The sequence below is a fragment of the Lissotriton helveticus genome, chromosome 3_2, assembly GCF_964261635.1.
Source record: "Lissotriton helveticus chromosome 3_2, aLisHel1.1, whole genome shotgun sequence".
Taxonomy (NCBI): domain Eukaryota; kingdom Metazoa; phylum Chordata; class Amphibia; order Caudata; family Salamandridae; genus Lissotriton; species Lissotriton helveticus.
In genome coordinates this window covers 463,012,570-463,589,285 of record NC_136062.1, presented here as the reverse complement: position 1 = coordinate 463,589,285, position 576,716 = coordinate 463,012,570, and the positions used below count along the sequence as shown (strand labels likewise).

Here is a 576,716-nt window from a genome sequence, read left to right as displayed (position 1 = left end):
TCGTGGTAACAACGTGCGTTGTAAAACCAGCGTTGTAATGGTAGTGCAGTGTAAACACCGCATCGTAATGGATGTTCCCCAGGATAACCAGTAAGTGACTCGATCAGGAAAGTTACACCCCCATGTTCAAAAGAGGTACAGATTGAAACATCCTCTAGAACGAGGCATGCAATTGTAGTAAGTTCAGAAGAATTAGACAGATGGACTCAAAATATAGAAAAGCCTAAATCACAGTCAAAGGTGTTGGACATATTCAAATTGAGGGTGGAATTAGAAGAAATGGTAGCAGGAAATGTGGGATTGGACAGTCTGAACCCATTTGATGAAGATGAATTATTGTTTATATGCAGAAGTAATACTCGCAATACAAAAATATATCATGAAAAATTGATGAATTTGGCTTTGGATATGGGAATTGATATTGGCAAATTAAAAGTATTGCAGAAACCATATGGAGCTATATTTTCTGACAAAGATGTGGAAAACATGAATGTGTCAGGTTGAAAATTGCAGACAAAGGAATTGTTGTCATTGTTGCAAAAATGGGAAGACCTAGACAAATGGGAAGTTAGATGGACAAAGAAACAGGAAGAGGCACAGGCAAATAAATCATCTTCTGAATGCTTACTAAAAGAAGGAGAAAAAGTCGAAAGGTTGTGTCCGATGAGAGAAGTGGCAGGAGGAGGTTATGTACATGTCCCATGGTCCCGACAGGATGTTTGATCATTTACTAATGATTTTCCAAAGCTCAGAGAAAAACCTGTAGAATAGTACCGGCAAGTTGAAAGGTGCGTGAATGTGTCGAAAGTACTATTAAAAGATTTAGATGGTTTATTTGACATTGTTGCTCCAGCTGATTTGTGGTCCGAGTGCAAGATCACTGTAGATTGGCCTAGTGATGAATACCATAGAGACCAAAAGACAGGAGCTCCTTCAGGGGAGATAATGAAGAAATACAACCAGGTGATAACTTACTTAAAAGGGAAAATTCCCCCCAAAGAAACTGATTGGACTGAAATAGACAGAACAAACCCAAAATAAAGATGAATCTGTACACGCATATAATGAACGCCTCTTGCATTTAAACAGTACAGTGGTTTAGAAAACATTGATAATAAAGACATGACACATTTTATTTATCGTTTTGTGTCTGGACTAAAACCTGAAAGCTCCCAAATGATTAGAGAGCATAACTTGTGTTGGCAAGCTAAGCCTGTCGATGAAATTCTCAAGTATGCAAAATACTGTGAGGATGAAATTGATAATAAACGGAAGAAATTAGAAGAAAAGGTAATGTGGGCTCAAGTAAAAATGGCGGAACAAAAGGAACTTCAGTTAAGTCAGCAAGCAAATAATCTGAAAAGAGTGGAAGGCCAAGGTGAAGGAAGTGGGGGTAAATCCAGAGGGAAAATGAGTAAAGAAGAGGCAAAGAAAAAGTTTCCTGGTCATGGGTGCGACAAATTAGGGCATTGGAGAAATGAGTGTAAATGAATACAGAATATTAATGTCCAAACTCAAAATTTAAATCCCCAGACGCAGAATGAGGTGTCAATGAGACAGCCGCAGCAGGTAATACAGAATCCATTGCCTCAAGCCCCTATGCCAGATTTTGTGAGTCAACCCAAATACAGTGTGGACACCAGATTTCGGGAGGGAAGTGCTAAGAAAAATACAGTAACACCACAGTTTATTTTACAGGACACATTTTTTGAGTCGGAAGACTACAGACGGTGCCTGAGAGGGGGGGAAGAGGATTGCGTACTTGGCGCATCCTTACCGGTAAATCAGTCAGGTCCTTACATTGAAGGGAAAGTGGAGGGAAATTATGTTACCTTTTTGTTGGACATTGGTGCTACCCGTTCTACTGTGAGAACAGCAGACATCCCAAACCTACCCCTCTCGGGAGAAGTTTCGAATAAACAAATTAGGACCCCTGTCACAGAACCAATAGAAGTTTGTATTGGCAACTTCTGAGAAATGCACAGATTTGTAGTGTGCGATTCTAGCCCTGTAAACTTGCTAGGAAGAGATTTACTGTGCAAAATGAACAGCACAATCTTTTGTACACCAATTGGTGTTGAAATTCAGACTCTAGATGAAGACGGAGAGTATAAAATTATGCTGGCCAGACAAGAAACAGAAGTAAAAAAGATTTCTCTAAAAGATTTACTGGGAGAACTAATGACTTTTGTAAATCCAGATGTGTGGTATTTTACTGGGAAAGAGGTAAGCCTAATGGCAGATGTCAATCCCATAAAAGTAACAGTGAAAGAAGGTGCAGTTTACCCAAACATTCGACAGTACAACATGAGTCCCGAAATAAAAGCAGGAGTTGCACAAGAAATAGGGCATTTGGTTGAACAAGGTATTTTGGAAGAAATAATGAGCAGTCCTTGTAATTCACCTATAATTGGCATAAAGAAACCAAACGGAAAGTACAGGGTGGTCCAAGACCTTCATAAAATTAATAAAATTGTTGTCCCATGTTGTCCAGTAGTACCAAATCCAGCTGTAATTCTGTATCAAATACCATGTGATTGATTTATGCCATGCTTTCTTTTTTCATCCCGCTGCATCCAGATTGCAAGTTTTTATTTTTGTTCAAATATGACAACCATATTTATGTTTGGATTCTTGTCCCTCAAGGGTACACAGAAAATCTATCCATCTTTAATCAGATTCTGAAAAAGTGCCTTGAATCACTGGTACTGCCTGGAAAATCTGTCCTGGTGCAGTATCTCGATGACCTATTATTGGCATCAAGAACAAGAAATGACTGTGAAATTGATTCTAATGCATTGCTGAACCATTTAGCAAAAGGTGGACATAAAGTGTCCCCATAGACATTTCAATACTGTACAACCTCAGTAAAGTATCTGGGACTCCAGATAGAAAGAGGGGTCAGGAGAGTGACATCTGAACGAATCAAAATAATTCAGAACATGAAATTACCTCAAACTCAGTAAGAAATCTGAATGTTTCTTGGAGTTGTAGGTTACTGCAGGCAATGGATTGTGGGATTTGCAGTGCTTGCAAAGCCATTGATTCAAATGACAAAGAAACAAGGAAAAGATCAAGTAGAGTGGGACGATGAAAGCATGACAGCTTTCCTCAAACTGCGTAACTGCCTGTGTGAAGCTCCAGCATTAGGGATGCCAGATTATTCCAAAGAGTTTGCACTATTTTGTGACACGAGAGACAATTGTGCACTTTCAGTTCTAACCCAGACCCATGGTTTAATGCGACGACCTGTGGCATACTTTTCTGCAACATTGGACCCAGTGGCATCTGTGCTGCCAGGTTGTCAGAAAGCAATATCCGCTACATGTATGAGTGTTGAGCAAAGTGAATCCATTGTCATGGGACGTCCTGTAACAGTTTATGTTCCACATTAAGTTGTGATCCTGTTAACCAGAACACATACTCAGCAACTAACACGTAGTCGGATGACTAAGTATGAAAGAATTATCCTTGGATCAGAGAATGTGGCAATAGTGAGATGCACTATTCTAAATCCAGCAACCTTGTTGTCCAATTCTCACTTTTCAGGAAGTCAGAGAGGAAGTCGAACATGATTGCATTGACTTAACTGAATTCAGTTCTAAACCTTGTGCAGACATACAGGAAGAACCTTTAAAAGACCCAGACCATGAGTTATTTGTAGATGGCTCGTTTATGCACAATGAGGAGGAAGGACTAAGCGCTGCTTTTGCTGTATGCACTCTATCAAATAAAGTTGAAGCATCCTATTTACCAGGAGTCAAGTCTGCACAAGTAGCCAAATTGATTGCTTTAATAAAAGCATGCAAAATTGGGAAAAATTGGAGAGTAACCATTTACACTGATAGCCAGTATAGTTACGGGGTTGTGCACGACTTTGGCCAGCTCTGGATGCAAAGGGAGTTCATGACTTCTTCAGGAACTCCTATCAAAAATGGACAATATGTAAAGGAATTACTTGAAGCAATTAAATAACCTAAAGAATTGGCCGTGGTCAAATGTGCTGCTAACCAATCTGGAACTGACAGAGTGACAGCCGGTAATCATTATGCAGACCAAGTGGCTCCACATTGTGCCAAATATAAAATGGCAATAAGCAAGAACATTGAAGCTTATGGAAACAGGTGCCAACTTATGGTTTTATGTAGTGTGAATAAATGGGAGGAAGTGAGAGACTTACAAGGTGAGGCAGAGCCCAAAGAAAAAGAAGACTGGCAGAAAATAGGGTATCAAGTAAGACTTTAAGATGGCATAATAGTCTACCTAGATGGGAGGCCAGTGTTACATGACTGTATGCTTGCACCAATGGCTAGAATGTACCATAGGGACACACATAGGGAGAGATGCAATTGTGAGGTTGTTTAGACAAGACTGGTTCAATGCGAAGTTCAGGAACATAGCAGAGTATCTTTGCCAGAGATGCTTTACATGTCAATGATTAAACCCTGGTAAGAAAACTGTGGTCTGCCCTGGGAAAACTGGGAAAGCAGAAGGCATTTTTTAGACTACAAATTGATTTCATTCAATTACCTGTTTGTTGATGATTAAAATATATGCTGGTTATTGTCTGCCTGTTTTCAAAATGGGTAGAAGAATAGCCTACTTGCAGGAACGATAGCATAACTGTAGCCAAACTTTTCTTAAGGGAACTCATCCCAAGGTTTGGTTTTCCAGTAACGATTGAATCAGACCGAGGAAGGCACTTTAATAATGAAATAATCAGTCTAATCTGTGAAGCATTCAAAATTGAGCATAAACTACACTGTGCATATCGCCCAGAGGCTTCTGGAGTGGTAGAACAATTGAATGGCACGAGTAAAGCAAGATTCAGAAAGATGAGTACATCTAACCATTAGGAATGGCCTGATGCTTTACCTCTTGTCCTGATGGGACTCAGAAGCATTCCAGACAAGAAAACAGGCTTGAGTCCCCATGAGATACTTATGGGAAGAGCAATGAGGCAAGCATGTGTGCCAGGACATCAGCTGTTAACTATATCTGATGATTTAGTGTTGGGATACTGCAAAGAGTTGGTTGACCAAGTACTTTCTATCTCTCACCAGGCTGGGGAAGATGCAGAAGCCAGACATTCAACTCCAGCACATGATTTGAACCCTGGAAATTGGGTTGTGATAAAGAATCACACTCGGGAATCTTGTCTAGCACCAAGGTGGGGAGAGCCACAGCAAGTGATGTTGGTTACCACAGCTGTACAGTGCAAGGGAATCCCAAACTGGATCCATCCCAGTCATACCAAACGGATACCAGAACTTGACAAAGTTGAGGCCGAAGGTTGTGCAGCTGAAAGGTCTCAAAAAGTTGATCCTGAAGTAGTTGATGAAGAGCCACCGAGCACCTGTCAGGATGAATAGATCCCAGTGGTTGGCATACCTGAAATCAGAGTGAGAACAAGAAGCCAAACATATTTAGATAGTCAGACTGATAGTGAGGATCAGATAGGTATAGAAGAACGTACTCAGATTACAGAAATCCAAGCCAATGGTAATCATGAGGAGGAACAGATAAGGAAAGAGCAATATACTCAGACCAACGACACACCTACCAGAACTCCACTGCCTGAGAAGGGACAGATAGGTACTAGTCAAAACGCAGAGGCGGAAGACAATCAAGAATCTGCAAGACCTGTGCAGGACCAGACAGGATTAGTAAAAAAGGATTCAGGACGAAGAAAAATTTCCAGGCCCAACACAGCCATATCCTGAATCAGGTCAGATTAGGATAGAAGGCTCAATACAGGAAGAAGAGTCAACTGTATTAAGCCCGGGGGTAGGTGAGTTAGAGAGGAAACCTGAAGTTGACGAAAATAAAGTTGTGCCACAACTTAAAGAAAATAAAAGAATACTTGAAGAATCAGAAAGCACAGTGCCAGCTAAAAGACTCAGAAAAGGTGATCAATGGCCTGGTTTTGTTAAAAGACTGAAATATCGCCTAGTGATGATAGATGAAGAACCTGAACAGGTGAATGAAGTAACTAGTCAAACTGAACCATCCACAAGCAATCAAAGAAGGAGAAGTCCATGCCTGAGCAGAACGATAAATTAAAAGGCCCTGAATGGACATATATCATCCTTGGAGATTTTGAAAATTTAGAAATCAGTGATGACAGTGATGAAGAACTGATTTCTGATCAAGATATTGAAGAAGTGAGGCCAACTTGAGATAAAACACAGGTGTACTCAATGTAAAAATCCCAAAGAGGGGTTAAGCCTCCTTAGTAAAATGACTGATTAAAACGTTACTGGAAACTCAAAAATAAGTTGTATAAAGACATGCTGTAGGATATGCATATGTAGTGTATTTATAGTACTTATAGTATGGCTAGTACTGACAATAGCAATACCGTATTTGATGGCTGCTGAGCAAAATTGCACTAGAATACATGGAAAGATAGCGCACCACAAACAAGATAGAGTAGACTTAGAAGCACCAGATGAGATAGAATTACATCACATTAGAAACAGAAACGAAACTGAAATGAATGTATTTGCTAGTTTATTAGTACATTATGTAGAGACTATGCATATTAGTGATTGTTATGTCTGTATGAAATTACATACTTCTGTAGCCGGAGGTGTTACCTACCATCATTTGCCCTTGACCTATGGAATTTCATGTAGCATATCAGTAAGCCTGTTTTATAAAACTGGAAGGTTGCAGTATTATTGTTCTAACAGAGATGTTATTTTTCCCGAAATTCCTGTCTGTAGAAGAATGAATCCTGTCCTTAGTGCTAAAGATGCCCAATTCTTTGGTGAATGCTTCCTAACAATGAAAGAAATAGATATAGCTAATGCACACAAAGACAATCTAACATGTAGTTTATACGAAGAAGAAAAGGTATTTTTAAACTCAGAAGAGAAAAGGAGACAGGATTACCATAGAAAAGCCACTGAAAAGAAATGGGCTGAAAGGAAAGAATTTATGGCAACTGGCAAACCTCATGCTGTTATGTCTTTGGACTTTGAAACGATGGGGAAAATCTGTCTCCATGGAAAGAAAACTGAGTATAACAATGTATTCATCGGTTCCAGTGAATGTGAACACAATTTCCTCATAATTGGGGGTTGGGGACTAAAAGGGGGAACTGATCCAATATTTCCTGGAGTCTATTACATATGTGGGAACAAAGCTTACTTTAAGCTACCTGATCATTAGTATGGGAGTTGCTATTTGAGAATAGTACTCCCAAAAGTATACCATGTAAAAAGAATCATTGGAAGCAATGAACACGAAAATGAACTAACACGTTATAAAAGAGCTAGTTTTGCAGAAATTGCAGGTGATATATTTAGTGCATTGATACCTTCAGTGGGATTTGTTCTGAATACTCAAAGAATCTGCAAATTATCTACAGTGGTGGATCGCCTATCAACTGACACTGCTGGAGGATTCTTATTGATCAATAGCGAATTGGTTGTGATCAGATCAATGGTCTTCCAAAATCGACTTGCTCTTGACATCTTATTAGCAAAAGAAGGTGGTATCTGTAGAATGTTGAAAGCGCAACATTGTTGCACTTACATACCTGATAAAAGTGTTGAAATTGGAAGTTATGCAAGGAACATTACTCATTTGGAAGGAGAACTGAAACCACTGGAAGTTGAATGTGCATGGAAGAGACTTACTCATGGTCTCTCCTCTATTGGTACTTGGATATGTAATGTAGGTAGAAGTATTATAGATAAAGTACTGATGCCAATAATGGGTAAATCACTAATAATATTAGTGATAATCATTTGGTGCAAATGCTGCAGAAATAGAAAAAGGTACACTATTAATGAGAAGATGAAGAAAAGAAAAATTGACGAGATTCAAAAGGAAGAGTTACAGGGAGACATATATAAGAGAATGCAAGTTTATCAGAATAATGGTAAAAAGAAAACTCCCCAAGTAATTGAAGAAATTGAATTGGGAGCGTGTTGAAGTTGGCATCTGGTTCCTTAAATTGTGATGATATAAAATATAATCAAAGAGGGGATTGATGGAGCAAGGTTTCACATATACCGAAACTTGCTTCTATTTAGCCCTCTCTAAATAACCTGTAATATATTAACCAATATGTTTTGTTTACAAAAATTTACATTTCACGACATTTCTAGTATCTAGGGGAAGCTCGCCTATGTGCTTTCACTAATATTAACTTGAGTGAACAAATATGACCGCCGCAAGTGGTATACAGTGCATTCATTTATTTTTGTATTCTAATATGTTTCTTTTTTGACTTTGAACTAGCTCATACTTTGGGCCTAAACACTTTCACATCCTCCATCTTGAATGATGCCGCGCACGCGCACACCGATTCTGAAATTGCTGAAGCATTGGCATTGAATGATTGCCAACACCCTTCTTACCCACGATGTTCCTTGGGAACCTGCTCTACTGACCTCAAAAGAGGAAGTAAGAAGACTCAAATAAATACAATGTATATCATTTATATGTCAATATTGTTGGGCGGAATAAAGTCATGGGAATGTAAATTGTGGGTGGGGATTCAATCAATATGAATCGAATTGAAATTACATCATCTTATTATGGTGTGATGACCTCTCCTCGTCTTTCCATCCAATCACTGAAGGGGAACACATAGATTTGTAACATTTAGGGGTGGTACATTGCCCTCAAAATGGTATACCTACGGTAGGTTTAGATAGAAAAATTGTCCGACTTGTCCGAATAGCTGACCTGTCACTAATGCAACGCACTCAATAGGCGATCGAGAGCAGAGTTGCTGGCGGAGCACTCTGTCAGAAGAATCGATTACCCAATCGGGGTACTAATTTGATTTCCTAGAGAGAGGGGTGTGATGCTGGCGTTGCACTTAGCTGAGGTCACCAGTCCTGATCTGCACCTGTCTTTTCCCGTGGGCACCTGATTAGTCGGGAGCTTGGTCCTGGTCCTTTTGCCCTAGCCCGTGGCCAGGATTGGTCATTGCATCATTCTAGGTAATATTATCTATGTGGTATGTCCATGTACTATTTCCCTTTATCACCTTTCCCAGGTACCAAGGTGTTGCTGTGATTTCTTACAACTTTATGTCCTATTGGTATATTCTTGCTTGTAAAATTTATGGTCACAAGATTGTGGCCCTTTTCAACTTGACTCAGAAAATCTCTCAAAGAGGAAGGTTTTAAAACTTTCCCTGAGTCTATGGTTATTATACGAAGGTAAATAATGTTTAAATACTGCCTGTTTATTCTAACTCTGATTCACAGGACTTATAGTAAGGTGACGAGGATAGGTAAGTCATGGTTTACAGATATAAGTCCTAAATCGGACCTCTGGGCTACTGATAGGGTGACTAAATTAGTAATTGGTTAGGCAGGACTACTAGTTCAAAGTGTGAATGTTATATGGGCCCAAGGTGAGTATGGTAAATTGAGCTCGTTGGTCTCTGCATGCTCTATCACACGGGCACACTCACACTTAGCACCGAGCACCCTGCCTTCAGGATTGAAAAGGCCTGCCTTAGGGGTGACTTATAGGATTTAAGTACAGTGACCTGAGATACAAGGAAACATATCTATTGTAAGTGGTGCTAGCACCATCTTACACAGTCTGCAATGGCATGCCTGTAGTCACAATTTCAGTGGGCTCTCGTAGGTGGCATAATACATGCTTCAGCCCATGGGAGACTCCTGGTGTACCTATGCCCTTGGTACCTTAGTACCATACACTAGGGACCTACAACGGTACACCAGTAGCCAATTTGGAGTGTACCTGAGTACTCACCGTGTCCAATTTAGGGCAGAAGCATAGAGAATGGGATCCTGATTAGCAGGATTGCAGTCAGACTAGTCAGTAAAATAAAATGACACCAGCAAAAAAGTGGGGGTGACCATGAAAGTAGAACATCCTTTCCTACACAACCCCCTCAAACATAAGGAGATGAGACTAACCTTGCCCAGTTGAGTCTTCATTTTTTAAGTGGAAACATCTGGAGCGTCCATCTGCAATGCATGGTTACTCCCAGGCCTATGTTCCACTAAAAAGCCAAGGCAGATAGACCACTTCAAAAGTTTGGGATTTTCAACCTTCATTTGTTTAAGCCGTAAGAGGGGCTTATGGTCTGTCTGAACAAGGAAGTGAGTACCGAACAGGTATGGCATCAACTTCAAGGCCTAGACCACAGTAAAGGCCTCCTTCTCTATAGTTGACCAACGATTGTACCTGGGGTTCAACCTTCTGCTCATGAAAGCTACTGTTTGGTCCTGGCCCTCTGCATTTAGTTGTGACAAATCAGCTCCCATCTCTAAGGCAGATGCATCTGTCTGGACAATGAAGGTTTTGGAATAGTCAGGACTTTGCAGAATGGGAACAGTGCACATGGCCTGCTTCACGTCATCAAATGCCTTTTGACATCTAACTGTCCACTGAACTTTCTTAGGCATTCTCTTGGAGGTCAGATCATTATGGGGACCCAATGGAACCATATCCCTTAACAAACCTCCTGTAGTACCCAGTCAGGCCCAAGAAAGCTCTGACCTGAGTCTGGGTAGTGGGAGCAACCCAGTCCATCATGGTCTGGATTTTGCTCTTCAGTGGTTAAAGCTTCCCTCTACCTATCAGGTGACCCAAGTATACAACCTTGCTCTGCCCTATCTGGCACTTGGTGGCATTGATAGTGAAACCTGCCTTTTGCCGGGCCTCCAGAACATTCCTGAGGTGGACCAGGTAATCCTCCCAGGTGGAGATAAAGACAACAATATCACCTAGATATGCTGCACTATAGGTTTCCAGACCTGTGAGAACTTTAATCACCAACCTCTGAAATGTGGCAGGTGCATTTATCAGACCAAAGGGCATCACAATAAATTGATAATGCCTACTGAGGGTTGAAAATGCTGTTTCTGGCTTGGCATCCTCAGCTAGTCTGATTTACCAGTATCAGATCAAATGTATTCAGATATTTGGCAGAGGCCAGAGTATCTATGAGCTCATCTGCCCTAGGAATAGGATGGACATTAGTCCTAGTGACTGCATCAAGGCGTCTGTAGTCTACACACAAGCTCATCTGTTTTTTTCCACCGGATGGTTTTGGCACAAGGACTGCTAGACTAGCCAAGGGGCTATCTGAAGGCTCATTGACCCCCAATTACAGCGTCTTTTGGACCTCTGTCCTGATGCAGTCTCTGACATGGTCAGGCTAACTGTACATTTTGTCCAATTCATGGGTACACCAGGTGGTTTGGCTGGGTGTCAGGGAGAACATATGTTTGTACTGATTGAGGACCTTCCTGCAATCAGCTTTCTGCTGGTCAGTGAGGCTGCCTGCCAAGGATACTCTATCAACTGACCCATCAACAAGGTTCTGAGAGAGGAGAGGGTCACTCTCTTCCTCCTGTCCCTCATCAGTGGCCATGAGCAAGCTCATGTTAGCCCTGTTCACATGAAGTACCCTCTGGGGACTTCTTGGAGTGCCTAGATCCACCAGGTAGGTGACCTCACCTTTCTTTTCAATGATCGTGTGGGGGCCACTCAATTTGTCTTAGAGAGCTGCAGGGGCCACGGGCTCCAACACCCACCCTTTATGGCCTGGCTGGTAAACAGTCAGGACAGCCTTTTGGTCATGCCAAGCTTTCTGAAGCTCTTGGATGGCCTCAAGGATTTTGCTTGCCTTCTCCATATACTCAGCTATACGTGAACGCAGGACAAGCACATAGTCCACAATGTCATCTTTAAGAGGCATGTGAAGTTGCTACCAGCCCTCCTTAACTAGACACAATGGACCCCTAACTGGATGTCCAAACAGAAGTGCAAATGGGCTGTAGCCAACCCCCTTCTGAGGAACCTCTCTGTAGGCAAAGAGAAGGCAGGGTCGCATGACATCCCATTTTCGCCTACGTTTTTGCTGGGAGTCCCATGGTCATACCCTTTAGGGTCTTGTTGAACCTTCCAACAAAGCCTATTGCACTGTGGATGGTAGGATGTGTTAAACCGATAGTTCACTCCACACTATTTTCACATTGCAGTGATGTAACTAGACATTAAGTTGGTACCTCTGTCTGTTAAGATCTGCTTAGGGAAGCCCACTCTGGAAAACATTCCCAAGAGGGCCCTAGCCAATACAGGAGCTGTAGTGGTTCCAAGAGGAATTGCCTCTGGTTACCTAGTGGCATGGTCTACCACCACTAGCATGTAACTGTATCCAGAAGCAGTTGGAGGGTTCAAGGGACCTACAATGTCAATCCCTACCTTCTCAAAGGGAACCCCAACCACTGGGAGTGGAATTAAGGGGGCTTTTGTAATGCCACCTGACTTACCACTGGTTTGGCAAGTGTCACAGGAGCGACAAAACTCCTTGGTGTCCTCAGACATATGAGGTCAGTGTAAATGAGGGACAATCCTGTCCCAAGTCCTACTTTGCCCAAGGTGTCCTTCAAGGGGAATTAAATATGCCAGTGAGAGAAGAAAACCTCTTAACTTCTGTGGTATTACCAAACTCCTAGTGACACCAGGCTTGGGGTCTCTACCTTCAGAATACAGAAGCCCATCTCCCCTATAGATCCTGTGGGATCCACTGACATTTCCGGCCTCCTCAGCAGCAGATTGCTGTCTGAGCAGTTCAAGAGAAGGGCAGGATTGCTTCTCCAAACTCAAGTCTGCCCAGAAAAGACTCCCATACCACCAAGAACTCTGCCTGGTCAGGCCCAAGTTACTCTGGGACAGTTCCTTCACAGCGAATGAGATCATCTCAAGTCGAATTTATTATTATATGGAACTCCAGCGGAGGCCCATTTAATTACACTCTACAGATAAAACAAGAAATTCATTTCATGCAATAAATAGTTCTTACTTTGTACAAGGCTGCCTCTTAAATATCCATTATCATACATACTATACGGAAAGCGGGGAGATATAAACAGTCATAGAAGTACAAAATACAAGTAGCGAAATAGAACAAAACAGTCCTAACAAGCAAGAGAAAAAATATTAGGACACATATACAACCAAATGAACAAAAATCAAAATATTACAACATAAGAAATAACATTACCTAATAAACAGCCCAAAAAGTTTTTAAAAATCGATAAATCCCATGACAAACCATTTCATTTGGTAGGGACAAGACAAATAAACTGGCCTCATGGGCGGAATGATTGTTGAATTTGATATATGAAAGTATTTTAAAAATTCGCCTAGCCTTTTGCAACTCCAGACACACAAATAACACATGATTAAAATCTTGAACTTCTAGACAACAAGGGCCCGATGTAGGTAATCTCGATTTACCTACTCTTAAATACCGAATCATACCGATTCGGTATTTAAGAGTAGGCAAATGGAATGTAGGTAATTTCTATTTTTAAATTACCGAATCGGTAAGATTCGGTAAGGCCCATAGGAATCAATGGCAATTACCGAATCGGTAAATACCGATTTGTTAAAAGTACAGAATTTACCAGGGGGACAGGGTGTCACTTTGACACCCTGTTGCACCCCTCAATTGTGCATGGGTGCACATGTTGCTGACATACATGCCCTTAGGGCATGTATGTCTGCAACATGGCACATTTTTAAAGCGATAAAAATGCTTTTTGAAGGGTTTTCATTATTTACCACCAACTTCTAGTTGGTGGTAAATAACGAATTCTTAAACCCTTGTAGCACTGATTACAGTGCTACCTACATGTGCAATTACAGATTCGTTAAAATTACCGATTCTGTAATTTGACATGCCCCTACATCTCAATATCCACATACCGGTCGGAAACGGCCGAAAATCGGTATTTTCGGCCGTTTCCGACCGGTATTTGCCTACCTACATCGGGCCCCAAATATCACAAATTATCTCCTCTTTCGGTATTTTATCCCAAATTAAACCTGAGCTTAGTTTGCGTAGTAGCGCTACGCGTAGCTATGCGAAGTGCACTTTGCACTACACAAGCTACGCTTAGCTATGCGATCTGCGTAGTGCGGTAGGGAAAATGCTTCTCGCACTGACTGCACAGTGCGGAATGCTTGTCCACACTGCAATCATTGCAAATGGCAACTTGCACATAGCAAGCGGTCGTTTCCTGCCACACCCCACTGCTTTACATAAGCCCTCTTAATTATCAAACTGACCTCACTCATATTTGTTGATGTCAAAAAGGAATGTCATTTTACTTTATTGAAAAAAGACATTCCCAGGCCGTAGTTCCTGAGATCCAATGCAGGTAAATCAAAAGCCACTGTCATACCCACTACACTATGGTCACTCAATGCCGACGGGAGAACAAATACATTTTTACAAGCTCTGAACATTGGATAAGAGACAACCACATCATCTAAAAGACTCTGAGTAAGGGGGGAATGAAATGTAAATGGAGCTGATTTTTCTGCAGGCACTCTCCCATTTAAATAATCAGATCTATACTTCTGAGGGTCTTGAGCAAGCAGAACCCTTGTTTATCCGTTTTTATATTTTTCAGTAATAAAATCCCAGGTATATGCCAGGTATCCTCTTTATTGGGTTTGGGGTAGATCTCAGAGTAAGAGTTAGAGACTTTGGCATTTAAATCGTCCACAATTATTACTAGGGGACATTCTTCCCCAATAGCTATATCATGATCGAATGATAAAAGTACACTCAGCAGGTGGTCATAGTGTCTCCCAGTAGGAATGTTATCAAATTTGCCAAGAGGAAGAAAGAGGAACTACCATTGTCTCCCAAGCATTCCAACATCAAGCAAATGCAAAGATTTGCGGGATGGCAAAATACCATCTGATTCCAACTAATTGAATTCTTAAGGAGAATAGGCCCCCACCCCCACTAGTGTGTCCCCTTTCAGAGCACTTAGCATAACTCGACAATATAAAATAACCATCACAGTCAAACTCTTTACAAGACCAAGGGCCATATTATCAAGAACGGCGATAACATTGTTGCCGTTTTAGCTGCACGAAATTGCAGCTAAAGCGGCGATTAGGGACTTGATAATAGGCCCTAGAGAAATAGAAGCCCAGGTTTGATGTCCTTAACACCAGAAGCTGGGCTTCTAATGGAATTCTCAAGGGCATATTATCAAGCCCCTTATCGCCGCTCTAGCTGCAGTTTCCTGTTGCTAAAACAGTGATAATTTTATCGCCGTTCTTGATAATATGGCCCCAAGTTTCCTGTAAACACATATCTGAAAGAGACTATTAGTTATGGATCCCTTACCTTTAGTATTTCCCCCAGGTGTCAGACTGGATCTGGAGAACTTTTTCTTCAGCAGTACCCCAGCACATCGGTAGGTGGTGTTGGTCGACTCGCTGTTGGCGTCATGATCGCCGGAATGACATTACGGGATCTACTTAGACGCTGCACCTGCGCGTTGACATCAGGTCTTTCATTTTCCGCACCAGCCAGCGCAGATCCGTTGTGGGCGGTACTTCTAGTCATTTTTCGACTGTCTTTTAAAAAAAATTTGTAGACTTCTTTTTCAAATGGTCTATGACTCCTGGTGCACAGGAATGTCACATTGACGTACCAGCTCCAAGCCTTGTGGCTCCTGCCACTACCTGATGTCAGTGACGGACCTGCATCTAGTGTGCCTCTGATGTCTGGAGCACATCCTCGACCACGACCTGAAGTCATGCTCTGACTGTCGGGCCATGGCCAAAAGTCTTTGCGGGAGTGGTCCTGAAAGCATCTGGAGGCCTGGCAGTCGGCTCCATGCCGCTCGTGGTCCCGTTCGAGAGGGAGGTCATGGGACTGGTCCCGGAATCATCACCACCAATCATCGTCGAAATCTTCGGGTAAGCCAAAGCACAAAAGAAGGTAAAGAAGCACCGTCACTCTACGTGTTCTCCGTGTCCGTTGGCCGACACAACGCAGGATGGGAAAGGAAGTTTCTCTTGCTCCGCTCACAGAGCCTGTTGGTCTGCCTCTGAGCGTCCCTCCCTTTCCAGAGCGACCCCTGCCCAACTTCTTAACTTTTACGAAGCCCTCCACTCCATCCTTGGGTAGCCTGACTCCGCTGGCGTGCCTTCAGACCCCGCTGACTTGGCTGGGGATTCTAGGCCTTCGATGCTGGCGGCTTAGGGCCCGGAGCGGCAGGGCACCCAGGGATCCAGGCCTGGATCCGGATCGTTGCTGGTTGACATTACCACACCTCCTCCAGCATCTAATCCATTGGCAACACTTCTGCCCCTTCCAACGCCGGTTGTGTCCTCGACCGACGTCGACTCTGGCCTCCCCCCTCGACATGAACACGGAGCGGGACAACGTTGACCAACACCGGTACTGGCGCCGGCCAGTACTTTTGTAACCTTGTTCTACCCTGGTGTTCCCTATCACCCTGAGAGGCAACCAGAGGAAGTTGAGGAGGTAGGGGAGGGGTCTGTAGAGCATCTGGCAGACCAGTTGAAAGAACCGGACTGGAGAGAGGAGTTGGTGAGGCCAGTGGTCTGAACACTTTTCCAGACCGTGTCATGCTTTCTCCCCCTACCTTGGCTACGGAGGAGGGAGCATCTTACACTGTGGCGTTGCGTAGGGCGGCTGAGGCCTTGAACCTTGAGCTTTCTACGGTGGCATCAGGGCTGACCTCCTGACTAACGTGCTTCAACCGGCAGCGGCCTCTTCGGAGCCCCTGCTGCCGTTCAATAAGGCCCTCAAGGACATCCTTCTGGGCACTTGGTCCAAGCCCATCATAGGGGCCCCTGTGGATAGAATGATTGCCCGAGCCACCGCCTAGCCCCAGGCAACCCCATTTTCCGCTTCCAACACCCTGTCCCCGAGAGCTTGGTGGTCCAAGCCTCTACTTTCAAGGGCATATTCCATACTGCTTCACCCGATAGGGAATCCAAGAAGCTGGATCACCTTGAGATGTAGATGTTTTCGTTCACCAACTTAGGTCTGCGGTCGGTGAACACCACATGTCTCTTGGGCTACTACACCAACTCTGTGTGGGACACACTCGTGCAGGTGCTGTCCCAGTGCCTGGAATAGGCCTGGGCCGTTCTCTCCCATGCAGTTGCTGAGGATAGAGATGCAATTATTTACAACAAGGGGTGGTGATGGACAGAGTCTCTGAATTAAGCAGAATACTCTCACCCAGTCAAGAGATCAGGGCTAGATCCAACACCGTTTTTTAGCTCATTGCACCATCCCAGTTTCAGAACCTGGCTGTATGCAAATTAGTCTGTCCCTGGCCCAGTGCATCATGGGAACAGGGCAGACCAGACTACAAAAGCCAATTCTTACACTGGGAAGGAAACAAGCTTCCGGGGACCGGTTTCTGGCATTTCAGCCGTCTTCGGCCCGGCTTGCTTGAATCCTGATGGTGCAATGAGCAAGGGACTCACATCTGAGTATACCCTTCCACGCTTAGGGTGGACAAAATTATTTACAAAAAGGGGTGGCGATGGACAGAGTCTCTGAATTAAGCAGAATACTCTCACCCAGTCAAGAGATCAGGGCTAGATCCAACACCGTTTTTTAGCTCATTGCACCATCCCAGTTTCAGAACCTGGCTGTATGCAAATTAGTCTGTCCCTGGCCCAGTGCATCATGGGAACAGGGCAGACCAGACTACAAAAGCCAATTCTTACACTGGGAAGGAAACAAGCTTCCGGGGACCGGTTTCTGGCATTTCAGCCGTATTCGGCCCGGCTTGCTTGAATCCTGATGGTGCAATGAGCAAGGGACTCACATCTGAGTATACCCTTCCACGCTTAGGGTGGACAAAATTATTTACAACAAGGGGTGGTGATGGACAGAGTCTCTGAATTAAGCAGAATACTCTCACCCAGTCAAGAGATCAGGGCTAGATCCAACACCGTTTTTTAGCTCATTGCACCATCCCAGTTTCAGAACCTGGCTGTATGCAAATTAGTCTGTCCCTGGCCCAGTGCATCATGGGAACAGGGCAGACCAGACTACAAAAGCCAATTCTTACACTGGGAAGGAAACAAGCTTCCGGGGACCGGTTTCTGGCATTTCAGCCGTCTTCGGCCCGGCTTGCTTGAATCCTGATGGTGCAATGAGCAAGGGACTCACATCTGAGTATACCCTTCCACGCTTAGGGTGGACAAAATTATTTACAACAAGGGATGGTGATGGACAGAGTCTCTGAATTAAGCAGAATACTCTCACCCAGTCAAGAGATCAGGGCTAGATCCAACACCGTTTTTTAGCTCATTGCACCATCCCAGTTTCAGAACCTGGCTGTATGCAAATTAGTCTGTCCCTGGCCCAGTGCATCATGGGAACAGGGCAGACCAGACTACAAAAGCCAATTCTTACACTGGGAAGGAAACAAGCTTCCGGGGACCGGTTTCTGGCATTACAGCCGTCTTCGGCCCGGCTTGCTTGAATCCTGATGGTGCAATGAGCAAGGGACTCACATCTGAGTATACCCTTCCACGCTTAGGATGGACACAATTATTTACAACAAGGGGTGGTGATGGACAGAGTCTCTGAATTAAGCAGAATACTCTCACCCAGTCAAGAGATCAGGGCTAGGTCCAACACCGTTTTTTAGCTCATTGCACCATCCCAGTTTCAGAACCTGGCTGTATGCAAATTAGTCTGTCCCTGGCCCAGTGCATCATGGGAACAGGGCAGACCAGACTACAAAAGCCAATTCTTACACTGGGAAGGAAACAAGCTTCCGGGGACTGGTTTCTGGCATTTCAGCCGTCTTCGGCCCGGCTTGCTTGAATCCTGATGGTGCAATGAGCAAGGGACTCACATCTGAGTATACCCTTCCACGCTTAGGGTGGACAAAATTGTTTACAACAAGGGGTGGTGATGGACAGAGTCTCTGAATTAAGCAGAATACTCTCACCCAGTCAAGAGATCAGGGCTAGGTCCAACACCGTTTTTTAGCTCATTGCACCATCCCAGTTTCAGAACCTGGCTGTATGCAAATTAGTCTGTCCCTGGCACAGTGCATCATGGGAACAGGGCAGACCAGACTACAAAAGCCAATTCTTACACTGGGAAGGAAACAAGCTTCCGGGGACCGGTTTCTGGCATTTCAGCCGTCTTCGGCCCGGCTTGCTTGAATCCTGATGGTGCAATGAGCAAGGGACTCACATCTGAGTATACCCTTCCACGCTTAGGGTGGACAAAATTATTTACAACAAGGGGTGGTGATGGACAGAGTCTCTGAATTAAGCAGAATACTCTCACCCAGTCAAGAGATCAGGGCTAGATCCAACACCGTTTTTTAGCTCATTGCACCATCCCAGTTTCAGAACCTGGCTGTATGCAAATTAGTCTGTCCCTGGCCCAGTGCATCATGGGAACAGGGCAGACCAGACTACAAAAGCCAATTCTTACACTGGGAAGGAAACAAGCTTCCGGGGACCGGTTTCTGGCATTTCAGCCGTCTTCGGCCCGGCTTGCTTGAATCCTGATGGTGCAATGAGCAAGGGACTCACATCTGAGTATACCCTTCCACGCTTAGGGTGGACAAAATTATTTACAACAAGGGGTGGTGATGGACAGAGTCTCTGAATTAAGCAGAATACTCTCACCCAGTCAAGAGATCAGGGCTAGATCCAACACCGTTTTTTAGCTCATTGCACCATCCCAGTTTCAGAACCTGGCTGTATGCAAATTAGTCTGTCCCTGGCCCAGTGCATCATGGGAACAGGGCAGACCAGACTACAAAAGCCAATTCTTACACTAGGAAGGAAACAAGCTTCCGGGGACCGGTTTCTGGCATTTCAGCCGTCTTCGGCCCGGCTTGCTTGAATCCTGATGGTGCAATGAGCAAGGGACTCACATCTGAGTATACCCTTCCACGCTTAGGGTGGACAAAATTATTTACAACAAGGGATGGTGATGGACAGAGTCTCTGAATTAAGCAGAATACTCTCACCCAGTCAAGAGATCAGGGCTAGATCCAACACCGTTTTTTAGCTCATTGCACCATCCCAGTTTCAGAACCTGGCTGTATGCAAATTAGTCTGTCCCTGGCCCAGTGCATCATGGGAACAGGGCAGACCAGACTACAAAAGCCAATTCTTACACTGGGAAGGAAACAAGCTTCCGGGGACCGGTTTCTGGCATTACAGCCGTCTTCGGCCCGGCTTGCTTGAATCCTGATGGTGCAATGAGCAAGGGACTCACATCTGAGTATACCCTTCCACGCTTAGGATGGACGCAATTATTTACAACAAGGTGTGGTGATGGACAGAGTCTCTGAATTAAGCAGAATACTCTCACCCAGTCAAGAGATCAGGGCTAGGTCCAACACCGTTTTTTAGCTCATTGCACCATCCCAGTTTCAGAACCTGGCTGTATGCAAATTAGTCTGTCCCTGGCCCAGTGCATCATGGGAACATGGCAGACCAGACTACAAAAGCCAATTCTTACACTGGGAAGGAAACAAGCTTCCGGGGACCGGTTTCTGGCATTTCAGCCGTCTTCGGCCCGGCTTGCTTGAATCCTGATGGTGCAATGAGCAAGGGACTCACATCTGAGTATACCCTTCCACGCTTAGGGTGGACAAAATTATTTACAACAAGGGGTGGTGATGGACAGAGTCTCTGAATTAAGCAGAATACTCTCACCCAGTCAAGAGATCAGGGCTAGGTCCAACACCGTTTTTTAGCTCATTGCACCATCCCAGTTTCAGAACCTGGCTGTATGCAAATTAGTCTGTCCCTGGCACAGTGCATCATGGGAACAGGGCAGACCAGACTACAAAAGCCAATTCTTACACTGGGAAGGAAACAAGCTTCCGGGGACCGGTTTCTGGCATTTCAGCCGTCTTCGGCCCGGCTTGCTTGAATCCTGATGGTGCAATGAGCAAGGGACTCACATCTGAGTATACCCTTCCACGCTTAGGGTGGACACAATTATTTACAACAAGGGGTGGTGATGGACAGAGTCTCTGAATTAAGCAGAATACTCTCACCCAGTCAAGAGATCAGGGCTAGATCCAACACCGTTTTTTAGCTCATTGCACCATCCCAGTTTCAGAACCTGGCTGTATGCAAATTAGTCTGTCCCTGGCCCAGTGCATCATGGGAACAGGGCAGACCAGACTACAAAAGCCAATTCTTACACTGGGAAGGAAACAAGCTTCCGGGGACCGGTTTCTGGCATTTCAGCCGTCTTCGGCCCGGTTTACTTGAATCCTGATGGTGCAATGAGCAAGGGACTCACATCTGAGTATACCCTTTCACGCTTAGGGTGGACAAAATTATTTACAACAAGGGATGGTGATGGACAGAGTCTCTGAATTAAGCAGAATACTCTCACCCAGTCATGAGATCAGGGCTAGATCCAACACCGTTTTTTAGCTCATTGCACCATCCCAGTTTCAGAACCTGGCTGTATGCAAATTAGTCTGTCCCTGGCCCAGTGCATCATGGGAACAGGGCAGACCAGACTACAAAAGCCAATTCTTACACTGGGAAGGAAACAAGCTTCCGGGGACCGGTTTCTGGCATTACAGCCGTCTTCGGCCCGGCTTGCTTGAATCCTGATGGTGCAATGAGCAAGGGACTCACATCTGAGTATACCCTTCCACGCTTAGGGTGGACACAATTATTTACAACAAGGGGTGGTGATGGACAGAGTCTCTGAATTAAGCAGAATACTCTCACCCAGTCAAGAGATCAGGGCTAGGTCCAACACCGTTTTTTAGCTCATTGCACCATCCCAGTTTCAGAACCTGGCTGTATGCAAATTAGTCTGTCCCTGGCCCAGTGCATCATGGGAACAGGGCAGACCAGACTACAAAAGCTAATTCTTACACTGGGAAGGAAACAAGCTTCCGGGGACCGGTTTCTGGCATTTCAGCCGTCTTCGGCCCGGCTTGCTTGAATCCTGATGGTGCAATGAGCAAGGGACTCACATCTGAGTATACCCTTCCACGCTTAGGGTGGACAAAATTATTTACAACAAGGGGTGGTGATGGACAGAGTCTCTGAATTAAGCAGAATACTCTCACCCAGTCAAGAGATCAGGGCTAGATCCAACACCGTTTTTTAGCTCATTGCACCATCCCAGTTTCAGAACCTGGCTGTATGCTAATTTGTCTGTCCCTGGCCCAGTGCATCATGGGAACAGGGCAGACCAGACTACAAAAGCCAATTCTTACACTGGGAAGGAAACAAGCTTCCGGGGACCGGTTTCTGGCATTTCAGCCGTCTTCGGCCCGGCTTGCTTGAATCCTGATGGTGCAATGAGCAAGGGACTCACATCTGAGTATACCCTTCCACGCTTAGGGTGGACAAAATTATTTACAACAAGGGGTGGTGATGGACAGAGTCTCTGAATTAAGCAGAATACTCTCACCCAGTCAAGATATCAGGGCTAGATCCAACACCGTTTTTTAGCTCATTGCACCATCCCAGTTTCAGAACCTGGCTGTATGCAAATTAGTCTGTCCCTTGCCCAGTGCATCATGGGAACAGGGCAGACCAGACTACAAAAGCCAATTCTTACACTGGGAAGGAAACAAGCTTCCGGGGACCGGTTTCTGGCATTTCAGCCGTCTTCGGCCCGGCTTGCTTGAATCCTGATGGTGCAATGAGCAAGGGACTCACATCTGAGTATACCCTTCCACGCTTAGGGTGGACAAAATTATTTACAACAAGGGGTGGTGATGGACAGAGTCTCTGAATTAAGCAGAATACTCTCACCCAGTCAAGAGATCAGGGCTAGATCCAACACCGTTTTTTAGCTCATTGCACCATCCCAGTTTCAGAACCTGGCTGTATGCAAATTAGTCTGTCCCTGGCCCAGTGCATCATGGGAACAGGGCAGACCAGACTACAAAAGCCAATTCTTACACTGGGAAGGAAACAAGCTTCCGGGGACCGGTTTCTGGCATTACAGCCGTCTTCGGCCCGGCTTGCTTGAATCCTGATGGTGCAATGAGCAAGGGACTCACATCTGAGTATACCCTTCCACGCTTAGGATGGACACAATTATTTACAACAAGGGGTGGTGATGGACAGAGTCTCTGAATTAAGCAGAATACTCTCACCCAGTCAAGAGATCAGGGCTAGGTCCAACACCGTTTTTTAGCTCATTGCACCATCCCAGTTTCAGAACCTGGCTGTATGCAAATTAGTCTGTCCCTGGCCCAGTGCATCATGGGAACAGGGCAGACCAGACTACAAAAGCCAATTCTTACACTGGGAAGGAAACAAGCTTCCGGGGACCGGTTTCTGGCATTTCAGCCGTCTTCGGCCCGGCTTGCTTGAATCCTGATGGTGCAATGAGCAAGGGACTCACATCTGAGTATACCCTTCCACGCTTAGGGTGGACAAAATTATTTACAACAAGGGGTGGTGATGGACAGAGTCTCTGAATTAAGCAGAATACTCTCACCCAGTCAAGAGATCAGGGCTAGGTCTAACACCGTTTTTTAGCTCATTGCACCATCCCAGTTTCAGAACCTGGCTGTATGCAAATTAGTCTGTCCCTGGCACAGTGCATCATGGGAACAGGGCAGACCAGACTACAAAAGCCAATTCTTACACTGGGAAGGAAACAAGCTTCCGGGGACCGGTTTCTGGCATTTCAGCCGTCTTCGGCCCGGCTTGCTTGAATCCTGATGGTGCAATGAGCAAGGGACTCACATCTGAGTATACCCTTCCACGCTTAGGGTGGACAAAATTATTTACAACAAGGGGTGGTGATGGACAGAGTCTCTGAATTAAGCAGAATACTCTCACCCAGTCAAGAGATCAGGGCTAGATCCAACACCGTTTTTTAGCTCATTGCACCATCCCAGTTTCAGAACCTGGCTGTATGCAAATTAGTCTGTCCCTGGCCCAGTGCATCATGGGAACAGGGCAGACCAGACTACAAAAGCCAATTCTTACACTGGGAAGGAAACAAGCTTCCGGGGACCGGTTTCTGGCATTTCAGCCGTCTTCGGCCCGGCTTGCTTGAATCCTGATGGTGCAATGAGCAAGGGACTCACATCTGAGTATACCCTTCCACGCTTAGGGTGGACAAAATTATTTACAACAAGGGGTGGTGATGGACAGAGTCTCTGAATTAAGCAGAATACTCTCACCCAGTCAAGAGATCAGGGCTAGATCCAACACCGTTTTTTAGCTCATTGCACCATCCCAGTTTCAGAACCTGGCTGTATGCAAATTAGTCTGTCCCTGGCCCAGTGCATCATGGGAACAGGGCAGACCAGACTACAAAAGCCAATTCTTACACTGGGAAGGAAACAAGCTTCCGGGGACCGGTTTCTGGCATTTCAGCCGTCTTCGGCCCGGCTTGCTTGAATCCTGATGGTGCAATGAGCAAGGGACTCACATCTGAGTATACCCTTCCACGCTTAGGGTGGACAAAATTATTTACAACAAGGGATGGTGATGGACAGAGTCTCTGAATTAAGCAGAATACTCTCACCCAGTCAAGAGATCAGGGCTAGATCCAACACCGTTTTTTAGCTCATTGCACCATCCCAGTTTCAGAACCTGGCTGTATGCAAATTAGTCTGTCCCTGGCCCAGTGCATCATGGGAACAGGGCAGACCAGACTACAAAAGCCAATTCTTACACTGGGAAGGAAACAAGCTTCCGGGGACCGGTTTCTGGCATTACAGCCGTCTTCGGCCCGGCTTGCTTGAATCCTGATGGTGCAATGAGCAAGGGACTCACATCTGAGTATACCCTTCCACGCTTAGGATGGACGCAATTATTTACAACAAGGTGTGGTGATGGACAGAGTCTCTGAATTAAGCAGAATACTCTCACCCAGTCAAGAGATCAGGGCTAGGTCCAACACCGTTTTTTAGCTCATTGCACCATCCCAGTTTCAGAACCTGGCTGTATGCAAATTAGTCTGTCCCTGGCCCAGTGCATCATGGGAACATGGCAGACCAGACTACAAAAGCCAATTCTTACACTGGGAAGGAAACAAGCTTCCGGGGACCGGTTTCTGGCATTTCAGCCGTCTTCGGCCCGGCTTGCTTGAATCCTGATGGTGCAATGAGCAAGGGACTCACATCTGAGTATACCCTTCCACGCTTAGGGTGGACAAAATTATTTACAACAAGGGGTGGTGATGGACAGAGTCTCTGAATTAAGCAGAATACTCTCACCCAGTCAAGAGATCAGGGCTAGGTCCAACACCGTTTTTTAGCTCATTGCACCATCCCAGTTTCAGAACCTGGCTGTATGCAAATTAGTCTGTCCCTGGCACAGTGCATCATGGGAACAGGGCAGACCAGACTACAAAAGCCAATTCTTACACTGGGAAGGAAACAAGCTTCCGGGGACCGGTTTCTGGCATTTCAGCCGTCTTCGGCCCGGCTTGCTTGAATCCTGATGGTGCAATGAGCAAGGGACTCACATCTGAGTATACCCTTCCACGCTTAGGGTGGACACAATTATTTACAACAAGGGGTGGTGATGGACAGAGTCTCTGAATTAAGCAGAATACTCTCACCCAGTCCAGAGATCAGGGCTAGATCCAACACCGTTTTTTAGCTCATTGCACCATCCCAGTTTCAGAACCTGGCTGTATGCAAATTAGTCTGTCCCTGGCCCAGTGTATCATGGGAACAGGGCAGACCAGACTACAAAAGCCAATTCTTACACTGGGAAGGAAACAAGCTTCCGGGGACCGGTTTCTGGCATTTCAGCCGTCTTCGGCCCGGTTTACTTGAATCCTGATGGTGCAATGAGCAAGGGACTCACATCTGAGTATACCCTTTCACGCTTAGGGTGGACAAAATTATTTACAACAAGGGATGATGATGGACAGAGTCTCTGAATTAAGCAGAATACTCTCACCCAGTCAAGAGATCAGGGCTAGATCCAACACCGTTTTTTAGCTCATTGCACCATCCCAGTTTCAGAACCTGGCTGTATGCAAATTAGTCTGTCCCTGGCCCAGTGCATCATGGGAACAGGGCAGACCAGACTACAAAAGCCAATTCTTACACTGGGAAGGAAACAAGCTTCCGGGGACCGGTTTCTGGCATTACAGCCGTCTTCGGCCCGGCTTGCTTGAATCCTGATGGTGCAATGAGCAAGGGACTCACATCTGAGTATACCCTTCCACGCTTAGGGTGGACACAATTATTTACAACAAGGGGTGGTGATGGACAGAGTCTCTGAATTAAGCAGAATACTCTCACCCAGTCAAGAGATCAGGGCTAGGTCCAACACCGTTTTTTAGCTCATTGCACCATCCCAGTTTCAGAACCTGGCTGTATGCAAATTAGTCTGTCCCTGGCCCAGTGCATCATGGGAACAGGGCAGACCAGACTACAAAAGCCAATTCTTACACTGGTAAGGAAACAAGCTTCCGGGGACCGGTTTCTGGCATTTCAGCCGTCTTCGGCCCGGCTTGCTTGAATCCTGATGGTGCAATGAGCAAGGGACTCACATCTGAGTATACCCTTCCACGCTTAGGGTGGACAAAATTATTTACAACAAGGGGTGGTGATGGACAGAGTCTCTGAATTAAGCAGAATACTCTCACCCAGTCAAGAGATCAGGGCTAGGTCCAACACCGTTTTTTAGCTCATTGCACCATCCCAGTTTCAGAACCTGGCTGTATGCAAATTAGTCTGTCCCTGGCCCAGTGCATCATGGGAACAGGGCAGACCAGACTACCAAAGCCAATTCTTACACTGGGAAGGAAACAAGCTTCCGGGGACCGGTTTCTGGCATTTCAGCCGTCTTCGGCCCGGCTTGCTTGAATCCTGATGGTGCAATGAGCAAGGGACTCACATCTGAGTATACCCTTCCACGCTTAGGGTGGACAAAATTATTTACAACAAGGGGTGGTGATGGACAGAGTCTCTGAATTAAGCAGAATACTCTCACCCAGTCAAGAGATCAGGGCTAGATCCAACACCGCTTTTTAGCTCATTGCACCATCCCAGTTTCAGAACCTGGCTGTATGCAAATTAGTCTGTCCCTGGCCCAGTACATCATGGGAACAGGGCAGACCATACTACAAAAGCCAATTCTTACACTGGGAAGGAAACAAGCTTCCGGGGACCGGTTTCTGGCATTTCAGCCGTCTTCGGCCCGGCTTGCTTGAATCCTGATGGTGCAATGAGCAAGGGACTCACATCTGAGTATACCCTTCCACGCTTAGGGTGGACAAAATTATTTACAACAAGGGGTGGTGATGGACAGAGTCTCTGAATTAAGCAGAATACTCTCACCCAGTCAAGAGATCAGGGCTAGATCCAACACCGTTTTTTAGCTCATTGCACCATCCCAGTTTCAGAACCTGGCTGTATGCAAATTAGTCTGTCCCTGGCCCAGTGCATCATGGGAACAGGGCAGACCAGACTACAAAAGCTAATTCTTACACTGGGAAGGAAACAAGCTTCCGGGGACCGGTTTCTGGCATTTCAGCCGTCTTCGGCCCGGCTTGCTTGAATCCTGATTTTGCAATGAGCAAGGGACTCACATCTGAGTATACCCTTCCACGCTTAGGGTGGACAAAATTATTTACAACAAGGGGTGGTGATGGACAGAGTCTCTGAATTAAGCAGAATACTCTCACCCAGTCAAGAGATCAGGGCTAGATCCAACACCGTTTTTTAGCTCATTGCACCATCCCAGTTTCAGAACCTGGCTGTATGCTAATTTGTCTGTCCCTGGCCCAGTGCATCATGGGAACAGGGCAGACCAGACTACAAAAGCCAATTCTTACACTGGGAAGGAAACAAGCTTCCGGGGACCGGTTTCTGGCATTTCAGCCGTCTTCGGCCCGGCTTGCTTGAATCCTGATGGTGCAATGAGCAAGGGACTCACATCTGAGTATACCCTTCCACGCTTAGGGTGGACAAAATTATTTACAACAAGGGGTGGTGATGGACAGAGTCTCTGAATTAAGCAGAATACTCTCACCCAGTCAAGATATCAGGGCTAGATCCAACACCGTTTTTTAGCTCATTGCACCATCCCAGTTTCAGAACCTGGTTGTATGCAAATTAGTCTGTCCCTTGCCCAGTGCATCATGGGAACAGGGCAGACCAGACTACAAAAGCCAATTCTTACACTGGGAAGGAAACAAGCTTCCGGGGACCGGTTTCTGGCATTTCAGCCGTCTTCGGCCCGGCTTGCTTGAATCCTGATGGTGCAATGAGCAAGGGACTCACATCTGAGTATACCCTTCCACGCTTAGGGTGGACAAAATTATTTACAACAAGGGGTGGTGATGGACAGAGTCTCTGAATTAAGCAGAATACTCTCACCCAGTCAAGAGATCAGGGCTAGATCCAACACCGTTTTTTAGCTCATTGCACCATCCCAGTTTCAGAACCTGGCTGTATGCAAATTAGTCTGTCCCTGGCCCAGTGCATCATGGGAACAGGGCAGACCAGACTACAAAAGCTAATTCTTACACTGGGAAGGAAACAAGCTTCCGGGGACCGGTTTCTGGCATTTCAGCCGTCTTCGGCCCGGCTTGCTTGAATCCTGATGGTGCAATGAGCAAGGGACTCACATCTGAGTATACCCTTCCACGCTTAGGGTGGACAAAATTATTTACAACAAGGGGTGGTGATGGACAGAGTCTCTGAATTAAGCAGAATACTCTCACCCAGTCAAGAGATCAGGGCTAGGTCCAACACCGTTTTTTAGCTCATTGCACCATCCCAGTTTCAGAACCTGGCTGTATGCAAATTAGTCTGTCCCTGGCACAGTGCATCATGGGAACAGGGCAGACCAGACTACAAAAGCCAATTCTTACAGTGGGAAGGAAACAAGCTTCCGGGGACCGGTTTCTGGCATTTCAGCCGTCTTCGGCCCGGCTTGCTTGAATCCTGATGGTGCAATGAGCAAGGGACTCACATCTGAGTATACCCTTCCACGCTTAGGGTGGACAAAATTATTTACAACAAGGGGTGGTGATGGACAGAGTCTCTGAATTAAGCAGAATACTCTCACCCAGTCAAGAGATCAGGGCTAGATCCAACACCGTTTTTTAGCTCATTGCACCATCCCAGTTTCAGAACCTGGCTGTATGCAAATTAGTCTGTCCCTGGCCCAGTGCATCATGGGAACAGGGCAGACCAGACTACAAAAGCCAATTCTTACACTGGGAAGGAAACAAGCTTCCGGGGACCGGTTTCTGGCATTTCAGCCGTCTTCGGCCCGGCTTGCTTGAATCCTGATGGTGCAATGAGCAAGGGACTCACATCTGAGTATACCCTTCCACGCTTAGGGTGGACAAAATTATTTACAACAAGGGATGGTGATGGACAGAGTCTCTGAATTAAGCAGAATACTCTCACCCAGTCAAGAGATCAGGGCTAGATCCAACACCGTTTTTTAGCTCATTGCACCATCCCAGTTTCAGAACCTGGCTGTATGCAAATTAGTCTGTCCCTGGCCCAGTGCATCATGGGAACAGGGCAGACCAGACTACAAAAGCCAATTCTTACACTGGGAAGGAAACAAGCTTCCGGGGACCGGTTTCTGGCATTACAGCCGTCTTCGGCCCGGCTTGCTTGAATCCTGATGGTGCAATGAGCAAGGGACTCACATCTGAGTATACCCTTCCACGCTTAGGATGGACGCAATTATTTACAACAAGGTGTGGTGATGGACAGAGTCTCTGAATTAAGCAGAATACTCTCACCCAGTCAAGAGATCAGGGCTAGGTTCAACACCGTTTTTTAGCTCATTGCACCATCCCAGTTTCAGAACCTGGCTGTATGCAAATTAGTCTGTCCCTGGCCCAGTGCATCATGGGAACATGGCAGACCAGACTACAAAAGCCAATTCTTACACTGGGAAGGAAACAAGCTTCCGGGGACCGGTTTCTGGCATTTCAGCCGTCTTCGGCCCGGCTTGCTTGAATCCTGATGGTGCAATGAGCAAGGGACTCACATCTGAGTATACCCTTCCACGCTTAGGGTGGACAAAATTATTTACAACAAGGGGTGGTGATGGACAGAGTCTCTGAATTAAGCAGAATACTCTCACCCAGTCAAGAGATCAGGGCTAGGTCCAACACCGTTTTTTAGCTCATTGCACCATCCCAGTTTCAGAACCTGGCTGTATGCAAATTAGTCTGTCCCTGGCACAGTGCATCATGGGAACAGGGCAGACCAGACTACAAAAGCCAATTCTTACACTGGGAAGGAAACAAGCTTCCGGGGACCGGTTTCTGGCATTTCAGCCGTCTTCGGCCCGGCTTGCTTGAATCCTGATGGTGCAATGAGCAAGGGACTCACATCTGAGTATACCCTTCCACGCTTAGGGTGGACACAATTATTTACAACAAGGGGTGGTGATGGACAGAGTCTCTGAATTAAGCAGAATACTCTCACCCAGTCAAGAGATCAGGGCTAGATCCAACACCGTTTTTTAGCTCATTGCACCATCCCAGTTTCAGAACCTGGCTGTATGCAAATTAGTCTGTCCCTGGCCCAGTGCATCATGGGAACAGGGCAGACCAGACTACAAAAGCCAATTCTTACACTGGGAAGGAAACAAGCTTCCGGGGACCGGTTTCTGGCATTTCAGCCGTCTTCGGCCCGGTTTACTTGAATCCTGATGGTGCAATGAGCAAGGGACTCACATCTGAGTATACCCTTTCACGCTTAGGGTGGACAAAATTATTTACAACAAGGGATGGTGATGGACAGAGTCTCTGAATTAAGCAGAATACTCTCACCCAGTCAAGAGATCAGGGCTAGATCCAACACCGTTTTTTAGCTCATTGCACCATCCCAGTTTCAGAACCTGGCTGTATGCAAATTAGTCTGTCCCTGGCCCAGTGCATCATGGGAACAGGGCAGACCAGACTACAAAAGCCAATTCTTACACTGGGAAGGAAACAAGCTTCCGGGGACCGGTTTCTGGCATTACAGCCGTCTTCGGCCCGGCTTGCTTGAATCCTGATGGTGCAATGAGCAAGGGACTCACATCTGAGTATACCCTTCCACGCTTAGGGTGGACACAATTATTTACAACAAGGGGTGGTGATGGACAGAGTCTCTGAATTAAGCAGAATACTCTCACCCAGTCAAGAGATCAGGGCTAGGTCCAACACCGTTTTTTAGCTCATTGCACCATCCCAGTTTCAGAACCTGGCTGTATGCAAATTAGTCTGTCCCTGGCCCAGTGCATCATGGGAACAGGGCAGACCAGACTACAAAAGCCAATTCTTACACTGGTAAGGAAACAAGCTTCCGGGGACCGGTTTCTGGCATTTCAGCCGTCTTCGGCCCGGCTTGCTTGAATCCTGATGGTGCAATGAGCAAGGGACTCACATCTGAGAATACCCTTCCACGCTTAGGGTGGACAAAATTATTTACAACAAGGGGTGGTGATGGACAGAGTCTCTGAATTAAGCAGAATACTCTCACCCAGTCAAGAGATCAGGGCTAGGTCCAACACCGTTTTTTAGCTCATTGCACCATCCCAGTTTCAGAACCTGGCTGTATGCAAATTAGTCTGTCCCTGGCCCAGTGCATCATGGGAACAGGGCAGACCAGACTACCAAAGCCAATTCTTACACTGGGAAGGAAACAAGCTTCCGGGGACCGGTTTCTGGCATTTCAGCCGTCTTCGGCCCGGCTTGCTTGAATCCTGATGGTGCAATGAGCAAGGGACTCACATCTGAGTATACCCTTCCACGCTTAGGGTGGACAAAATTATTTACAACAAGGGGTGGTGATGGACAGAGTCTCTGAATTAAGCAGAATACTCTCACCCAGTCAAGAGATCAGGGCTAGATCCAACACCGCTTTTTAGCTCATTGCACCATCCCAGTTTCAGAACCTGGCTGTATGCAAATTAGTCTGTCCCTGGCCCAGTACATCATGGGAACAGGGCAGACCAGACTACAAAAGCCAATTCTTACACTGGGAAGGAAACAAGCTTCCGGGGACCGGTTTCTGGCATTTCAGCCGTCTTCGGCCCGGCTTGCTTGAATCCTGATGGTGCAATGAGCAAGGGACTCACATCTGAGTATACCCTTCCACGCTTAGGGTGGACAAAATTATTTACAACAAGGGGTGGTGATGGACAGAGTCTCTGAATTAAGCAGAATACTCTCACCCAGTCAAGAGATCAGGGCTAGATCCAACACCGTTTTTTAGCTCATTGCACCATCCCAGTTTCAGAACCTGGCTGTATGCAAATTAGTCTGTCCCTGGCCCAGTGCATCATGGGAACAGGGCAGACCAGACTACAAAAGCTAATTCTTACACTGGGAAGGAAACAAGCTTCCGGGGACCGGTTTCTGGCATTTCAGCCGTCTTCGGCCCGGCTTGCTTGAATCCTGATGGTGCAATGAGCAAGGGACTCACATCTGAGTATACCCTTCCACGCTTAGGGTGGACAAAATTATTTACAACAAGGGGTGGTGATGGACAGAGTCTCTGAATTAAGCAGAATACTCTCACCCAGTCAAGAGATCAGGGCTAGATCCAACACCGTTTTTTAGCTCATTGCACCATCCCAGTTTCAGAACCTGGCTGTATGCTAATTTGTCTGTCCCTGGCCCAGTGCATCATGGGAACAGGGCAGACCAGACTACAAAAGCCAATTCTTACACTGGGAAGGAAACAAGCTTCCGGGGACCGGTTTCTGGCATTTCAGCCGTCTTCGGCCCGGCTTGCTTGAATCCTGATGGTGCAATGAGCAAGGGACTCACATCTGAGTATACCCTTCCACGCTTAGGGTGGACAAAATTATTTACAACAAGGGGTGGTGATGGACAGAGTCTCTGAATTAAGCAGAATACTCTCACCCAGTCAAGATATCAGGGCTAGATCCAACACCGTTTTTTAGCTCATTGCACCATCCCAGTTTCAGAACCTGGCTGTATGCAAATTAGTCTGTCCCTTGCCCAGTGCATCATGGGAACAGGGCAGACCAGACTACAAAAGCCAATTCTTACACTGGGAAGGAAACAAGCTTCCGGGGACCGGTTTCTGGCATTTCAGCCGTCTTCGGCCCGGCTTGCTTGAATCCTGATGGTGCAATGAGCAAGGGACTCACATCTGAGTATACCCTTCCACGCTTAGGGTGGACAAAATTATTTACAACAAGGGGTGGTGATGGACAGAGTCTCTGAATTAAGCAGAATACTCTCACCCAGTCAAGAGATCAGGGCTAGATCCAACACCGTTTTTTAGCTCATTGCACCATCCCAGTTTCAGAACCTGGCTGTATGCAAATTAGTCTGTCCCTGGCCCAGTGCATCATGGGAACAGGGCAGACCAGACTACAAAAGCTAATTCTTACACTGGGAAGGAAACAAGCTTCCGGGGACCGGTTTCTGGCATTTCAGCCGTCTTCGGCCCGGCTTGCTTGAATCCTGATGGTGCAATGAGCAAGGGACTCACATCTGAGTATACCCTTCCACGCTTAGGGTGGACAAAATTATTTACAACAAGGGGTGGTGATGGACAGAGTCTCTGAATTAAGCAGAATACTCTCACCCAGTCAAGAGATCAGGGCTAGATCCAACACCGCTTTTTAGCTCATTGCACCATCCCAGTTTCAGAACCTGGCTGTATGCAAATTAGTCTGTCCCTGGCCCAGTACATCATGGGAACAGGGCAGACCAGACTACAAAAGCCAATTCTTACACTGGGAAGGAAACAAGCTTCCGGGGACCGGTTTCTGGCATTTCAGCCGTCTTCGGCCCGGTTTACTTGAATCCTGATGGTGCAATGAGCAAGGGACTCACATCTGAGTATACCCTTTCACGCTTAGGGTGGACAAAATTATTTACAACAAGGGATGGTGATGGACAGAGTCTCTGAATTAAGCAGAATACTCTCACCCAGTCAAGAGATCAGGGCTAGATCCAACACCGTTTTTTAGCTCATTGCACCATCCCAGTTTCAGAACCTGGCTGTATGCAAATTAGTCTGTCCCTGGCCCAGTGCATCATGGGAACAGGGCAGACCAGACTACAAAAGCCAATTCTTACACTGGGAAGGAAACAAGCTTCCGGGGACCGGTTTCTGGCATTACAGCCGTCTTCGGCCCGGCTTGCTTGAATCCTGATGGTGCAATGAGCAAGGGACTCACATCTGAGTATACCCTTCCACGCTTAGGGTGGACACAATTATTTACAACAAGGGGTGGTGATGGACAGAGTCTCTGAATTAAGCAGAATACTCTCACCCAGTCAAGAGATCAGGGCTAGGTCCAACACCGTTTTTTAGCTCATTGCACCATCCCAGTTTCAGAACCTGGCTGTATGCAAATTAGTCTGTCCCTGGCCCAGTGCATCATGGGAACAGGGCAGACCAGACTACAAAAGCCAATTCTTACACTGGTAAGGAAACAAGCTTCCGGGGACCGGTTTCTGGCATTTCAGCCGTCTTCGGCCCGGCTTGCTTGAATCCTGATGGTGCAATGAGCAAGGGACTCACATCTGAGTATACCCTTCCACGCTTAGGGTGGACAAAATTATTTACAACAAGGGGTGGTGATGGACAGAGTCTCTGAATTAAGCAGAATACTCTCACCCAGTCAAGAGATCAGGGCTAGGTCCAACACCGTTTTTTAGCTCATTGCACCATCCCAGTTTCAGAACCTGGCTGTATGCAAATTAGTCTGTCCCTGGCCCAGTGCATCATGGGAACAGGGCAGACCAGACTACCAAAGCCAATTCTTACACTGGGAAGGAAACAAGCTTCCGGGGACCGGTTTCTGGCATTTCAGCCGTCTTCGGCCCGGCTTGCTTGAATCCTGATGGTGCAATGAGCAAGGGACTCACATCTGAGTATACCTTCCACGCTTAGGGTGGACAAAATTATTTACAACAAGGGGTGGTGATGGACAGAGTCTCTGAATTAAGCAGAATACTCTCACCCAGTCAAGAGATCAGGGCTAGATCCAACACCGCTTTTTAGCTCATTGCACCATCCCAGTTTCAGAACCTGGCTGTATGCAAATTAGTCTGTCCCTGGCCCAGTACATCATGGGAACAGGGCAGACCAGACTACAAAAGCCAATTCTTACACTGGGAAGGAAACAAGCTTCCGGGGACCGGTTTCTGGCATTTCAGCCGTCTTCGGCCCGGCTTGCTTGAATCCTGATGGTGCAATGAGCAAGGGACTCACATCTGAGTATACCCTTCCACGCTTAGGGTGGACAAAATTATTTACAACAAGGGGTGGTGATGGACAGAGTCTCTGAATTAAGCAGAATACTCTCACCCAGTCAAGAGATCAGGGCTAGATCCAACACCGTTTTTTAGCTCATTGCACCATCCCAGTTTCAGAACCTGGCTGTATGCAAATTAGTCTGTCCCTGGCCCAGTGCATCATGGGAACAGGGCAGACCAGACTACAAAAGCTAATTCTTACACTGGGAAGGAAACAAGCTTCCGGGGACCGGTTTCTGGCATTTCAGCCGTCTTCGGCCCGGTTTACTTGAATCCTGATGGTGCAATGAGCAAGGGACTCACATCTGAGTATACCCTTTCACGCTTAGGGTGGACAAAATTATTTACAACAAGGGATGGTGATGGACAGAGTCTCTGAATTAAGCAGAATACTCTCACCCAGTCAAGAGATCAGGGCTAGATCCAACACCGTTTTTTAGCTCATTGCACCATCCCAGTTTCAGAACCTGGCTGTATGCTAATTTGTCTGTCCCTGGCCCAGTGCATCATGGGAACAGGGCAGACCAGACTACAAAAGCCAATTCTTACACTGGGAAGGAAACAAGCTTCCGGGGACCGGTTTCTGGCATTTCAGCCGTCTTCGGCCCGGCTTGCTTGAATCCTGATGGTGCAATGAGCAAGGGACTCACATCTGAGTATACCCTTCCACGCTTAGGGTGGACAAAATTATTTACAACAAGGGGTGGTGATGGACAGAGTCTCTGAATTAAGCAGAATACTCTCACCCAGTCAAGATATCAGGGCTAGATCCAACACCGTTTTTTAGCTCATTGCACCATCCCAGTTTCAGAACCTGGTTGTATGCAAATTAGTCTGTCCCTTGCCCAGTGCATCATGGGAACAGGGCAGACCAGACTACAAAAGCCAATTCTTACACTGGGAAGGAAACAAGCTTCCGGGGACCGGTTTCTGGCATTTCAGCCGTCTTCGGCCCGGCTTGCTTGAATCCTGATGGTGCAATGAGCAAGGGACTCACATCTGAGTATACCCTTCCACGCTTAGGGTGGACAAAATTATTTACAACAAGGGGTGGTGATGGACAGAGTCTCTGAATTAAGCAGAATACTCTCACCCAGTCAAGAGATCAGGGCTAGATCCAACACCGTTTTTTAGCTCATTGCACCATCCCAGTTTCAGAACCTGGCTGTATGCAAATTAGTCTGTCCCTGGCCCAGTGCATCATGGGAACAGGGCAGACCAGACTACAAAAGCTAATTCTTACACTGGGAAGGAAACAAGCTTCCGGGGACCGGTTTCTGGCATTTCAGCCGTCTTCGGCCCGGCTTGCTTGAATCCTGATGGTGCAATGAGCAAGGGACTCACATCTGAGTATACCCTTCCACGCTTAGGGTGGACAAAATTATTTACAACAAGGGGTGGTGATGGACAGAGTCTCTGAATTAAGCAGAATACTCTCACCCAGTCAAGAGATCAGGGCTAGGTCCAACACCGTTTTTTAGCTCATTGCACCATCCCAGTTTCAGAACCTGGCTGTATGCAAATTAGTCTGTCCCTGGCACAGTGCATCATGGGAACAGGGCAGACCAGACTACAAAAGCCAATTCTTACAGTGGGAAGGAAACAAGCTTCCGGGGACCGGTTTCTGGCATTTCAGCCGTCTTCGGCCCGGCTTGCTTGAATCCTGATGGTGCAATGAGCAAGGGACTCACATCTGAGTATACCCTTCCACGCTTAGGGTGGACAAAATTATTTACAACAAGGGGTGGTGATGGACAGAGTCTCTGAATTAAGCAGAATACTCTCACCCAGTCAAGAGATCAGGGCTAGATCCAACACCGTTTTTTAGCTCATTGCACCATCCCAGTTTCAGAACCTGGCTGTATGCAAATTAGTCTGTCCCTGGCCCAGTGCATCATGGGAACAGGGCAGACCAGACTACAAAAGCCAATTCTTACACTGGGAAGGAAACAAGCTTCCGGGGACCGGTTTCTGGCATTTCAGCCGTCTTCGGCCCGGCTTGCTTGAATCCTGATGGTGCAATGAGCAAGGGACTCACATCTGAGTATACCCTTCCACGCTTAGGGTGGACAAAATTATTTACAACAAGGGATGGTGATGGACAGAGTCTCTGAATTAAGCAGAATACTCTCACCCAGTCAAGAGATCAGGGCTAGATCCAACACCGTTTTTTAGCTCATTGCACCATCCCAGTTTCAGAACCTGGCTGTATGCAAATTAGTCTGTCCCTGGCCCAGTGCATCATGGGAACAGGGCAGACCAGACTACAAAAGCCAATTCTTACACTGGGAAGGAAACAAGCTTCCGGGGACCGGTTTCTGGCATTACAGCCGTCTTCGGCCCGGCTTGCTTGAATCCTGATGGTGCAATGAGCAAGGGACTCACATCTGAGTATACCCTTCCACGCTTAGGATGGACGCAATTATTTACAACAAGGTGTGGTGATGGACAGAGTCTCTGAATTAAGCAGAATACTCTCACCCAGTCAAGAGATCAGGGCTAGGTTCAACACCGTTTTTTAGCTCATTGCACCATCCCAGTTTCAGAACCTGGCTGTATGCAAATTAGTCTGTCCCTGGCCCAGTGCATCATGGGAACATGGCAGACCAGACTACAAAAGCCAATTCTTACACTGGGAAGGAAACAAGCTTCCGGGGACCGGTTTCTGGCATTTCAGCCGTCTTCGGCCCGGCTTGCTTGAATCCTGATGGTGCAATGAGCAAGGGACTCACATCTGAGTATACCCTTCCACGCTTAGGGTGGACAAAATTATTTACAACAAGGGGTGGTGATGGACAGAGTCTCTGAATTAAGCAGAATACTCTCACCCAGTCAAGAGATCAGGGCTAGGTCCAACACCGTTTTTTAGCTCATTGCACCATCCCAGTTTCAGAACCTGGCTGTATGCAAATTAGTCTGTCCCTGGCACAGTGCATCATGGGAACAGGGCAGACCAGACTACAAAAGCCAATTCTTACACTGGGAAGGAAACAAGCTTCCGGGGACCGGTTTCTGGCATTTCAGCCGTCTTCGGCCCGGCTTGCTTGAATCCTGATGGTGCAATGAGCAAGGGACTCACATCTGAGTATACCCTTCCACGCTTAGGGTGGACACAATTATTTACAACAAGGGGTGGTGATGGACAGAGTCTCTGAATTAAGCAGAATACTCTCACCCAGTCAAGAGATCAGGGCTAGATCCAACACCGTTTTTTAGCTCATTGCACCATCCCAGTTTCAGAACCTGGCTGTATGCAAATTAGTCTGTCCCTGGCCCAGTGCATCATGGGAACAGGGCAGACCAGACTACAAAAGCCAATTCTTACACTGGGAAGGAAACAAGCTTCCGGGGACCGGTTTCTGGCATTTCAGCCGTCTTCGGCCCGGTTTACTTGAATCCTGATGGTGCAATGAGCAAGGGACTCACATCTGAGTATACCCTTTCACGCTTAGGGTGGACAAAATTATTTACAACAAGGGATGGTGATGGACAGAGTCTCTGAATTAAGCAGAATACTCTCACCCAGTCAAGAGATCAGGGCTAGATCCAACACCGTTTTTTAGCTCATTGCACCATCCCAGTTTCAGAACCTGGCTGTATGCAAATTAGTCTGTCCCTGGCCCAGTGCATCATGGGAACAGGGCAGACCAGACTACAAAAGCCAATTCTTACACTGGGAAGGAAACAAGCTTCCGGGGACCGGTTTCTGGCATTACAGCCGTCTTCGGCCCGGCTTGCTTGAATCCTGATGGTGCAATGAGCAAGGGACTCACATCTGAGTATACCCTTCCACGCTTAGGGTGGACACAATTATTTACAACAAGGGGTGGTGATGGACAGAGTCTCTGAATTAAGCAGAATACTCTCACCCAGTCAAGAGATCAGGGCTAGGTCCAACACCGTTTTTTAGCTCATTGCACCATCCCAGTTTCAGAACCTGGCTGTATGCAAATTAGTCTGTCCCTGGCCCAGTGCATCATGGGAACAGGGCAGACCAGACTACAAAAGCCAATTCTTACACTGGTAAGGAAACAAGCTTCCGGGGACCGGTTTCTGGCATTTCAGCCGTCTTCGGCCCGGCTTGCTTGAATCCTGATGGTGCAATGAGCAAGGGACTCACATCTGAGAATACCCTTCCACGCTTAGGGTGGACAAAATTATTTACAACAAGGGGTGGTGATGGACAGAGTCTCTGAATTAAGCAGAATACTCTCACCCAGTCAAGAGATCAGGGCTAGGTCCAACACCGTTTTTTAGCTCATTGCACCATCCCAGTTTCAGAACCTGGCTGTATGCAAATTAGTCTGTCCCTGGCCCAGTGCATCATGGGAACAGGGCAGACCAGACTACCAAAGCCAATTCTTACACTGGGAAGGAAACAAGCTTCCGGGGACCGGTTTCTGGCATTTCAGCCGTCTTCGGCCCGGCTTGCTTGAATCCTGATGGTGCAATGAGCAAGGGACTCACATCTGAGTATACCCTTCCACGCTTAGGGTGGACAAAATTATTTACAACAAGGGGTGGTGATGGACAGAGTCTCTGAATTAAGCAGAATACTCTCACCCAGTCAAGAGATCAGGGCTAGATCCAACACCGCTTTTTAGCTCATTGCACCATCCCAGTTTCAGAACCTGGCTGTATGCAAATTAGTCTGTCCCTGGCCCAGTACATCATGGGAACAGGGCAGACCAGACTACAAAAGCCAATTCTTACACTGGGAAGGAAACAAGCTTCCGGGGACCGGTTTCTGGCATTTCAGCCGTCTTCGGCCCGGCTTGCTTGAATCCTGATGGTGCAATGAGCAAGGGACTCACATCTGAGTATACCCTTCCACGCTTAGGGTGGACAAAATTATTTACAACAAGGGGTGGTGATGGACAGAGTCTCTGAATTAAGCAGAATACTCTCACCCAGTCAAGAGATCAGGGCTAGATCCAACACCGTTTTTTAGCTCATTGCACCATCCCAGTTTCAGAACCTGGCTGTATGCAAATTAGTCTGTCCCTGGCCCAGTGCATCATGGGAACAGGGCAGACCAGACTACAAAAGCTAATTCTTACACTGGGAAGGAAACAAGCTTCCGGGGACCGGTTTCTGGCATTTCAGCCGTCTTCGGCCCGGCTTGCTTGAATCCTGATGGTGCAATGAGCAAGGGACTCACATCTGAGTATACCCTTCCACGCTTAGGGTGGACAAAATTATTTACAACAAGGGGTGGTGATGGACAGAGTCTCTGAATTAAGCAGAATACTCTCACCCAGTCAAGAGATCAGGGCTAGATCCAACACCGTTTTTTAGCTCATTGCACCATCCCAGTTTCAGAACCTGGCTGTATGCTAATTTGTCTGTCCCTGGCCCAGTGCATCATGGGAACAGGGCAGACCAGACTACAAAAGCCAATTCTTACACTGGGAAGGAAACAAGCTTCCGGGGACCGGTTTCTGGCATTTCAGCCGTCTTCGGCCCGGCTTGCTTGAATCCTGATGGTGCAATGAGCAAGGGACTCACATCTGAGTATACCCTTCCACGCTTAGGGTGGACAAAATTATTTACAACAAGGGGTGGTGATGGACAGAGTCTCTGAATTAAGCAGAATACTCTCACCCAGTCAAGATATCAGGGCTAGATCCAACACCGTTTTTTAGCTCATTGCACCATCCCAGTTTCAGAACCTGGCTGTATGCAAATTAGTCTGTCCCTTGCCCAGTGCATCATGGGAACAGGGCAGACCAGACTACAAAAGCCAATTCTTACACTGGGAAGGAAACAAGCTTCCGGGGACCGGTTTCTGGCATTTCAGCCGTCTTCGGCCCGGCTTGCTTGAATCCTGATGGTGCAATGAGCAAGGGACTCACATCTGAGTATACCCTTCCACGCTTAGGGTGGACAAAATTATTTACAACAAGGGGTGGTGATGGACAGAGTCTCTGAATTAAGCAGAATACTCTCACCCAGTCAAGAGATCAGGGCTAGATCCAACACCGTTTTTTAGCTCATTGCACCATCCCAGTTTCAGAACCTGGCTGTATGCAAATTAGTCTGTCCCTGGCCCAGTGCATCATGGGAACAGGGCAGACCAGACTACAAAAGCTAATTCTTACACTGGGAAGGAAACAAGCTTCCGGGGACCGGTTTCTGGCATTTCAGCCGTCTTCGGCCCGGCTTGCTTGAATCCTGATGGTGCAATGAGCAAGGGACTCACATCTGAGTATACCCTTCCACGCTTAGGGTGGACAAAATTATTTACAACAAGGGGTGGTGATGGACAGAGTCTCTGAATTAAGCAGAATACTCTCACCCAGTCAAGAGATCAGGGCTAGGTCCAACACCGTTTTTTAGCTCATTGCACCATCCCAGTTTCAGAACCTGGCTGTATGCAAATTAGTCTGTCCCTGGCACAGTGCATCATGGGAACAGGGCAGACCAGACTACAAAAGCCAATTCTTACACTGGGAAGGAAACAAGCTTCCGGGGACCGGTTTCTGGCATTTCAGCCGTCTTCGGCCCGGCTTGCTTGAATCCTGATGGTGCAATGAGCAAGGGACTCACATCTGAGTATACCCTTCCACGCTTAGGGTGGACACAATTATTTACAACAAGGGGTGGTGATGGACAGAGTCTCTGAATTAAGCAGAATACTCTCACCCAGTCAAGAGATCAGGGCTAGATCCAACACCGTTTTTTAGCTCATTGCACCATCCCAGTTTCAGAACCTGGCTGTATGCAAATTAGTCTGTCCCTGGCCCAGTGCATCATGGGAACAGGGCAGACCAGACTACAAAAGCCAATTCTTACACTGGGAAGGAAACAAGCTTCCGGGGACCGGTTTCTGGCATTTCAGCCGTCTTCGGCCCGGTTTACTTGAATCCTGATGGTGCAATAAGCAAGGGACTCACATCTGAGTATACCCTTCCACGCTTAGGGTGGACAAAATTATTTACAACAAGGGATGGTGATGGACAGAGTCTCTGAATTAAGCAGAATACTCTCACCCAGTCAAGAGATCAGGGCTAGATCCAACACCGTTTTTTAGCTCATTGCACCATCCCAGTTTCAGAACCTGGCTGTATGCAAATTAGTCTGTCCCTGGCCCAGTGCATCATGGGAACAGGGCAGACCAGACTACAAAAGCCAATTCTTACACTGGGAAGGAAACAAGCTTCCGGGGACCGGTTTCTGGCATTACAGCCGTCTTCGGCCCGGCTTGCTTGAATCCTGATGGTGCAATGAGCAAGGGACTCACATCTGAGTATACCCTTCCACGCTTAGGGTGCACACAATTATTTACAACAAGGGGTGGTGATGGACAGAGTCTCTGAATTAAGCAGAATACTCTCACCCAGTCAAGAGATCAGGGCTAGGTCCAACACCGTTTTTTAGCTCATTGCACCATCCCAGTTTCAGAACCTGGCTGTATGCAAATTAGTCTGTCCCTGGCCCAGTGCATCATGGGAACAGGGCAGACCAGACTACAAAAGCCAATTCTTACACTGGGAAGGAAACAAGCTTCCGGGGACCGGTTTCTGGCATTTCAGCCGTCTTCGGCCCGGCTTGCTTGAATCCTGATGGTGCAATGAGCAAGGGACTCACATCTGAGTATACCCTTCCACGCTTAGGGTGGACAAAATTATTTACAACAAGGGGTGGTGATGGACAGAGTCTCTGAATTAAGCAGAATATTCTCACCCAGTCAAGAGATCAGGGCTAGGTCCAACACCGTTTTTTAGCTCATTGCACCATCCCAGTTTCAGAACCTGGCTGTATGCAAATTAGTCTGTCCCTGGCCCAGTGCATCATGGGAACAGGGCAGACCAGACTACCAAAGCCAATTCTTACACTGGGAAGGAAACAAGCTTCCGGGGACCGGTTTCTGGCATTTCAGCCGTCTTCGGCCCGGCTTGCTTGAATCCTGATGGTGCAATGAGCAAGGGACTCACATCTGAGTATACCCTTCCACGCTTAGGGTGGACAAAATTATTTACAACAAGGGGTGGTGATGGACAGAGTCTCTGAATTAAGCAGAATACTCTCACCCAGTCAAGAGATCAGGGCTAGATCCAACACCGTTTTTTAGCTCATTGCACCATCCCAGTTTCAGAACCTGGCTGTATGCAAATTAGTCTGTCCCTGGCCCAGTGCATCATGGGAACAGGGCAGACCAGACTACAAAAGCTAATTCTTACACTGGGAAGGAAACAAGCTTCCGGGGACCGGTTTCTGGCATTTCAGCCGTCTTCGGCCCGGCTTGCTTGAATCCTGATGGTGCAATGAGCAAGGGACTCACATCTGAGTATACCCTTCCACGCTTAGGGTGGACAAAATTATTTACAACAAGGGGTGGTGATGGACAGAGTCTCTGAATTAAGCAGAATACTCTCACCCAGTCAAGATATCAGGGCTAGATCCAACACCGTTTTTTAGCTCATTGCACCATCCCAGTTTCAGAACCTGGCTGTATGCAAATTAGTCTGTCCCTTGCCCAGTGCATCATGGGAACAGGGCAGACCAGACTACAAAAGCCAATTCTTACACTGGGAAGGAAACAAGCTTCCGGGGACCGGTTTCTGGCATTTCAGCCGTCTTCGGCCCGGCTTGCTTGAATCCTGATGGTGCAATGAGCAAGGGACTCACATCTGAGTATACCCTTCCACGCTTAGGGTGGACAAAATTATTTACAACAAGGGGTGGTGATGGACAGAGTCTCTGAATTAAGCAGAATACTCTCACCCAGTCAAGAGATCAGGGCTAGATCCAACACCGTTTTTTAGCTCATTGCACCATCCCAGTTTCAGAACCTGGCTGTATGCAAATTAGTCTGTCCCTGGCCCAGTGCATCATGGGAACAGGGCAGACCAGACTACAAAAGCCAATTCTTACACTGGGAAGGAAACAAGCTTCCGGGGACCGGTTTCTGGCATTTCAGCCGTCTTCGGCCCGGCTTGCTTGAATCCTGATGGTGCAATGAGCAAGGGACTCACATCTGAGTATACCCTTCCACGCTTAGGGTGGACAAAATTATTTACAACAAGGGGTGGTGATGGACAGAGTCTCTGAATTAAGCAGAATACTCTCACCCAGTCAAGAGATCAGGGCTGGATCTAGCCCTGATCTTTTGACTGGGTGAGAGTATTCTCACTACCACCCTCGCACCGCGCAGTCTGCTTTTTGTACCTTCCGTGACTATAGAAGAGGTGCCCCACCACCACCCGCCCAGGACCACTAGCCTGCACATGCTATCCATCCTCTGCGCAGCCTGGGACGTGGGACCCAGCGTCCTGGGTCTGGGAGCCAGTGGGTGGGCCAGGCCACCATCACCCACTATGCAGCAGCCTTTAAACCCTCCTAGCCAGACTTTACAGGGCCACCAGTTGCCAGTGGGCGGCAGGATCCACCATCACCTCCCCGCCTGGCAAAACATCACATTGGACAGGTGCGTTTTGCAGATAGTCCGAAGGGGCTACTCCCTCCCCTTCGCGACAACCCCTTCCTCCCTGCTACCTGCTTTCCATCAAATGCCAGATCACTTGGCCCTTCTCTGTCAGGAAGTTGCAGCTGTCTTGGCCAAGGGGGCGAGCCCTGTGCCAGAAGTAGGTCGTGGTTGTTACTCCCACTACTTTCAGATACCCAAGAAGGACAAAGGCCTGCGTCCTATCTTGGATCTCAGGGACGTCAACTGCTTCCTCTGGAAGGTGAGGTTCAAAATGTTGACAGTGGCTCAGGTCATGTCTGCCCTCGACCCTGTAGACTGGACGGTAGCGTTGGTGTTACAGGACGGATATTTTCACATCCCCGTTCTGCCTGCCCAGCGTTACCTTCGGTTCACAGTAGGCCACAAGCATTTTCAGTTAACCATGATCCTCTTTGGCCTTACCAGCGCCCCTCGAGTGTTCACAAAAGTGATGGTGGTGGTCACAGCTCACCTGCGCAGATCAAGTGTTCCAATCTTCCCCTATCTCGACGACTGGCAGTTGAAGGCGAGTTTGCCCCAGGCTGTCATCTCTCACCTCCAGACTATGGTTGACCTCCTGCATTCGCTGGAGTTCACTGTCAATGTGCCAAAGTCACACCTAATTCCCTTTTAGAAGCTCCTTTTCATCAGGCGGTTCTGGACACAGCGCAGTTTCAGGCTTATCCTCCCGAGTCTGGGATATTCGGGCTATGATTCCGATCTTTCAGCCTCTATCCCGGGATTCGGTCATTATGACCCTGAGGCTGCTGGATCTCATGGCCTCTTGTATCCTTCTGGTGGACTTTACCAGGTGGCATATGCAGGCTCTGCAGTGGGAACTAAAGTTCAAGTGGGCACAGCATCAGGGGAATCTTTCCGAATGTATCCAGATCTCGGAGGGCGCTGCACACCAATTGCAGTGGTGGCTAACGAAGCAGGATTCGGTCAACGGCAGATTCTTCTTCCTTCCTCAACCAGAGTTCACTGTGGTGACACTTCTGGGGTGGGGCAGCCACATGGGAGAGGCGGAGATCAGAGGCCTCTGGTCTCTGGCCAAGTCTGGGCTCCACATCAACCTTATGAAGCTCTGGGTGATCAGTATTGCACTGAAAGCATTCCTTTCAAAGGAAGAGCATTTCAGGTGTTCACGGACAAAACCACCGTCATGTGGTACTGCAACAAACAGGGTGGGGTGCGGTCATGGACCCTATGGCAAGAGGCTCTCCACCTTTGGACATGGCTGGAACATCAGGGCATATCTCTGGTGGTTCAACACCTGCAGGTTCACTGAACTCCAGTGCATACAAACTCAGCCGCAGCTGCTTGATAGATCACAAATGGTGTCTTCACTCGGTGATGGTGCGAGGTCTCTTTCAGCAGTGGGGAGAGCCTTGGTTAGAACTATTCACCACCGAAGAGAATGCACAATGTCAGCAGCAAGGCGGCACTTGCTAGGCAATGCTTTTCATTGTGAATGGAGTTGTGGTCTGCTATACACCTTTCCGCCTATATCACTTCTACCCAGAGGACTGAAGAAGATCAGGTGCGACCGGGCCCAAGTCATTCTTGTGGCTCCAGATTGGGCACGAAGACTCTGGTATCCAAGCTCTTGGACATGGCCATTGGTCCTCCAAGCAGACTGCCGGTTCGGGAGGATCTGCTGTCGCAGCAGCAGGGAACGATCCTCCACCCGAACCTGTCCAGCCTCCACCTCCTTGCGTGGAGACTGAGCGGTGACAATTGACAGCTTTTGACCTTCCTCCCGAAGTCTGTAATGTAATCTTGGCAGCCAGGCGTCCCTCCACTAAAACGGTAAACACCTGTAAATGGAACACATTTATGGCACTGTGCACAGCAAAGGCTTTGGATCCCCTTTCTGCCCCCGTTTCAGAAGTTCTCCTCTTCATTCTATCTTTGGCTTAGCAGGGTTCTGCTCTGGGCACTCTTAAAGGTTATCTTTCGGCCATATCTGCCTTTCTTTGGCTTCCTGACCAGCCTTCTCTTTTCAAGTCCCCTATTGTAAATCGTTTCCTTAAGGGCATTACTCATTTGTTTCCTCCTATTCCTTTCGTAATGCCCCAGTGGGACTTGAACCGTGTTCGGACTTACCTTATGTGCGGCCCATTCAAGCCGTTACATAATTGTCCTCTCAGACTCTTGACCTTAAAGACTGCTTTTCGGGTTGCCATCACCTCTGCTCGCAGGGTGAATGAGCTTCAGGCTCTCTTTTCTAAGCTTCCTTTCCTTGCTGTTCATCCGTACAAGGTTGCCCTCCGAACTTGACCCTTTTTTATTCCCAAAGTGATTACCTCTTTCCGCATAGGACAGACCAACACTTTGCCCACCTTCTTCCCGCCTCCGCATCCTTCTAAAGAGGAGGAGAGGCTTCACCGTATGGATCCAAAACGTGGGTTCTCATTTTACCTGGATCGCACAAAACAATCCCGGGTGGATGATCAGCTCTTTTTTGGCTTTGTGGGAGTCAAGAATCGTCGAGCCGTGTGAAAACGAACCATCTCTCGATGGGTCATTCTTTGTATCAAAATTTGTTATTCCAGTAGGGTTGTGTGCCCATTCCACCAGTGCGACGGCAGCCACTACTGCTATGGCACATGGAGTCCTCCTTCATGTCATGTACCAGGCAGCCACGTGGGCTGCCTGCACACATTCACTAAGCATTACTGCCTGGACAGCCAAGTCCGAGAGACAGCTTCTTTGGCTGTTCAGTTCTCTAGGACTTTCTGGTGTGAGCTTAGATCGTAGACTCACCTCCGGAGTTAGTATTGCTAGGGTATCTATTCTAAAGTAAGGAATCCATAACTAATAGTCTCTTTCAGATGAACAAGTTACTTACCTTCGGTATTGATATATCTGTAAGAGACACATATTAGTTATAGATTCCGTTGCCACCCCATCCTTCCTCCTCATTTCTGCGAACTGACTTCTAGGGTAAGGGACTTCCTTTCAGAGCCCTAGTAGTTTTATGCACCTGTGGTCAGTGTCTTGCATTGCTCTTCACTTCTGCCATGGAATGTCGTGTAAAGAACTGACTTCAGCATGCAGCGGCGGCATCTAAGTAGATACCGCAACGTCATTCCGACGATCACGATGCCTATGATGAACGTGGAGTCGACCAACGCCACCTCCCAACTCGATGGAGTACTGCTGAAGAAAAAGTTCCCCAGATCCAGTCTGACATCTGGGGGTAATTCTAAGGTAAGGAATCCATAACGAATATATGTCTTTTACAGATATATTGTTACCGAAGGTAAGTAACTTGTTCAATTAAAGGGTTCAGGGTTTTCCCAAAAATCTATTTTGTCTCATTGTGACCCAAACCAGACATGCTCCGTGTCAATAGTAAACCTGCCAAGCTAACTCACAGGATCATTCCTTTCTGTAGGAGGGGGGATGTTATTCAAGGCTCTCGCAACACAGCTCCATTGGGCCAAATCATCTTCCATGTCCGGTGCCTGAGGATTCATTGCCATGCCCATCACCAAATTTTTTGATCATCCCCTCTTGCCCAAAGAGACCACAATATGTTTGGCATCATCAGGTAAATACTCAGAGTCAGGACCCATCGCTTCTGACACCACCGATTTAACGGCCCTTAGAGCCATCGTACACTGAATTATGGGATGCATGGGGGAGATTCCTTATATAACAGATGTAATGTCAATCCATCGATTAAGAAAATGCTTGCAGTTCTGTACAATCAAATTAGCAAAAAGTGCAGAAAGTAACTCTAGAATAGGAAAAAGTATCAAACGAGTTGATCTTCACGCTTGGAATATCCCTACTAGATATCAACTTTAAGGTCTCTATCTCAGAGAAAAAGCTTGGAATGAATCTTCTATTTACCGGAAAGGATTTGTTGTCAAATAACCAAGTGAAGTCCAGAATAGAAGATGAAGCATTCTGCACCACAGTGGTTTTCTTTATGGTGTCCCCTAAAGGGACCCTATCCCTGTGGCTGGAAACTTGTGGCTAGAGTGCCCACCATGTTTATATTAGACAATTGAATGGTCCCTGTGAGAGTTCTATTGGGTCCCTTCTGATTGACACTCAGCACTTGACCCCACCTCTCTAGATTTCCAGCCACCCTAACCTCGGACCCTGTCTGGGGCATAGAAACTCCACGTCCCCTTCCGGGGTGGTCAACCAGCTCATTAATCAAGGGGAGTTGGGCCTCTTGGGGGGGACTGTGGCATTAAATCTGGTGGAGACACTGCCGCTCTAGAACCCTCCAACCTCCCAGCTGTCACGTCAGGAGACTGATCCTCACTTTGAGGTTGGGAGGAGGATAATGACTTACTCGTCCTTCTCTTAAGTGCAACCTGATTAATTCTTTCAGGATCCAGTGCTCCCTCAGTGCTGAGCTGTGTGGCCTGATCCCTGGTTACAGCAAGGACACTGGCACAGAGTCATGAACTCTACTTTCTAAATCATTGGGGACTTGGCTTGACCTGGCTGCAAGATGGCCGCACCTTGAGTGGGCTCTGCCGGCCGGGCGACTCAATCCGCCATAATCTGACACCCCGTAGACACATAAAACCATGAAATGGGCAGATCACGCTCCTATTTGTGAATCGAGCCAGCTCCGGTGTTTCGTGCTATGTGATATCGATTCTTGGATGCACGCCCAGGCTGACTTGGGCCAGGCCCACGTGGAGAGTGTGCTGCCAGGCAGAACGCATGGCACTGCTGGGGCCTTGCCGTCGGCAACCCCTGGAACCGGTCACTCCCGAGGATGAAATCACCTGCCGACGCGGATGCTGCGGGCCGTGGTAATCTGCCACCAACAATGATAGTCGGATCACTGGTTGCTGCCTTCTGCCCCCTCCTGCTTGATTGCTGGGCCCTGCAAGTACCTGGGCATGGCTGTGTGGCCCGGTTGCCAGGGGGCTGCGAGTCTCAAAGTTCCTGAGCACTGCCTCGTGACTGCACGGCTGCTGATGGGCGCCTGCCGCTTGAGAGAGCCATGGGGGGAGCCTGTGGCTGGGCCTGAACACCCCGGGATGCCAACTGCATGCTTGACAGGTGGGCTGCTGGGGTCTGGCAGACAGGCAGGCCGCATGACAGCCAGAGGCCAAGTGGGTCGACCTGAGGGCTGTGACAGCTCCTACCTTGGGCCTCTCATTGTTCGACAATGAGAGGCCCAACATAGGAGAGACAGCATGGGGGGGGCCGGGCTGGAACTCACATTCAGGGAGCACCCTGCAAGGCTTCAGTGCCCCCCTGGACTCTTTCACCTCTGCCCAGTCCGTAGAGCCCTCGTATCTTCGGTGATAGCGATGTAAGGAACAAAAACTACAGAACCACCAAGCACACGGCTGAACCTGTTATGTTCCATATAGGTATCTTAATATAGGTTCAGGTAGTCACCTAACCTTTCACCTATATTCTCCCTTGCATTACACTACATAACGATTCTTAGGACTGACCTTTTACCTAGTTAGGCGTAGAAAGCAGCAACACACTCATGCCAGGAATGCAAAGAGTCACATTGTTGATTAACCATGTGGGTTTATTTCAAGACTGAATGAAAGAGGACCCCAGCCGCGATCGCCAAACACTCCCGTCAGTGCTCCGCGCAGGGAGCTCGCCTTAGAACGTTGCCCGCTGTGACATTCTAACCATTGTCACAGCGGAGCTGCCCAAATGCGCATTGTGGGGAGGGGAAGGTGATACACACAAGGATCCCCCCGGGGCGGAGGATACCACACATCCCCTTCCTTACACATTCGAAACACACTGCAGAAACGATAAAAACACAACTACCGAATATTTATCAACATAGTGTTCCAAATACTTGGGGCGGCAAACCTTCCTGCAGCTCGGCATGGGAAAAGGGTTAACCAGTGTGGGACACCCCTGTTTGGGGCCTTCATTGTTGCCCAGGGTACTGTTCTTGCTCATAGGGGTGTTAAATGTGTCTACAGTGGGAGCAGTGTACTTAACCACCCTCCCCATGTTCCATATTTTCCCTTCTTGAGTCTTTACTGCATTCTTAAACAACTTAACAATCTTGGTGGGTTCAGTGAACTCAGACCAGTATGCCCTGCCCGTGTGAGCTTTGATTTTGACTAGGTCTCCCACCCTGAACTCCATCTGCTTGACTGCATGACGTCTGTCATAATACATCTTCCTCCCTATCACTACTTTGCGTTCTCTGTCCTGCCATTGTGAATCCTTATTCTGACTTGTCCACCCTTTATACCATTTCATCCACCCTGGAACTAACCTTGAGTTGGGTTTTCTCGCTTTCAGCAATCCGAAAGGTGTCACACTAATGGTTTGGTGTGGTGTAAGTCGGTATGCTTCCAGACGCTTCAAGACCTCAACTTTCCAACACAACCCACTGGCCTTCGCTTGTTGGATGCCCTCCTTAATCGTCTTGTTGAAACGCTCAACCATCCTGTTTGTCTCTGGGTGGTATAGTGCACACCGCTTATGTACGATCCCATTACAATCTAGAAATTCTTTCATTTCTTTCGAGCAGAGCTATACCCCATTGTCTGTCAATAGACTGCTTGGCAATCCTTCCCTGATTAACACTTCTACTAAGAAGTCCATGACTACTCTGGTTGTGATTTCTGACACAAACTTCACTTCAGGCCATCTGGAGTAGAGATCTATCAGCACCAAATTGTAGGGTGTGCGATGTTCTCCTGTCAGAGGACCTATGATGTCCAAGGCGACATCCACCCATGGACCCACTGGAAGGGGCCTAGAGTGCATGGGAGGTGTGTGTTGTTTTAGGACTTTGTCGCTGGTAGCGCATTGCACAAAATTTCTTACCCTCCTCTCGATTTCCAAATCCATCCCTGGCCACCAGTAGTCCAGCCGCAACCTTTGTTTAGTTTTGGTGACTCCCATATGTCCCTCATGGGCTAGGTTCACCAGGCTCTCTCTCAACGCTTCGGGAGGGACTAGTCTTGTGCCTCTGAACAGACACTTGTCGACGAAGGATAGTTCATCCTTGACAATCCAGTATGGCTTGAGAGTTTCTTCTTTCTTGTCTGGGTCTATCCAGCCGCTCTTGGTTTTTTCACACACCCTCTGCAGGAGTGCATCGGCGTTTAAAGCTTCCTTCCTCCGTTCCTCATCAATGGCACCCTGGGTAATGACGCACACATTCCCAGCACATCCTTTTCTGAGACTTCGTCACCCTCTTCTTCTTGGACTTCCTTGTGATCTTCATTCACGAGGCGAGAGAGGAAGTCAGCTGCGAAGTTCTTCACCCCTGGTACATATTCCACGTCGAACGTGCATTCCTGCAGACCTATTACCCATCGTCTGATCCTGCTAGATAAGGCGTCAAGGCCCTTTTTGCTGAAGACTTTGACTAAGGGCTTATGGTCTGTCCTCAGGTGGAATTTCGCTCCCCATACAAAATCTCTGAATTTTCCGATCGCCCATTGAGCCGCCAAGGCCTCTCTCTTGATCACGGAATAGTTCGACTCTGCCTTTCGTAGTGAGCGTGATGCGAACGCTATCGTCTCCTCCTCACCATCTGCTACTTGCGTCAGGGCTGCCCCTAGGCCTTTGGCACTGTCATCGGTGGTCAGCACGGTCTTTCTGCCCGGGACAAAGGATTTGAGGTTGGGTGCTTCAGATAACGCCCTCTTGGTGTCTTCGAACTCCTTTTGACACATTCCGAACTCCACTCGAACATCACTCCCTTTTTAGTAGGTTACGAATGGCATATGTGCGCCCAGCAAAGTTCTGCACAAACTTATTATAAAACTCCACCATTCCCAAAAAGGATTTTGTCTCGTTTTTACTTCTTGGTGCTGTGAGATTGGTGATGGTGTTTTGCAGATCTGTTTTGGGCCGGATGACGTTCGTCGTGACTTTGTCTCCCGGGAATTCTAACTCTGCACACCCAATCTTGCACTTTTCTCATTTCACGGTGAGCCCTTGCTCTTTGAACCTTTTTAGGACTTGTCTGAGTCTCAGTTCACGCTGTGTCGCATCTTCCCCAAACACCAGCACATCATCCTGATAACACATCACCCAAGGGTTGCCATTTAGGAGGTTGGAATGTTTACAACTTTAAACACTAGGTGGCAGCATAAACTAAAAGACCATTCTCTAGTGAAACTACAGTTCCTTTTTCACATCACTTGTCAAGTGTAACCTTTCCGTTTTTTTTCTCCCTTTCTGTTGTTGAGCAAAGTCTTGGGACGAATTCCACAGAGATATTAAGCGAAAATGAGTGACACCCGCTGTCGAACACTAAAACCTTGTTCCGATGCCTGTGACCAAATTCTGTGTTACCCAAAATGATGAGAGAAAACGCTGTGCCTATCAGCGTGACAGGCTACATATTCCAAATCCTGTGGTATAACGCTGCGCAACCGGCTTGCCTTTGCCTCCCAGCTGTGCCAGTCAGCGTGACTGGCAGTGCTGCTTTATTACGCTGGAACTCTGCCACAACCAAATCTACTAGGGACAAAGTTCTTCCCTTTGTCGTCAAACTCGCTCCTCAGATGCAATGGCGATTATTAACTTGGGGTATTGGTGTGATTCTACTCACTGTCAAACATAACTGTGCCAAACATCGCTGTGGTAGAATTTTCCCTCCGACACGACTTCCAAGACACTTCATAGGACACACGCTGCGTAGACTTCACCCCCACCCATTGTATTGTTACTTCTTTAAAAATGACGACGGAGGTGCTTCACAAGTGCGCTAGCTGCGCTGTATGTTCATGCAATATCGGAACCCACACTCTCAAGACTGGAGGGTGTTTGAGACAGGATACTCCCCATGGGGCAATAAACACACCCCTAGACTTTCAGCTGTTCTACTTTGGCACTCGGACGCAGAAGAGCCCCTTCCAGGCGGAGGGAATACAGTCCGAACCTTTACTGTAAGTCATACATCCCTCTATATTGTCTTATTTCCCAAGAGACAAACGTGGAATATGCTTCCCTTTACCCTGTAATCTTCTAAATACTTTAGATTGGGGTGATTCTAGATTACTCACAAACGCTTTCAAGCGCTCTACTTCATTTCTCATGAGCGTGTTGAGGTCCTTGTCATTATTCCTTTTTGATCCCGTCGATCATCGCCAGTGTAGAAAGCAGCAACACACTCATGCCAAGAATGCAAGGAGTCACGTTGTTGATGAACCATCTGGGTTTATTTCAAGACTGAAAGACAGAGGACCCCAGCCACAGCTGCGATCGCCCAACACTCCCGTCAGTGCTCCGCGCATGGAGCTTGCCTTAGAACGTTGCCCGCTGTGACATTCTAACCATTGTCACAGTGGAGCTGCCCAAGTGCGCATTGTTGGGAGGGGAAGGTGGTACACACAAGGATCCCCCCGGGGCGGAGGATACCACACATCCCCCTCCTTACACATTCGAAACACACTGCAGAAACGATAAAAACACAACTACCGATTATTTATCAACATAGTGTTCCAAATACTTGGGGCGGCAAACCTTCCTGCCGCTCGGCCTGGGAAAAGGGTTAACCAGTGTGGGACACCCCTGTTTGGGGCCTTCATTGTTGCCCAGGGTACTGTTCTTGCTCATAGGGGTGTTAAATGTGTCTACAGTGGGAGCAGTGTACTTAACCACCCTCCCCATGTTCCATATTTTCCCTTCTTGAGTCTTTACTGCATTCCTAAACAACTTAACAATCTTGGTGGGTTCAGTGAACTCAGACCAGTTTGCCCTGCCCGTGTGAGCTTTGATTTTGACTAGGTCTCCCACCCTGAACTCCATCTGCTTGACTGCATGACGTCTGTCATAATCCATCTTCCTCCCTATCACTACTTTGCATTCTCTGTCCTGCCATTGTGAATCCTTATTCTGACTTGTCCACCCTTTATACCATTTCATCCACCCTGGAACTAACCTTGAGTTGGTTTTTCTCGCTTTCAGCAACCCGAAAGGTGTCACACTAATGGTTTGGTGTGGTGTAAGTCGGTATGCTTCCAGACGCTTCAAGACCTCAACTTTCCAACACAACCCACTGGCCTTCGCTTGTTGGATGCCCTCCTTAATCGTCTTGTTGAAACGCTCAACCATCCCGTTTGTCTCTGGGTGGTATAGTGCACACCGCTTATGTACGATCCCATTACAATCTAGAAATTCTTTCATTTCTTTCGAGCAGAGCTGTACCCCATTGTCTGTCAATAGACTGCTTGGCAATCCTTCCCTGATTAACACTTCTACTAAGAAGTCCATGACTACTCTGGTTGTGATTTCTGACGCAAACTTCACTTCGGGCCATCTGGAGTAGAGATCTATCAGCACCAAAATGTAGGTGTGCGATGTTCTCCTGTCAGAGGACCTATGATGTCCAAGGCGACATCCACCCATGGACCCACTGGAAGGGGCCTACAGTGCATGGGAGGTGTGTGTTGTTTTAGGACTTTGTCGCTGGTAGCGCATGGCACAAAATCTCTTACCCTCCTCTCGATTTCCATATCCATCCCTGGCCACCAGTAGTCCAGCCGCAACCTTTGTTTTGGTGACTCCCATATGTCCCTCATGGGCTAGGTTCACCAGGCTCTCTCTCACCGCTTCGGGAGGGACTAGTCTTGTGCCTCTGAACAGACACTTGTCGACGAAGGATAGTTCATCCTTGACCATCCAGTATGGCTTGAGAGTTTCTTCTTTCTTGTCTAGGTCTATCCAGCCGCTCTTGGTTTTTTCACACACCCTCTGCAGGAGTGCATCGGCGTTTAAAGCTTCCTTCCTCCGTTCCTCATCAATGCCACCCTGGGTAATGACGCACACATTCTCCGCCAGCACATCCTTTTCTGAGACTTCGTCACCCTCTTCTTCTTGGACTTCCTTGTGATCTTCATTCACGAGGCGAGAGAGGCAGTCAGCTGCGAAGTTCTTCACCCCTGGTACATATTCCACGTCGAACGTGTATTCCTGCAGACCTATTACCCATTGTCTGATCCTGCTAGATATGGCGTCAAGGCCCTTTTTGCTGAAGACTTCGACTAAGGGCTTATGGTCTGTCCTCAGGTGGAATTTCGCTCCCCATACAAAGTCTCTGAATTTTCCGATCGCCCATTGAGCCGCCAAGGCCTCTCTCTTGATCACGGAATAGTTCCACTCTGCCTTTCGTAGTGAGCGTGATGCGAACGCTATATTCTCCTCCTCACCATCTGTTACTTGCGTCAGGACTGCCCCAAGGCCTTTGGCACTGTCATCGGTGGTCAGACGGTCTTTCTGCCCGGGACAAAGGATTTGAGGTTGGGTGCTTCAGATAACGCCCTCTTAGTGTCTTCGAACTCCTTTTGACACATTCCGAACATCACTCCCTTTTTTAGTAGGTTACGAATGGCATATGTGCGCCCAGCAAAGTTCTTCACAAACTTATTATAAAACTCCACCATTCCCAAAAAGGATTTTGTCTCGTTTTTACTTCTTGGTGCTATGAGATTGGTGATGGTGTTTTGCAGATCTGTTTTGAGCCGGATGCCATTCGTCGTGACTTTGTGTCCCAGGAATTCCAACTCTGCACACCCGATCTTGCACTTTTCTCGTTTCACGGTGAGCCCTTGCTCTTTGGACCTTTTTAGGACTTGTCTGAGTCTTAGTTCACGCTGTGTCGCATCTTCCCCAAACACCAGCACATCATCCTGATAACACATCACCCAAGGGTTGCCACTTAGGAGGTTGGAATGTTTACAACTTTAAACACTAGGTGGCAGCATAAACTAAAAGACCATTCTCTAGTGAAACTACAGTTCCTTTTTCACATCACTTGTCAAGTGTAACCTTTCCGTTTTTTTTTTCTCCCTTTCTGTTGTTGAGCAAAGTCTTGGGACGAATTCCACAGAGATATTAAGCGAAAATGAGTGGAACCCGCTGTCGCACACTTAAACCTTGTTCCGATGCCTGTGACCAAAATCTGTGTTACCCAAAATGATGAGAGAAAACGCTGTGCCTATCAGCGTGACAGGCTACATATTCCAAATCCTGTGGTATAACGCTGCGCAACCGGCTTGCCTTTGCCTCCCAGCTGTGCCAGTCAGCATGACTGGCAGTGCTGCTTTATTACGCTGGAACTCTGCCACAACAAAATCTACTAGGGGCAAAGTTCTTCCCTTTGTCGTCAAACTCGCTCCTCAGATGCAATGGCGATTATTAGCTTGGGTTATTGGTGTGATTCTACTCACTGTCAAACATAACTGTGCCAAACATCGCTGTGATAGAATTTTTCCTCTGACACGACTTCCAAGACCCTTCACAGGACACACGCTGCGTAGACTTCACCCCCACCCATTGTATTGTTACTTCTTTAAAAATGACGACGGAGGTGCTTCACAAGTGCGCTAGCTGCGCTGTATGTTCATGCAATATCGGAACCCACACTCTCAAGACTGGCGGGTGTTTGCGACAGGATACTCCCCATGGGGCAATAAACACACCCCTAGACTTTCAGCTGTTCTGCTTTGGCACTCGGACGCAGAAGAGCCCCTTCCAGGCGGAGGGAATACAGTCCGAACCTTTACTGTAAGTCATACATCCCTCTATATTGTCTTATTTCCCAAGAGACAAACGTGGAATATGCTTCCCTTTACCCTGTAATCTTCTAAATACTTTAGATTGTGGTGATTCTAGATTACTCACAAACGCTTTCAAGCGCTCTACTTCATTTCTCATGAGCGTGTTGAGGTCCTTGTCATTATTCCTTTTTGATCCCGTCGATCATCGCCAGTGTAGAAAGCAGCAACACACTCATGCCAAGAATGCAAGGAGTCACGTTGTTGATGAACCATGTGGGTTTATTTCAAGACTGAAAGACAGAGGACCCCAGCCACAGCTGCGATCGCCAAACACTCCCGTCAGTGCTCCGCGCATGGAGCTCGCCTTAGAACGTTGCCCGCTGTGACATTCTAACCATTGTCACAGTGGAGCTGCCCAAGTGCGCATTGTTGGGAGGGGAAGGTGGTACACACAAGGATCCCCCCGGGCGGAGGATACCACACATCCCCCTCCTTACACATTCAAAACACACTGCAGAAACGATAAAAACACAACTACCGATTATTTATCAACATAGTGTTCCAAATACTTGGGGCGGCAAACCTTCCTGCCGCTCGGCCTGGGAAAAGGGTTAACCAGTGTGGGACACCCCTGTTTGGGGCCTTCATTGTTGCCCAGGGTACTGTTCTTGCTCATAGGGGTGTTAAATGTGTCTACAGTGGGAGCAGTGTACTTAACCACCCTCCCCATGTTCCATATTTTCCCTTCTTGAGTCTTTACTGCATTCTTAAACAACTTAACAATCTTGGTGGGTTCAATGAACTCAGACCAGTTTGCCCTGCCCGTGTGAACTTTGATTTTGACTAGGTCTCCCACCCTGAACTCCATCTGCTTGACTGCATGACGTCTGTCATAATCCATCTTCCTCCCTATCACTACTTTGCGTTCTCTGTCCTGCCAGTGTGAATCCTTATTCTGACTTGTCCACCCTTTATACCATTTCATCGACCCTGGAACTAACCTTGAGTTGGTTTTTCTCGCTTTCAGCAACCCGAAAGGTGTCACACTAATGGTTTGGTGTGGTGTAAGTCGGTATGCTTCCAGACGCTTCAAGACCTCAACTTTCCAACACAACCCACTGGCCTTCGCTTGTTGGATGCCCTCCTTAATCGTCTTGTTGAAACGCTCGACCATCCCGTTTGTCTCTGGGTGGTATAGTGCACACCGCTTATGTACGATCCCATTACAATCTAGAAATTCTTTCATTTCTTTTGAGCAGAGCTGTACCCCATTGTCTGTCAATAGACTGCAGGGCAATCCTTCCCTGATTAACACTTCTACTAAGAAGTCCATGACTACTATGGTTGTGATTTCTGACACAAACTTCACTTCGGGCCATCTGGAGTAGAGATCTATCAGCACCAAAATGTAGGTGTGCGATGTTCTCCTGTCAGAGGACCTATGATGTCCAAGGCGACATCCACCCATGGACCCACTGGAAGGGACCTACAGTGCATGGGAGGTGTGTGTTGTTTTAGGACTTTGTCGCTGGTAGCGCATGGCACAAAATCTCTTACCCTCCTCTCGATTTCCAAATCCATCCCTGGCCACCAGTAGTCCAGCCGCAACCTTTGTTTAGTTTTGGTGACTCCCATATGCCCCTCATGGGCTAGGTTCACCAGGCTCTCTCTCACCGCTTCGGGAGGGACAAGTCTTGTGCCTCTGAACAGACACTTGTCGACGAAGGATAGTTCATCCTTGACCATCCAGTATGGCTTGAGAGTTTCTTCTTTCTTGTCTGGGTCTATCCAGCCGCTCTTGGTTTTTTCACACACCCTCTGCAGGAGTGCATCGGCGTTTAAAGCTTCCTTCCTCCGTTCCTCATCAATGGCACCCTGGGTAATGACGCACACATTCTCCGCCAGCACATCCTCTTCTGAGACTTCGTCACCCTCTTCTTCTTGGACTTCCTTGTGATCTTCATTCACGAGGCGAGAGAGGCAGTCAGCTGCGAAGTTCTTCACCCCTGGTACATATTCCACGTCAAACGTGTATTCCTGCAGACCTATTACCCATTGTCTGATCCTGCTAGATATGGCGTCAAGGCCCTTTTTGCTGAAGACTTCGACTAAGGGCTTATGGTCTGTCCTCAGGTGGAATTTCGCTCCCCATACAAAGTCTCTGAATTTTCCGATCGCCCATTGAGCCGCCAATTCCTCTCTCTTGATCACGGAATAGTTAGACTCTGCCTTTCGTAGTGAGCGTGATGCGAACGCTATATTCTCCTCCTCACCATCTGCTACTTGCGTCAGGACTGCCCCTAGGCCTTTGGCACTGTCATCGGTGGTCAGCACGGTCTTTCTGCCCGGGACAAAGGATTTGAGGTTGGGTGCTTCAGATAACGCCCTCTTAGTGTCTTCGAACTCCTTTTGACACATTCCGAACATCACTCCCTTTTTTAGTAGGTTACGAATGGCATATGTGCGCCCAGCAAAGTTCTGCACAAACTTATTATAAAACTCCACCATTCCCAAAAAGGATTTTGTCTTGTTTTTACTTCTTGGTGCTATGAGATTGGTGATGGTGTTTTGCAGATCTGTTTTGGGCCGGATGCCATTCGTCGTGACTTTGTGTCCCAGGAATTCCAACTCTGCACACCCGATCTTGCACTTTTCTCGTTTCACGGTGAGCCCTTGCTCTTTGGACCTTTTTAGGACTTGTCTGAGTCTTAGTTCACGCTGTGTCGCATCTTCCCCAAACACCAGCACATCATCCTGATAACACATCACCCAAGGGTTGCCACTTAGGAGGTTGAAATGTTTACAACTTTAAACACTAGGTGGCAGCATAAACTAAAAGACCATTCTCTAGTGAAACTACAGTTCGCTTTTCACATCACTTGTCAAGTGTAAGCTTTCCGTTTTTTTTTTCTCCCTTTCTGTTGTTGAGCAAAGTCTTGGGACGAATTCCACAGAGATATTAAGCGAAAATGAGTGGAACTCGCTGTCGCACACTTAAACCTTGTTCCGATGCCTGTGACCAAAATCTGTGTTACCCAAAATGATGAGAGAAAACGCTGTGCCTATCAGCGTGACAGGCTACATATTCCAAATCCTGTGGTATAACGCTGTGCAACCGGCTTGCCTTTGCCTCCCAGCTGTGCCAGTCAGCGTGACTGGCAGTGCTGCTTTATTACGCTGGAACTCTGCCACAACAAAATCTACTAGGGGCAAAGTTCTTCCCTTTGTCGTCAAACTCGCTCCTCAGATGCAATGGCGATTATTAGCTTGGGTTATTGGTGTGATTCTACTCACTGTCAAACATAACTGTGCCAAACATCGCAGTGATAGAATTTTTCCTCTGACACGACTTCCAAGACCCTTCACAGGACACACGCTGCGTAGACTTCACCCCCACCCATTGTATTGTTACTTCTTTAAAAATGACGACGGAGGTGCTTCACAAGTGCGCTAGCTGCGCTGTATGTTCATGCAATATCGGAACCCACACTCTCAAGACTAGCGGGTGTTTGCGACAGGATACTCACCATGGGGCAATAAACACACCCCTAGACTTTCAGCTGTTCTACTTTGGCACTCGGACGCAGAAGAGCCCCTTCCAGGCGGAGGGAATACAGTCCGAACCTTTACTGTAAGTCATACATCCCTCTATATTGTCTTATTTCCCAAGAGACAAACGTGGAATATGCTTCCCTTTACCCTGTAATCTTCTAAATACTTTAGATTGTGGTGATTCTAGATTACTCACAAACGCTTTCAAGCGCTCTACTTCATTTCTCATGAGCGTGTTGAGGTCCTTGTCATTATTCCTTTTTGATCCCGTCGATCATCGCCAGTGTAGAAAGCAGCAACACACTCATGCCAAGAATGCAAGGAGTCACGTTGTTGATGAACCATGTGGGTTTATTTCAAGACTGAAAGACAGAGGACCCCAGCCACAGCTGCGATCGCCAAACACTTCCGTCAGTGCTCCGCGCATGGAGCTCGCCTTAGAACGTTGCCCGCTGTGACATTCTAACCATTGTCACAGTGGAGCTGCCCAAGTGCGCATTGTTGGGAGGGGAAGGTGGTACACACAAGGATCCCCCCGGGCGGAGGATACCACACATCCCCCTCCTTACACATTCAAAACACACTGCAGAAACGATAAAAACACAACTACCGATTATTTATCAACATAGTGTTCCAAATACTTGGGGCGGCAAACCTTCCTGCCGCTCGGCCTGGGAAAAGGGTTAACCAGTGTGGGACACCCCTGTTTGGGGCCTTCATTGTTGCCCAGGGTACTGTTCTTGCTCATAGGGGTGTTAAATGTGTCTACAGTGGGAGCAGTGTACTTAACCACCCTCCCCATGTTCCATATTTTCCCTTCTTGAGTCTTTACTGCATTCTTAAACAACTTAACAATCTTGGTGGGTTCAGTGAACTCAGACCAGTTTGCCCTGCCCGTGTGAACTTTGATTTTGACTAGGTCTCCCACCCTGAACTCCATCTGCTTGACTGCATGACGTCTGTCATAATCCATCTTCCTCCCTATCACTACTTTGCGTTCTCTGTCCTGCCAGTGTGAATCCTTATTCTGACTTGTCCACCCTTTATACCATTTCATCCACCCTGGAACTAACCTTGAGTTGGTTTTTCTCGCTTTCAGCAACCCGAAAGGTGTCACACTAATGGTTTGGTGTGGTGTAAGTCGGTATGCTTCCAGACGCTTCAAGACCTCAACTTTCCAACACAACCCACTGGCCTTCGCTTGTTGGATGCCCTCCTTAATCGTCTTGTTGAAACGCTCGACCATCCCGTTTGTCTCTGGGTGGTATAGTGCACACCGCTTATGTACGATCCCATTACAATCTAGAAATTCTTTCATTTCTTTTGAGCAGAGCTGTACCCCATTGTCTGTCAATAGACTGCTTGGCAATCCTTCCCTGATTAACACTTCTACTAAGAAGTCCATGACTACTATGGTTGTGATTTCTGACACAAACTTCACTTCGGGCCATCTGGAGTAGAGATCTATCAGCACCAAAATGTAGGTGTGCGATGTTCTCCTGTCAGAGGACCTATGATGTCCAAGGCGACATCCACCCATGGACCCACTGGAAGGGACCTACAGTGCATGGGAGGTGTGTGTTGTTTTAGGACTTTGTCGCTGGTAGCGCATGGCACAAAATCTCTTACCCTCCTCTCGATTTCCAAATCCATCCCTGGCCACCAGTAGTCCAGCCGCAACCTTTGTTTAGTTTTGGTGACTCCCATATGTCCCTCATGGGCTAGGTTCACCAGGCTCTCTCTCACCGCTTCGGGAGGGACAAGTCTTGTGCCTCTGAACAGACACTTGTCGACGAAGGATAGTTCATCCTTGACCATCCAGTATGGCTTGAGAGTTTCTTCTTTCTTGTCTGGGTCTATCCAGCCGCTCTTGGTTTTTTCACACACCCTCTGCAGGAGTGCATCGGCGTTTAAAGCTTCCTTCCTCCGTTCCTCATCAATGGCACCCTGGGTAATGACGCACACATTCTCCGCCAGCACATCCTCTTCTGAGACTTCGTCACCCTCTTCTTCTTGGACTTCCTTGTGATCTTCATTCACGAGGCGAGAGAGGCAGTCAGCTGCGAAGTTCTTCACCCCTGGTACATATTCCACGTCGAACGTGTATTCCTGCAGACCTATTACCCATTGTCTGATCCTGCTAGATATGGCGTCAAGGCCCTTTTTGCTGAAGACTTCGACTAAGGGCTTATGGTCTGTCCTCAGGTGGAATTTCGCTCCCCATACAAAGTCTCTGAATTTTCCGATCGCCCATTGAGCCGCCAATTCCTCTCTCTTGATCACGGAATAGTTCGACTCTGCCTTTCGTAGTGAGCGTGATGCGAACGCTATATTCTCCTCCTCACCATCTGCTACTTGCGTCAGGACTGCCCCTAGGCCTTTGGCACTGTCATCGGTGGTCAGCACGGTCTTTCTGCCCGGGACAAAGGATTTGAGGTTGGGTGCTTCAGATAACGCCCTCTTAGTGTCTTCGAACTCCTTTTGACACATTCCGAACATCACTCCCTTTTTTAGTAGGTTACGAATGGCATATGTGCACCCAGCAAAGTTCTGCACAAACTTATTATAAAACTCCACCATTCCTAAAAAGGATTTTGTCTTGTTTTTACTTCTTGGTGCTGTGAGATTGGTGATGGTGTTTTGCAGATCTGTTTTGGGCCGGATGCCATTCGTCGTGACTTTGTGTCCCAGGAATTCCAACTCTGCACACCCGATCTTGCACTTTTCTCGTTTCACGGTGAGCCCTTGCTCTTTGAACCTTTTTAGGACTTGTCTGAGTCTTAATTCACGCTGTGTCGCATCTTCCCCAAACACCAGCACATCATCCTGATAACACATCACCCAAGGGTTGCCACTTAGGAGGTTGGAATGTTTACAACTTTAAACACTAGGTGGCAGCATAAACTAAAAGACCATTCTCTAGTGAAACTACAGTTCCTTTTTCACATCACTTGTCAAGTGTAACCTTTCCGTTTTCTTTTCTCCCTTTCTGTTGTTGAGCAAAGTCTTGGGACGAATTCCACAGAGATATTAAGCGAAAATGAGTGGAACCCGCTGTCGTACACTTAAACCTTGTTCCGATGCCTGTGACCAAAATCTGTGTTACCCAAAATGATGAGAGAAAACGCTGTGCCTATCAGCGTGACAGGCTACATATTCCAAATCCTGTGGTATAACGCTGCGCAACCGGCTTGCCTTTGCCTCCCAGCTGTGCCAATCAGCGTGACTGGCAGTGCTGCTTTATTACGCTGGAACTCTGCCACAACCAAATCTACTAGAGGCAAAGTTCTTCCCTTTGTCGTCAAACTCGCTCCTCAGATGCAATGGCGATTATTAACTTGGGTTATTGGTGTGATTCTACTCACTGTCAAACATAACTGTGCCAAACATCGCTGTGGTAGAATTTTCCCTCCGACACGACTTCCAAGACCCTTCACAGGACACACGCTGCGTAGACTTCACCTCCCCACCCATTATATTGTTACTTCTTTAAAAATGACGACGTAGGTGCTTCACAAGTGCGCTAGCTGCGCTGTATGTTCATGCAATATCAGAACCCACACTCTCAAGACTGGCTGGTGTTTGCGACAGGATACTCCCCATGGGGCAATAAACACACCCCTAGACTTTCAGCTGTTCTACTTTGGCACTCGGACGCAGAAGAGCCCCTTCCCGGCTGAGGGAATACAGTCCGAACCTTTACTGTAAGTCATACATCCCTCTATCTTGTCTTATTTCCCAAGAGACAAACGTGGAATATGCTTCCCTTTACCCTGTAATCTTCTATATACTTTAGATGGGGGTGATTCTAGATTACTCACAAACGCTTTCAAGCACTCTACTTCATTTCTCATGAGCGTGTTGAGGTCCTTGTCATTATTCCTTTTTAATCTCGTCGATCGTCGCCAGTGTAGAAAGCAGCAACACACTCATGCCAAGAATGCAAACAGTCACGTTGTTGATGAACCATGTGGGTTTATTTCAAGACTGAAAGACAGAGGACCCATGCCACAGCTGCGATCGCCAAACACTCCCGTCAGTGCTCCGCACATGGAGCTCGCCTTAGAACGTTGCCCGCTGTGACATTCTAACCATTGTCACAGCGGCGCTGCCCAAGTGCGCATTGTGGGGAGGGGAAGGTGGTACACACAAGGATCCCCAAGGGGCAGAGGATACCACATTAGGGTCCTGTCCAAAGATGACATGGGGATTCCCCTGAAAATCTTATGCCTCATTCATTATGCATGAGGATTCTGGGTATCACAGCAGGACAGCAAGCCTGCCATCTCCTGCATAATAACTATGTATGAGTGTCATTCCTTCCAACATTCCAGTCCGACATGACAAAGTGAGGTATATCCCCAGAGGGTACGCAGAATAGCCCCTTCCAGGCTGAGGGAATACAGTCCGAACCTTCACTGTAAGTCATACATCCCTCTATCTTGTCTTATTTCCCAAGAGACAAACGTGGAATATGCTTCCCTTTACCCTGTAATCTTCTATATACTTTAGATGGGGTGACTCTAGATTACTCGCAAACGCTTTCAAACGTTCTACTTCAATTCTCCTGAGCGTGTTGAGGTCCTTGTCATTATTCCTTTTTAATCCCTTCGATCGTCGCCAGTGTAGAAAGCAGCAACACACTCATGCCAAGAATGCAAAGAGTCACGTTGTTGATGAACCATGTGGGTTTATTTCAAGACTGAAAGACAGAGGACCCATGCCACAGCTGCGATCGCCAAACACTGCCGTCAGTGCTCCGCACATGGAGCTCGCCTTAGAACGTTGCCCGCTGTGACATTCTAACCATTGTCACAGCGGCGCTGCCCAAGTGCGCATTGTGGGGAGGAGAAGGTGGTACACACAAGGATCCCCCCGGGGCAGAGGATACCACATTAGGGTCCTGTCCAAAGATGACATGGGGATTCCCCTGAAAATCTTATGCCTCATTCATTATGCATGAGGATTCTGGGTATCACAGCAGGACAGCAAGCCTGCCATCTCCTGCATAATAACTATGTATGAGTGTCATTCCTTCCAACATTCCAGTCCGACATGACAAAGCGAGGTATATCCCCAGAGGGTACCACCGTGGGTATATATACATCATCTCTTGCTGAGGAGAAAGGGACTTCCATGCCGGCACACTGATGCGAGACGCTGAGGCTCCTGCACGCAGACACTCCAGCTCGCAATGGTCTGACAACCACTGTGGGCTGTCCATCTTGCGACCAAGACGGGGTCCCACAGTCTCTCACTTCAGGTAATGGGTTGACTTTATCCTAGAGGGCTCCTTGTCTTTACACCCACATACATGCTAGGTACATTCAGGTACATCTAGTTAGGGACGCATCGTAGGAGTACGTATTTTCTTACTGTCATGTATTTTATATGCTGGCCTGAATTCATTGTTTTTACACAATGGTAGAAATCTACCATCCTTTTACTCTGTTAGTGCTTATTACCATTTATATCTGTTACTGTCTAATGGTTGGTTCAGCACACCTATTTCACACTAGAATGACGCTGGTTCAATAAATGCTTGTGAGAAACGTCCCCACTGTTTATTCTGTGTATCTCTCTGAGACCAAGTGAGCACGAGTGACTGAGCAAAAAGTAGTAGACTGTTTCCATGATCCCTGATAGGACAGGGTTGTCATGTTCGATAGTTGCCAAGAACTATTCTCACCTCGGTAAGAGGAGTTTCTAGTGGCACTCTGAGCTAGCTGGTATACTGGCTAACATATTCAGTAGAGGTGTCTAGAATCAGTCTGACTCATATCCCACAGTATATGTTGTCTAAACACGACATGGAGCCGCCAATGTTGGTTTTGTACTTATTTAACAGTAAAATCTGAGTAGTTCAGTTTTGCTTTTCTCAGAGCCCCCTACTCACATTTCCCCAGAGACATCTGGAGTGGGAAGGGAACTATCCGCCACAGCTGAGTAGGCTAAATTTCTATTTATTGGCTGCAGGAGGAGCAGTTCCTATTGTGCATAAAACCGAAAATGACAGAATACGATGCTGTGCCAGCACAATGCGTTTTAGTACAGGGAGAAGAAGGGGGAATTAAACATTTCAGAAAATGTTAGAAATGCCCTTACTCGAAAGTTAACAGACTAAAGAGTCACAGCTAGGCGTGGGACAGTAACATTTGTGATTGAGGCTCACAAGTCATACAACAGAGCTATTCTATTCATTGGTTAATTGCCACCAGCAGATGCACAATCAAATACATTTCATTCCTACACTGAAAATGAAATACCAGAGGAATACAGTCCATATGAAGAAATTGAAATTCCGCTCACCTACCAGGAATACGTAAACTGATTTAAAGGCGACCACCCCCATACATGAAACTAAGTAAGACTAGGTCCGCTCGGAAGAGATGGGTTACTTGGCTTGTCTTTGTGGCTTACACACCGCATCCAGACATTGACACAAGGCCAGTTGCAGACTTACATACACTTCCCAAAGAAATATTAACACTTTACAGAAACATGACACAGTTCCTGATGAGAACACTCATACTTCAGCAAACAAGAGCTACGCAAACAAATCATGGTCAGAGTTCTGCAACCTAGATTACACAACAAACACTACACGCCGTTATGGGTAGAATACGCACTAAACGTGAACAAATACCATTCTGAATATCTCAGAAAATAACACCGCTAGAGGCAGAATTTCCACACAGAAGCTCTCAAGAAAAACACAGAATGCTAACAATCTGCATACCAATGGGGATAGCTCCACAGATACAGGGTTGTACCACTTGGGGTTCAGTTTCCGCTGCCATGTTTACCAGAAAACATGGTATCCCGTCATTAGCAGTAATATCAAACATTATTAAGACAGATACAAACTGAGTATGGGGCAGAACCTGCTCTGAAGTTAGGGATGATATTACTAGGTAATTCTGCCCAGGTATCAGCTATAATATTAGCAAATATAAAAGAGGAGAAGCAGCAGTGGCGATACGCCAATGCCTGAGGGACTTCACTCCTTTAAAACAGGAACGTGAATTACCTAAAATTATCACAAACACCTTTGCTGAATTAGGTAGAGATAGTTTGGGAACTAGAGCAACAAAACCTCAACTCATGGGTGGTCCTGAGAAGGATAACACAAAGCAAGCACCTGATTCTTTCAATAAGAAATGTGATAAAAACAATAAAAATCAAAACATTAGAGGAAATAGATCTCTATCTAGGAGTGGGTCTCTCAGCAGGAGAACTCCGACAGAAAATACAACCTTAGAAATAGGGATACAATTAAAAAACCTGACAGGTATCAGGATACTGATACTTGTTCCTCTCGTTCATTTCAGGGTTCATCAAGAAACTCTGAGAGAGAAGGACTGTTAGAACACAACCAAGATGAGCGTACAAAGTCCAGAGACACGCTACGCGCTTCAAGCTATTCTTCTAAAAAAGAAGACAAGCCACAATCTAAACCTCAATTTAAAAAGAAGAAGGTAGCAGGTCTCAAAGTTAGACATGCCCAGAATACTGAGGACTCAACTACTGAACGAGGAATGGGCTCTGACGAAGCTAGACAGCGCAGCAGAAGTAACTATAGCTCGCCAGAACTTGTTGGAATTTCTGGTGACAGCGGAGTTGAATGAGCACATCACAGTGGAAACACCTGATATGAGGGTAAGTGTCTCACATAGGTTACATGAGATAACACTCCAAATGGAGGGAGACAAACCCAGAAAAGTTAAATTTCTCTTTTTGGAGAACTTGACTTTAGGCTAAGACATCCTTTTAGCTGAAAAAGATTGATCACCTGAAATTGGTATGGATTGTCCAAAGTGAGAAACAGACATTTTACCAGCTTTTTCCGACCACGTTCCAATTTACTTAAGACATACATATGCACAGGAGTGGCCGGTAGCCCTTGCTCCTGCACCTTATTGCAACCATTTTGGGTGGGATGCTGAGTCACCTTACCATGTAATACCAGTAAAAACTAGTCCAACTCCACAGAGACAATACCCAATAAAACAAGAAGTGCAAAAACAGGTCAGGGAGATCTTAGGTCAACTTGAATATCAGGGTGAAATTGAAACAAGCACCTCTCCAATGAGCAATCCTTTGTTTCCCGTAATGATCTGATTTTAGATTACAGAAATCTGAAAACATGCACTAAAACATTTGCAGTACAAAATGCCCACAGTGCCGCATTAACGTATAACATTGTGAGAAAAAAATACAAAAGAACACTAGGGTGGTTCAGCGCTAGGGTAACAGAATTACTTCAGAATTTGGATGAAGAGGTATTGTCCTACGTAGCTGATATTTATCTGACGGATGTGGATTTACAGGATCACTTGACCAGGATGAGCACCATAATTATAGGGTTCGCCTCTGAGGGATACAAATTCAACTTTAAAAAATCAATAATAGCACACCTTAATGTCCTATTTTTGTGATATGAGTTATCAAGTGAAGGAAAAAGCCTGACACCTAACTTTCTAGAAAAGTGTGCGCTGCTCAAACCTCCCAACATGTTAAAAAATTTACAATCCACATTAGGATTTCACAATTTTGGCAGAACATACATTTTGGATTACGCAGAAAGAGTAAACCTTTCTATGACTTATTAAGACCTGATTTCTTAGTTAGGCATTGGACACAGGAACATACAAGCTGACATGATAGCTTCAAAACACTTGCAAACATGCGTAAACGTACGCAATCTGGTGATCTGCATTGTAGTGGGTCAATCCGGGTATACTTACCTAACCTTCAATGCAGGTGAAACTTTACTCATAGCTTACAAATCCATTTGTACACAAATGCTGAAACGCGCTTTGCTACTACAGAGAAAATACTGACAGCAGTTCAGACCACTGTAGTAAGAGAAAGAGCACTGGATTAGGAGAAACAAATTATTGCTCAGGCACGAACCCCCGACAATTCCTCATGTATTAATACCGTGGCCCAGATTAATGTCACTGCACAAAATGCAAAAAGCCCACAGATGGGTTCTGGCGTTCCCTCACATCCTAATTCCCCGATTGAAGTTTCATTGGGAAATAATGTTGAAGCATTAAGGACAAACACCCGATCTGTGACCCCTGAGTTTGTTTCCAGATGTCAGATCGAGGGGGCGATTCCCAAACGTAAGCCCACCAAGACGATTTCCCATAAAGTTAGGAAGGCAGAGACTAATCCCAACCAGACGGGAATTAGGGAAGAGTCCATGGCTACTAGCGGGGATTTGGCTATAGCAATAGAAGGTATAGGGGTCGACCAGCCGGTAGTTGTGGGTTTAGCATTGGCCCTTCCCGATGACACAATTCCAGATAGTAGTCTGGATGATATCCTGGAAGTGAGTGTGGTAGAAGATAAACTGGCCGAAACTCATCCTGAAGGAGGAGAGGCGAGCCAGACAAGCAGTAATATCCTAGAATTTTTTTTAATGCTTCTTGCACCCCTAGAGGCAAGGCTACACTCCCTAGAAATTGTGCTTAAAGACATACATAAGGACATACGTGCCCCTAGTGCCCCTAGATTTTCCCAGAACAGCAAGGCCTCACATGCTACGTCTAATGTACGTGAGCAACCACCGGCCAATAAAAACGCAGGCCTGGGTAAAAACATCCTGCCAAAAAATCCCCTGATAAACCCTCCAAATACTCCACATCTAGGAGGAGCTAATGTTAGTACACCCGAAGTCAACAAAATACCAATTACGGCCAAACCTAAAGACACCGCCCAAGTTAAATTTAAAGATTTAGTTCCCTTGACCCCAAATCCAGATTCAGCCCCACCAGAAAAGGCGGTGTCATGGCGAAATATCCATCTCCCGCCAGACGCCTGTCCATATGTAGTGGTCCTGACTGGGGTAACGGAACTAACATCACCCCATGTGGAATCTTTTCAAGCGCTAAAAAATAAGGTGTGCCACTGGCTATCTAATAATCACCCCCTACCTGCAAATATCTCCAGTAACATCTTAATGGTAGAAAGAACCCCTTGGGTGGGTGGAAATAGTAAAAGAATTCAAGGGGATTGCATAGTGGTAACCTTTGAAAATCCACAGTTCGTGGAACACATCTGTGGAGGGACCTCTCGCTACCACACTAGCACAGTTACCGCCAGGCCCCTGTCATATTTTTACTCACCTATGGAGCAAGTGGATAAAAGATGGAGCTGGCTAAGGGAGTCAAATGATTATAAGGGAAGGAGGAGGTATGACCCCCCATGGGACTTGCATTCCAATAGATGGGGAGGTGGCGGTGAGGAAGGCTGGAATCGGGTTCAAAGAAGAGGAGGCAGATCTACTTATGGCCAAACCCCCTGGGTTAATAGCTGGGTTGGCGTAGGGACCCCAAATGGCCACGTTAATAGCTACGCTCAGAGTGCCCCCTGTAACACAAATCATTTTAACATCTCAAAGGCTAATCGATATGATTGTTTGTCTGACCTAGGCTGGGTGGATTGACAAACAAAGGGCTCACTGTCTGGTTTGATGGCAAATACCCACTCCACCCCATTCCAACACGCAACACTTGCCCAGAATGTGCAGGTGACAAATATAGACATTGGATCGTCAGTCTCAGTCACTAATTGGTGTACAGATGGCGGGAACTTAACACCAGCAAAAAGGGTTAAAGGGAAAGGAGAGTTACTTGTGGCCACATGGAACATTGCAGGTCTCAGGAATAAAGTTGATGATCCCATATGGAGGGACTTTATAAGTACCATGGATATCATTGGGCTACAGGAAACTTGGGACACACAAAATATACTTACAATAGATGGTTTTACAACTTTTTTCCTCCCAGCCATTCCCTCTACCCGGGGACGAGCACGGGGGGGCTCGGTCATTCTGGTAGCTGCTAAAATTTCAGGTACATATAAAGAATTAGACACTGGTTGTCCCTATTGCCTGGCAGTCCAAATAACCCGTAAGGGTCATCACAATGTCCTGGTTGTGAATTTTTATAATTCTTTTGATAGGACCCATCCAACTAGTAATTTGATAATGTTAAACTCTTTCCTTACCAAATATAAAGAGTTGTCGGAGTCTCAATTCACCATTATGTTAATGGGGGACTTCAATATTCATGGTTGTCCAGACAAATGTCTACCAAATGTTTTATTTGCCCCCCCTGAGCAAGGGGATATTCACTTTGAGCATTCAGACCAGGGCATTTTTTTGGAAGCTATGTTGGCTGAAAACGGGTTAATGTTACCCACTGGGGGAGGCATGGACATCCCCACATTTAAGGGGCATGGTAGTGGTTCAACAATTGATTTTATCTTTTTAAGTAGTACTTGTGGCAGCCATATCATTAGTTATTCCGCAGTGTGGTCACATTTTAGTGATCACAATCCTGTTCTGTTAAATGTGAGAGATGTAATTGTCATAACCGAGAGTAGGCTGAATATGGCTGAGAAATGTGATATTCGGGCAACTGACCAAGCGCGTAGACTTAAATGGTGCAAGATAGTTCCAGATGAGTTTTTCTCAAATCTCTGCAGTAGTAGCCGGGAGGAATTGGACCTTTGTATGGATGTGGATGCAGGGGATAAAGAAGTTGTGGAGGCGTACCAAAAGATTTGCCTCCAAATTGCATCTAATCTGACACGTAACAGCAAAGGCAAAGACCCGGGGAATACAGGATGGTTTGATAAAAATTGCTCGGTGGCCAACCAAAAACTTAGGGCGGCCCTTAAAAGCAAACCAGTCGATAGATCGCTCGTGGCTACTCTTAGAAAAGATTACAAGGTAGCTGTTGAAAGGAGGAGACGGGAGATTAGAGAAGACGCATGTGCAGAATTAACGTCAATTGACGTGTTGAAAAATAGCGCCAAGTTTTGGGCTGTGGTTAATCAACCTTATTTTGCGGACTCTCGTAATAACGAATTGGACTGTGGGATACAAGAAGACAAGTGTTTTTTGTACTTTAAGTCAGTCTACGATAAGGGGGATTCGGGGGCTGAGGCTTCGACCACCTTTATCAGGCTTCCTTATGTTTTAGCAGTAAATGAAGGTGAGGTGGCCGAAGCAATTGGCAAAATGACCAGCAACAAGGCTCCCGGGCTGGATGGTGTTCCCTCTGACCTTTTTAAATCTAATATAGCATTCTGGTATAAAAATTTTGCAAATGTTTTTAATAGAATCTCTAAAACGGGTATTCCAGAGACTTGGTCCCAGTCGGTGATTGTGCCCATTTATAAAAAAGGTGAAAGGGGTGATCCGGGTAACTACCGCCCAATCTCACTCATAGATTCAGCTGTAAAGGTCCTAGGTAGAGTGGTCTTATCTAAACTAACTGATTGGCTGGAGGAAACCAATACCCTCTCCGCCTTACAATATGGCTTCAGAAAGGGGCGAAGCACAATAGACCAAAGCTTAAACCTGCAACTGCTTATCGGGAAGTACACAATAGCGAAGCCAGGAACATTGTATATTGCATTTATGGACCTGTCCTCGGCTTTTGATCGAGTGAACAGGTCCAAGCTATGGGACCTGCTTTTAAAGATAGGAATAGATGCCAACATTGTGTACTTCTTGGCAGACCTCCATAGGGACCTCACAGCCACGGTGAAATATGACCGAAAAGGGAATTGCACAGATAAGATTAGAATCACCAACGGTGTACGGCAAGGTTGTATCCTAGCCCCCCTGTTATTCACATTATACATTAACGATCTTGTGGTAAATAAATAATTAATTACCGGTTCTATTTTTGACTATAATTCAATAAAAGGTTAGCTCAATAAATAAGAGTCAAGATACGAGGTAGCTGAAGTTGACAGGCTTTAATAAGCATAAAGGACAGGAACAGGACAGCCTGTACGGGAATGGGATGGCAGCTGCCGGGGGCAGGATCTGGGAGCATAAGGGATAACTTTTAATAACAGTGCACAATATTTATAGTTAAACAAATACATTACATTCAATACAGGGGGCGTAGCAGTAGGCGTGGTTTGTAGCAGTCGCGGAAGATAAGGCATAAAGTGGGTGTAACAAGAGGTGTGTACAGGGCGTATACATAGACATGTGATGTAAACGTAACAGAATATGTCATAAAAAGGGGCGGAAACATGGAGGGGGCTACCTGAGCAGCTGGGACCTTTAACCTAGTGGTGCGCGCAAACTGGCAATGACGTGTTACCAGGAGAACTGGGGGCTATGGCTTCTGCCCTAGAAGAGGAGACGAAAGTCTGGAGGGTCAGAGCGACATGTACCTAGGCATATCTAGTATCTGGTGTTTATAGTACATGTTGATAGAATCCAAAAGTTATCAGGGTAAAGGCTAACAGACACTAAGACTGGTGCATGCATTATTCTAAATGTATTGCATGTGTGAGGAATATTAATACAGTATTTCTCTTACATTGAGACATAAAGGCTAGACCATGACGGAAACTATTGATGTGATTCAGTAGCTTAGGAATGCAGAGAAGGAGGGCTGGACTGATAACTAGAATCATAACATACTCTTGGCAGACTGGGAGGCAGAGCCAGGCCGGGCCGGGCACTGCGAGGCATGAAGTAAGTGAAGGGTCAGGGATACAGGTGGGGGCTGTATCGCTCCTCTGAGAGGGTTCAGGAGACAGGAGCTGAATCTGAGTCCGGGCCCTTTTGAGGCCTAGAAACGGGGACAATTCAATGAATTAACGTGCACACTGTAAAACGTGGCAACGTAGGTTTACATAGGCCTAATATTCGTTGTATTCACGAGGACTGGAAACTGGCATACTAGAGATGGACACAACTGTAATTGCGTCTTTAATTGATCAGAGGGGAATACATGCATATTGATCATGCACATATATCATAACATGGGGAACACGTAGGCACATACAACATGGCAAAATTTACTTTTCCACATTCCCTCCTTGTGCCCTACGTTTCCATCAGGAAACATCAATATTCATGATACCATCTATCATTTCATATAGCATCATTTGCTCATCTCGAATTGTCTTAGAACGGGATTTAGGACTAGGAATACAAGAGGTAGCACACATGCCACAAATCGCAGTGCCACATTGTATACAGAGGCAGCAACTGAATATGATCATTACTGCAATACCTAGAAATGACAATACTTTCCATCCCCAGGCAGATATAATACTCCAGAGCCAACTGGACCATGTCCAGGTGCCTGGATTCTGGTGTAACTGATGGGCAATTTTATGAAGTCTGGTTATGGCTGAATAAACAGACGGCGCGTTATTAGGAATGAAAATGCAGCAACTAGATCCGATGACTCTACATGCTCCTCCTCTATCGGCCAGTATGACGTCAAGAACGAGACGATTTTGGAGCACGACAAATCTCATAGCAGATTGCTCTTCGGTTAAGTTACCTAGAGCAGAAGTAGTCTCATTCACTACTGCTTCAAGGGTTCTGGTTAACCTACGTATTAACTTACTATTCTGGACAGGTCCTATAAAGAAGAAGAAACCTTTATTGAAATCTTGATATTGTTCTAGAGCAGTTTCAGTTTGATCGACAATTGGGGACTCGATCTCCCTTCTATGTCTGACGTGTACTAGATGTGTGTTTCTATGATAATCAGATGGGGCTAGAAAAACTGGTGGCAGTAGGAAGGCAATGTAACATGTTCCATCCCAATCGAGGGGCAGACGTATATATGCGGTCTGACCACACACAAAATAAGAATGACGTGAGGCTTTGAAAATAGATTTCCCACTGTCACTATACTCGACAGTAGTAGTACAATCACTATGTCCTACATGTGCGGAACCATTCTTTCTGACACATAATTCGCCTTTGACTGGTAGTACTGAAATAGCAGGCAAGTCTGGAGTAGTATCAGACTGAACATTCAGGACCATAAAATTCGAAGAATAATTACCTAAATTATAAACTTCATTTTCTAGATCTAACCCTGTTCTATGGGAGAGACCTTGCTTGTCTGGAAAACATGTTCTATTCAGAAGGGACATATCATTGGAGGATGACGTTAACGTGGACCATGCTCCACACGAACCATTATGTGAAAATGGATAAGGAAAGAGTGGCAGAACTCCCTTCAGTGTCTGGAAAGGGGGGAGTCGACCACACACCCAACAATTAGTGGCATTGCTGGTCTGGTGTGAATAGTGTAACATTCTAATGAATGTATTATTGCGCATAGCAAGACGATAGGATAGCTCGTGAGGAGGCAGATCACTAAATGTGTGCTCTACTGTAGCATTAGAAAACATATTACATGTGAACTTGGAAAACATAAATGCAATGCATAACTTATGCAGGTAAACATTAAACTTAGAAACAATAAGAAACTTAGAAAAACGATACATCTGATAGAGTTTTGACTAACTCTCTCACTATGGGGGTCTATCTTATACATGTCAGGAACCTGTCTAACCGTTTCACCCGAGAGGGACTTAGACAATTAAACTGGCTGACTTATTTTACTAGACCGGAGTTTTAATTTATACTCCTGCTGCGGAGTTTCCTCTAACAGGGAAGGCTTGAGTTCAGAGTCTGTTTTTAGGCAGTCCTTAGAAATGGAACAGTCTTTGGAAATGTTCTTTTCTGGTAGTCCATGGAATTTCTTGATGTGGGACAGATGGACCCATCCCTTACGGCCCTCCAACTTCACGGCCGTGCGGGTGGTCAGAAGGACTAGTCGTGGCTGCTTCCAGCGAGGCTCCAGCGGACTTGAACGATCAAAGTTCCTTACAAGTACCAGGTCCCCTGGTATGACCTCATGCAGTTTCACTTCAGTATTGTCTGGGAATGCAGCGGCAACCTGCGAACGACAAGAGTGTAGGGCAGACATCAAGGAAGCTAGGTAATCTGTCAGCATATTACTGGAAACATCTGTAATACTGCGGGGTCTAGGTGTACCCCACATATTTGGGGGGCGGCCGAATACGACCTCGTAAGGGGACAGACCTGATCTGGAATGTGCAACCATTCGCATAAAGAATAAAGCGACTGGCAGAGCAACTAGCCAGTCTACACCTTTCTCTTTACATGTCTTAGCAATACGGATTTTCAGAGTTTGATTATGTCTCTCTACGAGACCGGCTGCTTCAGGATGGCGCACACAATGGAACTTCCACTGGTACCCTAACAGAAGGGAAACATGTTTCATTAGCTCAGATGAGAATGGCTGGCCGTTATCAGAATATACGACCCTAGGGAGTCCATAGCGGGGAAAATACTCACGGACCAACTGCTTGGCAGTGGTCGCGGCGGTGTAATCTGGAACTGGATATGCTTCTGTCCACCTGGACAAAGCGCATACAACTACGAGGACATACTTGAAACCTCGACATCGCTCCATCTGAATGTAATCCATCTGGAGGACTTCAAAAGGGTGGTCAGGGGGTTGGAATCCCCCTTGTTCCACCGGGACACTTTTACCTGGATTGAACTGACAACATATCATACAGGTACGTACTTTCTGCTTGGCTGCAGCTCGTAAGTGCTTGTTGAACCAAAGGTTCTGGATACTGTCTAACATAGCTTTTTCTCCTAGATGTGCTGGACTATGTGCGGTATTGATAATGACTTGAACCATAGAGTCGGGGAGAAACCATGTGACTTTTCCCTTTGTCACCCATCCTTGATCTGTCTGGACCCCTCCTTGTTCGGACCATTTCTTGATTTCATCGGGAGTAGCATGTAACTGGATATCTATGACATCTTGTGTAGGGTCCTTAATAGTCATACAAATAGTCGGATCTGGAGTGAGTGTCTGTGTTGTGTTAACTGGAATGTCTGGAGTCTGAGCTGTAAGTTTGGCTGTTCGATCTGCTAGATCGTTACCTTGGGAAATGATGTCAGTGACTTTCGTATGTGCCTTGCACTTCATGATAGCGATAGCTGTCGGTAAATGTATTGCATCTAACAGAGCTTGAATGAGGAGACCATGCTGAATCTTGGTTCCATGAGAAGTCATGAAACCTCTCTCCTGCCAGAGCACTCCGAAGTCGTGTACAACTCCGAATGCGTAACGTGAATCTGTATATATGTTTACTTTCAGGTCCTTGGCACGTATGCAGGCTTGGGTCAGAGCAACTAGCTCTGCTGCTTGAGCAGACAGGGTGTCAATACGGTGTGTTTCTATAACTTCGGTTTCAGTAGTCACTGCATACGCGGCTACTAGTTCTCCTGTACTAGTTCTCATACATGAACCATCCACATAAAGTGTGAGGTCGGGATTAGGTAATGCAATGTCTGTCAGGTCTTGTCTTGGCTTAGTCATAGTGTTAATGACTTCCACACAGTCATGTGTGGCAGGATTTGTAGTAACTGACGGTAACAGTGTAGCAGGATTTAAAACGTTGCAGCGTCTGATTTCTATGTGTGGCTGGAACAGTGTCAGTTCATAACCTGTTAAACGTGCAATTGTCAAGTGCTGAGTCTGTGTTCGGTTTAAAAGAACTTCCACAGCGTGTGGAACTTGTACTGTCAGGGAGTGTCCTAATACTATGGAATCACTTTGTCTGATAGCTAGAGCTGTGGCTGCAACTGACTTGAGGCACGCAGGCAGAGCCTGGGCTACTGGATCTAATGTGCTCGAAAAATAAGCACAGGGCTTGTATTGTCCTGCTTGATCTTGTGTGAGAACAGATAATGCAGTACCATCACGTTCTGTGACAAAAAGTGTGAAAGGCTTACTGTAGTTCGGTGTAGCTAGAACAGGTGCTTGGCATAAAGCTTTCTTTAATTCATTAAAAACAAGTGTATGTTCAGATGTCCAAGGGAGGACAGTCGATACGGCTGCCTCCTGTGTCGTTAACTGTATCAGTGGCTTAGCTAGAAATGCATACTGAGGAATCCATTGTCTGCAGTAAGAAGTGAGGCCAATAAAAGCTCGTACCTCCTTCTGTGTCTTGGGCTGTGGAAGACTCGCTATTAACTGGATACGGTCTGGTGTCAACTGCCTACCCCACTTGGACAGTAAGTGGCCTAAGTAGATCACTTGCTGGACACAGAACTGAAGCTTCGAAGGGGACACCTTGTGCCCCATCTCGGCTAGGAAATACAGGACTGTGAGTGACGCATGCTCGCAGTCACGTTCAGAACGGGCTGTGATCAGTAGATCATCGACATACTGGAGCAGGGCAGTGTCAGTTGGCATGTGAATATTGTCTAGCTGTCTTTTAAGTGCTTGACTATAAATACTAGGACTTTCCGTGAAACCTTGAGGAGCTCGTGTAAATTTATAGCTCCTTCCATTTAAACAAAAACCGAAAAGGTACTGGCTGTCTGGATGAATGGGGACACTGAAAAATGCGTTCTTGAGATCAATTACAGTAAAGAACGTGGCTTCAGAATCAATGGCTGTCAATAGGGAAGAAATATCTGGGACTACTGGATACTGGGGTATGATACATTTATTAAGTTCTCGAAGATCAATCACTAATCGATATACTGGAAGTGCATTTGGATCAGTACGTTTCATGACTGGAATGATAGGAGAATTACATACATTGGAGTCAGTTTCTACAACCACTCCTTGAGAAATAAGCTCATCAATAATTTTGGATAAGGCTGCTACAGCCTCAGGTGGCAATCTGTACTGTCTGATTCGTGGCAAGACTATACCTTGCTTGAGAGTCACACGATGGGGTGTGATTTGCATAAAACCTACATCAGTTGGACCTTGCGCCCATAGATGCTGCGGGACATTGGACAATCTTGGATCAAAATCCCGTAATACATAGTGACCTTTGAAGTCACGCAAAAACAAACGTATTCCTTCTGGGGAACAGCAAATTACTGCACCTAATTCTTTCAATGTTTTAATGCCTAATAAATTTTCTGGACATGACTTCGTAAGCAACAGATCAGTAGTTCGGGACAATGGACCAACTTCTAGAGAAACTGGCTTTGAAATCTCGTTCACAATAGGCTTTCCTGAAAATCCAAGGGAAACATTTCTAGAGCCTGAGAGCGGAGCCCCTGGAACCTCGTCATGACTGATAGTAGTCCTACTTGCCCCTGTATCAATCAAAAACTTTCTGTCTTTCCCTAATACTTGACTGTGTACATAGGGACCCTCTTGATCTACAGGTATCTCGATGAGAGGCAAGCCTACCTCCCTCTCTAGGCTGTTTCATGAACACTGTTGATACTCTGGATACTCTGACTGTGCATACTGGTACATCTGCTGTGTAACATGCTGTGTTGCAGCGATAGGCTGCGGTGCTGGAACTGTCTGTTGTGCATTCTGTGGTGACTGAGAAGTCTGTGAAACTTGTTCTTGTCTAGGCAGACGTGGTCTTTCTTTAGTCTTACCAGTTGCTATGTTGTGTTTCAGAACTGCACACTCGTTTATAAAATGACCTGGCTGTTTACAATAATTGCATGTCCCTTTAACGGGAGCTGCAGGATGACTGGCTTGATTCGGACCCCTCTTCTGACTGTCTTGTGGAACAGATTGTGCAACTAGTACTTTCATTTTCGTGTCTTTCATACGTCTCCTTTCGTGTTCTTGCTCTTCCCTGATTCTATTCTGGTGATACTGGAGCATTTGAAGCATTTGTGACGGGGTATTAGCTTGCCAAGTACTTTCGACTTTCAAAACTCGATTTTTAACTTGTGGGCTTGAATTCTCGACTAGTTTAGTAACAAAAAGATGAGGGTATGACTCGCTACCTGTTTTCAGACCACTGTTAATTATAAAACATTTCTCAAATCTAGAATAAAAATCACTAGTATCTTCATCCTGTTTCTGTTTGCATGCTGAGATTGCATCCCAATCTTCCTTTTTCGTGGCTAGTAACCTTGGCAAGACTTGTATTAACAGTTCGGGCAAAGCTTTAGCTTTATCCCCAAGACCGGTACCTGGTACTCGTATATTATCTTCAGCTTCTAGAACTGCCCAATCTATCTTTTTCTCTCCCACCTCCCATTCTTTTTCCTTGAGTTTTTCATATACCCCTGCGGGCAACAGGACCTTTAGCATTTTAATGATATCTGGATACGTGTATTCTCCCATACGGAGCATGTCTTTTAATTCTCGATGGAACCCTGCTGGATCTTTGTCGTGACAGGGAATTAATTTCTTCATCTCTAAGAGTTCCATCTTTGTGATAGGGGTGTAAACAAATACTCGTTGCATTTCACCACCCTCTGTCTTAACTGGGTGTACTTCCCGTAACGGATGCTGTCTATCTATGTAGAATGGTTTACTTTCTGGAGGTGAGACGTGAACAAAATGCGGATTCAGGAACGTTCTGTATTTGTGGCGCTGTTCTAGAATGACACTAATTAAATCGGTACCTAAACCTTTCCATTTATACTGGAGTAACTCGTTCAGAACATCATGTAACGGACCTGGATCAGAATGTTGTCCCTCATACAGTGTAATGAGGTGCTGGATCATATACATACCCACCAGTCGCTGCTCGGCTGGGGGCAGTTTCAGAAACATTTGTGCCACTATTTCGTCTGGAAAAGTGGTAGAATCAGTAGTCCATCGGACTGCTGATCGGGCTAGTTCTTGTTCATGCATAGTACTAAGTTCGCTATAACCGATTCGTGATTTCAGAATGTGATCGGTAACTTGAAATACTTGTTCAAGAGAACCTTGTTCTGGTGCTGGAGGAGGAAAGACTTTCTTGTGTTCTAGGCGTGAATGTCGGTCGGGAAGTCTAGATTTACCTACATACGCTATTCTGGTAGGATTCTCGTCGTCTACCTCTTCAGTAGAAGAGTCGTCTTCTTTCTCGCTTACTTGTACTGCTTTGCGTTTCTCGTGTAACCTTATTATTTCCTTACGAATTTTCTTGTACATACTCTCTATACTACCTAGTGTCTTGTGTCTTCCCTCGGCTATATTATCACTCCACCTTGTCAGGACTCTCATTTCGGTCGGATCTTTAGTCGGACAATCTTGTTCCCTTACTAAACAATTAATTAGAAACTTTAATAGCATGAGCTGGGTCTCAGCTTTCCTTAGAGACATGGCTTCGCCAATACTTTCTGGATCATCCCCTGTACGGATGAAACGATATACTCTGTCTAGATCTTCTTTCATATTCGGTAGGGTGTCCAAATACTCGGTCACCCGTCTTACGCGCAATGAATATATAACCATATTATCATCGCCTGGGACTGGATCATAACGGCATTCGGTAAGAGCTCGTTTGATATCTGCAACGGACTGCTGTTTGGGCGTACGCTGTAACGCACGTTCATGTAACTCGACTAACGTTACACGTTTGTGTGGCGGCGGGGTACCAGGAGGACCTCCCCCCGCAGCCCCTAAACTAGAATCATCGACGGGTATCGTACGGGCTGGCAGAGTGACTGATGTAGCGGGTACTTGTACTGTAGGCTGGACCGGGGGTACCGTAACAGGTGCTGTAACAGGTGCCCCGGTGGCTGGAGGAACAGGAATTACATTATTTACAGGAGCTGGCGGAGCAGGATTTGCATATTCTGGGACTGTGTCGTCCAAATAGGACGAGAGAAAAATATCAGCTGCGGTTGGTTTGTGACGTAGCTTAATCGGAACTAATGGCGGCGGAAAATTACATGGTGCTTCCGGGGTTGCTTTTGGCAAGCCCTCCGCAAGAAGAGGATACATACCCTTAATAAGGGCATTTCTCTGTCTGTCTGACTGTTCGGCTTTAACTCGTTCACCTATTTCGATTAATTCTCTTTCTTGGGCTCTTTCTGAGGATTCCCTACTTAATTCTGACTTTCTGATTTCTTTTTCGGTTCTTTTATGAGATTCTTTGCGCCATAACTCGATGGCATCTTTCTGGGACTGTCTGGCTTTCTTTTTCCATAATACTTCTTCTACTCGCATGATGCACTCGGCATCCCATGTACCTGATACAGGCCATCTATATTTCTCTTCTAGATCTTTAGTATACTCGACCCATAAGTCTAGATATAATATGGCACTTATGCCATGCTTATGATACATAAAATGACCTGGACTGTCCCTAGGCGGGACAGGAACTGCTTCTTCGAGCAGACCTTTTCTAGTTCTTAACTGACGTAATTTCGAGAACAGAGGCATAACTAGGCTGGAGTCTGAACACAATACAATACACGATAAACACAATAATAACTTTAAGGAAACAAATCACTCATACCACGACACTGAAAACACATGAACTAACATTTTAAATAACAGTTCGGACAGAATATTACCTGAAATACTGAAAACAGAACACAAGAATTTCTCGAGAACAGAACAGACTGGACTGACTAGATGTACTGCTAAAACAGTACGAAAACTTACCGGTCTCATAAAGAGACACGTCAGGACCCGCATCCACCTAGGTGGACACTTCGTGTTGGATCTGTGTACCCAAACCCACGGACCAGAGACAAATTAATTGACCCTGTCTAGATACTACCCCAGCAACGGTACTCACTGGGCAGCAAGAACGGAAGGCCTCGGACTGGACTGGACTGCTACGACGACGGACGGACGAACTTCGGACTTCAGTTACAGGTGGGCCTCCGGATACCTCGGACCTTGGACTCTCGGCTTGGGCTCTGGTCGGGACTCGCCGCGTTCCTCCACCGCCTCGTCTGGACGCTGGACCGCAACCTCCGTCTCCTCCGTGGGCCTGAGGGATACTTGAAGCAGAAATATCTGCACGTGCACGGTATGGTTCCGTCACGGCTGCAGAGGATCAGGGGGCCTGCGTGGCTTCTCCGGCGCGTGGGGAAAGGGCAAGTCCCTATTCGGGCGCCATTATGTGGTAAATAAATAATTAATTACCGGTTCTATTTTTGACTATAATTCAATAAAAGGTTAGCTCAATAAATAAGAGTCAAGATACGAGGTAGCTGAAGTTGACAGGCTTTAATAAGCATAAAGGACAGGAACAGGACAGCCTGTACGGGAATGGGATGGCAGCTGCCGGGGGCAGGATCTGGGAGCATAAGGGATAACTTTTAATAACAGTGCACAATATTTATAGTTAAACAAATACATTACATTCAATACAGGGGGCGTAGCAGTAGGCGTGGTTTGTAGCAGTCGCGGAAGATAAGGCATAAAGTGGGTGTAACAAGAGGTGTGTACAGGGTGTATACATAGACATGTGATGTAAACGTAACAGAATATGTCATAAAAAGGGGCGGAAACATGGAGGGGGCTACCTGAGCAGCTGGGACCTTTAACCTAGTGGTACGCGCAAACTGGCAATGACGTGTTACCAGGAGAACTGGGGGCTATGGCTTCTGCCCTAGAAGAGGAGACGAAAGTCTGGAGGGTCAGAGCGACATGTACCTAGGCATATCTAGTATCTGGTGTTTATAGTACATGTTGATAGAATCCAAAAGTTATCAGGGTAAAGGCTAACAGACACTAAGACTGGTGCATGCATTATTCTAAATGTATTGCATGTGCGAGGAATATTAATACAGTATTTCTCTTACATTGAGACATAAAGGCAAGACCATGACGGAAACTATTGATGTGATTCAGTAGCTTAGGAATGCAGAGAAGGAGGGCTGGACTGATAACTAGAATCATAACATACTCTTGGCAGACTGGGAGGCAGAGCCAGGCCGGGCCGGGCACTGCGAGGCATGAAGTAAGTGAAGGGTCAGGGATACAGGTGGGGGCTGTATCGCTCCTCGGAGAGGGTTCAGGAGACAGGAGCTGAATCTGAGTCCGGGCCCTTTTGAGGCCTAGAAACGGGGACAATTCAATGAATTAACGTGCACACTGTAAAACGTGGCAACGTAGGTTTACATAGGCCTAATATTCGTTGTATTCACGAGGACTGGAAACTGGCATACTAGAGATGGACACAACTGTAATTGCGTCTTTAATTGATCAGAGGGGAATACATGCATATTGATCATGCACATATATCATAACATGGGGAACACGTAGGCACATACAACATGGCAAAATTTACTTTTCCACAATCTGGGCGGTGTTTTAGGAGCCGCATGCAAGGATATACCACGGGCAGGGAAGTCTCTAATACCGGCATTATTATATGCAGATGATGCCGCACTTTTAGCTCGGAACGCAGTGGGACTTCAATGTCTTTTAAATTCTTTCTATGTGTTTATGTCTTCCTTTGATCTAAGTGTTAACTATGGTAAATCCCATGTCATGGTGGTAGGCCCAAAAGGTAGGGTGTTGAAGAAAGTAAAGACAATGCAATGTAACGGCCACAAACTAACAAGAGTCTCCAGGTTCCCTTACCTGGGGGTTGTATTTGATGATAGCTCCACTTGGCACCCCCAACTGCTGGGAAAAAAAATGCCTTTGTCCGTTCCATTCTCGCAGTTTGGGGTTTTTCGCGCAAATTGGGGGTAAAACCCTTGCAGTCAGTGCTGAAGGTATATGCTGCAAAATGCATCGCCATTGCCATGTATGGGGCAGACTTGTGGGGCTTCAGACCAGCTAAGATGCTTCAGGTAGCGGAGGACAATTTTTTTAAATCGATCCTATCATTGCCACGATCCATGGCTGGCTTTATAGCGCAACAAGAGTGCGGCGTAGATTATCTGGAGGATCGAATCGCAGTGGCCCCCTTACTAAAATGGATTTCAGTTTGGCTGAACCAGGAACTGGAGTTGAACCGTGAAGTCTTAAAAGATTGTCTTACACTAGATCATTGGGACTCTATCCCATGGCTGAAATATGTCCAACAACTATCCAGAACATTAGGTCGGCCAGAATTGTTTACTGAGCCAGCCAAACTTGTGAAAGGCGACCTGAAATGGGTTAAAAGCACCTTTATGCTGAACAGAGGGGTGAATAGAGAGGGCTCGGAGCTGGTCAAACCAACTGTGAGAACTCACCAGCTGATCGTATCCTCAGGGTGTGAACTGGAACCATACCTAAAGGTTGTCAACATTCCCAATCACAGATACCTTTTGACAAAGTTCCGGTTAAATAAAATTCATTTCCTGATTTCTGGTCGGCCCTGTTGGACTAAGCCCTCAGATTTGGATCTATGTAAATGTGATGGCCTCTCCCTCATGGATACTGTCCATGTTTTGTTTTTCTGTGCCCACTTTAGAGACATAAGGAAAAAATTTATTATACCAGTATTAAAGGGGAAATGGTTTAGACAAGTGAAGCCCGCATTACTGTACCTACAACTACTGTCTAACACATGGGAAATTTACAATGTGGCCACATTTTTTACCATAGCTATGAGACTTAGCAAAAAGATTAATTGGTCTTAGATGAAATATTGTACATAGCTAGTTTTTATATTGGGTGCAAAATGATTTTATCTCTTTCTTGTCTTGCACATACTTTCAAAATGCCACTACGTGCCCGCAATTTACATATTTTTATTGGGTACTCTTTTTTAATTGTATTGAATTTTATTGTGTCTTTTGGTGTTTTTGGACCTTTATGTTTATCTTTGTATACTTTTGTGGTTTTCGATATGAACCGAATAAAGTATTTTTGACTGACTGAAATAATTGTCATAACTCCGATACCAGCCTTAGAGGCTGCTACAAAGGCAAGCGTTTCTAATGCTAAAGCCTTACATCCAAAATGGATACAATGGGCTAATTCTCTCACTGCAACCGATGTAGAATACAGATAAAGGCCCAAGGTTGAAAACACAAGAATTCCTGCAGTATGAACAAAAATATATTCTCCCAAATGCCTCTAGATCAGTATGAATACATTATTTACACTGGCAGATCTTCTCAGCCGGCCATAGGTAGTAAACAGCAATACAGTATGCTTGTCAGATTGTAAAAGGTCACATGCAGGATGGCAAGTTTCATCCCAGCAATACGACGGCACAGTCTCTAGGAGACTGCACAGATCAGCTGGCAGAAATAAAACTCCTGTTGCTGGCACTAATAAGTACGGATCGAGAATTCCCCACATTCATAGTGTGCGATTAATTTTACTTTGTCCAGTCAGAAAACGAATATCTTCACTACTGGGGTCAGAACGGGTTCAGAAATCTAAAGGTTGCACAGTTAAGCATACGTTGCTATGGGAAGCTGAGTTGAAAAATGAACTACCAAGAGCTCACATGATACACACGCTGAGTCATCAACGTGATGGCGTTCATGTTGAAGAGAATTCATTGGCTGATGAAGCCACAAAGGGGGCAGTGGGTACTGCTTCCGTAGCTGCAATCAGTTGTTCGAAAACAAGAATAGACAGACAGATAATGGTAGCTGTCATTGCTTCACGCAAAAACAGCTCATCCATGCCAAAGGTTTTCCACTCAAATACTCCTACAAGTTAGATGCAAACAACTTTCCGTATGCGCAAATTCCTGGAGTGGGGGATAGAGTAATACCAAACATGGATCGCAGATTAGGTTTAGTACTAGCTGCACACAAGGGTCTAGGTTCTGCAAATTCAGGGATTACCGCACCGGTTTCATTGTTGAAACAACACCATTGGTGGAGTGATTTAACAAAACAGATGAAGAATTTTGTCTTAAAATGTGACATCTGTCAACAGGTAAAGGGTTCCAACATGGCGCGTCCTGTGCAGACACCTTTACTAATATCAGACAGTCCACTAGTGTGTGTCTATCTAGACCACTGCGGCCCCTACATTCAGATGGGGCTTACAAATATATCTTATTGGCAGTGGATTCATGCTCAAGAATCCTATGGGTATGGCCTCAACTCTCGGCTGACGCTCAAACTGTTATAAAAGATTAGTGAGTCTTGATAGGGACATATGCAGTTGGCACATTACATTCTGACCATGGCCCCACGTTTATTTCTAGGGCTTAAAAGGAAGCCATGGAAGGTTTGGGTGTAGCATTGCGGTACGTCTCTATGTACCATCCCGAGGGAAATTCGATTGTGGAGAGGAAAATCAATCTTTAACAATAAAAGTATTACATTCAGGTGGTAGTTTGGTCAGTCCCCAATATGGGGTACAGCAAGTCCTCAATAACATGCCAAGAAGCACTCTAGGAATTGTCAGACCGTATGAGGTGCTATTTGGGACAAGAATGTGTGTACCTGATCTCGATTCTAAAGGCACAGTGGCAGATGACAAACCATTTGACATCAATAAACGTTTGGCTGTTTTACAGGATCTAAATGAATCTTTTGCACTACTAAGTAACATGCAGGTTCAAGCGCACCGCCACTGGAGAAGTCAAATCAGTCATGGCAAGACCTGTCTCGATCCCAAAAGTTAGAGATCTGGTTAGTGAAAAGATCAAGGACAAAAAAGAATTCCAGCCATCATACAGAAAGCCTGTCCCTGTCCTGGATGTCGAAGGAACAAGAACTGTACTTCTTCTGCCTCTTGCCAGCTAAAAAGAAAAGAGATTTGTCTCCATTGATCTGAACAAACCACGCTATGTGGCTGATACTGAATAGCAGGCCTCTTGGGCTCCTGGGTAGCCGATGCACTCCTCTTGCTACCATACAGGAAGTTCAGACAGAAAGACTCATAACATTTGAAGAGTCACCAATTCGAAGTGAAGGAATCTCCAACAATAAAATGGAACTTGTTCCTCTAGGAACAGACCTTCAAACTACAAATGAAAGACAAACATCAATTCGGCCTAACACCTATGTCAACATAAATATGCCTCAACAAGAGACACCTGCCGGCTCAACACTACTAACCCTGGGCGTAGTAGGCGTAGTGGGGCTACGCGAAGTGGACAAGAAACTACGTCCACCTACGCACTTCGCGTAGCCCCACTACGCGCCACCCGCCTCCCTCCCGCCCTCGCTAAATACTACCCGCCTCCCTCCCGCCCTCCCTAAATACTTAAATAATGTTTTAAAAAAGAATAAACACCACTTACCTTGTTGGCTGCGTCCCCGGGGCTCCCTCTGGTAACCGCGCTGCCATCTTGGATACTAATGCGCATGCGCGGCCGCCCGCGCATGCGCATTTCTCGTGAGAAATGTTCTCGTGAGAAATGCGCATGCACGGGCGGCCGCGCACATTTTCTCGTGAGAAATGCACATGCGCGGGCGGCCGCGCATGCGCATTAGTATCCAAGATGGCGGCGCGGTTACCAGAGGGAGCCCCGGAGACGCAGCCGACAAGGTAAGTGGTGTTTATTCTTTTTAAAAACATTATTTAAGTATTTAGGGAGGGCGGGAGGGAGGCGGGTGGCGGGCAACTTCGCTACGTGCACGGAGTGGGCGTAGTGTTGCCTGCTATGCCTACTTCGCAAATGGCGAAGTAGGCAACACTACGCCCACTCCGTGGGCGTAGCGAAGTACTACGCCCAGGGTTAAACACTACCTGCAGAGCTACCAAAGATTGATCGAACTGCATCTGGCTGCTTCATCAATTTTGATACCTTCTCCCTTGATCCCAGTGAACCTGAGACAATGCCAGCTCCAGTTTGTGAATTCTACACTTTTCTGAAAAAGGCTTACTTAGTATCACCTTGGCTCCAGCTCTGGATAATGTCTGGAATATTATTGTTTTTGTTCTGGATTGACCTAGTGACTGTTTTTTACTTACTTGTGAATGGAAATTATCTCTCAGAATGCTCTGCAGTGTCCAAGGTGAACTTGGTCCTGAAACCTCATACATCATCTCATAGTAAACAAAGAGACTTGTTTACCATGTAAATTACAGCTGTTCCTATTCCTGATGGTACAGTTTGGGACAAGGTTGATTATGATGTATTTGGCCCTACTGAACTTTTGAAAATGCCACATTTATTTAAAATTGCTGTTAATTATATCATTACCTAACGTACATTTTCTGACAATTGAGATTTTGAAATTGTGAGGTATATGTTGTCTGACTTGGAAAAATGTGCTGCATTTTCAAGTAATAAAAAGATACATCTGACTTTGATAGTATGTACTGTTACCAACATTATGGTCATCACTTTTTATATAAATTGAGTATCCCACGTAATGTTTTCAAATACCACCTATGGGAGCATTGCCCAACATTGCACAAAAATTCTCATATTTTTCAGGGTTTAACACTGCATCCTTTATTGCCCAACTGTCTGAACAGGGTTTTGACTTATGGAAGGGCACTATAGACACATAATCCATCTGGGGTTCTAAAAAATGGCACGTTCAGGGAATAGAAGCACTAGTTACAGCGTGCCTATTCCGCAACAAATGATATTTCTGAATGAAACTGTGACACAGACTTCCTGTCTTGGAATAGCCAAGAACAAGGATTTGCACTCACCACGATTTCCAACACCTTCACACATCAATTTTACATCACTTGGAAGGGATACAATCGATGACATCATATGAAACAATACTTCAGACCCCAATTAGAAGGGTTGGTTAGTTTGGCCCACAGACACAAACAGATGTCAATCTAGATTCAGGGGTACAACCAAAGGGTTTACTATACATAGGGCAGACCCACAATATGTACAAAGAGAACATCCGGGGGTAGTGACATTATACAGTGTAGGGAAGTTGTGCCTTGAGTGGCTAAAAACCTCGATACTGTCCCAGGTGAAACAGCACTTATCCTTACTTTCAGATGAAGTGGATTTAAGGGAATTTTTACTAGGTCACCGAAGCCACGTCAGAAACATTTTTATTACGCTGTCTATAATGTACTTTGGAAAATCTCTCAACAAGAAGTTGCAGAGAGACTTTGTGAAGTAGATAGAATTAACCTAGAAAAGGCGTTAGCTGTAGTTGCCAATGGTATGACTACATTGACATCCAAGAATTACTCACTGGGCAACATTGTATCTTCTGCTATTGTTATACTGGAACAGGACTTGTCCATTCTATACCCCAGACAATCTCAACTACGTTCTATTATGTTATTAAGCTGGACGCTGCAATCATTGTGTGCTGGTTACGTGTCTTGGCGATTTATCAACAGTACGTCTCTATTTTCAGCATACAATCTAACTGAAAAACAGATTACGATCAAACAAAGAGGAGCAAAATATACAATGCAGCGTATTGAAAAACTTGACTAGTTACCTTTTACTGTGGCAATGTCACCGTCCACAGAATGGGTAATTCATGGCCACATAACACTACCGGTCACAACTTTCTTGTTTCAATATTGCCTAGAACATCAACAAGCAGGCAGATATGAAGCAATGGGTAGGGAATTCATCAAGGAATCTCGGGAACTGCCGTACAGATTTTGATGTAGGAATGGGGACATGGAAGGGTTCCTTAGCGTACCAACTGCAAAAATTCCTTAAGTGGATCTCTTATATGCCGGGTTATCATGCTTCATGGGGTCTGTAATGGTACAGTTGCTAACTTATTCTGTCACTTGAAAGGTTCCCCAGCTGCCGTGATTAATCAGGTATTTGAGTTGCTTTCAAATGGGAGTTACTTGATGCTGAATGATCAAGGTTGTTGTGGGATGCTCCTGGGCATCGCATATCTTGTCACTGTAAACTCCAGGGTTACGTGCTGTATGCAAGTGTTGTTTCCACCGAACCATACAGTCGGGGAGGTGCTGTTATGGCCTTTGTTAAATGTTTTCTTTATACAGTTTGATACTCTGAGCAGAATGAAAGCCATGCTTTTACAGCAAACCGTGGCCTTAACCACCACCCGAGAATCTTATGATCACCAGGTTGTAAGGTCCTCGGCTGAGATAGAAGCACTGATATGAACAAACTGTCGTTTCCATTTCACAGAAATTGTACAACATATCTTTAACATGTCTGATACAATAGGTATTGTCCAACTATTTAAGACCATATGTTCTGAACGTGTTAAGTAAGTATGGGCGAAATGCGCGAATTCGCGTTCCGCATAATCCGTGAATTTGTGCGGATTTGCAGATTTGTTTTTTTTGCGTGTTCGTGGGATGCTTGCAGCGCATCGTCCGCGAAGTTACCCATGCGGTCGCACATGGGCGCGGCCATCTTGTCCGCGTTGCGTATTTCCATTCCGGGCGCTATTTGCAAGCTCGAGTTGTGCGCGGGGCGCGATTAAGTGTTTGCTTGCGTTTTTGTGTGCTCGTGGAGGAAATATCGCGCAAACTTACCCACGCGGTCCTCAATTGGCGCGGCCATCTTGTTTTTCATTCATTGCTATGGTTCTGGGCATGCTTTTTCAATCCTCCCCTAATCTTTGCAATCCTTTGTTTTTTTGAACTTTTTTGGATCTTTTTTACTCATTATCTATCCCTCTCTTTTGTGTTTTTTTTCTACTTTTGGTTACTTTCAAGCTACTTTTTTAAACTCTTTTCTTTACTTTTTCCCTATTCTTTCCTATTTTTTTTCAGCTGTCCAGGACCATGGTAATGGGATCCGGGAAGAGCAAGGGGAAGGGTCCCGCACCCCGTACCCAGCTCCCTTGCGGGCAATTGAGGGGTGAGGATGTAGTGGCCAGGGAGGTTTTCAGCGCGGTGTAGGTGGCCGCACTCATATTTTATGTTCAGTGCCACCTCCAGAAGACGGTGGCAGCAGGGGGCAGGCCCGGTCAAGGGTATGACCGGGCGGGAGCGTCGCCAGCTGTGGGATAAGGTATGCTGGGCCATGCGTAGGGAGTCGGGGGTCCGGCGCACCTGTGACCAAGCGACGCACCGGTGGGCAGACGTCCTTGACCGGGAGCAGGACCTGGTCCACCTGCTAGGCGTGGAGATCCCTGGCCTTGGTGAGTAGCTATTTAATAACTACTTAGTTTTCTTCTGCTCTGGGTTATATTTGCAATATATGTTGTTCCCAAAGAGCAAGAATGCTGCCGATTCGATTACATTGCAGGTAAAATAATGTTTAAATAGTTTCTGCGATTGCAAGTGCTCGCCTCCTCAGTGGCGTTGCTACTATGCTTACTTGTTTGCAACTTTGTGCTCATTTGGCCTGAATATGTATGAGTGTAGTACTTTGCAGAACTGCGTAATGCTAGAGAGACTAGAGACTCAAGTCTAGTCCTTCCTTTGTACTCCTGCTGCCACTAAGAAGAAGAGATAGTGTTGGATTGATAGGTTGAGTATATTATGACTTGTTATTAGTAGTAGGACATTTTTCGTGGTCTGCAATCATGATGACGGACTGTGTCAGTCAGCTCGCGTGTTGCTGAGTGCTGGCAGTCGTAGTAGAACCTTTTTGTTGTTGGTTTAGTTAGGGATTTACATAACTTTCCAAGTAGACGGTCTGCGAATCCAGCAATACTGTAATATTATCCTCCTAGTTGACCAGATCAGATAGGTCAACGCATGTAGTGCAATTGTTGGTAATTAGTTTCCCCAAGATAATTTTAAATTGTGGTCAAAGAAATCAAATATTTCAAAAAAACAATCATCCATGTTTGTGTTTATTTCATGATCATCAGCACCTCCCAGGGGCAAGAAGACTACTGAGACTCCGGCGGAACAAAGTGGGCAGGAACGGTCCTCTGCAGGCTCTTCTGCTGGCCCCAGTAAGTTGTTCTGTTGTTAATATAATTATACTTCCCTTACAGCTCCTATTCATTCCAAACTGTTTTCTAATTCTATTTTTTACAAAATAGTCTTTGATCTTCTTGTAGACTGTTTCTACATTCTTATCCTGCCTCTCTAACATCACTCTCTGTGCTACTACTATTTACTAATTTTATGAGTCAGTCTGTGTAGGTAGCTGAGCTTGCCCAGTCGGCAAACGGTGTTAAACAAAATTCTGATCCAGCAATAGCTCTAGAGGCACTGAGTGCAGTCCTCTGGGTTGCCCTTGCTGTGTATTCTAGTCTTCTCAATGTTAGTGCTTTGACAATTTCCAACATCAAAATGTCAATGGAAACCAAGAATAAGCTATTAGTTGGCTTTTTGGTTTGATAGTAGCACATACCATACCGCTAGTGTTTCAGGGACTATTCTGCACATACAGAAGTATGGACAAGAGAAATAGGACATTGTTGATGATAGGTGCAGTTCGACTTTCCACATACCTCAGTCAGAAGTAACTGTGCGGGACTCGGGAGCCCTCACCTTGTTGGTACTTCAAGTTCTACTGGTGGTGATGAGGAGTAGTTGGTTCTGTCTGTAATTAGAAAAATGTTGCACGTTAAAAAGCAAGCATTCATCAGTTGTGCCAAAAAGTGGTGCATGTTATGGCTAAGCATATAAGTTAACACCCTCCCCAAAACCATGACTTTTTTTCAGTCCCAATAATTAAAAATTGTATATGTATTAACATTTTCTCTTCCATTACGAGACGAAATGGGGGTGGTGTATTGGCATCTAAAAATATGACATGTTTTTCCTAGGCGTCACAACATCGTATGCGGCACTACCCACATCCAGCGGTGTGGGGTACACAGACAAAATATCGATTTTTAAATTTCGACATACAATTATATCGAAGTTTAAATATCGAAGGGACATAATATAGAAGGTAAGTAATATCGACACTCTTAATATCGATATTAGTAATATCGAAGTTTTAAATATCGATGTCAGTAATATCGAAGTAAATAATTTCGATGTTACTAATATCGATTTTTAAATAAATTTTGTATATATTATATTGTATTTATTATGTTTAATAATTTATTTTTAATGTAATTTAATTAAATGTTGTCTTTTAGTACTGTAGCGGGTTGTGGGTTTATAGGGGAATAGGGTGGGAAGTAATTTAATTATGTTAAATTAATTATTATTTAGTAGGAATTATTAATTAATTGAGAATTATTTGTAATTAATATTAATTAATTGATTAATTGATAAATATTTTCTGTAGCGGGTTATGGGTTTATAGGGGAATAGGGTGGGAAGTAATTTAATTATGTTAAATTAATTATTAATTAGTAGGAATTATTAATTAATTAATTGAGAATTATGTGTAATTAATATTAATTAATTGATTAATTGATAAATATGTTCTGTAGCGGGTTATGGGTTTATAGGGGAATAGGGTGGGAAGTAATTTAATTATGTTAAATTAATTATTAATTAGTAGGAATTATTAATTAATTAATTGAGAATTCTTTTTAATTAATTTTAATTAATTGATTAATTGATAAATATGTTCTGTAGCGGGTTATGGGTTTATAGGGGAATAGGGTGGGAAGTAATTTAATTATGTTAAATTAATTATTAATTAGTAGGAATTATTAATTAATTAATTGAGAATTCTTTTTAATTAATTTTAATTGATTGATTAATTGATAAATATGTTCTGTAGCGGGTTATGGGTTTATAGGGGAATAGGGTGGGAAGTAATTTAATTATGTAGAATTAATTATTAATTAGTAGGAAGCATACATTAATTGTTATTAATTGGTAAATATTTATAATTAATTGGTAATTATTTTTAAATAATTCATTAATTGATAAATGTGTTCTGTTGTGGGTTGTGTGTTTATAGGGGAATATGGTGGGAACTAATTTTAATGTAATTAAGTGATAATGAATTATTTTTTATAAGTATGTTATTTCAACCCCTACGCTATCCAACACTTTCCCTACTGTTGCACTCTCTGGAGTGGGAATAGTAATTTTTACCCCTACGCTATCCAACACTTTCCCTACTGTTGCACTCTCTGGAGTTGGAATAGTAATTGTTACCCCTACGCGATCCGACACTTTCCCTACTGTTGCACTCTCTGGAGTTGGAATAGTATTTGTTACCCCTACGCTATCCAAAACTTTCCCTACTGTTGCACTCTCTGGAGTTGGAATAGTAATTGTTACCCCTACGCTATCCAACACTTTCCCTACTGTTGCACTCTCTGGAGTTGGGATTGTAATTTTTAATCCTACGCTATCCAACACTTTCCCTACTGTTGCACTCTCTGGAGATGGAATAGTAATTGTTACCCCTACGCTATCCAACACTTTCCCCACTGTTGCACTCTCTGGAGTTGGAATACTAATTGTTACCCCTACACTATCCAACACTTTCCCTACTGTTGCACTCTTTGGAGTTGGAATAGTAATTGTTACCCCTACGCGATCCAACACTTTCCCTACTGTTGCACTCTCTGGAGTTGGAATAGTATTTGTTACCCCTACGCTATCCAACACTTTCCCTACTGTTGCACTCTCTGGAGTTGGAATAGTAATTGTTACCCCTACGCTATCCAACACTTTCCCTACTGTTGCACTCTCTGGAGTTGGAATAGTAATTTTTAATCCTACACTATCCAACACTTTCCCTACTGTTGCACTCTCTGGAGTTGGAATAGTAATTGTTACCCCTACGCTATCCAACACGTTCCCTACTGTTGCACTCTCTGGAGTTGGAATAGTAATTGTTACCCCTACGCTATCCAACACTTTCCCTACTGTTGCACTCTCTGGAGTGGGAATAGTAATTGTTACCCCTACGCTATCCAACACTTTCCCTACTGTTGCACTCTCTGGAGTGGGAATAGTAATTGTTACCCCTACGCTATCCAACAATTTCCCTACTGTTGCACTCTCTGGAGTTGAAATAGTAATTGTTACCCCTATGCTATCCAACACTTTCCCTACTGTTGCACTCTCTGGAGTTGGAATAGTAATTTTTAATCCTACGCTATCCAACACTTTCCCTACTGTTGCACTCTCTGGAGTTGGAATAGTAATTGTTACCCCTACGCTATCCAACACTTTCCCTACTGTTGCACTCTCTGGAGTTGGAATAGTAATTGTTACCCCTACGCTATCCAACACTTTCCCTACTGTTGCACTCTCTGGAGTGGGAATAGTAATTGTTACCCCAACGCTATCCAACACTTTCCCTACTGTTGCACTCTCTGGAGTGGGAATAGTAATTGTTACCCCTACGCTATCCAACACTTTCCCTACTGTTGCACTCTCTGGAGTTGGAATAGTAATTGTTACCCCTACGCTATCCAACACTTTCCCTACTGTTGCACTCTCTGGAGTGGGAATAGTAATTTTTACTCATACACTATCTAAAATGTATTTAGCTTTTTTATTAGTATTATGTTTTTATTAATTGTTATTTATGTGATTATTTTATGTATATAAATGTATTAGTCATTTATTATATTTTAATTTTTTTATAAGTTATGAAAATAATTAAATTAGAGTTAATATTAATGAAAATATATTATGTATTATATATTTATTAATATTAATTTGTATTACATTATGTATTAATTTTAAATATTATAGTACATTTTTAAATATGTTTATTACATTTATAAGTATTATTTTGTTAATATTAGATTTTTATTTAATAAAAAAAAACAATATTTTACAAAAAACGATATTTTTGTCATTCTATATATTTTTTCCGATATATTTGTACTTACCTTGTTAGGGATAGGATTCCTATATTTTTGACTTCGATATTTTTGTTCCGATATTTTTGTATATCGATATTTGTGTTATCGATATTTTGTCAAACATTCGCGGTGTGGAGGGGTCCACTCCAGGGGCGGATGCGGCTGTGCCACAAGTGCCACCAGGAGGAGCTCAGGGGGATGGCTCAGCATCGGCGGACGGTGGTAAGTTAGTATACTCCTTACTTATTGACATTTTGAGTAGGCTCGCAAAGGAGTGTAGGATGTACTGTACAGTAGACAGTACACTAGTACAAGTACACTGTACTGTTAAGAACAGTTACTAATTTAGAACTATATTTTTGCCAATCATGGAGAAGACTGTCAACCTTGACTTAGTAATAGCATTAGCTGCGGTAGTTCTTGGGTAAGCAATGGCCCCCCTCTATTTGACTTCAACTCAGCTGGGAAACTTTTATCGTGAAGGCAAGTCATATCAGATGATCTTGAGGGATGTGAAGAACGAAAAGGGAAAGAAGGCTGAAAGGAAGGACGAGCGAGTCGTAACATTTATGACTGTAAAGAATGATACTTGTTTTTGAATGCAGGCAGAGGTGGCTGATAGGAATGAATCAGATGCATGGCTGCTTGAAGCAAGGATGGTTGCAGGAGAAACTGCCTGCCTGTGTGGGTGAATCAGAAAATGCATGTATGGTGTGCATTGCAATATATCATTTGGGTCAACCTCAAATGCAAGTCAAGACGGTGGTTTACCAAATAAAATGAAAATGGTGTTAGTAGGTTGTTGAGAAAAAGTAAACTTGGTACAAGCTGAGACATTAAGAAGAATGATAGACGTTTACTTTGGAAGCCTGGATGGTATCTTCTTCTTCCTCATAGATAGCAGAGGCGTATGTAGTAGAGCAGATGCTCAGCGGATGAACAGTGTTACTTTGAACAGCATGTCCGTGCCAGAGTAGCAAAGCTGAGGAAATCCAAATACTAGAAGTTGTTCATAAAATTTAAATACTCCCTTGACCAACAGTACAGTAGTTTACTTTGCAAGCACAGCATATATTGTGTATGTATTGTATAGTTGACATTATATCAAGTCAAGTCCCTTCCTCCGGCAATTATGGGTACCACACTCACTCCCTATGTTAATGATTTTCTTTCAGCTGTGTCATGGGTGGACTATTGCTGTTGTTCACTCAATCTATCAAAACAAAGCACCTACAGTCATCCATCATATAAGCAAAGATCATATGATCGGCAGCATATATGATCAGAAATGATTAATCTTCATTTTCCTTCAAGGCCTGGGGGGGCAGTGCGAAATGTTATGTTATGTTAAAAATTTGTTAGAGCGCAAAACAGCTACCCCAGCAACGGGGCGTCCCGGCGCTAAACCAAGAAAGACTCCTGAGGGGAAAGGGAGAAACAGCAGGAAATCTAGATCAGAGAGAACAGATGAGTTTTAGTTGCCTTACGAAAGGCAGTCAGGTTGGTCAGAGAGCGAATATGAAGTGGCAGGGAGTTCCAAAGTTTAGACCCCAAGACTTTAAAGGAGCGGCCACCCATTCTGCTGAGCCTGGCTCGAGGGACAGACACTAGGTGCTGTCCTAAGGAGCGCAAGATGCGCTGGGGAGTGTAGGGTACCAGGAGCGGGCGTAAGAGATCAGGACAGCCCAATCTAAGAATTTTAAAAGCAATGGTGAGGGTCTTGAATTGAATTCGAGACTCAATCGGCAGCCAATGTAATTTCCGAATGGTAGCTCTAACAGAGCACCAACGGGGGAGGCCCACCACAGCCCTTGCTGCTGAGTTTTGAACCCGTTGCAGCCGCGCTATCTCTGCTTTATTAGCGCCTAGAAATAAAACACTGGCATAATTCAGCCGAGCAAGGATGATAGATTGGACAATAAGTTGGCGCGTTTTCGAATCAAAAAAGCCAAGTATCTGGCTGAGACTCCTCAGCAGACCCACACAAGTAGCTGCCACTTTCTTTGTGTGGGTCTGAAAATTAAGCGAGGAGTCCAGCCAGACACCCAGATTTTTCACCACAGTTTTCGGTGAGGCGATGGGGCCAAGCAGAGAAGGCCACCAGTGTTCACTCCAGTAGCCAGGGTTTTTACCAAGGAGCAGCACCTCCGTTTTCCCAGCGTTCAGTTGTAAACAGTTGCGCGTCATCCATTGCGCAACTGCTGCTAGGCCATCCCCAAATTTCGCAGCTGAGATTGAGGGGCCCTCAGTAAGAGTGATGACCAGCTGCGTGTCGGCAGCGTACGACACCAGCGTAAGGTCCCACTCTTTTGCCACTACTGAGAGAGGCTGAACATAAAGATTAAAAAGGGATGGACTAAGCGCCGAATCCTGGGGAACTCCTTGGCCGATGGAATAGGACCGGGAAATAAACAGAGGGGCTGAAACCCGGAAGGACCTATCCTTCAGGAAAGAGCGAAACCACTCAAGGGCAAGATCACAAATCCCTATAGCCTCGAGACGTTTTAGCAGGATATTATGAGAGACCGTATCAAAGGCTGCACTGAGATCAAGTAGGATCAGCGCAGCACTCTGACCGGCGTCTAGTATGTTCCGGAGGTGTTCGATGGTAGTCAGCGGGGCGGATTCTGTACTATGTCCCGGCCTGAAACCATTCTGGGATGGGTCCAGGATGCTATTTTGGACCATGTAATGGGATAGGACTTTATTCACATGGGCTTCCGCCAGTTTGGACGCCCATGGAATCAGCGAAATAGGTCTGTAGTTTTCCGGCTTTGTGGGGTCTAACGTAGGCTTTTTAATGATAGGGGAGACCCATGCTTGCTTCCAGCAGGTAGGAACCACAGCCGAGGAAAAAGAGAGGTTAAGCAGGGTGGCCAGGGAAGGGAGGAAAAAATCTAAAGATTCAAGAAATTTGGCTGGTCTCATAGGATCTGTAGGGGAGCCAGATTTAACCTGTCTGCACAGTTTGGCTAGGTCGTCATGGGATATTTCGGGTATAAGTGACAGCCTAGAATTTTCGGCCAAAGGGTTAGGAGGGTTAAGGAGCTCAGGAAGATCCTGTGAGAAGGTATTGTAGATTTTCTTCACTTTTTCTATGAAGAAAATAGCGAGGTCCTCACATTGTTGTGAAGAGGTAATACAGGATACTGGGTTAGAACTGTTTTGGAGATTTTGCACTAGTTTGAAAATCGTTTTAGTGGGGTTGGTGCTTAAATTAATTTCCTTAGCATAAAAGGATGCACGCATAGTACGTATAGCTTTATGGTACAATCTTAGCTTTGATAGGTAGAGGGATTTATCGTTGTCCTTATACTCCTTTCTCCAGCTGCGTTCAGCTATTTTACACTCCTTCCGCATATAAATATAAATATAAATTACATTGAGCAGTAGCCCTTGATGTAACTGAGTATGGCCAGTGCCACCCCTATAGAAAAGTAAGAGCTTCCGAGCCCCACCTGCATGTACTGCTTAAAGTAATGCGAGTCTGCGTCATCATGGCTTGTGTCTGTTATTCTTGGGTGCAAGCTGAGTGAGCTGGCATTATGCCGGCTACCACAAGTTCACGTACAAGTAATTTCTTTTGCAAAACAAGAGAAAAAAAGAAGAAGACTGGTGTAGTCTCTGACTCTCTGACTATGTAGTAGTGAGTCCATAGTGCTGCTAGTAGAATTCCTGAAACTCCCACTAATGTCACAGGGCTACAAAGACTGCGTAAAGATAAATGCCAAAATGTTATACTGTACTTGCAAGTTGCTAGTGTTACTGTGAGACAACTTTCTGTTGAATTATTTTGACTTAATGTTAAAGACTATTGGCAACAGTATTTTTCTTTCTTTCTTCATATAGATGCTCCAAAAAAGCTCACCTGCAAGGAGATGGATGTTCGGGCCAGGGCACATAAGCTGGAGGCCATTTGCGTCGAATATCAGCGGCTGTGGGCTCGGGAGCAGGAAGAGACGGCAACTACTGCATCCTCCTCCAGTGCCCCCGGGTCCACCAGCCAGCAGCCTCCAGCGAAACGGCGCCGTGGCCCGACAGCCTCCCGCCACCGCCGCACAGCAGCAAGAACAACAGCTGCCCCCCCCAGAGCCTGGATGGCACGTCTGCGCCACCTCCGAAAGTGAGTGGACTATCTGGAGCGATTGGCAGAGAAGCAACAGCGCCAGCTCCGGGACCTCCGCAAAGAGGTGCGGGACCTGTCCACAGGAGGACACCGCCGGAGGAAGTGACTTTCTCTTGCCCCTTTTTTAAAGACTGTTGGGGGGGTGGGAATTGGGCGTTGGGGAAAGGGACTTAAAGGACTTTTGGACATTGGTTGTGGTTAGGGAGGGGGGTGAGTTGGGTTAGTTTATTTTTGTTAGGGGAAATATATTCATTTATTTTACATACTTAAACATAGTATACACGTTCATATTATTTTGTGTGGTGGTGGGCGGGGGTTACTGTACGTTTGCTTTCTTCAAACTTACCAGCATGAATTATCTAAACGTCCAAACATGTACAAAAGTGCCACTAACAGAGTTAGTGAATTCAATTGCCCTACTAGTACTTTACTAGTACTACTGTGACACTGTCAGTCTCTCCTCTCCTCTGAGTCCTAGCCCATTATTCTACCTCCCCAAAATGCTTATCTTACCTGTGATTCGTGTTTCAGAATAGGGCTAGGCACAGGGCTGGCTGCATGGCAAATGGAGATTAAGGTTGGGTGTTGACTTGGATCCTGGATTGTTGAAATATCATCGTTGTGCTGGTAGTAGTAGTGGTACACACTGGCAGTAGCAACATATGAAAAAAAAGGAAATGAAACATTGAGTGGCCTGAGCGTAGCATTAGAAACAGTACCATAGATAGTACGGTAGAGAACAGTGCCATAAATTGTAGCCTAAGCAGTGCTAAAGTATTCAAAAGATAACTAAGTACTAGTTGCGTGAAGCAACGTAAGCATTAAGCATTCGACTCGTCACGTGTAGGAGGAGGATGTTGTTGATGATCAATCCACGATGGTGCACATGACATTCTGATTAGAATTATTTTTCTGTTGCTTTGACCTTATCCTCCCCAGCAAGTGTGTGGAATTTATTGTTGTCATTTAGTCACACCTCAATGAAAAACCACACAGCCCGGGGGAAGAGGGTCAGGGTTTGAAAATTGGATGGGAATGGGGGTTTTTGGGACAGTTTTGTGGAGAGAGGAAAAAAAATACAGCATGGACAAACAACAAATGAAGAAAAACAAATCTTTGGATTCGAAGATATCCATAAATCTTTTAAGGGACATAAAGGAAGTGCACTATTGCATGCATGAAGTTGTTTGCTAACTGGAAGGTTAGGTTACTGAAAAGTAGTACTTACTACAACTTACTAGTAACTATGAAGAAACAATTTGACAGTACAGGGCTGCAGTAATAATTATAATTACGCAATTTCACTTGCCTCTCTGCCCTCAGAGAGAATAAACACTTATAGTATATTAAATTAGTTTTAAAAATAGCAAAGAAACTCGTCAAATAGCTGGAGGGATGAATTTGAAGCAGAGAGCAAACAAACGCACGGAGTCACACTCGTAGAAGTTCAAGTTCACAATAATAACATTTAAAAGATAAGGAGAAATTAAGAGGATACTGTAACTGTATGTTGTAGTTGTCCTGTTGAATTTGTGAAGTTGCATGCATCCAGCCATTCCTCTTATTCGCGGTACTCCTCCATTCCATCTGACGCTCCGTCGATCAATCTTGGTGAAAAGACACACTGTCCACTGCCTGCCTGATGCGGAATTGCGGATCGCTAATGGTAAGTCTGAGTTAATCGTTTGTAAGCTTGGGCTGAAAATTCATTTCGCTAGCGGAATTTGCGGATTTTCCGCGATTTCACAATCCGCGAATCTCGCGAAACCGCGATAAAATCCACTAATCAGCAGGGACGAATTTTCAGCCAAGCACTTATAGGGTTACAGCAGCAGGTGCAAAAGTTGAAGCTAATTTCTTGTAACCTTTTACAAAAGGTTACAAAGAAATTAACTTCAACTTGGGCACCTGCTGCTGTAAGCCTGTAAGTGCTTCCTGGCGCCTCGTTGCCTACTTGAAACTATTCTCTGACCCTGCTCTGATCCTTGAAGCAGGGTCAGAGAATAGTTAAAGTAGGCAATGAGGCGCCTGTCACGAAAATTAAACCTCAACAGGAAGCACTGACAGATATAAAAACAAGCATTTGCAATGCAATAGGAAAGTTTGAGCTATTGGTCTTGTAAATGACAATGTCTTTTATTTATGTGTTGGTTTTGAAAATAGCTAAATTAATAACTTCGTCATTTACAATGCCAATAGTTATAACTTTCGCAAATGTGACACCTATAGCATTTGTAATGCAACATGTTTTTTATTTACGTGACTTAGCTGTATTGATGTTACAAATTACAATGGCTTTTAATTTTTTTAAATTATTAATACTTAAATAAAAGTGATTTTAATTTATAATGGCAATAGCTTAAACTTTTGTAAATAACTTTTGTGAAGATTATGTTCAGTGTATTTTATTGTGACGAAAATCCAAGAACAGAAGTGAAATATTAACATCTTTTTGTGACATTTGTAATAAAGTTTGAAACATTGAGAGAACATATTTGAACAAGTTGTTGTTGAATGGTTGCACAGATTGATGCTGGGGGTGGCGCTGAGTGGTGCTGTGGTGGTGCTGATTGGTGCTGTGGTGGTGCTGAGTGATGCTCTGGTGGTGCTGAGTGATGCTGTGGTGGTGCTGAGTGGTGCTGCGGTGCTGCTGAGTGATAATGTGGTGGCGCTGAGTGATGCTGTGGTGGCGCTGAGTGATGCTGTGGTGGCACTGAGTGGTGCTGTGGTGGTGCTGAGTGGTGCTGTGGTGGTGCTGAGTGATGCTGTGGTGGTGCTGAGTGGTGCTGTGGTGGTGCTGAGTGATGCTGTGGTGGTGCTGAGTGATGCTGTGGTGGTGCTGAGTGGTGCTGTGGTGGTGCTGAGTGATAATGTGGTGGTGCTGAGTGATGCTGTGGTGGTGCTGAGTGATGCTGTGGTGGCACTGAGTGGTGCTGTGGTGGTGCTGAGTGGTGCTGTGGTGATGCTGAGTGATGCTGTGGTGGTGGTGAGTGATGCTGTGGTGGTGCTGAGTGGTGCTGTGGTGGTGCTGAGTGATAATGTGGTGGTGCTGAGTGATAATGTGGTGGTGCTGAGTGATGCTGGGGTAGCACTGAGTGATGATGTGGTGATGCAGAGGGCAGAAAGGCACAAAAAGCAGTCTAACAAAGGGCAGAAGGGCAGAAAAACAAGGGAAGAATGAGTCTAACAGGGGGCAGAAGGGCACAAAAAACCAGTCTAACAGAGGACAGAAGGGCAGAAAAACAAGGGAAAAAGGAGTCTAACAAAGGGCAGAAGGGCACAAAAAACGAGTCTAACGGGGCAGAAAGGCACAAAAACGAGTCTAACAGAGGGCAGAAGGGCACAAAAAACGAGTCTAACAGAGGGCAGAAGGGCACAAAAACAAGGGAATAACAGAGGGCAGAAGGGCACAAAAAACGAGTCTAACAGGGGGCAGAATGAATCCCGTCCTGCGTGTTTGTCCACGAAGATGCCACCTTTTTGTGCAATACCTCTACTCAACTGGAGTACTTTCTACTGTCTAATTTACAATGCGGCTTACCATGTGTCATAACGGCACAGATGCGTCACGCATCTGTGCCATAAAAGCAGCGCATTGCTGGAGCTGCGTCGCGCTTGCGACGCAGCTCCAGCAATGCTCTGGGGGGCCCTATCTCCCCAATGCTGCATCAAGCCTTGCGCCTGCTTCAAGCAGGCTCAGGGTTTGACGCAGCATTGGCCTAAGAGTGACTGAGTGAAATCTTGTAGATTTCACTCAGCCACTTTTAGGAGGCGTTCCTGCGCAGGAACGCCCTCCCCGGCGCCGGAACGCCTCCTGATGGCGCAGGGCTTTACAACGTGACGCATCTCTCAGATGCGTCACGTTGTTAATACCCAGCACCATGGCGCATCTTTTGTGCTGCCGCTGCGTCACAAAAGGTCTCGGTAGAGGGTGGCAGTGGTGAACCAGAGGGTGGCAGTGATGAATCAGAGGGTGACAGTGATGAACAAGAGGGTGGCAGGGCTGAACCAGAGGGTGACAGTGCTGAACCAGAGGGTGGCAGGGGTGAACCAGAGAGTGGCAGGGGTGAACCAGAGGGTGGCAGTGGTGAACCAGAGGGTGCAGGGGTGAACCAGAGGGTGGCAGGGGTGAACCAGAGGGTGGCAGTGATGAACCAGATAGTGGCAGTGGTGAACCAGAGGGTGCTGTGCCCATACACGACCGCATGGGTAACTTCGCCGTGCAAGCGGCCCGCGAACACGCAAAAAGCACAGCGAACACGCAAAAAACCCCGCGAACACGCAAAAAAACCCGCGAACACGCAAAAAACAAAAATCCGCAAATTCGCATGAATTCGCGGATTGCAAATTTGATTTCACGCGAACTCGCGGAACATGAATTCGCAAATTTCGCAAAAGCCGGCCTGTAATTGTTGATGGAAAAACAGGAAGTGATATTAAAACACCACAGTGAAAAAAATAGAAGGTACGCTGTGCAGTGCAAAAATAACACTTTCAGTTTCAGAGATGACAGTATTACATATAATCATCATTTCGAAAGTGCGTACTCTGAGTCTCCTTTTCAAGGATAGTAATTAGTAACTATGGGCGATTTTTGGGGAACGTGCCAAAACTCTGTCTGCAACTAGGCCCAAACCCCCCTTTTCCACCATGCATTTTCTTTAAACCACTTGCAATCAAAATTAGACCTTCCCAGCAGTACTCCCAGACCCCTCAACCCACCCCCAAAAATCTAGAACCCCCCAAAACAGCCCCCCAAAAACATGCAATACTGCTAGGCCTAACTTAAAATCGTGCCAAAACGCTGTCTGCAACTAGGCCCAAACCCCCCTTTTCCACCATGGATTTTCTTCAAACCACTTGCAATCAAAATTAGACCTTCCCAGCAGTACTCCCAGACCCCTCAACCCACGCCCAAAAATCTAGAACCCCCCAAAACAGCCCCCCAAAAACATACAATACTGCTAGGCCTAACTTAAAATCGTGCCAGAACGCTGTCTGCAACTAGGCCCAAACGCCCCTTTTCCACCATGGATTGTCTTCAAACCACTTGCAATCAAAATTAGACCTTCCCAGCAGTGCTCCCAGACCCCTCAACCCACCCCCAAAAATGTAGAACACCCCCAAGCAGCCCTCCAAAAACATGCAATACTGCTATCCCCAAAACATGGCAAATCGCGCCTTGACACAAAATTGCTGTTTTCAGCACTTTCACTACTTCGATCCCCTTGAAACTTACCAAGACACTTGTTCCAGCGATTCCCAAGAATCTCAGCAAGGCAGAACAAAATCGATCCACTGGAAGGTGTACGACTAGTTTTCACCCAAACACACACGCCCGCAAAACACCAAAAAAGGCCAAAATTCGGCCAATTCTGGACCAAAAAACGCCAAACCCCCCTAAAACCTTGCCAACATCATTATGAACGAGCCTGCATATGGCCCTGAGCCCTAGACTACGTGGAAACCCTACCGAATTAAACCCAAAAACCCATGTAAACGGCACTGAACCCTAAACCCTAGATATGCTTTGTCTGTCTGTGTCAAAGAGCCTAGGTATGCTACCTCAGGTTGCGTCACTCAGTGGTGCCTGCCTTGACCGTCTGCATGGCCCTGCCGCAAGCATGGGCCAAAAATCCGTTACGCTGAAGAATTTGGGAATTTTCGGCAATTTTGCGAGATTCGCGGATTGCGAATTTGCCACCGAAAAACTGCAAATTTCGCGAGCGGAACGGATTTTTGGCCCATGCCTGCGGCAGGGCCATGCAGACGGTCAGGCAGGCACCTCTGAGTGAAGCAACCTGATGTAGTATACCTAGGCTCTTTGTCACAGACAGACAAAGCATATCTAATTGTATGCAGCAAGCCACATAGCCCCAATTTTACATGAACTGCTGTCTGGACTCTGCCTGGCATAACAACACTACACTGCCTCGACCACTCCATACCACGACTAGATAGACATGTAGTTCTGCTGTAGTAGTTGTTGTAGACTGGTTTACCTGTTTGCCACTCACGAATTGGCCATAGTTCTTCCGTAAACGACGCTGATGATCCATCCATCCCAGTGAGTGACTGTAAAGAAAAAAGATATATTATTTAATCAAGACAATCATCATGGTATATTGGCAAACAGTAAGTCCAAGGACATTTTACATATTGGAAAATGCAACGTAGTGGCCCCTGCAGTTGAAGTACAATTTGAATTAAACAAGGTAAAAAAACAGCAGAGTAGACTTGAGTTACATTTAGTGTGTAAAAGATTAAATATTAACAGAAAACATATGATTCATTTCATGCACAACAAACAAATAGCAATTGCTTTCATCAGAGCCAGACAGCCATTGCTGTCCACTGCATGCCATCTTCTTCTCATTATTCATTACCTGTTCCACTTTTTGTCCGCATCTTCTTCTGAAAGTGAGGGCCCACAGGGCAGCCTCTCCTGTCAATTTCAGAAGTAACTGTCAGCAATCAGCAAGCATGTAGTCAGTAATTCCAGTCCCACTTGAGGGGACTAATCAACGAAGACAAAGTTTCTTCATTCTGCGTAATCCAGCCATCTGCCTTGAGGGAAATGGATAGGGGGAGTCTGGAGGAGGAGGATAGAGGAGCATGATTGAGTTGTGAACCTCAGGAATGCAGACTACGGCACCTTCAAATCAATAAGGAAATAAGATGAAGACAGTGCTGCTGATGGACTTGTTGTGATTAGGTGATTAGAGTTTTGTTGTGGTAAAAGTTGCAAAACAAAGAAAGACACACAGGAATAAAAGTGAATAAGGACGAAAAAAAAGGAAGTCATTTTCAGGCCTCGGTGTCAGGAAGTAGAGCTCGTCCTCATACTCTATGAATTGAGACGGGAGTAGGTCAGCAAACAGAGAAGAACTTCCGTCACCTAAGTCGGTGTCCTCTTCTTCCTGCGTGCATTCACGTAATTTGTAATCTGGTGGTATGAAGTGCTGATTCATCTTGATCAGTGTTAACCTCTCTATATTTTTGGGCGAAAGGCGGGTCCTTTTTGAAGTTACAATGGCACCAGCAGCACAGAAAACACGTTCAGAAGACACGCATGTGAGTGGGCAAGACAAATAATTTAGAGCCAGGTTGGTGATCAGTCGCCATAGAGGCCTTTTCCCATACCTATACAGCAATGGGTTCTGATTAACAAAGACCTCTGTTGGGTCATCCAGATAGGCCTGCACCATCGACTCAAGGTTCTCCAGGGTTGCTCCACTTTGCGTACCATCTGTGGCCTTTGCATCACTTGAACGAGCTGTGGTATATAAATAAATAATACCGGATCTAGGTTTTACTGGACACAGTAATAACAGATAGCTCAATAAATAAGAGTCAAGATACGAGGTAGTAGGAGTTTGCAGGTTTAATACAGCATAAAGGACAGGAACAGGACAACCTGCACAGGAATGGGATGGCAGCGCTGCCGGGGGCTGGATCAGGATCGGCGTAATATTTAATAACAGTACACAAGTATATATATACTAAAACAATTGCATTACAATGAATACAGTAGGCGGGGCAGTGGGTGTGGTCAATAGCAGTCGCGAAAGATAAGGGTGAAAGTAGGTGTAACAAGAGGCGTGTACATAGACATGTGATGTAAACGTAACAGAATATGTCATAAATGGGGCGGAAACATGGAGGGGCTACCTAAGGAGCCGGGACCTCTAACCTAATGGTGCGCGCAAGCTGACAATGACGTGTTACTAGGAGAAGCTGGGGGCTATGAACTCTGTGCTAGGAGTAGAGACTGAAGTCTGGAGAGTCAGGGCGACATGTACCTAACCCTATCTAGTATCTGATGTTTAGAGGACATGTTGATATAAACTAAGAGTCAGGAGGGGAGAGGCTAACGGACTCTAAGACTGGAGCATGCATTGTTCTACATGTAGTGCGTGTTGAGGAATATTAAATGACCATTAAATACAGTATTTCTCTTACATGGAGACGTAAAGGCTAGACAATGACGGAAACTATTGATGCGATTCAGTAGCTTAGGAATGCAGAGAAGGAGGGCTGGACTGATAACTAGAATCATAACATACTCTTGGCAGACTAACAGGCAGAGCCAGGCTGAGCCGGGCACTGTGAGGCAGGAAGTAAGTGAAGGGTCGAGGATACAGGTGGGGGCTGTATCGCTCCTCAGCGAGGGTTCAGGAGACAGGAGCTGAATCTGGTGTCCGGGCCCTTTTGAGGCCTAGAAACGGGGACTTTTCAATGAAATAACGTGCACACTGGGAAACGTGGCAACGTAACTTTACATAGGCCTGATATTCATAGTATTCACGAGAACTGGAAACTGGCATACTAGGGATGGACACAACTGTAATTGCATCTTTAATCGGACATGGGGAATACATATGCATATTAATCATGCACACATAACATAAGATGGAGGACACGTAGGGACACAGAACATGGCAAAATTTACTTTTCCACATTCCCTCCTTGTCACTACGTTTCCATCAGGAAACATCAATATTCATGATACCATCTATCATTTCATACAGTATCATTTGCTCGTCTCGAATTTTCTCGGAACGGGATTTAGAACGGGACTTAGGACTAGGAATACAAGAGGTAGCACAAATGCCGCAAATCGCAGGGCCACATTGTAAACAGAGGCAGCAACTGAATATGATCGCTACTGCAATACCCAGAAATGACAATACTTTCCATCCCCAGGTGGAAATCATATTCCAGAACCAACCGGACCATGTCCAGGTGCCTGGATCTTGGTGTAACATATGGGCAATTTTATGGAGTCTGGTTATAGCTGAATAAACAGACGGCGCGTTATTAGGAATGAAAATGCAGCAACTAGATCCGATGACTCTACAGGCCCCGCCCCTATCGGCCAGTATGACGTCAAGGACGAGACGATTCTGGAGCACGACAATTCTCATAAAGGATTGCTCTTCGGTTAAGTTACTTAGAGCAGAAGTAGTCTCAATCACTACTGCTTCAAGGGTTCTCGTTAATCTACGTATCAGTTTACTATTCACGACAGTACCTAAATAAGGGAAGACACCTTTATTGATATCTATGTATTGTTCTAGAGCAGTTTCAGTATAATCGACAATCGGGAGGTCTCTCTTGTGTCTAGTATGTACTAGGTGGGAATTCCTATGGTAATCAGGTGGGGCTAGAAAAACTGGTGGCAGTAGGAAGGCAATGTAACAGGTTCCCTCCCAATCGAGGGGCAGACGAACATATGCGGTCTGACCACAAACAAAATAAGAATGACGTGAAGCTTTAAAAATAGATTTCCTACTGTCACTATACGTGACAATAGTAGTACAATCACTATGGCCTACATGTACGGAACCATTATTTCGGACACATAATTCACCTTTAACTGGTAGTACTGACATAGCAGGTAAGTCTGGAGTAGTATCAGACTGAACATTCAGGACCATGAAATTCGAAGAATAATTACCTAAATTATAAACTTCATTTTCTAGATCTAACCCTGTTCTGTGGGGAAGACCTTGCTTGTCTGGAAAACATGTACTGTTAAGAAAAGACATATCAGTTGAGGATGACGTTAACGTGGACCATGCTCCACACAAACCATTATGTGAAAATGGATAAGGAAAGAGTGGCAGAACTCCCTTCGGTGTCTGGAAAGGGGGGAGTCGACCACACACCCAACAATTAGTGGCATTGCTGGTCTGGTGTGAATGATGTAACATGCGGATAAAAGAATTATTTCGCATAGCGAGACGATAAGAGAGTTCATGAGGAGGCAGATCACTAAACGTGTGCTCTACTGTAGCATTAGCAGACTTATTTACATGAGAAACTGGAAAATACAAATAAAAAGCATAACCTGTGCAGGTAATCATAAGGCTGAAAAACAATATGAAACTTAGAAAAACGATACATCGGATTGAGTTTTGACTAACTCTCTCACTATGGGGGTCTATTATATACATGTCAGAAACCGGTCTAACCGTTTCACCTAGGGGAGGACTTAGACAATCAAACTGGCTGACTTATTTTACTAGACCTTAATTTGAGCTTATACTCCTGTTGCGGAGTTTTCTCTAACGGGGAGGGTTCAATATCATTGTCTTTTGCGGGACAGTCCTTTAGAATAGTACTTTGGCAGTCCTTAAGATCCTCGGAAATGTTCTTTGAAACAGGCTTCAATCCAAAAAATCTTTTTACATGTGACAGGTGGACCCAGCCCTTCCTGCCTTCCAGCTTGACGGCAGTACGGGTGGCCAGGAGGACCTGTCGGGGTTCCTTCCAGCGAGGCTCCAGCGGACTTGAACGATCAAAATTCCGGACAAGAACCATGCATCCGGGAACGATGTCATCCGGTGCCACCTCGGTATTGTCTGGAAATGCGGCAGCAACCTGTGAACGACAAGAGTTGAGGGCAGACATCAAGGAAGCTAGGTAATCTGTCAGCATATTACTTGAAACATCGGTAATACTTCGAGGTCTAGGTGTACCCCACATGTTAGGGGGGCGGCCGAATACGACTTCATACGGGGACAGACCTGATCTGGAGTGTGCGACCATGCGCATATAAAATAAAGCGACTGGCAGAGCTACTAGCCAGTCCACACCTTTCTCTTTACATACTTTTGCAATTCGAATTTTCAGGGTCTGGTTATGTCTCTCTACTAGACCGGCTGCTTCTGGATGACGTACACAATGGAACTTCCACTGGTACCCTAACAACAGGGAAACATGTTTCATCAACTCGGATGAGAATGGCTGGCCGTTATCAGAATATACGACTCTAGGGAGTCCATAACGGGGGAAGAACTCACGAACCAACTGCTTGGCAGTGGTCGCGGCTGTGTAATCTGGGACTGGATATGCCTCTGTCCACCTGGACAAAGCGCATACCACTACAAGGACATACTTGAAACCTCGACATCGCTCCATCTGAATATAATCCATTTGGAGGACTTCAAAAGGGTGGTCAGGGGGCTGGAAACCACCTTGTTCCACCGGGACACTTTTACCTGGATTAAACTGACAACATATCATACAGGTACGGACTTTCTGCTTGGCTGCAGCTCGTAAATGCTTGTTGAACCAAATGTTCTGGATACTGTCTAACATAGCTTTTTCTCCTAAATGGGCTGGACTATGTGCGGTATTGATAATGACTTGAACCATGGAGTCGGGGAGAAACCATGTGGCTTTACCCTTCGTTACCCATCCCTGATCTGTCTGGACCCCTCCTTGTTCGGACCATTTATTGATTTCATCGGGAGTAGCATGTAACTGGATATCTATGACATCTTGAGTAGGGTCCTTAACTGTCATACAAGTAGTCGGATCTGGAGTATGTGTCTGTGTCTTGTTAACTGGAATGTCTGGAGTCTGTGCTGTAAGCTTGGCTGTGCGATCTGCTAGATCATTACCTTGGGAAATAATGTCAGTAACTTTCGTATGTGCTTTGCATTTCATGATAGCAATAGATGTCGGTAAATGTATGGCATCTAACAGAGCCTGAATAAGGAGACCATGCTGAATCTTGGTTCCATGAGAAGTCATGAAACCTCTCTCCTGCCAGAGCACTCCAAAGTCGTGTACGACTCCAAATGCGTAGCGTGAATCTGTGTAAACATTAACTTTCAAGTTCTTAGCGTGTATGCAGGCTTGTGTCAGAGCAACTAGCTCTGCTGCTTGAGCAGACAGGGTGTCAATACGGTGTGTTTCTATAACTTCAGTGTCAGTAGTCACTGCATACGCGGCTACTAGTTCTCCTGTATTTGTTCTCATACATGAACCATCCACATAAAGTGTCAGGTCTGGATCTGGTAATGGAATATCTGTCAGATCTTGTCTTGGCTTAGTCATAATATTAACTACTTCCACACAGTCGTGTGTGGCAGGATTCGAATTAACTGATGGTAACAGTGTAGCAGGATTTAAAACGTTGCAGCGTCTGATTTCTATGTGTGGCTGGAACAGTGTCAATTCATAACCTGTTAAACGTGCAATTGTCAAGTGCTGAGTTTGTGTTCGGTTTAAAAGAACTTCCACGGAGTGTGGAACTTGTACTGTCAAGGAGTGTCCTAATACTATGGAATCACTTTGTCTGATAGCTAGAGCTGTGGCTGCAACTGACTTGAGGCACGCAGGCAGAGCCTGGGCTACAGGATCTAGTGTGCTCGAAAAATAAGCACAGGGCTTGTATTGTCCTGCTTGATCTTGTGTGAGAACAGATAATGCTGTACCTTCGCGTTCTGTGACGAAAAGTGTAAAAGGCTTACTGTAGTTCGGTGTAGCTAGAACAAGAGCTTGGCATAAAGCTTTCTTTAACTCATTGAAACTAAGTGTATGTTCAGATGTCCAAGGGAGGACAGTCGATACGGCTGCCTCCTGTGTTGTTAACTGTATCAGTGGTTTAGCTAGAAATGCATACTGAGGAATCCATTGTCTGCAATAAGAAGTAAGGCCGATAAAAGCACGTACCTCCTTCTGTGTCTTGGGCTGAGGAAGACTCGCTATTAACTGGATACGGTCGGGTGTCAACTGCCTACCCCTCTTGGACAGTAAGTGGCCTAAATAGATCACTTGCTGGACACAGAATTGAAGCTTCGAAGGGGACACCTTGTGCCCCATCTCGGCAAGGAAATACAAGACTGTAAGTGATGCTCGCTCGCAAGCACGTTCAGAACGGGCTGTGATCAGTAGATCATCGACATACTGGAGCAGGGCAGTGTCAGTTGGCATGTGAATGTTGTCTAGTTGTCTCTTAAGTGCTTGACTGTAAATGCTAGGACTTTCCGTGAAACCTTGAGGAGCTCGTGTGAACATATTGCTCCTTCCATTTAAACAAAATCCGAAAAGAAACTGGCTGTCTGGATGAATGGGGACACTGAAAAACGCGTTCTTGAGGTCTATGACTGTAAAAAATGAGGCTTCGGAATCAATGGCTGTCAATAGGGAAGAGATATCTGGGACAACTGAGTACTGGGGAATAATACATTTATTAAGTTCTCGTAGGTCAATCACTAATCGATATACTGGGGGTGCATTTGGATCAGTACGTTTCATGACTGGAATGATCGGAGAATTACATACATTGGAGTCAGTTTCTACAACTACTCCTTGAGCCATGAGCTCGTCAATAATTTTGGATAAGGCTGCTACAGCCTCAGGTGGCAATCTGTACTGTCTGATTCGTGGTAACACTACACCTGGCTTGAGAGTCACACGATGGGGTGTGATTTGCATATAACCTACATCAGTTGGACCTTGCGCCCATAGATGCTGCGGAACATTAGACAATCTCGGATCAAAATCTCGTAATACATAGTGACCCTTGAAGTCACGTAGAAACAGGCGTATTCCCTCTGGGGAGCAGCAAATAACTGCACCTAATTCTTTCAGTGTTTTAATGCCTAACAGATTTTCTGGACACGACTTAGTAAGTAACAGATCAGTAGTTCGGGACAATGGACCTACTTCTAGAGTAACTGGCTTGGATATCTCGTTTACAATAGGCTTTCCTGAAAATCCAAGGGAAATATTTCTAGAGCCTGAGAGCGGAGCCCCTGGAACTTCGGCGTGACTAATGGTCGTCCTACTTGCCCCTGTATCAATCAGAAACTTTCTGTCTTTCCCTAGTACTTGACTATGAACATAGGGACCTTCTTGATCTACAGGAATCTCGATGAGAGGCAAGCCTACCTCCCTCTCTAGGCTGTTTCATGAATATGGCTGATACTCTGGGTACTCGGATTGTGCATACTGGTACATCTGCTGTGTAACATGCTGTGTTGCAGCAATAGGCTGCGGTGCTGGAACTGTCTGTTGTGCATTCTGTGACTGAGAAGTCTGTGAAACTTGTTCTGGTCTAGGCGGACGTGGTCTTTCTTTAGTCTTACCAGTAGCTATATTGTGTTTCAGAACTGCACACTCGCTTATGAAATGACCTGGCTGTTTACAATAATTGCATGTCCCTTTAACGGGAGCTGTAGGATGACTGGCTTGATTCGGACCCCTCTTCTGACTGTCTTGAGGAACAGATTGTGCAACTAGTAATTTCATTTTCGTGTCTTTCATACGTTTTCTTTCATGATCTTGCTCTTCTCTGATTCTATTCTGGTGGTACTGAAGCATCTGTAACATCTGGGACGGGGTATTAGCTTGCCAGGTACTTTCAACTTTCAAAACTCGATTCTTAACTTGTGGACTCGAATTCTCGACTAATTTAGTAACAAAAAGATGAGGGTATGACTCGCTACTCGTCTTGAGGCCACTGTTTATAATAAAACATTTTTCAAATCTAGAATAAAAATCACTAGTGTCTTCATCTTGTTTCTGTTTACAGGCTGAGATTGCATCCCAGTCTTCCTTTTTAGTTGTTAATAATCTTGGCAAAACCTGTATTAACAGTTCTGGTAATTCTTTACATTTCTCTCCAAGACCGGTACCTGGTACTCGTATCTTATCTTCAGCTTCTAGAACTGCCCAATCGATCTTTTTCTCTCCCACCTCCCATTCTTTTTCCTTGAGTTTTTCGTATACCCCTGCGGGCAATAAGACTTTTAGCATTTTAATTATATCTGGATACGTGTATTCTCCCATACGGAGCATGTCCTTTAATTCTCGGTGGAACCCTGCTGGATCTTTGTCATGACAGGGAATTAATTTCTTCATCTCTAAGAGTTCCATCTTGGTAATCGGAGTGTAAACAAACACTCGTTGCATTTCACCATCTGTTGTCCTGACTGGGTGTACTTCTCGTAACGGATTCTGTCTATCTATGTAAAAGGGTTTACTTTCTGGGGGTGAGACATGAACAAAATGCGGGTTCAAAAACGTTCTATATTTGTGACGCTGTTCTAGAATGACACTAATTAAATCGGTACCTAAACCTCTCCATCTATACTGGAGTAACTCGTTCAGGACATCGTGTAACGGACCTGGATCAGAATGTTGACCCTCATACAGAGTAATGAGGTGTTGGATCATATACATACCCACCAGTCGTTGCTCGGCTGGGGGCAGTTTCAGAAACATTTGTGCCACTATTTCGTCTGGAAAAGTGGTAGAATCAGTAATCCATCGGACTGCTGATCGGACTAGTTCTTGTTCATGCATAGTACTTAACTCACTGTAACCGATTCGTGATTTCAGAATGTGATCGGTAGCTTGAAATACTTGTTCTAGAGAACCTTGTTCTGGTGCTGGATGAGGAACAGTTTTCTTGTAGTCTAGACGTGACTGTCGGTCTGGAAATCTAGATTTTCCTACATACGCTATTCTAGTGGGATTCTCGTCCTCTACCTCTTCAGTAGAAGAGTCATTCTCTTTCTCGCTTACTTGTGCTGCTTTACGTTGTTCATGTAACTTTATTATTTCTTTACGAATTCTCTTGTACATACTCTCTATACTACTGATAGTCTTGTGCTTACCCTCGGCTATATTATTACTCCACCTTGTCAGGATTCTCATTTCGGCCGGATCTTTGGTCGGGTAGTCTTGTTCTCTTATTAGACAATTAATCAGAAACTTTAATATCATGAGCTGGATCTCAGCTTTCCTTTGGGACATGGCTTCACCAATACTTTCTGGATCATCCCCTGTACGGATGAAACGATATATTCTGTCTAGATCTCCTTTCATATCTGGTAGGGTGTCTAAATACCCGGTCACCCGTCTTACACGGATGGAATATATTGCTGTACTATCATCACCTGCAACCGGATCATAGCGGCATTCAGTAAGAGCTCGTCGGATATCTGCAACGGACTTAAATTTGGGCGTACGTTGTAACGCACATTCATGTAACTCGGCCAACGTTCTACGTTGGTGTGGTGGCGGGGTACCAGGAGGACCTCCTCCTGCGGCCCCTATGCTGGAATCGTCGACTGATACTCTTCGTGCTGGTAGAGTGGGAAATTGTAATGCAGGCTGAACCGGGGGTACCGTAACAGGTACTCCGGTGTCTGGAGGAGCAGGATTTACATTATTTACAGGGACTGGCGGAACAGGATTTGCATATTCTGGAACCGTGTCGTCCAAGTAGGACGAAATAAAAATATCAGCTGCGGTCGGTTTGTGACGTAGCTTGGTCGGAACTAATGGTGGCGGAAAATTACTGGATGCCTCCGGGGTCGCTTTTGGCAAGCCCTCGGCAAGAAGAGGATACATACCCTTAATGAGGGCATGCCTCTGTCTATCTGACTGTTCAGTTTTGACTCGTTCACCTATCTCGATTAGTTCCCTTTCTTGGGCTCGTTCTAAAGATTCTCTACTTAATTCTGACTTTCTGATTTCTTTTTCGGTTCTTTTATGAGATTCTTTGCGCCATAACTCGATGGCATCTTTCTGTGACTGTCTGGCTTTCTTTTTCCATAATGCTTCTTCTACTCGCATGATGCACTCGGCATCCCATGTACCCGATACGGGCCATCTATACTTTTCTTCTAACTGTTTGGTATACTCTACCCATAAATCTAGATATAATATGGCACTTATGCCATGCTTCTGATACATAAAATGACCTGGACTGTCCCTAGGCGGGACAGGAACTGCTTCTTCTAACAGACCTTTTCTAGTTCTTAACTGACGTAGTCTGGAAAATAACGGCATGACTGAACTGTTGATCTAGACACAATACAATACACAATGAACACGATAATTACTCCACATTCATACCACGACATTAAAATACATGAAGAACATTTAAAATATCAGTTCGAACAGAATACTACCTGGAAGACTGGAAACAGAATACATGAATTTCTCGAGAACAGAACTGACTAGAACAGAAACTAGATGTACTGCTAAAACAGTACGAAACTTACCGGTCTCATAAAGAGACACGTCAGGACCCGCATCCACCGAAGTGGACACTTCGTTTTTGGGTCTGTGTACCACCAACCCACGGACCAGAGTCAATTGAATTGACCCTGTCTAGATACTACCCCAGCAATGGTACTCACCGGGCAGCAAGAACGGAAGGCCTCGGACTGGACTGGACTGCTTCGACGCCGGACGGACGAACTTCGGACTTCTGTTACGGGTGGGCCTCCGGATACCTCGGACCTTGGACTCTCGGCTTGGGCTCTGGTCGGGACTCGCCGCGTTCCTCCACCGCCTCGTCTGGATGCTGGACCGCCACCTCCGTCTCCTCCGTGGGCCGCCATTATGTGGTATATAAATAAATAATACCGGATCTAGGTTTTACTGGACACAGTAATAACAGATAGCTCAATAAATAAGAGTCAAGATACGAGGTAGTAGGAGTTTGCAGGTTTAATACAGCATAAAGGACAGGAACAGGACAACCTGCACAGGAATGGGATGGCAGCGCTGCCGGGGGCTGGATCAGGATCGGCGTAATATTTAATAACAGTACACAAGTATATATATATACTAAAACAATTGCATTACAATGAATACAGTAGGCGGGGCAGTGGGTGTGGTCAATAGCAGTCGCGAAAGATAAGGGTGAAAGTAGGTGTAACAAGAGGCGTGTACATAGACATGTGATGTAAACGTAACAGAATATGTCATAAATGGGGCGGAAACATGGAGGGGCTACCTAAGGAGCCGGGACCTCTAACCTAATGGTGCGCGCAAGCTGACAATGACGTGTTACTAGGAGAAGCTGGGGGCTATGAACTCTGTGCTAGGAGTAGAGACTGAAGTCTGGAGAGTCAGGGCGACATGTACCTAACCCTATCTAGTATCTGATGTTTAGAGGACATGTTGATATAAACTAAGAGTCAGGAGGGGAGAGGCTAACGGACTCTAAGACTGGAGCATGCATTATTCTACATGTAGTGCGTGTTGAGGAATATTAAATGACCATTAAATACAGTATTTCTCTTACATGGAGACGTAAAGGCTAGACAATGACGGAAACTATTGATGCGATTCAGTAGCTTAGGAATGCAGAGAAGGAGGGCTGGACTGATAACTAGAATCATAACATACTCTTGGCAGACTAACAGGCAGAGCCAGGCTGAGCCGGGCACTGTGAGGCAGGAAGTAAGTGAAGGGTCGAGGATACAGGTGGGGGCTGTATCGCTCCTCAGCGAGGGTTCAGGAGACAGGAGCTGAATCTGGTGTCCGGGCCCTTTTGAGGCCTAGAAACGGGGACTTTTCAATGAAATAACGTGCACACTGGGAAACGTGGCAACGTAACTTTACATAGGCCTGATATTCATAGTATTCACGAGAACTGGAAACTGGCATACTAGGGATGGACACAACTGTAATTGCATCTTTAATCGAACATGGGGAATACATATGCATATTAATCATGCACACATAACATAAGATGGAGGACACGTAGGGACACAGAACATGGCAAAATTTACTTTTCCACAGAGCAAACCCTTGATGAGTTAGTCAATCCGCTTCTGAGCCTGGTGCAGGTGAGGATGATGATATGGTTGCTGGTGTCGTTAACGGCTGTGAAGGAAAGTGACTCCCTTCGGCCACAGATTCAGACGCTCAAGCATGGAGAAGGTTGAGTTCCAACGTGTTGCCACCTCCTGGATGAGTCCTTTGACTGGCAGTCTACGCTCATGTTGCATGCTCCTCAGCTTCTTCCGGGCCTTAAAAGAATGGCTGAAATGTGTGCAGATTTTTTACGGCAGGTGGTCAGTAACTTGCTGACTGTGACTCAAAATGGCCCCCACCCACATGGTTAGGCCCCAACAACACCCCAAAAAGTCGAAAAACACACAAAAATCACTACAATCCAATGCCATCCATGCCCTCAATGATGTTTAAATTCAAGACACCCCACAGAAAGACTTGGTCCATGCACCACTCACTACCCCTGGGCCTACTGGCTAGTGAGGCTTTACAGGCACCCCAAAATTAAAAAAACAAAAATCCACATATAACAGTGAGCTAAAATTCCATGAAATAAATGAGATTTTAGTTAAAAAAAACTCACAGAAACAGTTGTATCATGCACCCATGACTAACCCTGGGCCTGCTGGATACTGTGGCTACTCACTATATATTTTTTTTAAGTTGTGAAAAAAGTTTTAAAATTGTAGTTGCAGCAGCTGCAATGCCCCAAACAAACAACACCAACCTACTTGTAAAATCTCAAATCCAAAAGTGATCCAAACTCCTAAGTCTAAAAAGTCCTCAAATACAATTATCCAGCAGCAGCCACAAAAAGTTATCCTTCCAGCTCCAGATCCAAATCAAAAGTGACCAGGACATGGACAAAGCACTGGGAAGAGCCTGCTGGACAGGAACAGGCAGTTGGAGACTCTGGGGCACTTCCTTCCTCCCACCCCCCCGGCCCCCCCCCCAAAATGGACTCCTTGCACCATAAAGTGCAGCCAAATGTTAATCTGAGGAGTTATTCTGACCAAAATATCATTTTCAGAAGGTTTATGCTGCCTGCGGTGGATTTCCTGTGTAGAATTGCAATTTTTGCAAGTTCGGGAAAGCGAGCTGTTCAAATCTCCCGCCGGAAGTCAGCTGTGCGCCGCATCTACGTGTTCGGAATTGTTTACTCCCGCGATGCGTGATCGCGGGCCCTTATGATGTACTCGCGTTGTCAAACTCTCGCTGTGCAAGATGGTGGGCCGCAATGACGTAATCGCGGTCGAAAAACTCTTGCGCGATCACGCAGCAAGATCCAAAATGGCGCAGCACACGCAAACCGGGAGAAAAACAACTCGGCGAACACAGAATCACGGTAAGTCAACGTCGCGCACGCGATATTGTATTTTTCAAGCGCGACCAAGCAAAGAAATTGCCAAAAATCCACAAATTCCGTGAACGGAACAGATTTTACGCCCAAACTTAGAATTAAGCACCTTTCAGACAATCCTCTGAGTTGTTACCAACTTTATACACTCTGAAGCAGTTTTGAAGGGTTTCTGCTGATCCTGTTTCTAAAAGCAGGTATCCTGTTGTCCTTTTCCTGCTATGCAGTGGACGTCCAGGTTACCAAGAAGATGGAATGTACGCTATTGGAGTGCTGATACCGTGATCGAATGGTAATCCATCTGGGCACACCTCGTCTTTGAGAACTGAGAGAGTCTTGGTTCTTGTCATTTAGACTAGTCTGGATAGACTGTATTCTGCCTGTTCTTCGATGCCTGTTCTGCAGACAAGAATGCGTGTTGGATCTCTGTCTAACACTTCAAACAATTGTGCCACCGGGCGTTAATGCTTTACTGGACTCGATAACGGCCCAAGTTCTGCAGTGTCCTCAGCGTATTCCAATGTTGATGTCGGCATTCTTAGAGCCACCATGGGATGCTTCCGCTCCTGTCAGGAAAGATACTGGCTCCACAACAAATACTCAGGCCTTGGATGACACTAGTACATCCCCAGCAACAGCTGTGGTGAATGCAGAGGAATATCTGTGCTCAATTAACCTTGACCTGATCTGCGAGGTGTTGCAGGGACCATCGTCTGTGATTGCAGGCAACAGTGATTTTTCGTCTCCCAGCCAGGACATATAAACATTTTTGGCTCATCGTTTGCTGGGAAAATTCCGCCTTTTTTTAAAACAACCAAATTTGGAATTTTAGACAAGACACGTTTGTCTAAACTGCATGGCTTTCAGTCTCTCGTTGTTCGGACTATTTATACGAACTTATTTAGACATTTTACTTTTTTAAGTACTATTTTTAATTGGCTTATTTATAGTTGCGAACCACGTTTCGCAGTACGTGGAATTTTTTGTGTGTCGTCCAGTCGGATAAGGAGTCGCCATTATATTCCATATAGGTACCCTAATATAGGCTCCGGAGTCACCTAACCTTTCACCTATATTCTCCCTAGCATTACACTACATAACGATTCTTAGTACTGACCTTTTACCTAGTTATGGTACTGTCCAAAGATGACATGGGGAATTTCTCCGAAAAGCTTAAGCCTCATTCATTATGCATGGAATCACAGCAGGACAGCTGGCCTACCATCTCCAGCATATTAACTATGTATAAGGGTAATTTCTTCTGTCATCCCAGTCTTACATGACACATCAAGGTATATCCACAGGGGGACCTTTTTGAGTATGTATACATCATCTCTTGCTGAGATAGTCATAGGAAAAAAGGACTTCCATGCCAACACGCTGACACGAGACGTTGAGGCTTCTGTACGCAGAAAGTCCAGCTAGCAGTATTCTGACATCCCTTGCGGGGGGTCGACCTCGAGACACTGAGGGGCCCCACTGTCTCTCACTTCAGGTAATGCGGTTGGCTTTATACTAGAGGGATTCTTGGCTTTACACCCACATACATGTTAGGTACATTGAGGTACATCTAGTTAGGGACGCATCGTAGGAGTACGCATGTTATTACTGTCATGTATTTTATATACTTGCCAGTATTCATTGTTTTAGCACAACAGTAGAAATCTACCATCCTTTTAGTCTGTTAGTGCTTATTATCGTTTATATCTGTTATTGTGCAAAGGTTGTTTCAGCACACCTATTTTACACTAGAATGACGCTAGTTCAATAAATGCTTATTGAGAAATGTCCCCACAGTTTATTCTGTATATCTCTCTGAGATCAAGTGAGCACGAGTGACTGAGGGCAAAGTAGTACACTGTTTCCACGATCCCTGTTGGCACAGGGTTATCATGTTCGATAGTTGCCAATAACTATTCTCTTCTTGGTAAGAGGAGTTTCTAGTTGCACTGTGAGCTAGCTTCTGTAGGGCTATCAGTCTGACTCCAATCCTACAGTATATGTTGTCTAAACGCGCAGATCCTATATAGGTTTGCAGGAACTACACAACAAACCTCTTCTCTGAGGGTGTCCTCACTGGGGGAGGACAAACCCTGCTAACTGTCCATGCGGCGTCTAATCGATACCTCCTGTGGAGCACAGAACACAGCTGCAGGGGGAAACAGAGTACCACTGAAGATGGGGAAAACTGACACCAAACAATTGAGACTTACAATCGAGGGACGCAGGCACAAGGGCCGGGGGGACCTGCCTAGAGACGAGTGGGAGCAAACCGTACCAACAGAAAGCACTGGCACCCAGGACGAGGACATATGCACTCTCTTGTTGAGGTAAAAACTAGCCTGAGAACTATAGATTCTAAGCTGAATCTACTCATGGACAAGCAAGATAAGGTCAAACAGTGGGTAGACATTCACGACAAGAATATAAACCAAGTGGAAATGTGGATATCGGGAACGGAAGACCAGCTGGCATCTAGCCATCAAAAACTGCTAAAAATGGACAAAGTGCTAAAAGTCATAAAAGCAAAAAATTAACACTTAATATCACACTCCCGTAGAAAAAATCTCTGCATCACATGAGTCCCGGAATCCACGGCCATTACTAAGATGGAGAACTACATTGAAGGCGTATAGTCAATGGAGAATGAATCACTTGTCCTGTGTAATACCAGGGTCCTTCTCCGTCTAAAAAAACCCTCATTCACAAGTTAACCGCAGGTGCGGTATATTATGGTTCTCCGCAAGATTATGGTTACATGAAAAGTATCATCATTGGATTTTAGTTATGCTTTCCTCCACTTGGAAGAGGACCAACTGGTTTTGACAGTTGTGATTAGAAAAAGTGAGTTGTGGAGTGCAGTGAATTTAAAAATGACCTACACCTGACGACTCAGTGTTTATTTGTCGATGATGGGACAAGGTTTAAAATTTCGTGATGGTGCGGTACTAGAAGAGTTTCTGTTCTATCGCACCTGAGGTTCAAGTGGTCGACATGTTTCAGCCCTTCTTCGCCCAATAGGGTCTGTGGGCTTTCTTCAGGAGGAAGGAATGCACACCAGTATAGGATTGCGTGCAGGGGCAAGTGGTGCACTTACCCTTCTTCTTAAGTGAACATATTTTGATACTTTTGGGTTGCAGATGTTGCACTGTCTACAACTGGAAAGAGAAAAACATAAAGACAAATAATGGTACAAAAAGTCTGATTTGGCTATTATGTGCGCAGTTGTTTGTTATAGGAGATGCTTTGCATTCGATTTGAACTTATCAAACTGTACTGGGAATTATGATGCATAAGGACTTTATCTGCTGTAGCCATTGTGATGTGCTCGATTGTATTGCTATATCTTGATTGGTTGTCAAGCTAGAGCTTGTACGTGTGGCCCGATGGCGGGATGGGCATTGTGTATTTGAGTTAGATGTTGTGGCCTTGTATCATACTAATATACGTTTGCCTTCATGTATTTGGATGTGCTCTTCAATGCGGTCAAATGGCACCGTCCACATGCCGGAAATGGGGCTGTTAAATTATTAATCAAATCCCTGTGTAATGGGTTGACATTCAGTATAAATTGCATAGGTGCCTGCATAATGTGTGTTTATAAATGGAGGCCCGGGTGAAATGAGCGCAGCTTAATCAGTTACAGTGTTATCACGTTTAGCGTCCGTGCTTGCGGTCATGGTTGCACGCTTTTAAAGAGCTTGACACCAAGTGCTCAGTTAGTGGTTTAAAAAAAAAGCAACAAAGCTTAATTATCTTACCCTTACAAGAAAGGGAATTTTGTGTCCTTTCAGGGGCGGGCAACTTGACTCACTGTAAGGGAGAGAGAGGTTTCTTATCTTCAGTATATGTGGTCATGTTAACAGCCAAGTCGATTCTGGCCGCGCACCGTAGCATACCTTTTTGCGTCAAGAAGTCTATGACAGACAATGTACGGACCTCTGATGGAACAAGGTTTCGCACGTAAAGAGACTTCCTCAAATTGAATCCTCTCAAAATAACGTATAATGTATTAAATAAACATGTTTTGTTTTACTACTAATACACCATACTAACCCTGGGCGTCCGAATCGGCTACGCCCACGGAGTAGGCGTAGTGTTGCCTTCTACGCATTTTGCGTAGACAGCGTAGCCGGCAACACTACGCCCACTCCGTGTGCGTAGCCGAGTCGGCCGCCACCCGCCTCCCTCCCGCCCTCCCCTACATACATTATTTAAGCAACTAACCTTAATAAAACAATTTTAAAGCACTTACCGTGTCCGGTGTTCGCCTGGGGCTCCCTTCTTGGAATAGCGTCCCTTCCTGGATACCAATGCGCATACGCGGCTGCCCGCGCATGCGCATTGGTATCCAGGGCGACGCTATTTCAAGAGGGAGCCCCGGACGAGCCCCGGACACGGTAAGTGCTTTAAAATTGTTTTATTAAAGTTATTTGCTTAAATAACGTATGTAGGGGAGAGCGGGAGGGAGGTGCGTAGTGGGGCTACGAGGAGTGCGGGAGTGGGCGTAGCTTCTCGCCCATTCCGCGTAGCTCCGCGGAGCCCCACTACGCCCACTACACCCAGGGTTACACCATACGACATTTCTAGCATCTAGGGGAAGCTTGACAATGTGCTTTTACGAACAGTAACTCAAATGCATTAAAATGGCCGCTGCAACGCGGAAATTTCACTCTGCATGCGTCTACCAAACTCATGTGGTGTGACGTCTTGTCTGCCATGGTGGGAAATCTTTGCTTCCGCGCACTAGTGCCAGAAATGGCCGCTTCACACCTCACATGCTAATGCTTATGCTTCTGCTTGTACTAAACATGGTTTGTTCTGCTTAACTATTAATGCTATAGTTAAAACAAAGTAATGGGAATAGAGTAGAGATAAGTGGTATACAGTGCATTCATTTATTCTTTGTTCTAAAACTGTTTCTCTTTAACTGTGCTACTAGCCCATATTTGGACCTGATGTATCATTGCTGAACTCTATATAGAAACCCTCATCGCGCATGTGCTGAATTCTCAAGAGTCCACAAGCCATGACTTTGAAACCTAGCCAACGACAGTCTTGCTCGAGATGCGCCTGGGAAGTTCACCTTATGAACTCTCCAGAGGAAGAAGAAAATACAAATGTTATAAAATGTTTTATCATTTGCTACAATAATGCTGGGTGGAATAAAACTGCATGGGAAAATAAAAGTATGGGCGGGAATGAAAATTTGCATTAATGAATGAAATGATCTCATACTGGTATGGTGTGATGACCTCTCCTAGCCTTTTAACCAATCAAATCAAGGGAATACATGAATTTGCAACACTGGGGGGGTGTTGCATTGCCCTGGAAAATGGTATAACTAAGGTAGACTAGCTAGTTAGATTGTCCGACTTGTCCGAATAGCTGACCTGTCACTGACCCAACGCACTCAATAGGCGATCGAGAAAAGAGGTGCTGGTGGAGCACTCTGTCAGAAGAATGGATAACCCAATCGGGGTTCTAAGGGAGAAGAATCAATAACCCAATCGGGGTCCGACTGTTAGCCGCAGAGAGGGGTGTGACGCTGGCGTTTCCACTTTAGCTGAGTGTACCTGTCCTGACCTGCATCTGTACTGTGCTGATCCATATTGGTCTGCACCTGTCTTGGTTCTGGTCTGCACCTGTGTATCCTGTTGGCACCTGAACTATCGAGAGTCCTGTTTCCTTTGTCCCAGTCCGTGGCCAGGGTTGGTCTTCACACCATTAAATATAGATCTGTGTGGGTATGTCATTGTACTGCTTTCCTTTCTCCCCTTCCCTTTGTTTTCAATGCCTAAAAGAAGTTTCGTAATATTTCTACATATCATTTCTTTGATCATTATCTTTCTAATTGGAAAGGCTTTAACTTCACATGTATTGACTGTGACATTCAAGACATGGATAGATAAAGTGTTTAAACCATTCCTGGGTCTGTGGTTATTTTATAAAGGTAAATGAAATGTCATTTTTCTACCTATTATTCTAACATCCTTGATCCCTTAGGACTTAAATACAGGTGACAATGATTGGTAAGTCAACGGGTATAGGTCCTAAGTAAAATAAAAATAAAAACCTGATTTGCGAATTGTAGAGAAAGACGGATTTACCTGTTCAAAGTGTGTATGTTTATGGGCCTAGGTGAGTATGGTAATTGAGCAGGTAACTCCCTACGCTACCACCTCCTCTCAGATAGAAAGTTCTACAAACCAATATCAGTGGACCCAACTCCCAAACTGCAACAAACAATTGATCTGATGGTTGAAGGAGCTGAAATCAACCAATAGTTTTCTAAAAACTAGGCAGATTTCCTATTTACAAAATCACCCAGAATCCCTACTATTACTCACTACCCAATACACACAAAAGAAGGACACCACCACCAGGGTGACCTTTCATCTTGGGTATAGGCTCAATCCGAGAACCCCTTTAGTAATTCGCTGACCACTACTTAAGACAGCTAGTCCAGAGAACAGCCACCTACCTCAAAGACACACAGGATCTACTGAATCAACTGCAAGTATTAACATTCCATAAAGGATCAATGTGTCTTGTGGGACTCGATGTTAAGAGCCTTTATACAAGCCTGCCTCAACAGGCCACTCTACAGACTTTAGATGACATACTGTTCTCAGAACAATGAGAGCACCACACTCCGAGAAACTTTGTCTTAGAATGTTGCACTCACAGAGAACTACTTTGAATATAATTGCATCATGTTTTTACAGACCCATGGAACATCCATGGTAAGCACTTTTGCCCCAAGCATTGCAGGACTCTATGTAAGCAATTTTGAGAATAAAAACATCTTAACTGACACCAACCCTTACAGAATGGAGATAATGTTCTGGAAATGTTATACAGATGATGTCATAATGATCTGGGATGACACTCCAGAAAGCATGTCGTATTTCCATTGTTGCTTAACACCAGGGATGGATTCCTTAAGTTCACCTGCAGGGCGGACAAACAGAGATTAGACTTCCTAGACATCACAATTTACATTGAGAACAATGATATCAACACCAAGACCTTCTTTAAACCCACGGCTAACAATAGCCTGCTTTCCTTCAACATCTTTCACCCCTGTTCCCTTAGAGAAAATTTACCAAACAGCCAATTTCTGAGGATCTGCCGCAACTACAACAAGCTACAGGACCACAAAGCACAAGCACTAGACCTGAGCCATAAATTACAAGCAAGGGACTATCCACAGAAGATCATACAGAAATGCCAAAGGAGAGCCAGGAATCAGCACAGGGACAATCACCTTGAAACCACAGTGAAAGAACAAGATGACAACATAATCACTTGTGTTACAACATACAATACGGCTTTGAATGCAGTCAAGAAAATTGTCAACAAAAACTGGAATATCCTGATATCGGGAGAACCTAAATGTGCCAAACCACGATTCACCAATTAACGAACCAGAAATATTTGTGACCTCCTCGTCCACACGAGGCCGCACAATCAACAAATCGAATCTATAACCAATACCTGAAATCTGACGCCAATTACTGGACACTACACCTGTGGATCCTGCTCAGTCTGCAAACTTACCAAAGCAACTAAGATCCTACAACGAAACGACAATTTGAAATGGACACCAAAAAACCACACAAATTGCAATACAACACATGTAATTTACATGATTACCTGTCCATGCAACCGTAAATATATAGGTATGACCTGCAAATAAATAAACAGAGAATCTGTAGCATCGTAGCAACATCAAGTGCCACAAGACAACAACCAAAATGAGCAGCAACTACATCAACCTTACACACCATTGATGAGAAGAAGAAGAAGAATATTTTATTAGCATAGTTAATTAAAACCATTGCAGTACAAAATCAATATATAAAATAGATCTGCATACTTAATAAAACCAGCGTATCATAAACACAGTATCTCAGTTCATTTTAAAATCACAAAGATGTATCCTATTAAATTGGCTTTTTAGAGTAGGTACAGTTTTGTTTTATAATGCAGTCTAAAAACATTTAGGGTTCAAATCGTGACGTTTTCTTTTCCAGTGCCTTTATACTTCCCGCTAAATTGTCTTTTGCAATAATTACGGTTTTGTTTTATAGGGCTGACTTAACCCATTTAGGGTTCAATTTTTGGCATTTTCTTTTCCACTACCTACATAAATTTCACAAACCTGCCGTTCAACTGTGGGTCCTGAGATGCAAAACAGGCGAGAACTGCTTTCCTTCGTGAGCGTATTCCTCGTTGGTTAAAGTGGTGTTTCAGCAGATGTTTTCGTTCATCCAGCAGTTTGTCGCAGGAGCATAACAAGTGCAGCATGTCCTCTGGCGCTGTGCCCATTAACCGGCAGAGGGAGCCTGCTTTGTCTTTTAGCTAGTGTGGGAAGTGTCGGGTGCAGGGTAGCAGACCGAACCTATACCTTAGAAAACACATTTTGGCGGTTTTAGCGTAACCCAGACCAAAGTAGCTCTGTGCTGCTTGTGTTGAGTAAGAGTTCAGGGTCATCCAGCCATGTGATCTTTTTGAAAGGGCTGCCTTATATTCAACTCACGATAGATGTTTAATTGTTTTATTGACCAGGTTTTTGAGCATTGTCTGATTTGTTGAGGTGTCCCAAAGTTGCTTTAAGCCTGTGTTTGCCAGGCTGCTTTTAAGATACTTGGCAGCTGGTGAGGTAGGGTGTTGCTCTAACTCCGTCCATAGATACTCATTTAGAGTTCCTTGTTTGAATTTTCTTACTTTATCCCAGACACTTTTATAGGCCCCCTGTCTTGCCAGAAGCTGTTGTTGAATGCCGAACTCTAGCCTAATTTGTGCTGGGGAGGTTCGTTTGGGCAGGCCAAAAATAATTCTGTATGCAACTGTAATTGTGTTGTCAAGGATCTTTGGGTCTCTGCCTCTCTGTACCTCGCTCCCATAGGTGATTGTTGGCAGGAGTTTAGCACGGATTACTTGTACTAGAGGTAAAAGGGAGGGCCATTGAACACCATTGATGAAATTAGTTGGGTAATTATAGAGACCCTTAAGAACAAAAATTAGAATGTCGAGCGCATCCTCTATGAAAAAGAGCAAAAATGGTTCAATTGTCTAAAAACTTATAAAGAAGGACTGAATGACAATATACAATGGCTATCCTTATCATGATGAACTGGACCAGTCACGTGACACCACACCCCACCATCAGAAACATTGTCCGACCCAACTTGCGATCATAACTTTGACATATCATTGGAACAGTAACATCCGAACATGCAAGCACTCGCAAACCACAAAAGTTCACATGAAAAGGAATCACTACCTCACCAAGTATAATATCTGGTAAAATAATGAAAAAGAAGGAACCCCTTTGTGATTTACACATATCACAAATGAATATCCCCCTCTTTCCAGAACAGACACAAGTCTTTCCAGGATGCCCATCATGATAATTCATTCCAAAGAAGTCAGAACACAGAGGGAGCCAATCTTTGCGATGGCCAACATCAGGCAACATTAGGCAACACTACCGCAACAGTTATTACATCTGGCAGTTTAAGGACATAGAATGACTCCTATTGTGATTTATATGTACCACGGTTGAATATCCCCTTCTTTCCAGAATGGATGCAAGTCTTCCCACGATGCTCACCATAATCCAAACAAGTCACAAAGGGAATTCGGGCAATAACCATGCCCCAGACCAGAGTGGGGTAAACGGCCGCTTTATTGGACAGGTAGGCAATATACAATATAAATACATAACAGATCATAATATGAACATTTCCCAAACGAACACCCCCATCCCCTAAGCCAAATCCCCCTGCCAACTATTTCTCCACCTTGTTCGGCCTACACTTCCTCCCCAAACGCCTATTCTATTCTATTCTATTCTGGGTTTGGTGAAGCGCAACAGCTGCCCCAGCAATGGGGCGTCCCGGCGCTGAGAGACAGACACACACCTTACAGGACGGGGAGGGGGAGGGGAATTAGAAATGCACTAGGGAGGGGGGAAAAGGAAGGTCTTGATTGTCTTGTGAAAGACAGAAAGACATTCTATGGAGCGTATGCTGAGAGGGAGATCGTTCCATATTTTGGGACCGAGAACCCTAAAGGATCGGCCTCCAGTACGACAGAGCTTAATTCTGGGAACTTCCAAGAGAAGTTGGCTAGAGGAGCGTAATTTACGGCCAGGGACATAGGGGCAGGCCAGGTTTCGCAGCAGCGGGGGGTTTCCCAGTTTGACGATTTTAAAGATCGTGATGAGCGCTTTGAATTTAATTCTGTGTTCCACAGGCAACCAGTGGAGTTTGCGGATGGTGGCTCTGGCTGAGCATCTGCGTGGGAGACCGACCAGCGTTCTCGCCGCCGCGTTCTGGATTAGTTGGAACCTAGCCGTTTCTGCTTTGTTTGCTCCTAGTAGAAGGATGTTCGCATAGTCCAGGCGTGACAAGATGGTTGCCTGGGCAATCAGCTGGCGAACCTTAGAGTCAAAGAATCCGAGAATAGGCCTGAGGTTTCTCAGGAGACCTATACAAGTTGCAGCCACCTTTTTGGTGTGCGTCTGGAAGCTAAGGTTAGCATCCATCCAGACACCCAAGTTTTTTACACAGTTTTTAGGGAATGGGGTGGCACCATCCAGGTGACTATCTCCATCACCTGGCTACCTCTTGACTACAAGTTCTCTCCCCTGCTTCCCTCTGTCCGAACCTATTCCTAATGCTCCCACCCCTTCCGGGCTGTCTTGATTTCCTCCAAATTTGCCACCTGTCCAAGCGACAACCACCAGTAACGAACTTTAATGCATATGTAAAAACAATCATTAGCAAAGTCATACAGAATGTTATACAGAAATTATACAAAGAAGGGGATGGGAGGGCGGGCCAAATTTCACCAGCCCCACCTCTCCTTTCTTCACAAAGTGCGCATTAAAACATTGGGAATGCCCGCGCTTGCGCTCTCACCACTAACCAATCCCTGCGGCGCCCACCCGCGCGACGATGCAGGGCATATCACCGCCCGAAATAGCCCGGGGGTGAACACTTTGCGAGCGTCACCCCCGGGAACCCATCGGGTAAAAAACCAGGCCCCTGACCAAAGTGGGGTAAAAGACCGCTTTATTGTACAGGTAGGCAATATACAATATAAATACATAACAGATCATAATATGAACATTTCCCAAACTAACACCCCCATCTCCTAAGCCATATCCCCCTGCCAACTATTTCCCCACCTTGTTCGGCTTAAACCTCCTCCCCAAACGCCTATCTCCATCACCTGCCTACCTCTTGACTCCAACTTCTCTCCCCTGCTTCCCTCTGTCCGAACCTATTCCTAATGCCCCCACCCCTTTCTGCCTGTCTTGATTTCCTCCAAATCTGCCACCAGGACATTGGAGAAATGTTGGATGCGGGACATTGGATAAATGAAGATACACAAAGATGCACAGTTAGACTAAAGGAGCCCATTCACTGAAAACTAACATGCACAAATATGCTGTCGATAAATCAGCACATTCTTAACACCATGGATTGACATTTAGAATCCCAGCAATCATTTCCCTTATATTCAGCAGATAAATTTCGTTGCCAATGAAAGACAGATGAACTCCGTCATGTCGTAAAAACTGAAAATCTGCCCTATTAACTTCTTCATGCACCAACCAATAAATACGATTGATAAAGCAAAAACATTGTAGATCACAATTTACTTTGCTGCGTGCCCGTACTATTGCCATGAAACTGTCCGCCTCTTTCCATACTCTCCGGGGCAGAAGAGCTGTCAGGATGAGACCACATCTGGGCCAGGACTTTAAGAAAAGTTCGATGTCAGTATTCATTTCTATTAACAGCCCCAAACCTGACAATTGGACCAGGTCATTCTCCCCCAGATGTATAAAAAATAAACCTGGCATTCTTTTAGAGGAAAACTCGCTGATCAGCGGCAAAAACTGGCCCCATTTCATCCCGCTCTTCCCCCACCACGATAAAGCAACTGCATCTGATGAAAAACCCAGATTCCTGCCAAAATGTCTTTTGTCCTCCTGTGTAGCTGCCCACTTGATGAAAGAATGGCTAATTAGACACACTTGCTTGCGTGAGAGCTCAACACCTAAAAAGAAATAACAATTAGTATCCTTTAGCTTACATGTTATGTTCCAATTGTCTGATGTAGCGCAAAAAGTAATCGGATGACCAGCGCCCTTATTTTTTAATGTCACCAACAGAAAAACCCTACCTGTCTGCTCCTGAGGCCGCCCCAATGCGAAAAGAGTGTGTACCAAATCTTTTGGGGTTCTCGCCAAGACTCTTCAGAGATTTTCTCAGTATGGCTAACAATTGTGACGCTTTAAGGTGTGAGCCATCTTGATGACGGAAGAGAAATGTGGAAGATGCACCCCCTATAGTTAAAAATTCAGACAAAGCTTGCACAGGGCATGGCAAACCTCCCACAGCCAGCAAGATTACCATGGAACCACTACCTGTCTGGTCAGTTTTCGAGTGCTCTAGAAACATTTCAATGTGTGCATGAAAACATGAAACGTGTATTGTCTTCAGGTAATCATTAATTGCAGTGCCAAGCAGCTCTGAAACCCTGAAAGCCCAGAAAAATAGCCATACCACACACAATTTATTCAAATGGAACTCGAATTCAGAAAACCAAATCTTGGGCGAGACTGTGATAATCTTGCAAAACAGCTCTAGCGATATAGGATCCCTCTTGTGTGTACCCCTCCTTATAGACTTAGATTGCGGAGGGCTCATATCCCCAGAATGATTTCCCCTAAAAGGAGGTACCTGCTAATTTACCAGCTATAGTAGAAGTGGAAATGTTCTTCTTGATATTAAGCATAATAAATCGTACTACATCCTCTCTACGCTTTTAAACACCTAATCCAGTGCAAAATCTAAACATAGCTCCTGAATCTAAAAATTCCAGCCATGCTCTTCTGTAAGCCAATTTGGTGTTTTTTGCTAGAGAGTTCTCGACGAGCTGATAAGCATTTATATCCCCAAATGCTGGTCACCCCTCGCACCGTGCACACTCCCCGTGAGTGAGCCCGCTCCCACCTAGTGCCGCCACCGCTCACTGCTGTGCTCTCGGCCCTCGACCGCCGAACTGCTTCTGCCCTCCGTGTAATCTTGCTTTGCTCCCTGTGACTCTCCTCCTGTTTTATCTCTTGTTCTCCTGCTAACCTCGCTGCATTTGCCTCCGTGTAATCTTGCTTTGCTCCCTGTGACTCTCCTCCTGTTTTATCTCTTGTTCTCCTGCTAACCTCGCTGCATTTGCCTCCGTGTAATCTTGCTTTGCTCCCTGTGACTCTCCTCCTGTTTTATCTCTTGTTCTCCTGCTAACCTCGCTGCATTTGCCTCCGTGTAATCTTGCTTTGCTCGCTGTGACTCTCCTCCTGTTTCCCCCGCTGCTGTGGTGCCCGGCCCCTGCCGCGTCATCCCCCTGCATTTATTGTTCCTCTGCCCCCTTTGCTGTATTTTCGCCGTGTTTTCTTAATATTCACCTGTGATTTCCTTCGTCCGCTGTTAGCCCTTTTGTGTTGTGCCCAGCCTCTGCCGCGTTTCCCGCCAACTCCCCGCTCCCTGCCGCTGCCCCCCCTGCGGCCCCGCCCCCGTCCCTCGCTCGCCCTTCCCATTGGCCACCCCGCTCCCGCCTCCCAGCTGACCCTCCCTCCCACTGGACCATAAATGGAAGAGTGAACACGGTGGAGATCAGTGACCTTTGTCCCTCTGGGCTGGTCACCCTTCGCACCGTGCACACTCCCCGTGAGTGAGCCCGCTCCCACCTAGTGCCGCCACCGCTCACTGCTGTGCTCTCGGCCCTCGACCGCCGAACTGCTTCTGCCCTCCATGTAATGTTGCTTTGCTCCCTGTGACTCTCCTCCTGTTTTATCTCTTGTTCTCCTGCTAACCTCGCTGCATTTGCCTCCGTGTAATCTTGATTTGCTCCCTGTGACTCTCCTCCTGTTTTATCTCTTGTTCTCCTGCTAACCTCGCTGCATTTGCCTCCGTGTAATCTTGCTTTGCTCCCTGTGACTCTCCTCCTGTTTTATCTCTTGTTCTCCTGCTAACCTCGCTGCATTTGCCTCCGTGTAAACTTGCTTTGCTCGCTGTGACTCTCCTCCTGTTTCCCCCCCTGCTGTGGTGCCCGGCCCCTGCCGCGTCATCCCCCTGCATTTATTGTTCCTCTGCCCCCTTTGCTGTATTTTCGCCGTGTTTTCTTAATATTCACCTGTGATTTCCTTCGTCCGCTGTTAGCCCTTTTGTGTTGTGCCCAGCCTCTGCCGCGTTTCCCGCCAACTCCCCGCTCCCCGCCGCTGCCCCCCTGCGGCCCCGCCCCCGTCCCTCGCTCGCCCTTCCCATTGGCCACCCCGCTCCCGCCTCCCAGCTGACCCTCCCTCGCTCCGCCCCCCCCACTCTCCTCATATGGCAGAGTGGTCAACGCGCCAAAGGTAAGCCCGTCTGCGCCCGTCCGCGCCTGGACGGCGCCCAGCGCCCGAACCCCTGGCCGTCGAGGACCCCAGCCCACCCACCGGACGTACGACGCCGCCACCCTCAACGCACTCAACACCGGCCGAGCCCCTGGATGCTACCGAGCAACCCTGAGACGCACCCATGGACCCTTCAGCTGCCACTCCTGCAAGTTCACCTGCATCCGGACCTGCACTACACCAGCACCCGCCAAGCCAAACACCAGCAGCAACCACCTCAAGTGCATCCTGCTCAACACCCACTCCGTCCACAGACACGCCGTGGAACTCTGGAACCTCCTCGACGCTACAGCTCCGGACGTCGCCTTCCTCACGGAAACCTGGATGAACGCCTCCTCAGCGCCCGACATCGCCATCGCCATCCCGGACGGATACAAGATCACCCGGAGAGACCGCGCCAACCAGACTGGAGGAGGCATCGCGATCATCCACAGGAACACCCTCCGCATCACGACCAACACCGACGACACCCTCACAACCGCCGAACACCTGCACTTCCAGATCCACACCGACCCCAAGACCACCCTTAGAGGCACCCTGATCTACCGACCCCCGGGACCACGCACTCAATTCAGCGAAGACATCGCCGACTTCATCAGCCCGCACGCCCTCCCCTCCGCCGACTACATCCTCCTCGGGGACCTCAACTTCCACCTGGAGAACAACAATGACCGCAACACCACCACCCTGCTTGACAACCTCGCCAACCTCGGACTCAAGCAGCTGGTGACCACCCCCACCCACACACTTGACGCCGTCTTCTCATCCAGCAAAGACATCGCCGTCAGCCACGCCACCGGACTCCACTGGACGGACCACAGCTGCGTTCACTTCAGCTTCAGAAGGACCACGATCCACCACCGCGAACAACAGGTCGCACGAAGAAGCTGGAACAAGATCACAGCCGACCAGCTCACCACATCCCTGAACCAGCACCCTCCCGCCAGCTCTGTGAACCCCAGCCATGCCGCCGACAACCTCACGAAGTGGATCAGCAACTGCGCAGACGACCTCGCCCCTCTGAGGACCCCGCACAGCAGACCCGGCAGCAAGAAGGCCCCATGGTTCACCGACGATCTCAAGAGCTCCAAGAAGAACTGCAGAGACCTTGAGAGAGCCTGGAGAAGAGACCCAACACCAGACAACAGGACCACCCTCAAGCACGCCACCCGAAAGCACCATCAACTGATTCGCGCCACCAAGAAAACAGCATTCAAGGAACGACTGGACAACAACGCTCACAACAGCAAGGAACTCTTCAACATCATGAAAGAGCTCTCCAACCCCAATGCCGGAATCAACGACATCACCCCATCACAAGACCTCTGCAACTCCCTCGCCTCCTACTTCCACAACAAGATCGCTGACATACACAACAGCTTCAGCACACAACCAACGCTGCCCACGACCGCACCAACGCCCCCCACCACCACCCTCAGCACCTGGACCTCAATCAACACCGAGGACACCATCCGCACGATGAACTCCATCCACTCCGGATCTCCAACCGACCCCTGCCCTCACCACGTCTTCAACAAAGCCGACGCTGTCATCGCACCACACCTGAAGGACATCATCAACATCTCCTTCGACACCGCCACCTTCTCTGAGAGCTGGAAGCACGCCGAACTCAGCGCTCTACTAAAGAAACCAACAGCGGACCCCACCGAACTCAAGAACTACCGCCCCATCTCGCTCCTCCCGTTTCCAGCCAAAGTCATCGAGAAGACAGTCAACAAGCAGCTGGCCGCCTTCCTCGAGACGAACGGATCCCTCGACCCCTCACAGTCGGGCTTCAGGGCCAACCACAGCACCGAGACCGCCCTCATCGCTGCCACCGATGACATCCGTGCCCTGCTTGACAACGGAGAGACAGCGGCCCTCATCCTCCTGGACCTCTCCGCGGTATTCAACACCGTCTGCCATCGCACCCTAGTGCAACGCCTCAGCAACGTCGGAATCCAGGCAAAGGCACTGGAGTGGATCATCTCCTTCCTCGCCGGAAGGACTCAGAGAGTCCGCCTACCACCGTTCCGATCAGAAGCCACGGAAGTCATCTGCGGCGTCCCTCAGGGCTCCTCGCTCAGCCCCACCCTCTTCAATGTCTACATGAGCCCCCTTGCGGCCATCGCACGCCAACACAACCTCAACATCATCTCCTACACCGACGACACACAGCTGATCCTCTCCCTGACCAACGACCCCGCCACCGCCAGAGCCGACCTACACAAAGGGATGAAACACATAGCCGAATGGATGATGACCAGCCGCCTGAAACTGAACTCAGACAAGACGGAAGTCCTCATCCTGGGCCCCTCACCCTCCACCTGGGACGACTCCTGGTGGCCCCCCGCCCTGAGCGCCGCACCCAAACCGACAGACCACGCACGCAACCTGGGCTTCATCCTGGACTCCTCCCTCTCCATGACCAGACAAGTCAACGCCATCTCCTCGTCCTGTTTCAACATCCTGCGCATGCTACGCAAGATCTTCCGGTGGATCCCCACCGAGACCAGGAAGACAGTCACCCAGGCCCTCGTCACCAGCCGCCTGGACTACGGCAACGCCCTCTACGCCGGAACCACCGCCAAGCTCCAGAAGAGACTCCAGCGAATACAGAACGCCTCAGCCAGACTCATCCTCGACATCCCCCGATGCAGCCACATCTCCGGACACCTGAGAGACCTGCACTGGCTCCCCGTCAACAAGAGAATCACCTTCCGTCTCCTCACCCACGCACACAAAGCCTTACACGACCAAGGCCCGAGCTACCTCAACAGCCGCCTCAACTTCTACGCTCCCACACGCCACCTCCGATCGACCAGCCAAGCCCTCGCCGCCGTCCCCTGCATCCGAAGAACCACAACAGGAGGAAGATCCTTCTCCCACCTGGCCGCCAAGACTTGGAACTCCCTCCCGACCCACCTCCGCCTGACCCAAGACCACCTCGCCTTCAGGAAGCAGCTCAAAACCTGGCTGTTCGAGCAGTAGCGGACCCCCCCTCCCGAAGCGCCTTGAGACCCTCCGGGTGAGTAGTGCGCTATATAAATGCAATGATTGATTGATTGATTGATTGATATCTCGCTGAGAATGGGAGTGCTCTGTAAATCCGCTCCGGGCGCCAAATCACAGAATCTCTCCCACTGAAAACGAGACAGGGCATCCGCGATATTGTTGGCTATGCCTGCAATGTGTTTAACCTTGAAGACAATGTTAAACTTTAAACATATGAACATAAATATCTGTAGCAACTTCAGCATCTGTTTGTCTTTCGCCTTTTGCCCATTTACTAAGTCCACCACTGTCTTGTTGTCAACATTGAATAGAACCGTTTTATTGGCCAGTTTGTGACCCCATACTGTAAGAGCCACTATGAGTGGGAAAAATTCTAAGAAGGCAATACTCTTTGTTGCAGCAACCCAATTGTCCGGCCATTTCTCAGCGCACCACTTACCATCCCAAAACAGGCCGAAACCATGAGCACCAGAAGCGTCAAAAAAAAGTTGGAGTTGCCAGACAAAATCTTCGTCCAGGGACGAAAGGGTTATGCCATTAAAATCATATAGAAATTTTGACCAAACCTCAAAATCAGCTCGCATATGTGCTGATACCCGTATCCTGTGGTGTGGAAGTGTTATACCTGACATAGAGAAACCCAACTGCCTGCAAAACGACCTGCACGCACATATGACCTTGCAGGCAAAATTGAGGTGTCCTAGTAGCCGTTGTGCTTCCACCAAAGTCAGTTTGCGTGCAGTGTGTGCATGGTCTAAAAGCCCTGTTATTTCTGATATCTCCTTTTCAGGAAGCCTAGCTTGCATGTTGATGGTGTCTACCTCAATGCCGAGATATGTAAGGCAACAACAAGGGCCTTCAGTTTTGTCCTCCGCTAATGGCAAACCCATGTATCTGCAAACCACTTGAAATCGTGTAAAGCAGCTTCACATTGGTGAGAATCAGCTGCACCCATAAAGAGAAAATCATCCAGATAGTGTGTAATGCCCTTATGTCCTGTGTGGAAAGAAAAACACCATTGAAGAAAAGAACTAAATGCCTCGAAAAGTCTGCAGGATATGGCACATCTCATGGGAAGGGTCTTGTCAACAAAGTATTGCCCTTCAAAAAATATGCCTAGTAATGAAAAATCCGATGGATGTACCGGCAATAACCTAAAAGTGGACTTGATGTCACACTTGTCTAACTGTGCCTTCTCCCCTGTGTCCCTGATCATACCTAAAGCCAAATCCACCGATTCAAAATGTACCATGGAGTCCTCCCTAGAGATGAAATCATTAACCAAGGAACCTTGTGGCCATGATAAATGCTGAATCATCCTGAACTCGCCTTCAGCCTTCTTTGGCACGACACCCAGCGGGGACACAATCAAGTTTTTCAAGGGGCATTGGTTAAAGGGACCTGCCATCCTGCCCTCTTGAACCTCCCTCAATAATTTTTCTCGAGCTATGTGTGGGAAAGCATTGGCAGATTTTAAATTCTGCGCCATTCTGGGTATTCTTGGGCCTTGATAACCTAACTTGAAACCTTCTTGAAAACCCCAGTGTAGTAGGGCCACCTCCTGTTGGTCTGGGTAGAACTGCAACCATTTACATAAAATGTCCACCTTGATTGGTGTAAAAGCCCTTGTTGCCAAACTGTGTTGGAATCCCTCTGCCTCAGCCTGGAAAACCGCTCCCCCAATGAGTCTGTTCCCCGAAACATTGCGTGACTGCATGTTTGCCCCCACACCTGGAGCATTCATGTTTGAATTTGCAGGGATTTCTAACGCAGTATCCTTTATTGAAATTCCAGCACGTACCGGAAACTATTGTCTGAGGTCTATTCCATGCCCCCACCCCCCCCAGGGTGGGCCTAAACTGAAAGGGCCGGTAAGGGACCGCCAAACCACTGGCTGTGTGCATAGATGGGGGTGGCCTTTGGGGGTACATCCACTGTATCCAAAGCTCATTATCAACCTCCCCCCATGGCTTATCCGGCATTATTGCTAATCGGGCCCTAAACTCCTCATCATAATGAAGCCATGCGTACCCCCCAAATTCAGATGCTGCCTTCCTAATGATATCAAGATACTTGAAAAGAGATACTGATCTTTCCGCAAATTTCTCACAATATACGCTAGCGAAGATGAGAAAGGCGGAGGTCCACGAATCTATATTTGTTGGTACCCTAGGCCTTTTGGAAAGTTCCAAGCTTCCTCTTTGGAGCCCTCTTTCACCTGTATCTCCCAGTGAACAAGTTTAAAAAGGTCAATGAACTCCCCTTTCCATATCCTATCCTTCGTGACCTTGCTTAAGTGAGCACCCAAAGGCATAGAAACACCCATATAAGGTAACGCTTAAACGGACCATTTGTTGCAGTGTCGGAATCTGCCTTTTTTGCCATCTCTCCCAATTCTAATGCTGTAACGTTATCAGACACTGTACCACCCTCTTTATTTTTAGTAGCATCACTTAGTAAAGGAGCTAAAACGTTCTGTGTACCATCAGTACCCACACCTTTATTCACTCTAACATGTTTCAAAGTTTGCATTTTAGCCTCACCTGCCGTAATTTGTGCTTGGTCATCAGCCAATAAACAGCGCTTCGCCCCCTTGCTCTGTCCTCTCGTGGTGGCTCCGTAGGTAACAGCTTCATGTCCTTTGCTCTGTGAAAAATATAATCTGGACAGATCTTTAGCATACCCCCCCGGCCTCCCCGCAACTTTAGGCAAACCACCCTCCCTGTACTCACGATCTGACAACTCTCCTTCCTCTAATGAATCATGTTCGGTCTCCAGTGGAATGCTACATACCACCCCTGACATACCTGCACTACCACCCCTGCCACTGCAACTAGGCTGGTACCCATTCCTAACACCACCATCAAAATCCCTCCAGTTTATGACTTTTTTGAACAGCGCAGATCTCTTGTCATCCAGTGGAATGGGAAATTTCGCTGAAAAGTCCCCGTCCTTCTTACTTCCGCTGTTGCAGGACGCTTGATGCCTGGCTGATACACTCTTACTGCCCTTTGTTGTGCCTAGCAGTATTTTGCCCTCGGTGGACTGCAAAACGCCAGTTTTCGCCGTCGAAACCATGCCTGTCTCTTGTAGCTTTAATAATCTGCCCTCATCGGTAATTTCTCGTGGTATCCACACCCAATGACCATGACCTTCTGGGCCTTTGGGAGTATTAAACTGTTCGGAGACCATTTGATTAGGAATGTCCAACGAAGGAGGAACATTTTTTAATTGTCTTGCACCTGCAGTAACCTTATGAGTGACATAACAACTGCTCATGGGTAAGGCTTGCGTAAACTCAACAGTTGGAGAAGAAACATTTTTATACGCAAAAGAATCTCCCCTTTCGGAAGATAAAATAGGAGATAAACCCCTGTCAGTCATTAAGTCCTGAGAAATGTCACTATTTCCCACCTTACTCATGCCAAAAATGGAAATGTTCTTGCTAGGATTACAAACTTTATCAGATATGCTGGGGCTATTTTCCTTATGACCACCGGGTGGAGCACTTATAACACTGTAGGCTTTGCTGGAAGAAACCTGCCTCAGTTGTGTTTGTTTTTTAAAGGCTGTTTTCTTATGGAGTGAAAATGAGGGCACTGCGCGTGCGCGCGCCTCGCCCCTCCTCCCTCGTGAAGCGAATGATAGTCTTTGAGCAGGTGGAGACCCTGGAGCCGGCACTGAGTTAACCGGTGAGTGCCCGTCCTTTAAATTCCCCATTAACGAGGGGTTGCCTGTGGGGGACTGTGCTGGTGAGCCTTCGCTTGAAATACAAGCAACAACGGCCGCAGACACGCCTCCCGCTGAGCGGCGCCCCCCCTCTCTAACCCGACCCATGCATGAGATAGCATGCACAGGACAAGCAAGTCTTACCGCCCCGCCTCCGCCAGCATGCGAAGCGCTTCTTTAACGGAAGCAGCTTGCTCCATTGCGAAGACAGCGATAACAATTTTGAAAGTATAAGCACCTCAGAGCGACGCCACAAATTTCACCAGCCCCACCTCTCCTTCCTTCACGAAGTGTGCATTAGAACGCTGGGAATGCCCGCGCTACCACCACCAACCAATCCCTGCGGCCCCCACCCACGCGACGATGCAGGGCGTACCACCGCCCGAAATAGCCCAGGGGCTAACACTCTGCGAGTGTCACCCCTAGGACCCCATCGGGCAATAACCACGCCCCAGACCAAAGTGGGGTAAAAGGCTGCTTTATTTGACAGGTAGGCAATATACAATATAAATACATAACAGATCATAATATGAACATTTCCCAAACTAACACTCCCATCCCCTAAGCCATATCCCCCTGCCAACTATTTCCCCACCTTGTTCGGCCTAAACCTCCTCCCCAAACGCCTATCTCCATCACCTGCCTACCTCTTGCTCCAACTTCTCTCCCCTGCTTCCCTCTGTCCGAACCTATTCCTAATGCCCCACCACTTCCTGCCGGTCTTGATTTTCTCCAAATCTGCCACCTGTCCAATCGACAACCAACGGTAACGAACTTTAATGCATATGTAAAAACAATAATTAGCAAAGTAATACAGAAAGTTATACAGAAATTATACAAAAAAGGGGGTGGGAGGGCGGAGCAAATTTCACCAGCCCCACCTCTCCTTCCTTCACAAAGTGCGCATTAGAACGCTGAGAATGCCCGCGCTAGTGCAACCACCACCAACCATTCCCTGCGGCCCCCACCCGCGCGACGATGCAGGGCGTACCACCGCCTGAAATAGCCCGGGGGCGAACACTCTGTGAATGTCACCCCCGGGACCCCATAAGAAATTGCGAAGATCAACATCAGACGATGAAGAGCTAACTGTTAACAGTTTATTGGACATATAAAAGATTTTAAAGAATACAACCCTCTCTAATGCCCATACGCAAGTCTTTCAACTATGCCCACTAGAAAGTAATTACCATAAAACAAGTTCCGCTGCCAGCGTCCTTCACCAGATCACAGCACACGGTGCCAGAACAAGTTGTTCCTGAAGCTCAAAAAGGTATGCCACGACGCGCATCAAGAATCGACTTGGCTGTTAACATGACCGCATATACTGAAGATAAGAAACCTCTCTCTCCCTTACAGTGAGTTCAGTCGCCCGTCCTTCAAAGGAGACAAAATCCCCCTCCAGTAAAGTTAAAATAATTACGCATTGCTGCTCTTTTTTTAAACCGCTAACCGAGCACTCATGACAAGCTCTTAAAAATTGCGCTATTACGATGGCAAGCGCGGACGCCAAACGTGATAACAGTGTAACTGTTTAAGGCGCGCTCATTTCACCCAGGCCTCCATTTATAACATACACACATTATGCAGGCATGTATGCAATTTATACTGAATGCCAACCCATTACCCAGGGATTTGATTAATTATTTAAACAGCCCCATTTTCAGCATGTGGATGGTGCCGTTTAACCACATCGAAGAGCACAGCCAAACACATGAGGGCTAATGTATATTAATATGATACCAGGCCACGCCATCTAACTCTGATACACAACGCCCATCCCCCCATCGGCCACACGTACACGCTCTAGCTTGACAACCAATCAAGATACAGCAATACAATCGTGCACGTCGCTATTGCTACAGCAGATAGAGCCCTTGGGCATCCGACTTTCCAGTACAATTTGATATGCTCAAATCGAACGCAAAGCATCTCCTCTGACAAACAACTGCACACATAACAGCCAAATCAGTCCGTTTTGTACTATTGGACTTGGCCCTTTTTGCAGGGTCATCCCTGAACTTTTTGCCTTCCTCCTGTATTTTTCTGACCAGTTGTTTGCTGTTTTATGACTTTGGGCTCTTTACCACTGCAGATCAGTGCTAAAGTGCATATGCTCTCCCTATGGTAAATTGATGTATGGATTAGTGCTTCCATGATTGGTTGGTTTGGTTTATTTGTCAGACCCTAGTAAAGTGCACCGAGTGAATCCAGGACTTGTAAATCAAATGCTGCTGGTGGGCTTGCAGCACTCACTGAGCCACCCACAGAAGCAGCCCGTAAAAGTGTCTCTCAGGTCTGCCATTGCAGAGCCTGCGTGCAGTATGGTACTGCCATGTTGACTGGGCAAGTGCACCCACTTGCCAGTCCCCAAACCTTCCATTTTCTGAATATTAGTCACCCCTATGGTAGGCCCAAGGGCAGCGTGCATTGTAGGTAAAAGGTAGGACATGCCCTGGTGTGTTTGGCATGTCCTAATAGTGAATTACAGCCCTTTTCGATTTTCATTATTGCATAGGTTTCGGTTCCCCATAGGCCAGAATGGGAAGTTGATTATTACATCTTTTAATCCTAACTGACTCAGGGAACTAGGTAGAAATTCTAGTTTAGTATGCCTGAGTTCAGAATGATAAAATGCATATTTTAGTAAAGTTGGTTTTAACATTCTGTGTTTGAAAATACCACTTTTAGAACATATGAATTTTCTTGTCTAACCATCCAAGCCTGCCTCTGCTAGGTTGAGTATTCCTAGTCTGGAGTTTGAGTGACAGGAGCTGGGGGATTCCAGGAGACGGAATAGAGCTATCTGCATGTAGATGGGTGGGAGGAGTTGCACCTGGGACCTGAATAGGGCTGTACCTCCCCTACAAGATGCTGGCTCCACCTTCTTTGGTGTGTCTGATGTGCCTGGCCTACACAGTGAAAGGAAAGAAGGAGTCATGTAAACAAAGTGCTCCAGGACTGACCAGAACCGGTTTGGACTACTCAAAGGCCTGTCTGCCTTCAAAGAACACCGGGACAATTAGTATAAATATGGGGACCCAGACCCCAAGACTTTAGATCACTTTTGAGGAACCAGAAGAAACCTTTGCTGAGGAGAGGAACCAGAGGAACTGAGGAAGAAACTATCCCTAAGCTGAGTGCTGTCTGGGGGATTGGCCTGCAGTGGTTGCCTGACTACCAAAGAAAGGAGAAAGGACTTTGTGCTACTTTTATTCAACTTGTGAAGTATCTCCAAGGGCTTGAGAAAGAGCTTGCCTCCTGCTTATGTCTCAGGGACAACAGACTTCACCCAACAGCTCCCCAAGAGTTCTTTGGAAGTGCCTGCAGTTGTGTTGGGCTTTCTGAGGGACTGCGTGTCGCAAGGAGCTGGAAGCGCGACTCACGAAGAAGAAGCATGTTGCTGCCGCAGCCGCTGTCATCGCATCACTGAAGAAGGGTGTAGCCGCTGTCGTTTCGCCTGGCAGAAGTGCCTCGCATCGCTGGAGAAGAGTGTCAGCGTCGTATCAGACACCGTCGCATCATCTGGAAGGGTGACGCACCCCCAGTCGCTGTTGTCGCATCACTGAAGAAGGGTGTCGATGCTGCAGCTGTCGCATTGCATCGCCGAAGCATCTCCCATCACCGAAGAAGAGTGTCGCTGTCGCATCAGACACCATAGCTTCATTGGAGAAGCGTGTCGCAGGGCCTGTGTCGGCTCAGAAGAATTGTTGAGTCGCCGCACTGCGGTCGGGCGTGCACACATTGTGTCGCATCAAGGAGAAGACACAATTTTTGTTTGATTGCACCAGATCTTCATCGCATCACAGCGTTGCTGGTCACATCGCCAACTAAGTGCAGTTAGAAACCGATGCATCACCCCCCCACGTCGAGAAGAACCGACGCATCCCCTACGCATCAGTAGGGACCCGACGCATCACCGTTCTCGCGTGTAAGGAACCAACGCACCACCTTCCCTGCAACACTTTTGTTGTATAGCATTACGCATACAAAGGTACATTGAACTTAAAGCGTCACATTTACCATCTAAAGAGAACTAAGTTAATTCTACAATTTTTAAAGTACAGTATTGTGGATTTTTGTCGTTTGTGGTTTTGTGTAAAGTCTATATAAAAATACTTATTTTTTTACTACAACTTGTGTGGTGTCCATCTGTAGTGTTGTCTTTGGGTTACTGTATGTGTTCACAAATGCGTTACACACTGCCTCTGAGATCCTCCGGTAGGTCGCTCCCCTCCTGCTGCAGCTCCACCGCTGACTTCGCCTCCTGACTTGCCTGTGCAGCTTCTCCTGCAGCAAAGACGCCGAAACACCCGCAAAGACGGACAATACAGCAAGCAGGGTTTTTAGTATTTCAGATAAGGAAGGGCGCACTACCTAGTGTGGACGTTTAGTGTGTATCAATAGCTATGATTTGGCGTGGTGCGGAAGGGCGAGCGGATAAGACCCCTTAACCGTTCAAAAGGTAGGTCCCTCACCAAACCACGAGACAATGTAAGACAGCAATGCCCTCGCACACAACAAACAAGGTATGTAAACAGTGGTTATAAAATAAACAACATTCTATGTATAGAGCCAATCGTTGAGACAGTTGCAATTTTGTTCTGTTTCTCGGAAGATGGATATAAATTTATTAGTTCCACAATGATTATGTTCCAGACTCGCTGATGCATAGTGCCTCCTCTGCTCAAGCTGAATTTGAACTATGGAGGCGTAACTACCTCACCCACATCTGCACCGGAAACCTGGATAGAAAAAGAACCTCTGCCCGACTCACTTCCCTCGGGGAAACAATAGCCAGTCGCTTGGCCACCCAGGTACTGAAGCCATGGGTGTCAGCTGAGGAAGCCATGGGTCCATGAGATGATTCCCATCAACTACCTAATTGTTTTAATTGTTTGGGGGAAGAGGAAACGGAAGGGTGAACTATCTCAACCTGATTGGGGGGTTGGAGTGGGAAGCGGAGGGGCTGTTCACACTGTTATGTTGTTGGGTGGGGCATGTTTAACTAGATGGTGAGGGGGAGGAGGGTTTTGTCTGTGACCTACTGTCCTAGATGACACTTAGCCCTCAACATTGATGCCCGCGACATGCACTCCCAAACTATGCCTACCAACCCACCTGTAGAAGCCTCTGTGGCCCCAGACGGAACCTGCATCATACAGCACACATTAAAACCCCGCTGCTATGGCTAATGTGAATTGCCTAACGTGGAATAGGCTGAGTCTTAACAACCACTGCAAAGCCTGACTGATGCATGCATATCTAGCTCGTCATCAGATAGATATATGTTACTTACAAGATACGCACCTCACCACCAGTACCATTAATAGGCTACGTGAAAAAAAGGTGGGGCGAAATACACTCCTCAACATACTCGGTGTATAGCCATACTGATTATTAAAGAACTACTGTGGGGTACAGCGCATACTATACAAACAACCCATGAAACTTATGGCAATATACGGCCCGAACAAGGAAGACCCTGAATTTTTCTTAAAAGCCTGGAAGAAAGCAAACAACCACAGCCCATGCATGACCCTGTGGAGGAGGACTTCAACATTGCGCTAACAGACATGATGGACCGGTCCGGGGTGCGACACCAGCACACGTGCTCTGCAGTACACTTAACACGCTAATATCGCACAATCAGCTCACTGACGCATAGCGACACATGCACCCGGGCATACGGTAAGGCACATGCTTCTCCTGCTTTCACAACACTTGGACCCAGCTAGATTACTGGCTCATATCTAGAGACGCGCTCGCTGGCACCACTCAGGCCACGCACTACCCACACACCTTGTCTGACCATGCTCCTGTACTGCTGTCCCTTCAGATCCCACAGACACTCACACAAGCCTTCTCGTGGCGACACCCCCCCTGAATGCCGCAGCAGGACACTGTACTTAAAGAGGAGATCCAAAGCGCCATTGAGGAATATTTTGCAGACCATTCAGGGTTGGTTGAATCGCACTCCACACTATGGGAGGCGTTCAAGGCAGTACTACGCAGATGCTGCATTGCTAAGCAATCCGGTATATTGAGAACACTCTGCGATACATTATCTAAGCTTGAGTCTGAAACACAAGCTTTGGAAAATAACTACTTTGACAACCGTAATCCCTTCATACTGGCAGAGATAAGGGAAAAAAAATTGGGAGAAATTGCCCAAGACATTGCCAGTTTACCGGCGGGCAAGGCCCCAGTCTGGATGGGCTAACACCAGCTTTTAATAAAGAATATGCACCTATTCTCATTCCGCACTAATAGAAATGTACCATAAGTCAATGACTGAGGCGGTCCTAGGATGATTGATTCCGGTCCAGGAAAGACATGGCTTGGCAATTCGGGCTGGACTGTTCCCATGTTGTTTTTGCATTTGTCACCCCGAGTGGGATGGGTATGCTCAGACGTGAGTCCCATGCTCTCCACACCACTGGAGTCAAGCCATCCTGGCTCAAGACGGCTGATAGCCAGAAACTGGTCCTAGGATGCTTGATTCCGGTCCAGGAAAGACATGGCTTGGCAATTCGGGCTGGACTGTTCCCATGAGGCACAGGGTCAAGGCTGATTTGCATATGGCCATATCTAAACTGGGGTGGTGTGGAGTGCAAAAAATGATGGATTTAGGCCCAGATCTCTGTACTGGAGTGAATGTATGACATTGTTCTGCATTCTGTCCATCAACTGTTGTTTTTGGTAATAGTGACAATCCTTAAACTGTAGTACTGAAAATTCTGGACCCGTGTCATAAACATCGTTGTATCATGACGATGTTGGTATCAGCGGACCGAGAATGACGAGTACACTATATACGAGCATTTTCGGCGTATTCGAGTGGCGAGATCACCCTGAAATCAGGGTGATCCGTCCTGAACCCTCGGGTTCCATTTTGTACATGGCAGCCATTTTAGTGGTTGCCCTCACATAGGCCGATGACTAAGGCCAAAGCGAGTCTTAAGAACACGTACACCTTTGCTGACTTTTGTGTGACCTGGGCAAGCTGACTCCACTGCCCGAAGCCAAACCTGTTCGGTCAGTTCCTTTCCCAGTGGCCGATCGAGATTAGTATCAAGGCACAGCATACCATAAACCCTTCATCACATCCAAACCGCGCCTAATCTTACACACACCTGTCTCTGTTTCCTTCTTTATGACCTGCTTTAAGGGGAGGAGGTGCCCGAGTTTATTAGGGGTCCATCCGATATCTGATGAAAATGTTGGGCCTTGCCGGGAAATTGATTGTGGGCTGGACAAACTGAAAACGGGCTTGTCATCATGAATCTGCTTTTTCTTTGTCATCAAAATATGTGAATGGTCAACTGTAAAATAAGGAATGTTTGCCTAAAGCATAATATTTTGTATAAAAAGGGATGGCTGGCTTTGTAAGGTTGAGCAGACTCCTGAGAATATACACCGTGTTGTACTTCTAGGAAACCTGTTACTGGCTGCAGCCAATAAATTCGATCGTTGACTTCACCAAGAAGACTCTGTGTTTCTGTAGTCTGGGACAGGAAGGACTCGAAGTCTTAGGGTGTGTTCCCTGGCACCGCTGGGTTCTTAAAACCCCAGTACTTCAAAACCTGATAAGCCGGCAGAATCTTGTGATTCATATCGCCCATTGTCCTTGATAAATATCGATAACAAAATCTATACGAAAATATTAGCAAACCCACTGGTTCCCCTATTGCCGCAGATCGTACGCTTGGATCAGTCGGGCTTTATCCCGGGACGCACCACACAATCTTCGTACTATCTTTGCGATTATGCGGAACCTCCACCCGGACTTGTCAGCGGTGGCAGTCTTACAGGACGCCACCAAAGCTTTTGATACACTAGACTGGTCCTATCTATTTCCATTGCTACAACGGTTGGGGCTAAGTCACAACTATGTATCCAAAATCCACCTTCTATACACTTTCCCCACTGCACGTATCAGGTTAAATTGCCAAATATCGGAACCAATAAATATTATACATGAAACTCGGCAAAGATGCCCCCTATTGCCACTGCTTTTCACCATCGCTATGCAGCCATTGGCGGTCCGGCTGCGGCAGCACCATGCTAATCGGGGTATCAGTTTCATCACAGGCGGCCTAGTGGTCTCCATGTATGGCAACGATGTGGCACTCTATGTACGGGATCCAAGAACAAATTTAGAGCCATTGATACGCGAAGTGATCTGCTACAGGGGCTACTCTGGAATCCAGGTAAAATGGTCCAAATCGATTCTGTTTCCACTAACTGAGGCCACTGGCCTGTACGAAACTGAGTACCCCCTTAAGTGGGCAACTGAGCCTGCAAAATACCTGGGTGTATGGCTTAGCATGGACCCAGAAGAACTATGGAAAGCCAACTATTGCAGAGCAATGGACTGGCTGTAAACATGCCTCCAGGTGTGGAATAGATTGCTACTGTCCCTTGCGGGCTGTATAGCCATTGCCAAGAAGGTGGTTCTCCCGAAATTCTTGCACCTTTTTCTAAACATCCCACTCCTGCTCACTGCTCAGTTCCTCAAGCAGTTGCAATATAATATTACACAGCCGAGGGTATCCACGAATGACTTACTATCCCACCTGCGTGCGGAGGACTGAGGGGAACAGGATATGGCATTATACGCGTTGTGTGCGCAGGTACAATTTGCACGTAATTGGCTGCACCCTACCACATTTCCATCCCATCTTGCAATACAACACCATCAAGCACTGCAGTGGCCACTTAAAACGACGCTGTAAAAAAAATATAGAGCTCCAAAAGATTAATTCAGCACGGTGGAGTGCGTGTGCTGGGCGTGGGATGGGCACCAGCGGAGATCAGGCTCACCGCCACTGTACGCCCCATCAATTTCGTTATCAAACGACCACATTTTCCCCCTCTGCAGGAAAACGCGCCATCAAGTGCATGGTGACACACGGTGTTCAACAATTTGCAGATCTGAACCAGGGGGTATCATTTCTCCCCTGCCTCACGGCCACAAAAACAGCACCACTACACTGACGGATGCACTGCTTTACTATCAAATAAAGGCCACCTGCTGTGCGTTATACAATACATTTCCCACCCCGCCCCATGCCTTAGCTGCGCTGGAGTAGGTGCATCACCACGTAAACTTATCACTAGATTCTATATGCTTATGCAAGCAGTGACACCTACAGAAACTGAAGGGCCTGCATGGCTTGGACGAGTGACCTACAATTTGATGTATCTGACGCACAATGGCAGTACTGCTGTGGACAAACTGAAAAACTGCCCCCCAATTACATACGTCATCTGATACATTTCAACTACATACACAGAATATACTGCACACCAGCGCAAATTCACAAAATCGGACTAGTAGCGAACTCTCGCTGCTTAAGATGCCATTGCTCCGACTCCACCTTTTTGCACCTAGCATGGACATGTCCAAAGATGGCTACCTTCTGGGCGGAGATATGTGATGCGGCAGGCTTCATCCCTGGAACCTTAATTAGCCCTGATCCCATTGTATGTCTATCAGGCTTTGTTGAAGAGATCCCAGTGAGAAGCAGGTGGTTAGTCACAATGCTGCTACTGCTGGCTAACAGTGGGGGAGCGATGCATTTGGGTCGGGAGGCCCCCCTGACAAAACGTGCCTGGCTCGCCGATCTTTCATACTGACAGCAACAGCTGACAGCATACTGGGACCCAATGCCTGTTGCAAATCAGCCCAATGACATCTGAGAACCTGTGGTGTTGTACTTACTATCGGCTGACACAGATGATGCCGCTAGGCCACACCATAATACATTACCCACATAGGGGTTGACTGCTAGACATTGTAGTGAGCGCTCACGCAGCTGAAGGCAATGGCTAAGCATTAAGTTGTGGCCAAAAGGAGTCTGGGTTAGGCATTTGCATATTGTGGTTGCTCTATGCTATGGGAGTAAGTCTGCGGCATGTATTCTTTCGATTCGAATGCTGTCGCAGCGGTGGGGCTATTGTTAACGTTATGGTTATCTTACTGCATTTGACATATAAATGCAAACAATATTTTTTGTTTTTAAAGTTTCTAAATAATTTCCCAACAGACACTCTACAGGTAGGTCTGGAGATACTACAACTTTCTTAGGTCCAATTACCCCTCCCCAGCTAAGATTAACAACTGCCAAGGAATGATCAGTCCTGACATATCTAGTGTTGGTTACTTGGTACATTTGTCCAAATATGATTTGCTCAGGGGGCACAAGTTTCTCTGTCACCATTGTGACACTGGCCCCTGTGTACCTGAAAGCTATTGCTTCCTTTCCATTGATTAAAGGCTGTTGCCTGTCCTTCCCCAAGTTTGTGATTCTTACTAGCAAGGTGGCAAGATCAATGCCACCATCACAGACTAGAACAGTATGAGTTGGAGTTCTGACTATGTCTGTATCCAGCTCAGAACCCAAGGTTAACCCAACTAATCCCCTGGTTGCTGTACTACAACTTGTACTGGTGCGAGGAGGCACAGTTGCCTTAGGGGCAGTAGTAATAGTTTCCTTGGTCTTTAGACAATCAGCATCCTTTGTCCAATGGGTCTTTACTTTACATACATAACACCCAGGTTATCTTTTTTCCCTTCTTGGAGTTTTGGGACTCACCCCAAGATGCAGGATTTTGGGGACCTTGAGAAGACTTATTTTTGTATTTGCCTTTCACCCCACCAATCTCCTGGGGTTTAGAAGAATCTTGCTCCTTCTGGTCACCTCCACCACCATGGTTTTTCTGCTTAAAACTGGTGCGGACCCATTGTCTGCCTTCTTTCCCAATTCTTGGAGAGAGGTCAGATCAGATTCCACCAGGTACTGGTGCAAAAGGTTGGTTTTTACAGCTATTAAGGATGTGCTCTCTCATTAACAAATTGTACAATCCTTCATAGTCCTGCACATTGCTTCCATGAAGCCAGACTTCCTGAGCTTTAACAGCACTATCAATGAAATCTACCTAGGCTTAGCTGTGTGCCTTCTGGGTGTCTCTGAACGTAATCCTGTATTGCTCAGTGGTTAAACCAAACCCCTATGAGGGCACTCTCAGGACTGAATACGCGTCAGCATCCTCTTCTCTAACAGAGAGGAGCTTATCTCTACCTTTTTTAGTAAAGGAGAGCCACAGGATAGCTGCCCACTGCCCTTGAAGGATCGTCTGAACTGTATTGGCCCTCTCCATTGCAGTGATCCATTCATGGGTATCATACCCCTTCTGGTAAAGAAGGGGCTATCCTGCTCAGGTTCCTATTGTTGAAGGATGGTTCCCTGATTCTAGGGAGACTATTGTGCCACAATGGGACTCTAGTCCCAATTTCTGCACTTCCAGGGTCCCCTTCTCAAGGGTCAACTGATCTCGCCTGAGCTATAGTCTAACTTTCCCAAGTTTGATCATTTGGTACTCTCTTTCCAAGGAGTTCTCCCTCTTGCTAGATATGGAGGTCCCTATAGAAGTGTCTGAAGCACTAGACTAAACAGAAGGAGATCTAGACCTCCTTTACCTATTCTGAACCCTTCCAGGAGGAATAAAGGGGACACACTCTGTGCCATCTGCACTATTCCCTGGGGATCTGAGTTTGCCAATGTGGAGTCATTAGACTCTTCTTGGCCATGCTCTGGATTGAGGTCACTAGGGGAAACCTTTGTGCCCCTCTTCAGGAGCATCCCCACCCACATGGTCCTGTTCTTCTGCCCCTCCAGGATTCTTGTTATCCTGATGAAGTAGCTCTAAGAGCAGCTTAGAAGTGGGGTTGTTACCTGACTTTATTCTCCTAAGGCTACACAGGGTCCTTAGTTTATGGAACTTCAGGCCACTGTACTTAGTAGACTGGGGTGCACTGGTATCCCCAACTAAAGGATTGGTCACTAGGTGTAGTATGGTGTTGCACCTACCTACCCTAGTGTAAGCTAAACTTCCTAAGATTGGAGAAAGTGTTGTGCTAGACCATTAACAACGAATCTAACAGTTCAGTAGAACTTACTTAGCCTAGAAAGTATTATATGTGCCTAATGCTAATGATAGTTTTGCAATTGATCCACACCTAGATCAGCTGGAAAAAACAATGCAGGCTTGAATCCCAACCGCTGCACACCAATGTGAGAGGCTGGCTTAGTATATGGTGCTCACTTATGTAAGTGTAGCACCCTGAACTAATCCAGACAGCCCTTATGGTGATTTTAGTTGTCTTAGACAACCTTAGAAAGCTCTCTAAGTTGTAGCTGTGGAGAGAAGCTTTCAGGCTTAGTCCAGAAGGAGAGTAAAGCAGCTTGTATTACCAGTACTTAATCTTATGGTATAGGAGACGTGAAAAAGAACCACTCAGTGAAGTTTAAAAAAATATATATTTTTTAACACTCACTAACACAATGTATTATACCCTACCGGGAGATATAAACACAAAACGTTGTCAATAGAATACATAAGTAGCACAATCTACACTGTGGTCTCCAAGGGGAGACTAAACCATATGGCAAAATAGAGGAATGCAAATCACAACTAAAATCAAGGATGGATACAGAAGACTTAGAAGAGTCGAGGACCCAAGGAACCACCCAAGGTGGGTATCTGGGAATCCCATGGAGGTCGTGTGCAGAGTGGGAGCACAACCGCTTCTTCAATAGAAGTCATTAGATAAGTTGTAGTTGCACTTTTAAAGAAGAAGGACCCTTCCCAGCGGATTCTAAAGAAACACCATTTAAGATGGAAGGTTGGAGAGTCACTCCGCCCAAAGAAACACTGTGGAAGATGGAAGGTTAGAGAGTCACTCCGCCCATGGATACCAGAGGAACCAGGATACATACCCTAGGAAAGCTGGATGCATAGGTGTGAAATGATGTCAGACACCACCATAGACCACAATGGATGACTTCAGAAAAGATGCCGCTGCCGAAGAAGGATAAAGTGTCCGGTGGAACCCAAAGGTGGATTCGGGACGAGAGGTACCTGCAAGCAGAGGGGACAGAGTCTATGCAACTCAGGAGGGACCAGGAGGCAGGGAAGACAAAAGTCCACCGATGTTGGGGATGCAGGAGAGTTGACGGTGCCCTTAAAATTTCAGCTGTACAGACCAGGCGATGATGTAGAAGACCAGGCGGCATTCATGAGCTGTTCCACATTGGATGTCGAGAGCCAAGGGGTCAGCAATCAGCAGGGTCACCAAGTCGGAGCATGCCCCAACAAAGCAGGGGAGCCCACTGGAGCCAAATAAGACCCACAGGCTGGAGGCAGAGAAGTCACAAGAGGACCTCGAGCAGCTCGCCAAAGGATGAAGGCCCACGGCACAAAGGATGCAGTGCAGGCAAACATCTTGGCTGCAGAAGATGCTTGAGGCTGGAGCTTCTTGGAGCCTGTAGATCTCTGAAGCGGAGAGTCAACAAGCCTTGGCACTGGCAAGTCGACACAGTACACAGGAGCGCAGCTCCAGCAGTTCCAACGAGGGATACAGATCTTCAACTTGCTAGGAAGACAGTTCAGGCCTCTAGTGAGTTACTGAACCACCACCTGAGTTGCTGAAGCTTTCAGGGTCCGTAGGAGCTCAGGAATAGCAGACTGGTCGGCTTCATTGCAGTGTCTGCCGATGTAGGGAAATGACTCCTTCACTCGAAGGGAGATCCCCTTAGGTGTCTTTGATGTCCACGGGCCTTGTAAAGAAACTGTATGGAGCACAAGCTCAGATGTTGTAGCAGGACAATGAGACCAGTTGCAGTCTCAGTTCCCAAAGCAAAGTCCAGCGATGTCCAGAGTGCCACGACGGATCTTGGGACCCACCCACAGATAAGCCTTTAAGTACCCTAAGGAAAGGGTTGGGATGATTTAGGGGTCCCTTGCAGAGGAAGGGCTGGACAGTGGGGAGGATACTCTCATGTCCTTTCTCCAGTTTCAAGCCGGGGCCAACAGCTCCCTGAAACGGGTTTGAACTGGAGTATGCAAGGTGGGCATCAAATATGCCCTTCAAGCTGTCTTACTGGCACTGGCAAGCACCCCCACCCTGTACCAATAAACTAAGTCCTGTCTGGGAGGTGGTCACAGCTCCTTGTAACAGGATATCTATTGTCCTGCCTTACCCTGCTCAAGCTTGGCTCATCGGCATCAGGGCAGAATCGTGTCTCTGGTCGGTAGCAGCCATAGTTTGCTGTCTGGGTCTAGAAAACTGGTACCGGGAGCACTGAGGGCATCCCGGAGGAACTTTACAGTGCATGGAATCTTACCCCCACACCGTAACTCCTGTACCGTTTACGGTGTGGGGGTATGATTCCAATATGTTAGATACCAAACACAACAGAGTTTGTCACAGTCAGTTTAGAGGTAGCCATCGTGTAATGACGCATGGCCACTCTATGTATCTTAATGGCAGGTGCACTTACAACCTAGGAGAATGGACTCCGAAGGATGTAGGGGTGCCTTGCTCATGCAGGGACACCCTCACACTTAGAACCGATCACCCTGCCTTCAGGATTGAAAGGCGTACCTTAGGGGTGACTTATAGATTTTAAGTACAGGTATAAGGACACTTATATCTGTTGTAAGTGGTGCTAGAACTAGCTTACACAGGCTGTAATGGCAGGCATGTAGTCACAATTTGAGTGGTCTCTCATGGGTGGCACAAAACATGCTTCATCCCATGGGAGACCCCTGGTGTATCAATGCCCTGCGTACCTTAGTAACATATACTTGGGACCTACAAGGGTACACCCGTAGACAATCTGGAGTGTACCTAAGTACTCACAATGTCCAATTAAGGTAATAAGCACAGAGGCTGGGGTCCCGATTAGCAGGATCCTAGTCAGACTAGTCAGTAAAATATAATGACACCAGCAAAAGTGGGGGTGACCATGGAAGCAGATCCTACTTTCCTCCAGCAGCTTAACAATACAGGTTCGTAGCAATAGTGCATGCAGATCATTATGACAAATGCATGTGTGTATAGCAGTCATAGAATATCATGCAATATAACACACATCACTATACTGATACATCACAGTGCTGGTTACACGGGATCATTAGGAGTTTTGCCTGGCATACACACTGATGACTGGATTGTTCATGCAGTTCATTCATTGTTCTCTAATTTGAAATATTACACTGCTTTTGACACTGAAGATTTGTATTTGAATTGTGCAAATTATGCTGATTTATACCATTTTTTAATTATACCCAGTGGGAGCATTGCCCAGCACCTTTGCAAGGGAGTTCAAAAACCCAACAGAATAAGTTTATTTATTTTTCTGGTTACAATCTTTCTGATCCTTAGTTCAATTTTTATAAAGTAAAGATGCTGTCACAAACTAAACTTATGTTGACACACTAAATTAGTGTACTCCCTGTCCTTGAGTAATGATTTGTCCGTGAAGGGTTCTGAGCATTGGAAGGACACAATTGATTTAAAATCCTTTTGGTTTACTAAAGATTGGCAAGTGCAGGTCACTGAATCATTGCATTGTGCATGTCTGATACCGTCTCAAATCTTATTTCTTTTAATGACACGCTACAACAAACTACTTGTTTCTTTTTAAAAATGGCCACAAATCAAAATACTCCCTCAATTCCATTATTGGCTATTTATGACGCATGGCAAACACATACCAATTACACCATTGACGACTTAGTGGTCCTGTTTCAAAATGGCACACTTAACTCTTCTAAATTAGACCACTTGGGATGGTTACTGTGGCCAACAAGCTCCAATGCATGTCAATTGCATTTTCTGAATAACACAAAAGGGTTTACACAAAGTAGACCTGATCCACGTTTCCCACATTCTCATACGGTCACCGCATATTCAGTAGGTAACTTGTGTCAAAAATGGTTGGAACCTATCCACATTGCCCTCTGTCAAGCAGCATCTTTCTCTTTTGTCAGGTAACATTGATTTGGTTGATTTTCTTTTTGGTCCGCAATCCCCTCGAACAAAACGTTTTATTTATTCAGCAGACAGAGAATTTTGGAAACTGTCGCATACGGAAGCATCAGTTAGTCTGTGCCAAATTGACCAAGCTAATTTAGAAAACGTTCTTGCAGTTGTCGATAACATCATTAATACAGTGTCTTCCCATATATATTTTGGATAATATTGTATCATCCGTCATTGACATTATTCAACATGAAGTGTCTGTTATGATCCATGAACAAAATCTATATATCTGGGAGTGTTGTCTTCTGGGGTGTCTAATCATTTGTTTCTCTGTGAGTGAGTAGGAGAGCAAGTGAGACACTATAGATAGTCGGGCCAGGGCTTATGGGTACTAAGGTGGTAGGATGACTTAGTCGCTATACACCAAGGTCCTATAATCCTGTGCATAGTTCTGTTCTTGGGCAGAATCACTGCAGTGCTCGCAAAGCAGCCCCGCTGACCTGCCTGCCCGCATCCAAACATAAAATGGTAATAACTTAAAGTTATTACCATTTTATGTTCCTTCTTCTCGCACTGCGAGAAAGCAATGGGGTGACGCTCATCCGTCCTAGTGGAGGAGCCTCCCCAGCACGTCTCCTGGTCTGTCTCTGAGACAGCGCAGGCAGCACCTCCATGCCAATAGTGGCTCACCAGCGTCAGTCTTGTTGTGTTCACCTCTCACAGTAGGTAACTCTTGACCCTCTGGTTCACCCACTGTGGATAGCATCCACCTCTGAACCCTTCCTGTTATCTGGGTATCTGTAGCCTCCATTTAGGCATAGCACCTCCAAAGATCTGTGTTTTTGAGGCGCCGTGGACAGTCACCCTCTCAGCTCTTTTCTCCTTGGTGGAAGCTCATTGCAATGGATGCAGTCAATCGGCAGCTGGGGACTAACAATGACCCTCCTCTGGGCAAGTGCCCCTTCCCATTCGTAGGATACCATGGCCATTAGTCGGACCTATTTCTACCCAGGGGCCTACGGAACTCTATAGGCCTGTGCTGCTACCACCATGGTATGACTGGCACAGGTATCCCATTTACTTTGACCTCCTGGGAAATTATGTCTACCCCCTCAGGGATCATAAGCTTATATTCTTGGTCCACCTCTCAGCTAAGGAATATTAGGTTATGATCCACCCTCTTTCCTGTAAATAATGTATCTAGTCACCCCTTTGGGCTAACCACCTGTGGGTCGCTTCGTGGTACATACAGAGTTCCACCTCTTGTGCCTTTTTATGAAGACAGTCATGATGCCGGGCCTGGTAATATGGCCCCATGGGCTTCTTCCCTCCAAAACGCCCCAGCTTCTACTCAAAAGTGGTCTGCAGAGGAGAGCATTGACCACTGTTCTTGGGGTCATTACAAAGTACCTTCCTGGACACTCTGGTGCTAAGCTATGGCTCAGCTCCTTTCTCAAGGTCTCTGGGCACAGTGAGCTTTGACTCTATTAGGTGGTGGTGTAACTCAGTCAAGCTATTACTCAAGATGTGCTCATGCATAATTAAATTATACACAAAATCATAAGTGTCTACTTTACCAGCCATCCAGTGCCTTTTTTTGACAGGCCCACAAAATCCTCCCAAGACTTGTATATATGTTTTTGGGCTTCCCAGAACTTCAGGCAATACTTTTCTGAGGATATTTATTCATAAAGGCATACGTCACCTGGTCAGTCGCATCTAGGGCTGATCGTTTATCCTTCCCAATAATTAGCATGTGTTTGCATAGGATATCCCATCCACCACTTCACCTCTCTACAATGAGGGGTGCTTCAGAGGCCAACCTAACCATTTGTTTAATGCAGAATTATAGAAAGCTGTGGATTATGTACCCGCTACGCAGAAGTGGCTCCTGCGAGCAGGGGAGAGGCAGTTACCCAATGTGCCTGGTCTGTGTGATTTAAACAGCAATATGCGGGTGTACAGGTGCCCAGTTGCTGGACACATTTGGAGTTGCAAGTGTGTTCAAAGTCCCTGACCCATCATCCAACCAAACATAACTTATTCTGAGTAGTAGACCCAGGCCAGTTCAAAATTAGGCATTTAGGGCCATATGTAGTTAGCTTAATACCGGTCGGTAACAGTCGAAAATCGGTAAATTTCCCGTTAACGACCGGTATTTAGCTTATTCTAATGTAGGTGGCTGGATTTAAGGATTTGGTAATTTACAGAATCTGTGATTTAAGTAATCGTTAAATTACCGTATTCTTAAAATACTGAATTGGTAAAATACCGAATTCTCAAATCCTATGTAGGGATCACTCAAGTGAGTGCATTTTGGATTTAAGGATTCGTTATTTACCACCAACTACAAGTTGGTGGTAAATATCAAATACCTTTAAAAAGCCCTTAGGGCCAGTAGGTGCGCCACATGTGCACAAATGCACGATTCAGGGGTGCAACAGGGTGTCAATGTGACACCCTGCCACCCTTGGATATGCTCCCCCTATTACCAATTCGGTATTTACCGAATCGGTAATAGTGAGTGGCTTCCCATTCATTCCTAGGCCCATAGGAATGAATGGGGATTACCGAATCGGTAAATACCGAATCGGTAATACGGAATATTACCGATTCGGTAAAATTTACCGAATTTTTACCTACATATTATTTACCGATTCTTAAATACCGAATCGGTAAAATTCGGTATTTAAGAATCGGTAAACAGAGATTACCTACATATGGCCCTTAATCTCTTCTTGCAAAGCAATGAAAAGAGCAAACAGATAGGATACGACCATCAAAAAAGGTGAAATGTGAGTTAAGGCTGAAATTGCAACATCCTTAAGTCAAGAAGGCAATAATGTCATATTACCAGGCAATCAAAAAGAGTCTGAACATAAAGATGAGGACCACTGGAGATCCTGCCTGGAACACTGCTGAGTGTGGGGACAATGAAACCAATTGCACTTAGTAAAGGGTTATGATTATCAGGATCTTTCATATTTATTACAAAGTATTTTAACCATACTATACCTTAGAAAAGATAAAGTGTAAGACCCAAAAGCATACATATTTCTGATGCAATCACAGGATAGACACAGAAGGGCAAAACCCTTTGATGCATCTTGCCCATAGACTCTTAAGGGGACATTGGTATAGCTGCCTCGATAGCACAGTGCAATGACTCAGTAGTAGGTAAGGGTACATTCTGCCTTTTGTAGTTGGAGCAAAGGTAACAAACCTTCAGTTCATGTGCTCAGTTATGCGTGTGATGCACCAGTGAAGCCTGGACCACTTATTGGAATTTTAGGATTATAGAAAGTTAGTGAGTAAGTATCTGAAATATCCTTACAGAGATTTAGCAAATAGTTTAGCCATGTTGTTAGAGAACTGTATGGATGAGAAGAGATAGGGGCTGAAAGGGATTAGTTTAAGATGGTCTCTGGATGGACTAGAAATATCCTTTGGGTACGGCTGGGGTGCTGAAATTTCTGAAGAACATCCAAAACATCACCTACTCTACCCTTGCATTGAGGAAAGGAATACAGAGGAACTTCTGGAGTTTTAGTGAAAGTCTGGATACCAATCTCGACTAAAACTGACAAGAGGAGAAATTCAGAATGAAGAATCAAGGATGAGTCACAGGTAAGAAAATGTAACAAGTCTATGTAGTAGATTCTTCAAGTGATGGGTTGTCAGATGCCATCTTCATCGGATTCTTTGTGCACCAGCTTGAGTTCTCTGCTTTCACTGCAATTAGAAATTGGAAAATAAATGTCAGCTTTCAAGTTGGTGTTGTGGGCTTATCTTCAAGCAACAAGAGAGTGAGGGAGGAGGCCACTCTCAGTCCCCCAGGGGTACTATACAATAGCAACGAAAGAGTGACTACATAAGCAAAATACACAATGAAAGAAACACTCAGAAGTTATTAAAAGGACCCTCACTCACCAACCTGGTTGGTGACATGCTTCATCATTGGGTCCCCACCGGATCAGCCGAATGCCGTTCCGGTGTGCTGCGACGCCTGCGATTGCAGCGGAGCGGGTTGTGAAGTTGTGCAAGTGAATTAGTGCAAGTTAAAAAGTAGCCAAATACTCCCTTCAAAACTTTATTTCTAGGTGATTTGGGTACTAGTAAAAACAGGTGACGGACCAATACTAACTAGACAATGGGGTTAGGAGATCCGATAAAGTAAAAGAAATGGTTCACATGAACATGTTTCTGCTTATCAATAGCAATGTCTGCTAAGCATTCATCAGGACCTACGTGAAATGATGGACCATGGCGGTATACGCGCGCTAAGGCGTACCCTGACCTATGGTCAATTCTAAAAGATGGGAACTCACGGTTTTACCATGTTGATAGTTCTTTAATCAGTGCAAACTTGTGGTAAACAAGGAAAATATTCCATGGAGCTGGAACCGGGGCCCGTCTGGGAGTTTTCCCACAAGACAGGATCTCGCCGGATACCTAGCCGTGCACGGTCCGCTCCGGGGCTTATCATCAACAGCACATCTGTTGTCAGAGATAAATCATGCACAGGTGTGAAAACGTTAGCTGTATTCGTTATGCGGTATTACCCCACCTATATCAAGATAGCTCCATGTAGCATCTGAGTCATTAGTCTAAAGATCAATGCAGGCTTTAGACACCGTAAAGCTCCTACTGGCACCTATTGTTTACTGGTGTGGAAATATGTCTGGCTGGCAGTTTCCCTTGACTTTACTGAACATCAACTGCTAGTTTTGATGAGTGATGTATCTTTAGGAAGATCCATAGGGGTGAGATGATATATAATGTCAGGTGTTATATCATCAACAATGCCACATGTACCACCACCATGTGAGAGGTCATGGGCAATGCATTGGGGGATAAGTTATAGTTTCCTCACCTAACTATAACTGACCAGTTTCAGCAGCATTTAAGTTTTAATATGTTTTGTCTGAGAACACCTCAGGTTTATAAGCATACATTGATGTGTAAGCAAAAAAACCATAACTTACCAAGACAGTTTTTTTTCCAGTTCATTTTAGGTGCTATACCACTATATATAATTTTGGATGCTATACCACATCTAACACCTATGTGTTTATATTTCCCTATTTAAGCCTACCTTGCAGTCAAATCTTATTGCATGTGGCCTTAGGCCATGCGCAGCAGGGGCTGGCAGAATATTCTAGTTTATGACTGGGCACTATATCCAAACTATCAAGAGCCCATCCCCTGATGCTCATAGCGGGGAATGACTGGTGGCCCAGGTTTGCAGCCAAGCCCTACACTCAGTGACGTAGCTAACCCTCTGGCCAGCCGTGGCGGTCCCTCGTTTGCTGCCCCACGGCATCCGCATTAAATAGCAGCAGTGAGGTTATGGTGGGGTTTATTGACAAGTATTTTCTCCGTTTGCTGCCTTGCAGCAAGCACAGTGAGGAGCCGGGGGGCTTGCTCTTTCCGCCGAGATGGCAGGTGATAGCGGGGGGAGGCCACTGCCCCCAAAACCCGTGCCCCCCCCCACCCCCCGGTTCCCCAAAATATGCCACTGTACACTCAACCCACTGTGTGGCACAGGCATGGTCTTAATACACTCCTTCTTTGTACAGTAGTGTTTGGCTGCAGAGCCCTATCTGTGGCCAATCCCTACCCCCAACCCACTATGGAGCTACAAACTGCTGTGTACAGACTTGGGCTGCAGGACCTGGCCAGTGGACCAACCCTGCGCTCAACCCACCAGAAAGACATGCACAGTCTCACAGTGTCACTGGACCATGGCCTAATTGTTGTATCTTGCCCTTTTTGGAGTGTCAGCCCCAATTTTTTTGCTTTCTGTTGCTAAACACATGTTTGTTGGCATTAGGACTCTGTACATTTTCTCCCTGCTATCAGTACTAAAGAGCTTGTATTCTCTCCCTAAAACAATTGTAAAATAGGGATCCACCTAATTAGCACATTTAATTTACTTGTAAGTCCCTTGTATATGGTACCACATATACCCAGGCTTGTAAATTAAATTCTACTAGTGGGCCTGTAGCCCTCATAGTGCCACCCACAAAAGTAGCATTTTAAAACCCATCTCAGACCTGCTGCTGCAGCCTGTACTGCACTCGTAAACTGCCATTTCTACCTGGCGAAATGACCCTTTAACTAGGCTTCATTTTTTCTTTTTAGTTCTTCTAAGTCTCCCCTAAAGTGGGCCGTATAGAGCAAGGTGCATTGTATCTAAAAGGTAAGACATGAGTTTGTAAGTTTTACATGTCATGCCTAGGAGGGCTGCCTATAAAAAAGCCTTGGATACCTTGCATTGGTTACCAGTTGGGAAAAGAGTTATGTTTAAAGCATTATGCACATGCCATCGCATCACCCAGGACCCTGGCCCTTCGTATTTGAAGGATCTTGTCACCAGCTATGTGCCGGGAAGCTCCCTTAGCTCTAGTGGGACTGGCCTGCTGATAGTGCCGAAGGTGAGGAAGGCCAGAATGGTAGGTAGATCCTTCCGGTTCTTGGCAGCTCAGAATTGGAACAAACTCCCTGTAAATCTCCGGATGGAGACTTCTGAAGCTAGGTTTAGGAAGGCGCTTAAAACCTACTTGTTCTCAGGCTAAGCAAGGTGGGCACCATGGAACCGGGCCGCTGCCATTTTCTCTCACCCCAGCACGGGGACACACCGAGATGGCGTAACCATGCGCTTTATAAATCCCTTTTTATTATTATTATAATTATTATAGGGCTGAAAAACTCCAAAAGTAATTTTTCACTGTTTTAAGGACTATTTATCCCATTAATTAACACTGTATAATAACTTTAGAATGGGAGCAAATAAAAATTTACTATTTAGACTCAAATGAATTGTAGTTTGAAATCCTGTTTAATGTTAAAATTGGAGTTTAAATCACAATTCTGAAAATGCCACTTTTGGCATGGTACTTTTGGAAAGATGGCAATTTTATGTCCCATGTGCCTTCTGCAAGTGTCCTGAATCACATAACTGTGGATGGCTCTGCTGTTGGGGTTTGTATATTGCTTCCAGACAGTAACACCAAGGGGCCTAGGTGTGGACAGGAAGGGCCATCCTAGCGTGATAAATGTGCAGGGGCTGTACCCAACCCTACTTACATTTCAAAGTGCTGTGCCTCTTGCACACACAAAGGAATCTGACACCAGGCCTAATCTGTCTTTATCACTCTAGACAGTGTGGAGCCTTGACAGGGGAGAACTTTCCGGAGCCAGATGTGAGACAGGAGAGAAAATTCCCCACATAAAGGCTGGCACCAGGTATACATTTCGGACCTTCAGAGCTACTCTTGGGTCTTTAGACCTGTGGAAATCACAGAACACAGACTGTCCTACTGCTAGTTGCTTGCCCTGCTGCCTGAGGACTGCCTTGCTCTCTGAGAAGTAAGACTAGACTTGCTTACCTTCATCCCAGGCTAATCTGAATTTAGTCTTTGGACCCTACCGTGAAGCGTGGGAACTTATGGTGGCGTAAAGTGATTGGAACATGGAAGTATGCATTCTTGAACATCTATCGAGCACATCCAGTCTCCTTGTTGGAGATGAATGGGGACCAAACGTGAGCCATCATTCCAAGAGAAGGGCAAACACTTCCAATTGAGTAATAAGAGAGGAGCAAGCACACTCCTGTGCCCTAAAACGCCCCCTAGCAAAGCCCTTTACAGTCGCTTTGCTAGATGCTCACAGAGTGCCGACCCTTGCTACTGTTGAAGTAAGTTTGAAGTTCAGCACTAGAAAAGGCCTTAACCTTGAGATACCAGGCATTTAGACTCCACATTTGGCCAGATGTGGGTGGTCCGAGATGAAGGAGTAGAGGGGAATGGTCCAAAATCCTATGAGATATTTGGATTTGTGAGAGTTTTCCACAGTCCAAGGCGAGTAAAAGACTAAACCTAACCATGAGTTAGTGTGATAGGCTGCTGAGGTATGCGTACATTGACGAAGTCTTGAGTGCCATGTCCCTCAGGCATCACAGAGGCCAAGAGCGGCTATCCTAAGAGTCAGAGTCAGAGTCAGAGAATTTATATAGCGCACTACATACCCAGAGGGTCCCAAGGCGCTTAGAGAGGGGAGGAAGATTACTTGTCAAATATCCACGTTTTAAGCTGCTTTCTGAATGCTAGGTGGTTCTGGGTAAGGCGAAGGTAAGCGGGGAGTGAGTTCCATGTTTTAGCAGCCAGGTATGAGAAGGATCTGCCGCCCATGGTGGTCTTGTTGATGCGAGGTACAGTGGCGAGGGCTTGGCTGGAAGAACGTAGTTGGCGGGAGGGGGTGTAGAAGGACAGTCGTGAGTTGAGGCATTCTGGTCCGATGTCGTAGAGTGATTTGTGTGCGTGGGTTAGCAGTCGGAAAGTGATCCTCTTATTGACGGGTAGCCAGTGGAGGTCTTTAAGGTGACCGGAGATGTGTTCGTTGCGTGGGATGTCTAATATGATCCTGGCTGAGGCGTTTTGGATTCGTTGGAGTTTCTTCTGGAGTTTAGCGGTAATGCCTGCGTAGAGGGTGTTTCCGTAGTCCAGTCGGCACGTGACCAGAGCATGGGTGACTGTTTTCCTTGTTTCGGTGGGGATCCAGCGAAATGTTTTTCTCAGCATGCGAAGAATGTTGAAGCAGGAAGAGGATACGGCGCTGACTTGTCTATTCATTGAGAGTGAAGAGTCCAGTATGATGCCTAAGTTCCGTGCGTGGTCTGTCGGGATGGGTGCCTTTCCGAGGGCTTCCGGCCACCAGGAGTCGTCCCATGCAGAGGGGGATGTACCTAAGATGAGGACTTCTGTTTTGTCCGAGTTCAGTTTCAGACGGCTTTGTTTCATCCATTCGGCCACTTCTTTCATTCCTTCGTGTAGGTTAGTTTTGGCGGTGTTGGGGTCATTGGTGAGAGAAAGGATTAGTTGAGTGTCATCCGCGTAGGAGATGATGTTGAGGTTGTGTTGGCGGGCGATAGTCGCGAGGGGGCTCATGTATACGTTGAAGAGGGTGGGGCTGAGTGAGGATCCTTGTGGTACGCCACAGATGACTTCAGTGGCCTCGGACTTGAATGGTGGGAGGCGGACTTTCTGAGTTCTTCCGGTGAGGAACGAGGTGATCCATTCAAGTGCTTTTCCTTGGATTCCGATGTTATTGAGGCGTTGTAAAAGGGTGCTGTGGCAGACTGTGTCAAATGCTGCAGAGAGGTCGAGGAGGATGAGGGCGACTGTGTCTCCATTGTCCAGTAGAGTTCGAATGTCGTCTGTTGCTGCGATGAGGGCGGTCTCAGTGCTGTGTTTTGCTCGGAAGCCAGATTGTGAGGAGTCGAGGGATTTGTTGGCTTCGAGGAAGGCGGCGAGTTGGTTGTTGACAGCTTTCTCGATGACTTTGGCCGGGAATGGAAGGAGCGAGATGGGGCGGTAATTTTTGAGTTCGGTGGGGTCCGCTGTGGGTTTCTTCAGAAGGGCGGTGAGTTCAGCGTGTTTCCAGTCTTCCGGGAAGGTGGCGGAGTTGAGGGAGCTGTTGATGACGTCTCGGAGGTGCGGTGCTATGACGGAGTCTGCTTTGTTGAAGATGTGGTGAGGACAAGGGTCTGTGGGGGATCCTGAGTGGATGGAATTCATCAGGCGGATTGTGTCCTCAGTGGAGATTGGGTTCCAGTCGTTAAGGGTGTTCACGGGGGGAGAATGTTCAGCACAAGGTAGGGTGGGTTGGTTTCCGGGTTGGTTGTCGAAGCTGTTGTGGATGTCCTAACTGTGAGATGACGCACCCCAGCGCATCTAGAGCTGGTGGAGGGCCCAGTTGTGTCAAGCACTGGGTCGGTCACCACATTGAAATTGTCTCTTATTAATGTAAGACCCTGTGGGAGGCTGATAAGGAGTGTAGAGAGGTTCCAAGGCAGGTACTGAGAAATGCTGGTGGACCATAGACATACACTGAAGTGGTCACCTGGCCAATATCCCTGTGCAGGTTGCGTATTTAATGGTAAATGGTAGGAGGGAAGGAGCACCGCAGCAGAATAGTAACTCCCCCCGCAGGTGTACCCTGCATGAAATACCCTAGCATACCCCTTACATGACAAAAAGAGGTAGCGATCCCCTATGAATTGCAGTACTTGAAGTAGACGTACTTCAGGGACAAAGCGGTGGGCAAAGGTGAGAATCGCGGTGTGCTTCACGCGATCCAGGAGACCATTAACATGGACAGTACTCAGAATGTCATCACTTCCGGGGATCGGTGTGATTGTGTGCAATGGTAATTATTATCATTGTGGCCCGCTGCACAACTGGAAGTGTAGCGACAAAGCACTACAAAAAGTCATGGCTGAAAAAGCACTTGTGTATTGACTGTGTAGGTGTGTGTCAAAACCTAAGGCACAAAACAATAAAGGAATAAACATGCAATGCATGTTGAAAAACAGAAACAATTATCAACATTTGACTAGATCCCCACTCCCCAACTCCCAGCCCTCTCCACACTTCTAATCCAGAAGCATCTGTTGCCCTGAAAAAAGAGACATTAAGAACAACAATGTAAACTACAATTTGGTGGCATCAAATGGAGAAACCCCAACTTCATAAATGATAAGTTGATACCTGCCATTCTGTTTGGAGGAGACGTCTCCAAGGAAGACATAGGCACAGTTGAAGAAGTAAGCTTAGAGCAAGACGAGTAAGCAATGTATAAAAGTAGTTGCTCTTGGACGTAGATACCCCCACTTTTTGCCCGGTGTCAATGTGTTTTGACTGTAGTTCACTGGGATCCTGCTATCCAGGACCGTTGTGGCGGAGGTCTCTACTTCATGGCAAGGACTGGGGTACCATTGTAAGTTCATACTATATGGTACTGAGGTACCCAGAACACATTGGTACACCAGGGGTCTCCCATAGGCTGCAGCATTTATTATGCCACCCATGGGAGCCCATGCACATTGTGTATGCAGAACTGCTATTGTAGTCTGTGTGAAATCATGCTTGCACCTTTCACTTTGGATATAAGGGTTTCCCTAATTCCCGGTCTCTGCAATTTAAGCCTATAAGTCACCCCTAAGGTAGCCCCTTCAGTCCAAGGACACTGGCAAGTCAAGGTGTCAAACTACTTAATGGCTGCCCCAAACTTGGTCATATTTAGTATCAAACATGTTGGAATCATGCAACTACACTGAATCCAGTGTTAGTTGCATGATACCATGTACTGGGGCTCCTTAGAGGACCCCCCCCCAATACCTACCTGTGTATTCTTATAGGGTCTGCCTGCCAGGCTGCACGCCTGAAATGAAATTAAATGAAATGAAAGTCAGTATTGCTAGAGCGCTGACTGTCACTCCTAAGGGTGCATCCTGGCACTGATACTGAGGTGAGATGAAGCTCTAATGGTCTTAAATAAGAGAGAAGCAGAGTTCGTCCGTTGCTCCGAAGATCCAAGTTTTTAGCGCCTCTCTGTATTGGGTCTCGTTTTTTTGCATTCTCAGTTCCAAAAGCAGCATGTTCCAGGCTTTGGAACCTAATACTGATATTGTTTTACCTCCTTTAGTTTTGCATCTAAAATTGGGAGGTTTGAGCAGGTTCGCAGATAAGGACCTGAGAGTTCTGTTTGTGATATAGGGGGTGAATCTAGATGAGAGATATTTTGGTCCTGTCTTAAGGGATGCTCTGAAGGTAATTAGAAGGATTTTTCTGAACAAGATTCACTTATGTAATGGGAACCAATGAAGGGTTTTGAAGCCTGCAGATGCTGAAGACCTTCGGGGAAGTCTCAAAACAAGCCGTACTGCTGCGCGTTGGACCACTTGGAGTCTTTTTACTGCTTTATTGCTGGTTCCTACCAAGATGGTGTTGCAGTAGTCAAGTCGCGAAAGAATCAAGGCGACCGCTACTGATTTCCTTGCTGCGAGAGGGAGTAAGTAAAAAAAATTCTCAATGATCTTATAGTTATAATGCTGAAGCAGGTCCCTGCTACCTTCACAGTGTGTGGTTGGAAGCTGAGGGTGGAGTCAAATTGCACTCCCAGATTTCTAGCTACTTTCACAGTCTCTGGTGGGGGTGAGGTACCCTCTGGCCACAAATCACTTGGTAGGAGTGAGACTTGTTTCCCTATAGGTAGGATGTCAGTCTTGTCAGTGTTGCACCTAAGGTAGTTGTCCTTCATCCACTGAAGGACCTTGGTTAAACAGCCTTTAAAATTGAGTTCTGCGTCCTTAGAGTTCTGATCCGAGGATAGTATCATTTGGGTATCGTCAGTGTAGGTGGTTACTTCGATCCCGTATGATGTGATCAGTGAAATAAGTGGAGTCATAAACACGTTGAACAACAGTGGGCTCAGTGTGGACCCCTGAGGCACCCCAATTGTGATGTTCTGTTCGAGAGAGAAGAAAGTTCCCAGCGACACTACTTGTCTGCTCTTGGAAAGGAAGGATTTTATCCATTCTAAAGCTGTATTCGAGATCCTGCAGTATTTGAGTCTTGATAGGAGGATGCTGTGTGATATGGTATCACACGCGGCCGATAGATCGAGTAGGATCAGCACAGCCTTCCTACCTCTGTCTGCTATCATTTTTAAAATGTTGGTTATTTCCAAAAAAGTGCAGACTCAGTGGAGTGTTTGGGACGGAAACCGGATTGTTGGTGGTGGAGGATGTTGGCGGTCTCTATAAAGTTGGATAACTATTTATGAACACATTTTTATGTGATTTTGCCTAAAGCGGGCAGGAGTGATATGGGCCGGAGGTTGGAGAGTATCGCTGAATCAATATTTGGCTTCTTTTTTTGTGGTTACACAATCGCTAGTTTCCAGTCATCAGGCACGGTCCCAGCGCTTAGGGATGAGTTAACAATTTGGTTTATGACTGGGTTAATTGTGTCTACAATTCGGTGGAGAATTGTAGGGGGACCGGCATCGAGGGGAGAGCCTGATTTGCATGCTTGGATTGCTTCTCGAGTTTGATCCAGTGACACTGGTTTAAATGAACCCATGTAGTATTTAGTGGCTTCTGGTTCGTGATCAAGGACAGCATATTTGTTTGGTACTCGGTCCGTAGTGAAGTCCTCTTTAATATTCATAATTTTTCTTCAAAATCGAGTGAAATCTGATCACATAACATCTGGGATGGGTGTAATTGTTTTTGAAGCGCTTTAGAATTGGTATAGGACTGTATGACTGAAAAAATAGTTTTTTGATCTAGATTGGCTTCTAGTATTCTATTTGTGTAGTAGTCTTTTTTAGCCAGTTTGATCTGGATGTGGTAGAGTTTTCTGCTAACTTTATACGCTTGTATTTCTGCTGCGTTATAACAACTTCTCCATTTGCGCTCTTATTGTTTACATTGGAGGTGTGCTTGTTTCAGAATAGGTGTAAACCAGGGGGTTTGCTGGGATCTGCTTTATATAATTTTGTTTCTAATTTTAGCTTGTGTGATAAGTTAATCGCTGACAGTAGGCATTCAATTATGGAATAGATGTGAGTCTGCTGCAGTGTTACCCGTCAGGGTAGGCATCAGGGTCTGTGTGGTATTAGCCAGCTTAGGGTTGTTTGCTAATTGTTTCCAGTTACGCCTGGGCTGCAGGATAATAGGTTGTATGTCCTGATAATTTGTCAAAGGGATCTTCAACGTAAGGGGCACAAAGTTGTGGTCTGACCATATTAGAGGGATGGGTGAGTCGGTCGAGAGGAGGGTGAAATTAGAGCAGACCCCATCTAGTGTGTGGCCTGCTCGATGTGTAGAGGCGTCTACCATCTGGGTTAGCCCTAATATTTCTGTTATTTAGAGGAACTTATCTACGCCTCGCTCTTCATTGTCTTCTAGGTGTAGGTTAAAGTCACCTAATAATGTGAAGTTTGCATATCTAAGTAGAAGGTGACTTAGTGTGTCCCCTAAAGAGTCAGTGAACGTGGTGCTATGACATGGTGGCCGATAGATCAGGCCACCTCAGAGGGACGCCGAGGCACTTAATGAGATGCAGAATCGAAGAATTTCTGCTCCCTTGAGTGTGCCAATTTCAAAGTTAGTACAGTGAAGTGTGTCTCTGAGGATAATGGCCAGACCCCCTCCTCTGGTGCCTTCTCTTTCATTTCTACAGATAGAGTACAGGGCTGGTACAGCTGTCGCAATGTCCGGGTTACACTAATCTTTGAGCCAAGTCTCTGTGATGAAAAGGAATTCTAGTTGTTGCTTTAATATTAAGTCTCTGATATCTTGGCTATGTTTACACATAGAGCGGGCATTGATTAGTTTCCCTTTAATTTGGGTAGTATTGATGGGTGCGACTAATTTGTGTTTGTCAGTTGCAACAGGAATTCTTATTTGCAGTGGTGAAAAGTACTTACTCCCTTTAATTTCTCCAGTGCTATCAGGCGTTTGCCTAATCCCCCTTTGTTAAAGGTTTTCAGTGCTGTGGATGAATATACCAATTTAGGTTCCATTGAGGCAGAGAATCCTGCCCTTGGCGCGGACGGACGCAGACGGGTTTGCCTATGGCGCGCCTTTGGCACGCCCGATGCGTTCGTCCACTGCGCATCCGGCCCAGCATATGATTAAATAGTTGGCCGGGCGCGGGAAAGGCTGTAGTCAGAGTTCCCAACCAGAAGTGAGGTAGGCTAGTCAGGTGGGCGTGTCGACTTTCACCGGATCAATCGGCTAATGCCGCGTCGGACCCGGAAAGTGGAAACAACAGGACTAGTTAAAGAGGGATGCAGGTAAAAAACTCTACTGTGCCAAGCTGCTGTCAAAGTTGATTTTTTCCTTTTTAAAAAGAGATGGAAATGTGGGATTAGTAAAAGCTCAATAGCGGGGCAAAATAAACAAAAAAACGTAGACTGTTTAAAAAGCGCACTTGTAGCGCGAGATAAAAAGGGCAAAGGCTATATTAAAAGACTGTTTATAAAAAAACAGGGCTAAAGTGCAGTGCTCGCTTCTAAGTGAGAGCGCGTCTCACCTCTTGTACCGCTGCGCGTCAGGCCCAGTATATGATTAAATAGCTGGCCGGGCGCGGGAAAGGCTGTAGTCAGAGTTCCCAACCAGAAGTGAGGTAGGCTAGTCAAGGGGGGCGTGTCCACTTCCCTCTGTTAACCCTCTGATGATGAGCTTAACTCAGGCAGGGGATGCTGAACAAAGAAGTTCCTATCTCCTATCTCCTTTAGTATTAAGTTGTGTGGGGGGCATTTCTGAGTGCCTTCAGACTGCATTGAGGGCACATTTGGTGTCCTCCTTGCATAAACCAGTTTTTGCCCAGTTTAGGGCTGAGGAAATCTCTGCCCAATAACTTCAGTTCAATAGAAACTGAGACTCTCTTTAGGAAAATGGTTAAAACCTGGCTCTTTGCGGCGGACTAGGGTCCGGAGACCGGGCGTCTTTTTCCTTCTGCTGCTGCACTACTGATCTCTTTAGCGCCTGCACACCTCTGTTTGAGGTAGCTGTTGAGCTTTACAAGTGTCCGTATTATCATTATTATTATTAGAAGTCCTTGCTCCCACTCTGGCATGAAACTACACAAAGGAGATGGGAGTGCCCACCCCCCTATCCAGCTCCTCCCTAGGGAGGTGCCTAGAGCTCCTCCAGGTGGCCACTTGATTCTGACATGTTGAATCCTGGCCCTAAAGAGCATCTGACCGGCTAGGACAGCTGAGTAGCATCCCTGACCCTGTCTGATAGGGGGGTCACCAGATATCTCCTTTTTTATCAATCAATCAATCATGGGGTTGGTGAAGTGCAACTACTCACCCGTAGGGTCTCAAGGCGTATGGGGGGGCGCAGCATGAAGTTGTTCACTCGGGTTCGTCGAAGAGCCAGATGTTGAGGTTCTTCAAGAACTTGGAGAGTGTTGGTGTCTGCCGGAGGTTGAGAGAGAGGATGTTGCATGCCCTGGCAGCGAGGATGGAGAAGGACTGTCCTCCTGTTCTGCTTTTCTTGATGTGCAGCGCCGTAGCCAGGGAGAGCTGGGCTGAGCGGATGGATCTCTGGGTTGTGTGGAATGAGAGGTGGTGGTTCAGGTAGGCCGGTCAAGTGTTGTGGAGGGCTTTGTGGGCATTGGAGAGAAGATTGAAGGGGATTCTCTTTTCGACGAGGAGCCAATGTAGTGTCCGCAGGTGTTTGGTGATGTGGCAGTGGAGAGGTAGGTTGAGGACTAGTCTGGCGGAGGCGTTCTGGACATTCTGGAGTTTGCGTGTGAGTTTCTTGTTGATCCCGGCAGAGTGTGTTGCCGTAGTCCAGTCTGCTGCTGGTGAAGGTGTGGGTGACTGCTTTCCTGTGCTGCAGAGGAATCCAGTTAAAAGTCTTTCGTAGGAGGCAGAGAGTGTGGTAACAGGCGGAGGTGACGGCATTGATTTGGTCGTTCATTTTGAGTCCGAAGTCCAGTATGATTCCGAGGTAGCATGAGTGGTCAGTGGGGGAGGGATGGTTCATGAGGGCGGGGGGCCACCGGGTTTTGCTCCAGGCATCTGGGTGTGGGCCCATGATGAGAACGTCTGTTTTCAGCTGTTCTTTATCCACCTGATGACAGCTTCCATTCGTTCTTGGAAGTTGTGTTTGGAGCTGTGGGGTACGTTGGATAGACAGTGGATGATTTGGGTGTCGGCTGCATAGGATACCATGTTGAGTCCATGATATCCGACGGTGGGTGCGAGCTGGGTCATGTAGACATTGAACAGGGTGGGGCTGATGGAGGATCCTTCGGGTACTGCGCAGGCGTGGGGTCCGAGAGGAAGGGTGGGAGTCTGACTTGCTGTGTTCCACCAGACAGGAATAAGTGGATCCATTTGAGCACCTTGTGCCAGATTCCTGAATCGTATAGTCTCTGGGCTAGGGTGCAGTGAGATACAGTGTCGAAGGCTGCGGAAATGTGTAGGAGGATCAAGGACCGGGTGAATGTCGTCTGTTGCGGCAATGAGGGCGGCTTGGGTGCTGTATTTTTTCCTGAAACTAGATTGAGAGGAGTGGTGGCTGTTGTTGACTTTCACCGGGTACGGGAGTAAGGAGATCGGTCGGAAGATTTTGAGGTCGGTGGGTTCCACCGGGGAGCTTTTTCAGGATAGGGTTAATCTCGGCATGTTTCCTGTCATAGGGGAAAGAGGCGATCTCAATAGAAAAGTTGATGATTCGTCGAAGCTTGAGTGCGATGATGTCGGCGGTTCTGTGGTAGATGTGGTGGGGGCAGGGTTTTGTGGCAGCTCTGGAGTAGACTGACTTCATGGTCTGCAGGGTGTCATGGATGAAGAGGGTGGTCCAGCTGTCGAGCGCGTGGTGTAGGGGAAGGAGGGTGTGGGATCTGCATGTATGAATGAATGACTACACATTTGTATAGCGCATGGCTACCCGAAGGCATCCCAGCGCTTCCAAGACCTATTCATTCCCAGAAGCTGTAGGCAAACAGGAAGGTTTTTAACATCTTCCTGAACCTAAGATGGTACGCTACCAGTCTGACGGTATCAGGAAGATTATTCCAAAGCTTTGTGGCCTGTAGGGAAAAGCGTCTGCCGTCCATGCAAACTCTCTTTGTCTTTGGGATTGCCAGTAGGTTCTTATTATTAGATCTTAGGGTCCAGCAGGTATGATAGGGATGGAACATGGGTTGGATCAGGGGTGGTCCTGCCTTAGTCACAGCTTTATGAACAATGATCAAAGCCTTAAACTAAATTCTTTGTTGCACTGGCAGCCAGTGAAGTTGGCGCAGTGCTGGTCTGACCGATGTCCTTTGCGGGATGTTCAGTAACATCCGGGCTGCACAATTCTGTACGGTCTGCAGGATCTTAATTGTCCCCTGTGGGGTCCCTAGGTATAGCGCATTAGAGTAATCTAAGTGTGACAGAATCAAGGCCTGTACTAATATCCTCCTGGCTTCGAATGGCAGGAGTCTAATAATTTTCCTGAGTAGTCTAATGAGGGCGTAGCACGTTGAGGCTATCTTCCGGGCTTGCACCGAGAAATTCAGAGCCGGGTCCAGCCAGACCCCCAAGCTCTTTATTTGCTCCTTAGGAGAAGGGCTGGCCCAGGCTACCTGGCCACCAAACTTCCACCGAGGAGGGTGCCTTATGTCCCAGCATCATCACTTCAGTTTTTGCTCCGTTGAGTTTTAGGAAGGATTCATCCATCCATTTGCGGACTTTAGTGAGACAGGAGGAGAGGTTGCCATGAGGAGCCTCCTGCCCTGCCAGGGTGATAATAAGCTGGGTGTCATCAGCGTATGTCACCAGTTGCACCCCCAGGGAAGCACCACCTCAGCCAATGTCCTCATATAGACGTTAAATAAGGTTGGGCTGAGGGATGAACCCTGAGGGACGCCACACTGTAGGTGTATCTGAGGGGAAGAAGCATCCTCTTCGAACATGGCAAATGTCCTATCGGACAGGAAAGAGCGCAGCCATTTTAATGCGGGACCCATGACCCCTACGTTGCTCAGTCTTTGAATCAAGATGGAATTATTCACGGTATCAAAGGCCGCGCTAAGATCTAAAAGTAATATGGCTGCACAATTTCCACTGTCCACAATCTTCCTTGTTTTCTCAACCACCGTAATGAGGGCCGTTTCAGTGCCTTGTTTACATCTGAAGCCAGTCTGGGTGGAGTGTAAGGAGTTGTTGATTTCAAGAAAGGCGGCTAACAGAGCATTTACATGTTTTTCGGCAAGCTTACTGATGGTGGGCAACAAGGAGATCGGGCGATAGTTTGCCCAGTCTTCTGAGTAGAGATTGGGTTTCTTCAGCAACGCTTTTACTTTTGCCTGTTTCCATGAAGGTGGAACTACTCCATATGCTAAGGAGGAATTAATCACCTCCTGGATGACTGGGTCTACAGTGTCTGAGACCAGGTTAAGAATGGTAGGTGGTACAGGATCAGCTGGGGAGCCTGATTTTATATTATTTAAGAGGGCCTGCACACTCGGGCAATCGAGGGGGGTGAATTTCTCAAGCTTAATCATATCTAGGGGTGGGGACAAAGATGACTCTGTGGGTGTCTGCTGAAAGGATGAATATATGTTAGCCACTTTTGAGGCAAACATTTTTGCGAGTTCCCTACAACGGGTGTGAGCTAAACCAGGGTTACTAATGGTGGCCGGGGGGGGTGACAAGGGATTTAACATTTTTAAAAATTTCCCTAGGGGAGCTGGAGGCAGATTTGATTTTGTCCTGAAAGTAGTTGGACTGAGTGGATTTAATTTCCTGTTTATAATTACGTAAGGCCGTTCTATAGCTGTCTTTACTGGCCTGGGAGTAATTTTTCCTCCACTTTCTCTCCTGTTGTTTGCCTATCTGTTTAAGGGCTTTTAGCTCAGGTGTATACCAAGCTTTTTTGTTCCCACCACTACGATGGAGTAATTCAGTTTTTGGAAGTGTGTCCTCCACTTTCTCTCCTGTTGTTTGCCTATCTGTTTAAGGGCTTTTAGCTCGGGTGTATACCAAGCTTTTTTGTTCCCACCACTACGATGGAGTAATTCAGTTTTTGGAAGGGTGTGATCTAGTGATGCCTCCAACCCTTGATTAAAGCGGGCGTCAGCTTCAACAGGATCATTAGTAGCTTTGGTATGGGTTCCTTGAGATTCGTGATCCATTTCTCCGTTGAAAGTTTGGACCAGATTCGGCTTACTTTCTTAGTTATATTAGCAGGTCCTAGCTGCTCCTGGGGAGCCAGAGAGAAGAGCAGGAGAGCATGGTCGGACCAGGGCACTCTCATGGAGTTATCAAAGTTCAAGGTGTCCACGCTGGTGTAGCAATGATCCGAGTGTTCAGCTTTATGCGTAGGGCCTGTAACTAATTGCCTAAGGTGGAGGACCTCCAGACCGGTGGTCAGACTATGAAAAGCCGGGGAGTCTGGCTCATCTAAATGGATATTAAAATGTCCCAAGATGGTAAAGTTGGGGGCATTACTAAAAAAGTTTAGTGCGATATTCGGGAGCTCTTCGCAGAATTGGCCGTACGGCCCTGGTGGCCTGTAAAGCAGGAGCCCAGAGAAGGTGCATGTCGGTGATAATGTGATGGCAAACATTAGACTCTCCGCCCCTGAAATGGCAACTTTCTCGGTTCTGCATCCCAAGGTGCTTTTGTACACAATGGCGATGCCTCCCCCACGACCATCTGCACAATCTTGCCTCAATATAACATAGTTGGTGGGCAGAGCTCGGACAATATCCGGCTCGGAGCTATCATTAGTCCAAGTTTCCGTCAGGAAGAACACGTCCATGTCTCGTTCCTCAAGGAGCATGGAAATCTCAATCGCATGTTTAGGCAATGATCGGCAGTTAAGTAGTGCAAGTAGAAACGGGCACGTTTCCACGTCAGCGCCACTGTGGTTGTGTGGGATAAATTTATAGTTACAGCCTGTGCAAGATCTGAGGGCCCTCGTATGAGTGGCTAGTTGGACACAATGCACGCCTTCCCTCCCTCTTAATTGTAATAGTTGATCACGACTGTACCTTATAACAGATTTTATTTGTCCAATTAGAGCAGTGGGACTGGCCCCTGGGCCCGGCCTGGCCCGGACGAGCCCAGACGGGCTTACCTTAGGCGCTCCTTTGGCGCGTTGTTGGCGCATCCGCAGAGCGGGTCCGCTGCGCGGAGGCATGACCTATGTTTATATACTAGCACCGAGTGCCTTGCGCCTGAGCAACTAGACTGCACCCAACCTGGGAGATACCTCCCCAAGATGGCCGCGTTCCTTCAACTTCGCCTCCCAAGATCGAGGCCAAAGTAATGATTCGAAACAAATTATACAAGTTTTTAAAAACAGTGCTGTGAGTACAGACTTTAAGGTGCAGATTTTAAATGCAGTGCGCGCCGTCTCCCGGCTTCTGCCTCAGGAGAATAAACGAGTCTATGTTGTCGTTTTCGAAGTTGTCGTAGATGGTCCTGATTTTATGGTAGAAGAAGGCGCTGAGTCTGTCGCAAATGTTCTGGGGGGGGATGTCAGTGGTCTCACTGTTGGGTTGAGTGAACTCTTTAGTGATGCTGAAGAGTTCCTTGCTGTTGTGCGTGGGCAGAAAATCTGTCCTGGAGTGCTGCTTTGAAGCTGTCAAGGTCTGCTGTGGTTTTTGATTTCACAGCATGATCATTGCAAGCACGCGGCAGTGAACAAAACGTGGGTTCATGAATGTCACCGGCTATGCGGGAGCTCAGAGACAGGCAGGGTCCAGCGAGTTGTGTGTGTGGCGGCCGCCATTGTAAAACACCAATGAAAGTGAAAGCACGCACAGTGCGCACAAAAATTACAAGCATTGGCAAAGGTGCAATGCTGCTCCTGGGCACTTGCCTCCGTAGAAACAACAATGCAAGTGAAAGAGCGAATAGTGTACAGAAAATAACAAACATTGGCAAAGGTTTGCAACGCTGTTCCTGGGCACCTCTCTCCCTAGAGTACCGTTGCGAGCGGGCAGAGCGGGGGTGGGGGAGAGGGGGTTCCAAAAAGTTACAGACTGGTGGGGGGGGGGGGAGAGACAGGGAAGAAAATAGTGCAGGAGTAAAGAGGATGATAGCTGTGGAAGGATACAAATGACGACATCAGGAGGAGGGACTAACAATGCCAAAAACCAATCAGAAGGCAGTATTTAGGACTTAAGCCAATGAGAAAGATGGGCGGGAGAGTGGGCGGAGCTTCCACAATGCTTCCACACTTTAGTGTATACTGCATGCTTCGCAAAGTGATGGCAGCGCTTTCGCGCTGCATCCCTAAGCGAGACCTAAAAAATGAAATAGACTTTTTTTAATATTGGGACATGTAAAACTTAAATCCACCTGGCCTACTTATAGATGTCATGGACCCTACCCAAGGAGTTATAGGGACCTACCTTAGGGATGACATAAGTATTAAAAAGGAAGACTTAGGACAGGAAAAGGTTTATTTTTCCAGGTCCAAATATCAATTTAAAACTGCACTACAATCTACAATGGCAGGCCTGAGACAAGTTTTAGAGGGTTACTTTGGATGGTGGCACAAATAATGCTGCATGCCCACTAGTGGCATTTAATGCACAGGACCTGGGTAGATGGAGTTCCATTTGTTAGGAACTTGAAAGTAAATTACATGTAGCACAGAGTCCTAAAGCAAACATAAAGAATTCAGCAAAAGAGGTGAGCTGAGCTCAGAAAGTTTGGAGGACTACCACCAAGGGTGTCAGGTCTAACAGCGTATCTTTGATTTATCTGGCTGCAGATGCTGCTAGACAAAGTCTGTCCACATATTCGCTTTTTAAAACTCATTCACATGATAACAGTCTGCATTGAGATCACTCTGTCGTCTTGATTTGCCAGCCCCAAGATCCAAAATAGGTCTTAATCAATATCCATTTCCTGCGGCGTTCTTGTCGCACTCAGGTGGTGCCAGAGGAATATCCACCAGTGGGCTGTTTCTCTCACTCTCTTAGAGCTAAATGACTATGACAGCAACGTTAATGACAGCACTGGGAACATTGTACTTGTGCATGCTGTTCCGGTGCAATAGTCATTGTAAGCGTACAGTTTAAAGAACACAAAATATACACAAACACATCAATAACAGTAAACCGTGGATATATGTGAAATAGGATGCAAGCTAATGCTAGAACAGACCCCCTCTCCTTCCTTTGATGCTAAAAGTAACTTGTTCAAATGGACAATTGTCATTTGAACACGTTAGTTATAGCATCAGGGGACGAGAAAGGAAGGCTTCATGGAACCAAACTGTGCAGGCTCAGGTACACAGACAGGAGCTGGCAGACCCAAGCCCAAAGATAAATCTAATTGGTTGCGGGCATGAAGGCACAAAGGAGATCAAAAAAGAGGGCCAAGTTGTGACCTCAAGTCCCAACTCCGTTCTAACAAAAAATTGGAAGAGAAGTCCCACAAGTCTTCACCTCCACATTGATGAAGAACCCCTTGAATTTTTAGAACTTAGAAAGGGTGGATAAGGACCACACGGAAATCCTGACAGACAAGATGGACCAGAAGGAGCAGTAACCTGGGGGCCCAGGCACCACACTTTGCAGGGCACGGGCGACGCGCAAAATAGCAAACACATGCAGCACGGAGATTTACCACTGCAAATAGAACCGGTACTCTGCAAACACACACTGACAATGCCAAAGGACAGGCTGGCGATGCAAGAACTCAAGAGAACTAGGGTTGCCGCAATAGCGACAGACACGGAAGAAGCGAGGCAACCACATACCATAACCACACAGCAAGTTTGAGCGCAAGGACAGCACACATCGCAAATAAATGACCAACAACCTGAGAAACAACGGGAGCAGGTCAAGCAAGGAGGTGCCTCAAGACAAACTGAAACCTATCCCCCTAGCTCATTCACATCAACTAATATACCATCTATACCATTTAAGGTCAACGATTCTGAAACCTCGTATCTCACCCCAGAGAAGTGGGAGGAACTGGTAGCATCTTGTTATGTTATGTTATGTTATGAGGCATTTATTGAGCGCACTGTCACCATAGATTTCCTTACCCGGCGGCTACTATGGGGGAACTGCCAGGAGGGACAGACAGAGCAACTATCGCAAACTCTGGGAAGGATACACCAAAAGCAAAAGAAGACATCTGGGCATCGCTTTTGCACACAATGCAACTATCAGTAAAGGCCATCCAATACCGGTCAGACAAGATAGATCTACAACTTTCTGTCCTCAATTCTCTGTCAATATTCGTCGCGAATATTGATGGCAAGTTAGCACAGTTGAACAATTTGGTTAAAACGGCGCAAGCAGAGACCCAACTCATACAACCTAACTGCTCCTGGCTAACAATTGTGGACAAATTGGTGACACTCGCAATGGACAATCTCCTCTCTGATATTAGGGAGGCCGTAAAAAACAACCTGGCATACCTAAGCCCAAAGATAAATCTAATTGGTTGCGGGCATGAAGGCACAAAGGAGATCAAAAATGAGGGCCAAGTTGTGACCTCAAGTCCCAACTCCGTTCTAACAAGAAATTGGAAGAGAAGTCCCACAAGTCTTCATCTCCACATTGATGAAGAACCCCTTGAATTTTTAGAACTTGGAAAGGGTGGACAAGGACCACACGGAAATCCTGATAGACAAGATGGACCAAAAGGAGCAGTAACCTGGGGGCCCAGGCACCACACTTTGGAGGGCACGGGCGACGCGCAAAATAGCAAACACATGCAGCACGGAGATTTACCACTGCAAATAGAACCGGTACTCTGCAAACACACACTGACAATGCCAAAGGACAGGCTGGCAATGCAAGAACTCAAGAGAACAAGGGTTGCCGCAATAGCGACAGACACGGAAGAAGCGAGGCAACCAAATACCATAACCACACAGCAAGTTTGAGCGCAGGGACAGCACACATCGCAAATAAATGACCAACAACCTGAGAAACAACGGGAGCAGGTCAAGCTAAGAGGTGCCTCAAGACAAACTGAAACCTATCCCCCTAGCTCATTCACTTCAACTAATATACCATCTATACCATTTCAGGTCAACGATTCTGAAACCTCGTATCTCACCCGAAAGAGAAGTGGGAGGAACTGGTAGCATCTTACCCGGCTGCTACTATGGGGGAACTGCCAGGAGGGACAGACAGAGCAACTATCGCAAACTCTGGGAAGGAAACACCAATGCAAAAGAAGACATTTGGACATCGCTTTTGCACACAATGCAACTATCAGTAAAGGCCATCCAATACCGGTCAGACAAGATGGATCTTCAACTTTCTGTCCTCAATTCTCTGTCAATATTCGTCGCGAATATTGACGGCAAGTTAGCAGAGTTGAACAATTTGGTTAAAAGGGCGCAAGCAGAGACCCAACTCATACAACCTAACTGCTCCTGGCTAACAATTGTGGACAAATTGGTGACACTCCTAACGGCAATGGACAATCTCCTCTCTGATATTAGGGAGGCCGTAAAAAACAACCGATCAACAGGTTCTGCCAAGACGAGAGGCAAAACGAGTACGCCACTGCTAGCAGGAACTCAGTCTCGAACACAGAAGAGTCCAAAGACAACACAAGACCTACAGTTGATCAGGGAATGTATGGATGTTAAGAAGATAACGATCAGCAGCAGTCAGCAAAATGATGGAACCCAACTTCCACTAACTATAAACATAATGCCAACGGGGGAAAACGCGCAAAAAGAAATCATGCTGGAACATTCTCAATCTGGAAAAAACGGAAGAAAGCAGAAAAGGAAGGGACAAAATCGAAAGAAAAAAACAACGGCAATAGCTTGGGGCAAGGGCAACACGTGAAAATGACACCTGATTTACTACAAGATAGGCAGACTGAGATGAGAGACGATACAGTAATGGAAGACAATTTACAAGAAACGGGAAACCAGGAAGGGTGGAAAAAACCCAAAAGAAAACCGCCACAAGTAAGAAAGCCTAATACTAGCCTCCCCCACTTAAAGGAAGAAGGACACACTCGAGGGAGCCCTCAACGGGTAGTAACTGCAGCAAGCTCTACCGGACTACAACTAACGCACAAGACATGCAGAAGCAAGGTGGAAAACATGGCGGCCGGCTAGCAGCGGGTCGCTAGTGCTGGGAGCGATACGTGTGTTTTACCTGTATGTGACGGCTCTGACAATCTGTCCAGTTATAGTTTCTTACCTAGTATTTGAAAGCGGGTTTGTGGCTATGAGAGCGGAGCAGTTTTTCTCCGCGGCTCTGGCTTTGGCGCTGTATGGCGTCCCAGGAGACGGAAGCCTCCTAGGGTGAGAGAGAGGCGAAGACGGCGGCAGGAATGGAGCTGGGCTGCTGGAGCAGAGCAGCGTTCGAGTTGGGAAGAGGCCGGCGAGTGGCTTCTAGGATCACGTTTCGAGGCACTGGGGCGGGCGGAAGGGGAGCGGAGAATACCCATTTGGGTAGAGGGTCGGCTGAAGGACTGCCCCCGGTTGTGAGTACCACTAGCACATCTCAAGTTCCACAGTATTGCGAAGGTTCGGCCGTCTGTATCACACAAGACAAGGTCGAAGTTAACAATCAAGCTACAATTGGAGGGGCCTCTAGGTACACTTTGAGGAGCCCGGGAAAGGGGGGCAGGTGAAAAATTATTAGTTAAACATAGTGACTCACCGAAAATAAAAACTAAAAGCTTATTAGACACCAATACACAAAAAAGATAATAAAAAAAAACTGTAAAAATGCTATGGTTTGTAAATTGGGGAAACAAAGCGTTTTGGAACGAAAGCTCATGACCACCCCATCTCTCAACTCCTATTTTAAAACAATCCCAAAAACCCTGATATTGAAGGCTAACTCCACACAGCTCTGGCAGAAATTAGATGATACGCAGGAGGGAGATAAGGGTAATCGGGGTCCCCTGGGGTATTAGATATACAAGATTGGTCTATGCATCTGAGCCCTAATCGCTATCAGGCCCTTACTACAGATATGGAGGCAGTCGGACAGGATTCAACCGATAAGACAGAAGTAACACACACTGTAGCAGTTAGGCCAGTGCAGTCATTACAGTTATCCTCCTCTTCTGGTACAGCAGTTTTAGATGTGGAAGAGCATGTGGAGCTTTCTGGTACAACGAGTACAAGCGTCTTAGTGGTTGAAGACAAAACCTCAGAGGAGCTCGGTATAGATCCTGAACCTGATTATCCAGATCTTCCAGTTATTGCCCTTTTAAAAAAATTAGATCTCGATATGCATAAGGGTTTTGAAGTTTCTAAAATGAATCAAGAAAGCATTCGAGCCTCGTGCAGTTTATTGGAGGCAAAATTTGATGAGCTGAGTTCCCGCACGGATTTGTTGGAGGCTGAGGTTAAAGTAATTCGTGAGAATGTGATGGATAACCGGAAAGAACTTGAGGCCATTAAGTTCAGATAGAGGGAACATGAGGAGAGGGTAGAAAGGCTCGAATATATGCAAAGGCGCAATAACCTGAAGATTTTGAAGCTACCAGAGGGAAAAGAAGGTTCTGATATTAAAAAGTAAGTGGGCCAGCTACTAAAGTCTGAACTACAGTTAGAAGAGGCAGAGGAGGAGATTCTGGGAGAATTGAAAGGGTCCATCGTGATCCCTTCAGGTTGAACCCGAATCGGTCTAAGCCCAGAAAAAGTTTGATAAAGTTTTCTGACGTATAACTTGAAAGAAAAAATTCTAGCAGCAGCTCTCAAAAAGAAAAATATAACAGTGGATGGGGTAAAAGTTGAGGTAAGATCAGATTTGTCTCCGGTGACTGCTAACAGGCAATGGGAGCAAGGCAAGCGGATGGAGCCTCTTAGAAAACTTGGCGCCACGGTTCACTTAAAGTTCCCGGCTTTTCTAAAAGTCATGTGGCAAAATACAATGTATTCTTTTCGAGCGGTTGAGGAGGTGGATAACTTTTTGGAGCAGTGTCAAGAGGGTAGTTTGTCTTGGATCGGGATCTTTTAAATTAAGCTTGAGGAGCAGGTCTCACACAGGCATGTATACATTTTGTGTGGTATATATCCGTACCATTATTGTAGGCACCCAAAGGGCCAATGCCATGGGTAGTCTGGTTGGGTTTTCCAGGGTAGGGAGGGAATTAATGGGGGGAAGGGGGAAGGGGACAAGGGGTTTTGGGTGTGGGGGAGGGTAAGGGTATGTGGAGAAAAAACAAAAAAATCCCCAGAAGCTTTTGTGCCATCAGGTGTTTGGGAGAAGTTGGCTCTGGGTGTTATGAGTGGGGTTAACTCGGCGGAACTGAGATTCCTTTCTTGGAATGTGAACGGCCTACGTTTGAAATGTAGGAGACAGTTAATTTTGAAATATCTAGAAGATTCTTTGGCCCAGATTATAATTTTGCAGGAGACTCATGTGTCTGGTGCTAAAAGTAATGAAATTTTTTCAGCTCAGCGGTGAATTGCCCAATCCTTTTACAAGCCTTGAACTATAGTTACGAAAGGTGTGGCAGTTTTGATTAGGCAGGGGGTTAATACTACAGTGGAGTGTAAAGCTGCAGATGTGAAAGGAAGATGGCTGATTGTGAAATTGAAGTTGGCAGGGGAAATGTTGATTATTATTGGTTATTATGGCCCTAATCAGGATGATGTGGGCCCTTTGGATGCACTTGCTAGCTAATTATTATGTTTTTCGTGAAAATGTAAAGTAGAGTCAAGACATTGATTATTCAGCAAGGTTTGTGTGATATTTGGAGGTTGAAGGTAGGTCAACAGGTAGGGTATACTTTTTACAATAAAAAATATAATCACAAATCCCGGATAGATTATTTCTTGGTTGACTCTAGATTAAAGGATTGTGTGACTAAGGTGGGTCATGTAGGGGTATATCTTTCGGATCACTCAGGCATTTCCCTGACTCTAAAATTAAGGACGGGTGGTTCGGGTTCAACTTGGAGGTTAGATCGCACGGTCCTTCTTGACCAGGAACTCTTAAAAACTCTAAGTGAGGAGATTGAGGTCTTCTTTGATAAGAACATAGGGACGGCTAGGATTGAGATCATGTGGGAAACTTTTAAGGCTTTTTTGAGAGGGAGACTGGGAGCTTATGGTGCTAAGAAAAGGAGAGTTTATTACAGCAAGGTTTTAGAATTAGAGGAAAAAGTTTGTTAATGTGAGGCTAATATGGTAAACCATGGTGGATGTGAAACTGACAAACGAGTTTTGCATGAGCTGTTGCAGTTAAAATCAGAGCTGGTGGCAGTACTGACTCAAAGAGTTAAGACATGCAGAAGCAAATGTGGAAAAGTCATGGCTTAGGGGAGGTCCCCATTATTGTGTACACAACACAAGAAAAGGGGCAAATAGGCACCGCCACAATAGACTTCCACCCGGAGTACAAATCAAGGGGCATATGGATATTTTAAATAGGGGGAATATATTACGCCTATTGAAAAATATCGATAGTCTTAAAAATATATCTTCTAGCGACCTGGAATCAGTAGAATTTATAGAACTGCCGAGACACTCAGGGGTTGAAGCAACAAAAACAGTATGGGCCACAGCAGAACTTACAGATAGATTGCTAAAAGAACAAACAAAGTTTGATTCCTGGGGAATAAAACTACAACTATTCTCAAAACCAAGATATCCAGATCCTCTGACCCTTGACAATGAGCAAAAGACAGAGAACGGGCAGCTCAACTTGATCTCTGTACTACGAGGGGCTCGGAGCAAAACCCCTGAGAACGGAGCCCATCGAGAACAGCTCAATAAGAGACCACCTGCCAATTGCAGCCCAACCTTGCAAAACTGGAGTTGGTTATCCAGGACCCTAAATGTCAAAGTTAAAAACCAATGACAAAGTAAAGCTAAAGCAGGGAATACCCCCAATGTCTTCAAATTGTGCTCCTGGAACATCAATGGTCTAGGAGAAAAGCTCTCGGACCATTGTTACAGTAGTGCCCTTGACTTACAAGCTACCCCCTCCAAATGCAATGCAAGCATTGCGATTGACATTCCGAGAGCAGAACAAAAAAAAGAGGATATAGCCCTAATAAACCTCTATCTACACCCTTGGGAAAAAACAAAGGGAGCACAGCAGCTGAAGGAAGCACTCATAAAACTAATAAAAATCGAGAAAAACCAACAGCTTGATCATCAGCGGGGACTTTAACTTAAATATGCTTAGTAATTCAGCCACAGACACTATCGAAGACGAGGACCCCTTTGCTTGGGAGCCAAGCCATCAAGACAACACCTTTGGAAGTAGAAGCTCGAAAACAGTCAGGAGACTCCTAGCAAAACTAGAAGAACTGGGCCTCCGAGCACTCAATGGTAGATTCTCAGGCGACCGCCCCCAAGTAGCTACATTTCATAGCACTAAGGCTAGCTCCACAATTGATTTTACATTCCTCTCGCGCAACCTGTACCAAAGGGCAAGAAATTTCCCAATTGGCTCTACGGATTACAGTGACCACCTCCCTCAGGAAATCACGATCGAGGCCCCAACAGCCCTAAGCCCTCCCACCGCCAACAGACTAGGCTCAGAATATTCAACAAACGAAAGGCGGATAAAGTGCAAAACCAACGACCCACAAAGCCTTTTATCCCAAGAGAAACAAGCATTAGGAGAGGCACAATTAGCTGCCACAGACTTAATTGAGAGTTGGGAGTTGTTTACAAAAACTTTACGAGATAAATCTGGAATAAATGCAAGGACTACTGGAATGGCCAAAGTCCTGAACACAAGAATCATCATAATTTTAGAAAAGACACCCAGCTAAAAAAGTTAAAGACCCAGATCAACCATACTCTTCGAAGAGTAAGGAAAGATCTTGCCACATGTCAAGTGTTGAGACAGTTAAAAGATACTCGTATGAAACTGATATGGTGACTTAAAAAAGAAGCAGATGAGGCCTTTTGGGGAAAACTCCTCTACGACGCCAAAACAAACAATAGCTTGCAGTTCTGGCAAAAGATTAACAGTCTGATCAGTGAACAAAGCAAGGGGATCGAATCCCATGCCACTGAAGAGGCTTGGATAACTTTCCATGGCACACACCTGAATTAAGTCCATGGACCATGGAAAGAATCACGCAATCCCAAAAACGTCTTTTAAGCTTGGACATCTCAATACAAAGAAGCTCTTGTGCAAAATGAGGAATTCCCAATTACGAATGCACAGATATGTAAAACAATTACGAAAGGGAGACACGAGGGCTCACCAGGCCCAAATGGTATTCCCCAAATCGTGTTCAAACAAGTGCCGGAATATTGGGCTGTTGTTTTCAAAATAATGTTTGAAAAAATCTTGCAGACTTCAACAATCCCACGATCCTGGAGGGGAGCAATCATATCCCCAATTTTCAAAGAAGGAGATAGGAACGACCCATGCAGCTACTTACTTGATAATGAGGCAAATTAATACGCGGGACTATACTCCAGGAGCTAACATCTTGGGTGGAAGACACAACAGCAATCCCACATAATCATACTGGCTTCCGTAAAAACATGGGGACCACCACTAACATACTAGCCCTATCGCTTTTGATCGATGCAGCACTTGTGGTTAAACAACCTTTATACCTGTGCTACATTGACTACAGTTCAGCCTTTGACCATGTAAACAGAGATATGCTGTGGCAAAAACTAAAGAAAATGAAAATTCCACCGCTGCTGTTGAACCAATTAATCCTCTTGCAGAGTAATACCTGGGTTCAGGTTAAACTAGGTGCAAATCTCCTTCCTCTAATAAAGATGATTCAGGCAAAACTGGTTCCATCTATCACCTACGGAAATGAAGCAATGAGAGGAAGGGACGCTGAAACGGTAGATGGTACAGTGACAAGAGGACTGCGTATGATCTTTGGCTTGCCGAGGTACACATCACCAGCGCAGATTAGACTCGAATTTGGGCTTGCAAAGGAAGAGCTGGCACGCAAAGGAGTATACTTAAAAAGCTGATATAAAATAAGCAGGGGAGAAGCAAATACCCTCAACGCTCTCCTTTGGAAGGAAATGCAAACTGAAGAAAACTGCCCCGCAAGGCTCTTCCTGGAGGACGCAATAAAACACCTGGGGGTGCGTCAACTATGGGACCTGCAAAGGGCCCTTGGTGAGCTTCAAAAAACCTGTAAATAACATTGTCAAAAAAGAATCTCTCCTGCAGGACAAAGCCTTACTGGCTGAGCGAGCACATGGCTGGTTAACCATTCAATATTACACCAAACTTAGGCCACAAACATATCTTCAGACCAGCTTCACCAAAAAAACAAAAGAGAAGTTTCTGAAATTTCGTCTTGGATTATTGCCTTCTGTAGACCACATGGTCCCATGGCTGCGTCCCTCAATGCCGGCAAAGTGACGCCTTTGTGGCAACGGCGAAGAAAACATCTTACACCTTTTTACCATCTGCAAGGTTCTGCTACAAAATCGCCGGAACCTTCTGAGACCATTATTCAATAAAAAACGAATAAGGTTATGCAGGCAAGCAGTCCTGGCATGCTTCTCGGGCGGCGAAATCCAACTGAGCTGCTGACTGGTAAAATACCTTGAAGTCGCAGATACCCGCCTTAACAAAAAGAAAGGATAAATAGAAAAAGCCAAACTGGTTTGGCTGTAGAGCAGAAGGCAGCACCATAACCTGCACGAAGAAGGGATGGTACTCATATTAGCAAAAAAATCAGGAAGCACAGTGATGGAACCCAGTACAACACTCGCCTCCTCAGAGCTAAACCGATTAGTTCATAACGAGGGCCCAGCTGGCATTTAGGAGCCCATTGGCTTAATCGCAAAAAAAGAATAAACCCACGGGAGGACTACTTTTGTTACCCAGGCACATTATGGACTCCAATAACTAAATGTACGGTGAAGGGAAAAGCAGGCCTGCCCAACTATGCATAGCTCTCCAATGGCATGATAGAAGTGACTCAGTTTTGGGCCAATCTTGCCTGTTTTTTTTATAGTTTTAGCTTTAGCACTTTTTAATCGTAGTTTTTGTAACATTTTATCACAGTATTAATGCATTTTTTCTATGTGATTTGTAGTGGTTTTAATTACTGTACAAGAAAGTATTACTTACTTACTATAGTATCAGGTGGAGCATTGTAGACAGAGTACTAAAGTGAGTCCTAACAACGTACCCCTTTGTAGGAGTAAATCTCAAGTTCCCACATGAGCTGGTATAATTTGCACAAAGATGTTTCTCCACTAAAGCTGCTCCCACATGGCACACACAACAACCTACTTATCGAAATGTTGTCACCTTGGCAGACAGTCGTAAACATGGTGGATTTTCATCTGCCACCTCGGTGGAAGTAGTTAAGTACACCCCTTCATCGGATGGGAATTCTCCCACCCATATCAAAATGTATCTCAGTGGCTAATGATATGACATCCAAAGGGCTTTCCCACAAGGTTTATATTTTATTGGTTAGCTAAAGTTTGTTTCTCGAATCTGACCTTTACCTTCAAACTTACCGAAGGAGTATTCCGCTCTGAAGCCAGCTGCGGTCACCCAGGTGTCACTGTGGAACTGCAGCAGCAGTGCGTTATCGGTGGAGACCAGATCTGGGATTTGGATATTGCCACAGTATTTGCCTATAGTCTTTGATGTGGAGCGGGCACCATCGTTGATAATCAGGTAATCAGCGCCACATCCAGGGAAGTTCTCAAGATCGAACTGGGTGAAGGTCAATGAGATCTGTGAAATACAAGATCAAAGTAAGTGCAGCCCTTTCAGCTCACAACACTTTCTACACCAGATAGAGCACTCCCAGCACAAACCACTTCATTTCACCACTACCCAACACCAACCTTGGTTTCACCCTCAAACACAGCCGAACCCAATTTTTAGAGCACTTTTCAGACTATTGGCAGAATGAAGGTTCCTGTAGCAGACCAACTACGCGTTATGTCCACAGACGCTATGCTGCTCTCAACCGCAAGCGCCTTCATATCTCCAACTACCAGCACCCTGAACGCACACACAAAGGCACTCAAACTTACACCCTCTCTTACACCTTTCCCTCTAAGAACAAGTCCCATTCTCCTCTACAAACTAGAGCATTAATCATTCTAACAACTAACACACTCCTTTCAACCACGGGCATACACCTTTCAACTACCACCTCAGCCTTTGTTACCTATGCTAGTACATACTCTATCTGTGCTAAAACTTAGTGGACTGCAAAGTCATAGCTTGATTAACAGAATGAAGCCCAGAGTCAGGCAGAAGGCATCAGCCATGCCTGTCCACCCTCACAAATCTTGTCACTGCACATGTCATGCACCACGCTGTTGTGAGAGGGGAGAGCTTCACCCCACCTCCCGCGTACTTTAGAAGCTGAAATGCCATCGTTTGTTGCTTAGTTAACAATGAATGAGCTCAGAGTAGGCACTCATTCGCTGACATGATTATTTTGAAATAATAATAATAGACAACTTGGAAAGAGTTCTGAACTATAATTAGGCTGTGGGGTTTTAAGTTTAAACCTATATTAACTGATAAAACCCCACTGAAAGAAAAATAGCCCTCACCGGTAAAAACATATAAACACTGAAAAAACACCTGGACAACCACAAACTAAATGCCATTCAAAGAAAGGAAAAAGAGAGAGAAAGAGTCTTTTTTTTCTTCCTGAAGGGGTCAATACAATGTAACTTTGTTATACAAGTAGCAGTAAGAAAGACTGGCTAGCATTATTCTGCTTGAGTTTTGTTCTTTAGGGATGCTACTAAAATATTGTTTCTTCTTCCTTTTACTTTTTCAGTTTTGTGGCCTTTGGTCTAAAGATGCAGGGTTTAGTTTCATGTTTTAGGTCTAGTTTAATTATTTTATAAACTATAGAGAATCAGGAAATATCAAACTCATATTTGATATTTTGGCTGCATTTGATTTTTTCACCGATAGGTAAAGTGGCTGGTTTCATATAAATCTTTCCTAATATGTGTCATCACATTTACACACAGAGAATGGGTAAAAGACCTTAATACATCAGACCATAGTTTCTAGTGGGTCAGTATTGATAGTAGGTGAATTGCCAACACCTCAGGCTTTAAACATTCAATGCAAGGTATAGTGACAAGTATATATATCAACAAGCATCTGGGATAGTGGTGAAAACACGACACCAGACTTTTGGAAAACATGGAACACAGTGTCACTTGTAATGCTCTGCAAAAAAGGTTCTTTCCAAGTTCAACAAAGATTGGAGTTATATTGTTTGTATTTGCAGTGATTCAGCTACGTATATAAAAAAGTTGTGTTATGACCTGTCAAAATTGATACCCGAGCTGAAGTGATTCCCTGTAGTAGATCCTTGCCACTTGTTAGATGGTATGATGAAATCATCTTTACAATCTTAAGAGTTAATGAGGGATGCTATTGACTTTTTAGTCCATTTTGGTGCACTGGTTTCTAATGCACAGGAACTAAAAAGCAAATATTTATAATTTCGTGCATTATGTGGCATCAAAGAAAGAGACATCTCAACTGTGTCCCTTAGCTGATAGTTCTCAGCCCAATGGGCTAAGAATGCTGAGAGAGCCTTTTCACAGATGTTTACATGGGAAGGAAAGAGCGAGCACACATTACCCAAAGACTCACTGAAGAAGTATTGTATGGTGTACTACAATAAGATTTATTTGCAAAAATCTATTTGGATCTCATATACACTATAATTACACTGTCTATATACCATGTTCTTTCAGTGCAGAAAGCAAACAATAATAAAAGCAAAACGTTCCATAAACACCGGAAAAACACTTTTTCTGTTGTTTTTAGTGGCGCGAAAATGTGTAACCACTGATAACTGTTGTTTAAGATATTGAAAACACTGGAAAAAACCCCACCAGAATTTACCAAAAATAGAAACTGAAAACAGGACAGCCTAACTATAATATTTAGTAAAAACATATAGACGTGGATCTAAAGCTTACAGACTGGAAGAGAGAGACTATGATGTGCAGATTTCCAAGAATGCACAGCAAACTTGTTTTTACAATCTCTGGAATGTGCCCCAAAAATCAATGAGAAAAATGATGTAAGAGAGGTGTAGTTTAAAGAGAGAGACACGTATCGAATAAACAGCTTGTCGCATGTGTACAGAAAAGGCGCATTACCTCGTCCTGCATATCAGCGTCTAAGTGTATGTAGGACATATGTATGCACAGAAATATTTGAATTAACCGTTATCTTCAGCAAGTTATTAAGATGTCTAAAGACTTCTTTCCAGACTGGGCTGCACATACCTTGTATCCTTCTGGAGCCAGAATGGCCATGACACAGTCCATGTTAGTGGGGTAATCCAGGGGGTACTCGGGGGAGGTGACAGTACCATTGTCCTTAGTGGAGGTGCTGTCACATGTCACTGCAAGAAGATGGGGCAATAGCAAAACGGTTACATATGTTTAGCAGGGAAACAACAGACTGAAGAGAGGAAAGATAACTCCAAAGAACAAAACTAAATAGCATCTAAGATAAATGAGACAGTAGGGAGACCTACTCCCAAAGTGTGACTTGAAATATACAATACCTGAGGAAGAACAGACTTACCTGTCCTGTAGGAGGCGTTGAAACCACGGGCTGAGATGGCTCCATCACTGACAAACTCCACCAGCATCATGCTCCCTGAAGACACAAGAGGCGGTAGATTCAACTCCCCACAGGCCTTCTTCAGGACAACTGGGGATGATGTATTGCCGCCGTCGTAAACATTGATGAAGTCAGCTGAGCAATCTGAGGTGAGCTGGACATCAAAGTCATCAAACTGCAAAGAAATCTGGCATGACAGAAGCAAAAACAGGTATGGCCATAAATGATATGGAGACAAGAAAAGCATATTGAATACTGACAATTACCTATACTTGACCAGACACGGGGTGATGAGCAGAAGGCAGCAAACTTAATTGAACTAAGCATTCTGGTTCTCAAAAGGAATATTACACGGCTTAAGGCTTGGCAGAGGCCACGTTAGGAACGGTCACTCCACTCCCATGACATAGTTGTATCAAGCTGAGTTTGAGTTCACAATGATTAGGAATTATATTGCTCTGGCACTGAATAATTGTGTCACACACAATTGTTGAGGCGTAATCAAATTGACCAACTATGTATCCCAGCGGCATTCAGGAGCTCTGCATTGCTGCCAACTAGTACCACTGAACCCTTTCTGACCCTAAAGCACTGTGGAGTCCGAGGGCGATCTTGACACTACCAACAAAACTAAATGTTCCACCACCTGTTGAAACAGCAGTCCAACTGGGGCCTCTAATCTATTGAACCACCTTAAAGGCCATACAGAGTGAGGTACATGTGACTCCACTAATGGAACTACATGTCCCAAGGGGCCATCATGACATGTTGGACTACTGCCCACTGAGACCCATAAGCCCTTGCTCAACAGAAGCATGCTGCAAGGCAGTGCGTTCAGTGAGGTGCTACAGAAGAATTAGATGATCCCTTGCTGGAGCCAGATGATCACTGGAGCATCTCCAGGAGACAAGGTATAGACTAACCACACATCCCCATCTCGTCAGGTGTGGCTTGGTGTGCCACACTATCTTGTCGCCAAGCTTCAGCTCAAGTACCTGGTGTAATCTTAGCCTCGATCTGTGTCGGCTGGTGCACTCTGATTCTTTGATATTTTTATGACCTTTGTGTAAGTGGCTCCCTCTCATGCTATGCATTCCTGGGTGGAATGTAGGAATGTCATGACGTGGGAGGTTGGATAGTTGAGTGGAAGCTGGTTGGAGGATCAGCTCTGGTTTCCTGAACCATGGCAGTGACATGGATTAAAGTACAACTTCTAATACTCAAAGTGTCAGCCCATCTTTACAGAAATGGCGATGAACGGGAGCGACACTGGCCCGGTGTACCCACGTGTGTGACTTGGCCATTCTTAGCTGGGGAGTGGATTCACTGTGCTGCTGTGGAGAAATTATACATTTTCTTATGGTACAGGAAGTGGTGTGAGGACTACCTTACTGTTGGACATTCGCTGTACTGAGGTATTGTCAACTGTTAATTTTTACACCTCTTTAGCTGCAGCTACTGGTCTGCAATGTTTCAAGCAGTGCATGTGCTCCCAAATGCTTGAGCTTTAGCTCGTGACTCCTCCATTATTCAATATGTGCGCACGTTCTCCAGCACTCGAGCTTTAGCGTGTTGCTCCTGCTGTTACTCAAGCTCTGTGAAGTTCTCAAGACAAAGGCGTTTCCGATGACGTATTGCGTGTTGTTGTGAGAATAAAGGTAGTGCGCTAACCATTGTTTTACGCTGGCTCACACATTCTGAAGAAGAGGGAATTTTGTGCATTGTGAACATAAACAAGGGAGATTCTAACTTAGGAGAACAACGTAAGTGTGAAATAGATCACTGTTACTGCAGATTCAGCATCATCTTACACAATTGTGAATGATAAAGATTGGAAAGAAAAATTTGTTCCGGTTTTAGCGAATGTTTTAGATCCCACAAAGGTTTGTCCCAATACTTTCATGGGCAAGGACATCAAGATGCTAGGAGTTAAAGTACTAAATTTTGCATTTAAAAACAGAGAAGCTAGGTGCAAACTTTTTGTTAGCTGCTACATGACCATCTGTTCTCGGTTGGGGGGATAGAGGTGAGTTAGGGATTATTTTAGACCCAAATAATCTTGAACCAGTTATGGTAGTACAACAAGGTGAATTAGAACATTACATTGTTAATATCTACCCTGAAGTGTTTACAGGAGCGATGGGAGAGTTGAAAGACTTCCAACACAAAATTATGCTCAAGAGGGATGTAGTATCACAAGTACACAAAGTAAGGAGCATTCATTCAGCTTTGATGGATGAGGTCAAGAGTGGGTTAGATAGATTGTGTTTAGAAGGAGTTATTGAGAGAGTAGAAGCATCAGATTGGGTTTCTCCCTTGGTGATTGCCAGGAAGACCAACGGTAAACTCACGTTATGTGTGGACCTGAGGGATTTAAAAAGGAGTATCATTGTAGAACAATTTCTCTTACCAAATATAAGGGAGATGCTCTCCGCCACTAAAGATGTAAAGTGGTTCTCGACCATCAATCTCACTGCTGCATACCACCAGGTCCCTCTACATAGGAAGAGCAGAAGCCTTACTACTTTTGTTACACCTTTTGGGTTCTTTAGGTTCAGAAGAGTACCGTTTGGGTTGGCATCTGCTCTAGCAATGTTTCAACGAATTATGTCTGTGCTGTTCAGGGGGGGAACATCCATTACAACGCGGGTTTTACGAACATAGTTGCAAGCCAGTCGAGTTACGGGTTGGTGATATGGTGAGAGTTAAGAGGGCAGGCAGGCAGGAATCTTAAGGAGAGGCCAAAACAGGTTTTCAAGACCGCATAAGATTACCCAAATGTTTTGCAATGCCGCTTTATTGAGCAATGGCAAGGTCAATCATTTTAGTGCCTTGTCGATATGTGATTAACGTGTAGTTAGTGAAGATTGTAAGGTTTGGAAAGGGTGTGCTGGCAGCCCGGCGTGGAAGTGGGGGCTGTGTCTACTCTGTGGGCCTGGTTGGATTGTCCTGCTAAGCCCGACTGGGTTTCGTCAGGCGGCACAGCCGCCGAGGTCCATCATTAGATTCTTCCTGGCACCAGTCGCACATCCAGGCTCACTGGCCTGCTACGTGGACTGGGCACGGCGTGCTGGACTGGATAAGTCTTTCTAGGATGCTATGCTGTGACCGGGGCTGCAGCGCTGCTGCCTAAACACTGACATGAGTGCCTTACCCTCTGCACTCTATCAGGCTTACAAGTCCTCACGCACAGGGATTGATACAGTTGAGTGTGTTCGGTGGGTATCGGACGGCCTGTGATAACGAGCTCGACTGCAATGCAGCTACGCCTCACCCATTCCCCTAGCGAGCAACCGCTGCTGTCAGCCCTGCAGGTTGACGGCGTTCGAGTGCAAGCATACAAGAGAAAACAATTCACATTCACCGACCTTTAGCCTGACGGCCAATGCCCCTCTCTATCTGCACTGAACAAACCTCTGTGCCCTACTGCACTAGACATCTTGCCGTACCATCAGATTTACGCCACATGCCAAGTAATACACAACATGTTCCCTGAAAATCCACCTACGTTACACACACTTGAGCGTATTACCGACGAACACCTCCTCTCGCAAACTGGTCAGCCTCTTAAATGCTGTTATGCAAGACAAATCAATTCCCCAACAGCCTATGCTACTTGAGTCCTAGACACTGACCCTCCCGCGTCACGGATGAGCAGTGGGCCTACTGCTGCGAGCAAACTGAGGCTCTCTCGCCTAACTACAGACTGAGGGCCTTATTTATGAGCCCTTGTGTCACTTTTACGCAGCCGGTGCATCACTTTTTGGGACGCACCAGCGGCGTAAAAAATGTGCCTTGTTGCACCATATTTTCAAAGTGACGCATCTAGGTAGATGCGTCACTTTGTAAACCCCTGCGCCACATTATACCTGCGTCAGGTATAATGTATGCAGGGGGACATTCTGACGCAAGAAAGTGTCATAGAAGTGATGCAGTGAAATCTACTTCTCATAAATGAGGCCCTGAGATTTCATTTCAAGTTTCTCCACCAGCTCTACCATACACCAACACAATTACAGCACATGGGACTGGTGACAGAGGCCCGCCCTGGGAGGTGTTTGGTGCCCCAGTTTTCTTTTCTCCATCTCGCCTGAGACCGCCGAAGGGTGGCGGACTATTGACGGGCAGTGCATCATACCCTGCAACAGATTACTAGGCACTCTGACCCCGTTGATTTGTCTTCTGGGTGTCTCGGAGACATTCCTCCTGAAATGTGGCACATCACAGCTACGCTTTTGCTTCTGGCCAAGTGCCCGCCTCCTTGACCCTGAAGTGGCACTACCCCTAAATGTACAACTGCACTATTGAGTGGTGCTCGCTCCCCCCTGATGTGGCTCCTATTAGTGGACACCCACCCAACTCTGCAACTTGAAGGTGCATGGACTCCCACAAACTCTGTCTCTAACTTAGATTCAGCAGTATTGTCAAATCTATCTCATTATTTGTAAGCCTGGGATACTGTGATGCATCTGTTAAATTGACCTTCCTCTCACCTCCTTTATTCCTCCTCTTCCTCCCCCACCCGACTTTTTCCTCTTCCTCTCTATTATTTGCTCATTTTGAGGCCACCTCCTCTATGTTTTTCTTTATAACACATGCTAATAAAAAGAATAAAATAAAAAAATATTTCTGTGGTTGCTTTAGGCTGTAATGTCTTAGAGGAATACATCTTAGCCAGTCCTGACACCAGACATTACTTTGCTGCATTTGTGGCATGGTGGATCTAGGCTCCCTCACCCCTGAAGGGAATACTATGATACTCAAACCCCGAGCCAACCAGACAACCATCAACTAAAAGGTCCAACTGGACAATCCAGACTCGAAGCAAAAGAGACTAGCATCCTCTCTCCCAATAGCAACTGCTCTCAAGTGGAATACTTGGAAAATATCAACAAAGGCTAGTAACAATCAGCCTGACGTTTTTTGAGTTTACAGAGCTTTATTAAAGTAATTAGAAACATGGGTACAATGTACCACAAAGCATATACAACAAGTAGCATTAATTAAACAACTGAATAAATAAATTGGTGGAATAAGTATCTTAAAACTTATCATGAATCTAAAGATATGCCACTAAGAAAAAGTAATAATAAAATTTGTACCTGAACCAGCCCTGACTTTTGTTTTTCTTTGCCTTTCAGATTGTGCCTGTTCCAGCCACCTATTTAATGCAATAGTAAATACCTGTATAGTTCGGAATTACTATGCCACTCTCTCTGTTTCAGTCTGCCAGCTGCAATGGACTTCTCAAGACCCAGGATATCTGACTCATCCCAAGACGCCCACCAAACGCTGGCAAGTGAGAGCCTCTTAGAGAACAAACGCTTTTGTTCACCGCACTTAAAAAGGGTCACTACTTTGAACAACTGAAAGATGGCAAGAAGGCACAATGAAAACCCCTTACACAAATAAATATATAAATTGTGCAGGTAAGAAATATACACATCTGGGAAACCTAAATAGGACAGATGCCCGATGCGTCAAAGCTGACAGCCCTGTGGCAGAGAGACCACCGCCAATAATTAGCAAGCAACTTGATAGTTCCTACGACATTAAGGGGCATATTAGCAAGGTCCTGCGATAATTATCGCTCAGCACTTTTAGCGCGAGGATAATTATCGCAGGCTAACGCTGGATTCCATCGTGGAGATAGCGTGCTATCAGTAATGCTTATCTCCAAAGCGATAGGAATCCATGCGTTAGCGTGAAAACTGTGATTATAGCTGGAAATCCAGCGATAATCACACTGCAACCAGCTACACCTTGCTGATAGGGCAGGGTGATATTAGCCATGTAATCCATCTCCCATTGGATTACATGGCTAAATCAGGTTACAAGCAGGCGTTTGGAAACTAGCGTTAACTGTGGTCAGTGCTACTTTTCTTAACGCTCTGCTTGTTTGTGTGCAGCTTGATAATTGGAGAAATGTCGGTTAGCGACATTACTCCGGTTGTTTTGTGCACGGAACGCCCACTTTGCATCTCATTAGAGATGCAAAGGCGCAGCCTTGGTAATATGCCCCTAAGTCACTGGATGCTGCACCTCTAAATGATAGTTTGAAGGGTCAGTAGCCCCAGTTTACAATGGGCCTTCCACTCTGCCAACTCTGAAGGAGGCACTAAAACATACAAATGAAGGAACGCAAACTTCTGAAGTCACCTTGTTTGATGGAAGACGGATCAGCCACCGGCAGTTTGTTCCATTCTGGTACACCTCCGTAAAGTTGGGTGTTGAAAAGGATCCCTGCGGATCTGAAAGTAGGGAGCTGCAGCGATCTAATGAAAGACAGCAACCAATCAATCAACAACAGACAGGCATATTATGAGAAACATTAAAGCTGGTGTACTGAAAAGGCACATCACCTTAACAGGGTTACCACAGGAAAATACATGAAGCATTGCATCATAACCGAGGTACTTTAGCTATAACTTGCCAAACTTGGACTACACCAACTGGTTTAAAACAAGCTTTGGCAAAGTCAACAGGTTTGACTTTAATGAGCTGCATATGAAAACAGCATTTGGGCATGGTATATTTACACGTGTTAGCACATTAAAGCCAGACCTATTGGCTTTTGCAGTTTTTTAAATTTAATTTGAAAACAAAAGAAGAACAGTGAATACGAGACAAATGGAGAAAAAAATACAAATATCCATAAAGGGGAAAACAATACAAAATAAACATTAATGGGAACCCAATAGAGAAAAAGAGCAATGTAAAAAGTAAAACGGGTGAAAAACATAATGGGAATGCAGATAAGAATAACACATGGGGAAGTCCCAACCAAAACAATAAAATAAGCATTGGCATAGCCAATATGTCTCGCCTTTGTGACCTTATAAGTATTTAGTTTTGCAGCATAATATCCTAACTGCAGCAACATTAACTGTTGCATTTGCATGGTTAAACACTTAAAGGTCCCAAAGGCGAGACCTATTGGCTATGCCAATGCGTGTTTTCATTGAATTAAGAAAAATCATGGTGTATGGGTCCAAAAGGGTAGAGAATCATAGGTCACCTTTAGGTGAAACTGGTTTAAGCATATGGCATTTGTCACTTTAATGTTTCAATGGCCTCCATGTATTGTCATTTTTTGTGGTATTAGTGCAGTCTTCAGATAGGCCAGAGGTGAATTGGATTTCAGAAGAAATACCCACATTGTATCAATTGCAAAAACCTCATAAGACATTGATCCTGAGAAGCAGATTCAGTATTGAAGACCAGCAATACACAGTCATGAGGTATCATGCAATACAGAGTGAAAATGCAGTAGTAAGACATTGCATTAGATGCAAAAGGTGGGAGTCGTTATGACATCACATTTGGTGACATCACATTGAGTTGCAGAATCACCCTTGGCAAGAATGTGGCAAACGTTTATGAACACAAATTACATCACAGTGGAAAATCACTTAGCTAGAGTAAGCCAGACCTTTTGGAGCAAAAGTGGATTGAGGCGCAACATCAATAAGAGTAATAAAACACCTGAAAATAATAAAACGTTGCATTTGGTGCCCCATCACTTGCAGATTCAACTTCAGCATGAGTGTGAAGTTCTAAGAAAGAAGAAAAACGCAAGTTAAAACATTAGGTGCAAAATCACCCTTACTGCAACCTCAGCAGGAGCTTAGAGACACTTGTGTGGAAAATGTATGAGTCAAGGCATAAAAGCTTTCCAACTGCTAAAGCAGTCTGGAGACAGACAAATCAATACAAAGGATTTGTCAAGACAAAATAAACACCAGCTGAATATATTACAGTTACCCAGCAGCCTTTGATGAATGAAAGAGAAAAAAAAAGGAAAAATGAACCATTACAACAGCGGAACTAAAGTCCAAAGCACTGGGCATTCCTGCCTATCGTGCAACCCACAAATGGGCATTTACCCCTAGATTCATCAAAGTCCCGTTTTGCGAGTCTGTAATAGCGATTATTAAGAAATCGCTTTTACAGACTCGCAAAACGGGATTCATGTACAAATCTCAATTATTTTTGCGAGTCCTACAGCTTCCTTATTTGCGATTAGCTAATTGCTAATCGCAAATAAGGAATAACTCCCCATTCATCCCTATGGACCTTTGCCCATAGGAATGAATGGAAAGACATTTCAATGTGCGAATCGCTATTAGCGATTCGCATTTTCAGTTTGCGATTTCAAGGCTGCAGGGGTGTCCAAAGGACACCCTGTTGCACCCCTGAAATGACATTGGACGCTGGTGTTACAAACACACATGTCCCAAGGACATGTGTGTGTGTAACATACAACTTAGAAAAATGCACTTAAGTCCATTTTTCTAAGTTTCTGCTATTTACCACGAGTTTTGACTTCGCGGTCAATAGCGACCCAAATTTGGGAATTCGCAATTTATATATGTTTCATGAATTTAGAGATTCCTTAAATGCAATTCCTCGCACAATTGCGAATTCTATAATAGCGATTATTACATTTGGGATGATGAATCCCAAATGCAATAATTGCGCTCTCAAAGGGCCAGATTCTCAGAATCTGGCCCTTTGCGAGCCGATTTTCGTTTCATGAATCTGGCAGTTAATGCTTTGTCCTAATGGAAATGAAAGCTTTATTAAGTACTACTTCAGTCTTGCTATTAATATCAATGTAACCTTCAAGAATCTAACACTACATGACAAGCAAAGATTATTTACGGGCTTAAAGAATTTAAAACTGGAGAAAATATACATTCAAAAGTCAGACTTGTTGCACTTACGCATCAGCTTTACAGTTTTTAGAGGCACTTAATGAATGTGCAAAAAGATGCCATCCAACCACAATTATGATGGCTAACAAGGATTGCTTGGTGCAGACAGATTTTTCCTTTGATGAACGGAGGACATGCCGCGCGGCCATCGGCACCGCAAAAGTGAAAGTAATTGTGGCTGTAAGGGTGCCCGCTAGATGGTGCCTGTGCACTTAAGCGCCCACTCGCTGGTGGCCGGAGAAAGCCCTTCAAAAAACCAGTTACTAAATGTCTCGCTGACCCTGCACGTGCGCTGGTTCAGCGAGACCTAAAAAGCCTCCTGCTGTGCAAATAAAAAAACGATTGCCTGCTGTGTAATGTATGTTTGAGATAAATAATTTAATGTGTGAAGATGTGCTGTACTTTTGAGATGTAAAAAAAATCTTCATGCGGGCGTGATCTGACCACCAAAGATGACAGACGCTATATGAAGAGCTCCTGTGCCTGATCCCCGTATTAGGATTCATCCTTCTGCTGGCTTGGATTTCTTCTTGGGGAATACTGGTGTAGAGGGCTTCGACATCAACACCAGTATTCCCCTAAAAGAAAGCCTCAGAGCTATCTAAGATCTGTTACTCACAAGAGATTGGAAATGGAGAGGCCCCATCGAATTGATCATGGTACTTGCTAGATTAACCCTGACATTAAATTACTTCAGTTTTGAAGACCACATTTACCTCCAAAGCCACGGACCTTCGATGGGCAGCACTTTTGCCCCCAGCATTGCCTGTCTGTATATGGGCTGGTTTGAAGACCACAACATCTGGAACAACAATCCTTACTGGGACCAAATCCGACTCTGGATAAGATACATAGACGACGTCTTGGTACTCTGGCGAAACAGCAACATCACCACTGAGGCATTTAACAACTGTGCTTTTCCCACTTTATAAGAGGTATCCAATGTGGAAAGATTTGGATGGTGATGCAGGCTATCGAGATCTCTTGCGCATGATATATGCTTGACCTGTCTGTTCACTGCTCTTTTCCATGCAGCTATTGGAATATTAGCGTTGACCAGGTTTTGCACCTCTATTTCTAGCAGATGACTGGCTGCTGTAAGTTGCCCTTGCCGTGGGGATCCGCTCTCTTCAAAGATTGTTTTAATTTGCGCTTTCAAGGCTGTTGCTGGAGCTCTCAAAGTGCTAATATAGTATTTTATTGTGTCTCCCAGGCAGGAGATATCTGAGCGACAAAGACCCAGCTCCAGTCTTACTCTAGCTCTCCTGGCCTGTCGTGGGATGCCCAACACTTTCTTATATACGGAAGTTTGGAAACTCATGTAAAAGTTGGTAAGGGCACCAGGGAAGATTAAATGGCCATAGTTGACTGAGGGGACTACTTTTGCTTTTAGGACTTTCGAGATGGGTTCCGTGGATGGGCTATGTAATTTTCTATTGAGACTTCTCAGACCGCCGATGATTCCTGACCCTTTATGTTATGTTATGTTATGTTAACTGGTTTTTTGTAGAGCGCACGGCTACTCAAAAAGAGTGTCCCGGCGCTTTTAATTGAAGCAGGCTGCAGTAAACTAACATAACACCTTTAAGAGAATAAAAAACAACAAAATGGAAAACAGAAAACAGCACACAAAGACGACCTACTGGACAAACAGCCAGGTCTTAAGGTCCTTTCTGAAGGACAATAAGCCAGTGGATCCCCGAAGTGAGAGGGGCAGGGAATTCCATAATTGAGGCGCCAGTAACCCAAAGGAGCGACCACCCAGACGCGCTCTCTTCACCCGTGGGACAGTAGCCAGAAATAAAGATTTTGATCTAAGAGAGCGAGCTGGTTGGTAGAAAGTCAGTCTCCTCTGGAGATATTTCGCTCCCGACGCATGAAGGGCCTTAAATGCCAATGTCAGAGCCTTAAAAACAATCCGCTTGCGGATTGGGAGCCAGTGCAAGGTCTGGAGCAAACCCATAGCGCTGGTACGCCTGTTCACTCCATAGACCGCCCTTGCCGCAGCATTCTGTACAACCTGAAGCCGCTGTAAAAGGTACTCCGGCAGGCCCAGGTATAAAATGTTGCAATAATCCAACCTGGAGCCAATCAGGGCCTGTACAGTCAGCTTCCGGTGCTCCTCCGATAACAGGGGAAGGAACCTCCGCAGCATCCTGAGGAGGCCAAAGCACATGCCTGACACTCCTAAGATCTGGGCTTTCATTGTCAGCCCCGCGTCCAGCTTAACACCCAAGTTTTTCGCTATTTGGGAAGAACGCATAGGGGGGAACATGTCAGTAGGCCACCAGGCCTGCCAGTCTGGCTCCGTGTCGCACCCAAAGAAGAGTATCTCAGACTTGTCGGAATTGCACTTGAGGCTGTGCAGTTGGAACCATTGGAACACAGCCCCAAGGCAATCCCGGATACTCTCCCCCTCGAAATCTTCTCCTCTCTTACACGAGAAGAGAAGCTGGGTATCGTCGGCATAAGATACGATCCGGGCCCCGAACGACTCCGCCAATGCCGCCAAAGGGGTCATAAAGATATTAAAGAGGGTCGGGCTCAGAATAGAGCCCTGAGGGACCCCGACTCCCAGTGGAGGCATCACGGCGGAATCTGGTGAGGCCCAGATCGTTTGCCGGCGGCTGGCTAGAAAGGAAGAAAACCAACTGAGCACCGTTCCCCGAAGTCCTATCTATTTCTTAGTTGTTTCAAATGAGCTGTTGTTTTTGCCCCTTCCGTGAGCCTGAGACCCAGGTAGTTATAATTTTTGCAAGATCTGATTTGCTGGTCACCTAGGCGCCATTGGGCTGTTTGCTTTCGATGGTATTTCCCAAAGATAAGGATCTTGGTCTTCTCCTGGTTGACCAATAAATTATTCTTTTGGTTAAACCTGTGTAGCGCTTCTAAGGCTTTCTGTAAGCCTATCCTGGTGTGATCCAAAATTCTAAGACCATCAGCATATTGAAGGATTTGAAGCCGTACATTCCCCAGTGTTTGACCCAGGTCGGATGTATAGATGTTAAAAAGTAAAGGTGCAAGAACGCACCCTTGTTTAAGGCCGGTATTTGTTGGGACCTTAGTGGTCAGTGAAATTTGACTGGTCTTAATCCGTACCCAGGTCCCGTCGTATAGAGTCCTTATCGCCTTTAGCAACTTTTGGGGGATGCCCCAATTGGTGAGTTTTCTCCACAATATGCCACAATCCACTCAGTCAAATGCAGCGCTATAATCTACAAAACAGCAAAACAAAGGAGGTTGAGCAGGCTGGGTCGCACGTCTGGACAGGTATCCCAGGGCTATTATGTTATCTACTGTGGAACATTGTGGTCTGAATCCAGTTTGGAAAAATGGAAGGATGTTATGTTCCTCTTCCCAGCTTTCTAATTCCTTCAGCAACACTCTAGCATATGCCTTTGCTTCGATGTCTAGCAAAGCCACAAGCCGATAATTTTCCGGTTTTGTGCGGTCTCCTTTTTTATATATAGGGAAAAGTATTGAGCCTTTCCATGATGGTGGAATGGAGGCCGTTTCAAAGGCATGCTTGAAGAGTGGGGTTAACTGGTCCACCTAGAATCCGGAAGACACTTTGAACATTGCCGCTGGCACTCCATTGGGGCCCGATGCACTGTCAGTCCTCATTTTTTTGATCAAGTTGGTTATTTCCCTTGTGTTAATAAACAGACACTTATTCTTCTTCTTTGTCTAGGAAATGTTGTTGTTCTTCATGACCCTCCTTTCCTGGTCTGTTGTGTACAATTGTTTTATGTACTTAACCCACTCCTCGGCTGCAACCCCATTTTCTTTACTTGGGCCAGTGTGGCTTAATTGTCTGATGTATCTCCTGAGTCGGGTATGACCCTTTTCTTTAAGCATATTGAAGATTTTCAGCCATTCTGCCTCGATTTTCTTTGTTCGTATTTCCCATATTTTTTTCCTATGTTCCCTGCGTAGCGCTTTTATTTCAACACGAAGATGATTTGTCGCTCCTTTTCTTCTCGCCTTCAGGGCCTTTGAGAGACTCCGTTTGGTTTGCTCTAAGTCCCTGGGATTTGGTTGTAATGGGTGGTTTTGCGGGAGAAGCCCCTGAGCTTTCGGGTTACCACTCACCTGTCCTAGGACCGACTTTAGTTCCTCAATTAGTTCCCTCCAATGCTCCAGGGGAGGTGCCAGTGTTTGGCACTGCTCTTTATGGTTGACCCACTCCATGAGTACTGGACTTAATTTTGTAGTCCATTTTATTCTGTTCAATACTGTATAGTGCTCTTACTCGGTTGAAGAACCCAATGTTCCTGGGTGTTTTGCGGTTTTCCCTTTTATGTCAAATGTGACCCTCAATGGCTTATGATCACTTTCCTCCCTGTCTCCCACCTCGAAGTCTTTGAAGAATGTTACAAGTTTCTTGACGATAAAAATGTAATCGATTGTTGACTTGGACTTAAAGGTGGGCAAGGGAAGCCATTGACAGTCCACTGCTTTCTTGGAGGAATGGGTGGAAACCATATTGTGCTCAGAAAGCAACCGATGTAGAGGCACCAGTTCTGTTATGTTTGGATGTTCCTCATACCCTCTCCCAGACCCCTGATGTTCATATCCCCTGCGATGATTGGGAGATGAGAGGCATATTTGATTATCAAGTGGTCCATTTTTTTGGCTAATAGTTTTATTGTTTGCTTTTTTTGCCTTGTGGCAGGATTTATGTAACAATTAATTAACAACAAGCGAATTGAGTTATTGTTGCTTTTGAGTCCGGAGATCAGTACTGCTTGAAGATTAGAAGAGTTTGTTTCTAATGAGTTTACCTCTATTTTACGGTTGTGATTGATGTAGATTGAGAGCCCACCTGCTGCTCTCCCGAAGATGTTACTTTTTATTGCTGCAGTAGCCTGAGAAAATTAGAGGTTCAGTGGCCCATGTCTCTTGTAGACAAAGTATGTAATTTTCTCGAAGGTGCGAACGCGCTGCTTTACAATTGACCATTCGTTTTAGCCCTGCGACGTTCCATGATAAGATGGACAGGGTGTTATTCCCCCAGCTTCGGTTCTCGTTTATATAGCTGCATCCCTTATTACTGTTAGATGTGCCATCGAGGACTCAAGTCTCCCGGGCCCGTCAGCATGTTTTGTCTTGCGCTGAGCTTTGGTTCCATGTTGAACACTGCCCTTTGCTCTGCTGAGCTAATTATCTTCATAGTATTGTAAAGTCTCGGATCCGTGGCAGCGCTTTTCCCTGTTTGTTTGACTGACGTCCCCTTTAACACCGAGTAAACCTCCCTTGTTGGAGAGTTTACTGCTAATACATGTGGATATTTCTCAGGTATGGGAAAGGCTATGTCAATACCCCAGGCAGCCATTTTTGCTGTTTCCTCAGTTGTGAGCCCCACTTGGGCGTGTTGACTCAATCCAATCGAGGTTGATTCTCCATGCGAGTCGCTGGTTAGACTTAAGAATTTGACCCAGATTAAGTCTTTTGATTGTATTTCTGTAAGGGACGGAATGTGCTTGAAAAGTCTGAGTAAGTTGCCCCTGTTCAGAATAACATGTTTACCTTTGTTATGATATCAAGGGTTTAGAATCACCTCGTATGTTGTTTTACGAGTTTGATTTGCTTTGCCCTGATTGTTTGGTTCTCCTTCGCTGCTGCTTGCTTTGTAGCTAGTACCAAAGGCCCATTGGCCTGAAACTGGCTGCTGGGCCAAACTTTGGGTTGGCTATTCTGCTTGGTCGCTCATTTTCTGCCCACTTGGGGCCAGGTGTCCCTTAGGTCTACTTGCCCCAGTTTCGGGTACATGGTCCTTACATGCTCCCTCTGATTTTCTCTGCTCTCTCTTCTTGTTGTTTGATGCTGGGGGTGGTTGGGCTCTCATTTCCGAGCCTGTTGGGCATTGACCGCCCTCTGTGTGAGGGTTTGACTGTTTAAAACTATCCCTTGCTTCTGTCTTCCCCGGGGAGGGTGGAGCTGTGCCTATTGAATTATTTAAGGCTTGACTTTTTATAAAGATCGGAAAGAGGCGTCTGATCTCTGTGGTACTTTGTGAGTTTTGAAAGTGAGTTGGTAAAAGGAGGGCACGTTTTTTTGATCTCTTAGTTTTTTTTCCTGTTTCTTTAGCTTTTTCTTTGCCCTCCTTGACAGCGGGTTCTCCTTCCTCATCTGGTTGGAGTTGTTGTCTTCAGCTTGCTTTCCCGGGGAGGAATTACTGCTATTGGAGTTGTAGCTGATAGATCTGCTAAGAGGTTTGTTCGATTTCAAAGAGTCTTGTGCCTCGGCATTTGTAGTTGGCTTCCCCGAGTTGCCTCCCCCTGCTATACCTAACTGGTTTTCTCAGTTCAAAGTAGGGCTGGAGCTGTTCTTTTTGCTTGGGCACATCGTACTTCCTGTTTGAATTTTTACTGCTTCTACCAAACCTTTGAGGATTTCTGGCATTGTCGCCCGTGTGTCCATGAGAGCTGCGCACGAACCGGAGCCAATACTATTGTTCTGGATGTCGCTAAGTTTTTTCTCCACGAAGTCCACCTTATTGTTCAGCTCCGCTAGACGTTGCGTGATAGTTGCTAAAAGATCAATTGGTAGCTCCATTTTCCTAGATTGCCAGAGCAGTGACCTGGCCATGTTTGCACTGTTTCTCCAGGAGGGGAAGCTCCTTGATCGAAAATGGCACTGCTCTACTGGAGCTTTTGGCTTTGGGCGCTTGGTGTGGAAGAAGGTGTACATCGATTCTCATTAGACCTTCTATAGAAAGTTGGAATCAGCTCCAATGTGCTGTGTATCTTGGATTCCAAGTTTTGTGGGAATGTGGGGGATAGGCAACCCGAATTTTGCAGCCGCTCTGACACTCCTGGGTTTATTAAACCGGAGCCTATGCTTGATAGCGATGGCCTCTGCACCGGAGAGTGAAGAATCGAATGATCCTGGCCGTGGATTTGGGCAATTATAACTTGCCCTATCTTTCTGCTATTTAGTGCGGTGCTGTCGCTTGCTGGGTCACTTGTGTGTCTAAATTTTGTTCCAGATGAGTGTTCCAGCCCCGAACAGGAGCGAGAGCATCTTCTTTCTGGGCTTGTGCTTCCTGCATTTCCGCTTTGTGTTTGTATATTTGGCAACATTTGAAGGAACTAATTCCCTGAACTGTTGTCCAATCCGTCGCTGCTCTTGGCTCTTTGTTGAGCTGCCATATCTGAGGTTCTCCCTGAGTTGGGAGTGAGTTTAACCAGAAATTTTGTAATGAGTCCGCCTGGTGGCGATTTCAAAAATAACTTTTTATCCTGTTCTGCAGACTTTGTGCTCCTTAAAATTCTGGGTGAAGTTTTAGACTGATGTACTGACTTTGCGTGGCCACTTTCTAGTTGCTGGATGCTTTTTCCTTCTCTTTTTTTTGTCATTCCTCTATCTGGATAGTCTGCTGTGAGAGCTGTATGCTCCTTGTGGCTTCCTCTTCTGCACGACCTTGTGGTAATTGTAGTGCTGATGGGGGGGCTTGGCACCTAAAAAGGCGGCTGCCGCTGAGCTTGATTTGTGCCTGGATTAGCCCCTCACTGAGCTGGTGGCCGTGTTAGCACTGAGGGCACTGAAAACTGAAAAAGGCTTTGACGGCGGCAGCTATACTCTGTCCTTAAGCATGCCTCACACTGCCCATAGCACTCCCACTTCCCCCCGCAGCCTCGTCCTGCCACAGCTCGCCTCAGGCGCACACCGGGCACATCAACGGGGCGGTAGAAGCAAAAACGCGGAGTCTGGGTCCAGCTATAGCTCTGTGACTCCTCACAGCTGTTCACGTATCTAGAGGCTTTCGGAGTTCTCGCCCTCCATCTCCCGGGGGCTGCACCAGCTCCCAAGCCGTGCTTGGCTCGAGTCTCTGATCCCATACAAACCGCTCCCAGTGTCTCTAGCAGCTTGGGTCAATCGCCGCTCCAGGCTCCGGTCTCCCGCTGCTCCTGCGACTCCCGGCTCACCGCTCACGGCACCCGGGCGCTCGCGGCTGGTAGCTCACGGGATCGCACTCCCCGCCACTTTCTTCGCCACTCTATGGCTCCTCCTCTCCTCCGCTGCTGTCGGCCACAGACCACTTCCTCCGGATCCGCAATGCTCAGAGTCACCCTCCCAAATCGTGGTGTATATAACAATACAAATGTTTAATTTCTTGATGTCAATATTTTTTCAAAAAGTGGGAGACTGAGTACTTCCCTATATACAAAACCCACTAATGGGAACAGTCTACTGCATTTCAGTAGTGCACACCCAAGAGCACTGAGGGAGAACCTACCAACAGGCCAGGTATTACGCATCAGGTGCAATTGCTCCAGGACATGAGGACTTTAAGAAGGAAGCAACTAACCTAAGCAGGAAATTCTGGGATCGCGGATACCGGACACACATAATTAACAAAGCCAAAAAACTGGTACATAACATCCCCAGGGAAGCTCTACTTGAAAAAACAAGAAAACCAGAACAAGATGCTCTGATATGTGTGACAACCTACAACTCAGCATCAAACATGGTGAAAAGCACAATAGAGAAGCATTGGCGTATCTTAACATCGAACTAACTCAGTTTTAAAAAACCTATATTTTTATTTGAAAAAAAAAACGCAACATCTGAGACAATATAGTGCCTAGCAATAGTGCAACAAATGTAAACAACAGACAAAGTACGAAGTGGGAACTCCCCCTGTAACAGGACATTTTCCACGTGGAAACTGCTCAGTTTGTCCCTTTGATCAGATACAAAAACCATGGAAAAAGAACTGAAAACCCCATGGGAACAAAGAGTACACACCAACTGCAATAGCAATGACGTTGTCTATATGATCACCTGCCCATGCAACATCAGGTATATTGGAATGATGACCCGAAAAATAAAAACACACACTACTGAACATAGGAGCACTATCATGTGTAAAAGGATAAATACAAAACTCACTGGCAATGTTTAGTATAAACAACACACAGACACCGATCTCAACTGGACAATTGTTGAAAAACTATCTCAACAACAAGGGGTACAAAAAAGAGACTTTTCCAAAAAGAACAACGCTGGGTGTACCATTTAAAATCATACTGCGATGGGTTGAATGACGATATACCATGAAATCAGCTAAACAACCAATCATAAAATCTATGCATAGATGAACTCCATATTGCTAGGCTGAACAGTATTACTGTTCTTACATGCACCTATAAATTCATCTAATTTTATGTTTTTCCCTTTCTGGGGTCACTCGATAACACGCATATGAAGCACCCCCTTTCATAAAGAAGTGAGAGGTGAGGTGCAGCGGCCAGGGCAGCTGACTCCGGAACCTAGGGGCTTGCGGTTCTGTCCCCGGTGCTGGCGGAAGATCAGCCCACCACCATGTGACTCCGGGCAATAGCTCGCTTAATCTTCCCGATGGCCCCCAGCACTTTGACACTAAGGGTGGGCACAAAATCCGCGAGTAGAACGGATTTTCGGTTAATTCGCGATCCGCGAACTCACGCAAATTTACCGCGAATTCGCAAATCCGCGAGCGGCGGATTCCGGGGGCAAAGGTTGAAGCCTGGCTGGCCTGTTGTAACTATTTTACAATGGCGCCGGCAAGCTGCCGGCGCCATCCTAAAATAGTTACTAAGTTAGCTTCAACAGGAAGCTCTAATAGATAGTTACAACATGCCCTTCCTGTGACCCGGAGCTTCTGTCAGGTGTGCCTTCTTCCCAAATCTACCGTCGAAAATCAGCTGTGATGCTGGATAGAGGCCTTTGCATCCTTGACTTTCACGAGCGCAATCCTCGTGCTGTTCCTGTGACCAGTAGCTTCTGTCTCTTCATCTACTGCTCTGATCGGTCTCAGACAGACCTTTTACACACACAAGAGGCATTTGCACTCGCATGGAAGCCCCGCCCACACACTCACGGTGTGCACCGTCTTCCCGCCATTGACCCACTATGATGGACAGCTCAGCTCACCCAAGGGACCAAATGCCCAAATACGTGGATCCGCAAATCCGCAAAATCCGCGGATTTTGCGGATCCACGATCCGCAAATCCGCAAATCCGCGGATCGTGGATCCGCAAAATCCGCCCAGCCCTACTTGACACCCTCGGGTAATTGTTTGCGCATTACAAATACTGGATATTTACATTTACATAAATATTCATTCTTCCCTCAGGACTGTCTACACATGAGTAATACCCGAGCCACTAGCTCTTTATATAAAATAACATTGGGGAGAGAAGTTAGCCTAACGGCTAGGGCGGTGAACAAAGTATCTGGGGAACTGGGTTCGAGCCGCGGCATTAACGCTGAACATCCTGTGATTCTGGGCAAATAATCTAATCTCCCCATGCCTAACAAAAATGAATGTATCCTCATGTAATGCAACTGGTGCTTTGAAAGTTCTCTTATACCCGATTCGGGTCAAGTTCGCGCTATACAAAACTCTGTAAAATAAAAAATCCTATCTGGAGTAATGTATAACTCGGACTACAGTACCTAGAAGGCTAGACTTGTAAAGGGTTATTTATTATTATTTTTTACCTGATGCTCAACCACTAGCTGCCACTGCACGCACGTGCTTGATTTGCACGTGTAAATATATATCTTTATACACACATACGTAGAAGGTACCTGTATCGCCAGACAGAGTTTGTCCCTCGCTGATGCCCATTACCTCAGGTATGCGATACGCCCACACAGAAGACATGATCCTCACCGTACAGGTCTGCATTCGTAAGCCTGACACCTCACGGGGCACGCTTTTCTTTCTTTCTACTTTATCTTATCCAAGTGTGTGACTGCAGGGCCTCCCCTACATGCCCCCTGTGGGAGCAGATGCCTCTTTTAACAGTAGGTGAGCGGTTGTCACCCTGAAATAGGATATACTATTATTTTCCAAAGACACTGATATTCAGATGATTACGTTTTTGATAAACGGCACGAGTGAGATCAGTCACACACCAAGGGCTTGTGTAAGAGATCACATAAGATACCTAAGCGAAATCCACTGATTGTAATACATATTTGTAACTAGGTAGTTTTGAGTGCGTACAGGAGACCACAGAAGAATTAACGTGAAATCTACAAGTTGTGAGATGCATTCAGATAATGCAGTTTTGGGTACTTTGACCTGCTTTTTTAACTGGGGTCATCACACTTTGTGCACTCCTAGTGAGAACAATCAAATTACCACTAAAGGCACTAACATTCGGGGCACTGAAAAAATGTCACAACCGATGGTGCACCATTTTGATTAGTTCAACAGCAGCAATTATAGCTTGTATGTTGTACATTTTACTTTACAGGTAATTCCCTGAAAACGCAGTGGCAAGTATAAGCCCCCTCTTAAATGGAAGTTTTTCTCACATGCAAATTGCATGCACACTTCATTCATGTCTCTGATGGGAAGTGACTTCTTTGCTACCCACCTTGATGAAAGCCCCAGGACCTTAGGTAGGCAGTTATATATATATATATATATATATATATATATATATATATATATATATATATATATATATATATATATATATACATATATATTTACACATTACCTACTGGCAGTCGCCAGTAGGTAGATATAGTTAGGACCAAGTTTCCATAGGAAATACGCAACATTCTATTTGGAATAACTTTGGTGCCAGTTGACGAATCTTCGCGAAATTCTCCAAGAAGATGGCCCGCTCCTCTCTTATCCTGAAAGTTTTGGGGTGACTCATCAAGCGGGCCGAGAAAAAAGGGGGGTCCCAAAACATGTTTTCCCCATGCAATTTTCCATAGGGACCTTTAGACACGGCTACAGCCCGTACTGCTGAACGGAATTACACCAAATTTGGCAAAAAGGTAGAGTTTAGTCCGCACAGTGGTGTCACTAGGGTTGGTGTCACCCGGTGCGGGTAACTCATGGTGTCACCCCCTCACATCTTACCACATGGACCTCCTCCGCTCCGAGTCTGCCAGTGGACACAGTTGGCAAATAACGGGACCCTACAGAATCCTTAGTAACGTTTGTAAATTTAATTTGTCACACCCCTATTTGAGGGGATAGCGAAGTCTATAATCATTGCTCCTGAGGAGGGAGCAGCCCTGCTAGCCCCGAGGAGACGGCTTCCCCCTCATTTCATGGTGAACCTGGCGGTTTAACCAGATTTAACTGGTGGATGCGTTTCTGCCAGGCAGCTCTCCATCATGGTGGAGTCGTGTGACAATGACACGGTAGTTGAACCTCCCACCCAGGCTTGGACATCGGGGGGAGCTGCTCCTACAAGCTATTCCAAATAAAGGTCTCAGTTCAATAGCACATAAATGCCCAATAAAGGACAGCCAAATATAGGCCCTGCCCCCCCTTACTGTACTGTGATGGGAGTGACAGAAGTAAATGGTCTGAAAAATGATAGTGCCGCAGATTCACCCCTTGTGGCATCTTCACATTTCAAATTACAGATGGCTGCCAGTGCCAGGTCCCATGATAGTGAATTTTACATCACATTTTTCATTACATATTAACATTGTATCAACTTTCAAAGCATAGCAAATAGTAGATGATGACCTTAAAAAACATCAGGTTACCCACCCAGTCATATGTACCCATAGACATTCTTTCAGAGAGCACCAAAAATAGACACAAGTAGTGAATCAGAGAGAGAACAAAGTAAAAGTGAGACCAACCCCCACATGGTGTGTAGCGAGCAAGCACAGTGAGCAACCACTACTAGGGGGAGTTTGGGGGGTTAAACTTCTCCCCTCCCAAGAACATTTGGGAGACAGAAAGGTCAAAAACAAAGCATTGTTCAACACATATTAGATTGATTTAAGGTTATAATGAGTTATTGACAATAAAATGTATTCAGAAAGTGGCCATGGGATATGCTTCTAATAGCAGAATGTCCCCAAATACGATAAAATGTGGAAGCACAAGCCATTTTTCTCCGAGCCAAGGAGTTTCTGTCATAGTTCAGCACTTCTCCCTTTTCCACAACAGCAGTTCAAACATGAATGGCAAAATATCCTAGTTTGCAAAAGTTTTCTAAATAATAATGGCTCAGCCATATTTGCCTCATAATGCCAGATCTGCAGCATGATGTGACCATTTCAACTAATACATTGTTTGTAGCTCAACCGTATCAAAAGTTAAGAAAAAATGTGACTTGTGTTGCTGCGGAGTAGATGACATAGCTCAATGTTCTATGTTAGGATTTTAACTTATAAACTGCAAGTAACACAAGGATCGCTCCGACAAAAGTAGTAGCCCACCACCCACTGGCATGATTATGTGCACTTTGTGATCTGCATGGTACATGTTCTTTGCAGCAGGTACATTAACCCTCTGAGCTAACTTTCCATGAGTCAAATCTTCCATTAGACAAAATTCCGATCTCTCTCTAGGAAGGACATTAATCACCAGAGTCATCATGACATTATTGTTGTTACCGAAAATTGCTGGAGGGCAGGTAGAACCGAGGCACAAGAAAACAGAAAAAGAAATGCGAAAAACAAGAAAAGGGGGCAGGGTAGAAACACCCTGACCATCTAGGCCTGCTTAGGGGGTCCCACAAGGACCCCCAAGGCCCAAAACCTTTTTTTTAAAACACCGGGATGCGCGTAGGATAGGCGTATCCTGTCGATCCCCCCAAAAAAGCGAAGCGCGGGCTCCCACACTTTAATTCTAATTAGCCCCTGGGGGCCAAGTCTCGGGGGCAATGAGCTTTATAATAATAATGGGGGGCCCACAGGGGCCCCCCAGCTCTGGGGACCGCCACCCCCATTGCTTAAACATTATGTATGCGGGGGGCGCACCGCCACCCCCAGAGGCTTCTATTTTTTTTACATTAAAAAAACTTGTGGGGGTCAAGCCCCCCCACACGCCCTGGGGACCGCCACCTCCCCGGGGCACTAAATTTTTAAATTGGGAGGTCCGTGACGGACCACCCAGCCCTGGGGACCACCATCCCCCGGGGTATTTAAATGTTGGGAGGGGGGCCGCGCAGCCCCCTTCCTGGAGCCTTGTGGTGGCCCTGGGGACCGCCACCCCTACCATAGGAAACTGCTTTGGTTTTTGAAAGAGAGAGCAGGAAACCTGCTCTCTCTTCCAAAAACCAAAGACTGTTGCTTTTCTACATGGGGAGCAGCATGTTAGCTGCTCTCCATGTTGAAAAGCAATGCCGGCTCCCGCAGGACGCGGGGAACCGGCATGGACCGGGAGGGGATTGGGGACCCCCCCACGGTCCCCAGCGAAGAGGGCCAGCCCCAGGGGATGGGATCTCTGGGGCTAGAAGTGGCCCAGGAGGGGGGCCACACTGCCCACCTCCCCAAATAATTAAACATTTTTTAAATAAAAAAAAGGAGGCAGTCCGGTACCGGGGATGGGTTCCCAGGGGCCTTAAGTGGCCTTAAAATATATTTAAAAAGTGGCCATGCCCTGGGGAATGGGGTCCCCGGTGCCCGGAATTGGCCACGGGAGGGAGGCCACAATGCCCCCTTCCGGTAAATATTTTTTCAAAATTTTAATTTGGGGGTGAGGCCCTGGGGATTGGGGTCCCCAGGGCACTAAAAAAGAAATAGGAAGGGGGGCTACACAGCCACCTTTCACAAAATAAAAAAAATAAAAAAACGGCATTGGGCCAGAGTCCACGCCCCCTTATTGCACCACTCTGCAAACGCGCCCCCTGGCGCGTTTGCAGAGGGGGAACAAATGCCCCTTGAATACTGGGGGTCCAGCACTGACCCTGAAAAGTAATTCTAACCATACTTACCTGTAACTTGTATTTCATTCCATAGGAATCCATTGTCTGGTTTTCAGCAGAAAAGTTTCTAGGTGTCTAATTTCAGAAACTACAAATATTCCTAAAAAATCGCCTGTATGACTTAAACACATGCTTTCAACTGTTTACACAAGATGCACCAGTGCTGGATCCAGGATCCACCACTGAGTAAGAAAAAGTACAGATAACACTACTTACCTGCTAAGTGAATTTCCTCCCATAGGATAACATTGGTGATTCTATGTGAAAAAGTTTCTAAGTTTCAACTTTTAAAATATATTAATATTCCTTAAAGATCACTACTGTAACCAAAACTCTTTTACTCAACTGTTTACAGGAGATGTCCAAGGACTGAATCTAGGATCCAGTCCTGTGGTTAGAAAAGTAATCCATAAAGTAACTAATTGTATTTAACTAGAAAAACACATTGAGGTCAATGTTGCATTGTGTTTGAAATTGTGTTGCCCATTACAACAACTGTAACTACTGTACTTAAAAGTCTATTGCCTATTTGCAAAGTATTTAAACTAAAGTAAATCATTCGGAGAAAGTATATTTTGTAATGTAATGTGTAATTACAAAGTAATTTCAAAAATAAAATATCTGAAAATAAATAGTTAAAAAAATGTAGTAAATCAGTATAAACAAAAATATAACAATTAATACATTTAAAAATTGTCATTTACAAAACCTTTGAAATTCACTGAAAAACCATAGGTTTCCGGCCTGATATAGTTAGGAATTAGCATTTAAAAAACCTTTGAAATTCACTGAAAAAAACATAGGTTTCAGGCCTGATATAGTTAGGAATTAGCATTTAAAAAACCTTAGAAATTCACTTACAAAAACGTAAGTTTTAGGGGTGTTATAGTTAGCTGGATATTTCACTTGTACAAAACCATTGAAATTCCTCTGATATAGTTGGTTGTATTAACTATGTCTCGCGCGCCCGCCACCCACTGCTAATGATGTCACATATTACATCATTCATGACATGGTCAGTGACATCACTGATGACATCTCAAATGACATCACAGATGACATCATCCACGTGACAATCAGATATACCTCATCATACACTAGTATAACCTTTCATCACTCACTGTAAAATACAGAGTACCATATTTGAATCCATTGACACACCAATACAAGTTTCTAAAAACCCACTCTGTGATTCCTAGATCAATACACACATCTAATCACTTACCTACAGATTCCCTCATACATGCAGTCAATGATCAATACAACACTATCAAATATACTTATACACCTATATCGACATTACACACCAGCACACATCCTATTCACATACGTAGTCATCCTATTCACTTATGCAAATAATGGATCATACTTACATTTACTTAGCTATACACTTATACAAACACCACTTTATCTATTCATATAGATAGTAACTTATACTTAGTGTTATAAAATCAATATTACAAGTATACAGTTATCCATACAGTCATGCATTCAATCACTGAGTCTTATGTATATTTATTTATAAACAACAACTGACACATACACTGCCTTTTATTTTTTTACTTTGTTGGACATGTACCATTGAGAGAGATATTTGCTCATCACCACTCCCATAAAGGTATTCACTCACCCAAACAACTGTTATAACATGTAGTTTTAACTTCATATACCTACTGAATCAACTATTCACACATCTTTGGGCAGTCATACACTCTCCCATACAAATATTCAGTTAACTTATCAATAACTAATATAGACTTTCAAATAGCTAGAAACCAACCGGAGAAGCAGTTTACACAACAACTGACAAGGTGAGACAGATGTTCACACAGTTTATTCACTATCCGATATATTTCATGAGACACTTTAAATTAGTCAAGTAAACAGTCAATCACACTGCTACTAAATCCTCCATCCAGATATTTATATTTATATATTCACTCATTCTTCAATGCAAATTGCTATATATATAATATATATTTAAATAACGAAACAAACAAAATTCACTCGATGATGTCATCAGTGATGTCATTTGAGATGTCATCAGTGATGTCACTGACCATTTCATGAATGATGTAATATGTGACATTATCAGCAGTGGATTGCAGGCGCGCTAGATATAGTTAGTACAACTAAATATTTTGCAGGAATTTCAATGGTTTTGTACAAGTGAAATGTCCAGCAGTTTTTTTCAGTGAAGATATATATATATATATATATATATTCACTGAAAAAACCATAGGTTATAGACCATATATAGTTAGGAATTAGCATTTACAAAACCTTGAAAATTCACTGAAAAAACCATAGGTTATAGACCATATATAGTTAGGAATTAGCATTTAAAAAACCTTATTTTACTCACACAAAACCATTGAAATTCCATATATAGTTAGTTGCACTAACTATATATTGCGCACCCGCAATCCACTGCTGATGATGTCACATATTACATCATTCATGACATGGTCAGTGACATCACTGATGACATCACTGATGACATCTCAAATGACATCACTGATGACATCACTGATGACAACATCCAGTGACTATGTTTCTGTAAAGTTAAAATATGTCTTACATATTGAAGAATGAGTGGATGTATAAGTGTCTGGACGAAGGATTTAGTAGGTGCATGACTGAATGTATGAGTGAGTGATTAAATGTGTCTCACTGAGTGCATGGGTTAGTGACTAAACTGTCTTAATTTGTGCATCATTATGTCTGTTGTTCTGTAAACTGCTGCATGTGTTGATCAGTAGCTATATGAGTAACTATATGGGTTATTGATTGATTGCCCAAGTATTTGCATGGGAGACTGAGTGTGTGTGTGGCTGGATGGGAGGTGTGTGACTCTGTACAGATCAATGTGTACTTGTATCAATGATTGTATAAGAGAGTAAGTATGTGTTAGTATATGGTTGAAAACGTAAGGTGCTCTATGTTTAACTGTATAGAGTAGAAAATGGAAGTGTGATTGATTCTTTACAGGACTGACTAGGTGTGTGAGTAACTCCATGGATGAGTGGCAGAGTGTGAGTGTCTGTATAGGTGTATGAGTGCATATGATTGTGTTGTAAACATGAGTGATTGTATGTATGAATGATTGTATGGGTGAATGAGTGAATGTGTGTGTAGACGTAGGAATCAGTGAGTACGTATGTAGTAACTAGTATTGGTGTGTCAATGGTTTCAAAAATTATACTCTGTTTTTAACACTGGGTGAAACAGAGGTTATATTAAAATGTGAGGAGATGCATTGTATTGTCACATGAATGATATCATCAGTGATGTGGTCATTGATGTCAAATGAGATGTCATCAGTGATGTCATCAGTGATGTCATTTGAGATGTCATCAGTGATGTCATCAGTGATGTCACTGACCATGTCATGAATGATGTAATATGTGACATCATCAGCAGTGGATTGCGGGTGCGCAATATATAGTTAGTGCAACTAACTATATATGGAATTTCAATGGTTTTGTGTGAGTAAAATAAGGTTTTTTAAATGCTAATTCCTAACTATATATGGTCTATAACCTATGGTTTTTTCAGTGAATATATATATATATATATATATATATATATATACATATATATAGGCTCAACTTTTAAATAAAACTTTGTGCCTTCATTTACGCTGGATTCGTGTGGTTTTCCTTGGCCGTTTTTACACGGAGCTTTGGGAAGCTGCAGCGGTTGTATATATATATATATATATATATTCACTGAAAAAACCATAGGTTATAGACCATATATAGTTAGGAATTAGCATTTAAAAAACCTTATTTTACTCACACAAAACCATTGAAATTCCATATATAGTTAGTTGCACTAACTATATATCGCGCACCCGCAATCCACTGCTGATCATGTCACATATTACATCATTCATGACATGGTCAGTGACATCACTGATGACATCACTGATGACATCTCAAATGACATCACTGATGACATCACTGATGACATCTCAAATGACATCACTGATGACATCACTGATGACATCTCATTTGACATCAATGACCACATCACTGATGATATCATTCATGTGACAATACAATGCATCTCCTCACATTTTAATATAACCTCTGTTTCACCCAGTGTTAAATACAGAGTATAATTTTTGAAACCATTGACACACCAATACTAGTTACTACATACGCACTCACTGATTCCTATGTCTACACACACATTCACTCATTCACCCATACAATCATTCATACATACAATCACTCATCTTTACAACACTATCATATGCACTCATACACCTATACAGACTCTCACAGTCTGCCACTCATCCATGGAGTTACTCACACACCTAGTCAGTCCTGTAAAGAATCAATGACACTTCCATTTTCTTGTCTATACAGCTAAACATAGAGCACCTTACATTTTCAAACATATACTAACACATACTTACCTTCTTATACAATCATTGATACAAGTACACATTGATCTGCACAGAGTCACACACCTCCCAGCCAGCCACACACACACTCAGTCTCCCATACAAATACTTGGACAATCAATCAGTAACCCATATAGTTAATCATATAGCTACTGATCAACACATGCAGCAGTTTACAGAACAACAGACATAATGATGCACAAATTAAGACAGTTTAGTCACTAACCCATGCACTCAGTGAGACACATTTAATCACTCACTCATACATTCAGTCATGCACCTACTAAATCCTTTGTCCAGACACTTATACTTCCACTCATTCTTCAATATGTAAGACACATTTTAACTTTACAGAAACATACAGTCACTGGATGTTGTCATCAGTGATGTCATCAGTGATGTCATCAGTGATGTCATTTGAGATGTCATCAGTGATGTCATCAGTGATGTCACTGACCATGTCATGAATGATGTAATATGTGACATGATCAGCAGTGGATTGCGGGTGCGCGATATATAGTTAGTGCAACTAACTATATATGGAATTTCAATGGTTTTGTGTGAGTAAAATAAGGTTTTTTAAATGCTAATTCCTAACTATATATGGTCTATAACCTATGGTTTTTTCAGTGAATTTTCAAGGTTTTGTAAATGCTAATTCCTAACTATATATGGTCTATAACCTATGGTTTTTTCAGTGAATTTCAATGGTTTTTTAATAGCAAATATCATAAGCTGTCGAATGTCAAGTACGTGGTAAGTAAAAACATTTTCGTGTTTATGCACACTGATCTGCTTTGAATACTGCCCCCCACCCCTCATTTCTATTAGGAGTACTCTCTCTTTGCAGATAGTGAAGGGTAGTTAACGCAGCCCTTTGCCCCCTTTGTAATACGTCGTGCCTGCTTCTCTCTCCATTTGATTGATTGTTCTCTTTGGTTCATTCTCTATTTACAAACAAGCACAGAGTCGCAATACTCTGTTTAGTCTTTGCAGATAGCGAAAAATCGTGTAAAAAAACAAAAGGAATCGAGCAAAATCAGTAGGCCACTAATGGGATCTCTTTTTGACCTCGCTAAAATAGAAACATTAGGAACAACCTGTTGAAAATAGCAATGCGTATGTACATAAGCGGCGTTCATTTGTGTTCACAGTACCCCTTGTTGATTGTTTCAATCGAGCATTGAATTGTTCGAAGTTAATTCTCTTAAGGATCTTCTCTACCTGCAAACGAGGAAGAATAGGAATATTCTCTCTCCCTTTGCAGATAGTGAAGGGTAGGTAACGCAAGCCTTTAACACGTCGTACCTATTTCATTCCTCATTGATTGATTGATTGTCCGAACATTGACTGTTTGGGAATTAGTTCTTTTTGGAGGTATTCCCTGTTTGCAAATAAACGTAGGAAAATCTTTGCAAGTAGTGAAAGGGTACGTAATGCGGACCTTTCTCCCCCGTTGTAATCTGTCATGCCTATCTACTCCCCACTGATTGATGCACCTTTTTCACCCGGACCATTTACTAGAGATACGTCATCTGGCCCGACCAGAGAGCACCCCTAGTGAAAAGGACATATGCAATAATAACGAAGTGATCACTGTATCCTGTTAACAGAAACTTTACCATGAAACAACCTGGAAAGAAAAAAATAGGAAAACGAAAATCAGTAGGCCACTGATGAACATGAACTTTTATTAAACAACAAACAAAGAAACGATAACATAACGTAATGATAAAACCTATTAATGTCCTAGAAACAAGAAAACGTTAAAGTATGCCAGTGGTGAGAGACCAGAAAAACAGTCCGAGAAACCAAATCACCCCTCGCTGTCCCAACTCATGCACTCTGAAAGTTCAAAGTTTTGAGGAGTGCTTGTAACATTGTCTGAAGCCTATTTGCAATTGCTTCATCTTCACTATTCTTAAAGTAAGTGGGGGCTGTTGTGATGCGGTGCCACCCTGAACCGCTTGACGGAGGCCCCCGAGGGACGGTGTCATGTCGCGGACTCGGAGGGGGCGCTTGGCTCCGGCCCCCTCCCCAAGTCGTGTTGCCCTGGTGTGGCCTGAGATCGCCCCCGACATAGGTGGCCGGCTCCCGGGGTCAAGCGGAACTTTTTTCCTTTTGGTGACTCTTCCATTCTTCACCTTGTCCCACAATCCGTTTCACCTAAAGACACGCTGTAGTGGGGCACCCCTTTTCCGTTTCATTTGCCATTCAGCCCGCTTTTGCTACACTGTGCCTCTTCCGCTATTCAGCTGTTTACCGCCCGCTCTTTCGACTACAGCGTCTCGCTCACCATGTACTTGAGTTGCTCCCGCTCTTGCGGTGCAGCGATAGGCGGCTGCCACAGGACTCTCAAAATGGCGGCCATCTCTTCAGATTTGGGCGTGGTCCACTAAAATGGGCCTGCGACTCCTTGGAACTCGGACGCTTGTCTGCTAGAGCTTGGGCTCCATTCTCGAAAGCGTCCCCTCATCCTTGAAGATTCTACAAAAGTCTTGGGGGCCCCCGACTCCCGCAGGCTTCTGGTGGGGAGCGCCTAGCATGATTGCTCGTGGAATGGCCACGACGGAGCTACGAAATGGTGGTGCTCTCATGCTAACGCCAGCTTCAGTCTGAAACATCCAGAAACACTGTAGACTACCAATTCGATCAGTTCCGGTAGCGCTCCAACGTGACCCGGTAGAGAAGAACTTGCCCTCCCCTCTTTGACTGATGGTTCTTGTTGCCTGTCCCTTCTGTTGTCATTTAACAGAACTATTTAGCCTGCTGAAAGGGGTTGTGTGCCGTCCGCTGGTTGGTGGAGACATTTTGACTATATTCTGGACCTGCGTTGTCGCGTAATGCGTCATATGACGTGCCGCGTTAGAAAGTTTAATAAATTATTAAACACAATAAACAATCCTTAAAAAATAAAAAAAAATAAAAAATAATCAACAAAACCAACAATCAATTAACAACAGTATTTGAAAAGTCTATCATTCATTTTTCATTGCAGTACGCTGCCCAGAAAGCTTCCCGGTTCCCGGACCGGGCGCTACCCACGCGGGGGCCGTTTTAAAGCCTCCACATTAAACCTAGGGGGTCAGGGAGGATCTACTATGCCCCCTTATGGTTATTTGCCCCTTTGTTTTGGCCTCCTCTTGTCTCTCGATCCTACCGAGAGACAAGATGGCGGCCGCTACGGACTTTTTGGAATGTTGACAGACGCCAGAGAACCAATCAGCCTCGCTTCACAAAGCTCCGTTGCGCGAAAAGTACGCGTCCTGGAGCGCTGCCCGGTCCGCTGTTACAGATATATATCTTTTTTTAAACGTTAATTTCTCAAAATCCACTGGAGCACATATATTGAGACCTACAAAAGGCACATCGGGCTACCAGTCCCTACAATTTTGCCAAGTTTCGTGCAAATCTATTCAGCCGTTCGGGCTAAAAGTGAGGCTAACCGCCCTATGGAAAAATCAATGTTAAAAACACGTTTTGTTCCCGGACCGGGCGCTACCCACGCAAAAAAACAAAAAAAAAATTTTTTTTTTTTTTGCCCCGCGGGGCCGTTTTAAAGCCTCCACATTAAACCTAGGGGGTCAGGGAGGATCTACTATGCCCCCTTATGGTTATTTGCCCCTTTGTTTTGGCCTCCTCTTGTCTCTCGATCCTACCGAGAGACAAGATGGCGGCCGCTACGGACTTTTTGGAATGTTGACAGACGGCAGAGAACCAATCAGCCTCGCTTCACAAAGCTCCGTTGCGCGAAAAGTACGCGTCCTGGAGCGCTGCCCGGTCCGCTGTTACAGATATATATCTTTTTTTAAACGTTAATTTCTCAAAATCCACTGGAGCACATATATTGAGACCTACAAAAGGCACATCGGGCTACCAGTCCCTACAATTTTGCCAAGTTTCGTGCAAATCTATTCAGCCGTTCGGGCTAAAAGTGAGGCTAACCGCCCTATGGAAAAATCAATGTTAAAAACACGTTTTGGGACCCCCCTTTTTTCTCGGCCCCCCCTTGACGAAACCCCCCCAAATTTTCAGGGGCTGCTCAGAAACAAAATGTGCCATTTTCCTGAAAATTTCAGCCAATTCCGTCCACAAACGCCAAAGTTATTAGACATAGAATTTTCAAAAAACCCATAGGGAAAAAATCCTAACTATATATACCTACTGGCGACCGCCAGTAGGTAATATATATATATATATATATATATATATATATATATATATATATATATATATATATATATATATATATATATATATATATATATATATATTTTTTTACATTCTTTTAATTGATGACCGCTTTACACATAACAGACATTTTTAAAACATAATCATCTAGGAGTACGTCTGCACCGGTACACTCGATCACTAACCATTGCTCATACATGTTTCTTAGTAAGAACCTCCTTGGCCAACTTTGCTCATGCTGAGCAGGGCCCCGGTCATGCTCCATTCATGGGGACTCGCAGAAATCATTCCATCTTCCCCATATTTGCAATCACCTTTTGGGACAACCTCTAGATTTGTATATTGTTCGTTCCATCAACATGCCCCAGTCCATGTCCCTCTTCCATTGTACAATTGTGGAGGAGTGTGGCTCAATGGTTAGAGCGGCAGACCCTGATGCAGAGTTCTGGCCAGGGATCAGGGTTCAATTCCCGCCTCGGCGGGGTCTCGGGCTCAATTTCCTCGGACCTGTTAATTCTCGCCTCGGTGCCTATTCTAATCACGGGCCCCACGCTGCAACTCTGGTCAATAGCTTGCTTAGCCTCCACACCAGCCCCAACAGCGCTAAGGATGCCTGGCTTCACCCTGGGGGTGCCCAGGAGTGGACACTTCACAGGGAAAGCCAGGAAGGGTTCCACAGCGGTATGAGTATCAGCGCCAGGAAACCGAATAGGTGACACCGCAAGGTGACCGTCTGGTGACAGTGCGCTCTATAAGTACCATGACATTTACATTTACAATTGCTGTTGTCTCCTGAGATCCCCACTTTTTGGCAATTATTGTTCCCAATGTCACCCATATTCTCCCTTTGCTATTTAAATTCATAGGCCCCCAAATATTCAATAGGCAGAACTTAATGTTAGGTTCTATTTTGACTTCCGTCACTTCTTCCATACCCTTTACCAGCTCCGACCATTCTAGATTGTGCACATTCCCAGACAACATGTGCGAAGGTGCCCTCCTATCCACATCGCCTTGCACACCCTGAGTCAGTCCTATACCCATCCTCATTAGAGCTGGGCCGGTGGGCTCGGTTCTGTGGGGTATTTTTAGTTGCACCATTCTCAATCTGGAGAAGATGGCTATCTACCTGGGGAGGCCAAGGCCTCCAACCATTCCTCGTCCTCCATTTCCTCATCACATCAAGCTCCCAACAGCTGGGGAGCAGGAGGAGGGGGTCAGACATATTCCGCCATGTACAAATCCAGGACTCTGTCTGCAAGTGGAGAGGACTCTGGAAGAGATTCCCCGATAGTAACTACCGCATGCAGTGCATGTTGCATCTGTAGGTACCTAAAGTGCTCTGTAGCTGTGCGAAGGAGACTACGTCGCTCGTCCTCCATTGATACCTGACCATGAGAGATACCAAGCACATCCTACCTATCAAAGCCCTTAGTTTCCGCAAGTTTCCTAACATTTCTGTATCCCACAGAGGGGTGGCCTGCGTGACACTTTTATCCCAACCCAAGCTCTTGGTTGCTGTGCGCTATTCGTGGTCAGCATTTGCAGTGGGGCCTGTCGACTTCTATTTGGTGGGTCTGGTGTATAGTACTCTAGCTAAATCCCCCCCAAGGGAGCAGCCATCTGTCCATCTGGTATCCTGGGTCCCCTTGGGGCCTATATATGCATTGGTTAATGGCAGCTAGTTGCGCGGCCCAATAATATCTTCTGATATCCGGGAGACCTATTCCCCCATCATACCATTCCCTAGTAAGCTTCTCGGTCAATATTTGGGGCAATTTTCCCTCCCACAAAAAGTACTCTTAGGGCGCTTTCAATGGCCCTAAAGAATTCTTTACCTACTGGGCCTGGTGAGTTTTGTAGGACATATAAGAAGCGTGGTAAAGACATAATTTTAAAGAGTGCTGCCCGTCCCAGTACATACAATGGGAGTGTTTTACAGTGATTGATGTCACTTCTAAGTCTCTGTAAAGGAGGAAACAGGTTGTGCTCATAAAACCTATCTGGGTCATTGGTGACATAAATCCCAAAGTATTTCAATCCCTCAACAACCTCAGTGATGGTATATCCGAAGGGCAAGGGGGGGGGGAAGGAGGGATTTGCTGTTACAACATAGATAATTAACTTCGTCCAATGTATACAGTAGTCCGAATATTTCCCAAAATTGGTTAAGATATGCAGTGCTTTATTCATTGAGGTTCTGGGCGACACCATTTATAATAAAATGTTGTCAGCATACAGGGAAACGCAGTCTTACCAGTCCTCCGTCCATCCAAGACACCTCATAATTGGATCCTTCCGTATCTACATTGCCAACAGGTCCAACATTAAGGCAGAAAGCAATGGAGAAAGGGGGCTTCCTTGTCTAGTCCCTCTCTCAATGGTGAACAGTGGTGACTTCCGGTTATTTACGACTACCTGAGCCAATGGGTCACTGTACAGGAGTTGGATCCAGCTCAAAAACCGGGGACAAATTTGAATTTCTTTAGAACTGTGAACATATGGGGCCATTCGATCATAACAAAGGCCATGGCCACATCAAGGTGCACTACCAAAGCGTCTTCTCATATCTGGTGTGAGCGTCCCATTACTCCGTGTAGCCTCCTCAGAATAATATAATTGTTCCTTGCTGGCATAAAGCCAGACTGCTCTGGATGTATGAGTTTTGCTATAACTTGTAGCAAACGAGTGACCAATAGTTTTGCTAAGATTTTGGCCTCTGCATTAAGCAAGGAAATTGGCCGATACAAGGGACATTTATCCATGGGTTTCCCACTTTTATTGATGACCACAATGGTGGCTAATCTCTGGTCTAACGGAAGAGTCCCTCTCTCGCGACTCTCCCAAAACATTTTCGAGAGTAATGGAGCTAGTTTGCTTGGGACTCGCTTATACAATTCAATAGGCAAACTGTTGGACTTGGCCTTTTTTCAGGGTCATCCCTGAGCTTTTTGCCTTCCTCCTGTATTTTTTCTGACCTGTTGTTGGCTGTTTTATGACTTTTGGCACTTTACCACTGCTTATAAGTGCTAAAGTGCATATGTTCTCCCTATGGTAAATTGATGTATGGATTTGAGATTCCATGATTGGCTGGTTTGGTTTACTAGACAGACTAGTACAGTGCACTGAGTGTGCCCAGGGCTTGTAAAACAAATGCTGCTGCTGGTCTTGCTGCACTGGTCATGCCACCCACAGAAACAGCCTGTAAAAGTGTGTCTCAGGTCTGCCATCGCAGAGCCTGTGTGCAGTCTGGTACTGCCATGCTGACTAGGCAAGTGCACCCACTTGCCAGTCCCTAAACCTTCCCTTTTCTGCATATTAGTCACACCTATGGTATGCCGAAGAGCAGGGTGCATTGTAGGTAAAAGGTAGGACATTCCCTGGTGTGTGTGGCATGTCCTAATAGTGAATTACAGCAATTTTCGTTTTTCACTATTGCAAAGCTACCTGTTCCCCATAGGCCAGAATGGGCAGTTTGATTATAACATCTTATAATTCTAACAGACTCAGAGAACCAGGAAGAAATTCGAGTTGAGTATGCCTGTACTCAGAATGATAACGTACATCTTTTATTGAAGGTGGTTTTAACATTCTGTGTTTGAAAATACCACTTTTAGAAAGTAGGTATTTTCTTGCCTAACTGTCCAAGCCTGCCTCTGCTAGGTTGTGCATCCTTGTCTGGGGTTTGAGTGACAAGGGCTGGGGGATGCCAAGAGACAGGGTGAGTCAGCACAGGGCTGAATAGAGCTATCTGCATGTAGATGGGTGGGAGGAGTTGCACTAGGGACCTGAATAGGGCTGTGCCTGCCTTCCAAAATGCTGGCTCCACCTCCTGTGGTGTGTCTGATGTCCCTGGCCCACACTGTCAAAGGAAAGAAGGTGCCTTGTCAACAAAATGCTCCGGTACTGCACAGAATTGGTTTGGACTGGATACAGAACCCTCTGCCTTCAGAGGGCAAGGGGTTTCCTAGTATAAATATTGGGACCCAGACCCAAGAACTTTAGATCACTTTTAGGAAACAAGAAGAACCTTTGCTGAGGAGAGGAACCAGAGAAACTGAGGAGGAGACTATCCCTACACTGAGTACTGTTTGGGGGATTGGCCTTCAGTGGTTGCCTTACTGCCAAAGTAAGGAGAAAGAACTTTGTGCTAATTTCAACTCAACCTGTCTGATAGCATTAGATTTAAAACAGATGACTTAGTCAAGTTAATACAAAAGTTAGCTGCCACTTAAAACTTCTTCAAAGCTCCTGAAGAGCTCGTAGTGAGGTACTGGGGAGGTAAGAGTCAGCAGAAAGTCATCGACAAATAACGACACCTTATGGTCTTATACCCCAAATCTAATCCCCTTAATGTCTGTCATTGTCCAAAGTTGAGCCACCAGAGGTTTGATACTCAGGGCAAATAACAAGGGGGTGTAGAGGACACCCCTGTTGGGTGCCTCGGCCTAAGTCAAAAGGGTTCGAGCTCACTCCTTTGGCCTGCACTTTAGTTTATGGGTATGCCTAATTAGCTCTGATCATATTGATAAATGTGACCCCAAAGCCAAAGCTCTTAGCGGTGAGGAAGAGAAAGTGCCAATCCACTCTATCGAAGGCTTTTTCTGCGTCAAGTCCCACTATGACTGCTGGCGTTTTGAACTTGGAAACCTTTTCTATGAGATGCACATTCCTATGAATATTGTCATGTGTTTGCCTCCCTTTTATAAACCCGGATTGCTCAGGGAGGATAATACCTGGCATTAAATTCTCTAATCGAGTTGCCAGTATCGCCGAGTAGAGCTTAGAGTCTAGATTCAGGAGGGCGATCGGTCTATGGGAGGCACACAATTGTGAGATCTTGCCAGCCTTCTGTATCACTGTGATCAGGGCCTCTGCCACTGATTGTGACACTTTTTGACCTGTCGCTATCTCACTGAACATGGAAGCCACGTGGCGTAAGAGTTCAGGCGCGTAGGTTTTGTGGAAATGAGCTGTCAGTCCATCAGGCCCTGGAGATTTAGGAGGCTTTAATGCCGTAATAACCTGTCTCATCTCCTCTTCAAAGATCGGAGCATGTTACTGCTCCTTCCAGGTTGCAGGAACCTGGGGAAGTGCTAGGGAGGCCAGATAGTTCATTTGAGCTGTGGTGTCTGTGGGGGTTGCCTGTGGAGTTCTTGGTAAAAGTCCCCAAAAAATTAGCCTGTCCTATATCGTTCTATTCTATCTCCCCCCCGTCCTTACTTAATGCCCCTATATACTCCCGCTCCTTTTTTGCCCGGACCTGTCATGCCAGGTGTGTGCCAACTTTGTTTCCCTGAGCGTATGCATTGCAGCATAATCTATACTAATGGAGCTGAATTCACACTATTGAGATTGTGCCGAGTTTCCCTTTAAGTGCACTCAGTTGATGCTTTAAACTCCGAGTTGGGGTCTTCTTCTATTCTTTTTCTGTCTGGCAAAGTGTTGCCTTTAGCTTCACCCTTTCCTTTGCTCTCTGTTTATTCAGTGCCAAGACCAGTTCAATACACCTACCCGTAATACAGCGTTGAAAGCATCCCAATTTTTCAAGGGAGAAGTGGCACTTGCTGCTCGTAATTCATCCCATAACACTCTCTCTCGAGTCAGAGAAACAGGAAAATACCATCTCAGTGGGCCCTAAACTTTATCCAACCATTGAAAGCTCACCGTAATAGGGCTATAATCTGACAATATAATTGGAAGAATTATTGCATCCTGAATAAAGCCCTGCAGCCCCTGGGTAACAAAGACATAACCTAATCTTGAATATGTTTGATGGACATGTGAGAAATATGTATAATCTTTCTTGGCAGGATGAAGGGACCTCCAAGCATCTATAAGGCCCAAGGATTGGAAAGAATGTTTTAAATTTTTAGGGAAACTTCTTCCCGTAGATCTGTGGGGGTGAGTACTGTCCTCTGCCAGGTAAGATTAAAATCCCCGATTAGAACAACCTGTCCCTCAGCAAAGCTCCCCGCCATATCTAGTAGCGTGGTCACAAAGGCTGCCTGGCCTGTGTTAGGGACATATGCAAAGACAAAAGTGACACATATCTCCCTCAGCTTCCCTTTTACCAGTACCATCCGACCCTCTGTCTGTATTCCCTCCGGTTAGAATTTGGTATTATTATGAAACATCAACGCCACCCCATTGTGTTTCGTACTGGTGGATGATCTATGCAAAAGGTGCTGGAGCCTAAATTCATCCAATCTCTTTAAATGTGTCTCCTGGAGAGCCACTATATTGAACTGATGATCAATCAAGTATTTCCATATTTTTGGACGCTTATGCAGAGAGTTCAGGTCCTTCACATTCCAGGAAGCGATTGATATTATCTCTCGAGCTTACTCATGCCTTCCACTTGTTGTGTCTCCCTGTGATCTCCTACCCTCAGCTCCGCTTGCCTGTCCTTTGAGAGGTTCGCCCCATTCCACCTTCTATTGTGGCAAAGTTGTGCATCATTCTGCTCCCTGTCCCCGCTTCTCCACCCCCCCCCCCTTAGTAGTAAATCCCCTCAGAATTAACTGAACAAACAAAAAGAAAAATAAACCTGGATAGTGGGGCTAACAGGCCACCCACTGTGGCGTCACTCTAGGTTGTGGGCATATTGGCTGGGGTCTCAGCCCAAGCCTGCCGCCCAGCTGTCTCTACATCAAATAACGTAGCTCTTTTATTCTGATTGTCCTTTTACAACTAAGAATTCTGGGGGTTCAACATAACATGTAATTGTTCCGTCTTTGCTTCTATACACTATCGTGGTCCAAGTCTACTTTTGATTGATGGGTGTACCTGTCCTTCAGTCCCAGAGACTCCTTCTCCTCAGTCACGTCTGAGGCTAAGTTTGACTCGCTCTTCCCTCTAGGATCAAGTCTTGGTTTGGCTGCCTCTTGGAGACCAGTCTCCATTGTGATCTTTTCACATGTGAAGTCTCTTTTGTTCTGGCAGGCATGGAGGGCCTATCTTCCTCTGGACTCGGCAAGCCCAATACCTCTAGACCTTCCTTAAGTTCTCTGATGTGTTGTTGCTTATTATGAAATTCAAAGGCCAGCCCAAATGGATATGTCCAGCGATACCTCACTTGTTCTGTCCTCAGTTTGTCTGTAAGGATCCTGACGGTTTGCCTGCACTGTAGGGTAGCTTGTGCTAAGTCATGCAAAAGTGAACATGTAAAACCCTGGAAGAAGATCACCGCTTTCTTTCTGGACTCCTGTAGGATATCTTCTATGACCTAAAAAGGATGGAGCTTGACTAGTATGTCCTGAGTGCGTCTTCTCTCTCTAGATGCTGCTGGCTGACCCTGTATGCTCTTTCCATTTTAATCTTCAGTTGTCTTTGCCCAAGAATCTCTGCAAAAAGACGCTCTACAGAGGCCTCTAGGTCAGGCCCCCTGCTCTCTCATCCAGGTATCTGATGTGGATATTGCCTCTCCTTGACCTGTTTTCCAGGTCTTCGTTCTTTAAAAGGGTTATCTGGAGCTGCTTATGAAGGTCCTGCACTTTGTCATGAGTATCTATCACTCTTTTGTCTAGATCTTGCTTCCATCTCTATTATTCTAGACTCTATGGAGTCCACATTATGTTGAAGCGAGGTCATCTTCTCCGTCAAGTCGGCTTTAAGTTGTTCCATGGAGGCCTGGAGGTCACCTTTTAACTCTGTGCTTAGTTCTGTCTTGAAGTTCTTCAAGGACGGAAACAGGTCTTTCTTAGTCAGCTGCTTGCTGGATTCGGCATTCCCCTGCTCTGGTGATTGTTCCTTCTTCGCAGGTACAAAGAAGTGTGATATCTTGGATGTAGCCTTTTTTGGTGGCATAGATGCAGTCCCCACCATCTGTAAGGGCTTCACGGTCCCCTCAGCTCGCCGGTGCAACCAAGGCCAGGTGTCCATGTTTTAAAATGCTCTCTCTGTATGTCCTCAATTGGGTGCCTTTTAGACTACTCAAATACCAATCAAGGTGCAGCTCCTCGTGTTAGATGTCACCATTGGCAGCCATCTTGAGGTCAGGCATGCCCTATTGCTCAGACTTATCCATGACGCTAATCAACTTGTCTTTTCCCACATGTGGTAGTCGGGGGGCCCAGAATCTTTCACTGCCTCAAAATACACCCCCCTGGGATATTCGTGTCAAGATTCCCTGGGGGAGCACTCCAGCCACCATCTTAGGATCAGCCGTTATGCGGTGGGGGCACATTGCCACACTCAGATTACCCCCTTCTCTTTACAGCTCCTCTCTGTCTTTGGGAATTTATAGGGGATAGCACACCTGTTGGCGCACAGCGTCCACACTAACCACCTCTGCCGCAAACCATCTCCCCTGTAATGGTGGCTGCTGTCTTCACAAGGGCGCTGCTCTTCTGGCTTCAATATCGATTATCCAGGTGGAAGAGCTTGCATTTCTCTTTTCCTCCGGCTGTCTGTTCTTGTTCCCTGCCTCGCCGCCAATAGCATCCAGCCCTTTCATCTCTACAGATATTCCAGTCTGGCGGCTGAAGTCAGATGGCGCCATTTTGTTCATCACTGCCACGCCCGTAACTCCGGGACTTTCTCCTTCAGTTCTTTTATCACCAGCAGCTTCTAATTCTCCACGGTGTCTGGTTCAAGTTCTCGTAGTTCTCAGCTATGCTGCGGCTCTAAAAATGGCAGTGACAGCTACATGACGGATCACGTCCGTCCAGCCATCTTGCTTAGCCACGCCCCTGTACCTCTTTTGATGGGCTTGTCAAAGGCTTCATTTCATTCAGAAAAAGATTATCATGCCATGAGGCCCTGGCAAGGGCTAAACGCACCACCTGAGTTAGGATGGGAGACAGCTCCTTTTCTAAATTGGCTGCTGTTCAGTGGAATGACCTCCCACTTGACCTACGAGTGACAGACAAATATCAGCTTTTGAGAAACAAGCTAAAAACCTTCCTGGTTCCAAGATACTAAGTTGATTAGTCATTACTCAAGAATACCCCATGCAGCAACCAAATACCCTTTTTCTTTACACCGCACTGTATGCTGTCCTAGCGCCATGAAGTCCTTCGGGACGTATGTTGCCCTCTACAAATACAAATACAAATGTGAGAAGAAGGATGAATTTGAGAAGTCTACTTGGAAATGCTTCAGTAGCTAGAAACAGCTGGACATTCAACACACTTTATACTTGAATTCTTGGTGAGCCAATGACAGTGCACCATGAAGGGTATAGGTACTTGGTTGGTAGCGTGGCTGGCAAAGAATTGTAAGTGGTCTATAGTTACTCACAGGAGGCTTCCTGTCCACTTCTTCTATGTATGCTACCTGGTGCCACCTGTCTAATTGCCCTCTACCTTTGCACCTCACCATCCATGGTTCTCCTTACCCATGCCGCTAACGTACCCCTACAGGCCACTGTTGAGTAGATGTCCCATTGGCATTATGAAGTAACTTTACATTCACAAATACACAGTCGCTCCTTGCAGCTGATTGGAGTGTCACAATAGAAAGGTGGTACCACAACGGGTATCCTCCCTCCTTGCACCTCATAACGCAATGGACAAAAGCTTTGTGACCTCTCCTGGACTCGCAAAGGAATTCCTGAAACTACCAATGTTTACTGTGTCACCAGAACAGCCAGTAACTATTCACCAAGTGAAAGCTGCCATTTTTGGACAACTTTCCCTGTGCATATACAAACTCCTCGCTTTGAATGAAGTAGACGGCCTTCCCAAGGACACCTGCAGACTTCCTTCCACCACTGATGTCGCTTTCACTTTGCTGCACTCAACTGATACAAGCATCATTATTATTGATGAGGTAGGCCATGTTTGTCCCAACACACGCCGCCATTTTGTCTTGAGCCCAATTTATAGAGCAGGAGTAGTGTGAAGGGGTATACAGACATAATATCAATGACAAAAATATCGAGGTAGCATAATATCGAGTTAAAAATATCGAGTAGACAGAATATAGATAAGACAGAACATAGACTACAAAAATATTGAATAGAATAGCAATAATATCGACATGAAAATATAGAATGGACAGAATATCGATGGACAGAATATAGAAAACAAAAATATCGAGGGACAGAATATAGACAACAAAAATATCGAATTTTAGGTAAGTAAGTTAATATTTATGTTTTAATAATATGTAAGTGTTTTTTATGTTAGTATATATGTGAAAGGTTTATTTTTATTTTATAATTTGTTTAAATTAATTAATTTATGGTATTTAATTTTTGCGTAGTATAAGTCCGGAGTGGGTTGTGGGTTTATAGGGGAATAGGGTGGGAAGTAATTTAATTATAATTAATTAAATATTTTAATTTATTGGTATTTATTTAGAATTAATTGTTAATTAATTTTTAATTAGCAATTAATGAAAATATAATTGGTAATTATTTTTTATTAATTCATTAATTGATAATTATGTTAATTTTATTTATTGATTTTCTGGAGCTAGTTGTGGGTTTATAGGGGAATAGGGTGGGAAGTAATTTAATTATAATTAATTAAATATGTTAAATTATTTATTGCTATTTATTAACAATTGTTATTTAATTTTTTAATTGTTAATTAATTAATATATATTTGGTAATTAATTTTTATTAATTGATTAATTGATAATTATGGTAATTTTATGTATTTAATTTTTGTAGTGGGTTGTGGGTTTATAGGGGAATTGGGTGGGAAGTCATTTAATTGTAATTAATAAAATGTTTAATTATATAAATTGGTATTTATTTTGAATTAATTGTTATTTTTTTTAATGTTTTAAATAATTTATTGTTATTGGTAAATAATTTGTATTAAAAGTTAATATTTTTTAGTAATTAAAATTATTTTATTATTTTTAATTGAATAATTATTATAATATCTTAAATTGGGAATTTATTTTAATTAATTTGTAATTGGTATTAATATTGAATTTATTTTTATTCATATATGAAGTATTTTCTTTCCCAACTGTTGCTCTATTTGGAGTGGGAATAGTAAGTTTTACCTTCCCGCTATCCAACGTTTTCCCTACTGTTGCACTCACTGGAGTGGGAATAGTAATTTTTACCTTCCCACTATCCAACGCTTTCCCTACTGTTGCACTCATTGGAGTGGGAATAGTAATTTTTACCCCAACACTATCCAACGCTTTCCCTACTGTTGCACTCTCTGGAGTGGGAATAGTAATTTTTACCCCTACGCTATCCAATGCTTTCTCTACTGTTGCACTCTCTGGAGTGGGAATAGTAATTTTTACCTCTACGCTATCCAATGCTTTCCCTACTGTTGAACTCTCTGGAGTGGTAATAGTAATTTTTACCCCTACACTATCCAACGCTTACCCTACTGTTGCATTCTCTGGAGTGGGAATAGTAATTTTTACCTTCCTGCTATCCAACGCTTTCCCTACTGTTGCACTTACTGGAGTGGGAATAGTAGTTTTTACGTCTACGCTATCCAACGCTTACCCTACTATTGAACTCTCTAGAGTGGGAATAGTAGTTTTTACGTCTACGCTATTCAACGCTTTCCCTACTGTTGCACTCTTTGGAGTGGAAATAGTAATTTTTATCCTCCCGCTATCCAAAGCTTTCCCTACTTTTGCACTCTCTGGAGTGGGAATAGTAATTTTGACCACTAGGCTATCCAACGCTTTCCCTAGTGTTGCACTCTCTGGAGTGGGAATAGTAATTTTTACCCCTACGCTATCCAACGCTTTCCCTACTGTTGCACTTACTGGAGTGGGAATAGTAATTTTTAACCCTACACTATCCAATGCTTTCTCTAGTGATGCACACTGTGAAGTAGTAATAGTACATTTTACTGTCTTGCTGACCTATGGTAAAAATATGATGTATTTTTTATTAATATTATGTTTATATATATATGTATGTTTTTACGAAAAAAATTGTATGTTTATTTATTTTTATCTTAAATTAATTATTTTTTATTTGTAAGTTTATTTAAGTATTTTTAAATTATTTATATTTAATATGTTATTATTTTTCAATTACTTTTAAGATACTTAAAAAATTCGATATTTTTACTATCTATATTTTTTACATGGATATTTTTGATTCGATATTTTTGCACTTACCTGTTTGGAGATACGAGGTCGATATTTTTGTAGTCGATATTTTTAACTCGATATTTTGCTACCTCGATATTTGTGTAATCGATATTATGTCAGTGATCCGTGTGAAGGGCTGGTCGTAACGCAGCCCGACAATATGATACATTAGCATAATAACAAAGACTCGCTCCTACATGTGCCTGCTATGTTTAATTACGAGGGGTGAGCACTTACTGCAGTTGTACAGCTTGTTGACTTTCGCCACATCCAGATTATTGAGTCCATACTGCTGTCCAATTGCTACCGTGGGGTCCGGTTTTGGAATCATGCTTGGCTGCCCAGATGCGTTTGAAAATGCATATCTGCAGGAATCAATAAAAAGCTTGCATCACAAACTTAAATCTGTTTCATCTGGGAAGAGAGAAGTTGGATGTGAGAGGATGCTGCCAACTTTGGAACTGGGGAATCAGGTTCGAGTCTCGGCGACGACTTGGCATCCTGCAATTCTGGGAAAATCACTTGATCTCCCTGTGCCTACAAAATAAATGTGTTCTTGTGTAATGTAACTTGTGCTCATGTAAAGTGCTTTATTTCCTTTGGATCGAGTTTGCGCTATTTATAACTGCAGGGAAAAAAGCGTGACATTGAAGCACCTCATGGTAGTTATAGTTTAGAACTTGCACTAAGGGGCTGATTACGATGTCGGGTTGAAGGCCTCCTCCAAACAGTCGGAATATCCTCGACTGTGTCGGAAGCCGTCTGACCGACTTGGTCAATTTACATTATGACTGACCGATTATAATGTTTGCGGTTGGAACGTAAACGACACAGTTATTCTGAAATGGTTCGACTGGCTCTTGGAGTATCAGTGTCGGTCAGAACCCCATTTGTACACCCCTATGGACAGAGTTTCTGCCCACGGGAATACAATGTCTATTTCCAACAGCCTTTCCGACTTGGCCTGTCCGACACGGAAAGGATGTCCAAAAGTGACTTTGGAGGCCCCTGGCAGGGCTCCTTAGGCCCTACGGCCGATGATTGATGGCTGAGGGGGCACCTAAGGTGCCCCCTGCAAAACCCTGCACTGTGTGGCAGGCACCCTGCCACAGGGTGCAGTGTTTCCCACAAACACCCCATTTCCCCATAAGAACTTGTGTTATGGCGGGTTCTCTGGGGTAACACGGGCTAACATAGGAAACAATGGGAATCCGACTGAACAGTGTTTGGTGGCATTGTAATCCATGGATGGGAACCACCGACCGTGAGAAGGTCGGTTCAGAGTCTGTGTATGGCGGAGGCTTTCCGCCAGATATCGTAATCGACCCCTTAGAGTCTAATGGTATCTATTGTTTTACTTGGAATAATTATGTAAGGCACAGTTGATTATGGATTTTAGTTTGCTAGGAGCTGTGGGCAGAGTTTGCTTATGAGCTCATCTAATAAAAGCAAGTTTTCATTACCGGACAGCTCTTCTCATGCACACCCACACCCTAACCCCATGAGCAGCGCCTTACCTGTCAAAGTGCATCACTGACACATAGTCATAAGGTAGGTCCATGGTATTGCCGTCATCTTTTGCAAAATTGCTCCAGTCACCTGCGTCGGGTGAAACAAAAAATTAGCCATCGGTAAAGCAAAACTTTATTATAACACTGCCCAATGAATAGGAGGCCCTCTTCTAACTAAAGGCTGCTCATCTGTCAGTGTTCTGTGAGAGTTCAACACTTGTGTTTGCAGATTGACATCAGATGGCACTGAAGCCACTACAGGTCACTAGCTGGGCATCACTTGGTGGTTTGTCCCGGTTTCAATATATTTTAAATGTCTGCAGCCATGTAATCGTCTTACTGTTTTAACACAAAAAGCCGAATAGCAGATATAGCATGTTACAACGCGTGCTATTACATCAGGTTCTTTTACAACAGCCTTTACAACGACCACGTTGTTAGAAATGTGATACCTGTACATTGCAAGTCATTAGATCGACTTGCTGTAGGCGGCACACTGGACTTAGGAATAGTACAATTTACTATTCCAACTCCAGCCTGCGCAACAGTAGGGAGGGTGTTGGAATAGTAAATTATAATTAAAGACTGTCACCCAGTTTATTGCTCAATTAACATTTTTAAAATGCAAAACAAAGTTTTCATAAACTATAGAGCTATTGACTGCACATACTGTAACATCGGACTGAAATTTAACTAAGAACACAGTTATCTACGAAGTATTAGTTTTAAAAAACAGCTGATATCCATGGTGCATTTATTATCACTGTTGAGTGTGGGGAGGGGCTGTGACTCATGAAAGGCAAAGTTATGAATGAGTCATGATATCCACCCCACCTTCAACTATCGTTAATAAATAGCTTATTATACTCTTCTCATCTCTATATACAGCTTATGCAATGTTTTTTTTTATGTGTATTTTTTTAACAACCGTATTTAACCAACATCTGAATGCAAGGGGTTAAATGTATTCAGCAAGGTAAAATCACACTGAAGAGAGGAGATCCCATCTATTAGTAGAGTTGCTTCACTGTGTAAAACTGTTTTTTCATTCTATCTGAGAGGTAGTGGGATGTGTTTCCTTGTATTATGTTAACTGTACTGCAGTAATAAACACAACTCTGGCCTTTACACTTACACTGGGTGTGTGAATGTATGTTTATTAGTACAATTGCTCCAAATTAGATGTGACATTGGGCCACATTTTCAATGCCATGACTAAAGCATATATATTATACCTAGAATAAATTCCACCAGTCATAAAACAAAATGTTAATACACAATCGTCGTGGATATTGTACTCTCTGCTATGTATAATTTATCACTGTCCCTGCAGTACAAGTCCATGCATTGCAAGACGGGTCATAGCACATCCATCAATGGAATACTTCCTGAATCTTTTGACATTTATATTTGTTTGACACATATATTATTTGATACTACTCCCATTCACACTTCACACTGTCAGGTTAACTATACCAATGCTGGATTACATGCTTCAGGACAAGAACTTTCGTTTCAGTGGAACTTGTCATGTCTTCTCCAGGTTAGATGGAGGTCATTGGGCCTGATAGCTATGTGGGTTCATCACTTTTACCTGCACAAGAGCTGTATTTCTGGTGTGAAAACAGCCATATGCTTTACCAGTTTAAAGAACAAAAGAATCTCATTCCATATGGACAGAAGATATCCCTGTGACCTAATAAATCCAAACTGGTATTACTTGATCAATGCTCATGCACAAATCATGAGTCACATGAATCACAAATCATGAGTATCCCGTCGAGGCGAGAATCACCTTTAAGATGCTCACCCACGCACACAAGGCCCTCCACGGCACCGGACCAGCATACCTGAACAGCCGACTCAAATTCCACGCACCCCAAAGGACCCTACGATCAGCCCAGCTTTCCTACGCTGTGGTCCCCCGCACCAGAAAGACCAGATCGGGAGGCCGCTCCTTCTCCTTCCTCGCGGCCAAAGCATGGAACGCCCTTCCGCTCCACCTCAGACAGACAACATCGCTCCCCATCTTCGCAAGAAACCTCAAAACCTGGCTCTTCGACAGACCCCCTCCTTGATGGAATGGAACCTGCACCCCCCCAACCCCCCCCACCCCTAGCGCCTTGAGACCCTTACGGGTGAGTAGTCACGCTTTAACAAACTCCTGATTGATTGATTGATTGATATGATCAGCCGCGGTCGGTAGGGTAGTACCTGCCGGGGCGGTGACGTAGGGAGGGGGAGGGGCAGGGTTGGGGTTAGTAATATATGGATAATGGATGTTTGCAGGTAAGTAAACATTTAAATAAATCAAACAAATTTCGTTGCGCGCACTGCATTGCACCGACCGCGGCTGAGTATGATACCTATATCACAAATGGTTTAGATTAAATTGGATTTGTAGACCTTGAAAACGGGAGGCTCAACAGGAAACAATAATAACTCTGTCATGCATGTCTGATAAACGGTGAATGGATGAATCATTGCAAGAAGTGTCAAAACGGTGCACAGTGCAAAAAGTGTGAGTGACAGCGTAAAACATATAGGCAGATTTTATGAAAATATTATTTGAAATAGACATCTATGTCAAGAACTTGGTCGAGAGGTGATAGATCATCATGTTATTCTGAAAATTGTAGGGGTGCATCAAAACTTTATAAATAAATAAAATAAATAATCACCGATATTCAGCACCTGCATACATAAATTAATGCATTAACGTGTGGTCCTTAGAAATGTAGTATTAAAGCAGCATATATTAGTGCAAATAGAAATGTAATCATGTCATTTATGAAGATCAATGTAGTGTTTGTTCGAAACTGTATTCTAGATGATGCATAATGAATTGGTTTACGTATAAAGTGATGCATTTGATTTAAACGTGCACCATAGTCAAGTCTGCACGTGTAGGTTTGCTTATTCATCTGATTTAAATGTGTAAATTCCTAAGCACATATACGTTCAAGAGAAAGCCTGTTTGTGATTTCTTATGTAGCTGAATATTGTAGGCCTGAAACGTATTTCCTTGGGAAGGCTCTCAGTTGAAGGTAGTCAGCAGAATTTGTGTGCATACAAGGTTGTTGCAGCAGTACCTCCACCATCCATTACTACTCTATTATCTTCAGTCGCCTTAATGAGTGCAGTCTCAGTGCTGTGTTCCTTACGAAAGCCAAACTGGGAATGGTCCAGCAACCAGTTATCATCAATAAACTGAGTCAGTTGTACGTTCATAATTTTGTCCACAATTTTGGCTGGTAGGGGAGGCGAGCAATAGGACGATAATTTGATGTGATGGACATATCTAAGGTAGGTTTTTTGAGTAAAGGGAGCACAGAAGTCTCCTTCCAACTGATGGGAAAAGTCCCTGAGGTAAACATCCTGTTAAAAATGTCTGCCAGCACAGGACTCACTAGATCCACCAGTTCCCTCAAAAAGGCTGACAGACACTGGTCCAATTGAGAGCCTGTTTTAGAGGCCAGTAAGTAATGGCTCACAGTATCTGCCGACACAGAGGAGAACTCAAGAAAGCTGATCTTACTGATATCTGGAGCCTGCATTTCAGGTGTCGACTGAGCGCCTGGGCCATCTATAAAGTTACAGACAATGTCCAACACTTTGCTTTTAAAATTGGAAGCCATATCCTCAACAAATTGTTGACTACCCAGGTTGGTCAGTGCCTTGGTAACTGTGAGTTTGTTTATAACTGTAAACTGCTTTTTTGAGGAATATTTCGCAGAGTCGATCTGAGCTTTAAAGTATTTACTTTTCTCGGTAATCACAAGAGCTTTATAGGACCTGAGAGCTGTCCTATAGACCTGTTTGTCAGAAGCAAGATAGTTCAAGCGCCAGCGGCGTTCCATTCGACGACATTTCTGTTTTTCCTCACCAAGAAGATCAGAGAACCAGGGTGCTGATGGCGCCGCCCGGTTGCCTGAAAGGTTTTTAATGGGAACTGCAGCATTAATGGCATCCAGTAGCCAGCTATTATAGTTATTGACAGCTTTGTCCACGTTAGAGCAACTCGGCGGAGCGGAACCCTCCAGTTTCGTTCGAAGAGCTATTTTGTCCACTTTACTCCAAGCTCTGCAGGGGGCTGCCTGAAGCGTAAACTTGTTATCCTGACAAAAAAAACTCTTGGGAAGAATGAAGCTAATAAGAGAGTGATCCGACCAAGGCAGTGGGATCCCCTCTTTAAATTTAAGCCCATGATAAGAGGAGAAGATCCCATCCAGCGAGTGCCCCGCTTCATGAGTGGGAACACCAACTAGTTGAGACAACCCTGCTGCGCCCAAGGTGTCTAGGAGCATAGCAGTCTCTTTATTTGCATGGTCCTCTAAATAAAAACCCCACACCATCAATGGTGTGGGGGTATGGTTCCAAGCACTGGGAGAGCCCTCTGTTAGGCTCTCAGAGTTACCGGCACCAGCCTTCTACTGCCGGACAGCACAAAATGGTTGCTGCCTTCCAGAGACACAATTCTGCCCTCATGCTCCTGAGTAAAGCTTGAGCAGGGGAAGGCAGAACAATACGCATCCTGTCACAGGGAGGTGTGACTACCTCCCAGACAGGATCTGGTGTATTAGGGCTGGGTGGGTGGACTTACTAGCTCCTGAAAGATTCATGAGGGGCACATATGGTGTCCCTATGCATAGTTCAGTTCAAACCAGTCCTGGGACCGTCCCCTGAATCTTCCCAACCCTTTCCTTATGGTACTTAAGGGCTTACCTGGGTGTAGGTCCCTAGATTCATCGTGGACAAGATTCAGAACTGAAACCACTGCACTTCTACCGTCTGGGCACTCTGGACTTAGCTGGACTTTGTTTGGGCCTGACTTCATCTCCCTTTCAGTCTGCTGCATCGTCAGTGGCTGTGCACCATACTGGATCCCTGCAGGACCTGTGGAGCAGCCAAGACACTTGAAGATAATCTCCCTTGAAGTGAAGTAGTCACTTTCCTGCATTCGCAGGCACATCAGCACTGCTGATTGGTCTGCTGATCCCGAGCTCCTGCAGACTCCAAAGGGTTCAACAACACAGGTGGTGGTTATCTACGTCTCTCAAAGCCCATGCAGTCCTCTCTCCGAGCTTGGAGTCCAAACCCCTGTGCACCACATACTTTTGCAAGTGCATATGGTTGTTGGCAACTTTCCGACAAGTGCATTGGGTTCCAGGTAGCCCCAATCTCCAGCAACTTCTTCCACCAAGATCTTCAGTCACACTGCTTTGTGGGCACTGTGGCCTGCTCCTGTTGGTGATCTGCTCGAGGTCCTCTTGTGACTCCTGTGCCTCCGGCCTGTGGGTACGTTTGAGCATCACCTTTGCTTTCTTTGGGCTCCCCTGAGTGCTCGGGGCCTGCTCTGCCTCACCTGCTTGTGGTGAGTCTCCTGGACCTTGCTGGTCCCAATCGTGCACCTTCTTGACTTCCTGCGTGTGTTGCATTTGCCAAGGCTTGTTGGTGCTCCTGCCAGACACCGACTCCTCAGCACTCGACATCCTTCATGGGACAGCTTGTATCCAGGTCCCGGTTGTCCTCAGCGTTGCCTAGTCATCGCAGCTGCAGTCAAGGTCACCGTCATCCTTCCTGAAGAACCCGACATCGGAGGGCCTTCATCTTCCAAGTCTCCTGGTTACCCCTGAGTGACATAAACTCTGTCCCCTCTGCTCTCAGGTGCTCATCTTCAAGAATCAACATTTGGATTCTCCTGGACATTGGGTCCAACTGCGGTTTCCAATGCCACTTCACACCTATGCACCCGGCTACCCTGGGATAGGTAAATTGGATACCACGGTATCCACAGGTGGGGTGGCTCCCCAACCTTCTGTCTTCCATGGGGTTTCTTCAGTGTCCACTGGGAAGGGGCCCTAATCTTTAAAATTCAAACACCAACTTGCACATAGACTTGTACCGAGAATTTGGTGGTGCTCACACACTGCAAACGTTCTCACTGCGGTCCTCATCTACTTAATTTGGATGGTTCTGTGGGTCCCCAGCAATTCTACGACCTCTCGACATTGTCCTGACTCGAGTCATTGTTCTTTTACCACTTTCTTAGTAAAGTGGGGCCCACTGTATATTAGAACTATTTACTGCGATTTCTTTGCTTAAGTAATGTGTGCTTTGTGTCTATCGCCCATTAGGAGATCCTCCCGGCAGTGATAATTAAAACAAGTCCAGAATGGTGGGCAGAGTTTTTTGCTAAGATGTTTCTGGTAATCCTGGACACAGGAATTATTCCAGAAAGTTGGAAGGGCGCAATTATAAGGCCTATTCATAAAAAGGGCAGCCATAAATTACCAAAAAACTATAGGCTGATAAATCTCCTGGATATTGGGGAAAAAGTCTTTGCAAAAATAATATTAAGCTTATTAAAAGATTGGGCAGAGGAAAACCAAATCATTCCCCCGGAACAGGGTGGGTTTAAATCTGGCCATTCTACAATCGATCACTGCTTTGCCCTCTGGGCCATAGCACGGAAGTCAATGGAAACTCGGGGTAGGTTATTCTGTTGTTTTGTTGACTTCCGTGCAGCTTTTGATTTAGTGGACCGGGAGCTGCTATGGGAGGCTTTAATTAGTCAGGGAATTCCTAATGATATACTGCGGCTGCTACAAATGCTCCATACTAAAAATTGTATTTACAACAAGGGGTGGTGAGGGACAGAGTCTCTGAATTAAGCAGAATACTCTCACCCAGTCAAGAGATCAGGGTTGGATCCAACACCGTTTTTTAGCTCACTGCACCATCCCAGTTTCAGAACCTGGCTGTATGCAAATTAGTCTGTTCCTGTCCCAGTGCATGATGGGAACAGGGCAAACCAAACTACAAAAGCCAATTCTTACACTGGGAAGGAAACAAGCTTCCGGGGACCGGTTTCTGGCATTACAGCCGTCTTCGGCCCGGCTTGCTTGAATCCTGATGGTGCAATGAGCAAGGGACTCATGTCTGAGTATACCCTTCCACGCTTAGGGTGGACAAAAATATTTACAACAAGGGGTGGTGAGGGACAGAGTCTCTGAATTAAGCAGAATACTCTCACCCAGTCAAGAGATCAGGGTTGGATCCAACACCGTTTTTTAGCTCACTGCACCATCCCAGTTTCAGAACCTGGCTGTATGCAAATTAGTCTGTTCCTGTCCCAGTGCATGATGGGAACAGGGCAAACCAAACTACAAAAGCCAATTCTTACACTGGGAAGGAAACAAGCTTCCGGGGACCGGTTTCTGGCATTACAGCCGTCTTCGGCCCGGCTTGCTTGAATCCTGATGGTGCAATGAGCAAGGGACTCATGTCTGAGTATACCCTTCCACGCTTAGGGTGGACAAAAATATTTACAACAAGGGGTGGTGAGGGACAGAGTCTCTGAATTAAGCAGAATACTCTCACCCAGTCAAGAGATCAGGGTTGGATCCAACACCGTTTTTTAGCTCACTGCACCATCCCAGTTTCAGAACCTGGCTGTATGCAAATTAGTCTGTTCCTGTCCCAGTGCATGATGGGAACAGGGCAAACCAAACTACAAAAGCCAATTCTTACACTGGGAAGGAAACAAGCTTCCGGGGACCGGTTTCTGGCATTACAGCCGTCTTCGGCCCGGCTTGCTTGAATCCTGATGGTGCAATGAGCAAGGGACTCATGTCTGAGTATACCCTTCCACGCTTAGGGTGGACAAAAATATTTACAACAAGGGGTGGTGAGGGACAGAGTCTCTGAATTAAGCAGAATACTCTCACCCAGTCAAGAGATCAGGGTTGGATCCAACACCGTTTTTTAGCTCACTGCACCATCCCAGTTTCAGAACCTGGCTGTATGCAAATTAGTCTGTTCCTGTCCCAGTGCATGATGGGAACAGGGCAAACCAAACTACAAAAGCCAATTCTTACACTGGGAAGGAAACAAGCTTCCGGGGACCGGTTTCTGGCATTACAGCCGTCTTCGGCCCGGCTTGCTTGAATCCTGATGGTGCAATGAGCAAGGGACTCATGTCTGAGTATACCCTTCCACGCTTAGGGTGGACAAAAATATTTACAACAAGGGGTGGTGAGGGACAGAGTCTCTGAATTAAGCAGAATACTCTCACCCAGTCAAGAGATCAGGGTTGGATCCAACACCGTTTTTTAGCTCACTGCACCATCCCAGTTTCAGAACCTGGCTGTATGCAAATTAGTCTGTTCCTGTCCCAGTGCATGATGGGAACAGGGCAAACCAAACTACAAAAGCCAATTCTTACACTGGGAAGGAAACAAGCTTCCGGGGACCGGTTTCTGGCATTACAGCCGTCTTCGGCCCGGCTTGCTTGAATCCTGATGGTGCAATGAGCAAGGGACTCATGTCTGAGTATACCCTTCCACGCTTAGGGTGGACAAAAATATTTACAACAAGGGGTGGTGAGGGACAGAGTCTCTGAATTAAGCAGAATACTCTCACCCAGTCAAGAGATCAGGGTTGGATCCAACACCGTTTTTTAGCTCACTGCACCATCCCAGTTTCAGAACCTGGCTGTATGCAAATTAGTCTGTTCCTGTCCCAGTGCATGATGGGAACAGGGCAAACCAAACTACAAAAGCCAATTCTTACACTGGGAAGGAAACAAGCTTCCGGGGACCGGTTTCTGGCATTACAGCCGTCTTCGGCCCGGCTTGCTTGAATCCTGATGGTGCAATGAGCAAGGGACTCATGTCTGAGTATACCCTTCCACGCTTAGGGTGGACAAAAATATTTACAACAAGGGGTGGTGAGGGACAGAGTCTCTGAATTAAGCAGAATACTCTCACCCAGTCAAGAGATCAGGGTTGGATCCAACACCGTTTTTTAGCTCACTGCACCATCCCAGTTTCAGAACCTGGCTGTATGCAAATTAGTCTGTTCCTGTCCCAGTGCATGATGGGAACAGGGCAAACCAAACTACAAAAGCCAATTCTTACACTGGGAAGGAAACAAGCTTCCGGGGACCGGTTTCTGGCATTACAGCCGTCTTCGGCCCGGCTTGCTTGAATCCTGATGGTGCAATGAGCAAGGGACTCATGTCTGAGTATACCCTTCCACGCTTAGGGTGGACAAAAATATTTACAACAAGGGGTGGTGAGGGACAGAGTCTCTGAATTAAGCAGAATACTCTCACCCAGTCAAGAGATCAGGGTTGGATCCAACACCGTTTTTTAGCTCACTGCACCATCCCAGTTTCAGAACCTGGCTGTATGCAAATTAGTCTGTTCCTGTCCCAGTGCATGATGGGAACAGGGCAAACCAAACTACAAAAGCCAATTCTTACACTGGGAAGGAAACAAGCTTCCGGGGACCGGTTTCTGGCATTACAGCCGTCTTCGGCCCGGCTTGCTTGAATCCTGATGGTGCAATGAGCAAGGGACTCATGTCTGAGTATACCCTTCCACGCTTAGGGTGGACAAAAATATTTACAACAAGGGGTGGTGAGGGACAGAGTCTCTGAATTAAGCAGAATACTCTCACCCAGTCAAGAGATCAGGGTTGGATCCAACACCGTTTTTTAGCTCACTGCACCATCCCAGTTTCAGAACCTGGCTGTATGCAAATTAGTCTGTTCCTGTCCCAGTGCATGATGGGAACAGGGCAAACCAAACTACAAAAGCCAATTCTTACACTGGGAAGGAAACAAGCTTCCGGGGACCGGTTTCTGGCATTACAGCCGTCTTCGGCCCGGCTTGCTTGAATCCTGATGGTGCAATGAGCAAGGGACTCATGTCTGAGTATACCCTTCCACGCTTAGGGTGGACAAAAATATTTACAACAAGGGGTGGTGAGGGACAGAGTCTCTGAATTAAGCAGAATACTCTCACCCAGTCAAGAGATCAGGGTTGGATCCAACACCGTTTTTTAGCTCACTGCACCATCCCAGTTTCAGAACCTGGCTGTATGCAAATTAGTCTGTTCCTGTCCCAGTGCATGATGGGAACAGGGCAAACCAAACTACAAAAGCCAATTCTTACACTGGGAAGGAAACAAGCTTCCGGGGACCGGTTTCTGGCATTACAGCCGTCTTCGGCCCGGCTTGCTTGAATCCTGATGGTGCAATGAGCAAGGGACTCATGTCTGAGTATACCCTTCCACGCTTAGGGTGGACAAAAATATTTACAACAAGGGGTGGTGAGGGACAGAGTCTCTGAATTAAGCAGAATACTCTCACCCAGTCAAGAGATCAGGGTTGGATCCAACACCGTTTTTTAGCTCACTGCACCATCCCAGTTTCAGAACCTGGCTGTATGCAAATTAGTCTGTTCCTGTCCCAGTGCATGATGGGAACAGGGCAAACCAAACTACAAAAGCCAATTCTTACACTGGGAAGGAAACAAGCTTCCGGGGACCGGTTTCTGGCATTACAGCCGTCTTCGGCCCGGCTTGCTTGAATCCTGATGGTGCAATGAGCAAGGGACTCATGTCTGAGTATACCCTTCCACGCTTAGGGTGGACAAAAATATTTACAACAAGGGGTGGTGAGGGACAGAGTCTCTGAATTAAGCAGAATACTCTCACCCAGTCAAGAGATCAGGGTTGGATCCAACACCGTTTTTTAGCTCACTGCACCATCCCAGTTTCAGAACCTGGCTGTATGCAAATTAGTCTGTTCCTGTCCCAGTGCATGATGGGAACAGGGCAAACCAAACTACAAAAGCCAATTCTTACACTGGGAAGGAAACAAGCTTCCGGGGACCGGTTTCTGGCATTACAGCCGTCTTCGGCCCGGCTTGCTTGAATCCTGATGGTGCAATGAGCAAGGGACTCATGTCTGAGTATACCCTTCCACGCTTAGGGTGGACAAAAATATTTACAACAAGGGGTGGTGAGGGACAGAGTCTCTGAATTAAGCAGAATACTCTCACCCAGTCAAGAGATCAGGGTTGGATCCAACACCGTTTTTTAGCTCACTGCACCATCCCAGTTTCAGAACCTGGCTGTATGCAAATTAGTCTGTTCCTGTCCCAGTGCATGATGGGAACAGGGCAAACCAAACTACAAAAGCCAATTCTTACACTGGGAAGGAAACAAGCTTCCGGGGACCGGTTTCTGGCATTACAGCCGTCTTCGGCCCGGCTTGCTTGAATCCTGATGGTGCAATGAGCAAGGGACTCATGTCTGAGTATACCCTTCCACGCTTAGGGTGGACAAAAATATTTACAACAAGGGGTGGTGAGGGACAGAGTCTCTGAATTAAGCAGAATACTCTCACCCAGTCAAGAGATCAGGGTTGGATCCAACACCGTTTTTTAGCTCACTGCACCATCCCAGTTTCAGAACCTGGCTGTATGCAAATTAGTCTGTTCCTGTCCCAGTGCATGATGGGAACAGGGCAAACCAAACTACAAAAGCCAATTCTTACACTGGGAAGGAAACAAGCTTCCGGGGACCGGTTTCTGGCATTACAGCCGTCTTCGGCCCGGCTTGCTTGAATCCTGATGGTGCAATGAGCAAGGGACTCATGTCTGAGTATACCCTTCCACGCTTAGGGTGGACAAAAATATTTACAACAAGGGGTGGTGAGGGACAGAGTCTCTGAATTAAGCAGAATACTCTCACCCAGTCAAGAGATCAGGGTTGGATCCAACACCGTTTTTTAGCTCACTGCACCATCCCAGTTTCAGAACCTGGCTGTATGCAAATTAGTCTGTTCCTGTCCCAGTGCATGATGGGAACAGGGCAAACCAAACTACAAAAGCCAATTCTTACACTGGGAAGGAAACAAGCTTCCGGGGACCGGTTTCTGGCATTACAGCCGTCTTCGGCCCGGCTTGCTTGAATCCTGATGGTGCAATGAGCAAGGGACTCATGTCTGAGTATACCTTCCACGCTTAGGGTGGACAAAAATATTTACAACAAGGGGTGGTGAGGGACAGAGTCTCTGAATTAAGCAGAATACTCTCACCCAGTCAAGAGATCAGGGTTGGATCCAACACCGTTTTTTAGCTCACTGCACCATCCCAGTTTCAGAACCTGGCTGTATGCAAATTAGTCTGTTCCTGTCCCAGTGCATGATGGGAACAGGGCAAACCAAACTACAAAAGCCAATTCTTACACTGGGAAGGAAACAAGCTTCCGGGGACCGGTTTCTGGCATTACAGCCGTCTTCGGCCCGGCTTGCTTGAATCCTGATGGTGCAATGAGCAAGGGACTCATGTCTGAGTATACCCTTCCACGCTTAGGGTGGACAAAAATATTTACAACAAGGGGTGGTGAGGGACAGAGTCTCTGAATTAAGCAGAATACTCTCACCCAGTCAAGAGATCAGGGTTGGATCCAACACCGTTTTTTAGCTCACTGCACCATCCCAGTTTCAGAACCTGGCTGTATGCAAATTAGTCTGTTCCTGTCCCAGTGCATGATGGGAACAGGGCAAACCAAACTACAAAAGCCAATTCTTACACTGGGAAGGAAACAAGCTTCCGGGGACCGGTTTCTGGCATTACAGCCGTCTTCGGCCCGGCTTGCTTGAATCCTGATGGTGCAATGAGCAAGGGACTCATGTCTGAGTATACCCTTCCACGCTTAGGGTGGACAAAAATATTTACAACAAGGGGTGGTGAGGGACAGAGTCTCTGAATTAAGCAGAATACTCTCACCCAGTCAAGAGATCAGGGTTGGATCCAACACCGTTTTTTAGCTCACTGCACCATCCCAGTTTCAGAACCTGGCTGTATGCAAATTAGTCTGTTCCTGTCCCAGTGCATGATGGGAACAGGGCAAACCAAACTACAAAAGCCAATTCTTACACTGGGAAGGAAACAAGCTTCCGGGGACCGGTTTCTGGCATTACAGCCGTCTTCGGCCCGGCTTGCTTGAATCCTGATGGTGCAATGAGCAAGGGACTCATGTCTGAGTATACCCTTCCACGCTTAGGGTGGACAAAAATATTTACAACAAGGGGTGGTGAGGGACAGAGTCTCTGAATTAAGCAGAATACTCTCACCCAGTCAAGAGATCAGGGTTGGATCCAACACCGTTTTTTAGCTCACTGCACCATCCCAGTTTCAGAACCTGGCTGTATGCAAATTAGTCTGTTCCTGTCCCAGTGCATGATGGGAACAGGGCAAACCAAACTACAAAAGCCAATTCTTACACTGGGAAGGAAACAAGCTTCCGGGGACCGGTTTCTGGCATTACAGCCGTCTTCGGCCCGGCTTGCTTGAATCCTGATGGTGCAATGAGCAAGGGACTCATGTCTGAGTATACCCTTCCACGCTTAGGGTGGACAAAAATATTTACAACAAGGGGTGGTGAGGGACAGAGTCTCTGAATTAAGCAGAATACTCTCACCCAGTCAAGAGATCAGGGTTGGATCCAACACCGTTTTTTAGCTCACTGCACCATCCCAGTTTCAGAACCTGGCTGTATGCAAATTAGTCTGTTCCTGTCCCAGTGCATGATGGGAACAGGGCAAACCAAACTACAAAAGCCAATTCTTACACTGGGAAGGAAACAAGCTTCCGGGGACCGGTTTCTGGCATTACAGCCGTCTTCGGCCCGGCTTGCTTGAATCCTGATGGTGCAATGAGCAAGGGACTCATGTCTGAGTATACCCTTCCACGCTTAGGGTGGACAAAAATATTTACAACAAGGGGTGGTGAGGGACAGAGTCTCTGAATTAAGCAGAATACTCTCACCCAGTCAAGAGATCAGGGTTGGATCCAACACCGTTTTTTAGCTCACTGCACCATCCCAGTTTCAGAACCTGGCTGTATGCAAATTAGTCTGTTCCTGTCCCAGTGCATGATGGGAACAGGGCAAACCAAACTACAAAAGCCAATTCTTACACTGGGAAGGAAACAAGCTTCCGGGGACCGGTTTCTGGCATTACAGCCGTCTTCGGCCCGGCTTGCTTGAATCCTGATGGTGCAATGAGCAAGGGACTCATGTCTGAGTATACCCTTCCACGCTTAGGGTGGACAAAAATATTTACAACAAGGGGTGGGCACAGATAATTTTGGACTTGGATGGTAGTCTAACAGGGAAAATAGAAATTGGAAATGGCCTGCGTCAGGGATGCGTATTAGCTCCCCTGTTGTTCTCCCTGTTCCTAGCTGACCTACCATTAATGTTGGGAAAAACAACTGGGGCAAGCCCGAAACAAAATGGCAAGCAGATAGCATGTTTACTCTATGCTGATGATCTGGTGATTATGGACCAGACCGAGGTTGGCTTGCAAAGGAAACTAAATGTATTTAACGACTACTGTTTAAGGAAAAAACTTGTGATAAATATGGACAAGACTAAAACATTGAGCTTTGGCCGGAGGAAAACTGAGTTCTCATGGTGGATCGGGTCACAAAAAGTGGAATCAGTAACAGAGCATAGATATCTGGGGTTATGGTTCGAGCAGAACCTGAAATGGAATACCCACTTAGAGGCAGCTAAATTAAGAACCTCTGCCTCGATTAGCGGTCTGATATTGTTTAACAAAACCTATGGTGCTATGACCGACAATCCAGTGCTAAAAGCTTATGCTGCTATTGTACCCCCACAATTTTTGTATGGTGCTGAACTGCTGTTGCTAAGTGGTAAGGAAAACTGGGATGTGGAAGAAGGTAAAAACCTAAAAAACGTTATTTATGCTCCCCCGGTCAGCAATGGTTCAGGCAGTAAGATTGGAACTAGGCCTGACTTCATGGGGTACGCGAGTTGGTATGGCTCTCTTGCGATTTTGGCAACGACTAGAAATAGGCGCAATTACTAAAATTTCACAATGGTGCAAAAATGAAATTCAGGATAGTGAACTAAAGTGGGCAAGAGAGATCAGGGGGAAATTAACAAAATTATGTAAGAAGATGAGCGTTAATATAGGCCCTACTGTCTCCGTGGCTAATATTGATAAAAAGTTACTCAGGTCAGCGGGGAAAGAACTATCGCATGCACAGGACAAAAACTATCTCGCTAGTAAAACTTCGATCTGTTTTATGATTGACGCATGGAATAATGATAATTGTTTCCCTTACACTGATAAGTTACCGGACCGCAAATTACGGAATGAGGTTTGGAGGGTAAGAATTGGGGTAAACCCTTGTTACATGAACAATTCTGTAAAGCGGGCTATGATCACTGAGGAGGGAATCTGCTTTTGCTCTATGGGGTCCAAATGTGATATGCTACACATCTTATTTGATTGCTTGAAATTTTTGGACTTGCGTATTACATTTTTAAAACCAATTTTTATGAAATATGGTATTAAAACTAGGACCCAGGCTGTGACACTGATGACAGAAATGGCCCACTTAGATATTGCTGTGGCGATGGGGAAATATATGCAAAAAGTGAAGGCAGTTTTATATCTTTTTAACGAGTTTTAATAAATAGTAATTTTTAGATCAGATAATTTAGGTTTTTAGATTAAATATGTTTAGGAGGTTTTATGTGGGTTAATGAAATGCTTTGTTTTATTTGATTGAATGAACCTTTTATCGACATGTATTGTTTGTGGACCAATGGTCCGAATAAACGTAAAATAAACTTAAACTTAAACTACTGTAAGGTACTAGATAGTGTTATAAAATAAATACATATTTTTATAAATACTTTCTGTGGTTCTTTTTCATTTAATCTATACTATAAGATTGTATTCTGGTAAAACAACTGCTGCTTTACACTACTTCAAGACTAAGCCTGAACGCTGTCATCCACAGCTACCACTTGGATAGCTTCTTAAGGTTGTCTGAGACCTCTTAAATCACCATAAGGGTTGCCTGGACTGGTGCAAGGTGCCCCCTTACATTAGTGGACATCATATACCAGGCCATCCTCTCACCCTAAAAAACATATAAACTGCTATATACTGTGCACCTTCCCATCTCTGCTTCCTGGATCCTCTTCATATTTTGAAAAGCAGCACATTCTCAATGTAACACAAGCATTCCCTATAATGTTACAGAAGATTACATTAGATGAAATTCATACCCTCAGCTATGTTGTGCCACAGGATGTCCACATATTGGTCGCGGTCCGGTCTTGTGTGCTCATGGCAGATGCCCAAGGACTGCTCAATCTCGTGCTGTATGATGCCTTTCAACATACAACTTCCTTCATCCAATGAGAGATACTGACCCCCGCCAATCTTCCCAATGTAGGACCAGCAGCTGAAGAAAGACAATAAAAATGTGGACTGTAGTCATGCAGAAGTACAACTGATGTCAAAACAAAAGGAGAGGCAGGGAGAGTAGTGGGACACTCTTATACCCCAGTATGAACCAAATAAACAAGACAAGGTAGTAACGAACCACCGGTTTGGAACAAATAAACGACTTCACTTAAGGCGTTAAGGAAAGCTCTCACTCACCACCTAGTGATGACATGCTTCATCATCGGGCCCCACAAAAGAGACCTAGCGTCTCTTTTGTGTGCTTCAACGCCAGATCTACTGCGGAGCGGGTTGGTCTCTTTTGTGGGGCCCGATGATGAAGCATGTCATCACTAGGTGGTGAGTGAGGGCTTTCCTTAACGCCTTAAGTGAAGTTGTTTATTTGCTCCAAACCGGTGGTTCGTTACTACCTTGGAACACTCTTGTCTTGTTTATTTGAAGTACAACTGATCCCATCTTCACCACAGAACACAAACTGAATGTTGTAGTATTTGCTGTTATTATTGCTCAACTGTAATGCACATATGAGCTGCTCAAAGCATGTAGTAATATAAGGCGGCGGTTAAGGGAAAGCAGGATATGTAGGTAAATCTCAAAAATTAGATTTGAAGCATGATAAAGGAGAGATGGGTTGTGGGGCAATTGGTTCTGTGAATATTCAAAGCACACATCTTTTAAAGGGTAGATAACAATGCAAAGATTTACCCCCAAAATTCAAGTTTCTTTAATTAAATGCTTTAAACAGTGTCAGGAAAAACTCAGCAAAATCACGTGTCTGTAGTAGCCCAACACATAAAAAAATAGAAGAAGACATGCTTGTAGAAGCTGGAAAACTGGACAAACATTGTAAATTGAGAAGAGAGTAATGAAATGGTTACTTACCAGTAGGAGTAGTTTTGAAGCTTGAAAAGTTTTCAGGATTCACATTTTAGGAGGCTGGCTTTAGTATATGATGCACACTTATTCAAGTAGTGCACCTTGCATTAATCTACGCAACCCTTATGGTGATTTTATGGTATTTGATAACCATAGAAAGTTCTCAAAGTAGTAGCTGTTGAGAGCAGCCTACAGGCTTATCTTGAGGGAGTAAAAAGCAGCTTGTTTTACCAACTTTAATCAATGGTGTAAAGTTAAATTAAAAAGAACCACACAGTATTTATATAAAAATAAGTCCATTTATTATACAACACTCACTAACACAATGGTATTTCTCCTACCCGGAGATATCAACACAATACACAAAAATACTTTGCAATAATCATGTAAGTTGCACAAGTATCCACTGGTCTTCTGGGTCAGACTAAACCACATATAAAGAAAGTGGAATGCAGACTGAAAATGAGAATGGGACTTGGACCACAAGACTCAGTGGAGCCGGGGACACATGGAACCATCCAAGGTAAGTAGCCCAGGAACCAAACAGAGGCTGTGTGCAGAGTGGACACACATCTGCGTACCCAATTAAAGTGAATAGAGAAGTTGTGGTTTCAGTTTTAAAGAAGAAGGATCCTTTCCGGGGCACCCTGAAGAAACCCTTTGGAAGACAGAGGTTGGATAGCCACCACACCTGTAGATGCCCCAGGAGCATAGTGATGTTGGAAATTGTCATTGACAACAATAGGAGACTTTGAACAAGATGACTCTGGAGAAGAGAGTGAAGGAGTCCGGTGCAATCCAAGGGTGGATTCTGGAAGTGAAGAATATTCAAGCAGATTTGTTACGAGTACGCTTCCCGAGATCACGACTCAGTTACAGTCTTCAGCGAGCACTTGGACTCTATCCACCCCTTTAGTGATATTGAGTAAGGCCCAGTATTATGAGTATAGGGAAAATGACGAAAAGGAAAAGGTGGTAAAGAAAAAAAAAGAGTTGAAGATGAAGGTGTTGATGCAGCAGAAATCTAGGGGTAACGGTAGAGGGCGTGGCACCGGTCCTGCCCGACAGTTGCCCTGCACTAGCAGAAGAAGTGCACATGTGGGGCCGAACCAGTGTGCGTATTTTAAGGAGGAGGGACACTGGCAAAGTGAGTGCCCGGAATTGTTACAGAAAGTTGCGGCCCCTAGAAGAGGTTCAGGCAGATGAGTCGTCACAGGGTCGCTCCGATCAGAACCATTTTGATGACCCTCGAGGAAGACAGTACTATCACAATGATTATAATATGGACTGGGTGATAGGGATGTCTTACAGCTAGGACAGCCAGGGACAGGGTGAGGGTAATGTGTACTACCACCACATTATGTGTTTTATTTGTGGATCCCAGGCTTATGTATTGCTTCCCAGGGGGTGGTCTGGTATATGTTATGTCTCTTTGCTCCTACCCCCAGTATATTTAGCACTGCCCAGTTATCACAGAGACCATCAATTGCAGCAAAGGAGCGTATATTTGTCCCGAGTTAGAAGGGTTTTCAACACAGAAGACATAGATCAGACAGACACTACTGTGGAGGGTGTTATTAATACCACAACAGGAATAGTGACCAACATTACAGCTGAGCTTCAGGCTACGAGACTTGTTGCTCTTCAAAACTGGATAGTGTTAGACGTCATCCTTGCTGATCGGGGTAGGGCCTGTAGTGTCATCGGTAGTAGCTGCTCTGTGTACATACCTGACTATGCTCTGAATGTCTATGCAGCAATACAGAAGTTGCATCGACTTGCATCCGATATTCACCAAGAGAATGGCACCTGGTCCCTTCCCGGTTGGTTCTGAGGTTGGAAAATACTGCTTTTCCTAGTAGCCATTACGGGTGTCATTTTCAATTGTTGCCTGTGTATAAAATTGCCATCCTGCCTGTTGTAAATATTTTGTTAGCAAGTTAATACCTGCACTCAAGGCCCCAGGACATGATACTAAGCCTCAAGCTGTGCATGATTTAATGAATATAGGTGAGGGTAATTTTGAATATTAGCAGTATGTGTATTGTCCTGCGTTAATGATTTTCTTATTATGCTAGAATAGATCAAATTGTTAGCAAATGCTTTAAGGAAGGTCTGTTGGACTGCAAATTCATCTAGCTGACTAATTACAGAATTGTGCGATTAAGTTAGAATTTGCGTCGCCATTTTGTCTTTAGCCGCCATTTTGTTGTATGATCGAAAGTAAGCAATTGTCTGCCTCAGCGAAAAGCTGCTTCCAGGTACTTCTTCTTATCGCATTCAAGGTTTAATCCTAACGTACTAATAAATAGCTTATTCTGCCTTTGCATGCCTTTCCTTTGCTGTAGCCCTGCTCCCACACTAGAGAGCGCTGCGCTTGAACAACAAAACCTTGAAAATGTGATAACATGTACCCGTTCTGCAAGTGGTAGCTCATCCTTCTGTGCCTCCTTTGTTCATCAGTGCCCGAGCTGGAGAATTCCAGTCTGGGCGGGTCTTTAAGGGTGTTGGAAATACATATTATGTCTTACCAAGTATTCTGAAGTCAGTCTCCTCTGTAGCATCTAAGCAGGCTAGTCTGACTGGACTCTGCATGAGCGCAATTACTAATAAATCACTTGGTTTCTATTCTATACTGTTTCACCAACTCTTTATTTCTTGTGGAAGGCTGAGAGGTGGTTGCGAGTGACCCGGATAGGCCAATTCGGGTCACTTCCTTCGGGAGAGGGTAACACCTCCCTTCGACAGGAAACCTACTCTTCTACCTTCCTCTACTTGAGGTCAGTTCAGCAGCAGATGGTAGAATCATGTCTGTGGGGTGGCAGCAGCACAAGCTTACCTGCTAGACCCTGAAAGACTGTTACCGGGAGTACAGGGGGTCCCCTGAAGAGCCCCCCAGTTCATGGGATCATACTTACAGCACCGGAAACAGTGTCGGGCATGATTCCACTATATAGTTAGACATCTTGTAATGGACATCTTGGAGTGGGGATCCACAAGTGGTAACAGCCGTTGCTATCTCTCAGTGTCGGCTCTCATGCATTCTTCATGCAATGGGCCCCCCATCACAATTTCCCTATCAAGTTCCCCCACAGGCCTCGTTTAGTGTTTGGATATGGCGCTAAGAAGGCTGCCCGTGTGAGCAATAACTCTGCCTCGGGTGCTACCTGCAGCATGTCCTAAGTCTCAGTGGACCCCTTTATGCACCGTTGCTTAACCCCTTCGACGCTCATGACGAGCTGGGCTCGTCATGAGGTAGCCTCCTGGCACGCTCATGACGAGCCCAGCTCGTCACGTAACATGCGAATCCGCAAAATCCAGCGTACGGGCGGAAATCATGCCGCACGCATGCGGTTAAGCGGCAGTCTGTAATTTACAAAGGCCAGGAGAGCAGGTATTCCATCCATGAGCGCTATAGAATTGAAGACAATCGAGTTATCCACCAGTTCACTCTTTAAGGGCACCTACCACCTTCCTTCTGGGCTTTAGTTACGCATTCCAGCAACTAGGACTTTATCTTTGGCGGGGGGCACCCTTCATTTATATGTCTTTTCACAGGGCCCTCATAGCTTCAAGGCCACTGGAGTCCTCCCTTCCACTTCCTGTAGGATACCCTCCACTGTCTTGAACCTTTCCTTGGTGGTCTGTCACCCATCACCTTGTCCACTTGATCATTTCCAGAGTGCAGTAATGGCAGTGGATCAGGCTCAAACTATTTCAATAAACTGACGCCAACACTGCCTTTGCAGCTTGTATAAGGCTTTGTCCTGGTCCAATCCTCTTGCTGGGCTCTGACAGATGAGTGGCCATGCTAAGCCTTCCAGAATGGCTGCTGTGGAAGTCTGGCAGTTCCTAAACCGCACTACAGTCAAAGTATCGGTGCCCCAGTCTTTTCCCCTCCTTTCTCCCAGCACTTTACAATCAACCGCAGGGCAGGTGCAGGGTGCCCATGATAGGGAATTTCAGTGGGGGAGTAGTTAAGCTTTTGTGGCTCATGTCCACTTATCTCCGAGCTAAATCCCACGCTCCATTTAGTCCTGCTTAGATGATTAAAACGAATAAAAGGGTTATGAAAAGAAAATAATGGAGGGCCTCTTATCATTAAATGTAGGTTTGAACTATGTTTCTGCATCACTGTGATATTTGCCAAAAATATACTATGGTGAAACATTAAAGCAAAGTCCCACTCACCCTAGAAAATAGTGATAAATCCTATTGGGTTATAACACACCTTTTGTGTTCACCAATACACTGCTTATGATTTTTTCTGAAAAAAATAATCGGATAGTGAGTAAAAGGGCACGCTGCCTACAAAACTCTTTATGTTTTCTCAAATGTTTATTGTTATTGCCTGGTGAATACATTGTTCACTCCACCACCTCCCAGTTTCCATATGTCCCCATAGTGCTCATGAGGGAGGGGAATTGGTTGCTTACTTGGAGCACCAGTTTTGCTTTCCTGAGCTAGTCAATGTGTTAATCTTAATAAACCAATGCCTCACTTCATTCCTCTGCTTTCTTGCAATTGTTGGCCTGTTTTTCTGCCCCTCTCCCTGACACCTCTCTACCCTTACTTGGAGCTACCACCACCATCGTCCCTCCCCTCCACCCTTTCCTCGTCCTTAAGCCACTCCCATTGACTTGATCTGTCATATGACCCTCACTCTATGATGCATTTAAGTAAAACTAACTGTATGTCAAGAAAGACATTTTACATAACTGTGGACATAGTTCTGCATTGTAGGAATCTTCACTGAAGTCATAAACATTGAATAAATTCTGTGCTGCCTGCGCGGACCCCAGAACACCTTCTACAATACATATTGAAAATCCAGGAAATAGATCTGTAATCTGTATAGTGCTATTCACTGAAATTCATTTACCATATATTTAAAATGTAGACTATCAGAGATGTATTTTCTTGGAGAATGCTTGCAAGAATTGCAGGAGGAATGTACTGAAAAAAGCTTACAACAGGCTGTGCCTGGGTGATACATCGTGAAAGGAAAAGACAGGCTGATAGGCTAACACTGGTAAGTTCAAAACCTGATCTGTACATTTAAGGACCCTAGAGAGCCCCTATCTCAAAATGTACTGAAGTGGCAGTTTGCCTGTGACAGTCAGTTCTCTTTAAAGCACAGCACAGGGTGTTTATGACTTCATTGAAGATTCCTACAATGCAGTACTATGTCCACAGGTATGTAACTTTTACTTCTGCATCATAGGATCTTCACTAGTAGTCATAAACCTTGAAAAGAATAGCAAGCTAAGAAAAAACTCCGTACAGTGGCTGTCAGATATTTATACTATGTGAGACCTTAAATCTTTGTATTTGAGGTTGCTATAAAAATCTGTAGTATTGGCCCAGAAAGACAAGAATAACTATTTGAAAATGTTTCTCAAAAACTGTTGTCCAAACTCAGTCAGCTTGACTATCCGATTCTAAATAGTAATGTTTTGCAAATGTGTGTAGAGACCTCCAAGTGGCTGCCTTGCAAATTTCTTAAATAGGGACTTGCCTCACCCTAGCTGTGGTTGCAGCTTTCCCTCTTGTTGAGTGGGCTTTTGATCTGCCTAGCCAAAGTTTGCTGGCAATCCGTTAACCCCTTCCGTGCGGGTGTAATTACCCCGCTGTGCTGGGGGGTGGGGGAGCGCGCACAGCGCCCCCATGCTCATGACGAGCTCAGCTCGTCATGAGGCACGGCGCTCATGTGCTCATGACGAGCTGAGCTCGTCATGACCACACCCGTGTTCATTTTGACCACACCCGTTCCCGTGGAATGCTCAGCACAGCAGGAGAATTATCCCCGCGTGTGAGCATTCCATGGCTCATGATGAGCTGAGCTCGTCATGAGCACCGGAGCGCCGTGCCTCATGACGAGCTCAGCTCGTCATGAGAATCGATGAGGTTAACATAAGGTAATGCCAGAAACTATCCATCTAGCTATGGATTGCTTGGCGGTCGCTAGACCTTGTATAATAGACCCATAATTTATGAACAGGTGGGAATACTTCCTAATGGATTTTGTTTTGTCTAAATAGTAGCAAAGCACTCTTTTAAGATCAAGGGAATGTAATGCTCTCTGCGCTGTGGAAGTAGGACTTGGGAATAAAGGTAGGTAGAGAGATAGATTGGTTGAGATGGATCTCTGATACTACTTTGGGCAAGAAAGAAGGATGTGTACATAAGACAACCCTATTGTGATGGAAAATTGTGAAGAGTTCTACAAAGGATAGAGCCTGCAATTCACTGACTCTATCATCCTAAGTAATTGCAATTGAAAAAGCTGTTTTCGATGATTAGTGTTGCAGTGTTGCTTTAGGGATTGGTTCGAAAGGAGGACCCATCAATTTAGACAACACCAGAATCAATTTCCAAAGAGGGGAAGGATTTCTGCGGGGAAGAAAAACCTTTTTGAGGCCCTCTAGAAAGTCTTCAACAACTGGGATCTTGGTAAAGTACTATTGCGTAGGTGTTTTTCGATATGCAGTGATAGCTGCTAGGTGAACTCTGATAGAGGAGAGTTGAAAGCCTGACTTAGCGAGATGCAATAAATAAGGTAGGATGATATTTTGCTGTACTGTGATGGGATCATAGTTCTTCGCATGACACCATATGCAAAACACTTCCACTTAAAAGCATAGTATGTTGGAAGGACACTTAGCTTCTTTCAAAATGTTCAAGCAATCTTCTGGAAGATTTACGTGTCCAAACTGGATGACCTCAGGAGCCATGCTGCCAAATTCAGCAATTGTATTGTGGGGTGAAGAATTTTGCCCGTATGTTTGGAGAGAAGGTCTGGTCTTAGAGGGAAGTGCTGGTGAAGGGTTATGGACTAGTAGAAGAGCTCTGTGTACCACCACTGCCCCGGCCAAAACGGCGCTATGAGGATCATTGTGATGCTTAATCTCAGTAGCTTTTGAATCAGACATGGAATTAATGGAATTGGTGGAAAGGCGTACACAAATTGAGTTGGCCAGTCTATCAAAAGGGCACTGCCCAGAGACTTCGGTTCTGGAGCCCTAGACACAAAGTTGCAGCATTGTTTTGCTATGGGCAGTGCCAAACAGATCTAATGTTGTAGTGCCTCATTTCTTGAAGATGGATTCTACAACTTCGTTGTTGAGGACCCATTTTTGAGTATCCTCATGGCAATGGCTGAGGAAATCCACTGCCACCTCTTGAATTTCTCACACATGGAATGCTGTGATGGAAAGCACTCTTGCTAGAGTCAAATGCCATAAATCAGGAGAGCAAGAGATTTATACGCATGATGCAAGAATCCATAGACAAGGTGGCCCCGTGTGGGGAGAAAGAGTAAGGAACAGAGATAAGGGGGCCCCCTGGTACCCATAGGAGTTAAAAGAAAGTAAACAAAAGATACACCAATATAAAAGGAAATGACGAAAGCAGTATGAGCAGTGAAGCCTTAAGGGAATACAAAGTAATGCTAGCCATATATAAAAAAGCGACCATTGCGATTAAAGCAAAGTTCTATGTGCTAAGGATTATTGAGGCAAAAGACACGCAAAAGGAGATTTTTAGGTGTGGTGGGAAACTAAGTCAATGGCAGGAGCGGAAGGCAACTGCAAACCTGGAGGACGGTAATAAGATGCAGAACTTCTTCTTAAAGAAAGTTAGTGAAATCCTAACTGAAATAAATAACACACAAATCTGTTCATCCTCTTTGATAGCAGAAGAGGCACCTGACTTTCAGGGGAAGAAGCTTTCAGGGTTCCCACCACTGGATCTTGACGCCTTAGCACGTTTAATGGAAACAGTTAAATCAGGCTCGCCAGAAGATTCTTGCCCACCTAAGGGGTTTAAAATGGCATTCCCTTTGGTGGGGGGGTGGAACTGCTCTCCCTTTTTTAAATTTCTCCCTTGGAACTGGGAAGGTGCCTCTTATCTTAAAGGAAACCATGGTAACTCATCTACTGAAGAAGGCAGGGGCAGACTCAAAAAACTCAAAGAACTATCACCCAGTATCGAGACTGAGTTTGTGAAAAAAGGGCATTCTCTGTATAGAACTAACACAATATCGGATAATGTAGTTCAGTATAAATTTCCCTAACATGTATCATATATTTTATCAATGTTTTTAAATTTGAATCTCGCACGCATATTGACCAATTTTATATGATGTACTTTTTACTTTTGTAATGGTTTTAATTAACTAAACAATAAAAGTCTGTTACTTACTACTATCGCCCAGTATCTAGGCTGCATTTATTAGCGAAGATTGTGGAACAACATTTACATAGAATCCTGTCTGTATTCATAGACGAACATCAGCTGCTTAATGTGTGCAGGCAGGTTTCAGGGCAAATCACAGTACAGAAGTGGTGATGCTCTTGCTATTGGATGAGCTCAGGCTACCGGCCGATAACAACAAGCCTTCTTGTTGATCTGTGTTGATCTTATTGGACCTCACAGCCACGTACGACAAGGTAGACCATCAAATGTTGATGTACCAAATCTGGAAGCAGGGAAACACAGGCTTGGCTTTTCAGTGGATCTCCTCCTTCCTGAAGGATCGGTTGCAAAAGGTCCAGTTGGGTGGTTATGTGTCTAGGAAAGGAGCACTTTTATGTGGAGTTCTACAAGGCTCCGCTCTGTCCCTACTACTTTTTAATATTTACCTCTAGCCACTGGTGGTGGCACTAGCACAAATGGACTGTCAACTGTTAAATTACATGGATGACACTCAATTGATCCTTCGGATTGATAATTCTTAGCAAGCACAGTCGAATGCAAACAACATTCTTAGGTTTATGATAAACTCAATGACAGCTAACTCACTAAAAGTGAACCCAGGTAAGACAGAAGTTCTAGCAATCACCACAGGTGGTAAACCCTGGACAGATGGTTTTTGGCCACAGGAGGTAGGTGTCACACCGACACCGGTGCCTATTGTGAACAGATTCAATATTAAGTTAGACAACAAGTTGGCACTGGCTGGGCAGGTCATGACAGTGGTAGGAAACTGCGTGGGCCTACTGAGCTAACTTCGGAAATTGGTACCTCTTTTATCTTTCTAAACAATACGATCAGTGGGGGCGGCACTGATTGTATCGCGACTGGACTATGAAAATGCGCTATATATTGGGCTTCCGGACAAGTTGCTGGGTAAGATCCAAGTATTCATGAATGGTGCTGCAAGATTAATATTGAAGCTTCCGAGGTGATCACATACTGCACCATTGCTGCAACAATTGCATAGGCTTCCAGTGAAACAGAGGATCACGTTCAAGGGCCTGTGTATTGCACATAAGACCCTGTATGGGACGGTACCAGTTTATATTAAGGACTGTCTAAGAAGATATGTTCCAGGACGATGCCTACTGTCGTCCGAAGCAAAGTTCTTGACCTGTCCACGGTTTGACAAATTGACTAAGGGTGGGTGGGATTTTTCAGTACTGATACCTCAGTTGTGGACCAGACTGCCGGAATGTTTGCAAGGGGAAACTATTCTCCTTCCATTTCAGAAGAAATTGAAACCTTTTTTGTTGAAGCAGGCATCTGGACAAGATACATTTTTATCGAATGGTCATTACGACAAGTAATAACTGGTGTTAGGCTGTAATCTTTATACAAGCGCTTAGAGACCGTTAGTAATTAGGCACTATGCAAGTGATATTTAACATAAAATACCATAACATAATATTTGCGCTTGGAAAGATATTTGTCTGAACCTTGTTCCACCTCATTTCTGATGTAAACATATGTTGGTGTTGTCTGTTTGAATCATAAGGTCCTTAGATTGTAGAGATGGAAGGAAAGCTTTGAAAACCAGAGAAACTGCTTTTAGTTCTAACAGATTTTTATGATATCTTTTTTGCTTTTGGGACTAGGCCTTGAATAGCCAGATCGTTTATGTGGGTGCCCCAGCCTGTCATGATGCATCTGTGATGATTGCCTGTGATGGTGTTATTTTTGGAAAAGATACTCCCGTCAGAAGATTGTGACAGTTGGCCCACCATGAGAGAGATTAACGTGCATTGATTGTCAGGAGAATCCAATCTTTTCAGTGACCCGTCCTCTGAGACCATTGATCTTCTAGGCACAATCAGAGAGGTCTGATATGTAGGCGTGCATTCAGGACTATGGTGATGCAGGATGCCATTAATGTGGGAGGGAAGATACCTTTGATAACATTTCATTTGAGTTGATAACACTCTTCTCTCCCAAGGATACAAGCTTTTGTTTCGAGTATCTAGAGTCGCTCCCAGGAAGGTGAGACATTGTACCGGTGTTGAGATGAACTTTTCTGAATTGTACTAGAGACCCAGTTTTGCCAGAAGATATGTTGTGGTGGAATAATCTTCTTTTACTTTGTGAGAAGAATCTGCTCTTATGAGCCAGTCGTTCAGGTATGTATATAAGAAAATAACTTGTTTTCTTTATTGTGCCGCCACCACTGTCATGCACTTGTTAGTTGGGTGTCTAAAAATAAAAGACTTAACCAAGACATACACTGTTGGGAAATGCAATGTAAAAAAGCAGTGCTGAAAGCTCCGTGGAGTCCACCTTTGCACTGATGGACTGATTTGATATTAGGGAGCCCTTTTAAATCATCTCTAGATAGTCTTGTTAGCCTGTACTCTGGTAGGTCAGCCATGAATAATTTTATGCCTTCCCAAATCTTCTGATGGTATCTGCCAAATAATGCTGCTGAATCGACTTTGCGTAAATGTGTAGATGCTGAAACACACATTTTCTTCCCAATGGCATCTATCCTTTTGTTCTTTTGGTCCAGGGGTGCCGGGCTCTCCGGAGCAGAAGCGTGTCCTCTTCGCAGTACTGTAACAATTACAGAAACCCGTTTAGGATCAGTTTTGAGGAAGTCTAGATTTTGTGGCAGAGGTTAGTATTTTTCCAACAGCCTCAGCAGTGCAAATGTTTCTGTGGCTGGAGTAAAGAATTTTTCTTTAACAATAGCAATAAGGCCTACAAGCAGAGTTTAGACACTGATGGCTGTGGAGTATCACCTTGAATGTTAAGTTTAGATACTCCTCTGACTAGAGCATCTTGAAATGTGATGATATCATCAACCGGTGAAGTACCATACGGGAGTGAGATTGAGGGGTCGGCGTATATGATGTCGAAGTTGTATCCCAAAATCTTGTCCCTAATTGTGTAGAGGGGGATAATGAGTGTCTGGGGGACTGACTTCTTGGGGGTGGTGTTTTGACAGTTGATGGAGCCTTCCATTTGTGAATTGGTGACATTGAGGTTGCCCTTGTGTGCAGTTTCACAGGAGATAAATTTAGAGGTTGGAAAGCAACCTGTAGAGAATCATTAGGTGGAATAATGGAGCAAATTGATGGGAGACTTATATCTTGTTCAGGTGATGGAGGGAGGAAGTGAATGAGAAGTGAGGAAGAAGAATAAATCTCCATCTTAATGACATTCGACGTCAAGAGTGGAGTGATTGACGTCGTACACTGTTTCTTAGATATAGCCGGAGTTCTTGGAGGAGAGATATGTCTCTTTGATGCCAAATGAGAATGCTGCTTCTGCGTCAACATTGATAGTTGAGATTTCAATGAGGAATGGTATGACCTCAACGTCAAGTGGGATGATTTTGTTGTCGATCGGAGAGATCTTGGCCACGAATATTGTGATGCCATCATTGATCGAGTGTGTGCCGGTGTCGTGTTTCTCTCTGGCATTGAGGGAGGTCCTGTGGCCGATCTTGACATCAAACTGTGACGATTTGGGAGTCCCATCGACATTGAGCCTTCCTTTGAAGGCAAACATGATGGAACCAGCCCTCTCGATGTTGATGTTGATGACTTGGACACCGGCGTATGGAGATGATGTGAATGATGACGTGCCAGTGTCGAGAGAAGGGGATTTTTTAGATTGAGATCTCCTCTTCTGGGAGTCTGTTCACGTTCTTGTCATTTTACAGGAGAGTGGTGCAAGGAAGAACTCACCAATCCTTTCCTTTTCTTCCTTTTTTAGCCTGCTTTCAAACCCTTACATCCAGCCATGCAGCCTGATATCTACCCTATCTTTAAGTATTCTTTTAGACATTTTGCTGTAGGAGTAGGAAAAAAGAACTGACTCTCACAGGCAAACTACCACTGCAGTGCATTGTGGGTTAAGTTCTCTCTAGGGTCCTTAAAGGTACAGGTCAGTTTTTGAACTTACCAGTGTTAGCCTAACAGGCTGTCTTTTCCTTTCATGCTGTAGCTACCAGGTGCAGTCCCTTTCCTATTAGAAAGTGCTGTAAGCTTTAATTCAGTACATTGCTCCTGCAAATCTTGCCAGTATTCTCCAGGAAAATACATCTCTTACAGTCTACACTTTAAATATATGAAAAGGACTTTCAGTGACCAACGCTATACATATCTTTTTCCTGGATTCTCAATATGTATTGAAGAAGGTGTTCTGGGGCCTGCACAGGCAATAAGGAATTATTCAATCTTTATGACTTAATGAAGACTCCTACGATGCAGAACCCTAAATACTGAGAGGAAAATGTTCTAACCGGAGAGGAGAGGGGATTTGTTTGTGTGAGTATGGAAACATGCAAGTTGTACTCAATGATATCATGAGCTCTCCCATGCCATGCATTGGTGCTGTGGCATAATGGTGGAGACGTTTTGCGTTATCAGCATGCACATAGGTCCTACAACTAGGTAGGTGAGTGGGTCATGTGCTGTGTGCACCTGGGAGGTGAGGCTGAAACCTACTCACCTACTCAACTTGGAAAGCCACAGGCTCAACAGTAGCAAGAGTTGTCGGGACTAGAGAGAGGGTTTAGGACTACCCTTCAGCTGAAAACAACAGTTGTAGGCAGAACTGCTTTTAATAGTTGTAACTTCTAAAGTCGACTTTCCCAGAAGGGCTAAATGCTTACTCATGATGGATAGACAGGCATGTGAAAAGGGTAAGATAGGGGTTATAACTAGCATGTTGGGAGTGTGACTGATATAGGGTATGTTCGTGATGGCCAATATAACCTCATTCCTCTTTGGAAACTTTCTAAATTTATTCAAGCACTGTGATTTTGCTATGACCAGATCTTCTAAGCTCAATTCCTTGCTTATTATCAATATCTGCAAAAACATAATTTTATCCCACCAATCATGTTAAAAAATAGATTTTTTTTCTTTGTAGGAATAAAAGAAAATTCCAGGGTAGTGTTCGGCCTTCATTAGGCCTGAGTGAAATCTAGTTATACTTGCATAATCTTTCGTAACTTCTGGCATTTTACATTTTGCTTATCACATGGAATGCCCTACAGTACACAATGTCAAGTGACTGAGATGTTGTTTGTAGAAGACCTCCCAATACCTACCTGTGTAGTCTTACAGGGTCTGACTGCCAGTGCTGCTGCCAACCCTAGACAGTGTTCTGCCCCCCTTCCTGATAAGCCTAACTCGGGCAGGGGAAGCTGAACAAAAGATTTCCTGCAAACAAGATGCAGGACCACCTCTCCTTTAGAATTAGGTAGTGTGGAGGGGCTTCTGAGCACCACTAGACTGCATTGAGGGGCACATTCTTCTTGCATAAACCAGTTTTTCCCAGTCAGTAGCCCTTGGCTCTTCCTCTAGCGCAAAGCTACACAACGGACAGGGGAGTGTCCATCCCCCTGCCCAGCTCCTCACTATGGAGGTGCCAGAGGTCCTCCAGGTGGCCACTTAGCATCCCTGACCCTCTCTGATAGGCGGGTCACCACATAAAAGGTCCTTCTCTTTTTTAGGGTTACTTAAGGGCTCCCCTGAGGGTAGGTCCTTAGATTCATCCCCACAACAACTTGAAGATCTGACTGTTCAAAGACTCTTTTGTTGGTGGACACTGGAACTCTGCTGTTTTTTGACCCAAAACCAAAGACAAAACTGCTTTGGTGGGAAGATTCCAACTGAATCTTTGTCCCTGTGCTTCTTCAAGTTCTGCAACAGAATGGTCGTGCATCCTCCGAGTCACCAATAACTCAACCTGCATCCCAGCCAGAAGGAAACTACCATGGAGTGTAGGAGTAACTTCTCTGCATCCACTGGCACCTCTATGATGACGACTGTTGTACCACTTACATTGCCTGTGTCTGCAAAACAGGTGGTGGTTTGTTGGTTCTACAGAGGCCTGACGAGTCTCCCCTGCAAGTAGGGTGACTGTAATCCATCTTCAGCCGAAGTGAACCCCTTCCCTGTGCACCTCGTCTGATTGCCATTGCCAAGGCTTGTTGGCTCTTTTCACAAAAGATCTTCAAGTTTCAGGCAGCTCCAGCCTCCAGCATCGCACAGCTCAAAGAACAACATCCTGCCTGCATCCGCTGCATCGTGGCCCTAATCTCCTTTGAGCTGCTGAAGCTTCCCTGCGACTCCCTGTGCCTGCTGCCAGAGGGTTCTTGAGGGGGCTCCATCGATGTCTACTGGCTCTCCTGCATGCTGAGGCTAGCCCTCACTAACCGTTGCTAGGTTAGACACTGTTGGTTTGCAACATCACATCTTCACCCGCAATCTGTTGTTTATGTCTCCTAAGGCAGGCTTGTTTGTGGTCCTGCTGGCCAATAACATTCCAGCACTCGCCAAACCGCGTGGGACAGCTCGTAAAGGGCTTCTGTGCTCTTTCATCACTACCTGGGCTCGACAGCTGCTGCTTCATCCTCACTGTGCTACAGCAAGAACCAAAGACAAGGGCTGGTATTGTGCTCCTGTGCCTCTCGGTCACCATCGGGTGGTTTGGACTCTGTCCCTTCTGCTTTCAGGTTCTTCTCACCTGGATTCCATGTTCTGGTTCCATTGGCCTGGTCCATGAGATGCTGTAGCTGCAGAACTGCCACAAACCTCCATTGGTGTTTACTGTAGGTTGCAACACCACTTCACCCCTATGCACCTGAGTTCCCTGATGTAGGTATTATGGTTCCTGGGGAATCCACAGGTGTGGTGGCTCTCCAATGTTCCTTGATTCAAGTGGTTCCTTCTGTGTCCTTTGGGAAGGGTCCTAGATCTGTAAAATTCCAACCATAACTTTCCTTGAGTTATCCTATGGATGTTTGACTCAGTGCAACCACTTCCAACCCGGGTGCCTTAGGGTCCTTGGCCGCTCACCATGGGTGAATCTGCGTTTCCCCTGGGGTCCTCCATCCTTGGGTACTGGTCCCATTTGGCTACTTACCTCCCATCCTGCTATTTTAGTATGTGGTTTGCCCCCCCCCCCCGGTTGGTCGCTATACATTTTCCTATGCTACTAACCTATTGTGAGAAATTGATATTTCAGAGTAGTAGATGTAGCATGTTAGTGTCTAGTGTGTAGTAATGAATACAACGTATTTTATGCTTACCTGGTATGGTACTTTCTTCTGTGAAAAGCTTACTAATTGTCTGTAGTGGTTAACACACTTGCTTTACACCCACCTGGATAAGCCTTAGCTGCTCTCCACAGCTAACCTTTGAGAGCTCTGGTTTTCAAGGACCTAAACACTATCACTAACTACAACTAAGGGTTGCCTGGACACAGGCAATAGGTGGACACTATATACTGAGCTAGCCACCTCCAGGCTGCGTGACATGATGGTATCCATGTTTGATAACACAACATGGCACACTGCCAGGCCAAAGATACTGCAGGGGCTATATGTACATGACCGCTACAGTAGGCCTTGGGGCCCTCCAGCATGGTGCATTATAATGTTAATGTTAATGTTACTGGGATTTATAAAGCGCACTAATACCCGAGCTGTCTTGGAGCTGAGGACATTAGTAAGCCTGCTTGGACGTCTAGTTCTGGAACAACCAGGTTTTCAGTCCTTTCCTGAAGGAGGAGAGGGAGCTCTCACTTCTGAGCTCACTCGGAACAGTGTACCAGAGTTTGGAGGTGCCATATGAAAAGCTGCAGCCACCCCAGTGCGATGTTCGAATTCTGGGCACTGACATGAGTTTGGCCCCTGTAAAGCGAAGATGTCTGGTTGGTTCATACCAGGTGAGAAGGTTTTACAAAAAAACAGGTCCTGTGTGGTTTAGTGCTTTGTACGCCAGAAACAGAGCCCTAAATTGTATCCATTGTGCTACAGGTAGCCAATGCAAGCGAATCTCTTTGGCTATAGATTTGCACCTGTTGGACAGTAACCGTGCTGCTGTATTTTGTATAATCTGAAGCTTTTTTAAGCACTGCTTCTGAATGTTTAGATACAGCCCGTTGCAGTAATCAAGTTTTTCTGGTGTCCACTGTAATATACAGAAGAATCTTCCTTACTTTCTAAATCAGGAAGTGGGAGGAAGAGAAAGTTTCATTTGTGTGCTGGGTAAGCGAAAGCTTGTTGTCAAACCACACACTTAGGTTCTTAGCCTTAACCGCAGGTTTTGGTGGATCTCCCATTTATTGACATATCTGCATGTGCAGGAATGCCCATGTAATGTCTAGTACCATTACTAGATATTACAAGTAAGCAGGGAAGCCATGTTAAGGTATGTACTGGGCACTGGTCAAAATTAGTTTTCCAGCTACATGATGGCTTCACTGAAACCTATGGTGTTTGGTATCAAACATCTCTAATTAATTAACCCACACTGATTCCAGTATTGGATTTATACATACATGCACCCAGAGGGTACATTAGAGGTAAGACCCAAAACCTACTAACCCTCTAGTGTGCTGGGCTGAATGGTCCTCTTCAGCCTGCCAACCCCTCGGAGAGGAGAGCTCTACTCTGCGAGGTCAGAAACAATGCCTGCTCTGTCAGGAGGTGTTTACACATCCTCCACCAGGCGAGCTAGTAAATTTGCATGTCAAGGCAGGGAGCTTCAAGGAGCACACCGCCTTTGATATGCAAGCCTGGCTTTCCTTCGACTTAGGGAATGCCAAACCCCTACCTGAAGCGCATCTGTCTTCACTACAAGGGTGAAATTAGATAGTCAAGAGGTGTGTTGAACTGCCAGGCTGGACACACCCCCAGGTGGGGAGCCTCCAGTGAACACAAAAGAAAGAATTTCACCATCTTGTGTGTGGTGGAATTAGGAACTCTGAGCCAGGGTGATGCCCATTCCCCACAGGAAGTGGTAATCTAGGGGCTGTAGTGACCCCTGGGGTAAGAAGCCCATTGGCTACTACCCCTCAGTCCCTTTAATGCCCCTAATTTGAGTATTTTGGGGGCTGCCTTACACCATGAAAACAGATTCGACTGACTACCAAAGAAGGAAAACGAAGAGCTAAATAAACACTAATTGAGGAATTGTGACTGACTTGGTTCCTGTCTGCTTCTCCCAACAATTGCAATAATTCGTCCTGCCACTGTGCGCCCTCCAAAAGCCTGGGAGGAATGCCAGCACTTTACAAAACAGCCAGCATCTCCCATGCTACTTCCCTGCATAAGCGTGCTGTGGTGTAGAGAAGATAGAAAGTAGAGGGAAGTGGCTTAGAGTACAGTGGAGCATGTTATAGTGGAGTGGCATAGAGTAATGGTGTAGAATTCATCAGAGTAGAGTACAGGGTTTAATAGCTGAGAGGTACAGAGTGCCATGGCATGGCGTAGACTGAATTGGCGTAAATTGGAGTGGTGTAGAGTGCAGGGGAGAAGAGTGCAATTTAGCATAGCAGAGTGGGGTAGAGTGTGCTGGCAAAGACTAGATTGGTGTAGAGTAGAGGGGTATAGAGTGCAGCGTCATAGAGTGCAGTGGTGCACAGTAGATTAGAATGGAATGTAGTGTACAGTGAAGTTTTGCTGTGGGCAGTGGCGTAAAAGTAGAGTGGTGCAGAGTGCAGTAACATAGAGTCTATTGGTTTTGGAGTAAAGTAATGTAGCGTGCATTGGCATAGAATAGCGTGGAGTGGAGTGGTGCAGGGTAAAATGCAGTAAAGTGGCATAGACTGCAATAGTGTAGAGTAGAGTGGCACTGACTGCAGTGGCGTCGAGTGCTGCTGCTATAAATTAGAGTTGAGTTGCGAAGGATAGAATGCAGTGGAGTAGAGTGGAGTGATGCAGAGTAGACTGGCATAGAGAGGAGTGGTACAGAGTAAAATGAAGCGATGTAGAGCTGAATGGAGTAGAGTAGGGTGGAAAAAGGAAGAGTGCAGTGGTGCAGGGTAGGGTGGAGTGGCATAGAGTGCAATCGCATTGAGTGTAATGGTACATAGTAGAGTGGCATGGAATGCATTGGCATGGAATGCAGTGGCATAGAGTGGTGCAGAGGAAAGTGGCATAGAACAGTGCCATTTAGTACAGTTGTGCAGAGTAGAATAGAGTGCAACAGAGTGTAGTGATGTAGAGTACAATGGCAGAGTGCAGTAGCATTGAGTGCAGTGGTGCAGAGCAGACTGGTGTAGAGTGCACTGGCAGAAGGTAGCAAGGCGCCGATTGCAGCGGCATAGATTGTTTCAAAGTAGAGTGGATTAATGCCTGGTAGAGTACAGAGGTGTACAGTCGCAAGTAGATTAGAGTTGCGTAGAGTGGTTTGGCATAGAGTGCACTGATGTAGAATGCAGTGAGAGTGCAGTGGCGCAGAGCGAAATGGTGTAGAGTGTAGTATTGAAGAGTGCAGTGATACATGGTATATTTGTGTGGGGTGGAGTGCATTATCATTGAGTAAAGAGATGAAGAGTTGAGTGGGGGCAGAGTAGAGTGCAGAGACACATTGTGGAGTAGAGTGACTTAGTGTGGAGTGGTGATGAGTAAACTGCAGTGGTGTAGATTTGTGTAGAGTGGAGTGGAATAATGTGAAGTATGCATGGTGTGGTAGCATACTGCTATCGCAGACAATACATCTTCAATTAAACTTACCATTACATTTGCACAGACATACAGTATATATTGGTATAAAGCGCACCGTCGATAATGTGTGGAATGTCATCAACTAGTGTACTGATTATTTTTGATCATATTAAAATATTTGTTTCCACTACATAGAATTAGCAAAAAAATATGCTTCATTTGCGCTTTTCTAATTCTGATATATTCTAAAATAGCCGCAGAGTTAATTTACAGATGCTTAAATTGTGTTATATACTAGAAAAAACAACATTGTACAGCCTTCCTCAAGCACACCCCCAGTAGCCAGCATGATTGTCACATACATCCTCTCATTTTGTAGCCAAGAAAGAAAAGTAAACATCAAGCTCCCTCGAAGAAAGAGCCTGACATTTTACCTCTATCTTTGAATACACAGTAGATGTGACATGATAAGAACAACATTTAAATGCCTGTTTACAGAAATAGAGCACTGGTGGTAGAATACAGTACATAGGGATTAAGCAATGGAAGGGACACACTCAAGCTGAACAGCCTAAAACATATAGAGTCAGCAATGGAAAGCAAGCAAATGTGAATAACAAACCACAAAGCCAATAGTAAGCAATGGGAAGAATGCATTCTCAGGGAAGCTTTCTGATTGTCCCCAAAATTTAGTTAGCAAACCAAACAGCTGCACTGACTAGTAGGCTACAACCGGAAAATACAATGACACAAGTCCGCTTTCATGGTCATTATTGTGGAGATGACCACACAAGGGTTCAGTAAATATATAAGGTAAAAGGTAGCAACTAGCACTGGAACTATTTCCAGGTAAGATTGTGTGTTTTTTTTTTGAGGTATAATAACACATACCCATTTCCAGAGCTGATGTTCAAGTAGTCAGTCTCCATTTTGCGGTCAGTGAACTGGACACAGGTCAGCGTGTTGAACTCTTCTAGTGCTGCCCGGATTAGAGCCTCGGAGCTATTGCCTGGGTGAGAGTGAGACAAAAGAAATTGTAAGCAGAGTTACGATGGAAGGAAGATGACACTGACGCTGGTGGTTTAAACCAGAACTTCCTGGAGGTGACAAAACACAACGATAACAGCTGCATTGACAACCAGCATAATGGTCAATGCCAGATCGATCTATGGAATAATTGGACTACTCTTGGGCAGTATTTAGCCTGGATGGCGATTGACTCCACCCAAGTTGCAATGGTCTTCTAAGTCACCAGGTGTCTACTCCATCCATATTAGCCAATACTGTGCAGGTGTTCTCTCTCCAAATACTGCAAACACTCCTTAACCAGTATTTGGAAGGAGCCATTCTTCCATCAAGAGCAATCAAAAACCACTGGGTCGAGGAGACCTTATGCCCTACTGAGCTTGCACTCTAGGTGATGATGCAATCCAGCCATACCTCTAGGAGCCCTCAGAGTGAATGAGGATACTCTCCAGTGGTGTGAAGAAGACTTCATATCTCTGTTAACATGCAAGGTGCAGGACAGTGTTAACATGCAAGGTGAAATAGGACCCCCCTCCAGTAGCCAGTGCTGTAAATGTAGCCCTCATTCTGCTGTCAGCCTGACCTATGTTCCAAGTACTTCTGCATGTTCTTGTGTGGGTGAAACCCTAGCCTCTGATAGCCTTTATTGTCTGTGAGAACCACTGCCTCCCATTAATTTGTATTCTGGGGTAGAACCCCTAACTTCCATCAGTCTTATTGGGAAGGAGAACCCCTAAGTCCCATCAGCCAGTCTACTGAAGAACCTCTGTTGCTTTGTAGTGTGAATGAGCACCCCTACATCGCATCGGCCTGTATTATGTAGACAAGCCCTTAAGTCCCATCAGCCAGTCTAGTAAAGAAGTTAACTTGCACCTAAAATAATCTAGTAATCCGGCCTCTTATTACACACAACAAGCAGACTATGCAGGAGTACTTGCCTCTGCCTTAATCAAGTATAAACCCTCCCTCCCAACCAGTAAGTTTTATGTGAGGACTTCACAAAAGACAATGATAAGTAGAAATAACCATATGCCACTGCTGCTTACACTCCCTAGAGATGATATAGTTAAGGGTTTTATCCCCCAATACAAGGTGCCCAGTCATAATTCACAATGCTGTAACCAACTAGTATATGGAAGAACAATACATATATCTCACTAAAGTTAGAAGCTAGAATGAACGGCACAGTGACGGTCCCATTTCCGGAGCTTGGCCAGATGCATTGGTTACACTGCACAGCACTGCGGGTCAGCTGCCTCCTGATGTCCCCCTGGAGCAAAGGGATTGAACTTCCTGAAAAAAAGAGGAAATGAGAGCTTGAGGAGGAGGGAGGACCATCACTTTCAAGCAGTAAATTCATGGTATGTAAAACACACCTACTGCACACACTGATATTCTGAAGATTTTTGAGACAGCTTTCTTAATCAGACATCAGAAAGACAGATTACATTCTGGATGCCCTTGTCACATCGAATAATAAACTCATTGAAAGTAGTTGCCTCTATGATAGTAGGGTAGTCATTAGAAAAGGAATATGCAGTCTAGCCAGCTACCAAGCTGGGCCACGCAGTGCAGTGGCATTCGAGGTAGGCACACGCTAGCCCCATCTATTCCAGTATTTCAGGACCGGCCCCCTTGGACCAAGGGTGTCAACTACGAGCATCTGCACTATTTATCATGCCAATTTCACTTGGATACTTTAGGAACCTAGAATTTATTTTGCATCCAGTCCCCCTACTTTAAACCCTCTTTTAAGCTACTAGACTCTGGTTTTTGACTGACAGTGTATATTAATAAACCCACACTGATTCCAGTGTTTGATTCATAATTAGCAACACCCAGAGGGTACTTTAGAGTTATCCAGAAAAACATACTAGCCCCTTAGTATTCTCGACGACTGGTCCTGTCCAGCCTGCCAGCACAGACACATTTCTCACCCCCTAGGTGGTGAGAGCTCTGCTCTCTGAGGTCAGAAACAATGCTTGCTCTGGCAGGATGTGTTTATACCTTGTCCGCCAGGTAAGCAAGTAAATTAGCATGTCAAGGCAGGGTGCTTCAAAGAGCACGCTGCCTTTGATATGCAAACCTGGCTCCCCCGGCCCTGAGGCTAATTTGGCACCAAAACAGGGGGGAAATTAGATAGTCAGGTGGCGTGTTTCACTCACAGCCCTAGGGTGGGCTACCTAAAGCTAACATAAAATAGGGTATTCCACCATTGTTTTTTAAGTTTAAAATGTACATTATTACTGAACATTTCACCTAACCATAATGTTACTTTAACCTTTGTTTTTTTCAGTGAATATATGTTTAAATATTCACTGAAAAAAATACAAACGTTAAAGTCACGTTATAGCTGGGTGATCCTGTCAATAACAACATTAATGTTTTGCACCAAAAAACACAGAAATTCACCAGTTATATTTAGCAGCGCCCCGGTCATGCACTGCTTATGACCCCATATATTACACTACACATGACATGTACGACATCTCGATTGACATTACTGATGACATCACTGATGATATCATCCAATAAGTGTGTTAGTCTGTTTTCTATCTTAAATAGTGGAGGGATATAACCTTTCAACCCAATTTTGTACAGTCCGTGTCCATTAATATAATTGGTAACAAAATCAATGCTCTCCCAATGCAGCATAGGTGTGTAGAGGTGTTGAACATTATACATCTTTGTATTTAAGAGTAACTCTGTGTGTAGGTGACAGTGACAATTTGTGCTCAATATGTTACACACATGTTTTTTGGTACTGTGGAACAAGTTTCCAGCAGGGCAAAGATTCTACATACTAAGTATTCTAAGCAGCCTTGAGTTATCAGACAGAATTGTCTCAGCTGGGGGAGAGAAGTTGGCCTAACGGCTAGGGCGGTCATCCTCTAATTTGGGGAACCAGGTTCAAGTCTCGGCATTCACATTTAGTTACTCCGGTCCTGATGGAGTGCCAATTGACCCATTAGGGGCAATATAGGCATGAAACATGTTAACCAACTTCACCTTGATAGCCCTTTAGGAACATTACTTCCACATAGGGGCACTCACACCGCTTTTAACCAGGCTTGCGCTACCTAAACCATTAAACTTGACCTAAGTAGGACTGCTCCAGGCCTATTTTGTTTCACTCTCCTGTGCACTACCCAGCCCCCACACCTGCACTCACCTCACGGCTTCTTCAAAATGATCTCCGAAAAAGAGCCCCGCATACGGGAGCCCGTCGGGCATTGCAGCGCTGGCCTGATGAGGGGCAACCGTCCAATGATGAAGCATGACATCCTCCGGGGTGTGTATGGGCATCACGAAGAAAGACCTCCCTGTCCACCACACCCTGCCAGGAACTGCACACCCCCTTCAGACACATACCTGTGTGCCATGCCAACAACCCACTGCCCTGGCATAGATCAGTTAGCCCTCTAGTTGGGTGCACTATACCAGTGGTGAGGGTACAGGTGCATGAGCCCTGTACCCCTACAGTGTCTAAGTCCATTCTTAGACATTGTAAGTGTAGTGCTGCCATTAAGAGTATATGGTGCTGGGAGATTGTCATTAAGAACTCCACAGCACCATAATGGCTACACTGAAAGTTGAAAAGTTGTGTACCAAACTTCTCAGCACATTAAACCCACACTAATACCAGTGTGGGATTTATTGAAAAATGCACACAGAGGGCATCTTAGAGATGCCCACTGAAAACTAACCCACCTCCAGTGTCCTGGCTGAGTAGCTTCTTTCAGCTGCCACCACCAGACATCTTTCTGGACCCCTGGGTGGAGAGCCTGCTGCTCTCCGGAGCCTGAAACAATGCACATCCTGGAACGAGGTGCCAAGCCTCCTCCCCCAAGATGGGCAGGGTTCACAAAGGGGAAGCTTCAAAGGCTTGCCGCCTCTGTGAGCTTCCCGAGGCCAATTGCTGCTTTTCAACAACTGGTTCCCACTGGTTCCCACTGGTTCTGACCCCCACTTTGGGCGGGAGAACCGGTGGGAAAAACAAATAAGGAAGAGAGGTGTGCCCTCCTCCGCCAACTCCACCCCTCAGGTGGGGAGGCGAGGTAAAGCACAAGGGACTCAGCCAACCAGGGACAGGCACATGCCCCCTCCCACTGGAGGGTGGCATAATAGGGGGTGTGCCCACCCCAGGGAAGGGACCCATTGGTCCCTGCCTTTTACCTACATGTAATGCCCCTAAATTTAGTATTTATGGGCACCCCTGAACCTTGTCGTGCACCAGCTAACAAGAGGAAGACACCCATGGACTTGGCCCCAGCCCTACCGGCCTGTCTCCCCCTCAAACCCGCTCCTGCACAATCCTGGTGTGTCCTGCAGCCAGTAACCTCAAAAACCCCATAGGACCTGCCTGCCTTCATTTCCAAAGACTGCTTCTGCAGTGAACACTGGATTTGTTCAACTGCATCCTCTGGCAGCAGCTGGAGACTGCAAATCCACCCCACTCTGCACCCGCCATCCACGACCCGAGCTCAAGTGAGAAAACACCACAAGGAGGTCACCCTGGCGATCCTGAACTGAGATCCGGCGACCCCTGACCTGCCTCTAGCCTCCAGCCGATGCCTGCAGCCTAAATCCAGAAGGCCCCCCTAACCTCGACCAGGAGCAGGTAAGGAAATCCCACCCCAAAATGCACCCCTGCACCCGGCGCCCCACGGCCTTGTGTGAAATGAAATGAAAAAGGTACTTGTAAAGCGCATGGCTACCATGAGGCCTCCCAGCGCTAAGGACCGTGTGTGCCCAAACCGACAGTGCCTAAACAACCCCTAACTTCCCAACTTACCTCTCAAAGTGGTGGTTGCACCCAGAAGTCCTTTGTTTCCCTGCCTGCAGTGCTTTTGCACACCGGAGGTTCCACATTGGAAACAACGGGGCATCCAACATCGAAACAGTACCCTGCACACGGCCCCCCTAGTGCCGCTGAGGGTGTACCTTTGGTGCTAATTTGTTTCCCCATTTGCCCTGAGCGAAAGTCCAGGGGCTTTGCTCCCACAACCCAGTGGCCTGCTTGCCAGTAGCCACCAACCAGAGCCTCCCATCCCCCGTTGGATAACATTGGGCCTCAGCACTCTGCACCCAGCCGCCCTAGTGCAACTGGGGTGTAACTAGAGTGCATCCTTGACCCTGGGGGAACCCTTGTTCTAACCCCAGAACAACAACTCCAAAGACCGATTACTTACCTAAAAACCCATAACCATATTTTCCTCTATATGATAACATTGACACTTTCCTGAAAAAGTTTCTGTGTAGAGTTTTGAAACCTAAAGAAATTCTTTAAAATTGTACGATTTAACAAAAACGCTTTTACTCACCTATTTACAGGAAATGTCCCAGTGCTGCCTCCAGGCTTCCAGCACTGAGTAAGAAAAGTAATCCAAAAGTAACTTACCTGCTATTTTACTGAAAATCCCATACAAGTCTATGTATTGTATTTACAATCAGCATTTACTACTGTAAAGTATTTATTGCTTACCTGTGCCAGGCTTGCTTGGTTCTAGTAATAAAATAACTAAAAGTATATTTTATACAAAAACAATTGGTCTGAAGTTAGTCTTTGAGTGTGTGAATTCACTTGATGACTGAGTGTGTACAACAAATGCTTAACACTGTCCTCTGATACTGCCTTACTGCTCGACCACACTACCACAAATAGAGAGTAAGGTTCTATCTAATTTTACCTCTGCCTATCTTTGGGTTCCACTGGACTCTGTGCGCACTATACCTCACTTTGGTATAGTATACACAGAACCAGCTTCCTGCACAGTGTTTGTAGGATATTTGAATGGGTGTGACCATGTCAGTATGGGTATGTGAATGGGTATAAAACTGTGTAAATAGGTGTACGTGTGGGTGTGAGAGCCTCTGAATGGGTTTGTGAAGGAGAGTAACAGTGTCTGCATGGCTGTAAGAGTGAGTGTGAGAGGTTCTGTATGGGTTTGTGAATGGGCAGGAAAGTCTCTGCATGGATGTAAGTGTGGGTTTGAGAGTCTGTATGGTTTTGTGAATGGGTGTGAGAGTCTCTGCATAGGTTTGTGCATGGGTGTGACAGTGTTCGTATGCATGCAAAAGTGGGTGTGAGAGTGTATTGGCATGTGAGTGGGTGTGATAGTTTCTGTATGGGTATGTGAGTAAGTGTAAAAATATATATCATTTATATATATATTATGGTTTTCTTTGAGTCACACTAGATCTGTGGATCCCTCGAGGAGTTATACCGTAACCCCTGCTGAGTCCTGTGAGGGATCCGTGGATCTAGCAAGTAGCTAAGCCTTCTCACTAAACATACACAAGGGATCCGGAAAGCTCTCACTTGGCCCCTTCATTTAATATATAAGCAATTTTTCACCCCTGGGGACCGTTCCCAAACACATAAAATGGCATCCCCAAATTTTCTCTCTGGTTGCTGCCAGCCAGTCACGACTTGTTTGGCACGTTGACCCACGGACCCTACATGGTGGATCTGCAGAGGATATGCGTGCCTATAATATAAAAATTTACCCCAGAACACAAAAAACATGATCTGTGGAACAAAAACTACCTTTATTCTAAAATTGGTGCATTTGCATCCAGCTATTCAGGCTATAGTAGTGTTCAAAACTCCTATGGGAATCAACATGTGGAAAACACATTTTGGGACCCCCCTTTTTCTCGGCCCCTGCTTGATGGGCTACCCCAAAATATTCCGGACAGAAGCTGAAGTGAGTTTTTAATTTTAAGGGAGAATTCCATGAGGATTCGTCAACCAGTGTATAGATATAGGCAACTGAAAGACAGCTTATTAATAGAAATCAAGCCCTAACTACAACTATCTACTGGCGACCGTCAATAGGTAATGTGTGTGCATATATGAGTGATGTCACTGACCATGTCATGAGTGATGTAATATGTGACGTCATCAGCAGTGCATTGCACGCGCAAGTTATAGTGAGTCCAACTAACTATAATGTGGGAATTTCAATGGTTTTATGCGAGTAAAATTTCCAGCTAACTATAACTGGTGTGAAACCTATGGTTTTTTCAGTGAATTTATTAGGTTTTTTTAATGCTAATTCCTAAATATAACTGATGTGAAACCTATGTTTTTTTTCAGTGAATTTCAATGGTTTTTTAATAGCAAATCTCTATAGGTATGAAAAGTAATATTTTTTATAACGAATTTTATATTGTATAAATATGTAATTTCTTTTTTTTTTTCTTTTTTTTTAAATACTTTTTTCCCGGAGCGCTCCCGGGGCGCATACCGGTGAACGGACGGGTAAGCGCAATGTTACGGCGCGCCCCGGGGCGCGTACCGGTGAGCGTCCCGTTAGCGCTATTCCCGCGAACGAAAACAACATCGTGACGTTTCGCGCAGTCGCGTGATGCGTCATATGACGCACTGCGTAAGCGCACCCGGATGCACGCGATCACATACGATCGCGCAATGTCTCGACGCGCTAACGCCACGCGCCCCGGGGCGCGTAGCGTAAGCGCGTCGGGTCATGTGATCTGAAAATAAAACTTTTCATTGGTGCAAATCAGTTTTGGTTTCCAAATGATTAAAGCCTGGATCATGTGACTTGAAAATAACACTTTTCATTGGTTCAGAACAGTTTTGTTTTCCAAATAGATCAGATCCAAGGCGCCGGGAAACCCTCAGGGTAGCTGTTGCGCCATATAAATGCACAAACTAAACTAAATTAAATAATGAAAGCCCTACCTTTTTTCCTTATTCTGACTTTGTCCTTTGACTGAGGAAGACCTGTTAGGAGTTCTATCTGTACTCTTTACTTGTATAACATGGCTACAGTAGCAGCAACAGCTGGAGCATCTGACCCACCACCACCACCATCTAAAAGACCACCAGAAGATTACATTGGTGGTCAAGAGGAAGAGGGGGAGGATGATGAATAGGAGGCACAGACAAGGGAGTTCCTGCCTGAAAATAAACAGCCCTACAAACCGAAAGAACACTTTATATGGGAGTTCTATAAAATCCCAAGGGGTTTTAAGAAAGTCAACGCTGCAAAAGTGACTTGTTTAATTTGTGGTGCTGAACTGTCTAGGGGGAACCCTAACAAAAAGTATTCCTTCGGGAATCATACCATGATTCGCCATATGATGCGTTTGCATCCAAACAATTTTTCTAATGCAGAGTTAAGGGACCTCTGCAGTAAGCTACCCCCATCAACGTCTAGACCCTCAACATCAAAACAACCCACTCCATCGGGTTCGGGGGCAAGAGACACATTGGCTATTATCCAACCTAAGTTTGCCAATTACAAAATTTTATGCAAATTTTGTAATGAGACACTTTGCTATGGTGAGCAAAGCATCGAACTTATCATGGTTGCTGGTGATAACCATAAGTGTCCAAAAAAAACAAATTTTTCCTGACTTTTTTTATGCTCCAGTTGAGCCATTTACAATTCCCTGTTTTTTGTTTCTCCCCATAAAAAATACAAAAAAATATAAAAGTGTTCAGAAAAGCCAAAAAAGTACAAAATGTTAAAAAAAACATAAAAAAATATAAAACAACAAAAAGAAGCAAAAAAACAGTTCTTTTTAGAACTACCTTTACTTTATAAAAATAAACCTATATTTTTAATGAATCTGTGTCAATCTTTTTTCTGCAGGGTACACGTACCGGTACGCTCCCCGGTGCGCGTACCGGGCGCTCCCCCGCGAAAATTCGTAAAAAAAATATTATATTTTTTTTGCCCCGCGGAGTCTTTTATGGCCCCCACATCAAACCTATGGGGTCAGGGGGGGTCTACCCTGCCCCCTTTTGGTCATTTGCCCCTTTGTTTTTTGCCACCTCTTGTGTCTCGATCCTACCGAGACACAAGATGGTGGCCGCTCCGGACTGTTTGGAATGTTTACAGACACCCGAGAGCCAATCAGCTTTCCGCGCGCGAACTCGTGTTACTCGCGTTACGCGCAGGGTGCGCATACCGGGGCGCGCTTATAGATATATTTTTTTTTTTTAGCTCAAATTACTCACAATCCACTTGAGCACATATCTTGAGACATAGCAAAGGCACATCGGGCTAGCAGTCCCTACAATTTTGCAAAGTTTGGTGGAAATCCATTCAGCTGTTCGAGCTAAAAGTGAGTTCGACCGCCCTATGGAAATTAACATGGGGAAAACACGTTTTGGGACCCCCCTTTTATCTCTGCCCCCGATTGACAAATCCCCCAAAACTTTCAGGGAAGGATCGGAGAGCCGCGAGGCATAGTTGAGGAAAAATTCAGGCAGATTCCTCAACCGGCGCCAAAGTTATTCCCAATAGAATGTTGCGATTTCCCTATGGAAATCAATCCTAACTATAACTACCTACTGCCGACCGCCAGTAGGTAATAAACAAATATTATATATATATATATATATATATATATATATATATATATATATATATATATATATATATATATATATATCCAACTTTTTGTCGGCGCGAATCATCAGTGGCCGCTTGCAGCGGCGGGCCAGGACGGGAGCGCCACTCCCAACGAATTCCAACACACTCGTTCCCTTTTCTAAAAGAACGACGTCCAGGCCAGCAAATAAGTTCAAAACTGGTGTTTTATTTCACAGCCCACTCAACGCGCTTCGGGAACCACTTCCCTTGCTCACGAGTAATTGTGTCTGTTTACATCCAGCATTTAAAGGTGTGTCATGTGGTCTTAGTACACAATAAACATAATGAACAGACTACCATTTCATCTCTCATCTGGAGCTGTGAAGACAGATTCAAAAGTGCTTGTCAGCAGTGCGTGGCAATATTATTAGCGTGTTTCATTCTTTTCGCAATATAAATTGGTAATCACATTTAATACCTTTACAAATTATTGACATCTGAGTAGAGCAACAAAATTAAATATTAAGGCAGTACCAACACCAGAGCTAAATTAAGTCCAAAATTATCGCTGTTGCACCAGGGTCTCTGTGCTTACAGCATATTTATCGCTATTGAGTCATATAACGATAAATCATCATGCTCGTGTGCTTGCGTGTAGTTGTGCCCAAGTGGGCTAAAACGTTCGGATGCATCCCTTCCGGTTTGCATATATCATTCCATTCTACACAATTTGCTCTTGCCAGTCACTAAATAAAGCAAAATCATACGTTGATTCTGGGATCATAGCTCCTTACACAGACTGCCACTTGATACATCACGCCACACACTTTCTGTCTTGACTGAGCTGTCTCACATTCTCCCAAAATTAATGATATCGGTACCTGTAAAAAAAATAATAAATACAGTGATTATCGGTCATACTAGTGTGTGTTTTATACATTCATACCATTAAAAACAATGATTATTTGAAGCAGCTCTGGCTATATAGATTTAAATTCTACATTCATTATTTATCCAAGGTGTACCCCTAATGCCTCATCGCAGTTATGTCCTTGGGGTTGCATGGTATGATATTTCATTATGAACCTAGACTCCAACCGTCTGAGTTCTTGCAATCTGTTACCACCTCTCTCTCTCATGGGTACTTGGTCTAGTACCACAAATGAGAGAAGGTTGCTGTTACTTTGGTGGTGAGTGGCAAAGTGCCTGGCCACTGGGTATTGTTTATCATGATTCTTTATGGCCCTTAGGTGTTGTAAGACCCTGTCTTTGGCTAGTTTAATAGTGCTTCCCACATAAAACTTATTGCAGGGACATTTCAGCGCATAAACCACATATTCCGTCTGACAAGAAACATGCTTCATGATTTTGTAGGGTTCACACATTTGAGACAGCTTGATCTCTTTAGTGCTGTGACTGAATCTGCACGCTTTGCAGCGGCCACAGACAAAGAATCCCTGGACCGGGTTGTCTTTTCTTTTTTTGTTTGTTACCAATGTTTGGCAGACTTTGTCTTTAAGAGACATTGGTCTCCTGTAAGTTATTTGTGCAAACTCTTGAATACCTAGTTTAATATCCTTGTCTGTTCTAAGGGCACTCCAGTATTTGTTTATAGCTCCTCTGACCTCTCTAGCTTGGGAGTTATAATCTGTTATAAACCTGACACCCTCGCAGTCAGTATTCTTGTCTTCAGTTGGTATTGAATTCATGTCTTTCTCATTTACTTTGCGTACAGCTTCTGCAATACATTTCTTACTGTACCCCCTGGTTTTAAATCTTTCGCACATGGTAGCTTTTTCTTTTTCAAAATCCTCCAATTTAGTGCAATTTCTTTCAGCTCTAAGGAGCTCACCATAGGGGATAGAGTTAATCAGGTTCCGCGGGTGACAGCTCTGTGCGTGGAGAAGGCTGTTTCCGGGCGTCTCTTTCCTGTACAGAGCTGTCACCAAGCGCTCATTTTCTATCGTGACCCTAAGATCTAAAAAGTCTACAGCTACATTGTTTATGTTGCTAGTGAAGGAGAGGTTGAAGTCATTCACGTTAAGAATGTCAACAAACTCTTCCGCTTCCTTCACTGTGCCATCCCAAATGATGAAAATATCATCAATGTACCGGAGCCAAGTACGCACTCCGGTACGGTACTGATCTAATTGTCTGACTACTTGCTCTTCCCACCAGCCTAAGTACATTCCAGCAAAGCTGGGAGCAAAGCAAGTGCCCATTGAAGTGCCAAGCAGCTGATGGTAGATGGTGCCATTAAACAAAAAATAATTTTGAGTTAGATAGGTGTATATCATGTCTAACAGCATTTCTGTAAGGAATAAGAAGGAAACTGATCTACTGCTGAGAAAGTGTCTGCAGGCTTTGATTCCCATTTTGTGGGGAATGTTGGTATACAGGCTGTTCACGTCTAAAGTCATTAGTATACAGCCTGTATCCAATGAGATTTTAGTAATTTTCTGCAAAAAATCCCCGGAATCTTTTAGATAGGATGGCAGGCCCTGCACAATTGGGTCTTACAACACCTAAGGGCCATAAAGAATCATGATAAACAATACCCAGTGGCCAGGCACTTTGCCACTCACCACCAAAGTAACAGCAACCTACTCTTATTTGTGGTACTAGACCAAGTACCCATGAGAGAGAGAGGTGGTAACAGATTGCAAGAACTCAGACGGTTGGAGTCTAGGTTCATAATGAAATATCATACCATGCAACCCCAAGGACATAACTGCGATGAGGCATTAGGGGTACACCTTGGATAAATAATGAATGTAGAATTTAAATCTATATAGCCAGAGCTGCTTCAAATAATCATTGTTTTTAATGGTATGAATGTATAAAACACACACTAGTATGACCGATAATCACTGTATTTATTATTTTTTTTACAGGTACCGATATCATTAATTTTGGGAGAATGTGAGACAGCTCAGTCAAGACAGAAAGTGTGTGGCGCGATGTATCAAGTGGCAGTCTGTGAAAGGAGCTATGATCCCAGAATCAACGTATGATTTTGCTTTATTTAGTGACTGGCAAGAGCAAATTGTGTAGAATGGAATGATATATGCAAACCGGAAGGGATGCATCCGAACGTTTTAGCCCACTTGGGCACAACTACACGCAAGCACACGAGTATGATGATTTATCGTTATATGACTCAATAGCGATAAATATGCTGTAAGCACAGAGACCCTGGTGCAACAGCGATAATTTTGGACTTAATTTAGCTCTGGTGTTGGTACTGCCTTAATATTTAATTTTGTTGCTCTACTCAGATGTCAATAATTTGTAAAGGTATTAAATGTGATTACCAATTTATATTGCGAAAAGAATGAAACACGCTAATAATATTGCCACGCACTGCTGACAAGCACTTTTGAATCTGTCTTCACAGCTCCAGATGAGAGATGAAATGGTAGTCTGTTCATTATGTTTATTGTGTACTAAGACCACATGACACACCTTTAAATGCTGGATGTAAACAGACACAATTACTCGTGAGCAAGGGAAGTGGTTCCCGAAACGCGTTGAGTGGGCTGTGAAATAAAACACCAGTTTTGAACTTATTTGCTGGCCTGGACGTCGTTCTTTTAGAAAAGGGAACAAGTGTGTTGGAATATATTACCTACTGGCGGTCGCCAGTAGGTATATATAGTTAGGATTTTTTCTCTATGGGTTTTTTGAAAATTCTATGTCTAATAACTTTGGCGTTTGTGGACGGAATTGGCTGAAATTTTCAGGAAAATGGCACATTTTGTTTCTGAGCAGCCCTTGAAAATTTGGGGGGGGGTTCGTCCAGTGGGGGCCGAGAAAAAAGGGGGGTCCCAAAACGTGTTTTTAACATTGAGTTTTCCATAGGGCGGTTGGCCTCACTTTTAGCCCGAACGGCTGAATGGATTTGCACGAAACTTGGCAAAATTGTAGGGACTGGTAGCCCGATGTGCCTTTTGTAGGTCTCAATATATGTGCTCCAGTGGATTTTGAGAAATTAACGTTTAAAAAAAGATATATATCTGTAACAGCGGACCGGTTAGCGCTCTGGTTCGCGGACTTTTCGCGCAACGGAGCTTTGTGAAGCGAAGCTGATTGGTTCTCCGGCGTCTGTCAACATTCCAAACAGTCCGTAGCGGCCGCCATCTTGTCTCTCGGTAGGATCGAGAGACAAGAGGAGGTCAAAACAAAGGGGGAAATAACTATAAGGGGGCATAGTAGATCCTCGCTGACCCCCTAGGTTTGATGTGGAGGTTTTAAAAGGGCCCCGCGGGGCAAAAAAAAAAAAAAATAATAATAATTGAACGGCTGAATGGATTTGCACGAAACTTGGCAAAATATTAGGGACTGGTAGCCCGATGTGCCTTTGCTAGGTCTCAATATATGTGCTCCAGTGGATTTTGAGAAATTAACGTTCAAAAAAAGATATATATCTGTAACAGCGCTCCGCTTCGCGTAACGGAGGTTTGCGAAGCTGATTGGTCATTCTGTCACTGGGCTATAGTTGGGCTACATCTGGCTGATATTTGGGCTACATTTGTTTTTTTGTGTGTCTGGCGGCCATCTTTGGGCTACATTGGGCTACATTGGGCTTCATTGGGCTACATTCGGCTAATTAGCAAATAGCTCATCGCAAACTAGGAATGGTAAAGAATCGCTATTTATTCCTTAAAGTTCGCTATTTAGGAAATGCAAATAACTTTGATGATACATATGGCGGTTCATCTCTAACAAGATAAGAAGCATAGGGATAGATTTATGATGACTGGCGCATCACCAGGGATGTGTTAGTCATTCTGTGCCGCTGTTCCGTCACCTATGGTGTGCTGCATTTACAATGCGGCGCATCATGGGGCAAAAACAGCACAGATGCGTGATGTATCTGTGCCGTAAAGGTGGCGCATTGCTGGAGTTGTATCGCAAGTGTGATGAAGCTCCAGCAAGGGTCGGGGGTGCCCCTGTCGCAGGGTTTCTGTTCTCACACAGAACTGTGGACAGAGGATTGGAACCTCGGCGAATTAGGGTGTCCCAAAACTCACGTTAGTAATCAAAAACTATTTAGCAAGCTAGGTACAGTGTCACATTGGATATAACAAACTCTCAATGTTTAGACAATCCAGAATATGAACTTATAGTACCTCAGGATACGTGGAACTCATGAACAGTCGGTCGTTATAGATTTCTTAGAAACCAGAACATGGAGTTAAGAAGAACAGATGTGTATTTGAAATGTTTATTTACTAATGCCGTCTTCTCAGGCGTAGTACCTTAGATAATAAAAGTACACATATTATCAGTAGCAAAATTACCAGCATAGTTACTAGTACATAAAAAGTGAATGGTGATAGTATGTTAACATGCTGTAAATGAATAAGAGTTAGCAACACTTATAAGCAGCCGCGGGCCGTGGAGGGAGTTACGGTGGGGCAGGGAGGCGGGGAGGGGGAGGGGCAAGGTAGAGAGGGCTCCACCCTGCTTCTCCCCCTCCCCGCCTCCCTGCCCCATCGTAACTCCCTCCACGGCCCGCGGCTGCTTATATCTCACCCTCCCTAATACACATATTATATTATTTGCTAAGAAGGTCTCTTTGTGTTGGTTTAGGGCGTGTCCATACTTTAGTGTCTTAGATTTGAAGAAATCACATCAGCATACACCAGCTCTCTCTTCATGTGAACCGCATCAACTGTTGTGTATGTGTGTTCGGCAAAGCAATATAAAACCCGCCTCATGCCCAGAATTGGCAGAAGTTGCACTTATGTTATGAGTATGAAGTCGTGGAGATCAGACCTCATAAAAATTCTGTATCGTGTTGTTCTTGAAACTTTAGCACTCGCTGTACAGATATAGTTTAACAAGTAAAGCAGATAGTAGACCAATAACATATTATTCTCATGTAAACCACGATGAACTACTAGGTGGAAAGCTAAAGCAACAACTAAGTGTCGTGTGCAGAAGTTGCAAAAAAGGAAAAATGGCGTTTAAACCGGTAATGAGCCCATGCTAACTTAACACGGTGTAAAGATATCCAGGACCTAGATGACACCTCCTCATGATCCGGAAACGAACTGAATAAGATAATAGAAGTGCCATCTCATGAGAGCAGATTGCAAGTTTATATGTGGACGGTCCGCAAGGTAAAGCATTAAAAACTAGGAAAATTCAATGCTAAAGAAAAATAAAACAGCCAAGTACTTTATCGAGTCTTAAGCCAATAGGCAAGGTAAATAATAAAAACTTGACAAATAAGTCAATGAATTGTCAATGAAATGCTAGTACTCAGCATATCAAACATGAAAAAGGTCTATGACATAACTGTGTATGCAAAATAAGCTGCAACAGCCTCCAATAGGAAGTCACCGTCTTCATCCGAAAACAGTTCAGCCATCCAATTTAAAAGCGGAAAAGAACATACGTGCTCTCCCAGCACCGGATCCTCTATCACCATCAGAGGACAGCTCGGTGGGTTTTCAAGAAAGCTGTGTTCCAAGAAAGACTGTGCTGCCGCCAGTAAATTCCAGGGACCAAGTAGTCCATGCATCAATGCCACAGCCATAATCCTTTCGCCAGGACAAATCAACTCGTGAGTAATGATAGGAGTCATCAGCTGATTAAAGTCGACGTCAGGAGAAACCGGTCCGCAGAGACACAAATCAATGGCCCAATCGAAATCACAGGTCAGGCAGTGAAATACAGGCTGGACACAGGTGAAGTAGGAGAACCGAAAAGATAATCCATATGCCGTGCTTAATATCGCCAACGGCATTGTGCCATAATATTCTAGCATGCGATTGCGGAACAGTGTCAGCAGCTGCAGGGTCGGAGGTTGCATAGGAGGGACATCCATATTTAAAAATGTAAAAAAGCACAAGAGCGTCCGCTGGTAATGCAAGTAAAAATGCCAATCCACGAACCAGAGTGCAGAAAATACAATGAAAGGGAGCAGGGATGACTCCAAAGATTTTCTCAAATGAAGTCACGAGACCACTGGTAACAACTTTAAAAAAGTGTGCCAGGGATTTTGTGGAGGATGCGTTAAAGATAGTCGGAAACATGTTGCTGAAATTGAAAGGCAAACCTGTGTACGGGTGTTCGCTATGTGAAGTACGAAAGTTTCACGGGCCGAACTCAAGGCCACCTCTCTCTGAGACAAAAGAGCTCTTATTCTTGTCATGCCGTTGAAACGTGTCCCAAGGTTGGTATTTGTGGCCAGATTGAAAACTCCCTATGTTCATGTGTGGGAGGAAATAGAACATTTCTGCAGCAAATAACCCGTTCACTTACTGTTACGATAAAAGGAATACTTTTAATTAACTCAGAACAATCTTCATTATTGAGCATCAAATAACTACCATTTTCCAACAACTTGAACGTGGGGATGATAGCAGGAACTGGCGTGCCTTGCAACACGCAAGCCATATTTGGTCGGTGTTTGTTGCATGAATCGTGTAACTGTATGTGCCTACACATTAGTGAATGATCTGGCGTCTCAGTGCATTCCTCTCCATTCAGATAAACTTCTTGATCATCTTTGAAGCATCTGTATGTGTATGGAAGCGACCAGACCTCATGAACAAAAGCACTACCTAAAGGTTCATAAAGACCTATTGGTATATATTTCATACAATTTGAAAACTTATATAAAGCAAAAGGCAGCGTTATTAAACCGTGGATAAGGCATGTTGCCAAAAAACCCGCAATCCTCTGCTGATGATGTCACTGAGCATGTCATGAATGATGTAATATGTGACATCATCAGTAGTGGATTATGGGTAATAGTATCTCTAGTTTACTCCCCTATAGCTGTCTTTCTTTTAACATAAGTGTGTGTTTCCTTCCCTTATACTTACTGTTTTTGGTTCGCTTCCAGTTCGCGTACCAGCGAGCGAACTAGGAAGCGAACTAAGAGAAATAGAGGTTGGCACAGTTCCAAATATTGTACCAATTTTTTAATAACGGGGAGGTAGTTCTGAAAAGAACTTTTTTTTTTATTTTTCTGAACATTTTTTTACTGTTTTTGAATTTTTCGGAACAGTTTTATATTTTTTTGGGTTTTTCTTGGAGGGGGCAATGAAAACGATTCATTGTAAAGGGCTCAACAGGAGCAACAAAACAAAAAAAATAAGTATTTATTATTTTGGGCGTTTCGGACAAACTTGCATATGATAGTCAATAGCTCTGTTGATCAGAGTGATGCTTCTTTCTCCGTAGGAAATGAATCCATCGCAAAATACGCAGGTGTGTTTTACTTCACCAAATCTCATTTGTATATTTGGCACCATCTCCCTGCCCTCTGGTCCCGTTACTTCCGGTACAACAGATCTTCTGGCCATAATAGGGAGATTATCTAGGTCGTTCCGAAACTGTGCAGCACTGTTAATGTTAATGTTAAAAAAATTTGTACCGCGCACGTACACCGAGACGGTTTCTTGGCGCTCATAACAGACATAACAACTGAGGCAGGGAGCACTACTCAAAGGCCAACTTAAAAAGGTGAGTTTTCAGGGTTTTTCGGAACAAATCATAAGAAGGGCAGTGACGAAAGGACACAGGGAGGGAATTCCAAAAAGTGGGGCCTAGAAAGGAAAGCCGGAGGCCACCGTGTTTTTTTCGGCGAATGGATGGAATGCAGAGAAGATTGTCGGCAGAGGATCGAAGGTAGCGGGATGGGAGATATCGCCTGAGTTTGGAGGAAATGAACTCGGGGGCGTGGTTGTGAAGGGACTTGAATACGGTGCAACCGAGTTTAAAGGAGCACCGTTTGGCCACAGGGAGCCAATGAAGGCTCTTCAGAAGAGGGGAGACATGCTGATGTTTAGGTTGACGAAACACCAGGCGAGCAGCCTGGTTCTGGATTAGCTGAAGTTTTTGAAGCTGGTAGGCGGGAATCCCCACATACAGGATGTTAGAAAAGTCAACCCTGGAAATGACCAAGGCCAAGATGGTAAGAATGAGCGCCTCTCTGGTTAAGAATCTGCAGATCTTGCGAATCCTGCGCAGCTGGAAGAAGCAGGATGATGTGACTGCAGAGATCTGAGGTTTCATAGATAGATCCTCCGAGATGATCACTCCTAGACTTTTCACAGTACTGACTGGACGAGGAGGGGCGCCAAGGGAAGATGGCCAAAAATTGTCATTCCAGGGGTTGGTGGAGCCGCCCACCAGGACGAGTTCCGTTTTGGACGGATTCAACTTAAGTTGGCTATGAGCCATCCAGTCAAAAATACGTAGCATTATGGTTTGGATGTTAAGACGGGAGATAGGGGAAGTGTCCAGGGGAAAAATCAGTTGCAGGTCATCTGCATAGTTGTATATGGTGGCTGGGGAGTGACGAAGGGATGCCAGAAGTGGTTGCATATATAAGTTGAAGAGGAGCGGGGAGAGGGCTGAACCTTGGGGAACACCACAGGTGAGGGGGGAGAAAGGGGCGGAGAAAGTAGAGAGGTGGACAGCCTGGGAGCGGCCGTGTAAGAAGGAGCGAACCCACTCAAGGGCGATCCCGCGGATCCCGGCGTTGTTGACACGGTCGATCAAGATGGTGTGATCGACCGTGTCAAAAGCCGCCGACAGATCTAACAAGACAAGAGCCTGGGGGATGTTGTTGTCGGCGCCGGTTCTAAGAGTGTCCATCACTGCAGCAATCACCATCTCTGTGGAATGTAGTGGGCGAAAGCCAGCCTGATGAGGGTCCAAGAAGGAGGAAGTTTCCACAAAGGAGCTGAGGCACTTGGTTACATATGTCTCCAAGATCTTTCCCAGAAAGGGGAGGAGAGAGATGGGTCGGTAGTTACTCATCACAAGAGGGTCTGCGCTAGGCTTCTTCAGGATGGGTAACACAATGGCCTGCTTAAAAGCCTCAGGAACAACCCCTGATGTCAACGAAGAGTTGAGAAGGGCCAGGGCAGGATCAGGGCAGAGCCTAAAAATTTCTTTAAAGATGTGAGGGGGGCAGCAGTCCCTGGGGGAGCCAGAGCTAACTTTGTGGAGGAGACTATGAAATTCCGTGATAGAAATAGGGGGGAAGGTATAGAAGTTCTGGGCATTTTCAGAAGGGAGAGGGAAAGAATTGGAGGGAGAGGGCGGGGGAATGTTGTTTTTGATTGTGGAAATCTTGTCTAGGAAAAAGGAATTGAGCTCATCACACAGAGCCTGGGTGGGAGCAGGCGGGAGGGTGATACGGTCAGGGAGGGAGAGCTCATTGACGATAGAAAAGATGTCCTTAGCTTTTGAAGCCGACTCCAGGATCCGGCATGAAAAGTAGGAAGTCTTGGCTTCAAGAATAGAAGATTTGTATTTATTTAGTAGAGTAGTGAATTCAGTCTTGAGTGCAGGGTCGTACTTCTGGCGCCAGCGACGTTCAGCCTGGCGAAGGGCCAGCTTATCGAGTTTGAGCTGGTCCGAGAACCATCGCTGAGCGTCGTGGGGGCGAGAGGTTTTAATGGATTTTAAAGGGGCTACAACATCGGCAGCTGCCTTCAGCCAGAGCTCAAGAGTAGAAGCTTGGAGGGAAACAGATTCAAGAGCAGAAGGGGTTGAGGCTGCCAGGAGCGAATGGAGAGTAGTCATATTGGCATTTTTCCAGTTACGGGCCATAATGCCAGCAGGGCGCAGAGGACGGTGAAAACTGGGCAGGTTAACAGAAAAGGAAACAAGATAATGGTCGGACCAGGTACAAGGAGTGACCAGGGGAGGCGAAGAGTCAAGATTAGCAAGCCAGACCTGGTCAAGTATATGGCCCTTACAGTGAGTGGGAGTAAAGATCAACTGCTGATAATTCAGGCTGGTAAGAGTTTCCGTAAACAGTTCTGACAATCGGCTCTCTTGGGGATCTGTAGGCCAGTAATTAAAATCACCCAGAAAAAGAATTCTGGAGTGGTTTATAAGAAGCTGAGCAAGGAGTTCCCCAACTGAAAGAGCAAAGGAGGGCATATAAGTGGGGGGTCTGTACATGAGAACACAGACAAGGGAAGTGGAGGGTAAACGAAGCAGAATGGCAAGGGTTTGAGAGTGAGGGATAGGGGTGCAGTCTAGCATGGAAAAGGCGTGTTCTTTGCGGATGATGGCTGAGACCCCGCCGCCAACTTGCCCGCCGGGCCGATTAACATGCAGGATATAGTATCCGTTAGGAAGAGCGGCTAGAATGTCGGGTACAGAGTCTTCCGTCAGCCAGGTCTCTGACAGGAAGAGAATGTCTGCCTTAGTGTCATCTAATAGATGGAAGATCTCGAGTTGATGTTTTACCATGGAGCGCGTATTGAGGTAAAGGATCTTAAGGGTAGCGATAGTGGGAGTGGGGGACAGGGAGTCAGAGGGGACGGGAGGAGGAACGGGATCAGGCGAGGAAGGGAGCGCCGTACAGGGGAAGTTAGAAATACTGCAATCTTGAGCCCTCCTGACGGCCTCAGGGGGCAGCGGAACCGGGTGTTGTAGAGAGCATAGGTCCGCTGAAGAGTAGCGGAGCGTGGGGGCAGGGTGGGCGACCGCTGGGCGCGGCCCGGCGCGGACGGGCGCAGACGGGCAGGACTTTGGCTTGACTTCGGCGCGACGTCGGCGCTCCCGCTGCGCTCGTCCGCTGCGCTTCCGCCATTCCGGCATTTTATATGGGGGGGACGTTTAACCACTAGCCCGCTGACCTGCACTGTGTAAGGCAGGGCGGAAGTGGGGAAATGAGGCGGGTCAATGGCGCTCTGCAGGCGACCCTCCGCACAAGCGGCACTCAGCCGAGGCGGACCGGGGTCTGGAGCGTGATGAAGCAGGTAGGCAGCACTCGCTAAGCGCGAGAAAAGTAAAGCACAAAAGCGTAATAAAATTACAATCACAATTTAAAAACACACGATGCAAACGTAGGTAATGCGGAAAGCCGCTTTAAAAGCTATTAGTCAGCTCAGCAGGTTGGTACAATGAGGTATCAATGGTGACCCACGAAGCACCAGAATTTATACAGGGTAGTCAACAACCACTAGCCCGCTGACCTGCACTGTGTAAGGCAGGGCGGAAGTGGGGAAATGAGGCGGGTCAATGGCGCTCTGCAGGCGACCCTCCGCACAAGCGGCACTCAGCCGAGGCGGACCGGGGTCTGGAGCGTGATGAAGCAGGTAGGCAGCACTCGCTAAGCGCGAGAAAAGTAAAGCACAAAAGCGTAATAAAATTACAATCACAATTTAAAAACACACGATGCAAACGTAGGTAATGCGGAAAGCCGCTTTAAAAGCTATTAGTCAGCTCAGCAGGTTGGTACAATGAGGCGAGTAGTCTGCACAGCCTAGGTCGCTGTGTCTATCAATGGTGACCCACGAAGCACCAGAATTTATACAGGGTAGTCAACAACCACTAGCCCGCTGACCTGCACTGTGTAAGGCAGGGCGGAAGTGGGGAAATGAGGCGGGTCAATGGCGCTCTGCAGGCGACCCTCCGCACAAGCGGCACTCAGCCGAGGCGGACCGGGGTCTGGAGCGTGATGAAGCAGGTAGGCAGCACTCGCTAAGCGCGAGAAAAGTAAAGCACAAAAGCGTAATAAAATTACAATCACAATTTAAAAACACACGATGCAAACGTAGGTAATGCGGAAAGCCGCTTTAAAAGCTATTAGTCAGCTCAGCAGGTTGGTACAATGAGGCGAGTAGTCTGCACAGCCTAGGTCGCTGTGTCTATGTTATGCATGTAGGTATACTTTCTGAAAACGGAACATGTAAATATTGAAACATGTAAATATTGAAAGTATGACCGTAAAGATGTCATGAATTACTTAATTTAAATATGATTGTCAACATATCATGAATTACTTATTCTAAATAGGAATACTTTCTGAAAACGGAACATGCACATATTGTAATTATGCCCAAAAAGATGTCATGAATTACTTAACTTAAATATGACTGTCAACATATCATGTAGTACTTATTCTAAATGTAAATACAAAGATTTCAGGAAGTACTTGTTTTAAATATGAATGTTTTAAATATGTAGTTGTTAGGATGCCACCTAGTCATATGGCGATGCATTGTGTAGTTTCCGAAACTGTATTTTTTGTCGGTCCCTCTGGACAGTCTATCTTGACATATAAGGCAAGTTACGTATCTTGCATTTACTTTTTTCTGACCTTTGGGAATTTTAAAAAATTGCCAAATGAAGTTTTCTTTCCGGTGAGACGTCTTGGGCTGCTCAGGCAAAAACTGCCTCTCTTCGTGCTCGTCCTCCTGTTCCTCTTCTTCTTCTTCTTGTTGAATTACAACTTGAGCAGGTGGTCCACTCTTCCTTGGATGTGGTGGAGGTGGTGGGGAAGCACCAGCTGAAGCTACTAAAGAAGCCATTGCTCAGTGATCACAAAGGGTCTTTCTCTCACAATGATGAAAGTCAGAGTGAGGAAAGAAGGAGGGATTTTCATCATTTGGGAAAAACAAGAGTTCTCAACCAATCAAAAGTGTTCATTTTAGATTATATGACCTAGTCTTACATCATTAGGAAACCAAAAGTGAAATGAACCAATGAAAAGTGTTATTACCAAGTCACATGACTTGCTGTGTTTACGTTAAGCGCTTTGCAGGGCCTCCCGGTTTGCTTCCAGAAACCTGCGCTTTGGCACTCGCTTCGCGTACCAGTTCGCTAACGTAGCACGTCATATGACGTATCACGCGACAACGTGGAACGTCATGCGGACGGGAGGCGTCACGATGTTGTTTTCTAACGCGGCACTTGCGGTAAAGAAACGTTTACCGGCTCGCGGTCTATTTCGCGGCATCAAGGTCAGCTAACGGGAAGCTTCCCGATTCGCGAAGCGGGAACGAAGAAAAAAAAATATTTTAAAAAAAAATTATTCATAAACATATAAAATATATTTTTGGATTTAAAGAAGAATACATTTTACAGCTACAGATATTAGCTGTTAAAAAACCAATGAAATTCACAGAAAAAACCATAGGTTATAGACCATATATAGTTAGGAATTAGCATTTACAAAACCTTGAAAATTCACTGAAAAAACCATAGGTTATAGACCATATATAGTTAGGAATTAGCATTTAGAAAACCTTATTTTACTCACACAAAACCATTGAAATTCCATATATAGTTAGTTGCACTAACTATATATCGCGCACCCGCAATCCACTGCTGATGATGTCACATATTACATCATTCATGACATGGTCAGTGACATCACTGATGACATCACTGATGACATCTCAAATGACATCACTGATGACATCACTGATGACAACATCCAGTGACTGTATGCTTCTGTAAAGTTAAAATATGTCTTACATATTGAAGAATGAGTGGATGTATAAGTGTCTGGATGAAGGATTTAGTAGGTGCATGACTGACTGTATAAGTGAGTGATTAAATGTGTCTCACTGAGTGCATGGGTTAGTGACTAAACTGTTTTAAATTGTGCATCATTGTGTCTGTTGTTTTGTAATCTGATGCATGTGTTGATCATTAGCTATATGACTAACTATATGGGTTATTGATTAGTTGCCCAAGTATTTGTATGGGAGACTGAGTGTGTGTGTGGGTGTCTGGGAGGTGTATGCCTCTGTGCATAGATGTGTGAGCAGTTGATTCACTAGATGTATGGGTTCAAAAGTGCATGTGGAAACATCTGTATGGGCGGTTGACTGTGTGCATGAGTGTATTGGTGAGTGAATGGATATCTCAGTGCTACATGTCAAAGTAAGTACATATGTAAAACACAGTACATGTGATAGTTGACATATATAAATAACTTTGCATAAGAGCCAGTGAATGTGTGAGTGGCTGTATGGATTATTGTGAACTTGTATCAGGGATTGTATAACAGAGTAAATATGTGTTATTATATGTTCCAATAAGTAAGGTGTGTATAACTATATAGTTGAGGAAATCGAGGTGTGATTGATTCTTTGCAAGACTGACTAGGTGTGTGAGTAACTCCATGGATGAGTGACAGTCTGTGAGTGTCTGTTTACACTGAGTGTATCTAAGGTTATATTAGAGTCTGAAGAGGTTCATTGTATCATCACATGAATGATGTCATCAGTGATGTGATCGGTAATGTCAAATGAGATGTCATCAGTGATGTCATCAGTGATGTCATTTGAGATGTCATCAGTGATGTCACTGACCATGTCATGAATGATGTAATATGTGACATCATCAGCAGTGGATTGCGGGTGCGCGATATATAGTTAGTGCAACTAACTATATATGGAATTTCAATGGTTTTGTGTGAGTAAAATAAGGTTTTCTAAATGCTAATTCCTAACTATATATGGTCTATAACCTATGGTTTTTTCAGTGAATTTTCAAGGTTTTGTAAATGCTAATTCCTAACTATATATGGTCTATAACCTATGGTTTTTTCTGTGAATATATATATGTATATATATATGTATATATATATATATATATATATATATATATATGTATATATATATATATATATATATATATATATATATATTACCTACTGGCAGTCGCCAGTAGGTAGTTATAGTTAGGACCCAGTTTCCATTGGAAATCCTCAACATTCTATTTGGATTAACTTTGGCCCTGGTGGATGAATCTTTGCGAATTTCTCAAAGAAGATGGCTCGGTCCGCTGCGCTCCTTCCCTGAAAGTTTGGGGGGGATTGGTGAAGTGGGGGCTGAGATAAAAGGGGGTCCCAAAACGTGTTTTCTCCATGTCATTTTCCATAGGACGTTTAGACACGGGTACAGGCCGAACGGCTGAATGGATTTATAAGAAATTTGGCAAAACTGTAGAGTCCGGCTCGCAGATTACGCTTTTTTTGGAATGGTGTAAATCCGTTCAGTAGTTGCTGAGAAAATTAAAGTTAAAGTCAATTATATATCTATACGCGCGCACGGGTGCGCGCACTCAAGCGGCTGCGCGCGAGCGGAATTTTTTTATTGCTGCGTGACGTCTGTTAACGTTCGATTCGAAGGAAATCAGGAAGTGTTGACCGCCATTTTGTCACTGCGAGTAAATATATTGTTCATTTCAAAGCGTTGCAACATGGAAAGGGGAGAAGGTAGAGATTGTTTTGCTGCGTAGGTTTTCCCAGGGTGTGCAGTAAGGCCCTGAAAGGCGAAAAGAATTTTTTTTTTTGCTGCGTGACGTCTGTTAACGTTCGATTAGAAGGAAATCAGGAAGTGTTGACCGCCATTTTGTCACTGCGAGTAAATATATTGTTCATTTCAAAGCGTTGGAACATGGAAAGGGGAGAAGGTAGAGATTGTTTTGCTGCGTAGGTTTTCTCAGGGTGTGCAGTAAGGCCCTTAAAGGCGAAAATATATATATATTTTTTTTTTTAAGTTGCGGGGTGCGCGCACTCGGGCGCGCACACCTATTAACAAGAGTGTGAAAATGGAGATAAATCAGAAGTTTGAGTGCTTTGATATAAGGTGGCTCTGAAAAGAGCCCTTGTGTTAAATGAGTTTTTTCTGCATTTATAAGTAAGTAGCGATGCAGAGCCTGATGTTGCAGAGGAAGATTCTGTTTCTGCCTTCCTTCTTACCTAGTTATGTTTTTTTCACTCCCACTCCAGGCTTTTAGTCTGTGGATGGAAAACCATGAACCTAGACTCACCTATGAAAATCTTACTATTGATGCTTGACTGAGGCCAAGGAGATCAGAGTGCATGTCTGTGTAAGGTGATGTACCTCTGTGGAGATGATGTTACGTTTAAACGTAGCCCCTGAGTGCTTAGTTCGGTTCTGTTCTCTGTCACTGTTGTTGATTTAGAGCCCCAAATACAAAGGCTTGTTGTTGCTTGTGAATCCCCAAGTGTATATTTGCCCATACTGATCCATAACGCCCCGACCTATCCATGTCGTAGGCCGTAAGAGTGGGCGAAACTCAGCTGGCCGAGCGAGACTTGGGGAGGGGGCAGGAGCCATGAGGAAACAAGGAGGGGTTTTCATCATTTGGGACAAAAAATAGTTCTAAACCAATGAAAAGTTTTATTAACAAGTCACATGACCTGTTATGCTTACGTTACGCGCTCCGCGCCCCCCCCCCGGATTGCTTCCGGGAAGCTGCGCTTCGCGCCTCGCGCACCGGAGCACTTCCCGGTGCGCTAACGCGGCGTGTCATATGACGCATTATGCAACAACGTGATACGTCGTTGGGGCTCCACCGGAACTGATCGAATTGGTAGTCTACAGTGTTTCTGGATGTTTCAGACTGAAGCTGGCGTCAGCATGAGAGCACCCCGTGGCTACGTCGTGGCCATTCCGCGAGCAATCATGGCAGTCGCTCCCCACCGGAACTCTGCGGGAGTCGGGGGCCCCGGTGACTCTTGTAGAATCTTCAAGGCTGATGGGACGCTTTTGGGAATGGGGCCCATGCCCCAGCAGTCAAGCGTCCGAGTTCCAGGGTTGCCGAGAGCCATCCTTGCAGGCCAGGCCCAAGTCTGTGGAGCCGACCGCCATTTCCTGAGCTCCGTGGCAGCCGCCTGTTGCTGTATCGCAAGAGTGGGTGCAATTCAGCCGGAAGGCGGGTGAGACGCTGTAATAGCAAGAGCAGGCGTAATTCAGCTGGCCGAGCGAGGCAATGTGCCGCAGGAGCGGGCGCAACCCAGCTTGTCGAGTGAAGCGCTGGGGTGTAGCTGAGAAACCTCCACCTGGGGAGGTGGGGGAGGCTCATTCGCGCCGCCTCTCCCTTCCAGTGCACCCCACGCCGTCTCCTGGCGCAGGTATATGTGATGGTTGGACCAGGGCACCGCAGGACGTGTCTTTAGGTCAAACCCTCAACTATGGCACCCAACATCCAGGACTTATGCCATTTGTGCAAGGCAGTAACATCGAAGCATGTCAGGGACCAAGCATATCCAGAGTCCTTCCTACAGTCTCTGCCTTCCTTCTTACCTAGTTTTGGTTTTTTCACTCCCACTCCAGGCTTTTAGTCTGTGGATGGAAAACTATGAACCTACACTCACCTATGAAAATCTTAATATTGATGCTTGACTGAGGCCAAGGAGATCAGAGTGCATGAGTCTCATGCTCGATCGATTGAGCTGGCCGGATCAGGCAACAAGAAGGTGGTGGGGGTGGCGGCATCAGCAAGGCATCCCCCCATACAACTTGTCGGACATCACCTCTGGATGTACTGGGGACGAGCCTTGGCGCATGGTGTTGTCCCCGGGGTATTTGCACAACGGTCCTCCACCCCTAGGCCGCCAGCTATGCTACCTCGACAGGAACAGCGTCATGCATTTGGATCGATGTTGCAGCAGGCTGCCATGTAAATAGTTATTTAATAAAACGTTTTACCCTGTTACTTTGCTGGTGTGTTGTACATATTTATAATATTTGCATAGGGTTTGTCGTTATTTTGGGCGGGGTGGGCGGCGGAGCCGAGCTGTCTTGCAGCCATCATGGCGTCGAGCTCGGTTTCTCTCACTAGTTTCATATTTCTCATGAGGGGTTGTTCCTAATGTTTCTATTTTAGCGAGGTCAAAAAGAGATCCCATCAGTGGCCTACTGATTTTGCTCGATTCCTTTTGTTTTTTCTAACGATTTTTAAGTTAAAGTTTGCTAGCACGATACAGCGGCTAGTCCGCATTTTATATATATGTCCTTTTTATTAGGGGTGTCCTCCGGTGGAGTCGGACGATCTACCTCTAATAAACGGTAAGTGTTCCTCTGAAGGAATGCGTCTTGAAAGTGGCTGACTGTAATGCATGATATTTCACTCAGTGACTTTCAGGCCCATGCTGTTTCAAAACTGTGCATGTGCTTGTAAAAGGCGTAGGTATTGACGCAGCATTGTGAATATAGTGCATTGGTGAGCCTTGCTGGAGCTGCATCACACTTGCGATGCAACTCTAGCAATGTATTACTTTTTCAGCACAGATGTGTTACGCATGTATGGTGTTTTTGTACCATGGTGCGCCACATTTCAAATGTGGCACACCGTGGGTAACGGAGCACTAGCATACTGTGGAGCACATTAACTGGTGCATATCTGGGTATGAAGTAGTTAACATAAATCTGCCCCATAGGTTACAAATCCGCGTTTAGTAGAGTGTTCGGCCTTTGTAGTGTTATGTTTTTTCTGTTATTCTATGTAGGTATGTAATATTGCAAGATTTTTGTCACGAAAAAGAAGCCATGAGTATTGGGTTTGTGAAAGATTGCCAGATTTTTAAAATTAAAAAGCAACAACCATGGCATTGTTTAATATAGTATTGTAAATACTTATCTTTAACAATGATGCGAGAGTAAAAAAAGGTTAACCTGATGTTTTAAAGTTATTCACAGGCTTCTTTAGAGGAAGTGTTCTATATGATTGTAGCGTGGGTGTTTCACTTTTTTATAGGTAATAGAATGCATTCTGTATGCTGTAGCAGGAGGAGTAGTACATACTTGAATATTCTTCAGTGCTTATTTTCATTTCGTAAGTGGTATTGAGACCGTCACAGAACTTCAATGGATCGGAGGGGTTGTTCCTGTGCATCTGGAGGACAAGCCGTTGCAGCAGTGGGAGTGAGGCCTCTCACAGGGGCGTAGCGCAGCTCCTTTTGATGTTCACAATTGCAGATAACAGGGTAGAGATGTCCGTGGAATTTATGGATGGTTAGTCACACTAGAGTGTGCGCGGCGCCCCTAGCACCTCATTACGGCACACAGGGGAGCCGCGTTGCACAGTTTGAGAATCAGAGACTTAGGAGATAAACCTTCATAATAGGAAGGCTTCTAAGCGATAAAAATCGCCGGTGCTCGGCGTTAAAAATATCACTGCTATCGGTGGAATTTTCCACGGTTTGTGCTTCAACAGCAATGGGAACACATATCTGATAGAAAATCCTGTAACGATCTCAGTATTTCACATTATCGCGTGAAAAGAAAGTCTTCTGAAAGATGTTGAACGTTGTTCTCTTTTGAGAGTAGAAAACATAGTGAGGGAAGTGGGTGGAGTGCTCCGTGTAAATTGCAGAATAGAAACTACTAAGAACCAATTGGAAGTGTTGTTTTCAAGTCACATGACTTCACATGCGCGTCTCAGGACGTGTACGCGGTGAGAGTATCTGGTCACGTACGTCATTTGGAAGTAGCGGTCTAATTCAGCGAAGTTTCAAAACGTGAAAAGGAGTAAATCCAAACACATCCGGATTTAATATATCTTCTGAGCTCGATTCAAGCATACAATTGTTAAAGTATAAAACCTTTTATATTTTTTTTAAAAATACCAAGGTGTGTACATTCGGTCACGCACGAAAGTTTAAAAAGACATTCTGCTCCATTTAATGAAAATTTTCATAATAATAAAAAAGCCTAGGTTTAGTGTCTTTGACGTAGTATAAGTTCTTTGATGGGTCTATGAAGAAATTTAATAAGTTGCAATTGCAAAGTTTTCACGAAATATATAGGCGGGTGCGCGCACACGGTCGCGCACGAACAAAAGCCAAAAAAGCGGAGATAAACCCCCTTTATAATATGCTCCTGGAGCTCTTTTTGGTACAATGAGTTAGTTCTGAATAGAACTTTTTTTTTTTTTTTTTTTTTTTAAACAAGTGTTATGTTGTTTTTGATTTTTTAAACTTGCAACAACATTTTCATGTGTGACACAGGATCAAAATGAAATAAAGAAATGTATCTTTTCTCGGGGCATTTATGACTCTCAATTTTTAGTTTAGTAAGAATGAGGCTCTGCTCTCCGTACAGAAGAATTTCTCCCCACTCGTTGCATTTCATGTGCACCTTTGCAAGATATAGTCTCAAGTCCATCACAGCACTCGATGGAGATACAGGTCGTCCACCAGAAGATGTGCTGGCCACCTCTGATGGTAATAGCGTGGCCAGGGCTCTTGTCGATGCCTGTGCAAATTCCACAGGATGCACTTGTTTGACATGCCGCACCATGGTATGTATGGAAAAGGAATATTTTTTTGTTGGATTTCCTCTTGAGAGAACCGATTTGCATATCGTGCAGGTAACTTTTGGCGCATTCACTTTCTTTTGTTCTTCAGGATAAGTGAAAAATTGCCAAATAAAAGATTCCTTTTTTCTTTTTAAAGGTAGTCGTTCATTTCCTTCAGATTCGGAAGATGAATACGGAACGGCAGCCATTTCAGCAAAGTTTTCCGAAAGATGTTGAAGGTTGTTCTCTTTTGAGAGTACAAAAGACAGTGAGGGAAGTGGGTGGAGTGCTCCGTGTAAATTGCAGAATAGAAACTACTAAGAACCAATTGGAAGTGTTGTTTTCAAGTCACATGACTTCACATGCGCGTCTCAGGACGTGTTCGCGGTAACAGTATCTGGTCACGTACGTCATTTGGAAGTAGCGGTCTAATTCAGCGAAGTTTCAAAACGTGAAAAGGAGTAAATCCAGACACATCCGGATTTAATATATCTTCTGAGCTCGATTCAAGCATACAATTGTTAAAGTATAAAACCTTTTATTTATTTTTTAAAAATACCAAGGTGTGTACATTCGGTCACGCACGAAAGTTTAAAAAGACATTCGGCTCCATTTAATGAAAATTTTCATAATAATAAAAAAGAAGCCTAGGTTTAGTGTCTTTGACGTAGTATAAGTTCTTTGATGGGTCTATGAAGAAATTTAATAAGTTGCAATTGCAAAGTTTTCACGAAATATATAGGCGGGTGCGCGCACACGGTCGCGCACGAACGAAAGCCAAAAAAGCGGAGATAAACCCCCTTTATAATATGCTCCTGGAGCTCTTTTTGGTACAATGAGTTAGTTCTGAAAAGAACTAAGTGTTATGTTGTTTTTGATTTTTTAAACTTGCAACAACATTTTCATGTGTGACACAGGATCAAAATGAAATGAAGAAATTTATCTTTTCTCGGGGCATTTATGACTCTCAATTTTTAGTTTAGTAAGAATGAGGCTCTGCTCTCCGTACAGAAGAATTTCTCCACACTCGTTGCATTTCATGTGCACCTTTGCAAGATATGGTCTCAAGTCCATCACAGCACTCGATGGAGATACAGGTCGTCCACCAGAAGATGTGCTGGCCACCTTTGATGGTAATAGCGTGGCCAGGGCTCTTGTCGATGCCTGTGCAAATTCCACAGGGTGCACTTGTTTGACATGCCGCACCGTGGTATGTATGGAAAAGGAATATTTTTTTGTTGGATTTCCTCTTGAGAGAACCGATTTGCATATCGTGCAGGTAACTTTTGGCGCATTCACTTTCTTTTGTTCTTCAGGATAAGGGAAAAATTGCCAAATAAAAGATTCCTTTTTTCTTTTTAAAGGTAGTTGCTCATTTCCTTCAGATTCGGAAGATGAATGCGGAACGGCAGCCATTTCAGCAAAGTTTTCCGAAAGATGTTGAAGGTTGTTCTCTTTTGAGAGTACAAAAGATAGTGAGGGAAGTGGGTGGAGTGCTCCGTGTAAATTGCAGAATAGAAACTACTAAGAACCAGTTGGAAGTGTTGTTTTCAAGTCACATGACTTCACATGCGCGTCTCAGGACGTGTACGCGGTGACAGTATCTGGTCACGTACGTCATTTGGAAGTAGCGGTCTAATTCAGCGAAGTTTCAAAATGTGAAAAGGAATAAATCCAAACACATCCGGATTTAATATATCTTCTGAGCTCGATTCAAGCATACAATTGTTAAAGTATAAAACCTTTTATATTTTTTTTTAAAATACCAAGGTGTGTACATTCGGTCACGCACGAAAGTTTAAAAAGACATTCGGCTCCATTTAATGAAAATTTTCATAATAATAAAAAAGAAGCCTAGGTTTAGTCTCTTTGACGTACTATAAGTTCTTTGATGGGTCTATGAAGAAATTCAATAAGTTCAAATTGCAAAGTTTTCACGAAATATATAGGCGGGTGCGCGCAGTCGGTCGCGCACGAAAGCCTGGAAATGCGCTATCCATTTTATTGAGAACTGTTGCCGAGAGTGCGCACACCGGGTCACGCACGAAAGTTTAGAAAGGTTATTTTTATTTACAGACAAATTTTAATACGTTCAAAAAAAGGCAAGGTACAGACTTTCTAATTCTGTATCGCTTTACAAGGAGTCTCTATGCAACTTGAACAGTGAAGAAAACGGCTTGTTTCCGAAAAAAATATTGCCAGAACTTTATTGACAAAAGTATAGGTTGCATACACGAGATATTTCTGAATTAGCATTTTAAAAACCAATGAAATTCACTGAAAAAACCATAGGTTTTACACACGTTATAGTTAGGAAGTAGCATTTACAAAACCTATGAAATTCACTAAAAAAAACATAGGTTTTACACACGTTATAGTCAGGAAGTAGCATTTACAAAACCTATGAAATTCACTGAAAAAAACATAGGTTTGACACCAGTTATAGTTAGCTGGAAATTTTACTGATATAAAACCAATGAAATTCCACGTTATAGTTAGTTGGACTCACTATAACTTGCGCGTGTAATGCACTGCTGATGACATCACATATTACATCACTCATGACATGGTCAGTGACATCACTCATGAGATCACTGATGACACCATCCTTGTGACAGAGTAACAGATCTCCTTTCAGTGTAATGTAACCCTTGAAAAACATTCAAAAAAAGAAAAAAGAAACTACAATTTTCCAAAAAAAAGAGATATCCATACCAGTTACAACCAATTCAGTAATTCCACCATCTATATACACACCCACTCATTCACCAACAGTTCTATATAGTCACTCATACATATACTCACTCATCATATGAAGTGATACACCTATACTTCCTGTTACACACCGACAGTCATCCAAAAGTTGCTCACACACATACTCACACATGCAAATAAACTATTGAACATCCATTTTTTCGCATACAGAGCAATACATACACTACCACCTTACTTCTATTGAAAATTACACATATTTATTCTCTTAAACAATCACTTTTCGAAACACATACTTATGTAAACAGGAACTTTTACAATCTCTTACTCTCACATATACTCACTTATATGCATCAATATTCACATATTCTAGATTAAAACTTATGTAGTTACTGTTTAAAACACTAGTGAGACAGTCATTTACTCACTAACATACACATATACACACTATTCAACCATACAGTCCTGCACATATGTAGTCTTCAAAATACATACAAAAAAAGAGTCTGTCACTCATGCATCAATGTTGTAAGTAATTCCCACACTAAACAATACAAACACTCATACTGATACTAATAAAACATCTAATAACCCATGTACATACACATGTACCTACTCACCAACCCATGCAGCTACTTATACACAAAGTGAAACACTAATACATATATTTAAAAATTTAAACATTATTCACTAATATTTATTTTTCAGAAAGACACACATTCACTGGATGGTGTCATGAGTGATCTCATGAGTGATGTAATATGTGATGTCATCAGCAGTGCATTACACGCGCAAGTTATAGTGAGTCCAACTAACTATAACGTGGAATTTCATTGGTTTTATATCAATACAATTTCCAACTAACTATAACTGGTGTCAAACCTATGGTTTTTTCAGTGAATTTCATAGGTTTTGTAAATGCTACTTCCTAACTATAACGTGTGTAAAACCTATGTTTTTTTTAGTGAATTTCATAGGTTTTGTAAATGCTACTTCCTAACTATACCGTGTGTAAAACCTATGTTTTTTTCAGTGAATATATATATATATATATGTATATATATATATATATATATATATATATATATATATATATATATATATATATATACATATATATATATATATATTCACTGAAAAAACCATAGGTTATAGACCATATATAGTTAGGAATTTGCATTTACAAAACCTTGAAAATTCACTGAAAAAACCATAGGTTAGAGACCATATATAGTTAGCTGGACATTTATTGACATAAAACCAATAAAAATTCCATATATAGTTAGTTGCACTAACTATATATCGCGCACCCGCAATCCACTGCTGATGATGTCACATATTACATCATTCATGACATGGTCAGTGACATCACTGATGACATCACTGATGACATCTCAAATGACATCACTGATGACATCTCAAATGACATCACTGATGACATCATCTAGTGTCTGTGTGTTTTTGTAAAGTTTAAATATGTTTTACATATTGAAGAATGAGTGGATGTATGGAAGACTGAGTGTGTGTGTGGCTGGCTGGGAGGTGTGTGACTCTGTGCATATCAATGTGTACTTGTATCAGTGATTGTATAAGAGAGTAAGTATGTGTTAGTATATGTGTGAAAAGTATGGTGTTCTGTGTTTAACTGTATAGATGAGGAAATCGAAGTGTGATTGATTCTTCACAGGACTGACTAGGTGTATGAGTGCATATGATAGTGTTGTAATAATGAGTGACTGTATGTATGAGTGATTGTATGGGTGAATGAGTGAATGTGTGTGTAGACGTAGGAATCAGTGAGTGCGTATGTAGTAACTGGTATTGGTGTGTCATGATGTCATCAGTGATGTCATTTGAGATGTCATCAGTGATGTCATTTGAGAAGTCATCAGTGATGTCATCAGTGATGTCACTGAAGTATGGTGTTCTGTGTTTAACTGTATAGATGAGGAAATGGAAGTGTGATTGATTCTTTACAGGACTGACTAGGTGTGTGAGTAACTCCATGGATGAGTGGCAGTGTGAGAGTGTCTGCATAGGTGTATGAGTGCATATGATAGTGTTGTAATAATGAGTGACTGTATGTATGAGTGATTGTATGGGTGAATAAGTGAATGTGTGTGTAGACGTAGGAATCAGTGAGTGCGTATGTAGTAACTGGTATTGGTGTGTCATGATGTCATCAGTGATGTCATTTGAGATGTCATCAGTGATGTCATCAGTGATGTCATTTGAGATGTCATCAGTGATGTCATCAGTGATGTCACTGACCATGTCATGAATGATGTAATATGTGACATCATCAGCAGTGGATTGCGGGTGCGCGATATATAGTTAGTGCAACTAACTATATATGGAATTTCATTGGTTTTATGTCAATAAAATGTCCAGCTAACTATATATGGTCTCTAACCTATGGTTTTTTCAGTGAATTTTCAAGGTTTTGTAAATGCAAATTCCTAACTATATATGGTCTATAACCTATGGTTTTTTCAGTGAATTTCATTGGTTTTTTAAAAGCTAATATCTATAGCTGTAAAATATATTCTTTATTACGTGACGTATCACGTAGCCACATGAGACGCCTCATGACGCGTCGCATAACCGTGACGTATCGGCTCAGCAGCGCAAACAAAACCCGTAACGTAAGCGTGCCGGAGCACGCTTACAGATATATATATATTTTTTAACCTTAATTAGACAAAATCCACACGTGCACATATCTTGAGGCCTTGCAAAGGCACATCAAACAAACAGTCCCTACAATTTTGCCAAGTTTGCTGGAAATCTATTCCCTTAATTTTTTTTTTATTGTTTCTCTTGGTTTTCCCCTTGTTACGCTTACCGGGACGCTACCCGGTACGCAAACCGGACGCTCCAAAAACACAAGATGGCGGACTCCCGTTACACTGCCGGTTAGCTGCCCGGTTCGCGTACCGGGAGGCGCCTCTACCGTGAAAAATCGCGGGGCACTTTAATATCCCCCTCATCAATCCTAGGGGGTCAGGAGTGGTCTACCTTGCCCCCTTTCCTTCATTTCCCCCTTCGTTTTTCACCACATCTTGTCTCTCGATCGTACCGAGAGACAAGATGGCGGCCGCTCCGGACTGTTTAGAATGTTGACAGACACCGGAGAGCCAATCAGCTTCGCTTCGCGAAGTTCCGTTACGCGTCAGGTACGCGAACCGGGGCGCTAACCGGAGCGCTGTCACAGATATATATATTTTTTTAAACGTTAATTTCTCAAAATCCACTGGAGCACATATATTGAGACATAGCAAAGGCACGTCGGGCAAACCATATCTACAATTTTGCCAAGTTTCATGTAAATCTATTCAGCCGTTCGAGCTAAAAGTGAGTCCAACCGCCCTATGGAAAAATGAATGGGAAAAACACGTTTTGGGACCCCCCTTTTTTCTCGGCCCCCCTTGACGAAACCCCCCAAATTTTCAGGGGCTGCTCAGAAACAAAATGTGCCATTTTCCTGAAAATTTCAGCCAATTCCGTCCACAAACGCCAAAGTTATTAGACATAGAATTTTCAGAAATCCCATAGAGAAAAAATCCTAACTATATATACCCACTGGCTATCGCCAGTAGGTAATATACATATATAAACATATATAGTCTGCATATCTATATAAATATAAATGCATGCATACATATACATATATGCATACATATGCATGTTATTTACATGAAAGTTTTAAAAACACTAATAAAAGCAAAGCTAAAAAGCCACCTCATTACAAACAGAATGGCTTTAACTTAAACGAGGGCGAGATCTATTGCATTTTCAATGCTTGTTTACTTTGGTTCTATCAAGAAGGCATTCAGATGTGTCACACATTTGCCATAAATTCTGAATGTTAGCACTCTAGTTGCTCATTAGATCACTGTAGTAAAGCTAGTGCTCACCAGGGAAGTCTGCTGCTAATCATGGTTTGCAGCCATTTTCCTGCATTTTTTATCCCGCAGACTTTCAGTCCGCATACCATTATCCCGCAAGGTCATTGACCTCGCATACCATTATCCCGCATTTTTTCAAAACGCATGTGCATTTATCGCGCATGCCTTTACAAAGAATTACGTTTTAAAGGCATGTATGGTAAATGCATTTGCGTTGTGAAAACCACGATGACGAGAGAGGTAAGTGGGTTTGTGTTAATTTTTTTGTGGGTTAGTGATTGTGTAGTGTAGTGTAGTGTTGTGTAGTGTAGTGTTGTGTTAGTGTAGTGTAGAGTTGTGGTGGTTGTTTAGTGTAGGGTCATGCTGGGGGTAGTGTTTTAGGGTTTAGGGTTGTGTTGTAGTGTTTGCGTAGTGTAGGGTCATGCTGGGGGTAGTGTTTTAGGGTTTAGGGTAGTGTTGTAGTGTTTGCGTAGTGTAGGGTCATGCTGGGGGTAGTGTTTTAGGGTTTAGGGTTGTGTTGTAGTGTTTGCGTAGTGTAGGGTCTTGCTGGGGCTAGTGTTTTAGGGTTTAGGGTAGTGTTGTAGTGTTTGCGTAGTGTAGGGTCGTGCTGGGCGTAGTGTTTTAGGGTTTAGGATAGTGTTGTAGTGTTTGCGTAGTGTAGGGTCATGCTGGGGGTAGTGCTTTAGGGTTTTGGGTAGTGTTGTAGTGTTTGCGTAGTGTAGGGTCATGCTGGGGTGTAGTATTTTAGGGTTTAGGGTAGTGTTGTAGTGTTTGCGTAGTGTAGGGTCATGCTGGGGGTAGTGTTTTAGGGTTTTGGGTAGTGTTGTAGTGTTTGCGTAGTGTAGGGTCATGCTGGGGGTAGTGTTTTAGGGTTTTGGGTAATGTTGTAGTGTTTGCGTAGTGTAGTGTCATGCTGGGGTGTAGTGTTTTAGGGTTTTGGGTAGTGTTGTAGTGTTTGCGTAGTGTAGAGTCATGCTGGGGTGTAGTGTTTTAGGGTTTTGGGTAGTGTTGTAGTGTTTGCGTAGTGTAGGGTCATGCTGGGGGTAGTGTTTTAGGGTTTTGGGTAGTGTTGTAGTGTTTGCGTAGTGTAGGGTCATGCTGGGGGTAGTGTTTTAGGGTTTTGGGTAGTGTCGTAGTGTTTGCGTAGTGTAGGGTCATGCTGGGGGGTAGTGTTTTAGGGTTTTGGGTAGTGTTGTAGTGTTTGCGTAGTGTAGGGTCATGCTGGGGGTAGTGTTTTAGGGTTTTGGGTAGTGTTGTAGTGTTTGCGTAGTGTAGGGTCATGCTGGGGGTAGTGTTTTAGGGTTTAGGGTAGTGTTGTAGTGTTTGCGTAGTGTAGGGTCATGCTGGGGGTAGTGTTTTAGGGTTTAGGGTAGTGTTGTAGTGTTTGCGTAGTGTGGGTCATGCTGGGGGTAGTGTTTTAGGGTTTAGGGTAGTGTTGTAGTGTTTGCGTAGTGTAGGGTCATGCTGGGGGTAGTGTTTTAGGGTTTAGGGTAGTGTTGTAGTGTTTGCGTAGTGTAGGGTCATGCTGGGGGTAGTGTTTTAGGGTTTAGGGTAGTGTTGTAGTGTTTGCGTAGTGTAGGGTCATGCTGGGGTGTAGTGTTTTAGGGTTTTGGGTAGTGTTGTAGTGTTTGCGTAGTGTAGGGTCATGCTGGGGGTAGTGTTTTAGGGTTTAGGGTAGTGTTGTAGTGTTTGCGTAGTGTAGGGTCATGCTGGGGTGTAGTGTTTTAGGGTTTTGGGTAGTGTTGTAGTTTTTGCGTAGTGTAGGGTCATGCTGGGGGTAGTGTTTTAGGGTTTAGGGTAGTGTTGTAGTGTTTGCATAGTGTAGGGTCATGCTGGGGGTAGTGTTTTAGGGTTTAGGGTTGTGTTGTAGTGTTTGCGTAGTGTAGGGTCATGCTGGGGGTAGTGTTTTAGGGTTTAGGGTTGTGTTGTAGTGTTTGTGTAGTGTAGGGTCATGCTGGGGGTAGTGTTTTAGGGTTTAGGGTAGTGTTGTAGTGTTTGCGTAGTGTAGGGTCATGCTGGGGTGTAGTGTTTTAGGGTTTTGGGTAGTGTTGTAGTGTTTGCGTAGTGTAGGGTCATGCTGGGGGTAGTGTTTTAGGGTTTAGGGTAGTGTTGTAGTGTTTGTGTAGTGTAGGGTCATGCTGGGGGTAGTGTTTTAGGGTTTAGGGTAGTGTTGTACTGTTTGTGTAGTGTAGGGTCATGCTGGGGGTAGTGTTTTAGGGTTTAGGGTAGTTTAGTTGTTTAGTGTATGCTAAAGGCATATTCGTTCTAAAAGTTTTCGTTATTTTAATTTGCGGCCTAATAGTACATGCAGGATTTTTTTTGCGGACTGATGGTATGCGGGATTTCATCATATATTCGCTAATCATACTTTCTATGGCAAAATGAACCCCCTCATTTTGTTCCTTTTTAAATTAAATGTTTTAAGAGTTACCACTTTATTCCAATCAAGATGGCTTCAGGTGTGCCATACCTTTGTAATAAGTAGGACTGTTAGCACTCTAGTTTTTCTTTAGAACACTCTGGGACATTCTGTCATTGGGCTATAGTTGGGCTACATCTGGCTGATATTTGGGCTACATTTGTTTTTTTTGTCTCTGGTGGCCATCTTTGGGCTACATTGGGCTACATTGGGCTACATTGGGCTACATTGGGCTACATTTGGGCTCCAACATATATATAGCCCAATGTAGCCCAATATATATTTTTCACAGTTAATTTTCGTAAAAACCACTGGAGCCTATATCTTGAGACATAGCAAAGGCACATCGGGCTACCAGTCCCTATAATTTTGCCAAGTTTGGTGTAAATCCATTCAGCCGTTCAGGCTAAAAGTGAGGCCAACCGCCCTATGGAAAATTGTATGGGAAAAACACGTTTTGGGACCCCCCTTTTTTCTCGGCCCCCCCTTGACGAAACCCCCCCAAATTTTCAGGGGCTGCTCAGAAACAAAATGTACCATTTTCCTGAAAATTTCAGCCAATTCTGTCCCCAAACGCCAAAGTTATTCGACATAGAATTTTCAAAAATCCCATAGGAAAAAAATCCTAACTATATATACCTACTGGCTATCGCCAGTAGGTAATATATATACATATATATATATATATATGGAGAGAGAGATTGAGAAAGGCTGTGTGACAGCTGAAAGACTTCCCTGGATTTTGTTTTAACTGCTGGGTCGTGGGAGGCCCAACGCATTCAAGAAAAGTGAATACTTCAGTCTTTGTGTGCGTGCTCTTTGTAAAGATACAGGAGGTGTTTTGGGATATATATATATATATATATATATATATATATATATATATATATATATTCACTGAAAAAACCATAGGTTATAGACCATATATAGTTAGGAATTAGCATTTACAAAACCTTGAAAATTCACTGAAAAAACCATAGGTTATAGACCATATATAGTTAGGAATTAGCATTTAAAAAACCTTATTTTACTCACACAAAACCATTGAAATTCCATATATAGTTAGTTGCACTAACTATATATCGCGCACCCGCAATCCACTGCTGATCATGTCACATATTACATCATTCATGACATGGTCAGTGACATCACTGATGACATCACTGATGACATCTCAAATGACATCACTGATGACATCACTGATGACATCTCAAATGACATCACTGATGACATCACTGATGACATCTCAAATGACATCACTGATGACTACATCCAGTGACTGTATAATTCTGTAAAGTTAAAATATGTCTTACATATTGAAGAATGAGTGGATGTATAAGTGTCTTGATGAAGGATTTAGTAGGGGCATGGCTGACTGTATGAGTGACTGATTAAATGTGTCTCACTGAGTGCATGGGTTAGTGACTAAACTGTCTTAATTTGTGCATCATTATGTCTGTTGTTCTGTAAACTGCTGCATGTGTTGATCATTAGCTATATGATTAACTGTATGGGTTATTGATTGGTTGCCCAAGCATTTGTATGGGAGACTGAGTGTGTGTCTGGGTGGATGGGAGGTGTATGACTCTCTGCATAGATGTGTGAGCAGTTGATTGACTAGATGTATGGGTTCAAAAGTGCATGTGGAAACAGCTGTATGGGCGGTTGACTGTGTGCATGAGTGTATTGGTGAGTGAATGGATATCTCAGTGCTACATGTCAAAGTAAGTACATATGTAAAACACAGTACATGTGAGAGTTGACATATATAAATAACTGTGCATAAGAGCCAGTGAATGTGTGAGTGGCTGTATGGATCATTGTGAACTTGTATCCAGGATTGTATAAGTGAGTAAATATGTTTTAGTATATGTTTGAATAAGTAAGGTGTGTATAACTGTATAGTTGAGGAAATGGAGGTGTGATTGATTCTTTGCATGACTGACTAAGTGTCTGAGTAACTCCATGGATGAGTGACAGTCTATGAGTGTCTGTTTACACTGAGTGTATCTAAGGTTATATTAGAGTCTGAAGAGGTTCATCGTATTATCACATGAATGATGTCATCAGTGATGTGATCAGTAATGTCAAATGAGATGTCATCAGTGATGTCATTTGAGATGTCATCAGTGATGTCATCAGTGATGTCATTTGAGATGTCATCAGTGATGTCATCAGTGATGTCATTTGAGATGTCATCAGTGATGTCATCAGTGATGTCACTGACCATGTCATGAATGATGTAATATGTGACATGATCAGCAGTGGATTGCGGGTGCGCGATATATAGTTAGTGCAACTAACTATATATGGAATTTCAATGGTTTTGTGTGAGTAAAATAAGGTTTTTTATATGCTAATTCCTAACTATATATGGTCTATAACCTATGGTTTTTTCAGTGAATTTCAATGGTTTTTTAATAGCAAATATCATAAGCTGTCGAATGTCAAGTACGTGGTAAGTGAAAACATTTTCGTGTTTATGCACACTGATCTGCTTTGAATGGTGCCCCCCCCCCCCTCATTTCTATTAGGAGTACTCTCTCTTTGCAGATAGTGAAAGGTAGTTAACGCAGGCCTTTGCCCCCGTTGTAATCCGTCGTGCCTGCTTCTCTCTCCATTTGATTGATTGTTATCCAAGTATTTACTGTTTTAGAATTAGTTCTCTTTGGTTCATTCTCTATTTACAAACAAACACAGAGTCGCAATACTCTGTTTAGTCTTTGCAGATAATGAAAAATCGTGTAAAAAAAAAGAAAAGGAATCGAGCAAAATCAGTAGGCCACTAATGGGATCTCTTTTTGACCTCGCTAAAATAGAAACATTAGGAACAACCCCTCATGACAAATACAAAACTAGTGAGATGAACTGAACTCCACACAATGATGGCTGCAAAACAGCTCGGCTCCGCCACCCACCCCGCCCAAAATAACGATAAAGAGCGGCTGCCATGATTGGTTGCGGAATGGCCACGACGGAGCTACGAAATGGTGCTGCTCTCATGCTAACCCCAGCTTCAGTCTGAAACATCCAGAAACACTGTAGACTACCAATTCGATCAGTTCCGGTAGCGCCCCAATGTAACCCGGTAGAGAAGAACTAGCCCTCCCCTCTTTGACTGATGGTTCTTGTTGCCTGTCCCTTCTGTTGTCATTTAACAGAACTATTTAGCCTGCTGAAAGGGGTTGTGTTCCGACCGCTGGTTGGTGGAGACATTTTGACTATATTCTGTACCTGCGTTGTCGCGTAATGCGTCATATGACGCGCCGCGTTAGCGCATCCGGAAGTCATCTGGGGCGCGCAGCGCGTAACGTAAGCATAACAAGTCATGTGACTTGTTAATAAAACTTTTCATTGGTTCATTTTACTTTTCTTATTGTAATGATGAAAGGCTTGGTCATATGACCTAAAAATTACGCTTTTCATTACTTCCGAACATTATTTTTTCTTAAATATATGTTATAATGTTCCAGGCTAATGTACTTTCCCGGAAATTTTACAACTGTCCTGCAAGTAAAATATATTCTTTTTTCGAGAAAAAGAGCGTTTCTTCGTCCCATGACGGAGCCGTTGAGCAAAAGAGGGTCGACCTGCTGTCTTAGTCGCCGATACGCCTGAATATGAGATTCTTATCGATCACTTTATGTTGCAGGAATAGAAAACACAACAGCCCTTGACCATTTATCTTTACTGCGTCCCTTCGTATTATACCTTTTACCCTTCATGTAATTGGTCTGCTTTATTTCACTTGCCTTTTAATGATTCTAAAACAGTCACTATTATTAAAAACTTTACCAATGTATATACTACTACCATGTTTTCTTTTAAAAACCTTTATTGTGAAAATTTCATTATACAAATACGAGCCTATAACCACGTGGGCCTGCCACGGAGCAAACTGTAATCGTATATGATGAATAGACATTTACACTGTAGAGGAACGTAACGGGCGGGCCATTAGGTTGCAAGAACTAAGGTGTCTAACAGTTACGGAATCGGTGGACGTACATTTTATAATTAAAATACGACAGGGCCAGTTACAATAAAATTATCTAGATATACATTTGCGGGCAAGTACCATGGGTGACGTTAATTCGAACTTTCAACAGTACAGTAATCAATAACACATCAGAACTTAATATCAATAGGGATGTCGAAATATTCAATCAATTCTCGTCCCCGCCCGCCATGTGCTTCAAAACTGCATACGTATCTCGTGATTTCAAGGTTCTGCAACCAGTACACAACAAGGAGTTACGAGTCCCATTTATTCCGGCGCCATTTTGGGCGAGGACGGGCAGGTCCAGGATATAGTCAAAATGTCTCTACCAACCATCGACTATGATGATGTTCATATGCTGTATTTATTAGAGTAACACTCATCTGTCCACATGAAATTAATTTGCCACAATCTAAACATGTCATTTTAATCTTTCCAAAGTTCTTCTAAATATTTTGGACCGTTTCCCTTGCCTCTGAAGCTCTCAGTGCCACTTCTTTGATGAATGTACTAGCAGGTCAGGGGTTCTCCTCCAAATCTCTCTTTTATGCAGCACTATAATTAATTGGTGCCACCTCTCCATATGACGATGCATGGTATAGTTACCACAACTATATTTTTTTTCGGTTCCTCTGGAGAGTTCATCGTGGCAGATGAAGCGTGTAACGTACCGGGCATTTGCCTTTTTTTGCATGTACAGGAAAGGAAAAAAAAATCGAGCGTCCGAGTTCTAAGGTGTCCCAGGGCCATTTTAGTGGACCAGGCCCAAATCCAAGAACAGGCCGCCATTTTGAGAGTCCTCTTGCAGCCGCCTGTCGCTGTAGCATCAAGAGCAGCCGAAACTCAGCTGAATGGCAACTGAAACGGTAAAGGGGCGCCCCACTACAGCAGACGAGCCTCCACCTAGGAAGGCCCATTCACGCCGGCTCCCCCCCCCTTCGGGCACCTCACGCCGTTATTCGGAGCAGTATTGTAGGATGGCCACACCAGTGCGGCAACTTGCTAGACATCACCTCGGTGGTAACCGAATCTCAACGCCTTGTGGTGTCTTCTATTCAGAAAACATTGTTATGCTGCCTTCGACCTATTCGCCGCAAGTGCGCACACAACTCAACTGCATAGCTTGCTAGACACCACCTCGGTGCCAATCGGATCTTGGAATGTCAGCACCTTTTGGTGTCTTCTCTTCAGAAAATATTGTTGCGCTGCCTTTGGCCCCATTCGCACATCAGTCCGCTACTGACGCCATCTCACAGGCTAATGGGGCGCCCCACGCCGACTTTCAGCATTGTAGAATGACCACACCAGTACAGCAACTTGCTAGACATCACCTCGGTGCCATCTGGATCTCGGCGCCCCACTGCAGATGAAGTGCCTCTCAACTATGAAACCACCACGGTGACATCCGGATCTTGGCGCGTTGTGCTGCCTTCGGCCTATTCGCACATCGGTCCGCTACTGACGCCATCTCACAGGCTAATGGGGCGACCCACGCCGAGTTTCAGCATTGTAGGATGACCACACCAGTACAGCAACTTGCTAGACATCACCTCGGTGCCATCCGAATCTTGGCATCTCAACGCCTAGGGGTATCTTCCATACAAAAAATATTGTTACGCTGCCTTTGGCCCCATTCGCACATCAGTCCGCAACTTAGACATCACCTCGGTGCCATCCGGATCTTGGCATCTCAGCGCCTTGTGGTGTCAGTCAGAAAATATTGTTGCGCTGCCTTTGGCCCCATTCGCACATCAGTCCGCTACTGACACCATCTCACAGGCCAACAGGGCGCCCCACGCCGACTTTTACCATTGTACGATGGCCACACCAGTGCCACAACTTGCTAGACACCACCTCGGTGCCATCCGGATCTTGGCATCTCAGCGCCTTGTGGTGTCTTCAAATCAGAAAATATTGTTGCGCTGCCTTTGGCCCCATTCGCACATCGGTCCGCTACTGACGCCATCTCACAGGCCAACGGGGCGCCCCACGCCGACTTTCAACATTGTAGGATGGCCACAGAAGTGCGACAACTTACTAGACACCACCTCGGTGCCATCCGGATCTTGGCGCGTTGTGCTGCCTTCGGCCTATTCGCACATCGGTCCGCTACTGACGCAAACTCACAGGCCAACGGGGCGCCCCACGCCGACTTTCAGCATTGTAGGATGGCCACACCAGTGCACCTTACTAGACACCACCTCGGTGCCATCCGGATCTTGACGCGTAGTGAAGCTGCAGCAGCTGCAAATAAGCTTCAGACAGTGTTACAACCGCTGCTCAGAACTCTCAACTATGACACCACCTCGGTGCCATCCGGATCTTGGCATCTCAGCGCCTTGTGGTGTCAGTCAGAAACTATTGTTGCGCTGCCTTTGGCCCCATTCGCACATCGGTCCGCTACTGACGCAAACTCACAGGCCAACGGGGCGCCCCACGCCGACTTTCAGCATTGTAGGATGGCCACACCAGTGAGGCAACTTGCTACACACCACCTCGGTGCCATCCGGATCTTGGCATCTCAGCGCCTAGTGGTGTCTTCTATTCCGAAAATATTGTTGCACTGCCTTCGGCCCCATTCACACATCGGTCCGCTACTGACGCCATCTCACAGGCCAACGGGGCGCCCCACGCCGACTTTCAGCATTGTAGGATGGCCACACCAGTGCGGCAACTTACTAGACACCACCTCGGTGCCATCCGGATCTTGGCGCGTTGTGCTGCCTTCGGCCTATTCGCACATCGGTCCGCTACTGACGCAAACTCACAGGCCAACGGGGCGCCCCACGCCGACTTTCAGCATTGTTGGATGGCCACACCAGTGCGGCAACTTACTAGACACCACCTCGGTGCCATCCGGATCTTGGCGCGTTGTGCTGCCTTCGGCCTATTCGCACATCGGTCCGCTACTGACGCAAACTCACAGGCCAACGGGGCGCCCCACGCCGACTTTCAGCATTGTAGGATGGCCACACCAGTGCTGCAACTTGCTGGACACCACCTCGGTGCCATCCGGATCTTGGCGCGTTGTATTGCCTTCGGCCTATTCGCACATCGGTCCGCTACTGACGCCGCCTCACGTGCCAACGTATTTTCTCCGCATTTTATACCCTATGCCGCATAACAGGTCATGTGACTTGTTTATAAAACTTTTCATTGGTTCATTTTACTTTTGGTTTCCTAATGATGGAAGGCTTGATCATATGACCTAAAAACAACACTTTTCATTGGATGAAAACTTTTTTTTTTTCCCAAACGATGAAAGCCCCACCTTGTTTCTGGATGTTTCAGACTGAAGCTGGCGTCAGCATGAGAGCACCACCATCTCGTAGCTCCGTCGTGGTCATTCCGCGAGCAATCATGGCAGCCGCTCCCCACCAGAAGCCTGCAGGAGTCGGGGCCCCCAAAACTTTTGATGAATTCTCAAGGCGGAGGGGACGCTTTAGAGAATGGGGTCCAAGACCTAGCAGACAAGCGTCCGATTTCCAAGGTGTCCCAGGGCCATTTCAGTGGACCAGGCCCAAAAAGGAAAGAGCCTGCCGCCATTTTGAGAGTCCTGTGACAGCCGCCTATCGCTGCACCGCAAGAGTGGGCGCAACTCAGCTGAATTGCGGCTTTTGACACAGTGGACCAAAAACGGACGGAATGGCAACTGAAACGGTAAAGGGGCGCCCCACTACAACAGATGACACTCCACCTGGAGAGGCCCGTTCACGCCGCCTCCCCCGGGGCGCCCCACGCCGTTATTCGGAGCAGCATTGTAGGATACCAAAACCAGTGCGGCAACTTACTGGACATCACCTTGGTGCCATCGTTCTGCTGCCTTGGAACTATTCGCACAACAGTTTGCTACTGATGACCCACCCCCCGCGACGCCCCACGCCGTTATTTGCTGGGTGGCAACTTACTAGACATCACTTTCGTGTCATCTAGATTTCGGCGCGTTCTGCTGCCTTGGAACTATTCGCACAACAGTTTGCTACTGATGACCCACCCCCCGCGACGCCCCACGCCGGAAATCTGGACGTTGTGCTGCGTTGGGACTATTCGCACAGCCGACCGCTACTTCGTTGTTTTTCCCTAAAAATGTTTATATGTTATTACTATTTTTGTTTTCTTGTATATATTTATAAATTATTAAAGTTTTATAATCTTACTACTTTGTCGGAGTGCTATATATTTTTAATGTGACACATAATTGTAAAAACTTTGATGTACAAAGAGTCATCCCTGGAATCTTCCGCTTCACGCTCGGTCCCCTCCCCAATCACAATACAGGATGGTTTTCAGATAATAGCAACGCTTCTGCTGTGACGGATCTCATCGAGTGTGGGCCTTGATCTACTATAACTCCTTTGAAGAGGGGTGATTCTTTACAGCTGTGGCCATAAACTACATCTGCAGGGCTAGCTGATAGCCTAGGACCGGCCTGGACAATCGGACACAGAGGAAAAGGAGTGTCAGAGGGTGCGGTAGTGAATAGGGCGAAAGGGAGGTGTCGGGCGGGCACAGGGTGTGATTCTCAGGGAAGAGCAGCGCAGATGGGGGGAGGTTTATTACCCATGCATAAGACAGAGAGCGGGGGTGACCACTGCCTGGGTGAGATGCTTGCGAGGGTGGGGAGCCATGCTAAGGATCGACAGCGTGCACAGAGTGGGTCTGGTCAAGGCATCTAAAATGGCTGCCGTGCACGACAAAAGTGTGGCATTTGAAAAAATACAAGATGGCGCAGACAATGTTTTTCAACACTTCCTGATTTCCTTCGAATCGAACGTTAACAGACGTTGGGGCATATTACCAAAGTTAAGCGATATTTATCCCTAACGATGCATTGCAAAGATTTTTTTACCGTCAGAAATTATCGCAGATAAACCTTGCTATTATCAAGGTTTATCGCAAATACGATAAAAAACGACCGCAATGCATTAATATCGCTGAAAACTCAGCGATATTCATGCATTACCGAGCTAATGCTCTTAGACATGTTATCCACCTCCCATTGGATAACATGGCTAAGAACTGCTCAGGGCAGCTGTTACTTTTTGGAGATATTCGCGCTTATCTCGAATATTTCCAAAAGTTGATAATAGGAGATAGCGATGTTAGCGACTGTTTCCAGTCGCTAACATCTTGGCATGCCCACTTTGCATGTCATTAGTGATAAATATCACTCACATGCAAAGTGGGGCCCAAGATGGTCGCTATCTCCTACTAGCCGTCGCTAACTGGTGTTAGCAACAGCTAGGTAATACAGATATAATTTTATCTCCGCGAAGCGGAGCGCTGTTACAGATATATATCTTGTTTTTGAACGTTAATTTCTCAAAATGCACTGAAGCACATATATTGAGACCTAGCAAAGGCACATCGGGCTACCAGTCCCTAATATTTTACCAAGTTTCGTGCAAATCCATTCAGCCGTTCGATTATTATTATTATTTTTTTTTTGTGCCCCGCGGGGCCCTTTTAAAACCTCCACATCAAACCTAGGGGGTCAGCGAGGATCTACTATGCCCCCTTATGGTCATTTGCCCCTTCGCTTTCGCCTCCTCTTGTCTCTCGATCCTACCGAGAGACAAGATGGCGGCCGCTACGGACTGTTTGGAATGTTTACAGACACCGGAGAGCCAATCAGCTTCGCTTCGCAAAGCTCCGTAACGCGAAAAGTACGCGAAGCGGTGCGCTGTTACAGATATATATCTTTTTTTGAACGTTAATTTCTCAAAATCCACTGAAGCACATATATTGAGACCTAGCAAAGGCACATCGGGCTACCAGTCCCTACAATTTTGCCAAGTTTCGTGCAAATCCATTCAGCCGTTCGATTATTATTATTATTTTTTTTTTTGCCCCGCGGGGCCCTTTTAAAACCTCCACATCAAACCTAGGGGGTCAGCGAGGATCTACTATTCCCCCTTATGGTCATTTGCCCCTTCGCTTTGGCCTCCTCTTGTCTCTCGATCCTACCGAGAGACAAGATGGCGGCCGCTACGGACTGTTTGGAATGTTGACAGACGCCGGAGAACCAATCAGCTTCGCTTCACAAAGCTCCGTTGCGCGAAAAGTACGCGTCCTGGAGCGCTGCCCGGTCCGCTGTTACAGATATATATCTTTTTTTAAACGTTAATTTCTCAAAATCCACTGTAGCACATATATTGAGACCTACAAAAGGCACATCGGGCTACCAGTCCCTACACTTTTGCCAAGTTTCGTGCAAATCCATTCAGCCGTTCGGGCTAAAAGTGAGGCCAACCGCCCTATGGAAAACTCAATGTTAAAAACACGTTTTGGGACCCCCCTTTTTTCTCAGCCCCCCCTTGACGAACCCCCCCCAAATTTTCAAGGGCTGCTCAGAAACAAAATGTGCCATTTTCCTGAAAATTTCAGCCAATTCCGTCCACAAACGCCAAAGTTATTAGACATAGAATTTTCAAAAATCCCATAGAGAAAAAATCCTAACTATATATACCTACTGGCGACCGCCAATAGGTAATATATATATATATATATATAGTAGCTCCATTTCCTTTTCACCACGGCTTCCGCCAGAAAGGAACGGCACTCGTAGGGACTCGTTACCATCAGTTTATTTAAGTAACAGAGCAACATAAACAGACGCGTTTCGGATAAACCTTTCTCTATGTTTACCGGAACGCCATGTCGCCACAGTATTTAAACATCCCCACTTCCGATGTGAACATCGTAAAAGGACTAACCCCGAAATCGGTAGCCTTTCACCAGCGCCATCTTTAAATAGCTGAATTCTTTAACTTTCGAACATAAATATATACGAAAGTAACATTTATATACAAATACACAATTATGCCCTGAATGGGCTAACTCTCAATTTGTTCACCATATACAATCAAGCCCTAGATGGGCATAATTCTAGATGTAATAAATACTCAGTGGTATTGGCCTCCTTAGTTACAATTCAAAAAATCGTTCTCAAATATGTTAGCAATGGAACACATGTTCACTTTGCTACCTTCTCCTGAAAGTCAAGTGGGGGCGAGGAAAAAAGGGGGGTCCCAAAACGTGCTTTCCCCATGGTATTTCCCATAGGAACCTTTAATCGAAGCTACAGCCCAAACTGCTGAACGGAATTACACCAAATTTGGCAAAGAGGTAGCCCTTGGTTCAGAGTCGTGCCTTCTGGTTAAATGGTGTAAATCCGTTCACTAGTTCCTGAGAAAATCAAAAGTAAAATCATAGTGATATCTATAGCCACGCAGGATCCGCGCACCCTGCCGAGCACGAGCTGTATGCTAATTGGCTGTCAACACTCCAAACCAGGAAGAGTTGGCAGCCATCTTGTGCCTTGTAGAACCGAGGCACAAAAAAACATTAAAACAACTGCGCAAAATGCAAAAAGGGGGCAGGGTATCGTAGAAAACATTTAATTTATTGATTTTCTTTACAAAATTAATTCCCAGCAAACAAAGCGGCCAACACGTGTTTCATCTGTACGAGAAGGGACTGAGACTTTTTCAAGGCTAAAAAAGGTCAAATCTATTGTTGATGCTGGTGTGGCCGAAAGACGATCCACATAATATAGTGCAATGAATGATGTTTTACTTTCACAAATTGAATAATTATGGTGTAGATCTATTAATGACCAGTATTAAAAGAGCACAACTAGACCCAAGCACGACCCAAAACCAAACTGATGGATTCAGATGCTTGGGGTGCACTGAAATTCCACCAAAGTTCATCAGAAATGACGATTAGATATAGAAATGTCACACAAAGTCAGTTCTAGAACGAATATACGGTGTTCTTTATAAAATAGTAGTGGAACAATGTGTTGAAAAGCAACCATAAAGGGAATCAATGCAGTTGAGCTTAGGTCCTAGCAGTGCGTCGCCTAGGAAACGTCTTTCTAAAAGTGGCGTTTAAAGAAGGATGTCGAAGACAGATTGATACGTCCTAAGCCCATCCTGGTTGCACAGAACCGCTCGGACCCCACCGCGCATGTCAACGCTAGTTAGGAAATCCGTAATAATGAGTAATGGTGTTGAGGTGGATGAAGTCACAACTTTAAATCTAAGCCATATAGACTCCTGCTGCAACTGCAGTTTTAAAAGATTACATGCATTCTCCTGGAGATCAAGTTACAGATCTCTATGGAGTGGAGCTCGGCGAGGCCCGAGCACAACTGACGGTGACATCTGGGGCTGGCATGGTTCTTTGGTGACCGCTCCGAGAGGACTTTGCTGAGCGCCACCTTGAGAAGGGGTCTCTCTCCACTTCAGTCCCGTGGCACGGACGGCAGTGCTCAAGAGACCCAGAGTGCCAGCACGGAGTAATCGCCATCACCCACTTCAAAGGAAAGTGAATCTGATCCAGCAGAGACCACGCCGACAACAGGAGAGGCGGTGAGTGCGGGACGGGAGTGCGGATAGGGGAGACCCGGCCGGCCAGTTCAAAATCAAGCCCTCAGCAGGAACCTGAAGCGAGGCCTCACTGAGGCGTTGTCGCCCCTCCCCCCCGCCCTCTCTACGCGCCCTTGATGAAAACGACAGGGCACAAATCAGGCATAAATAAGGCAGTACGGTCATAATAATAAGGGCACAGTAACGCAGACACAGGAGGTCTGAAGACCGTTAGACCGGGAGATTGACACCGGATGACTGTGCAGGAATGTGCCTGACCCCAAGAAGGCGTCCCTCACCGCATCGTAATTAAAATCGAAAGCACTTCGCACATAGAGTGGGGCCCCATGTACAATCCATAATTATCCTCCTTGCCTAATCCTATCAAGCCCTTTCACCTCTCCAACCTCAGTCCTGCCTTCAGATGCCTGGCTTTAATATGGCAGACCTACCTGCAATTGACTACTACCAAATTGGCCTCCACCCACCCCTTACTCTCTCCACAGGACTGCATCAAAGAGAGAAGCCCCTCCAACCCACCCCCTTCTCCCTCCAGAGGACTGCAGCAAAGAGAGAAGCCCTTCAACCTCACCAGACTACATGGACTGGCTCTGCGAGCTTCGCACCAGGTGAGGCTAGGGTTGCTCCCCCACTCGGATCACCCATCATGACAATGGTTTTGTGATTCATCTATTCTCTCTAAATGTTTTATTAGTAACTGATGTCACTTTTGTAATGTTTTTGGAACCTCATGTACAGCGCTCTGATACCTTCGGGTCTAGCCAGCGCTACATAAATCTCATAACCCTAACACCCACCTACCTTTCAACCGACAGCTCTACAAGACATGTCATCATTTTTGTTGTGGCTAATTTGTCGTTAATTGAAAAGTATGAGGGATATACTTTGGTCTGATTTTTCTTTCTCTTGTATCTTCCCCCTACCTTGTTACCCCTCTACGTTTCCTCTGACCTCGTCTTCAAAGATCTCTATATGCTCTCCCTGCAACCGTTGTAACCTATAACTGATGTAATCTTGGAACAATAAGGATATCGTGTAAAAAGCTTTGATTCCTTGGGGTCTAGCTTTGATTCCTTCGGGTCTAAGCTATGTTAATCCTGAATGCTGAGACCTGAACAACATGTCTGATGCCCGGTGGAGCTGCTAGACAGCTAATGAGGAGATTGGCCCCGGTTTCCCCCTCGAACGTCACCTACCCAGTCGGACATTGGGCACAGTTCTTCCTCATCTCCCTGCTATGGTCTCCATCTCTTCTACAAATCCCCTCAACCTCATTGTTTGTTTATAGTACCTTACTACGTTACGGTAACTGATGTAACTTGTAAAGCAAGGTTCTTCTGGCAAAGCGCTCTGATACATCCGGATCTTGCCAGCGCTATATATAATCTTTCTAGATTTACCTTGTAATGCAACAATCCTCTGGTTAAGCGCTCTGATACCTCTGGGTCTAGCCAGCGCTATATAAACTTATCAAATCAACTAAACTCAAAACTGGTCCCCTGATCACCGAGACCTGAGCAACATGGCTGATGTCTGGTGGAGCTGCTAGACAGCTATTGAGGAGATGGGCCCTGTTTTCCCTCTGACCGTCACCTACTCAGCCGGACATTGGGAACAGTTCCTCCTCTTCTGCCTGCTAATGACTCCTTCCTTCCCTTCCTCCTTTGAATTCTTGCAACATTATTTTTGCGTACTGTACCGTTATATGCTCTTGTAACTGATGTAACTTTTATTGTAACAATCCTAAATGTAAAGCGCTCTGATACCCTCTTGAGTCAAGTTCGCGCTATATAAAGCATTATAAATAAATAAATAAATAAATACAAGTACTGGCAACACACACCCAGGCCCTCTCACCATTTGCCACTGTAAAAGCTTCAGCTTGGCTTTGTTAGTGGAAGGGGGAACGCAGGAACAAGGTTGTGTGTAAGGATTGGGAAGAAGTGGTTTTTTGAAAGAGTCACATTCTTGTTTAGCCAACTCGTTCAGAAATAAAAATGTCTGTAATTGGCTAAGTCGCCATGGCATTTCAGTTTAAAGAAGAAACAGACAGGCCTGCTTTTTTGTTGCATGGTTCTCTTTGCCAGGGGAATGAGGAGGTGGTGGGCTGTAAATCCACTCTGGTTACAAGTCTCTGCCTCTGATTTCAGACGTGAAAGAGTTTGTGCTCGGTAAGAATGAAAGGTCTAAAATATGTAAAGTGCCTCTCCCAGACGAGAAAGCAGCCATCAGAGCCTCTCGCCTTTTATGATTGTGAGAGGTAATTGACACATAACTAAAAAGTAGCTGTTATAAAAAATGCATGCCTCATAGAAGAAACAGCAAGAAATGTAAAAAATACAAGTAGACAGAGGAGCTGCAGTGCTGTGCCAGGAAGCTGTGATGGGGTGGGGGGAGAGTCAGCTAGGAGGAGGAAGAGCAGAACCCCTTTCCTGCGGTGGCAAGAGCGTGGAGATTGCAACCGGCATGTAACAGATGAAAGGAGGCAGGCGCCTAGTAGATCAAAATGAAAATAGTGAAAAAAAACTAAAACAAATCCAAGGAAGAATACTTGTAGGAGGGCCAATCTCCTGGGAGGGTCCAGAACAGTAAAAGGCGGGACAAGTTACCCACATTCTCCAATGCAAAGCAGCCATTTACAAAGGGCATTAACAGGAGCCAAATGAAAACATGAGAGGTTCTTCCATCTCATGTATCAGATACAGCAGGTCTCGCCGAGACAGCGCATGTGCTGTCTAGGTGAGACTTAAAAATTATAGGTGAAGCAAGATGCCCACTGAAGGACTAATCCCCACAAATGACTAACGGGAACCCATAGGGAGTAGAAAGCCACAACCCAGTGACAACACAGTAAAAGAGCAGTTAAGAAGGCAGCCTCAAAAGGAGAAGCAACCCACTAGCTGGGAATGCAAGGACAAAGGACAAAGACCAAAGAATTCAGGTTCAAGGCCGATGGAAGGAGCATACACAGCGTACTCAGCCGCAGCAAACATAATGAACAATGAATGAAGAGCACCCACTGATCGGCAAATAACTTTCCTGAAAAACAAACTGGAAAGAAGGCACTTCCAATCATAGAATGAAGGAGAAAGAGAAAACTAGGTTTGCTGAAGAGCATCGCTAGAAAACCAAGAATGGTAAAAGTAACCACTTCAAACTGACAACCTGGAATAATCGCACCAAGTCACCAAGAAAGATGTAGGCAACATACGGCATTGGGCACATACAGAAACCAGAGAGCCATATATGCAGAACACACATATATGTATATATATGTATACCTTCATTAAAGACGTCAACCAGAGATACATTAAAGAGATAGGTATATGCATGCCGAGACATCCCAGGAGAAATTAATATAAAGATAAACATGCATATAAAAATTCCAGAAAATCCCATAGACACACAGGAAATATAGGGTTCAGCAAAAGTATATCCACTCCCCCAAGGGAACTCATGGCTACCTCCAGTGCCAGGCAAGGTGAGGCCACTCCCAAGCAAATTTTGGGTGAGTGATTACTTAATAAAACAATGAATGAGCAATGTCTTGTGGCGGTTATATATCTTTCTTGCAAATTGTTGCTTTCATCTGTTATATTGTGTGTCTGTATATACTGATTTCTTTCTAGGAGAGGTGATTTTATGACCATGACTTCCGAAGCTACCGGTCACTATTCCGTCAGATGGTAGGTCATTCACGCATGGTACGTAGTCCTCACTACACTTTTTTGGTCACAGTTGCAGTAGTGTTGTTATCATAGGTCCTGAAGAAAGCCATTTTTGGCTGAAACATGTTGACCAGTTAACTTATCATCAGGATAGTAGTATTTGCTGAAACACTATCCACACTCTGTTTTTAACCTTGTCATCATGGTGACCGTCAGAATGAAATTTACCTTTAGGCACCATGTTAGTCAATTTTAACTCACCACTATTCTATTAGCACACACTTTTTGAGCACTGCAACTTTTCTTCCCACAGCTCTTCACACCACTACTCTTTGGCTTTCCATCACTGGTGAATCCGTTACTAGAGTTTACTCACGATAACAACAGTGAGCAACCTAGTGGATACCAGTTCATACTTTAAAAATCCCAGATGATGAAGTTCCGCCAATGGGTGGGCTGATGGGTTTTCTTACTTTCTCTCCCTACCCTTTAGTTTATACACGCACCTTCCATGAGAAAGCAGACACTTTCTAGTCCACTCAGACCAGTAGCACCCCATTTTGTATTTTTTGCAACTCATGGCTACCGCCAGCAAACCGAAGAACGAGAAGTGGAGGAACAATGGAAACTCCAAGAACAAAGGTAAACTAGGAAGGGCAGACATAAAAACATCCTACCACCGTAAAAGAAATGCTACGAGAGGAAATGACGTGGTAAAATACAAATAAGGCAGGAAAGCCTCAACACAATGCCACCTAACATCTGGAAGTGGAAGGCAGCCAATTACAGGAAAATAAGGGCAACCGTCCGAGAGCCAACATGACCAACTGAGGGAGGATGCTAGCAAGCGGTAGCTGAAGAAACAAAGAAGAAGTCTGCCAGGGTGAAATGAAGGCCTAGTGGAAATTAAGGGTGACAGATAGGTGATTATAACAATCACACCTCGTCCAACATAGGGAAGCAGGAGGAACAGGGAAGAACCTCACAAACGCTTTTTGGAAACGTGGGGAAGGACACAATGGGGTCGATTCCGATCTGGTAAAAAAAACGTCCGTACGATTCGTATCTGGAGCCCTCTCCTTATGACTCGTACACACGCCGTACGACCCGACGAGTACGATCCGGACTGGGGTATCAGGACGCGATCCGTACGGTCCACGTCAGGTAAGGGCGATTCAGATGGAAAAGCGCACAATCACATACACACCGTATGGTGCGTACCCCCATGATCGCAGGGGTATGCACCGTACACCCAGCGTACATGGGGTACAGTGCGTACCCCCCATGATCGCATGGGTACGCACCGTACACCCAGCGTACATGGGGTACGGTGCCTACCACCCATGATCGCATGGTAACGCACCATACCCCATGTACTCTGGGTGTACGGTGCGTACCCCTGCAATCATGGGGGGTATGCACCATACCCAGGGGGGGGCGTTCCATACCTGTTTCATCGCGAACTCTGCTTTTACAGCTGTTTTCAGCTCCCGTAGAAAAAGGGCCGTACGGTGCGTACCCAACACGTATTGTACTTGCTGGCTCGTATAAACCAGCTGTGAGCTGTACAGATGTCACGTACAGCAGGTTCCGACAGAGACTCGTACGGGGATTCGAGTCGTACTGTCTCTGTATGATTCGTATGGAGTCCGGCTCCTGGTACGAATCATGCTTCGTCGTACGTACGGGGGACGTTGCAGGGTACGATTCGTACAGGAAAAACACTCCGAACGGCTATTCGGAGCGGTTTTTACCAGATCGGAATCGACCCCAATATGTCCCAAGAAAAAGTAATGAAATACCCTCACCAAGAGGGGGGGGACCTCACCCATGGGAAAAAGGGGGGGGGCGCACCAAAGGTGGGAGTAGGACCTGTGAAATAAGGATACCAGGCAAGGATCCAAACATTCAAGAGGACCAGCGTCCCAGGTGAAGAGAACTGAGAGAACCACAGATAGAACAGCTACTCCAGGGGTAAGATGGTGAGCAAGAATAAAAACCCCGCCAGGGGGCAACCTCGTGTTGGTATGTAGAACCCCAAAAGGGTAAAAACACCTAAAAGAAAACCCGACTGCTGCAGATCAAAAGCATCAGGAACATGATAATGAAGAAAAGGCCCAAGAAAAAATGCGTAGTCACAATTGAAACAATACTCAAGAAGATAGAGTTGTGGGACCCAGGCCCATATCAAGAGCAGCACAATATGGGTAGGAGCAAATCCATGGGCCCACAGACTGAGCAGAACAAAGATAAGGTCCACACTGAAGAGGGCTGAAGACCGGATTGAAGGTTTAACCAGGCCAAGGGTGTGCCTGACTTGTGTACTAAATGAATAAACAACTGAGGAAAATGCCTCTAAGAAAATTCCAGACTGGGTAAATATATGGGTAACAAAAAAATCAGGCAGCAGATGGAAGCGGTATGGACATACTTCCATGAGACTGCAAAGCAAGATGCCTTCTAGGTGGCTGGAAACAAAATCTGTCACCTACAGGATAATGGAAATCAAAAATACCTGCAGAAAGCAGGTACACCACACAAGTTGTAACCTCAGAAGGAAGTGAGTACCTCTATGAAGGTGGAAAACAGCCAAAACAAGGGGAGGAAAACAAATTGTCCTTGACAACCTTAATATAACGAACAGTTAAGTCTCTGCACCCCCTGACAATCTTTGAACCTGAATAAGGCTGAGTCGGCATATGCACCAAAAAGGGAGGGGCCTGGGGACCAAGAGTAAAGGGTGCATGTGATTTGAATACCACCTAGTAAGTGTCTCTTTAGTGTCTCTTAAGGGTAGGATTTGTAATGTAATGTAAGTTAGAAGATTTGAAAACAGATTTGTAATGTAATCCTGTTGATATAATATCAATACTGGTTAACTTACTAATTTTATGTCCTCAAGGCTCCTGTAATTGATACACTGTCTACTGCAGGCATGTGAAGTAAAGTAGTTTGCACACCCTCCGAAAACCCGGAAGTATGCCACCATGCATTCTGATGTAGAACAACAGAAGAGGCCATAGCCTGGCTAACAACAGAATCAGTGGTATCCGTACGACAGTGAATGCTAAGAGTGGCAGCTTGTTGCCCATCACATACCAGGGGAACAAGAGCACTCTGGCCCTCCTCCAGAAAGGAGGGCAAGAGCCTTCCGCTGAATCCCACAAATCATGGGAGAATTGGGTGAGTGCACAAAAAGTGCTCTGGAGTGCAGGGCAGTGCTAGATGAAGAGAAAATACACCTACCACAAGCCTTTAATTTGTTGGCCTCTCTCTCCGGAGAGACTGGAGTGAGAAAGTCAATATTATGGGTGACCATAGCAGCCTGAACCACAAAGCTCCTACTATAGGGATGTTTAAGGAGACAGGATGGATCCTCCTGGGGTGGGCAAGGCCTGTGAGAAATGTATCGATCCACAGGGAGCCCCATTTCAAGTTTAGCCCAAGCACCCAGCAGGATATCAATAAGGCAGTCACTATAGGGAAGTACAGACTCAACGTAAGGCTGGTCAGGACAGAGAACAACAATTAAGGGTTCTGTTGACAATTCCACAGTAGGAAGGTGCAAATCCAGCATGCCCGAAACTCGAGTGAGCATATTTGCTAGAGCAGAACTCGCTCCTTAGCCAAACCGGAAGGAGAAAGGAGGCTGGAGGCGATTTTAAGACACTGGCGTCACCCAAGTTAAGTAATCAGTTAAACTATATGGAGTGTGAAGCCACATCCAAAATGGGATGCGGACAGACTGGACCACCCATAGTGAAGAGAAACCAGAGAAAGGGAGTCTGAGATGGTCTGCGCCATTGGTGTCCGCTCCGACGCCGTAATCTTAGCCTGTCAACGTCAAGAAAGCGATGCATCAGCATCGGAAGTAGTGTCAATCTGCATTAACTGCACCACTATGGAGGCCAGCAGACAAGAGTCTGATTGCGATATTTGTGTCGACAGACCCTCAAGTAGGAGCCAAATGTGGAAGCCTTGCCGGGCTGTGCAACGGTGCCAGTAGAGTGTCAGACACAGGAGGCTGACCTGAGGTCTAGGGAGGACCCGCCGGCGGGGTCACAGGCACAACCTCATGCATTTCAGTGGGGCACGAGGGCGCTCCAGAGGGAGGTGAAGATCCAAGAACGGAATTGAGTGTGAGAATATTGTCACATCTGGGTCACACATGCCCCAGGGTAGGTGAGCAAACACTGGGCAGACCCATGCTCGGACACTTCAACCGAAGAGTGGGGACCAGCGGTAGGTGACAAAGGCAGGAGGTGCTGTAACTTCAACCTCCAATGCCGAAACTTACCTCTGGACATTAAAGGAGACTGACACCCACTAGAACGGCTCCTAGCACGGACGTGCAGGCTACCAGCAGAGCATGTAGGGGATTGAGGATAGCGAGATGACTTTGATCACTGGGACAGTCAACCCGCAAGGAGCTACATGTGGAGTTCCCTATGTGCCTTCGGTCGGAGCTGGCGACAGGAGTCACAGTGGTCGGAGTCATGGTGCTCACCCAGGCACAATATGCAAACCGAGTGAGGGTCCGTGAAGGACATTTGTCTTTCACAAGAGTCCTAAGACTTGAACACCGAAGGCATTGAAGAAGGAAGGAAAATGGGCACACTGCTCCGTTGATGAAAAAACGTCAAGTATCCGCGTTGTAGCGTGGAAAAGAAGGTACTGACAACAGCATGTCATATATGGACTCTGTTGACGTCACAGTTTAGGAGACAATGTTACTGACGCCCCCTCTACCGACGTGCAGGGATACTGTTGAGTAAAGTATCTGTATCCAGTCTGGCACCAAGAGAGGATTTTAAGAAAAGGAATCTGAGGCTAGATGTTTCTATCAGATAGTAAAATGCAGCCATGTTGGTTTCACATTTTGGCTTTATTCTGGGTTAAAGCCTTAGATATAGGTAAGTAGTAGGTTTTATCGTTTTTCTTGCCTGTTTCAAATTTATTAAAGTGGTACAATGTAAGGAAAAGAATATTTCTCTAAAAAGGTTTACACAGTACCTCGCTGACACCTGCACAGTACAGCGGTAGTTACAGGAAAATTAAACAAGCATTTGCAATGTAAAAGGTCTTGCGTTCACTCGCATTTGAGCTATTGGCATTGTAAATTACAATGCCTTTTATTTATGTTTTGGGTTTTGAAACATAAATAAAAGGTAGTGTCATTTACAATCCTTATAGTTTAAACTCGCGTGAACACAAGACCGATTGCATTTCAAATGCCTGTCTCTTACTGTCTCCCTTTTCACCCTTCCACTCCCTGCCGAAAAACGTGAGGAGCAGCTAATTTTCTAAACAGAATAAAATGTCTATTGTTCAGTTACTTACAATTACAAAAGCCATGCATATTTGGATTTTTTAAGAGGGGTGAAATTGCAATCACATATTTCAATGAAGATAAAGTATAAGCTCACTGCATATTAAAAAATCGGCATGTTTCCATTCTCAAAAGGTAATAGGCACAAAAAATAGCTGGGATACAAGAATGTTATTTTATTATTCTGCAATGGAGCATATGGCGAGTACACAGCCAAGCCAAAGTTGCAAGGCTTTGAGTGTCAAACTATGCTACTTGGTAGTTTCAAACTCCGTGCGATCAAAAGCATTAAAGGTTGATGGTCTGATCATACATAGAACGTGCACAGCAAACAACAAAAGTTTAAACTCTTTTGGGGACCATCTTTATTTAAAATATGCAAAAACGATTAACTTCGATCCCCAGCTCTCCTCCGCCAAATTTTATTTCATGCTGCTTCAATTATGCTCGGCAGAACTTCACTAATGTGTATCCCTGAATTTTTGGCATGGTTGTACGAACTAAGGGGCATATTACCAACAATTAGCTATATTTATCGCTAAATGAGCTTAGCGATATTTTTTTTATCACCGCGCATCACCAGATTTTATCGTAGAGATAACGTGCTTTAGCAACGTTTATCTCAAATGCGATAAAATATCCGGCGATAGCGGCTCAATGCGTAATTAACGCTGGAAATCCAGCGATATTCAGGCATCATCGCCAATAGGGTCTTAACCTGAATATCCACCTCCCATTGGATATACAGGTTAAAAAGTGGTCTGAGCAGGTGTTAGGTTTTGGCGATATTCGTGCTTAGCGCAATTTTTTTTATCGCTTCGCCTGCGTTGATAATAGGCGATAGCGATGTTAGCGACTGCTTTCAGTCGCTAACAGTTTGGGTACGCCCACTTTGCACATCATTAGCGATAAATATCGCTGACATGCAAAGCGGGCCCCAAACCGGTCGCTATCGTCTACAAGCGGTCACAAACTGTTGTCAGCGACAGCTTTCTAATAGGGCGATAAAAGTATCGCCGCTTTTGCGGGAAAATGGCCAGCTAAAGCAGCAATAATACTCTTGATAATATGCCCCAAAATAAGTTTTCCAGTGTATGCCCTGTTCCAGGCTTCCTGTCATATTTAACAAAGACAATTCTTTTAAACACATCTCAACCCACAGCAACATTGTCTTACCCGTATACATAAGGCAACAGAGAACAAATAGCAACAAGTCTATAAATGCACAAACCTATGGTATTAATGTAACTGCACATAATGAGCACTCTAAATATTCCTTAAAATAATAAAATGTAAATAGTTAAATTATCAAAATACTGAAATAAACTATACTGAATTCCCATTGACCAGCCTGCAAATTTAGAGCAGACAGTAAATGTTTTTAAAGAGAAACTATTGCTACTGACATGAACTGGATGTACCAATCCTTATTTCAGCAACAACACCTCTGTATTTCTTGATGCAGCAATTTAAAATATTTACTACCAGACAGTACCACATTTTGGAGTTAACATATCTTAACAGCTCTATGAAATATGATCAGAAGCTGCAAAGTGGAAGGATGGAGCATGAAGAACAAAGCACGCAACGAGGAAAAGCCTGCACCTGTCACTCCAAATGGCTGGCTAGTGTAGTGATGGTGCTAGGAAACCAGGAAGTGCACCCCTCTACACCTCCTATTGGGATGATTCCCCAAAAACAAGCAAAGAAAAAATGGAATCAGCACACATCAATTTCCAATATTATTTAAAGTTCATATGATATCAAGTGTCCATGATGATCTAAAGAAATTGCCAACAGCCCTTATTTAGGCATAGCCCATGCTACCCAAATACAGGCATGGATACTTCCATCCGTTCATCTATGTCACTTCGAGTTCTAGGAAAACCAGACTCTTAAGCTGGTAGGGACTTCCCCTTGCTTGAATATTGATTTCTCCAAGAACTCCTTTATTATGCATGAACAACTATTCCTTAGAGGTTCATCCATGACATTTATATGCCCGACTTTACCATAGATTAAAATACTATATTGGAGGGAGGTGCAACCTGCATACACTAATTGAACCAAGACGAGCCATTGTACTCTGTGAATAAATAATCTGTAATCATATATGACTTTTCAAAATGTTTAGATCAACTTAATATCCATGCATGCAGAGCGCTTCTTATGAGTGGGACATAACTCTCGCAATGCGAACCCGTTCCAAGATGGCGCCCATGCTGACAAACCGGAACCAGACACTATCACTTCCGGGGTAAGAGACGCTGGTAATCACGCGACTCGGTAGAATCTATCCAAATAGTTGTATCCATCACTGCTCGACATAGCGGGACGAAGCACGACCGACGAGGCAGGAGGACTATACAGGTCGACTTGGAAGACGCAAGAAGGTATGTCTAGGCATCGGGGGACATTAACGATGTAAATTACTCGTGTAATGAAGCCCATTAGGAAGTCTCATCGAGAATGTCCGGGCATCGTCTATAACAGATGCTTATTCAATCCTAATGACATCGTAACGGATACCATGTAACTATACACGGGTAATGAGGGACAAGGGCTTGAGAAACCGTCAAAATTTTAAAAACGGACACGTGAGGCATTTCAAATTTGGTATATATCGGAAATAGCTGGACTTTAGAAACAAGGCACACGTATATCTGTGCTCCAACGACCCCATACTACTAAAGCTGACATTGTAAAAACGTAAAATACATAAATAAACGATCAATAATACCTGAAAATGTAACCTTTTTAATTTTAGACTCTGCGAATGCCTAGAGTTAAGATATTAAAGAAAGTGATCGTGACTAATCATGGGAAGAAAATGACCTATGAAGCTTACACCTCCATTTGAACTAAGAAAAGTGACAAGGAGCACGAACCATAGAAAAATAGGTGCCTCGCCTGCTCTCAAACGTGCAAATAGAGAACCGCCCATGAGTGACAGACTTGAGATCAAACTGGGGTAAGAACCATCATGGTATACTCAAATTTGGAGAGATAAATAATGTAGGACAAGTGATGCATTCTGAGTCTGTCTTTATTTAGAGAAACCAACAGGAGTAGCCGATCCAGCACGTCTGCATGAATTGGTCCACATACCAAATTAATGAATAGTCCCCACAACTGCATAGCTTGAATAATTTTGGGGTAAGCTTGATCCTATCCTCTGTCTCCACTATCTTTGTAATATATGTACGTAGGATGGAAAAATAGGCCCTTATATATCTTTTATCATTTTTTCTTTAGGCGATGTTTTTTTTACTTATCACTAAGGAATAGTTATTACTCACATGCAAAAGAAACTGGACACAGCTAGGTGTTTATGTATTGAAGGTAAGAGTATAACAGGATAATGTTATTCATTTCTGAACTACCAATGGAGAATACAAATAAAATAAGAACTGGCTTAGCAATACTATCATAAATAGGTACACGTAGTATCCTATATGTCCAAAAAAGCTAATGGTTGTGGTCAGAGTGCTAGACTGCCTTACTGTGATAACTAAAACTCAATCCCCCGCATGGTAGTAAAATAGGATGGAGCCCCCTACCCCCAGGACGCTTCTTGTTTTCTGGTGGATCATGATGTCTCAGAACTAAATGTAAATAAGAGTTTAAGAGATTCAATACGATGGATTGGATCATTTGCCCTTCAAATGAGGTTTTTTGCTACAGGTACAATATATCCTTTCCAAGTATTTGATGTTATCAATGTGCTAGTGAAATATGATGCTCTCTGAGTTATGTATAAATGATTTACAAGATGCAATAGAAGAGGTTAATGTAAATGCTCTGTAAATAAGGTTTAGTTATAGATACATTACATGTTATTTGTAATTGCAGGTACCCTGTACACACAAAAAAGAGAGTAGAGTTAAACTCTATCTGGTCTGGTCCTGAGGAAGGTGGTTGAATCCGCCGAAACGCACGTAGACCTGGCGTTGATACTGCACAAACAATATCTGTGTTACCTCAGCCGTAGAAATGTTTTTTTTTCTGTGTTTTTTTGAGTTCTTTTTGAGTCTTTTTTTGAGTTTATATTTTTGTGAAGTGGTATGTATGAGTAAGTGTATATGTTGGTTGGTGTGTGACAAACAGGGTATTAGGTTTTATTGTAAGGTACTGTATGTTCTCAAACACATTGTATGGATACTGTAATATGAATTGGATTATTATCTATGTTTGCGAAAGGATATATACATAAGTAAAGTTTTTAAAAAAATGAAAAAATATTTTTTGATACAATAACGAAAAAAAGAAATAAAATGTACAAATGAAATAAGGGATTTTTTGTTGTACCTGTATTTATTTGAAGGGTCTTGATTTAATGTTGTGAGTTTTTGCCATATGAGAAATTATAATTTGACCACGGGGGAACCTTATTAGCATTGTTTATGCCCGACTTTACGTCAAAGCTGGCATTCTAAACACCTTTAAAATATAAATGTGCTTTCGCTTGCTATGGCAAAGCACAGTGTATTTGGGTGCAGTTCAACTACCTACTTGCCCGACGCAGCTCCCTACAGCAAGTGCCGAAGGAAGCTGACTCTCCAGCTGACGCACGAACAAGAAGCTGACATCCTCCTGCCAAGAATCCAGCTCCAGTGTTTCTGACTCCCCTTGCGTGGTGTTGGGAAATCAAGTCCCATGACAGAGATAGCAACCTCTTTAATTCTAAAGGCATGGAGCTGATTAAAACCTAGAGAAACCTTTGGCAATACTTGGTAGAACTAAAAACGTATGCTAAGCAGCACTTACTTCTTCCCTGGTACTACACCTAAGTTAGGCATATTTTAGAAGCACCAGTTGAGTATTTTAGCCTGTGTTATTTATGTATGTCTTTTTATATTTGTCATAGCAGCAGACAATGATATTACAGTATTATGTTATATTACTGTTTGCGCTGTACTCATTATAGTTTGCATTCTAACGATTGTAGCAGTTCACCTCCCTTGCACGAGAATGAAGACTGTTCAATAAACCCTTTTATTGAAAACGCCCATCTCACTATTTCTCTTCAACTCTGTAGAAACTAAGCATGCACGATTGACTGAGTGAAATAGTTATCTATTGCTTCCATGACTCTGAAGATATTTTTTCCAGTCCTAGGTAAACAAATTTGTCATGTTTATGCGGTTGTCAGAAACTAATCCCTTCTTGTTTATTCGAGAAAGTTTCTAGTGACTTCTGAGCTAGCTGGCACACACAATTAAGTTAAGTATACTCTATAGAGACATACTGACTTCAGTCCTATGTGAAATCTATAGGGTATATTATTCCAATGCGCAGAGCCCAAGCTCCTGCATTATACAAAAATCATGTAGAATAGGATGAAGACTCTCCTCACAATAAAATCCAGTTGAAAAGTCAACCAACTGCACAAAGGCAGTACCCAGTTAAGCAAGAAGCGAAAAAACAAGTCAGGGAGATATTAGATCAACTTGAATACCAAGGGGGATTGAAACATGCACCTCTTCAATGAACAATCCTTTGTTTCCTGTCTCCAAACCAGACATACATATTGTCTAATATTGAATTACAGACATCTAAACTCCTGTTGCAAACATTTGCAGTGCAAAATGCACACAGTACAGCAGTAATGAATAACATTGTGCGTAAAAAATATAAAACCACATTAGATATTTCTAACGGTTTCTTTTGTCAAAACATTGCACCAGAAAGTAGGTATTTGACCGCTTTCTCAATTATGGGGACACAGCATCACTTCTGTCGTTTCCCTCAGGGGTTCAAGAAGAGTCCTGGGTTATTTTCAGCAAGAGTAACAGAGTTACTACAAACTTATGATGATGAAGCATCATCATTTGTAGATGACATCTATCTGACAGATGATGACTTGGATAGGCATTTGAACAGAGTGAACACCATTATACTTAGATCCGCATATGAGGGTTACAAATTCAATTTAAAAAAATCTAGAATTGCCCATCTCAACGTCCTATTTCTAGGATATAAGTTATCTAGTGAAGGCAAAAGCCTGGCAGCAAACTTTCTAGAGAAATGTGCGCTGCTCCAACCTCCAAAAACGCTGAAAAACTTGCAGTCAATTTTAGGTTTCTTAAATTTTGACAGAACTTACATTCTAAACTACGCAGAGAGGGTTAAAACTCCCTACTAATTAATCAAACCTCATTTTAAAACAGTAAATTGGGCACAAAAACACACAGAAATTTTGCGTTCATTGCAAACAGATATGTTAGCGACTAAACATTTACAAACACGCATAAACGTACGCAACTTAGTGATCCGAATCATTCCGGGTCAATGCGGATTCACCTACTTAACTTTTAATGAAGGTGAAAAAGTAACAATTGCATACAAATCACATTTGTATACACAGGCAGAAATGAAATTCACTTCAACAGAAAAAATTCTGACAGCTGTTCAAACTGCTGTAGCAAAAGAAAGATCCCTCACAAAGGGAAAACGCATTATGGTCGTAACTCCTGTACCTGCCTTAGAGGCAGTGACAAAAGCAAGCATTCCTAATGCTAAAGCTTCACATCCGAGATGGATACAATGTTTTAATTCTCCTGCTGAAACTGATGCTAAATACGTTTTTGATCCTTATCTGAAAACACAAGCATTTCTACAATACGAACATGAATATCCTCTGCCTACTGAAATTCTGCCTCTAGAGAAGTATGAATGTATAATTTAAACTGACGGATCGGCTCAACCCTCTACGGTAAACAAGCCTATAGTGCTGCTTGCGCAATCGCTAAAGGTCGCTGGCGCGATGGCAAATTTAGACCAATGGTCACTAAAACTCAATCCTTAGGAGATTGTACAGCTAAGCGAGCTGAACTACAAGCATTCAAGATGGCACTTGAAAACACGGATCGCGAATTCCCCACACTCATAGTGTGCGATTCTTAATATTGTGTTCAATCTTACAATGAATACTTGGAAAACTGGCTTCAATACGGTTTCAAAGATGCGAAAGGTGGCACAATCAAGTATAAAATGCTTTGGGAACAAGTAGTTCAATTACGAGAAGGACTACAAAACACTCATGTGATACATACACTGAGTCAATAACGTGATGGCGTTCATGTTGAAGGGAACTAATTGGCTGATGAAGCTGCGAAAGGGGCTGTGTAATCTGCTACCGTAGCTGCAATCACTCGTTCAAAAACTAAAATAGACAGCAAAATAATTCTAGCTGTCAATGCAACATGCAAAGGCAGCGGTGCAGCGTTACCTCAAAATTTTCCACTCATATATAACTGATGCAAACAGCGTTCCTTTTGCTCGAATCCCTGGAGTGGGGGACAGAGTAATTCCAAACAGGAAACACAGGGTAGCTTTGATACACAAAGCGCATCTGGGAGAGGGTCTGATACATCAGGGGATCTCTAAGACTATATTAGAATTACAAGAGATGTACTGGTGGCCAGGAATGAATGCACACATTCACACATTTGCAATTAACTGCCATGACTGCAATAGAGATCACAGCACAGAACGCCGCCAGATTCCTGTCTATAGCATAGCTAGCCCGGTACACACACCATTGTTAGACAGCATTAGACTGTCTACATGCAGACGTCCCTGTGGACAGATGCGGTCCCACAAATGTTAAGACAAGGTTCATTTGGATGTGGCCTCAACGCTTGGCTGACACTCGAATTGTTATTAAAGATTTGCGAGTATCGGCACATACGCAATCGGCATACTACATTCTGACTAGGGTCCTGAGTTTAGCTCTCGAGCTTACGAATAAGCCGTGGCCAAGTTGCATTGCGGTATTCTAGTCCATTCCATCCTGAGGGAAATTTGGTTGTGGAGTGAAAAAAACGGGACATAAAGCAATCTATAACAGCTAGGGTAGTAGGCTCGGGTGACAGGTGGGTCAAACATCTAATAAGTGTCCAACGTAGTCTTAACAATTTGCCAAGAAGTTCTCTAGGGGGTATCACTCCATATGAAGTCCTTTTTGGGTCCAGATTGTTAGTAGTGGACCTCGATTGTCAGACTTCAGTGGTAGACCAAAAAACATTTGATGTCAAAGACCGTTTGGCTGTTTTACAGGACGCAAATGAAATAAGAACGAAACAAAGCAATGTGTTCCTGAAGCCAACCACCTCTGAAGAAAAAAGAACCATCCCAGCAAGGCCTATCTGGTTCCTAGAGCATGGGGATCTAGACAGAGAGAAGATCGCGGACAAGTAGGAATTTGGGCCTTCTTACAGACAACCAGTACCTGTCCTAGCAATCCACGGATTAAGAATAGTTTTACTGCCGCCCCTTGCTGGTAAAAAGGAGAACAGGTTTGTGTCCATCGACCTGGTCAAACCACATCATGTGGCTGATACTAAGCAGTAGGCCAAGTGGACTCCGCCAATGTAGCAGACGCCCTAATCTAGCTACTATCCAAGAGGTTCAAACTGAGAGATTCATCACCTTTGAAGAATCTGCAGTGTGAAATGAAGGACTAAGCAACAAAGCTATGCAACTTGTCCCTCTTGATACCAAAATAACAGTTCGTCCAGAAACACCTGTCTACAAAGAAGTAACAAGTGATCAAGTGGTTCCAGCGATTTCAACGAATCCTGATGCAATCCCAACAATTGACAGAACTGCCTCTGGCTATTTCATTAATTTTGATACGTTTTTTGAGGATCCAAGCAAACTTGCAATAATGGAAGCAAAAAGTACTTTTAAAGAACAAGCAACAGACCTTTTTCATCACCTGGTTAAAACGTATCTGGTTTCACCATGGATTGAACTTTGGATTGTGTTAGGTGTATTTTTTCTTCTACTTTGGTTGACTCTAGTAATAACTCTGGGTATGCTGATAAATGGAAGATATGTCAAAATGGACACAGCAAGTAAGAACATCAACTTACTCCTCAAGCCACACAAATCATCCCATCATGAACAAAGAGACTTGTCAGCAGTGAACATCACAGCCATTCCTATACCAGGTGGTATAGTTTGGGACAAAACAGAATATGACATTTTTGGCCCGTCGGAGCTGTTGAAAATTCCACATCAGTTCAAGATTTCATAAAGTGAATTTGTTTCATCTAGTATCTTTTCTGATGATTGGGACTTCAAGACTGTTAATAGCATGATGTCATACTTAGAAATGTCTGCAGTAATCACAAATCATGAATATTTAGAAGGTTCATCAGACTCTGAACAAATGTATTGTTATAATCATTATGGTCACCATTTCTTGCACAAATCAACAATGCCTAGAAATGTATTAATGTATAACCAATGGGAACATTGTCCTACGCCACCAAAGGGTAGTTCAAAAACATTTGCAGTGACATTTCCATACTTTTCAGGGTTCAGTGTATCCCATCCAGAATCGTTTTACTTTAGAAATGTGAACAGAACAGGAATGAAATGTATGTTGACCAATACAAAACAGGTATTCTGCTGCCATTTATGCCCAACTGTCTAGTCGTTGGTTTTGACTTTTGGAAAGACAAAATTGAGACAGAATCTGTCTGGGGTACTAAAGATTGGCAAGTGCAGGGGTTAGAGGCTTTATGCAGAGCCTGTATAATACCTGAGCAAATTATGTTTTTAACCCCTTCCGTGCTGCCGTCGGCCATTTGCCGACGGAAGCACTACCTCGCATTTACTCCTGTCTGCCAACGGCTGAGGTGGCCCCGCCCATTTTGCAGAAGTGCCGCAGCAAAGGGATTAAATGACACTGTCCAACAGACGTCTTGCCTTGTGTTAGCCAAGATAAAAGACCTGCACAATCCAACCATACCTACACCTACACCTAATAGCAGTACCACTTCAGAGGGGGAGGGCAATGTACATACTAATTTGCTTTACAACAGAACAGATCCAGATTGGAAAAAATGGTTGATCTGGCCCACAGACACAAACAACTGTCAAGATAGATTCCTGAATAAAACACAGGGTTTCACATTCAATAGGCCAGACCCAAGATATGTTCAAAGACAGCATCCTGGAATAGTAACAACATACAGTGTAGGGAAACTCTGCCTTGATTGGCTCCAAAGATCTGCACTTAAGGATGTAAAACAACACTTATCTTTACTTAAAGATGGCGCAGACCTTAGGGAATTCTTGTCAGGACCAAGAAAACCGCGTCATAAACGTTTTAAATATGCCGGTATCTATGCTGCTTATAATGAAGCATGGAAGATTACGCAAGCAGAGACTGCAGAACGAATACGAGAAATTGATTGTATTAATTTAGAGAAAACTCTCTCTATAGTTGACAATGGGTTAATTACTCTGTCATCCAGGATATATTCATTGGACAGCATAGTGTCTTCTGCCATAGACATCATGGAACAAGACTTGGTCATGTTGCAACATGGTCAGTCGCAATTACATTCTATCATGCTATTACGCCGGATGTTGCAAAACCTTCATTCAGGCTATGTGCCTTGGCGTTTAATCAATACCACTTCACTATTTTCAGAATTCAATCTCACTGATAAACAGAACAAACTGGTACAGAGGGGAGCAGACTTTACGGTGCTGAGCATTGAAAAACTGTAGAGATTGCCATTTACGGTAGTAGAAAAGCGCGCTTCTGAATGGATAATACATGGAACACTCACTCTGCCTGTTACAGTTTTCCATTTTCAGTATTGCCTAAGGCACATATGAAAGTTTGGGTAAAGAATACATCAAGACATCCTGGGAATCACCATACACACACAGATGTTGGAGTGGGGAGGAATGACAGTGTTTCCTAGTGGTAAAAACTGTGAAAAGGCACTAAGCGATTCTCTCCTTTGTCAGGGTATTAATTTACACAGGGCCTGCAATGGTTCCTCTAACAACTTATCCTGTCACCTGCAAGGTTCACCGGCTGCAGTGATTGATCCAATATTTGAACAGCTTTCAAATGGGAGTTACCTCATGTTTAACGATCACAGCTGCTGTGGCATGTTGCCAGGTATACCATATCTAGTGACTGTGTTAGCCAGGGTCACTTGCTGTATGTGAGTACTGATTCCTAAAACCAAGACCGCCAGGGAGTCGCCGTTATGGCCTTCACTGAACATCACTTCTATACGAAATGATACTTTATGCAGAATGAATGCCATTCTTTTGCAAAAAACTGTACCACTGATCTCGGCCAAAGAGACCTATGATCTGCAAGATGCAATGACTTCTGCCGAGAAACATGCCCTCTTAACTACAAACTGCCCCATGCATTTCTCGGAAATGTTAAGTTGTATCTTAAACATGTCTGATACAAGCGGTATTGTACATCTATTTAAGAACGTATGTTCCGAACTGTTAGCACCTTTTTAAGCAGTCCTCGGAATATTTCCAAGCTTCGTGCACTCTGTATTTGGTGGACTGCCCCTCCTTTTGGGACCCGTTGCAAGAATACTATTTTTGTTCCTCCTGCTACGATATGGCAAGCCAAATCACCAGCGCCACTCCAAGCACCATAGAGAGAGCTCTATTGGAGATGAAGTATTGTGAGCTCATCGTCCAAATTTTGGGATTCACTCGTTTACGAGAATTAAATACCACATGGTTTCTGTCATTCAGATCAATCTGGCAAGATTGCAGCTTACCTGTTCTACGCTGTCTATGTTGAGAAGAATGCATGCTAAACATCTGTCTAACACTCCCATCAGTCATGCAAACGGATGTTGATACTTTGCTGGACCCGGTAATGGCCCATGCTCTGTGTTGTCCCCAGCAGCTACCAATTCTGATGACAGCATGCATTGAGATCTCACAAACACAAAATGCTGATGCTGAGGTACGAGAGGAAACTTCAGGCACACACGTAACATCCAATTTGAACATTGCTGATGCGACCAATGCTGAAGGTGATGCTTCACATCTATGTGCTGTTAATCTTCTAAACGAGGTAATCCAACTGCCACCTACAATGGTAGATGACTTTTTTACAGACTTAGAAGGTTTCATGTTTTCTCCAAGCGCTAACACTGACTTTTGAATTTTTTACCTTCGCACAGTTTTCTGAGAGACTTTGAATTTGACCTTCATTTTTTTTAAAACATAGAACTTTTTCCTATGATAAATGTTTTTTTTTCCAAATTTGTATTTTTTATTTTTTGGCACATGTAATCTGCTAAAAGTAGAACTATTCAGAGAGAACAAGAATTCTCTGAATACTTCCAGAAACAATATTTGACCTTGTCCACATACAATCAGTTTTATGTAATCTGACATGAAATGGTTTCAGCATTTTTATTTCTGTATTTACGAGCCATTTCATAAATATATATCTTAATGATTCATTCATTTAGCATCCAAATGTCAACATATATGCTTAGAATGAAGCATTGCTTTAAATGCGTACAGCACCAATGCATCTTTTATGTGAATAACCAGTTCAAATGCATTTTTATGTATTTTGGGTGGGTTTTCACACTTTATGTGTAGATATGTTTTAGATATGTTAAACATGTTTAGAATTTAGCAACGTCGCACATAAGACAGTGGAGTGTTACTTTTCAAGGGGTCTTCACGCCGGCCAAGCTCTCCCTGCTCCGCTGAGGCGTATCATCTGTCTCCTGTTAAGCGCGACGACCAGGTTCTGCTCTGCCGAGTAATCTGCCTTGGACTTCCTGACTGGCCGGGCTTGGCTCCGCCGGTCAGGACTACACCTACCAGCAGCCTCGTGTGCAGGACGCCGCCCCCCTCATCACTCAGCGCCAGGAGGCGCATAAACCACCGACCACTGCTGAGGACCGGGTGTTACTTTTCAAGGGGTCTTCACGCCGGCCGAGCTCTCCCTGCTCCGCTGAGGCGTGTCATCTGTCTCCTGTTCAGCGCGACGGCCAGGTTCTGCTCTGCCGAGTAATCTGCCTTGGACTTCCTGACTGGCCGGGCTTGGCTCCGCCAGTCAGGACTACACCTACCAGCAGCCTCGTGTGCAGGACGCCGCCCCCCTCATCACTCAGCGCCAGGAGGCGCATAAACCACCGACTACTCCCTCGTCCCGCAAGGTCACACGCGGGACACGCCGGGTGAAGCCCGGGCCAAGGGCGGGCCCGTTTAAGCCCGTTAAAGACCGGGCAAGACTGGACTGGGCCACCCAATGGAGAAGTGTGGCTCACTGGTTAGAGGAGGCAGACCTGGAAGCAGAGGTCACCCCGGGACCAGGGTTCAATTTCCGGCTAGGCGGGGTCTTGAGTCCTAAAATGTCCATGGACTTGACAATTCTCGCTCCGGTGTCCACTTGATTCACGGGTTCACACTCTGCGACTCTGGGCAATAGCTTGCTTAATCTCCACAACGGCCCCTCGCGGCGGGATGCCTGGCTTTCACCTTGTGGATACCCTGCTGGGGTTATCTCACAGGGGAATACCAGGACGGGTTCCCTAAGCAAGCGCTTAGAAACCGCTCGGTGATTTGCGCTATATAAATTTCTGTACATTTACATTTACCCTATTTATACTTGTCCTGCGTTACTTCTCCTATTTCAACTTAGACTGGATATACCCTTTTTTCCATCTCCACTACTGTTGGTAAATCTTTGTTTTTTGTCATCAACACCATGACTACCAGGGGTACTAGGAGCAAAACAGCACAGGGCGCAGCACAGATCACTGGCCCAATTGATCATTATTTCACCAGGGCAAACGAGGCAATCGACCAAGGCATTATTCAGACCCCCCAGGATATAGCGGCATGAATTAGCAAATTTAGCGGCACAAAAATGGAGATTTAGCGGCACAAATATGGAAATTTAGCGGCAATTTAGCGGCATTTTATTTGGCGGTTTTTACTATAACAAACACAGATATCTTCGTTTTTTGTGTTTGTGGTCTGTGTGTGTTGGTTCCTGGTGTGTTTGTGGTCTGCGTGTGTTGGTCCCTGGTGTGTTTGTGGTCTGTGTGTGTTTGTGGTCTGTGTGTGTTGGTCCCTGGTGTGTTTGTGGTCTGCGTGTGTTGGTCCCTGGTGTGTCTGTGGTCTGTGTGTGTTGGTCCCTGGTGTGTTTGTGGTCTGTGGGTGTTGGTCCCTGGTGTGTCTGTGGTCTGTGTCTGTTGGTCCCTGGTGTGTTTGTGGTCTGCGTGTGTTGGTCCCTGGTGTGTCTGTGTGTGTTGGTCCCTGGTGTGTTTGTGGTCTGTGTGTGTTGGTTCCTGGTGTGTTTGTGGTCTGCGTGTGTTGGTCTCTGGTGTGTTTGTGGTCTGTGTGTGTTTGTGGTCTGTGTGTGTTGGTCCCTGGTGTGTTTGTGGTCTGCGTGTGTTGGTCCCTGGTGTGTCTGTGGTCTGTGTGTGTTGGTCCCTGGTGTGTTTGTGGTCTGTGTGTGTTGGTCCCTGGTGTGTCTGTGGTCTGTGTCTGTTGGTCCCTGGTGTGTTTGTGGTCTGCGTGTGTTGGTCCCTGGTGTGTCTGTGGTCTGTGTGTGTTGGTCCCTGGTGTGTTTGTGGTCTGTGTGTGTTGGTTCCTGGTGTGTCTGTGGTCTGTGTGTGTTGGTCCCTGGTGTGTTTGTGGTCTGCGTGTGTTGGTCCCTGGTGTGTCTGTGGTCTGTGTGTGTTTGTGGTCTGTGTGTGTTGGTCCCTGGTGTTTTATTTTGACCTATAATCCTATACATGTATTGCTAAATCTTAGCTAGTAATAGCACTATATTCCATTAGTATTTAAACGGTGCTTTCCTCGGTGGCACGGTTGCATTATTAATGTAGCACTTCAGTTTTAAGAATAAATACAAAATATATATTTGTAACCTTTGATCCTATGTATATTGCTGACTCCTGGTTTGTAAAAGCGTTTGTTCAAAATGAATAGGAAAGCCAGGGTTGGAGGCTGCAGGGCTTGTTTCTTTCTGTCCATGTGTCAAAGGTCACTCTGGCCTGTTGTTGTGGTCACCCTGTGGAGTAATACACCAATATTCAAAGGGCAGCGCAGCCTGACCTGCTGGTGACATTAATTCTGCTATGTGGGTCGTGTTTTCTTCTCTAGTTAAACTCGGTCAGCATATTAATCTCATAGTTTTATTTCAGGAGAAACCCCTCCTTTTTATATTGCATCCTGTAACATAGACGGGCTTGCGGATCGTGGGCCTTATGACAACTAACCCGTTAATTTGAGTACTCTAGTCAAACGCCTCTTTGTGCAGGGATCACAATTATAAGTGGTGAGCTGTTTATCAAACCTGTTAATATAGATCGCAACCTTTGTTCAATTTCAAATTGCAGAGGCATAGGAGTTGTAAAATCCGTCAAGGGAAAGACTGATTTCACTTAATATGGAGCCCCGAGTGACCGCTAAACCAAATAACCCATGCCAAAAATGGGGCTGTTTAAATGATTAATATAATCCCTGGTTAATGGGTTGACATTAAGTATAAATTGCATAGGTGCCTGCATAATGTGTGTGTTTATAAATGGAGGCCTGGGTGAAATGAGCGCAGCTTAATCAGTTATACTTATCACGTTTAGCGTCCGTGCTTGCCTGATACACAACGCCCATCCCCCCCTTCCCTCCCTCCCCCCCCCTTTGGCCACACGTACAAGGTCTAGCTTGACAACCAATGAAGGTACAGCAATACAATCGTGCACATCGCTATTGCTACAGCAGCATCAGACTTACCAGGGAGATGGAAATCCCTCTCAAATGACCTGTGCGAGGTTGCGCCCGGACCTCTGATTATACAACGCCACTGCCTCCAGAGGTGTGAGATCGACCAGATGGCTCTTTCCACACCCCCGCCCCCTGCCCCCAACCCTCCGCAGACCAGTCCCGCCCCCTTGAAAGGGGTCTGGATGTCTAGATTTCGCGGGCACTTTAGTAAAAATCCCGCAATTTTTACGAAAGTGCCGATTTCGCGGCCACTTTTGTAAAAATCGCGGCATTTTTACAAGAGTGCCGATTTCGCGGCAAACCGCGAAATCGCGATATCGCGAAATCCTGGAGGGTCTGATTATTCTCTTAGAGCGCAGGGTATCACAAGACTTAGCCCTGGCCAAACGGTCATCGTTGGGCTTATTAGCCTCAGCCAGGACACCCATTCACTCAAGGGAAACCGGCCCATTACTGGAAGTACATGTAGAAACCCACACTGTGCCAAGCACAGTTGATCTGTCGGCATCCCTGGAGTTCTCGGACTCGCAATCGTCTATGATGTTAGAAAAACCCCCTGTTCTTTTTGCGAGTCCGAGGACCCCGTCATAGAGCCAGACCGAAGATTGAGGGAGGGCGCCATTCCTAAACAAAAGAAACAAAAGAAATCGCTTAAAGCGAAGCAAACTAAGAAACTTAACCATCATGAAGAATTACCCCCCAACCAGGTAACAGAACAACATAGTTCTATCCAGAGAGAACTAACAACTTTACCAACAGAAATAATAAATCTGTCTATGAACACAGCAAACTTTAGTGCAACTAGCCACACGGGAGGAGGGTGCAAAGTTTGTGCGCTAAACAACCAACTACTAATTAGATTAGGCGAACTTGTTAAAACCCATCTCCAACCTATCGAACTGAGTCTTATAAAGATCGAAAAGCAGCTAGCTGCCCTCCATGCAACTCCTAACAATGCAAAGGGGGTGGGGCCGGTGCAAACAGAGGGGCAGAAAGTAAATAGCAAAACTACGAAGGTAGGGGTGCATGCCATTAAAGTCGCTACTCAAGCGGCAATTGGTAAACCAAAGCCCCCTCCTGTACTGGTGAAGAAGGTCCCTCAGACAATAAAAACTCCAGTCCCCTCTACTACATTGAAGTCTGTCACTGCTAAATCATCAGGGCCTCAATATACTAACACCAGGAAAAGGGGGAGGGGTGAGCATCCAATACACTTACCACCAGAAGCAAGCCCATATGTGGTAATCATGACTGGGGTCCCGAGCTGAGTCCCAACGTGGAGGAACCAGGTTGGTCCTTAAAAAACAAGGTGCTGCATTGGTTATCTGCCAACAGACCATTGCCACCGCACCTTGTTAGTAGAGTCTCAATGGTCTGAAGGGTCCCGTGGATAGGTAAGGAGCCGAAAACAATCCCGGGGGACTGTGTTATAGTGAATTTCGATGACCCACACACAGCCAAGCACATTTGTTTATGGGGCATGTCGGCAACCAAAGATGGTATAGACACAAAAAGACTCTCCTTCTTCTTCCCTTCAACACCCTGTTATAACAAAGTCCCAGAATGGAACTGGACCCAAGTAGGAAACCGGGATAGAAGAAGGGAATGGGTTGACTGGTCTGGAATCGGAGGCAGCGACATTGCTCCTCTGGGAGGTTGGAGAGGCATTCCACTCGCAAACAGATTTAACTGTTTAGAAATGGTAGATTGACCACCATTGCGGTTTGGTCAGGACAGCTTGGGCCCAACATTTTCTGGGTCCTTATCCCAACAACCACTCTTTCGCTCCCCGAGTTCCACCTCAAACAATGTATTTCCCGATAGGATGATGGATCAAAAAACTACAATACCTTACCCTCCCACAGTAATAACTGCTTATCTATTAGAGACTTCAGCTGCTAAGAATGTGACACCTGGTAGCGAGGGGGTGGTGGCAATCCCCAGCTCACCCGAAGCAGGTTTGGTCCATGATAGATCCATAATTTCTGACGAACCCTCTAAATTACAATTAAATGCTCCGATCCCAGATTTGCATCCCTTGACTGGCTTAAAAGCTTCCAACGTCCCCCATGAAATAAATGATTCGTCAAATGTCATTCTAAATTTGTCTGTCTTATTCATAACGTCGCCGGTCTTTGCTCCAAAGTAAATCTTAACGCATGGTTGGATACAGTTAGCATTCACCAGATAGTTTGCTTCCAGGAAACCTGGGCCATTGACCCTATCCACCTTTTAGGCTACAAAACATATCATGTCCCAGCTAGCCCTGGACCTCATGGTAGACCTTGCAGTTTATATCGCAAACAACTTACCACCCTTTGATATAACTGTTCTTCTGTCTGGTGAGAATTACCAAACTCTAAGGGCCTCATTTAATAAATGTATGATTTATTTTTTGGTAAACTTTTATAATAATCTTCAGTCATCAGAATGTGTAAAAACTCTAATTGAAATTACATCTTTTTTAAACAAACAGCGGAACAGGCACCTTTCTTCTTCCTCCTATGTGATTTGGGGGGGGGGGGGGATTTCAATATTTCACTGTGAAATAATTATAAGAATGGTACTTGTGGTCTCCAGGATGAAAATGGATGTTCCCTGACACACTTTACACACACAAAGTTAGGTAACTGCCTAAATGAGTGTCTATTTTCACTAGAGATGGAATTTGCAAATGACCTTGTAGATCCCCCTGTTGATTTTTTGCCAACGTTCCATGGTAGGGGTCTGGCAAGCGTCATCGATTATATTTGATGTTCCCAGATTATAAAGGGTCAACTGCTAACTTTTAAAACAGGCTCGGATATTAGTAGCGACCATTTCCCTAATAGTGTTACCCTGTCAATTAAAAATGTTTCATCACAATTAACTAGGCCAAGTTTACTGAACCAACAATCGCTGTCCATGGACAAAGTAAACATTTTTTCTGTAAAATGATCCAAAATTGACCCAGCAGTAATCACAAATAAAGTGGTATCCAGAGTCCTTCCGTGGTTGTACAACTGCCTAGCATTAGACTCCCCACCCCAGATGACCATAACCAGCTTTCTGGAAATTATTAGAATCATACGGGAGGAGCTGTTTCGTAGTCAAAAGTCCAGGAAATCGTAAACCAAAGGTTGGTTTAACTCTAATTGCCGTAAGGCTCTAACCGACCTAAAAACAGCACTCCACGCTCCAGTTAGAGATCGAGTTGAAATCACCAAATTAAGAAAGATCTATAAATTAGCACAGTTTAACCGTAGGAACGAAATCAAGAAGAACCTGTGGGCCCAACTACATGAGAGCTGTAAATCCAAAGACAGTTCTTTGTTCTGGCGTACGATAAAATCACCCTTTTTGACAGATGCTCCATCCTCACAACACCTTGATGTTGCAGTGACGGCTGATGAGTGGGTAGCCCACTTTTCAAAGATATTTGGTGGACCCCCCGAGGTTGCTGACAACGTGGTTCACGTGGCTGGTGACTATTCCGGGGACCAGATATTTCCCATTGGCCTCCTCTTTGATCATAAGGAGGTCATCAATGCGTTGTCATCATCCAAAAACGGTAAGGCCCCCGGCCCAGACGGTGTTCCACTAGACATCTTTGCACACAGCCCGGAACTCTGGTCACCTCTTGTCACTCAGGTTATGGCAGCTGTCACAAAAATAGGTCTAATAGACTCTTGGTCCACTTCAATTTTACTCCCAATTTTCAAGAAGGGCGATCGTAACAACCAAGCATGCTACAGGCCCATCTCCCTCCTGGATTCCTTGGGGAAAGTTGCTGGTCGGCTGGTCCTGGAACGCCTCCAGGATTGGGCGTCCACGAATAACATCATGACCGATCTCAATACGGTTTCCAGGAGGGACTTGGTACTGTGGAGCAGGCTTTGAACCTAGCCCTCTTGATTGGCAAATATGTGGGGGCCAAAAGTGGAAGTTTGTATTTAGTGTATGTAGACCTCAGCGCGGCATTTGATTGTGTCATTCACTCAAGGCTGTGGTCCATCCTCGGTGATCTAGGGGTAGATCCACCTCTTATTCATTTTCTTCGAGAGCTTTATTCAGACGCGACTGCTCGCGTTAGATACGGAATTGGCGGTGAACTATCTCCATCATTTGCCGTTAATAAAGGTGTTAGACAGGGCTGTGTCCTGACTCCCTTCTTATTTAACCTATACACTAACGGGCTGGAAGCGGCCATGCTCGAAGGGAGCCAGGATCTTCCTTCTATTAACCACCGCCCCATTCAAACGCTATTATATGCGGACGATTCCGTAATCTTAGCCAGAACCTTAATCCTGCTACAAAAACAGCTAAACAAATACTGTCAATTCATGCTCTCTCTAGGTTTAAAAGTGAATAAAAACAAAACCTATGTTATGCACATTGGTCCCAGGGTAAGGAAACCTAAACCTGTTTTTATTGACAACGTAAGGTTGGAACGCACCAGGGAATACCCCTATCTAGGAATTTTAATGGATGATAGATTGAGTTGGAAACAAGCCCTGGTCAGTAAAAAGCTACTTTTTCAGAGAGCGACCTCAGCTCTAGTTTCCTTTTCGAGGAAACTGGGTAAACCTGCTCCAGCAGAGTTGCTAAAAATCTATCACGCTAAGTGTCATAGCGTGGCAACCTACGGTGCAGGGATCTGGGGTTACGCTCCCATTGATACTCTTCAAACGGTTGAGAATGGGTTTCTCAAATACTTATTGGCAGTTCCTCATAGTGCTCCAACTTACGGTTGCCACATCGAGTTGGGCATTGACTATTTGATAGATATCATTAGATGCCAACCGATTTTGCTATGGCACCGCATATGGACTAAAATACAATGCCACCTAACCCGCTCACTGATAACTGATTGTTTGGCCATGGCAAACTGGAGTAAAATCCCATGGCTTCTGTACGTGTCCAACTTCCTCAAGGACCTGGACTGTACATCTTATTTCTTAGAACCTTCCACGATGTCAGACTTCTCTAGGAAAGACCTGAAAAAACTATGCCTACTTCATCTTAGGGAACTACGTCTTCCCAAAGAAATAAGTCAAACCTCAAACGTACAGATCCTGTCAGTCCAGACCGCTTTGGGTATTCAACCATACTTAACATATTATTTAACTATATATGACAAATATGTACTAACTAGGTTTCGTTTTAATTCTTTCTTTCGCCTAGTTACATTTCCAAAAGAGCAGGACTGGTCACTCAATCTAATGAAATGCCCCTGCGATGGCATTTCATCCCAGTCAACAATGCATGTAACATTGTTTTGTAGATACTACGACCTCCCTCGCAAGCGCTGGATTATTCCCCTACTGCAAAAAATGGCCTTGAGATCTTGTTGGCCAGCCTATCTGGCCTTGCAGTTTCTGGACTCCCAATATACTGCTAAGTGTGTAGCCTGTTTTTTAAAATCATGCTTAAAAATCCGCTGTAATTCCAATGTCTGTAACTGAATTAATGTTAGCAATGGTTTTAAATGACTTCTGCTTTTAAATTGTATTTTTGATATTGTGATTCTTTATTTGTACTGTTTTATCTCTGTACTTTTTATGGTCTCGTCAAGATGTAACCGAATAAAAGTTTTATGACTGACTGACTGACAGTGGAGTGGGTGTTGTATGTCGTTTTAGATTCTGAATGAATTTTCCCGATTCATGCCCTTATATAGGTACAATTCACGTTGCCCTTATACAGGCATAGAAATTCAGCCCTTCAAAACACAGGATCAGAGGGCAGAGGCTATTTAGAACAGCACACAACAAATTGAATTGTGTCCTAAAATAACAAAAGGTGCACAAAACCAGGGAGTACTTCCCTCTATACTCCCCACACCGTAGGACCATGTCCCACAACAATTTGCACCGTAAAAGGTTTCAGCACTCTTATACATAAATATTACTTTGTCATATTACAGTCCACAAATTATCAGCACACTAAAGAATTGTCCAAATCCTATGGTATGTATTTTCAAATTCAGTTTTCACTTTATTTTTTCATCAATGGATTCACTCCACAATTCCATAAAGCATAGCCAACGCATTTCGTCTACTGAGAGACTTCTTCAGGCCTTGAATGTATGGCGAAAAAAGTATTGCATCACATCTCGCAGTATTCCTATCCCAGTAAAGATTGTTCCTATATTGTTCCCCAGTTCCTTAGCAGCCTGATAACCGCCCGTCACTCACGTTGAAGTGTGATGTTCTAACGTTGGCGATGCTTTATGGAATTGTAGAGTGAATCCATTGAGAAATCCAGCCCTTATTTAGGCATAGCCCATGCTACCCAAATACAGGCATGGCTACTTCCATCCGTTCATCTACATCACAAGTTCTAGGAAAACCAGACTCTTAAGCTGATAGGACTTCCCCTTGCTTGAATATTGATTTCTCCAAGAACTCATTTATTATGCATTTACAACTATTCCTTAGGGGTTCATCCATGACGTTCATATGTCCGACTTTACATCAAAGCTGGAATTCATAAACACCTTCAAGGTATAAATATTTCTTCACTTGCCATGGCAAAGCACGGTGTGGTTTGGTGCAGTTCGACTACCTACCGACGCAGTGCCGAAGGAAGCCGACTCTCCAGCTGATGCACGGACAAGAATCTGACATCCTCATGCTGAGAATCCAGCTCCAGTGTTTCTGACTCCCCTTGCGGGGTGTTGCGAAATCAAGTCCAGAGACAGAGATACCAACCTCTTTCATTCTAAAGGCATGGAGCTGATTAGAACCTAGAGAAACCTTTGGCAATTCTAGGCAGAACTAAAAACTTATGCTAAGCAGCACTTACTTCTTCCCTGGTGCTAGACCTAGGTTAGGTGCATTGGTGTAGGCGTATTTTAGAAGCACCAGTTGAGTATTTTAGCCTGTGTTATTTATGTATGTATTTTTATATATGTCATAACAGCAATGCTATTACAGTATTATTTTATATTACTGTTTGCGCTGTAAGCATTATATTTTGCATTCTGTCTAACGATTGTAGCAGTTCACCTCTCTTGCATGAGAAAGAAGACTGATCAATAAAGCCTTTTATTGAAAACGCCCGTCTCACTATTTCTCTGCAACACTGTAGAAACGAAGCTTGCACGATTGACTGAGGGAAATAGTTATCTATTGTTTCCACGACTCTGAAGAAATTGGTTCCAATCTTAGGGAAACAAAGTTGTCATGTTTTATGCGGTTGTCAGAAACGAATCCCTTCTTGTTTATTCGAGAATGCTGCTAGTGACCTCTGAGCTAGCTGGTACACACAATTAAATTTAGTATACTCGATAGAGACATACTGACCTCAGTCCTATGTCAAATCTATAGTGTATATTATTCCAATGAGCAGAGCCTATTGGGAATATAGGAACTACACTACAGTGGGAGACTCCTGTGGTACCAATGCCCTGGGTACCGCAGTACCATATTCTCGGGACTTACAATGGTACCCTAGAATGCCAATTGTGGGGTATACAAAGTACTTACCAGAGAATTTAGATGCGAGAGCACTGCTACTGTGGTCCTAATCAGGAGACTCCCAGTGACATATAGTTTAAACACACTGACACAGGCAAAAAGTGGGAGAATCTTTGCCAGAAAGATCCAACTTTCCTTAACAAACCCCCCCTCTCCCCAAGTGAAAGAAGGTAAGACTGTAACCTGTAACCTTTAGCCGTGTTTTTAGATTGATTTGTTTAGTTGGATCATTATCCAAAATTAAATATCTCCACACAATGAATTGTAATGAAATGTACGACCAATGGAAATGAATTAATGTACACCACGTTTCATATATGTAGATTGTTTATCACATATGTATAGGAGATAATCATCACTGTTTTTTTAAATGAGATTTGAGTAACAAAAAATAAAATATATATTTTTGTACCATGCATTTTGTTTAGATACGTTCCTTATTGTCTGATGTCAGTTTATGTCCACTCATTAACCTTGTTCCTAATTATTTGTCCTTCCAAAAGAAGGTAAGACTAGCCATGCCTAGTTGAGTCTTTATTTTCTACTTGGAAATATCTGGAAAGTCCATCTGCATTGGCATGGTTACTCCCAGGTATATGTCCCATTGAAATGTCCAACTCCTGTTGTGAAATGGACCATCTCAAAAGTTTAGGGTTTTCACCATTCATCTATCTGTCAGAACAATGACGTGAGTGCCAGGCTTCGTATATTTATTCTGTATAAGGGTCACCACTTTTTTCATCCATGGCCAACAGCCAGCTGTGCTTGATCGTGTTTGTTTAGAAAAGGATCATCAGAGGATTAGCGAATGTTATCAAAACATATAGATTCTGGAAAAACCCTGGAGCAACCACTTTAGTATAAAATATCTTCTCTCACCCTGACAGAAACAGAGGAGAATTCCTTCCTATCTGGACTGAGACTCTGCAGGCGGATCCTTCGACAGGCAGAGACCTAACATCCCTTGCGGGGTGCCATCCTTGATGCAGAGATGGGGTCCTTCATTCAGAACCATCTAGAATGCTAACCGCCAAGATGGCGGTGTCCTGCCCGAGATTTCACTCCTCCCGGCACTGTGAAAGTGCACCCTGCGTTAAATAAGCAGCATTATCAGCACGAGTGAAAAGTTAGCAGCAGTAGTAAGCAGGTACATAATCTAGACTATAAAACCAAAAATATTCATATCAGTCCTGTCATAGGAAGGTTTCAGGTAGTTCACATGAAGCACCTTGTGGGGGCTACTAGGAGTACCCAGGTCCAGCAGTTAGGTGGCATCATCTTTTTTCTCCAGGATTGTATGGGACCAATCTATTTATCTTGGATGGCTCTTGGGGCCACAGGCTCCATCACCCATACTTTTTGCTCTAGCTGGTAAACAGAGAGAACAATCTTTTGGTCATGCCACAGCTTCTGGAGTTGTTGGTCGGCATCTAGGTTTTTATTGACCTTCTTCATGTACTCAGTCATGCATGAATGCAGGCCTTGCACATAATCTACTTTGTTCTGCTTAGGAGGTTTCAAAGGCTTCTCTCAGCCCGCCTTCACAAGAGCAGATGGACCCCAAACTGGATGCCCAAATAGTAGTTCAAATGGTCTGTAGCCCTTAACCTTTTGTGGAACCTCTCGGTAGGCAAAAAGAAGGCCAGGCAATAGGATGTCAAATCTCTTCCTAAGATTGTCGATAGCCCCGTAATCATAACTTTAAGAGTTTTGTTGAATCTCTCAACCAACCTATTACCTCTGGATGGTAGGGTGCACTAAAATGGTAGTTGACACCACATTATTTCCACATGGCTGTCTGGTAGCTAGACATGAAGTTGGCACCTTGGTCTGACACAACCACTTTGGAAAATATCCCTAAGAGGGACTTCGCCACTGCAGGAGCTGTAGTGGTCCTAAAGGGAATAGCTTCTGGGTATCTGGTTGCATGGTCCACCACCACATGGATATACCTGTTCCCAGATGCTGAAGGAGAGTCTATGGGACCAACAATGCCAATCCTTAACCTTTCAAAGGGAATCCCAACCGCTGGTAGTGGAATTAAGGGGGCCTTTGTAGTGCCACCTGTCTTACAACTGGCTTGGCAAGTGGCACAGGAGCGACAAAGCTCCTTGGTATCTTCAGACATATGGCAACTGTGAAAGTGTGGGACAAGCCTGTCCCAAGACTTGCCTTGCACAAGATGCCCTGCAAGGGGTATGTGATTATAGGAAAAAAGAATCTGCTTTCATTGGTACCCACACTTTTGTCTTGGTGTCAGTACGTTTTTGACTTAGTATGCTTGGTTCCTACTAAACAGGACTCCAGCATCTGTGCTCTCTCCCGTAAATTGGCTCTGGTAAGTACTTTGGTACTGCCACAATTGGCTACTGGAGTACTCATATAAGTCCCTTGTATATTGTACTTAGGTATCCAGGGCACCGGTACACCAGGGGTCCCCAATAGGCTGCAGCATGTATTGTGTCACCCATGAGAGTCTACTTAAACTATAAGTACAGGCCTGCCATTGAAGTCAGTGTGAGTTGGTGCTTGCACCCCACACAACAGATATAAGTTTCCTTACATCAGTGGTCACTGCACCTAAAACCTATGAGTCTCCCCTATGGCAGGCTTTTCAATCCTGATGGCAGGGGGGTTGGTAACAAGTGTGAGGGTGTTCCTTCATGAGCAGGTCACCCCTTCAAACCCCGGATTCGATTCTCAAGGTTTTATAGGTGCGGTCAGCCATTTAAAGGTATATAGTGGACATCAGTCATTACAAGATGCCTATCTAAATAATGGCTGCTCCGAAATAGGTCATGTTTGGTATCAAACATGTTGGGATCATACCCCAACAGTGATTCAGGTGCTGGCAGTATGGTATGCAGTTCCTAATAAAGAAAGGAGACAAGGTTGGCTAAATGTGAGGCAGTGCTCACTTCAAACCCGGAAGAAAGAATGGGAATTGCTCCTTTTGGAATTAGGACCCTCACACGTCCAGCCAGCTAGGTGTCATGCTTGAACATAGGGTCTGCTCCTTGTCAGATCGGCGCTGCAATACCTGATGGGCACCCTATAAGGGGCTCTTTGGCGGAGATCCTTTATTCCATGCCGTTTGGTGCAGTGGGTGTGCGGGACCTGAAGAGTATAGATGTGAGAGATGTGGGTCACTAGACCATGTAAGGATTAAAATATGGAATAGGAGCCAAATCAAAACTATTTTAATGGCTATGGCATCCATCCTGATTAAAAATGTATGCGGTGCACCCATGTTGTGATGCTAGAGGGAACAGCGCTCTAAAAAAGAGAGATCAGCATGTTTCTTGCCATCGTGTCAATTAGACGACAATTCTTCAGGACCTAAAAACAATTTATCTACACTTGTTGTGGTAGTCTGGTATACTAACAGTGATAGACCACAAGCAACACCATAAGTGTGGTACCTGTAAGTCTTTGATAGGACAACCGGTAGAATCAAAAAACAAAACACAATGTTTACATGGACACTATTAGTAGTCCACTGCTTAGCTCACCAACCGATGTACAATTAATAACGTGGTGGTGAAACCATCATAGTATTCAAAAAACATACATCATGTATGTTAATGCGTGAGATGAAGAAGATAAAACCAGTGGGTATTAAAGTGCCCGTAATTGAAAAGTAGCTAAAATAGGAGAATTCACCCCAGTAGGGTCAATAGCTCATGGCATCGATTCCTGGCTAGTAGAGACACTATAGAATGCAGTGTCCTAAGATAGAGAAGCGGTGTAAAAGTTACACTAGGAAGGGGCTCACACCTGATCGTGTGGTGCCAAAACCTGTATAGATGACTGATGATTATTCAAAGCAATCAGCTCAAGGTTGCAGTCTAGCTGAATCACGAGTCATGAGCGGGAAATGCCATGGAACTCCGTCGGAATAACTGTATATTGCCGCACACTGCACAGGACAAGACACGGCCCCCTGCAACCGAGCATCACAGTCCACCGTGTTGGAGCATGGTTGCCCAAACTGTATGCACTGTGGGGTCGAGGTAGTCGCATCACGTACTATGTAGTGCCACAATGTTCTTAGTCACTTTACGATGGTAACTGGTATGCCCATTGTCTCAAAATTAAACAAGCAAATGCTCACCCATTCGATGAAGGTCAAGGAATCAAGGGTATAAGACCTCCAACAAAAGTTAGTACTTATGTACTCTCATCGCGAGTTTGTCAGAGGGCCTACCCCAAACACTGCCGGGACCGGGAGGTGCTAGCCATCTGTCTTGTGGCTCTGATAAGTTCCCAGCTTCCCGGTTTTCGGCAGTCAAAGGACAGGGTGACCGAGCCACCTGAGATGGTGCACTGGGGCGCCAACCCTCGTTGTGGGACACAGGACGGTCACCATCTTGGAGGAGTAGTCCAGTAAGTATCGGCCGTCAAAGTCAGTGTCATGTGACCCTGCGTAAATTACAATGTCCCTGTAGAATACAGGGAAGGGGTTGAAACTATGGTGGCCAGCTTGAAATGTATGATGGGCACACGACCAAGGCTCGTATTTATGGTTCCCATGATCAGAAAAGTGGCAGTACAAGGCTATCTGTCCAGTGCAGTGAGAGGGATGCAAAAAGGTGAACCAAGAGTGCTCGCTCTCAGACCGTCAATCTTGGCCTGTATTGTTCGGCACCTACGGAATTGTCCAAGGGAGTACCTCAGGGCTCATGCCTGAGCCCCACATTGTTTAATATCTATGTTGCTCTGTTGGCCAATCTCCTGAGGAAGCATGGGTTCACCCCCATCTCCTATGCTGATGATACACAGCTGCTTTTTCCTTTTGATAAATTTACTCCATCGGTACAGTCAGCCTTCTCCTCTGGTATGAGAGCTATTTCACATTGGATGAAGAGCAATCTCCTCCAATGTAATGTTGGGAAGATTCTGCTCTTCGGAGATGCTCCCTTATTATGGATTCCTGAATGGTGGCCTGCCGATCCTGGTGCTCCCCCTACCCCTAAATCCGTTGTTAAGAACTTAGGCATTCATCTGGATCAAGTCCTTACTCTGAAGGCGCATGCTGCTCAGACAGCTGGCTCCTGTTTCCATACACTGGGCTTACTCTGCTGAGTCTTTCCGTTACTCCTCAACTCAACTCGGAAGACTCTGACTCAGGCACTTATATTAAGCCTTCTGGACTACTGCAATGGTCTGCTGGTCTCCGCTAATGAGGCCTTGCTTAGCAGACTGCAGGTTGTCCAGGACACTGCAGCGCGTTTGGTCCTCACCGCCCTTTCCAGGACTGCCTCCCGCCCTCTTCTTTGTTAGCTCCACTGGCTTTGAATACGCGAACGGGTAAAGTTCAAAGTCTGCTGCACCATCCATAAGGTGTTATTCAATCTCGGTCTCACCTATGTTTCGGAGAAATTTACAACTTACCTGCCTTCCAGGTCTCTTCGCTCGGGATCTAAGTCTCTTCTTGTGGTTCTCCGAATCAGGAAGGCTAGATTAGGGGGAAAGGCCCTTTTCCATCTCGGCCCCCGCTATTGGAATAAGCTCCTTCTGCACTTGAGACAATGCCCGATCACCTACAATTCAGAAAGCAGCTTAAGACCACTCTCTTCTGTCTCTGATTCTGCTGTAGTAGCTCCACGACACTGTTGCCAATCCGAAGCGCAGAGATACCCCTTCGGGGGTCGATTCAGGAGCTATATAAATAAATAAATAACTTAAATAAAAAGTGACTATCTGCTCCATAAATTGCACCTGCCCTCGAGTAAATGATCTAGAAGGGTACTACAAACCCCATGTATGATCCAGAATTGCTTAAAGTGGTGTATCAGTACATAGACAACCCAGGGGCTAAAAACCCCATGGATGATCCAGAATTGCCTAAAGTGGTGTGTCGGTTATTTAACCAAGGGTCATGTCTAAACTAATGGGTCCAAGCTAAAGGTCAGTAGTGAGGGTATGCACTAATGTATATGCCCTACTGAAGATAGTAGTGTATGGCTAGTTTGCTGGAAGTATGATCCCAACTACTGAGGGGCTCCTTCAGGGCACCCTCCTGTACTCCCGGTAAAAGCCTTTCAGGGTCTGCCAACAAGCTAGTGCTGCTGCCGACCACAGACATGATTCTGCCCTCCTGCTGCTGAGCTGAGCAGGTGAAGCTAGAACAATAGGTTTCCTGTCACAGGGAGGTGTGACCACCTCCCAGATAGAACTTAGTGTATTAGGTTGGGGTTGGGGTGGTTTGCAGCACCACCAGACTACTTTGAAGAGCACATTTGGTGTCCTCATTGCATACTCTGGTTTCAGCCAGGTCAGGAACCCTTGGTTCCTGATCGGGTGCGAAACTGGACAAAGGACAAGGAAGTATCCTCCCGTCTGTCCAGCTCCTCCTCTGTGAGGGACCCTGAGTCGTTCAAATCCATTCCCTAGGGTACTTAAGGGTTCACCTAAGGGTGGGACTTAAATTAATTGTGGAACAAGACAAACCTCTGTAACCAAGACATTCTTCGATCATCTAGACACTTGAACTTCATTGGACTTTGACTGAACCAAGACTGCATCAAGGAAGACTCCCCTGCTTCTGGTCTCACTGTTCTTCAAGTCTTCTGTGTTGTCTGTGTCTGTGCTTCATCTAGGTTCCCCAGAAGGCCTGAGGGCATCAAGGACATCTGAAGTATTATTCCTTGGAGTGAAGGAGTCAGTCCCCTGCATCTGCATGCACCAAAATGAAGCTTGCTGGTCTGCTTCTCCTGTCGTTCTACGGCCTTACTGAGGCCCAGAAACACAGGTGTTGGTTCTATAGCTCCATAGAGGCTTGACCTGTCTTCTCAGCCATTTTGTAAGACAGAATCCCTCGTCTAAGCCACTTGGACCAAACCCTTGTGCACTGCGTCAACTTGCCATTGCCAATGCTTGTTAGTTCTGCACTCCAGGGGCTACAAAAAGCCCTAGCCAACAGCAAATCATCCCTCGAAGATCATCATCCTCACTTCATCCTCTGCACCGTGCCTCCTATATTGGTGGTGCAGCGGTTGGGATAAGGACTTGCATTGGTTTACCACTGTGTCATAAGTAAGGTTTCTATACCAAAACACTACTACCTTGGTAATTACACAATACTTGCTAGGTAAGGCATTTATAAACTGTTAGGTTAGCTGTCAAGGGTCTTGCATAGCCCTTTCCCCAAAGTTGTGTTTAAAGTTTAGATTGCTGGAATAGACTACAATACATTAAATATAATAAATAATAAAATTAATTAAAAAAAGTACATTTAATATACATTATAACAAATAAACTTAATTTACAAAAGTTAAACACATACACACAAAAATGATTATATACATATTTTTTACTTTAGAACTATTAATAAACTATTACATTTTTTAAATAATTTTAAAATTATATATAAATTTACAAATATATATATATAAATATATACACAATTAACAGAAAATGTAATTAAAGAACATTTCATTATAAATTAAAATATTAAACTATTTAAAAATCATGAAACTTAAATTTCCTACTCCAGTCAGTGCAACAGTAGGGAAAGTGTTGGCTAGCGGAGGGGTAAAAATCACTATTCTTATTCCAGTAAGTGCAACAGTAGGGAAAGTGTTGGATTGCGGAGGGGTAAAAATTACTATTCCCACTCCAGTGAGTGAAACAATAGGGAAAGTGTTAGACAGCAGTGGGTAATAAATACTATTCCCACTTCAGTGAGTGTAACAGTAGGGATAGTGTTGGATAGTGGACAGGTAAAAAAATTACTATTCCCAAGCCAATAAATGTAGCAGTAGGGAAAGTTTTGAATAGCTGAGGGGTAAAAATTACTATTCCCACTGCAATGAGTTCAACAGTAGTGAATGTGTAGGGTTGCGGAGGGGTACAAATTACTGTTCCCACCCAGTCAGTGCAACAGTTGGGAAAGTGTTAGATAGTGGAGGGGTAAAAATTCCTATTCCCACTCCAGTGAGTGTAACAATAGGGAAAGTGTTGTATAGTGGAGGGGTACAAATTACTACTCCCACTCTAGTGAGTGCAACAGTAGGGAAATTGTTGGATTGCGGAGGGGTAAAAATTACTATTCCCACTCCAATAATTGTAACAGTAGGGACAGTGTTGGATAGGGAAGCGGTAAAAATTACTATTCCCTCTCCAGTGAGTGCAACAGTAGGGAAAATGTTGGATAGTGGCGGGATAAAATTTACCATTCCCACTCTAATCAGTGCAACAGTAGAGAAAGTGTTGGATTGCGGAGGGGTAACAATTATTATTCTCATTCCAGTTAGTACAAACATCTTCTCCCAACTACTAAGCAAAACCCCCAAACCCTTTCTTTAGGGACAACCCGTAACATTTGTTTGGTAACCCAGAGACATTTATAGGCATGGGCAAAGTGGGCGCTGGCCTAGGGCCCTAGAGCTCCAGGCTTTCAGCACCTCCTCCACACCCCACCCCATAGAGCCAGCTCTGTTCTGCAGTAACAGTAGAGAAAGTGTTGGATTGCGGAGGGGTAACAATTATTATTCTCATTCCAGTTAGTTCAAAATTAAAAACAAACAAAATATATTTAAAAAACAAAATAAGTAAAAAAATGTAAATATGTTAAAAATGGAAATACTAATTTCTTTAATATAAGAAATTTAAAAACATAATATAATGTTAAATACACATGACAACTACCTACAAATATTATATTAAATAAAATATAAAATAATATTTAAACTTTCAATTAAATATTTTTAATTAGAAATGTATTAGAAACAAAAACATTAATTAATAAATAAATTTACTTTTTTTAAATTTAAAAAAAATGTACTTTCATAATTAACTTATATAATTACCAATTAAAGTAAAGTAAATTATTAATTAAAACACACATTGAAAGTCATAAAAATGAATTCACTTCCCACACTTTACATCTATAATCCCACAACCCACAGCTAAAATTAAATTGTAAAATAATGAATGAATTACATAATTAAAACTGATCTTCAATTAAAAAACTAATAGTATTTAACAGCTAATTAAAATGTAAGTACATTTTTTTTACTCCCCATCCTTTACTCCTATAATAGTTAAACCCACACACAGAAAATATAAACAATTGCACTAACTAAATATCAAATAATTAATTAATATTAATGATCAATGATCATAACCCTATAAACCCCACAACCCACAACTAAAATTAATTACACAATTTCCAAACGTATTTTTCAATTAATTAATAATTAACACGTTATTGATTAATTAAACATAAATTACTTCCCAACTTTTACTTTTATGAACACCACAACCAGCACACAAAATTGATTACACAATTTCCATAATTAATTTACAGTCAATTAATTAATATAAATGAACAACTAATTATTTATGAATTAGGCAACATTACTTCCCACCCTTAACCCCGCACCTAAAATTAATTACACAATTTCCATAATTCATTTTCAATCAATTAATTAATTTAAATTAACAACTAATGAATTAATCACAAATATATTACTTCCCACCAACCCCACAACGAGCAGCTCAAAAAATTACACAATTACCATAATTAATTACCAATCAATTAATTAATATTAATTAACAACCAATTAATAATTAAGTAAAATAAATTACTTCCCACAGTTAACACTCAACCTCAATCAAATAAATACATAAAAAATAATAATTAATGTATTATAATTAAATTACTTCCCGCCCTATTCCACAATAAACCCACAATCCGCTACAGAACTAAGAAACACAAAATGTTATTAAAATAAAATTGAAACTACAACAACGTAACACATATATTAAAAAAATACACAATACTGCACAGGCCGGCAGTCAGACCCTGTAAGGCTTCCCAGGAATGTTGGGGGGGCTCGTATGACGTTACAACGCATACTTTTACAATGCATGCCTTTACAACGCATTTTTACAACGCAACATCCTTTACAACGCATTCCATTACAACGAATTTTCTAAAACTATCATTGCAACGCATTCCATTACAATGCATACTACCTTTACAACGCATACCATTACAACGCATACCATTACATTGCATGTATGGTAAGTATTGGATAGTATAGGGGTAAAAATTACTATTCTAACTCCAGGTGGGGGTGCAACAGTAGGGTAAATGTTGGATAGTGTAGGGGTAAAAATTACTATTCTAACTCCAGGGGGTGCAACAGTAGGGTAAGTGTTAGATAGTGTTGGGGTAAAAATTACTATTCTAACTCCAGGGGGTGCAACAGTAGGGTAAGTGTTGGATAGTATAAGGGTACTATGCGTTGTGATGGTATGCATTGTAATGGTATGCGTTGTAACGACTGCGTTGTAATGACATGCATTGTGATGGTATGCATTGTAATGGTATGTGTTGTAATGACTGCGTTGTAATGACATGCGGTGTAATGGATCTTGCATTGTAAACGTTTTGTTGTAATGGTAGTGCGTTGTAAAAGTTGCGTTGTAAAGGTTGTTTCCCATATAAGGAGCCCCCTAGTATATGGAATCATACAACTAACACTTGACTCAGTAGGTGCATGATTCCAACATGTTTGATACCAAACATGACCATGATCGGCGCATTCATTATGTAGTTAGACATCTTGACTTGCCAGTGTCTACTACATACCTTATAATAGCTGTACCACATTTACAAACTCCAGGAAATGGAACCCAGGGTTTGTAGGTGTACTTCTACTCTTGCATGGGTACCCATTCAATTAGAACAAAGCACCCTACCACAAGACTGAAGGGCCTACCTTAGGGTTAATTGATAGGGTAGGTTAGAAGTGTAGAGTCCGGGATGTAAGGGAGACCTTATATTGAAAATGAAAGGTGCAAGCACCATTTCACGCAGACTGCAATGCAGCTCTCCAGACACAGTTTTCATGGGCTCCCATGGATGGCATACCGATGCCCTGGCTACCTCAGTACCATATACCAAGGACTTATAATGATACCCCAGTATGCCAATTGTTGGGTGTACCAAGTACTTACCTTAGAATTTTGTGGCAAGAGCACTGCCACTGGGGTCCTGGTTCCCAGGATCCCAGTGAACTACAGTAAAAACACACTGACACCTGGCAAAAAGTGGGAGTATCTATGCCAGAAAGATCCTACTTAAAAAAGTAACTGTAAAACAATGTAAATATACTGTGGTACATTATATTGGTCAAATATAATGTAGTAAAGTGTATTAAACTTTTTTACATATTATTTTTTTCCGGATTTTTCCGTAAGTACCGCAGTACTTCCTAGCTAGTACTGCAGTACTACATGACTTTTTAGAAATATATATATATTTAGTGATTAGCGATGTTGTGAGCAAGGCGGACACGTCCGCCGAAACGTGTCATCCATCACAGAGGAATCAACACTTATCCTTGAAAGAACCTTTACCCACGGAGTCAGCGCCTGTTTTATTCATTGTGTTCAACAGGATTGGCATCAATATATATATATATATATATATATATATATATATATATATATATATATATATATATATATATATATATATATATATATATATATATATATATATATTCACTAAAAAAACCATAGGTTTCAGGCCTTATATAGTCAGGAATTAACATATAAAAAACCATTGAAATTGCTCCTATATAGTTAGTTGGACTAACTATATTTGGCGCACCCGCAATCCACTGCTGATGATGTCACATATTACATCATTCGTGACATGGTCAGTGACATCACTGATGACATCACTGATGACATCTCAAATGACATCACTGATGACATCTCATTTGACATCACTGATGACATCATCCAGTGACTGTGTTTTTCTGTAAAGTTTAAATATGTTTTACATATTGAAGAATGAGTGGATGTATAAGTGTCTGGATGAAGGATTTAGTAGGTGCGTGACTGACTGTATGAGTGAGTGATTAAATGTGTCTTACTGAATGCATAGGTTAGTGAATAACCTGTGTGAATGTGTGCATCAGTATGTCTGTTGTTGTGTAAGCTGCTGCATGTGTTGATCAGTAGCTATATGACTGGCTATATGGGTTATTGATTGGTTGCCCAAGTATTTGTATGGGAGACTGAGAGTGTGTGTGGCTGGCTGGGATGTGTGTGACTCTGTGCAGATCAATGTGTACTTGCATCAGTGATTGTATAAGAGAGTAAGTATGTGTTAGTATATGTTTGAATAAGTAAGGTGTTGTGTGTATAACTATATAGATGAGGAAATGGAAGTGTGGTTGATTCTTTACATGACTGACTAGGTGTGTGAGTAACTCCATGGATGAGTAGCAGTGTGTGAGTGTCTGCATAGGTGTATGAGTGCATATGATAGTGTTGCATTGATGAGTGACTGTATGTATGAGTGATTGTATTGGTGAATGAGTGGATATGTGTGTAGACCTTGGAATCAGTGAGTGCCTATGTAGTAACTGGTATTGGTGTGTCAATGGTTTCAAGAATGGTAGTCTATATTTAACTCTGGGTGTATCAAAGGTTATATTAGAGTGTGAGGAGGTGCATTGTATTATCACATGAATGATGTAATCAGTGATGTCATCAGTGATGTCAAATGAGATGTCATCAGTGATGTCATCAGTGATGTCATTTGAGATGTCATCAGTGATGTCATCAGTGATGTCACTGACCATGTCATGAATGATGTAATATGTGACATCATCAGCAGTGGATTGCGGGTCCGCTAAATATAGTTAGTCCAACTAACTATATAGGAGCAATTTCAATGGTTTTTTATATGTTAATTCCTAACTATATAAGGCCTGAAACCTATGGTTTTTTCAGTGAATTTTCAAGGTTTTTTAAATGCTAATTCCTAACTATATAAGGCCTAAAACCTATGGTTTTTTCAGTGAATTTCAAAGGTTTTTTAAATGCTAATTCCTAACTATATAAGGCCTGAAACATATGTTTTTTTCAGTGAATTTACAAGGTTTTTAAAATACTAATTCTATTAGCGGATAAGGTTTAAATATGTTAATATCCTTGTGGGACCACCTGAGCAGCCCTCGGGATCCAATTTTTGGACCGGCCCAGCCCTAGGGCACACACTTTGCAGCGTGCCTGGAAACTCCGCTAGACCAGCTGGGCCACACAGTACTTTCCCGCACTCAAGATTGTGGACAAGTTGTCTTAGCAAATGAAAGTCTCAAATGCAATGTAGGAACGGAAAAATATTTGCCTTGTCTAATGTCCACAGTGCAATTTTTACACGTTGCGCCCACTTTCCAGTTTGCAAGGAGACATGTAAATGTGTTGCGAGGGCATGGTATTTGTTGGCCTCTCGCTCCTCTCTGCAGATGTTAATTATTTTTAATTTGGCAGTTGTTCTCTGTGGGATACATGTTTAGTACCCATTGGTCGCCGCCATTTGAACGAAGCAGGCAGTTGTTCCCTGGTACTGACTGCTACTGCTCTAAAAAAGGAAGCTTTATTTTGCACCAAGTATTTGTCTTTTGGCCCCATCCATTCCAGGCGCAGATAACACAACAAAATGCAATACAATACAATTCTGCACCACTTTTTAAAATAGTCACCAGCCTTCCATAATCTGTACTCAAGAGGGGAAGTTTTAGAAAGCAGAATGTACTGCCTATTTAAAATAGCTATTCTTATAAGCTAATTTTACACTTCTCAGCTATGAACTACATTGAGCTACTTTGCAAAATTGGGGCGTGCCATAGGTGGTACATGGGTGTTCCCATGCATTCACCTGTAGGTTTTGACGTAAAGCCCTATCTACTAACAATGGTAGACAGGGTTTTGCTCCACAAAATAGCAACAGTTTATGGCAGCACACATCCAATGTGGGGGACATTTTAACATACGTTTAAGCATAGTATTTTGTACTGAACGTTACTCTCCAAGTACACACCCTATGCTAGACTGCAGGCACACAACCTTGCACCTACACATAAATAAATACAAAACAAATACCACATAGTGGCAGTTGTTGAACAGTGAATCAGTAACTATGCAGAGGAACTGTGAACTGACTTGGAGTTTGGAAATTTGGAAAATGTAATAGTTTTCATGAAGATAAGCCTGTCTCCACTTTAGGGCTATTGTTAGTTGGTCTCAGTGAAGAGTCCACCCCACTAGTTGTAGGCCCTAGGGAGTACTCGTCAGTAGCTCCAAACTCACAGGGAATGACCCGGGTGATAAAAGGCACCAGAGAGCAGTGTGGCCCACCAGACACCAATGGCACATTTTGGGACTAATCATGCCATAGTCGAACCAGCTAGCTCGTAGCCCAAACAAATGTTGAACCTTTGCAGAAAAAAATAGAGGAACAGAAGCACATAAAAAATAAAAGGCAATATAGAGAGCGCATGTGCTAGCAAGTAATAAAGATAAACCTGTCTCCAAAAGTAAACAGAAAGCATAATGTTTAGTGATGGGTCCAAAACAAGAACAAAGGTGCAAGACGTGCATCGGGTGAAAAACAATATGAGTAAGTGCGGGATGACAATCCAAAGTGATACGGGCAAACAGGGAGCCATATTCTAGTTCAAAAGCGCAATGCATGCAACAAGTGTAAAATAATGACTAAGGCATAGTGCAAGCAAATAGGGTTCCCAGGGTGCCAACGAAAACGATGTGCGGTGAAGGGTAATGAAAGTCATAAGAACCCGACGGGCTCCGTTATAGGCGGAAGTGGCAGTTTTGCTCTGAATGAGGCAGGATATCATCAGCTGACTAATGTTAACTACTGCTGCATTCACCAGTGAGGTCTATACTTATCGCTGTCCTGCTTTTGTGAATCATGCAGCAATATTGTGTGCAATCTCCTTATTGTTCTCTCTGTAACTTTTCTCAAAGCCTCAAACCTCTGAATTTTCGGCTTTGGAACTTCTCTTTGAGCTGTAAGCCTTCCGGCTTTCCCGAATTGGTGCATGAAAGCCAGTTTGACCATGAGCCGTGTTGTTGGTCACTCTGCTTTTAGGCTGCGTGACAAGCTTTCACCCAGCAACTGCCCCATAGGAGTGCTATGCAGCTATGCAGCCTTTTTGAGCACTACAGTATGACGCAACCCTTAGCCGGGATCTCAGCAACTTCTGTGATCTGTGCAGTAGGCTTCCGGCTCTTCTGTAATCTGCGTGACAGGCATTCACCTGGCGGCTGTGCAGAATGAACCTGAACCGCTAACAGCAGGAGGCACTACAGAGCCGCCAGCAGCATGTCAGTACATCTGAGTGACAGACCTCAAACCAGCAGAACCAAGTGAGAGCTTCATGCTAACATCTTACCTCAGTGCAAGGTGATTCATACAACAGTGTCCGCGGCCGCCTCAACAATGGTGCCGCACCCCCGCACCAACCTACCTACGCCACTGCTCTCCCAACACCACGGGGGCCCGCTGGCGGCGTCTCCTCTTCTCCCGGGGCTCCCTCAGCACACGGGAGCCCTGCACCAGCCCACACTTCTTCCTCAGGCCAGCATCACCCGGTCTCCCCCTCGGCACGGGTGACCGGACACCAGGCAGGGGGAAGCGGAAACCACGTCCTCCCGGCCCCGCCCACAACCAGGTGGCGGCCATCTTGAGGCGGCTTGGGCCGCGGCGGTGATCTTGGGGGGCAAAACGAGGGGTGGGCACCCTCGATATTAAAATAAAAAGATTAAAATAAAAGAGAGAAGCCCCCCAAGGCCCCCCCCCGAAAAATCGCATGGGGGCAGATATATAATTGTTTTCTCTTTTAATTTTCTCAGGAACTACGGGAGGGATTTACACTATTTAACCAAAAGCGTGATCTGCGTACCAGACACTACCATTTTGACAAGTTTGGTGTAATTCCGTTCAGCGGTTCAAGCTGTAGCCGTGTCTAAAGGTCCTGTGGAAATTAACATGGGGAAAACACGTTTTGGGACCCCCCCTTTTTTCTCAGCCCCCACTTGACTAATCCCCCCAAAACTTTCAGGGAAGGAGAGGAGCGGAGCGGGCCATCTTCTTTGAGAAATTTGCGAAGATTCATCAACCAGCGCCAAAGTTATTCCCAATAGAATGTTGCGGATTTTCTATGGAAACTAGGTCCTAACTATATATACCTACTGACGACCGTCAGTAGGTAATATGTAATATATATATATATATATATATATATATATATATATATCTGCTCCAACAGTCCCTCCCCGTCAATTCCGGGAATCAGGTAGCAGCACTCAGGAGTAAATACACGATTAAGTTTTTATTTGTTCACAACGCGCTTCCGGCACTCGGCCTTCGTCAGTGTTCAAAACAACAAAGTGCCGCAAAGCCTCGATGCCTTTTAAATCATCACGTGGTAATAGTGCATGACACAAAGATAGGACCATTAGAAGTAAACGCGGTCGCCATCTTTGAAAGGGTCGAGAATATACAACTGTGTAAACACAATGAATTTATGGCTCTATACATTCTGGATCAGAATCGATCAAAAAATGGCAATTACCATAATGCCCACAAATGGGCTATGTACATTTTATGCAAGTCAATATTCCCACTAACATTACCCACTATCACGCCCTGAATGGGCCAAAGTAAAGTCTAATGCAAATTAGATTACGTGACGATAAACATTTGAAAGGCAATACATTACAAAAGTGAAAAGAAAAGCTATATATATACGCATAAATAGTTTTTCATACTTTAATAAAGTGGTAATAGGTAGGGAAAAAATATAAAAGCTACTACTTACCTAGGTCACAGTCCTTAACCCGGAACACAGCCAAAGTGCGTTTAAAACATGGTTGACTTTAAATTTTGTAAAGGCAGTCAATAACGAAGCACATAATGCCTAGTCATTTTCATTTATGGTGGTAGTTTTGAGAAATGTTGTGATATTTCATTAAGTTTTAATCACTTATAACTTTAACAACACTTACCCTGCTTACCAAAAAGTATCCTCTGCACACCGTAATATATAATCCGACCAAATTTCATGTAACTCTGACTGACTGTTTGGCCGCTACGTGTTAGTACAAAGTCTATAGAAAATGCATTTGGTGAAAAAACACATTTTTGTCCCCCCCTTTTTGCTTTCCAACCCCTTGCCTAGTTACGCCAAAACTTTGCATTATCCGCCTATGTAAATAAAAACTATAGGTCTACAAGGTCTTTAGGAGATTTGTCAAACTGGTGCAAAGTTATTATCGGTCTTTAATCCAAGGAATTCCTACCTGTGCGAATCCTACCTATAACTACAGAGTGGCTCCCAACACTCTGTAACATACACATAGATACTTATCCTAAATGTACTTACCTTGCGTGGTAAAGCCATATGTGTAGTAAAGATGTGTGTGGTAAAGGCATGGTAAAGGATTTGTTTTAAAGGCACAACATGGTAAAAACAACGTTCTAAAGGCTTTATTCCTTGTGGTGCTGTGCCAACATTTTTTAGCCATCTACCTGAGAATCATTAATTTTTCTCTTAGGGAAGGCAGTTAGGCTTGCTGCCAACTGGCAAGGAGTTTTGTTCATATGCATTACTTACTTATTGTGCATTTTATTTGCTTGGGCCGCATCATATTGCTAATCAAAACACTGCTTCAATTTCAGGAGTGAGTCGTGTCAGGCAAATGGGGCGGGGCGGGGGAGCGGGGTGGATATGAGACGAGGGAGAGAAATAAAAAAAATAAAAAAGGACTTACCTGCAGCTGCCGCTCTTCAGGGTCGTGTCACGCTCTCCTGCTCCACTCCTTTCCACTACAGACAAGCACAGGCTCCCAGACTGCACTGTGGCCAATCCGGAAGCTGCTCTAATGAATAAGAGCTGCTTCAGGGTTGGCCTGATGATTTGTGCTCCTGGACAAACTGGGAGCCTGTGCATGCTCTCTCCAACCCAGCAATGCAGCTGGGATTAGAGATTGCACATGTGCGTTTGGCTGGCCTGAGACGGCCGGCATGCGCAGTGAAGGCTGTGCATCTACCACTTCCCCTCAGTGCCTGTCATTACATTGACCCCACCCCAATACTTGGTACAAGAAAAATAAATTGATAATAAAACGGGTTTTAAATCAGTTTTATTATCATTTTATTTTTCACATTTTTGTGGGTGCTGGCATGAGGGCTGACGCTTCTCCGCCACAGTGGAGGAGCTGCCCCGTTCAACATGCGCCTTCTGCAAAACTATAGGGCTGATTACCGCCATCATAAAGCACTTCTCCGCCTGCCAAATTACAATGGCGGGAGGTGTGCTGGCAGACGCAGTCTGTCTGCCACGGGTTCCCACAGGAAATCGTTATGATTGTCTGGCGGACTTTCCCTGCATCAACAATATGTTGGTGGTGTCTAACAGGCACCATCCACCGTATTACGATGCTACCTCCACACCAGCCGGTGTATGGCTCCATTCACAGGCTGGTGGGGATTGCATTTGGGCATCAGTGCAGCATGGCTATAAACCGTTGGCAAAGCCAGTAGATCACAAAGGCAAAACCTATTGGCTTTGCCAATGCTTGCTACTTTTAGTCACCTGTCTGCCATAAAAAAAGCCTTTGGTGCTATTAATGGGGTCACTTGCTTTAAAAACGTATATCACACTCCAAAAAGTATAAATCACTTTTCCATCTTAATGGGAACACCCTCTTGAAAGCCTTACTTCACCCACATTTTTTTGTCACGGTGCTGACAGGGATGGGAAAGGGACCATTCGGCCTGAAAAGTAAGAGACTCTTTGCTGATCTGCCTATCATTGGCGACCTCATAGAAGAAAATAAATCTGGGATGCTTTAGGATTATCTATTATTTTTTGCGTTCAAAAAATTTTCCATTTCTATTTTTGCCTTAGGCATGAGGAGAATAAGTGATTTGCCCAGGATCAAAAGTGCAAGGATTCCAAGCTGTTTCGAAAGTTCCAAAGCCAGCGGCTTAAGCCAATAGGACAAGCACACATCTGATCTCTGTGAGCCCCTCATTCAAGGCTCAATGGCCTAGGATGCACACTCAGATGCTGTCCTGAAAATTGGGGACTTTTAGCCATTTTTCCCCTACTGTCAATGAGTTGTGTAGATGGTCACATCAGCGCCATCCAATGTCGCACCTGCATTTAAATGCAAAAGCTTGCCATCTCACACCCACATCTGAATGCCTCTCCGCATATCTGTTAGACCTGACATCCTTGGCACGGTTTTCCTGAACCTTTTGCCTTCAATCTTCCTGGTTCTATTGACTTCATTTTTGCTGGTCTTAGGACTCTGCACACTTTACCATTCCTAACCAGTACTAAAGTGCTGGTGATCTCTCCCTAAAAAGTGGTAGCCTTGGCTAACAACCTATTGACACATTTATTTTACCTGTACATCCCTAGTATAGTGGTACTACATGTACCTGGGACCTGTAGATTAAATGCTACTAGTGGGCCTGCAGCAAGTATTGTGCCACCCACTTTAGTAGCCTTTGAAACATGTCTCAGGCCTGCCACTGCAGCCTGTTTGTGCAGTTTCCAACAGCCATTTCGACCTTGGAAAACGAACTTTCCTTTTTAATACACTTATGTCTCCTCTAGATTAGGATGTAGTGCAGTGTATTAAAAAGTTGGACATGTACTTTTAAGTGTTTCATGACTTGGAAGTGAAAAACTCTTAACTTCGTTTTTCACTCCTGCAAGGCCTACCTCCCCATAGGATAGTACTGGGAAACCGTATTACATTTAATAAATGATGACTTTCAGTCCGGGGCAGGTAGGAATCTGAACGAGTTTGGTCTCTAAAGAACTGTCATTGGAAACTTTTTTGATGGTAAAATTGGATTTTAAGTCACAATTCTGAAAATGCCACTTTTAGAAAGTTTATATTTTTTGTCCAACCATTTGGTGCGTGCAGCCTGTAACCTGGATCACATGACTGGGTGTAGCAGGCAGTTGGACTTTGTGTATTACTCCCAGACAGTGAGACAAGAGAGAATTGCCGAATTAGCCATTTCTGTTGGGATGAGGGCAAGGAGCTGTCACCTACCAGACTTGCACATCACACAGGATCTGCATCTGCACACTCAAAAAGCATTTATATACTAGTCATTTGTGCCCCCCACAAGCTGGGGCTAGGGCAGACAGGCAGAATATTTCAGACACATCTGTAGGGGGTGAGCTCTAGAAGCATCTCCCACTTCAAATGTGCACCAGGTATAAGTAGTGGATCTCCATACGCTACTTTTCGGTACACTTCTTCTGGACCTGTGGAAAACTCAGAAGAAGGACTGATATGCTTCTCTGCTGCAAGAAGGACTACTCTTCAGGCCTACTATTCTGCTCTCTGAGTTGGAAGGACTGGATCTGTATGATGAACCCGCGACCACGAGAGTGACCACAGATGGTAGTTGGCTGGCCTCCTGATCAAAGCCTCATGGACAGAAAAGACTCCAACCATCTTGAACCCGGCACCTGCAATCTGCCTGCTGTTAGTGGTCCCCTACAAGTGCAGGACCCTTGGAAGTGGGGATAAAGGTGCTCTACCAACCCAGCTGTTGTCTCACCAGAACCAATGCAGCGTGACGTAAACCTGATATAGCTCTTCGCTGTGCCTTATCGGAACCGATGCAGCCTTAATGCAAACCTGCATCACAGGCTGCTCAGCTAGTCGGAACCGATGCAGCACAATGCAGCCTCAATGCAAACTGGCCTCACAGACCTCACAGCTCAACAAAACAGCCACTGAGAGACGCATCCTTGACACTTCATTGATGCTGACCTCATTGCTTCTCTGGACTGCTGCTGCGTGGGGCAACGCTCCGCATCCAGGATTTGAGGTACATTGTTCAGCGGAACTAATATGGTCCCTGTATCTGGCCCACGCTCCATCATGGTTGGCCTGAACTTGTGAATTTTTCCTGTTCCAACGCAGCCAGATAACCACAGATGGCTCTTTGTGCTTTTAAGCATTACTTTTACCTGCATCTTCAAAACTGCAAAACTCCGGTTCTACTAATTGGATTTGTGTTAAATAATTTATTGCATTTTTCTTGTGTTGTGTTTTCATTTTATTACTGCCCATGTTCTGCATATGTACTTTAGACATTGTCTCTAAGTTAAGCCCGTCTACGTTGTGCCAAGCTACCAGAAGGTTAATTACATGTTAATTTGGGGTTTGCTTGTGTACCGACCTGAGAAGATTTGTGGTTGCTGCTTGAGTAGTGTTTCACCTCCCTCAACTAGTAATCCAGTTTCCTTCAATGTCTAATACTCTCCACCACTCACTCGGAATGTTCATGTTTTGGACTCTTCATTTTATGCAGTGTTGCCTCTCTTACCTTTGTTGGATTCCAGGATTTGAGCGGAGATGTATTTTACGCTGTTTGTTGCTGCACTCTTCTCCTCTGCCAGTTTCTGGAGTGATGAGACAGCCTCTGTTAATTCTGTAGAACATACAAACATACAGAGCAAAACTTAATCCCTGACATATGTGTACTTTTTACCATCTCACTGTGAGTTCATGTGAATATTAGTCTAGGACATGGGAATCAAAAAGGCCTGGATGTAAATGAAGATATACTTCTTTCTGTCCATTTCCATATTCAGCTTTGTGATATATGGATTATGTTCTGGTTTACTGATTGACTTAATAATGTGCTGTGTGTGTCTTCCTAGCCTACAATAGTAGCACATGGGAGTAATCTCAAAGGGGATTCATGTTAAAAAAATTGTACTGGTGGGCGTGTGACATTTATTGTGTAGAGGGAATCACTTCACAAGTGTATAAAACACAAAAATACCAACTAGGTGCTTTCACACTGTACATATTATCACTAGTGCGACCCACTCTTTAACAACCGTGAAAGAATCGAGATCACCCCACAACTCTCTCTTGTGAAAGGTTACATTTGGTTCAAGCTCACAGTAAAGGACTGTTCTATCTGAATCTTAAGACAGGTGCACGTTTAAGGTCGAATCGGATGGTGGTTAAAGCTCTCTCGGTTAATATGAATGTTGATTTATACTGGGTGCAGGAACAGGTCATGGGTTTGACCAAAGTCACTTGGCATGCTGCAGGAATATTTTATTTGAGCCTATTGGAATCTCAATGCATATATTTCAGAATGCGACCCAATAATGGTGCAAATAATTTTACAACTGTGTGTTAAAATCTCTCTATGTCCTTCTCCTCTGGCCCTCAATCCCTGCTTCTCTGCCCCTCGCTCTGTCACCCACCTCTCTTTCGCCCTGTCTCTCTCTCTCATAGTTTCAGGAGGCGCATTTGCAGAGTGGTGGACACATGGAGTGGGGGCTTGGCCTGGTATCAGAACTCAGTAATCCTGCTGTGTGGGACTTACTGAAGGTAATAGGAGGAGTAGTTGGTCCCCAAGTACATCCTTGGGGGGCAGCTACCCCTCCTGTTACCACCAGTAGGTCCCACACAGTGGGATTGTAATAGGTTTTTGGAGTTCATGGCCCCCTTTTTCCACCACTCTGCAAACATACCTCCTGGCGCACTACTGGTTGGGGGATGAAGTCCACTTTACTTTTGATGGACCTTGGGGGCCAAGAATCCTTCCTGGTACCTCCTGTAAGTCCTAAGCAGCAAAATTCCTGCGCACTGGTTGGAGACTAAGCCCCCTTTCTCCACCACTCTGCAAACACAACTGCTAGTTAAAAAAAACATAGAAATTCACTGAAAAAAACACAGGTTTCAGGGACATTATAGTTAGAAATTAGCATTTAAAAAAACCTTAGAAATTCACTGAAAAAACCATAGGTTTCAGGGACATTAAAGTAAGAACATAGCATTTAAAAAACCTTAGAAATTCACTGGAAAAAACACAGATTTCAGGGACGTTATAGTTAGGTTGAGCTAACGTTGACACGTGCACCCGTAATGCACTGCTTATAACCTCACATATTCCATCAGTCATGACATGGACAGTGACATCACTGATGACATCACTGATGACATCTCAAATAACATCACTAATGACATCGGGGATGCCATCATCCACCGCATCTCTGATGCACTCACTCACACCCCTATAGAATCTTTTATACATCCACTGTCACTCCCACACAACTATTCATAAACCCATTCACAGTACCATACCAGTACTTACACACCCACTCACTGATTAATTGATCTACACACACATCTACTTGCTCACCCATAATGCCACACATAGACCCACTAACTCACTAATACAGCCATTGACATGTCCACTCATACAGACACACATGCGCTTACACACTGAGTGAGTCACCCATAGAACTACTCACACACCTAGACACTCATCTATACAGTCAATCATACAGACTTTTACTCACCCAAACATTAACATACTCACCCATTACTTACTCATACAAATAGTAACACATACTCACTCGGCTATACAGTCACTGACAGAAGCTTGCACTCATCCATATAGCCACTCTCACATTCACTCACTCACACATACAGTCACTCATATACCTCATCACTCAAGTATGCTGCCTTCCACATACTCAGTTACTCACCCATACTGACATATGAACTCAATCACCGGCACAGTAATACAGACACTCACTCACCCATACAACTTCTCACACATGCAACAGTACCCCATATAGCCTCTGACTCACCTACTCACAAAACCATACATGCAGTCACACACCTCCTCACCCAAGCACAGACACCCAGACAAACATAGACATCATCAGACAACCAATCAATCACCCATATAGCCATTCATGTACCCACTAACACACTCATACACCCACCACCAACTTGTAGACAGATATACACATTCACACAACCACTCACTCGTCCACCCACACATTCACTGAGGCACCTAATCACTCACTTGTAAAGTCAGTCACACACCCACTGAGTCATCCATACAGTCACTGTTTCAACAATACACCTTCGTATACATATTTAACACTCATAACTGTTTTAAAAACACTCACAGTCAACGTATAGTGTCATCAGTGATGTCATTTGAGATGCAATTAGTGATGTCACTGACAATGTCATAAGTGATGTAATATGTGAGGTCATAAGCAGTGCATTGCGGGGGCGCGAGTTATAGTTAGCTCAGCTAACTATAATGGCTGAATTTCTCTGGTTTCGTACAAGTGAAATACCAGCCTAACTGTAAGGTTCCTGTAACCTTTGTTTTTTTCAGTGAAAATAAATAAATATAGATATGCATATCTATATCTATATATTTATTACGTGAAAAAAAACATAGGTTTCAGGGACGTTATAGTTAGTTGGAGATTTCACTCGTATAAACCCATAGAAATTCGGCTGTTATAGTTAGTAGACCTAACTATAACTCGCGCCCCTGCAATGCACTGCTGATGACATTACCTATGTAAATGTAAATGTAATGTAAATGTATGTGTCTTGTAAAGCGCACTGCTGCCCTGAGGCGTCGTGGCGCTGTAGACCGCTGGGGAACCCGTCCTGGCTATCCCTGTGAGATGGTCCCTACTGGGTATCTCCAAGGTGAAACCGGGCATCCCCGGCGAATGTGGGGGGCCATTGTAGAGATGAGGCAAGCTAATGCCCAGAGTTGCCGAGTGTGATCCCTGGTTAGAGTAGGCACCGAGGTGAGAATTATCGAGTCCGCTGACCCTGGTCCACGACCCTATTACATCACTCATGACATGCTCAGTGACATCACTCATGACATCACTGAAGACATCTCAAATGACATCACTGATGACATCATCCAGTGAATGTGTGTTTCTATAAAGTATAAAAATATCTTTTATATATATATGTATGCAAGGTGTATTGAAGTATGAGTGGGTGTATGAGTCTCTGAATGGATGATTTAATAGGTGTGTGACTGACTGTATATGAGTGATTAAATGTGTCTTACTGAATGCATGGGCTAGATAACTCTGTGAATATCTTTATTAGTCTGTTAGTTAGTGTGTAAGCGGCTGCATGGCTTGGTGAGTGTCTTAATGGGTTATTTATTTGTTGTCTAAGTATCTGTATGGGTGTCTGAGTGTCTTTGTGGGTGGGTGGGTGGGTGGGGAGTGGGGGTGACTCTGTGCATAGATATGTGAGTGGTTGTTTCACTGGGTGTATAGGTTCAAGTGTGCAAATGGAAACACCTGTATGGGTGGGTGAGTGTGTGTATGATGGGTGTGTTGGTGAGTAAATAGATGTCCCAGTGGTACATGTGTGAGGAACAACATATATTTCACAGCAGTATATGTGAGTGTTGGAGTATATAAATGACTATATGTGAGAGTGAGTGATTGCAAGAGTATCTGTATGGATGAATGTGTGTTTCTATGAGTGATTGTTTAAGAGAATAAGTATGTGTTAGTATCTGTATAAATAAGCGGGTGTGTGTGTATGTACTGTATAAGCAAAGAAATGGGTGTGTGATAGTTTCTTTGCATGACTGACCAGGTGTATGAGTAACTCTTTGGGTGAGTGGCAGTGTGTGAGTGTCTATATTGGTTTATGAGTGGATATATCAGAGGCTGTATGGATGAATGACTGTGTGTATGAGTGACTGTATGGGTTAGTGGGTGGATGTGTGTGTAGACGTATAAATCACTGAGCAGGTATGTATTAACTGCTATTGGTCTGTCTATGGTTTCGATATTGGTGGTCTGTATTTTAGAGTAGGTGTATGAAAGGTTTTGTTAGGGTATGAGGAGGTGCATCAGATGATCATGTGGATGAAGTCATCAGTGATGTCATTTGAGATGTCATCAGTGATGTCACTCAGCATGTCATGAGTGATGTAATATGTGCCGTCATCAGCAGTGCATTGCGGGGGGCATGTTCTAGTAAGGTATACTAACTATAACAGCCGAATTTCTATGATTTTATACGAGTGAAATCTCCAACTAACTATAACGTCCCTGAAGCCTATTTTTTTTTCAGTGAATTTCTAAGGTTTCTTAAATGCTAATTTCTAACTATAACGTGCCTGAAACCTATGTTTTTTTCAGTGAATTTCAAAGGTTTTTTAAATGCTAATTTCTAGCTATGCCTACAAAGGTAGGGCATGTGAAGAAAGAGGTAGAAAAGCACAAAAAGAAGCAAGACAAATGCAGTAAGAGGCAACAGAAGTCCAGAAAGATGAAGAAAAGTGCAGTAAGAAGAAGAGATGTGCAGAAACAACCAACAGAGGCGCAGAAGAGGCCATGTTGCAAATTCATCCTGTGCCCACAACTTTTTCAGATGGGTACTGGTGGTAACTGACTGACTAACCAGGCCTAGAGCCAGTGCTATGCTAAAAGACACTTAGAATACAGTGAAAACACCTACATACACTAGGGAACACTATGTGTTGGGGTACCCCTGTGATTAGCATGACCTCCTCTGTAAGGCCCTAGTACATAATAGTGCAGGGGAATTAAAACTACAATCTAAGTCAGAGGTGCAGAAATATGCTACTTTAACTAGTAGTCACATTTAAAGAGTGGTGGAGAAAGGGCGTCCAACCATCGCTCAGGAATTCTGCTGCATAGGACTTACAGGAGGTACCAGGAGGGATTCTTGGCCCCCAAGCTCCCTCAAGACTAAATTGGATTTCATCCCCCATCCCGTAGTCTGCCATGAGGCATGTTTGCAGAGTGGTAGAGAAAGGGGGCCATGGCCTCCGAAGACGTCTTAGCAATCCCACTGTGTGCAACTTACTGGAGGTAACAAGAGGGGTAGTTGGCTCCCAATGACATCTTTGGGGACCAATTTCCTAAACTATTATCTCCAGTCAGTCCCATACAGCACCATTAGTAAGTACTCGTACCGGCCACGTCCTCCTCGCCCACCACTCTACAAACGAGCTCCCTGGCACGCTCTTGGATGGGGATTGAAGTCCCCTTTATTGCTGGGGGTCCTTTTGGGGCCAACTAACCTAACTTTTACCTCCAGTAAGGCCCTCGCAGTGGGATTGGTGAGAGGTAGACAAAGGCCATGCCCCCTTTCTCCACCACTCTGCAAATGCGCCCTCTTGTGCGTTTTAAGTAGGGGGATTAAGTCCCCTTGAATCCTGAGGGTCCCAGGGGGTCAACTAGCCCACCAGGTATCTCTAGTAAGCGCCACAGAGCTGCATTGCTGAGAGGTGTTAAAAGGGGCCTGGCCTGGACCGCCTCTCTGCAACGCAGGCCTGTAGCACTTACTGGAGGTACCTGGTGGGCTAGTTGGCCCCCAGGGGCCCTCAGGATTGAAGAGGAAATAATTCTCCAACTTAAAACACGCTACAGGGCGTGTTTGCACACATGTCACCTCAGGCCCTGCCCCCTGCCTTCACCCCGGGGCTTGGGGGGGCCTTAGAGGCCCCCCACACATTTATAAATTAGCCCTGGGGGTGGCGGATCTGGGGCTGCTGGAGGGGCTGCGTGTCCCCCGCAACTCATTAATCAAGCCCTGGGGGGGTGGCGGTCCCCGAGGCAGCGTGGGGAGGATTGGGAGCCCCCCACACTTTTTTCTGTCCCCGGGACCTGGCCTACCCAGGGCCTTTTTTATTTTCTCGACCGGATTCGTGCACCCTGTGCGAATTCTGCAGATTTAAACAAATAAATGCTTTTTTGGGCCCTGGGGGTCCTTATGGGACCCCCTGAGCAGGCCTAGGGGGTCAGGGTGTTTCTACCCTGCCCCCTGTTGTTGTTTTTTGCGTTTGTTTCCCTGTTTTCTTGTGCCCCACTTACTGAGGCACAAGATGGCTGCCAACACTTCTTGGTTTGGAGTGTTCACAGCCAATTAGAATAAAGCTCGTGGTCGGGAGGGTCCACAGATCCACCGCACCTCTATGTATCGAAACTTTAATTTTTTGATTTTCTCAGCAACTACTGAACGGATTTACACCATTTTAGAAAAAGGGCGCTTTCTGAGCCAAGCACTACTTTTTTGTCAAATTTGGTGTAATTCCGTTCAGCAGTTAGAGCTGTAGCCGTGTATAAAGTTTCCTATGGGAAATTAATTTTTGAACTTTTTTTTAATTTCTCAGGAACTACTGAACAGATTTACACCATTTAACAAAATGAGTTCTTTCTGAAACGAGGGCTAACTTTTTGCCAAATTTGGTGTAATTCTGTTCAGCAGTTCGGGCTGTAGCCGTGTCTAAAGTTTCATATGGAAAATAACATGGAGAAAACACGTTTTGGGACCCCCCTTTTTTCTCGGCCCCTGCTTACCGAATCACCCCGAAACTTTCAGGATAGGAGCTGACCGAAGAGTCCCACGAGTTTTGAAGTTTCGCAAAGATTTATCATCTGGCGCCAAAATTATTGGGAAAACAATAACCACTTTCTATGGAAACTAGGTCCTAATTATAACTACCTACTGGCGATTGCCAGTAGGTAATATATATAAGTGTATGTCACCTACTGGTGGTCACCAGTAAATAGTTATAGTTAGGATATAGTTTCCATAGGAAAAGTGTTTTATGACTGGCCTATATCTTTGACGAAATTTGACAAATCTTCTCAAAAATTTCCCCTTCAAAATTTCATGGTCAGTTTTAGGGTAATCCAGAAAAGTTCTGGGATCTGAGAAAAGAGTGGGGGGGGGGGTCAAAAATGTGTACTTCAATGTTCATTCCCAAAGGACCTTAGACGGCCGAACTGCTGAACAGAAGCACACCAAATTTGGTAGAAAGGTAGATGTTGGTCCAGGGAAGTGCCTTTTTGTGATTTGGAGTAAATCTGCTCAGTAGTTGCAAAGATATGAAAAGAAATTTCCAACTGTATATATAGGGATGAAGAGGATCGGCAACACCTTCTGATCTAGTGCTGAGATCTGTTCGGCTGCCAACACTTCAAACCAGGAAGTGTTGGCAGTCATCTTGGGACTAAGCTTGTGCCGAGTCCTAGAAAAAACGAAAAAGAAAAAAGAAAAGGGGAAGGGAAGGGAAGGAATACCCTGAGCCCCTAGGTTTCTTGGGGAAGTCCAAGAGTGACACCCAGGCAATAAAAACATTATTTTTTTTAAAAGAAAAGACATTTTGGTGGGAACCAGGCGGGACCCGCGGCTCCTGCCTAAAAGTGCAAAAAAATAAAAGCGTGGGCATAGTGCAGTTTTATTTATAAAGAGATGGCGGGGTTTCACAGATCCCCCATGCCCTGGGGACCACCACCTCCCCAGAGCTTACTGATACTAATGGGGGTTTTGCTGGGTTTTTGCTCAAATAAATGCGGGCAGCCCTGGAGACTGCCACCTCCCGGGGCTAATACTAAATACAGACCCCCATGCCCCAACGACCACCACCTCCCTGGGGCTATTAAATTTGTAATGAGGGGCCTCAGGGAACCTTCCGGGCCCCGGGGACTACCACCACAAAGGGGCCAAACTATTTTTTATTAAATGGGAAATTCAGCAGTTATAGTTATGTAGGTATGTATTTGGCATTTATTAGGCGCATGTATCACCCGTAGGTCTAACAGCGCCATTATATGAGCTAACTATAATGTATGCCCCTGCAATGCACTCCTTATTACCTTAGATAATACATCACTCATGACATGGTCAGTGACATCATTAATGACATCTCAAATGAAATCATCAAGTGAGTGTAAGTGTTTTTCAGAGTTTATGGGTTTTAAACATATATACTAACCTCTGACAAAAGTTAAATTAGTATACTAGGTGTACTACTACTACTACTGTACGACTACTAGATAGTTGTGTGTACGTGGCTGTGTGGGTGTATAAGTGGGTCTTGAGTAGCTGTGTGGGTGAGTGAGATGCTGTGTGAGTGAGTGTATTAGTGAGTGAGTTAGTGTGTCAGTGGTTGTATGGGTGAGTGAGTGGTGGTGTGAGTGGCTCTATGTGTATGAAGTCACTGTATAGGTGAGTGAGTGGGTATCTGAATGGTTATATGAGTGAGTGAGTGACTGGGTGTGTATATGGCTGTATGGGTGAGTGAGTGACTGTTTGAGAGGGTGTTTAATGAAGTGAGTTGATGTCTGAGTGGCTGTATGAGAGAGTAAGTGAATGGCTGTATAGGTGAGAGAGCAGATGTATGAGTACCTATATGGATGTGTGAATGGGTATATAAGTGGTTGTGTGAGTGCCTGTATGAATGAGCCAGAGGCTGTGTGCAGATGCTGTATAGGTGAGTGGGTAGGTGAGTGGGTAGGCAGGTAAATAAGTGGTTCTGTGAGTAGCTGTATGGGTGAGTGTGTTGCTATGTGACTGGTTGTATGGGTGAGTGACTGGTTGTATGCATGGCTATATGGGTGAGTGAATGGTTGTGTGAGTGGCTCTATGGAAGAGTGAGTGGGTGTGTGAGTACCGGTATGGGTTTGTGACTGGGTATGTGAGTGGTTGTATGGGTGTGTGAGTGGGCGTGCAAGAGGTTGTATGGGGATTGAGTGGTTTTGTGGATGATTTAATCAGTGATGTATCTGACCATGCCATGAGTGATGTAATATGTGAGGTCATAAGCAGTACAATGAGGGGGCATGTGTGATAGTTAGCTCAGGCAGGCTCAAATTACTTAATTTACAAAAGTTATTAAGGGAGGGGGAAGACTCTGGTATGTTTTGTCACGGAGTGTGAACACCCGGCAGGTGTGTTCATAAAGCCCTCACCCACCAACCTAGTTGGTGGCATGCTTCATCATCGGGCCCCCCCAGTAGCACCTAGCGTGCCCCGGGTGTGCTTCGACGCCTGACTACAGTGGAGCTGGTATATTGCTGAGTGTGCAGTGAAGATAGTTAAGGAAGTGATGTTAAAACGGCTAGGCGGTGGTCCCAGTACCCGAGGGTGAAATTAGACTTTAATACCTGGGCCTCCGTCAGCGGTTAAAAATAAGGCAAGGGGATGTAAGAGGCGAGTTACGACCTCTCACATCCAATGGGTCAACATGTTTCAGCCAGTGCCTTATGCCTCACCGGTATGCGAAGGAGGCACTACAGGTCCAGAGCAGGCTCTGCCCAGAAATGCTGGTCAAGCCCTTGCCACCTCCCAACCTTGAGGTCAGACTGAGCAAAAACTAGCGTGGTCTTGAGAAGGGAATCCCCCTCTCACACATAGATACACTTTAGGGCGTGTAGACACATAGTCTCCACTACACTCCCACTAGTTTACTTACACTCACCTTTTTATCTAGGTCCTGAAGAAAGCCAGCTTAGTCATAAGGCACTGGCTGAAACATGTTGACCCATTGGATGTGAGAGGTCGTAACTCGCCTCTTACATCCCCTTGCCTTATTTTTAACCGCTGACGGAGGCCCAGGTATTAAAGTCTAATTTCACCCTCGGGTACTGGGACCACCGCCTAGCCGTTTTAACATCACTTCCTTAACTATCTTCACTGCACACTCAGCAGTATACCAGCTCTGCTGTAGTCAGGCGTCGAAGCACACCCGGGGCACGCTAGGTGCTACTGGGTGGGCCCGATGATGAAGCATGCCACCAACTAGGTTGGTGGGTGAGGGCTTTATGAACACACCTGCCGGGTGTTCACACTCCGTGACAAAACATACCAGAGTCTTCCCCCTCCCTTAATAACTTTTGTAAATTAAGTAATTTGAGCTAGTCTCTTTTTGATTAAACCACATATTAACCCGGGGACATGGACTAGCTTTCTGGTCCTATCTCTCTCTCTTGATTACGCAGCAGTTAGCTCAGGCAACCATAACTGCTGAATTTCACTGGTTTTGTATGAGTGACGTCTGAGCCTAACTATAATGTCCCTGTAACCTTTGGTGTTTTCAGTGAATTTCAAAAAATAAAATAATTCTATTTCCTAGCTATAACGTTTCTGTAACCTTTGGTTTTTTAAGTGAATTTCTAAGATTTGCAAATTCTATTTCCTTACTATAAGGTCCAGGTAATCTTTATTTTTTTAATTGAATGTCTATGGTTTTTTAACTAGTAGTTGCAGTAGCAGAGGAGGGCATCTGAGCCTCCAATAACCTTCAGCATCCAAGAGGACTTCAGCCCCCAACCAGCAGCGCACCAGGAGTCACGTTTGCAGAGTGGTAAAAAAAGGTGGCGTGGCCTACGTATACCTGTCAGCAAATCTGCTGTGTGGGACTTACTGGAGGTAACAGGAGGAGTAGTTGGCCCCAAAAGGGTAATTAAAAGCCAAGTGTATTTCATCCTACAACTAGTAGTGTGCCAAGACTCACAATTGTAGAGTGGCAGAGTAAGGGGGCTTGACCCCCAACACACTCTCAGCAATCCCACTGTGTGGGACTTACTGGAGGTAATGGCAAGTTAGTTGGCTCCCAGGGAACTACTGGAATCAAGGGGACTTAATTGCCCAACTACTATTGCGACAGGAGGCAGGTTTTCAGAGTGGTGGTAAAAGAGGGCTAGGCCTCTGGTGACTTGTCATCTTTTTTTTGGTATTATTTATTAGGGGATAGGGACAACATGGCCCCCCTTCTCCAGGCCAATTTGGGCCCTGGGGCCAGTCCTTTTGAATGGGAAAGAGGGAATGTGCGACCCACCTCCCCAGCTGATTTCGGCCCGAGGACACTATCCTCCAGGGGCCCGGTCTTTATTTATATCTTATAAAAAATACGGGAGGAGGGCCGCGTGGTCCCTCTCCCCATGCAGATTTCTGCCCCAGGGACTCCATCCCAGGACTTTGACTCTCCGTTAGGGACCGCGAGGGGAGCCTCAATGCCCTCGAGGTCTGGTGCTGGCTCCACGCCTCCTGTGTGAGCGGCATTGCTTTGAGACCCAGGGAACTAATAAACATGTAGCTCCCTGGATCTCATTGCAATTTGTCTGTTTCCCTGCTCAGAGGGCAGGGAAACAGACAAATCCTCCGCTTTCCGCAAGTGAGAGCATTTGTGAGCTCTCACTTGGTGAAAGCAAAGCTTTTGCTGTGGCTTGGTGTGAAGCTGCCGCCAAGTCACAGCAAACTGAAATGTCCCAGGGTGGGCATCCCAGGACATTGCAGCAGCTAGCCTGGTGGGTGGCTTTCCCCAAGGCCAGGTATGGCTCTTTGAGGGGGGCTGCATGGCCCCACTCCAATGTGTACTTTAGCCCAGGGGAGGTGATTGTCCCTGAGGCCAGGGTTTGTGACAGATGCCCATCAATATTTTGTTATATTTTCCCCAGTGAGATGGAAGTCACTGGGGCTGCGGGGGGTCCATGTGCCCCTGCACTGCATTTAATTAAAGTACCAGGGCTGTAAGGGGGATCCATGCAGCCCACTCGTATTAAGGCTGAGGGGAGGTGGCGGTCACCGGGGCTACTATTAGCCCAAGAACCGGGGCTACTATTAGCCCCCTCCTTTTCCAGCCCCCAATTGCCCCTGTCTACCCTGGGGCCAAAAGCTAAATGCAAAGGAGGCCACTTTTGTTTTCAAATCTCTGAAAAATTCATTTGTCCGGTCACGGATTTTCCCTAGATTTTTTTCTAAAAAATGCTTTTTAGCCGTGACAGAGTCTCTGGGAGACCCCTGCACCATGCCCAGGAGTTCAGTGTGACCTTACTTAGCCTTTCTTTTTTCTAAATCTTTTTTGGTGAGACTCAGCTTTAAGTCGGTTCCCAAGATGGCTGCCAACACTTCCTGGTTTAACCAATCAGATTCGCGGTACAAAAGAGGGTGGTGATGGACGGAGCATCTGAACCAATCAAACACTCACACCCAGTCAAAAGATCTGGGTTTAATCCATCACCGTTCTTTAGCCCACTCTGCCACCCCAGTTCAGACATGGCTATATGCAAATCAGTCTGACCATGTGCCTCATGGGAACAGTCCAGCCCAAACTGCCAAGCCATGCCTTCCCTGGATCGGAAACAAGCTTCCGGGGACCGGTTTCTGGCACTACAGCCGTTTTCAGCACGGCTTGCTTGAATCCAGTGGCAAAGTGAGCAAGGGACTTACCTCTGAGCATACCCTGCCACACTTATGGCGGCCAAAAGCCGTACAAAAGGGGGTGGTGATGGACAGAGCATCTGAACCAATCAAACACTCACACCCAGTCAAAAGATCTGGGTTTAATCCATCACCGTTCTTTAGCCCAATCAGATTTCAGCATGGCCCCGAAATTGCCTGCAAGAATCCACAACCCTAGATATCTATATTTTTGCCCTTTAATAGCTCTAAAACTACTGAACCGATTTACACCAAATCACAAAAAAGCGTGATCTGCGTAACCAAATTTTCCTTTCAGGCAAATTAGGAGTAATTCCATCTAGCGGTTCGGGCTGTAGTCGTGTTCAAATGTCCTATGGGAATTAACATGGGGAAAACACATTTTGGGAACCCCCTTTTTTTCTCTGCCCCCACTTGACAGATCTCCTCAAAACTTTCAACACTGCAACCAGACCCACTAAAGTATATGTTTAGAAAATTTTGTGAAGACTCATCAAGTGGCCTCACTGTTATTGGTAAAACAAAAAACGCTCTTTCTATGGAAATTAGGTCCAAACTATAACCTACTCATGTAATATATGGGCACCTGACCAACACCAATCCTAAGCGGTGACATGTTATTAACCAGCCCCTAAACTGATGTCAGAGATGTATACAACTCTATCTATATTTAGAACAGATAAGGATGCTAAACTCACAGTATTAACATGAGTTGGCACAATTGTCTGGAAAAAACATATTTTGATGAAAACATTACACGCAAGAATGCTTTTCTGGCTAAAATGTCTGTGAAACCTGTTTTCTCTCCACTGCCCTCATCTTCTCTCCCCCATAATCATCAGCTTTCCTCTCTCAGATCTTCTCCTCTCATCTTTTTCACTCGTCTCTCATTTATTCCTATCTTCTTTCTTCTGCTTGCCTCACCCCTCTCTCCTTTCCTATTAACTTTTCTCTTCTTACCTCTTTTCCACAGTTCTCTCAGCTTCTCTCTTCTCTGCTTTTCTAATCCAGTATCCCCTTGTCTCTTCTCTTTTCCTCTCCCATTTCCCTTTTCTCCCCTCTCGTGTCTTCCCTGCTTTCCTCATCTCTTCTCCCCTTGCATCCTCTCCTCTAGCCTCTCTTCTCCGTTCATCCGTAGTCTTTTCCTCTCGCCCACAGTGCACTTCTCGTCTTCCACTCATCTGATCATCACTTCTTGGGCCCTCTCCTCTCCTACCAATCCCCTCACCTTCCCTTCCCCTGCTCTCCCTTCTCCTCGCCTGCTCCCCTGCTCTTCCATCCTTTCTTATTCTATTTCTCTGAAACTTTCCTTTCTATGTCCTTCAATAGTACAGAAGGCTTGTCTCAGGCCCTTGCCTGACCTCAGTCACTCACCATTCTGTGCCTTGAAGATTGTCATAAGGATGTCCTGGGCCTCCTTGCTGCCTGTTGGGATAGACGTGAGGGCTTGTAGAATCTGCTCCACCACTGCAGAATCTAGAGAGAAAGTGAAATATGAAAAGTGTTGTATACTGGATGTGAGAACATGTCAGAAAATGTGGGACCTTTGCATCTGTTGAGGGATCAAAGAGACCGCAACGTGTTCACATAGGCTCCAGAAACACAGATAGATTCCGAAAAGTGAATCTTCATCCATTCAGCCTCAATCTTCTAGTGAGCCAAGTGGTAACTCCTCCATGTCAACCGTATTCCTCGCTTGACTGCTGTTAAAACTCTGCGGAGCAAAGGACTGTGTTTGTGGGCCAATATGAACACAATTTGGCACTGTCATTGTTTACTATAGACTCAGGGGCAAATTTATGAGAGGCTTGCATAATGTTTGTACCACGCAAATTAGTACATGCGTGATGCAAGCCTCTAAATCAGATTCATGAAGGTAAGCAAAGTCACTTTGGGTGTCCTCAAAAACTCTGGAGTAAGGCACTGAAGCACAATTCACTGTTTTGCCTCACTCTGCACAAGGGAGGTGTTCGTTCCATGGGCGTGGCAGAGGGTGTTACCATGCAACTCTCATGGTTTCTGACACATTTCTAGATTTATAAGTACTTGTAAAGCTGAGAATGTGCCTACATATTGTGCCTCTCCAGGTAAGACGTAAAGAGGACAACTATCTTAATTTGTCCTCATTTTATCCTCTTGCTATGTGTTCTGCATTTTGCAGCACACATAGAAAGAGGAAAAAGCCTCTCAGTATTGTTCTTGCACAGGAAGGTGTCCCTTCTTGCACAAAAGCAATCCTGCATGCAACAGAAGCACTCGCACCACTCACACAAACCTCCAGGTGCAGACTGGATCCTGAAATTTGAGGAGGAAAGCTGGCCTGAGGAAGACTCTGTAGAGTGGCTCTGGAGTGGTGTGGCTCACTGGTTAGAGGCGGCAGACCCGAAATCAGAGGACGGCCCGGGACCAGGGTTCTATTCCCAACGCGGCAGGGTCGAGGACCAGGGTCAGCGGATTTGATAATTTTCGCCTCGGTGCCTACTCTAACCAGGGATCACACTCGGCAACTCTGGGCATTAGCTTGCCTCATCTCCACAACGGCCCCCCACATATGCCGGGGATGCCTGGTTTCACCTTGGAGATACCCAGTAGGGACCATCTCACAGGGAAAGCCAGGATGGGTTCCCCAGCGGTCTACAGCGCAGAGATACTCCTTCGGGAGTCGATTCTAGCGCTTTAGAAACCCTCAATCAATCAATCAAGGGGAAGATGAAGTAGAGCTCTTGGATCTCTCTTGCTTCATATGATGGCTAAAGGCAGACTGCTTGAATAAATGTGGCAATGTTCCTGACCTCTAGATCTCCACGGCGACCTCAATTTAGATTTCCAGATGGATGCCTCCAGAACTTCGCCTCACTTTCCATTATAACCTTTGAATGCATATGGGTAGTCAACTCACATGACATGTAGGCATCTGATTGACCCAAATACCAAAGGCACTCTATCTGTAGGTCAGTGACTTACATCTGCAGCGCTTAAATTATTACACCACCTAGGAGGAAATGCTCCCAAAATTCCCAAATTTTCAGTGAAAAACAGTGAATCAAAAACAAAAAAGAATCAGCAGTCAAAGAGGACGTCAAGTGAAAGAGACAACGTGGTTCCACTCCATAACATTGTATAGCACCACCTAGTGATGATGAATGAATTTGCAGACACAAATTTCCGGATCCAGTCTGTCACTCGGAGAGGGTTCACATAAGGAATCTGCAGGCTCATCAACCATTAGAATATGTTGTCTAAAACTTGAGCAAATAGAGCACTATTTAGGTTTTAAATGCAAAACAAACTTTCTTTTGTCAGCAAAGACAATCCACCTTTCTCCGACAGTCAATGTACATTTCTTTTGTAAAGGTCTTCTTGTTTGCTTACCAGTTATTTGCTCACTGATGACCAACTGTGGAGGAAACAAGAGAGATTTATTATATTATGCTTCTACATAATTCACTAGGTTTTATTTTAAGCTCAATCATACAGTATATTAAGCCAGCGGCTCTCAAGGCAAATAACAGGCCAGAAAGTTCCCTGCATAAGATGAGATATCATGCTGAAAGTGATTCTGCTCATATGTAGTCGCACTTTTTCTGAATTTACACAATGCCACACTAGCCGGCTACCAACTCTGTCTGACTACATTGTTTTAAAATATATATTTTTTTTAAATTACCACCATATTACCTGCCACATGAGGGTTATTCTTCCAGTGTATGGGGCATTGTTTCTTTCCTGCTGTGAAAGAAAACATGGCGGATATTGGGTCTGAAGCCCCACCCCTAAACAGCCATGTGTTCCCCCCCCTGGCGGTTTGGGAGCGGCGGTGGGCAGGGGGTCTGGCAGGCTCAGTTCTGGCATTTTGTGGTTGGGTTTTTAAATAAATAGCCCAAATGTAGCCCAAAGGAGCCCAACCACAATGGGTTGTTCCATGTCATGTGCTTTATTCGAATGCTTTAGCACCTTTTTGCAGTGGTACTTCATGCACCACATGGGGCATACATTGGTGACGCACTACCTTGATGACTTCTTCTTTGTCGGTTTACCGGGCTCCAAGGAGTGCCAGGCAGCCCTGGACACTTTCCATGAGCTCATGAGCAACATGGGAGTGCCGTTGGCACCCTAGAAGACAATGGGTCCTTGCACGGCCATGTCCTTCTTGGGAATAGAGATTGACTCTGTGGCGATGCGGACTCGCTTGCCAGCCGGAAAGTTAAAATGTTGCAATTGTCGGAAGGTATGCTGTCCAAACGGAAGGTGACTGTGAAGGATGTACAGGTGCTCCTCGGGCATCTTAACTTTGCATGCAGTGTGGTCAGAGCAGGGAGGACATTTTGCAGGCAGTTGGGTAGGGCGTTGGCAGATCAGCACTTACTTCACCACCATATTCGCCTATCAGCAAGGGTGAAGGAGGACTTGCGTATGTGATCAGTTTTTCTGCAGTCTTTCAATGGTGTGCCGTTGGCCAGGGAGGAGGACGTCCAGTGGGATGTCCAAATCTTTTCACATGCAGCAGGCAGTGAAGGATTTTGTGTTTACTGACAGGGCAGGTGGTGCGCTGAACAGTAGCCACAGCAATGGAAGGATGGTGGGAGGAGCATTTCTTTCCTGGAGCTTTTCCTGTTACTGGTGGCATTGTCCCTGTGGGGAGAGGAATTGGCGCATAAGAAGGTCTTGTTCCGGGTGGATAACTTGGCAGTGGTGGAGGTCATTAACAGACAGTCGGTAAGAGATGTACAAGTTCTGAAATTGCTGCGGGTTTTTGTGCTTGGCTGCTTGTGACATTACATTGCTTTCAGGGCGTTGCATATACCAGGTGTGGACAATGACATAGCTGATGCTTTGTCTCATTCGCAGTGGGGGATATTCTGTGGGCTTGCCAAGGAGGCGACAGGACACAGACCCCAATGCCGGAGCATCTTTGGTATGTAGGCAACTTAGGGTGCTACACCTGGTGGTAGGCTCCCTCTTGGCTTCGACATGGGCAGCATACAAGCTGGCATGGAGGGATTTCCTCGCATCTGGATTACGTAACCGGACAGAGGTTTGGCGCTGGTCAGAGAATGTGATCCAGTTAATTTTAGTACTCATTGACGGGGGCCTGATGAAGGTTACCATCGCTGGGAAGTTGGCGGGTATCGCTTTCATGGGGAAACTCCTATGGAGGTACACTCCATCGGCGGGTGAAGTGGGAAGGAGGATGTTGGAAGAGTGGGCTAGGGAGAGGGCGTAGAGTGCGGCGCTTACCCCTCTCACCTGACAGAAACTATCTTGGATTCTGGCAGCATTGCCGGAGGTATGCAGGGCTGACTTTGAGGCCTGTTTATTCTCTACCCTTATGGTGTGGATGTTCTTTGGGGCGTTTTTGGAGTCCGAGCTCCTGGGCAATAAGCGAAAGACTGGGGTGCAGTGGGCAGATGTGGCCATAGGAGAGGAGGGGATACTCATTTGGTTGGTGAGTTAAAAAACGGACCAGAGAGGATCAGGAAAAGGAGTGCATTTGGAGGCGGCGCTGCCAGCTGCGACATGCCCACTCAGATGGGCTCACCCGTTGGCTTGCTATGTCTCAGGGAGTGGGATCGGAGGCGGTTTTCCAGCATGCTGACGGGAAGAGGGTGACTGACTATCAGCTGCAAATGGTATTGAGGAGGGCGTTAGTGAATGTGTTTACGTGGGATGGCATATTAAAGGCGTATTGACTAACTTTACCAATGCTTGTTTTTCCCCAACACCAGATAAGAGGGTATGTTCTTGTTTGCTTCAATTGGACTGATTCATTATGTCTAATCAGATTATACATTCTGTCAGACGCAAACAGAAAACCGGGGGTGCCTTTGCGTGTACGAAAACTACACTATGACCTGGTCGTGGAGCAATCGCTGGGCACAATGGCCTGCGTCACGGAGAAGGTCTGTCGTTCACGCGCAAGTAACCAGGGAGGTGGCATAAACAGAAGTGCACTCCCGAGCGGCATTCCATTCAGCAAGTCCAGTTGTATTACAAGTGGACACGCGGAGCAAAGCCGGTACAAAGCAGTGCCAGGAAAGGCCACCCCTGCGCCGCTACACACGGGCCACTTACCCATCCTACCGCCAGTATAGAAGGGATATTGCTGCAGCTGTATTTATAGCGCTATGTCATGGGAGGACAATGGCTAGTGTTCGGTTTCACAATACAGGCTGCCACTTCCCTGCGGCTCAGCAGGGGGCATTAGCTTGCAGCACACTGGGGGCCTCGCTGACAGGCAAGTGGGAACACATGTAAGACATCTGTTTTCTTTCTTTCTTTCTCTCTTTCTTTCTCTCTTTCTCTCTTTCTTTCTCTTTCTTTCCCTTTCTTTCCTTTCTTCCTACTTTCTGCATTTTTACATAGTGGGAACATTACCCAAAGGTGCCAGAGCGAGGCATATCCATTTCGGGTAGGCAAACCTTATCTAAAAGGGGAAACGGCTTTTACAACGAAGCCGTTTCCACGAAATCTTTAACCACGCATGCTGTACAACGCATGCGTGGTTACAACTAATGCCTTTACCACGCATGCCTTTACTACGATGTTTGTAGTAAAGGCATATGTGGTAAAAGAAAAAAAAAAAGGGGGGGGTCTTGGGGGGGTCTCCCCCCCAAATAAAACAACTCACCATAAGTCACGTCGGCATCAGAGTCGATTAAGAGAAATCGGTAAAAATATGCAGTTTTCTCTTCACGACGTATGACGTCACCACGCAAATAGTCGGTGAAAGGTTTATGCGTGCTAAACGAATTCCGTTGTAACGCATGCGTGGTAAAGGCATGCGTTGCAACGGAATTCGTTGTATCATCATATATTCATCTAAAAGTAAGTGGTGATGGTGGTAGGGAAGCGACTTCAGCAGGAGAGACGGTTGGCCTAATGTTTTGTGGGAGATTGACAATTGTAGCAAAAATGGGCAATAGGTTAGCCTGACGGCCGGAGTTAGTGATTCACAAAACGGGATGTTTGATAGCAATGGGCCTTAACTAAAAAGTGAGTGCTTGTTGTTCCGTAGAAAATATCGTACATAGCTAAATACTTATAAGGTCCCAAAGCCGAGACCGTTGCATTGCAAATTTGAGACGGACGCTGCTGCAATTAGTTCCGGGGTAGCAAATATTATACAAAATCAGAACGCAGAAGTAACCCGACTCTGCTGCAGCCATGGTTCGAGGCACTCAGGAACAGATAACAAAAAACTATATTAATGTTTACATCAAAATACTGTTGCTCCCACTGTGCATTTTTTTGTCTTTATTCATAAGTTGCTAAGAAGATGCCATCATTTTTCCTGTTTAAATTGAGTATCACTCTTTCAAATCATTTAATTATTGCAGTGATCCCTTCCAAAAGTCCTAAAAAATGAAAGGCCAATAAAACCCAATAGATGTGGTCCGAGCTTTAAGTGGGATGAAAAACCTGGGTGTGTCTCAAAGGGGCGTGGCCTATGTAATTAAGGAGGTGGCATATAACACCCTAAGCTAAAAATCTGTGCTTAGCATAGTGTGCTGCTGGACTGGTATTTTGCTGTCTCAGTCATTGTATCAAGATATAAAATACAAGTAACATTACACTTACAGCAAGTGAAGGCTATTGGCTTTGTCAATTGTTGTTTGTTGCATAAGATTAAAAAATGCACCAACTACGGCTTTGTTGTATATAAGATTAAAAATGCTTCAGTTCTGAAACGATGAGACTGAAAGAACTATAGAGTATTTTTGAAGTTACCTCAAAGGCAGTGAAGGGTGGAACCACTGCTGAGTTAAGATTTTTTTTCTCATCGAGGGTGAGGGCAAAAATGGAGAGCCTGATTGTGACTGGTCTCAGCACCTGCTTTTAGGAACTGCTGGTGCTGAGTAACGGTAGGACCCGGCCCACTTAGAGCCCTGGATGTTGTATGTAGGTATCTTGGGGGCCGGATCACCTCCACGACAACCTCATTTAAGGGTTTATAATGGTACTGCTGCTGATGTTCTGGAAAAAACATTGATCATTGCTGCAGATGATGCAGTCCATAAGCGAATGGCGAATGGCGTGCTTCCTCTATCAGTCTCCTATGTCGTGTGGTGCACCATGGCCACCATGCCTGAGAAGGGATGTATGACGTTACAATGCATACTTTTACATCGCATGCCTTTACAACGTGGTTTTTGCAACGCATACCATTACAACGCAACGCGCTTTGGGGTGCTGGATAGTGAATAGTTTAATTTACTATTCCAACTCCAGTCCCCGTGGACACTAGGTAAGGTGTTGGATAGTAAATTAAATCTATTCCCTATCCTAGAGCGCCCCCCAGCGCAATGCGTTGTAATGGTTTTCATTGTAAAATCTGCGTTGTAACAGCACTGCGTGGTAAAAGTTGCGTTGTAAAGGATGTTTCCCCTGAAAAGTGATGTGAACTCGCTTACTCATTTACCTTACTGCTCAACTCTGTTGACCTCACTTCTCTGGCTGTATATGACACTCTTGGGTTGAAAACAGCATAACTGTTAGTCGGGGCCTTGATCAGAAAGATGCATAATCCCGGGGGTTAGTGGTCCAGCGAGATGCACAGAGAAGGCATGGTCTGCAGGAGCAATGAAAGTGAAACCAGAAAACCAGTATAAATTGCATCTTACCTGCTTAAATTGTGTGATTTTAGGCAAACAATTTATTTAACCATTATGAAAGCACTTTAAAAATTGTGAGTTCAGAACACCTGTTGTACAAAATCCTATTGTGTTTGATTGACAACTACAAGTGGGCAAGGGTTCCCCTCCCGCACTGTCTGAGCCACGCATGTGTGATTGGAATGCTTTTCCAACTCTGCACTGCACCGAGGACATATTTTCATAATACACTAATATGGCGAAATCAATTGGCATGGCCAATGCTTGTTGTTTCTGGTGGGTTTTTCTTTGGCAGGATAATTTCAGTCATGGGTGGTTTTTGGTGGGACAGGTGCGCAGGAAAATGGCTTATGTTGTCGCTTGGAACAGGTGCTGTGCGGGGTTGATTGAATTTTTGACAGGGTTAAAAGAAATTGTTGGTGATGGTTGGAGTTGAGTTAGCGACAGGGATGGGGTAGGCATGTTATTTTATATCTAAGTTATGCAGGGTTTGGGGTTTTGACAGTGATAAAGAAAGGGGAGAGGAACTTGTTTAATGGAAGGTTGGAATTTGGGGGTTATATTTTATTGTATTGATATGTAATGTTGTAATGTTGTAATGTCCGGGTGGGGGCGGGTTCAAGAAGATTTTAGGGGCGGGGTGGGGCTTGGGGTCAAGTATTTGGTTGGTTAGTGAGGTTTAGTTTTGTAAGGCGTTGCAAAGGATTTTATTATGTGATGTGCACCTGTTTCAATAAAGCAGCCTTTTCACACATCTCTTGGTTTGTGGTCTGCTCCCTCCCCCCACCCCTTCCTCCCAATGCCCATGATTGCCGTGGAGGGGGGGTGTCACTTCCCGAGAAAGCTTTCTATTAAATCTACAACAATCCACAACAATAAACATTCACTGCAATATTTAAGGTGGGCCAATCTCTATGACTTTAATTATTCCAAATTCCGAGGAGGTCTCAGCAACAAACATTTACCTAACTTGGTTGTTTCTACTCTCCACTGTCCAGATTTACAAAACCTTTGCACTGACAAAAAGTTCTGCAAAGACTTCAAGGGCACTAACCTTTAAGTGCAAAAGGTCTTTAGTTCTGAAACGTGCCCATTTCTAAGCACACATAGAGTATCTCACTGCTTTGTGCCACTTTGCTTCAAGGAGCGTTACTTGGGTGTCACTTGAGTGCATCTGCATAAACGTCCATAGTTTCTCACACAAAGTCCATTCTACAAGGACAGCCAGACCAGGCTTTGCGACGAAAACCATTGCCTCCTTGAAGCAGGTGCAACGAAGGAGTATTTTTATCTCACCAAACATTCCACACACTGCACTCCACAGTACACATTCAGTGTATGGAATCTTACAGAATTTGTCTAGGCATATAGTTGTGTGCTGGAAGGGCATACTTCCAGTACAAACACCTATAGGAGGCAGCTCTGCACCAGAGTACACAGATTCCGCACATCGCTAGGAAGCTCTAGATGCATCAAGAACTAAGTCACCATTAGCAGTCTGTTAAAGAGAATTCACACAACAAGGCTGAAGGTTCAAGTATACACAGGAATGGGAACAAATCTTCCAAGCCATCTAGATGTGAGCCAGTAGCGCCACTAACACATGCACATGTCTGGCTCTCCTCCTTTCTCCAAGGGAGAACTCAGAGAGTCCAGCTGGCAGACTTAGTCTCAACCACAGTGCCAATTACCTGTGGTGTGCCGCAGGGCTCTGCCCTCTCCCCTCTTTTATTTAATATTTATTTACAACCCCTGATTTCGGCCCTCAACCAGGTGGACTGCCAAATTTACAACTACGCCGAATGCAGAATATCCTAAGATATACAGCTAATTGGATGTCTGTGAATTCCCTGAAAATCAACCCAGACAAGACCGAGGTGTTGCACATCACCATCATGGGCAATCCCTGGAATGATCTGTTCTGGCCAACAGAACTAGGGGCGCCCCCAGAACCTGCAGCAGCAGTAAAAAGCCTGGACATATATGTGGATGGTAACTTGACGATGCAGAAGCAAGTCTCGGGGGTGGTGGGCACTTGTGTGGGCCTTCTTCGACAACTAAGGAAAATCTCCTCGCTTTTGTCCTTTGCCACCTTGAGGCGCGCGGTATCTGCCATGATCCTAGCCAGGATGGACTATGGCAACTCGCTTTATGCAGGGCTCCCTCAAAAACATCTGAATAGATTGCAAATCGTCATGAATGACGCTGCAAGATTGATCTTTAAAAAACCGAGGAGAACGTATGCCTCCCCATTTCTGCGTGAACTCCATTGGCTGCCTGTTAAACAGAAGGTATTGTTCAAAGGGCTTTGCATTACGTATAAAGTCCTGTATGGAAAGGCGCCAAGCTACTTGAAAGCTCGCTTGGCCCCATACAGGCCTGGTAGGGTGTTGCGCTCCTCAGAAGCCACCCTCCTAACTCAACCGCGTTTCAGATTGTCCACCTTGGGTGGTCGTGCATTCTCCAATATCTTTCCAGCTGTCTGGAATAGTTTACCAATCGAACTGCACAAAGAATCCAACTTGCTGCCTTTTTGCAAAAAATTAAAAACAGTGCTTTTCCAGCAAGCATGGGGTGTGTTGTAATTTGATGATCGGCTGTAGAATTCTGGTGTGTACCCGACTAAGCGCTTAGAGACCCCGGGGTGATAATGCGCTATATAAATCGAAATAAATGTTATGTTATGTTATGTTATTTGTTTTTTGTACCGCGCACAGCTGCCCCAGCAAAGGGGCGTCCTGGCGCACTGAGAAGGCAAACACAACACAACATTAAAAAGGAGCAGGCTCAGTCAGAAATTAGGCAAACAGGAAAGTTTTTATTGCCCGCCTAAACTGCAATAAGTTATCTATTGCCCGCGTCTCAACAGGAAGGGAGTTCCATAACTTTGCGGCCACCACTCGGAAGGAGCGGCCACCCATTCTGATTAGTCTGAAACGAGGGACCATCGACAAGTGCATGCCCAGGGATCTCAAGGGTCGCAAAGGAACGTAAGGACTTAAGAGGTTTACCAGGATTTGTGGAATAAATAAATAAACATGCCTTAGTTTGACTCCACACTATGCACCAAACTCACACGCGATGACAGCTCAGTAGGACTGTGTGCCATATTGGCCCAACCCAAGAAAGGATTAAAGCATAGGCATGTTGTATTCTATGGTGGTCGAAGCCTCACATGCACTGAAAGGGCATATTAGCAACTGAAAGACAGCCTAGCCTTAGTGCTGCCCTGCGAACACTATTGTGTCTTTCTGTTACCGTCACAATCTTCAGGAATCCAACAGCAAAACATGCGACAATGTATGAAGAGGTGGGAGATTTGCCAACAAGAATCCATCCACTCTATAAACCATAAACTAGGGAAAGACAACACTCATCCAACTACTTGTCACTCCACCCATTACTGACCTACAATAACAGAAAATCCGGAGCCAAAGAATACATAAACATCATCATCAACCAAGTCTCAGTGTGGTCTGTCCCTGCCCAAAATATATGAGAACAGAGTCAAATTGTGACACTTTGAAGAGACAACAGGAGTTAATAAACAATGAGATCTATGCATTTTGTCACATGAAAGAGGTACTTGCAGTCACCTCTGGTGGGCTCGAAGACAAGTGTCTCTTAAGCCCAACAACTCTACTGCAACAAGTTCATCAAACACAACACTTTCACAATGGTTGACCTAGGGTTCAGCTCATCAATCCCTGCTTGTATAATTTAGAGTTCTGTGCATCTGCTTCTGGCTCTTGCTGCTGGGATCCAGAGGGAGCAGAGTCATTGTAAAAATGGAAGGTGCACCAGAAATGAAGTCAAAATCATATACTTTAGTCAATTTAGTAAGTTTTATTGGTGACAAAAGTAACAAGCATTAAAAATGCAATAGGTCTCGCCTTTCATTAAGTTATAGCCGTTTACTTTCTTATACAATACCATTAGCAAAGCAACTGGCTTTTACTTAATCAAAGGCGATACCTATTGCATTTTCAATGCTTGTTATAACTGCCGGTGCTGAGCCCCGGCAGGATCCAGCCCACTTAAAAGCCCTGCTTTAGTTAAATGCCTACCCATGGTGTTAGGAGCCTTCCAACCACAGCATGACGGATACAATCATACTAGGAAATTCTATCCCACCTGCTTTCATTAGTCAATTTCACATCCAAGATTCTACGGTTTTATTTATTCAACGATCAACCTTTTAGGAAGCATTGGAGTGCTGAAGACCAGCCACTGTTAAATGTTTGGGGTGTTTTTTTTAACATTATGCTCATGTAGACAATTTCCAGGTGCACAGCGAGCTTTTATCCTGCCTCTTTCAAGCTAGAGACTTTGGGGGATATTCACAAGGACGTAACTACGATTTATCCCCACCTTACCGAATCAAAAGCAGAGATAGATTTAACACCTCTTTCACAAGCTTGTGCAAACTGCGGACATCACCAGTATTCCCGCGATAACTGCCCCAAAATTGACCTCCACGGTGGACACCACCAACTAACCCAAATGAGATGCAGAGTAAGCATTCCCGTGCAAAAGCACACAAAAAACCTACAACACCACTTTCACAACGAAATGCCAGATCTGCGATGCAAACCAAAAACAGGCAAATAACTGTGGTGGCAGCAGGGAATTAACACCTGCCTCTTGCTGGTGCTAAGCAGGATGACTACCCACAGCATGAAAGGGGGCCCAGCCAAGAGCCACACCTGAAGACCCACAGATGTCATGGAGACTACGACCATGCAGCGCCAATACCCAGGAGGGCCACAACATCTCCCGCCACCATCCCCAGACCCTCCCGGACTTCCCCCCCCCAGACATTCACATACCGTGCACAACACAAGAGCCACAAAAAGCACATGATGACACACATTGCCAAAATAAATACACATGTGTGACCAGAAGAATGAGAAACAGTCACACAGCACTAAAGTAACAACCACAATTTTTATTGAGACACAACACAAAACGACAATGCGTAACACTCCTGGGTGTGTTCATCAGGGACAACCTCAAAGTCACAGCCTGGAAAACAAAGTACAAAATCAGGACGTGTGCCATGCGCACATCAAAGGAGCGAGACACCAAGAAACAGAGAAGGATAGTGAGCCAGAGAGAGAAACAGAGAGAAGGAAAGGAAAAGAGAGAGAGAGATGTGAGGGAGAAAGAGTGAGAGAGAGGTAAGGAAAGGAAGGGAGGGAGAGAGAAAGAGAGAGAGTGAGAGTGTGGGAGGAAAGAAAGGGAGAGAGAGACAGACAACGCCGGCCCTGCGCACACAGGCGCCACTGCTCACCTGCTTCTGCCGGTGTGACCACCAGTAGGCACACCACGTGCCCTTGCAAAAACCAGGCCCAGGTCCTGCCACCATGGCTTAGTCCATATCATGCGGGCCCGCCCCGCGGCCCAGCAGGTCCCACAGATGACGCTGGGTCCTGAGTCATCAATGGCGGAGACCACATCAGTGCACACGTCATCATCGAAGGCTGCACACCTGCTCAGCTAGTCCGGTGCCACTAACCCTGTGCAACCCAAGTCAGCGCCACGTGGTGGTAGGCCAATGACAGTTACAAGGCTTCGGGTGCCACCAACCCTGTGCAACCTAAGTCAGCACCACGTGGTAGCATGCCCGTGACGGCCGCAAGACCTCGGGTGCCACTAACATTGTGCAACCCAAGTCAGCGCCACGTGGTGGTAGGCCTGTGACGGCTATGAGTCCTCGGGTGCCACTAACCCTGTGCAACCCAAGTGGGCCCCCCCTCAGAGCATAAGCGGAGAGGTCTGGCCTGGCGTACACCATGCAAGCGCAGGGCTTGCAACTATGACTCCGGGGTCTGGCCGTGGTTGAGTCCATGTCCGGACCAGGAAGTGACTAATGCATGTATCCTGTTGCAGTGTCCACGGCACACGGTTAAAAATAGGCAACGTAGCACACTGTGACTGGCATGCCACTAGATGGGCATCATTGACGTGAGTGGAATCACTGTCCCTACATTCATCCACACATACATACATGGATGATCAAACACATGACACAGCAGTGCATTACTGGATGTTCATTGCACATCCAGTGGAGTTCTGCAGCTGGAGAGGTGCAGGGCCATGACAAGCACACTACACAATATGGGTCCATGGAGGGCCAGTCAAAGTCCATCCGGGGATGCCTAGCACTGCGGAAAAGGAAGGGTAAGGTCTGTAGTCTGCTTGCCATGTCATTGTTCATCAAACAGAATATGGCAGTCCATGTCGTGGTCAAAGGTGAGTGCAGCGGAGTGAATCGGGGGCCAGTGGAAGGTCATGGGTTCATGTGCGGCACCAAGTAGAAACAGGCCAGGTGGCAGGAATGAATACTAGTGCTTCCTTCTGACAACAAACCCAGCCATGTCCTCGTACTCTGATATGTGCTCTGCCCCACCTGTGGGTGTTGCAGTGCCGGCTGCAGCACTGTGTGCCACTGACACATCAGGGGCCGGAGGCGGATTGTTGGCCGCACTGTGTGGCAGTGACACATAAGGTGCCGGAGTGGATTTGCCTGCTGCACTGTGTGGCACTGACACACCAGGGGGCGGAGATGTAGACGGTGTGGGGGCAGCAGCATTTATCAGCACCACACCTTGTGGCAGCAATCCCATGATGATGATCTGCTAGGCATGGTAGATCCCAGCTACATCTCCTTGATGTGCAGCGGTGGATGCCATACTTTCCGCCTCCATACGCACCATGTCCTCCATGAGCCTCCACATGTGTGCCAGCTCACGGCTGGAATCGCTGTAGCCAGCCTGAGCTGACAGATGTTCTTCTCTCCACGTCATGACTACAGCGATGTCAGTCATGGCTCGTTGGAGACCATGGAGGTGGCCGTTAATGTCCATTAGGGACTGGAGCTCATGGGACCTAGGCACCCATGGATGGCATCCAGTTTGGTAGCCATGAGGCCGAACCCACCTGCACCTGATCGCCGTCTCCCTCTGGCCCACTAGCGCTCGGCGTTGGAAGGCCATGGTTTGTTCATGGGGGTCTTGGGAGACTGCCGGGGGTGTGGGTGCCTCCTGCTGGGTGGTTTGGGTAGTGGGTGGGGTCTCCTCAATGCAGCTGGGCTGCCCTGATCCTGGAGGTGAATTGCGGATCATGTCCATGATGTTTTGGAGTGCTTGGGTGTCGATGCTGGGGTTGTCCTCCTCGTCAATAGTGAAGAGTGGCTGGTACTGCTGTGCAGGGGGTGTTGATGGTGCCCCTGCAATGTGTAGGGGAGATGGTGTATTGCGATGTGTCCATATGTATGTGGCCGCATGGAATATGACTTATTAATTGCCACTTTTTGAATATTAACTAAATGTTTTTAAATTGATTTTCTGCTCATTTGTTGTTTTATACAACAATGATTATTAGTATGTATTATGTTATATATGATTTATGATTGTAATATGAATGTGCATTAAAATACTAAATAGGTTTTTAATAGTGTATTTTTGTATGTCCACCTTCTTTGCAACCTTGATTCCTATGTTGTTGTTGTTATTGCCTAGGATTGTTATATACAAACCGCATGGAATATGTTGACATACAGACAGCATGGCAATGTACATTGTGACAGTGTGCAGATCAGGGCCATGACCCAGAATCATTGTAGGTGTGCACTGTGCTCTGCTCGATTGTGCATATGTGCCATTGTGGGCCTCTCCACCTGTCTCCCAGTACCTGGTGGTCACTCACCCTGTTACGGTTGTGGCATGTCCTGTCTAGCAGTGTCCATTCCCCTGACTCTGGCCACAGTCTTCACTCTCATGACAGTCGACACCAGCTCCTCCATGTCATCCAGCATGAGCTGTGGCGCTGGGCTCCCACCTCATCTGCATTGCTGCCTTCTGGTTGGCTGCTAGTTTCTCCTTGGTCTTCCGATTGATGTCAATCCATTGCCTCTTGGCCTCGTCCATTGACCTCTTGTGCTCCCCGCTGGCATTCACCTTGTCCACGATGTCCCGCCATATCCCATTTTTGGTGCCCAATGACACGTTGGAGGTGACAAACAGTTGTTGATAGTGTTCCATCACCTCCGTGATCAGAATCCTGTTTTCCTGCAAACTGAACTTTGTCTTCCTCTTCTTCTTGTCCTTGCCCTTCCCTGTCCCCGAGGTCCCAGGCTGGTCGTCCGGGGTACCTGTGGTGTTGCGCTCGTCCTCTGCACCTGCTCCGGCTGCCTCCATGGTGCTTGGGTGTTGGTCAGTTTGTGTTTCTGTGTTTTTTTTGCTTTTATAGTGATTTTTCCCAACTGCCATGTGTGTATTGCAGGCCTGGCGCTGCTTATCGCTGATTTCCTCAACGCGCTTTGGCCCATCGCATGTTTTCTCGCATTGAGGTTTGTGTTTTTATCTCGGTCAAGGTAGTTGTATCGGCTACATTGGCCGTGGTTTCGGGGGACTATCGCATGGTACTGGGGTGTTGTGAATTCCACATTAACACAGGGTTATATTCCTGTGATGTGTAAAGGTGCGTTAACATTTTCTGGTGATGTTTAGCTTAAGAATATTTGTTTTGATGGCATTAACACCTGACCTACTGTAAACTGACTTCTTCTTAATGGCTCCAAAATGAAGTTCATTCTTTTCGGCCGTAAAAAAACATCCCTTCACATGCCACGTGTGTCTGCGTCCAAGATCACAAAACGCAGTTGTGGGAGATAAAGGTCATGTCAGCAGACCATGGAGCATTGCATTGGCTTCCGGTATTTGTTTTATATTGGGTTATTTGCATGCCTACTGTAATTATGAGATTCTGTGCTGGGGTTTACTACGCATAATGATGGATTTGCCATATAATCCATCATCTGCAGGTTTTTAACAAAAAAAAGTTCTTTAGCTTAAATGGATGCAAAGTTGATAAAAACGTGGCCACATGTGTTTGCGCACAGTGATACTAATGAGGTGAAATGTTTCTGCAAACGGTATTACCATATATAAATTACAAAATAATGACGTCTGAACATCAGGGGTGCATTGAAATTTACACCGTATCACACGACGGGAAGATGTTCAAGATTTTTACATCGGAATTCTTCTGGAATTATGCATTCAGCAAACACGGGTCAGCCATGACTCCAAAGCACACAAAACACGCTGCATTGAAAAAGATTTTTTTTTAAAACATAGTGCCTACCGATGAAATGAAGCAAACAAAACACGAGCCGTGATAAAGATGAAGCACGATGTATGGAGGAGTGTTTCAGCAGTGGACGACTGAGGAAGCTTCAGTAAGCGCGAAAGGGAAAGCATTTCGCTTGCGCTTGGAGCTGAATGCCTAAGAAAAACAAGCCACGCCAGAGAAATGAAAGGCACATCAGCCCTTGTTGAAGATAAAGGCAGTAATACCAAAAAAGTGCTTAGCAGCTATTTAAGAGACACTGTCTCCCACCGCAAGTAAAAGATCCAAACCCGGTGGGCAGGGCCAAAAGTGGACAGGCTGGTAACCAGGAGTGACTAAAAAGCCTTCTGGACAATCATAACACCCGGTTTTGCATAATTGGTGATGCAAAATGACGCGCACCAATGGAAAACACGGGCGGAGCAGAAAGTTAGCTTCTGAAATTGTATTGATTCCAAGAAGCCCTCGCATGGCGAGAGTAGTGTATGCGCGCTGCTAACGCCAGGGGAGACCTAAAAATGACCATCAACCAACGCGTTGCATTCCTTCAACCAAAGGAACACAGAAGGGCTGAAACAGTGAAATAAGGCGCAGTATAAATCATCTCATATAAAAAACATAAAAGACAAAACACAATTATTAAAAATACATGTATACATGTAGAACTCTAAGGAGTCGACAGAGTAAAACAAATCGACTTAGAGGTGATGCACTTAAACCCATTGGGAAGACAAAGTCAAAGACAATCAAATTTAGAGACAGCCCACACAACAATTATATACAAAAATTACCTACTGGCGGTCGCCAGTAGGTATATATAGTTAGGATTTTTTCTCTATGGGATTTTTGAAAATTCTATGTCTAATAACTTTGGCGTTTGTGGACGGAATTGGCTGAAATTTTCAGGAAAATGGAACATTTTGTTTCTGAGCAGCCCCTGAAAATTTGGGGGGGGTTCGTCAAGGGGGGGCCGAGAAAAAAGGGGGGTCCCAAAACGTGTTTTTAACATTGAGTTTTCCATAGGGCGGTTGGCCTCACTTTTAGCCCGAACGGCTGAATGGATTTGCACGAAACTTGGCAAAATTGTAGGGACTGGTAGCCCGATGTGCCTTTGCTAGGTCTCAATATATGTGTTCCAGTGGATTTTGAGAAATTAACGTTCAAAAAAAGATATATATCTGTAACAGCGGACCAGGCAGCGCTCCGGTTCGCGGACTTTACGCGTTACGGAGCTTTGTGAAGCGAAGCTGATTGGTTCTCCGGCGTCTGTAAACATTCCAAACAGTCCGTAGCGGCCGCCATCTTGTCTCTCGGTAGGATCGAGAGACAAGAGGAGGCCAAAGCGAAGGGGCAAATGACCATAAGGGGGCATAGTAGATCCTCCCTGACCCTCTAGGTTTGATGTGGAGGTTTTAAAAGGGCCCCGCGGGGCAAAAAAAAAAATAATAATAATAAAACGGCTGAATGGATTTGCACGAAACTTCGCAAAATTGTAGGGACTGGTAGCCCGATGTGCCTTTGCTAGGTCTCAATATATGTGCTCCAGTGGATTTTGAGAAATTAACGTTCAAAAAAAGATATATATCTGTAACAGCACTCCGCTTCGCGTACTTTTCGCGTTACGGAGCTTTGCGAAGCTGATTGGTTCTCCGGCGTCTGTAAACATTCCAAACAGTCCGTAGCGGCCGCCATCTTGTCTCTCGGTAGGATCGAGAGACAAGAGGAGGCCAAAGCGAAGGGGCAAATGACCATAAGGGGGCATAGTAGATCCTCCCTGACCTCTTAGGTTTGATGTACCATTTTGCCAAGTTTGGTGTAATTCCGTTCAGCCATTCAGGCTGTAGACGTATCTAAATGTCCTATGGAAAATTGCATGGGGAAAACACATTTGAAAGTGTTGAAATTTAGAACCAATTAAAATGTTACTTTGGTTTTGTATTTGTGTGTGATGAAAGTTAATTGGTTATGTATATATCTAAAATGAGAGGAAACCACAGCCATTTTGTGATACTACTGTCTGAGGTACATTTGTGAGGAATTTTTGGTGGTCAATTGCTGGTGTTTGATTTACACAGTACTAACACTTCTCCTACTTTTAAAAAGGTGAGTTGTTAATTTGTAAGGGGAACTATGTTGTACACTTGAAGATAATTTGAAAAATGTTTTCTGTTATTTATTTACAGTCCTTCTGTTATACTAAATACTTGATAAAGTTAGTTTTATATTATGTATTACTAAAAACGATAAATGAAAGTGATTATTTTTTTCTGCAATTTACAGTAAGCAATTTCAAAATAAAATGGCTCACAATGAAGAGACCGTGGCAATTTCTTTTGAATTATCCACTACATGTATTGAAATTGAGAGCACCAATAATGAAATATTGTCACAAGGAGGAGATGACTTGAATGATTTTTTGGATCAATCTGTTGATGGCGAATTTATCGAATGTTTGGAGACCATAGAGTTAGAAGAATCATCATTGCAGACTTTTCATGAGGAGATTCCAGATGAGATGATTGAACAGGAAATTCCTGATGAGGACATGTTACTAGTTCTTTCAAATTTTGAAAATTCAGAAGAATAAATTTATATTTAGAAATCAAAAATTGTTTGAGACATTATTCATTTTTATTTTTAATTTATGAGGTTGTAGCGAAGTGATTGTAGTATAAAATGAGACTTATAGTATAGAGTGCAATATTTTTATGTTACATGGTAAGTTTACTCATATTTACTTTCCTTCTCCCACTATATTATCTCCAATGTGTATTTGACATCTCTTCTTCATCTCCGGCCTCCTTTCTCTCACTGTCTGTCTCTGATGCATCTTATCGCTGCCATTTTGTGTAATTACAGAAGAGAGTAAAAAAAAATAGTTCGGAACGTGAAAAGGGGGCAAAGTAGAGTACCCCTCACCTCCTAGGCCTTCTCAGGCGGTCCCAAAAGGATCAGTTTCTGCTTTCCTGAGAGATTATGGTATGAGTTCCATATACCACAATAACTTGCATTACAACATGCAAGATATCTATCTCCTATTACCAACTTTTGGAGATATTCGCGCTAAGCGCGAATATCTCCAAAAACTAACACCTGCCCTGAGCAGTTCTTAGCCATGTTATCCAATGGGAGGTGGATAACATGGCTAAGAGCATTAGCTCGGTAATGCATGAATATCACTGACTTTTTAGCGATATTCATGAATTGCGGCCGTTTTTTATCGCATTTGCGATAAACCTTGATAATAGCAAGGTTTATCTTCGATAATTTCTGACGATGCTTAGCGGTAAAAAATTCGTTGCTAAGCATCGTTAGCGTTAAATATCGCTTAACTTTGGTAATATGCACCAACGTCTGTTAACGTTCGATTCGAAGGAAATGAGGAAGTGTTGAAAAACATTGTCTGCGCCATCTTGCCTTTTTTGAAATGCCACACTTTTGTTGTGCATGGCAGCCATTTTAGATGCCTTGACCAGACCCACTCTCTGCACGCTGTCCATCCTTAGCATGGCTCCCCACCTTCGCAAGCATCTTCCCCAGGCACTGGTCACCCCCGCTCTCTGTGTTATGCATGGGCAATAAACCTCCCCCCATCTGCGCTGCTCTTCCTTGAGAATCACACTCTGTGCCCGCCCGACACCTCCCTTTCGCCCTATTCACTACCGCACCCTCTGACACTCCTCTTCCTCTGTGTCCGATTGTCCAGGCTATCAGCTAGCCCTGCAGATGTAGTTTATGGCCCCAGCTGTAAAGAATCACCCCTCTTCAAAGGAGTTATAGTAGATCAAGGCCCACACCCGATGAGATCCGTCACACCACACGTGTTCCTACTATCTGAAAACCATCCTGTATTGTGATTGGGGAGGGGACCGAGCCTGAAGCGGAAGATTCCAGGGATGACTCTTTGTACATCAAAGTTTTTACAATTATGTGTCATATTAAAAATATATAGCACTCCAACAAAGTAGTAGGATTATAAAACTTTAATAACTTATAAATATATACAACAAAACAAAAACAGTAAAAACATTTAAACAACGAAGAGACCGTGGCAATTTCTTTTGAATTATCCAATACATTTATTGAAATTGACAGCACCAATAATGAAATATTCTCACAAGGAGGAGATGACTTGAATGATTTTTTTGATCAATCTCTTGATGGCGAATTTATCGAATGTTTGGAGACCATAGAGTTACAAGAATCATCATTGCAGACTTTTCATGAGGAAATTCCTGATGAGGACATGTTACTAGTTCTTTCAAATTATGAAAATTCAGAAGATGTTGCCTGGGTGCCGCACTGATTTGGGTATCCGGCGTGGGGCGTCCCGGGGGGTGGATTGTCAGTAGCGGTCTGTTGTGCGAATAGTTCCAAGGCAGCAGAAAGCGCTGAAATCTGGATGTCACGAAGGTGATGTCTAGTAAGTTGCCGCCCAGCAAATAACGGCGTGGGGCGCCGCGGGGGTGAGTGAGTCCAGTAGGCACCACAGCTATACTTATCGGCATTGCAGAATTACTGCTGGGGACAATGCCTGTGCTGTAGCAGGGTCACAGCAGAAACAAAAAGGATTCTGTTGAAGATGTTGTTGGTTTTCAATTTGAAAACAGTTCTGGTGTCAACTGCTATGCTAATGTAGTGGTTAATGTTTTGTTTTCTCTAGAAAATGTAAAAGAGGGGGAGGCAGTCCATAGTTCCAGTAAAAGGGCAAAGGAAAGGATCGGGGGTTTGAACTATCAGTCAAAAAGGGGAGGGGGTGCAACAATTTTTCCTACCGGGTCACACTGTGCTTTCACCGGAACTGAGGTCTGCAGGATTCTAGTCATTCAAACTGAGGCTGGTGGCAGCATGGGAGCGCCGACGTCCCGCGGCTACAGTTTCGTCACTCCACGGGCGATCATGGCAGTCATTCCCCATCGGGGGTGTCTGCGGGGGTCGGAGACTCCCGCGGCTCCTCTAGAATCTTCAAGGTCGTGGAGGACTACGGTGGTGGAGTCAACCAGTGACCGGGCCATTTCTTTATGCTGGGCCCGCTCTTGCCAGGTCGACCGCCATTTTGAGAGTTCGGTAGCTACTGGCGATCGCGGGGTCAAATGAGCGGACGGGCTCCACCCTGCCGGGCGAGACATTGCAGCATCGCCACAGTGGAAGAACCCTTTTCCGGGCGCCTGGAGCGCTGAGGGTGCAGCTGGGAAGCCTTCACCTGGGGAGGCGGGAGAGGCCTGTTTGCATCGTCTCTCCCTCCCAGTGCACCCCACGGCGTCTCGCTTGACATTTGTTATGGCCGGACCAGGCGATGAGGATGAGGGGGGGGGGGGTCGGAGGCATGTGCAAGACATCCCCCCCAGTGTTGTCGCAGCCATTATAAAAGAAAGAAGAAATGTCCCGTCCGTCTTTGGGCCGCACCTCCGGTGGATGGCGGCCGGATGCCCTTTGCTCTGGCCCCATGAACGGGTTCCTTGGCTCATCGGCTGCAGCCGGATCCCGTCGGCCCCAGCCCCCGGCCGTTGGTGGCCGGACCGGGAGAGAGTGTGGAGGGACAACCTGCAACTCTCAAGGGCCACCGCGGCCGGACTGGGAGAGAGAGGGGAGGGTCGAGGACAGGAACATTCCACCCCCTGAAACTCTCCAGTGTTGTCAATCCCCCTGGCCGGGTCCCGCTGGCCTCGGCCTCTCCTCAGGCTACACCCTACGTGATGATCTCCTGGCCGAGGCGTGGCAGCAGGACCCGCCTTATATGTGTTGCTTCCGGCTGGGCGTAGCCGAAAACCTGTTGCCCTTTGGAAGTTTCTAGAATGGGGCGGATGTCTGCTGACTTCTATCTTTCCCAGTTTGCCGTTATTTGGCCGTGGCAGGCGGTGGGACAGACACGTTTTGGGGCAGTGAGGGGCGATGTTTTCAGGTTTCTTATTACGGGCTTACTTCTAACGTTTCTTGTTTCTAGGACAATAATAGGTTTTATCATTACGTATTGTTATCGTTTCTTTGTTTGTTATTTAATAAAAAGTTCATCAGTGGCCTACTGATTTTCGTTTTCCTATTCTTTTCTTTCCAGGTTGTTTCATGCTAAAGTTTCTGTTAACAGGATACAGTGATCACTTCGTTATTATTGCATATGTCCTTTTCACTAGGGGTGCTCTCTGGTCGGGCCAGATGACCTATCTCTAGTAAATGGTCTGGGTGAAACAGGTGCATCAATCAGTGGGGAGTAGATAGGCATGACAGATTACAACGGGGGAGAAAGGTCCGCATTACGTACCCTTTCACTACTTGCAAAGATTTTCCTACATTTATTTGCAAACAGGGAATACCTCCAAAAAGAACTAATTCCCAAACAGTCAATGTTCGGACAATCAATCAATCAATGAGGAATGAAATAGGTACGACGTGTTAAAGGCTTGCGTTACCTACCCTTCACTATCTGCAAAGGGAGAGAGAATATTCCTATTCTTCCTCGTTTGCAGGCAGAGAAGATCCTTAAGAGAACCAACTTCGAACAATTCAATGCTCGATTCAAACAATCAACAAGGGGTACTGTGAACAGAAATGAACGCCGCTTATGTACATACACATTGCTATTTTCAACAGGTTGTTCCTAATGTTTCTATTTTAGCGAGGTCAAAAAGAGATCCCATTAGTGGCCTACTGATTTTGCTCGATTCCTTTTGTTTTTTTACACGATTTTTCGCTATCTGCAAAGACTAAACAGAGTATTGCGACTCTGTGCTTGTTTGTAAATAGAGAATGAACCAAAGAGAACAATCAATCAAATGGAGAGAGAAGCAGGCACGACGGATTACAACGGGGGCAAAGGCCTGCGTTAACTACCCTTCACTATCTGCAAAGAGAGAGTACTCCTAATAGAAATGAGGGGTGGGGGGCAGCATTCAAAGCAGATCAGTGTGCATAAACACGAAAATGTTTTTACTTACCACGTACTTGACATTCGACAGTGTATGATATTTGCTATTAAAAAACCATTGAAATTCACTGAAAAAACCATAGGTTATAGACCATATATAGTTAGGAATTAGCATTTACAAAACCTTGAAAATTCACTGAAAAAACCATAGGTTATAGACCATATATAGTTAGGAATTAGCATTTACAAAACCTTGAAAATTCACTGAAAAAAACATGGGTTATAGACCATATATAGTTAGGAATTAGCATTTACAAAACCTTGAAAATTCACTGAAAAAGCCATAGGTTATAGACCATATATAGTTAGGAATTAGCATTTAAAAAACCTTATTTTACTCACACAAAACCATTGAAATTCCATATATAGTTAGTTGCACTAACTATATATCGCGCACCCGCAATCCACTGCTGATCATGTCACATATTACATCATTCATGACATGGTCAGTGACATCACTGATGACATCTCAAATGACATCACTGATGACATCAATGATGACATCTCATTTGACATCATTCTTGTGCTAATACGGTAAACCTTTTCAGACTCTAATATAACCTTAGATACACTCAGTGTATACAGACACTCACACACTGTCACTCATCCATGGAGTTACTCACACACCTAGTCAGTCATGCAAATAAACAATCTCACCTCCATTTCTTCAACTATACAGTTATACACACCTTACTTATTCAAACATATACTAACACATATTTACTCTCTTATACAATCCCTGATACAAGTTCACAATGATCCATACAACCACTCACACATTCAGTGGCTCTCATGCACAGTTATTTATATATGCCAACTCTCACATGTACTGTGTTTTACATATGTACTTACTATGACATGTAGCATTGAGATATCCATTCACTCATCAATACACTCATGCACACAGTCAACTGCCCATGTAGCTGTTTCCACATGCACTCTTGAACTCATACACCTAGTGAATCAACTGCTCACACATCTATGCACAGAGTCACACACCTCCCAGCCACCCCTACACAAACTCAATCTCCCATACAAATATTTGGGCAACCAATCAATAACACATATAGCCTCTCGTATAGCTAATGATCAACACATGCAGCAGTTTACATCACAACAGACATTATGATGCACAAATTAAGACAGTTTAGTCACTAACCCATGCATTCAGTGACACATTTAATCACTCACTCATACAGTCAGTCACGCACCTACTAAATCCTTCATCCAGACACTTATACATCCACTCATTCTTCAATATGTAAGACATATTTTAACTTTACAGAAACATACAGTCACTGGATGTTGTCATCAGTGATGTCATCAGTGATGTCATTTGAGATGTCATCAGTGATGTCATCAGTGATGTCACTGACCATGTCATGAATGATGTAATATGTGACATGATCAGCAGTGGATTGCGGGTGCGCGATATATAGTTAGTGCAACTAACTATATATGGAATTTCAATGGTTTTGTGTGAGTAAAATAAGGTTTTTTAAATGCTAATTCCTAACTATATATGGTCTATAACCTATGGTTTTTTCAGTGAATATATATATATATAACATATTTACAACATATGTGCAATATTATATACATGGCATGGACACCGTGTCTAATCAACACGGACATCATATATCAGTAAATACCGGGAAAAGCATTAATTTATAGGTGGCTTCTGAGCATACAATTCAGACACTGAATATATATGAGCAGTAATAAAATCAGTGTTTCGAGTACAAATATGGATAAAAAAGATAGGAGAACAGAGGAGAAACAAAGGAAAATCTAAAACCAAATGCAAGAACGGCGAGGTATATGTCAAATCTCACCTCAAACAGTCATGTAGAATGTGCTATAATGTCATCCGTGATTTGTAACAATCATGAGATCACCCCATAATACGGATCAAGCAAGTCAGGTCTTGAATTTTAATCTCTAGGAGTGAAGCTCCTTTAGTAAGGTACTACAAGAACTTTTAAATTGGGGACGCCAAGAAATACTTTTGTGTCTGGGCGAGCCAAACGCCCACTTGCCCGCAGTACAGGGTATCCACAGCATGAGCACCACAGGTAGAAGGGAGAGGAGCGAGGACACGAACTCCCAGCAGCCTCAACGCCACCGTCAGCAGCATCGCGCCAGGAGGTGCATAAATAATAATGCCGGCTCCGGCGGCGCGGGACGTACGTGGGTCACGCCCGGGCAAAGGACGGGCCCGTCCTGCGCCCGTCATCATCAGGAAGTGGCAGGGCAGGGCCACCCACCTTGGATATTTAGTCCTCGTCCGTGTTATGTAGAGTGGATACCCAGCATGTTGTACCAGCAAACTGTGAGTTGGTATTAACATTACTTGTTTAATCTCAGGATTTGTCGCAGAGCACCTATATGATCATGCTGTGCTCGTGTTCTTGAAACAACAAAGCCACAAAGGAGAGCTAGTTCTATTTAAATATACCTGCTGACCCGGTTAGGGGATAGGTGTTTAAGAGATGGGCAGAAAAAAGGATGGTGGCTAGTAAGCAATCAGTGACTGACTCATTAAATACACCCAAGCGGACCACCACCATCAACAGCTATCTGGCACGTGCTATAGGAGTTTTAACTAAAGAAATTGATATGGCAGAGCGGTGCCTGTCGATCACCCCATTGGGCCAGGATGGAGAGTCTGATGACAGGGGATGCGCGACTAGCATAAATACCATAGCTATTGGTGAGGGTATGGTCAACGAACAAATAGACCAAGTAGAACAAGCAAGAGGTGATAGTGCCCTCAATAAGCAGATTCCCACAACATACAGGGGCAAACAGGGTGCGCTACACATTACCCCGGATGTAACATCCATAAGGGTAGAAAGAGCCCTAACTAGAGCCCTAAATCCAGCAGCCAAATGTAAGCAGAAGTCCCCAATCACCCCCTCGCTCTAGATGAGCTCATATTAATGGGAGAAGGCTCTGAAAACCACAATCAAATGGACTCACAAATGTGGGCACCCTTTTGGGACAAATTATCCGCTGTTGTTAACAAAATAATAAACCCACTTAAAGAAAGTTTGTTTAGGGTATAGGAAGAAATTAAAAAAGTTAATGAGGGTGAGAATCATAGACAAGTAGGTAAGGATCTGAGTATAATTTTTAATGGCCAGCCCCCCTGTTTGGAGGGAGCCACTGGACCCAGACCAGATGTGATAAGAACCAGTGATGTACCTAAACCTAGCAGTAATGCTACAAGGGGTGGGAAGAGGATAGTGCAGCACCAAGGTCCTAATCAACAACCTCATAGGACTGAGAAGAGTTCACCACCCTAAGACTTATTACTATTAATCTACCACTCGCAAGTTGTCCATATGTGGTAATCTTGGTTAATGTCCCGCCAATTAAAGAAGGGTCTATGGAAACCACGGAATGCTTGACCCACAAGGTAGTACACTGGTCAAGTTAAAAACACTTATTCTCCCCTAGTAGAGTCAATGAGATCTTGCTCACAAGGAGAGCATGGTGGATTAGACTGTTGGCAAAAGATTATAAGGGTGACTGTGTTATAATTAATTTTAGAAACACCAGAATTGCTGGAGGTATTCTTAATGGGCTAAAGTCTATACCTGTTGAGCCTGCAGCTATGAGTATACTCCCATTGGATTCTGATCAACGCCATAAGGGCGCACTGGATTTCCAAACTGAGAGGCCCATCCAAAATTTGTATCCCTACTGCGCCACGGCTTTCACAATATATAAAAGATTTGAAGCACTGAGTGGTCTAGATGACCAAACGGTGCGGGTGCCTTAAGGATCAGCAACCTGTGCCTGATCCTTAAGGGCTGTTCCTAAGATTAGCCATCATAGAAAGTATCTCAAGATACCCAATATACATTTAGTGAGTATGCAGGACTATACCACCAACGGGTTGGTTGTCGATAGAAATGGCATTTATTTAGTAATGACAATAGTTTTAATTACTGTATAATGGTATCACAAACAAATAGTACAGAGATACTTTATAATAAGGTTATGTTTTTGCTTCCTGGAACGTGCACGGGCTGGCAGGCAAGGTTCAATTAGCTGACTGGGATTTTAACTTAACTGAGTATGGAGGTCCTAACTCCATGTCCTGTGGTTGCTTTGGTGAGGTAAGTGGCCATTTTAGCCAAAATGACTGTGGGGAAGCAGTTAACCTAATGATCGCGAAATATGATATACAACTCCTCAAGGGGGGCAGCGACCGCAATGGGTGTTTATACCCAACATTTATAGGAAGGAGTGCACAATCCACTATTGATCATGTAATGGTATGTGTTTCCGCAGCAGGTTTGTGTGGTCATCTAAATGCAGTTCCTTCCCCATTTAGCGATCATAATTTCTTAAATTTACCCTTTTTCTTTTGGGCCAAGAAAACTGATGTTTATGATACAGCACATTATATAAACATGGCTGGGACAAATGGGATTAGAATAAAATGGTCAGGTGTTGACCCATGTTTAATAATGAGGAAAATAGTGAATTCTAATCGAAGGGAAATAATATACTGTCTACTGGAAGAAATTATACCAGTGTTATTGGTAGAAAATGTCTGCACCATTACACAATCGATTAAGGCAATCCTCACTAAAACCCCTGGACCATCATGTACCAAAAAGAAGGGACGGTTTGATGGTGCCTGCACCAAAACCCTTAAGGATCTGAAGCATGCTCTCTCTAAACCACCAAGATTATTGTCTACCATTCAAACCTTACGTCGGGAGTATAAGATAGCTTTCTCTGCCCGGAAAAAGATATTCAAGTGTTGTGTATCGATTTAGACTCCGTATGAATTCCGTATAAATCTCCCGAATCATGCCCTTATATAGGTACAATTCACATTGCCCTTATTTACGCATAGAAATCAAGCCATTATTTAGGCATTGTCCACACTAACCAAATATAGGCATGGCTACTTACATCCATTCATCTACGTCACAATGAATTCTTGGAAAACCAGATTCTTAAGCCTTTAAGACTTCCCCTTGCCTGGATATTGATTTCTCCAAGAACTCATTTCTTATTCATGAACATCTATTCCTTAGGGGCTCATTTATGACGTTCTTATGCCCGAATTTTACGTCAATACTGACATTCCTAAACACCTTCAAGGTATAAATATGCCTTCACTTGCTATGGGAAGGCGCGGTGCGGTTCGACTACCTACTTGCACGACGCGGCTCCCCACAGCAAGTCCCAAAGGAAGTCAAGTCCCCAACTGACGCACTGGCCAGACGATGTCATCCTCCTCGCCAAGATTCCAGCTCCAGTGTTTCTGACTCCCCTTGCAGGGTGTTAGAGATCCAGTCCCGGAAAAGAGATTCCAACCTCTCTCATTCTAAGGTATGGAGCTGATTAGAACCTTTTTGCAACTCTTGGCATAACTAAACCATACTAAGATAGCTCCTACTTCTTTCCTCGTACTAGACTTAGGTTAGGTACACAGGGGTAGGATTATTTTCGGCCTGTCTGGATCCCAAAGCTTGGTGATCTAGTCAGAGAAAAGATTGCGGACAAGACGGAATTTGGGCCTTCTTACAGACATCCAGTACCTGTCCTAGAACAGTGCTACTGCCGCCCATTGCTGGTAAAAAGGAGAGAAGATTTGTGTCTATTGACCTAATTATACCACACTATGTGGCCGATACTAAGCAGTAGGCCAAGTGGACTCCGTCAATGTAGCATATGCACTCCTCTATCTACAATACAATAGGTTCAAACTGAGAGACTCATCACCTTTGAAGAGAAAAGAAGGACTAAGCAACAAAGCTATGGAACTTGTTCCTCTTGAGACCCAAATAACAGGTCGTCCTGATACACCTGTCTACAACAAAGTAACGAGTGATCAAGTGGTTCCAGCAATTTCAACTAATCCTGATGCAATTCCAACCATTGACAGAACTACCTCTGGCTATTTCATTAACTTTGATACATTTTCTGAGGATCCCAGCGAACGGGAAACAATGCCAGCACAAAGAACTTTCAAAGAAGAAGCAACAGACTTTTTTCATCACCTGAAAAATACTTATCTTGTTTCACCATGGATTTAACTATGGATTGTTTTGGGAATATTCTTCTTTCTACTTTGGTTAGCTCTGGTATTAACTCTGGGTATGCTGATAAATGGAAGATATATTCAATTGGACACAGCAATTAAAAAAGTGAACTTACTTCTCCAGCCACACAAATCATCCTATTGTGAACAAAGAGACTTGTCAGCAGTGAACATCACAGCCGTTCCTATACCGGATGGTATAGTTTGGGACAGAACTGAATATTACATTTTTGGCCCGTCAGAGCTGTTTAAAATTCTACACTAATACAAGGTTTCATTAAGTGACTTTTTTTTACCTCTAGTACCTTTTCTGATGATTGGGGCTTCGAGACTGTTAATAATATGATATCAGATGTAGAAATGTCTGCAGTATTCACAAATCATGAATATTTAGAGGGTTCATCAGAATATGAACAAATGTATTGTTATAACCATTATGGTCATAATTTCTTGCATAAATCTGCAATACCTAGAAATGTATATATGTATAACCAATGGGAACATTGTCCTCCACCTCCAAAGGGTAGCTCAAAAACATTTGCTATGAAATTTCCATATTTTTCAGGGGTCAATTTATCAAATGCTGAATCATTTTTATTTTAAAAATGTGAAGACAGGAATGAAAAATATGTTAACAAATAGGAAACAGATTTATTCTGCAGCCTCTTTTGCCCAACTGTCTAGACAGGGTTTCGACTTTTGGAAAGACAACATTGATACAAAAACTGTCTGGGGTACAAAAGATGGGCAAGTGCAGGGGATAGAAGCTATGTTTAGAGCCTGCATCATCCCTGAGCAAATTATGTTTTTGAATAACACTCCCCAACAAACGTCTTGTCTTGGGTTAGCCAAGATCAAGGAGCTGAATGCACCGACCATACCTATACCTGCAAGTAACAGCACTACACGGGGGAGGTCGACGTACATAATATTTTGCATCACAACAGATCAGATCCAGAATGGAAAAAATGGTTGCTCTGGCCCACAGACACAAACAACTGTCAAGATGAATTCCTGAACAAAACACAGGGTTTCATAATCAATAGGCCAGCCCCAAGATATATTCAAAGACAGCATCCTGGGATAGTAACAACATACAGTGTAGGGAAAATATGCCTTGATTGGCTAAAGAAACGGCGCAGGCCCTAGGGAATTCTTGCTATGACCAAAAAAACTGTGTCAAAAATGTTTCATATATGCCGGTATATATGTTGCATATAACGAATTATGGAGGATTACCCAAGCAGAGACTGCAGAACGAATACGAGAAGTTGATCGTATTAGTTTAGTGAAATCTCTCTCTGTAGTATACAATGGGTTAACGACTATGTTGTCCAGGATATATTCATAGGACAACATTGTGTCTTCTGCCATAGACATAATGGAACAAGACTTGGTCATGCTGCAACATAGTTAGTCTCATCTACGTTCTATCATGCTATTAGGTTGGATGCTACAAAACCTGCATGCAGGCTACGTGCCTTGGCATTTAATCAAAACTACGTCACTGTTTTCAGAATTCAATCTCACTGATAAACAGATTAAACTGACACAGAGGGGAGCAGACTGCACGGTGCTGAGCATTTGAAAAACTGGAAAGATTATCATTCACAGTGGCAGAAAAGCCAGCCACTGAGTGGATCATACATGGTAAAATCACTCTGCCTGTTACAATTTTCCATTTTCAATATTGCTTAAAACGCATACCAGCAGGCAAATATGAAAGGTTGGGTAAAGAATACATCAAGACATCCTGGAATTTACCATACACACACAGATGTTGGAGTGGGGGACGTGAAATGTTTCTTAGCAGTGCAAACTGTGAAAACGCACTAAGCGGTTCTCCCCTTTGTCAGGGTATTAATTTACACAGGGCCTGAGATGGTTCCACTACAAGTGTATCCTGTCACCTTCAAGGATCACCAGCTGCAGTGATCAATCCAATTTTTGGACTACTTTCTAATGGGAGTTACCTAATGTTGAATGATCACAGCTGCTGTGGCATGTTGCCAGGGATTCCGTATCTAGTAACTGCATCATCCAGGGTCACTTGCTGTATGCAAGCATTGCTTCCACAAACCAAGACAGTTACGGAGTCGCCTCTATGGCCTTCACTGAACATCTCTTCTATACAAATTGATACTCTAAGCAGAATGAAAGCCATTCTTTTACAAAAAACTGAGCCACTGACCTTGGCCAAAGACATCTGTCTAAAACTCCCATCAGTAATGCTTATGGATATCGATACGCTGATGGACCCGGTAACGACCCATGCTCTGTGCTATCCACAGCGACTACCAATCCTGATGACAGTATTCATTGAGATCTCACAGACGCAAATTGCTATTGCTGAGGCACAAAAGGAAACTAAGGAAATCAAAAAGGGGGGAGTGAAGAGGTGATGCCGGTGGGCACCGAGGTGGGCACGTCCTCCTCTTGTCAGGGTTTTAGGTTAATCAGAAAGGGCCACCTCACATTGGGTGGATGTGTATCCAGATGTCATTGGAATACAACATCTTTGTTAAAATACCCCTCACACACCAAAAGGGCCCTTGGTGTCATGCTTCATCATCGGGGTCTTCCCGTCCCGCTGCGGGGCGGGGCAGTGCTGCGACAAGCGGATACGCTGGAGCACCTTTTAGATGGAGGTGCTATGTGTTGGGAGTGAGTTTCAGTGGGGTCAGGTGTGATATCAGGTGTGAGTTAAAAAATACCTGGCCTAGTGGAAAAAAAGAATTTTATTAAACACTGGCTGGTATTATTAAAAGGAAAAAGTGAAGCGGAGAGATGGAGCAGGTTAATGGGCTCTCTCTCCTAAGTGGGTCAACATGTTTCGAGGCACGGGGCCTCTTCGTCAGGACCGAGGGGAGATCCCCCTGTCACTCACTAATGTTTTCTCCACATGGGTAGAAAAAAACGTGTATGTACAAAAAAGTGAAAAAAGAACTATGTGAGTAACTACAGATTAATAATTACAGCACATATATGCTACCACACTAATAATGTAGTATGCTTATCAATGGGGGGATCAATGCCTCATGAGCCAGCATAAGACTGAAGGGTATGGTGGGGTATCAGTGTGCCCCTAGCACGATTGTGCTTCCTCCTTCGTCCGCGGCAGGACGAAGGAGGAAGCACAATCGTGCTAGGGGCACACTGATACCCCACCATACCCTTCAGTCTTATGCTGGCTCATGAGGCATTGATCCCCCCATTGATAAGCATACTACATTATTAGTGTGGTAGCATATATGTGCTGTAATTATTAATCTGTAGTTACTCACATAGTTCTTTTTTCACTTTTTTGTACATACACGTTTTTTTCTACCCATGTGGAGAAAACATTAGTGAGTGACAGGGGGATCTCCCCTCGGTCCTGACGAAGAGGCTCCGTGCCTCGAAACATGTTGACCCACTTAGGAGAGAGAGCCCATTAACCTGCTCCATCTCTCCGCTTCACTTTTTCCTTTTAATAATACCAGCCAGTGTTTAATAAAATTCTTTTTTTCCACTAGGCCAGGTATTTTTTAACTCACACCTGATATCACACCTGACCCCACTGACACTCACTCCCAACACATAGCACCTCCATCTAAAAGGTGCTCCAGCGTATCCGCTTGTCGCAGCACTGCCCCGCCCCGCAGCGGGACGGGAAGACCCCGATGATGAAGCATGACACCAAGGGCCCTTTTGGTGTGTGAGGGGTATTTTAACAAAGATGTTGTATTCCAATGACATCTGGATACACATCCACCCAATGTGAGGTGTCCCTTTCTGATTAGCACAAAAGGAAACAACAGGCGCGCAGGTAACATCGATACAAACATTGCTAATGCGACCAATGCTAAAGGCGATGCTTCACATCTATGTGCGGTTAATCTTCTAAACAAGGTAATCCAACATTCACCTACAATGATAGATGATTTTTTGTCTACAGACATAGAAGATTTTATGTTTTCTCGAAGCCCTAACACTGACTTTTGATTTTGGCACTCAGTGTTCTGGGAGACTATGAATTTGACTTTCAGTTTTTTCAAAACAAGGTACTAACTTTGGAACTTTTTCCTATGATTAATTTTTTTTCTCCAAATTTGAATTTTTTTGTTTTTTGGCACAAGTAATCTGCTTATAGTAGAACTATTCATAGAGAACAAGAATTCTTTGACTACTTCCAGAGACAATATATGACCTTGTGCTCAACGAAATGATTATGTAATCTGAAACTAAATGGTTTCAACCTTTTTTCTTCTGTATTTACGAGCCATTTCATAAATGTATATTTCATGATTCATTCGATTTGCATTTCAAATGTCAACATATGCTTAGAATGAAACATTGCTATAATTTGTAGAGCACCAAGGCATTTTTTATGCTTACATACCTGTCTACTGCATTTTACTTTCTATTTTTGGACATGTTTTTAACACTTCATGTGTAGATATATATGTTTAACATGTTTAGGATCTAGTAACGTCGTATATACGAAAGTGGAGTGGGTGTTGCGTATCGATTTAGATTCCATATGAATTCCGCATAAATTTCCCGATTCGTGCCCTTATATAGGTACAATTCACAATGCCCTTATTTAGGCATAGAAATCCAGTCCTTATTTAGGCATTGTCCATGCTAACCAAACACAGGCATGTCTACTTACATCCGTTCATCCACGTCACAACGTATTCTTGGAAAACCAGACTCTTAAGCCTTTAAGACTTCCCCTTGCCTGGATATTGATTTCTCCAAGAACTAATTTCTTATTCATGAACATCTATTCCTTATGGGTTTATTCATGATGTTCTTATGCCTGACTTTTACGTCAATACTGGCATTCCTAAACACCTTCAAGGTATAAATATGCCTTCACTTGCTATGGCAAGCTACGGTGCGGTTCAACTACCTACTTGCTGTGGTGAGCCGCGTTATGCAGGTCCCAAAGGCAGTCAAGTCCCAAACTGACGCACTGACCAGATGCTGTCATTCTCCTCGCCGAGAATCCAGCTCCAGTGTTTCTGACTCTCCTTGTGGGGTGTTAGAGATCGAGTCACGGGAAAGACATACCAACCTCTCTCAGTCTAAGGTATGGAGCTGATTAGAACCTAGAGAAACTTTTGGCAACTCTTGGCATAACTAAACCAGACTAAGACAGCACCTACTACTTCCCTCGTACTAAACTTAGGTTAGGTACACTGGGGTAGGATTATTTAACAGCACCAGATGAGTATTTTAGCCTGTGTTATTCATGTATGTATTTCAATGAATATATGTCTTAGCCACAAGACATGCTATTACAGTATTATTTTATCTTACTGCTAACGCTGTGCGTTTTATACTTTGCATTAGGTCTTACGATTGTAGCAGTTCATATCTCTTGCATGAGAAATTAGACTGTTCAATAAACCTTTTTTATTGAAACGCCTGTCTCTCTATTTCTGTGCAACTCTGTAGAAACATAGCATGCACGATTAACTGTGTGAAACGGTATTCTATTGTTTCCACGACTCTGAAGATATTGTTCCAAATCTAAGGGTACAAAGTTGTAATGTTTATGCGGTTTTCAGAAACAAATCCCTTCTTGTTCATTCAAGAAAGTTTCTAGTGACCTCTGAGTTAGCTGGCACACACAAGTAATTAAGTTTAATGTACTCGATAGAGACATACTGACCTCATTCCTATGTCAAAACTATAGTGTATATTATTCCAATGCGCAGAGCCTATCAGGGATATAGGAACTACAATACAAAAGGAAGAGGCATGGGAAAATTTGATCATAGCGGCTAAAACTAAAAATAACAAACTCTTTTGGGATGTAGTTAACCATGGAGCTCTAGAACCCCAAATCAGTTTGAATATGAAGACCTGGTAACCAACCAGATTGACACCAACCACCCACCTTGAGAAGATGACAGAAACCCACTGCCTCAAGAAATCTACATGACTTATCAAGGAGACATAATCATCGTGGGAAAGGGACAATCACTGAGCCTCGTCCTACATCTGCGGATCTCAACAACTGTCGCTAACTCTCAGTTGTTTGGTGCTCAGGTTCACTATATGGCACTGAGGCACACATATGTCAGTGCTCTGGCTGACAGAGCTCTAGATGGCCACGGGGCACTAAGAAAGACATAGGTTAGTGCTCTAGCTGAGCACTGGGCACTGAGGCTCCCATAGGTCAGTGCTCTAGATAACCACAGGGCACTGAGGCCCTCATAGATTAGTACTCTAGCTGACCAGAGGGCCCTGAGGCACACATAGGTCAGTGCTCTAGCTGACCAATGACACTGAGGCACCCACAGGTCAGTGCTCTAGATAACCACGGGGCTCTGAGGCACCCATAGGTCAGTGCTCTAGCTGACCACTGGGCACTGAGGTACCCATAGGTCAGTGCTCTAGCTGTGCACTGACTACTGGGCACTGAGGTACCCATAGGTCAGTGCTCTAGCTGACCACGGGGCACTGAGGCACACATAGGTCAGTGCTCTAGCTGACCACGGGGCACTAAGGCACCCATAGGTTAGTGCTCTAGCTGACCACTGGGCACTGAGGCACCCATCATAGTTCAGTGCTCTAGCTGACCATGAGGCACTGAGGCACCCATAGGTCAGTGCTCAAGCTGACCACTGGGCACAGAGGCCCAGACGAGTTCTGCCTGGGGACAGGTGTGAAAAGGAGATAGAATCGAAGGGGGGCGAAGGAGGGAGAGAGGAAGTAAGAGGCAGGTGAGTAAAGGATGGGAACCATGCAGGCGCTCTGCAGCTCGTTCAATGCCTTAGAGGGTGGCATGAGAAGAATGTAATTATCCAGACACTACACACACTATCACACTTAAAGTAGGAGTGAGACTACTGACAGCCTTGAGAACCCGTGATGTCTAAAGCAAAGGAGAGCTTGTAAGCTCCGCACGCGCCATTAATGTACCCAGGACTGCCGTCTGTATTTACAATCTCTGTCTGGAACATCCTGGTCAATAAGCTGGCATTCTGGTGTCAGACACATCTCATGGCCAGATAAGAAGCAAAAAACACAATATCAGGCAGCTTTAATGCACCGCCTGAGCTCAACGCAGGGAAACTGACTCCACTGGGGCAAAAAGCGCTTCACTCGCTGAGCTGCCTCAGCAGCGAACGTGGGGCTTCGAAGCACTGCGCAACTTTACCGAACTATGGGGCATATGTAGGTAGGCGTTTGCGCATTGCAAACGCCGAAATTTGGCGAATTTCGGCGTTTGCGAATCTCAAACGGTGCTTTGGTATGTAGGTGCACATTAGCAAAATAAGGAATCGCAAAAATTGCGATTCCTTATTTTGCTCAAGCATTTAAGGAATCACAATTTTGCGATTCCTTAAATGCTATGTAGGAGTGAATTTTAAAATGCGCTTTTGGTTAAGGAATCGCAAAATACCACCTACTCCAAGCAGATGGTATTTTGCGATTTCCTTTCTAAATGCATTTATTTTTTTTAATCAAAGTGCCATGTGGCGCACAGACATGTACTTAGAGGCACATTCCAGGGGTGCAACAGGTGTCCTTTGGACACCCTGGCACCCTTAGAATTGCAATTCTCAAATTGCGATTTTCTCATAGAAAATCGCAATTTGAGAATGTATCCCCATTCATTCCTATGGCCTCTTAGCCCATAAGAATGAATGGGACACTCATTCCCTAATTGCGATTCGCAATTTTCTAATCGTAATTAAGGAATGTTAGGGCCATATGTATCAAGCAAATTAGCATTCGCAAAGGCCGAAATTCTGCGAATTTCGGCCTTTGCGAATGCTAATTTGCTAAATGATATGTATGAAACATTTTGGCTGCAAAATAAGGAATCGCAAAATTTGCCATTCCTTATTTTGCGATTGCACTTAAAGAATCGCAAATGTTGCGATTCCTTAAATGCAATGTATCAAAGAAAAATTAATTCAAAAATGCCCATAAGGATTCGCAAATTACCACCAACTTCTAGTTGGTGGTAAGTTGCGAATTCTTTTAAAAAAGCAACTTTTTTAAAATCCAAAGGTGCCATATGACGCTCATACATGCCCTTGGGGCATGTATGTGCACCATATGCCCACACATCATCTTCAGGGGTGCAGCAGGGTGTTCTTGTGACACCCCTGCACCCTTGAAAATATTCACAATTTGCGATTAGCAAATTGCTAATCGCAAATATCCCCTTCATTCCTATGGGCCTCCTGGCCCATAGAAATGAATGGGAAATTTGCGATTAGCAATTTGCTAATCGCAATTTAGGAATGTTAAGGAATCGCTAAAAAGAAGCGATTTCCTACATACATACCACTTTGCGATTTCTAAATAGCAATTCCTTAAAATTCGCTATTTAGAAATCGCAAATGGTGATGATGATACATATGGCCCTTAGAGATTCGCAAAAAAATGCGAATATTTACCTACATTCCATTATGCTATTCTCAAATAGCGATTCCTTAAAAATCGCTATTTGGGTATCGCAAAATGGAAATTACCTACATATGCCTCTATAACTTTACAATAATGTGATATGAAATCCCTGCACTCTGTCAATCACACATCAGGTTCCATCCGCCTTCTCCTCTCCTGTCTGATAAACGACCGGTCTATAAATATTCAACGCAGGTGGGACTGACACACCTTTCAGACACGGCTTCACAGAGGAGTCATTGACAATATTGTCAAGATCTTATCCAACTATTCACTTTTGAGGTTAATATTAATATTACGCACACGGTGTACTTTGCTGAGCCTGTGCGCTAAGAACTGCTCATGGGCTTTCCCCTGTACCTGGTAGCATTTAATATCTATGCACACGTTGTATATGTACCTCCTCTGTGCACAGTGCACACTCCACGACGCAGCTCTACGCACAAACCTGCCCACAACTCTTAATGTACACAGCGGATAAAAACACATTCTGCTCATGTCAACAAAGAAGTACAATGTGTTCCCAGTGGCAGCTGCCTCTGAGCACTTCCCACAAGTGTTTCAGGAGGATGCGGAGCGCTGCGCATTGCCCTGTCTCCAATGATGACCGTGTGCGCCCCTTGAAGTAATTGTGCCCGTGTGTGCGCGAGCGTGAGCCCACCGTGTGAAGCAGAAGTAGCACTATGCTGCTTGGTAAATGGACTTGTTCACAGCCCACTCTCTGCCTCTGCTTGGAACCTTTTCCCAGGTACCCTCCGCGCAGCCCTCTCTCCCGTGTTCAGCCCCGGGCACCCCCTCCCTCCAGCATTCACCGATTCATCCGCAGGCTGGAGCCTCACACTGTCCCTCCCCTTAGAGCACCCCCTTTTCACTTTGAGCGCCCATTTATTTCCAGGAGTTTTCTCTCTATTATCAAAAAGCCCCACTGCCAGGACCAGGGGGTGCAATTCCAGGCATGAACATTTCGTAGCGCCTCGATTTATCGTTGTCATCAGTTCACCAAGCGCTGGTCCCAGGCCCTCAGGTGGGGGCCTCGCATCAGGTGTTAGGTGTCTCTAACAGACCACCCACGGCGCTTCAGCCCTCTCTCCACTTCATCAAGTGCGGCTGCTTCTCTAGGGGGGCGGGAGCTGTCAGATACAAGGGTGGGGGGTGTCCTTACCTCCAGGGGTCGGCCCAGCGTGAGCTGTCAGATACAAGGGGGGGCTCCTTACCTCCAGGGGTCGGCCCAGCGTGAGCTGTCAGATACAAGGGGGGGCTCCTTACCTCCAGGGGTCTGCCCAGCGTCAGCTGTCAGATACAAGGGGGGTCTCCTTACCTCCAGGGGTCTGCCCAGCGTGAGGTGCAGCACAGACAGCACAATGGCGACGGCGGTGGTGACGTCCATGGCGACAGTCTCAGGATAATGTCCTCCTCGGAGTCTCTCTTCTCTTCACCCCTCACTCTCCTTCTCCTGCCTCTCAAGGGTCTTGGGGTGCCTTATAACTACACCTGGATGGAGCGGGGGTCAGGCGCCAGTCACCTCCCAGCCCACTGCAACAGACACTTTCTGCTGACCTGAAAGAAACGCACGCGACTGCACGCCCTGCGAGCCCCACCGAGCGGGAAGCGACAGCCCCCAGGAGGTCCAGCAGGGGTCAGGGGTCATGCCCTAAGCAGGCACAACCTGCAAGGCGAGGTCTGAAGCGGACGAGGTGACCTTTCAGCCTGTCTCATCCAATCTTCACAATCTGGCGCTCCCCGGCCAGGTCGGGGACAAACTCCCTGCTGGGGAGAGGATTAGAGGGAGAGGCGCGCGAGGGTGGGACGGCCTCCCCTCGGGGCTGGTAACCAGGGGGTGATTAAATGAGTATTCACCGATCAATGTATGCCTGTGACCACCGCACAGGAATGCGCGTGTGTTGATAAGCAAAGACAAAGATACCCCGAGGGACCCAGCTTGGCAGGTTAGGCTGGGCTGCTCTCCTGAGGAACAGGGTCAGGACTGGTTTGCATACCATTGAGTCTAAACTGGGGTCACGTGGTGAGCGAAAGAACGATAAATCTAACCCAAAATCTCGACTAGTTATGAAAGTTTGATTTATTCAGCATTCCGTCCATCATGTGTTTGTGTAGCTTTTTTGCCCCAAGTGCAATGGGCATGTGGAGACGCGGGTCACTTGCTCGCTGTGCCACTGGTTTCAAGCTAGCCTGGCTGAAGAGGGGTGAGACCCCGAAACTGGTTTCAGGAGGCTTGTTTCAAGTCCAGGGAGGGCCGCGCTGGCAGTTTTGGCTGGACTGTTCTCCTGAGTGGCATGGTCAAGACTGATTTACACACGGGGTGGCGTGGTGAGTAAAAGAACAATGGATTTAACCCAAAATCTCTTTACTGGGTATGAATGATTTATTCAGCATTCCGTCCATCATTTGTTTGTGCACCATTTTTCGCCATTGGTTTTGCGCAGCTTTTTTTGCCATCGGTATACTCCTCACTTTGCCACCGGATTCCTGCTAGCCTGGCTGATGAGGGGTGATACCCCGAAACTGGTCCCAGGATGCCTGCTTCTAAGCCAGGGAGGACCTGGCTTGGCACTGCGACCTGAACTGTTTCCATGAGAAGCAGGGTCAAGACTAATTTGCATATAGCTGGTTCCAAACTGGGGTGGCGTGGTGAGCAAACGAACAATGGATTTATCCCAGATCTCTTGCCTGGGGGTGAATGTTTGATTTATTTAATATTACGTCCAGCATTGGTTTGTGCAGTAGGAGATAAACAGGGCTCTACAACTCAGCACATGTGTGAAATGTTATGGAAAGTAATGCCGACATAATTCTGCTGTAGTGTGCCTTTTAACTCCCTGGGATCCAGTACCAACTTTACCTTCTTCACGAATGATAGTTACTGCCTTGAGAAACAGGCTGTCTCCTCTGCTCTTTGTTAAAAACATTGGCGCGGTCTTGCACCATATTCCTTCTGTGCTGGATCTGAGGCCTGAGCTAAGGTGTCTCCTCTGCTTCAATTTTCACCTTGATTGGGCCATTGGTGTGAGTCCAAAAACACTGGCCCAGCAAGGATGCACTGGGGCCTCGCGCAAACAAGGAAGCATGGCACAATAGCCATCATCAGGGTTCAGATGGCCTCTCACACCACTGGGCCTCAGTGCCATTGTACCGGCAGCACCAATGATAAATACAGCCCTACCAAACAGGGTTCGTTCTGTGCCCGCTACACAGAGCTATTACTCGGGAAACATCCTTTACAACGCAACTGTTACAACGCACTACCATTACGACGCAACCATTACAACGCAAGTCATTACAACGCATTGCGCTGGGGGGCGCTCTAGGATAGGGTATAGTTTTAATTTACTATCCAACACCTTCCCTACCATCCACGGGGACTGGAGTTGGAATAGTAAATTAAACTATTCACTATCCAGCACCCCCCAACGCAAGTCGTTGTAACGACTTGCGTTGTAAAACTTGCATCGTAAAGGCATGCGTTGTAATAGCATGTGTTGTAACGACATACATCCCTATTACTCCTAGGCCTGAGGCTCAGACGAGGCCGTCTGCCACTATGTGTAATAACAAAGGGGAACAATGCCCACATCTCCCTCCCCTTTCCTCTCGTGCTGGGGCCCCGTTCCCTGTGCAACAAGGGTGACTTGGGCCCTAATAGTAGCAAGGGAGCTGAGCCTCCACTAAACTTTTTAGTAGTAAGAGTCATAATTGGGTCGTAGTGGCCCCCTCACATTCTTGGCCCCAGTGCAACTGCACCTGCTACATTAATGATACTGCTGGTCCTTTCATGAAAAAAGCAGCCCCCACAGGTTGCCCATATGTAGATGGAACAATTAGTCCCCATGTGGCACCACTCCCCCATGGGCATTTAATGTTATCCACGGATCTTGCTCTTTTCCTCTTTCTCCTGGGCCATGTCTCTGAAGCCCCCCGGGGGTCTGGATGATCAGGGCTCTGCTTCTGAATGTGACCCTGTGGGTCTCACTTCAACCTACCTGAAAGGACATCTGCATGTGGAAGAGGGCAGGATTGGCGGGGACTGATGTGACTATGTTTTTCTTTTATTTCACAAAACCAGTTCCCAAAATTATTGGTTAAACAAAAAAGAAACAGCCATCCCTGAAGGGTTGGTATGGTGCCTCTGGGTAAAAGTGAAAGGCCAGTGTTGGGACTCTCATGTGTTTGTGAAACTGAGGGCGGGGCAGAGAGGTAACCATGAAATAGGCCTTCTCTCCAAGGTGCCTGCTACCTCAAAGAAATGTAAATGTGTGCAATTGATTAATCACCAAATGTAAGAGCTGATTGGGACCCAGTATACGCCTTAATTGATGGAGGCACTGGAAGTTTATGGATGACAAGTGACTTAAGGGTGCTGAGTTCTGGAAAGTGTCCTTTTAATGTATACTTATAACAATGCTTGCACTAAGTACTGTCTAATTATCTATTACTGTACATAGGCTATGAAAGCACTTGTTTATCTTAAACACTAAACTCACAGCCACTGAAATTAGGCGATTTTGTGCATTTCTTTTACATAATTATGGATCTGCTACATTTGCTGCATAACCCATCAACTGGTGCATAAGTTGCAGATTTTAGAAAAAAACCTCTTTCTAGCTCAAACGGATCAAAATTTATTAAAATGTGGTGACATAGGTTCAGACACAGTGGATGGCCCTTCCTAAAAGTTAACTTTTCACCTTTCATTTGCTTATTTCAGAATTTGGTCATTAAATGGGTACTAATAGGGAAAAATCTTTGTCCAAACGTTATTACCATGGGTAAAAATAATGAAGTAATACTAAAAAATATATGCCACAGTATTCCATATTATTTGTCATTTCTTCTTGATAATTTTATCAATTCTGATGCATTATGTGGATCGCCCCTGCTACATTATTCCAGAGGCTCTGACTGCAGCAGCCTATCTGGGTGTAAAACTGTTTTAAAATAATGATTTACATATTCACTTTTACAGTGCTTTCAGGTACAGGCTGGGACCTCCACTCTATATATACATTAGTGCGAGAGTGAGCCAGCGCAAAAGCGCTGCTCTGCGAAGAGCTGTGATAGTTGAGTAGTGAGAGATTTGAAGAAAAGATGGAGGCAGCACCAGTCGCAAAGTAAATTGAAAGAGACCAAAATTTTGCAAAAATAGATTTTTATTTTTCTTTTCGTTTTTTCAAGGTGCACAAGACAGCCAACGCGTTTCGCTCCCCAACCATGGGAGCTTCGTCAGGGCAAATTTTAATCGATATCTTTCCTCTATCTGTGCAGTATAGATGAAGAAAGCAGAATGCACCAATATAATGGCACAAGTACTAATTAAAGGGTCCGTGATATAACTGTGTATTCTAAGAAGTGGAGGGCCGTGAAGCTTGTCGCGCAAGTCGGATAGCTGTCGAAAGGTAGGGCCGAATTCGACCAAGAACCCTTCAGTATTTGCCCGGCGTTAGCCGCCTCTCATACCATTCGAGATTACCAAACAAAGAGGCAGGCACTGGAGACAGAAGGCAGGAAACAGGAGTTTATTCGGACGGAGCAGAACACGTCAAATCAGACAACAGGGTATCTTCTCGAGGTGCTCTAAACGCATCCTTGGGGCCTGGCCTCTTATACACAGGTTTATTGCTTTACTACATAAAACACATTCTTGTTAATGTTTTGATGTACGGAAAGGCATCCTCGGAATCTCTGCTCCAAATCCGTTCCCACACATGTTTACAGTAAAAGTCCCACCCTGATCTCAGTAGGTGATGACTATCGCGCAGCTGGATATCCCTCCGGCTCCCGGAATGTGCGCGGCTGATCGGATCTCATGGGGTGGGGGCCTTTATCATTCATAGATTCTTCGAAGAAGGACAGCTTCCTACTGTAAGGGGCAATAAACTGTATCCGCGGGGCTAGGTGATGGCCTGGGATCGGGCGGGACAATCGGGCACAGAGGAAGGGGGTTCATCAAAGGATGAGTGATCATTAAAGGGACGGTGGGAGGTGTTAGTCGGGTGCGGAATGTGGCTCCGAGGCAAGGCCGCGCTGAAGGGGTGGTTTATGGCCCAGGCATGTGAGAACGTGGGCTGTCAGCGCGCGGGGGATGCTGGCGGGGTCAGAGAGAGAGAGATGCGCGAGCTATCGGTAGTGGGCAGAGAGGCCATGGTGTTCAAAATGGCTGCTATTTACGCGCATGTTTGAGCTAAAAGGGGACAAGATGGCGCCGATAATGTTTACGTCGCAATCTAGATTTTAACAGTCCTCCCTTTTCAACATATCTAGCCAGCTTGTCAATTTATGTCTATCCCCATCATATTACGGATTTTTACATCGTACAAAGCTTTCATACGTTCAGCTTCAAAGTTCGGAGTCTTAGGGCACTCACAGTTAGCAAATAGTGAACACAGAGGTGGTAAGCATTGAATACCCAGGCAGAGTCCGCATATTACAACGATAGGTATCAGTGCAATCATGAGCAACCTCCATCCCCAGTCTTTTACAGTATTCCAGAACCAACTCCCGAGCGACCATCCTTCTTGTTCCTGGTGAACTTCTGAGGAGAGTCTGTGGAGGTGTTCGATGGCTTTGTAAACGGAGGGTGAATTGTCTGGTATGTAGGTACAACAGCTGGACCCGATGATACGACATGCTCCTCCATGGTCCGCCAGAACCACATCCAGAACAAGACGGTTTTGAAGAGCCACCAGACGGACCGCCTGAAGCTCGGCTGTATTGTTTGTGAGGATACCAGCTGTAATGTTCATCGTTGTCTCGACTGCCTGGGATAAATGTCGAATGGCACGACTGTTCGCCATCGGACCCCAAAGTGGAACGAGCCCTTTCATTGCATCCAAGACTTGTGCTCCAGTGGAGTCGGCCTGCTCGATGTCCTTTGCTCGTCTCTGTCGGTGATGGTTTGCCGGTGCTACATAGGTTGGAGGAAGGATGAAGGCTATGTAGCAAGTACCCCCCCAGCCCTTTGGGAGCCAGGTGTAGGCTTTTGTACCACAGACGAAGTACATGTTTGGAGAGGTGACAAAAGAGGGTGGGTCGGTTGAGTACAAAGTTCTGGTGATGCGGCAAGTGCTGTGGCCCACCATTTGTGTCCCACGGCCTGTGATGCATACGAGGCCCGAGACATTGACGACAGATAGGGCCACAGTCAGGGTGGCAGCTGTTCGTTTCCGGAGGTAGGAGAAGGTGGGTCTGGCTGGATTGTTGAATATTTGCATCTCCACCCTTTCTTTGGCGGGGATGTCCATGTGAACAGAGGCATTGGAGGATAGAGGGCAAAAAGGAGCAGCAACTCTCCCGGTTTTGTTCAGCCAGACTCCATGATAAAAGTGTGACATAGTTTCGCTGGAAGTGGCGTTGTCTCTGTAGCTCTCTTGCAAGAGGATCAGCCAGGCAAGGCAGGAGCCGTGAACAGAGAAAGGTGAAGGGATGAAGGGAATGGAATGTCCGGTGGCATGTGGTATCAACCCACAGATCCAGCAATTTGTGGCATTTGCAGCCAGGTTGTGTTGGTGCAGCAACTGTACAAAGGAGTTGTTCCAGAACTCCTTACGCCTTTCTTGGATTTGAGGTGAAAGAGAGACCAGGTAGTGTTCTTTCATGGTGGTAGGCTGCGCAGTCGTTAGAAATGTCTTATGAGCCGGTGCGTTCTCTTCCACGATCCAAAAGGTAGTCATGAGGAGGAGGCAAAAGAGAAGAGTGATAAGAAGAGCAATAGTCTTTGAGCTGTGCAAACTGTCAGTTTTTGGGTTCCTGTAGCGGGTCTTCGGATGTCCGGTTGCTTCCATCATCTTCGTATCGGGCGCTTCCATCAACTTCAAGGTGCTCGGTAGTGGGCAGAACCACAGACTTTGTTTGGTCTCTCTCCTGGCAGCCTTTGTTGTGTTAGGCCGCCGCTCGGAGAATGATAACTTAGTCAATGGTCTACTTAGCCGAAGCTCCCTCCTTTCGTCGCAGGTTATACCCTTCTCTGGATGGCACAGTGGGATCAGGGAATTTCGCCAGTTCGAGTGTCTCTGTCTCAGGGTAGCAGCTCAGGGATGGTCGGTCTTTGTTCAGGAGCTCTTCTTGGGTGGTCACATCTTCGGTCGACGTCAGGGTCGGTGAGATTTTCTTGCAATGATGTGCATGCAGCCAATTTCGCTTCCCCTCCACTCGAAGAGCTGTTCAGGTGGTGATCAAGACTTGCCAGGGGCCCGTCCAGCGAGGTTCCAGACTCTTCTTTCGCTGGAAGTTCCGAATCAGGATGAAATCTCCAGGCCGGATGGCATGTCTGGGGCCCCTGGAAGCATCGGGGATGGCCTGCAGCACCTGATGATGAATAACAGACAGTGTTTTAGTTAGGTTATACAGGTAGTCAGACATTAGGACGTCCGGGACGTCGTGAATAGATGTTGGTTTGGGTGCGGACCAGATACTCATGGGTCAGCCGAAAACGACCTCGTAAGGGGTCAAGTGGTGTTTGGTGGGGGTGGAACGCATTGACAGCAATGCTAGGGGAAGAGCGTCTGGCCATTTTAGTCCTGTGGTAGCCACTATTTTCGCCAGTTTTAGTTTCAATGTGGCATTGTGCCGCTCGACCAGTCCAGCAGATTGGGGGTGGAAAACTGCGTGGAATTTCTGTCGTACCCCCAGTCCTTTCAGGATGAGCTGGATAACCTCGGCTACAAAATGGGGGCCATTGTCACTCCATAAAATACGGCAAAGGCCGTAGCGAGGGAAGAACTCTTTCAGTAGTACTTTTGCAGTGGCAATAGCAGTGTTGTCACGCTAAAAGCGCACACAACAACAAGTACATACTTCAGTCCTTGACATCTCTCTAACTGGATATAGTCCATCTGTAGGTGTGGTTCTGAAAAATATGGATCCGTAATAGTACCGGACTCGAGAATAAAAACTTCGTCGAAATAGGACGAATTTGGTATCAAAAGACCGAGAATGACGAGTACATCAAGTACATGTATTTTTCGGCATATTCGAGTGACGATTTCACCTCGAAATCGTCATTTACCTTCTAAACCCTTAGCTGCATGTTGCCCTCTACATAGGCCTTAATCCAGTTGAATTTGATTCCACGAGGACACATACTCCTTAATCGACTTCTTCCTGACCCCAGTACAAGTTAGAACCATTGCCCCAGGCCGAGCTCGTTAGGTCAGTTCCCTCCCAGTGGCCGAGCAAGATAGCATCTAGGCCCAACCGGCCATAAAGCCATTTCAGCGCGCACACCTGCCATATCTCGCTCACATCTTTCTCCACTCCTTTTCCTCACTTATTTTATGATGGGGAGGTGACCGTTTTTATTAGGGGTCCAGCGATATCTGATGAAATGTTGGGCCTTGCCGGATGATTTGTTATGAGCAGCACGACGTGAAATATGTACATGCCATCATGACTCTGCTTTTCTTTTGTAATCAGTAACCATAAATGAAATACCACGAATGCAAGGAATGTTTTGCCCAAGGGTGAAAATTGTGTATAAGAAGAGAAACCTAACCTTGTGAAAGTGTGCAGTCTCCTGAATATACTTGTATCGTACTTCTAGGACCCTGTCACCTTGGTTGCAGCCAATAAACAAATCTTTGACTTCACCTGGAAGACTCTGAAGTTTCTGTAGGTCTGACTCAGGAGAACCCGAGGTCTCTGGTGTGTTGATCCCCTGGCACCGCTGGGTTACCGGTTCGGTACCGGTTCTTAAAAACCCAGTACCTCATTTGGCGCCCAGCGTTTGGGGCGATTCCAGTGGTACCAATCAAGCCTGAAGATCGTGAGGAGCTTCGTGTGGAAATTCCGGAGGAGGGCCCACCACCTCATCGACCCCTGCATGTCAACGTGGTCCGAAGGTCTTTACTGCGAGGTTCCCCGCTTCCCGACGGCTACAAGGACTGCTGCCCTGGCTATCGCCCTGATGTTGGACCCTTGAAATTTTCGGTAGAGCGAAACGCTGAGACGAGTCTTCTGGTGAAGCCATCGATATTTTCAGTTAAGTATAAGTGGAGCGTCTCCCAGTCCTTAGTTGGACTTACTTTGTGGTATCTTGGAGATACATAAAGGTTTTTTATTGGTTCTTGCAAGCACCATAACCGAAGGACTCGTGTATTCACGAGAAATATCGTAATCGATAAATCCTTTGAAGTTTTGGAACTAGACTAGAGAGTGAGGATGCCTAGTCTTAGACTCGGGAATTGGTTTTGTCTTGGTAGTAATAATAGGGACTCCCGATTGGAGGACTCATGTCCGGTTCCTCCAGTTGGAACTCCGACTTACGAGCTATACGTTAAACATGGGGTAGGCCCCATCGTTTACAACGAGGTATGGATTAAATACACTAGGAAAGATGGTGTTTTAAAATGGCCCCAATATGGTAGCTTTGATTCTGAAATTTTAGACAACCTTGAAGTTAAGCTCTTCAAAAAGAAAGCCCGGCCGGCGATGTTTGACTCTTTCCGCATATGGCGCAAAGAAGCCAAACAAAAAGGAATTAAATTAGCTAAGAAAAATAAGAGAGAAGGGGGACTTTCAGTAATGCAAGCTGCCGTGCAGTTTAAAGATAATGAGGAAGAGCAGATAAATGAGCAATTGCACAGGCAACGTAAAATGGCAATAGATAAGTGCTATCCAGTTTTGCCGTCTCTTCAGCAAGGGACAGCAAAAGAGCGTGAAAAAGACCAATTAATGTCGCAATTGTTAACTTCGCCACCCCCCTATGCGCAGAATGCTACAGCACCCCCGCAACCTTTAGTTGCACAAGCTGCGCCTCTGGCTCTTCCACAGCACTCACCAGCTGTTCTTCAGCTGGCTCCTACTTCTTCGGTGCAGCCTCCTCCAGGCCCACCGACCACTTCTGTTTCACCTGTGTTTTCTACGATTTTACCTGCTGTATTTTCTACATCTCCTAATGTCCCCTCTATGATTTTGACTAGTACCACACCTATTATTCCTGATACATCTTCTGCCATCTCTACACCCGCCTTATCTCACCCCGTTTTTTCATCTGTTTGTTCTTCCGTTTCACCTTCCCTTCGGCAGAAAATGGCCAGCACTGTTACTAATCTTCTTTTACCGCTTTTCGGGTCGCCTGCTACGACCCCTAACATAGGAAGAAGACAGTTGCGAAGTCAACTGCCCGATTATCAAGAGAGAGATTCCCTGAATAGTTTAGCTCGGAAATGGGTCTTGGACACTGCAAAATATGATTTACAGTCTGTCATGGAAGTTTTTCCTCAATGGGAAACAGCGACACAGAGATATGTGTTCGAACAGATGTGTGTTTTTCTTTGCGAGGATTTAGAAGACAATGATCAGGATTGCCTCCCACAAGAAATGTGTCGTATAAGGTTTAAGTTTAGTCTGGGTATGATTGTAGGTCCAGATGTAGAAAAAGCAGTTGAAATGCTATTATCATATCGAAGTAAGGGAAGTAGTTCTGGGTCACCATCGGAATCCAGTGCATCTAGTAGGAAAAAGGCACGACAATACCCTATGAGAGAAGTTCCCCCACAATGGAGAGAGGGTGACGCGACAGCTGTCCCACCTGTCCTGCCCCACTTTCACCGCGTATGGGTACATGTTCCATGGAAGCGAGCTGAAGTTTTAGCACTCAAACAAACACTACCAGATCCGCGTAAAAATCCTGCAGGGTACTATAAAGAATTGTCGCAAACTGCTGGATCATGTATAATGAATTTGGCCGATATCGATATGTTATTCGGGAACGTTGTTCCACAGCCTTTATGGGGAAAAATTCGTCATGTAGATCATGACCAGGAATTAGGTGACACGTGGGCTAATATTACTGCTGCAGATGCACGACAAGTTGGTGGTGCCAAGCCTGAGCCTCTGATAGCGGAACTACCTGGTAGAATAGTAGATTACATGAAAACAATAATGCCTGCAATACGCGTAAATTGGGATAAGTTATCTGCATGCAAGCAAAAGAAAGAAGAGACTGTTTCAGATTTCTTCACCAGATTTGAAGAAACATTCATTGACCACAGCGGTCAAGATATGACCACAGAAGGTGGTCAGAGATTGTTTGTCGATAAATTTGTCCACAATCTGCTTCCAGATTTGTGTAGGAAATTAAAAGATTCGGAAAGTTCTTGGGCAGTCTCATCTTCAGCCCAGATATTAGCTACCGCACAGTACTACGAGAATAGAGACAAGGATGAGAAAGATAAAGTAGAAAAGAAAACTAGAGAACTCAAAACGAAGGTTTTACTACAGCAAGCCTATCCGCCACGTGGTGGTGGTAATAAAAATAATAATGGTCAGAATAACTACCAGAACACTTTTCAGCAGCCTCAGAGGAACTTGCAGAGATTCGATTACAATCAAAACCGCGTAGGTCCCAACCAGTGTTTATACTGCAAACAAGAGGGTCATTACAAATATGACTGTCCTGCCCTACCACAACGTGCGAATGGAATTTCTGGCGTAAGAGGTCGTGGTAGTCAGCAAGCGCCTAGAGGTAGAGGGCGTGGAAACGCCCCTCAGGACGCACGTCCCCTTCCACCACAAAACTCTATGAACAGGTTTGACCAGCAAAATAACGTATCTGACAGGACAGCTCAATACTACGTTGACGAGTATTACACAGAAAATGAGCAGTGGGAGAGTAATGATTGCTAGGACAGCCTAAGACAAGGAGAGGGAGTTGTTTCAGTTCCAGTAGATCAGAGTGGACCTTACGTTGAGGTGATTACATCGGGTGTGTCAGAACCTTTTCTGTTGGATACTGGTGCTACAAAGAGTTCTATTATGCACTCCAAACTCCCTGGCGCACCTTTGTCTGGCGAAATGAACGTTTCCGTAGGTTTTTCTGGCGCCCCGGTTAGAAATCCGATTTCTGACCCTTTATCTCTTTCTGTTGGTCCTTGTGAATTCGAAGCACCCCTTATTTTGACAACAGGTTGTGGTGAAAATTTGCTAGGATTAGATTTGCTAAAAAGATTGTATGCGACTTTGTACTGTTCTCCTTCAGGAGTACAACTGACTTTAGGCAAGAAAGTGGTTTCTCCCATGTATTTGTCGAGAAATACGCTTCCAGCAGAATTGGCACTCCTTCCGGATATTCTTTGGGCTACTGGTCCGAATGACGTAGGTCTTTTAGAAATTCCACCATATGTTGTAACATTAAAGTCGAATGTCAAAATGCCACGAATTCCCCAATACAGAATATCCAATGAGGGCGAAAAAGCTTTGCTAGCGATTGTTTACGAGTTAATTGAGAAAGACGTAATTGAAGAAACACGAGGCAATGTTTGCAATAGTCCTGTTCTGCCTGTTTTAAAACGAACTGACCCTTCCCAGCCACCTGTGTATAGATTCGTGATTGATCTTAGGGAAGTAAATAAGATAGTGGTGCCACAATTCCCAGTTGTCCCCGACATTACAACATTATTGACTATGATTCCAGCCTCTGCATCCTGGTTTTCGGTGATTGACCTGAAGAATGCTTTCTTCAGTATCCCGATTGCTGAGGAAAGCAGGGATATTTTTTCCTTTAGCTTAGGTTGTCGCAGTTTCCGCTTTAAACGCGCTCCTCAAGGCTACTGTGAAAGCCCCTCAATATACAGTCAAGCTCTGTAAAGTCAGCTTGACGTAATGGTTTTGCCCAAAGGTTCCACTCTCGTACAGTACGTGGACGATTTGCTCATAGCCGCGGATACTGAGAAAATATGTAAAATGGCCACGTTGGCACTACTGCGTCATCTATGTGATCTACATCACAAGGTGTCACTTTCCAAGCTCCAATATTGCCGACAAGAAGTGACCTACTTAGGTCATCTCTTATCGAAGGAGGGAAGGAAACTGACCCCAGAAAGAATTCAGGCAATAGCAAAATTAAATGTGCCAAGAACGCAGAGAGAAGTACGCGCTTTCTTGGGCATTACAACGTACTGTAGACAGTGGATTCCAAATTTTTCGTTATTAGCCAAACCCTTATTGGCACTAACGTGTACAAATACACCCAATCCCATTCCTTGGTCCGATGAGTGTCAGAAAAGTTTTCTCGAATTACGCACAGCATTATGTTCGGCCCCTGTGTTAGGTAACCCCAACTACAGTAAACCTTTCACATTATATGTCCACAAGAAGGAGGGTTGTGCATTGTCCGTGCTGACTCAGTTATACGGAGATAGACAACGGCCATGCGCCTATTTTTCGTCAACTTTGGATCCGGTAGCACGAGCATTGCCAAGTTGTTTAAGGGCCACAGCAGCAGCAGCTGTTTCTATTCGACAGTCTGCAGGTCTAGTAATGAATAATACACTAATCGTGATGGTCCCGCATGTAGTAGACACATTGTTAAATAGGACCAAGACACAGCACTTAACTAGTGCTCGACTGTCCAGTTATGAATTGACGCTACTAGCAAGCCATGTGCACATCAAAAGATGCAGTACCCTGAACATAGCCACCTTGTTACCAATTGCTGAGGAATCGGATGCTTCAGAACAGCACGATTGTTTCCTCAGAACGGAGGAAGAGACGAAAGGGAGAGTTGACCTATTCGATACTCCTCTCGCCGAATGTGATGGTACATTATGGGTGGATGGTTCATGCTTTAAACTCCCAAATGGTAACGTGACTACAGCATATGCTGTCACAACTTTGCACACAATCGTTGAAACTGCGCGAATACCACACGGTTCAGCTCAAGCCGCTGAACTCGTGGCATTAACGAGAGCATGTGTGTTATCCAAAGGAATGAGAGTGACTGTCTATACCGACAGTCAGTATGCTTTTGGAGTGGCTCACAGTTTTGGACGATTGTGGAGAGAACGTGGGTTCCTGACTTCGCATGGAGCTAAGATTCAGCATGGTCAGTTGGTGAATGAGCTTCTTGAATCACTGACGTTGCCCCTGAAAGTAGCGATCGTGAAGTGTAGTGCACACAAGAAAGTGATTGATGATGTTGGTCGTGGAAATGCATTTGCTGATGAAACTGCTAAGGAAACGGCAAAGAATATGATGAGCTGAATGTATGTTGCGAGCCCAGAAAGATGGACTGGTGATGTTGGAATATGTGAAGACACGATAGAAAGTGTGAAGTCCATCCAAGCTGAGGCCACGGAGAAAGAGTTAAGCATGTGGAGAGAAAGTACAGGAAGAATGGATGCAAATGGTTGTTGGATCGAATCGACAGAGCAACAGAGATGGTTGTTACCGATGCATATGTGCCTGCAGTGGTTACAATGGCTCATGGGATGGCCCATATCAGCGCGAAAGGGATTTGCGAGTTGTTGGCCCCAGTGTGGAAGAATTCCAGGATTCCCAAGTGTGCAGAGAATGTCGTCAAGAATTGCATGGTATGTCTGAAGCACAATCCTGGTAGGGGAACCCCAACTCCAGCTGGTCATTTTGCACCTCCTACGTATCCGTTCGAGGTTTTGCAGCTAGATTTCATACACATGGAGAGGTGCAACAACTTAAAATATGTGCTCGTGGTTGTTTGCGCCTTCTCAAGGTGGGTAGAAGCCTATCCCCTAAGGGACAATACTGCCTTGTCCACAGCGAAAGCCCTTGTGAAAGAGTTCTTCCCCAGATTCGGAATGCCTAGAATGGTCTGGTCGGACAACGGAAGTGAATTTGTGGGTTGTGTGATGAAACGAGTGTGTGAAGGGCTAGGCATTAGTCAGAAGTTCCACGCTGCAAATCACCCCCAATCAGCTGGATTAGTGGAATGTTACAATGGTACGCTTAAACTTAAATTGGCCAAAATCCAAGCGAGCACAGGTCTTAAATGGCCTGACGCTCTACCCTTAGCACTCCTATCCACCAGAATGACTGTGCATTCGCGAATGAAACTCAGCCCCTATGAAATAATCTTTGGTCGGCCAGCCAACATATGGGGAGTGCCTAGGCCCACGAAGTTTAGCGAGCTGTGGGGCGTGGCCACGGCGGCAACCGCAATGGCCGCACTGCCGTGAAGCTCCTCCGGGCGGGCGCCCGAATCGGACGAAACGGACTGTGATCCACGTCCCAGCCATCACTAACTGCACCGTCCAGCCGCCTGATGATCCTGGGCAGCCTTGGGGACGTTCCTGAGCAGCGGGGATGGCTGATTACCGCGGCCGCGACGGAGGGAATCTGAGGCCTCCAGGGCCTGGCGCCATCTCCCCCGCAACGCTGGAGAGTCGGGTGAGTGCACCTCGGCGGACTGCGGCCACGCCACCACCCCTTTCATCCCCTGGCTCTGGCGCTTCCGCGCGCTGCTTCCCCCTGGCCGCTCGGCCCGTCTAGGCTCTGGTTCCGGTTTCCCGGGGGAGGGCAGCTATTTGGGCCTGCTCGGGGAGTGGAGCCGGGGACTGGATTTGGGTCTTGGGCCGGGTTGGAGGGGGGTGCTGCGGGCGCGTTCGGGGGTCCGGGGGGAGGGGGGTGCGAGCTTGCTGGTCGGTCCGGGGGCGCTCCCTGGTAGCGTGTGCTGGCCCCGCACTGCGCCTGAACACCACGCCGCCCTCCGTCGCCCCGCACAGCTGCTACTGCTGACGCCTCGGTTGGGAGGCCTACCACTGATCCTCGTGGCGCCATTTTGAGCTCCCCGGCTGCCTGTATCCCTGCTACCCTGACTGCGGCTTGGGCCTTCGCCTGCTGCCCTGTCCGCGTGCCCGGTTGCTGGGGGCCGTCCTGCCTCTGCCATTGATCCTCGCTCGCCACCTTTGTCGCAGAGACTGCGGCCACGCCACACATCCACCACGATGGGGAAAAAAGACCCGGCCCAAAAGACTCTCAACTTTGACAAGGCTCTCCCTGTCGCTGACCCCCCTCCGGGCGCTGCGGCTGGAACCCTGGCGACACAGCCTGCTGGAGATGCGGCGTCCATGATGGCCACTATAATGGGGGAGATGCGGGCTGGCTTCAAAGCCCTGGACACTAGGTTCGACAGCCTGGAACAGAAGCTATCCGCCATTAACTCCACAGTACAAGCCCACGATAGGCGTCTGGACCTGGCGGAGTCTAGAATATCCGACCTTGACGACGACTCCTCTAAAACCCGAAAGAGACTCGAGAGGGTGGAGAAAATTCTAAAGGAAGTTGCCATTAAAAACGAGGATTTGGAGGCGCGTGGCAGGCGCAATAACATCAGAATCCTTGGCGTGGCGGAGACGACTGCCATTGGCCGGTTTGATACCTTTGTGGAAACTCTCCTTGTCGAACTGTTTGGTAAAGACACATTTACGTCCGGTTTTGTAGTGGAGAGGGCACATAGGTCATTGGGGCCTAGGCCGCGCTCGGGACAGCTACCCCGGCCCATCATCGCAAGGATCATGAACTTCAGAGACCGGGATGCCGCGCTTCGGGCGGCGCGAGAGATGGGTGAGGTGCGATGGCAGGGGAGCAGGCTGTCGTTCTTCCCGGACTATACAGTTATGGTGCAAGAGGCCCGGAGAAAATACACCAGCGTCAAGGCGGCTCTTCGTAACCTGGGCCTAAAATACAATATGCTCTACCCAGCTCGACTGAAAGTGGAAATCAATGGCCGGTATCGCATCTTTGACTCTCCAGCTGAGGTTCAAGACTTCTGTCACACTTATAAGTCTAGGTCTGGTTCGGCCCCCGGCTCTGGGCCCACTTCTCCCCCGCGGTCGGACACGCAGGTCAGCGCTGACCTGTTCACAGACGCTGGACAGGGCTGATTGCTCACTCCGCTTTAGTCTTGGATCCTTATTGGTTTCGGGAGTGGTTACTGTTCCTTCATGTTTATCCTGTTGTGACATTCTCAATGTTCCGTTGGATTGCCCGCCCGGGGGTTAGCGTTGCCTCCCCCCCTAGCGCGGGCTGATATGTTTCGTAGCGTCCTCTGGGGGTTTCTAGCTTGTGTAGTGCTACCTTGTATGCAAACTGTTCCTACATTACACTCGCTGTTATGCCTTTTGGATATGCAAATGGGGGGTTCTGCCTCTCACGGGTTGTTGGGAGGCTGGGTGGTGGTGGGGGGTGGGGTTCTTTGTATTTTTTGTGTTGTTTTCTTCTTCTGCATTTTGATCGCGAGACACATGGCACTGGTTTGTTCACGGGTGGCCTTCTGCCCACGATTTTCGGATTGGCTCTATGGCCCGAGTAGGATTGCAGACTGGACCTTCCATGCTAAAGTTGATGACCTGGAATGTCCGGGGCTTGAACTCCACCCGGAAAAGGAAACAGGTTTTACAGTATGCAGCGAGACATAATGTGGATATTTTAGTACTGCAGGAGACGCACATGGTGCACTCAGACACTTCCTCCTTTGCACGGAGCTGGGGCGCACACAGAGTGTTTTCTTGCTTCAGTAGATATGCTCGGGGGTGGCGGTCTTGGTTCACAAACGCTTACCCTTTGTCCTGACCGATAGCAGGGTGGACCTGGAGGGACGATATGTGATTCTGCACGGGCTGCTGTTTGGGTACAAGGTTTCCATTGTGGGGGTTTATGGCCCTAATGTCGATTCCCCGGCCTGCCTGGCGGACCTGCACATGTCTCTGGTTCATGCAGATATTGACCTTCTGGCGTTGGGGGGCGACTTTAACCTGTTAATGGACCCCGGCAGGGACAGCACATCCCCCTGCCCTGACCGCAAACCATTATCCCGCGCGGCGATGGCGGATTTATGCTCCCACTTTACACTCCAGGACATTGAGGCTACCCGTAATGCCGCCTCCCCGTCCTTCACGCACCACTCTGTCTACCACAACACGAGTACCAGGATTGACTACTGGCTATTGTCCCCGGGCTTGGCGGGATGGGTTACTGACTTGCGCACGCTTCCACGCACCATATCTGACCACTCTCCGGTGATTCTGGCGCTTGCGATCCCCAGGTTGGGTGGGTATGAGAGGCAGTGGAGATTCCCTGGGCGTGCATTGGCGGACCCAGTGTTCACGGAGGAGATCCGCTCGGCGATCGAGGACTATTTTGACCTCAACACCGGCTCCGTGACTACGTGGGCCACACTATGGGAGGGATTCAAAGCAACAATCAGGGGGGTCTGCATCACCAAGCACGTGGGGGCGCTGCGCGAGATACGATCCACCCTATCCCGCATTGAGACTGACCTATCGGCCATTGAATCTCGGATCCTGACTGACCCCTCCCCGGCTAACGAAGCCAAACGCAACGAACTCCTGTTAGAGTTCAGAGACACGGCGGACAGGGAACTCAACTACTTAGGCAAGTACCATTCGGCCCGCCAATATGGCGAGGGGGACAGACCAGGACGATTATTGGCACAACTGTTGCGCCCCCCCCGGCAGGCAGCGTACATCACACAGATTGTGGCTCCAGATGGCACACCTCACTTCAACACTCCTGACATTTGCAACACCTTCTTGTCCTATTACAAGCATCTCTACAAATCTGCACTAACGGGGGTAAATCGCGACCCTGGTCCCTACATCAACGAAATAGCCATGGTGTTCTTGGAAAAGTACATGCAAGACTTCTTGGCGCACCCTATTACTCCCGAACTGATCGCAGAAGCGATAGACTCGCTGAAAGGTTCCTCGGCGCCGGGCCTGGACGGTTTCACAGCCGATTTTTATCAAACATACAAGGAGGAGTTGGTTCCTATCCTGGTCGAGATGTACGCTGAGGCCCTGGAGTCCGGTGTTCTCCCGCCTACGCTTCGAGAGGCAGTTATAGTCTTGTTACCCAAACCTGGCCGAGACCCAACGATCTGCGGCTCCTATCGACCGCTGTCACTCCTAAACCTAGACTACAAAATCCTTGCCAAGGTGCTCGCTATGCGGCTCGCGCTGCTAGTGAATTCTATAATTTCACCGGTTCAGTCTGGCTTCGTGCCCCAAAGGTCGACTTCCCTGAATCTCCGTACGGTCTTCTCGGTCCTACACAGAATTGATCCGGCCGTTCCGGCGGCTGCGGTCTTTCTGGACACTGAGAAGGCGTTCGACACCCTTGAGTGGCCTTTTTTTCTGGAAGTGATGCGTAGGATGGGCATGCCGGCTATGTTTGTGGCGACCGTCGAATTGCTTTACACGGCTCCCACAGCGCGTCTTCGCCTCAATGGTACTATCACCGACAGGTTCACTCTGTCTAGAGGTACCCGCCAGGGATGCCCCTTATCCCCCTTACTTTTTATTTTGGCTATGGATCCTCTGGTCCGTCACTTTCAGGAGAAGCACTTGCACAGAGGACTCCAGTTCCGCACAGGGCCTCTGCTAGTGTCGCTCTACGCGGACGACATGGTTTTGTACATCCGCGCCCCAGACACCAACCTGCAGCCTCTCCTGGCGGAGATTGTACGCTTTGGTGACTACTCTGGCCTCAGGGTTAATTGGCACAAGTCACAACTGTTCCCCCTAACCCTCGCCACTACCAAGTGGCCTTGCTCCCTCCCATTGGAATGGTGCGAGGACTCCGTTAAATACCTGGGGATTCACATCCACTTGGATACCGTGGCTATCATTCGCATGAATTATGGACGAGCCCTCGATTTCCTGGAAGATAACACTGATAGATGGCTCCGCCTTCCCCTGTCGATGGCTGGGCGCATCGCTATAGTGAAAATGGTGGTACTGCCCCGGTTCCTGTATTTATTCAACAACATCCCCATCCCTCTCACTCGGGTCTTTTTCGCGCAGCTGCGCACCGCCCTGCTGAGGCTGGTTTGGGGTGGGAAGCGTCCTCGCCTAGCTTGGAGCGCGTTGACACTGCCATATGAGAGGGGAGGCTTTGGGGTCCCGGACTTCTACCTCTATTACCTGGTTGCCCAGTGCTCGTATGCCCACTCCAGGTTCCACCCGGACGCCAGGATCCAACACTTGAAACCTGAAGCTGACGCCGCACTCCCTGTGTCTCTGAACAATGTACTCCCTAAGGGCCTTCCTCGCGATCCACATGACATACTTCCTCTTACCACCACGGCTTGGGCCTGGGACAAACTTAGGCGCTTACTGCGGGTTGACACTTTGTACTCACATGCCCTCCCACTACCCAACCCTCATTGGCTCCCCATAACTGGCGAAACGTTGATCTGTCGTACACTAGCTAAATACCAACTGACTACGATCGGTGACTTGTTCCCCGACGGCCACGCGCTTTCCGTTTCTGAGGACCCTCGCTTCTCGGAACGCACCTTCATGGACACCTTTGTGTTTGCTAGAATCAAGGCCTTGATGCGTTCCACGTTCCACACCTTCCCGTTGCCACCGGACGACACTTTAGCACTCACTTCCATTATCCAGAATACTTCGGGGGCCCATGTGGTGTCCAAACTTTACAAATTATGCTTATCCTCACTCCCATCATCGGATGAGGCGGTTCGTGCCGCTTGGGAAGCGGATCTGGGTACCCAAATCTCTGACGATCAATGGGACGCATGTTGTGCCACGACCAGGGAGGTATCGATGAATAACAGACACAAGCTAATTCATTTCAAATTCCTTCGTCGACTATACCACACCCCAGCGATGGCCAACAGAATCGACCCTGCGCGCCCCCACACCTGCCCAAAATGCAACGCCCCACAGGCGGACTTTGCCCATCTGTCCTGGACATGCCCGAAACTCCACACCTTTTGGGTTGCTATACATGATACACTGGGTGAGATTTTGGGCTTACCATTGGCTGTCTTACCAGAGATCGCCCTGATGGGCTATATGTCCGACTTTCCCCGAAAGATACGTAAATTGGCATCGATCTGCTTCCTTCTGGCCAAGAGGGAGGTAGCACTGCACTGGTGCGCGAGACGGGCTCCCACCGTTGACGCTTGGCTGCGCAGTGTGGCTTATTGCAATATCAATAGTGTGGAATATTCTGACCAACTCCCAGCGACCTCCCGCCCCACGGACATATGGGTCCCATATCGCCAATACATTGCGGGGAAGACGAAGGAAGCTTCATCTCAGTCCTTACACCCCAACTTACCCACTGGGGTGGGCTAGGCCTCAGAAACCCCACTCTGCACCCCATCAGTTAAGGCCTCTGCCACGACACGCTGCTCCCTTGCGACGTGGGGCAGGAACATCCCTTTTTCTTGTTGATGCACCCTACTCTTGGCCCCCCTGGCATGTTGGTGCTCTGTGGCCTTTGGGTATTACTCCTGTTCCTTCTGGGTAGGATGATTAAGTGTTTGCCGTTATGGTAATATGGTCATTGTCTGCGATGCCTCCTAATGTGATACGGAACGGACTATTGTGCTGGTCTCGCACTCTGTTCCTTCTGCATGATATCTCCCCCCCTTTTTTTTTTTCCTTTTAATTTTTTTTGAACCTTTGGATTATTGTTTCTGTTTGCTTTGCATTTCAGTTGCTTATCAGAAAATGTTCCTATTGTGACATTGGTTATGCTACACGGTGCGACCTAACTGTTTCTTCCCTAGCGTCACGTTTCTGTTCCTGGAACTGTATTGATTATGCATGATTGGACGCTATGATCGAACTCTGTCTGTTGTATTATTATGGTTTGCACCAGGTTGCTCTAATAAAGTGTTTTTAAAAAAAAAAAAAAAAAGTTTCGCGAGCTGCAACACCCCATTTTGCTCGACTATCTGTATGAATTGACGGCTAAATTGCGTGTTTTATATCAACAGGTCCACAACACCTTGCCTCCGATCTCTGAGACACCAGGTCACTCCATTGACCCTGGCTCCTGGGTGTTGGTCAAGAATTTCCAGAGGACAAGAAACGACCAGCCCAGATGGACCGGACCTCACCTCGTCCTCCTGTCTACAAGGTCGACCGTTAAAGTGGAGGGGAAGGCCAATTGGGTCCACGGGATCCATTGTAAGAAGATACCCCTCCCTCTGCCACATGACCAATGGGTCCGGACAGGAGGCACTGACTCAGAGCGCACAACTAATGAACGTGTAAAGGAAGCTAAACGTGATTGTGACAGTGAGAACATTTTTCAAGAAACTACGCCGCCATCAGAACAATTGAACTCTGTGGAACCTGAGCTACTATTTCCGGACCAGACAATAACCGGGAAAAGACGCTATAATTTACGACCGAGAAAAACAGACTAAAGTAAAAGTGATTTATTTTATGATCCGAGAGAAAAACCTGTGGACTAATAAAAAAATAAGTTTTTTCCCAAAATGCTATTTTTGAAAGTACAGATTCTCCCATCTAGGTAACTTGCTTATTTTTGTTTTTTTCGAACCGCCATCCGGGTTCCGCTGCTAGGGTCGCGGTTGATTAAAGACTTTTGGGTGCAGCTGACAACAATAGGTTGCTGGTTCCAGTTGGTCGAAGGGAGCCACCCTAGACTGACGGAAGCATCCCTTAGCAGAAACAACCTACCGCCGCGGGCAGCACCTTAGAGAGGATGGAGTTTCCTGATGTGGAGAGAACTGCCAAACAAATGAACTTTAAGCAGAGACTTTTGAAAGCAATGAGAAAGAAAATTTTTATAATAATGTGTATTTTTATGCTATTTAGCGTAATGGTGTTTTTAATAAGCTATGTTCTATTCTCTTTTCATGTGACATTCACGCCCACTACATCACCCATACCTCCCCCTACTGTTTCCTCTCATTCTTTCCACTCTTTGCCTGACCAGGAATCAAATAGGAGATTAGAGTTCATTAATAACTCCTTCGTTCAGCTATTACACCAACACCAACTTGTAATGAACACAACCAACTGTTGGGTGTGTGGTCTCATGCCCCACACCACGGATAGAGGTATCCCCTATTTGGTCCTGCCATTTAGTCGCAATGGGTCAGTATGGGCATATAGAACAATGTTCATATATGCACGAGAAATCCAACCCCTACGTTCGGTAAAAGACAACCTCAAGACTAGCGCCCTAGTCAAGGGTATAGTTGACATGATCAAGGTAGTAACTTTTCACGAAGATACCCCGGATGATGAGATACTTGCATATGTAGGTTGGAATGTGACCGGATATGGCACTACAGTAAGTGAGAAACAGCAAGCCAAGAGATCGTCCCCAATCTGGATCGTACCCCATCAAGGTCACCTGTGTCTGCAAGGTATTGGTAGGAATCCCAGAGCTCAGCTAGGGAAGAGTGTCTGTACAGAAACGTACGTTTTTGGATCTCAGACTTCCCCTGCCTTTTTAGCCGCAAAGGGTACTTATTTTATCTGCCATGATAGAGCCTATACATGGTTGCCCCCTGACTTCTCGGGCTCATGTTTTGTTTCATTCCTGTTACCTCCCACCTACACAGCAGCGGCGGATTACCATCGGACAAGGGTAGTTCGAGGTGTTTTGAGTAAAGAAGACACTGCGGGTCAAGAATTTGGTGACTTTGCAATGGGTGTTCTGCCGTTCTGGGGAGCCATGGTTAACAGCAGAAACATAAGGCAATTGACAAGGGTAGTTGAATCCACCGTGATTGAAACTGCTGGTGCCCTTAGTAACCTGACTGCTGAGCTCCAGTCGGATCGACTGATGACCCTTCAGAACCGGGTCGCTTTGGATGTAATACTTGCGGACCGGGGTGGGGTATGCAAATTGATCCAGTCCAGTTGTTGCATTTTTATTCCAGATAATGCTCCAACAGTGTACGGGGCCATCTCCAAACTACATAAGATTTCCGAATATATTCATGTGGATAAAGGAGATTGGTCGTTAATGGGATGGTTCTGGGAACTAATATCTGCCTGGGGATGGAGAATTCTGATGGTCATTGGGATGGTCTTAGCCATTCTTTTCCTGTTCTGTCTATGTATACAGTGTGCTCCTGCAATATGTGGCCTCTGTGCTACATCATGTGTAAGGAAGCCTGTGTCAAGACATGAACTCAGCACTAGAATGATGTTGCAGCAACATCTCAATGACTTCAGTAATATAGATCTGGACTCAGATTAACATGAGGATAGATTAATTGCCTATGTAAGGGCAAAAGGAGGGTCTGTGGTTCTGAAAAATATGGATCCGTAATAGTACCGGACTCGAGAATAAAAACTTCGTCGAAATAGGACGAATTTGGTATCAAAAGACCGAGAATGACGAGTACATCAAGTACATGTATTTTTCGGCATATTCGAGTGACGATTTCACCTCGAAATCGTCATTTACCTTCTAAACCCTTAGCTGCATGTTGCCCTCTACATAGGCCTTAATCCAGTTGAATTTGATTCCACGAGGACACATACTCCTTAATCGACTTCTTCCTGACCCCAGTACAAGTTAGAACCATTGCCCCAGGCCGAGCTCGTTAGGTCAGTTCCCTCCCAGTGGCCGAGCAAGATAGCATCTAGGCCCAACCGGCCATAAAGCCATTTCAGCGCGCACACCTGCCATATCTCGCTCACATCTTTCTCCACTCCTTTTCCTCACTTATTTTATGATGGGGAGGTGACCGTTTTTATTAGGGGTCCAGCGATATCTGATGAAATGTTGGGCCTTGCCGGATGATTTGTTATGAGCAGCACGACGTGAAATATGTACATGCAATCATGACTCTGCTTTTCTTTTGTAATCAGTAACCATAAATGAAATACCACGAATGCAAGGAATGTTTTGCCCAAGGGTGAAAATTGTGTATAAGAAGAGAAACCTAACCTTGTGAAAGTGTGCAGTCTCCTGAATATACTTGTATCGTACTTCTAGGACCCTGTCACCTTGGTTGCAGCCAATAAACGAATCTTTGACTTCACCTGGAAGATTCTGAAGTTTCTGTAGGTCTGACTCAGGAGAACCCGAGGTCTCTGGTGTGTTGATCCCATGGCACCGCTGGGTTACCGGTTCGGTACCGGTTCTTAAAAACCCAGTACCTCATAGGACTTCAAATGGATGGTTGGGGACCCCAAACCCTCCCCGGGGTACGACAGTTCCTTTCCCAGGGTTCTGTTGCAGGCAGACTAGACATTGTTGGACTAGTCGTTTGGCCGAGTCTGTAATTCTGTCATTATGCCAAACTCGGGAGACAAGTTCGGCCATAGGGGCAGATCCTATGTGTGCAGGGGAGTGGGCCATTGTCAGTATGGGGATCAGGTACGAGTTGGGTAGCAACCATTTGTTCGTGTCTTTTGTCCGCCAGCAGCCTTCATCATCTTTTAATCCCACCCGTGCCCATTCAGTCAATTCTTGTGGTGAGCTGGCCATTTGGATGTCCCTAATAGTTTCCCTAGCGTCCGTCCATTTTTCTGTTTGTGACCTAGTCACGTACATGCGAGTCGTCGTACTGTTCTCAGCTGTGGTTCGGGCAGTGATGTCGGCCAGTGCATTTCCCTGCCCAATGATGTCTGTCACTTTTTTGTGTGCTTGGCATTTGATTACGGCAAGCTGTTTGGGGAGGAGAAACGCTTCAGTCAGAGCGGAGACTAGATCTCCGTGCAGGATGGGTGTACCATGAGATGTCAGAAATCCCCTCTCCTTCCATAAGAGCCCAAAATGATTAACCACCCCGAAGGCATACTGGCTGTCCGTGTAAATGTTTGCTGTCGTCCCCTGTGCTAGGATACATGCTCGTGTGAGGGCAATCAGTTCTGCCGCCTGGGCGGATCGTTGCGTGATGCGGGCGGTTTCAACTACAGTTCGGGCTGTGGTAACTGCATAGGCAGCTGAGGTGGTGCCGTCGGGGAGTTTAATGCAAGAACCGTCCACCCATAGCTCTCCGTCAGGGTTTGGGAAGGCAGTGTCTCGGAGGTCAACTCTACTCCTAGTCTGTTCGTCCGTGAGGGTCACACAGTCATGTATTGGGGGCACATCGGGATCGTTTTCAGGCAGAGGCAGCAAGGTGGCTGCGTTCAGCGTGGTGCATCGTTTCAGCGTGATGTGAGGTGCGAGCAGTGTCAGTTCGTACCCAGTCAGTCGCGCGCTGGTCAGGTGTTGTGTCTTTGTCTGGTTTAGGAGGGTGTCAACAGCATGAGGCACTAGTACAGTGAGGGAATTCGAGAGTACGATTCCCTCACTTTGTCGGATAGAGACAGCAGCAGCGGCTACTGCTCGAAGGCAGACAGGCAAAGCTCTTGCTACAGGGTCAAGAGTGGCAGAGAAATAGGCACATGGTCGTTGTTTGGGGCCAATGGACTGAGTCAGGACAGACAAAGCACATCCCTCCCTTTCGTGAGTGTAGAGAGAGAAGGGCTTTGTATAATCAGGGGTTCCTAGGACGGGCGCTGAACAAAGGGCGTCTCGCAGTTCCTTGAAGGAGGATTGACATTCAGGGGTCCACGGGAGCGGAAAGGGGACATCTTTAGCCAGTAGGGAAAGTAGTAGTTTCACAATGAGGCTGAAATTTGGCAACCATTGTCGGCAGAAGGAGGTGAGGCCCACCAAAGAGCGGACTTGCTTCGGGGTTTTAGGGATAGGGGTCTCTAGAATAGCCTGTATTCGATCGGGTGTGAGCTTTCTCCCGTCTTTGGACAAGAGGTGGCCTAGGTAAGTGACTTGAGGTTGACAGAATTGCAACTTCTTCTTGGAGACCTTGTGGCCATTTTCCGCGAGGAAGTGCAGGAGTTGGATAGTGGCTGTGACTGCAAGTGGAGTGGTGTCGGCCGCCAAAAGGATATCATCGACGTACTGTATCAACACCACTCCATCCGGCAATTGGACTGCGTCCAGCTGTCTCTTGAGGGCCTGGCTGTAGATGCTGGGACTTTCAGTGTAGCCCTGGGGTGCTCTGCAAAATCTGTATGAGCGGGATTTTAAAGTGAAGCCGAAAAGGTAGCGGCTGTCCGCGTGAATGGGGATGGAGAAGAATGCGTTCTTGAGGTCGATTACCGTGAAGGTGGTGGCAGTGGAAGGAATCAGGGTCAGAATGGTGGTGATGTCTGAGACTACAGGGTACTGGGGAATAACCACTTTGTTGACTTCTCGTAGGTCGATGATGAAGCGGTACGCTTTTTCATCTCCCTCACCCTGCTTCTTCACAATGGGTAGGATAGGACTGTTGCAAACATTGCTAACTACTTCTTCTACCACTCCTGCATCTACCAGGGACTGGATGATTTTTACCAACACCTTCTCGCCTTCGGGCGAAATCCGATACTGCGGGAGTTTGGGGAGTACTGCGTCCTGTCGAACAGTTATGTGTACAGGGCCTATCATCATGCGTCCTACGTCCGAGTCAGTCTTTGCCCATAGGTACAGAGGTAGGGTGTCGAGCAAGGACAAATCAGTGTCAGTGATAGAGAACATGCGTTGTGTGCAGCAAGATCTGAGCAGTGTTGGGTTGTCGTACAGAATGACTCGAACTCCGTCTTGTGAACACCTAATAGTAGCTCGAAAGTGTTTCAATAAGTCAAGTCCCATAATGGCGTCGGGGGTGTTGGAGGAGAGCAAAAACGTCGTGTCAGTGGTGTTATTGTCCAAATTAAAAGAGATCGGTGTGGACAAGGGATTAGTGGAGGGCGTTCCATCAAAACCTATTGATGTCACATGTGAGCCAGACAAGGGTGCCCTGGGAATCAATCGCTTAGACAACGCACTACGTGTTGCACCAGTATCTACCAGAAATGGAGACTTCGTACCTAGGACCTTAGCGGTGACATAAGGGCCTTGCTGGTCAACATAGAGCTCGACTGGATCCCTTCCTTGCCCTTGGCAGTCCTATGCAAAGTCGTGGGCATTGTCGCAGTCAGACTGTTGGCACTGATTCTGTCGGGGACGGTCAAATGTGTTCGGTCTACCAGGCCTGTCATTGTTGGTGTCGTTTGGGTGCCCTCGTCCCTGTCCTTTATTTCTCGGCCCGCCCGCTACGTCTCTCGTGTCTTTATTTCTGAGTGCTTCTAGCAGAACTGGACATTGAGATTTCCAATGGCCATATCCTTTGCAAAACGCACACTCATTCTCATCGAGGTCTGTTCGTGGAGCGCCGGGTGCGGGTGTGCGGTCTCTAGGGGGTGGATTTCTAGGAGCATTCGACTGGTAGTTCCCTCTATACTGTTCCCTTCCTATAGTCACCCCTTGCAACTGAGCAATCATTACCCTCTCTTTCAAGTCCTTTTTCTTTTTCTCAGTCGCTTGATCGTTCTCGTTCTTTTGTCGCTCATAGTATTGAGCCATCTGAAGGATAGCTGCGGGCTTGGAGGCCGCCCAACTACTCTCACTAGTCTGTAGTTTCTGCGAGACTTCTGGTGTCAGGCCTTTCACATAGTTCTGGACAAACAAGTGATGTCCGGTTGCAGTGGTCATGTCCTGGCCGTTGTAATCGGAGAACACCGTTTCAAACCGGGAGAAGTATTCTGATACGTCTTCCTGGGGTTTCTGGCGACAGGCCGTTACTACTGACCAGTCCACTTTCCTTTCTGGGACTAAGGTTTTTAGTTTCTGCACGATCTTATCTGGTAGGTCTAGAATGGCTTTCATAGGTTTCTGTCCTGGTTCTCGCTGTTTATCTACATCACCGAGTTGTACCCAGGTATGTCCGAACAGCTCAAGGTGGTCGACTTTCCGGATTTGCTTCCACACATCAGCTGGCAGACATAACCCGAAAAACAAATCGATATCCGCTAGGGTCATAATCGTTGAACCCAGAGCGGTGGCTAATTCTGTATAGAAGGCTGTGGGGTTCGTTCGCAGATCAGGCAAGGACTTTCGGACGGTCAGGATGTCTTGCCGATCCCATGGTTGGTAAACCCAGTTGTAAACTACCCTCCCTCTCGCATCTTGGTGATTAATATCGTCGTGTGTTCCCAGTCCTCGTGGGGGAAACCAATAGGGGGCGGCCTCCTTTATGGGCATCATGGTGTCAATTTTTCTACTCTGGCTTCAGTCACTGCAGGAGTCGTGGTGTTAGTTTCTGGTTTCAGTTCCGTGAGGTGGCGAAAAACTTCAAGCGTACGCGTGAAGAGGTTCGTCACATCACACTCGTCCCCATCTCCAATATCAATGTTCCTATACAAAGTCGTTAGGTTTTCAGGGCCTTTTCCTTGGTAGCGGTCTTCGTAGGCATTAAGGGTATGGTAACAAAGGCGTACGACAAAGTGTCGCCTGTGGCTATTGGCATATGTATGGTGCATATCCGTTATATAATCCTCATTCTCCTTTCGCACCACCAGTGTCTTTACGATCTTATCAATCCCAGCTCGTTCGTCCTTGCTTAATCTATTCGATCTCGCGGGGTCTTTCCTCCCCGCTTCGGGATCAGCTGAAGTTGCTGCCTGTGCTGCGCTGAATGCAAGGGATTCGGTCGGCGCAGAGGCCATGAGGACCGAGGCTCCGGTACTACTCTCGCCTGTCGTTGGGGGTTGCGGGTGCTGTGCTAAGGGTTGGGAAGGGGCGTATGGAGGGGGCATGTAGATGATCGGGGGACCTAGTAGTAAATCATCGTTCGTTCGCTGTTTCGAAGGTAGCTCGGGGTAAAGTGTAGAGGGTGTCCTGACGGGACACTGGCCTGATGATTCGGAATCTTGTTTTAGTTTGTTTTCCTCTCTTTCTTTTATTTCTTCCTTTAATTTGTTAGCGGCCAGGTGAGCTGCCTTGCGTAATTCCTTTTCTAACCCGACCTCATTTCTTTTCTTTCGTTGTTCTGTTTCTTTGCGCCACATGCCGAAGCTATCGAGCATAGTGGGTGTTGTCTTATTGTTATAAAGGGCTGTTTCCAGCGCGTTTATTTTGTCGTTATCGAAGGACCCTATCAGTGGCCACTGACTTCCCTGATCGTTTCTCGTGTATTTATGCCACAGCTTGCTATAAGCCACGGTGACTAGTCCATATTTAGTAAATATGTCCTTATTAGGGGTGCCCTCCAGTGGAGCCGGATGGTTCACCTCTAATAAGCGGTCCGGGCTGAACCAACTACCAACAAACGGGGCGAAGACAGGCATGACGGGTTACAAAGGGGACAAAAGTCTGCACTACCTATCCTTCACTATCCGCAAAGACTAAACAGAGTATTGCGACCCTGTGCTTATTTGTGAATAGAGAATAACCCAAAGAGAACCAATTCCGAGCGATCAATGTTCGGATAAACAATCAATCAAATGAGGGATAAAAATAGGCACGACGGATTACAACGGGGGCAAAAGCCTGCGTTACCTATCCTTCACTATTCACAAGGACTAAACAGAGTATTGCGACTCTGTGCTTTTTTGTAAATAGAGAATGATCCAAAAAGAACCAATTCCAAAACAGTAAATGCTTGGATAACAATCAATCAAATGGAGAGGGAAGTAGGCACGACGGGTTACAACGGGGGCAAAGGCCTGCGTTACCTACCCTTCACTATCCGCAAAGACTAAACAGAGTATGGCGACTCCGTGCTTGTTTGCAAATAGAGAATCTCTCAGAAACAATCAAATGAGTAATACTAGTATTTTCAAACAATCAAACAATCAATTCGCAATTCGTCGTGTTACACAACCTTACCCGGACCGCATGGACAGTTTCTCGTCTTCCGCTTCCAGCGCCTGATCGTCCTCCGTTCTCTGTAATTGCTGTGGCACTCCTGATGGTTCCCAGTCAGGACCGTAGATCACTCGAGAGAGGTCTGCTCGGAACCGGTGAAGTTCGGATGATCGGCTGCCAGACGAGGGTCTATCGGGCAGGAGCTCTTCCCGATCGTTGCAGTCGTTCACTCTGTCGTTGGGACCTCTCCCACTGGATCCACGCGTCGCTGATGGGCCCCACGTTTGGGACGCCAATTGTCGAAAGTTAGGGCCGAATTCGACCAAGAACCCTTCAGTATTTGCCCGGCGTTAGCCGCCTCTCATACCATTCGAGATTACCAAACAAAGAGGCAGGCGCTGGAGACAGAAGGCAGGAAACAGCAGTTTATTCCGACGGAGCAGAACACGTCAAATGAGACAACAGGGTATCTTCTCCAGGTGCTCTAAACGCATCCTTGGGGCCTGGCCTCTTATACACAGGTTTATTGCTTTACTACATAAAACACATTCTTGTTAATGTTTTGATGTACGGAAAGGCATCCTCGGAATCTCTGCTCCAAACCCGTTCCCACACATGTTTACAGTAAAAGTCCCACCCTGATCTCAGTAGGTGATGACTATCGCGCAGCTGGATATCCCTCCGACTCCCGGAATGTGCGCGGCTGATCGGATCTCATGGGGTGGGGGCCTTTATCATTCATAGATTCTTCGAAGAAGGACAGCTTCCTACTGTAAGGGGCAATAAACTCTATCTGCGGGGCTAGGTGATGGCCTGGGATCGGGCGGGACAATCGGGCACAGAGGAAGGGGGTTCATCAAAGGATGCGTGATCATTAAAGGGACGGTGGGAGGTGTTAGTCAGGTGCGGAATGTGGCTCCGAGGCAAGGCCGCGCTGAAGGGGTGGTTTATGGCCCAGGCATGTGAGAACGTGGGCTGTCAGCGCGCGGGGGATGCTGGCGGGGTCAGAGAGAGAGAGAGAGAGAGATGCGCAAGCTATCGGTAGTGGGCAGAGAGGCCATGGTGTTCAAAATGGCTTCTATTTACGCACATGTTTGAGCTAAAAGGGGACAAGATGGCGCCGATAATGTTTACGTCGCAATCTAGATTTTAACATAGCGTCACAGTATCCTCATTAAAAATATTTTCAAATCCATTGAGAAATCACCAATTATCGAAACGGAAAAAACAGTCCTTGATAAGCTGCTATTCCCAGTAACTAAAACGGAGTAGTATGCACGTAACGACCCTCAGCGAATTTCGACAAGCTCAGTAGTGAGAGAAGCCACTCCCATTCCCCCGCCATATTTGTCATTGGCTTGTGTCTTTGTCCTTCCTAAATGCTGTCGTCGGATTCATTATGAGGCTTGTTAGTTCCTCCTTATAACAACAATGTCGTCACTTGTCACCTCCCATGGCTACTGGCCCCTTTACTTCAAGTGTTACACGGTAGGTGGGCTGTGAGCACTACTTTTTCTGTGCCTTCTCGTCCCCTTCTCCCCTCTCCCCCCGTCCGCACTCCCATTGTCCGTGATGCAATATGCAATAGGTGGCACGTAAATGCTAGTCCTATTGCATTGCAAATGCTTGACTTTCCCAGCGGAGGCACAGAGTCGAGAAGGAAGTTGGCAACAGTCAACAAGCAGGCTAGCCTAAGGTTGTTTCGCTTTTGTATGTGATGTTGGGACAGGCACGGAACTTTCAGCAATATCAGCGTACAGTGGGTGTAGAATAGGAAATAGCGGAGGTAACAATTCTCCCGCATACGGATTGTAGGGTGCTGGCAGGAGGAGGGCGCGGCAAGTTGAGTCCGTTGAAGTAGAGGACTCCTGTGGGCAGAAGACATCCAAGATTCAGCAAGAAAGTACAGAATCCGTTGTACGTGCCCTCCCACCCCCGTTGTCCGTGATGCAGTATGCAATAGGGCTCGCATAAATGCGAGTCTTATTGCATTGCAAATGCTTGTTTAGGACTTGTGCCCTGCAGATGTCACACTGAGTGAGCTGCGGTCATATTTATTCAGACACTGACACGGCGCACATCTGAAATTCAAAGCACTCAACTGAGGTCAGATTCAGAGGCACCAGAATGGAGGCTTGTGGCACTTTTAATCAATTCATTTTTATACCAAAGAAACTTCCATGCCACACGGGCGCTCAGAAATGATGACGAGCCTGTGGGCAGGCTAGCTGCCTCTCAATGCCCAGGAAAGGGTGTCGATTGGCGAAAGGTGAGCTGGTGCTTCCAGTGCTACATGCCTCCCTGTATATTGTAGGCGCTATTAGAAATGTTCTAGTTCCACTGAATCACTTGCCGCCATTTGAGTCGTCTGAATATAGTGTGTAGTTGAAGCCACAGGGGCAGAATCTTGGCAAGGGGCAGAACTCTGTAGGGCTGGGGTGAAAGGACGTATCTATTTGAAACATATTTCAATTGCCACATATTCGAATTTGGTGTTTATTACAACTAAGTAATGTATTATGTAAAGTAAATGGAGAACATACAGCTCTACCCACTCCCCCTTGCGTTCTTGGTTGGAGGACACCCCCTCTTCGACCGTAGAGGATGCATTTTAATTTACAGGTACTCAGAGTAGTTTGACGCTTGTTTCTCTGCACTTCCCCACAATGGAATTTCCCTTCCCTGCCCCTCTTGGCGGGCGTTTGCGGCTGATCCAGCGTAGCTCTCCAACAACCCTCAATACTCGTCTGACTTTACCCAGGAGAAAACTTATTTCTACTCATCGGTGGGCCCCATTGCACCACGAGTCACACATACACACACACCACACTGCTCCTGAAACAGTGAAAAAGAAGGCGAGCTGCTGGTTAGCAGTGTACCTAAAATGTACACTTTATATATATTATATACATTTCGAAATTGATATCATGCCAACCTGTCCATAGGAAAACGTATACATCAAGGCACTTCGCTATTTGGTCAATGGACCAACTAGTAGAAGTTTGTTGATGGCGATTAAGACCAGCTCAATCACAGTAATTCTGTAACTTTTAACATTTAATTCGGTCATGACATTTATTTTAAAAATGAAATAAACAGACTCGAGTTTAGATTTTCAATATTTTATCTACTTAATTTGAGAAAGGAATTTTAGCAATTTAGAGAAGTAAAATGTATGCATTTTATTTAGTGCATGTTAAGAAAAAGAAATTAGAAAAACATATTGCCCATTTGTCATAAGCGAATGACAGAGCCACACAGGTTCCCAAACTGTCTGTCTCTCTATTCTCCTCAATGCCTCGTTTACGACATAAAGTCTTTGCAATCGATCATCTTTTCTGCTCCATTAAAGTTAAAGTCCAAAAATATTTCAAGTCTCTCGCACCAGAAAATTGTCCAAACCGACAGCATGTCGTGGTGCAAAATAAAATTCATGGAGCCAACCTTTTTCTTTCTTTCACGCAAGCTCTTTTATACCCTTTTTCTCTAACTATCTAACTTAAAATTGAAACTTTTAGGGTCCACAGTCATTTCTGATTGGTCCACTAGAGGGATGGTGATGATCACTGCATGAACTCCTGGTTCAAACCAGTTCTTTGTTCTCTCCAGTGCTTTCTCACGACATCATCTAGAATTTATGCCCATTGTTCCTTCCTTGCATCATTTTTACATCATTGTATTTCTGTATTTCCTTTCCCATGGCTTTAGACACACTTCATGCTCTTAGGCCAAGCTGACCATGACATCTTTCACTCCGAACACAGGCCATCCGTTCACATGAGACACGCACAACGCATGAGTGGGGGCCATCTTTTCCGGAGCTTTTGCCATTGATTCAGTAAACAGCCATCTTTCAGACTAGGCCGTGCAGGCCTCAATGGGAACTAATGCGAAAATAAACATAACAGAACTTAGATTTAGAAGTGTAGTCCTTCTGTTTATCTCCCTCCCGTCTAATTTTCCCAGTTAGTTGTTACCTAGCAAAAGCGTACATATATGCGTCTTTTTACTTACCATTTGTATTTTTTTTTTGCCACAAAAGGACCGTTTTAATCAAGCACAAATACATGTGCATTTTTGACTATCTATATTATCACAGCTCTATATTAATATGACTCACTTACATTCATTTAGTTAGTTATTTATGCAGGACAGCAATTAGTTATCCCACGTTTAGTGTCTATTTACGTGCATTTTGTTGATTAATTCAGATGCATCATTCTGTTAGTACTATCATGGTTATTGAGAGATTAACTTTACAAGGGGTACACAAAAATGTTTTGTTTCGCACTTGCTCCATCAACTTCCCCCTTTGGTGATTTATCACCACAAATGATCCCAACTAAATTTTCTACGAACATGTATCAGGTTCTTCAGTTTAGACTTTAGTATCTTTCATAAATTTCCTTTTGAATTTTCATACATCTTTTCTTTAAGCTCTTCTAGCTCAATTTCTCCAATTTCACGTTCTCTTTGCTTATTCTTTTCTATATTTCTTTTTCTTTTTCTTTCCGCTTTTCTTCTCTTAATACAGACACATCCTAATCTCAACATTAATGCTATCATTATCATTATAGTTACTGGTATTAGTATTTTCCCTACTAATGAGCTACCTATTTCTGCAAACCATTTATTTACAGTAGAAAAACTCTTACCAAGTTTCTCTAGAACACCATCAACCTCCAGTGGAATAATTTCTTCATTTAATTCAGTATGTTTCTAAAATATCTTTGAATGTTCTGACTTTTGTCAGGAATATAAGTACAACAATGTTGCACTTTCAATATTCCACAGACTCCTCCTTCTTTTGCTAATAAAATATCAAGAGCAAGTCTATTTTGCATCACCATAGCTCTCATTGCGACCATTTCAGTATTTAGCATTAAAAATCCTCCAGCTGAACTTCTTGTTAAACGATCTACTATCGTTGATAACTTTCGAATTTTGTTTGCATTAAATTATATAACCACTGTTGGTATCAGTGCTTCAAAAATATTACCAACTATCTCTAGAAAACTTTCTCTTCTCCTACGTGTTAAAGGTTTACCTATTTCATGAATTCCATTAGTACCTCTGTCTACATAGAAAATTTTGGGAAAGACCAGACCCAATGAGCAAGTCCTATACCAGTGATCAGGCAATCTATAATAAGCTTTGTTACCACATATGAAATAAAGTCCAGGAAAAACTCGATCATTTCCCCCTTTAAATCCCCATCCCCCAATAATTCTATAAGTGTCTTTACAATCACTTGCACCTACAAAATAATTATCATATACCTTATTATCCCGTCGAATATACAGTTTTCCCTTTTGAGGAAGATCTATTCCCAATGCTACATTAGTATCACTCTTAACATAATTTTCTTCATCAAATTTCAGTGGGGGAGTTTTCAATTTAATAGCAGTTGCTTTTCTCTGATATACAATTCTTCTGTCTTCTGCCATTTCTAAGAATGCTTTCTCTTCCTTTTTTAATTTACATGTTAAATTATTATTAAAAGCATATTCTATAGTCAATTCATTAATTTCTAAGAAAAATTCAGCAAAAGCTTTAGCAGGTTTCACTTTGTTCATTTTATGTACTACAGGAACTTTAGCAAAAATGTCATCAACATCAGAATAATAATATTCTAATTTACCACTTTTGTAAAGTAGCTATTACACTACAAGTATTCCATAAGTCAAAGGAAGGTGATGAAAGGTTAACCCTTCCGTTACAGATGCAGGTAACTGTATACAGATGTAGCAGTCTCGGGAGACCATGGTTTCAACATACTCTCTCAACAATTTAGCAAAAATATTCTTTGAAAAATCATTAATTGATCTATCTTTGTGAAGCTCAGTTTTATCTACAAGCTCTGCATTATTCTTTAAATCATGTGTCTTTTCACTCTTATTATGATCTGGCTCAAAATATGAATGAAATGAAATTAATATTGCTAAAACAAGCCATATAAGCATTAATAAACCTGCACAAATTAACCACATTCTACACCATTTACATAACATACCACATCTAGATGTGCTAGTATGATTTGCACTCATTTGTTTTACAGTTACTCTTTCTTTGTAATGTCTTTCACTTCTTTGCACATTAAAAAATATGTGTCCTTTATTTAATTAAGTCTCTTGTTCTTTTTTTATCGTTGACTTTTCTTTCAATTTATCATCCTTTATCTCTTAATTTAATCACAGTTCTTTTTCCCTTTGCCTTTATTCACTCACCAGAGTCACTTTGGTTCTCTTGACTACATTCAACTTCTTGTATATCAGGCAAGGATATATATATATATGTCCATTCAGGTGATTTATATTTCTGATTTGGTCCACTCACACTTTTAGGTCTTTGCAAAATATCTTTATTTCCTTCTTTTTTACCTTATTGACTTATTATTTCATTCACCTGTTCTTTTAGATCTCCATTTACATTTATTAACTTGAATTTTAGTCCTTTGATTTCTGTAGGCAACTTGTCTCCTTTTCTGGGCTTTTTAATCACAGGGTCTATTATTTCACGTTCAACTTTCCAAGCCCTCTTCCTGGGACTCTTTCTTAAAGTAGTTTAATTCAATTGGGATTTTCTCTCTGTCAAATACAGGGAAGGTTTCACTTGTTTCTGAATCAATTATTCTCTCAAGCGTGGTTCCCCAATGTCCTCTCATATTGCCTCGTCTTTTATTTACACCTTGGCACCTTTCTTTCTCTTTTTCGTACATCTCGTCCTCCCATTCCATTAGAGCCTCAAACTGGTTTGGTCTAGATCTCGGCTCAAGTTTCATCATTTTCTCTCTTAAATTACATAACACTACAGTGCTAAATGAACCCGTTTCTGGAAATGCCAATATTCCATCATCTTTGGTGTATTTCGCCCAGTTTTCCAACCATATGCAAGTATGATAGCCATATTTTGTCATCATATATGATGCTGGCATTTTCGGTGGAGGAAGCAATTTTCCCTCTCTTGTAACTATTTCCTTCTCCTTTTTAAACAAATTCTTGATTTTCTTAAACCATGAAGATTTCTCCCTGTCTTGTTCCTAATAATAATCCGTTTTCACAGATTTTTCTCTCTCAATGCGATCATACACTTTCAATCGGTACCGTTATTCTGACCAATCCCAGCGCGTCTCACACTAACGCACCAATCAACGCAAACTATGTCACAATGTTTCTGACCTATTCCTGCGTGTCTCACCCTAACGCACCTATCAGAATTGTATATGTAACAGTCACGTGGACCTATCCCAGCGCAACTCTTGCTGATGTCAGCTTCACTCCTGCTTCTTCTGACCCCTTCTTTACAAAATTTATCGGCACAATATTTATATATTTTACACTACATAAACTTGTTATTTACCACATAAAACACATTTCCATTGTCTGTTTAACTAAGACCAAAGAGATAGTTTGTTCAAACTCACAAGAATTCTGAATTTCCAGTAGACAGCGCTTACCTCTTCTCTACCACAGAATTTCGTTTCACCGATAAAGCAGCACTTCCCTCTACTTTACCCTTCTAACGAGCTTAGGGGGAAACCTGTTACTCTCCCAGGGATAAGGGTAATTCAGAGAACATATGACTCCTGTTCTCAAGCTTGAAATTTCCCAGGTGGCCTTCACTATTAATTCACCACTCTCACACAGAAAAATGTCCCTAAAGATAACACACAACAATGTTTCCATTTTGAAATCAGACAATACAATGTGTGACTTCTCTTGCCGCACATTTTCCCCTGCCTACATACAGGGCAACCAGCTTCCTACTTCCCGGAAGCTTCAAAGTTCCGACTACAAATAACGTAGTACAAATTCAACATATAGTGTTAAACATAAACATCAATAATCTCCAAACTAACCTATAGTAACCAGACCTCTGCTACCAAGGAATCTGATCCAGCGGAGCTCTCCAACAACCCTCAATACTCATCCCACTTTACCCAGGAGCAAACTTATTTCTACTCATCGGTGGGGCCCGTAGCACCGCGAGTCACACATACACACACCACACTGCTCCTGAATCAGTGAAAAAGAAGGCGAGCTGCTGGTTAGCGGGGTAGCTAAAATTTACACTTCATATATATTATATACATTTCGAAATTGCTATTATGCCAACCTGTCAATAGGAAAACTAATACATCAAGGTACTCCGCTATTTGGTAGATGGACCAACTAGTAGAAGTTAGTTGATGGCTATTAAGAACATATCAATCACAGTAATCCTATAACTTTTAACATTTAATTCGGTCATGACATTTATTTTATAAATGAAATAAAGAGACTCGAGTTTAAATTTGCAATATTTTATCTACTTCATTTGATAAAGGAATTTTAGTAATTTATTTAGACAAGTAAAATATAAGCATTTTATTTAGTACATGTTATGAAAATGAAATTAGAAAAACATATTACCCATCTGTCATAAACGAATGACAGAGTCAAACAGATTCCCAAACTGTCTGTCTCTCTATTCTCCTCAATGCCTCCCTTCTGACATAAAATCTTTGCAATTGATCATCTTCTCTGCTCCATTACAGTTAACGTTGGTGGGAATTACCTCCACACGTTTTGGATTGACCAGAGTAAGGTAACGTGGGGAACCAGACTGGGATGGATAGAAGTCCTGAGGAAGACCGGCGTGACCTTCTTTGGGGGCACAGTAAGACGGTCAAAACATGTTGACACTGGCAGTTTAAGGAGGGGTGTTTTGGGGAACCTGATATTCTCTATAACACACCCATCCTTTACCATTTTAATCATAGCATTGGGGCCCGTGAATAAAGGGTTCTGAAAGGGCATCCACGAACCAGTTTTAAGCACTTTCTTTGCTACACCTTTTATATCACTGTACCCAGTCACTGGGTGACACACACCCTGACACTATTGCTTTTCACTTTTATGTTGTTTGTCTTCCCCCTCCCTATGCTCCATCTTGTGCGTGGCTATGCCAGGAGGTTTTGTAAGCATACCCGATGATGAAGCATGTCATTTGTGTGTGAGTGAGGGCAGTTTTCAAAAACACAATTTGTGCCCCTGCATGCCCATCACCCTATATCAGTCTCTTTTTCTTTTCTTCTCTCTACCCCTTTGGTGTTATCATAGTATATTAGGGGGTTCGGGGTAGATGAGATCTATCGACCCTCTCCCCTTCTTTGTGAGAAATAGCTATGGAGAGCAGCCTTCAGTCTAAGTCTTGAAGGTGGTGATGATAACCTCTTGAATGACCAAATGAGAGGAGAATCCCACAAGGTATATATAAAATATATGTATTTATTACTAAACACTCTCTGCTAACCTTTATGAGATTAGAGAGCAAGATACACAATATCAACACACAAGAGCGTAAGTAAATACCACAATATACAGTGGTCCCCAGGGGGAGACCAAACCATTTATTAAGAAAGTGGTATAAGAACCACGAATTGACTAGACACAGTGCCTAGAGCATGTAGAATTGCCAAGAAACCACCCAAGGTAGTGACACAGGGGACCCACGGGGGACGCTTGCAGTGTGAGAACACAGTAGTGAGCTCCGTACAATCTTAAGGGAAACTCATGGTTAGAATTTTAAAGATTAGGGACACTTCGGAGAGGACTTGGAGCAAACACATAGACTTAGAAGGTTCTAAGGCCAGCACCCATGTGAGCACCGGAGTACTCGTGTTACCTCACCCAGGAAAGCTGGGTGCATAGGTGTCAAATGTTGTCGGGAATCATCGCTATTTTCAATGGTGAGTTGCTGCAAAGTGCTGCTGCTGTGGAAAGGAAAAGTGTCCGGTGTGATCCAAGTCTGGATTGGAGATTTTAAGAACCTGAAAGCAGAGGGGACAGAGACTGGTTCACTTCAGAGTGACCAGGGGCACAGTAGACCAATGCCAACCAACGTCAGGTGCTTCAGGTACGATGAGGTGAAGCTTGACTCCGCTGCCACGGGGACCAGGAGACATCGACGATGACCAGAGTCCACAGGCGAGCAGTCCCACAAAGGATGTCGAGTGGTGGGGGGTCGGTGTCTGGATCGGAGACCAACAAGCCTTGGCAACAGCAACCAATGCGGTGAGGGTAAAAAGTCGTCTGTGTGGACCATCAAGGTCCTGGTGACAAGCAATGAAGAGTCAGGGCACATCTCGAGCAACCAGGTAAGCCTGTTTAAATTTACAGTACCATTCTCAGGGACCCACAAGTCAACAGAAAAGGGAGCCCGAAGTGGAGAAGCGTGGCACAATGGTTAGAGTGGCAGACCCTGATTTAGAGGTCTGGCCCGGGACCAGGGTTCAATTCCCGCCTTGGTGGCTCTTGGACTCAATCTCCCCGGACCTGATAATTCTCGCCTTGGTGCCTAGTCTAATCATGGGTCCCACTCTGTGACTTTGGGTAATAGCTTGCTTAATCTCCACAACGGCCCCAGCAGCGCTTGGATGCCTGGCTTCACCTTGGGAGTGCCCAGGAGTGGACATCTCACAGGAAAGCCAGGAAGGGTTCCACAGCGGTATGAATACAGCGCTACGAGACCTCTGGGTAGAAGTGCGCTATATAAATACAAACACATTTACATTTTTCGAGTTCGAAAATCTTTATTTCGATCACATGATCATAAAAGATATACATGACATCATAAAACAGTTAATTTACAATTTAAGAACGGATTAAATAACAGTAGTGATCATGGTTAGTTAATATGATTGAGGTATGCCAGAAATCGAGACTATACTAACTCACCCAGTCTCTTTATATAGCGTTTACAGGCATACCACATTGAAGTTAAAAATGTAGATAGTGCAAATACCAGAGTTGGGGCCAAATCAGTCTTTAAAACTCTATAGGCAGGCAAGAAAGTTCTGAATCCCATGTTTTTAAGTAAAGGAACGAGCCAGTACTTCCTGCTCCTCTCATAGGCTGGACAGAAAAAAATCACATGTACATCGTTCTCTTTTACATGGGGACACACAGGGCAATTTTCTGTAGAGGAGTGGGAAGACCATGTTGCTGTAAAAGATGCCAAAGGGAGAGTCCCATATCTCCATTGAAGGAATAATTTCCTAGTTATTGCCGGAGTCATGGCATCTAGGACACTTTCCAATTGGTAGGAGTCTTTAATTTTTATGAACTGATTGGTTAGAGATCCGTCTCGGATGCCATCGATGGATTGTAAGAGCATTTGGTCATAATAGGCACTCGATAGTACTTTTCTAGAGATCCTATTACTTGTGTTAACCGGATCTGACCATAGTTCAGGGAATCCTATTGCCTCAAAAGTACTCTTGATATAATTTAGCCACGGGGTTCTTGTGGCATTCGGCAATGTTAGGAATTCCTGTAGCTCCGCTCTGTAAATACAGAGATCTGGGCTACTCCATAGGCGTCTCCAGAATGCAAGGGGTTTGAACCCCAACTCCTCCGTTATGGGCCGGAGGCCCAGTTCCAACCTTAAAGGGAGAGTGCTCAATGGAAGAGCAGTAATCTGCCTCAGAAACTTGTTCTCAGTGGTGAGTATTTTTAGTGATGGGATATGGCCCCAGAGTTCGCCCCAATAAATAACACCTCCCCGGGCCTGTGCCTTGTAAATTTGAATAACGGGGGTAAGCGGCCGATAGGGTGATTTATTCGCTAATCTCATAATACCACCCGCCAACTGTGCCAGTTTTATATTTGCCTTTAATTGGTGGGGTAGCCACGTTAGATTTTCATTGAGGGTAATCCCCAGGTATTCGATGGTGTGGACCCGTTCCAGTTGGACTGTGCCTAGGGTGGGTGGTGGGCGGTTGAGGGTCTTGGGGTTAAGAATCATGAATTTGGTTTTCTGCGGGTTGATTTCGAGTCCCCTATCTGTACAGAACTCCAGAAAACCATTCAAGACTCGTTGTATGCCCATCGGGGATTTAGACAGGAGCAGGGTGTCATCTGCAAACATAATTGCAGGCACCCTGCTGCCGGTCAGTTTTGGGGCATCAATATTGGGAATCCTATCCAAATGCGCGATTACCCCGTTCACAAAGAGGCAGAACAGGGTCGGTGCGAGCACACAACCCTGCCTTACCCCTCTGGAAACGGGGAACCTTCCTGTTAGTTTGCCGCCTCTACCGCACCTAACCCTCGCATAGTTATTATGGTGCATTCTCATAAGGATTGCCAAAATGTCTCCCGGGACATTCATCTCCTCCATAACCTGCCATAATTTCGCCTTTGGGACCAAATCGAAGGCGGCACGTAAGTCCACAAACACTGTGTACAAAGTGCCGCCCTCAATTAGTGCTGTTTTCCAATATAATAGGTTGAGCCTAAAAATTTGGTCGGTTGTGGACACCCCTTGCCTAAATCCCGCCTGGTAAGGAGTCAAGATCTCCATCTCATCGATCCAGTTCTGTAACCTGTCCAGGATCAGTCTCCCAAAAAGCTTTTGGGATACGTCGATAAGACTGATCGGGCGATAATTGGATGGGAGCAGAGGGGATCCCTTTTTAAAGATAGGAACCACCTCTGCCCCCAGCCAAGTATCGGGGACCTCCATCCCCCCCCCCAGACAGCATTAAATATCAGTGTGAGTTAGGGGGCCCATATCCCAGGTTCTTGTTTAAATAGGTCACCGGGTACCCCATCAAGGCCTGGGGCTTTCCCTGTTGATAACCCAGCCAAGGCTATCCTCACCTCTTTTTCTGTAAATTGGTCCCCTTTAAAGTCTGATGCTACCCTGTTGGGTGATATGATCAATGCCCCCTCCTCAATTGAATACAGAGACTGAAAGTGATTCTGCCATATGCTAGGCGCTATATTAGGTTCAATAGCCGGGGATGAATCCTCCGTTCCATTGGCCACTATACGCCAGAATTTACTAGAATCTCTGATGGTAAGTGATCTTACTAGTTCCTCCCAGTATTGTTGGTCCCACTCCGCCCTGGCATTCACCAGGAGTTTCCTATAGGCCCTTCTCCAGGATTGAATTTCTTCCCTACTTCTGTGGTCCTTTATTGCGGATAGCAGATTCGTTTTTGCATCCCTGCATGTAGCATTGTACCATGTCCTCTTAGTTGTTGGGCCGGTTTTCCCTCCTTGTTTTAAAAAAAGGTCCAGCTCCATGGTACTAATTAAATCTACATGAATCTGACCCAGCTTTTCCTTATTACCCTCTTCTTCTATTTTCACCCCAGTGGGGAATGCGCTCTCTAGGAGTGGGGTAATTCTGGCATACAACTTTGGTAGCTTATTAGTACTAGTAACCAGTTTCTCCCACCTTACTCTTCTCCAGTTATTTTCCAAGAGCAGGCCTGACTTATTGTTACTCGGACCGGGGGCTATATCCTCTTTTGCTGGCAAGACATATTCGAGCTCTAGGGCATTGTGGTCACTGTCCCATCTCTCAGTGACCTTGAAATCAATGATTTGTGACCACAGCGGTAATTTAACAAGAATATAATCGAGTCTCGATTCGCTGCCTGGTTTGTTGTCAGTATGTTTACTAGGCATGTCTGATTTACAACGGCCATTGCAGGCCCTTAAACCTTGGTTTAAAGTAAGGGCAGTTATCTGCAGGGCGAGGGGAGTCCAGGCTCTGGGTGGCGGGGTCACCCTGGCCGGGATTAGCCATCGCGAGTCTTCTTCGAAGGAGGATCCGTCACGAAGGCCTGGTAGTGGTTCAAAGTGCGAGTTTTAGTCAGCACCCACTATGTAGTGGAGTTCACCTGGAATACCAACTAGGAAAGCCGAGAGCTCCTTTATAGTGGCGGATTCTTGTGATGTGGGTACAGGTCTCGAATACTCATTAACTACCACCAGTTTCATGGAGTTTGGCCACTCAAGGAGGACAGCTAAGATGTCATCAGAGCCTGTCGCCATACATCTAGCCTAGCAGCCCAAATCTGAAGCTACCCAAGTTGCCAACCCTCCTGACGGTCTGCCCCGTCCCCCCCACTTGGCTGGTTTAGAGAATACGACATAACCTTGTGGTGTGAGTTCTTCTCTAGCCCAGGTCTCCTGGAAGAGGCATACGCTCTTTGAATTTATAAAGGAGACCCACTCCTGATTATCAATTTTATTGGCCAATCCAGCAATATTCCATGAAATCATTGTCATGGATGATGGTTTGCTGGTAGGTGACCCTGTATTTGGGGCCTTGGAACCATTATTCTCATGGTTGACCAAAGGGGGAGGCGGCAGTTTCCCCTGACCCAGAGCATGGTTGGAATTAGTCTCGAATATATCCACTAGGGGAAGCTCTGGTGTATGGTAAGGTGTTGGTCCCCTATATGCTTCTGTCGATTGCGGTCTTTCTAGGGATGTACTCCTCCATGTCCCAATAGTTGGAGAGGACTCTCTTCCCTGTGAGTTGGATTGTCAATCAACCATTTCCAAACTACTGTATCTGTTGTAGGTTGGGAAATGGGCTGGGTAGTGCATTCTATGTGGCCCTGGAACTCCTCTCCTAATTCCACCCCGCCCCGCCTCCTCCCAACTTTGTGCTCCCATCCAACCTCCTCCCCGTATGGTAAAAAGTGATCGGGAACTCTGAGTTTCTGGTAGTGAGGATCCCCTCTCTCCCTGCGACAGCTACCCCAGTCGTCCAACATTTCCTGATGTTGCCCCCATCTCTGATCCTCTGAGTTATATAAGTTTGAAGGGTAGAAGAACGAGAGCGGGAGGACTTGGATATTAGTACCTTTATCATCGGAGGGCCATGTGGAAATGTAGGAGGCTGTGTTTGGCTCTCTAAAAGTAACCAAAACACAGTCTCCGCTGATTGATTTTCTAGAATATCCCACCCACGGGGCCCGCCTGACCATGATTATGTCACTAGTTATGCCCTGTGGAAGCGGTCTATTTACAGACAGCCAACTAATGACTTTATTTTTGAGAGAGGAGATTGATTCTTGTGTCGTCGGTTTTAGTTCAGGTACCCCTGTCAGGATCACAGTATAAGGGGACGCCTCTGGTGGAAGATTCACAGGTTTCGATTTGCGGGGAATGGTGGGTTTCTTCCCAGAGAGAGTTAATTCAATTTGAGGTGTAGTTTGGATTGTAACAGGGTCTTTGGGTGGGGGAGCAATAGTGGGAGTGGGAATCGTGGACTGCTGGATCTTTTGAGGGGCAATACTTGTGTTAGGGTTAGGCAGAGAATTGGGGGTCTTGTTTTTAGGTTCTGTTGGTTGTGGATCCCGATTGACTTTAGCCGGGGGCTTTTTGTTTAAGATTCTTGTGGACTCAATTCCTTTTGTACATTTTGAATCTGTGGCCCCCTTAGCTCCTTTCGATTCAAGTTTCATTGAATCTGCTAGTTGGACAGTGGACTTTTCTATATTGACCAACCTAGCTTTGATCTTGATCAAGCGAGCTTCAAGGGGACTCAATAAGGACCTAAGAAGTGCACCTATATCAGCCAGTGTGATATCATCACTAGAGTCTTCCACTGTGAAGTTGTTTGAATCAGCAGATTTCGCTGTATGTGTGGGGGCCAAAGGTGAAATTGTTATACTAGGGATGTTCTGGTTGATATCGATGTTGGTGCCATTGGTAGCATTACCCTTTAAAGGATTAGATTTTAGGGCTTTTGTCCTGCTTCCTTCCTTGTTTGGGCCCCCCTTTCTCTTTTTTGGAATTGCACCTTCCCTAGTGCCCCTAGTTAGGTCAGAGCTAGTCTCTTTATCGTTAACAATGGCTATATTTGGCTATATTTGGGTCAAGGGTCGGGTGCGGGATTACTGGTGAATTGTGGGGTGTTTGGGATTTGGGCAGAGCCATTAGGCTCATATCATCAAGGTCGCTGGGAACCCCTAATGTAAGATCTGGGTTGGTGGTTAATTCGCTAGATAACTGGTTTACCCCCCTGTCCCTCGAGACATTGTTTGTAGGTTCTAGTCTCCCCTCTGGAGTTCTAGCTTGAGCCATTGGCCCCAATGAGGATCTCCTAACCCAATCTATTTCCTGAGAGATTCTTCTCTCCAAGACCTCTATTTCCTCGATTAAAAGTGATCCAGCTTTGACAAAATAATTGTCGATGGTGCCTTTAGCGGCTCCAGCCGCAGCCAAGGAAGATTTACTCCTGGTTTCCCTGGTACACATCGTTTCTTTCTTTAGCTGAAATTTGCGGGCAGTGGGTGTGGACCTGGCCCGTCCTCTACTGTCCTCGAACGGCCTCAAACGGCCCGCTCTTTGCCCGGTCTTCGCCCCCGAGCTCCGTCCCGCGCGTGTCCCGCTGCGCGAGGCGCCTATGGTATTTTTATCCTCCCATGCGAGGGGGCGTTGCCGCTGCGGGAAGAGGCTGCAGGTGTGGAGATCGCCTCGCAGTCCCGCAGCGGTGTGGGCGGAGTGGGCGGGTCCGGGGTCCAGCAGCAGCCGAGAAGCGGGTGCCGCGACCGGGGAGCAAAGGAACACAAACCAACGCTGTTTCTGCACACGACGATGAGCCCAGTCAGGTCAGCCTCAGCCCCAAACTCTGAGTAGCCTTACATTTACCTCAAGAGAAATCACTAAATACCAGCCCATGGGACACTCGTGGAGTGTAGGCCAGTAATCTTCAGTGGAATCACTTCTCGGGGTCTGTACTACAAGTAGCCCAAAGCACAGCCCCAGGGATTGCCAAAAAGCATATCCTACTGCAAATGTGCACAATATTCAGGGGTTTGCGTTGCACGCTCCCCACAAGGGCTTTGGGTCTCAGGTTTGCTGAGAGCGCGGAGCGGCCTCGGGGAAGCTTGGGAACCCACCTCCTTTGTTGCAAAGTCTTCGGAGTCCTTCAGGAGCTGGGTAGTTGCAAATCGGGCAGATGTGTCTTTGGTACCTACCTTGCAGGGAAGTAACTCCTTTACTGCAAGGGATATTCTTCGGTCATCCAACAAAGTGTAGATAGTTGAAGTTCTGAGATTCTGTAGCAGAGTTTTATTAAGGTAAATCTAAAGTCCTGTAGTCAGGGGTTCCTACTTTATACCCAAGGAAGGGGGTGGGACAAACTCTGGGGACCCACCTATGGGAGGGTCAGGACACAGGGGTGGCTACACCCATGTCCTTTGTCTAGTTTCACACCAAAGGAGAGGCTGGTAGCCCTTGCAACCGGTTTGAGCTGGACTTTGCACAGGCACACTAAATGTGCCCCCAGTGCAGACATCAAAGCACTCTTGGAGTGCACCCACCCAGCCCCAATAAAGCCTCTCTTGGAGGTGGTCACACCTCCCTGTGACAGGAAACCTATTGTCTAGCTTCCCCTGCCAGAGTTTCATCCAACAACAGGAGGGCAGACGTGTGTCTGTGGCTAGCAGCATCCATTTTGTCATGCCAGGGCTCTGTGAAGCTGGAACCGGGTATATCTGTGTAGTCATATTTCTCCCTCTAGGAGGGTGGAATCATGCCTCCTCTGCCAGTACTGGTGGGGAGGTATGATTCCATGGTGTTTGACACCAAACACGACATGCTTCCTTGCAGCCATTTCAAAGTTACAATTTACCGCAAGTATATGGTTGGCCGCATCACAGAACAACCCCAGAGAATAGATTCCGAAGGCTGCAGAGGGGCCCTGCTCATGCATGGGCACCCTCTCACACAAAACCCAGCACTCTGCCTTCAGGATTGATAAGTCCTACCATAGGGGTGATTGATAGGTTTATATATGCAGCAATATAAGGTAGATATAGGGAACCTATATCTAAGTATGGGGTGCATACACCACCTTACACAGGATGTTGTAGCACACCTGTTGTGTCATTTTGAATGGTCTCTCAGTGGTGGCATAATACATGCTGCAGCCCCTGAGATGTCTCTGGGGTACCTTTGCCCTGGGTATATGGGATTTCAAATACTAGAGACTTATAAGGGTACCCCAGAATCCAATCTGTGGTGAACGTAAAGTACATGCAATCATTTTAGAGAGGTAGCAGCTAGTCTGGGGTCCTGGATAGCAGGGTCCCAGCCAGACTAAAGTAGAACAACAGTGAAATGTCAGCAAAAAGTGAGGGTAACAATAAGAAACATATCCTACTCTCCTACACTACCCCCCAAGTGTAAAGACATTAAACTAACCCTGACCAGTTGAGTCTTCATGTTCTCCGTGGAAATATCTGGAGAGTCCATCGGCATTGGCATGGTTACTCCCAGGTCTATGCTCCACTGTATAGTCCATCCCCTGTAGGGAAATGGACCACCTCAAAAGTCTGGGGTTTTCACCCTTCATCTGTTTTAGCCACAAGAGAGGCTTATGGTCTGTCTGAATAATGAAGTGAGTGTCAAAAAAGTATGGCCTCAGCTTCTTCAGAGCCCAAACCACAGCAAAGGCCTCCCTCCCAATAGCGACCAACGTTTCTCTCTGGGGGTCAGCCTTCTGCTAATAAAAGCTACTGGCTAATCCTGACCTTCATCATTCAATTGTGATAACACAGCCCCTACCCCCAACTCAGATTCATCTGTTTGGACAATTAATTGCTTGGAGTAGTCAGGACTTTGCAGAATTGGAGCAGTGAACATGGCCTGCTACAGGATATCAAATGCCTTTTGACTGCTAACTGTCCACTGAACTTTCTTTGGCATTTTCTTGGAAGTTAAGTCTTTCAAAGGGATCCATAACCTTTGACAAACCTCCCGTAGTACCCAGTCAGGCCCAATAAAGCTCTGACCTGAGTCTAGGTGGTTGGAACAACCCAGTCTGTTATGGTCTGGATTTTGCTCTGTAATGGTTGAATCTGACCTCCACCTACCAGGTGGTCCAAGTATACAACTTGACTCAGCCATATCTGGCACTTGGTGGCCTTGATAGTGAGGCCTGCCTTCTGCAGGTCCTCCAAAATCTTTCTCAGGTGGACCAGGTGATCCTCCCAGGTGGAGCTAAACACAGCAATATCATCAAGATATGCTGCACTTTAGTCTTCCAAGCCTGTAAGGACTTTGTTCACCAATCTTTGAAAAGTGGCAGGTGCCTTCTTCAAACCAAAGGGCATCACCATCAATTGGTGTTGCCCACTAGGGGATATAAAATGCTGTTTTTGGCTTTGCATCATCAGCTAGTCTGATCTGCCAGTAGCCAGCTGTTAGGTCAAATGTGCTCAGAAACTAGGCTGAGGCCAAAGCATCTATAAGCTCATCTGCCCTTGGAATTAGATGAGCATCTGTCCTAGTGACTGCAATGATACCTCTGTAGTCAAAACAAAACCTCATTACTCTCTTGCCATCTTTGGTGTGAGGTTTGGGGACTGAGACTACTAGGCGATCTGATGGTTCAATACCTCCCAATTCTGACATCTTCTGGAGTTCAGTACTGATACAGTCCCTGACATGGTCAGGTTGCTGGGAAATCTTATTTTTAACAGGCAGACTGTCCCCAGTGTTCACTTCATGAATGCACCTGGTAGTCTGACTTGGAGTCAGTGAAAATACATCTGTACTGATTGAGAACTTTTCTGCAATCAGTTTGCTGCTGGTTGGTAAGGCTGCCTGCCAAGGCTATACCATCTACTGACCCCTCATCAGGGTTCTGTGAGAGCAGGTCAGGGAGTGGATCACTCTCTTCCTCCTGTCCCTCATCAGTAGCCATGAGCAAGCCCATGGCTGCCCTGTTAACATATGGTTTGAGCCTGTCGACAAGGAGCACCCTATGGGGGCTCCTGGGAGTTCCAAGGTCCAAAAGGTAGGTGACCTCTCCCTTCTGCTCAGTTATTGTATGAGGGCCACTCCACTTGTCTTGGAGGGATGCTGGGGCCACAGGCTCCAACACCCATACTTTCTGCCCTGGTAGATAAACTGTCAGCAAAGCCTTTTGATCATGCCATGCCTTCTGTAATTCCTGGCTAGCCTCAAAGTTATTAGTTACTTTCTTCATGTACTCAGCCATCCTGAAGCGGAGACGAAGTACATAGTCCACAATATGCTGTTTAGGGGTTTTTAGAGGTAACTCCCATCCCTCCTTCACTAGACACAATGGACCCCTAACTGGATGTCCACACAGAAGTTCAAATGGGCTGTAACCAACCCCCTTCTGTGGAACCTCTCTGTAGGCAAATAGAAGGCAGGACAAAAGTATGTGCCATCTGCGCCTAAGCTTTTCTAGGAAACCTTTGATCATGCCCTTGAGGGTTTTGTTGAACCTTTCAACTAACCCATTGCATTGTATGTGAAAAGGGGCGGTAAATTTATAACTTACTCCACACTCCTTCCACATAGCAGTCAAGTAACTAGACATGACGTTTGTAACCCTGTCTGATACCACCTCCTTAGGGAAACCCACCTTGAAAAATATTCCCAGGAGGGCCCTTGCCACCACAGGTGCTGTGGTGGTGCCAAGGGGAATTGCTACTGCGTACCTAGTGGCATTTTCCACCACCACCAGGATAAATCTGTGACCAGGTACTTTCTGAGGATCCATGGGACCAACTATATAAATCCCAACCCTCTTAAAGAGAACCCCCACCACAGGTAGTGGTATCAGGGGGGTCTTTATTGTACCACCGGCCTTGCCAATAGCTTGACAGGTGACACAGGAGCAACATAAGTCCTTTGTGTCTTCAGACATGTGAGGCCAATGAAAGTGAGGGACAAGCCCATCCCAAGACTTGTTTTGACCTAGATGACCTGCTAAAGGGATGTCATGTGCTAGTGTCAATAGGAAGCCCCTAAACGTCAGAGGTATAACCAACCTCCTGGTGGCACCAGGCTTGGGGTCTCAACTCTCTGAGTAAAGGAGTCCATCCTCCCAGTATATCCTATGGGATCCACTAGCACTCCCAGCAGCCTCAGCAACAGCATGTTGTCTGAGGGGTCAAGAGAGAGGGGCAGCTCAGCTGCTCCTGACTCAGATCTGCTCTGGAAAGGCCCCCTGTCCCCACTAACTCAACCTGATCAGGTTCCAGCTCATCTGGGACAGTTCCTTCTTCAGGCCTGGGATCATCTCCCTCAAGAGACTGATCTGTACTCTGAGTCAGGGGGGAAGACACTACCTTACCCCTACTGCTCCTCCTCTTGGAAGGTACTTGGCCCATTCTTCCAGGATTCAAGACCTGTTCAGTGTTAGACATTTTTGCCTGTGACCTAGTCATAGCAGACACAACTGCAGGGATTCCCAACATTTCTTCATGAGTCCCGAGTTGCACTTCAGCTCAAGCTGAAGTTTCTAAATCATTGCCCAAGAAGCATTCAGCAGGGAGGTCTGCATTTACCACAACCCCCTTAGGGCCAGTTACCCCCCCCCCCCCCAGGTGAAATTAACAACTGCCAAGGAATGGTCTGTCCTGACATTGCTAGCATTGGCCACTTGGTAAATATCCACAAGTATGATTTGCTCAGGAGCCACAAGAACTTTTGTCACCATTGTGACACTTGCTCCTCTGTCATAGGCTGCTGTCTGTATTTGAAAACTTAAACAAATGTCAGGACGCATTGCTGGTATTTTAATTACTCGCTTGGGACTGACCTGCTTCTTCACCTACCTCTCGCGGAACCCGCTCCGCGGGTCCCGCAGCGTTTGGAGTTGTTGTTTTTTTGCCTGCTGAAGGGATATACGAGGGAAGTGTTCCACGGGGCTGCGAGCGAGTGCGAGCGCTCACCAGGGACTGCATATCCCAGGAGCGCCCGCCAGCCCTGAGCAGTAACACCTGGGCCGCTCTCCCCGACCCCTCCTACCCTTCCATCGAGCCTTCATATTCTGCATCCTTTGAGGCAGCGAGTGGGACGCATTGCTGGTATTTTAATTACTCGCTTGGGACTGACCTGCTTCTTCACCCACCTCTCGCGGAACCCGCTCCGCGGGTCCCGCAGCGTTTGGAGTTGTTGTTTTTTTGCCTGCTGAAGGGATATACGAGGGAAGTGTTCCACGGGGCTGCGAGCGAGTGCGAGCGCTCACCAGGGACTGCATATCCCAGGAGCGCCCGCCAGCCCTGAGCAGTAACACCTGGGCCGCTCTCCCCGACCCCTCCTACCCCTTCCACCTATTGTGTGCACACTCCATATTAGCCTTCAGCACTCCCGCAGCGCGGGAGAGCGCGCGGGAGAAGCCCGGGACAAGGGCGGGACCGTCTGTGGCCGTCCGGGGCCGTAGGAGGCCGGGCTGGGCCAGGTCATTTTCATTTTTATTCTATTATAGGTCTGGGGTATTGTGTTGTGATCACTCTAACGTTTATTTATTGTTTCGGGGTTGTAATATCTAACCACTTAGAACTGTCATGAGTCACTCTGCCCCTCCCGGTGTAGGACCATCTGTTCTCGGTCCGTTGGATAAATTTTTTTAAAAAACTACAAAGGATTTAGACAGGGATCTCCTCTTAGCAGAGCGAAGAGCAGAACGTCGTCGTTCAGTTGAGCAGTTAAAGAAATTTTCATTGCATTCACAAGCAGTCTTAAGCTCTACTCATGATATGGCCGCTCAAGGGCTGAGCTCAACTGAGGATGATATCACCGACTTTAATCAATCCCCAAATATATTTAGATTTCCAAGTATTTCCCCGCTATGTGCTGATGTTAACAGCGGAGATCACCTAGGTTGTCCGCCAGTGGATCACTCGAGCCTTTTGGTATCGAATCTTCCATCTATCAATATTATTGATTTGGACCCATGTCCCACCTTGCCCAATCTCCCTCCGGGGGGTATAGACCCAGGTGAGTCTATATCTACAACGAGTAAATGTAATGGCAGACATAAGTCTGATGAGGCCAAAAGGGTTGTGCACTCCCCACCAAGGAAAAGAAGGAGGAAGGGTGGGGTCAAAAGGAAAGGACACAATGGCCAGTTACCTACACCAGCCCCGCCAAAGTCTAACATCGAGCTGGGGCCCCCACCTACTGTAGTGTCAGAGGCTTCAGACACACAGGTGATGGAAACCCTGGAGTCACCTAGTGAAGAGGCCCATGAGGTGTCCTACGCTAACATAGAGAAGCTTATTAAATCCTATATGCTTCCAGTGTTGGAACGTGTTAGGACATTGGGAGATAAATTGGACCGTCTGTTGGCAAACATTGACCCCATTCACGCATCTAGCGGGGATATGGCCAATGGTCCACTGACTAGACCTCCTGGTCCACCCCAGGGTAGTGGCACCATAACTACTTCTTCCAGTATACCCACCAAAAGTGCTGTTAACAATGCTATTGTTATTACTAACAAAGCACCAGTCTTAGCAGCCAAAGCCCGTGCAGTAGCAAAAAATGCCAAAGAAACTCCCAGGGTGGTAGTAAATAAACCTCCAGGGAAGGGTGTTGTGTCACAGACAAGGAATGGGATGGGTAAAACAGCTAATCCCTCTGGCTTAACTAACAGACCCCTTCCCCACAAGATAAATGTAGATCTGCCACCGGATTCCTCTAACTATGTTATTGTTATGACGGGTGTGCCACCGGTTGCGGAAGGGGATAGGGAAAATAACGAAAGTTTAAAAAACAAAGTCATTTTTTGGCTGAAAACAAATAGGCCCCTTCCCTCACATCTTAATGGGGACATTGTTACAGTCAGAAGATGTAGGTGGGTAGGGGTTCGCCCTAAGGATATAGAGGGGGATTTGTATGACCCACTATCTTGGTTATCGACGAACGATTGACCAGCACGTTTATTTGGGGTTGATCTTCCCGAATCTGAGTGTTCGAGGGGGGGTGTTGCACAGGGTATCTTAATCAATGCGCCTGATAGTATGGAAGCCCAACCCCAACACTCAGTGGAGAGCTGTCTCTCCTTTAGTGGAGAGCCAGAAATACCTACTTTTGTATCTCCACCTATGTTGGTTAATGATGCTGATATTGTAGGAGCAAGCTCTGGTTTATTGTGCCAGGCAGGGTCAAAGTGTCTGTCAACGGTTGGTCAGGTTGCAGTTGTAATGGGGCACGTTGATCTCACCCCCCTGTCTGATGTATCTAACACTAATGTTGTAACTGAAATGAGTGAACTTTTATGTAAAAAGGGCACCATCCTGGGATGTTGGAATGTTGCGGGAATTGATTCTTGTATTAGTATCCCCGATTGGGCTGACTTCATTCGACGGGGTGATGTTTGGTCATTTCAGGAGACCTGGGCGACCAAATCAGTGTATTTTCCAGGCTACTTGAATTTTAATAAACCAGCTGTTAGAGGTCACAGAGGTAGGGCCATGGGTGGGCTCATTATATGGGTTCGCCAGGTAGCAGGTGTGTCTGTGAAGGAAGTTTTTATAGATTGTCCTGACATTTTGATAATTAGTGTGAAAACCAGTAGTGGGTTGACATTACTGCTTATTAATGTGTATGTTAGAGGCACAACGGGTGGCAGAGTTTCAACGACCCTCACTTGCTTGGATGGTTTCATGGGTTCCACTCAATTATCTGGTCATGTGGTTGTCATGGGGGATTTTAATACTTGTTTTGAACCCCTAGGCATAGAGGATGGACTACTGACCGAGGATGAGGATTTGACCTGGGGGATTCCCCAACTCGATTTACCCCCGATTGCCAAATGGTCCCAGGCAGCTCCATTTATTAAAGGTTTCTGCTTAAACTGGGGGCTGCGTGCCCTTAATGGACGCGTAAACTCTGATAGGGAGGGTAATAAAACGTTTTTTAATGGTAGACATGGCAGTCGCATTGATTATATCCTAGTAGATATTAAAATGTGGCATTTAGTTCAGGACATGTCAATTAAGCCACGTCCAGAAAGCGACCATGAACCACTCATAGCGGAATTGAAGGATTCCAGCTTTGCAGGGCCGGTCGATCCACAGCCTAATCCTGTACAAGAGGCAGTGGTATTAACAAATGATCTAAGGAGGGTGCGCTGGCCAAAGGTTGCGGTGGATATTGAAGCACGTGCAAAAATTAGGACCCTGGTATTAAATTCACTAACGGAGATTGATAACTTTGGAAATCAGGAAACGACAATCTCAAAAATCACAGATATCCATGCTGGCCTATTTTTGTCCCTAAAAACTCTGGGGCATATTACCAACAACTAGCGATAATTTTTGTCTCTAACTTGTTTAGAGACAAAAATTATCGCCGCACATCGGCGATTTTTATTGCAGATAAACCTTGCTATTAGCAAGGTTTATCGCAAATGCGATAAAAAACGGCCGCAATGCATGAATATCGCTGAAAAGTCAGCGATATTCATGCATTATCGAGCAAATGCTCTTAGCCATGTTATCCACCTCCCATTGGATAACATGGTGAAGAACTGCACAGGGCAGGTGTTAGTTTTTGGAGATATTCGCGCTTAGCGCGAATATCTCCAAAAGTTGGTAATAGGAGATAGCGATGTTAGCGACTGTTTCCAGTCGCTAACATCTTGGCACGCCCACTTTGCATGTCATTAGTGATAAATATCACTGACATGCAAAGCGGGGCCCAAGATGGCCGCTATCTCCTATTAGCTGTCACTAACTGGTGTTAGCGACAGCTTGGTAATAGGGAGATAATTTTATCTCCGCTTTCTTGGCTTTTAAAGCCAAAAAAGCGGAGATAAACCCCTTGATAATATACCCCTCTGTTTGTAAAACTGGTTGTTGTTAATAGGGCTAGGGGGAAGGGTAGAAAGCCAGCAAATTGGTATAATGAAGCTTGTCGAAAATCCCAGTCGTCTTTGTTCAAGGCCTTGAAATCCAAGAACCAAGCCTTAATTAAAAACTGCAGGAAGGATTATAAAGTAGTTAAACTTCGGGCCAAAGCCATATGGGACGACGAGCGCTGGAGCCTCTTAGCTGAGGCGTGTGGTGCCAGGAATCTTCAACACTTTTGGCACCTCCTTAAGTGGGGTCATTCCCAGGATGATCGTCCTAGCCCAGCATCCATTGAGCAAAATAAATGGGTGACATATTTTGAGGAACAATTCAGTTGCCATGGCATCACACAAGATTCCATTAACTGGCCTATTGCCCTCGATACACTTGTGTTTACAGCTAAAGAAGTAGAATTAGTCCTGAAAGCCATCCCAAGAGGTAAAGCGCCTGGTCCAGACTGCATTCCAGCGGACCTATTCCATTAAGACCATGATTTATGGGTACCGTACTTAGTACGATTGGCAAATGCGCTGGCCATGGGCGCTAGGATCCCTGATTCATGGGCAGGCGCCGAAATATTGCCCATATTTAAGAAGGGAGATCGGTCGGTTCCCTCCAACTACCGGCCGATCAGCTTAATTGACGCGGTCCAGAAGATTATCAGTCGTCTTGTTTTGTTAAGGGTTCAGGCCTGGATTGAGGAATTTAACATCCTTACTCCTCTCCAGGCTGGGTTTAGACCCTGTGTGAGCACTTTGGACCAGGCGTTTCGTTTCATGCTTCTGCACTGGAAGACTGTCACCCTGGGCAAAGGCAATCTATTTGCCGCCTTTGTGGATCTGCGGTCAGCTTTTGACCTTGTCCCAAGGGCTGGGATTTGGAACTGCCTCTTAGATATGGGCATGCCTCCTATTCTGGTGCGCCTAATAGTGAATCTCCACGCTGAGACATTTGCGTTTGTGCGATGGGGTAAACCGGGTGAGGTGACTGAGAACTTTTCAGTGGCAAAGGGAGTCAGGCAAGGTTGCGTCTTGGCGCCTACCTTGTTTTCCCTATATATTAACAGAGTCACGAAGTACTTCGACAACTTTTCAACGGATGCTCCAACCCTGGCAGGCATGAGAATTCCCCTGCTCATGTTCGCTGATGATACTCTCCTGATTTCAAGAACCAGACAGGGCCTACAAAGTGCACTGACAAGGTTCGAGAGTTTCTGCAGCGAACATGAGCTGGAGGTGAATGTCTCCAAAACCAAATTTATGGTTTTAAGGGGGCGCAAACAAATTAATGCAAGGGTTTCTATGGGAGATATCCCCCTGGAGCAAACCAAACACTTCACCTATCTGGGTGTCACCTTTAGTGACACCTTGAGTTGGACCCATCAAATCGAGCTTATGACCCTGAAACATCTACAGCTGGGCGGAGCTTTGATCAAAGAACACAAAGGGTCATTTACGAGGCCTATGTCTCCCCTTATAAAGATCTATGGTGGTAAGGTTCTCTCAGCCATCTTGTATGGTGCGGAACTATGGGGCAATAGCAATTTGAACTCATTAAAACTTGCCCAAAATAAATTTTTAAGATTGTCTATAGGTCTCCCCCAGTCGACCCCTATAATACCTCTTCTTTACGATTTAGGGTGCCAACCGGTGGAGGCCCAAGCTAGATTCCGCCCGCTTGCATTTAGGCGCCGTTTGTGGACAACGCCAGAACTCCACCATTATGCAGTAGCATGTCTGGAGGTCAAAAATAGCTCTGGTGCCTCTAGTGTAGGATGGTTCCGAGACCTTAAGTCTACCCTATTAGCCTTGGGCCTCGGTGAATTGTGGCTTTCGCCTGAGTCAGCTAGTTTCCCCTCTAAACAGGACTTAAAAAGATGTTATTGGGACTGGGTGACCCATAATATATATATGGAAACAAATCCTAGTAGTCTCACTGGACTGTTCCTTGTACATAAGGATATATCCAAGTTAGAGGGATACTGGGACATCATAACTAAACCCCTGGACCGCAAATTATTTTACCAACTCAGATGCGGTTCTCTTCCGATTGGGGAGTTTACTCAAAAATGGGGAATTGAAAGGTTGTGTTTTTGTCCAAAATGTAAAGATACCAGGGAAAGCCTGGACCATTTATTGTATGTGTGCCCATTATACTCTGCCCCTAGAGCCAAATGGCTAAAACCTGTATGTCGCCAGCTAGGAACAAGATTGGCTGTTGAAGCAACCAGACTGTTAAAAACCAGCTTGGATCCGCTTATTGTTGTGGGGGTCGCGAAATTTCTTGGGTGGGCCTGGGTGCTTAGAAGCAGGTTTATTAACAATAACTAATAGGGGACTATTTAGTACTTTTTAATCTGATGATGCAATGTCTCCCATGTGTTATTATGTAAATTTTTGTATCTATGTACAAGAAGCTGATTAGCTTGTCCAATGATTTAATAATTGTATTATCTGTTTATATGTATATATTGTATTTTATGTCTTTTATGATGAACTAATCGAATAAAGACTTCTTGACTTGACTTAAACAAATGTCACTGGTCTATCAATCGACATGGGCAAAAACAACAGTGAGCTCAGTGAATACCCAAAACGTGTTCTCAGAGGAAAATAAATAAATCCCATCAGCCTACCCAATGGCAGAGCTTCATCATCTGGGATTTGTAAGAAGATGGTCCGAATTTAGCGCAACACACCAAGTGATATCGTGTGTTACTCTAATCCAACAACCACCAGTGATGGGTCATACCATAGAATGTGTGTTTTTCTGTGCTGTGGGATGGGTTTTTGCAGTGTTGAAAAAAATGTGTGAGAGAAATCAAAAGTGCAGTATAAAATTGGCTACCATGATATAAGGGATACATTTTATCTGGGAAATATCATGGTGTCAAAATCTAAAAACAGAGTGTAGACAGTTTGAAATATTAACTGTCGTCAAATAGTTGTAACAGGTCTACATGTTTCAGCCCTCGTAGGAAAAGATAACCTACCTGGCTTTTGTCAGGACCAAGACTACAGTACTGCAATGAAAACATAACAATTTGAGAAAAATTTAGCACAAATCAGTGATACCATACATCCTACCATACGTAGAATTCCGATGTGTAGGATGTGTGTTCAAGAAAAAAGGGATTCTTTCCTGAGGGAATACACAGATACAAAACAAACGGGTAAATCACAGGCATACATAGATATTTTGCCACATGTATCATCACCATTAGATTTGTCATTGTGATCAAAAATTTTACTGATAGTAGTTTTTTTACGCACCCAATATCTCATGGGAGTAAGCCTCACCTCTCCTGGCGACTGCTCAGGGATGGAGGCCCCGCTCTAAGAGTGGATAGAAAATAGTAGAGGGCTAATAAAGTCACACTCCACCTAATTTCCACCAGTTTCACAGATGAAAAACCTTGGCTCCAGTTTTGAACATTAAAATAGCAGCACCTCACAGGCCTACCAGTAAAACCATAACACCTAGTATCTCATCCCAGCCAAGTCCTTCAGTTAAAACTGAAGTTAAACTGCTTAGGGTTAGTCAAAAACTAATAGGTTCTACCAGTCGATTTTTAGCAAATTAGTAGAGATTTTAATAGGGAATTGGTCTATAACCCTATTCAAAAGTTTAAGAATGTGGCTTAGTTCACCTCTTTAATAGTCTAACCTGCTTGGTTTGTTTTCAAAATCTTAGGAAAGCAGCAAGGTTCCGCATAAAGAGCCACCTTACCTGTCAGTCGGTACCCCTGACTAATCCTGAGCCGAGGGGGAGGTACCTGACCAGAATAGGAAGGCTGCTCTTGTACATCGCGGTAACCAATAAAAACTCGGATAGCCTTACGCGCTGCCTCAAACTCATCTTAAGGTGTAGCGGACCTGATTGGAAATGCAGCAAGTCGTTGTGAGCATGGGCAAGCTGCTTCCAATGCTTGAATGCTCACGTCATTCTGACACCGGCTTGCGGATCAGAGAGGAGCCGTTCTGGTTGTTTTAGTTAGTTTGTGAGCATGCGCGGACCGCCAAGTTAGTTAAATGCGTACACACAGCCACATTTGCAACAACAATGATCACGCATGCGCAAAGATAGCGAGCAGCCTCTCTCGGTATGCAGGTGTCACGCTGTCAGTATTGACACCGGTTTGTAAACCAGAGAGGAGCCATTTTAGTAAGTTTGTGAGCATGCGCGAAGCGCCCAAGTAGTTAAATGCGTCCACACATCTACAAAAACAATAATGATCGGGTATGCCTTAAGTAGAGGACCAGAGAGGGAAAAAGCCTCTCGAGGTATGCATGCGCATATCAATTTTTGCTCTTGAGGCATACCAAAACTACAATATATTAGAAATCGGTATACATGTGGTAATGCCGGATCAGGGGGTCCATTACAATTGTATTAAAGCATGCGCTAATGGCCTAAGTAGTTAGATGATCACAATACACTGAACGGCATTAAAATATACATAGGTGGCGGACCTAAGCAAGAGGTCTCTCTTATCGATAGTGCGCATGTACGGAACTTGACCATGGAGGCATACTAGATACTGAATGCTATAAATATTCTAATGGCATCCGTGTGGGTTAGATGTTATCTGTGTCAATTGGAAACAGATAGTGAAGCCTATGCACAAATACAGAGGGCTTACAGGTATTTACCACATTTCACTACGTCACCCAGGCATATGCGCTTAAACACAGTGTATGTATCAAACCAGGTGTATTTTGGTTTAAGCCCACCTTTAAGGGCAGCACATCATAGAGCTCACAAGAAAGGTTCTCCACCATGTACCCAAGATGAACCACTATTAATTGTAGGTGAATTTGTAGCCCTCTTGTTGTGGGTGCCAGAACGTAAAATCTACATAAAAATACATATATACAAGTTATATCTTAGTGTCAGGGCATGCCCAAGTCAATCGGACAGCATAGTGTGTAGTACTCAACTGTCAGGGGTCAGTCATGCAGCCACCCGCTGGGGATACTGAGTTTCTTCTCATTTTGTTACTTAGAAACAGATCAGAAATTCAGATAGGAAGATCATATTGTAACCCAAGGGATTTCGTCGTTCAAACCTTCTGTATCACACTTCAGTTTGAAGATCAATTTCTGCTCTTTCAAAAAGAGGTAACACGTGACATCACTCACATGTTGAGGGACAAAAGGTTGTTCTAAAACTGTCCAGCACATCTCTTCTGCTTTATGCCTCATGTGTAGAAAATGATTGGTCAAACGAGTGGCTTGTTTGTTGCACCTAATTGTGCGCTTGTGCTCATTTATTCTTATTTTTACTTTTCTAGTAGTCATACCTACATAACGTAGGGAGCACGGGCAAGTAATTAGATAGATAACCTTTTCGCTAATACAGTTTGTATGGTTTTTGAGGATCCAAGGTCTACTGGTTTCTATATCCACTGTAAGAATTTTCTGCGTCGGAGGACATGCTGTGCAAGAACCACATGGATAGTGGCCCTGGACTTCTGGAAGGTTCCACAGGGCATTAGTGGATTCTCTTTCTTGCTGTCTCGGTCTAGTGTGGACCAGACTATCCCGTAAACTGGACCCTCTTTTGAAGGAAAATAGAGGGGTCGGGATACTTGATCCTGCTACGTTCAAAATCCTCCAATTCTTCCAGACAGATTTTTGTACCTTGTTGGATACAGTACTAAACATTGTAACAAAGGTTAAACTGTCCAGGGGGGGATTGTCAGATGGTGGACCCAAAAGGGCCTCATGATCGTTATTAGATGCACATTTTTGAGCCCTCCGAATCATACGTTCAGGATATTCGCGATGCCTCAATTTGGTGGAGAGGTCTCTTGCATAGAAGTCAAAATCCTGTCTGTCAGAACAATTTCTGCGTATCCATAAAAACTGTCCAACAGGCAGATTCTCGCGGAGGGATTTTGGATGGTGACTGCTGAAAGTTAGTAACGAATTTCTGGCCATAGGTTTCCGATATAGTCTACTCCCTAGTCTGCCACCCACAGGGAATATTGAGATGTCCAAAAAGGGGAGCTCCTCTTTGCTGAAATCAACAGTGAATTTCAAAAATGGATTCTTGCTGTTAAGCCAAACCTGAAAGTCTAATAAAGACTGTTGTTTCCCGCGCCAGATGACAAGAATATAATCATTGTAACGCTTCCACAGCAACACCTGTTGAAAAAACGGGTTGCTGTGGTTTAGGACACAATCCTCCTCAAAAAGATGGACGTATATATTCGCCAAACTTGGAGCAAATACACTGCCCTTCGAGGTTCCCGATGTTTGCAAGAAAATAGTTTCCTCAAACTTGAAGAAGTTTTCGGTCATTGCTAAACGTGCGCACTCCATTATGAAGTTCACTGGAGTGTTGCTGTCCAGATTACTAACCTCAAGGAGACCTCTGACTGCTTGAAGAGTCTCACCATGAGGTATGCAGGTGTATAGTGATTCAACATCGAAACTGACTAAAAAGTCAGTCTCAATGTCGAACTCTACCTCAGGGAGCAGCCTCAGGACATCCTTGGTGTCCTGCAAATATGTGGGCATCTTCTTAACAAGGGGCCTCAGAAAAAAATCTACAAAGGTAGACAAGGGTTCCAGAAGTGAACCGATACCTGAGATTATAGGGTGTCCTGGTGGGGGTCTTTGGGTCTTATGGATCTTTGGCAAGATATAGAAATAGGGGGTAACAGGATGGGTTGTAATGAGGAATTGAGCCTCTCCAGCCGTGATCCACCCCTCAGCACTTGCTTCTTCCACCATATGACCGTTCTCCATCATCAATCTGGATGTAGGATCTTTTGCCAGGGAACTGTAAAATTTAGAATCTCCAAGTTGTCTCAAGCATTCATCACGGTATACGTTGGTGTCCATGATGACCGTGGCACCCCCTTTATCTGCTGGTTTGATAATAATGGTGGTATCTTTTGCCAAGGCCTCTGCAGCTCGTTTCTCCATCCCTGACAGATTAACAAAGGGCTGTTGTCCACATGTGCTCAAAGACATAATATCATGAACTACTGCTTTTTCAAAAGCACCTACTTGTGGGGGTACTTGCAGGAGTAAGGGAGTGAAAGTAGATGGTTTCTTAAGACCAGTATTATGGTCTGTTATCTCTCCTTCATTGGTTCTGTCCTTAAAGAAAAAATGAAGTCTTATCTTCCGAAATAATTTTTCTACTTCACAACGCAGTTGGAAGGGATCCCCTTCTTTGTAGGTACAAATCCAAGACCCGTGTTGAGAACTTGTAGTTCCAAATCAGTCTAAATCTGAGAGCTGAGGTTCACTACGAGACCCTCCCCTCTGTGCTCGGCCCTGCTTGCTGTTGCTGTTGCTGCAATTGGCCCTTCCAGCTCCGGGTGTTCGGGAAGGATGGTTCGTCTTCCCAATGTACCTGGGCCTGACCTCTCCTTCTGCCCCTGCTCCGACCACTGCCTTGTCCCAAAAAAGCCTGGTTATTAAACCATTGTGGCAGAGGTTGGAAATTAGGCATGGGCTGTGGAAATTGCGATTGATGATATCCCCAGGGTGCCGAGGGCCACCATGGACCCTGTTGGTAAAAGTTACTGCCTTGTCTAGCCCCTCTATGATTGAACCTGTTGGATTGACCTCTACCCCGCCCTTGTGGTGTATTACTATTTGATGAATCTGAATCACTCAAGCTTTGGTCCGATGAGGACGTAGAGTAGTTGGATCCATATCGTCTACCCTTTCTGTTAAACTCCGGGGGATTATAGGTGGTACTAGTGTAAGGGTACATTTTTTCTAGAGAGAAACGAGTTAGATCTTTCTTAATTTTCTCTATTTCCGTGAATAGGATAGAGTCTTTGTATTCCTTATTCGATTTGTTAGTCTCATCAGCATTTTTCTTAAAAACAGTGCTTGTTAAAGTTGTCTTGATCTGCCCTTCCAGAACTTGGATCTCCACGAGTATGGCATCTGCCACCCTCTTGGCTGTTGTAATGATCAAGATCAACCAATCGTGTGTACACCGCCACGCGATCAGAGACCAGTCTTTCAGGAATGTTTTGTCAGTCAGGAATAACCAGGGAGCATTTGTAACAATGAGTCCTGTTGGTGCGCATTTCCCATGTAAGTATTCTGCCATGATTTGTCCGTGGATGCATATACCTGAATGAGTTTTCTTTAGATTGAGAACCGTACCCCAATCATCTTGTGGACTTAGTCCTACTGCCGGTAGGGCATCCAGGATACTAGGGTTCTCTGAAAGGATGGAATGAAGCATATCATCGTCAAACGATAGACCAGTAAAATCCACCATCTCAATGCACAGAAAACGTGGTAGCCAAGGTGAGCAAAGCCAACTTATAGTAAAAGCTGTCTAGAGAAAAAAGACCCGCAGCCTCAGCTGTTCTAAAACATACGATACACAATTGATAGAGGGTCTAAGAGGAGGATATTTAAAGACCAGATAACACTGTACCCCCAATCACAGTATAACAAATCTTAAACAAATGTCACTGGTCTATCAATCGACATGGGCAAAAACAACAGTGAGCTCAGTGAATTCCCAAAACGTGTTCTCAGAGGAAAGAAATGAGTCTTCCCATCTGAATTTCTGATCTGTTTCTAAGTAACAAAATGAGAGGAAACTCAGTATCCCCAGCAGGTGGCTGCATGACTGACCCCTGACAGTTGAGGGCTACACACTATGCTGTCCGATTGACTTGGGCATGCCCTGACACTAAGATATAACTTGTATATATGTATTTTTATGTAGATTTTACGTTCTGGCACCCACAACAAGAGGGCTACTAATTCACCTACAATTAATAGTGGTTCGTCTTGAGTACATGGTGGAGAACCTTTCTTGTGGGCTCTATGATGTGCTGCCCTTAAAAGTGGGCTCAAACAGAAATACACCTGGTTTGATACATACAATGTGGTCCTACACTCATATGACATAGGGTACTGACACCAAAGGGTTATTGTGGGCTGCTAATTTGGATGGTAATGTGCTATATACGAGTTTAAGCGCATATGCCTGGGTGACGTAGTGAAATGTGGTAAATACCTGTAAGCCCTCTGTATTTGTGCATAGGCTTCACGATCTGTCCATTTTACACAGATAACATCTAACCCACACGGATGCCATTAGAATATTTAGAGCATTCAGTATCTAGTATGCCTCCAGGGTCAAGTTCCGTACATGCGCACTATCGATAAGAGAGACCTCTTGCTTCGGTCCGCCACCTATGTATATTTTAATGGCGTTCGGTGTATTGTGATCATCTAACTCCTTAGGCCATTAGCGCATGCTTTAATGCAATTGTAATGGCTCCCCCTGATCCGGCATTACCACATGTATACCGATTTCTAATATATTGTGGTTTTGGTATGCCTCAAGAGCGACAATTGATATGCGCATGCATACCTCGAGAGGCTTTTTCCCTCTTTGGTCCTCTACTTTAGGCATACGCGATCATTATTGTTTTTGTAGTTGTGAGGACGCATTTAACTACTTGGGTGCTTCGCGCATGCTCACAAACTTACTAAAATGGCTCCTCTCTGGTTTACAAACCGGTGTCAATACTGACAGCGTGACACCTGCATACCGAGAGAGGCTGCTCCCTCTCCGGTCCGCTATCTTTGCGCATGCGTGATCATTGTTGTTGCAAATGTGGCTGTATGTACGCATTTAACTAACTTGGCGGTCTGCACATGCTCACAATCTAACTAAAACAACCAGAAAGGCTCCTCTCTGGTCCGCAAGCCGGTGTCAGAATGACGCGCGCATTCAAGCAATGGAAGCAGCTTGCCCATGCTCACAACGACTTGCTGCGTTTCCAATCAGGTCCGCTATACCTTAAGATGAGTTCGAGGCAGCGTTTAAGGCTATCCGAGTTTTTATTGGTTACTGCGATGTACAAGAGCAGCCTTCCTATTCCGGTCAGGTACCTCCCCCTCGGCTCAGGATTAGTCAGGGGTACCGACTGACAGGTAAGGCGGCTCTTTATGCGGAACCTTGCTGCTTTCCTAAGATTTTGAAAACAAACCAAGCAGGTTAGACTATTAAAGAGGTGAACTAAGCCACATTCTTAAACTTTTGAATAGGGCTATAGACCAATTCCCTATTAAAATCTCTACTAATTTGCTAAAATCGACTGGTAGAACCTATTAGTTTTTGACTAACCCTAAGCAGTTTAACTTCAGTTTTAACTGAAGGACTTGGCTGGGATGAGATACTAGGTGTTATGGTTTTACTGGTAGGCCTGTGAGGTGCTGCTATTTTAATGTTCAAAACTGGAGCCAAGGTTTTTCAGCTGTGAAGCTGGTGGAAATTAGGTGGAGTGTGACTTTATTAGCCCTCTACTATTTTCTATCCACTCTTAGAGCGGGGCCTCCATCCCTGAGCAGTCGCCAGGAGAGGTGAGGCTTACTTCCATGAGATATTGGGTGCGTAAAAAAACTACTATCAGTTAAATTTTTGATCACAATGACAAATCTAATGGTGATGATACATGTGGCAAAATATATATGTATGCCTGTGATTTACCCGTTTGTTTTGTATCTGTGTATTCCCTCAGGAACGAATCCCTTTTTTCTTGAACACACATCCTACACATCGGTATTCTACGTATGGTAGGATGTATGGTATCACTGATTTGTGCTAAATTTTTCTCAAATTGTTATGTTTTCATTGCAGTAGTTTAGTCTTGGTCCTGACGAAAGCCAGGTAGGTTATCTTTTCCTACGAGGGCTGAAACATGTAGACCTGTTACAACTATTTGACGACAGTTATTATTTCAAACTGTCTACACTCTGTTTTTAGATTTTGACACCATGATATTTCCCGAATAAAATGTATCCCTTATATCATGGTAGCCAATTTTATACTGCACTTTTGATTTCTCTCACACATTTTTTTCAACACTGCAAAAACCCATCCCACACCACAGAAAAACACACATTCTATGGTATGACCCGTTACTGGTGGTTGTTGGATTAGAGTAACACATGATATCACCAGGTGTGTTGCGCTAAATTCGGACCATCTTCTTACAAATCCCTGATGATGAAGCTCTGCCATTGGTTGGGCTGATGGGATTCATTTCTTTTCCTCTGAGAAAACGTTTTGGGTATTCACTGAGCTCACTGTTGTTTTTGCCCATGTCAATTGATAGACCAGTGACATTTGTTTAAGTTTTGTCATATTGTGATTGGGGGTATAGTGTTATCTGGTCTTTAAATATCCTCCCCTTAGGCCCTCTATCAATTGTGTATCGTATGCTGTCTGTATTTGCCCAAGTTACTGGGACTTACAAATAATGAGGCCATATTCATGCCCCCATCACAGATCAGTACAGCTGACTAGGCCAGAGTCCATCTCAGATCCCAGGGTTAACCCTACTACACCCTTATTCTGAGAACTACCACTTGGAGCTGAACTAGGGGGAACAGTTGCCTTAGGGGCAGTAGTAGTGGAAGTTGAGTACTCTGACTTGTGACAGTCACTTGTCCAATGGGTTTTCTGTTTATAGATTTTACACCATGGTTTCTTCTTGCCTTTTCCCATGTTTGATTGTGACTCCCCATCAGATGCAGATTTCAGGGGCGCTTGAGAAGACTTCTGGTCTTTACCCTTTTCCCCACTCTTATCAGAGTTTTTAGAATATTGCTTCTTGGAGTCACGTCCTTGGTTCTGAACCCTCAGCCTCACTCTGGTTCTGATCCATTTGTCTGCCTTCTGTCCCAATTCTTGGGGAGAGGTCAGATCAGAGTCCACCAGGTGCTGATGCAACAACTGATCTCGACAGTTATTAAGGATCTGCTCCCTCATAATTAAATTTTTCAATCCTTTAAAATCACATACTTTACTGCCAAGTAACCAGCCTTCCGGAGCCTTAGTAGCACAATCTATAAAGTCAACCCGGTCTTGAGTCTGTGCCTTTTGGGTGTCTCTGAACTTAATCCTTTATTGTTCAGTGGTTAAGCCAAACCCATCAATCAGAGCACTCTTCAAGACTTTGTAATTGACAGCATCCTCTTCTCTAACAGTGAGGAGCTTGTCTCTACTTTTGTCTGCAAAGGAGAGTCACAAGATTGCTCCCCACTGCTCACAAGGGACCCTTTGTACTTTATAGACCCTCTTAAGTGCAGTTATCCATTTGTGGATGTCATCCCCACTCTGGTAGGGAGGGACAATCTTGTTCAGGTTCCTATGGCCATGAGTATGTTCTCTACCTCTAGAGACACTGTTGCTCCCACCATGGGTCTCTAGCCCCAACCTTTGTGAAGCTCTCAGGACCCCCAGGGATTCCCTATCTAAGGCCAGCTGCTCTTTCTGGATCGCAAGCTGAGCTTTTTCAAACTCAAGCAGTTTGCACTTTTTATCATAGGAAGTCTCTCCCCTGCGAGAGGTAGAAGTCCTATGAGAAACAGAGGTCCCTACAGAAGTACCAGAATGATGAGATGCCTGAGAAGGAGATGTTGATCTTCTTGGTAAACTTTTAACACTTCCAGGTGGAGTAAAGAGAGGGCCCCTGGGGCCTTCTCCTCAATTTACGGGAAGAATTGGATTGTCCAGGTTAGAATCACCATGATCTCCTGGTCAGCTTCAGAGTCTAGGTCTTGGATGTTTTCACTTCCTAGCCTTTCCTCTTCCGCTGCCCCACCCAACTTGCCTGCCTCATCAGACGCTGGGGTTTTCTGAGGTCATCTAAAGCAATACCTCTATGAGGTGTTGAGCCCTAGGGGTTTTCCCTGTCTTCAGTTTTCTAGTTGCACACATATTCCTCAGTTCCTGAAATGGAACATGGTCATACTTAGTTAGCAAGGAGCCACTGTCTTCAGCTCTTGAAGACATACTGGTGTTATGTGGTGTAGGGCCCTACCCAACCTAGTGGGACTACTAAACTCTCTCTTGAGTTGGAGAAAGGGTGTGCTATTTATTTTATTTATTTATTTGCTTATATAGCGCAGGACTCGACCCCCGAAGGGGTATCTCCGCGCTTGTGCTGCAGCTAAGGTGTCTAGCTAAGGTCCATGGGCTGTATTGTATTTTAGGATGCCGAGAACAGGAATGTTTTAAGTGATTTCTTAAAGGTCTGAAAGTTGGTATTTTGTCTCATAGTGAAAGGGAGCGAATTCCAGAGTGTAGGGCCCTTATAGGATAGAGCTCGGCCTCCCTGCCTAACCTTCCTAATCGTGGGACCTGAAGCAGCAGTTGATTCGTGGAGCATAGAGAGCGTCCAGGACTGTAAAGGTTGAATTTTTCTGCTAAATATTTAGGGCGTAAGCCAAAGAGACACTTATGTATTGTACAGCAGACCTTGAACTTGACACTTTGCCGAATAGGCAACCAGTGGAGTTTGTTCAAAAGAGGGCGTGAGGGAGACCTGGACGGGGCGTTAAGGATCAATCTTGCCGCAGTGTTCTGGACCACTTGTAGTTTACTGAGCTGTTCCTCATTGGCTGAAATAAGGAGGCCATTACAGTAGTCAAGTCTACTGACCTCAAGGGTCTGGAACAGGGTCTTTCTGTAGCTGTCGGGCAAGAATGGGAACACACGCCTTAGGAGTCCGATGACCCGAAAACAAGACCCAGTTACCTGGTTAGCATGTTCTTTTAGCAATAATGCCTGATCTAACCGCACTCCAAGATTCTTTACTGCCTGTTTGGGGCAGGGTACCGGCCCCAAATCCAATGGCCACCACTCAGGAGACCACAGGAGGGGAGCCTCCCCGAACAACATGACCTCAGTTTTGCCCACATTACATTGGAGGCAATTAGAGGCCATCCAATCAGACACCGCTCTCATACCTTCAGCAAAGGATTTTGTAATTGCGGGTGTGAGGGTCTGAAAAGGGAACAAAAGCTGGGTGTCGTCGGCATACGACACCGGGGTGAATCCATGCACTCTCACAATGTCAGCCAAGGGGGCCACATACACGTTAAAAAGTGTGGGGCTTAGACATGAGCCCTGTGGCACTCCCTTGGTGAGCAACCTGGAGATGGAATGAAGGGGGCCCAATCTGACGCCTTGTGAGCGGCCCGAGAGTAAACTCTCCAGCCACGACAGGGCCGAGCCTCCAATCCCCACCTTCCGTAGATGACCGAGAAGAATATCATGTGGCACCGTGTCAAAGGCAGCGGATAAATCTAACAGCACCAGAATCATAGAGCCCCCTCCATCCAGTGCCATCCTGATGCTGTCGGTCACGGAGAGGAGGGCAGATTTGGTGCTGTAGTTAGGTCTAAACCCTGAGTGAGAATAGTCTAGACCTTCCGCTGCCTCGATGTATTTAGACAAATGGGTGTTCACATGTTTCTTGGTGATCTTGCTAAGGTATGGCAGAAGGAAGATGGGGCGGAGGTTAGAAAAGTCCGTCCAAGGCAATACCCGTTCTTCCAGATAAGATTCACCACTGCTTTCTTCCACTCTAGAGGCACCTGTCCCTCCTTGAGGGAGAGATTTATTACGGACCGAATTTCTGGCCCGAGCAAGGTGCTCAGGGAGGCAACCATTTTAGCAGGTAAAAAATCATCAGGGGACCCTGTTTTAATTTGGATGATGAGGGAGGTGAGATCAGAGTCGTTAATTTCAGGAAACTTCATCAGTGAACTATCATCATATGTTGATGACGGGGGAGGAGTGTTGATGGTATTACTTCTGAGTTCGGTGACCTTCATGATTTTTTATAAATCAGCTCTATTTTGTTCTAAAAAAACAGAGAGATGTCATCGCAAAGAGATTGCGAGAAATCATCAGGGCTCTCACAAGCCACTGGTTTTACAAAGGTCTGTAAAATCTTATACAGTTCCTTGGATGAGTTACCTGCTTCGGCTAACTGCAGAGTAAGGCAATTCCTCCTAGCTAGCTTTATATTTTTATGGTAGCTGGACTGAGCATCTAGATATGCTTTCTTACTACCCTCAGTGCGTGATTTCCTCCATATTTTCTCCAGCTTTCTGCACCCCTGTTTTTCTATTCTGAGTTGTTCTGTGTACCATACCTCTTGTTTTAAACTGGGATACTGTTTGTGTGGTTTCAAAGGGGCCAGCAAATTGAGTGCCTCTATAAGAGAGTTGTTGAACTTAAATAGAGCGGACTCCGCGTTATCTGTTGCTAAAATAATAGGTTTCTTCCACATCCTCTGTAGCTCCTCTGCTGTTACCTTATGCCATTGGCGGCGCCAAACAGGCGGGAGAGGAGACTTTTGAAGGGGCTTATCCATGCCTACCAGAGAGAATTCGACCAAAAAAATGGTCAGACCAATTCACTTGAGTCACGGGACAGCACCGGATTTTGGAACAGTTGGAGAAGACCAAGTCCAAAGTATGACCCCCTGTATGTGTAGGGTCACTATTCTGTATCACAAGCCCTAAGGAAGATAGATCAGAAAGCAGGGATATAGTATCAGGGTGCGTGGGAATATCTACATGAGTGTTAAAATCACCCAAAAGGATGAAATCTTCATTTGCCTTAAAATGCGGGGCCAGTAATTCCATAAGAGAAAGTGTAAAACCTGAAAGGGTCCAGGAGGGCGATAAACCAAGGCTCCCTTCCAGTGAGTTTTAGAGGCTGAGCTAATCTAAATATCATGATTTCCATTGATGAACAACTCCTTTGTTCAAGCACGGAAATCTTCAAGTCTTCTCTATACATAATAGCTATGCCACCCCCTACTTTGTCAGGGCGGTCCAATTTTAGAATTTTATATCCCACAGGGACCCCCAACATTATTGCGGGGACCGTGTGAGGTTTCAACCAGGTTTCCGTTAGGAAACAGATGTCCGGTTTTACCGTGTGTACAAGGTTCCAAAGTTCAACTTGATGTTTGGGCAGGGAGCGGATATTCAGAAGAAAGCTCTTCAAGCCACAGGGTAGTATGGCTTCCCCAGTATATTTGCCGATGGTAATGGTAGTGTGGGAGGCCTGAAAACGACAGTTAAAATAAGAAAAAGGGCCTTCCAGGCATGGCCAGGAGCCCTGAGCACATCTCGGCAGCGAGGCTGTCTCTAGATCTTTCAGTGCTCGGGCTGTATACCTAATAACATGTACCTCATCCTGAGCTCGGTCCACCTGTGCAGAGTCCATAGCCCCTAGTCCCGTCCTGTCACGGACGGGCGCAGACAGGCCACTCTTTGGCTACTCTTTGGCGTATCTTCGGCTCCCCTGCGCGCGACCGCTGCGCGCTCGGGGTCAGGCGAGGGCTAAATAGCCCTTCGAATCCAACCACTAGAGTGCTAACCGCTCCAGTGATTCACAGGAAGTGCCTGGCTCTCACCTGACCCGCCCTCCGCACAACGGTACTAGCTACCCTGTCGGAACGAGGCGGTCAGGAATGAAGATTGAGCCCAGGCTTCCTCGCTGCCCTACAGGTATCGTTCCCCCCCTATTAAATCAGGTTTAGGGGGAAAAATGTGAATACTAGCGCTTCACAAGTGCAGGCTGCCACTAACACGCTGGCAGTTTCAAAGTGCGATTCCCATATGGTAAAAACGGCTAAAATGCAATTCGGATTTAGTTTAAAAGTGATGACAGATTATAATTAAAATACACAGCACAGCGTAGCGCATAGAGCATAAATTAGGCACCTCAGTGAAGCAAGCGGATCGGGGGACTCTGCCACCGTCCCTTACCGCAGCTCGCCGGTGATGTAACTCCGCCTAAATAGCCCTTCGAATCCAACCACTAGAGCACTAACCGCTCCAGTGATTCACAGGAAGTGCCTGGCTCTCACCTGACTCGCCCTCCGCACAACGGTACTAGCTACCCTGTCGGAACGAGGCGGTCAGGAATGAAGATTGAGCCCAGGCTTCCTCGCAGCCCTGCAGGTATCGTTCCACCCCTATTAAATCAGGTTTAGGGGACAAAATGTGAATACTAGCGCTTCACAAGTGCAGGCTGCCACTAACACGCTGGCAGTTACAAAGTGCGATTCCCATATGGTAAAAATGGCTAAAATGCAATTCGGATTTAGTTTAAAAGTGATGACAGATTATAATTAAAATACACAGCACAGCATAGCGCATAGAGCATAAATTAGGCACCTCAGTGAAGCAAGCGGATCGGGGGACTCTGTCACCGTCGCTTACCGCTAGACCCTTGACCTACCCAACTCTAAGTTCAGTAGAACTTACTTTATTCTAGACTTGTTTTATATATGTACCTAAGTACCTATAGTGGTTTTCAGTTAGTCACTCAATGAGATTATCTGGTAAAGCAATAGCAAGCTTGAATCAAACCGCTGCACACCAATGTGAGAAGTTGGCCTGGTATATGCTGTCCATAGTTATATTGGGTACCTTGCACCAGCGGGAACCTTGTACCAGTCCAAACAACCCTTATTGATGAATAGGTTTAAGACAACCTTTATTGAAAGCTATCCTAGTGGTAGCTATGGAGAGCAGCCTTCAGGCTAAGTCTTGAAGGAGTGTAAAGCAGCTTGGTTTACCAGATTATAACCTCTTGGATGACCAAATGGTAGGAGAACCATACATATAAAATATATACATTTATTACTAAACACTCTCTACTAACCTGAAAAATCACACAACAGGGTCGAGGCAATGACGATCTGCTCCTCTTACCATATGTGGCTAGTTAGTCTTATGATGGTGCTTATGAAACCAGTGAACACAACCCTATCTATTCCCTCTTGGGCAAAGCCCAAATTACAACACAAATTGAAAATGGAATCAGCACCCATCAAGCAAATATCATGATCAGTCTTTTTTGTCTTGAATAAATTAGATAAAAAGGATTTCGTACTAAGCAGGTCCGGACTTCAGTGATGATCGTATTCAATTCTTTATTAGTCGATCCAAAACAGATAAAATCCAAATGTACATGTAATTTCTTTTTTAGCCAACGTGTTTTGTCTCGAAAACGAGACTTCTTCAGGGCTCAAAAAAATGTCAGTGCTAGTATGAATATGAAACAATTGCTCTTGTGTCAGTAACATAGGATTTACTATCCAAAAACTGGTTTTCCTAATCTGAGAAGATGCCACGGTAATTCGCACTAAAAGCGCAAGAAAATACCTGTCTTGTTCTCGCTGTGTCTTGTATATGCGATAAAAGGCATGGTGGCCTGAAACGAAAAACAGCATCAACAGTTCAGCAGTACTCTCTACTAACCTCTTTATGAGATTAGCAAGCAAGATACACAATATCAACACACGAGAACGTAAGTAAATAGCACAATATACAATGGACTCCAGGGGGAGACCAAACCATATATTAGGAAAGTGGTATATGAACCACGACTTGGCTAGACACAGTGCCTAGAGCACGTAGAATCACTGGGACCCCAAGGAACCACCCAAGGTAGTGAAACAGGGGACCCACGGGGGACGCGTGCAGTGTGAGAACACAGCCGCGAGCTCCGTACAATCCTATGGGAAAGTCGCAGTTAGAATTTTAAAGATCAGAGACACTTCGGAGAGGACTTGGAGCAAACCCTTTTAGACTTAGAAGGTTCTAAGGCCAGCACCCATGTGAGCACCGGAGTACTTGTGTTACCTCACCTAGGGAAGCCGGGTGCATAGGTATCCAATGCTGTTTTCAATGGCGAGTTGCTGCAAAGTGCTGCTGCCGTGGATAGGAAAAGTGTCCAGTATGATCCAAGCCTGGATCGGAGATGTGAAGAACCTGAAAGCAGAGGGGACAGAGTCTGGGTCACTTCAAGGTGACCAGGAGAATGGTAGACCAATGCCCACCAAAGTCGGGTGCTTCAGATACAATGAGGTGAAGCTTGACTCCACTGCCATGGGGACCAGCAGATGTCAACGATGACCAGAGTCTGCAGGCGAGCTGTCCCAAGAAGGATGTAGAGTGCTGAGGGGTCGGTGTCCGTATGAGAGACCAACAAGCCTTGGCAACAGCAACACATGCGGTAAGAGTAAAAAGGCTTCGGTGTGGACCAGCACGGTTCTGGTGACTCTCCAAGCGACGGAGAGTCAGGGCACATCAGGAGCAACCAGGTAAGCCCATTGAAAGTTATAGTACCCTTCTCAGGGACCCACAAGTTGACAGACAAGGGATCGCGAAGGGACTTTGGGAGGAATCACTAAATACCAGCCCACGGGTCACTCGTCGAGTGTGGGCCAAAAAGCATGATGTCCAGGGGTTCGGGTGACATGGTCCCCACGAGGGCTTTGTGGAAAATGACTAAAATCGGTATACATAAACGGCGTTCATTTATGTTCACCACAGCCACTGTTGAGTGTAAAGTGAAAATCATGAAACATTGGCCACACCATCTTATCCCTTTTTAGGCCCCTTCGTGCGCGTAAGTGGCAGCCATTTTGAAAACCATGGTCTCCCTGCCCAGCACCGCTAGCCAGCGCATCTCTCCCTCTGACCTCGCAAGCGTCCCCCGCGCGCTGATTGCCCCGCTCTCTCATACCTGAACCATAAAACTCCCCTCCAGCGCGACTCTGCCTCGGAAATACATTCCGCTCCCGGCCAACACCTCCCCATCCTTTGATGAACCCCCTTTCCTCTGTGCCCAATCGTCCTGCCCGTTCCCAGGGCGCCACCTGGCCCTGCGGACACCATTTATTGGCCCCCTTACAGTAAGCAGCTGCCCCGATTCAAAGGATCTCTGACTGATCAAAGCCCCCCCCACCCCATGAGATCCGATCAGACACACATTCCGGGAATCGACGGAATGTCCTGGTGTGCGATAGTCATCACCTACTGTGACCGGGGTGGGGACTTCTACTGTAAATGTGTGTGGGAACAGGCCCAAAGTGAGGATTCCGAGGATGTCTTTCCGTACATCAAAGTATTGACAAGAATGTGTTTCATGTAATAAAGCAATAAACCTGTGTATAAGAGGCCAGGCCTCAAGGATGCGTTCGGAGCACCTCGAGAAGATACCCTGTTGTCAGATTTGACGTGTTCTGCTCCGTCGGAATAAACTCCTGTTTCCTGCCTTCCTGTCTCCAGCGCCTGCCTCTTTACTTGATAAACGTGAGTTGGGTGGGAGGCGGCTAACGCCGGGCAAACCTTGAAAAGGGGTAATCGACCTGATCAGCCTGACCCTTTTTTCTACAATTGGCGTCCCAAACGTGGGGCCCATCAGTGACACGTGGATCCAGTGGGAGAGGTCCCAACGACAGAGTGAACGACTGCAACGATCGGGAAGTGCACCTGCCCAATAGACCCTCGTCTGGCAGCCGATCATCCGAACTTCACTGGTTCCGAGCAGACCTCTCTCGAGTAATCTACGGTCCTGACTGGGAACCATCAGGAGTGCCACAGCAATTACGGAGAATAGAGGACGATCGGGCGCTGGAAGCGGAAGACGAGAAACTGTCCATGCGGTCCGGGTAAGGTCGTGCATCGCAGCAAATTGCGAATTGATTGTTTGAAAATACTAGTTTTACTCATTTGACTGATTGTTTATCCAAGTAATTTTTGGAATTGATTGTTTATCCAAGCATTTACTGTTTTGGAATTGGTTCTCTTTGGATCATTCTCTATTTGCAAACAAGCACAGAGTCGCAATACTCTGTTTAGTCTTTGCAGATAGTGAAGGATAGATAACGCAGGCTTTTGCCCCCGTTGTAATCCGTCGTGCCTATTTTTATCCCTCATTTGATTGATTGTTTGACCGAACATTGATCCTTCGGAATTGGTTCTCTTTGGGTTATTCTCTATTCACAAATAAGCACAGAGTCGCAATACTCTGTTTAGTCTTTGCGGATAGTGAAGGATAGGTAGTGCAGACTTTTGTCCCCTTTGTAACCCGTCATGCCTATTTTTGCCCCGTTTTGTTGGTAGTTGGTTCAGCCCGGACCGTTTATTAGAGGTAGATCATCCGGCTCCACCGGATGACACCCCTAATAAAAAGGACATATATATAAAAATGCGGATTAGCCGCTGTATCATGCTAGCAAACTTTAACATAAAAATCATTAGGAAAAACAAAAGGAATCGAGCAAAATCAGTAGGCCACTGATGGGATCTCTTTTTGACCTCGCTAAAATAGAAACATTAGGAACAACCCCTCATGAGAAATATGAAACTAGTGAGAAGAGCCGAACTCGACGCCATGATGGCCGCAAGACAGCTCGGCTCCACCGCCCAAATAACGACAAACCCTATGCAAATATTATAAATATATACAACACTCCAGCAAAGTAACATGTTAAAACTTTTTATTAAACAACCATTTAAAACTTTTTTAAACAACTATTTACATGACAAACCCAAATGCATTTGCCGCCTGCTTGACGCTGTAGCAATGTTGGGCCACCTTTAGGCAGCTTTTTAGTAGGCTTTGGGCTGCAAAAAGTCAACAAAAGCCATCAGCCGGCGAGGTAGCGTCGGTGGCGGCCTGGGGTGGAGGACCGTTGTGCGAATAGGCCGGAGGCAACCCAACGCGTCGAGGCCCGTCCCCGGATCATCCAGAGGTGATGTCCAGCAAGCTGTGTGTGGGGAATGCCCTGCTGATGGCCCTCCTCACCCCCGCACCTTTTTGTTGCCTGGTCCAGCCATCTTATAATGCTGCGGCGAGAGACGGCGTGGGGTGCCCTGGGGGGGAGCGACGCGAACGGGCCTCCCCCACCTCCCCAGGAGGAGGTTCCTCAGCTGCAGCAGGGCGACCCTTAGCGTTTCACTCGCCGATCAGCTGCAGCAGGGCGACCCTTACCGTTTCACTCACCGGTCAGCTGCAGCAGGACAACCATTAGCGTTTCACCTGCCGGACGGCTGCACCAGGACTGCCATTGGCGTTCCACTCGGTTGGATGGCCGGAGGACCCGCTCCGGTGGCCGGGGTGAAGAGCGGCTGCTGCTGCGGAACGCTCAAAATGGCGGCCGGCTCCCTGGATTTGGGCCTGGTCCACTAGAACGGCTCTGAACTACTCTGGAACTCGAATGCTTGCCTGCTCAGGCATGAGCCACACTCTTGAAGACATTGTCCAAGCTTTAAAGATTCTACGAGAGTCGTTGGCCCTCGACTCCCGCAGGCTTCCGGTGGGGGCAACCGCCACTGTTGCTCGACTATCCCCCATGGATATGCCACTGCCCCGGGTGACCACCGCCTTATCCCCACCTGGTGCCGTGAGAGAGGCTGATTCAGCGCATCGGTGGAGGGATACGCCTGCTGTCCCGCTCTCCGGAGTGGCCGCGACGTTGCCGGGAGAGGATGGTGCTCTCATGATGACGCCAGCTTTTGTCTGAATTACCAAGAGACACTCGATCAGCTCTGGTGGGACCTCAGCGTGACCCGGTAGGGAAGATTTTTGCCCCTCCCCCCTTCCCTTTGAGTCACGGTTCATGCAGCCTGTTCTTTCTGCTGGCGCTAACGAACTTTTTTAAACTGCCGAAAGGGATTCTGGTCCGGCCGCTAGTTGTTGGAGGCATTTGGACTATACTCTGGACCCACCCGGCCTCGCCCCAAAATGGCGCCAGTATAGGCGAGACTTGCAACTCCTTATGACGTTTTAGTTACGTAGCCTTGATGTTATGGGATATGTATGCGGTCCTTGAGCACGTGGCGGGCGGGGAAGGGTACTGACTGGGCATGCGGACAACCCTACTGATATTGGTTTTTATTCACTATTGAATATTGTATTATTATAGCTTCGAAGTAATGTTACTCATGATACTCGCCCATGGTGTCCGTATGAACGATTTTATTGTAACTGATCCTGTTATACTTTCAATTATAAAATCAACCTCCACTGATCCTGCAACCGTTTGTCACGTTTTTTTTTTTTTCAATTAAATGACTCACTTGCTTCTATACTACAGTGTAATCTCTCCTTACCTCATGCGTTTCCCGTCTGTTCCGTAACCGACCTATATGGTTGGAGGCCCTTATTTGAATGCTGACATTTCCACAATAAAAGTTTTTAAAATATATGAAACTAGCATCATAACAGTCACTTTGATTGGTAAAGTTTTTTTTAATATACCACGCTCTGCGAATAGGAACGACCCTATACCACCGTAGGCCATTTCTTTTCCTCAAATGAAAATGTGAATCCGTCACCCCCCCCACCTTATACCGAATGCCCCTGGCTCTTGACCCCTCCCTACACGCGGTCTGTACTACTGCCCTCGGGCGACCTATGTAATGAACAGCCTGTCATTGGTTATCTTTTCCGCACTACCGGTTCCTCTGGGCTTCAATGCCGAGATAAAAGGGACTGCATCCCACAGAAATAAGTCAGGTACGTGGTAGGTAAAAACATTTTTATGTTTGTTCGCGCTGATGTGCTTTGAACACTGCCCCCTCCCCCTCTTTTCTTTTTCTGCAGGTTACATCGGAAATTCAGCTGAAGTATGGAGAGGACCTAAAACGCACCATGCTCCACGCGAGGAAAATAGGCCAGCTCTGTGAGGTGGTACATTATATGCAGGAGCTATCTCTGAGAGCATGAAAATTGTATGGTATGAATGTGCGCATGGGCCCTGATGTGTACGGTATGAATGTGTATGTGTGGCGCACGTCTGGGTCGATAAAAGAATGCTTTTTGTATGACGGAGGTGTTGATCGAGCGGTTAATGGAATAAGGAAAATAAGCCCGAACATGGTACCTGCATGTGAAGGACGAAAAGGAATATAGCACTTACCTTACCTAGGAACGACTCTCTCCCTCTCTGGAGCTAGTGAATGGGAGAGTGGCCTACACCAGAAACTTGAAGGGTTATTGTAGTACCCCGGACCCGAACCGATATCCCAAATGTACACCCAAAATAATGCGCACCAGTGAGCCAACTTACGTGCTGACTAAATAAGAGAAGTCAAGAGTACCCCGGGTTGGGGTTCATCCCAAATCCCCCTCAGCCCAGAAATTAGGGATATTGTTATGTTTTAGATTTACCCCTTCTTCTTCCATCCTCGTAGGAAAATCAGAATTGTACCATTACACGTCCGACTGACACCCCTCTTTTACCTCAGCTTGGATCATCATTTGCTAGATGTTAGAAGGCCCCACCGTGAGTATAAGCATGACTGAACTAGTGCCCGACAAACTAAGAGGGAGTAAGTATTTTCAAAAACGAGGTTACCAACAAAAATTGTCCACTATTAGGAAGGAAGGAGAATAAAGAGCTCGACCCCCAAATGAATTAAATAGAATACTGAGAATGCACAACACGCATGAAAAAGTCCTTTTGCCAAAAATAGCTCTGTGTTTTGTCTTAGGTTTTCGCACTTGATGTATGTACTGTCGCACCCCATCCGGTATTTGTGTGTACGTAAACTGTGAATTTATGTTTTCTCTCAGCTTGTGTTTTATACGTGAAACCGACCCGTACTGTTCTATATGTGTGTGCACTGAATAACCTATTATTATACACGTTTTTCTCTCTCTCTCTCTTTATGTTGTACGTGTACTAATGGCCTATTTGGTGCGCACGACGCTCTCTCCCTCTGAGGGCTCCCTTGCTCCCTTTTGAATAAATGACGACACTGTGCCTCGCCGGCACAGGTATAATTGGCTTTAGACACGACGGTGTTTGAACAAATTGACAGAAACAAAACGATCGTATTTTGCCATATTACTGCCTCTCCTTTCTGTAAAATGATGAAACTTAATTGGCTGAGAAAGAAAAGACAGGTAAGACGACTAATGTCCCCTAATCTGACCCTTACAAGGGAACAATATGTCAGTGGCTTTTTGTTTTAGTGCTTTAGTAACACCACCTTCCTCATTCAGATTACCACCGCCCATTGCACAAAAGTAGAATGTCCGAAACGTCCCCATTTTTCCAGAATGGTCCCAGTTCTGTACCAGCCGTCCCAGAAAATCTTAAAGACTGTAGCTGATGACCTTGTTTTTAAAAACAAATCGTCTAAAACTGATCAAAGTTAGCCGTTGCTTTCAGAAAAGAAAAATGCTTAACGTATGTCCTTCCCTGGAAAAAGGTACCTATAAGCCCATGATAGTAGCCCCTCACACTTTCTCATAAAATTAGCAGACCCTGAAGAAAAATATAGCTCAACAGGATTTGTTTTAGAAAGACGAGTCTCTACCGGAGGAGCCGGTTTGAATTTATTAGACCATGTAATTGATAGACAAAAAGGGGGTGGTGATGGACAGAGTATCTGAGTTAATCAGAACACTCCTACCCAGTCAACAGATCAGGGCATGATCCATCACCGTTTTTTAGCTCACTGCACCATCCCAGTTCAGAACCTGGCTATATGCAAATTAGTCTGTCCCTGGCCCAGTGCATCATGGGAACAGGGCAGACCAAACTACCAAGCCAATTCTTCACTGGAAAGGAAACAAGCTTCCGGGGACCGGTTTCTGGCATTACAGCCGTCTTCGGCCCGGCTTGCTTGAATCCTGATGGTGCAATGAGCAAGGGACTCATGTCTGAGCATACCCTTCCACACTCATGGTGGCCAAAATAATTACAAAAAGGGGGTGGTGATGGACAGAGTATCTGAGTTAATCAGAACACTCCTACCCAGTCAACAGATCAGGGCATGATCCATCACCGTTTTTTAGCTCACTGCACCATCCCAGTTCAGAACCTGGCTATATGTAAATTAGTCTGTCCCTGGCCCAGTGCATCATGGGAACAGGGCAGACCAAACTACCAAGCCAATTCTTCACTGGAAAGGAAACAAGCTTCCAGGGACCGGTTTCTGGCATTACAGCCGTCTTCGGCCCGGCTTGCTTGAATCCTGATGGTGCAATGAGCAAGGGACTCATGTCTGAGCATACCCTTCCACACTCATGGTGGCCAAAATAATTACAAAAAGGGGGTGGTGATGGACAGAGTATCTGAGTTAATCAGAACACTCCTACCCAGTCAACAGATCAGGGCATGATCCATCACCGTTTTTTAACTCACTGCACCATCCCAGTTCAGAACCTGGCTATATGCAAATTAGTCTGTCCCTGGCCCAGTGCATCATGGGAACAGGGCAGACCAAACTACCAAGCCAATTCTTCACTGGAAAGGAAACAAGCTTCCGGGGACCGGTTTCTGGCATTACAGCCGTCTTCGGCCCGGCTTGCTTGAATCCTGATGGTGCAATGAGCAAGGGACTCATGTCTGAGCATACCCTTCCACACTCATGGTGGCCAAAATAATTACAAAAAGGGGGTGGTGATGGACAGAGTATCTGAGTTAATCAGAACACTCCTACCCAGTCAACAGATCAGGGCATGATCCATCACCATTTTTTAGCTCACTGCACCATCCCAGTTCAGAACCTGGCTATATGCAAATTAGTCTGTCCCTGGCCCAGTGCATCATGGGAACAGGGCAGACCAAACTACCAAGCCAATTCTTCACTGGAAAGGAAACAAGCTTCCGGGGACCGGTTTCTGGCATTACAGCCGTCTTCGGCCCGGCTTGCTTGAATCCTGATGGTGCAATGAGCAAGGGACTCATGTCTGAGCATACCCTTCCACACTCATGGTGGCCAAAATAATTACAAAAAGGGGGTGGTGATGGACAGAGTATCTGAGTTAATCAGAACACTCCTACCCAGTCAACAGATCAGGGCATGATCCATCACCGTTTTTTAGCTCACTGCACCATCCCAGTTCAGAACCTGGCTATATGCAAATTAGTCTGTCCCTGGCCCAGTGCATCAGCTAAAAAACGGTGATGGATCAAGCCCTGATCTTTGGACTGGGTAAGAGTGGTCTGCTTAATTCAGGCACTCTGTTCATCACCACCCCCTTTTCTGAATCATTTTGTCCACCTTAAGCGTGGAAGGGTATACTCAGATGTGAGTCCCTTGCTCATTGCACCATCAGGATTCAAGCAAGCCGGGCCGACGACGCCTGAAATGGCAGAAACCGGTCCCCGGAAGCTTGTTTCCTTCCCAGTATAAGAATTGGCTTGGTAGTTTGGTTTGCCCTGTTCCCATCATGCACTGGGACAGGAACAGACTAATTTGCATATAGCCAAGTTCTTAGCTGGGATGGTGCAGTGAGCTAAAAAACGGTGATGGATCAAGCCCTGATCTTTGGACTGGGTAAGAGTGGTCTGCTTAATTCAGGCACTCTGTTCATCACCACCCCCTTTTCTGAATCATTTTGTCCACCATAAGCGTGGAAGGGTATACTCAGATGTGAGTCCCTTGCTCATTGCACCATCAGGATTCAAGCAAGCCGGGCCGACGACGCCTGAAATGGCAGAAACCGGTCCCCGGAAGCTTGTTTCCTTCCCAGTATAAGAATTGGCTTGGTAGTTTGGTTTGCCCTGTTCCCATCATGCACTGGGACAGGAACAGACTAATTTGCATATAGCCAAGTTCTGAGCTGGGATGGTGCAGTGAGCTAAAAAACGGTGATGGATCAAGCCCTGATCTTTGGACTGGGTAAGAGTGGTCTGCTTAATTCAGGCACTCTGTTCATCACCACCCCCTTTTCTGAATCATTTTGTCCACCATAAGCGTGGAAGGGTATACTCAGATGTGAGTCCCTTGCTCATTGCACCATCAGGATTCAAGCAAGCCGGGCCGACGACGCCTGAAATGGCAGAAACCGGTCCCCGGAAGCTTGTTTCCTTCCCAGTATAAGAATTGGCTTGGTAGTTTGGTTTGCCCTGTTCCCATCATGCACTGGGACAGGAACAGACTAATTTGCATATAGCCAAGTTCTGAGCTGGGATGGTGCAGTGAGCTAAAAAACGGTGATGGATCAAGCCCTGATCTTTGGACTGGGTAAGAGTGGTCTGCTTAATTCAGGCACTCTGTTCATCACCACCCCCTTTTCTGAATCATGTAATTGATAGACACCAGACTCCTTGCCACGTTTACGAATGTAACAGGAATCAACACCTAACAGACATGATTATGGAAATTCGTAGAATTGCTCGCAAACCTACAGCACAGCAATGATTTATGGATTAACAGCATACCCCGTCGTAAGGATAAATAAGCCTCCACCCTATCATGACCGATAAATATTTTCCCAACTACTTGGGGTTGGGAGAGAAATTAAAAGTGTGTAAACATCTTCCCCTGTCAGTTCTCTAAGACTTTTTTTGTACTCATTTAAGGATAACGTGCAGTCGTCAGAGGAGAGGGGCGGGACGTGACGCACAGCCTGGCTGCAGATCGGGGAATATCTATGACCTCGACCAAGGTGGAGCCACAGAGCAAAGAGTTGCGGGACGAGGCACCATTCTCCACGTGGAAAGTGAAGGAAAGAAGGGCTGTCCAGAAGCCCCTGCATGTTTATGAGCTCGTGCCGAAAGTCCCAGCCCATTGTGCCCGATTGATGGGCCCACTTGCTTGAAATTTCTGCCCTCCTTGGTCCGTTTCAGATCTGATCCCACTCCACCCTCTCTTCCCTCGGCCTCCCAAAGCACGCCCCCATCGCCCCTTTTTCTTTCCATACGGAGTTTTTCTTTGAACTTGACTTGAAGAAGAAGCACAGCACAAAGATAGAGTAGGGTTTGTCACGAAAGAAGAACGGAATGCGGGTACCCCGCCTAAGGTACCTATGATAGATTAGTTAGGGAACAGGACAACCAGGACTGTGGTCCGAGAGCAAAGAGTGGCCACACCCTGCAACGCGAAATCTGAATTAGAGCTGGACGCATAGCTCCACCGCCGGTGCTCAACAGTGCCAACGAAAGAAGAAAAGCAATGAGAGCCTACCAGTGATGGCTCGCTGTAATAAGACACTGGAAAGACGAACCCTTTTTGAACATTGCCACCCCTTGACTGACACTTGTATTAATTTGAATTCCTCTCCCAACCACTTGTACTGATTATCACCCAATTGAGCTTTCGAAACCTTACATCGGTCACTTTCAACTGTACATGAATAACTAAGAAAGCGTTAACTCTGTATCATGATGATTGTGGAACACCAGTTATGCACATGAGCATACTGTCTAGTTTTGATCCCCATGGAGTCCAGACCTCAAGTGATAATAGCCCTTATTCTGCCAGAACATTTTTGTATGACATCATGTTTGTATTCAAACGAATTTCCTACATCGTCTAAATAATGTCCCCGTCTCCAAGGTCTAACGTATGACACATCTAATGTAATTTTGTATGCACTGCCTCCTCGCCTATCGCATTGACTGCATGTGGTTATGTACGATTCTGTCAACATTGATAGCAGGATTATTCCCATCTGCCCGTAATGCATATGGGCTACCAAAGACCTCAATAGACAGCCCAGCCACATACTTCCCTTATTAGTATAACTAAATGTCAGCTTGTACATCCTTACCTCAGACATGAACAGAATTGAGCTAACTTATGATAAAAACTGGGGACTGTGGAAAATGACTAAAATCGGTATACATAAGCGGCGTTCATTTATGTTCACCACAGCCATTGTTGAGTGTAAAGTGAAAATCATGAAACATTGGCCACACCATCTTATGCCTTTTTAGGCCCCTTCGTGCGCGTAAGTGGCAGCCATTTTGAAAACCATGGTCTCCCTGCCCAGCACCGCTAGCCAGCGCGTCTCTCCCTCTGACCTCGCAAGCGTCCCCCGCGCGCTGATAGCCCCTGCTCTCTCATACCTGAACCATAAAACTCCCCTCCAGCGCGACTCTGCCTCGGAAATACATTCCGCTCCCGGCCAACACCTCCCCATCCTTTGATGAACCCCCTTTCCTCTGTGCCCAATCGTCCTGCCCGTTCCCAGGGCGCCACCTGGCCCTGCGGACACCATTTATTGGCCCCCTTACAGTAAGCAGCTGCCCCGATTCAAAGGATCTCTGACTGATCAAAGCCCCCCCACCCCATGAGATCCGATCAGACACACATTCCGGGAATCAACGGAATGTCCTGGTGTGCGATAGTCATCACCTACTGTGACCGGGGTGGGGACTTCTACTGTAAATGTGTGTGGGAACAGGCCCAAAGTGAGGATTCCGAGGATGTCTTTCCGTACATCAAAGTATTGACAAGAATGTGTTTCATGTAATAAAGCAATAAACCTGTGTATAAGAGGCCAGGCCTCAAGGATGCGTTCGGAGAACCTCGAGAAGATACCCTGTTGTCTGATTTGACGTGTCCTGCTCCGTCGGAATAAACTCCTGTTTCCTGCCTTCCTGTCTCCAGCGCCTGCCTCTTTACTTGATAACCGTGAGTTGGGTGAGAGGCGGCTAACGCCGGGCAAACCTTGAAAAGGGGTAATCGACCTGATCTGCCTGACCCTTTTTTCTACAGCTTTGGGTCTCAGGTTTGCTGAGAGCACAAATCGGCCTTGGGGAATCGTTGGAACACACCTCCTGTGTTGCAAAGTCTTCAGAGTCCTTCAGGAACTGCATAGTTGCAAACCGGGCGGATGCGTCTTTGGTGCCTGCTTTGCAGGGGAGTAACTCCTTTACTCCAAGGGAGATTCTTCGGTCATCCAACAAAGTGTAGATAGTTGAAGTTCTGGGACTCTGTAGCAGAGTTTTGTCCAGGTAAATCTAACGTCCTGTGTTCAGGGGATCCTACTTCATACCCAAGGAAGGGGTCGGATAAACTCGGGAGACCCAACTATGGGAGGGCCAGGACACAGAGGTGGCTACACCCATGTCCTTTGTTCAGTTTCACGTCGGAGCAGGGGCTCGTATCCCCTGCAACCGGTTTGAGCAGGACTATGCACAGGGACACCAAATGTGCCCCGAGTGCAAACATCAAAGCACTCTTGGAGTGCACCCACTCAGCCTAAATACACAAAAGCCTGTCTGGGAGGTGGTCACACCTCCCTGTGACAGGAAACTTATTGTGCAGCCTCCCCTGCCAGAATTTTGTCCAGCAGCAGGAGGGCAGATGTGTGTCTGTCACTGGCAGCATCCATTTTGTGATGCCAGGGTTCTGTGAAGCTGGTACCGGGTGTACCAGTGTAGACATATTTCTCCCTCTAGGAGGGTGGAATCATACCTCCCCCGCCAGTACTGGTGGGGAGGTATGTTTCCAAGGTGTTTGACACCTGAACACAACATGTTTCCTTGCAGCCTTTTCAAAGTTAGCATTTACCGCAATGTTATAATGCACTTATGAGTATATGGTTGGCTACATCACAGAACAACCCCGGAGAATAGATTCCGAAGGCTGCAGAGGGGCCCTGCTCATGCATGGGCACCCTCTCACACAAAACCCAGCACCCTGCATTCAGGATTGATAAGGCCAGCCATAGGGATGACTGATAGGTTTATATGTGCAGTGATATAAGGTAGAAATAGGGAACCTATATCTAAGTAAGGGGTGCATACACCACCTTACACAGGCTGCTATAGCAGGCCTGTTGTGTCATTTTGAATTGTCTCTCAGTGGTGGCATAATACATGCTGCAGCCCCTGAGAGGCCTCAGGGGGACCTATGCCCATGGTATATAGGATACCATAAACTAGGGACTTATAAGGGTACCCCAGAATCCGTGTTGTACTTAAAGTACATGCAATCATTTTAAAGAGGTAGCAGCTAGGCTGTGGTCCTGGATAGCAGGATCCCAGCAAGACTAAAGTCGAAAAACAGTGAAGCATCAGCAAAAATTGGGAGTAGTCACTAGACTACACGCCGCAGGCATACAAGGTACAGCCCTGGACTGGATTTGACCATTCCTCACCATAAGAAGGCACAGGATCAGACTGCCACGCTTCATCTCCGATCCCATGACAATCACCTGCAGAGTCCCACAGGGGTCATCGCCGAGCCCTCTTCAAAATCTACAAGGCCCCCCTCACAGCCATCGTCCAACAACACGGCCTCAACATCCTATCCTACGCTGATAACACCCAGCTCATCCTCTAACTCACCAAAGAACCCACAACCGCGAAACAAACTTCCACAAAGGAATGCAACATGGCTCAGTCTGGATGACCAACAGCTGTCTGAAGCTCAACCCTGTGAAGACAGAAGACCTCGTCCTTGGAACCACCCCTTCAGCATGGGACAACACCCCCAGAAGACCACCTCACCTTGCAGACCACACCAAAAACCTCTGCATCATACTCGACTTATCACTCAACATGAACCAACGGGTCAACGCTGTCACCTGCAGCTGCTTCAACACACTCCGCATCCTCTGCAAGACCTTCAGACGGATTCCCTCTGACTCAAGGAAGACAGTCACCCATGCACTCATCCCAGCAGACTGTACTACGTAAACGCACTCTATGCCAGCATCAATAAGTCCATACCCTGCAAACTCCAGACAATACAGAACACCGTCGCCAGACTCGTCCTCATCATCCCCTGGCACAAACACATCAGCCAACACCTACGAAGACTCCACTGACTCACATTGGAGAAAATAGTCAGCTTCCACACCCTCACGCCTACAAATGCCTACACAACAATGGACACAAATACCTCAATGACAGAATCAACTTCCACATACCTCATCCACAGAGCCAGAGCAGGCGGAAGATCCTTCTCTCACATTGCAGCCAAGACCTGGAACGAGCTACCGGCAGACATCAGACATGTCCCCTCCCTGAACACCTTCAAGAAGCCCCTCAAGACCTGGCTCTTTGGCTGACAGATCTGAACACCCCCTCCCCCCAGTGCCTTGTGACCCCCACGGGTGAGTAGCACTTACAATTCCCCTGATTGATTGATTAAGTTGTTGTGAAATATACAATTTATGGTGTCTCCTGGGGTGAAAGATGCAATTTAGGGTGTCATCTGTGGTGAAATATTATATTTAGGGGGTCATTTGTGTGCTAAACAAGCATTTCATGTTGTTATTGGCCTCTGAAATAAATTTTGCTCTAAGACTGTACATCTGTTTATGAACTTACTCTTAGCGTGAAGATCTGACCGCTAAAATGGAAACGCAATGCTTTTTTCATACGATTGATGTAAACATACATCGCTCAACACATTTTACAATACAAAATATTACTCATGATACTATTTTCATGCAGATTTTCACCGCTTTGTCAAAAACGGGTTGCAAACAACAGGAAGTGGTGTCTGCATGCTTCCTGTCTACTGGAGTAGTGTTTTACACTTTCACTTTCTCTTTTGAGCACATTGCTGTTGATTGTGGAGAGTGCTGGAGGTGTTTGGTGGTGTGTGCTGCAGTTTTGTGATTTTGAGTGTTGCTGAGTCCTGTTGATAGTGTCTGTGAAGTGTTGTGTACTGATTTTTATGTGTTTGTTTGTCCTCAATCTTGTCGGGTGTTTGTCTTGGGTTAGTTAACTGTCTTTGTTGTTGTTGGGTATATTTTTGAGGGTAAAATTTTCTGGCTGTGGCTCAAAGGTGTGCAGGGAGATGTCGGTTGGGGCATGGAGGGCAGGATTTCTGAGGGCACATTGGAGGGCTTCCTGTGGATAGTCAAATTCTACCTGCCCTTGATGTTGGAGAGGGGAGGCCATACCCTTGCAGGATACAATGTGAGTGTACGGAAGATGATGTGGGAGCGTGAATGGGTTCAGATACTCCGGTTCTTTGGAATGAACCATACCTTGCGCCTGTGGAAGCATCACTGGCAGGATCTGCTGGCCCATGAAGCTGACCTCTTGGACTACGCAGGAGTCATGACTGGCCTACAGGGTGGTAAGTACAAACTCCACATTTATCGTGAATACTGAATCAAAATAAATTCGCCCGTGTGTGACACTGGTGTCAAAGTGAAAAACAGTTGCTGAGTGAGGTGGGAGACGTAATGCGTGCACACCTTATTTGGCACATCCAAGACACAATGCTGCATCATATTGACAAGCATAGGGTGCTAGTTTGAGTTACCCACTGCGCTGGAGCAACACTTAGCACTGTAGTGCCAAAGCTGACACACTTGCTCACAAACTGCATGCAGGATAAAGATTGTTTGTGTACGGGAAGGGTGGCTGTACATGAACAATCCAAGGCATTGTTTATGTGAGTTGTGTGCTGGACAAAAGGTAGTGTAAAAATGCTGTCCTCATAAATTGTGGTACGTTAGCTACGCTGGCCTTGTACATAGTTACTGCATGACAATGTATTTGGTCTGGTATGAATGGCAGTCAAAGTGTACCCAATCATGTAGCCAACATGAAATGCAACACTACAGTTACGTAGCATTTTCAGTTATGGTAATGTTTTGTATGAGGAATATGGCACATATGATTTAACGTCTGATAACAACACATATTTATTTTGTTGTCTCACCGATGGTCAGCCACCAATCACATAGGGGGGCATCAACAGCTTTGAGAACCCCTGCGCCACAGGCGAGAAATGGCGGAGCTAAACAGACATATCACAGATATGAAAAAAACACCTTGGACTGTCATGATGCCTGGACATGTTGGACCCCATCCCCCTCTTATCCCTTACCCCACTATTTTAACTTGTGATATTAGGTAGTGTTAGGTTAGTTCTTTTAAGTGTTAGGTAGTGTAGTTTTAGCGTAGGTAATAGTTTGTGTTAGATTTTAAGGTCGTTTTTAGATATGTATTATCATGCAGTATTTGAGGCTAAGTTTCCTTTTCCTTTGGGTGGGAGGTTGATGTATTTGTTGTAAAAAAATTAAAAAAATAATATACAAAAAAGATATCTTTGTGTACATTACATGTGTAGTTAGTTTATGTATAGATTAGATGTATTTGTCCTGTCTCGTGGTGTGCTTTAAGTGTTGGAGGTGGGTTGATGTCTAAGATATGTTGTTGCGTGTTTAGAATTAGTTAGGGTAGATAGTTAAGGTAAGTAAGAATTTTCTAGTTAGTTTAGATTTTAGTAGTAGTTCTAGTGATTAGTGTTAGTTTAGGGTAGTCCATTCTTTTTACTGTTCTAATAAATGTTTACTAGTTTGAATTTCTGCTTACACTTATGTCGGGGATGATGTTGGAGAGTGTGGCTTATTCTCTTGTATGCAACTCATACCATCACTGGACAATCCATGGAATGTGTAAGTCTGGTCATGACATGTTACTTAGCAGGATGTATTGTGTCAGGATACCTTAGATGTGAGCACAGTGAACTTGCATGGGTGACAGGGTGGCAAGTAGAATTTACAGCCTAGTCTATGGACAGTCGTTTGTGACGTTCTACATCTTAAGTGTGATTCACAGAGTTGGACAGCATATTGTTGCCCATTTACAACACAACCTAGGGACGTGGCATTGAGAGGATATAGAATTAGCTACTGTTATCTATCATGGAGATGGATGTGTGCGTGTGCAGGGTACCACAGTTCCGTCACACACCTACATATCAGATGCTCCTGGCGCTGAGTCAATCTACATTGCAGAGACCTTGACACACTTGCTGCGTAGTGCCAGTGTGTCAGCTTCCTTATCAATCAATCAATCAATCAATCAGGGGTTAGTTTAGCACTACTCACCCGTGAGGGTGTCAAGGCTCTAGGGGGAGGGGAGGGAGGCTCCAGGTCAGTCGAAGAGCCAGGTCTTGAGGTCCCTTCTGAAAGCGTGCAGGGTTAGGGAGCGTCCGATGTTCACAGTGAGCTTGTTCCAGGTCTTGCCTGCGATGTAGGAGAAGGCTCTCCCACCGTTCTGTTTCTGCAGATGCGGGGGACTTCCGCCAGTGCGAGGTCGGTGGAGCGGAGATTCCTCTTGGGTACGAGGAAAGATACTCTCTTGTTGAGGCACTTGGGTCTGATGTTGTAGAGGGATTTTGTAGGCGTGGATGAGCAGCTTGAAGGTGACCCTCTTTTTGACGGGGAGCCAGTGGAGGCCTCGTAGGTGTTGGGTCATGTATTTGTGACGGGTTTTGCTGTGGCGTTCTGGATGGTTTGGAGTTTGTGTAGAAGAGTACTGGTGATTCCGGCTTCAAGGGCGTTGCCGTAGTCCAGTCTGCTGTTTATGAGCGTGTGGGTGATGGTTCTTCTGCAGTCGGGGGGATCCATTTGAAGGTCTTGCGGAGGATGCGAAGGCAGTTGAAGCTAGTGGAGGCCACGGCATTGGTCTGGCTGTTCATGGAAAGGGAGGAGTCAAGGATGATGCCGAGGTTTCATGCGTGGTCTGTGGCTGTGGGTGAGTACCCGGGGGTGGGGGCCACCAGGTGCTGTTCCAGGCAGAGGTGCAGGATTCGAGGATGAGGAGCACGGTCTTCTCTGAGTTGAGCTTCAAGCAGCTGTCTTTCATCCAGGCTGCCACGTTCTTCATTCTCTCGGGGTTCTTTGTGAGTGAGATGATGAGCTAGGTGTCGTCGGCGTATGATACAATGCTGAGCCCATGCTGTCTGACGAATGGCAGTTAGGGGGGCCTTGTAGATGTTGAAAAGCGTGGGGCTGAGTGATGATCCGTGGGGTACTCCGCAATTGATATGAGTCGGTTTGGAGAAGAAGGGAGTCTGATCCTCTGGGTTCTACCGGTGAGGAAGGATTGGATCCAGTCGAGGACGGTTCCCTGTACCCCCACGTTGTGAAGTCTGGCTGCGAGTGTGCGATGTGAGACAGTTTCGAAGGCTGCAGAGAGGTCTAGAAGGATGAGAGCCACGGTGTGCCCCTGGTAGAGTAGAATGCGGATGTCGTCAGTGGCGGTGAGGAGGGCGGTCTTGGTGCTGTGGTTGCTGCGGATTCCAGACTGAGAAGCGTCTAGTATGGAGTTTTCTTCGATGAAGGTGCTCAGCTGGGTGTTTACTAGTCTCTCTGTGACTTTCATCGCGAAGGGGAGGAGAGAGATGGGCCGGTAGTTCTTCAGGTCCGTAGGGTCAGCAGTTGGTTTCTTGAGGAGGGGTTTAACCTCCGCCCACTTTCAGTCACCCGAGCAGATTCCGGATCAGAAGGAGGCGTTGATGGTCCATCCTAGTTCGGGTGCGATTGCGGCAGAGGCCCTGTGGTATATGCATGGTAGGCAGGGGTTCAAAGGGGAGTGGGTTTTCTTCATGGTCGCGATGATGTGTTTGACGGTGGTGGTATCCCAGGTCATGATGGTAGGCTTATCGGTGGCGGTGGGTGGGGAGGTGGTGTCTGGTGCTGGTTCACTGAAGTTGTCGTAGAGGACCTTGATCTTCAGATGGAAGTAGGAGCTGAGTTTGTCGCAGAGTTCCTGGGAAGGTGCAATGTCCATGGCTTCGCTGGCGGGCTTTGCAAACTGCTCTATGATGTTGAACAGCTCCTTGGTGTTGGTTGCATTGTTCTGGACTTTGTCTCTTATGGAGGTACGTTTGGTGTCTCTTATGCGCTGGTGGTATTCCTTCAGTGCGCTCCTGTGGTTGTTCTGTGCTTCCGAGGTTTTCTGGTTTCACCAGGTTTTCTCTAGGTATCTGCAGGCACCTCTGGCTTCTTGTAGTTCTGTGGTGAACCAGGCGGCCTTCAGAGGGCATTGTTTGGCGGGGTGGCAGAGGGGAGCGAGCTTGTCACCGCAGCTGGAGATCCAGTGGTGAAATCCTATGATTTCGGCGTTGGTGTCAGTGGTGGCACCGGGGGTGGCGGGGGACGGGGGGGGTTGACCAGCTGCTTGGGGGAGTCTGGGTCATTGCCATTGTCGAGGTGTAAGTTCAGGTCTCCGAGTAGAATGTAGTCCGTTGAGGTAATGGCGTGGGGTGTGACGAGCTTGGCGATGGTAATTGTGGGCTGTGCGCAGGGTCCTGGTGGTCTGTAGACGAGGGTGCCGCATAGCGTGGTCCTGGGGCTGGTCCAGATCTGGAGATGGAAGTTCTCTGTGTTGGAGTGGGGGTCACTCGTGTTGGATATGGAGAGTCAGAGGGGGGTCTTCTCTGCGATTGCGAGTCCTGGGTGGTGGGGCGGTCCTTTCTCTGGATCTTGTAGCCATTGGGGAAGGCAGTGGCGATGTCTGAGTCGGAGGAGGCATTGGTCCAGGTTACTGTGAAGAAGGCGATGTCGGGCGAGAAGGTGTCGATCAGGTTCCAGAATTCTATGGAATGTCGATGCAGGGAGCGCACGTTGAGGAGGGTGCAAGTTGGTGTTTCTGCGGTGCATGCATCAGGTGGGCCTTCGGCGGTTGTGGGAGCTTTGTTGATGGTGAAGGATCTGTGGCAAGGTCTGCACGAGAACTGTTCGTGGGTGGTGTTGGGTGAGGATCTTGAGCAGATGGCATGTCTTCCGGGATTGAGTGTGTGGAGTGTGGATGAGTCGTAACGGTGGGTCACGGACGAGTGCAGATGGGCGCAGACGGGCTTGCTTTAGGCATGCCTTTCTGCATGCCAGCAGCGCGCCCGCTACGTGCATCTGCTGTGCGACCGCACACTGTTCGCCATAAGTAGGGAGGGGGGTGGGATCTGAGGTGGGAGGCGGAAGCGGGGGCTGTGACGGAGTGGGAGGGGCCACAGGGGCAGCTGGAGCGGGAAAACCGGGCGGAGGAAACTGGGCACAGTAATGAACAAGAGGGAGGAAAAAAACGGACAACAGGAGAATAATCAGGGAGCAGGCACTGTTAAATGAATAGTTACGAGTGTAGTTAAAATTATGAGACTGGTGGGATGCAGGCGCGAACCCTGCACAGCTTGAGGACTCGAGGCGATGGCAGTGAGGCTGAGCTGCTGGGGACAGTGCTGGCCTGGACTGGAGGCCTTAGAATTATATGTTCCTGTGCATGAACGCTCAATCTCCAGACCATGCATGATTAAGTAAATGTGTGAGTCCAGTGTGAATGACACATGGCACAACAGTGTGCCAGATTCACAAAAGTCATCTGAGAGTGAGTAATGGCTTTACATTTTACGGTATTCACAAATGGCATTTAGGAGTAGTACAGTTAGGTATACTGACTTCACTTCTCCTAAATGCATTTCGTGACTCACTTAATGTGTCAGGTTAGGATTTTGTCCCAGCTCCCGTTTTGGTGTGGGCACACTGTTCTGCTGCACACAAGGGGGGAATTGTTGCATTGCTCCCTGTAGTGATAGCGTCATTGCCACTTGTCACAAGTGTTACTTCTGGCATTGGCTCATAGTGATGCCACCCTTGAAATGTTGGCCTTGCATCTGACTATAGGCTGAGTGCAGTGCACCACACATCCCTAGACACATGACCCGATACGCTCACAGAGGTCACAGCATGAAAGGGGTAAACATTTGGTATGTATTGTTTGTCCACTGGGAGGGGCTGACTGACGCCTTGTACTTTAGGATGAGTCCCTATTGGCAACCTGACTTCACTGATGCAGACATTGTGGTTCCATATGTGTATGGTAGACATGTGCCATTCTGTGTCTTCATAAATGTGAATATGGTGTGCACCATCTTGGGATGTGGCATGCAATGCACACCATCACAACAGGCTTTGTCCACTTGTAGTGTGTGAGTAGATATGCCAAGAGATAATGGCTTGCAATTGTTAAGGGGGACACTACTTTTGGCCTGCCATTGACTTGGACATTTTAAGCCACATGCCTTTTTTCTTAATGGACGTGGGACTAGGTTGGGATATTGCTAGATTGTTATTTTGGAGCAATGAGGGCACAGCTAGTTCACACATACCTGGTCAGCTCACTGCCTACCTGTGTCAGGTAAAACATGTACATTGCACGTATTTCCCTTAGTGTACCTTCTGGTGGATTCAGTGTCCAAACACTTTTTACAGACTTCTATACTTGATTGGTCATGGACAACACACATCTGTGTAAGTTAAATATTTTTATTTACATTGAAAGGATTAAGACTGGACCAGTGCTTGGCCATACAAACACACATTGCAGAACCTTTACCTGGTAACAGGTGCAAGGGAAGAGGCAGAGTGCAGTCCGCAGGCTGATTTCAGTGTGATTGGTAAGAAACAATAATATAGCAGTCCATGTGGAGGTCCAAGGTGATTGTCGGGGGACAGTGGAAGACAGTGGAAGATGATGTTCCTTGGCATGATACTAAGCCCTGCACCAAGAAGAAACAGGCCTTTTAGCGTCGATGGATGCTACCGCTTTCACCTTGCACAAATGCATTATCAACCTTATCTTTGTCCACTGATCTGTTATGTGCCTCACATGTGGGTAGTGCTATGGTGGGTGCAGCACTGTGAGGCCCTGAGGCACTGACACACCAGGTGGTGGAGCTGAGGATGTAGAAGCAGCAGCAGCATAAATCAGCGCCAGACTTTTGGGCAGCAATGCAGTGATGAGCAGCTTCAGGGCATGATAGATTCCAGCCACATCGCACTGATGTGCAGCCCTGGCAGCCATTTCTTGTGCTTTCATCTGCTCCATGCTCTCTGTTATCTGACGGATGGTGGCCAAATCCTGGCTGAGATTACTGGAGCCATATGACCAGACAGTTGTTGTTGTCTCAGAATCATGACTCGAGCAATGTCAACCATGGATCATTGGAGAGCATAGCGAGAGCGTAAGGGTGATACCCCCATATGCCCTCAAGTTTGTCCACTAGCCTCTCAAACCCCACCCGCTCCTGATCAGCCATCTTCCGCTAGACATCTAGGACACGGCGTTGGAAGGCCAGATGTGGGTCCTTGAGGTCCTGGGAGCCAGCTGTTGTGGGAGTTGCTTGCTGCTCATTGGTTTGTGCAGGGGGTGCGGTTGTTGCAATGCTGCTTGGTTGCCCTGCTCCTGGAGGTAGGGTGCTGAAGGAGTCTAGCAGATTTTGAAGTTCATCCTGATTTATGGTGGGGTAATCATCCTCGTCATCAGTGAAGGTTGGGTCAGTCTGCTCTCCAGGAGGTGATGTCTTTACCTCTGCAATGTGATAGGAGAGATACAGTGTAACAGTGTGTTTCATGGATGATCATGCTTTGGGGGAGTTTACAAGCAGACTGCAGGACAGTGTACATTCTGACTGTTTTTGAGGAGATACCTATTTGTTGTGGGATAGTGATTATTTTGAGGACATCACAGATGTGATGTTATTGTTGTACTTTGTCATCTCACAGTTTACAGCTATGACAACTGTGATTGTACTATTTCTAACTGTGTCCTCTGTTCATTTGTGTGAGTAATTCAGTTTGTACCACATAGTAGTCAATGTTGATGATCTCAGATTTGTAAGTGAGTGCACTGTATTGTGTGACAGCTACAACACTATAAAGGAATGGAACGCTCCTCCACTCTCCCTTAGGAAGATGTTATCCCTGCTTGAGTTCAGGAAACTGCTCAAAACATGGCTCTTTAGAAATTAGCTTTTCCTGACACAGCATGGCAGACCGTGAATGCCTAGACACCTCCGGGTAGTAGTGCGCATAATAAATTGTTATAACATAACAGAGTGGCACCTGCTGCTTTGGTTTTACTGCCTGTTATACCTAACTGGCAGGGAGCCTTTCACTTCTGTGCATTTACAATGCTGAGATGTTGCAAGCTGGGTGTAATATGGGTCTTAGTCAGAGTTTGGAGACTTTTGCATTGTTTGTCATCAGGGGTTGTATGTACACGAGGATGTGTCAGAGTGTGACCTGCTCCTTTAAGGATGTGGTCCACACTCAGCCACCTCAGTGAGGTGGCCTGCACCATGTTAATATGTTGGGCCCGCAGGCATGCTGATCATCATGCACTGTCAGCTGCCTTGTCAGTGTGGGTCACAGACACGCAGCTTTGCAGGGTACTGCACATGTGCATGTGTTTTGTGCAAGATTAGTTATGTGTGTGGAGGGCACCCTTTAGGCACATTAGCAATGAGAGCCTACTTGCTGTTTCAACATATGCTGCACTATGTACTACACATGGGCATCCAGGTCGCATTGTCTATTGTGATTAGTCTTGTGTGCATGTCAACCTTCATGTTCTATCTTGCATGCATTGCTTACTACCCTCCTGGTGACTTACCCGTTGCGAGTATGGTGCAGCGTGAGTTTCTATTGTTGTTGCTGTCTGAACAGACAGTGTCAACACCCATTACCCTAAAGGTTGATCCCACGTGTGGTGTGTAAGTGATCCGTGATTTGATGTATGTGCATTTCCTAATGCCTATTTATGGTTCTCAGGCCTTGTCACCGCCCCCTCACAAGAGATGCAAATGGCAGGGTGATGTGTGTTTGTGTATGTGCTATGCAGCTGCTGACATGGATGATACATGCTGTCCTGGTTCTGGTATTCAATGCCTGGCTTAGCGTGTGGGTGATAACTACCTGACTGCATATTTATTCACTGACACATTTGACTTGCCAAACAGTTACGTCTAATTGCACAGGATGGTGTGATGGGCAGCTCACATCAGGACTGATGTGGAATGCTGTTTTCTGTATGGCAGATGTGTACACTTGGGGGTGAAGGAATGCTATTTGACCTAAGGGTTAGGGTGCATTTGGGCCTTGGTCATTAATTGTTGCCACTTTCCTATCCTTGCTTGTTGTCATACTTTGGTTGTCATACTGCCTTACAGGCACATTGCGATTCCTTGAGTATGTCACACAGACAAGACATGCAGTACATATTTTTGTGACGCATTCCTGATCTGCATTGTCCGCGTACTGTGGTGTTGTAGGCATAGTCCCCTTGCTCATTGTATTCCATCGCATTTTGAGTGGAGTCTGCTATTTGTGTGCATTTTTGGATGTGCATTTTTATCCTGCGGCCTACATGGTCACTTTCTTGTGACATTGCATGTGTGTCTGGTATGCAGACTCATTAGATGCTTCCACACTTGGTGTGCACAGGAATGCATCTCATGAACAGGCAAGGGGGCACATTGCCTGGATATGCGGAAGGATGTCAAAATTCCCCCTTGCATTATCACAACGCATATCCAATTCATCTGCACATGGCAACATCTCTCTGACGGAAAAATGAGGATGCACAGATCATGTGCACGAGTAGGCAAGCCACCACCAATGTCAGCACACCTGCAGTATTGTGCACGTGTGTCTGATTTGTGTGGAGGAATGTGCCTTTGCATATAGGTGGACTTTATCACACATACACAACCTTGCACACAACTCAGAGACACGTGCACAATGTTGCAGGTGTGCTGACATTGGTGGCTTTGTGCACATAATCAGTCACATTCACAGTGCATCCTCATTTTGGCATCAGAGACAGATGCGTCCTTGTGCAGACAATTTGTATATGCGTGGTGATGAGGCAAGAGGGCCATTTTGCCACACTGCTGCTTCTCAAGTTAATGTGCCACTTTGCCATTTGATGTAGCACTTATTTTGTGGTCTGATGTTGATCTTGGACTATATTGGGTTAACTTTTCTGTGCACATTTCTAAGTCTGTGTGCCCGTCAATATGTGTCTTGCAATGTAATGTTTGAGTAGGGTGATGTGTGTCTATGCCACCATGGACAAGGGTATCCCGGACATGATTCACAGTAATTATGTCAAGTCTCCACTCACCTGAAATCCAGGATGTTTGATTTGAGAGATGAGATGCTTGTACTCTACACCCCCAAAAATCTACGCCTGTCAAACAGTATGTATAACACAGCTTAACAAGAACAGATCCTCAGGGGAAGGGGGAAAATGGGACAAAACAAAAAAGAAATGAAAGAAAACACTCGGCTGGATTCGGATCTTGGCACGACTGTGGAGCTGATCGCGATACCTTAATCACTCTGTAAACATAGAAATTCTTTAGGGAAAATATCCATGTACAAACGATAAAGATCAATAAACATTCATTAACCTACTTAGTTGAATACATTCACTAGTATCCTTATTTACGTTGCCAATAAAGATTATGCCTTTCACTTTAATTTGCTGCTCAACATATAGCTGAGATAATCTTTCCCTTTTATCATCAGATATATCAAGTGCTTAAAGTGACATTCTTAAACACGTGTATAATGCTGCTCTCTGTAGTGAAATAAAAAAACACCTTGTCACCTTTTCAGCCTAACACACCAATAACTGGAATTAAAATGTTCCATGAAACACTTACTAACAAAACACCTTTTTCTTGTCTTCAAGAATATCATAAAATTAAAGTAATACAACACAAAATAAGTCTAAGCAGAAATTGTCCACTTATTTCTGAGTAGGAAATGAGTCTGTCTCTCTTTACTTTGAAAAGTCTTATTTGTCTCACTCTTGAAATTACGAAGAAACTATTATTAAATGAACCTTGGAGCATTTCCTCTGTGAGCGCAAAAGTCGTACATTATAAGCCTTTGGAATAGAACAGAAAAGTATCTGTTTAATCTTTGATGCGATTCCACTGCAAGCTTTGTTCATTAGAAATGCCTTACTTGACAGTGCGCTGCTTTTTCTTTCTTTGTTGCAGGCCAGAGTTATTTCCTAGAAGGAATGAAGGAGAAAGTCGTGGCGTTGTCCTGGAAACCACCATGAGCTGACTGGAACCGATGACGAAGAATGCTGCCTGCGGCACGGGAACTCGAAGGAAATCGGGTAAGTGGGGAGTCGCAAAGATGAGTGCAAGCATGTCTCATTCTGCTTTCAAGCCTTTTATAGGCTTCAGGTGGGTGGGGTGGTTTAACAGAAATGCAAATTGCCAACTGTAAAGTGGATGTGGAAAGCACATGTTAACTGTCATTAGTCCTGCTGAGAAGCAATCGTTTTCTATTCAAATTGCCAACTGTAAAGCGGGTGTGGCAGGCACATGTTAACTGTCATTAGTTCTTCTGAATCAAGTTGTTTCAAGCTAAATGGATTCAGATATCAAGAACTACTTAATGTTTATAACAGTATTACAGCAAACCATACCTGTCTATCCAAGAAAAATAAAAGCATGAAAGTTCACACTTGTGCAATTCCATAAAGCAAACCAAAATAAAGACTGAACATGCTACACATATTGGGTCACTTCTAGTACACAGTATGAGGATTAGCCATGTTTATGGCACAAATACTAACAAATTGTGGGTATACACTGCAATATATTTAATTGTACATGAGTGCTATTGGGCCCATCCACCCCTGTCCCCCCAGTCCCTGGTTGTTACTCACCCTGTTGATGTTCTGTCTGGTCACGTTCAGCAGTATCCTGGCCCCCAACTCTGACTACCGTCTCCTCACTGATGACTCAAGACATCTGCTGCTCCAACTCATCCAGCTCCTCCTGTGGTGCTGGACTCCCACCTCCTGCTTTCTGGTTGGCTGCCAGTTTCTCCTTGGTCTTGCGCTTAGTATCATGCTAGCACTTCTTGCAGTCATCCACTGTCCTCCTCTTCTCTCCAACAGCATTCACCTTGGACACAATGTCCTGCCACATTTCTTTTTTTCTTGCCAATTTCACTGTGGAGGTGACAAACAGTTCTTGTTGGTGTTCAGTCACCTCCACAATCAGGACCTGGTTTTCCTTCTGGCTGAACTTGGCGTTCCTCTTGGCCTTCACATGGGTCTCTGGCTGGTCCTCCTGGGGATATATGGGGTTGTTTGTGGCCTCTGCACTCGTCCCAGCTTCATCCATGGCTCCTCCGCTATTTTCCATTTTTTTTTCTGCTTGGCGGGCCTTTTGTAGTGCATTTTCACACTGAACGTGAGAAATGCAGGCCTGGTGTCATTTAGCGATCTGATTCTGTCGATCATTGGCCCATCGCCACTTTTTCTACGTTAGCGTGAGAATTTTATCATTGTCCCGCTAAATCTATCACCGTCCTTTTCCGCTGGAAAAAGAAGCTAACACGGCAATAGTTTCTGGCGTTCAACAGCCATAAAAAATTCTCATGCTAAACGCGAATAGCGATAAATATCGCCATTTGTTGCTAATTTCCTCCAGTGTTTACTGCCAGCACAAGTGAACAGCCATGCGTCCACCCAATCAGTCCTTCCATCCATGCTCTCTTCCATGCACTGTCACTCTTCCTTGTACTCATGCACAGGGTCATACAGGAACAGAAAACAGGTCTGGGCACCAGAATAAAACATCTATTTTTGGTCAGTGACCAGCAATGCCCCCCGTCCACCCACAAGCTCTCTGTGAATAGAGGCAGTGTATAACTGGATTGCTTATGAGTAGCGGTACTGTCAGCCTACCAAATAGGTACACGGTCCACTGCCACACATGCACAGTATGCAGATAGGCCTACAATATGCACAACATGCAACCACTAATATATAAGCAGAATGCATTCCACAGATATATCAATAGTCCACTGCCTCTGCCATATGCCCAGCACACAGACCTGCTTATTGTGTGTATAACCAAGTAGGGCCTCAGACAGAGTACCCAACTTCTCAAAATATTCAGACCACTAAGGAATTAGACGGAATTTACGATACTGACCAGTATCTCCCCTGACATTCCGAGGATTACATGTTTTCCCCCTGGAATGGGGAATAGCGTGGACCTAGTAATAATGGTGCTAATCGTGCATGTTACCCAACCTACCACCTGGAAAAAAGGGCTCAAACTGGCAAACATTTACCACCTGGTTTTAGCATGTGGTAAATGTTGTGGGTCCTTTTTATTGGGCCTGTGTTGAGTGAAGAGGGAGCAGGGGTGGAGGGAGGGCACAATTCATGTTTCTTCTGCCCCCATACTGAAGTGCAAGAGCTTATGGGAGCCAGTAACCACAGCAGCTATTCAGATGTCTCTGAGTCTGGTGTTTCTGGGTCCGGAGCTATTGAGGTCCGGAGTTTGAGAACGTGTTAATTCCAGGTCCAGAGGCTCTGAAAACTTGTAGTTGAGAATGAGGGTATAAGTGTTCCTGTATCATTTGTGTTATCATCCAGCAGTTTTAGCTTTTAGTCAATAGTACTAGGCATGCTAAGACTAGACACTTCTTTTTTTTAAGCGAAAAAGCAAGCCACAAAATACAGAATACAAAATCATGTTGTCTACACCTTTATCACGTGCCCATTTTCACTCCATTCCTGTTCATCTTGTAATAAGGAGCAAACATTACTTATCTTGTAGACAGCCTGTTCATTCTCACATCACGAAGCAGCTCAATCCCAAAAGAGAAGATGTTAGTTACCCAGGGCCACTCCTCATAACACTGCTGAATGGATGAGGCATTAGGCAAACTGCTTTTGGATAACAGATAGAGTAGTATAGGGTGGTGAGGTGTGATCATTGCCAATACTTATCACAATAGTAGTTGTCATCCTGTCACACAGAATAAAGAATACTTACAGTTGCATATCTTCATGGGGAAATGGGCAGCCACTCCTTAATAAATGCATTTTCAATTTGAAAGATGAGTCAGGGGCTCTGCATCGTGTTGGGCAAAGTCAGTGTTGGGTTTCCCCTGGGATCAGCATGACTTGAAGGACAGCAACCCTTCACCTTAAACCTTTGAAGTGTTCCTTCAGACCAACCATTACCCCCAGGTCCCTTATGTCCTCGACCCATTCATTATGCCACTTTGTAATGAATGGGAAGAGGAAAACGGGACCCGGAGTAATGAAGATTACCGGTAAGTAATAGAGCATTACCCCCAGGTCCCTTATGTCCTCGTCCCATTCATTATAAAGTGGTGGACAAATGGGACGAGGACAACGGGACCCGGAGTAATGAAGATTACGGGTAAGTAATAGAGCATTACCCCCAGGTCCCTTATGTCCTCGTCCCATTCATTATAAAGTGGTGGACAAATGGGACGAGGACAACGGGACCCGGAGTAATGAAGATTACGGGTAAGTAATAGAGCATTACTCACCCACACCCAGCAGAGAATATGTATGTAGTGATCAGTATGCACAGAGACTAGATGGCTGTGCAAGACTGGAAGCAGAAAAAAGGCCTACATTAAAGACTATGGTTCTCAAGCTTTCTTCCCTAAGAGATGATCCTCACTTGTTTTTATTAGTTTGATAATTAGTTCACAGGTAGAGAGGAGAGGCGACTAGGACCGCCACCTGATCCCCCATTGCCTTCTCATGGTGCAGAGATGCCACTTACATTGACAGTAACCCACAAAGTCACTAGGATATTTAAATGAAAGCAGTTAATGAACTGTTCATTGCAACCAGTCAAATGAATAATTTTGTTGGACCTTATTCTGTGCAGGATCGAACTCGGGTGGTTTTTGTTTGAATGTTTGGCTTCCATCTTTCCTTCTTTATTTTGCTTTCAGGTTTCACTTCCCCCATCAGCACTTCCATCTCCCAATCTCCCACCTGATTGGTTTTACAAGGACCAAGTGATCATCTCCAGTCACCGTAATTACCTGTGTTCTCAGTGTGTGCAGCCCAGTCATGCACAGGGCAGGACTGGGAACCAAAACCTGCTCTGGCAAATTGCTCGGTCGGCCTCGGGTGGGGGCTGGGGATGCGACCGCGCTCTTTGCCTGGGCCGGTTTACGGCCGATTTTGTCACAGGGCCGTTTTTGCAGCAACGCTGCAAAACCGCCCTGAAACAAAAACAGCCACCATGGGCCAAAAACCGCCCCCCACCCTTGCGGCGCACCGGGGGAATGCCCGTTGCCCGCAACGGCCAGTCCGGGCCTGGTCATGCAGTTGAAGGGAAGTCTTCCACAGGCATCTTACCTGTTTGGGCCTCTTAGGTTATGATGGGGACTAGGGACAAATCCCTGACCAATTGTTCTCCCTCCTGTCCTATATCCCCTTTATCCTTCATCTTATAGAACCTAGTAATCATTTTCATTACATTGCACTACATATTACCAACACTATTATCCGGGCTGGACTCTTCAGGTAGAATGCCGTGCTGCCTGTAACTTGTGCTTTCCAGGGTTGCCCCATATTGCTTACCATGACTGCCTGTAAACTGCTGCATTACTCCTGAGTGGACATTTCAGGCCATTTCCCTTGATGGCCGAGATCCAGTGCACGCCATTAAGGTTCCCTTTGTTACTTTAGGATAGACTTGAAAATGCGTTTACTATGGCTGCCCTGTAATCCAATGCATTCCTCCTCTGTTGTTGAAACCCAAACAAGAACTGTAACTGTTGCTCTGTCTAGGATGGTAGAGAAGTCCACATGTGCATCAATGTTTGACACTACTACATTCTACTTCATGCATAAGAACAGCAACACAAGGAAGGCTTTTAATGACTCATCGCGCACAACACCAAAACACTTCCAACCTACCCAAACACTTTCAAACAGCCAGATCTATAAATGAATATAAAGTAGATGTGTACCATCCCTCAGTTGTCTCCCCATCTCTACGTAATTTGGTCAATTTAGAAAACTCATTTGGTCAGTCACACACAAGACTAAAGCACTTCCCACATAAGCAACACTGCAATACAACAAGCTTCCAACCAGGCACCTCCCAGCAGCTCAGTGTACTGTCTGTCTGCCAATGTGCTTTGGTACCTCATCAATGGTTTGAAGTGCTAAATAAAATACATTACAATACAGTATCAAAATATATTTGCCATGGTGGGGATTGAGATGCTCCTACTAACGTAAAAATGCTCTTTGGAGGGGGGCTGAATCTTGCGGTGTGAGAAGTTTCTGCTCGTTGAGCTCCTTATATCAGTCCCATTGTTTGGCTAAGTGGACTCTTCAGCAATAACTTTTGCCACATGGAGGAATTGAATTTAAGCTACTAAATCAGCAGCTTTGGTAGTGCACTGTCCTGAAGTTGGCGAGGATGGCTAGATTAAATCTGGGAGAAGTAGACATTGCAAACGGCCCCATTAGTACCTGTGAGAGGGAAGGGCTGGTGCGGCCTCAGATGTAGAAACTGCCAGCAGCCAAGGCTGAGGACGCACTTCTAGAAATGTCTGGTGGATACAGCTTTAACTGGGATCAGTTCAGACCTCTACAGCTTAATGGACTGAAGGTGTGAGAAAGCAAGTAGGTGATCAATGCCCTTTTGACAGCAGGATACACCATCTACAGTGACATCTTATTGACAAAATCCCACAGAGAAAAGACTTCCTACCCAACCTCTCTCTTGCAGGAAGAAAGGAATGGGAGATGGTGATAGCAGCAAGCCAACTCTCAGACACTATCGCAACAAAGTGAGACAACGTTGAAAACGCGTTCATCTGTGGCCGCTTAGGTACAACTGGAAAGTATTGAAGATCAAGTGAATGGTATGGATACCGCAGTGAAGTATATGAGAATGAAAACACAACAAAGAGAGGGGCAGAAGGACAGGCTAGAAGAAGACATGGGGTGGAGGCTACGTTTGAGGTGGCTAACTGGAGCAATGTTAGAGGTAGAAGAAAGAATTGAAGCATTGCAAAATCACAGACACGAATGCAACAGTAGGGTTTTGGGATTTCATGCTGGTGGGTCTTTGACAGAAAAAAATCGAAGCATTGTTTATTTAGTAAGTTTCTCACCCTGGCTACTCTGATCAAGAGTGTGCAGACTCCCCTCTTGGCGAGGGTGCTACCCCATAGAGAATGGTGGCGTTACTGTCATTGTGTTCCATTGTGACTTGGACGTTTATCCCCTTATTACTAGAGGAAGGTAAGAGTATCCTCTAGTTCCAGTATATCAGCTCGATGCTAAGGACCAATACAAAGGCGCTCCAGACTGTGGCACTAAAACTGCTAACTTAGCGGCCACCTGCCTCTTGATGTGACTGGGAAGACAGAAGGTCGTGAACGAGGACAGAGAGGTTCAAGAAAAACACTGGAGCGTTGAACTTGGACTGGTATTTTGCATTAGAGGTTGTACTACTACCTTAGACAATAACAATGTATGCCCCTTCTAGGCATATGGGATGATTTGGGGGAGGGATGTAGGTTTACAGCACTAGTAAATTGGTGAATATTGATGAGGTTTCTCCATCCTTTTACACTCCCTGCATGGTCCAGCCTTTTATTCCTTCTTTTCTGCCATGTCCTTTATTTCCTTGGATTGTCTGTTCTTTCTTCAGCCCTTTTCTGGCTTTTTGCTCCCGTGCCAGCATGTTTTAGTGGATCTATATCTGGGCACATTGTAGTGGTTGTTGAATTTTGTCATGTTCTATTGTAAATTCAAATAAAAATGACTTGACACAAAAAATCTTTCCTGCAGTGCTTCACCTCTCCTTCGAGTTGGCTTTACATTGTATAAAAGGCTTAACATAAAAAAGAGAGCTTGATATTCCAGATACTCAAATCCATGCAGTGTGTACATTAACCCACCAAAGACAATTACTAATATTGTAAATTATGACATGTATGTTATTCACAGATTACAGCAGCAGACCCTCAACCTCCTAAACGTCCTCATTGAGACTGGTGTTTGTGATGTTAATGTGATAGTTTCCATGGCATTTGTTAATGTCATCAATTTATGTGTCGCATTTCTCAATTTCTCACAGTGACTTCTTTAGACGGATACAAAGGGCCCCCACAATGTTTTTTTTACTTTTAATAATTTCTTCCACCTCACCCTCCAAAACATTCCTTTCATTCTAAAGACAGCACCTTAATAATAATATTAATAATAATAATAATAATAATAATAATAGTAGTTCATTTGTAGAGCGCCTGGCTACCCCAAAAGGTGTGTGTTCCCGCGCTAGAAGCACGTCAACAAGAGAGGTTGAGACAACTGGACTAAAGTTTGTAAAGCCAGGTTTTCAGTCCTCTGCGAAAGACTGGTTTAGATTTCTCAGCACTTAATCAGAAAGGAAGCGTGTTGCAATTCTTGGCCGCTAGGTAGCCAAAAGATTGAGCGCCTACCCTAGCTTTCCTTATCCTGGGTATCTTGAGTAAGTGCGCTCCTGTCGATCTTATCTTCTTATCTGGCGGTTAGGATTGCACGGGGTGAGAAAATCATGCAGATAACTGGGGCCTTTCCCCTGTAGGCTCTTATGACAGAAACACATGGCTCTAAGGTGAATGATTTTTTCAATAGGCAGCCAATGGAGGGGATCAAGAGCTTTTGTCATTGAAGCACGACTCGGGAGATTAAGAACAAGGCGTGCCACTGTATTTTGAATACGTTGTAGGCGTTCATGCAGTCTTTTGGTGCAACCAGATATAGGACATTCCTGTAATCAAGTTACGAGGTCACGAGGGTGTGGACTATGGTTTTCCTTGCTGATACAGAAAAAATGTCTAGTTTTTTTTAGCATCTTCAGAGTGCTAAAGCATCTCCCTGCCACCTTTCTAGTTTGGGACTCAAACGAGAGTTTAGGATGGAGCCACAATCCCTGGTTGTTTACCTCTTTTTTGGGCTCAGGGATAGGCCCCAATGTTTGGGGCCACCAGGCTGTATCCCAGATGGAGGGAGATTTCCCAACAATCATGACCTCTGTCTTGCTACCACTCAATTAAAGGCAATAGTTTTTATAATGTCACTTGTCAAATACAATGCAGAGTTTTGTAACCCAGACAGACTGCCACATGTTACACATAACATAATGTGTTGACTTTTAATATATACATTTTGCAAAAACTGAAATAAGAAAGAAACAAACCCCCACTGTCTTTGCATCACACTGATAATAATACAGATTTGCCTGCACATGAAGAAGCATTATCCTCAGGACCTAAGAGGCCCAGAACCACAACTCCTGCTCCACTTAACCCTCAACTGCCACGTCCCTCACAGCAGGGGGCGCTACGTCCAATCCATGATACGTCGCCCACCTCTTCCAGATCTCAAACTGCTTCAGCGGTCATCCTCGTGCCTGAAAGATAGGAACCTCCAGACCCATATTGAAATCTAAACCATTCTTCCAAGCCGAGAGCCGTGGCGGAGCCCCAGCCTTCCAATTATGGGCAATGTTTTGTTAAGCCAACGTAAAGGCCAGTAGTATCAGGTGGCGCATATAAATATTCCCCCCACCCCTTCCATTATATGTAACAGTACCAATTTATGGGATTATGGGAGCTCCCACCCCAAGACCTCAGCAAGGCAAGCCAAAACCCCCCGCCAGAACCTTTCAAGCTCCGCACACTGCCAAATCATGTGAAACAGGGTACCACCTATAGAGCCACATCGTAAGAACACCTGGGTCTCTATCAAGCCTGCCCTCCACAACCTGATATTGGTATAATAAACATGGTGAAGATAAATAAATTGGATCAACCGATGGTGCATGGCTTTTGCCGCTCCAGAGGGGACGCAAGCGTTCCGTCCAGTCTTTCTTATCTAGGGGACCAGGGACATCCTCCCACCTCACCCTAAGTTTATCTAAAGTAGTGGAGCCATTTGTCACCAGAGTTTGATATATCTTGGAAATGTTATGGTCTGGTAGGTCACCCATAAATACTTTAGCTTCAGCAAAACTAAACTCAGGAAGTGATTCCAACTCCACAACGCTGGGAAGGATGGCGTGTCCAAACTGCAAGTATTTTTAAAAATTGGGTTTTCGGCATCTGATATTCATGCTGAAGATCCTGGAAAATTGTAAGACCCTACCACGCGTAACGTCCCCTAGGGTAGAGATCCCAATATTATCCCAGTCTTTGAAACCCCCCAAGCCCGCAAGTTGTGGCAGTCTACCATTGGACCAAAGAGGAGTCTTCCGTGTCAGCCTGCCCCACCACCCCATCCTGCGCAGGGCCTGCCTCCACACCTGGAATACTACCCTCGTGGTGGATGGCATTGTCTTGCGGATGGAGGCTGAATATAAGACCGTATGTAAGAAATAGGTTCCCATCTGGTGCCGTTCCACTACGTAGGCAGGATCATAGCAATCTCATACCACCATTCGTTCAATATCAGGAGTTGCGAGGCCACATAGTAGGACTGGACATCCGAAGTGGCCAGCCCTCCACAATACGTGGACTGATAACACATCCGTAGCACTACCCTGGGTGCCCCTTCTGCCCAAAGAAAATGTCCCAGAACCGAATTGACCTGGCGGAACCAAGAGGGCATAACAGGGAATGGATGATTCTGTAACCGGTGAAGCTAGAGCGACAACGAGACCATCTTAAAGATGGCGGACTGACCTGAAAGAGAAAGTGGCAAATGATACCAAGTTCTCAATTCGTCGAGCACCCGCGTCCAGACCGATGCAACATTACGATCTCAGGACTCCCTTGATGAATCAGACAGAAACCCCCCAGATATTTCATACCGATCGCAGTGACCTGCACCGTAGAGGCCCAGATACCCAATTCTACCGGATGTCCCAATCTCCACAGCACGGACTTAAGATCACCCAAGACCATAACATTGGTACATTTAAGGGCTAATTGGGTGGTCAAATCCGTGAGATTGGTTATGAAATCGTAGAGTGGCTCAAGTGGGCGATAGATTAGGAGACCAATCGTAGCAGTCTCATTTGCTCTCCTTAAGCTAAAAAAAGCTGCCTCTGAGCCACCTATTTGAGCTATTCAACCACCGCACTTTAAGATATGGTCTTGTCTGAGCATACCATAGTTATTAGGGAGTGCCTCTAGTATGTCGAGGGCGTTCTCCTCCCTGTGCCAGGTTCTGTGAGGAACATAGCATCAGGCTGGTGGTCAGTGAGGTAATCATGAATTTTTGTTTTGTGTTTGACGAGGGATCTGCAATTAATGAGGGTGAGCTTCATTTTGACTTGATGGGGTGTAGTATTGCAGGATTTGAGACTTAACAGGCAGCTGGAACAGTGTGTAATCCCTTCTCCTGCCTGTAATGAGTGGTACCAGGTTCTGGCCAGAGACCTCTTGAGAGTCCACAAGACACTGCCAGAGTGTCGCAAGTGCTGGGCAGTCTCCAAACGGGTATAGTGGGTGACCATTTGTTGCATTATGCGACAATGCTAGTTTAGAATTATTCTTGGATTTTTTGCATTTTCCCTCACAAGTCACAGACTCACATTCTCATGCCTTTCTGTGTTCATTAATGAGTCTTTCTTTTGTGTTGGCCAGAGATCTCTACAAGGAGAGGCTGCAACCCCAACTTTACCCCAACTTCCATAAATGACTGCTGCTTATGGGCAGGGAAAATAAGATAATAAGGCAAACCAACTAGCGCCAGCACAGCGCTCCACAGATACACTGTGCTACTACCCTCTCCCTGCACTTTTGAAGGAGGCCGGAACGGTGAGCTGAATTTAACAAAGGAGATGGGGAGAGGGGTTGGCCTAACGGCTAGGGCGCTCGACCTTGGACCTGGGGATCTGGGTTCGAGTCTCGGTAACGACGCCAAAAACCCTCTGTGATTCTGGGCAAATCACTTCATCTCCCCGTGCCTAAAAAAATGAAAGTGTGTCCTCATGTAATGTAACTGGTGCTATGTAAAGCGCTCTGATAACTGATTCGGTTCGGTTCTAGTTCGCGCTATATAAAACTCTGCAAAAAAAAAAAACAAGCACCGAGCCCAGCAGAACAGATCTACTGCAATGCTCCCCTCCCCTTATTGCCTGCGAGGAGTGGCAGAAGCGCCATAGTGTCTGGCAATCACTGCAACAGGTAGGGCAAAGGACACCACATGCACCACATGCACAGGGTCAGCTTGCAAAGGGTATGCTGGCACCTAAGTGTCACCTGTGGGCCTCTCTCACCCGGCCCACAGCACCTTGCTATATTTGTCAGCTACCCAGTCAGGCCGCTGTATTGTAAGACTGACTGTCAGGGCAGGGACTTTTGTTGAGAGACCTGCCATCACAGACCTCAGCTTAGCCTCTGGGGGGTTGCACAGACACCCAAAAGCAGTGTTCCTTCTCCCCTGCTGGGCTGTCAAACAGAGGTGGGGATGGGAAGAGTAAAGCAGCCTCACTGGGGGTTTCAGTGTCAGGTGATATGGACGTAGGGACATCTTCACCTCAGCCCCCATTGCCCCCCTCAACCTCCGAGCCCGGCACAGAAGCTTTCTTCTTTGCTTCCTCCCACCTCTGCCAGGCAATAGCCCTGAGGCTGTTCAGTGGGCTGGGGAGGGGCGGCTAGTTGTTGCTCTGGCTGTAGGGTCATTCTCACCTCACCCCGCTTGGGTTCGACCCAGACCAAAAGCACTATATTGCCCTTTGCCCTCTCCCACTGGGTCATCTCATCACATTCAGGCCTCAGTAGATTTGAGAGGTGGGGGCGGTAGTATGCAGGGGCTTTGCTGGGGACCAGGTGTTGTCACCTGAGCCCCCGTGTCTTTCTGGGCTGAGTGTAAGGTCAGGGTGGAATGGAGGGGGCGTCAGTGTGTTTGCATAGATCTAGCTGTGAGGCTACCTTGACAAGAGATGCCAACTTTGAAACTCGTAAACTATACTGTCGTCCCGGCGTTAGCTCAACACCCTGTGATTCTGGGCAAATGACTTAATCTCTCAAGGCTGAAAAATAAAAACTGGAGCTCATGTAAATAGTTCCAATGTCCATGGGACCAGTTCACACTATATAAAACCACAAAAACATTTAAAAAATAACCAGCCATTGTTCATGGTTTAAAATTCAGCAAACTCCAGAGCATGATAATTAAAGACAAACCTTTATATGTAATAAAAACTGTATTTCTTTTTCACAGGCATTTCAGCCTTTGTTAAATTTTAACGACTAGTTACGGATCATTAAGCCAGCTTTAGAAATCAATATAAAGTGTATTGGCCTTACGTTTACTGTTTAAAATGCATACTGATTATGGGAAAAAATACCGGATTCGGGTGATTTTTGTCATTTTAGTACAGGCTAGGATATTAAAATACCCATCAGATCAGGTTTTGTGGCCCTTGGAGCATTATATTTCACCTGGCCTACCTCGACAAAACTCAGTGCTTCTTGATTTTACCCACTTACTGGCTTTATAAGCTTTAAACTGTTACAATTACCAAACAGTCCTATTCTTAGGCACATGTTTATGTGCCGAAGAATAATCAATTGGTGTTTCATGAAATGGCACGATCGTAGAATGTGGGCTACTTTTTTGGGTCTCACCTAGGCAGCGCATGCGCTGTCTCGTGGAGAGATGCTCTATACAGTGTAGCGGGGTAAGCTCCGCCCACTTTTCGGCCGTAAGTTTGTTTGGCTGTAATGCTAAATTCTGCATTTTGATTGGTTTTTGCCTTCTTAGTCCTGCCTCTTGACTGCCATGGCGTCATGTTTCCCCTTCCGAGGCTCTCAGACCCTTTACTTGTAAAACATTTTTGTTTCCCTGTCTCTCCCCGTTCCCTCCCATAGTACCACAACCATCCTCTCACCCCCTCCTGTTTGTGCCTTCACCCATGCCGGCACTTTAGCTGAGACCTATTGCATTTTCAATGCTTGTTTGCGGTCTGATTGGTGGGTGAATGCACCCTTTTTGTGTCACATGTGCGCGATGCCTGACGTACGCATGCACAACAAAACAGTGGTGTTCCTAATTCGTGGCAGTAGGCATTCACTCTCACCCTTCACATGCCCTCTAACAACCATGTAGTCTCTCAGACATGCACACAAGCCATGCTCATAAGGTTCAGAAAAGGGGGTGGTGATGAACAGAGTGTCTGAATTAAGCAGACCACTCTTACCCAGTCCAAAGATCAGGGCTTGATCCATCACCGTTATTTAGCTCACTGCCCCATCCCAGCTCAGAACCTGGCTATATGCAAATTAGTCTGTCCCTGGCCCAGTGCATCATGGGAACAGGGCAGACCAAACTACCAAGCCAATTCTTCACCAGAAAGGAGACAAGCTTCCAGGGACCGGTTTCTGGCATTTCAGCCATCGTCGGCCCGGCTTGCTTGAATCCTGATGGAGCAGTGAGCAAGGGACTCATGTCTGAGTATACCCTGCCACACCTATAGTGGCCAAAAACGATTCAGATTTTGTCCACCCTAAGCGTGGAAGGGTATACTCAGATGTGAGTCCCTTGCTCATTGCACCATCAGGATTCAAGCAAGCCGGGCCGACGACGGCTGAAATGCCAGAAACCGCTCCCCGGAAGCTTGTTTCCTTCCCAGTGTAAGAATTGGCTTGGTAGTTTGGTTTGCCCTTTTCCCATCATGCACTGGGACAGGAACAGACTAATTTGCATATAGCCAGGTTCTGAACTGGGATGGTGCAGTGAGCTAAAAAACGGTGTTGGATCTAGCCCTGATCTCTTGACTGGGTGAGAGTATTCTGCTTTATTCAGAAACTCTGTCCATCACCACCCCTTGTTGTTAAATATGCTCATAAGGTTGGCAGTGGAATGAGCTTGTACAACCGTCTCGCATCCCCGAGGTCCTAAAACTTAAGGTGGAGGGAGTGGGGAGCTGCCATGCTGTCCAGCGGACACTCATTGGAATTCAACATTGCAAAAACGGGAATTTAGTGTCGTGCTTAACCTTTGCAGCGGATTACGGAGGCCCCGCTCCCGCCGGCACTGTCTTCAAGCTGCCACCACCGCTCGGGATTGGCTGCCCCGGGACACCAAAGGTGGCCACCTACGAGGGCGGCCACCCTTAGTGCCATAGGATGGCACAGACCCTGAGCGGTCTAGTGGTTGGGGGGATTAGAGGACTCCCGTGATGTCACTTCCTGTGTCTTGGGGGAGGGGGAGTGGCTATATAGCCCATGGGGCGAGGGTCAAGCGCCCTCTTTGTTCCTGGCGCTGCTCGCGCTGACCCTCGCCCTCCCCTGCCTGGACCCTGAGCGGGTGACTGCCCGTGCTGTTTTCCATAAGGTGAGGAGGGACGTTGTGGGTTTGTTGATGGGTTAAGGGTTGTTGGTTTTTCATAGGGGAGTGCGGGAGGGGGGTCCGTTCTGCGGGGCCACGTTGCTTCTCCTGTTGCGGGGGGGAGGAGGGCAGTATTGAGGGAGGCGAGGTAGGCGGCTGGGACAGTGGTACTTTTGTGTTCGTGTGGGGAGAAGGGGCCGGGGTTTCCTGGGGGCCTTGCCTGTTAGGCGAGCGGGCGGGAGGTCCCCCCCCCCCTTTGCCCATCTTCTGCTCCGTTCCTTACCGTGCCGTTTTTTTTTGTGGCCAGAAATTCCGACCTCATCTCGAGGATAGACTAGAGTTATGAAAGGAATACCTGTGCAGAATATGATCTCACTTCCTTCTTGCACATACGCTTCCCCTTTTTCTATGAGCAATTTCTATGAGCGTGACTGTCTATCGACTTGCTGATCACTAGTTTATTTACCGGAACAATACCCCACTAAAGAAACAGGCAGGCGAAGGAATTACAACTGTGGGTGAATAACGCACCGCAGCTCACTCTGTGCATGCTCGACCATGGCCCACTATTTTCCCGACGCGCAGTCGCACGAGGTGTTTCATCCGTTGCGTAGGTGCCAACTGTTAATACTACCAGATAGGGCAAGTACGAGGGCGATCCACACCCGGAAATATGGCTCCCCCTTTTTCACCTGCACGCGCCGGCCCCGGGCCTCCTCATCTTCTCGCGGCGGGTCGCGGGGGTGGCCGGGCATCGGGCCCCTGCTCCCTCCCTCGGACCCCGGCCGAGAGGGAGGAAGCGGCTTTTGCGGGCGGTGCCCCAGGAGTGTTTTTCCCTCCTTCCCTATCTCGCTCCTAGCTCCGGCACCTGTGGCCTCGATGGTCCATTGTCCTCGTGGTTGGGGCCCACGCTGGACTTTCTAGGGGGTTATAATGGACGGAGGACAGTCTCGCCTTCGCGCATGCGCGCATGTATGCAAGTCTCGCGCGGGCTTCCCCCCTCCCCTCCCCCCCCTCCCCTCGCAGCTCCATCGTTAGCAGCGCTGAGGGGATGGGATTCTTTTGCTCTGTCGCGATCCTGGCGCGATGTTTACACGTAGGAGTCGGTGCGATGTAATGGACATTCTTAGTTACATTAGGATAACTTTTCACGTTACTGTCCTGGATGCATGCGTTGTGTCATGTATATGTCAAGGGATCGGCAAATTTTATTTATTTATTTATTATTTGTGCGTTGTTACATAGAGCGGACTTTACCCGAAGGTGTCAGAGCGCTTCATAGTGGGAGCACAGCTGATACATGCGTGCATTGCAAGTGAACAATATACAAAGGCGAACGTTACATTGAGTGAGGCAATAATGACAATCGTGAGATGTTGGACTTTATATTCACCCGTGCAATGGGGATGCGGGGGGGGAAGGGGGCGGGGTTGTGGGGGCATTTGACGCTTTTCTTTGTGTCTTTCAGCAGGAGAGCGGCAAAGGGAAGGTCAACAAACATGGAGTGAACGGGGCAGTGGGGGGTGGTGGGGGCGGGTATGAGGTATTGATTGCTTTCAATTTCTATTACTGCAGGTCTTCATCAAGATGGGTTTGTAGGAACACACATCAAGACGGGAAGCGCATGGTAATTGGGTTTGTCCCTCTGTGGTCAGTGGGCCGGCTTTAATAGATACAGTGCTGCAGGATTGCTCGCCAGGAAGTTCTTTGTCATTGAAAATGTTGTCATATTTATTCTTAATTTGGCTTGTACAGTCTGTACTTGCTGCGCTTGAGATTTTGTGCCTTCTGCCTGTGTTGCTTCAACTCTATGACCTGCCAATTTTGCTTGTTTTTTTCTGTAACATTTAACGCAGGTAACGTATCTGGTTATATAGTGCATTGCCCTGACACTTGTGGGTATATTCGTGTTCGACGGAAGTACTCTAAATAATAATTTGCAATGCTAACTTGGTGTGTTTATTCCTGTAACAGTTCTCTCATAAACACAACTGTTATATGGTTCAGTGCCCTGACTCTTTTGGGTCTAGCCATGATGATGAAAGTACTCTTAACATTAAGCAACATATAAGTTAAATATTAGCAATAGTATTGATACTATTGTAAGTAGTAGACATATTTAAGGGCAATTTTATGGACAGCTATTGCGCTACAACCACTGTATATATCGGTCAGGGAGCTTATGTGTGTTACCCAGGGATGAGTTAGTTGATGTGAGGAAAATTGAATTTTGCCTTGTTATGTGTCCCTACGTGTTCCCCAACATGTAATATATGTGCATGATTTCTATCATTTTCCCTCCATGGCCGATAATAAAGACGCATTTACAGTTGCGTCCAACGTTAGTATGTCAGTTATCCAGTCCTCCGTGAAAGCAACGTGAATTAGGCTTTCAGGCCTATGTTGCCAACGTATTTACATGGTGCACGTTAAATTATCGAGTTGCACCCGTTTCTAGGGCTCCACAGGGCCCGGACACGAGATCCAGGCCTCAAGCCTCCTGAATCACTCCGAGAGATACAGCCCCGCCCGCATCCCTGACCCTTCCCTTACTTCCTGCCAAGCTCGGCCTGGCCTGCCTGCCAAGAATATGTTATGCCTACAGTTATCTGTTCAGCTCCCCGGCTTCACATTCCTAGCTAACGAACAGGATAAACATATCCGTCTACAGTCCAGTCTTTCTGTCTCCATGCAAGTGATTTCCTGAATTAGTATCCATAGAAGATTCATAGCTCACGCAATACATGAAGAAATATATGCATACACTAGCTTTAGTGACAAGCAGCCTTTGCCCTGATGACTTTTAGAATCAAGCAACATGTACTCTAAACACAAGATATCAGATATGCTATAGGTACAGGTCGTTCTGACATCCCAGACTTCAGTCTCCTCTACTAGTGCCAGAAGTCAGCGCCCCCCAGCTCTCCCCAGTTACACGTCATGACTCGTTTTGCGCGCACCAGTAGGTTAAAGGTTCCAGCTGCCCATGAAACCCCCTCCATGTGTCCACCCACTTATGACACTTCTGTGACGTCTACATCACACACCTCCGTGCACGCCCTGTGCACGCCTTCTTTCACGCCCATATGTTCTTATCTTTCCTTTTTCACTTGTTACGCCTACTGTATTCAATGCAACTGTACTGTTTTACTATATATATTGTATGATGTTAACGAAATATTGAGATTGTCCCTTCCTGAACCTTAGCAGGTGATGGAACCCGATGTCCATTGGCTCGAGCCACTTAATTAAAGCCCGTATGACTCAGATACCACGGACTCTGCCTCTCATTTATTGAGCTATCCTTTTTCCTTTAATGCATAGAAAAATAGTACCGGTAATTTATTTATTTACCACATAATGGCGCCCGAATAGGGAAGAGCCTCTTCCCCACGCGCCGGCGATGTAACGCAGGCCCCCTGACCCCTTCTACAGCCGTGACGGACCCCTACTGTGCACCTGCAGGTTTTCCTGCTAAACTCCCTCAGGCCCACGGAGGAGACGGAGACTGCGGTCCAGCATCCAGACGAGGCGGTGAGGAAGGCGGAGAGTCCCGACCAGAGCCCAAGCCGAGAGAGCAAGGTCCGAGGTATCCGGAGGCCCACCTGTTTCCGAAACCCGAAGCGCATGCGTGGTGCGTAGCAGTAACCAGACGTCGTAGCAGCCCAGTCCAGTCCAGTTTCCGAGGCCTTCAGTTTTGCTTCCCGGTGAGTACCGTTGCTGGGAACGCATCTAGACGGGTTCATTAATTTGTGCCCGGTCCAGACGGGTTTGGGGTACACAGATCCGGTCCGACGTGTTCACCTAGGTGGATACGGTATGACGTGTCTCTTTATGAGACCGGTATGTTCTGTACTGTTTTAGCAGTGCATCCAGTAATTCTGTTTTCTAGTATAGTCTCTCGAGATTTCCAGTATTATGTTTTCAATGTACTAGGTGGTATCTGTTCGAACTGTTTCTAATGTGTTTTTGATGTCGTGGTATGAATGATTTGTTTGCTATTTCATTACTGTGTTTATTGTGTATTGTGTTCAAGTTCGAGTATGTTCAAATATGCCTCTGTTTTCAAAGTTACGTCAGATAGGAACCAGAAAAGGGATACTCGAAGAATCAGTTCCTGTCCCACCTAGGGACAGTCCCGGACATTTCATGTATCATAAACATGGCTTAGATGCCATATTGTACTTAGATTTATGGGTAGATTATACCAAAAATCTGGAAGAGAAATATAGATGGCCTGTTTCAGGAACCTGGGATGCTGAGTGCATCATGAGAGTAGAGGAAGCATTATGGAAAAAGAAAGCCAGACAATCTCAGAAAGATGCCATAGAATTGTGGCGTAAAGAATCGCATAAAAGAACAGAAAAAGAAATCAGAAAAGCAGAACTAAGTAGAGAATCATCAGAAAAAGCCCAAGAAAGGGAATTACTAGAAGAAGGTGAACGAGTTAGAGCAGAACAGTTAGACAGACAAAGAAATGCCTTTATTAAAGGCATGTATCCCCTTCTCGCCGAGGGCCTGCCTGAGGCGACCCCGGAAGCACTCTGTAATTTACCGCCACCATTGGTCCCGACTAAGCTACGTCATAAACCGACCGCAGCTGAAATTTTCCTTTCTTCCTATTTAGATGATACTGTCCCAGAATATACAAATCCGCGTCCTCCTCCGCCTGCTCAACCTCAAAACCCTGTTGATAACACAATTACTGTTCCTCCAGCCACTGGTCCCGGGAATCCTTTTAATCCGCCAGTAACCCAGGACCAACCCACATTACGTATGCCTACTTTACCAGTCACATTACCAGCGACTGCACATCCAGTATTAGTTGACGATTCTAGTTCAGGAGGAGCAGGGGGAGGTATTCCTATCACCCCGCCTCAAGTAAAACGAATGACGCTAAGAGACATAGCATTACAACGTACGCCAAAAGTGGCTACATATGCAGCCCTCAAACAGTACCTTACTGATTGTAGATATGATCCAGTACCAGGCGAAGATCACATGATATTATATTCCGTACGTCTACGACGAGTTGCAAGCTATTTGACTCTCTTACCTGGAATGGGGGAACATTTAGACAGAATATATCATTTCATCAGAACAGGGGAAAGACCAGAAAGCATTCACGAGGCCATGGCACACAGGAAAGTCGAGACTCAAAATATGATCTTGCAGTTTTTGATAAATTGTTTAATAAGAGAACAAGACCAGCCTGGTAAAGATAAAGACGAGATGAAAGTCCTGACAAGATGGAGTGACAACATAGCAGACGGAAAACACAGTAAACAAAGTTGTATAGAAACCATGTATAGAAAGATTCGTAAAGAAATTCTAGGCATACACGAAAGGGAGAAAGCAACGAGAGAACCCGAGAAAGAGAATGACATTTCAGACGAAGATGCAGACACAGACAATCTAGATAGAATAGCGTATGTAGGTAGGGCGAGACCTTTTGACAGATCCACACGCCTAGAATGTAAGAAAACTTTTCTTCCTCCCGTACCAGAACAGTGTTCTCTTGAGCATTTATTCCAAGCTACCGATAGAGTTTTGAAACAACGTATAGGTTACAGTGAGCTTAGTACCATGCATGAACAGGAACTAGCCCGATCAGCAGTTCAATGGACTAGTAATTCTAGCACATTTAAAGACGAAGTAGTGGCCCAAACGTTTCTGAATCTTTCTCCAGACGAACAGCGACTGGTGGGTATGTACATGATCCAACACCTCATTACACTGTATGAAAGTCAGCATTCTGATCCAGGTCCTTTATATAATGTATTGGACGAGTTACTCCTAAACAGATGGAAAGGCCTAGGTACCGATTTGATTAATGTCATTTTAGGACAACGCCACAAATACAGAACGTTCCTGACTCCACATTTCGTTCCTGTTCCACCCCCAGTAAGGAAGACATTTTACATAGATAGACAGAATCCCTTGCGAGAAGTCCATCCTGTTCGGACAGAGGGAGGTGCGCTCGAACGAGTATTTGTTTACACCCCTTTAATGAAAATAGAACTACTGGAAATGAAAAAGTTAGTACCCTGTCACGATAAAGATCCAGCAGGGTTCCACCGTGAATTAAAGGACATGCTCCGTATGGGAGAATACACGTATCCCAATATTATTAAAATGTTAAAGGTCCTGTTGCCTGCGGGCATATATGAAAAACTTAAAGAAAAAGAATGGGAGGTGGGAGAGAAAAAGATTGACTGGGCAGAATTAGAGAACGAAGATAAAACACGAGTTCCTGGTACCGGTCTTGGGGATAAAGCCAAAGCATTGCCCGAGTTGTTAATACAAGTCTTGCCAAGATTACTAACCACGAAAAAGGAAGACTGGGATGCCATCTCAGCCTGTAAACAGAAACAAGACGAAGACACTAGTGACTTTTATTCCAGATTTGAGAAATGTTTCATTATTAATAGCGGCTTGAAAACAAGTAGTGAGTCGTATCCACATCTTTTTGTTACCAAATTGGTAGAGAATTCTTTATCACAAGTTAAAAATCGAGTACTGAAAGTTGAGAGTACCTGGCAAGCTAATACCCTGTCCCAAATGTTACAAATGTAACAGTACCACCAGAACCGAATCAGAGAAGAGCAGGAACACGAAAAGAGACGTATGAAAGACACGAAAATGAAAGTACTAGTTGCACAGTCTGTTCCGGTAGATAGTCAGAAGAGGGGTACAACTAAGACCAGTCATTCTGCAGCTCCCGTTAAAGGGACATGCAATTACTGTAAACAGCCAGGTCACTATATAAACGAATGTGCCGTTCTGAAACACAACATAGCTACTGGTAAGACGAAAGAGAGACCGCGTCCTCCTAGACAGGAACATGTTCCGCAAAACACGCAACCACCGCAGAACGCACAACAGACAGTTACAGTACCGCAGCCTATAGCTGCCACACAACATGTTACACAGCAGATGTACCAGTACGCACAGTCAGATTATCCAGACTATCAGCAGTATTCATGAAACAGCCTAGAGAGGGAGGTTGGCTTGCCTCTCATCGAGGTTCCTGTAGATCAAGAGGGTCCCTATGTACACAGCCAAGTATAGGGAAAGACAGAAAATTTCTGATTGATACAGGGGCAAGTAGGACTACCATCAGTCATGACGAGGTTCCAGGGGCTCCTCTCTCAGGCTCAAGAAACGTTTCCCTGGGATTTTCAGGAAAGCCTATTGTTAATGAAATATCGAAACCAGTTTCCCTAGAAGTTGGTCCATTGTCCCGAACTACAGACTTGTTACTTACGAAATCATGTCCAGAAAACTTACTTGGTATTAAAACATTGAAAGAATTAGGAGCAGTGATTTGTTGTTCTCCGGAAGGAGTGAGATTGTTTTTACGTGATTTTAAAGGACATTTTGTGTTAAGAGATTTGGACCCAAGATTACTGAATGTACCACAGCATTTATGGGCGCAAGGCCCAACTGATGTAGGTTATATGCACATTACACCATATCGTGTCACTCTGAAACCAGGAATTGTACTACCCCGAATCCGACAATACAAGTTGCCACCTGAGGCTGTAGCGGCCTTATCGAAAATTATTGACGAGCTCATTTCTCAAGGAGTGGTTGTAGAAACTGACTCCAATGTATGTAATTCTCCGATCATTCCGATTCTTAAACGTACTGATCCAAATGCACCTCCAGTTTATCGACTAGTGATTGACCTTCGAGAACTTAATAAATGTATCATACCCCAGTACCCAGTGGTTCCAGACATCTCTTCCCTATTGACTGCCATTGATTCCGAAGCAGCGTTCTTTACTGTTATTGATCTCAAGAACGCCTTCTTTAGTGTCCCCATCCATCCGGACAGCCAGTTCCTTTTCGGATTCTGTTTAAATGGAAGAAGCTATAAATTTACACGTGCACCTCAAGGGTTCACAGAAAGTCCTAGTATTTACAGTCAAGCACTGAAACGACAACTAGACAGTATTCAAATGCCAACTGACACTGCCCTACTCCAGTACGTTGATGACCTATTGATCACAGCCCGTACAGAACGTGACTGCGAACGTGCGTCACTGACAGTCTTGTATTTTCTGGCAGAAATGGGGCACAAGGTGTCCCCTTCGAAACTGCAATTCTGTGTCCAGCAAGTGGTATACCTTGGACACTTGCTGTCCAAGAGGGGTAGACAGCTGACACCTGACCGTATCCAGTTAATTGCACATCTTCCACAGCCCAAGACACAGAAGGAGGTACGAGCTTTTATCGGCCTCACTTCTTATTGCAGACAATGGATCCCTCAGTACGCATATCTAGCCAAGCCACTGATACAGTTGACAACACAGGAGGCAGCGACATCGACTGTCCTCCCTTGGACCCAGGAACATACACTTGTTTTCGAGGAATTGAAGAAAGCTTTATGTCAAGCACCTGTTTTAGCAACGCCAAACTACAGCAAACCTTTTACACTTTTTGTCACTGAACGCGATGGTACAGCATTATCAGTTCTCACACAAGATCAAGCAGGACAACACAAGCCTTGTGCTTATTTTTCTAGCGCATTAGATCCAGTAGCCCAGGCTTTGCCTGCGTGCCTCAAATCAGTTGCAGCCACAGCTTTAGCTATCAGACAAAGTGATTCCATAGTGTTAGGACACCCCCTGACAGTACAAGTTCCACACTCCGTGGAAGTTCTTTTAAACCGTACACAGACTCAGCACTTGACTATAGCTCGATTGACAGGATATGAACTGACACTGTTTCAGCCACACATAGAGATCAGACGCTGCAACATATTAAATCCTGCTACACTGTTACCCTCGATTACCTCAAATCCTGCAACACATGACTGTGTGGAAGTTATTAACACCATGACGAAGCCAAGACAAGACTTGACGGACATTGCATTACCTGACCCAGACCTGACACTTTATGTGGATGGTTCATGTATGAGAACAAGTACAGGAGAGTTAGTAGCAGCATATGCAGTGACTACTGAAACTGAAGTTATAGAAACACATCGTATTGACACCCTGTCTGCTCAAGCAGCAGAGCTCATCGCTCTGACCCAAGCCTGTATACGAGCCAAGAACCTGAAAGTAAACATATATACAGATTCACGTTATGCATTCGGAGTCGTTCACGACTTTGGAGTCCTCTGGCAAGAAAGAGGTTTTATGACCTCTCATGGAGCCAAGATTCAGCATGGCCCCCTCATTCAAGCTCTGTTAGAAGCAATACATTTACCTACAGCTATAGCCATTATGAAGTGCAAAGCACATACGAGAGTCACTGACATCATTTCCCAGGGTAACGACCTGGCAGATCGAACAGCCAAGCTTACAGCTCAGACTCCAGACATTCCAGCTGACACGACAAAGACAGACGTTTCAGTCCTGACGACTTGCATGACAGTTAAGGATCCTACACAAGATGTACTAGACATACAGACACATGCTACTCCAGACGAAATCAAGAAATTGTCTGAACAAGGAGGGGTCCAGACAGATCAGGGATGGTTGACGAAGGGAAAAGCCACATGGTTTCTCCCCGACTCTATGGTTCAAGTCATTATTAATACTGCACACAGTCCAGCACACTTAGGAGAAAAAGCCATGTTAGACAGCATCCAGAACCTCTGGTTTAACAAGCATTTACGAGCAGCAGCGAAGCAGAAAGTGCGTACCTGCATGATCTGTTGTCAGTTCAATCCAGGTAAAGGTGTTCCCGTGGAACAAGGTGAATTTCATCCTCCTGACCATCCTTTTGAAGTCCTCCAGATGGATTATATCCAGATGGATCGATGTCGAGGATTCAAGTATGTCCTCGTAGTTGTATGCGCTTTGTCCAGATGGACAGAAGCATATCCAGTCCCAGATTATACTGCCGTGACCACTGCCAAACAGCTGGTACGTGAGTTTTTCCCTCGATACGGTTTACCCCGTGGCGTGTATTCAGATAACGGACAGCCATAATCGTCCGAACTCATGAAACAGGTATCACTTCTGTTAGGGTACCAGTGGAAATTCCACTGCGTACGACACCCCGAGGCAGCTGGCCTCGTCGAGCGACACAATCAAACTCTGAAAACACGACTAGCGAAGGTCTGTGCCGAAAAAGGTGTAGATTGGATGGTAGCCCTGCCGGTTGCCCTCTTCTATATGCGAATGGTCGCTAACTCTAGATCTGGTTTGTCACCATACGAAGTTGTATTCGGTCGTCCCCCGAACATGTGGGGTACACCTATGCCTCGTAAAATCACCGATGTTGACAGTAACATGCTGACAGATTACCTAGCTTCCTTGATGTCTGCACTACTCTCTTGTCGTTCACAGGTCGCGGCTGCCTTTCCGGACAACACCCAGGTGAAACCGCACGAGGTCGTTCCAGGAGATCTAGTATTGGTTCGGAATTTCGATCGCTCAAGTCCTCTGGAGCCCCGCTGGAAGGAGCCAAAACTCGTTCTGATGACCACAAGGACCGCCGTAAAGCTAGAAGGAAGAAAAGGCTGGCTCCATTCCAGTCATATCAAGCGTTTCCATGGACTGCGTCAAAAGACTTTTTTCAAGGACTGCCCCGATACTGACTCTAAACTTCCCCTGTTAGAGAAAACTCTGCAGCAGGAGTATAAAGTCAAATTGAGGTCTAGTAAGTCAGACAGCGTTTAATTGTTTAAGTCCCCCTCGGGTGAAGCGGTTAGACAGGTTTCTGACATGTATGAGATAGACCCACATAGTGAGAGAGATAGACGAAACGTCAAGAAAATGAAATATTGTAAAAATCTCCGAAGCAGATGCATCGTTACATTATTGTTTATGTTTATTCTGAGTCTTACGATCACATGTATAAGTTGTATGTTACACGTATTCTTTCCTCCTCTCGATTCACATGTACACCTTTCCTCTAATGATACAGTAGAGCACACATTTAGTGAACTGCCCCCTCACGAGTTATCCTATCGACTTGCAATGCGCAACAATACTTTTATTCGTATGTTACACTATTCGCACCAGACCAGCAATGCCACTAATTGCTGGGTATGTGGTCGACTCCCCCCTTACCAGGCAGTGAAGGGAGCTCTGCCACTCTTTCCCTACCCGTTTTCACACAATGGTTCGTGTGGAGCATGGTTTACATTAACGTCATCTTTAGATGATAAGTCCCTTCTGAATACAGTTATGAATGAAACCTGTTTCCCAGACAAGGACGGTCTTTCCCATAGGACAGGGTTAGATCTAGAAAATGAAGTATATGATCTAGGTAATTTTTCCTCTAACCTCATGGTTTTGAATGTTCAGTCCGAGACTAATTCAGACTTGCCTTCTATAACAGTTCTACCAGTGAAAGGCGAATTATGTGTCAGAAAGAATGGTTCAGTACATCTAGGACACAGTGATTGTACTACTGTGGTCGAGTACAGTGACAAAGGGAAGTCTACTTTCAAAGCTTCACGTCATTCCTACTTTATATGTGGTCAGACCGCTTATGTACGTCTGCCCCTAGATTGGGATGGGACATGTTACATTGCATTCCTATTGCCACCAGTTTTCCTAGCCCCGTCCGATTATCACCGAAATACCCATCTAGTACACGTCAGACATAGAAGGGAGATCGAGTCCCCAATTGTCGATCAGACTGAAACTGCATTGGAACAGTATACGGATTTCAATAAAGGTTTCTTTTTCTTCATAGGTCCCGTCCAGAATAGTAAATTAATACGCAGGTTAACCAGAACCCTTGAAGCAGTAGTGAATGAGACTACTTCCGCTTTAGGTAACTTAACAGAAGAACAGTCTGCTATGAGACTTGTTGTTCTTCAGAACCGCCTTGTTCTTGACGTCATTCTGGCCGATAGGGGCGGAGCTTGTAGAGTCATCGGATCTAGTTGTTGCGTTTTCATTCCTAATAACGCACCGTCTGTGTATTCAGCAATAACAAGACTTCATAAAATAGCTCATCAGCTACACCAGAATCCAGGCACCTGGGCTTGGTCCGGCTGGCTCTGGAGTGTAATATCTGCATGGGGATGGAAAGTACTGTCATTCCTGGGAGTAGTAGTAATGATCATATTCAGTTGTTGTCTCTGTTTACAATGTGGCCCAGCGATTTGCGGCTTGTGCGCTACATCTTGTATTCCACGTCCACAATCCCATGCCCAAAAGAGAAAAGACGAGCAAATGATGCTGTATGAACAGATAGATGGTCTCATGAATATTGATGTTTCCTGAAGGGAACGTAGGGAACAAGGAGGGAATGAGGAAAATTGAATTTTGCCTTGTTATGTGTCCCTACGTGTTCCCCAACATGTAATATATGTGCATGATTTCTATGCATTTTCCCTCCATGGCCGATAATAAAGACGCATTTACAGTTGCGTCCAACGTTAGTATGTCAGTTATCCAGTCCTCCGTGAAAGCAACGTGAATTAGGCTTTCAGGCCTATGTTGCCAACGTATTTACATGGTGCACGTTCAATCATCGAGTTGCACCCGTTTCTAGGGCTCCACAGGGCCCGGACACGAGATCCAGGCCTCAAGCCTCCTGAATCACTCCGAGAGATACAGCCCCGCCCGCATCCCTGACCCTTCCCTTACTTCCTGCCAAGCAACGCGGTGCCCGGCTCGGCCTGGCCTGCCTGCCAAGAATATGTTATGCCTACAGTTATCTGTTCAGCTCCCCGGCTTCACATTCCTAGCTAACGAACAGGATAAACATATCCGTCTACAGTCCAGTCTTTCTGTCTCCATGCAAGTGATTTCCTGAATTAGTATCCATAGAAGATTCATAGCTCACGCAATACATGAAGAAATATATGCATACACTAGCTTTAGTGACAAGCAGCCTTTGCCCTGATGACTTTTAGAATCAAGCAACATGTACTCTAAACACAAGATATCAGATATGCTATAGGTACAGGTCGTTCTGACATCCCAGACTTCAGTCTCCTCTACTAGTGCCAGAAGTCAGCGCCCCCCAGCTCTCCCCAGTTACACGTCATGACTCGTTTTGCGCGCACCAGTAGGTTAAAGGTTCCAGCTGCCCATGAAACCCCCTCCATGTGTCCACCCACTTATGACACTTCTGTGACGTCTACATCACACACCTCCGTGCACGCCCTGTGCACGCCTTCTTTCACGCCCATATGTTCTTATCTTTCCTTTTTCACTTGTTACGCCTACTGTATTCAATGCAACTGTACTGTTTTACTATATATATTGTATGATGTTAACGAAATATTGAGATTGTCCCTTCCTGAACCTTAGCAGGTGATGGAACCCGATGTCCATTGGCTCGAGCCACTTAATTAAAGCCCGTATGACTCAGATACCACGGACTCTGCCTCTCATTTATTGAGCTATCCTTTTTCCTTTAATGCATAGAAAAATAGTACCGGTAATTTATTTATTTACCACAGATGGGTGAGTTCAACATACGTTGAGTTGGCGTAAACGTATATGCTCCTGTGGAGTGGATACTATACATACCATATTTACGCATCCAAGCTATTTCTACGGTGAATCTCCCTTTTGCTTCCCCAGTCTTTCTTTGTGTTTTCACCCAAACCAAGGTCAATACATACCCAGGGAGCTCCGAACCTGGATGCTGGTAGGTGAGAAGTTATCAACCAAATTGAGCAGGTTGACATGGGACCTCCCCCACCTCATCCGCATTTAATTTTATCCGCATTAGATATATGGCAGTACGATACATAGAGAAACCCCTTTGTGGACTGACCATGTACAATTTCCAAAGCATTCTTTATTGGTGACATAAGAGGGCAATAGTACTCTTTTCTACATGCGTCTGCCACTACACCTGTAAGGCGACAGGAGCCTCTAATTGAAGTGTGATTTCATTACATAGCGTTTATTGCTACTAGGGAGAGATCTTTACACCGGGCAACACACTGCTGCTGTACCCAATGGTAATATTATTCCAGTGGTCATTGTTGCTCATTGGGATTAGTATTGCTTTTGAGGATAACATGGAATGCTTCACCGTGTTTTTAGTGGTGATATGAAATGAATAGGCATTAGGCATGCCTTAAGTTTCTATGCATATGGGAAGGTGTCGTGTCAATTATACGATTACATGCCGAAGGTAACTCAACACCTTGGGGGTTCTCGAGCCCGTACAGCAGGCTTGGTTGTCTTTTGTTTATAACCATGCAGGTATCGGTCAGAGGAGGACGTCGTGGATCACTTCATGGCAGCCATCGAAGCGGCCTGTGTTGTGGTTTGGCATGTGTACAAAGTAGTAAATTGATGGTGGTGCATGCCTTGTTGCAATTTATTTAACGTAAATGTTCTTCAGGGTGTGTAAGGTCCACACAAACACTGTCTAGGTGGTGTGGATATAGCATATCCCATGAATTACATCGTTAATAACTGATGTCTATTAGCATCATTGATCATTATGAGAGTATTCCTGGTGTTTCAGAAATAGTGTCTTCATCCATCATTACTGGCAGGATATGCTGGTGCGAGGGTAACCATGCTAGCAATGAATCAAAAGTTTAACAAGAACATTACGGGCCTACCAGGAGGAATTGGGCTTTGCATGAGGATATTAGTGCATGAACTCTTAACATCTTGAAGCCGAACTCTTGGGGAGCGAGAATAGATTTAATCACTCAGTTAAGCGTGGAATGACTGACCCATGCTTCAAGCTAGAGGCCCGCTACAGAGTAGATGGGGTAGTTTTTAGAGGTGAAAGGAACCTTGTGGCAGGTCTCTGCAGTTCTATGCGCCTGGCGTGGGGGCACAGACTTTGCCCGGTGGGGGTCAGAACGCTTCTCAAGGGGGACAGAACCGATACTCCCTTAGGTGTTCTCAGTACTTAGCTACGCGTAGTTACAAGTAGCAAGTTTCAAGAAGAGATGATAGTAGAAGAAGTTTGTACTTGGCATTACAAGAGGAGAATGGGTCTTGTGTGCCAATTACATTAGCGTATATAGTACAAGTGAGGTACATTCAAGGCGGTCAGGCTAACGTAATATTCAAATGTTATTTAAGCATTGGGGCTACTCGTGAAAACCCCGGATCTTACAGACTGTTAGAGGTAGCAAGCTGTGTGGTACCAGAAGTTGGGGACTGGCGTATGCGACAACAGAGGATCCACTCAGTTAGAGGGATAATACTGCAAGCATGGAATAACTGTTGAAACCAGGGGTATGACAAATTGTAAAACCAAAAACTTGGTTTATGTCCGTGTGAAAAGGCATATGTGGGGGAAACCTCTCGAAGTATGAATACCAGAGTGACTGAGCATAGATCGGCTATCCGCACACAAAAAATGGCTGCACCATTGGTGAGCCACTATGTAGAAAAACAACATTCACCAGACGATGTACGCTGGTACATACTGGAGAAAATTGTACCGACAGCAGGGCTCTGCTGTGACAAAATAAGGAAAAAACGAGAGGTTTACCATATATTCATGTTTAATACTGTTAATAATGGACTAAACTCTGAGATCCCATGGGATCAAGCGATCATTTAACATAGCAGAAACATATGTATGAATCATTGTTGAACATTGTGAACATCTATGTCCTAATTAAGAAACCCTGAACATTCTTTAGAATTAAGTTAATAAATATACTGAGCAAGAAATTCTGTATGGCCTATACCACATAAATATTGTTTATGGATACTATGAATGTGGGGCTTATGACAAATAGCAAATTTGAAATATATGAAGGACTTGGGAGTTTCTGGGACATCACATAAGAAATATACAGAGTATCTAAAGAATAAGGGTACCGTAGGGCATGCTATGGTCATAATTGACAACTAGCGTATCAGTTTACCTGTAGGGAACATTCTTTTATGATTATCCATATTTTAACACAATCATATCGGGTCGACTGTTTTTCATTCCATCTGGCATCGCAGTAATCTGTATCTATTTCCTATCTATATTGTTAATATATAATTATTTCCTTATTTTCCTTTCTTAGTTTATTATTTCATTTTCCATCTTAATTACAAAACATCCTGACATTTCTGAAATGTCAACACTTACCGGATAAATTTACTATACATTTATCTGTTCTTCGTTTATTTCTAATTTTTATCCCTGATCGATTCAATAACATTATATATCAGCATTCCACCTGATATGCCCTAAACATTCCTATTAGTCCTTCGTTTATTTTCTTTATTGCCTTTGTTCGTTACTCCATCTTTAACTTTCAAAACTTATTTACTAGTCCATTTTTTATTTTTATTCTTCTTTCATCATTTCATCAACTCTTTGATTCGTCCAAAAAGCATCCATTGGTCCTGCGTCTATTTCTAATCCCTATTCTGGTCATTGCATCTACTACTTCTGAAACACAGTATCAGCCCTCTTTTTATGTCTATTTCCTTTCTCTTCTTAATTGATGACACCTGGAGTATATAAGGCAGCTTACTCCCATGAGGCGGCTGTTTGTATCCAGCGTCCTCAGTCACAGGCGGTTGTTCTTTCTAAATACCGGGAGTTAGAAACCTTCAGCTATTCCCATCAGGTGAGATAAAATGCCTATGACGTTCTCCTCTCTTTTCTCGCCCTATCTGTCGCTTTATTTGTTTGTGCCTGCCATTTTAATTTACAACTTTATACTCACCCACACTGCATTTTTGGGGTTTATTGGTATGCGCAAACATTAACCTGTTTAAATATATGAGGGTATTTTTAAATCTATTTAGCCACCACGAAGCTCTCAATTTGAGCTAGGAGTAGCCAATATTATATGAATTGGAGTTTATAATGATACAAGCATATCTCCATTCACGTGGGACACATTATGCTGGATGTATATACCTTTTTTCATGAACTTATGTAAAAGCGTATAGTTTATTACATTCCATATATATCCTCTATCTGTAGATATGGCAATATGAACTTGTTTAAATATATGAAGGTATTTTTAAACCTATTTAGCCACCACGAAGCTCTCAATTTGAGCTAGGAGTAGCCAATATTATATGAATTGGAGTTTATAATGATACAAGCATATTTCCATTCACGTGGGACGCATTATGCTGGATACATATACCTTTTTCATGAACTTTTATAAAAGCGTATAGTTCATTGCATTCCATATATATCCTCTATCTACAGATATGGCAATTTGAACGTTACTTATTACACAGATCCCAACTCCCGGGAAGCAATTTTCTGGCCATCCCCAGGTAACCTGTAACTTTTTTCTGTTTATACGATAAGCGTATGTAACATATACACAGTCGTCGCTGTCTTAACAAATCAACTTAATATATTTCTGTATATATGTCTCCTTTCTAGATAATGAACATGTCTTTTGATGCTAGTATCGTTTATCCTCGTCATCTACTTGCCTCATAACTTAATTGGGAAGGTACATACATTTAAGACTGGATCCAACATCGGTCATATGTATCTAAAATCAATAGAGTAATTTATCATTACCTTCTTTTCTTTCCTTTTCGGGTAGAATCTTCATAAACAACTTTTACTTTCCTGTCCAGCGAGTTCATTCCTATACTACTCCCAGTGCCAACAAACTGTAAATAATGAACAGGACCTAATCTATTGATTCCTAGGTAACTGTATGATATTTCCCTTTTGATCTTTTTACCATATATCATTTATAGGAATATGTATCAGTAATACGTGCCTATTATTTAATAGATATCACCCTCATCCGTCGACATCTACAACATATATGTTCTTCGCTCTCATCTACCTGCGTTTGAAGGTATAACAATTTATGATTAACTACTCTATTGTGGCACAAGAAGAATGGCTTCTTAGAGATCTGTTTGTCCTTAATTTCTAATTTGTAACTTTATCCATATTCTAAATGTTTAAAGCCATAATATCAATTAATGCTCTGTTATCCTACATCTATAGATATCAAGAAACCCTAAATATCGACTGACCTGTCACACCCTAGCCAAGAATGAGGTTTGAGTTTGCACAAATTTTTGTAAGTATGGGTTAAGACCAATTGGTGTAAGTTTAGTAGAGTAATCTCATATGATCACTAGAGAGTAGGTATATTATCGATCTCTTTATTGTCAAATGTTGCTGCTAGGCACTTAGCCACACTATTACTTTATAATCACGATATGTGTTGTTGTAAAAACCTTACAGGTTCTTACTTATCAAGGCCTTGTACTATTTGGCTTTTAGTCATACTATCATTTTCAGATTTTGTCATGTGATGTCCGTGGAGTTTCCCAACATATTCATCTCAGTTTAAGTGATAAGCAGCTTGCTTTTGCCTTATAGCTTTGCCACAATTAAAGAATGCTATTTTCTAAGGTCACTATACAGAGTATATTTTGGAAACTGATCAAGTTATGGATGTTTTCAGAATTGACCAACATGTTTCTCTCATTACTTTTTGAATAAATGAGTTCTGGTTTCAGCAAAACTGTTATGTATATTAGATAACACCATTCCCTAATGTCACTGTATAGAATATGCTTGTGAAAGTGATCAAGTCAAGTGATGTTCTCCGAATTTACTGATATGTTCCGTTATGAATTGAGAAAGTATTTGTCTGGTATAGGTATGTTGCAATTAGAGATTGTCATCCAACACATTATTATTTTTTTGAAAATGTGAGTTCAGGTCCTACTGCAACTGTCATATCTGATAAATGTTTATTCGTTTTTTCATTCTTTAATATACAGATCATGTAATCATGTGAATATGTAAATAGAAAGACAAAATTCAAAATGGTGCTAAAATTCAATGTTGATGCAATATATCTATATTTGAAAGACATACTTGTTAAATAATGCTCTTACCTTGCTGTCCATATGAAGACACACAACTGAATAAGTGTATATATTATGTGCATGTATTTAAGTCCACTGTAAATAATATGTCTGTCATGTAAATTTATTGATATATGTTTTTTTTTTATAATCTATAGAGCAATAGACGGTAACCTGAAGAAGGCTCAGAGCCGAAACGCGCGTTGTGACATCTACCGCTTTGCCTTCAACATTTTGTTCAGTCTCATGTCTATTGGTTATGTATTTTTTCTAGTATGCTTTTAACTGACTTTTGTTATATTGAAAAACAACTATAAGAAAAGAAAAGAAAACAGAAGAGAAAATCACAAAAAGAGTACAAAATATATAAATCTCAAAAGAATTCATAAATAAATATAATATATACCAATAAAATCAAATGAGAATATTTCATTGTTTGAGACTATCTATATATAGTTGGACTTTTCATTCTCAATTTTATATTAAAGCTATATCAACCATGATCTCCATTTAAATATATTTTGAATTTTTCACTTGGCTATAGATGTTCCTTAATTTAATACTGCAAGCATGGGCAGCCTCTCTAGGCATCAGAACACTTGGGTAGACACCTTCAGAGCCAAGGAGAGTAGTGTTTCGTTTAGGAATGGACTTTCTTCACTTATTAAGAGAGGACAACTTTAATTGTGGAAGGGTGCAGGTAATACTGACTAATTAGTGCTCGTAACCACAACTGGCCTGGGTAGCGTGTGGGGCATTGAGGGCCATGTCTCACAGCAGAGAATGCAGATCGTTGATCGGGGGGGGACATTTTAATGAATGTTTTCTGTCTCTAATGCAGGATCCGCGCACGAGAACCGCCCTACCACATAGGGGGCCACCTGAATTATCAACAGGTATAAGGATCATAGCACACTGGGGGCAGTGTGTTAGGGTCTGGGATTCCCGTGTTCTCCCCAGTTGTCATTACTATCCGGGATGTGGGACGCGTGCTGGTTTCACTCATGGAAGTAACACATGAATAGTAACCGGGAGCTGGGATTTATTAGGCAGCCCTGTGCAGAATTGGATATTTTCTCTTACTTGAGTCTGGACAAATGTGTTTTACGGTGCAATAATTGGGGTGTTCGCGCTGGATGCAGTGGCAGGACAGGGGCTAATCATGCATTTCATACGAAAGATATAGGAAATGTGTTTTCAGCTCATGAACAGGTTGATTTAGGCATATCATGCATCTCATGTGCATTAATGGATTGCTGTGCCGTTTGTTCTCTAATAATTTATTAGCAGTTTGAACAACTGAGGCCCCATCCACTGAGGGACGGGGGGTGCTCTGATACCTGTAGCACATTGAAATAACTCATGTTGGGACTACTCCCTTGGCACAGGCTGATCAGTTCTAAATGGTGGAATTGTGTTTTCTTCCACGATACCCTCAGTTATTGTTTAACAACATTAGGCAATGACTAAACAGCATCTATGTCTTATTTTCCTATTGGGCCACAGCTCCTAGGTGACTGGACAAGTAACCTCATGGGTTGAATGGTAGACGACTGGGCGGGTCCTCATGGTGGGGTACATGTAGGACTTCTCTTAAAATCTTCGGTCTCACGGGGCCAGTCAGTTCTGACTGACTGGGTAATTTTGTGGTACTCTGTTCCATCTAAGCTACGCAGTCTCATGCAGACCAGGCACTTTTACTTCCAAGGTTTCGTGCATAGGTTACTGTCCCACACATGCACACTCTAAGCTATGGAATGTCTGACAAAAGCAGCCTGATATCCTTGGTCTGCCTAGAATGCTTGTGGGTCAGATGGGCGTAATTCTGACATTGGGTCTCCCTCATCTTCAATGTTGTGTGCTAGCAAGAAAGTGTCTCTCTTAGTTTTAAAGTCACTCTTCGTGCACTGAAATAAGGGAAATGTCACACATAGCAGCTTTACGCGTGTAGCTCTGAAGGGGGTGGCTAGTTCGTGGTTGGCCATGTAAAAAAGCTTTAACTGTGGCTTCTCTATCCAGGGCAACTAAGCAGCATCGACTGTTGTAAGTGTAGTACTCCTTTTGTAATTACAGGGAGGCAACTGGCATAAGCGGCTATATACCAGGCCATATTCAGCACATTACCTGAACAAGATGGATAGCCCTGCAGATTAGTTGGGCCAGCATAAGCTTTACATTAACTGCTGCATCATGGCCCACGCTGAGACAATCACATACTTGTAACACAGCATTGCCAGTTTCCTTTACTCTAGCCCATTGGTACTATGGGGATGCATCATCAGGTTGCACAGAATTTTGGCCTGCATTAGCCACACACATACCTGCTCCAGTCTGATCCCACTCAGCTTTGCCTCCTCTTTGGATCAGGCTGATACAGTAAGCCGCCAACCTGTTTATTCATGGGACACAGGTTGGCATATTTGTGGCCAGGTAAGCGATTGGTCTGGCTAATTTTACGCGAATGGTCCGGTAGTGGGCAGGCAATTTTAACAGCAAAAATCAACAACAGGGGTTGACACGCAGTGGAGGGCCCGTGGCTAGGTGCTCGGGTAAGATTTCACCTAGAAAGATTTACTTAGTCGTTTTCAGGTACTAAAGTACGGATTCCTTTGGCGGTGTGCACATGCCAAGAAGTAAGAGCGAAGGAGGATTAGTTCACCTAGTTGCACAACTTGGATATACAGTTGTATAGGCGGCTTGTTACAAGCTTCATAAGGTCCTTCGAAGGCCAGGCTCAGGGGGACGTCTTGTACAAGTGTCAAACATGAGGAGATCCTCGACATAGTCTTTTAAGCCTACACCAGAACACAGTTAGCAGGCATAGCTGAGAGGTGATGGTCTTACAATTATGTTTCCATGGGTTTGAAAGTTACATGTCTTTCCAGTGAGGCTAAACATGCGAGGAGTTTGTTAGCCTACAGTAGGGTCGGCTTCATGGAAGTGAGACACCTGGCGTGACCTGGATGGTGAATATGTCCCCAGTAGGTCTAAGTAAGGGTGTGAGGCCACATGCTAGACAGGGGACACCATGCCAGTGGTGTTGCTTACCTGATAGGGGCTTGTTGGTTGCTGGTCAGCCAGCTGTACAGAATAGGATTAGACTGGGGGATGGCGCACTAGATGGACACCTGCAAAGCACAGTTGGCAGTTAGTGTGAAGTTCATGGACATCACTGTCACAGCTCCCTGTCCGGAGGGCGGCAGAAGTGAGAAGGAAGTTTGGTTGCGCGCCAGCTTGACGGTGCTGAGGAAGAGAGCAGACTTGTCCTTGCCTGAGCTGAGGGAGGCCGGTGATTGCAATGGTAGTGCAATAGGTCCTTGGCGCCAATGAGAGGTGGATAGTGTCGCCCGACAATTTGGGAGTAGCCTGAAGCATAGGAGAACTTGTTTCATAAGGCTTGGGTTGCTACTTGCCAAATGCACGGTGTGCTTTGAGGTAGACGGGGTTCATTTACCCGAGATTGATATGACGATCTTTAGTTGATATAGCGGAAAGCACTAGGAGCAGCAGGTTGTACTAATAGGAAGCTAGTAGGTGGGGGACTCTGGGGCGGCGGCGGCCACACCCAGAGCCATGGCGGAGTTACAGGGCGATCCAATGCAGAAAGGTACAGAGGGGTACCCTCTACAGGAGCACCGGTGGATGCGAGAGCAGAATTATCCCCAGGGAGATCCACGCTGGGTTGTACCCTGGAGGAGTGACGGCGCCCCGTTAGTCCTTCGGGCGGTTGTGGACCTGAGCAACCGGGAGTTGCCAACGCTCCGCCCCCCGAGAGGGAGGGGCGGAGTAATGGGCGAACGAGAGGTTCGCCGGGGGAGGGGATAGACCTTCCCCCCCAAAACTGACAACGCCCCTACGGTTAACACCGCGGGGGGGTATAGCTCATCAGGTGGGCGGGTCACGAGAGGTAAACTGCTCTGGATCGACCCGTAAGATAACCCAACATGGTGGCATAATGTATATGCTAATAAAACTGCAACAACTTTCTCCATCAAACTTGTGTTGTTTCGGTTATTGGTGGAGTGGTGTGTTGTATGAAGAAAGGTCTGGGGTTGGACCGATATTGACACTATGATTGGCTGCCCCGGGACACCAAAGGTGGCCACCTACGAGGGCGGCCACCCTTAGTGCCATAGGATGGCACAGACCCTGAGCGGACTAGTGGTTGGGGGGATTAGAGGCCCCCCCCGGGATGTCACTTCCTGTGACTTGGGGGAGGGGGGAGTGGCTATATAGCCCAGGGGCGAGGGTCAAGCGCCCTCTTTGTTCCTGGCGCTGCTCGCGCTGACCCTCGCCCTCCCCTGCCTGGACCCTGAGCGGGTGACTGCCCGTTGCTGTTTTCCCTCCCATCCGCTTACCCTGCTTTCGGGCAGTAAGTGGGGGGGGGTTGCTATTAATATTACTGTCTTTGTGTTGCAGGCGGAGTTACAGGGCAATCCAATGCAGAAAGGTACATAGGGGTACCCTCTACAGGAGCACCGGTGGGTGCGAGAGCAGAATTATCCCCAGGGAGATCCATGCTGGGTTGGACCCTGGAGGAGTGACGGCGCCCCATTAGTCCTTCGGGCGGTTGTGGACCTGAGCAACCGGGGGTTGCCAACGCTCCGTCCCCCGAGAGGGAGGGGCGGAGTAATGGGCGAACGAGAGGTTCGCCGGGGGAGGAGATAGACCTTCCCCCCCAAACTGATAACGCCCCTACGGTTAACACCGCGAGGGGTATGGCTCATCAGGTGGGCGGGTCACAAGAGGTGACCTGCTCTGGATCGACCCGTAAGATAACCCAACATGGTGGCATAATGTATATGCTAATAAAACTTTCTCCATCAAACTTGTGTTGTGTCTGTTATTGGTGGAGTTGTGTAGTGTATGAAGAAAGGTCTGGGGTTGGGCGATATTGGCACTATGGAACACAAACTCCCTGTCTGAGCGCTCACTCGCTCTTTCCCAAACCACTGACTCTCTGGCAGTTCACAACACTGTCCTCTCCGAGACATGATCCCCTCGGATCCTCCAAACCCTCACTCTCTACGGAGAGGACTCTTCTCCTAGGGCTCACTCACCACCTGGAGCACTCTCGGGCTAATAAAAGCACTCGCCATGAGCTTGCATCACCCCGGTCTCTCCCTCATTGCACTCTCCTCAGCAGTGTGACAGCGATAGCCTCAGAACACTCTCCCCCATGCTCACTGACTGCTCAATTCTCCCTCCCCGACCGTTCTCAGCTCAAACCCTCACTCATGGTCAAGATTACGCACTTTGTGGGCAGGGATGTGGTGTACGCAGGAGTGGGTGGCATTAGGTCTAATAGCAGCTTGAAAGGGCGTTGTGGGCTCGCTGTAGTTGTGTACTGGCCGGGTGCTCTGATTGTCTGTGGTTATGATATCTGTATCCCGGTGAAGTTGTGTCAGTATGGTAGTAAGAGGGTGCTGGTTGGGGCGTAATGGGCAGTCGAGAGGTGTTGAGGTGAGCCTTTGGTGTGGTAGGGTCAAACTATGGCTTCATGGTGTCTGTCGGGACATTGGGGCGTGTCCACGTGTGCTGCAAGGTGTGGTGGTATTAAGGTGGGTGGTATAAAGTGTGATGTATGGGCTTTGGAGTGTGAAGGTGTGATGCTGTTGGGCACAGCATATGGGGGCATATTTACAAGCCCCTTGCACATCTTTTACGCAGCCGTTGTGTCACTTTTGTGACGCAGCGGCGGCGCAAAGGATGCGCAACATGACACATCTGGGAGATGCGTCACGTTGTAAAGCCCTGCGCCAGAAGGAGGCGTTCCTGCACAGGGAGGGGCGTTCCGGCGCAGGGACGCCTTCTAAAAGTGGCTGAGTGAAATCTATAAGATTTCACTGAGTTACTTTGGGGCCCATGCTCCGTCAAATCCCTGCGCCTGCTTGAAGCAGGCGTAAGGATTGACGCAGCATTAACAAGATAGGGCCCCCCAGGGCACTGCTGGAGCTGCGTCGCGCTTGCGACGAAACTCCAACAATGCGTCCCTTTTATGGCATAGATGCGTGACGCATCTGTGCCGTTTTTGCCACATGGTGCGCCGCATTTGGCGCACAATAAGTGACCCATCCCTGCTGATATGCAGGGATGTGCCACTTTTGGAAATATGCCCCATGGAGTTTAGGTGTCTAATGTGTGGCACGCAATACATACGATGGGTGTGATATACCTGTAAATATGGCATGCCTATTCGACAGATGCTTTGCTATGAGGGTGTGCGCTAAAGCGTTTGCAGACGGTTATTAAACTGTAATAAGGCTGTGGTACAAAGATGTTGGGTGTGTGAGGGGATAAGGTGTGATATGTACGTTCTGGGAGACAGGGGTGTGTTGGCATATGTTTTGCCATGCGGCGCACGTGTATCTATGAGCATGGGTTCAGATGGGGTGTGTAGGGTGATGGGGGCTGTGATAAGCATCGAGTTGGAAGGGCAATGTCACACTGCGTATTTAAGAGCACGTACTAATCTAGGTTTTGGGAGCATCAAACGCAGAGAGGGGCATTAAATCTCAAACAGCAGTCACAGCACTTTCGAATTTGGAATTATGGGCACTTTACCCCTCTGTTGGAACAGAGCGACTGTCCCCCACAGCCCCCTTATACACCCGCTACTGCACTTCTAGGCACTGCACCCTACTGCCGTAAACACAGCGGCTACCGTCTAGGTGCTCGGGCACCCAACAATGTACTGCAACTCTCTAGGAGCTGCACCCCTCTGTGCGGTGCCCCTCTGTGCACTGCCCCTCGGCGCTACACACAGCGGTTGGTCCGTTAGGGGCTACACTGTTGTCTACGCACTTTACGTACTGCGCCGCTCAGGTGTGGGCACGGATGCTGTGGGGGTTGCTCCCCATTACGTATTGCACATTACTTTTGTGCACAAAGCTGCAGGCCATCCAGGCGCCAAGCTGCCGCGATCCCTGAGCGAGGTAAGGCTGGTGTGCAGGTACTACTGCCCTCTGTGGGACCCGGCGTCCCTACTGTTGCACATGTGGGTGCAGGGTGCCACACCGGGACACCTCGTAAACCGTGCACAAACAATCAATCAATCAATCATAATATTTGTATAGCGCACTACTCACCCGGAAGGGTCTCAAGGCGCTTGGGGGAAGGGGTCCGCTACTGCTCGAACAGCCAGGTCTTGAGTTGTCTCCTGAAGGCGAGGTGGTCCTGGGTCTGAGGAAAATGATATTTTGCCTGACCAAATAATGTCCACTACATATACCCTATGTTACATTCATGTGCATGTCACCCATGCATATTTCGCGTAGTGGCCTGAATCACTAGGCCTCTGCAAACATGTCCTGCAAGTCAAGTCATCAAAGTCTCCCAAACGTTAAGCTAAAATAAAGGCCCATGTATTTTGCATTCTGCATTGTGCATTTTAAATAAATATCGTACTGAGCCCTTTATTTTATTGTGGTTGAACCACTTTCTGAACTTCTGCCAAGACAGTGTTATGAATAACAGTTATCTGTTTTGCTGTACAGAGTGGCATCCCTGCCCGGTGAGGAAATGTAAACAGAACCCGTTCGCGACAGATAAGGCCTAGCTCTCTGTCTCAGCCCCCATGCAATGAACGGAGAAATATATGCTTTTTCTTTATTTCTAGCGATGAACCTTTGTTTCAGATAAAACATCCCCTGACTCCAGACATCAGTTGTACCAGACGTGCTCAAGTCGCCCTGACACAAGAGATTACTCTGCTAAGCCAAAAGTCAGCTCTCCTCCCATTTACACGTCAATTGCACCCCATGCTCAAAGTTGCACAATTAGGGCAGAGTTCCAGCTGGTCATGCAAACTCCACCCCTAAGTACCCACCCACCTATGACATCTACCTATCATCTACCTATGACTCATCAAGTGTACGCCCACATGCTCTTATCTCTTTCTTTCTTGCTCGGCCTGGAGCGCTCCTTCCTATGTACAAGGAGAAAATTGTATATATGCTGTTCATTGTTATTGAATGTTAGATTACTCTTCCTGAACCTCAGTGGTGATGGAACATATTCTCCCTTTGACTCGAGTTATTGGAATAAAGCCCATTTTAACTTCGACACCACGGATCCTGTCTCTCATTTGATGCATGATATTTAGTTAATGCCTAGAAATTCTGCCAGGGTAATATTTTATTTACCACAGGTCAGCCGAAGGTGGATGGGGAGGGAGTTCCATGTCTTGGCCGCCAGGTAGGAGAAGGATCTGCCTCCGGCGGTGGCTCTTCGGATGCGTGGTACGACGGCGAGGGCGAGGCTAGTAGACCGTAGCTGGCGGGTGGGCGTGTAGAAGGTCAGGCGGTTGTTGAGGTACTTGGGGCCCAGGTCGTGGAGAGACTTGTGTGCGTGGGTGAGGAGCCTGAACGTGATCCTCTTGTTGACGGGGAGCCAGTGCAGGTCCCTCAGGTTGCCGGAGATGTGGCTGCGTCGGGGGATGTCCAGGATGAGTCGGGCGGAGGCGTTCTGGATACGTTGGAGTCTTTTCTGTAGCTTGGCTGTGGTTCCGGCATAGAGGTTGTTTCCGTAGTCCAGTCGGCTGGTGACAAGGGCCTGGGTGACCGTCTTCCTGGTTTCGGTCGGGATCCATCGGAAGATCTTGCGAAGCATGCGGAGGGTGTGAAAGCATGATGAGGAGACGGCGTTGACTTGTCTGGTCATCGAGAGGGAGGAGTCTAGGATGAAGCCCAGGTTGCGTGCGTGGTCTGTTGGCTTGGGAGCGGTGCCCAGGGCTGGGGGCCACCAAGAGTCGTCCCAGGCGGAGGGTGATGGTCCCAGGATGAGGACTTCCGTCTTGTCTGAGTTAAGTTTCAGGCGGCTGTTCTTCATCCACTCGGCGACGTCTTTCATCCCTTCGTGTAGGCTGGTTCTGGCGGTGTCGGGGTCTCTGGTGAGGGAGAGGATCAGCTGGGTGTCGTCGGCGTAGGAGATGATGTTGAGGTTGTGTTGGCGTGCGATGGCAGCAAGAGGTCTCATGTAGACATTGAAGAGGGTGGGGCTGAGTGAAGATCCTTGCGGGACGCCGCAGATAACTTCGGTGGCCTCGGAGCGAAACGGGGGGAGGCGGACTCTTTGTGTTCTTCCGGCGAGGAACGAGATGATCCACTCCAGTGCCTTGTCTTAGATGCCGGTGTTGCTGAGGCGTTGGACTAGGGTGCGGTGGCAGACAGTGTCGAACGCTGCAGAGAGGTCCAGGAGGATGAGTGCCGCTGTTTCCCTGTTGTCGAGCAGGGCTCGGATGTCGTGTGTGTGCACCAGAGAAGGGTGTGAATGGGATGGGTGTAGTTAGGGAGCTGCTAGCGGGCAGAGGTGGTTAGGAGGGCGATTCAGCCCCTATGGTGGACACAATGGATCAGTGTGTGTGCTGTTGGACTGGAGGTCACGGGGTCTTACCAGGAACTGGGGGGGTTGGGGGGATGGGTTCTCAACGAGACGCAGAGAACTTGCATTCACGTTTGTGCCCCAGGGTGCTTGTTTACCATGTGTATTGCTTTCTGATGAGGGAATCTAGCTAATCACTTTAGCATTCTCTAGATTCCAGTTTATAGATTTTCTCTTCCACGAGCACCCGCAAACAATATTTTTTTTCAAATCATGTATTTTCAGCGATATAACCACCGAACGTCCTGATATTATATTAAAAGCAGAGCTTTGGACTATACCATTTCCTGCTAAATGGCTATATTTCTCTCCATGTGTTCCCACACCTGGCATGTCACACAGTTTGGTGCTTACGTTCCCTCCATGTTAAAAAAAACAGATGTTTTACCACCCAGGCTAAGGTACTGCATAGCTAAATACATATAAGGTCCCAAAGATGAGACCGTTTGCATTGCAAATGCTTGATTTTAGGAGTGCCCGTGTTTAATTGCGATCCCAATCCGACCCTGCAGGTGCAGGACGCCCTCCCTGGAGAGCTGAAATGGAAATAGGAAAAGCTAATTGAACAACATCCTTCCCTCAGAATTAGAGAGGCCCGGCACATCAAATATTGGGGTGCCCGACCCCCTAACGCCGCCCCACTGTCCCCGTGGCTCCGGCATGGCAGTGTCCTGCGGACACGTCCTAGTGACAGCCAGTCCAGCCTTTCACCACTGTGGATTCCGAAGTTGTGCAACTACCTCTCACCTGCCCCAGGGCTGGAGGGATGTGCGTCATTCCAGCTCGGTGACGTGACCTACACACGACCCGTCTCTGCTAATTAGCCTGAAACTGCAGATCGAGCACCCCCCGAAGATAGACGGTAATTGCAGGCTGTGCCCTGCGGACTGATTGACTCTAATCGTGGTTGGGGGCGGGGCCTGCTTCTTTTATTTTTGAAGAATTTATTTAGCGCGAACTACAGGAGCAACTGTTACGTTACACATTCAATGTTTTATTCTTTTTTGGTAGATACAGGGAGATTAAGTGATTGGATCACAAGTCGACCCTGAGGCTCGAACCTTGGTTTCCCAGCTCCAAAGTCTGCTGGTCTAACCGTGAGATCACATCCTCTTAAGCTTGAGAGGCCAACTTATGAACTATTCGTACTAACTAGACCCTTCCTCGCTTCCCGGCTGGTCCACAACTGGCCTTTTACACCCACTGTGCACCCCGGGCTCATAAACCTATATCACCATCCCACAGCAGCTTATTGTTCACTACTAACATTATTAATATCCAACAGCACTTTAAACTCCTGATGATACCCAGCAGCACTTTAGAGCATTTGAATAATGCACAGAACTTTATACACATATTAATGTCTTGTAGCATTTTACACCCGTATTACACGCATAGTAATATTGTATGTAACTTTGCACACATAGGGGCAGATTTACAAGCCCCTTGCGCCACGTTTGCATCACTTTTAACATGGGAAAGTAACGCAAAAGTGGCGCAAGCTACTTATAAATCTGCCCCTTAGTACTCTCTCAAAACACTTTTCAACCAAAATAACATATAGACCCACGCACAGCAATACACCTCCACCCATAAACAATACCGTAAACCTCTTTCAACCATATCAATAACTGGAGACACATTGAACCCATTTCCCCCATACATTTCCTCGTATTAACATTTGACTTATGAATTATGCTCTGCAGCAGGAACATTAACCCTATAAGGTACTTTATGATGGATCAAACTCGTGACCAGCTCATTTCCAGATCTATATAACAAGTGCATTAACTACCAGTGATACAGTACTTTACCATGAGAGATACTGAATACACATGGGTCTCTGCAGGAGGTGCTTAACCACCTAAACTATCTCAGGAGCAGATCACTTGGCCAGCAGATATCTTTGGTAAAATACTTCAGTGCTTAATGTTCCGACTGTAATAACCTGAGTATACATGTGAATCACAGGCTGGAATGAT

At 45.3% G+C, this 576,716-nt stretch overlaps 1 protein-coding gene across 1 annotated transcript; it reads right to left on the bottom strand.

The window, feature by feature from the left end:
- Positions 1-161,031: 161,031 nt before the first annotated feature.
- Positions 161,032-433,377, bottom strand: LOC144826169 (astacin-like metalloendopeptidase). Its single transcript, XM_078684563.1, has 15 exons — positions 433,309-433,377; positions 396,206-396,230; positions 394,204-394,309; positions 389,689-389,732; positions 380,361-380,474; positions 276,688-276,822; positions 275,395-275,512; positions 254,786-254,964; positions 238,880-238,961; positions 237,600-237,727; positions 199,476-199,591; positions 193,278-193,503; positions 192,974-193,092; positions 190,202-190,424; positions 161,032-161,184 (listed from the first exon to the last, which is right to left on the bottom strand). The coding sequence occupies exons 1-15, from the start codon at positions 433,375-433,377 to the stop codon at positions 161,099-161,101; spliced, it is 1,770 nt and encodes a 589-aa protein (XP_078540689.1). The 3' UTR covers positions 161,032-161,098.
- Positions 433,378-576,716: the final 143,339 nt, after the last annotated feature.

Bases quoted from the DNA above. Each gene is read 5' to 3' on its own strand.
- LOC144826169 (XM_078684563.1), bottom strand. From the start codon at position 433,377: ATGGACGTCACCACCGCCGTCGCCATTGTGCTGTCTGTGCTGCACCTC. The intron at 396,231-433,308 runs GTAAGGAGACCC...TTTCCTCCACAG, and splicing joins CGCTGGGCAGACCCCTGGAG to TTGGTCATCAGTGAGCAAAT. The intron at 254,965-275,394 runs GTATGTGTTATT...GTCTTTCTTCAG, and splicing joins AACATCAGCTCTGGAAATGG to CTGCTGGTCCTACATTGGGA.